This window comes from Xenopus laevis, chromosome 8L (genome assembly GCF_017654675.1).
Source record: "Xenopus laevis strain J_2021 chromosome 8L, Xenopus_laevis_v10.1, whole genome shotgun sequence".
Lineage (NCBI taxonomy): Eukaryota > Metazoa > Chordata > Amphibia > Anura > Pipidae > Xenopus > Xenopus laevis.
Window position 1 is genome coordinate 11980295 of NC_054385.1, and position 576716 is coordinate 12557010.

The 576716-nt window shown below is 43.0% G+C and overlaps 14 protein-coding genes, 3 long non-coding RNA genes and 1 other non-coding gene across 43 annotated transcripts in view; 8 read left to right on the forward strand and 10 right to left on the reverse strand.

The window, feature by feature from the left end:
• The window catches only part of phf8.L (PHD finger protein 8 L homeolog), a 33637-nt gene extending 94 nt beyond the window's left edge, over positions 1-33543 (reverse strand). Inside the window, exons 1-23 of one of the 4 annotated variants that reach the window (XM_018241071.2) lie at positions 33280-33543; positions 28614-28918; positions 26752-26837; positions 26174-26291; positions 24529-24689; positions 24208-24349; positions 22842-23028; positions 21985-22147; positions 21808-21895; positions 16563-16669; positions 16376-16467; positions 9834-9923; positions 9462-9707; positions 9159-9268; positions 8814-9004; positions 8578-8663; positions 8353-8480; positions 7233-7570; positions 6554-6601; positions 2746-2841; positions 2275-2384; positions 1616-1889; positions 1-623 (exon numbers count right to left, since the gene is read on the reverse strand). The exon at positions 1-623 is cut by the window's left edge and continues 94 nt beyond it. In XM_018241071.2, the coding sequence (XP_018096560.1) occupies positions 526-623; positions 1616-1889; positions 2275-2384; positions 2746-2841; positions 6554-6601; positions 7233-7570; positions 8353-8480; positions 8578-8663; positions 8814-9004; positions 9159-9268; positions 9462-9707; positions 9834-9923; positions 16376-16467; positions 16563-16669; positions 21808-21895; positions 21985-22147; positions 22842-23028; positions 24208-24349; positions 24529-24689; positions 26174-26291; positions 26752-26837; positions 28614-28711 (3057 nt within the window). In that variant the 5' untranslated portion in view covers positions 28712-28918; positions 33280-33543 and the 3' untranslated portion in view covers positions 1-525. Of the gene's footprint in view, positions 624-1615; positions 1890-2274; positions 2385-2745; positions 2842-6553; positions 6602-7218; positions 7571-8352; positions 8481-8577; positions 8664-8813; positions 9005-9158; positions 9269-9461; positions 9708-9833; positions 9924-16375; positions 16468-16562; positions 16670-21807; positions 21896-21984; positions 22148-22841; positions 23029-24207; positions 24350-24528; positions 24690-26173; positions 26292-26751; positions 26838-28613; positions 28919-33163 lie in introns of those variants that run through there. The other 3 variants (XM_018241072.2, XM_018241073.2, XR_005963443.1) reach the window with 3 other exon arrangements.
• A 5050-nt stretch (positions 33544-38593) lies between these two features.
• Positions 38594-105823, reverse strand: LOC108704467 (filamin-A). Of its 5 annotated transcripts, XM_041573138.1 has the most exons (48): positions 105676-105823; positions 83616-84028; positions 64286-64534; positions 64059-64156; positions 63794-63941; positions 63592-63710; positions 63380-63457; positions 62917-63079; positions 62262-62462; positions 61053-61190; positions 60707-60833; positions 60413-60549; positions 60056-60249; positions 59520-59633; positions 59290-59433; positions 59039-59162; positions 58764-58924; positions 58344-58434; positions 58057-58226; positions 57825-57942; positions 57414-57676; positions 56496-57093; positions 56223-56396; positions 55975-56137; positions 55546-55706; positions 55264-55434; positions 54978-55101; positions 54730-54886; positions 54463-54652; positions 53005-53028; positions 50778-51025; positions 49403-49492; positions 47822-47924; positions 46767-46907; positions 45815-45943; positions 45550-45723; positions 45301-45462; positions 44861-45064; positions 44425-44577; positions 44179-44301; positions 43625-43891; positions 43279-43416; positions 42877-42992; positions 41227-41359; positions 40847-41023; positions 40521-40739; positions 40219-40422; positions 38594-39717 (listed from the first exon to the last, which is right to left on the reverse strand). In XM_041573138.1, exons 2-48 carry the CDS (start codon positions 83980-83982, stop codon positions 39530-39532), a joined length of 7935 nt encoding a protein of 2644 aa, XP_041429072.1. In that variant the 5' UTR covers positions 83983-84028; positions 105676-105823; the 3' UTR covers positions 38594-39529. The 5 variants fall into 5 exon arrangements, with proteins under 5 accessions (XP_041429072.1, XP_041429073.1, XP_041429074.1 ...); XM_041573139.1 differs by lacking the exon at positions 53005-53028; XM_041573140.1 differs by lacking the exon at positions 49403-49492.
• Positions 80281-83609, reverse strand: LOC108705987. Its single transcript, XR_001933961.2, has 2 exons — positions 82901-83609; positions 80281-82689 (listed from the first exon to the last, which is right to left on the reverse strand). It is a non-coding gene; the product is annotated as an uncharacterized LOC108705987 (long non-coding RNA).
• A 21672-nt stretch (positions 105824-127495) lies between the features above and the next one.
• LOC108704499 lies at positions 127496-177723 on the reverse strand. Of its 5 annotated transcripts, none has more exons than XM_041573173.1 (8): positions 177569-177723; positions 175262-175313; positions 171098-173430; positions 167717-167873; positions 161969-162083; positions 160473-160614; positions 160036-160161; positions 127496-128792 (listed from the first exon to the last, which is right to left on the reverse strand). In XM_041573173.1, exons 2-8 carry the CDS (start codon positions 175296-175298, stop codon positions 128700-128702), a joined length of 3003 nt encoding a protein of 1000 aa, XP_041429107.1. In that variant the 5' UTR covers positions 175299-175313; positions 177569-177723; the 3' UTR covers positions 127496-128699. The 5 variants fall into 5 exon arrangements, with proteins under 5 accessions (XP_041429107.1, XP_041429104.1, XP_041429105.1 ...); XM_041573170.1 differs by having other exon boundaries at positions 167717-167870; positions 171059-173430; XM_041573171.1 differs by lacking the exon at positions 177569-177723 and adding an exon at positions 177272-177562 and having other exon boundaries at positions 167717-167870; positions 171059-173430.
• LOC121397109 lies at positions 157730-163374 on the forward strand. Of its 2 annotated transcripts, none has more exons than XR_005963457.1 (4): positions 157730-157817; positions 161708-161838; positions 162843-162994; positions 163283-163374. It is a non-coding gene; the product is annotated as an uncharacterized LOC121397109 (long non-coding RNA). The 2 variants fall into 2 exon arrangements; XR_005963456.1 differs by lacking the exon at positions 157730-157817 and adding an exon at positions 158141-158228.
• An 8932-nt stretch (positions 177724-186655) lies between the features above and the next one.
• atp6v1g1.L (ATPase, H+ transporting, lysosomal 13kDa, V1 subunit G1 L homeolog) lies at positions 186656-191021 on the reverse strand. The gene is made up of 3 exons (XM_041573245.1): positions 190847-191021; positions 189633-189733; positions 186656-186941 (listed from the first exon to the last, which is right to left on the reverse strand). The coding sequence occupies exons 1-3, from the start codon at positions 191004-191006 to the stop codon at positions 186768-186770; spliced, it is 435 nt and encodes a 144-aa protein (XP_041429179.1). The 5' UTR covers positions 191007-191021; the 3' UTR covers positions 186656-186767.
• Positions 191022-203544: 12523 nt separating this feature from the next.
• On the forward strand, positions 203545-242332 carry LOC108704469 (whirlin-like). 3 transcript variants are annotated; one of them, XM_041573175.1, is made up of 14 exons: positions 203545-203878; positions 204658-205706; positions 216733-216951; positions 217888-218013; positions 219076-219281; positions 220363-220399; positions 220591-220803; positions 221406-221603; positions 222342-222374; positions 236387-236458; positions 237623-238142; positions 238337-238500; positions 241159-241281; positions 241516-242332. In XM_041573175.1, exons 2-14 carry the CDS (start codon positions 204777-204779, stop codon positions 241696-241698), a joined length of 3024 nt encoding a protein of 1007 aa, XP_041429109.1. In that variant the 5' UTR covers positions 203545-203878; positions 204658-204776; the 3' UTR covers positions 241699-242332. The 3 variants fall into 3 exon arrangements, with proteins under 3 accessions (XP_041429109.1, XP_041429111.1, XP_041429110.1); XM_041573177.1 differs by having other exon boundaries at positions 203546-203878; positions 238340-238500; XM_041573176.1 differs by lacking the exon at positions 203545-203878 and adding an exon at positions 203896-203997.
• Positions 242333-249129: 6797 nt separating this feature from the next.
• On the forward strand, positions 249130-272152 carry LOC108704500 (microtubule organization protein AKNA). 5 transcript variants are annotated; one of them, XM_041573154.1, is made up of 22 exons: positions 249130-249266; positions 255458-255840; positions 256685-257574; positions 257769-257843; positions 258243-258399; positions 260306-260445; positions 260771-260830; positions 261281-261399; positions 262350-262524; positions 262737-262882; positions 263578-264129; positions 264211-264418; positions 265326-265426; positions 265612-265811; positions 266493-266628; positions 269037-269156; positions 269315-269388; positions 269481-269570; positions 269759-269860; positions 271032-271127; positions 271208-271343; positions 271556-272152. In XM_041573154.1, exons 2-22 carry the CDS (start codon positions 255501-255503, stop codon positions 271788-271790), a joined length of 4152 nt encoding a protein of 1383 aa, XP_041429088.1. In that variant the 5' UTR covers positions 249130-249266; positions 255458-255500; the 3' UTR covers positions 271791-272152. The 5 variants fall into 5 exon arrangements, with proteins under 5 accessions (XP_041429088.1, XP_041429092.1, XP_041429091.1 ...); XM_041573158.1 differs by having other exon boundaries at positions 265612-265727; XM_041573157.1 differs by having other exon boundaries at positions 262740-262882.
• Positions 272153-275849: 3697 nt separating this feature from the next.
• On the reverse strand, positions 275850-311144 carry stxbp1.L (syntaxin binding protein 1 L homeolog). 3 transcript variants are annotated; one of them, XM_041571852.1, is made up of 20 exons: positions 310987-311144; positions 301916-301965; positions 301329-301410; positions 300444-300520; positions 298842-298920; positions 298614-298717; positions 294187-294335; positions 292476-292560; positions 292093-292223; positions 290960-291067; positions 290769-290832; positions 290604-290669; positions 289407-289487; positions 288819-288957; positions 288159-288268; positions 287249-287350; positions 287052-287137; positions 286668-286822; positions 282820-282955; positions 275850-278983 (listed from the first exon to the last, which is right to left on the reverse strand). In XM_041571852.1, the coding sequence occupies exons 1-19, from the start codon at positions 311021-311023 to the stop codon at positions 282846-282848; spliced, it is 1815 nt and encodes a 604-aa protein (XP_041427786.1). In that variant the 5' UTR covers positions 311024-311144; the 3' UTR covers positions 275850-278983; positions 282820-282845.
• A 22935-nt stretch (positions 311145-334079) lies between these two features.
• LOC108704470 (protein Niban 2-like) lies at positions 334080-381507 on the forward strand. 2 transcript variants are annotated; one of them, XM_041573179.1, is made up of 15 exons: positions 334080-334179; positions 335168-335247; positions 367164-367294; positions 367736-367864; positions 368136-368241; positions 368346-368510; positions 371428-371543; positions 371646-371750; positions 374137-374299; positions 375654-375841; positions 375927-376082; positions 376917-377033; positions 378732-378839; positions 379652-379763; positions 379842-381507. In XM_041573179.1, exons 2-15 carry the CDS (start codon positions 335193-335195, stop codon positions 380873-380875), a joined length of 2685 nt encoding a protein of 894 aa, XP_041429113.1. In that variant the 5' UTR covers positions 334080-334179; positions 335168-335192; the 3' UTR covers positions 380876-381507. The 2 variants fall into 2 exon arrangements, with proteins under 2 accessions (XP_041429113.1, XP_041429112.1); XM_041573178.1 differs by lacking the exon at positions 334080-334179 and adding an exon at positions 334347-334678.
• A 1205-nt stretch (positions 381508-382712) lies between these two features.
• Positions 382713-390107, reverse strand: LOC121397100 (probable low affinity copper uptake protein 2). 2 transcript variants are annotated; one of them, XM_041573241.1, is made up of 4 exons: positions 389719-390107; positions 385949-386015; positions 385051-385312; positions 382713-384795 (listed from the first exon to the last, which is right to left on the reverse strand). In XM_041573241.1, the coding sequence occupies exons 1-4, from the start codon at positions 389722-389724 to the stop codon at positions 384609-384611; spliced, it is 522 nt and encodes a 173-aa protein (XP_041429175.1). In that variant the 5' UTR covers positions 389725-390107; the 3' UTR covers positions 382713-384608. The 2 variants fall into 2 exon arrangements, with proteins under 2 accessions (XP_041429175.1, XP_041429174.1); XM_041573240.1 differs by lacking the exon at positions 389719-390107 and adding an exon at positions 387030-387062.
• Positions 390108-394922: 4815 nt separating this feature from the next.
• emd.L (emerin L homeolog) lies at positions 394923-407005 on the forward strand. Of its 2 annotated transcripts, none has more exon segments than NM_001095612.3 (7): positions 394923-394963; positions 400028-400120; positions 400842-400916; positions 402395-402448; positions 403265-403332; positions 403972-403997; positions 405423-407005. In NM_001095612.3, coding segments are annotated over 6 exon segments (543 nt in total). In that variant the 5' UTR covers positions 394923-394963; positions 400028-400038; the 3' UTR covers positions 405661-407005.
• Positions 407006-416547: 9542 nt separating this feature from the next.
• LOC121397099 (ras-related protein Rab-7a-like) lies at positions 416548-427198 on the forward strand. The gene is made up of 6 exons (XM_041573238.1): positions 416548-416802; positions 419616-419712; positions 420999-421125; positions 422389-422607; positions 425442-425567; positions 425831-427198. Exons 2-6 carry the CDS (start codon positions 419666-419668, stop codon positions 425909-425911), a joined length of 600 nt encoding a protein of 199 aa, XP_041429172.1. The 5' UTR covers positions 416548-416802; positions 419616-419665; the 3' UTR covers positions 425912-427198.
• A 1099-nt stretch (positions 427199-428297) lies between these two features.
• LOC108704501 (host cell factor 1-like) lies at positions 428298-460306 on the reverse strand. 2 transcript variants are annotated; one of them, XM_018241076.2, is made up of 26 exons: positions 458789-460306; positions 452216-452364; positions 451007-451167; positions 450669-450877; positions 450443-450527; positions 449891-449997; positions 449605-449784; positions 449172-449516; positions 448931-449091; positions 447484-447681; positions 447144-447368; positions 446082-446186; positions 443278-443497; positions 442905-443047; positions 441616-441763; positions 441231-441448; positions 438568-440092; positions 435721-435944; positions 435113-435557; positions 434260-434658; positions 433688-433797; positions 433427-433561; positions 432146-432331; positions 431201-431498; positions 431047-431107; positions 428298-430834 (listed from the first exon to the last, which is right to left on the reverse strand). In XM_018241076.2, the coding sequence occupies exons 1-26, from the start codon at positions 458985-458987 to the stop codon at positions 430795-430797; spliced, it is 6276 nt and encodes a 2091-aa protein (XP_018096565.2). In that variant the 5' UTR covers positions 458988-460306; the 3' UTR covers positions 428298-430794. The 2 variants fall into 2 exon arrangements, with proteins under 2 accessions (XP_018096565.2, XP_041429083.1); XM_041573149.1 differs by having other exon boundaries at positions 434260-434667; positions 458789-460305.
• Positions 460307-466026: 5720 nt separating this feature from the next.
• tmem187.L (transmembrane protein 187 L homeolog) lies at positions 466027-467663 on the forward strand. Its single transcript, XM_018241078.2, has one exon. It carries the CDS (start codon positions 466511-466513, stop codon positions 467300-467302), a length of 792 nt encoding a protein of 263 aa, XP_018096567.1. The 5' UTR covers positions 466027-466510; the 3' UTR covers positions 467303-467663.
• A 7459-nt stretch (positions 467664-475122) lies between these two features.
• irak1.L (interleukin 1 receptor associated kinase 1 L homeolog) lies at positions 475123-517760 on the reverse strand. 2 transcript variants are annotated; one of them, XM_018241077.2, is made up of 13 exons: positions 517514-517760; positions 504989-505177; positions 503417-503581; positions 502860-502993; positions 501361-501540; positions 499496-499560; positions 492495-492609; positions 491500-491820; positions 488392-488460; positions 484084-484311; positions 481516-482077; positions 478804-478929; positions 475123-475932 (listed from the first exon to the last, which is right to left on the reverse strand). In XM_018241077.2, exons 1-13 carry the CDS (start codon positions 517614-517616, stop codon positions 475880-475882), a joined length of 2310 nt encoding a protein of 769 aa, XP_018096566.2. In that variant the 5' UTR covers positions 517617-517760; the 3' UTR covers positions 475123-475879. The 2 variants fall into 2 exon arrangements, with proteins under 2 accessions (XP_018096566.2, XP_041429140.1); XM_041573206.1 differs by having other exon boundaries at positions 505004-505177; positions 517514-517759.
• On the forward strand, positions 517743-524566 carry LOC121397117. Its single transcript, XR_005963468.1, has 2 exons — positions 517743-517834; positions 523650-524566. It is a non-coding gene; the product is annotated as an uncharacterized LOC121397117 (long non-coding RNA).
• Positions 524567-529817: 5251 nt separating this feature from the next.
• trnar-ucu lies at positions 529818-529907 on the reverse strand. The gene is given in 2 exon segments: positions 529818-529853; positions 529871-529907. It is a non-coding gene; the product is annotated as a tRNA-Arg (tRNA).
• Between the last annotated feature and the right edge of the window lie 46809 nt (positions 529908-576716).

Consider the following 576716-nt stretch of genomic DNA (forward strand, 5'->3'; position numbering starts at 1 on the left):
AATAAAGGCGGCATATCTGGTGCTAAATTCGGATTTTGCCAAACCTGAGCTATTAACATTAACCTTTTTCAAATTGAATATGTTGAAAAAGATTTTGAGCTTTGCATCTCAACTACCCTAGTAATGTCTTGCGATCAAAGCCCCTCTTAACTTTTTCTGCTATCCTTTTAAAAGATACCCTGCTTACATACATATATATTTAAAAAATGTGGTTTAAAGGGCGAGGAGGATGAGGCCAATGAAGGAACAGTGGCTGGAAGAGACTTGCATTTGTCAGTTACCATATTATGGCCATATATGTGCTGCTTTGCTTGCAGCACAGTCCAGTCTGTTTTTTTTCCTAGTCTTTTGTGTGTAAAAGATGATCTGTTTGCTGCTGATGGCAGATATATATTTATAAAAAAAATAAGTCCAAGCTCCAAGTCTGAACCCTTTTTTGGGCCCTCCTTTCTCCATCATCATTTCTTTTTGTCTGCTAGTGCCATGAGAATGGGCTACTAGACAAATGCCTGAGAGATTTGCAGGTCACAACAAAAGCAGCTTTCCATTCCGGTGAATCTTGAGGATCTTTCCCAGGCGTTGTTTAGCTGTGGCCAAGCCCTTCTTAGGCCGTTTTCCTGGAACTGGAAATAAATGGAAGATGAATAAAAACGCTACTTGATCCGATTTGTTACTGATATGACCCTAAAAGTCAAGAGAATTCTGGCTACATGTGATATTATGCGCAATGAATAAAGCATTTTTATCTTTTTAAAGGCTACCTTAAAGGGATCCTGTTGGTGTCATTTTTAATTTATAAATTACACTGTTTACACTGCAAATTATTCAATCTTCATTCCTGAACCAGCAAGTTTATTTTTTAGTTGTAATATTGGTGTGTACGTGCATCTCAGGTCATTTTGCCTGGTCATGTGCTTTCAGAAAAAAACAACACTACAGTATGGAACTGCTTTCTGGCAGGCTGTTGTTTCTCCTACTCAATGTAACGGAATGTGTCGCAGTGGGACCTGGATTTTCTCTAGGGCTGCACCGAATCCAGGATTTGGTTCGGGATTCGGCCTTTCCCAGCTGACTCCTGGTGCCATTGCCCAGCCGAACCGAATCCTAATTTGCATATGCAAATTAGGGGCAGGGAGGGTAATCGTGTGACTTTTTGTCACAAAACAAGAAAGTAAAAATGCATCCCCCTTCCCACCCCTAATTTGCATACGCAAATTAGGATTCGGTATTCGACCGAATCTTTCGAGAAGGATTTGGGGGTTCACCCGAATCCAAAATAGTGGATTTGGTGCATCCATAATTTTCACTATTGAGTGATGTTCCTAGATCTACCAGGGAGTTGTTCTCTGGTAACCTTCCCATTATTCTGTTAGGCCGCTGGCTGATATAACTCCAACTTGCAGTACAGCAGTAAAGAGTGGCGGAGGTTTATCAGAGCACAAGTCACATGACTGGGGGCAGCTGGGAAACTGTATATGTCTAGCCCCATGTCAGATTTCAAAATTAAATCTAAAAATCTGTTTGCTCTTTTGTGAAATGGATTTCAGTGCAGAATTCTGCTGGAGCAGCACTTTTAACAGATGTGTTTTGAAAAAAAGTTCCCTTTAATTACTACCCTGCATTGCTGGACTTCCTGGTGAAGATGCTGAAAGCCGCCGCTGCGTCAGAAAGACTCCTGGTGCCATTGGTGTAGTTCCACGGTTCACTTGAGCCATGCCAAATATATTTGGACCCGCAGTGTATTCATGATCAACAAGACTTCCAGAGAAGACCTCTGTTTGAGATTCCAGTGGGGGAGGCTCAGGTTCTGATGGTAAAAGCGGTGGCTCGGGTTCGCTGACCGGTTTCTTTTTGCTGGTTACCTTTTTCTTCTGAGATTTCTGCTGTTCCTAAACAGAGACAGAAAATGTAAATATTAACAGCTGGGTATCATTACAAGACATTAAAAGTAGGGATGCACCGAATCCAGGATTCAGGTTTTTTCAGCAGGATTCAGGCAAATCCTTCTGCATGGCCAAACTGAATACGAATGCTAATTTGCATAGGCAAATTAGGGGCGGGAGGGAAACCACGTGACTTTTTGTCACGAAACAAGGAAGTATAAAAATATTTTCCACTTCCCACCCCTAATTTGCATATGCAAATTAGGATTCTGATTCGGTTTGGTATTCGGCCGAATCTTTTGCGAAGGCTTCAGGAGTTCGGCTGAATCCAAAATAGTGGATTCGGTGCATCCCTAATTCAAAGATAATCCAAAAATGGAAGATTTCTTACTTGCTGGGAAAGTCTTGCAGCAGCCACAGCAAGTCCCGTCTCAACAGATGCTACACGTGTCCCCTCGCGCACCGGCCGAGCCTGTTTGGGGAGTGTCGGAGTGACACGGGCTGCAAAAAAGATAAAAATGTGAATGGAACATTACATTTGTCAACTAAATGCAAAGCTTCATGTATCCTGTAATGTATATATAAATACACAGTTAAAAGTAAGCGTTCTGCTTCTTTTAGTTTAGTAGTACAAGTATGGGATCTGTTATCCAGAATGCTCAGGGCCTGGGGTTTTCCGGATAATGGATCTTTACGTAATTTGGATCTCTATACCTTAAGTCTACAGGAAAATCATGTAAACATTAAATAAACCCAATAGGAAGGTTTTGCTTCCAATAAGGATTAATTATATCTTAATTTGGAATAAGTACAAGCTACTGTTTTATTATTAGTGATCCTGGGACTATTCAATCAGACATACCTTTAGGGTTCCACGGAGCATCATCTGTCTGCTTCTTTTTCTTAGCACGTGATTTCAATGCGGGATCATCATCGTCAGACTCCAGTGAAGGGTAAACTGCAGACAAAATATAGTTTGTGATCAATTTGTTTCCAATCTTAGCATAACATTAATAGGAGACAGAATGAAGTAAGGAATTGAGCTGTATATGGATAAAATGTGAAAAGCAAATATATTTAACTCAACAACTCCAAATATGAGGCCCATTATCCAGAATGCTCGGGAGCTGGGGGTTTCCGCATAATGGACCATTTCAGTAATTTGGATCTTCATACCTTAAGTCTGCTAGAAAATCATGTAAACATTAAATAAACCCAATAGGCTGGTTTTGCTTCCAATAAGGATTAATTATATCTTAGTTGGGATCAAGTACAAGCTATTGTTTTGTTATTACAGAGAAAATGTTGATTATTCGGATAAAATGGAGCCTACGGGAGAAGGGCATTCCGTAATTCAGAGCTTTCTAAATAATGGGTTTCCAGATAACGGATCCCATACCTGTACTATACTTGTAGTAAAAAGCAGATTTTGTGCACTAACTGTTAAATCTCTTACTCTTCAGTCGCGTGGGGGACACCGGGACGGTGGGGTATAGTTGGTACCAGCAGGAGGAGGACACAACAAAAGAAAACATAAAACTAGCTCCTTCTCTGCTGGTTATACCCCCTAGTAGGCAGAGCAGAGACCATTTTTTTTTTTTAACAAAGTACTCGTATAACTTGTACCGAACATAACTTCAGTAGAAATAGTTAACAGACCACATATGAATGGCAGAAAAGACCCCCTATCCAGTGAGGGAAGCCCTATGTCCCACAAGCGACTGAAGAAAAAGTGGGTACACATTTGCTTGGGGGACACAGGGGACTCCTCGCGGTGTATGCCCGTTGAATGGCTTGTTTGATCCAGAGTGAGATGGCTGACTTTGAAGCAGGTATTCCTTGTTCGGGTCCCAAGGGAAGGACAAACAGGGCATCTGACTTGCGTATATCCTGAACCCTGTGTAGGTGAAATTTGAGAGCTCAGAAGGGATCCAATGAGTGTAATGACGACTCCTTTGGATTGGAAGGTGCCATTCAAAAGGTTGGAATGGTATTCTCTTGATTCAAGTGAAAAGCCGAAACGACTTTGGGCAGGAAGGATGGCACTGTGTGGAGTCCCGCCCTGTCCTTGTGGAACACAAGGAATGGAGTCTTGCACGACAATGTGCTGAGCTCTGATACTCTCCTAGCTGAGGCAATCACCAATAGGAACACAGTCTTCCAAGTGAGCCACTGCAGAGTGATCAATGCTAATCATTCCAATGGTGGTTCCTGCAATGCCTGCAAGACCAGGGAGAGGTCCCATGTGGGCACTGATGCTCGTATTGGTAGTGCTAAGTGAGAAACCCCCTGCATGAAGGTTTTTACAGATAACAGAGCCAAACGTTTTTGGAACAGTACTGAGAGCTGAAATCTGTGACTTCAGGGATCCCACAGTGAGTCCCATGCATAATCCTTCCTGTAGGAAGTTGAGAATCTTGGGAATGGAAAAGGTCTCAAAGCCTCTGTTCTTCTTGGTGCACCATTGTTGATAAGTGTTCCACGCTCTGTGGTAAGCGTTTGCTGATACAGGTTTCTGTGCTGCCCGCATCACCCTCACAACTGCCTCCGAAAAGCCTTTCTGCCTGAAGATCTGGGTCTCAAGAGCCATGCCGTCAAGTTGAGAGTTTCCGACTTTGGATGTAGAATGGGACCCTGTGATAGGAAGTCTTGTAGTGGGGGTTGAAGGATCCATGGTTCCTCTTTCGAGAGGGTGATTAGGTCAGAGAACCATGTTCTCCGTGGCCATCTGGGAGCTATGAGAGTTGTCTGTTCTCCCTGCAACTTCCTCATCGTTCTTGGGATTAGCGGGAGTGGTGGAAAGGCGTAGGCGAGTCTGAAGTCCCAGACTGATGTTAGGGTGTCTGTGCCTAATGCTAGGGGGTCCCTGTAACTGGCGAAGAAGCGGGTTACTTTTTCAGGTGGCCATGTGCTGCTTTTCTCTCGAGTACCACTCCCCAGGTGGTACACCACCTTGGGTTGCCGAGCAGTCTGCCTGTGGTGAGGTTGTTGGAATTTAACCACAAGAGGAGGGATGCTCTAGTCTTTCTGGAGATGTGGATAACTTGGGAGAGCGACTTCCATTTCCAGGTTGATAAGATTGTTCTACTGTATTTCCCTGAGGTGAAACTGTGCAAGAGTTACTGCCTCTATTGTCGAGACCATGACCCTGAACACCTTCATGCAGAACCTGGCTGTATATGTGGGCTTTGCTAACAAGGTCTTGACCAAGGATTGTAGGTGCAGGATCTCCTCTGGGTCAGAATGTTGAATTGCATCCCCAGGAAAATTGTGGACTGACTGGGGGTCAATGAGGATTTGCCTAGGTTGAGGCCCCATCCCAATTCTTGAAGGGTTGTCATGGTGAAAAGAGCCTGATTCTGAGATCGATGGCGCCTTTATTAGCAGGTCGTCCAGGTATGGGGCAATTGATATGCCCCTGTTGTGTATCACCTATCTGGCTGCCACCATGATCTTTGTGAAGACCCGGGGGCTGCAGTCAGGGCGAACGAACCTCCTAGCTTTTTATCCATAGTGTCCTTAAAGGAGGCGGCATCTGGAACTGGTAAGGCCATATTCTTAGAAAGCTGGGATAGCAGCGCGTCTACTGATGGCGGAGAAGACATCTTTCAGAATCCTCTGTAGGAAAGGGATACATTTTTAGATATCTCCGGTTAGGTTGAAAGCGCCTTGCAGGCTTATCCCATTCTTGCTGAATTATCTGATCTAGCGGAGAGTGAGAAGGGAAATCAATGAGTCTACTGTTTCTGAGGAACGGTGGGTGGATTGCTCATCTTCTTTGTCGCTTTGGGATAGTTCACACTCTGAAAGGATGGTGTCTGGGTGTGGAGGTGAACTATTATGTCCGTCCTCGTCACTCTCCTCCTCTGAAAAGGAAGGAGGAGCCCTTCGCTTGTGTGCCTTGGGCTTTGGACTGTCAAGACAAGCTAACAGTTTATCAAGCGATTGTACCAACAAGGGAATTCCTGTTAACTGTGCTGCCCACTGGGGAATAGCCTGTGTGTCAGGTGGTGGAGCGTCTAAGGGATTTGACTGCTAAAGACCCTTGTTGGATAGCTTCATCTTGGTGGGGGGGGGAGCAGGTTGTGGAATTTCAGAGCCAACGCGAGTGGGCTTACAATTTATGCATATGGGGCAGGCATTTGCTGCATCTAGCACAAGCTAAATATTTTGTGGGAGCAGCTGGTGCTCTTCTGGAGAAAAGGCATTCACTAGCCCCTTCAGACATGGTGTAATTACCTTATAAATGGCCTAGGGATATCTACCCTAAGAGTATGGTACTGCACTGTATTCTGCCTGCAGCGGGAGGTAGAACTGGCAATAGAGGAGGAGATGCGTGGGAGCCTTAAGGAGTCAGCAGTACTCCCCTGTCTGTGCCTGGTTGCACAATGTGTCTTGGTTTGAATGCTTCACTCAGGATGGGTAGGAAGTGCACTGCGAGAGAAGTGTTGCGCTTTCGGTATGTGTGTGCAGGAACCCTGGAACGAAAAAACCTTGGCGCGCAAATCCCGTTCCTGGAGAGTACCCGCAGGCTCTCAGACTCCCCGGTCACTCTAGATTGTGCCCTCAGGGAAGAGCCACTCTTGTGGCAGACAGAGCCCCTCGGCTTAAATCCCTATGCAGTAATAGGGTGAAGTAGGCGGGTTTTGAAGCGAGATGATCCTACTTACGCGTGAATCTCTGCTTCCAGCTTGTCTTCTGGCCAGGCCACTCTCCCCCTGTAGAGGGAAGGAATGGTTAGGTGCTTGGATGGTTTTGTGTCAGCTGCACATTTGAAAACCCCGGAGACAGTCCCACGTTGCATAGTGCCAGGTAGAGACCACCTACTCAGTGTAGGGGTCCTTGGCATCTCCCATGTCATATGTAATAAAGTTTTCCTCAGATTGACTGAGAGTGATAGGTACGTCCTACCTCCTGAGAACACAATAAAAAACTCGTCTCCGTTCCACCTACTAGGGGTGGGTATAACCAACTTAAAAAGTTGCTACCAAAGAAGAGAATATCTTTTGAGAATACACAGATTATTTATGGTATCCTAATAGCAGACAAACGCTTAACTATCTAACCATTATTGATTAAAAATAAATTGATCTGAAAAGATTTTTCATGGATGAGTCATTTTAGGAGAAAATCAAACATTTTTACAATGGGCTTTTCCAAGACGACAACATATAATAATTACAGCCAAACAATCTGGAAATGCATAGCTATTGTAAGATTAGAATGTGTCCTATCTGATGTAATCCAGCATCTCTCTGCCCCAACAAATGATCATTTTATGTAAATATCATCTTATCTGCTCGCAGATTGCTAAATCAACAAAAAAATCTCCTACTTGTTTGCACTCACTGTATTCTGAATCCTTAAAGCAGGCCCCCAGAGTCTCCTGCTCATCACTGCTATCCTCATCATTACTGTCCATGCTGCGGTGTGCTGGTCTTTTCACAGGCCTCTTTCCAGGTCTCAAGAGGACTTTGCTGTTTCCGGTGCTGGTCCCATTGCCACTGCTCTTATTCCCAGCAGTCTTAGTGTTCCCCTGCAATGCTCCAGCTACCGTGCCACTCTCCTGCCCAGCTGCCCACCAAGCTTGAATGCTGGAAGGTGTGCAAGATGAGGAGGCCTGAAGATTGGCCATGCACAACATACCCTGGATTGCCTCCTGTGTGCTGGGAGAGGCAGGGGCTTCACTAAAAATAAAGAGAACAGTTTTAAAATAAAACAACTATATCCTATCCACAAAAATGGACTGGTTAAAATAGAAGTGCTTTTCTCACTGTTCACCTTCCAAACACTTTTTTCAGTTCAGTTGCTTCCATATTGCTCATCAAAAATAAAACCTTTTTTTGCATTGTTTTCTATGTTTTATTTTTTTTCTCTCCAAAATTCCTAACAGTAATCCAGGTGCAGATTCTGAACAGCTACAATTTGCTACAGATACATCTCAGCAGTATCTGTGGAACATTGGCAACTATTGTATCAATTCTAACAGCTACCGTAATGAAACTCTGATTATTATATGCAGGACCAAGGATAAGAAATGTATCAACTACAGTAGAACCCCCATTTTACATCCCTTGATTTTAAGTTTTCCCTCATTTTACATTGTTGTTTTGTAGTCCCACCTATATATTATGCCTAATAATTTTCCCTGATTTTACACCATTTTTTTCTGGTCCCCTGAAAAACTTAAAATGGGGGTTCTGCTGTAAATGTATCATTTAAGATAATGGCTCAACTAACAGATCATTTAAAACAATCAGTGACTCCTCTCTCCCAGAGCTGCTTTAGAAAGACATGATAAAGTGAAAAATTAAACTTCAATATTAAAATTAATTGGTTACAAAAAAAAAAAAAAAAAAAACTAATGTAAGGAATTTACAAAAAAAAATGACTATTTGACTTTGTTATTGTTTTGTGTTGTTAAAGGGCCAAGAGACAGATTGTTCCAAGGGTGTTAAATTTTCCTTACTCGATTTCAGAATATTCAGGACCTCCAACCTGCCGGCTAGCTTTCAATAAGTCTAATATTCCCCCACTGCTGGCTCCAAGTTGGTCACCATCACCTTCAGCCATTTCATCATCCGTGGTGTAGTCTTCCTAATAGAAGGTAAAAGGCATTCATAATATAGGCAGGATAACTTTGCATACTAGCTTTGGAAACAGACACTATTATTACTGCTGAAAACAAATTTACCTCTACATCAAATTCAAGCTCCCCAGGCTCACGCACTCTGTTGGGGTCTGAACATGGCTTTGCTCTTGGTAGTTTTCGTGGAAACTCTGCAGTGATTAAAGAAAAGAAAATTTGTGTATATACCTGAAAGTTGGCATTGAAAATAAGGCTATAACACCATATTTTTGGATGCTGGGGAGGCTTAGCAAATCACCAGGATGAAAGAAAAAAAATTGGGTTTTTTGGAGGTTACATACTGTGTAGCTTTTTCTTTGTCAGAGCTACTTTTTTCTCTTTGCGAGGAGTCTCATCAATTTGCAAGTCATCCTCAGAATCTAGAAGGAATGGATCCCCAGCGGACAGATCTCCCTGTAACTGTTCCTTTTTTATGTGTTTATTTGCAGCTGCTTGGCGTCTACTTCCAGCTCCTACACGCTCCTTCTTGCCACTATAAGAGATGTGCAGAATAGCAATTCATGTCAGACCTTTTTTGTACACATTCAAATATCTGTTTTGTGATAGTTATTTATTAAAGTTAAAAATTACCAAAAAGCAAAATAAAGAACGACTAATCAGGTGGAAGAGATAATGCACAAACTCACCTTACATTGGAACCGTTAGCCATCATCAGCCTCAGTTTACTGTCTGCTATCTCTCCATCCAGCAAGCCGATATCTGGCTTTTCTTCAAGATCTAGGGCTGTATCTTCAGTCTAGGAACATAAAGTAACATTAGAATGTGGAAGGCTAAAATGTGAAAAAAGGCAATGTAATGGGGAAATGAGTTTACAAACAGTTAAAATAATGTGACGGGGTTTGTACAAATATCAACATGAGATCAGGAAGAAGATGGCCAAGCACTCAGATTAGACAATCAGAGCTGCCAGAATACATATAGCTACAAACCTCCTTCACTGGAGTTCCAAATGTCTTGTGATGCTGGCCTGTAGGAGTGCCTGGTTGTTCTGGACTCATGTCAGCCTCTGTTTCTCTGCCTTTCCTTCCTCCTTTTTTAATCATTTGGTTTGCTCTACCACCCTTCTTATTACTGCCCTTGAATGGAACAGCTGCTTTCGATGTGGATGGAGCACCGGGGCTTCTAGTTAGACCCATGAGATTTCCAGTTTTCTCTATGTTTTGATGGAAGATATCCTGTAGGAGGGGAAAAAATTCAATATTTTGGGTATGTAGAGGCAGTTGCAAATATAGGAGACTATCATCCAACAATCCATTCAAGCACAGAGCAAAGAATATCACTCACGCACACCAAAACATCACCTCCATTAGTCGAATCTCCCGGTCTAGGTCTTTAATAAGCTGGGAAGTAATAATGGTCTCAGGAATTTCCTCTTCGTGATCCATCAATGCCTAAAATGAAGAAAATTAAGAGGTTCTGCTAAAACCATGAGATAAGAGATGAGTGCAGGTTTGATCAAACGGACTGCAACTACAGAGGTTCAAAGAATTTCCATTTTATTGAACGGAGGGGAGTAATAACTTACATGAAATGGTCCATCTAAACATAGATAAAATATGTCTTAAAGTGGACCTGTCACCCAGAAATAAAAAGCTGTATAATGAAAGTCTTTTTTCAAATTAAACATGAAAGGATGATTTTATACTTACTGTAAAATCCTTTTCTAGTAGGTCCGAACTGTCAGTGCAAACGTGTAGGTTATGTCCAGGTTCACCTCTGGAGGCAGGTCAAAAGGAATCGTCTCTTTGCCCCTCCCTCAGGATATATAGGCTGGCTCCACCTCTATTCTCCAGTTCTGTTATAATGCATTGTTGAGGTGATTAGGAGACAGCAAGTAGGAAGGAAGGTCAAGAGACAACAGTATAGGCAAGAAAGATAAGTCCTTTCACCCATATTAAATTCAGCCTGGGTGGGACTTATTGCACTGACAGTTCGAGCCTACTAGAAAAGGATTTTACGGTAAGTAAAATCCTCCTCTCTCTAGTCGGCCCTCCTGTCAGTGCAAACGTGTGGAGACGTCCAAAAGCTGTCCCGTAAAGAACAAATGAAACAGGGTAGGTATGCTGCTGATTATGTTATGTCCTGGCAAGTTATGCCACTGCAGTCTGTAGAACTTTGCGGCCGAACATGGCTGATGCTGAAGCAAAAACATGTAACTGATAAAACTTGAGGACCATGTGGCTGCCGCACAGATTTGATCTGGTGTAGCAAGATTCTGAAGGGCCCAAGACGCACTTTGTGCTCTTGTAGAATGAGCCGTGACTTGGAATGGTTGTTGTCGGTTGCTTAAGAGTGTAAGCTTGATTCGCAGTTTCTGCAAGCCATCTTGCGATAGTCCTTTTGGATACCGCTAATCCTTTGTGTACTCGAGCGTAGGAAACTAGTACTCCGTCTGCGTGCCTGAAGGCTGTTGTCCTCTTTTTGTAAATTCTGATTGCCCTAACCCCACATCATGTGTATGTAATTGTTTTTCTTTGTCATTAGCAGGGTTAGGACAAAAGGAAGGAAGAATGATCTCCCAATTGATATTAAATTTGGTTACAACTTTTGGTAGGAATCCTGGCACTGTGCGTAAAACTACTTTATCTTTGTGAAGGATAAGCCATGGTTCTTTATGCGACAGTGCTGCTATTTCCGATAATCTTTTTGCTGAAGTAATAGCAACAAGGAAGGTGACTTTTAGAGTTAGCCATTTTAGCTCACATGAATGGAGAGGTTCAAATGGTGCCTTTTGTATTACCGATAGCACTAGTGTTAGGTCCCAAGAGGGTGTTTGATTATGGAAGGGTGGCCTAATCCGTATAGCACCTTGTAGGAACTGCTGAATATGGGGATGTTCTGCCCACTTGCGATGGTATAACACTGATAAGGCAGAAATTTGAGATTTTAGAGTGCCGGGTGCTAGCCCTTTTTCGAACCCGGTGGAGAGGAATTCAGTCACCACTTGTGTAGTACTGTGCTCCCATATGAGCTGTCTGGTGGAGCACCATTGAAGAAATGTTCGCCACACTTTATGGTAGACCCTCGATGTGGAAGGTTTCCTAGCCTGTAGCAGTATGTCTATCGCTGGTGCTGAAAATCCTCTTTGGGTCCATAACTGGGTCTCAAGAGCCAGGCCATTAAACTGAGCATGGAGAAATTTGGATGTCGAGCTAGTCCCTGGAGTAGTAAATACGGTCGTAGTGGAAGTCTCCACGGTTTTGATATGGACATGCTCACAAGATCTGTGTACCAAAGTCTGTTGTGCCAATCCGGTGCAATGAGTATTGTTGTTACACCCTCCTGTTTGATTTTGGCAAGAATTCTGGGAAGTATTGGTAGTGGTGGGAACGCATAGACTCTCTTGAAGTTCCAGGAAATTACCAGAGCATCTACACATGCCGCTCTGTGGTCTCTGTTTTTGGAACAGTAGCGAGGAACTTTGAAGTTGTGTCTGGATGCCAACATGTCTATGTCTGGTGTTCCCCATTTGGCGGTGATTTTGGCAAAGATGTAGACTCCATTTGCCTTGGTCGATTGTCTGGCGACTGAGGAAGTCTGCCTCCCAATTCAGGACCCCTGGGATGTAAACTGCTGAAATTGATGGTACATGGTGTTCTGCCCACGTTAGGATCTTTGTTGCTTCCAGCATGGCCATCATTCTGCGGGTACCGCCTTGCTTGTTTACATAAGCCACCGATGTGGCATTGTCCGATTTAATTCTGACTGGCCTGGTTCGAAGTATGTTGGACTAACCTTGAAGCGCTAGCACTATAGCACGAAGTTCTACCACATTGATTGGTAGACGAGCTTCCTGAGGGGACCACTGTCCTTGTAAGGTGTGTGTGTGTGTGTTGTAAACTGCTCCCCACCCGAAAGTGCTTGTGTCTGTTCACAATCTCCCAATTCCTTGGTGCCCAGCTTCTGCCCGAGGTTAGGTGTGCTTGGACTGTCCACCATGAGAGACTGGTTCTGGTCTGTAGTGTTATTGGGATGTTCTGTTGAAGATCCTGGTGATCTTTGTTCCAAGTGTGTATGAAATTTTGTTGTAGTGGTCGTAGATGGAATCTGGCACAGGGAATTACCTCTATTGCCGCCACCATGAATCCCAGGAGTTGAAGACATTCTCCTGCTGTTACTGTGGACTTGCTCAAGAAGGGTTCTGTGTTGGCGATAATGCTTTTGACCTTGTCCCCTGTCAGTTGTACTACTTGTCGTCTGGAGTCGAATAGGAACCCCAGAAGTAGAGAGGTTTAGCGGTTGTTTATTAGCCACCCGTGCTGTATTAGTACCTGTAAGGTTATCGCTGTGTCCGCATTTGCTTGAACTTGTGACGTTGCCTTGAGAAGGAGGTCGTCGAGGTATGGTAGAACGTGAATTCCCATAGTTCTCAAAAGGGCAGCTATGGGTGCTAGGACTTTTGTAAACACTCTTGGTGCAGTCTGAATGGGAGAGCTACAAATTGAAAATGTTGGTCTCTTATTGCAAATCGGAGGAAAGCTTGTGAGCTTGAATGTACTGGTACATGAAGGTAAGCATCTTGTAAGTCGATTGATGTCATAAAACAATTTGGTTCCATAAAGGCTATTGCTGACATGATTGATTCCATTTTGAACTTTTGGTTGCGAATGAACAAATTTAGTTGTTGTAAGTTGAGTACGGGTCGGAATGTGCCCTCTTTTTTTGTCACTAGAAAAAGGTTTGAGTAAAAGCCTTTGAACTTGTGTTGTTCTGGCACTGGTATAATGACCCGTTTGCCACAGGGATGTTACTGCTTGCTGTAGAGCATGCTGTTTTTGTGGTGGGACGATTGATGGTACAAATCGTCTTGGTGGGAGTGTTGTTATCCTGTATCCTTGTTGAATGATTTGTAATAACCAATTGTCTGTGACAGTGGTTTCCCAATAGGGGAGGAATTGGGAGAGATGACCCCTACTTTGGGAATGGAATGGTGGTAGTCATGCTGAATTGGGTTTTCTGTTTTTATTTGACTGCTGCAATGGTTGTCTATTGCGTCTGGTACTCTGGTTGGTACCTGTACCTGAAAGTTGGGAGGAAGGTGCTTTTTCCACCTGTGACTTCTGTGATAATTTGCTTGAGGTCGGGCCCAAAGAGAGATTCTCCAGTATATCATAGTCCTAACAGTTTGTTTTTGGAAGCAGTATCCCCTGACCATTGGCGTAGCCAGAGTGCCCGCCTAGCCACCACTGAATTGGCCGTCAACTTAGATGTAAGGCAAACAATTTCCAAGGCAGAATCCACCACAAAGGAAAGAGTGGTATTTAATCTATTGATGTCTGCTGCTAGTTCTTGAGCTGACTTTGTTGAACAAAATCCTGTGCCCATTGTTTAGCAGTTCTGGCTAATCCTGCCATTGCTGCTGCTGGTCGCAAGATTGCGTTTGAATGATTGCAAGCTCCTTTAAGTGCAGATTCTAACTTTTTGTCCATAAGGTCTTTAAAAGACGACTCTTCGTTTGGTAATGTGGTATGTCTGGAAAGTCTAGCAATAGCATAGTGCACTTTAGGCGGTTTGTCCCTTAATTTACGCTGCTCTTCCGGGACTGGATACGTGTCATAGAAACGTTTTGATATGATGGACCTGCGGTCTGGTTGTTGGTACCACACGTGTGCGATTTTGTTGCGCACCTAGGACTTTGTCAGCTTTTGATATAGCGACAGTCTCGTCCTTGATGTCTTATGTTTCCATCATGTCTTTTAATAGCTTTTTAGAAATGTCAGGTTTTGCAAAAGTAGCTCTCTCTGTATCAGTGTCACTATGTTCATCAGATCATCAGTCTCCACCGGCCGACTCAGAGTCATGTAGTGAAAATAGATCCAGTCTTCCTCATTATCTGAGAGGTCTGGAGGAGACTGATGTGCTTTACGTTTGGTAGCCTGTGTCTGAATAGCTGGTTGAAAGGTAGTTTATAGCCAATCCAAAAAGTCCCCTAACTGGGGTGGCATTTGAGGTACTTGATCTGAAGTAGTTGCCCTAAGGGGAGTATGTGCCTGGGGTTGAGGCTCATCCACACTCCCTTGGACTAGTCTCAATGATAATCTGTGGGTTTAACAGTGGTTAAAAGTGGTGGTTCACTAAATTTGCAATCTGAGCAGTAAGAAGACTCCGACCTCCTTAATGTATGCTTGCATTTTTTGCACTTTTGAGTTTTATGGGTTTTTTTTTTTTGGTTTTTTTTTTTACAGTTTTTGTTTGTAGACTTGGCCATCCGAATTTCCTCTCTCAAGTCTTTTAGGGAGTTAGAACTTTCCATTGTGATTGAGACTAAGTGTGGTTTTCCAACACGTACAATCTCCCCCAGAGGTTGGAACAGTCTCTATAGGGTGGCAACTTAAACCAAAATATTGTATCAGTATGGCGATGTAATTTTGCCTATTTAGCAGTAAGGTTAGAAATTGCGATTCTATCTCCATATGTCACGCAGTCTGCCTGTTCCGTGATAAAACGGGCAAGATGGTGGCGCTAGATGCGTTGCTCTCTTGGATGCCTGCACGCTATGCATGATGACATCATATGCGGTACTATGTATCTCGCCACACGACTTACACCCAATCGGAATGGTGTCCGATACTTGCCTTTTGTTCCATCGGGCTGCCTAAGGCCTAGTATGCGCTCACCGTTCGTGTGTCCACACCTACTTGTAGGTATAACTCTATAGTACCAATATAATTGTCCAGCATATTGACAGTACCACATGTCAACCGGAACAATTTATGAGGGAATATTAGTAGTACGGCATACTTTATTCCCCCAGAGCTTAAATGTGCTTGCAGTATTTTGTGGGCATTCAGGTAGTACCGCATACCCCAGCCCTTTCAAACAGTACTCTACTGCTAGCACAAGCCATTCTGCCACTCACAGGGTAACACACAAAACGCCAAGCATTATTTGCAAGCCTTGATTCCCTCTGGTGTTCCGTCAAGTCACCACAAAAATACTTCAATCATGGGTATGGAAATCAGAGGCAAACAGCAGAATACCTGCTAATCAGTGCTTTATTGTGCGTCCACACAACGTTTCGGGCAGCAAAAGGCCCTTTTTCAAGCACAAGCCATTCTGCGCTGTTAATGCTAGAAGCCAGTAAGGAGGGGACATTGAAGAAATTGGGAGACAGGACAGCATGTCCCCATTTATCCTGTAAACAAAAATAATTAATGTCTAAAATCAATAGTGAGAGATAGAGAAAACAAAATAGTTAAAAACAAAGGAAAAGGTTTCCATCCTTCACCTCCAAGGCAGGACAAAAGAACTGGAGAATAGAGGTGGAGCAGCCTATATATCCTGAGGGAGGGGCCAAGAATTCTTCTGTCCTGCCTCCAGAGGTGAACCTGGACATAACCCACACGTTTGCACTGACAAGAGGGCAAACTAAAGAAATCCAATTTCTATTTTTTTATTAAAGCATTCATAGCTGTTTTAAGCTCATTTAAAAATCTCAGCTGTCAGTCAAATATTGCCTGGCCCTCCTCTATGCCTTAGGCATAGAGGCAGGGAAGACAATCACTTTCACTTTTCATTCAGCACTTCCCAGATGTCACTGCACTCCACACATTCCCCCCTTCTCTTCAACGTTTAATTGTGTAGCCAGTGCATGGGGATGGACATAGAGTCCCGCATTCTGGTGCACAAAACAAGATTCTGAGATGATACAAGGCTTGTCTTAATAACAATGTCCACAAAATGGCTCCTGCCTGCTTGCTATAATTAGGAGTTCCCAGACTGAAGGAAACAAGACTTAAATAATTTATATAGTGTTATTAAAGTTCATTGTGTTCGACTATTGTGATAAAATAGGATTTTATTGGGTGACGGGTATGCCGCTATAGTATGAAAACAGCCCCACCTCCTTCTTGGTCCAGGCTCGGAATGTTGTATTAAGTGCCTTGGCTCCATGCAACAAGTACGATGCTGGCTGTCTTCTGTTCTCTCGCAAACCTTTATACCAAGGAAAGGTGCAGTTGAGACAAAACAGCAGGTATTTATGATAAATTCATAATGACAAAGTAAAGCAGACTGAAGTTTAGACTCACCACGGAAGGTGTCTAGTAAATGCTTCCCCACGTACCAACAGATGGTTTCAAAGTTTGGGAATTTAAAGAGGTCAGCGGTGCTTAATCGCTTTTCAATCTCATAAGCTCTGCAGGGATGAGAAGAAACAACAATTAAATAAAATGTGGTCCACGTGCTTAAGAAACTGTGGCACAGAAAATGAGATTTTGTATACCTACCGTTAAATCTCTTTCTCTTCAGTCACTTGGGGGACACAACAGTAGGAAAAAACTAGCCCCTCCCCTACTGGCTATACCCCCCCAGTGGGCGGAGCCTAGACCTGTTTGTTCCAAAGTCAACAGGAAAAATTCTATTAATCGTAAACAACTTAGTACTAAAACATAACATGTCTGATGGAAAAATGTGTCCTCAGTCCAGGGAGGGAAGCCCCGTGTCCCCCAAGTGACTGAAGAGAAAGATTTAACGGTAGGTATACAAAATCTCATTTTCTGTATAGAAAGGTATACAAAATCTCCTTTTCTCCAAGTCATCTTGGGGGACACAGGGACAGTGGGGACGTACCAAAGCTGTCTCCTAATACCTCCGGGTGGGAGAGTGAGGCTTAAGTGGAAGTGACCACTGAAGCTTGAAGCACCTTTCTGCCAAAGCAAGTTTCAGAAGCCATAAAGGTATCGAAATGGTAGAATTTAGAGAAAGAGTGGACCGAGGTCCATGTAGCTGCCTTGCACAGCTGTTCTGCTGATGCTTGGTTCCTGAACGCCCAGGATCTACACATCCGCCTAGTAGAATGGGCTGTGAGTCTAGCTGGTGGTGTTTTGCCACGTGCCCTCGCTTAATCACTTGCTTGATCCAAATGGGCGATTTTGTGGCCACCTTTCCTTGGTGGGGGCCTGAAGGAATGACTAGTAAGGAGTCTACCTTGCGATTGTCCCAGAACTTTAGAGCTCTAACAGGATCCAGGGTGTGTAGAGCCTTCTCCTTTGAATTGGAAGGTGAAGGACAGAAAGTCAGTATCGTAATCTCCTGGTTCAGATGAAAGTCAGATACTACGATGGGCAGAAAAGATGGAATAGTGCGTATGACAGCCCTATCATGGTGAAAAAAACGAGGAAAGGAGGTTTGCATGACAGAGTTCTGTAACACGTCTCACAGAGGCAATTGCCAGAAGGCAAACCGTTTTCCAGGTTAGCCAGAGAAGTGAAATTGATCCTAGCGGTTCAAATGGAGGGTCTTGAAGGGCTCGTAGAACTAAGGTGAGGTCCCATAGAGGAGCTGGTGCTCGAACTGGAGGAGCCATATGTGCTACTCCTTGAATGAAAGTCTTGACATCAGGCAAAAGAGCAAGCTGTCATTGAAAAAGGACTGATAAAGCAGATACTTATGACTTAAGGGATCCTAGGGATAGACCCATGGATAGGCCCTCTTGCAGGAACTTTAGAGTTCCACTTGGCTGTTAGAGTATCGGCTGTTACAGCTAGTGGGTCCATGTATCGAGCTAGGAACGCTGAGATCTTGCGGTTGTGCAGTGTCGCCATGAGATCCACCTCTGGAGTGCCACACATCTGTGTTATTTAGTGGAAGATCTCGTCTTTCTATGACCACTCTACCGGGTCAAGGGATTGCCTGCTTAGATAGTCGCTTCCCAGGTGGGTTTGGTGAGCTTTGGCCCATTTGAAGATGAGGTTGACTTTGTCTAGTGCTCCTCTGCTTCTTGTGCCCGCCGTAGCGTTGTCGGACTGTATCTTTACAGCTTGACCGTGTAGAATCTGCTGCCAGTGGATTAGAGCCAGACGTATTGCTCGGATCTCGAGCAGGTTGATTTGTAGTTTCTTTTCCCCTTGGTTCCACGGACCTTGAGCGGAGCGACCCTCGAAAACTGCTCCCCAGCCGAGCAGACTTGCATCCGTCGTGTGAACACGCCATTGTGGATCTCCCATGGGTTTGCCCGAGGACAGGTGTGTGCTGTCCAACCACCAGAGGAGAGATGCTCTTGTCTTGCATGAGAGTTGGATCTCCTGAAGAAGGGATTTCCTCTTCCAAAACTTTTAAATGTTCCACTGGAGCTCTCGCAAATGGAATTGGGCAAATGGCACCGCTTCTATGGTGAACACCATGACCCCTAATACCCTCATGCAGAACTTGACTGAGTGTAGAGGTCTCTGAAGAAGCGACCTTACTAAGGCTTGGAGAGGATTGACCTCCTGTGGAAGGCAAATCCTCTGCGTTTGCGTATTGAACTCCATGCCGAGGAAGACCATGGATTAGCTGGGCGTTAGAGAAGACTTTTCCAGGTTTAAGACCCAGCCTAGTTCCTGGTGCGTATCCATGGATGTCTGGAGAGATCTCTGGGACTCTGAGAAGGAGGGTGCCTTGATTAGCAGATCGTCCAGGTAGGGGGTGAAACTCCGTATTGCGAATCACTGCGGTCGCTGCTGCCAAGATCTTGGTAAAGACCCTGGGCCAGACATTAGACCGAAGGGAAGGCTTGTGAACAGATAGTGGCGATTCTGGAAGGCAAATCACAAGTATCTCTTATGTGGATGGAAAATGGGGACGTGAAGGTATGCATCCTTTGTGTCAAGAGAGATCAGAAATTGTCCCAGGGACATGGCTGCAATGACTGATTTCAGAGACTCCATCTTGGATTTTCTTTACAAAGGAATTTGTTTAGTACCTTGAGATCCAAAATGTCTTACCGATCCGTCTTTCTTGGGTACTACAAAGAGGTTTGAATAGTAGCCCTTGAAAAGTTCTGCGGCTGGTACAGGAATGATCACCTGTGATAATAGGAGGTTGAAAATGGCGGCTAGGAAGGCTGTCCTTTTGTTTGAGTCCTGTGGCATTCTGGACATAAAGAACAGATGGGGGGTAGTTGAGGAAAATTCCAGGTGGTAGCCCCGCTTTACCACCTCGTGGATCCAGGAGTTTTGAATGAGTGTGGTCCACACTTCGGCAAAGGTGCCGAGCCTGTGACTGACAGCGCTTCAATAATGTCATGCTGAGGCAGTCTTGTCTCCGGACTTGGGAGTGTGCTTCTTGCTCTGCCAGGGAGGTCTCTGCTTACCAATAAAACGTCCTCGGTTTGCGAAAGACTGTTGTCCAGGCCGGGCCTGAAAAGAAGCATGCCCTTAAAGGGGATGGATGTTAGAGACTTCTTGGAGGAAACGTCTGCTGACCAAAGTTTCATCCAGAGTGATCCGCAGGCTGCCACTGAGAGTGCCGATAATCTAGTGATGACTTGAATGGCATTGAGTGAACCCTCAAACATGTAATCGTTTGCTTCCTTAATCTGGGTGCCCATTGAGAAAGCTCCTGGCGGTTTTCCCCCGGAGGTAATGGCAGTGAGTAAAGAGTCTGACCAGGACTGAACTGCCCTGCTAAACCATGCCATAGCTAGGACAGGCCGTAGAGAAGTGCCTGAAGCAGAGAATGCGGATCGTAGAAGGCTCTCTAACTTCTTGTCCATCGAGTCCCTGAAAGAAGAGGCATCTGGGACAGAAAGGGCTGTATTCTTGGAGAGCTGGGATACAGGCGGGTCAACTGAAGGTGGCATTGACCACTTTTCAGTAAGCTCCTTGGGAAATGGGTAAAGTCTCTGGAATTTTATATTTGTTTGAAAACGTCTCACTGGATTATCTCAGTCCGATCCAGTTGCGAGTGAAAGGGAAAAACTGGTGAAGTCTTACTGTGACATTTGAACAGGCTCTTAGCGGTGTCAGATGAGGCTCCTGGGTCTTGGAGATGAAGGGTCTCAAGTACCGAGGAAATTAATGCATCCACTGACTCTGAAGAATTCCTATGTGAATCCTCCCCCACCTTGTCTGAGTCTGATGAAAGCTCACCCTCTGAGCGATCAAAATCCTCTCCGGAATCTGGTAGAGATGGTGAAAAATATCTGGAAGGGGAATCACTCTCATCCTCGGATGGAGAAGGAACTCTGCGCTTAGAAGTTCTCACCTTGGGCTTGTCAAGGCGGGGAAGCAATTTATCCAGTGACTGGGCTAATTTTGGTATCCCAGAAGCCAGTTGTGATAACCACTCAGGAAAGGGAGGTTGTCTATGAGGTGGAGAATCTCTATGCAAAGCTGATGATTCTCCTTGAAAGACTTGGTCTTCCAGGGGAGGAGCAGGTTCAGGACCAATCTCAGGTGGTTTGCACTTACTACAGGTTCTTTGTGCACAGAGAGCAAACGTTTGCGGCAGGTGGCACAGGCAAAATATCTCACTTGGGCAGTAGGTGGTGTGGTGTGTGTGTTTGGTTGTTATGGCAACCTGAAAAATAACTCAGGATAGCTCTGAGGCAGCGGAGTTCGGGAGGGCCCAAAAGGACAGAGGGAATTGCGGTTGTGCCGGCTCATCCTCTTGACTCTAAGTACTGAATGCGGAGTCAAAATGGCGGTTGCGACTGAGGGCGCTTGCTGAGATTGCGTGAGAGCAGACCGAATGGCTTCATCCCTGGGCCCCAGTGTCCCCGTTCCGTGTCTCCTCCTAATAAACAGCCGTCAGAACTGAAAAGTCCATACAGTCCTCCCCCTTTACTCACAGTCTAATGCGTCCTCACCGCAGAACCGTGTCAGTAGGAGGCTGCGCTCACATAGCATGGAAGGGATAAGGGCAACCCGCTACGTATAGGCAAAGGCTGCACAATTCCATTAAGCTCTCCCCTCATGCAGGCAGTGCGTTAGGGCTTGCAAGGGGGCAAGAGAAAAGGGAGCCCATTAGGAGAAGGAAACCCGCTCCCTAAGGTAGGGAGAGGGATATGTGAGGAGAGAAGGCAGCACAGATAGTATACTCACTGTGTCCTGAATACTCTCCTCTGCCATCCGGCCAGTCAGTCTCCACCTATGGGAAAAAGGGGGGGACCTGAATAAGACTGGGTGGTCCTGCATATCAGGGACCCCGGAGACAGGTCCCACGTTGGGGAATGCCTATGGGGAACCTCTGCTCTGTGTAGAGGGCCTGGGCATTCCCTAGGTGTCAAACAAGGTGTCAAATAATGAAAAGTGAGTAGAATGTCCTAGGACACAAAAAAAATGGTCTAGGCTCTGCCTGCTGGGGGTATAGCCAGAAGGGGAGGGGCTAGTTTTTTCCTACTGTTGTGTCATGCCCTCCTGGATTTACCAGCTATACCCCACTGTCCCTGTGTCCCCCAAGATGACTTGGAGAAAAGCAATAGAGACAATCTGAAACACTGAAATGAATCATTAGTGACCTCATTATATGAGTTAAGAGGACTACACTTACACCATTAAGTCCCAAACTCACCTGAGCTGCATAGCAATGCTTAGGCTGTGCAGAAAGTTCCCTCCAAAGGCTAAGCAGTCAACTGGTGTCAGCACTGCATGTATCCATCCTAGCAGAAACCAACATTGTAATGAGAAGGCAATTTAGGAACCATTCACATAAAAGGAAAAAGGCTCAAAAGTATCAACCATAACTCACCTGTGGGGATGAAAAGGGTCTGTCCCTGTTTGACTGGGCATCTGTAGCATTTATCCACTTGATCTCCAAAGAACATTTCATTCTGATTGGAGGAACTGCTCCAGCACTCAAAAAGGGCCAGGTTGGTTTTGGTCGGTTGGATAAGGTAAAATATTTTTTCTCCCTGTAAAAATATAGGGCAATAAATTGTAAAATGAATGACGTGGGGGCCTATATATCTACAGTCTCATTTTCGTGGTTTTTGGAAGCACAACCAAACTCAGAAACTACGAATATCATGACATTTATTAAAAAATCTTTATATGAAAACCTCTAAAAGCCCGAATTTATTTACAGCAGTTCAAAAAAAATCAGCACAGTTCCCACTGACTTCTACAGGACTTTGACAATTTTTACCTGGCCAAGTTTTAGTATTAGTGGTTTTCACACTTAATAAATCTTGAATTTTTAGTGCTGTTTAAAATACAGTTTATATATGAGAGTTTAGAGATCTGTAGTATTAAAGTGAAAAATTCACACAATTTATATCAAGTATATACATTTTACATTCTGTATAGTTCCATTCTTTTCTGTCCCAGATTCTGGGGGATGTGTTACTTGTTACAGCTTACCATCCCTGCATGAATGCATAGAATATTATATGCAGAAATCATATCATTGCTGGGTTAAACCGAATTACTTGCCAGAGCTCTTATACTTTGTTATAATGATCTCTCAAGAAGCACTGAGGGGGTGTAATTTAGTAGCGGAGAGCGGAGACACAACCAATCACAATAGGGTTAGTACGCAACTCCCCAGGTTATTAGCATTATAAGGAACAACTCACTATGTTAAAGTGGCTTGACATATGAACTTACTTTAAGGACATGATACCAGACAGAGGTGCCCCCAAAATCAATATGGAAATCTGTGTAACTGTCCTTAACACCCATGAGACAGTATTTCTGGACATTAGGCCTCTCAAAAACACTCTGCTCTGGCCACAGGTTTTCTACCCAGGATAACTTTCGTACAATCTTTGGAGTCTCCACTAGATTAGAGAGTCTGCAAGAAAATAAAAAGACTATTATAAGATTAATGAATTTGTTGACCTTTAACTTAAACGTTAATTATGAAGTCTAGATGTGCAATTAGTTTTCATTTTCTATTATTTGTGGTTTCTGAGTTATTTAACTTTTGAGTCAGCGGCTCTCCAGTTTGCAATTTTAGCGAGCATGTTGCTATGGTCCAAATTACCCTAGCAACCATGCACTGATTTGAATTAGAGACTGGAATATGAATAGGAGAGGACCCGAAGAGTATGAGTAATCAAAAGTAGCAGCAATGATAAATTTGTAGCTTTACAGAGCATTTGTTTTTAAGATGGGGTCAGTGACCCCCATTTGAAAGCTGGAACGAGTCTGAAGAAGAAGAAAAATAATTAAAACAGTATAAAAAAGAAAAAAATGAAGGGCAATTGAAAATTTGGTTAGAATTGGCCATTCTATAACATACTAAAAGTTAACCACCCCTTTAAGCAAGTAAAACTAGTAAAACAAATGCACATCTTTCCAAGTTATAATTAAAGAACCAAGAAGAATATATGAAAGCAGCCATAAAACACTGCAGCAAAATCTCCTAAATTCAAATCAGTATCATAATGGCCAAATTTCCCACCAAACCACAAGACAAACACTCCATTTTTTGGGGAAGCTGTGCATTACTTTCCATTAGCAAGCCACAAAAAGGATTTGCAGTATGCATTTGATCATGTACATTTTATATTATAAAGTATTGGCCTTATTTTTTGCCAGATCTCACTAAAATGTAAAAAATAAACTTGTCCTATATAACACTTATTATGTACAGTGGTTTAAGATGTTGGTATAATGAGGGAGTAGTGCATGCGACATGCCATTTCAAATCTATAAAAATTTCCAAATGAGCAGAACTTTGCTTGGCCAGATGTGTTGGGCCAAAATGGTCTGACCTGTTTGCCCCCCCTAGGCCAATGACTGGATTATAGGAGTGTTGGAATTTATAAAAATACAGATAAATATATGGCTAATACTCGGATATCACTCATGCAGGCACCTAAAATCAGAGCTGTGATTGGTCAGCTTTAGTCAGACAAACTGAAGAATAGTTCTAACATGTAGCACAACATGACACTTTGGGGAAGAAGGGGAAAAAAATACAGAAATAAAAAAAAAGTTAAATGCAAATTTGTTTTCCTATACAAACCTTGTCTCTGAAAATTCAAGGCTTATCAGATTGAGAACCTTTTCCCTTTTGGGGCTGTTATAATATTTCACAAAATCTTTCAGTTTCATCTTCAGATCAGCTTGCCTCGTCACATCTATCACATCGATCTCTTTCTCAGGACCTGAATGGAACCAGACGACAAAGATGAGGAAAAAAAAATGTTGAGAGAGCATAAGAGAGATTTGCAAAAGATCATGGAAAACAGCAAGATGATGACATTAAAGATGAAAACTAGAGAAACACAGACATCAAGAAAAAGCATATTCAGTTAGAGGTTTAGAAATTCAGTTTGAAACATACCCACATAGTACTCCACATCACTGACTGTGAAGGTTGGAGCAGGAAGCGTCATGCCTAACCCATCTTTCTTCAGCACTAGAATTGGGACACTGAAACTGTTCTCCTCCAAGTATTCCACTGTCAACTGGGCACCCTGGGGCTTTAGGACGATTTCCTCTGCACTGTCCATTAAAGCACAACGGGATATATTGTAATAAGGTATATACACTATCTTTTGCCAACCAGCTACAGACCATGGTGCATTAACCAAATTCCTTAAAGCAGGAAGTAGTGTTCTGGCTATTATGTTAGGTTATTGTGTTAGATTTGCAGCCACTGTGGCAATGTTCTAAAGGGTCCGCATGTATATCACCCCCCGAAAGGCACACGCATCCCAATTAAAGGTTTTTACACATGTGAATCTTCGTATGTTGTTTATAGTATAAAGTGGACATGCGGGAAAACTCATATAGGCAAAACTATTCGTACCATTAGGAGCAGACTAACGGAACACAAGTCAGCAATCAGAAATAAATTAAACCAACCCGTTGCCAGGCATTTTAATGAAAGTGGCCATACCATTAGTCAACTATGATTTCAGGTCTTAGATTCTGTACCAAAAATGAGGCGTGGGGGGGACCGCAATAAGGAGTTACTGCGGAAAGAAGCCCAGTGGATACGTAAATTAGGGACTATGTCCCCTCAATCATGAATACGATCTGTATCCGTTCTTATTTAAGTCCCGCAGTGCCTGCACTTAATCCAAAGGATGAAGCCAGAGGTGCACGATCCAAATAGGGATAATATATGAACAGAAGATCAGCACTCTCTGTAGTTTAGATTGATTTGTTGATTTATTTATCAAATATCATATCTTATCCGACATTTCCATGTGGGACCGAAACGTCGGATAAGATGTGATATTTGATAAATAAATCAACACAGTTTCACTAAACTACAGAGAGTGCTGATCTTATATGTGTGTGTGTGTGTGTGTGTGTGTGTGTGTGTGTGTGTGTGTGTGTGTGTGTGTGTGTGTGTGTGTGTGTGTGTGTGTGTGTGTGTGTGTGTATATATAGATATATATATATATATATAGATATATATATCCACATATGTCAAAATATATATATATATATATATATATATATATATATATATATATATATATATTTTGACATATTTGAAAACACTAAAAATTGATTAATATATCTTGTGAAGACACCTAGGGGGCAGTATTCCCCAGAGTATATAAGATCATGTGCCTCAATAGTGTGTTTTATGCTTGATAAAAAGATGAGTGCCAATTGAAACGTTGCATGCTTATGCTGCCCCATGATGGAATAAATAAAGGTGAATTTTAATTGCAAAAAGAAGTTGGAGTGCTGTCTTTGGTGAGAAAGATATCCAGTCACTCCAGTCTTTGGCTAACCATACCAGAAACATATTGTATTTTGCACAGCCTATTTACCCAGTTTTTATTTTTACACTGAACTGTTCCTTTAAGCTCAATAATTACAGTATACAAAAAATGAATACACAAATTCAAAGATCCTATAATGAACATTTTCATAAATCCAAGAATTGCCATTTATTATGGGTTTTTTTTTTGTGTGTATGCAATGCCATGAAATGACCAAGGTTGCTAGTAAGCTCCAGCAGTTACCTTGGGAAATTTCTACTTTTCAGCTCCTTGATAAAGTTTGCACTTCCTGTCTGTACTGGCTTCCCAATGTCTTTGCTCAAGTGTAGATCCTGCTTTAAATTCCCACGTCGACGTTTCACTGTAGGAACACACAGTTAGACAATAAGAGGACACTCTCCTTGATTTACATAAATACAAACTATTATTTTGCATTCTGTATACAGTCAGTCCCCTGGGTTTTGTACGAGATAGGGTCTGCAGGTTTGGTTTTAAGTTGAATTTGTGTGCAGGTTGAAACATGTACATTTACTTATTAAATGCAACAAGACAGATGTTTGTCTTAACATAGTATTTATTTTTACCTTTCTGCGCATTTTATTTTACCTTTCTGTGCTCCGCAGTAGACAACACACACCGCAGGGGATTTGGGCAGGTGGTTAATTAAAGCTAAATGCTAACAAAGGCCAAGCAAACCATTGTATGTTACTGTAACAGACCCCTTCTGTAAGTGCAAGTTGTATGCAAGTAGGGTGTATGTAACTCGAGGACTCCTTGAAGTGTTTTGTAGTCATACAGATTAGAAAAAAAATGCTACTTACTAACAGATGGTCCATGAGTTATCTGGCAGTTCGGACAGTGATATAGGTCAATTTCAGATGCTTTTTCCTCCTCCACTCCAACACAGCTGTCCACAAATAAATAGAGCAGAGCAGATACACGTGAAAAACTGAGGAACGCTACTTCTCACACTATAATGAAACCAACGGTTAGGTGGGGCAGTGTACCCTGAAACTTTTCTCAGCTTCGAATGGCTTCCCCTCATGGCTACACATCAGCTTGTTTATATAAACTATAGTAGTACTTATCTGTTATATGTTAGCTTCTGAGTATCATGTGCTTGAATGGCTGGCCCCATGGCTACACAGCAGTTTGTTTATATAAACTATAGTAGTACTTATCTGTCATCTACTGTGTATCCTGTGCTTGAATATCTGCCCCCATGGCTACACAGCAGTTTGTTTATATAAACTATAGTAGTACTTATCTGTCATCTACTGTGTATTCTGTGCTTGAATGGCTGCCCCCATGGCTACACAGCAGCTTGTTTATATAAACTATAGTAGTACTTATCTGTTATCTACTGTGTATCCTGTGCTTGAATGACTGCCCCCATGGCTACACAGCAACTTGTTTATATAAACTATAGTAGTACTTATCTGTTATCTACTGTGTATCCTGTGCTTGAATGGCTGCCCCTCATGGCTACACATCAGCTTGTTTATATAAACTATAGTAGTACTTATCTGTTATCTACTGTGTATCCTGTGCTTGAATGGCTGCCCCTCATGGCTACACATCAGCTTGTTTATATAAACTATAGTAGTACTTATCTGTTATATGTTAGCTTCTGAGTATCATGTGCTTGAATGGCTGGCCCCATGGCTACACAGCAGTTTGTTTATATAAACTATAGTAGTACTTATCTGTCATCTACTGTGTATCCTGTGCTTGAATTGCTGCCCCCATGGCTACACAGCAGTTTGTTTATATAAACTATAGTAGTACTTATCTGATATCTACTGTGTATCCTGTGCTTGAATGGCTGCCCCCATGGCTACACAGCAGTTTGTTTATATAAACTATAGTAGTACTTATCTGTCATCTACTGTGTATTCTGTGCTTGAATGGCTATACACAGCAGCTTGTTTATATAAACTATAGTAGAGTTTCTGAAGCAAGCACCAGTTTTAACAGTTGAGGGCAACTCTACATTCTATGGTCATTACTTTAAAACATTTTGTAAACATGGACTTCTGTATCAGACTTCCTGTTTTCACCATAAACAACCAGGGGTAGGGCTTGAGCATGCTCAGTTTGCTCCTCTCTGCCTCTCCCCCTCCCTTTTCCCCCTGCCTGTTGTAATCTGAGCCCAGAGCTATGAGCGAGCAGGGAGAGACTAAGGCAGGAAGTGATGTCACACCAAGTTAATATGGCAGCTGCTGTCCTAAACAAACAGCTTCTAGAGCAGGTTACTCAAGTATGGTAAAGCATTCTGCAGAATATAGTGTTAAATATTGCACTATTGTGGCTAATCTATTGGCAATAAACTGCTTTGGTAGCTTTCCTTCTTAATGAAAGTATATTAGAGATATCTTTCTTTGCAACTAGGAAACAGTATAAAGAGGTTTTATTTTTTTTTGCCTTTACATCCCCATTTCATTGCAGAGACAATGCACAACATCGACACAACAGGACAAAGAAGGAAACGTCATATCCTATCCAGGTGCGAGTTTCCATTCACAGCAGTTAGCTTTGATTTTTGCTGCTTCGTTACCACAGAACTGCATATTACAGGCTGCTGATCTTGCAGGTGGTTATATTGTGCTTTACTGTGCTTTTACATTAATACTAACGACAGCAGTATTAATTCTGCAGTGGTAATGAAATACTGTAAAGGTACCTTCCATGAAACCAGTCTTGGCAGACATCGCATTCAATCATGAAACGTGTGACATCGTAGGGCAGGCAGCAAAGACAATAAACCGGCACAGATGCCATCCTGTGCCCCCTTTAGTGAGGTTGCTTCACACAACTAGGCTTGCACGCTAGAAGAAACCCCAGCTGATCACACACCAGTTGCAGGTATAAATGATACAAAAAAACATGGGTCTGATATTTAATTGGTTGCGGAGCTCTTTCCTCAATCTCCAGTTATCATGCAGAACACTGTAACCAGTCTGTCTTATTTCGGGTGACGTCGGCTCTCTGTAAACATGGAAAACAAAACAAAAAACATTGTTTTATTAAGGAGATTGTTCACCTTTGAGATTACTTTTAATATGATGTAGAGAGGGATATTCTGAGACAATTTGCAATTGCTTTTAATTTTTTATTATTTAGGGTAAGGGCACACGCGAAGATTCGGGGAGATTTAGTCGCCTGGTGAATAATCGTCACTTCTTCGGAAGACAATCGAACCAAATAGCCTTCCCGCCGGCTAGAATGTAAATCTTCGGCTGGATGGCAATCGGATCACTTAGTTTTCCAAAGTCGCCAGAAGTTGACTCACGAGGAAACTGCTGGCAACATCGTAAAACAAAGTGCTCCAAGTGCCATCCCGACGGCAATTTAGATTCTAGCCAGCGGGAAGGCTTTTCAGAGAGATTAGTCGCCCGAAGAAGAGGCGATTAGTCAACAGGCGACTAAATCTCCCAGAATCTATATGTCTGTCTCTGCCCTTAAGGTTTTTGACTTATTTAGCTTTTTATTCATTTTAATTAGCATTTTAAGCAATCTGGTAGCTAGGGTCCAAATTAGCCTAGCAACCATGCATTGATTTGAATAAGAATAGGAGATGGTCTGAATAGAAAGAGGAGTAATACAAATTAGCAACAACAATACATTTGTAGCCTTACAGAGCGTTTGCTTTTTTAGAAGGGGTCAGCGACGCCCATTAGAAATCTGCAGAGAGTCAGAAGAAAAAGGCAAATAACTGTAAAAACTAAATAATGAAAACCAATTGAAAAGTTGCTTAGAATTCTAGAACATACTAAAAGTTACCTTAAAGGTGAACAACCCCTTTAACGTGAACATTGGTTCCCTGCAAATCAGAATACATTTTGCAAAAAGAAATGAACACACATTAAATATTATTAAGAGACAACCGTCTCTCAAAACTCTTATTTTACGCTGGATAACACATTGAAATTGCCCACAATGCAGCATATTCTATATGTATGCAACTTGTGTCGCCATGTGTGAGAATTTCAGGTAAAATAATGACAGTTCTCTTATTTTTTTGGCTGCACAGAGAGGTGTGTGGGTGGGGGTTATTACAGAGATTACAGAGAGGGGGTGGGTTATGGATTAGTACATAGCTCAGCAGTGGTTTTCAGATTTATTTTGGTTTAAGCGCCTTCACTGAAGACCAGCAATTGGTCAAGACATTTTTAAAGGAACAGTAACCTCAAAAAATAAAAGTGCACGGTTGCCCTGCACTGGTAAAACTTCTGTGTTTGCTTCAGAAACACTACTATAGTTTATATAAATAAGCTGCTGTGTAGCAATGAGGGCAGCCATTCAAAGGAGAAAAGGCTCAGGTTACACAGCATAAGCTCTGTAGAACATAATGGTGTTATCTGTTATCCACTATTTAACCTGTGCCATATAGCCTTTTTTCAATTTCCGCCATTGCTACTCAGCAGCTTGTTTATATGACCTATAGTAGTGTTTCTGAAGCGAAAACATCAGTTTTACCAGTGCAGGGCAACAATACACGATATTTTCATAGCTTTAAACACTAATTTTTTGGTGTTACTGCTCCTTTAACTCCCACTGCAGCCCCTACCCAATTTACTAACAGACACAAATCTCCATGCACTTGCTAACTATATGAACTTTTGTATCCGATCGCAGTGGCCTCATAGATGATGACGGTCTGGTAAAGATGTATTGTGGGTAATCATAAACCCAATCACTCCCCATTTCTATTCAATCCATATTACAGATATTAACTTGACTGCTTTCCAAAGCAGCACTTAAAAATGAAACACAGAACTTGTAACAATAATGACATCAATTAGAGTCCTGCGCGGGTCCATTTTTTGGAACCCGGACCCGCATTCTTACCCGCTTGGACTCGCTACCCAACCTGACCCGCAAGTACCTTATCCACAACCCGGACTCACTGACCAACAAAAACAGGAAGTGCTGTCATTGTAAACCGGAAGTGACATCATCGGAAGTAGGCGTGATCAGGGGGGAAAGGGTAAAAATCGCTACCGAGAAGACCCGCGGCCCAACCGGCAAAACCACGTCTATACCCACACCTGGAACTTCTACCCACAACCCGCAAGGTACCTCAGGTTTTTGCGGGTAACCCGCGGGTACCAGACCCGCTGCAGGACTCAATGCACATGTAAATCTATGACGAGACTTCAATAAAAAACAAATTTCAAAAAAGAAAAAAATTAAACAGTAACCATAAACGATGAAAAAATACACACCCGTCGCCAAACAAGCAGATCTTTTCCCGATATGCCCACCAATGGCAGGTTGATATTGGGTTAATGCGATTGGATTACAATGAAGAGAACAGGCGCCAACGAGTCGTAGGAGCGCAACAACTAGCCAATGTAGTCATCAATCACAGGAAAAATAAAAGCTGCCGGATAGATAGGCCGATTTTTGGCCTGATATCGCTCAGGGAGACCAGTTGGAAGCCCCAACACACAGGCAGATAAGCTGCCACATTGGTATAAAGGACCCATTCTTTATTCTGCTCATGTATGGCCACCTTTAGACCTGGCAACCTTGGTCTCCAGCCTATCACTTTGTGGTACAACATTTGGTTAGACCCCATAAGGGGCATATTTTAAAGGGGTTGTTCACCTTCCAACACATTTTTTCAGTTGGTTTCAGATAGTTCACCGTAAATAAAGACTTTTTCCAATTACTTTCTATTTTCTATGTGTGACCGTTAATATTAAAGTGCAAAGTTTCATTTTTCACCTTCTAAAGCAGCTCTGGGAAGGGGGGGGGGTCGCCAACTGTTCTAAATTGATACATTTAGTTGATCCATTTCTTATCTTTGTCCCTGCTGAGCTGAATCCCTGAGTTTCATTAAAGGCAGCTGTTAGACTTGATACAATAGTTGCTGAGGAATGTATCAACTAATGGAACAAAGTGTAACAGTTTAGAATCTGCACCTCGATTACTGAGCTGCCAGACTCAAAACACCAAAGACAGGGACATTCAACTTTAAACTTAGATTTTGGGAAAACCATAAAAAATAAAAGATGAAAAGTAATTGAAAAAAAGTTTTTGTTTATGGTGAGCAATCTAAAAACAACTGAAATAAAAAAAAAAAAGTGTTTGGAAGGTGAACAACCCCTTTAACGTAACCTGTAACCTTTTTATAAGTGACAGTCACAGTGTTATAAGAGCAAATAAGCATTCACCCTGAATTTCAACCAAATGATTTCCAGCCTATACCCTCTTCCATGCATGGGAACCCCCCAGCCTATACCCTCTTCCATGCATGGGAACCCCCCAGCCTATACCCTCTTCCATGCATGGGAACCCCCCAGCCTATACCCTCTTCCATGCATGGGAACCCCCCAGCCTATACCCCCTTCCATGCATGGGAACCCCCAGCCTATACCCCCTTCCATGCATGGGAACCCCCCAGCCTATACCTCTTCCATGCATGGGAACCCCCAGCCTATACCCTCTTCCATGCATGGGAACCCCCAGCCAATAGCCTATTCCCTGCATGGGAACCCCCATCCTATACCTTCTTCCATGCATGGGAACTCCCAGCCTATACCCTCTTCCATGCATGGGAACCCCCAGCCTATACTCTCTTCCATGCATGGGAACCCCCAGCCTATACCATCTTCCCTGCATGGGAACCTCCATTCTATACCTTCTTCCATACATGGGAACCGCCAGCCAATTGCCTCTTCCCTGCATGGGAACTCCCACCCTATACCCTCTTCCATGCATGGGAACCCCCAGCCTATACCCTCTTCCATGCATGGGAACCCCCTCTTCCCTGCATGGGAACTCCCACCCTATACCCTCTTCCATGAATGGGAACCCGCAGCCTATACCCTCTTCCATGCATGGGACCCCCCAGCCTATATCCTATTCCATGCATGGGAACCCCCAGCCTATATCCTATTCCATGCATGGGAACCCCCAGCCTATAGTTTCTTCCCTGCATGGGAACCCCCATTCTATACCTTCTTCCATGCATGGGAACCCCTAGCCTCTTCCCTGCATGGGAACCCCGAGGCCTTCCCCAATTTGGTAACCCCTTGTGTATGTAGACAGGTTGAAGTTAGCCACAATGCCACAGCACTAGTATCAATTCTCTGTTTAGAGAGTGAGCTGCAGGACCAGCAGTCTCGTGTATTACATTATTATTATTATTCCCAGCTGTCACACATCGTGGCCTCATTTGTCCATATAGGTGATTTCCCTACAGCGAATACACGTACAACATACCCTGTTAATACTGAGGGGAAGGCCTGTGTAAGAGAAGACGACTCTGTATAGTTTAAACTGAAGTAGAGAAGCACCAGGGAACCATCTTGCAAAGCTTGTCGGGACGCGCCATTTACCTGAGGCCGAGGCCGCGAGGCCTTTATCGCAAGAATTCTGCCCGAAGTCACAAAGAAGCTGCACTCGAGCTGTCAGAGGCGCGAAATGACCAGAAGTGTCAGAATACAATCCTAATTGGGGCTGAAGCAGGCTGGGCCCGCGAACTCGGCGGTTTCGATAACTGAGAAGGAATAGGCCTTTGCGACGCCATTACTCTGTAAGCTCCGCCCATCCTCAGCGTCACTCTTGAGCGACACGTTCTGAACCAATAAAGTTTGTTCAAATGCACAAAGCCTTGGTCTCCATACTGGTTGTGGCAAGTGATATCAACAATAAATAGGAATTGTTCCGCGATATCAACCATAAATAGCAATTGTTCCGTGTAAAATTAAAAACTGGCTAAATAGGCTGTGCAAAATAAAACATATTTCTACTATAATTAGTCAAACATATCATCTATGAAGGCTGGAGTGACTGGATGTTTCACATTATAGCCAGAACACTACTTCCTGCTTTTCAGCTCTCTTGCTTTCCACTGATTGGTTACCAGGCAGTAACCAATCAGTGACTTGAGGGGGAGCCACATGGGTCATAACTATTGCTATTAAATCTAAGCTGAATGCTGGGGACAGGGTTGCCAGGTTGGCTGTTTTCCAGCCAAATTGGGCTACTAATTTAAAAGGATTTTGAAAGTACAACCCAGCCAAGGTACAGATTTGGCCTATTTTTTGGTTTGTACTTTGGAAACCAGCCAACGTTTTTTTTTTTGCCCTAATTTGTCAAGGCTGCATCTCCCAATGCATGTTGGGTAATGTAGTTTTTGTTTAACAATTTGCTGATGGCCAAGTTTAATGTAAGACTACAATACCCAGCATGCAATGGGACTGACTTGTGTAGAAGTCGGGAGTTACCAGATTTTGGGCTCTGTACCCCAGTCTCCCGTCTCTCTTAAGCATTCTCACATTTTCCAGTGACTTTCCTCAATTTCAGACAATTTTGGGGCAAAAATCAGCTGGCCACCAAAATGTCTAGAGGTTGAGCTGTTTTACCAATATTTATTGAAATTGTATATGTATTAGGGCCTTATGGGGCACCTATACCTCCTGGGCCCCTCTGTAGTTACACCCCAGGTGACGGGCAAATTGGCCCCATTTTACTTAACGGAATAATTAGCGAAATAGCGAAAATTTGAAAAAGGCGTATTTTCACGTATATTCATTTATTTATTAGACTTTTTTCACTGCACATATTGTGCTATTTTTGGAGTACCTCTTGGCTAGTTTTGGGCTGGTTTTGTAGCTGACTTTGGCTGGATTTGAAAATGTCCCATGCGGCCCACATATAGCCATTCACTAAGGGGCAGATTTATCAAGGGTCCAAGTGAATTCGAGGGAATTTTCGAAGTATAAAAATTCGAAATTCAAAGTAATTTCTTGGATACTCCAACTTCGAATTTGATTCAAAGTAAAATAGTTTGAATATTCGATAATCAAAGTACTGTCTCTTTAAAAAACTTCGACTTCAATACTTCACCAAATTAAACCTGCCGAAGTGCTATGTTAGCCTATGGAGACCTTCTAATGCATTTTTCTAAGTTTTTTGTAGTCAAAGTAAATTCGTTCGATCGTTCGATGAAATTGTTCGATCGAACGATTTTACTTAGACCGCAAATATTCAAAGTCGAAGTATAGCCATTCGATGGTCGTATTTCGAAGTATATTAATTTCGAAGTATATTTCACTTCGAAATTCGACCTTTGATAAATCTGCCCCTAAGAGTTAGAGAGCTGAAAAGCAGGAAGTAGTCTTCTGGCTATTATGTTACACCTCCAGTCACTCCAGCCTTTATACATTACATTTTTGGCTAACTAGCTGTATTAGAAACATTTTTTTATTTTGCACAGCCTATTTACCCAGTTTTTATTTTTACACGTTCCTTTAAAGGACACAATAACCAGCTTAGTGGTAGTAAATATGACTGCTTTAGTAGTTTGTCCAGTGCTTTCTGTCTCAATAAAGCTACCTGAAAGCACGAAAACAAGAGAGCTATCTTGTCCGTGGCTACAAATTGGACTACTCCACATGTTTAGCCCCAGGGGTAGGGTTACCAATAGGTATGTCACCTATCCATGTTGCCATGCACTGGCTAATAAGTTATAATATTCGACTGTTACTAATATTATTATGAATTGGGCTATGCAGGCTCAAAGCTTTAGGTTTTTTTGTCATTTGTCAATAGGGTTGCCAACTTATCATAAGGGGACGGGAACAAAAGGGGCAAGCCGTGATGTAAAAGGGGTGGGCTTTGCTATAAAAGGGGGTGGAGCCACAACACATGATGGCTAGAAGGTGGAGAAGAGAGGGGGAGAGAGAGAGAGAGAGAGAGAGAGAGAGAGAGAGAGAGAGAGAGAGAGAGAGAGAGAGAGAGAGACTTGAATGTCACAGGATCAAACCCATGCAAATCCTGACAAAAATGCCCTTACTAAATGGTTCATCCCAATTGTTTAATACTAATTCATCCGTTATCTTTAATAATGCAGCCATAGGACAAGTAGTCATGAAAAATCGAAAAATGGCAGCCCCTGCGACTCCAACTCTTGTAACCTTGCACCATAACAGATACACATGAACACAGATGTCATCCTGGCAGCGGCCAACGAGATCTTTCTGGAGCACAATGTCCTGCTGAGAATAAGAGACCACACTAATGTCACATTATCCCTTCTGTATCCTTTGCTGGAGGAGATGGGGAGTTGATCGATAATGTGAGTTCCTAGTTCTAATTGATGAAATCGGATTACATGTTCTTTACAGGTCACAGGCTAGTAGGGGTTTTGTGGTCATTGCCTTCACTTTCATCCTCAGCTGTTTTTTTATTTACTTCTATCCGAGTAGCTGTCAGCAATCTCCCAACACTTGGCAAGCATGAGCAAGGTAAGGTGAAAAGTATAAGGGTATCTGATACAGGGGAGACCAATGTATGTATACAATAGCAGAAATACATTTTATAGAGGAATGCAAGTTGCCGTGCTGCTTCACAGAACAGCATTTAGCATTTATATGCTTCTCTGTGGCTTCATATGGAGAATGAGGTAGATGATTGACAGCTCCAACGCATGAATGAACAGGAAGAAATGTCTGAGTGCATGGGTAATGTTAACTTTTAGTATGATGTAGAGCGCAATATTATGAGACAATTTGCAATTGGTTTTCATTTTTTTTTATTATTTGTGGTTTTTGAGTCATTTAGCTTTTTATTCAGCAGGTCTTCCGTTTGCATATTCAGTCTGGCTGCTAGGGTCCAAATGACTCTGGCAACCATGCATTGATTTGAATAATTGACTGGAACATGAATAGGAGAGGCCCGAGTAAAAAGAGGAGTAATAAAAAGCAATAACAATAATTGTGTAGCTTTACAGAGAATTCGTTTTTTCGATGGGGTTTGAAAGCTGGAAAGAGTCAGAAGAAGAAGGCAAATAATAAAAAAAAACTATAAGCAATAAATAACGAAGACCAATTGAAAAGTTCCTTAGAATGAACCATTGTATAACATACTAAAAGTTACTAAAAGTTATGAAGTGCCCTATATTTCCACACGTGATCAACTGTTGCTGAATTCCTGATCCCTCTTTTTTGGTCCATTCAGGAAGCTATCAGACAGTGTCTGGACCACCTTTTTATCATCGTAGAGACTCCGGTTGACCCGGGACTATCTCAGGGGGGACCTGAAGAACCCACATCTGAAGACACACCATTGTTGCCTGCCAGGGAAAAGCCCTTACTCTGCAGCAAAAAGGTTCCCCTTATCCATGTGAACCACAGATGAGAGAATTTAGTGTGCTGTACATTTTAATACTGTGTAGTAAGTTTTGAATACTCTGTTCTGCATATTTCTGGTGATGAGGACTTTGTGAGCAGCTCTTTCTAAGGCCAAGTTCTGTAAAAAAAAAAAAAAAAATCTGCTGCTATGTGCTTGGCAGATCTAACAAATTATTGCTGCTCTTTAGCGTCCTGCTTTATTCTGTTTGTCTGCTAGCAAAAAATGGCTCAGCAACTCCTGGTTGTATCGCGTGCGTGTTACGTGTGCCTCCTGATCACAGGGCTCCTGACATGGGGCCAGTGGCATAACTAGATTGGGCCTCTCAGCCAATTACTTTTCAGGCCCTGAAAAGGTCTAGAAATTGACTGATATTTATTGAAATTGTTTATGAATTACCTGGGCCCCCCTGCAGCCGCAGGGTCTGCTTCCTCTGTAGTTAATCCCCTGCATGGGGCAGTGAAACGGGACACACTGGGCTCATAAATGTTCCTTGCCCGTGCCAGTTCATAGAGCGCACTATACTACAGCCTGGACAGTGTTCTTTGTGGATGTGAAGAAAAAGCTGGAAAGAGACATCACTTGTTTGCAAGGCCTGACAAGGGCTCACAGGTTAGTTGAATTGGCTTAATAACAACAGTGGGGAACCTGTAAAACTGAAGCCCTGCACCCCAAATTTTTGATCCATCTCTGCTCGATATTACTGGAAATCAGTTCAAAATGCAAAGCTGCAAGTTGGACCTTTCCATTCTATGGTATGTACTCATTCCACAGAAATGTAATATCCATAAACTGTTCTTGTACAGCAGCTTATCAATAATACTCCATTGAATCAATCAATTTCACACCCCTGAGATATAGCTCTGCGCCGCAGACTGTGTTGGTGCCAGACCTATCCAATGAGCCCAGTGTTTGAGTAGGGGAATGAAGGTTTTACATAAAAGTCAAAAAACAAGGTGGAGAACCTTTCGTACTGTAACAAAAACATAAGTTATTTTTTGGTAGGCATTTGCTGCTCGAACAATTTTGACTCATATTAGCAATAGGTTTCACCGTAATTGCCAGTTCATGGTCCACAGTCCTTACAGGAGGGAAACAACCGATAGACACTCTTTTGTCTTGAGGAAACCTTGGACACGGATTGCCTACCAGCTGCAAATCCTGCGGAACTGGTCAGATTCTTTCTAGTGGCATCTATAGGATTTTAAATGGTTATTTGGTTGCAAGGCTATTTGAGTGGTGGCAGCAGAGAACTCAGCCTGAAGCCCATTGAGGATGAAAATGGTTTTCTAAGTACTGTGAAAGCACAGCTTGAAAGACCTTGGGGGGTTAGATTTGGGGATGAATATGCAATAGCTCTCCCTAGCTATGCTTGGAACTATGATAACCTAACTTCATGAACAGGAGGGTCCTGGCCAACGGTTGGACCAATGGAAGGAGCTTGAACGGACAGTTTGACACCTACTGCAGTGCACTGGGCCACGGCCAGTTACACAATGAAGAAAAATAAAAGCCACAGAAGATTAAAAGCAGAATTTTAATTTTGTTATCGTTTAGAGCAAGTACTGTAGTCGTGCACAACACAAAAAAAAATTAAACAAAAATAAATTTAGAAAAAAAAAAATAAAAAAAAGTCAAGATTTGGTTAACTGGAAGAAACCCCAGTTGGAATGGCCTTTGGCAAGTGCACCAGGAAAGCGTCCCAACAAAGTATTCCGAAGCAAACCCATCTTTGAGGACAGACATGAACCATATACAGACAGCTTTATACTTGGGGCAGGAATGGGGAGGAAGCAAGAATTTCATGCCCCATCACAAGTTTATTACAAATCTTATCGCCCTTTGCTGTTAGGAGCAGAGGGAATTTAGTGGATTTGTTGGCCCAGCACTAAAGCGAGGGTTTTTAAAACTTGGGCCGCACCAGGCAGTGGTTTATTTTAGTGGAGACATATTTGTAAACAGCTGCTACAATTTGGAGACCCCCCCAGTTAGGAATATTTGTTTACCCACCCCCCTTTGCTTAATGTATAGCCAATCTATAGAACCTTTATCCTCTGCAACAGTCTATGGTAGGGATCATGGACAAATGTAAACAAATACAAGTGGGTGTATAAAAAGGGGATTATCAAGAACCATCTGATTTTAGCAGCTGTCTCCAAAATCAACTGTTATGGGATAAAAAGTGCCTTGTTCATAGCGGTGTGTCTGACATCCATCTCCTCCCTCCAGATAAAACTATTGCACCCATTCACAATTAGCCTCTTCAGTGCCATAGGAGGTTTTTTTTTGAAGGCTATTGCATAGACCTGAAACCAACTAAGCAGAGCCTCTAACCCAAGCAGGCTTCTGGCCATTCCCAATAGGCAGGCTGGGTGTAGGGCAGCTGTACATAGGACACAGAGCACACATGGAAGGGAGAGGGTTTAGGATGAAGGAGACACTGTAGGTGGCAGTTTAAGGCATGGACACGTGGTAAGGACTTCCCGGAATGTGCTCGTCACCCCATTTTACGACGAGGATGTAATCCCCCTTATCCTTCAGGATGTATGTAACGTTGTACAGACGGTTCCCAAGGTGCTTCACCACTATCTCTTCACATGGGGTTTTGGGTCCATGAACTCCAACAAGCAGCATGTTGTTACCTGATTGGTGGGAGACAAAAAAAAGGTGAGTTCACAAGAGGACAATGTACAGTGTATTTTGCTCATAGACCAACCTGAATTAATATCAGGCAGACATATATGTGCTTAGGAACAGAACATGTTCATGCAACAGAAGAAAGGCAAGTGTCGAGTTTGCAGCATCCCAACAGTGGTCAACCCTGACCCGTTACCAAGAGTTAGAATGATGGGGACTTTCCAGTATAGGAGAGAGAAGATAGGACTACTCCTGTGTATACCGTTAATGATAGAAGCATGCCCACAGTTTTTGCCTGTACGTGGAAAGGTTTTAAAAAGCTAAAGCTGGAAATAATGTCTCCTATACACAAAGCTGCTTATCAGGGTGAAGAACAGGAGCCCTCTGAAAGCCCAAAAAATGAAGAAAAAAAAATATTTAAAGTCTGCACAAAGCCACCACTTGTGACTGCAACACAATAATCTCCGTGATTGGTGTCACACTGGATAAAACACTGCAATACTCACCAGCTTTACTGCAGTCCACTGTGAAGGAGTTCTTCTGGCCAACATAGGCTTTGTTGAGTCCTAGTCCTTTAGCCACTACCTTGCTGGCATCTGATGCTATCCTTGGAGCTGCTGCATGCTGAGTGAAGGCCTCAGATTTGGTGACAGAATCAACAAAGACTGAAGAGGATTCATGCAAGCTGTGGCTGGTCACCAGACGAGTACCTATGGGGGGGGGGGAAGAAATGTAAAACGTTATTTATAAGCTTATGCCCAGTGCTCAGGTACTATGGTCATGTATTGGCAGCTTTAAAATTGCTTACCTGTAACCTTTGCTTTGAATGGGCTTCCCACAATATGGTAGGGTCCCCCATACTTAATGGATATCAGGTAGCTTCCAGGGGCCATGGGAGTGTAGGTAACCTTGTAACCCTCTGCACATTCTTGGCAATCCATTTTGACTTTGGACGGGCCATCGATGGTGACAGTCAGTGCCCCAGCACCTGCTTTTGTGGTGTTAACGATGAACTCTGCAGCATTGCCTGGAAGAAGTACGTATGTATGATTGGGCTGTACCACAAAAGTACAAGGGGGGGAGAGGGACTGTATTTGGCTGTACTTCCGGGAAGATCATCAAAGATCATCCTACCTGTGGTGCCTCCTTCTAATCCAGCGCCATATGCAGATACCATCCCCGGATCTCCAGCTTGGCCCGGTTCCCCTACTCTTATTTTGAAGGGACTGCCTGGTATGTGGGAGCCATTAAACTTTACATCGACAATATATAGCCCATTTTCACGGGGAATAAAGCGTACAGCATATTTATCTGCAATTATGAAGGAAATGTTAGAAAGGGGGAGACAAAAAAAAAATACACAATAGGAATATTCTGTTTTCTGCTTGGCAGCATTCCTAATGATTTGGAGACCAAATCATCCACCCAATACTGGAACAGCACCCCTTGTGGTCAGAAAATGGAGATATTGCAGTCTCCAAAATCCAATGAATGATTAATGTCCGTTCACTCACCTTCATCAATTTCTGTCACGCAGCACTCCTCCAGGGCCCCTGAGGGGCTGTGGACCTTGGCATCCAGAACTCCTTTGGCACCATTAAGACTTACTGCAAAAGAGGCTGGCTGGTTGACCTTTAACCCTGACTCCTAAAAGCACATCACATGGTTCAGTAACAGGATACAACCGCGAGCATTTTAAGAACATTGAGAGCAAATGTTTTAAATAATGATTTGGAATATACCTACCTGCTTATAGCTTGGTTTAATGGGGGAGAGGAACATCTAAGTGGGGGAGATATGTGCCTGTGGAAGGCAGCTTGTGTAAAAGGAAGGATGGTCATTTGTAAGCAGCCTTTATATTGGAGATAACTCTGCACAGCAAGGAGACCTGGCTCCCTACACCTCATTGGGGTCTATACACAGCTATTCTACGTCTTCGTCTTGGTAGAACATTGGTGCAGTCCAACCAAATCTCTTCCACCAAATATCTTCCATATAATAAGAGCTGAACGGTTTATCCCAATGGAGAAGACTCGTGTGAAGCATTTTAACCACTGGCATAAGGAGGTGATCACGTGTTCGAGAGGATTATTAAAGTCAGATCCATCCGTATGTAAGCTAATAATCAACTCTTATAGGAGAAGGAAAGTCGTATCTCACTTGGGGGTGCCAAATGTTAGGCACCCCCAAGTGATTGTATTTACTTACTGCACCAGCCTGGGGTTGTTGCACCGAGCACCACAGAGCGATCCTCTTCCGGCTTCTTCTTTCTTCAAATTTCACAGGGCAGATGCATGTGCAGTTGAACAAAATAGCCGACTTAGTTAATTTTCGGCTTCTCGCTCTAATGAGCATAAGCAGCCGCAAGAAGAAGCCGGAAGAGGGTTGCTCCATGGTGCTCGCTTGAATAACCCCGGGCCACTGCAGTTTTTTGCCAATAGGAGCACCGGCCGGGGTTTCAGGTAAGTACATACATTCAGTTGGGTGCCTAACATTTGGCACCCCCAAGTGGGATATGATTTTCCTACTCCTTTATGGACTTTGAAGATGAAATTACTCCAACTATCATGTCCTGACAAGCTGCATATAAACCATTCCTTGTAATGTCACATGCTGCAGGCCAAAGCCACAAGTCTGGCCACCTACCATCTCCCTCTTTAAACTCAAGCCATATTTCAGATCCTTTTGAAGCTGCTTCCTGTTAGAAGCCTTTAAGAGAGACACGAGAAAAACACATTGAGAGCCTCCTGAGCACGCTGGGGAATGGGATCATCATACAGAGAACACATTGCCAATACTAAAGGTAGGGCATCCTTTGGTTGAGTAAAGAGGGACCAATTACATTGTAAATGGGTCATCAGATTCTATAAACGGCAAGGCGGAGAGGAAAGGGGGTCAAAATTACTTAAGACTATAGGCCTCTGAAGTTATTAAAAAAATCCTCCACCTATTTATGGATTTTAGAAATCCTACTATGATGATTTCTAACTAAGAGGGGTCACTATGGTTCATTAACAAAGGAAGGAAGACTTTAGGAACATAAACCCAGACACAACCAAGTAAAACTTCTCTTCAAAATAGAATGCGGGCGCTTAAGGAGGTGCTCAGGAGGTGAATTCTCTGCCCTTTCATGAAGCGGGCACAGGTTTCTCCCAGTGTCTCACCTGAAGACTAGAAACAGTGAGTCTCCGTGCGTCGTCTGATGTAGATCCCACAGGAACCACGAAGGGGCTGTCAGGTATGTGCTCATCATTAAACTTCACAGACACCTCATAATCACCTACAAAAGAAAATACTGGAAATCAGACAGTACAACGCTTCTTTATTCACACCTTACCAATCAAATTATATCATTCTGGAATACTGCCAGTTGCAGAATTTAGACCTAAGGCATTTGGTGCAGGGAAGTCACATAAAAAAAAAAACTAGGGTTCGTTTTGAGCTCCCCCATTAAATTTCAGTTTAATGAGGTCAGGTGAAGGATTGTCCTTAGATATAATGGTAAAGACTATAGGTAGGGCCACTGCATTGCCTGAGGCTTTAGAAAACAAGTGAAACCAACATACCAGGCTCCTGCACAATGTAGGACACTCCACAAGAACCATCCTTTCTGTCCTCAAAGGCGATCTCTGCTTTGCTGGGACCTTCCACTGCAATTGATAGACCACCAGCGCCGGCCTCTCTTGTCCAGATACTGAACTCCGCTATAAATAAAAAGGGGAATGCAGTTTTTTAACTGGAAGGTGGTGGCATCAATCTTATATTGTTGGAGCCATAAAAAGCATTTAAATACAAAACATTCAATGGGCCTTTGGAATCAAAAACAAGGGGTTAGGATCTTGTACTTGTAATCTGCCCTTCCTTAAAGACCCTCTATAAATGAATGCCAGCCATTTGACACAAGAGTCATACCTGGTGTTCCAACTTCTCCTTGTTCCAGGCCAGGACCCCCAGCTCGCACTTTATGGGCTCCGCCTTCACCCAAGGGGCCAACAGTGAACTGGAAGGGGCTTCCAGGCACATGCTGTCCCTTGTACTTAACACTGACTGTGTGGACGCCCATCTCAGTAGGAACAAACCGGATGCAGTAAGTATTATTTTCGCTTTCCATTATTTCTGCGTCATGAATCTTCCCTGATGGACTAGTGACCTGGGCAGTCATGTCGTGAATGCTGATCTCTGCAAGTGATAGGAAGCCAGTGAAGAAACAGCATGAGGATTATGTCTGACCAGAACGGACACATTTTAAATGCTCTTGGCCTACAGGCTCCTTAGCAACTTGTAGTCATTTATTCCTCTGCTTAAATAGACAGCAAATACCCCAAATCGACCCCTACACCACACTTTGTCCCGAGAAGAACACGAAACCCAACACCTATGATATTCTGAGCGTGCTAAACTCCTAATACATGTTAAAGGAAATGAATATGTTAATACTTTTAGATTTCAAAAATGACTTTAATTACCGGGTATTTTTAGGCTCAGGTCACACTGGCTACCGATGTTTGCCACAGATGGGGCAGTGCGTCTTCGAGTGATACTCTCTTTCATTCTTCCTTCCCCAGTCACCTTGACAGAGAATGGGCTCCCTATAAAAAAAAAAAATCATTACTGTATACATGTATAGGTGAAGGCGCTTTGGAAACATTATACATCGGGATAATTGTATGACCCAAGTTCACTTCCTCACCATCAGTGCTTATAATGCATACCTGGAACATGCTGATCAGCAAACTTAATGTTGATAATGTAATTTCCAGGTTCGGTTGGGCAGTAAGTAACTTTGCATGTCCCGTCTTCCAGATCCTCTGTGTTAATGTCCACTTTGCTGGGCCCCTCAATGGAAAGGCTAAGTCCTCCATAACCTTGATGAGAAAGGCAAGTGGTCACCAAATAGAAGAAAAGGGCTGGTCATACATAGACCAAACTGACAGCCTGCTGGCCCTGCAGCTGACATATTTACACTGCTCAATGTGATTCCTTGTTGGCCCAAAGGCCGTTGTCAATTAAACTCCCCCTCCACTTTGGAGGAAAAGTCAGACCATACTTTAAATGTGCTGGTACACCATGTTACCATGATGAAAATGTTGGTGTTGCATTAACAGGTTATTAAGTATATATTTAGCAGAGAAATTCTAAAGATGGTACCTGCTTCCCTGGTGTCAATGATGAATTCTGAGGGCTCAAATGTCCTCCCTTCAGTCAGACCTTGGCCAGACACGACCACTCGGCTGGCATCTCCTATCTCTGATTGGCTGATCATTACAGTGATTGGGCTGTTGGGGATGTGGATACCATTTTTCTTGATACTGACGATGTGTTCGCCAGTCTCCTTTGGCACAAACGAGATGCCTACAAAGAAACATGTAGGTACAAAATGGGATGGTCTGCCCTTCCATAATAAACTAAAAGTAGTATTGTATTAAGCCAAACACTGGTAGTCGAAAATTTAATATACTGTGAAATCCCAAATCCCATTAGGATTAGTTAGTGCAAAGCCCTTAAAAGGACTTTTATAGATGGTTAAAGATACAGACACATATCAATTAGACTGGATTTTTAGCATCTGCATAGATTAGTGTTCTTACCAACATGGCCATTTCTGAGCCTCTTGAGCAGACATGGCTCCTCTCTTCCAGCTGGAGAGGTCACTGTAGCAGTCAGTTGGCTCAGGTCTGTCTCTGTGATGTTCAGGGGGATGTCAGCTGCAGACCCTACCTTCAGCTGGGACATACGCATAGTATCATCTCCTGTTTTAAAAGAAAACCCTCCAATTAGGTTCCAGAACTTGTGTTCTAGTTCGAGGAAGCTTTGATAGGATGACCTATACAACTTGCCTGTTATTTTAGCAACAAATGGACTTCCCGGAATATGCTTGTTGTTATACTTGACCAGGATGTTGTAGTCTCCAGGGAGCACAGGGAGATAAGAGACGGTACAGGTCCCATCCTGGTTGTCTGTGCAGCTGATATCTGCTTTGGAAGGGCCCTCAATGGCCAGTGACAAGCCACCTGGAAACCAAAAATATAGTCATTCTAGGCATTCTGCCTACATTCAGAGCACAGTGTTCACGTTGGACCCATAAATTAATCAACTCATCACCTTCTCCAGCATCCTTGGTGTTCACAGTGAAGACAGCTGGTTTATTCACTGTTCCATGGATCAGTCCTGGGCCATAGGCAGTGACATGGCCACTGTTTACATAATCCACATAAAATTGAAGGGGGCTTCCTATAAAGCAAGAGTTCAGTTTTAACGGTAGAGAATACACATTTTTCATGTATAAGGTTCGAATCTATTAGATTGAGTAGACTTTCTCTGCTAGGTACAGCCGTAGATTTGTATTGATTCTTCTTATGCTGTACTTCAGAAAATGTACAATTTTAACAAAGAATACTTGATACAAAGCTCAATAGATCAAGCCCATTTAAACTATAGCTCTTATCTTTGTCAGCTTAAAGGAGAAATCAACCCTAAAGTTAAAAAAACCCTACCCTACATAGAGCCCCCCATTTCTCCTCCCCCCAGCCTAAGTGTTACCCCGGTCAAATGCTCCAAATGTTTTACTTCCTCGGTGCAAATTCAGGCATCAGAGTTCACGGGCGCCATCTTCTTCTCTTCAGAAATCTTCGGAATGTGGCTGGCGTGGCGGCGCATGTGCAGTTGGAGCAATTTTCTGTTTCACAACAACTGTGCATGCGGAAACTCACGAAAATGGTTTTTCCATGGTTTACCAAAGCGGTTGAAGATGGCGCCCGTGAACTCTGATGCCTGATTCTGCACGAGGGGTAAGTAAAACGTTAGGGGCATTTGCCCGGGGTTACACTTAGGCTGGGGAGGAGGGAGTCTATGTAGGGTAGGGGGGTAGGGATTTTAACTTTAGAGTTTAATTCTCCTTTAACATCCGTACAGACATTGCCAGTAATACCAAGGTGTAAACTTGTGCATCCATTTACTTATGAGAAAATGCAGTATCCTCCACCAGTCAGAGTTGGGATACAAGTATAGGTTTTCCTAACAGACTGGTGAAAAGGCAGAGCTGTTGGAATCTTACCCGGAATATGTATGCCGTCATACTTTATATCCATCTCGTGTAGTCCAGCTTCAGTGGGAGCATATCTCACCGTGACTGTCCCATCTTTGTTATCAGTTATGTCAGGCTTGGCAACCTTCCCTGATGGCATTCTTACTTCTCCTGGACAATCAAAATAAGGTCTTCATAAGTTGAAAATAAAGTGGTCAACCACCTAACACCCATAGACCTATTCATACATGCTAATTATAGCTTAAGGAAACCCAAGAGGACAAAAATGAACTTTATAGTGTGTTGTCTTACTCTGCATATTATATATTAATCACATGATTTCCTGCCCCACACCTATTACACACATATAAACTATGGTAATTTATCAATATCCAGAAAACATTTCTGGATTTAGGTTTTTGGAGGGTGGGAGGAAACCAGAAACCCTACAGAGAACACAGTAAAAAAAGAGAACCACTAAACCTTTGCAGGGCTTCCTATTGTCTACATTAAAGTTACTTTACATCTTTCTGTTCTACACCCAAAGCCCCGTCAACCCAAAAATACCCTAGCAGAGTTATTACCAGGTTCCAAACAAAATTCTTAGACATTCGAAGTCAAACTTACCAATGGCATAGTCAAGTTATGCCAGTTTGCCACCCAACCCTAGTACTAGAAGTAGCATCAATACTTAAGACAGACCAATACATTTGCAAAGCTAAACTGCTGAAACAGATAATAGCTTCATTGCTCTCTTCCTTTCCTCTATTCCAGTGATCCTAACAAGTGGCTTGTGAGCAAAATGTTGCTCACCGACCCCTTGGATGTTGCTCTCCGTGGCCTCAAAGTAGGTGCTTAATTTCTAATTCCTGGCTTGAAGGCAAGTTTTTGGTGCTTAACAACCAGGTCTATTGAGCCTCCTGTAGGCTGTCAATCCATATAGACCACTGAATAGACAATCCTATCCTTAATTTGGCACCCCAGGAACTTTTTTCATGCTTGTGTTGCTCCTCAAGACTTTTTACATTTGAATGTAGCTCATGGATAAGAAAAGGTTGGGGACCCTTGCTTTATTCCATTCTTACCTGTAATCTCTCCTTTCTTAATGGTGAAGGGAATAACCAGATCAAAAGGTCTAAGTCCTGCCACATCCAGTCCATTTACACCCATAACTGGGCGATCGGTAGCCTGAAATAAAATACAAGTGAGTAGAGTCCTTCCTGCCGAGCAAACACAAACACTTGCGTCAGAAGAAGACGAGAACAATCCCAACTCCAGTGCAAGTTCTCTTCTTGACTATGCACCGAAAATAGCAATAGCTATATTAAATGTAAAGCCATTAGCTTCCTACTGAAAGCTGTAAAAATTTATGGTATAAGGCCAGTGGTTGGAGCAGCAAAATCAGTAGACCTAATTCAAGGATTCATCCAATTACCACACCAAAAACCTCTAAATGGTTTGTGTTGAGTTTGTGTAATGTTGTAGAGCAACTCCTACAAATAAGCTCTGGCAATTCAATATAATGATAACCAATTATGTTTTTGGGACTTTATATAGGAACTATAGGTTGGTCATGCAAACAATGTACATGTGACTTTTCCACCCTACAGGTTCTTGGTAAGAAGATAATTTAATCTAGGCCATAGCAAGTTTTAATCAAAAGGGAACAGGAATACAATAGAGATATCTGCAAAATACAAAATTCCATGCAATAAATCTTTTGTGAATTTTTCTTGAGCAAACAACTCAAGATTTAAGAAATTTGAAGATTGAACTGGCAACAGAGTTGGTTTTCATACACACACAAAAAAGGAGAAAAAAACAAACAAATTTAGTCTTTGCAGGATGTTTATCCAAAAAAGCTGGCAAACCTGGAAAATGAATTCTGCAAGAGACCATTAGACAAAGTCAGACATGATGAAAACTGAACAGAGGTGGAAAAAGTCACCTCGGTTGTGCCACCCACACAAGGGCTGGTGACAATATGGAAATCTGACAAGAGATGGATTTTATGGGCAAGGAAACAGATGTTGGGTATGAGGGGAAAAAAGAATGGGAAGTTGTGGAATTTATGAAGAATGGACAAAGTCTGAGCCCAGCAACATCAACCCCCCTCCCCAAATTTAAAGGCCAATGGATAATTGAGGTGAAAGTCCATCTCCAGGGCATTGCATGCAGAATAGGAAAATAAAACTCATTGGAATCCATGGTGATGCTTTGTCACAGCAGAAAGCTACTGAAGTGAAGCATTCCCTACAGAATAGTCCAGGGTAGGTTAGGCTGGAAGACCAGAAATATAGGTAAAGGTCTGACCAATGAAAAGCTTTCTAAAAGCTGGCACAAGAGGGGTTTGTACTTGTGAAGGAACATGCACAAGGTCCACTGCCAACATTCAAAGCAACTCACTTCAAACAACCCAGCAGAGAAAGCCATATGTTTTTTACTCAGCCCCCTCCCTTAACACGGGCACCCAGAAAATACGCGCCAAGAGCTCAAACCAGATCCCTAGAGAGCAGTTGCAACCAACAAGCTGATATAGCAAAGCTTTGAGAAGAGGCAGTGGTTTTGGTGAGTACTGGATTCCAGAGTTCTTTTCCCCAAACCTTCAATGCCCTGGGAAGGTTATTCATCTCCAAATGACACATTTACTGTTAAAGGCAGGGTACCCAGGGTTGTTGCATGCCCGGGAAAGCGTAGGGTGGGGCTAACTGCTGTTGAACCATCTGCTGAGGCATCATTTGCTCGCCGTCCAGAGCCTGTGTTGGAGGTGTAAGCAAAAGTTATATTATTTTCCAGCTAGTCAAGTAACAAGACACAGGTCAACGGATTGCCTATATCGTTAAACCTTTCCCAGCTGTAGCAGAAATTCAACTTCCAAATGCTAGTAGCAGCTTTTAATTTGGTCATCCCAAAACCTAGATACAATTCTTAATGGATGATGAATGGTCCTCTTCTCCTGCCACGGCAAACAAGAGCTGTTCTATTGGTTCCCTTTACAGTTCCTTCCTCCCATATCCCATCTTGCATTTCTGTTGTGTGCTATGGAAAACCTAGTCTTACACAAGTACCTATTTGGGGTAAATATGGTAGGGCACCATATATCTAGATATAATACACAAAAGCCATGAATATCTTGTAAATTATATCCTTATAAACGGTGACTAGTGATGTAATCAGTTATAAACGGTGAGTAGTGATGTCATTTTTATCACATGACTCACTAAAACTTGTGTATTATAATAAATAAAGTGCCCCTTGTTGGAAAATATAAGGATATTAGAAGTAACCTCGGAGTTCCATGACCTGTATAAAAGCACTCGGCCTTCAGCTTTTATATGGTCATGGAACTTCTTGGTGACTATAATATCCTTATATTTTACAATAAAGGGTACTTTATTCACTATATAATCATCTTATACGTATAACTGCATATATTAACCTACACTATTGGTAGAATCTATTCCAATCTATACTCCCCCCCCCAATCAATGTGTGTGTAGACCATGCATAATTATACAGAACTGTAACGTGGATGTGACTTATGAGCCAACTATGGATGTGACCAAGAGCCACAAATGTAGTTGGCAGGATCTGTGGCAAACACGAAATAGAAGGTTTCTACACATCTATAGCCATACAACGATCTTTCCCTAAGCAAAATTACAGGAGGTTTGACCAAACAGTCTGAGCAGTTTCCCATATTTAGTATAACGCTGGTCGATTTCACAACCCAATATCTAGAAATGGACTATCGCCCTCCAAGAGGAAAGATGCCGAGTGGTTCTTGGATTTTCTAGCAGCAAGCCCAGTTTTTAAAGTTGAAGCAGCCTCAAATGCATGTAGGACTACAACATATTCGCAAAAAAAACCCCTATACCCATGTTAACAAAACTGGGAATTGGCACATTTTGGCATAGGAAATAAAGGCATGGGATCACTTATTGGAAAAACTCATTAGCCAGAAACTATGATCAAGATCTCAGAATCTGTCAATATTATTCCCACTCTTCACGACCCTCTCTTTGATATGCCCTTACTTACCGTGACCTGGAATGGACTGTTGGGAATGTGTTCCCCACCAAAGCGCACACAGATAACATATTTTCCAGGTTGCGGAGCAGTGTAGAATATATCAAAGGTTCCATCTTCATTCTCGACCACATCTACATCCACCTCTGTCCCGTCTGGAGTGCACACAGTACAGGTTACTTTACCCTTCCCGGCTGCTTTGGCATCAACTGTTATGACAGTTTCCTCGCCAATCTGTATAGTTGGACCAATGCCGGCACCTAGATAGTACCAAAAATGCAGAAAAGTAAGTTAGCAGGGGAAGTTAAAGTTCCCAAACAAGTTATAATTTTCATGCAACCCATCACCACAACATCCAAGAAAATCCCCATTATGTTCTTCAGAACACTCAGAACTCAGGAAATTTGATAGACAGCGTGCAGCCTTCTTCAGGACTATCCTTATTTCATGAGAGCAACCATTAAGAACCATTGGAAGAGATCAAAGCTAAAAACCTTGAATATAAGTATATTGGTTGTGGGCCATAAATAGGACAGCCCAAGTTTGATCTCACTTCTTAATGTATATATATTTACATTCGTTTTAGGGGCTCAGGAAGAGCACCAGACTTTTGAGATGCAAGTTTGGAAGTCTTGCCAATGCCCAGCTTTTTACACCGCATTAGTTTAGAAGCAGTGCCAACTATCAACCATTGCCGTGAACAGAGTTTTGTATTTTAGCAACAGAAGTTTCCCAGCATTCGGTGAAGCAACTTAAAAAAATTTCCTGAAAGACTGAGGTCCCTGGGAGAACATTTCAAGTTTTCCATTCCTTTTTTTTTTTATAGCAAGAAAGTAGCATAAGCATAGAAGAAAGAACGTGAGGAGGTGCAGAGCCAAGTGAAATTAGGGAGGTTTGGAGAAGCCATTCAAAAGCATAAAGCATGCATATATCACAAGAACAAAATAGTTGGTTATCTCTATAACCCCAGAAAATACTGGATTGCTCAGCAGGTTTTCAGCTTCTCTACATTAAAAAAAAAAACAACAAAAAATAAAAAAAAACTAAGTTTACACCTCCCATTCCTAAATGCAATATAGTGCCCAGAAAACAAAATGGGCCTATATATATACACACACAGGTATTTTTACCTATTTAGCATATATTTTGTTATATAGTAATTTTTTTAATTACAGCATTTGCCACTGCTTTTATTTTATAGGTTTTTAATATTCTATTACAGGTATGGGATTAGTTATCCGGAAACCTATTATCCATAAAGTTCCAATTATGGAAAGGCCGCCTCCCGTAGACTATTCTATCCAAATTTTTAAAAATGATTTCCTTTTTCTCTGTAATAATAAAACAGCAGCTTGTAATTGATCCCAACTAAGATAATTACTCCTTATTGGGAGCAAAACCAGCCTATTGGGTTTATTTCATGTTCACATGATTTTCTAGCAGACTAAAAGGCACGAAGATCCAAATTATGGAAAGATCAGGTCCCATACCTGTACTATTAAAATATTTTGCAGTCTTACAATTTTCAGGTGAAATTTTCCTTTAAGAAAATTAAAATCCTGATGAGGCCACTTCTATAATCTATTGCCAATGGATAAATATATGTTTAGGCTAGGTCTAAAGCATATTCCGGGTTAACCGGAAATCCATTATCCAGAAAACTCCGAATTCTGGAAAGGTTGTCTCCCACAGACTCCATTTTATCCAAATAATCCATATTTTTAAAATGATTTAAAAGGATTTATTTTATCTCTGTAATGATAAAACAGTATCTTGTACTTGATCCCAACTAAGTTATAATTAATCCTTATTGGAGGCAAAACTAGCCTATTGGGTTTATTTCTTGTTTACTAGATTTTGTAGCAGACTGAGGGCATGAAGATCCAAATTACAGCAAGATCCGTTATCCAGAAAGCCTCAGGTCCCGAGCATTCTGGATAACAGGTCCCATACCTGTACTCATTTCCTGGGTGATTCACAGCTGTTCTAGAAAACAGTTGTATGAATCAACCCAATGGACAAGACTTTAAAAAAAAAACAAATTAAAAAGGTAATGTCTGTTACAACTCCAGAATAAAATTAAAAAAATAAATAAAATAATCCCCAAGAGTAGTAAAGGACAGCCGTGAATTCCCAGATGAGCAGATTCCACTGTTAGCTACATAAGGCAGACAATCAGACAGCAAAAAGGCACCCGTTGATACAAAGAAGTGTATTGGACACTAGCAAGCAGGCTTACCTAGCCCGTGACCTCCGATTGACACTGAGGTGAAAGGGCAAAGAGCAAGGAAAAGGACAAGTGAGACAAGTGACAAGTGATAAAAGTGCATAACCAAAAAAAAGTTAAAAAAAATAAATAAAATTTAAAAGGAGAGTGATAATGTACATCATAACATGTTACGCCATTAACCGTGTGCAGCTTCGGAAGTGTGTACGTCAAAAAGCAAGTGTGAGGATAGCAACGGGGTAAGGGTGCTGGTGAGGGTCACAAAGTAGTCTGAAAAAGCATTCCACGCTCTGCCACTGCACTTGGCGTTTCATTAAGAAACTTTCAAAAAAAGCCAAGATGGGCCTCCATTAGACTGCGGGGTTTTTTTTTACCCCCTAAAACAATATATTTTTGGAAAGTATACATTCTGACGAATCTAAAATGGGTACCCATGCCTTTCTGCTCCAAACTACTGAGTCTCAAGGCTTTCCCAAAATTGGCAGTTTTGGCTAAATACCTGAAAATTGCCTCAAAGCTTCAACTTTCCAGCATCATATCGCCCATGTATCATTACGTACCAAGAATAGGATTGCCAGGGGTCCTCCAAACAGTTTGGTGCCCATTGTGCATAGGTTTACCAAAAAATCTGGTATTTAGAGGCCCCAAAATGGTTAGCGCATACAAATAGTCCTCTAGGTCACTTCAGCTAATGAGAAATCAACGCATTGACCATTTTTTTGTAGGGTAAGAACACAGAAATATACGAAATCATAAATTTTTGGAAAGTACACATACTGCCGAATCTAAAATAGTAAGTTAAGTTAAGCAAAATTAAATAAAAATGGCCAGGGTTTGGCTAAACACAACCAATACCAACAAAATTTAAAGAAACTTTTTCTACATTCTACATTTTTCTACAAGTAATTACCATATTTTAAATTAATTCTATAGTTTACTCATAGTTAAGAAAAAAAGGTGAACAACCTTGGTCTTTCAGTGCTCAAAACCCTATCTACCAAGCTGGGCAGACTAAGGCACCATGGCATATCAGCGTTCGCTCATATTGCTTATGGCTTCCCATTGGCTGGAGTCTCCGATAAGAGGGGGGGTTGGCTGGATGAAGTGCTCTTATTCACATTTTATTCAGCCCTCCCACACTTCTCCAGTTAAGAGAACTCGAAAATGGTGATGCATGGGTATTGGCTAAGGCAAGATTTGATGGTCATAAGAAAGCCAATTGACAAAATAAACATAAAAGTAATAGGGTTGAAAAAGAGGTTTGTAATTAAACATTTTATTTTTAACTGAAGGGCTTTCAGGGGATGCTATGAATAAAATCATCAACGAATCTCTCTTTTTTTTGTAACCTCTGATGGGATATTTGTCCACCAAATAACAGTGGCATCCCCCATTCCCCAACATCAGTGGGGTCTGTTTGACAATTCTACTCAAAAAGTAGAGTGTCCCAGTAACCTAAGGACTACATACCTGTCACTGTGCACTTGCTGGCGTCCCCAGTGGGAAGTGCACGGATGCGATAAGGAGAATAAGGGATTTCATCGCCTCCATACTTTATCAGGATAGTGTACCGCCCAGTCATGTCAGGCACATAGGATACCGTATAGGTGCCATCTTGGTTATCACGGATTGAAGCCTTCTTGGGTTTGCCCTCAGGATCCTGTAGAAGAGAAAGATTTAGTCTAAAGCAAGAACACAGAGGAAATGGTTACGTAGGCTTAAAATGAAGGTACTTACAGTTATCTGCACAGCAAGCAGGCCCTCACCAGCATCCTTGGCATCAATAGTGAACTCCACGGGCAAGCTAGCAGGAACTCCGGTGGTGTTTAATCCTGGTCCACTGGCCTTCACCTTGCTGGCATCATGAGTTGGCAGAACCCTTACCTTAAATGGACTGAGAGTAAAGAACTCAAGGTTAAAAGAAACCCAAAATTCCAGAACACTTTTTCTGAAGACCCAGTCGAAGAGCAGAGTTTGGCTCTTACCTGTGAGGTACCTCATCATCACCATAAAGTACAGATATGTTATAAGGGCCCTCTCTGGTTGGCACATAGTTGACAGTCTGGATGCCGTTTCCATTATCCACAACTTCCACGGGTTCAACAATACCTATCAATATCAAGCATTACAAAACTTCAAATGGCAAGTAGAGGAGAATAGACATTTTACCAAAAATGTCACCAAAAATAAATAAAAAAACACACCTTTCCCCAATCTGTCATAATCAAGGCATGACAGGCCCTCAATACAGAATATAATTCTCAATCTTACCCTTGGGACCTTGAACTTTAACTTGCAGAGGAGCAACTCCAGCTTTGCTTGTATCCACACTGAAGGATTGAGGGATGTTTGCTCGTACAAGGCCTGGGCTTAAACCAGGACCAGTACATTTGACTTTTGAACTATCAACCACATCACTTACTGGAACTTTAAAGGGGCTACCTGCATGACAATGAATTAATTAGCACACAGCAGGAATCCACAAATTCATGAATTAAATATAACCTGATGCACTAGCTGAACATTAACACGATTACATGCATTAGATCTTACCTGGAACTTGGTGTCCACCATATGTGACATTAAGGTTGTATGTGCCAGATTCATATGGTATGTACTCAACAGAACAGCTGCCATCCTTGTTATCAGTGCAGGACATCTTTGCTTCTGATGGACCTTCAACAGCTAAGCCAAGCCCTCCTGTACCTGCTCCTCTAAAGATGCAATGGAAGAGATTTAAGATATTGCTTCACATCAATGCAACTTTTTTGCTAATCTAAGTATATATAAATTCACATAGCGACATGCATCTTAAAGCAACCAAGCAAAATGTTGCTGTACACCAACTGGAGCTTAGGGCTGGGCGATTGCTATGGATTACTACTCTAGAGTGAAATACTGGTTTGTAAACTGCATTCTGTTTGGTAGGAGTAACCAAGAGGTGTAGTTCTTAGAAAGTAGGCCATTATACTATGAACTTACCTTGTCTCCACAGTGAATTTGTTTCGTTGGTTTGTGGTACCACTCACAATCCCAGGGCCATGGACTCGGACACGGCTTGGATCACATCCTTCTGTCACAGGGACCACAAAAGGACTTTTTGGTGCTGGGCTTCCGTCGTAGCTCACATCCACAGAGTGGATGCCTGATGGGAAAACACGTTTTAAAAGTTGTTTCAATCCACTACCAGCTCACTACTGACAAACTGGCCCAGTTACTGTGTGGCTTACCTTCTTCATAGGGAGTATATTCCACTTTGTATGTACCATCGCCATTGTCTTGCACATAGGCCTCAGTAAAGTTGCCAGAAGGATTCGAGACCACAGTCTTGAGATGAGGCCCTCCAGATTTAGTAAGAGCCCGAGCATCCACATTGAAATCTGTAGTAGCCTCTCTGAAAACCCCTGGAGAAGAAAAACCCAGAATATGCTTGGTAAAAATCCATAAAACTTAATTCCAAAGTTTTTTAAAAAATATTTACAGGGCTTGTGTGTTGCTCTCACCTTTTCCTTCAATGCCTGGTCCATACACTTTAACCCCAGAGGTGTCAACAGCAGGTTTAACTTGCAGCTTGCTTGGGAAGTTAGGCACCATCTGTCCTCCATACTTAATGGTTATCGTGTAGACCCCTGGGTACAGTGGGATGTATGTAATGGTGTAAGTTCCATCACCATTGTCCTGGATGTGTACTTCGGCTTGCATACCATTGTCAGAGATAATTTCAATGGTCAGCTCAGCGCTGCCAGCATTTGAACAGTCCACATTAAATTTACCAGCTTCTCCAACCTGAGCATGTTCCAGACCAGGACCAGAACAGGTCACTTTTGAAGGATCGAAACATGGCTCAATCTTGGCCTTGAAAGGTGATCCAGGGATGTGTGTATCAGCAAACAGGATATTGATGTTATAGTCACCAGGGTCTGTAGGCAAGTAAGAGACAGAACAGGTTCCATCTCCATTGTCCAGACATTCTATTTTGGCTTCACATGGACCTTCAACAGTGAGGCCAAGCCCACCCTGGCCAGCTCCTTTAGTATCAATGGTGAAAGGCGCAGAAGAACCAACACTGCCTCCCTTTAGACCAGGACCAAAAGCTTTGACCTGCAAAAAAAAAAAAAGGCTAAATAAATTTTGCCTTGTAGAACTACTCTCAAGAAAGACAACCATGTGAAACCCACTATATATTTTTTAAACAATATCACCTGAAGCCCCTTTGTACTACACCTTTATTCTTACCAAATTTAACAATTTTTAGGACCCCAGGAATAGCTTAATAGCCAGGAACCAGCCAACTGCTACCCTGCCCGCAACACCAAAACCCTGTTTTATCTATTGACCAACAACATAAAGCCAACACTGACCATAGTGTATTTACTTTTATAGGTTAAGTGATTTCATCTACAGGAGTAAACCCGTTTTACCTTTGAGGGATTTGTTGAAGGAACTGCCTCAACGGGAAATGGGCTACCAGGTATAGGCACTCCGTCATATGTCACTTCCACCTCATATGGGCCTTCCTCCCGAGGGATGAATTTGACAGAGCTGTTATCTGGGCTCAGACCAGGTTCCACCTTGCAAGGAACGGACTTGTTGGATGGTCCAGTGATCTTACAAGCCACTTTGCCTTGTCCTCCAGCACCTCTGGATTTCACCGTGAACTCCTGATCCTTTCCGACCTCCACCTCTGGATGGGAGAAAATAAGGGGTTGTAAGCAATGTTCCCACCAATTCCTTTTTGGCCATATGTGCAAAAACAATAGTAATTAATTCAAGTAGCAACAGATTGGCATAGGCCGGACATTTAAAGTTCACAAAAAGAGAAAAATACATACTGTCACCAAGTCCAGAAACTTTAATTTTAGTAAGGTCCAAAGTTTGGGCAATGCCAACGGCAAAGGGACTCTTCGGAATATGGTCCCCACCATAGGTTACATTTACACCCAAGTTACCCTAGAGTGAAAAAGAAGTAAACTAAGTACTGTTAAGCAGAATACAATCACTCAACCAGATCAGGCCCCTATCAAAACTTTTATGTAGCCAAGAAAAGAAAATCAGCGGATGTACCTGTTGCACTGGTGTGTATTTTACAGTGTAGGTATTATCGTGGTTATCAATGACATCAAAGTCCTTCACAGCCTCTCCCTTGGCTGGACCTGTAAACTGCACATCCAGATTGGCTTTACCAGCAGCCTTGGCATTGACTGTGAAATGAGTTGGCTTCCCAATTTCCACACCTTTAAAAACACAGGAAGGAACATAATGAAGGATTCATGAAGTTAAGCAATTATAGCATCCAACTTCAGTCAATGCCAACAGCTGGACAGCCCATTTACCAAAGAAACTATTCTTACCACTTCTGTTTAGCCCGGGGCCTTCTGCCTTAACTTTACTTGCATCATGTGATGGATCAACCTTAATACGGAATGGACTCATTGGCGTAGCCTAGAAGACAGAAGGGTTTTGGCATTCTTCAATAATTTGAGAGACTGACAACTGTATAGGTCAGTAGGAACAGCAGATCTAAAACGAATATGAGCAGCAATCTATTCCAGAGTTTGTGGTTGGAAAGTTAAATAATCACAAATCCTTACTTCCTTAAAATTTAGGCTTAAAATGGAAACAATTCGGAACATATTTCCAACTAATTTCCAAGCAGGGAGGAAGAATACATGCACAAGATTTTTTTTGGTGCCGTGCACTTTCTTGCGCAACAACAAATGTGGAGAGAACTCGGCACAATAATACCACAAGATAATGACACAGATAGTCACCTGGTCAGCAAACAGGACCATGATGGTGTAGCTCCCTGCTCCAGGAGGAGTGTACTTCACGGTAAATGTATCATTGTCGTTGCGGATAATGTCAAAGTCAATGTCAGCTTCAGCGGGGCTCACAACTCCTGGTGCACATTTTATTCCAATACTCACATCACCTAAATGGAAAGAAACATGCGTTGTTTCAGAGAGACAGTGGCATTTTCTTGAGGAAATAAAACTCAAAATCAAAATTTTGACAAAGGGAAGTAAACGCCCTGAATGCTTCTCACCTTGACCAGCTTCTGTGCAATCCACAGTAAAGTAGGTTGGTTCATGAGCTTTCAGGCCAGTCTTCGCAACACCAGGGCCGTAAACCTTCACCTTGTTAGGGTGGCTTCCAGCACCAATGGTCATCTAGAAGATAAGCAAGTACCTACAATTAACTTTGTAGATAGTATCCCCATATCGAATTAACCATTGATTACTAGGTCAGTAATACAACCCACACATTAACATCAGGCTGTTAATATGAAGACCTTACCCTGAAAGGACTGTTGGGGATGTTCACTCCGCCCCAGGACACCACAGCTGTGTGTTTCAGAGGTTTCTTTGGCAGATAGCTGCAGCTGTATGTGCCATTCCCATTATCCTTGGTAGTTACTTCAATTGGATTTCCTTCAGAATCCTGCAAGTTGACCAGTCAGAATGAGAATTCCAGGATGAAAAATATATTTTTTTTTTTAAAAAGGTGGGGGGGTGACAATAATTTACCTGCACAGACACTTTAAGAGGAGCCTTTCCTCCGAGTTTGGCATCAACAGTGAACTCTGCTGGCTTGTTTATTGCCAACCCAGTCTTCTCAAGCCCAGGACCATAGGCCTTGACCTTAAATGTTTGAGAGTAAAAAAAAGTTCACATACATACATTGAGAATAAAAAAACCATTTGAAAGGCCCACACAACCTCCTACAAAGCAATGTTTTCCATCTGAAAACAGGAGATTAAGACTAATGCCAACCATAGCCGATCTCTGCCTGCGGAGAAACGAAAGCAGAGAATCTGCTACTATGCTTCTTGATGTGCCTGCACCCGGATACATCAGGCCAAAATTTGGCATTTTGGTGGGGAAATCCTCAGTGTGTGCCTGCACCAATGTAACGTATCCGGGTGCAAGCACATGCAAGAAGCATAGGAGCGGATTCTTGGCCAGAGTTCTCCACAGGCAGAGATCAACTACGTCTGGCATTAGCCTAAAAGCTCTGCTAAACTAAGCGTGCAACAGGGCAGCTGCTTACAGAAGTTGTTTACCTTCTCTGGGTAGAATTCTTTGGGGGCTGGTTTGATATCAGCCATGAAAGGACTCAGTTTGATGTCCTCATTGTTGCACAAGACATGCACCGCATACTCTCCAGCTTCCAATGGCCAGTAGCGCACATCACAAGATCCATCTCCTTTATCATCACACTCAATCTTAGCTTGAGACGGACCTTCCACAGAAAACCCTACAAGAAAAGTCATTTTAAAATATAAAACGTGGTCACAATGGAGACCCTTGACCAATATAACCAGACTCAAGATTTCTATGCACTGCAGTTGGTACCTTAACAACCTCTTGCCATATCAAGCATTAATACACCAGGACATTACTTCTGTTGGTTAACTTACCTAGAGTCCCAACATCATCACCGATTGCTTCTACAACAAAGTCAGCTGATTTTCCAACCACGCCTCCTTCGAGACCAGGGCCCCATGCCCGAACTCTCTGGTGTCCACATTCTGTGCCAACCTTAACCTCAAATGGACTTAAGGGAGAAAAATAAAACTTTGCTAGTGACGATTTTATTACCAAAGTTACGGAGAAAGGGGGGGGGAAATATATATATATATATATATATATATATATATATATATAATATATATATATATATATATATATATATATATATATATATAGCTTACCTTCTGGGGATATTCTGTCCACCCCATGTGATGGTAACAATATAGTTACCAGGGGTAGATGGATAGTACTCAAATGCGTACACACCGTCTCCTAGATCCTTCTGCTTGACACGTTCCTCTGTACCCTCTGTAAGCACAACAGTAACAAATGTCACCCAAATAGAACATACGTCATGAGCAGTAAGGCTGGCTAACCAACTCAAAATACCCACCATGACCGTAATTGGCAAATAAACAGTGGAATCAAGTATATACATATAGCAGCAACATTTGAGCATAAAGTAAAATACCATGTTCCTTCATCTAGACGGAAACATAATGCAAAGATTTACAATATTTCACTCACTTGGTCCCTTGATCACAACTTTAAGTTCACCGCTTCCTGCGCCTTTGGTATAAACCTTAAAGTCTGCAGTCTCCTTCACACGTACACCCTTGGGCTGCAGGCCACGACCCACAGCACGGCAGGCGGCGGGATTGCAAGCTAGAAGAAACAAGACCATTAGCTGCTCTAGAAGAGCTCACATTAATGCTTGTTGACACTTCACTGTTCCAATTACTGCAGTACTGGGGGTGGTGGTAAAGATTCCAGTATTTATATAATGTTGGAATAATTTCCTTTCCATTTAAGTAGAAGCAGATTTTTTTCAAAATGGTTAAAATAAGGGGCAATTTACCCAAATTAACCATAGCTGGCTCTAAGCATGCATCCGGTTTAACAGATTTCAGATCAACAAAGAAAAACTAATAATATAATTATGAAATGCCAGTGTGAGACCATTCTTGTAACAAAATACTGGATATTGAAAGATCTGAGAAATTTTTCAAAAATATAAAACAAAATCCACCACATCACATGCAGATGTACCGTAAAGACCTCTGTCCATGCTCCCCACCAGAAGGCAGGGAATGACACTTCATGTAGAGACAGCAAAGTTCCAGTGAACTGACCACCTTCCAGAGATGGAGGCATGAAGAATAGAGGAAAAGACAGACTTAAAAGCAAGAACATTATAAAGCGAGAGTAATCTATTGAAAGAAAGAAAAAACAAGACAGATGAGGAGAAACAGTTGTAGAGATAAGGCCATCATAGAAACGTAGACTTGGGCTTTGTGAAGTAGCCGCCTAAGTGACAAAGTGAAGCTGACCTTATAAACTCCTAGAACCAGTCTCCCCAATATCTTGCAAAGGGACATGAACGCGGGGAGAACATTTTCCAAAGCACAAGGACATGTGCATATAAATATAATGGCCAGGTGCAGAACTTAAAATATTTAAAGCTAAATGAACACATGCATCCTTGACGGTCTGAAAACAAAAAGCTCTATTTTAGACCACAGCAGGACATGTTGGTTTAGAATCGTAGGCATGGTTCTGCTGGAAGGGTCACCCTGCAAAGGATATTTAGCTTTGAGGTCAGTGTCCTATCTTTACCCAAGGATGTGACATTTTTGAGTCAACCAAGTTAAGCCCTAGATCAACTAGTATCCATCTAAAAACCAAGAAACAGCGCCCAAGAAAAAGGTCCATTGCGTAAAACAGGCCAATGCACACCTTGTCCAATAGTAACAGTGTAGGGACTTTTTGGGATCTGAACACCAGCAAAGGTTATGTAGATAGTATATACTCCTTCCATGGTGGGTTTATAGGTGCAGCGGTATGTGCTGCTGCCTTTATCTTCCAACTGTACATCTGCTGTATCTTTCTTCCCGTTGGGGTCAACAATGGTCACTTCTATTTCTCCAACCCCAGCACCTGGAGGAAGAACAGAGTTAGGCGATAACGGCACGGAATTGGGAGAGTGTTTCGGGCATGCTAATTTGAAGAAAGTGTTCCAAAGAATTTTTAGTTCTCTACAGCAGGTTCGGTTAAAATGGGAAAGGAGTGGAACCTCTAGCTTTAAAATATAGCGAGCAAGTTACACTACCGTGCTTCTGTTTGCTTATCATAAAAGGCTGATTAGCGAGGCAATAGAAGACGAATGTCTAGTGTAGCTTCAGAAAAGGACAGCTGCTCTGAACAAGAGTGTTGACATATTGGCTGCCCTCAGACGTGGGATTAGCCGCAGCTTCCAGCATGACCATGAGTGATGATGGCATTGTGCAGCTGCCTTACCAAGGAACAAGCACTGCCCACACATCAGCACTTCTTAGACCAGATCAAAGTTTTGCCGCTTTTCTCAAGTTCCTAGCTGGAGTTCGCAACATACCTGCAGTAAAGATCTCAAAGTAAGTGGTCTTATTTGCAATATTTCCACTGGGTTCCAGACCAGGACCTTGAGCAGTAACCTTGCTGGCATCACCGTGGGATTTGTCCACATTGACCTCAAAGGGACTCTTGGCAATGTGCTGACCAGCAAACAGAACAGTAACCTACCAAAGAAAGGGCATATAAAGCTCAGGGTTCCTTCATTTTAAAAACAACAAGTAAAGCAAGAAGCAAGTGGTTCAGAAGAGGACTACCAATTATATCTTCCGCTCATACACCAGTATAGAGAGTGACTTTAAGGCCTATGGAACACCAAGCATTTTAAGCTACCACTATACACCCCATTGTCAAGACGCACCAAAGTAATTAACAGTCACTGCCCTGTCTGCTCAAAGCAGCATTTCCCCAAAATCTCTATAAAACCTTGATTGCAGTGTCCCATTAATGGTCTTGCCAAACCTCACCTTATGCAACCCAGTTACTTTGGGGATGTAGTAAACAGAGAAGGTTCGATTCTTATCATTGTTTGCAGTAACTTTGGCCTTAAAAAGAAAAAATAATAATAATTAGAAAAGCATATGTAAACAATTAATTTTCTAAGCTTCTAGCAATAGAATTCATGATTATGAGATCAAAGAAGCCTGGTAGTCTGCAAATAGAAATCCTCCACTCTTACCTCTTCTCTGTGACCTGCAGGATCTTCTACATAGACCAGGACCTCCCCTGTTCCAGCGCTGATGGTCTCAACTGTAAACTCTGCGCGCTTTTTCACCATGTTTCCAGTTGGTTCAATACCTAGCCAAACGCACATATCACAAAGGGTTTGAGCAGCCACACCACTGGTTTACCAGGCTGACATCGGCTAGAGCGCTACTCACCTGGCCCATATGCTCTTGCCTTTTTGGGATTCAGTTTTGGCCTTAGGGGAGCACCAGGTTTCAGCTTGGCCTTGGGGAACTGTGACAGGTAGGTCATGACGGAGTGTTCATCTACATTGGGATCTACTATTTCCTCAGGGGTGATCACCTTTAAGAGTAAAACAAAAAGATCAGGTTAAATCTATGAAGAAGTATGGCACATTCCAATCACCCCGTGCATCATGATCATTTATGGTTAACTACCATACTGTTCAGTAGCCCCTACCTGTGGTATTCCCAACCAGTCATCTGCCTGCTGCATGGCTTCACGTGCATTATCCACAGGCTTGGTGGCATCCCAGGAGTCCCAGTCTGGGCAAAGACCTGTGCCAAAATAAAAAATCAAATTTAGAAATGTACCATGACCATTGCAGCCAGCGTGGTACCAAGACAGCCATTTTTGTTCTACAGAGACCCACAATGTCCAAACTCAAAACAGGAGAGAGTGATTACCAGGAGCGCAGCTGTCCACAAGGGCACCCAGAGCTCGGCCGCTTTGCCAGTCCCGGCTGAAGTTGGTGACGGGAAGATGAGGCAGCTTGTTTTGAATCCATCCCAGCAGCCTTTGCTTCGGAGTCTGTTTCTTTGTTTCCTCATCCTCTTCTTCATCCCACATGGGCATGGAGATGGAATAGTGCAGAATCAGGGTCCATATAAGACCCAGGATGAGCTTGAGGTTCCCATCTACAATTGCTTTGCTGTCTGCAAGAGAAAAGCACATCGGGCTTTATTCATTAAACCATCCTGTATTGCACGGGTGCAGTTCTGCATCTATAATAAATGGGCACTTGGTCCAGGGATAGATCACTGCTCTGCTAAATATAAGTCTTAAAGGGATACCGTCATGGGAAAAATTTCTTTTTTTTTTTCAAAACACTCAGTTATTGGTGCTGCTCCAGCAGAATTCTGCACTGAAATCCATTTCTCAAAAGAGCAAACTTGTTTTTTATATTTAATTTTGAAATCTGACACATTATCCGTTTCCCAGCTGCCCCCAGTCATAAAACTTCAGTCACTCTTTACTGCAAGTTGGAGTGATATCACCCCTCCCTTTCCCTCCAGCAGCCTAACACAGAACAATGGGAAGGTAACCAGATAGCAGCTCCCTAACACAAGATAACAGCTGCCTGGTAGAACTAAGAACAGCACTCAATAGTAAAATCCAGGTCCCACTGCGACACATTCAGTTACATTGGGTAGGAGAAAAAACAGCCTGCCAGAAAGCAGTTCCATCCTAAAGTGCTGGCTCTTTCTGGAAGCACATGACCAGGCAAAATGACCCAAGATGCACCTAGACACCAATATTACAACTAAATAATACACTTGCTGGTTCAGGAATGAAATTTTATATTGTAGAGTGAATTATTTGCAGTGTAATTTAGAAATAAAAACTACACCATAAAAATCATGATAGAATCCCTTTAAAGAGGATAAACTTGTTCAGGAATAAATGTCATTGGAGAAGTTTTAATGCTTGGAAACAAGTTTAGGGAGCTGGGCCCACGAGTGCATCAGCGGGGCGACCAGCGATTACTATTCAGGTCAATGGAAGGGGCAATTCTAACTGCCAATTGTCCCATGTGTAGAAAAATGAGTCACTTCCGGACAGGGAGCAACAGCACAAGTATTTGTCCTTATTTGGCCGTGTTCACCCGTTATAATGCTTTGACAGGGAGGTTATTATACGATATTTCTTTAATACAGCATCGGCTGCGGTAGGATGGAACGCATTCCATTTGTATACGACTTACAGAAAGTATGCATACGCAGCGTAAAAAGCACAAGGGCTGAGCACACAGACCCGACAGTGTTTAGTCTGCCTGGACGGTTCCCAGAGCAATGAAAAAGATAAACGGTGATGTGGGACAAGGCCAGAAAACACCATGGCATGGCGCCGACCATGTTTTACAGGTTGGGGTCCACCATACAGATACATACTTTATTTAGATGGCAAATTTGCTGCCCTCTTTTTAGTTTCATTCAGCCCCACTCTGGAAAAGCCATGCAAACTGAATTATCCAGTTCTGGCCACATCCGGATAGGAAAGAAACAACGAAAGAAGGAGGGGTGGGGGGAGCACTTAAAGAACTGTGCAACACAAATGAACCGAGACAGGAGTGTTGCATTCATGTGTGACTGCTCTCCAAATAAACGAACGAAGAACACCATATCCTCGCTCACATGCCGAAAACAGCCCCTTGCTGAAGGACATGCCGTTCCTTTTATTTTTTTTTCTGCCTTTGCAGAACTTAGAAAAAAAATGTCTACTGAGAACATGTTTTGCATCTTCTGAATGATGTATTACAATAGGACATAAAAAGCAGTCCACAGCACTTCTTTAACGGGAGAAGGCTCAATCTGAGCAGTCTATAGTTCCGTCAGGAGACAGGGCTTCAACCCCTGCCCTGTCCAAAGAAAGAACCAGTCATCTGCATTTACAATGTTCTCACAGCTGGCACTCATGTGCCTTGCTCCATAGGAACAAATGTGTTACACTTCCACCTGCCTGGTGTGTTGGGAGTCTAGCAGCTCAGCAACCCATGTCCTCAATAGAGGAAACAAAACCATTGTCTCATGTCAGTTGTTCCAGCTCTGCTTTTAATCATGGGACCATATTTGCACCAGATGACAGAGACTTTGCCAGAAAATGCCACGCCAGAGACACGCATGCAAGGACGCTGTGTATAGGGGCCAGCTCTCCCTCTTGCAGAGATACATCCTACCACAAGATGGAAGGAAGCAGAGCAGGCGCTGACAACTTGGTATATTAGTAACATGGGAAACTACCCAAACTCCCTACAAATTAAAAAAAAAAAAAAACCTACAGAGAACAAACCTTTCAACTATAAACGCTGCCATGTTTGCTACAGGGCTAGTACCCCTAGTATAAGTGTTTGTGTAGGTCTTGTAACTCTTAGCCACCAGCTGTTTGCTTTCAAACATTACCCTTATTGCATTAAACCAGAGCTTTACTGGGAGCTTGTTTCCAACTCTCGTACTAAATTAAAATCCATAATATATATCAGAAACCTAGTAGGCAAGCCAGTAATATGTAGGCCAATGGCTAATCCCAAGGACAGAAGCTGGCTCTAAAACATTCCATTGTAGGAATAGACTAAACAAGTGCTGTGCTGCTCAGGGTCAGTTGCAACCTCCATTCTGAACATCAGTAGTATATGAAACTCCCATGGGACATGTCTGGATAGGGTTGAGCATTGCAGATAGTACAGATATTGGCTTCTGCAAGGCACACCCCCCCCCCATCCCAACTGGTGGACTACTAATTCTCTTAGGAATTCAGAGACTGTGCTCCCCAGAGCCCCAACAACATAAAGGAATGTAAAAGCACTGGCAATGTCCCAAGCACCAGGACTAAAGAGATGCTGGATGGAGCAGTGGGTATATCACTGTTCCTTAAAAATGTCAGATATTTCCTCTAGGATGCACAAAAGGAATCAGAGAGGACCCCCCCCCCAGTGCAGCTGAGCCCACAAAAGACAGTACAGAAGGTTTATGTGAGAGGTCACTGCAGGCAGAGGACAGAAGGAAGCATTTGGGATGTCTGACATGTGAGTCAATGTGCTTTGCACCAGGGATGCTATTGCCATATAAGGCCTGAGCTGCTGGGTTACTCCTTGTGCTCATTAGCCAAGGAAGATTTTGGTCCAAAAAAAATAAAATAAAAAAAACCTTGTCCCTAAAGGCAAAAAGGTCCTAATCTGCTGAAGTTTCCCAGGCTCTCAAGCCTTTTGCCCCATGGGGTAAGACAAAATAATAGTTACACGGAATGTTTTAAATTAAAGGGTGTGTGAACACTTCTGTATACCACTAGAGACAAAAAACAAAATCTATATAATGTTTGCTTAGACTGGTTTATCAGCGTATACATTCAAATAGCACTGTGCAGGTCATACTGTATAGGTTCCCAAAACATGGGGTGCCCCGCCCTAGAGAGGGAACTGAAGCAATAGAACTAATGTGTTGGGTATCCCTGAGTTAATGGCCATGATTAGTATTCACAGCAGCACAGCCACAAGCAGTTATGCATAATAAGGTCATGGAATGCTGCAAAGGGGGTAAACAAACATTCTATTAGAAAGTTTAGAGCAAAACTGCATCCCTCTGCCATGGACTCAAGTATTCAATGCCGATATCTCGGAGAATATTTGGAATACCCTCGGGGAAGGGAGTGTGTAGGGAAAGATGGTGCCTATAGTAACAGTGGGATAATAGTCTCTGGGAAGGGAGTGTGACTGTGGGATAGCAGGTATAGTAGGGAGAGATGGTGCCTATAGTAACAGTGGGATAATAGTCTCTGGGAAGGGAGTGTGACTGTGGGATAGCAGGTATAGTAGGGAGAGATGGTGCCTATAGTAACAGTGGGACAATAGTCTCTGGGAAGGGAGTGTGACTGTGGGATAGCAGGTATAGTAGGGAGAGATGGTGCCTATAGTAACAGTGGGATAATAGTCTCTGGGAAGAGAGTGTGACTGTGGGATAGCAGGTATAGTAGGGAGAGATGGTGTCTATAGTAACAGTGGGATAATAGTCTCTGGGAAGGGAGTGTGACTGTGGGATAGCAGGTATAGTAGGGAGAGATGGTGTCTATAGTAACAGTGGATAATAGTCTCTGGGATGGGAGTGTGATTGTGGGATAGCAGGTATAGTAGGGAGAGATGATGCCTATAGTAACAGTGGATAATAGTATCTAAGAAGAGATTGTAGGCAGGTATAATAGGTGGAGAAGTGATAGAACACCTTATGCATCTGCAATAGTGACCCTACAACTCCCAGCACTCTCAAAGTATAACAGCTGAAGGATTATAGTTGCTCCGTGGTGTCCCTACATTATGTACAGATGCTTTACACACCTTCCTGAGCAGAAATAGTTAAATTGGGATGCACATTTTTAGTATCACTTTCTTTGGAAGTGTTAAATATTTTGTCTATTATCCTGGCAGTTCCGTAGTTAAAAAATAAATAAATAAAAAACACACATTTACAAAAAGCATTAAGAAAAGTCAAAAGGATCTGATGCATCCCCCCCCCCCCCCCCCGAGTCCCCACCCCTTACCAAGGCACATCCATGGCTAGCAGGCTTCTCCACTAATCGCTGAAGTTTCCAACATTTTTTGGCCTTATATGGCAAACACAAGCAAGAGCGAGCCTGCCAGGAATCCTCCCCTCCCTTCTCCTGCAGAGTTTGGGGGATGGAGCGGGAAGGAGATGGGGGGCTGAGTAATTCTTGGTCCCAGCCCCATTTCTTACAGGAACAAGGGCCTCTGAACAAACCTACCAGATAGAGGATTAAGTCAGGCTCCCAGAGAAGAACCCCGAGAGCGAATTCTGCACGGTGCATTATTCTCTATATCAACAATATGACTCCCTCTTCTAAAATACAGATTTGGATCATTTAGGATCCCAAACTTAATTTAAAGTGTATGTAGTGGTTTATACAGCATGGCCTGGTACAGAATGTGCAGCAGTGCAATATATGCACAATAAGGGATACCCTTTAGGGTCCAAAAGAAACATGTTCCATAGCACGATAGAACGGATTCCTTTGGCTACAATTATTCATGTTAATGGTTTGCATGTGCCCAATACACAATGCACATTACTGGATAAGCTTCCAAGTTCATGGAGTCACCAAACAGCTTGCAATCTTGTGCCTGGTGCACATGGGAATAAGGAAACGGAGGGGTCACATACAAGGGGCACAGGAATCCAGCCCATACCTAGAGTGCTGTATCACATTCCCGGGTCATATACCCTTGCCCCACAGATACGCTCTCAGCAATCACTTTCCGATTACCTTAAGGCCCCCGCAGGCCAGGAAATTGCAGCCATTGAAATCTGCAGTTAGCAGGAAAGGGGGCTTCTAAGGAAAGGCTTCCCATTCCTCTTAAAAAGGTCAAAAGCTCAATAAAATAAGCTACAGTATTTGGATTATACGCACACATTGGTGATAGACAGCCAATTGGACTGGGGTCTAACTCTACAAGAAATTCCCAAGTTGCTAAGGATTGTGGGAATTGTAGTTCACTGCCACCTCAAACTATACTGTGCAGATTTCTATAATTAAGGTGGCCATACACAGGGAGATCCGCTTAGGCAATGTCGCCAAACAAGCTGATCTCTTCTGGATATGCCCACATTGAAGTGGGCGATATCGGCCTGATCCCCTACGGCCCAACGATCGGATTAGAATGGAGGCCAAATGGGCGGTCGGATTTCGGGACCGCATCAACGAAAAGATGCGACAAATCGTCTCTTCTTCGGGGCGACAATCTCCCCGAATTGCTTTCCCCTACCTTCCCGTCGGCTATAATGAAAAATCGCCAGCGGGATGGCACTCACGTCGCTTAATTTTCTGAAGCCGCCGAAGTTGCCTCGCGAGGTAGATTTATCAAGGGTCGAATTTCGAGTTCACGGGAGTTATTTAAAACTCCCATGAACTCGAAGATTCGACCAATCGAAATTAATTAATTAAAAAAAAAACAAAAAACCACACCACATTTTTCAAAGCCGGGTGAATAGGATCGACTCACAAACTCCAATTCGAATTGAATTAGATTCAAACTTTAAAACTCGATTCGAGTTTTTCCTCCGAAAAATATTCGAATGTCAGGAAGGCTGCAAACAACTCCAAATTGATCCCAGGACGTCTCCCATAGGCTAAAACAGCAAATCAGGCAGGTTTAAGGTGGCGAATAGTCGAATTTGAGTTCTTAAAGGGCCAGTGTATGATAAATCTCAAAAATCTATTTTTTTTTTTTTTAAAAAAACCTCTAAATCGGATTTTAATCATTCCCTTGTTGAATTTGTCATCTTTGGCCATATAAAAAAAAAACTCGAACATTTTAACTTTCACTTCGAACCTGGATAAATCTGCCCCAAGGTTTAAAGCTGTTTCAGGGTGGGAGAGATGTAATTGGTCCTGACTCACCACCCCTAAAGACTGCTGTGCCCATATAGGCACTAACCCGTACCCCCATATGGCATACCTCTCAACTGTCCCAATTTTAGAGAGTGACAGTCCCTCTTTTGACAGCTCATCCCACAGTCCCTTGTTTGTACTGGAAAGTCCCGTTTTTCTCTGCACTGAACAGCCAGAAAAAGAAACAAAGTTTCTAACTCAATTGGTTTTTGGCAAAGAGCCCAGAACATCCACAGCAGCAAATAAGATACTTTTGTAACAATTTCAAGATAAGCAAATAAGTAATTGTAACAATATCACAGGTCTCTTGGGAGAAGTTAGGCTGACAGCTTAAAGGGCAATTCACCTTCATTAGCCAAACTCTAATAACTGAAATAAAACACAGAAATATGTTCAAACTTTCATAACCTGCCAAATTTTGTAAAATGAACATGGTAATTAGGGGGTGTGGCCACACAATTGGGCGCAGTCAAAAAAAATTGCTGCGTGGCAAATTTTTTGTCCCTCTTTTTATTTCCAAAATGTTGGGAGATAAGATATGGGCACTAACACGTAGCCCCTTATGGGCACTAACCCGTACTCCCTTATGGGCACTAACCTGTACCCCCTTATGGGCACTAACCCTTACTCCCATATGGGCACAGGCAATGGGCAGACATATGGCTGGAACACACAGTGAGCTACAACTTGGCAGCTCTCATTGACTGATAAATACACATGAGAACAGGGCATGACAGCTCCAAGGAACAGCTGCGAGGAGGACACAGCTCAAGAAGCGGAAATGGGATCAGCATTCCTGGCCCAGACACAGGACACGCTGTATACATCCCTTTATAAAGAGCAACAAGTGTACAGCGAGCATGCTGGGATTTATGGGCTGGGAAGGTACAGATGTAGGATGGGGTAGGTTTATTAAGCCTGCAGGTATGCAGAGAATGCAGAATGGGTCAGGACAAGGACAAGATTGAGTACGAGTATAAAAGCAATGGTGGGGCCACACAGGTTGCACAAAAATTACAGTTAAATAGCCAATTTGTGCTTGGCTGGGAGGGGGTCAGAAAAATCCATTAAAAAATGCCAATACGTCTGTATTAATGTATTGTTCTATTCAGGCCTCAAATATTCATATTCCAGTCCCTTATTCAAATCGGTGTATGGTTACTAGATTAATTTGGCCCCTAGCAAACGCATTGCTGAAATTGCAAACTGCTTAATAAAAAGCTAAATAAGTCAAAAACCCCAAAGCAATGGGGGCAGCCATTCAAAGGAGAAAAGGCTCAGGTTACAGATAATCTCTGTAGAACATAATGGTGTTATCCGTTATCCACTATTTAACCTGTCTTTTTTTCAATTTCGCCATTGCTATTCAGCAGCTTGTTTATATGAACTATAGTAGTTTTCAGAAGCAAACTGATTCATTTTACCAGTACCAGGCAACACTATATGATATTTTCATTACTTTATAACACTTATTTTTTGGGGTTACCGTTCCTTTAAGCCAGTATGTATTATGAATTTCATCAAGCCCAAGGCCAGCAGGGGTTACTGGTTGATTAGAGTCAGATAATGAGGCCAGTGGCATAACTAGAAGTTACTGGGCCCCAAAGCCAGAGGTTGTCCTGTTTAACCAATACAATATATATTAAAATGACTCATTTATTAGGGCCTTGTGTGCCCCTCTACACCCTCCTGCTTCCTCTGTAGTTATGCCCATGGTTGAGGCCACCTCATCAGAGCAATGATGGCTGCTCCCACTGTATAACCTATACCTTTGTTCTAGTGATGTGTGGACCGGCCCGATACCCACAGGACCCATGAGTAAGTCGAGTTTGGGCCAACCCTGCACCCCCCATTTGCGGGTGGTGGTAGGGTCCAGGTTCAGCTCTTCTTCCTGCTCTCCCCATCCGCCACCTTACACTGCCGCCTTTCGGTTTTATAGCCGAGCGTCTGTGCGCCACGCCCCTTTTGTGACGTCATCAATGGGGAGGGTCTATAAAATGAACCCGGAAGTCATGTTCGGGTGGGCGCAGATGGTGGGAGGTTGGATAACAGGCGGGTGTGGGTCGGGAAAAACCCTTATCCCAGACCTACCACTATGGGGCTCAGTTTCACGCCACTTTGAGCTTGTAATTGTGGGTAAGCGATAATTAGGCAGGATCCCTGGATTACAAGAGATATATTCCATTTTGGCTAATGGAGCCCCCCCCCTTGCAATGCTATGCAGCCTGGGCCCTGGCCTATGGAGGATTCTGAGCGTTGTGCAAACACAGGCAGCAGATCCGTGGGATAATAAAAAGGTAATAAGATAGAATATTGCATTACCACCAATCTCTCCACCCCACAAAAGAAGCGAAGCCAGAATTTATCCGCTCACACAGAAAAAGAAAAAAAAATGAACACAAAGGTTTCCATTCAGGCAAGTGAAACACAGAGCAGCCCTCCAGGCTACAGAACAAGCTTGGCACTAGCACAGAATGAAGGCTGAATCTCCAGGCACAAGGGCTGTGCTGCAGGATAGGATCTTGGCACGCTGTTCCTTTAAGGGCAGCAGGAGGGGGAAAGGAGTAGGGAAGCAGCATGTCTGCAATTCTATACAATCCAGCCATGGCTTTTTCCACCCAAATGTTAGGCGAAGAGGCACATTTATCAAAGGTAGAATTTCGAATTTATGCAAGTTTTTTTTTTTTTTTTTTTTTTTTAAATACCCTTAAAGGAGACATAGGATAAATGAGCAAGAAGTGAAAGAGAAAGGAGAGATTATAAGGGTTTTTACAGAAATATTCAATAAATCAGCCTGAAAATTTTTAAGCACAATTCTTCTATATCCATGAGTATAATGCACATTATAAGGTACGTTCTTATTTTTTTTTTTTACACAAAATGTCTCCTTTAAATTCGAATATACTCCAAATACTATGGGAGCTGCCATACCGATTACTTACTTCTAAGGCATCCAGATTTTCACCAATGCAACTGCACCCCACAGGGCAGAGCTCTCCTGACCCCTTTTGCCTTTGTGCTCCCCTTTGTAGTGGGATATCTGAGCCAGTAGCCAGGGAACTGCAGCTCCTACTCAAGAGACTATGGCATTTCCACCTTGTAATAAAAGGCAGTAAGTTTGCCCAGGAGCAGTAACACATAGCAACCAATAAGCTGTTTGCTTTAAAGCAGGCGACTAGTAAATGCTACCTGCTGATTGGTTGCTATTGGTTACTGCTCCTGGGCAAACCTTTTTTTTATCTTTTTGTATTACTTTTAATACAAAAAGTAACAAAAAACAAGTAAACAAAATACATACAGAAAAAAAATCAGGAAACTTAGTGCCTTTTATTGCATGGTCATCTGTTACGGGCACTGAAATGTTTTTTTTTTTTTTAAGAGGTTGATTTCCCCTTTAAAGGCAGGAAACCATCTCTTCCTGCATGTTCTTTCAGTAAAGTCTCTCTGTGTTACTTGGGGGAAATTTTCAGCCTTATTGTGTCCCTGCATCCTAATTCTTCCCAATGGCCTGCACCCCTGGGACTAAGGGCAAGTGAGCAGGAAAGGCCCAGCTAAGGAAGACAAGTGTGCAAGGAGATAAGAGGCCACAGGAATAAACCATTAATAGAATGGGAGGTGGGGAGAAGTGAAACAGGGGCAAGATGTGGTGTCTTAACTCGCCCTCCGCTACAGGGAATGAATATGTCAAGAGGGGTGCACTATGCGTGCGGTCAATGGAAGGGTGGGGCCCCACAGAGAGAGAGAACAGTTTCTCGTTGTGGTAACATTCTGGTTACTGATGTTGCTGCTACAGAGACACACCCAGCTCAGCATATCGGCTGCCAACTGTCGCCTACAATGGGGGCACACCCCTCGCACAGGGTCCTGAGCTCCAAAATCAGCCTCAGCTCCAGGTCATCTATATTAGGATGGCAGGGCCCTCTACCCATAAGGCAAAGGCTACATATCACCTGCCAAGACACGGAATGCCTTCATTTATTTTATGTAAAAGAAGCTGCCATGCTGCATGTCCTATCTGGAGTAAGGTAAATGGAATTTGCCTTGCAGGAGGGGTAACCTGAGGTGCTCCTAGACTCAAGACTAATTCATGTGATTTCTTTGACTCGTTAGGCTTATCAACCCATTGTAGCTTATGGGTATAGCATAGAAACATCACCAGAGGCGCTGTGCCTAAAGCCATTCTGTGTGCTATTAGCCATAAGTCAGACCAGAAAGATAAACCAAACAACCCAACCGCAAACTCCACTCACAGTAAATATATACCGACAGTAACGACTACACTAACCTCCAGTTAGATTATGTTGAAAGGGGTATCAGAGTAGTGGCCTCACTAGACTATGCCAAAGCATTTGACTATAGAGTGCGGCAAGCCCTGCAACGCTTTGGACCGAATATAATAACTTGGATTAAGATGCTCTACCATAACCCCACAGCTCGTATAAGAACGAACGGGTTAACCTCTCTTCCATTCCCCCTAATGAGAGGAACAAGACAAGGGTGCCCCCTCTCCCCCTTCCTATTTGCTTTAGCCATCGAGCCACTTGCCATATGCATTAGACACTCCCCCCACATCAAAGGCCTTACATATAACCTTGTATAGTACAGTTTTCTTAATGTAAAAATTTACCTTCAATATATATGCAGTTAGCAAACTATGCTATACAAGGTTTATGTCACATTCAATATAGCCACCCCCATGCGTATCCATATGCACATTTGGCATGGACATTGTTGCCAGCATATGCTCCAGTAGTGGCAAGCCATATGGTAGCACCCACTGCATTTTGCCCTTACAACTAGACGTCTTGGTACAGCTGCAGCTTAACCAATAAACCCAGAAGCCTCAGCCAGCATGTGCAATTCAGCATCAGTGTGCCAGCCAGTGCCGTAGTACGGGCAGAGACTGATGGTTGAGTGTAGCAGAGGGTAGAACATGATGCCTAGTAAAACTGCCTGTGGGTCCACCCTGGCGGGCAAGGGGAAACCACAGGCTGCTGTTGCCATGACAATGGGATAAAAAGACCCACTCAGCAGATTAGTCGGCAGCTGCTGATGTTGAACTGCAGCCAATGGTCTCTGGTTTGTGCGAATGTGCTGTCTGAGAGGAGAGTCCTGCAGCCATGTAGGGTAGAAGCAGCAAGGGGCAAATATAAGAAAGAGACCATTGGCATAAGACAGATTTATGGAATCCTTTGCATAAAGGGAAAGTAATCCCAAACCCCTTACTCACTGTCCATAAAGCATTTTTAAAGGGGTAGTTCCCCTTCCAAAACTTTTTTCAGTTCAGTTGGTTTCATTTATTTTCTATGTGTGACCGTTTTTCTAATATTGAAGCAGAAAGTGTCATTTTTCACCTTCTAAAGCGGCTCGGGGGGGGGGGGTCGCCGACCCTGTAAACTGTTCTGAATTGCTGCTGCAATTACTGCTGAGCAGAATCCCTGAGTTTCATTAAAGGCAGCTGTTAGAATTGATACAACAGTTGCTGATACTACAGAGATGCTGCTGAGAAATGTATCAACTAAATGTTGTAAAATTGTAACGCCACAGAATCTGCACCTGAATTACTGAGCTGCCAGACTCAAACATTAAACTCTAAAACTTAGATTTTGGAAAAACAGTAACAAAATAAAAAATGGAAAGTAATTGCAAAAAGTCTTTATTTCTGGGGAACAATCTTAAAACTAAAAAAAAAGTGTTTGGAAGGTGAACAACCCTTTTAAAGGGGTGGTTCACCTTTAAGTTAACGTTTAGTATGTTATAGAATGGCCAATTCTAAGCAGTTTTTCAATTGTTCTTTTTTTTGATAGTTTTTACATTATTTGCCTTCTTTGGACTCTTTCAAGTTTTAAAATGGGGTCATTCTAAAAACAAATGCTCTGTAAGGCTACAAATGTATTGTTATCACTACTCTATTCAGGCCTCTCCTATTCATATTCAAATCAATGCATGGTTGCTAGGGTACTTTGGAGAGTTGCTGAATAAAAAGCTAAATAAATACCACAAACCAACAGCAAATTATTTTAGGATTTAACTCTCTACATCATATTAAACATTAACTCCATGTTGAACAGCCCCTTTAGGGCAGAGACACGCTCAGATTCGGGGAGATTTAGCTGCCCAGCAACAAATCTCCTCTTCTTCGGGCAACAAACCCCCCCCCCCCCGAACTGCCTCCTGCCGGCTAGAATCTACCAGACCACAACTTTAGTCTCAGATTCCAAAAAATAAATAAATAAAAACCCTTTAAAATTCTTCCCATTCTTTCATCTGCATCACACAGAGAAAGTAAACTTTGAGGTGAACTTGCCCTTTTACTTTCAGCTGCACATTCTCCGGTTTCCCTTTGTCTATTGTGCCGTCACCGTGAGAGAGAAGGGAAGTTCTGGGGCCGATGGCACTTGTGCGGTTCCGCAGTCGCTTCCCATCACTGTGCTACATACTAGTCAACACATTTTGCCCATATACCATCATTTTGTGGAAGGTTATCTTCTAGTGTTAGGTGGTCACAAAAGCCGCACCCTTTAAGGGCTCCAAATGGTTAACTTACCCTTTAACAGCTACAGGAGTGAAACAGGAGAAGGTTATTTCTGACTGCCTCTATGTTGCAAGCAATTGAGCAATAGTCTGTAGGCATATCTGCCTTCAGGGCCTTGTTCTGTTAACTCCTGTTCCAGATGGAATGTTCCACAAACACATATCTGGCAACACAGCCGCAGAGATGTGAAATCTGTGACTCTACAGCTGCTGCAGAACTATAACTACCCCATGTTCGGCAGAGGCTGGGCAGTCACAGGTTGAATATTCGACGTAATCATGTGATTTAGTTGGATAAAATTATTTACTTTACAGCACTGCACAATATGTTGGCGCTCTATACATTCATAAATGGTCCCGGCAATCCCTTTAGTAGTGGTACCTTGTTGCCAGGGGCGTAACTACAGAGGAAGCAGACCCTGCGGCTGCAGAGGGGCCCAGGAGATATAGGGGCCCCATGAGGCACTAAATAATAAGCAATTGTTAAAAAAAGGACAACCTCTGTTTATGTTGGGAACATGAATTTGCTGTGGGGCCCAGTAACATCTAGTTACTCCACTGCTTGTTGCCTTGCACCCCGACTTCATTGACGCCACAATGGGCAACAAAACCTGCCCATCTGAACAGGCGACGGAGAGCTGGAGATTGAGAGTAACAAAGGCAAGTGAAAGTGGAAATCAGGACACTACACTGCCCATTGGATTCTGTGCTTCCAGCTCTCTCTGGCAGAGATTAACAGCACAATGGGCTGCGGACCTGCTCTGGTTTCAGCCGACCACAAGCCACGTTGGAGTATGCAACTCAACACACATGAAAGGTGCATGGCGGGTGCTGGAAATCAGTGCCTGATCTCTGGGGCAGATGAGGACAAGCTAGAGCACTTTCAGTGCAGGTCTAGTAACCCAACAGCACATTAACATTTAATGGTCACGTGTCTGAAAGCACAAATCTGCAATGGATTTGTGCAAACATTGCTACTTACCCATAAAGAAAGGGCATACAGGACTACAAATCCCATCAACCCTTTAAAGGAGAACTAAACCTTAAAAACGAATATGGCTAAAAATGCCATGTTTTATATACTGAACTTATTGCAGCAGTCTAAAGTTTCAGCTTGTCAATAGCAGCAATGATCCAGGACTTCAAACTTGTCACAGGGGGTCACCATCTTGGAAAGTGTCTGTGACACTCACATGCTCAGTGGGCTCTGAGTAGCTGTTGAGAAGCTAAGCTTAGGGCTCGTCACTAATTATCCAGCAGAAAATGAGGTTGGTCTGTAATATAAGCTGATGCTACAGGGTTGATTATTAAATTCTGATGCTAATTGCACTTGTTTCAATGCTGCCATGTAGTAATTATCTGTATTAATTACTAATCAGCCTTATATTGTGACATTTCTATTCTATGTGTATTGTATTTTGTGAGTGGGTCCCTAAGCTCAGTAAGTGACAGCAGCACAGAGCATGTGCAGTGAATCAGCAGAAAAGAAGATGGAGAGCTACTGGGGCATCTTTGGAGACACAGATCTTTACTGCTAAAGGGCTGTGGTTTCCTTGGGCTGGTACAGAAGCCCAAAACATAATGTACAACATTTCTAGCTACTTCTTTAGTTAAGCTTTAGTTCTCCTTTAAAAGCTGGGGGGGTTAAGCTGCACAACTGGCAACCCGACAAAACCTCACGTCCCACCCCAGGCAAGTCATTCTGCAGCAATTACAGGCCGTTCCAGGGGCTCTAATGGCCCCCAGATGAGGTTCTACTTTAAAAGAAGGAAATGGCAGCACTTAGGAGAAGTGCAATTTATGGAGTCATTTCAAACACATGGATTAAAGGAACTATTAAAAACAAGCAAAACACTACGTTAAAGTGCCCTTGACTGATATTTTACTTTTTTTTTTTTTTTCTCACTCCATAATTAACAGAATGTTAACGGACTTTAGCGGTTCCTTAAATGGCAGCTGGGAAATCGGGATGCTCGCATCTGACTGCCAGAAAGCAATCCTTATTTGAAGTAAAATTTAACCAGGGATATTAAACGTGCTGCCCTCCAGCTCTCCTTTAAAGCATGATGCAGGCATGGAGATGAGCCAAACCCATTGGGGCCAGTGTCCCAACAGCACTATTTGGTAAGGATGCAGCTTGTATCCGCTCAAGTGGTGGTTTGGAAACATTCTGGGTGTGGCCCTGCCAACTACTTTCTTCTGTACAAGCCGAGTAATAACCATTGCTCAGTTTCAAGCACACAGTCTGCACCCTGGCCACCAACACAACCGCACTCCAAAATGAGGCGTGGGGAGGAGCCTGCAGCTGCAAAGAGAGGAACGAGACTTGGTTGGTGGGAGTAGAGGGGGCAGCAGGAGATTGCTCTAGCAGATGTGTAGCAGCAGCCATACACACAGGCTACCCAAAACCATCTTCGAGGAAGTTGCCGCTTCCGGGCTTCAGTTTGCCATGCACAATTTAGCATCAACGGCGAGTGCACGGTTCTAAACTCATGCCAACTTCATAGAGTCCCAAAACCTACTGCAACTGTCAGATCCACTTTAGAGTGCAAGCACTTGCACAAAGCCTCCTCGGTCACCCCGATTAATGAAATCTGTGTTGCTTGTACAGTTGGACTATGGAATTTCAAGCCCATAAACATATTACAAGGGCCCTCTGTGCAAGAGATGACAATCTAAAGCAGCCACCTACCTTGCTCTGTCGATATAGAGAATAAAGTACTCCCTATTGTAAAATATAAGGATATTATAAGTTACCTGAGGAGTTTCGGGACTATATAAAAAGCACGAGACCGAAGGTCATGGAATTCCGAGGTGACTTCTCATATCCTGATATTTTTCGACAAGAATAGCGAGTCATGTGACAGAAATGACATCACATAAGCTCCGATTATAACCAATGACATCACTAAGCACAGATATAATTTGCAGGATATTCATGTCTCCTGTGTATTATATCCTTTATATCGCATACATGGGAACAGGTTAGGAGCGTATACACCAAGGGGCAGATTTATTAAGGGTCGAATTGAAAATTTGGATTTTCGAGTTTTTTTTTTTTTTATGGCCAAAACAGTCAAATTTGACTAGGGAATCGTTCAAATTCGATACCAGTTTTTTTTTAAAAAAATTTCGAATTAGATTGATCATACACTGGCCGTTTATTCGCCAACTAACACCTGCCGAATTGCTGTTTTAGTCAATGGGAATTAGTCATTTGGAGTTGTTTGTAGCCTTCCTGACATTTTCTGAGTTTTTAAAACTCGAATCGAATTTGATTCAAGACACACAGTCAGGTACTGCAACTGCCAGTTATGTGACTCACTCACTCAGCTTTGTGGCTCATTAACTGCAGGGGGTGCAAAGCATGAGTTCATGAGTCACTGCAGACTGATACATTGATACACCCCCCCCCAACACTACAATTAGGAAACCTCTAACCATGAAAAAATAAATATATGTGTCGCCTCTAGTCTCTGGCTTTCTAATGCCAACACCAGGGAGGCGGGTTTACTTGTGTTGCAGGCTGGGAGTTAAGAAGGGTAAGTGCTCTATAACTAGCCAAGCAGGCAATCAAGGAACAAAATCATGAAGGTTTCTAGCCCAATCATGGTGCCGCCTATTCTGAACACTGCGGGTCCTGACTTCAAGCACATTATTAGGTGGGAATATTTGCCCAGTATGGTAAATACATTGCAATTGGGCTTCTGTGATGTTGTTATACAAAGTGCCAGAGACACACAAGGAATGTGGGGTGGGGCATTAATCCTGGGCATTTCCTTAGGGCAAATACTTGGCATGTTCCACACCACTCCCTGCTGCTCTGGAACATGGAATAACAGGGACTTGGAGGGAAATCTAAAGCACCCACTAAGGTTTCATTAGATATAAAAGTGCAGGAATAAAACGAGCATGAACACAAACTGTCATTTCTCTGATTGGATCAGAATGTTTCTGGCAGTGTCTGAGTTAATTAGATGGCAAAAGCAAGAGAACACCCCCCCCCCCAAAGAAAGGAGTAAAAAATGCAGTTTTGATGGTTTTTTTCCCTAAATAAAAGGGGGGACCCAGCCGAGCACCATGGTAACCGAGCACCATGGTAACCGCATTCCACAAGCCCCGCTGAGAGCCTATAGGGCAAGACCTCTGAGCCACAATGGCTAGGGCAATTTATGAGCAAAGAATTTCCACTATTCCAGGAATACAGGCCTGTCTGGGAAGCAGCAAGGAATTCAATGCCCTGGGTCATAAATATAGAAAAAGCTCCCATTGCAATCCAGCTGGGAAGTGCAGCATCTGGGTGCCTGTCGATGGCCCATATTATCCTATGGACCTCCAGATGGGAAACTACAATTCCCAGCATCCTTTGTGTGTGTGGAGGGGGTGGGGGGGCAGAGCCCCAAGAGTTCTTCATCATGCGATCAGAATTGAGCTGCGGTCAGAAACAGTAGGGGAACCATTTAGGATAGTACCAGTAACTTCCTGTTCAGAAGGAAGGGGGGATTCATTTTGATGGGGATTCATATTAATTCATGTTTGATGGGGGGATTCATATCAATTCATATTGATGGGGGATTCATATTGATTCATATTGATGGGGGATTCATATCTATGGGGGATTCATATCGATTCATATTGATGGGGTATTTATATAGATTCATATTGATGGGGGATTCATATCGATTTATAGTAATGGGGGATTCATAACGATTCATATTGATTGGGGATTCATATCGATGGGGGATTCATATCGATTCATATTGATGGGGGATTCCTATTGATGGGGGATTCATATCGATTCATATTGATGGGGGATTCATATCGATTCATATTGATGGGGGATTCATATTGATGGGGGGATACATATCGATTCATAGTAATGGGGGATTCATATTGATGGGGGATTCACATTGATGGGGGATTCAGATCTATTAATGTTGATGAGGGATTCATATTGATGGGAGGATTCATATCGATTCATATTGATGGGGGATTCATATTGATGGGGAATTTATATCGATGGGGGGATTCATATTGATTCATAGTAATAGGGGATTCATATTGATGGGGGATTCAGATCTATTCATATTGATTTATATTTATGGGGGATTCATAATGATGCAGGATTCAGATCTATTCATTTTGATGGAGGATTCATATTGATGGGGGACCTGTAGTACACCCTTGTCTAAAGCATAGTCTGCCTGAGCTGGGCAAAAGGTGAGGCAGCTGGTTAAGCAGATTGTGCAATGCTGGGATGGCTCTCTTGCATTCTAGAGATGAATGTGGCTGGGTAGAAGGATTGGCCCTCAGTTAAGCCTTTCTAGAGATTGGTCTAGATGGATGGGGGGTGGATAAACGTGTGCCCCCAGGTTATGCCTTTCTAGAGCCTGGTCATGCCACGCTAGACATAGGATTGACTGGGCAGGGAGAGAAGGAGTGATTATGCCATTCTAGAGTTTGTCTAGCCATGAGCAGTGGCCCCTGGCTATGCCAATATAACAGACACATAAGAGGATGGGTCATTCAGACACAGTAAGTAAGAGAGGAATGTCACATATAGATGGGGTGGCACTCCAGCAATTAGTCGGTACCTAGAGCAGGTAATGACACAGCAACAAACATGATGGGGGGGTCATTAATCTGCCATTGATTCACAGCATTTCTCAGGCATGCAGGGAGTTTTAGTTTAAGTAACAGCTGGAGAGATGCAGAGGTGATTTTACCCTGGCTCCCAGTAAGCAGAGCCATGTATCCACTACACTAGAATCCACAGAGCAGTGAGAGATACTAAGAGGTGAAGAATCTGAGAGAGAGATAAGCATCTGGGAATGCAGCGGCTGATACCTGTCTAACTTCACCTCCCATAGTTTCAGACACAAGGCAACTCCCTGCACATGTATCAAAGCAAAGCAGTCCCTCAGCAGCAGCTCCAAAAAAAACTCCCTGCATCAACTCCTAACAGTCCCTACAACTCCCAGGACCCCCCACAATGCAGAGGTTTGTAGTGCAATGGCTGAAATAGGCCGGACAGCTGTGATATAAAGTGTTGCCTCAATAAAGACACACAAATCCTAAGCGTCTCCCTCTGAATTCACCTTTCCTCAGGGTGCCATTACTTTTACTCTGCACATACATCTATACACTGGGGCTAAAGCCTGGGCCCTGGGGCCACTTGCTGGCGAGTAGACTTTGCCATGTCTGTGTCATGAGTGACTTTATGTCATGAGTGACTGTGTCATGAGCGAGTTTGTGCAGCCAGTGAGATGTGAGCAGCTCCCAGCATGCACAGCGGGCCCCCAGTCTCACCTATAGACACGAGCTTGATGTTCTCCCGGTCCAGGAACTCCAAGGCGACGGACACGTTCTCCAGCTGCATCTGGCGGAAGGTCGGCCTCTGGTTGTACTTGCGGTACATCTTCTTCTGGCTCAGAACCTCGAGCAGAGCGATGAGTCGCAGCCCGTCGCCCAGATCCACCTGCAGGTTTGCGATGCGCTTGTTGACGCATTTCAGGTGTTCGTTGCACCAGCGGGTGAAAGTGTTCTGCTGGATCTTCTTCCACGGAGCGTCCTCCGCCAGGTCCTTCTCTGTAGCCGGCATGTCTGCTCCCTCCCCGGGCACCGCTCCTCCTGCGCCTCCGCTCTGGGTACTGAGTCTGCTGTGTGCGCTGCTCATTATAAGGCTCGGCCGGGGGCGGGTCCGGGAGAAATAGGAGGCGGGGCTTAAAGAGACAAAACACAACGTTCAGTACAGAGAAGCCGCGAGCTACACTTTTACTACTCAAGTCATTCATCCTATTTTACTCCTATAATCTCACTCTCACTCACACTCACCCACTGGGACTCACTCATTCATGTTCATCTCATACTCTCACTCATACTCACCCACTGGGGCTCACTCATTCATGTTCATCTCATACTCTCACTCACACTCACCCACTGGGGCTCACTCATTCATGTTCATCTCATACTCTCACTCACACTCACCCACTGGGGCTCACTCATTCATGTTCATTTCATACTCTCACTCATACTCAGTCACTGGGACTCACTCATTCATGTTCATCTCATACTCTCACTCATACTCAGTCACTGGGACTCACTCATTCATGTTCATTTCATACTCTCACTCATACTCAGTCACTGGGGCTCACTCATTCATGTTCATTTCATACTCTCACTCATACTCAGTCACTGGGGCTCACTCATTCATGTTCATTTCATACTCTCACTCACACTCACCCACTGGGGCTCACTCATTCATGTTCATCTCATACTCTCACTCATACTCACCCACTGGGGCTCACTCATTCATGTTCATCTCATACTCTCACTCATACTCAGTCACTGGGGCTCACTCATTCATGTTCATTTCATACTCTCACTCATACTCAGTCACTGGGACTCACTCATTCACATTGCTTATACTGTCACTCATATTAAGTCTATGAGACTCACTCATATTACTCTTATAGTCTCAGGCTTACACAGGCCCCAGGGCTACTCATACACACCAGTTAAATCAAGATCAGGCACTGAGGCTATTTATGTCCCACTCACAAGCAGACACTGGGGATTATTGATGCATGATGCTCACACTCTATGTTTCTAACATGCATTTAGTCAGTACCAACATATTGCCTGGTGCTATATAATAGAAGGTTATATACATGCAGAATACATACAGAATACATGCAGAATAAACGCAGAATACATGCAGAATAGAATAAATGCAGAATACATGCAGAATACATGCAGAATAGAATAAATGCAGAATACATGCAGAATAAATGCAGAATACATGCAGAATAGAATAAATGCAGAATGCATGCAGAATGCATGCAGAATAGAATAAATGCAGAATGCATGCAGAATAAATGCAGAATACATACAGAATACATGCAGAATACATGCAGAATAAATGCAGAATACATACAGAATACATGCAGAATACATACAGAATACATGCAGAATACATACATAATACATGCAGAATACATGCAGAATACATGCCGAATACTTGCAGAATAAATGCAGAATACATACAGAATACATACAGAATACACACAGAATACATGCAGAATTCATACAGAATACATGCAGAATACCTGCAGAATACAATAGGTAAGAGTGCACTGCTCCTTGTCACTGGGAGTGTAGGGGATAGTGAACCTTATCACTTGTTCATACAGAGGCATGGGGACTATTCATACTGGTCACACTCACTCTCTCCCATACTCACACTGTGCACACACCTTCATGATCACTAGTAGCAATAAATACTGGTTTCACTCAACATCTTATTTAGTAAGGAACTAAGTGTAACATCCTTCCTTATAATCACACTCACTACATACACCACATTACACCTTGATATTCTCTGTCATACTCATACATGCTACATTCATCTCTATATGATTACATTTATTTCATCTATACAGCGAATCAGGCAGTGGCATTTGCTCCCTAATCATATAATATAATAACATTACTATCTAATTCTGTTTTTTTGCTGGCACAACTACATCTGAGTATTCTGGGTGTTATTCCATTACTTTTGCTTCACCTTTTCTCTCTTATTTATTCTTGAAATGTGTGTGGCAATTAGTTATTATCTAACCTCTCTGATGTCAGAGACAGAGACAAAGGCCGTCTCCCATAGACTCCATTATAATCAAATAATCCAAATTTCTAAAAATGATTTCCTTTTTCTTTGTAATAATAAAACAGTAGCTTGTACTTGATCCCAACTAAGATAATAATTAATCCTTATTGGAAGGAAAACCAGCCTATTGGGTTTATTTAACTTTTACATGATTTTCTAGTAGACTTAAGGTAAGGAGATCCAAATTACAGAAAGATCCATTATCCGTAAAACCCCAGGTCCCAAGCATTCTGGATAACAGGTTCCATACCTGTATATTATAAGTCACTAGGGAGTCCCATGACCATATAAAAGTATGAGGCCGAAGGCCATGGAACTCCGAGGTGACTTCTAACATCCTCATGTTTTACAACAGGGACACTTTGTATCCAATACTTTCTATCCAAAGTTGAACAACCCCTTTAAAAAATACTTGAGCATAGAGAAGTGGAAAGAAAGCAATCATTAACCTGCATGGATATCACCGGCTGTTACATTGCGTTCTCCTATGATATTATTGACTAAACATGCACAATAATAACATTTTTGGGATTCTAGGAAGGCCAGCAAGATGGGACAGCACAGGAAGTTGCATGATTAACTCCCAGCGTCACGCATGTATCAGAGCCTCGGAGGACTCTGTATGTACTGTAACATGATCAGAACAAGTGGGGAAGTGCATTCTCTACATACAGATCTTAAAGCAAAACTCCTCTCCTTCTGTCTGTATATTTCATTTTACATATGAGCTGGAGCTGTCATGTTGATTGCTTTGGTTGTTGTATTTTCCCTACCTATATTTAGACGTACAGGTATAGGATCTGTTATCCAGAAACCCATTATCCAGAAAACTCTGAAGTGCATCTCCCATAGACTCAATTTTAATAAAGTATTCAAATTTTTTTAAATGATTTCCTTATTCCCTGTAATCAGTGTCATAACTACAGGGGAAGCCGACCCTGTGGCTGCAGCGGGGGCCCACGAAGTGTAGGGGGCCCCACAATTAATGATCAATTTCAACATATATTGGTAAAAAAGGACAACCTCTGGGTATGTTGGGGGCCCTAAAATGAATTTGCTGTGGGGCCCAGTAACATCTAGGGGCAGATTTATCAAAGGTCGAGGTGAATTTTCGAATTAAAAAAAATTCGAATTGCAAGCAATTTTTTTTTACCTCGACTAGGGAATAGTACAAATTCGATTTGAATTGTGAAAAAAAAAATCGAAAATTCCAATATCGAAATTTATCATGTACTGGGGCTCATTTATCAACACTGGGCAAATTCATCAGATTGCTGCATTCATTGTTCTACTTGCAGCTGGTTTCAAAAAACTAATCACTGATTGGTTGCTATAGGTAGCTGCCCATGGGCAAATTTGCCCAGTATTGATAAATGAGCCCCACTGTCTCTTTAAAAATTTGACTTCGATCATTTGCCATCTAAAACCTGCCAAATTGCTGTTTTAGCCTATGGGAGAACCTCCTAGAACCCATTTGGACTTTGATTCAAATTCGATTGAATGCGCTATTACTTTAATTCATATGATTCGAATTCGGCCGAATACGGACCTATTCGATCGAAAACTGAACTATTTGGCCAAAAAAAAACCTTATACTTAATTTCGGTTGGTCTTTTTGAATTCGAATTTCGAAGCTTTTCGAATTTGATATTCGACCCTTGATAAATCTGCCCCCTAGTTACGCCACTGCCTGTAATAAGACGATAGTGCCATGTACTTTGATCCAGACAAAGGGTAAGACTACACGGACGATTTTGGAGCGATTCAAGGCAGGGGTCAAATCGGATGCGACGGAAATAAGGTAATTGAATGCATTGTAGGATGAAGTTGCAGCATTGATCCGACGCGGCACGACGCTGCACGCAGCGGATCAACGCTGTGACTTCATCCGACAATGCATCCACTTACCTTATTTCCGTCGCATCCGAATTGTGAAATGATTTTTTTAGTCTATATAATGTATGGAGATCCAAATTACAGAAAGACCCCTTATCTGAAAAACCCCAGTTCCCGAGCAATCTGAATAACAGGTCCCACACCTGTATAAACTTGCAGCACATTGCTTAGCGTGACTGCGGTAACTTTAGTTGTAAATGCTGTAACCAGTATTTGTTTATCCCTTTCTGCAGCTGCTTCTGCTACATTGTTTGGGGAATCGGGGCCAGCGGTGCGGAGAATATAAAGTTCCAGACGGAATTCTAACTGATGCTAGAATATCCTAGCAGGAATTATACGGTGTATCTCAGATAACCCTAGGGAAATACATGACAATTAGCCGGAGCAGCGTTATCTGTCCCAGACACACACACAGGATATGACTAAGGATATAGTTTAACTGTAAGAAATGGCAAAAAAAAAAAAAATCCTTTAAGCTGTCAGACAGGGTCATAAATCTCTGAGTCACTGGGCTACTGCAATGCCTTATGGGAATTATGACAAATGTATAGCTTTTTTTTAGAAGCAGTTTTCCGTTCTGTTTGTTTAACCATAGATAGTATTACATACCTCCCAACATTTTGGAAATAAAGAGGGACAACATAGTTGTTGCAAAATGAAGTTAAATTGCCCTTTAAGCAGTGAGTCTAATTTCTCCCAAGGGACCTGTTATCTTATATTGTTACAATTACTTATTTGCTTATCTCAAAATTGTCACAAAAGTATCTTATCTGCAGCTGTGGCTGTTCTGGGCTCTCTGCCAAAAACCAATTAAGTTGGAAACGTTATTTCTTTTTCTGGCTGTTCAGTGCAGAGAAAAACTGGACTTTCCAGTACAAATGAGGGACTGCGGGTTGAGCTGTCAAAAGAGGTGAAAACGGGACAGTTGGGAGGTATGTAGTAATATAAGAGAATGCATGCACAGCACATTCCTTGTTAACATATTTTTATACAAGTGCCCCTGCCTGAAGAACTACAATTCCCAGAGAGGCCCTGCTGGAGGCTAACTCAGCACAATGGGAGCCCACATTCATAACGCCTTAGGAATTTGCTTTTTGGATACCTCCTATTACATCCCCATATGTTCCAAGCACTCACAACAGCGGGGCTTCAATTTATGGCGTGTCCTTGGTTAGGGATTGTCATTTCCCTGCGTAATATTCTGCAGGAAGTAAAAAGAGCTATAAAAATGACTTCCCCAGCTGGCACAATAATACATATGATATCAGGTATCGTGTGGGAAAATTCCTAGGGATTTTGGCAGATAGAAACCCTCCTGCTGGGCTAAACCGGGCCATATTCTTAAATGAAATCACCATAACTATTAATATCGGAGACTTAGAGGCAAATCTATGCCAATAACCCTTTTAAAGGTATATAAAGTGGGGCAATTGCTCAGCATCCCCAAATTCTCCTTTATCATGGGCAACTGTCCTGAGGAAGCCCCTTTCCTCTGTGATGGGCGATGAGTCATGTGACTGGGAATGCAGCCCACAGCCGGCTGACCGCAGGGCTTACTAATGTCTTAACAGCAGCCTGGGATTGGTCTCGGTGCAAGGTTTCTTTATAATGGGAGGATTTGGTTACACAGGGGGTTTATTTCCCCTTTTGTTCCTTGGTTATGTGATTTCCATATGGCAGTGGGGTAGTGAAGTGATCCCCAATTTTACCTTCAATTGGTGTGGCTTTATAAAGAGGTTAGACCAAATTCTCGCAAAAGGAGTAGTAGATACAGGGATAGGCTTCCCAGATGGGATAGAGAAATATTATAGGCTCCCAGAATCCTCAGCCAGCCTTTGCTTGTTCTGTTGGCAGTGTTTGTCCAGCTTTAAGACATGCTTTAGGCATTAAGTATCATGTTTTAGGCATCAAGCTGTGATAGGCAGAGAGACAGCACCATAGATGCTCAGCTTGCCAAGCAGGGGCACTTAGAAAGAGATTTCATGATATCAGTAGGGGGAGCAAGACAGACACTGGATGTTTCTTCCAGATCCTGGGTATTTGAAAAGTAGGGATGCACCGAAATCCACTATTTTGGATTCGGCCGAACCCCCGAATTCTTCTTGAAAGATTTGGCCGAATACCGAACCGAATCCAAATCCTAATTTGCATATGCAAAAAAGTCATGCGATTTCCTTCCCGCCCCTAATTTGCATATGCAAATTAGGATTCGGATTCCGTTTGGCTGGGCGGAAGGATTCGGCCGAATCTGAATCCTGCTGAAAAAGGCTGACTCCTGAACCAAATCCTGGATTCGGTGTATCCCTATTGAAAAGAGCCAGTATTTTATTATAGTCATTATTAAAAGGCAGTTGATAGCTTAGGTGTGCAAGAGTATCTATCTGTGTAACTCCCTTCCTCCCACACGGCTATTGACGAAATGCAACTCCCAGTGGCCCTCAGTTGTTTCGAGGCTGATGGGAGTAGTAGTGGATATTGGTATTACTAAATCAACATTTATTATGCAGATTAACATTTGCACATGAGCTGCTCAGGGCTGCCAGTGGGGTCCCATTAGACATGCATTGGCCCCGGTGGCTATGAGAAACGTGCTGGGCTTTGCTCTGTGAGGAAGTCTTGTGGTTACTTGTTCATTCTCTATGGGCACACCCTTCTCATTTCACTCCTTCCGTTACACTCCACATTTCCTCATAGCCCCCACCTTAATTCAGTTTGCTTCTCCTTTGGTTCTCAGACCCTTAACCCATACCTTAACAACTAGAATAAAACTTAAGATAGCACCCTGATGGTGTGGTCCCTCCAGCTGTTGCTATACTACAACTCCCAGCAGCCTCCAGTAGCCAGATGCAGCCCAAGAACAGCAGGGCCATTTTTGTAAAAATGCAAACATATTAAAAATACATTCATAAATTTAAGGGGAAGTATCATTTGTTATAGAAGTAAATGCACTTTACATCTTGCCCAGCCAGGGGCCCTATCATGGGGGTGAGGAATTGGACAGGCATGAGTCCTTTCAGTGCCCAGGTGAAGCAGAAAATGGGTGGTACTTCCCTAAAAGGAAGTGGAGTTAGAAAAGAGGGCGAATCAGGGGCATGAGGAGACAGGTTTATGGGGCTCTGTGAATGCTGGTGGGAACCCTGTGCTCAGCTCCCTCTAATGATGAGTCTTCTATACATAGGAGTAAAGTACTAATACATACAAAGTTTCCTCCAGGTTCCCTCAGTCTCCTCCTGGGTGTTGCCTAAGTTCCTTCAGTCTCCTCCTGGGTGTTGCCTAAGTTCCTCCAGTCTCCTCCAGGGTGTTGCCTAAGTTCCTTCAGTCTCCTCTTGGGTGTTGCCTAAGTTCCTTCAGTCTCCTCCTGAGTTTTGCCTAAGTTCCTCCAGTCTCCTCCTGGGTGTTGCCTAAGTTCCTTCAGTCTCCTCCTGGGTGTTGCCTAAGTTCCTCCAGTCTCCTCCTGGGTGTTGCCTAGGTTCCTTCAGTCTCCTCCTGGGTGTGGCCTAAGTTCCTTCAGTCTCCTCCTGGGTGTTGCCTAAGTTCCTTCAGTCTCCTCCTGGGTATTGCCTAAGTTCCTTCAGTCTCCTCCTGGGTGTTGCCTAAGTTTCTCCAGTCTCCTCCTGGGTGTTGCCTAAGTTCCTTCAGTCTCCTTCTGGGTGTGGCCTAAGTTCCTTCAGTCTCCTCCTGGGTGTGGCCTAAATTCCTTCAGTCCTTTCCTTGGTGTTGCTTAAGTTCTGTCCTTGCCTCTCTTTATGACCATACACCTTCAGACCTTTATGGGGTTTACAGACCTCCAGTCTTTATCAAATAGTGGAGTTTATATAGTATGAAGCCTGGTACCCTGTGTACATAAATGTTGTAAGCAGTAACATAATTAATGAGGATGGGGCCTGAGTGCAGGCCGTGCAACCGGGGCCACCCACCCCCCTCCGGACACAGTTTTCTGTGCACCTTCGCAACGGCGCAAGCCTGAACTGATTTATGTGCAGCCATGCATCATGCATCTAAATGAATTTCTAATTAGCCATGAAGGCTGTGGATTTCATATGTGTTCGGTTTTAAAGGGGTGAGGTGGCAACCCTAGTCCGGAGGGCCCCATGGGGGTGCAGGCCCGGGTGCGATCACACCCCCTGCACCCTGATAGTAACACCTTGTAAGATAAAATCCAGAGAGGCCCATGAGCATGCTGGGTAGCTGAAGGGACATTAAAAACAAAAGGTGATAAGTCGGAAGGGAAACAGGCTGGAGGGGTGTATTGTGTCCCTCCCCGGGGTCTGTGTTGACTTCCAATACTCCAGACTCTAGAGTAATCCTGGTATAATTACAGCCCACGCTCTGTTCTGGGCATACAAAGAAGGGTTCATAGCGATAGAACAACAACAATAGAATCTTACAAGTAAAGGTTATCTTAAGTTGTGTCAGCAGAAGTGAATTATGCACAACTACAACTCCCAGCTGCTCTTGGCACTGAGGCATTCTGGGAGTCTGAGATCCACAGCATCGGAAAGGCCTGGTGGTCAGTCCACAAGGATTTCTGTGCATATATTAAGCACTTTCTCCTTATACTGTCTAATGAGGCAGTATGGCAGCACCAACCATGTGTAAAATCAGAGATATTCTGCATGTATTAGTAACACATTCGTTTAGTCCCAACAAGGGAAACATCTGCCCAAAACACACACCCACGTCTCTCCTCCTGCGGCTCCACTGAAATAAACCAGAGTCCTGCACTGCCATCTACTGAGAGCTTCCCTGTATTTTGTACCGTGTCCAGCAATATCTGCAAAGAAATGGAGACCCTGAGGCTACGCAAGTTCATATATTCATTACATTTACCAACTAGTCTAGCACCCATATTGCCTTCACTTTGGCCAGTCAATGTCAGAGCTGTGAATAAACCACAAAATATGCACAAATCACTGCTGCCATGTTAAGTCATTTTTTAAGGCCACATCCCCTAAATAACATCCATCTTACAAAATTTGGCAGGTTATGGAAGGGTTGAACACATTTCTGGGGGTTTCAGGGTCAGGTTTTATGTGTTATTACAGTTTTGCTAATGAAGGTGAATTGTCCTTTAAGCTGCAAGTCACAGTTAAATAGTTACAATTGTTTCTTTGCTTATCTTAAATTGCTACAAATGTATCTAAAGGCAGCTGCCACATATTCTGGGCTCTCTGCCAAAAGCCTATTTAATTTTGTATCTTTTTTTCTGACTGTTCAGTGCAGGAGATCAAAGAGAAAGTCGGGAAATTTCAGTTACAATCCCGGACTGCGGGTTGAGCTGTCAAAATCAGGACTGTATCATGTGACAGTTGGGAGGTATGCATGTATAGTAGGGCAAGCTAGGGGTCAATGCTTTAGGGAAAAGAGTCTTAATGAGTCTTAATGCAGGAAGTAAAGGACTGCATCACAAAAAGCTTTGGAAAGATAAAAGCTTTTTCTCTATAATAATAAAACAGTATCATGTAGTTGATCTAAACTAAGATATAATTAATCCTTATTGGAAGCAAAACCAGCCTATTGGATTTTTTTTCTGTTTACATGATTTTCTAGTAGACTAAAGTTCTGAAGATCCAAATTACGGAAAGATCCATTATATGGAAAACCCCAGGTCCCAAGCATTCTGGACAACAGGTCCCATACATACATTTATATATATGTAGTTTTTATTTATTAAGCTCTAATCTCACATTTTGATAAATCTGCCCCTTAGTGCTGCTACACCCCTGCTGTTTCACGTCCACTGAATGAATTCTGCATCCACTTTATAATGAAGCCACAGAGGGGCAGCAGCAGTACATACAGGGCCGCACTGTGGGATTCTGGGAAAAATTAACAGTACCAGCGCCAGGGAGCAAGCAGAGTTGGGCTGTACAATAACACTGTTGCCATAGAATAAAACTGTTGCACCTCTCCCTTCTAGGAACATAACACGCTGATCATGTTTGCACACAAATATTATTACACTTCTTCTCCTGGTAAACACTTGCAAATGTGAAAGGCTCTGGATGACAGCAAATATCAACACATTTCATTGAACAATGAACCCAGCCTGTAGCTAATATGAATAAACCACATAAATTAAAAAGTAATTTAATATAATGTTTTTGGTAATGAATGCTAAAATGTGAGGTTACGTTTCTCTTTCGCATCAGGCACACAGTCACATAACATCATGAATCTGCTTTCTATTTACACTGACCCCCTCTACACCATATTTAGCCCCTGATACACTGGGGTAGTTCTTGTTTAAAGAGACAGTACATTCCCTAGTCCAACAGGGGTGCAGTGAATAGGGCTTGTGCTGTAAATACTATTTCCTACTGTTTTAATCACAAAAAATATGTTTTGTATTGTCTTGAGCTAAACAGGGATATTCCATGTTCCTTGCAAGCTCTATGTTTTATTTTTTACCCATAATGCAGCCTTTCACCCCAGAATTAAAGTAACCTTGTGGGCCTGCTAAGGTAATTCACCAAGTTGATGTATTGCATCCATTGGATCTGGACTTTGCCTTTGGCCAGTACCTTTGTGAATAATGTTTAACCATGCACAATTACAATTTTAAATGCATTTTAACTTTTTGCATGTTTGTAAATGAGTCCTCACGAGTAAGTAGTACAGATATCCAAATTAGGCTTGGCTGATACATATGTGCAAAAGCCCAGTCGCTGCAAAAGAGTTACATTAGAGTTACAATTCTTGTTCACCTTTAAATTAACATGTAGGGGCACATTTACTTTGCTCGAGTGAAGGAATAGAATAAAAAAAAACTTCGAATTTCAAATGTTTTTTTAGCTACTTCGACCTTCGACTACGACTTTGACTTCGAATGAAACGATTCAAACTAAAAAGAATATTCAACCATTCGATAGCCGAAGTACTATCTCTTTAAAAAAAACTTCGACACCCTACTTCGCCACCTAAAACCTACCGTGGTGCAATGTTAGCCTATGGGGAAGGTCCCCATAGGCTTTCCTAGGTTTTTTTGGTCCATTGATGGATTAAAATCCTTCGAATCGTTCGATTCAAAGGATTTAATCGTTCGATCGGACGTTTTTCTTTCGATCATTCAATCGAACTAATTGCGGTAAATCCTTCGACTTCGATATTGAAGTCAAAGGATTTACATTCGGCAGTCGAATATCGAGGGTTAATTAACCCTCGATATTCGACCATATGTAAATCTGCCCCTTAGTATGAAGTACAGAGTGATATTCTGAGATTTTACAATTGGTTTTCCTTTTTTTATTACTTGTAGTTTTTGAGTTATTTAGAGAGACTGCTCTGCTTCCTTTAACGCCTCTTATTAATGTCAATGGAAATTTCTCAGCAGAAAGGAAATCACTGCAAATCTCTTTGCTAAATGTCAGACACCCACAATCTCTGCCTGCCAATGCACCAGGGACTTTTGCTTCCAAATATCAGAAACGACATTAAACCGATTGATCTGTTACTTCGGGAACACGTAAGGTCAATAAAACTAGTAAATAGGAGTATACATGGTTACATGGATTCATATAAAAAATCCAAAATTATTTGTGCTCAGGATTTAATCTCATAGCTTTGTCTTTTATTAACCTCATCTACTACTTCATCTACCCAGCGTTCTCCCAAGAATGAGGGGCTCTAGTAAACGACAGAAAGGCCCTTCTCTTTCTTCTGTTCCTCACCTTTACATTGCATTTCTATTTGATTTGTATTTGTGTCCAAAAATAATGTATAATGGTAAATAAGGTAACAAAAGTTTTCTTTGATTAAAGAAGGACCTCCCCATGCTTGCATGGTTTCCTTCAGATACTTTGGTTTTCACCCACACTCCAAAAACATGCAGTTAGGTTAATTGGCTCCTGATAATGGGGCCATTAGATTGTAAGCTGCACTGGGGCAGGGCTTGAAGTAAATGCTGTCTAATTTATGTTAAAGTACTAGTGGCACTATGTAAACCAAGGGTTATACTATAAAGCCTATTTACAAACATGATATAATCCCTTTCAGAGGTAGAGATAAGATAAAAGCAAGCAAGACTATAATACCATAATCATATAATCACTGGGCGCAGTTCCGTTCTGAAAAAGAAAACTACTCAGAACTGGTTACGTCCAGGATTATGAGCGATCCTGTCCCTTTAAGCGTCTGTTTAAATTTGGCTGTAGTACGTTTGTGAGTCATGGAATTATTTCATTTGTTTGTTCAAGTGTATGTAAGCAAGACACTGGGCACGCAGGGGTATAGTGACTCAGTAGTATTGTACAGAATACAATAGGATGCCTTCTCACTAGCAAACATGCTTCCTCCACTGGCAAACATCTAGAGTTGCACTGACTTCTTTCTCTCGTTTTATCCACTGGGAAAAATAGCTACGGTACCATGTTCCCATGTGTGTGTCAGCTTGGGTATTTTCTATTTTATAATATCAGGTGACAGACATACAGACAGGCAGAAGTATTTTAATCTCTGCTGATTTTCAGATAGCAGATCACCAGCTATTGCTTCATGCAATTTACTTGCAGATACATTTGTCATTATTTGTCCGTCCTTTTCCTATTGCTACATCTCCGAGACCCTCCCTTGATCGGACCATTCACTGATCCCGAATTGTCCATTCCCCACTACAGGACCTATCAGTCCCTCCCATGTAGGTCGTGAGGTACCACTGAATAGTTGTGACCCTAACCACAAGCCATAAAGGAGACCTAAACCCTAAAAATGAATATGGTTAAAATTGCCATATTTTATATAGTGGACTTATTGCACCAGCCTAAAGTTTCAGCTTGTCAGTAGCAGAAATGATCCAGGACTTCAGACTTGTCACAGGGGGTCGCCATCTTGGAAAGTGTCTGTGACACTCACATGCTCAGTGGGCTCTGAGCAGCTGTTGAGAAGCTAAGTTTAGGGGTCGTCACTAATTATCCAGCAGAAAATGAGCTTCCCCTGTAATATAAGCTGATGCTACAGGTTTGCTGATTATTAAATTCTGATGCTAATTGCACTGGTTTCTGTGCTGCCATGTAGTAATTATCTGTATTAATTACTAATCAGCCTTATATTGTGACATTTCTATTCTATGTGTACTGTATATTGTGGGTCCCTAAGGGTCAGGGAAAACTTCCCGCCGGCTAAAATGTAAATTGACTTGGGAAAAGGAATCGCTCCAAGTGCCATCCCGCCGGCGATTTTAATTTTAGCCAGCGGAAAGGCAGTGGAGGCAGTTTGGGGTAATTAGTCTCCCCGAAGAAGAGGAGATTTGTCGCAGGGCAATTAATCTCCCAGAATCTGCCTGTGTGCCCTGACCATAAGCCATACCTCTCAACTGTCCCATTTTCAGCAGGACAGTCCCGTTTTTGATAGCTCAACTGCGTTTGTACTGAAAAGTCCCGACTTTCTCTGCACTGAACAGCCAGAAAAAGAAACAAATTTTCTAGCTTAATTGCCTTTTGGCAAAGAGCCCAGAACAGCCACCATTGTTACTTTGTAACAATTTTGAAATAAGCAAACAAGTAATAGTAACAATTTAGATAAGAAGGTCCCTTGGGAAAAGTTAGACTCACAGTTTAAGGCCAGAGACACACATGGAGATTTGGGGAGATTAGTCGCCCGGTGACAAATCACCTCTTCTTCGGGCGACTAATCTCCCTGAACTGCCTTCCCGCCAGCTAGAATCTAAATTGCCGGCAGGATGGTACTCGGAGCAATTGGTTTTCCGAAGTTGCCCGAAGTTTCCTCTTGAGATGAGTTGCACAACAAAGAAGCAATTTGTTCCGGGCGACAAATCTTCCCGAATCTCCCCATGTGTCTCTGCCCTAAAGGGCAATTCACCTTTATTAGTAAAACTGTAATAACTGGAAAAAAAACACAGCAATATGTTCAAACTTTCATAACCTGCCAAATTTTGTAAAATGAACATGGTAATTAGGGGGTGTGGTCACAAAAATGGGAGACGTCAAAACATTTCTTGATTTTTTACCTTTAGTTCAGTTATAAAGAAAAGAAAGCTTAGCAAGGCATAGGAAACAACACAGGAGCTGGCATGTTGGTGGAAAGGCATAAGAACAACCCCCAATGAACCCCACTATTGAATATCCTCAGAAACAGGAAGTGCTTAGCAGAGCAGGAAGTATGATCAGGGGTGGGGAGACACACCCATAATATAAGACCTCTGGATTGGTGTGAAAAAAAATGTTCCCATACTCAGTGAACTTGGTTGATATTTCTGTCAGATACAGATGTAGGTTTAACATATGAAGGAGGACAAGAGCACAACAGGAAGTGGCCGGTGTGGGTGGCAGAGAAGCCATTTTGCCTCAGGTTACTGGGTGGGGTCACTTGTTAGGAAACAGCTGCGGCTACTAAAGAAACAGTCCAGAAGCAGAAGCTGTCATTTCTCACTGATTTTTATTTTTATCTTTAGTTCAGTACTGGACACCCTCCCAGTAACACTGATGAAAGAGAAATATAGAGGGGCCAACCAGTCACTTATGCTCCCCACCCTGTTTACAAGCTTCTGTGTGGACGTCCAGAAACATCTAATATGACCAAGGCCTCAGTGTTCCATGCCATGTTCCAGCAGCCTGTCTTACGCTAGGCTTGTTTATATCCAAATCCTTGGGGCAGTTAGTGTTCCCCTATCTGGGCCAATCTGTTCTTCTGTCACAATCAACTGCTTATTCTCCCAGTTCATGTAAACATAGATTATAAACAGGTTTACATAGTGGACGCCCCTAGGCACACTGCCGTTTGTTACCCCTCTCCCCTAGCCTTTATTTGTGCAAATTTTGATCACCTTGGAGCAATGGGGATTGGCGCACAGGAAATTAAAAAAATTATTGTATCTCCAGCGCATTCCCCAGTGTTTTCGAACCAATTTGGGTGTGGTTGGGCAGCCTGCCGCCTTTCCACAAAACCGGGCCTGATTATAAACATTGTCGGAAACATTGCAAATATCATGTGCCACGCCAGTGGGCTTCCTGATGCAGGAACATCTTGGAAAAAGTGACAGCAAGAACAAGCCAAGCGCTGCACCAAAACATCTCCCGGACTTCCTGCAGATAATTAATGATTGCAGATGATTGACATTATTTATGAAGTATTGAGCAAGGTACAAAGTGCAAAAAGAAAAAAACCTTTTTAAGCAGTGTAAAAATGCAGTGCCGGAGTCCCAAAAAGTCGATTATTAGCGACATTGGTGAGAAGCAGTGTTGCCCAAACTCCATATGGACTGGTAAGAACCTATACAAATGGTATATAAATATAGCTACAATATATGAGGCTGCATATCCTGTACATTTTTATAATTGGTGCTTAGTGATGTCATCCGTTATAATTGATGCTTAGTGATGTCACCTGAGTGATGCACAGAACCATGTGCATTATAAAAAAAAAATAACACCCCCTATTATAAAATATGAAGATTTTAGAAGTCACCTTGGAGTTCCATGACAATAGGGGTACATTATTCAACAAACAAGTGATTGTAATGCACTCCCAATATAAATATAGAGAGACAGAGAGAGAGAGAGACAGAGAGAGAGAGAGAGAGAGAGAGAGAGAGAGAGAGAGAGAGCAATGCCGGTATATATATAGAACAATGGATGCCGGCGCTAATCGTATAGTAGGTATATCATGCCTAGATGGTTGTGGATTTTGATTTTGATAAAGGCGAAGAGTGCTAGCCAAAACGTTAGCTTTTTGCTCCAATAAACACCAGAATTTTTGCATTAAGTCCTGTAAATGCTATCCTCTGTCTACATTATATATCTATATATATGTATATAGATATATAGACAGCGCCGTTTCTGTATGTATTGCCGCCTGAGGCGGCTCCAGTAATGCCGCCCCCCCAGCCCGATTCGATTTCCGGGGGGGAGGCAGCAACGCTAGTGCGGAGAGCGCAATTGCGCTCTCTCGCCCTAGTAAAGCCGAATTTCCGGTTCAAAAACCGGAAATTCGGCTCTTAAAGGCACCAGGAGCGGCTTTTTGCCGCCCCTGGAAACCTAGCTGGCGATGCCGCCTGAGGCGAGCGCCTCAGCTCGCCTCATTGGCAGATCGCCCCTGTATATAGATATACTGTATATAAAGTCTTGGATCACCTATCACATTCCTTACAATAGGAGAATAAAGAATTGTTGAAACATTCCAACCTCTATAAAAGCCACTGCCAAACAAGGACAAAACACATTTCAGACAGGACTTTTGCTCCCGTGTTTGAAATTCATTTTAACAACACCCACTAAAATCTGGAAGCCGTAATGAAATATTTCACGCTGTTGGCCTGACGCGCTGCCCACGAGTCAATGCGGGATATCATTAGAGCATCACAACATTTCTAGCAGGGAAAGCGCTGACCTCAGAAGGGGTCAGGTCTGGGTGCAACAGAACATGGAATTTAGGGGAGGCAGCTCTGGAGAGAACATGACTGCTGAAATGTTCTCGTGGCAGCCAGGGATGAATACTATTTAAAGTTTGGACTCACTAGTGCTTATTTTTTTTCTTTTCTTTGTGGAACAATTTCACAACATTGTTCTTGCTTGTAGAACATCGATGGGAAAGCCATATCCCACCCTATTTGTTCCACACCGAAGGGAAAGATCTCATTAGAATGATATTCCTATTCTTATATAGTGAATAAAGTACCCCCTCTTGTAAATTATATAGTGAATAAAGTACCCCCTCTTGTAAAATATAAGGATATTATAAGTTACAGAGGAGTTTCATGACTATGTTTTATACAGGTCATGGAACTCCGAGGTAACTTCTAATATCCTCATATTTTACAACTGGGGGTACTTTATTTATTATAATACACAAATTTCAGTGAGTCATGTGACAGAAATGACATCAGAACTCACCGTTTAGAACTGATGACATCAGAACTCACCATTTATAAGGATATCATTTTCAAGATATTCATAGCTTTTGTGTAATATAAGGATATTATAAGTTACCGAGGAGTCTCATGACCATATAAAAACACGAGACCGAAGGCCAAGAGCTTTTATACAGGTCATGGAAATCAGAACTCACCGTTTATAAGGATATCATTTACAAGATATTCATAACTTTTGTGTATTATAAACATATACAAGCCATGAAGCTGTGCCTAGCGATGTCCTAACTGGGGCGTTATGATTTCACTTGTGTTACATGACTCACTGGGCCTCATTTATCAACACTGGGCAAATTACCCATAGCAACCAATCACTGATTAGCTCTTTAAAGCCTGCTGCAAGTAGAACAATAAATGCAACAATTAGATTGGTTGCAATGGGTTGTTGCCCATGGGCAAATTTGCCCAGTGTTGATAAATGACCCCCACTGAAACTTGTGTATAATAAGAAATAATACCCCCCCCTACTAGAAGGTACTGGAACACAGGGCAAAATGATTTTACACCATGTCTGGACTGCGATTTAAAAGAAACCTTTGCATTTTAAGTACATAGGGGCCCAAACAGCTTCCCACAGGACCAATAAATAGTGACTCTCTATGGCCCCTCTGGCATTTGCCAAAATCTATTGATTGTCATTCCAGGCCTATTTTTACACTCCCTAAACTTTAGGAACCTGTCATTTTTCATAAACATGTACTGGAATCTTTCTCACTTGGGCCCCCTCTATCTCCTGGGGCCCTCCAGAAGTCACAAGGTCTATAACTTACAAATAAAATGACATTAGCATTTAACCTTGTGCCTTGCTATTGTCACATAACTCCAGTGTGACTTCAATGATTCCTATAATACACAGCACTAGCCTTAAAAAATGCTCAGTGATGTCATCAGTTAGAATGTGATGTCACTTGTGTTACACAATTGTACTTGTGAGTAAGAAAGAAAGCACCCAACATTCCTGAAGAAAAGCAGTTTCGCAACCAGTCTAAAAGCACTGCAACCTCATGCCTATATATGGTTATGGAATTCCTTGCTGACTATTGACGTCCTTTTATTTTACAACGGGGTAGGGATACAAGTATTACTCCCACATGAAGCAGTGGGCAAGAGAGGGTTAAGGCTGCACTTAAGATCGATTACTTGTAATAATGAGGTAGGTGGATGACAGCGATGACTCTCGTCTAATTACCACTAGATGGTGCTGTGCTACTGAAGTCTATACCAAGATACACATCAGCTGTGACATCTGGTCCTCCAGCTAAAAAGTTACAGGCCCTCCAGCAAAAAAAAAAAAGTTTCCAACAAACCTTGAGGAAGATAATAATCCTGCACATACAGGTATGGAACCTGTTATCCAGAATGGTCAAGACCTAAGGTTTTCCAGATAACGGATCTTTCCATAATTTGGATCTTCATACCTTAAGTCTACTAGAAAATCATGTAAACATTAAATAAACCCAATAGGCTGGTTTTGCTTCCAATAAGGAGTAATTAATTATGTCTTACTTGGAATCAAGTACAAGGGACTGTTTTATTATTACTAAGGAAATCATTTTTTAAAATGTGGATTATTTCGATAAAATGGAGTGTTTGGGTAATTCAGAGATTTCTGGATAATGAGTTTCTGGATAACGGATCCCATATCTGTATCCAGAAACTGGCCATCAGTTGGTGGCCACCATGGGGTCCTCTTTAGCCCTTTTATACATTAATATATGCACACAATGAACTCTACATAGACAATAAACACTTCATACAATCAATGCAAGGGCTATTTCTCCTTTCATACTTCCCTGGATTTACCCTGAACATGTTAGAGGTTTCTTATTTCCAATACAAAAGCCGCTATATCTATAAATGGGGTTTAAAGGGCAGGTGATGCAGTGATTATAAACACACACTCTACAGAAAATAAATATCATATGTAACATTTTACCCACATGAGATGAAAAGAGGTATTTTATATTGGGCTGTTTTTATGGTCCCAGGCTTGACTTAATATGGGAGTTGTGTGTGCCTCCGGTGCGGTTATATGACATTTCCTGCGCTCCACATCAGACAAGTTTATGGAGCATAAACACGGCCCTTTAAAAAATAATGTTTCCTGCAAGATAAGCTTATCTGCCCCATAAAGTCTCGCTCGCAACAATAGGATGCTACTGACACAGGCAATGCCACTAATTAATAAAAGGGCTAAAGGCTTTACCATCTTTTGGAACTGGGTAGTTCTGGGTGTGTGATAGCTATTATTAACCCTTTAAGTGCCCCCAGTTGAAGCCGTAAACCTTACTGATTGTCCCTGTGTTTATAACACACAGTTATGTAAGTGGGCAGAGCCTACTATACACACAGCACATTCTTTATCTGCATAAAGAGGGCAGCCATATTGCTTTGCTCTGATGAGCAATCCTCCATAGGCTCTCATAACCAGAACATGCCTATGGTCGTGTGTTTGCAGTTATCATCAATAGGGTGGGCTAAATAACCGATATATCCTAAATATGAAGGGGCAAAAGAGTGATTTATACATTTATAATACACAAAAGCCATGAATATCTTGTAAATTATATCCTTATAAACGATGAGTTCTGATGTCATCAGTTATAAACGGTGAATTCTGATGTCATTTCTGTCACATGACTCACTGAAATTTGTGTATTATAATAAATAAAGTACCCCCGGTTGTAAAATATGAGGATATTAGAAGTTACCTCGGAGTTCCATGACCTGTATAAAAACACTCGGCCTTCGGCCTCGTGTTTTTATATGGTCATGAAACTCCTCGGTAACTTATAATATCCTTATATTTTACAAGAGGGGGTACTTTACTCACTATATATTAATAACAGAGCAGGCTAAGAGTCATAAGTTGAACGGCAAAGGCAAACAATATGGCAAATCTCATTTACATGTACATATTAGCAGATATGTTCTGAGCATGCACTAATACATACCCTCATATTTTATTGGACAATAAAAGGTAGACTATATAGTAAACGCAGAGGAGTACCTAGTGGCATATCCCAGGGTACACTGCTAAGCTATAATGCTACAGCACCAGGGGTGTAACTACAGAAGAAGCAGACCCTGCGGCTGCAGGGGGACCCAGGAGGTATAAGGGGCCCCATAAGACCCTTATTAATGAGCAATTTCAACATATATTTATGAATAAAGGACAACCCCATGATATGTTGGGGGCCCTAAAATTAATTTAACATCTAGTTACACCACTGCTTAGCACTATCTAAGTAATCAGCTGATCTGATTAAATCAATGACCTGTCAATCTTATTTCCTCATAGGTAAGAGGCTATATTGAAGTCTTGAGCATCTTAATGTCCCTGGGAGCAGCAGAGGAATTTCAATGCGTAATACACAAGAGCCATGAATGATACCCTTATAAACAGTGCTCAGTGATGTCTTCAGGTATAATTAGTGTTATTAGTAGTCATTTGTGTTGCACGACTTTTGAAACGTTTTTAGTATACAAAACACCGTACCCCTGTTGTCAAATATAAGGATATGTTGCAGCAGGAGGCACGTCATTCTGTATGGGGTTCACTCACAATGGGAAAAGATTAGGCAGGTCTATAGGAATAGACCCAGGGAGATATGCATTTGCCATATAGAGAATAAAATAGGACATTATTTATATTATCAGATTATAGAGTTGTTTACTGAGATTAAGAAAAAAAAACTGTATTTGTTTATCCTTTTCTGTTATTTTGAAACGGTTCCATATAAACCAATTCCCATTTAGGTTCGCCAGCTGAGCTGTTTGTTTTGAAAAGTAACTGCAAATTGTAGGGATTTTTCCAAGTTTGTTTGTTGTGCCCTGCAGCTTTCGTTGCCAAGCAGTACATATAGATCATCAGTGCATGCAGGCACTAGGAACAATTCCACGGCTCAATGAAACTATCCTCTGAATGCTGTTGTATCCGGCAGCCTCCACACCCCTTGTTCTTACACAAACAGCTCAGTACTAAGCTTCAGAGACACTAAAACATACACAACTATTAGGTGCAGAAATACAATATGCAGGAACTGTCCAATACTGTCTGTCCCAGCTATGAGGGGTCGAGTGGATCCAGCAATATGTAGCCCCTGCAGCAGTCACAGAACTGTCACCCGTCAAGGGTGCAACTTTTTAGGTACCTAAAAGAATCCAGTGCGTCACTGTCACAGTAATGAGCTGCAGGAGGCTCTCATATCTATGGTATAGGACAGGGGTGCCCAAAAGATAGATCGGGATCTACCAATAGACCTTTAGCTGGTGATCATTAGATCTCAAGACACTGTCAACAAACAGCTTGTCTAAATCCCCCTCCTGTTTCATGCTTTTCATTCAGATATTTATTTTGTTCAGGTTACATAAGCAATAGTTGTTAAATAGAGCAATATAAATTCTTTCAAAATTAGTAATATTTTCCATGGAACAGTGATATTATGGATGTAGACCATAATGGGACAGCATCACTAAAAGTAGACCTTGCATTAGTTAAATATGGGCACTCCTGGGATAGGATATACACCAACCCAATGCAGCAGTGAGGTTTAGTCGGCATTTACACATACACACACTCACTTGTAAACGGAGTCTCAGCAATACAGTGAACATATCTATAAAAGGCACCACAATGTTCATGCACCCTTCTATATGGAAGACACGCAAGTAGCAAACAAAAGCACCACAATGTGCAGGCATCATCCTAAATGTCAGACACACAAGTAGACAACAATGTTTAGGCATTATCCTAAATGTCAGACACACAAGTAGCAAACAATGTGCAGGCAGCCCACTCAGTGTCAGACACACACGCAGCAGCAGCACTGAGAAGGGACTACAATGTTCAGCAAGCTACACTGCACAGGTAAGCCATAGACAGACACAGGAGAGCAGCGTAACTCCCTGGGGTCCCCCCTTACCTTGTGTTGAGTGAGTCCCAAGCTATAGAGGAGAGCAGCTGTGCCTGTGTCCTGCTCTGCACAGGGGGGATGCCTGCAAGTAGTGCTGTCAATAGAATGACACCCCTTGATCTGTTTCTCCTCTCTGCCTCTCAGATTGAGAAAGCCTTAATTGGTAAAATAGCAAAGGGAAAGGGGGGTGGAGGATGAGTTTTGTTGGGAACCCCGCCTCCCCCCCCCTATAAGCTTTGGGATGAGGTCAGCCTTCATTTATTCTCAGAAGCCTGAATTTCTGCACAGCCTCAAGGCAGAGAGGGGGGAAAATGGGATGCCTGCTCCTAAGGAATTTAACCCCTTCCGCCGTGCAGAGCATAAGGGGTTAACTACAGAGTTACTACAGAGGAAGGGGCGTAACTACAGAGAAAGCAGACACTGCAGCTGCAGGGGGGGGGCAGGAGATATAGGGGCCCCATATGACCCTTATTCAGATACAATTTCAATAAATACTGCAAAAACCTCTAGACATTTTGGGGGCCTGGAAAATAATTTTCTATGGGGACCAGTATTATCTAGTTACATCACTGACCCCCCAGGTAGAACCCTTCAGTATCAGGACAGTGACTGCAGCGTTATTAGCACTGATCTCAGTTTATTTCATTCATTTTCGAGATCTCTTCCCTTGCAGAATACAGGACAGCTGCTGCAGAACATCTCAGGGTGGCCACCTAACAATCACTGCTCTGATCCAAAAAAATAGCCCTTTACATGAACAACCTTTCATCCTGGCTCCTGTGTGAAACAGCAGCACTTCCCCTTGCTCTATCGGCGTATATTTATCTTTTTTCCCTATTAATAACATTAGAATCAACCGTCATTTTTACCGGTCAGGCTGGTAAAATACCGGCCAGGTGGCAACCCTACCCAGGAGGTTAATGGTATGCACAGTTATGTACAATGTTTCTATTCGCCCCCGACACTGCGCTACACGGTAAAGGCAACCAGAAAACTGAGATCACTATCCGCAGGGGCGGGACTGTAGAGAAAGCAGACCCTGCCGCTGTTGGGGAGGAGGACGCCAAGAGATAAAATATTTTTAGTTATGTTTATTTTAAAAGGTCTAAGGGCTTGGGATGAGGACCTAAAATTATTATGTTGGGATGCCCAGCAACCACTCACGCCACTGGCTATCCGCCATCTTTATTTCCTATTATTTCCTCCTAGAATCCCAGCATAATAGCAGCGATCATATGCAGCGCACAGTTTTCCTAACAATGGCATTAGTGCCTGATACAAACGGTGTGGGTGGGTGGCAACAATGGACACAACCATTGGTGTGAGCCAGGGCCACCATTAGTGATATGTGGGCTGGCCTGAAACCCAAGTGTTCAGGGCCTTCTGGCCAACTTCCACACAACCATCTCAGGCTGCAGGCAGGTTCTGGCTGGACTTCACAACCTTACAATGCCCTGCTTCTACCTCCAGTTGGTGCTTTTTATAGACTTTTGTGACATCATAGAGGGTTGGATGCAGGTCTATAAATATTGAGGAGCGCTGGGCTAGGATTAGGGTTGCCACTTCTGCCGGTATTTTACTGGCCTGGCCGGTAAAAATGATGGTTGGTCCCAATGTTATTAATAGGGAAAAAAGATAAATAGGAAGGCTGGTATTTTTTCCAGAAAGGGTGGTAACCCTAGTAAGGATTGGGTGTGGGAAGGGAACTGGCGATTTAGGAACGCTGACCCGCACATCCCTACCCACCATATAGAGAAGCAAGAGCATTTTGCACTCTCAGCTGTGCACCAATCTCCGTGCTCACTTGAGGTGGGTGGCAAGGGATGGACGTTATGGTGGAGCCATACAGAAGACTCTGCAACCATCCAAGCCCCTGTCTCACCTGAGTGAAATGCGTCAAGAGGGAGTGGCTAACATGAGGTATGCAGACAGGGGAAAGACACTGAATTTTAGTATGTTATTATTATTACTATTATTATTAACATGTATTTATAGAGCGCCAACATATTGCGCAGAGCTGTAAAGTAAATGTGTTTATACCACTAAATCACATGAATTACATACGCAGAACATATAGAGTTACATACATCACAACCAATACAGGTACAAAAGGTGAGGAAGGCCCTGTGCAAAATAGATTCCCATCTAAAGGGAAGGGAGTAAGACACAAGGTGTGGGAGTGAGCAAGATCAGAATTAAGTTATGTTATGACGTTATGCCTGTTTTGTCACCATTTTTGATATGTTTTGCCGTGGTGCTTTGTTGCACAAATAAATGTCAGAAGTGAGGCACTGTGTATGTTTTGTTGCAAGCTCTTTTACTTTAAACACAATGCACTCCTGTTTCTAAGTCATGAAACTATGTAGCAGAAACCAGCTGTATAAAAGAACCAACTTCAGCTACAAAATGACAACCAGAGAACAGTGGAATATATATATATATATATATATATATATATATATATATATATATATATATATATATATGTCATTCATGTACACTTATATCTTAAACTATGGGAAGGCCCTAGCTCTTTAAGTGCCGGAATATTTAGATCTCTGTTTATGGTGTGGTGCTTTAAGGGTTAAAGTAACACAAACTGTGCCAATGATTTGTTGGGAACTGGCATTGCAGTCAATGCCTTCCTTTATATGTAAAGGTGTGTTCTTTCAAGCCTGTATTTTAATTGCAGTGTCTTTGCTGTGTTCAGCCATATTGTTTCGTCATGTCAACAGCCACACCCAGTTTGTTGTATGCAACGGAGCCTTAGCTCTGCATTCCCGAGGTGGATTTTTCCTGCGTTCCTTGATGTGTTTGGGGCTTGGAAACGCCTGTGTCAATTTGGGCTGATGGAGAAATCCACCGCAGGTAACGTTGCTCCTACCATGAGGCAAGGTAAGAACCTTATGTCAGATGGCAGTGAGTGGCCAGTTGCCAGCTAGTGCAATAGTGATTTCTGGCCCTTTCCATATGCAGTTCATCACAGTACAAAATAATAGTCATGTGACTGCCGTTTGTAACAGGGTGACGACCTAATGCAGAGCGTATTGCCTGAATAGTAAGAGAGCAATCTGTCTCTCTACATGCAGCTTTGGGTCAGAGTTGGTTGGTTTGAAAGGCTCTAATACATTGTCTAAGCAAATGGACCTGTCAATCAAAAGCTGACTCTAACCCCTACATGCAGAGAAGCAGATTACTGCTTATTCCATGTGATAATGCTTTTATGTCCATTTTCATGCTCAGCCCTCTACTTCTCAACCTGCACCCAAACCAGCCAAACTCTTCTGCTTTATGAACCACAACTGGTCCTACCTCTTATGACACACATATGGTTGGGATCTATCTATCTATCCCTCTACCTGTCTGTCTGCTATCTCATATCTCTATCCATTAGTCATTTCCCTGTACTGAGGAGATAAATGGGCTGGTGCCTTTAAATGTTCCATCTGTATAAATGGTAAGAGCAGTTCTCTCTATATTTGGACATGCTGGAAGCAGTTACAGTACACAAACTTCCCAAAGATGAGCCTTTTTGCTGGTGAGGAGAGAGCGGCAGAAAGGGCAAAGGCATTTCAGAAATAAAGTATCATAGATTTGCCAAGGTTTAGGAAAGAATCAGCAATTTTGGAATGGGGACCAAATTACTAAAAAGTAGGGACCCCCATGGGGAGTGGGGTTAGGAGTAATAAACCAGGGATGTCCAAGGCATTCACCAAGTTTCCATCCAGAATTCCGTCGTTTTTTTTCTGCAGTGGGAACCCTGGAATTAACACCAGCTTGAAGGTGTAATAATCTCCAGGGTGTCAGTAGGTGCACTTGCATGCAACAGGAGCTAGAAAAGATGCACCTGAACTGATCACGTTTATAGGGTTTTGCAATGAACATCTTAGGGTGCAAGTAACTAATACCAGTGTGCTGAAAATGGTATTGGCTTTCAGCATTGTGGGTCAAATTCACTAAAAGGTGAATTTTCACCTGGAGATAGGGCGTGAAATTCGCCTGGCGATAGGGCGCGAAACTACTCTAGCAACGGTCTCTTTCACTAGCGAATTGTCCTCTACCCCTGTTAGTAAATTGGAGATGTCCCTATGGATGAGCTTTCTGGCTAATTTTCGCTAGCAACGGCCACTTTACCCTTTAGTAAATCTGCCTCCAAGTCTTGACGCAAGCAGTCTCTCTGTGGGTGCGTCATACGATTCACTATTACGGGGTCATTGTTGCTGAGCTCTGTTTTGTGCCCCCCGCAATGTGTCAAAATGAATACAATTGCGGATGTGCATCTTAACAAATTGAATGCAATTGCATCCTAAGTCTGTTGGAGTGGAGTTTGCGTCATTTACTGCCTCATTATGACCGATTTGTGCGATTCACTAGGCGCAAGTCTGCTTCACCCATTGAAGCACCCTGCAGTGAGGACCCTGCATTTATCATGTTTAAAGGGACCATATATTGGCAAGTTCTGCTTGCTAGGAGTATTTCCTCTCCGAGTGATCCTTCATTGAAGTGTTATTCCCAAGCAACCCTTGTACAATGAGTCACAAGGCAATATGGCAGTCCCACTTATTGTAAATAGGTCAGATTTTTCCTTCCCAAGTCTTTTCTTGTTGAACACACATGTTTGGGAGCAAACAATTTGCATGGTCTGATTCTTCAGCAAAACTGACAGCCGTATAAATATATTAATGTACTATGCATGTATTATTTATGTGCATAGAGGTCACTCTGACTTGTATTACATACATAACTAGATTATAACACAGGGAATTAATCTAATAGATCTAGCGTATAGAGCCAATTAGCCTATAGACATCTGACCTTAGTGTGATACATCGGTTTCATAGTTATATGGCAAGATAAAGACAGTGCTGGGATAATTGTTTCATGATGAGGGAAGGGAAATGCTGTGCCCTAAGTGATTTTCCATCTGCTTCTACATGCTTCTACATTCCATAATGTCTCACGGGGTCAGGCAAAATACACCTAGATCAGGTTATGTCCACCTACCCTCAATCTGTTTGCCGGCCACATAATGTCCCCTAATATCTGTACAAGCTAAAAAATCAACAATACATAAGAAACATTCAGCACATCACAACCTCTATCCAATTGCTTAACCTGCTCTTTCCCCATAAAAGGTATGAATATTTTGTTTAATTTAAACAGGTTTAATACATTTAATCAAACAATTGTTTTTTTTTCTGAAATTGTAAATTAATTTCCAACTGAACTTATTTGTTTCAAAAGTTGTCCTTAAGGGCCCAAGCAGGAAATATTTGTGGGATAACCTCACTGAAGCTCAAACTGATCAGTCAGCAGCACAGGTGGAAATGTTAGTGACTCAGGTGCTGATTCACTAAAAGTTTTATATTAGGGCAAGAATAGATATTGGACTGGAGTCTATGAACTTCATATTTAGCTGGACATATACCCATGTATACCAACTGGACCTGTCAGTGAATGGTACTTTTAGTAGTAGTGGGATAATAGCCTCTAAGAAGGGAGTGTGGCTGTGGGATAGCAGGTATAGTAGGGAGATATGGTGTCTATAGTAACAGTGGATAATAGTCTCTGGGAAGGGAGTGTGACTGTCGGATAGCAGGTATAGTAGGGAGAGATGGTGTCTATAGTAACAGTGGGATAATAGTCTCTGGGAAGGGAGTGTGACTGTGGGATAGCAGGTATAGTAGGGAGAGATGGTGCCTATAGTAACAGTGGGATAATAGTCGCTGGGAAGGGAGTGTGACTGTGGGATAGCAGGTATAGTAGGGAGAGATGGTGCCTATAGTAACAGTGGGATAATAGTCGCTGGGAAGGGAGTGTGACTGTGGGATAGCAGGTATAGTAGGGCGATATGGTGCCTATAGTAATAGTGGGATAATAGTCTCTGGGAAGGGAGTGTGACTGTGGGATAGCAGGTATAGTAGGGAGAGATGGTGCCTATAGTAACAGTGAATAATAGTCTCTGGGAAGGGAGTGTGACTGTGGGATAGCAGGTATAGTAGGGAGAGATGGCGCCTATAGTAACAGTGGATAATAGTCTCTGGGAAGGGAGTGTGACTGTGGGATAGCAGGTAATAGTAGGGAGAGATGGTGCCTATAGTAACAGTGGATAATAGTCTCTGGGAAGGGAGTGTGACTGTGGGATAGCAGGAATAGTAGGGAGAGATGGTGTCTATAGTAACAGTGGATAATAGTCTCTGGGAAGGGAGTGTGACTGTGGGATAGCAGGTATAGTAGGGAGAGATGGTGTCTATAGTAACAGTGGGATAATAGTCTCTGGGAAGGGAGTGTGACTGTGGGATAGCAGGTATAGTAGGGCGATATGGTGCCTATAGTAACAATGGGATAATAGTCTCTGGGAAGGGAGTGTGACTGTGGGATAGCAGGTATAGTAGGGAGAGATGGTGTCTATAGTAACAATGGATAATAGTCTCTGGGAAGGGAGTGTGACTGTGGGATAGCAGGTATAGTAGGGAGAGATGGTGCCTATAGTAACAGTGGATAATAGTCTCTGGGAAGGGAGTGTGACTGTGTGATAGCAGGTATAGTAGGGAGAGATGGTGTCTATAGTAACAGTGGATAATAGTCTCTGGGAAGGGAGTGTGACTGTGGGATAGCAGGTATAGTAGGGAGAGATGGTGCCTATAGTAACAGTGGGATAATAGTCTCTGGGAAGGGAGTGTGACTGTGGGATAGCAGGTATAGTAGGGAGAGATGGTGTCTATAGTAACAGTGGATAATAGTCTCTGGGAAGGGAGTGTGACTGTGGGATAGCAGGTATAGTAGGGAGAGATGGTGCCTATAGTAACAGTGGATAATAGTCTCTGGGAAGGGAGTGTGACTGTGGGATAGCAGGTATAGTAGGGAGAGATGGTGTCTATAGTAACAGTGGATAATAGGCTCTGGAAAGAGGGTGTGACTGTAGGATAGCAGGAATAGTAAGTATTGATGGTGCCTATAGTAAAGCTGGCCCTATACTATAAGATCCAAATGGTTGTAGAGGTCGCCAAATGAGCAGATCTTTCCCCTGATATGCCCACTCAGGTCACCCAGGGCCAAACGATCGGATTACAACAGCAGGAATAGAACCATCGCCAATGCAGTCCTTGATCTGACGGGAAAATCAAACCTTCCTGATTAACATCTGGTCGATTTTCAGCTAGAGATCGTCGGGTGAGCCCCACATATATACGGGCAGATAAGCTGCTGATTTGGTTTAAAGGACCTGAAAGGACAGCTCACATCTGCCCCAATAGGGCCACCTTTACAGACTTATAGTCATTAACATTTCAACAGAGTGATTTAAAAATAATTATTTATAGCCAGGCAAATGATTGCGCCAGTTGAAGTTACTAAGGCGTGAAACTACCCAGGAAGGGTTGTGCCCATTTCTCTTATTTCTGACCCCTAATAAACTCAGTGATGTCTGTACAGTTTGCTTTTTATGTGACATTACAGATTACGACAGATATGAGCACAAAAGATTCTAAAATTTCCTGTAGCTGAGCATTTTATTATAGCGTATGAGTTGTTTAGGTAGTAAAATCTTGTACTTCTCTATACCTCCCGTTTGTGCGGGACAGTTCCGATTTTGATAGCTCAACCACAGTCTCAGCTTGTTACTGAAATGCCTCGACTTTCTCTTTGATCTCCTGCACTGAACAGCCAGAAAAAGATACAAAGTTTCTAAAACTCAAGGCCCCCATAGACGCATAGATTTTTTTTTGATGAACGACCGATTTCAGTGCAATCCAACCAATTTGTCAAATTAACGTGAGGTTAGTGGGAATCAAACGATCTTGCATCTTAAACTGGCCATACACTATAAGATCCGCTTGTTTGGCGACATTTCCCCGATATGCCCACCAACGTCAGGGCTATATTGGGTTAATCCGAACTATTGGATTAAAACGAGGAGAAATGGGCTCCGACGGGTCGATCGCCGGAACAATTGAACCTTCCCAGGGTTGGACTGGGACAACGGCACACTGGGAAAAAACCCAGTGGGCACCGGCCCTCATGGGCCCCTGCCGGCCCAGACCCCCTCTCCCTATCTGCTGGTCCTACAAAAAAAATGCTGAGGTGCCACGCAGTGCCCTTCACGCATGAGCGCCACGCGGCTCCGCACGCGTGTGCACGCGGTTCCATTCGTCCAAATGCATTTGTAACCCAGTGGCTGGCGCGTTCACCGACGCAGGAGGGAGGTTCGGAAGGGGGCCCTGGACAGCAGTCCCAGTGGGCCCTGGGCCCCCCAGTCCGACCCTGAACCTTCCAGATCGATATTGTGGCCAGATATCGATCGGGAAGACCCGTCAGAAGCACCTATACACGGGCAGACAAGCTGCCGAATTGGTCTAAAGGACCGATATCGCCAGCTTTAATCTGCCTGTGTATGGCCACTTTCACGATTTTTCTTTCGACATTGGTCAGAAAATTGATCGGCCAGGTTAGAAAGTTTTTATCGGTTGCAGTGAAATCTATTGTCCAATAGTTTGCAGGGCCAAGCAGACAGCTACCCTCTGTTTTCCTGCCTTCAACTAGACAACATCGCTTGAAAAGGTCTTTTTAGTTGATGGACAAATCGTACATTTAAACGGTCATTTCAAGATAAGCTTGGTCTTACGATAACGAAAAGATCTTTTAAAAATCTATGGCCAGCTTAAATTGGCTTTTGGCAGAGAGCCTAGAATAGTGGCAGCTGCACTTAGATATATTTGTAACAATTTAAGATAAGGAAAGAAACAATGGTAACATTTTAAGATAAGCAGGTCTCTTGGGGAAACGGTGACTGGCAGCTTCACCTGCATTAGCCAAATTGTAATAACACATAAAAACCACAGAAATTTGTTCAAACTTTCATAACCTGCCAAACTTTGTAAAATGAACATGGTAATTAGGGGGTGTGGCCACAAAAATAGGCGGGTCAAACATTTTCTATTTTCATTTCCAAAACATTAGTAGTTTTGCTTCACTACCATGGGCAGGGTGTCCAAAGAGTCTTGCAATGTTTCCTAGAATAAGTGGGCCTGTTCCATTCAAATTCCTAATGGAAGCCAAGTGTCTGACAACTGCCCATTGGTATTGCCCTTGTGACTGACAGTTTTCCTTTTGTACAGAGAGACCTGCTGTATCAAGTGACAATAACATCCACTTTATAAGGCATTTAAATGAGTTAGGAATGCGGCTTTCCCAAAAAAAAAGATCACATTGAGGTTACAGTTTTGTAGGGAAGCCTTTGAGGTTTGATTCAGAGCCATCTGCTAGAACGCCGAGTGCAGGCAGCGAGCATTGCAGGGACTTGCAGTGGGTGTGGGAAAGGCATGAATCTTCTAGTTGGGTAAAAAGCCAAACATCCATGCACAATATACAGAAATCAGTTATTGTTATAGCTTTAACCCTGTACGTGCCAGCGAATGTAGATTTGAATGCACCGGGATCCAATGAAGGGCTGGTCTTTTATCAACCTCAGCTACTGTATAGGAGCTTTGTCTGCAATAAGTTCTACTTATTCCCCTGCATAATACAGTCAGGGTCGGACTGGGGGGCCCAGGGCCCATTGGGACTTGCTGTCCAGGGCCCCCCTCTGAACCCCCTGGCCCCCCTATGCCCACAAGAAGAGCATGGTGCGCATGCACACATGGAGCTGCACGGAATTTTGCGGCGCCCCAAATTGGTTTTTTAGGACCAGGAGATCAGGAGAGGGGGTCTGGCTCCACCGGGTTTTTTCCCGGAATCCCGCCAGGCCAGTCCGACCCTGAATACAGTACTGATCCACGTTGCATTCAGCAGGGCAGCCACAGATCTCTGAACTCCACAAAGGGGGTTTGCCCAGTGTTCATATGGGAATCTAGGGCCAATCATGGGAAATTGGCTTTGGTTGGTTCCAGGCCCAGACTAGGATTGTCACCTTTTCTGGTAAAAAAAATACCGGCCTTCCTATATATTTATCTTTATTCCCTATTAATAACATTGGGATCACTGACCTTCCTATATATTTATCTTTTTTCCCTATTAATAACATTGGGATTAGCCATCATTTTTACCTGCCAGGCCGGTAAAATACAGGCCAGGTGGCAACCCTAGCCCGGACTGACAATCTGTAGATTCTGGCAAATGCCAGAGGGGCTGCTATAATTTGCCATATACATTTCCTATTTATTGGGCTGGTGTGGGGGGTTGTTTGGACCTCTGTGTTTTTGGAATGGTAGGGCCTATTTTGACTCCCAGTCCAGTCCTGGTTGGTGCCCACCGGGGGATCCGCTGGTTCTCTGGTCAGCCAGTTCCACACTAAATCCACAATTCTTTCCAAAGCTCATTGATAGTTAAAGTAGTGACTCATTGGGGCACATCTATAAACACTGGGCACATTTGCACCTGAGCAATAACCCTTGGCAACCAATCAGGTTATTGATTTCACTGTACCTACAGCTGGCTGAAAAAAGCTAATAACTGATCTGTTGCTATTGGTTACTGCCCAGGTGCAAATTTGCCCAGTGTTTATAAATGAGCTCCATTGTCATTATGGAATTCCATAACTACAGACGTTATTGCTCTAGCATTGCTCATACTGGGTAAATATGAATGACTGGCGAAGGAATGTTCCCTCTCCATTCTTAAAGGGAAAGTGTTACCAGGAAACATTTTACAAATATTTTCATCAGTAGAGTAGCAGTCAGAGCTTGCAGGCACAAAGCCACAGCCTCGGGGCTGCAATTTATCAGTCCTCGGGAGTCACACTGGAAAGAGCCTGGAATACACAGCTATCCATTCCTAAGCATTTATATCCCAATCATTGATTCCTTAATCAATACAGATTTAAACATAGTCACCAGTGCGTTCAATCTGAGCGTGTGGCCTGACCCATAGTATGTTATAGAATGGCTAATTCTAAGCAAATTTTCATTTGGTCTTCGTTATTTATTTTCTTTAGTTTTTGAATTATTTTGCTTTCTTCTTCTGACTTTTTGCAGCATTCAATTGGGGATCACTGACCCCAACTAAAAAACAAATGTTCTGTAAGGCTACAAATGTATTGTTATTTATACTTTTTATTACTCATCTCTCTTTTCACTATTCCAATGAATGTTGCTAGGGTAATTTGGATCCTAGCAATCGGATTGCTGAAACTGCCAACTGGAGAGGCGCTGAATAAAAAACTAAATAACTCACTCACACAACTAATAAAAAATGAAAACCAATTGCAAATTATCTCAGAATATCACTCTCTACATCATAACTAAACGTTAATTCAAAGGTGAACAACCCCTTTAAAGCACCGGTTAAAATAAAGGAAGTATCCTGATGTCCCCTTCTGAATTTTTCCAATGTTGTTTTTTTTTACAGTCTTAGATGAATTCTAAGGGGCAGAAATCCACTCAATCAGTGAATTCCACCTTCCATCTCTTAGGTAGGGTTATCACCTTTTTTTGGAAAAAAATACCAGCCTTCCTATATATTTAATTTTTAATTCAATTTAATTAATAACATTGGGGGTCAAGCATAATTTTTACTGGCCAGGCTGGTAAATTACTGGGCAGGTGGCAACCCTACTCTTGGGGAACCCCCATCAGCCACGGGACCCCTGACTAGGGTACACCATGACGGTGGCCCGGATAAGGCAAGACAATACCATTTAAAAAATTGCTTTTTAAACCCAACCTGAACCCCCAAAGAGCAGTATGACTGTACCCAGGGCCGGATTTACCTAGCCCCTAGGCCCACTGCAGTTAGTCGCCCCTGCCCCCTCCCCTTTATTCGTGTAGATTAAGAGATTGGCCCTTGAGATTGGCTCAACTGACTTGTCTCTACTGTTTACCCCTAGCGTTGCCAAAGAACAATGACTGTTTTGGGCACATTAAGGGCTTTTTATAAATCAGAACAGAACAAAGACTTCTTATAAAACAATTATCTGATTAGTGGTGACTATGAGGCGTTGGGAAACTATTTTTCTGGGCTACTTCAAAATGCCGACCAGCACTTAAATGGCTCAGCACTGCCTCATGGAGCATTGCCCTAATGGCAGTTCTGGATTAACTTTTGAACCCCAATATGTCACTCCCAGAAACTGGAAGCACCACTGTCCACTGTTCGTTTGTCAGTTCTGATTAAAATGAAGCTCTATTCCCTCAATAGTCACTGCCATTGCACAGGGTTATCTTATTAGTGCATGTACGTACATTTCTCCAGTTCAGATGATCAAAGCTTGAAGCATCTGCTGTGCTTAATCCCTTCTGAGTGACACAAAGTTCCGATTGTATGAATCCTCGATTCGTACGATTTTCGGACCGTGTGTGGAGAGTCCAATCATTTTTCGTCTCACCAAGATCGGTCGTTTGGTTGATCGGCCAGGTTAAAAGATTTCTGTCTGCTGCCGATAATATCTCTGCATGTATTGCCGATCTGATGATTTTCAGTGGGAGACTGACGCCGATCGCTTCCTTTTCTGATGTCGCCTGAAGTTTCCTCGTTAGGCAGGAGGCAGTTCGGGGAGAGGCGAAGAAGAGGCGATTTATCACCGGGCGACTAAATCTCCCCAAATCTGAGCGTGTCTCTGCGCTAGGTTTTTTTTTTCCCCTCTAAAAATTAGTTTTCCCCTTTAAAACCCAACCAAAAAAAATTGAGATTTAATAAATAGGCCCCTTAATGTCAATGTTGCCCAACCTGTGGCCCTTTCTGCAGTACTTGGCTGAAGGACTATAGGCTGTACAAATGATGGGGGACCTTTGCAACAGAAAAGCAAGAACTTTATGCAGAATCTTTATTCTGGGGGTCAACTTCCCTTGGCATTAACCATAATATGGTCAAGACATTGTTCTTGAAAGCTGTACAAAGTGCAGACAAATGCAATAGACTGAGCTATTGTCCACTAACAGCTGATCTGGCCATTCGTGGTCCAGCTCATCTACACCTTCTTGGCTCAAGAGCTTGCCTTGTAACATGTAGGCATTTGTTATTATATTCCCAGTCCTAACATGCATTTAGTTCTTGCCTGGTCATTTTGACAAGCTCCATACTATCAAAACAGAGATACAAGTTGGTGCCCTAGTTGTTCCTCCCACCTTAGGATGAAGTTGGCACCATACAGGCTCTCTCAAACACTCTAGAGTCAAAAAGAAGCACCATTGTGATGCCTCCTCCTCATTCTTTCCATCTTGTACATTCTTTGGCATCACTTTGTTACAAACTAGACTAGAGATGTGACTATGTTTAGTCTCTTGCACAAGACATTTCAAACCCTGTGCCAGAATTTACTGAGAGAAAGAAGAAGACAAATGGGATATCTCCAGGTCATTGGTAAATCTAGATTTAGAATAGATCTAAGTGCTTTAGTACTGTTACATCATGAGGACATATTTGATAAGTAAACCAAGCCAAGCGCCCATTTTCCATGGTTGCTAATTTCAAAATTATGTTTAAGATGGAGATGCAACATTAAAAGAAGGAAGTACCTTCTTTTAATGCTTTCCAGGCTGAGTTGGCAGCTTATCTGTTTAATAAATTTCCGGATGGGTCTCAAAAGACAAAGATCTCATTGTTGTCCCGCATTGCAGTTATTGGATCAGCTTGATTTTATCCAGTGTGTGGGTGGCTAAAACAGGCTGAGATCTGTTTAGAAACATGTATGGTTAGATTCACAACATGCTTACATCCATGGACTGATCTGATTACTTTTCACATCACTACGTGATCATTTTGATTAACGATGCTCTATATACATTATAACTCTGATCACTGATGTCCTGTATATATTATAACTCTGATCACTGATGTCCTGTATATATTATAACTCTGATCACTGATGTCCTGTATATATTATAACTCTGATCGCTGATACTCTATATACATTATAACTCTGATCACTGATGTCCTGTATATATTATAACTCTGATCACTGATGTCCTGTATATATTATAACTCTGATCACTGATGTCCTGTATATATTATAATTCTGATCACTGATGGCCTGTATATAATAAAACGCTGATCACTGATGTCCTGTATATATTATAACTCTGATCACTGATGTCCTGTATATATTATAACTCTGATCACTGATGCTCTATAGACATTATAACTCTGATCACTGATGTCCTGTATATATTATAACTCTGATCAATAAGGCTTTGCACACACACACAGCACTTTGGAGCACTAACAAATCCCCGTTGTAGTGTAGAAATGAAGCAGCAAAGTATAAACACAGTAGATAAAAAAGGAATCGCATAGGCTACAGTGCAGTTACGGGAGTTTAGTAGGAGAGACTGATAAAGCTGCAGCGATGCCCAATGGGCGAGGCAGGAAATGAGAGTGCAGATAACATGATGACACACATTTTTCAGCTGGAAGACCTTTATATATATATATATATATATATATATATATATATATATATATATACGACAAAAAAGCTGAAGCACACCAGGATTTTCTTCAAGAAATGTAAAACTGTTTATTCCATCAACGTTTCGGCTCTCGAGTGGGATATTATAATATAATTATAATATGGGATATTAAAGAGAAAACTTTCATTTCTGCTTTATATAACTGTATAATGCCCAGAAACTTGTTTATCATGATATGAGTTTGCTGACTTTTGTCAGTTGGAATCATTTCCTGTCTCTTCCACACCCGAGCAGACGCTGCACAAATAAAGCAAAGTCAGGGGCATAAATAGAGGGGGGGTTGTGTCCACAGTAGGACGCTAGGACTTGAGGAGCTCCAAGGGTTCTACTCTGCCTATGTCTGCCATACTCCGCCTGCCCTATGCTCCCTGTGTGTGTCATACTCCGCCTGCCCTATGCTCCCTGTGTGTGTCATACTCCGCCTGCCCTATGCTCCCTGTTTATGCCATACTCTGCCTGCCCTATGTGTGCCATACTTTGTCTGCCTTATGCTCCCTGTGTGTGCCATACTCTGCCGTCCCTATACTCCCTGTGTGTGCCATACTCTGCCTTCCCTATGTCCCCTGTGCGCCATACTCTGCCTGCCCTGTGCTCCGTGTGTGCCATACTCTGCCTTCCCTTTGCTCACTGTGTGTGCCATACTCTGCATGCCCTATACTTTCTGTGTGTGCCATACTCTGCCTTCCCTTTGTCCCCTGTGTGCCATACTCTGCCTGCCCTATGCTCCCTGTGTGTGCCATACTCTGTCTGTCCTATGCTCCCTGTGTGTGCCATACTCTGCCTGCCCTATGCTCCCTGTGTGTGCCATACTCTGCCTGCCCTATGCGCCCCCTGTGTATGCCATACTCTGCCTGCCCTATGCTCCCTGTGTGTGCCATACTCTGCCTGCCCTATGCTCCTTGTGTGCCATACTCTGCCTGCCCTACTCTGCTTATATGTGCCATACTCTGTCTGCCTTGCTCTGCCTAAGTTTGCCCAAACCTAAAGTATTTATGTGCTGGGGGGTGCTGTGCTATCTACAGAGGAGGAAGCGGCGTATGGAATTAAGGGTATGTCTTAAGAAGATAAACTTTTTCACATGAGTGATATCCCTGCAGTGAGCACCAACCATTTGGTTTTTTGGTGTGTTATCACCATTGATGTGGACATGGTCTTGTGGTAACGAGTGTGGTTTAAAGTGGGTGTGGTTTATAAACAGGGAGTGGTCAACACTGGCTTTTACTATCGGCCCTCCACCACGTAGGCCAGAAAAATTCTGGCTCTCGATACCATAGAAGTTGGACAGCACTAATATAAGAGATCGTGCCCGTTGTTCACTGAACATAATGTGTTCTATACAGTAATTGGAAGGTGCCTGGTTTTAGGAGTTAAGTTGCAAGGCTGAAGCCAAAAGGCTGGTTGTGTTCAGTCAATCTAATTGCATCTTAAAGAGATACTGACATCAGAAGATAACCTTTTTTATTATCTATCATAATATTGTCTTTGAATGCTATTTATAAAAGTATTTGCCTGATGCTTTTACATTACCTTTCTTACAACCCTGTTGGTCTATGATGGGGCTGCCATATTTGTGCAGTAGTAGTCCATTGGCATTAGAAACTCTGACAGGTTGAGAAGGGACAGTCAGGTTGGCAAAACAGTCAGGTTTAGGAACTTCAAGTGACAATTACGATCAGCGAAAAACAACATGACCTGTAGGTAACTTTTGATGTAGATTAGTATTTTAAAAAGAACATTTTTAGTGTATCACTTTAAGGCAATATTAGACCTGAAGGCATTACCCTCCAGCACTTACGGCCAAGGGCTGCACTGGCGTGAACTTTTATTTTACAGTAGTAAAAGGGGATGACACATGGGAGTGTCCAATTTCCATCTCCCTTATAGGTAGAATGCCAAGGGACTTCTCCCTATTTGATTATCCTCTTTACAAGCCCGGACTGGCAATCTGTGAGTTCTGGCAAATGCCAGAGGGGGTGCTGTAGGATGACATAGACCAGGGGACCCAACCTTTTTTACCTGTGAGCCACATTCAAATGTAAAAAGAGTTGGGGAGCAACACAAGCATGAAAAAGTCCCTTGGGGTGCCAAATAAGGGCTGTGATTGGCTATTTGGTAGCCCCTATGTGGACTGACAGCCTACAATAGGCTCTACTTGGCACTATACTTAGTTTTTATTTAATTAAAACTTGTCTCCAAGCCTGGAATTAAAAAAAAAAGCATCTGCTTTGTGGACCCTGAGAGCAACATCCAAGGGGTTGGAGAGCAACATGTTGCTCACGAGCTACTGGTTGGGGATCACTGCCATAGACAATCACTGGTGGGCTGGAGGGGGACTGATTGAGCCTCTGTGTATGAAATGTCAGGGGCTATTTTGAATCCCAGTCCTGACTTGACCATGAATGGAAGACCTGAAAGATATCTGCGTGAAAATGCTTCCCAAAAGGATTACACATACAGAGATGGTTGGGCATTAAGTCCATACTGGACCAAACTGCTTGACCGCATTGCTGTGTGCATGACCACACTCCTTGCACCAGACACAAACACGAGACCTTTTACAATATTATAAGACAAATTTATTCTCATTAAGCACAAATACATTCTTCTCATACATTACAAAAAAAACACACACAATGGTTGTTACCGTAGAATTTGCGAGTTAGTTTTACAGGCGTGATATTTCAGACATAAATAATATGCATTGTATATTATATCAGTCACACCACTGTCAGAGCTGTCTTTAGAGGGTCCAGATAGGGGGCCACAGACAAGTAGGGGTTTAGACAGGCGGAGTGTGGGATAGTTTCCCCGGTGATCAGCCCCTACTAGAGACAGCAATGATCATAACGTGAATGTGGCAGTTTTCGACATCTCAGGCCTCATGGCTGTAAACTATTAAAGTAGGGATGCACCGAATCCACCGTTTTCACCGAATCCTTTGCGAAAGATTTAGCAGAATACCGAACTGAATCCTACTTAGGATGGGAAGGGGAAAACATTTTTTACTTCCTTGTTTTGTGACAAAAAGTCATGCAATTTCCCTCCCTGCACTTAATTTGCATATGCAAATTAGGATTTGCTTCGGCTGGGCAGACGGATTCTGAATCCTGCTGAAAAAGGCCAAATCCTGAATTTGGTGCATCCCTATGTAAAAGTCAGTGCAGGACTTACCCTTAAATATATCTCTATATTCCTGCAGCGACAGTGAATGAGGCACTTTGAGGGCTATAATCTGAATAGCTCATTAAAGGCACAACACCATACAATGATTATCATTTCCAGTGTCGGACTGGCCCACAGGGATACCAGGAAAACTCCTGGTGGGCCCAGGTGTCAGTGGTCCCTCATGCTGTTAAACATTTGGCCTATTTCATGGCCATTCCCTATTTCTATGAGAACAAAGAGACTAAATAGAAGGAATAATAGATTATAGTATGTAAAGAAAAGAGACGAGGAGAATAGAGGTTGAGTGAGGAGAGGAAGAATAATATTAGTGAGAGTGGGCCCCTTATCTAAGGTTTTTAAATGGGCCCCTGGTCTCAGGTTTTTGAGTGGGCCCTGGTCTAAGGTCTTTGGGTGGGCTCTGGTCTAAGGTTTTTGGGTGGGCCCTGGTCTCAGGTTTTTGGATGAGCCCCTGGTCTCAGGTTTTTGGGTGGGCCCCTGGTCTCAGGTTTTTGGATGGGCCCCTGGTATCCCAGTCCGACACTGATCATTTCCTCCATGCTCTGTGCCGGATGCAGCAGCGTTGGCAACTAAAGAGGAGTAGGCAGCGCAACAGATGCAGCATTGTGAAGCATTTCAAACACGGGCCTGTAGAGCAGCATGGCGCCGCTGCGAGGGCACAGCACATTCTCTATCAGAAACAAGCATTTCTACAGTTGTCAGTTCTCTATATAAAGTCAACAAGATTAATAATGACAGTGCTAAAGGTTTCTGCATTCCACAAACATCAGCATGAGCAGAATAAAGGGAGAATATACTTAACAAAATGGGTTTATATTTCGTTTATTTCCCTTTTATAGACAGTAATTAGCATGCTTGTTTATACACCTAAATAGAAACGGTCATATTGCTTGCCTTAGCAGAGGCATTCTTCATAGACAACAAAGCTATAAAGCCCCCCCCCCACCGTTGAGAGGGCCATGTACTAGGTACTACTATTAATAGGTACTTATTTTGCTCCAAAGTAGTTTTCGGCCTGGTGGAGATACCTTAGCACAGTGATCCCCAACCAGTAGCTCGCGAGCAACATGTTGCTCCCAGTAGCCTCAAAGCAGCTGTTTATTTTTGAATTCCAGGCTTGGAGGCAAGTTTTGGTTGGATAAAAACCGATGTACTGCCAAACCAAGCCTCAATGTAGATTGACAATCCACATAGGGGCTACCAAATGGCCAATCACAGCCCTTAGTTGGCACTCCAGGAACATTTTTCATGCTTGTGTTGCTCCCCAACTCCTTTTACTTCTGAATGTTGCTCACAGGTTGTAAAGGTTGGGGATCCCTGCCTTAGCAGAATACCTTCCAACATTTCCAGTGGGTTTTCAGCAATGCCCTGGCCACCCACAGTTATGAAGCCTTGATACACCTTACAGCCCCACTCACTTTGGGCAAGACCCAGGATCATACAGTCAATCTGTTGATTCTGATAAATGCCTGACGGGCTGCTGTAATAGAAAGTCACTATTTATTGGGCCGGTGGGGCTGTTTGGCTTGTTCCTCTGTGTCTATTTTGATTTCCAGTCTGGACCTGGTAAACCCTGACCATTTGCAGGTCCACAAACCCATAGTTACCCCCTCCCCTAAAACAGGAGCAATGCAGAAAACACAAGCAATATAGCAGCCTCCAACCATATACTCCATGCCTTACAAAAGAATTCTCTTATTATTTAATGGAATAATATAAAAACACCTACAAATGAATAAGAGTTTAGATGTCCAAGTGGGCACAGTTTTTAGAAAGTGGAAGCTACAGCAACAGGGATCACTTTGAGGGAGCTTTAGAGTTTAGTAGCCGAGACTGTATGCATGGAAGGGTTGGTGCTGTAGGGCTGCATTTTATTAGCAGGGACTGGGAAATAAAGCAAAAGTTTACTTTGCAATATATATATATTCCAAGGCTACTGCACACACTTGTAGTTCAGCCACATACCCCCGTGCTCCCAGAAGTTCCAAAATATAGATAAGTGAATGCTGGTGCACACAGGGATTTTTTTCGATTTAAACAGACTCTGATGAAAAATCCCTGTGTGCACCAGCATTCACTTATGTTATATATATATATATATATATATATAGTATATAATATATAATATATAGTATATATATAATATAGTACACATACTGGTATTTCCAGTCTGAAAATGCTCTTTGGATGTTTTTGCATTCAAATGGGAGCAGAATGTGGCATTATAAAGCTGCTGGAAACGTGTTAGGCTAAAAAGAACCACAGGTGCGGTCATGAAAAGCATGCTGATTCAGGAAATGAGTTTGCATTTCGAGATAACTGTCTTGTGGTGTACAATCTGGTAGGTGTATCACATTAATAAAAATAAAACATATTAAACCTGATCTTTAACTTACAAGCTTATACCACAATGACTTCAAAAAGTATAAAAAAAAAGCATTATTGTTAACTTGATTGGGAGTATTTAGTAGTGTACCATGAAAGGGTTGATGTATAATCTAACCCAGTCCAGGCCTGGGAGGGAGAGTTAGGGAGAAAAAATATGGGGCCAAGGCCCTAGATGTTAAATTGTTACCATTAAGCGCAGAAGCCCATAGGACAATGAATAATCCAAGTGCTCTTCTGAATACAAGCAAACTGTCTTTCTTGGATAGTCTCAATAAGCAAATGGATTGTCATTAAGGGGCCTGGAATTTAATATCAAACCACTTGGGGTGCTGGGAGGAGAAGCTGACAGAGGGCTGATGATAGTGACACCGTCCCTCGGACATGATTGCTGAAGAAGACCTTGCATTGTGAAACTCCATGATCATTTTGCACTGACCCCAACATGCTTGAGGAAAGCACAGAACTACTGGAGTTTGTCATGCGTTACATTACATCACAGATTTTCCCAATGCCCCGTGGCACGTTCCAGCATGATGCAGTTGAGCCCAACATTTTCCCCTTGCCAATGGGCTCCTTCTCACTGTCAGTGTTGGCTTTCACTCAACTCCTTTTGCACCTTCCGATAAGGTGAGCTTGGGGTTTAAATGGTTTGATATGGGTACTACCGAATCAATTCTGTAATTCTGTTCTGGTTTATTTCCCAGTTTAAACCCCTGGTTTATTTTAGCTTTGGAGTTGGAAATGAAACCCAAAAACCTAGAATCTAGGCTCAGTGGTACTTAGGTGACATTCTGGAGGAACATTTATCAAGGGTCAAATTTCAAATTTATAGGAGTTTTTTTTAAACTCATATAAATTTCAAATTCAACTAGTTGAAATTTATTATTATAATTGAAATTTTTCCAACTCGGTTGAATTGAAACGACCAGAAAACTCAAATCGGATTTGAATTGAAATCGATCAAACTTGATTCGAGTTTTTTCTATGAAAAAAAAGATGTCAGGAAGGCTGCAAACAACCATTAAATTAAACTGCAATTAGGTTTTAGTTGGCGAGTTTGGATAACTTCGTAGTCGAATTTGAAAGTTTTGACCAGGGCAGGGGGGAGTTGTAGGAGGCCCCGAGGGTAAAGGGGGCCGGCCACGCCACACTTACTTGATTAGCCGGGCCCCCCATCTTTCTGAGAGCTGCAGACTTCGGGAAGGATTTGACGTTTAAGGGGACCTGGCCACCAATTTTCTCATAATATGGGGGGGGGCCCTGGCCACCAATTTTTTTTTCTCACGTGGGGTCCTAGCCACCAATATTTTTTAATGGGGGCCCTGGACACAAATGTTTTTTTATGGGGGGCCCTGACCACCAATATCTTTTTATTTTCTATTAACATGTGGGAACCCTAGCCACCAATATTTTTTTTGTTTTTTCACTGTGTGGTGGGCGGACCTGTAGGTGGGGCTTGCGGTGGGTGCAGCCCAGGGGGCCCAGGAAATTTTGTCGTATGGGGCCCTGCGATTTCTGAAGGCGGTCCTGGTTTTGACAATAAAAAAATTTTAATTCAAATTTTCAATTCGACCCTTGATAAATCTGCCCCTAAGTATCAGTACAAGCCAGGCCTGAACCCACAATCTGTGGGTTCTGGCAAATGCCAAAGGGGCTGCTGGAAGATTCCACAGTCACTATCTAGTGGGCTGGTTAGAGGGCTGTTTGGCCTCTGTGTACCTGAAATGCCAGAGCCTATTTTGAATCCCAGTCCAGATGTGGTACAAGCTAACATATTCATTGATATCATCACACGTGGCTCAGCTTTATAGCTATATCACCACAATACTAGTTTAAGAAACATTTTAATCCCACTATAATCAGATTTCTGGTGTTCCAGAAATTCCCCCAGATTCTGCTTACTTTTGGGTATGCCGCTTCCTTGTACCTTGTTTGAGAGGCTGGGCTGTCCCATCAAAGCAGGAAATACTGGGTATAGTAAATGGCCCCTGGGTAAAAACACTAAAGCCTACCGAATAAGCTCCATATACAGTGCTGCTTATAGTTAGAAGCATTACTACAGTATATACTCACTATATTAAGGCATTTTGTGCTGCATACTATGACATACTTAAAAAACAGGGGCTAATGCATTAAAGGATAATGGCACACAAGACGGAACACAAAATGGCAATAAACGCTAAGAGTGGCTTCATGTCATAAGTAGGGTTGCCACCAGCCGGTAAAAATGATGGCGGAAAACAGATAAATATATAGGAAGGCTAGTAATTTTTTTCCAGAAAAGGTGGCAACCCTAGTTATAAGTGAAGGGTACCTATTCCTCCAGACTTTGTTGCAGAATAGTACAGGGAAATCCCTATAGTGGCACAGTTATACGGTGTATGAGCAGTAGTTATTTACAGTCCCACTTGGGCTCAACCATTCTTGCTCCGTGCAAAGGAATTAGAACACAATAGAAAGCCTATGGGAAGTTAGAAAGATGAGGCCAGCCTACACAGGCAGCTAAAATAAAGCTCAGCCACTAACGCCTTCCTTCATAGAGACTAGTTAAGAAAACTAAACACATTCACATCTTTACAGTTCCATTACTCAAGGCTTCAGGGAAAATAGATCATGAAGCTGTAGCACCCATTAATTTAGAGGTTTTATGGCCCAAGGGGGGGGGGTATCCTTTATCAAATTTTGGGGGCTTATCAGAACCACAATTGCCATACATAACCATAAAACAACGGGCGTGCCACGGCCCTTAATGATGTTATTTGTTACTATCCGATGCACTTAACCAAGTGAGAACAAGTCAGTATTTTGTTTATATGGGATAAGGCTACAATGACCTAATCCAGCTTTGTTCTTGGAATTCACAGGACTGCACGGGGGGGGGGGAATTGGGGATGGAAAATGGTTTCAATTATCTACAAGTCAAACCAGCGGAGACGGCTAACGAAGTGCTTCCATTTAACGCATCTCCATAATCGGTTTTACGGTCAGCAATCTTCTTGTCCAGAAAACGCAAATTCCAGCAGAATCTTCCCTGAGGGGATTCCGAAAAAGAAGGGGGTGTCAGCCAAGCTGCCTCGTGCTCCACCAAACCAGCCACATGGCGCCCCCGGTGATTAATCCGCCCCACAGTAGGTTGTGCAGGAAGCGCATTGGCTGAGGGGAAAAAAAAAAGAGCAAATTATATCATTTATTGATTGGCTATTAAAGTGTAGCTGAGTATTATATATGGTGTTCTTTATATCTAGGTTTGCCTTGCCTCTGCTGATGCTGTTATATCATGTGATAGAAGGTTTATATTTATTTAAGCTTCAAATGTTTAATAACTACTTCTGGAATATTCACAAAGGTCTCAGCCAAGGGGTGATTCTTCAAGCTTATAGGAAAAGATATAACTCTATTTGCCTTGAAAACAGAAGCATCTGATTGGTCTGAGACACCTTACCACTAAAGCCTGAGCCGTGCACGTTAAGGTCCCCATACATGAAAAAATATAAACTGCCGACAGATTAAGCGGCTTATTGGGCAGTGTATGGGGGGCCCTCCGACGGGCTTCCTTCCCTGATCGATATATCTGTCTGAAAGTCGATCCTGATGTTGATCGGTGGGTTTAAAAATCCCGGTGGATTGAGGACTGCATCAGTCCGTTGATGTGGTCCTCGATCTGACCACCCATATTCTTCTAATTGTTATCAGATCATTGGGCCCTAGAACTCACGATTGGATCAGCCTGATATCGCCCACCTCATATCGATCTCCCTATGTATGGCCAGCTTTAAGATCTGATCATTTGGCATTGTCGGATTTGGCCACCCACCGCCGGGCTGTTCTGGTTGTTCGGTTGCCAAGAATAGTCACCTATATTAGAGCTTTAGACAAATCAATACCCCAAACAATTGTAGGTTAATATATAAGACTTTACAGCAGGGAATCTTTTGTATTCGGCAGTGTGTTTTTAGTGATTGTTAATAAAAGTTAATTTTTATCACTGGTTAACTAGAAGTGCACAAAGGGGGTGCAAATGAAATATTTTATCCAACTTGGTAGTACTTCGGTTGTTCTTATTTTGTTCCCAAGAATAGATCACAATGTGACCTTTTGTAGACCCGTTAAAACAAGACCGTATCAACAGGCTGATGCAGTCCCTCCCCGATGGTATTTTCTAACATTTAACTTTAAGGATATACAGTATATATTGGTTGCACAGCTTCCATAGTCCAATACAATGTCGGATGTCAGGGGCCCACCAGAAAACCTTAGACCATGGGCCAACTTTTATTCCTCCTCATCCTCTTTATTCTCCTAGCCTTTTATAACTATTAACTATATTCTTCCATTATTATGGATCTTTTCCCCATAAAGAAATAGTGAATGACCATGAAATAGGCCAAATGTTTAGAAGCAAGAGGGCCCACTGACACCTGGGCCCACCGGGAGCTTTCCTGGTAGCCGCTGGGCCAGTCCGACACTGGTCCAATAAACTGTGTCTATGTATGTTCAGCTTAATATGGGGCAAGACTCAAGAGTATCTGGCTGCTGGCTGAGCTAAATGAAAGCTAAAGTGTAACATAACTGGGAAGTTGGACATCCCGTTCCTAGAGCTGAAGTCATATTGCAACACTTCCTTCCATAGGGCCATGAACCCAATTATTCCAAGTCTGACTCAGCGAATGGAACATGTCCTGCTTGTTCAATAAGGATAGCAGCGAGCCCTGATCCAGTTAAATGGCTCTCAGAAACATGATACAAGGGAAATGGAGTGTCGGTGTTTGTTTTTTCTACTCTATTGCATACCATGGAGATCATCTGACCAAGTGTCGAGAAGATTCAACATTTTTTGTGTTTCAAAGAGAGGAAATGTCGGCTCTCTAATAACTTGTGTAGTTACATATCATTCAAACCCATCTTGTTGTGTGCGTCGTAGCTGGCCACAGCTAAGACAAGGTCGATTTTGACCATATTGCACATCCCCAACAGTCTTGGCAACCTCAGGCTGAAAATTCCTACTGTCAATACAACTTTAGTATCTGCAAACAGAACAATGCTGTGGACGGCCAAAAGGCCACAGTATCTGTTCATGGGTCTGTGAGCCCAAAGTTCGGCCTAAAGTACCAAAAGGGATGCATTAAACCTGTTCAGCGTGCTCTGCTGGCCACTGCTGCAACTTCATTTTTATTTTAAAGATTATAGCAGTTTTATACTGACAACATCTGGTTGTCACATTCCTTACAGTGTCACCAGGGTTAACTGAACAGGGAAGCAGCTGCATCCCTCCGGCTGTCAGTACTCAGCACACTGCTATAGTAAGAGGGAACGATTAGGAATATGCATTGTGTGGGCGGAAGGGTTCACTTGTACAGAAGGACACTTTTTTTAAAAAAAATATGTAATTTGGCTCCTAAGAGTTGCTTGTCCAGGGACGGCTATTTCCCTCCCCTAGTAAAGAGTTGCATGAAACAATGTTCTTGCCAATAAGAGACAAGAGATATGGGATAAGAGACATAAGAAGATGAAGGGGACACAACAACCAATCAGCTCTTTGCTTTCATTCTGAATGATAATAATCCATAGTGACATATACTGCACATATCAGTCCCTGCCCGAACGGTTGTTAGTGTAATAGTGCCGGTGTTACGCTGCATTTTAATGTAAGTTTCGGATAGAGCTGCTTTATATTTAGATAATGAGTAAAAAGTAAAGAACAGCGGTGCAGAACCAGTTTCTAATGCTTAGCTGAAAAAGTCATCAATATCTGCCTGGGGACTCTCTGCGCTGTTTCCAATTATCTTTAAAAAAAAAAAAGAAAAGAAGCAGAACGAAGTGGAGCCAAGCAACTAGTCAGATCTTTATTTAAACAAGCTCCCAAAAACTAGCCCTTCCTGCAATGTTCAAAGCAAATGCTTCAAAAGGCTCATACCCACTGTAGGTTATACCACCCATCAGGCTTCCGTGCATTCTTTGTAACGTCCACATAGGGCTTAGTATTGGCTTTTAAACTACATCTGTCAATCAAACACCTCTTCCCGTGGAACCAATGAGACATTTGCTCTCATTATTTTAGCGTCACTGTAAGTATCAAAGCTTAATGTTGATTGGCTGATATGTGTTAGTAGATTGGTGTTAGCCTTATTACAGGGTTCATTTCTGAATAGGGGGCAAGGTTAAAAAAACCCAACACAATGTGCGCCCGACAGCAAATTGCTGAAAATAGCACTTGCCATGTAAGGGCAAAGACACACGTGGAGATTCGGGAAGATTATTCGCCCGGCGACAAGTTGCCTCTTCTTCTAATCGGGGAGACTAATCTTCCCGAACTGCATTCACGAGGAAACTTCAGGCGACTTTGGAAAAAAAAGTGCTCCGAGTACCATCCCACCAGTGATTAAGATTCTAGCCGGCGGGAAGGCAGTTCAGAGAGTAGGCGCCCAAAGAAGAGGCGATTTATTCGCCAGGAGACTAAATCTCCACTTATGTCTCTGCCCTAAGGAGCTGGACATGGGCCTCTCTCTGGATGCTCCTCACCTGTGTGTTATTCACAAGATGCTTATAATAAATCCCAAAGTTTATGTGAAGCAGGTCTGGACCGAAACTCAAAATGAAGCTGGCCATAGACGTTCAGATATACCTTAGATGTTGGGTGAACGATCGTGCAGTGCCATCTCCTGACCTGCCACTAACCAATCAGATCAAATAAAGTAGTAAAAGAACAGATCAGCCGATGTTCTGCCCCTACAGCAATCGTACGATAGTTATGCCCGACAAAAGCTGGTGACAGTCTCCCACTGATATCGTCAGATCGGCAATACATGCAGAGATATTATTGGTAGCCAACAGAAATTTTCTAACTAGTCCGATCGACATTGCACGAAAAATGTTGGTACACTCCACACGCGACCCTAAAATCGTACGAACACGAGGTTTGTACAATCAAATCTTTGCGTCTATGGCCAGATTAAGACCTGCCATGCAAGTATGCAGAGGCCCAACCAGTCCCCCAACAGCCCACTCCACAGTGACTGTCTATTGCATCTTACAGCAGCCCATCAGGCATTTGCCAGAACTTACAGATTGCCAGTCCGGGCCTGGCCCATACTGAGTGGAATGCCCTTCCAATTCCACCTAACAGGGGTGTATCAATAGAGGTAGCAGACCCTGGAACTGCTGGCTGGAACATGAGCAATGTTCACTATAGTTTTTGGGGGTTGTGTGCAAAAACCTTTTTTTTAAAATAGTGGACAAACTTAAAATTGGCACTGGTGTTACTGGCCCAAACAGGCCACAGATTCACTAAAGGGCGAAGTGGCCGACGCTAGCGTCAATTCGCCAGGAATCCCATCCGTAGGGATATCGCCAATTCACTAACAGGCATAGAGGACAATTCGCCATCGAACAAAACCGTCGCTAGTGTGGGTTCGCAGCCCATCGTCAGGGAATTTTGCTCTGGCGAGCCGTGATTACTGCTGCAAATTCCCTAAGGGTCCAAATTACCCTAGCAACCATGCATTGATTTGAATAAGAGACTGGAATATGAACAGGAGAGGGACTGAATAGAAAGGAGTAATAACAGGTAACAATAACAATACATTTGTAGCCTTACAGAGCATTTGTTTTTAGATGGGTCAGTGACCCCCTTTTGAAAACTGGAAAGAGTCAGAAGAAAAAGGCAAATAAAAGACAAATTGAAAAGTTGCTTAGAACTGGCCTCTCTATAACATATTAAAAGCTCATGTAAAGGTGAACCACCCCTTTAAAGATTTTTGTGTTAACGTTTTTTTTCCAGACATTTGAGGGGCATGGCACATATGTTTTAGGGTGGTCTCATGTGTAGGGCATTAGAGGATCTCTTCTGTCTTTATTATGGTTCCTTGGATATTTGTAATATGTTTAAGCATTTGCACAAACATCTCTAATAAAGACCAGGGCCGGATTTAACAAAGCGGCGCCCCAAGGCCACACGAGCCATACCCTTGCTGCTTCCGGTCGCGCCGCCCTGTGTCCGCAGGGTCCTAGCGCCGCGCTGTGGCGCTCGCTGAGGCAGAAGCGATGGGGAGCTTTAAGTCTCCAGTGCTTCAAAGACGCGGCTGGGCGGCGTGCCGCCCCAAAAATTTCGCCGCCCTAGGCCCGGGCCTATGTGGCCTCGCCACAAACTGGGCCTGATAAAGACGGCCCTTACGACTTTAATGTACCGTCCTATTCAAATTGACCTAAGCGTAAGAGTACTAAAGTTTTGCGAGGCGAAACATCACTATTAAATTCTCACACTGCCAAAGTAAAGGTAAGCGAAAATTCGGCTGCTGAGATGCAACTTTGCATTTTAGGGAATTAGCGTAGTGGTAACGAATTTGCGCCTGGCAAAGACGTGCAAAACGGTCGCTGGCGAGAATTCGCCCTTTAGTGCATATGTCCCTTCAAGTGCAGACTTTGGGTTAACCTATAATCCAACTTCAGATAACTGCCTTTTTTCCCTATATAATACTAGAAAGGGGACGACACCAGCCGAATACATGCTCCCCAGTGAAATAAAGTGCAACAAGGAGACGAGTACTTGGCTATTTCCAGCCTACTGAATAAACAGCCGAGTGCAAAGCTGATAAAGACAGTGGGAGCTGGAGAAAGATTATACAGATGTTGAATAAACCATAAACGGGCTTCATTCTTAACCTCTGAAATCATCTGTGATTCTTGCTGGATGCGCCGGGCTGGTTTCATCTCTGTTTTAAAATGTTTCCAGCTCCCTGTGCTGTGCTTACATTATGTCGGCTGCTTCCTGAGAGGCACCATACCTGCCCAAAAATCCCACTTGGAGGTTAATGGCGCTATAAAAACTACTGGCGACGACATAATCCTAAAACAAATATTTTTTTTTGTTGTAGAATGAATCATTTTCAATACTAAGAAGGAATGTGCCAAATGAATATTATCCCATTCGTTTGTCCATAAGAGAACTTGTAAGGGGTGAATAGCCAAAAAATTGCATCGTCATGTTTAATATCTTAAAACTACATGTATGGGACCGGTTATCCACAATGCTCGGGACCTCGGGTTCTCCAGATAATGGATCTTTCCGTAGTTTGGAACTTCATACCTAAAGTCTACTAGAAAATTATATAAACATTACATAAACCCAATAGGCTGGGTTTGCTTCCAATAAGGATTATTAGGGATGCACCGAATCCACTTTTTTGGATTCGGTCGAACCCCCCGAATCCTTTGTGAAAGATTCGGCCAAATACCGAACCCTAATTTGCATATGCAAATTAGGGGCGGGAAGGGGAAAGAAACCATTTTTAGTTCCTTGTTTTGTGACAAAAAGTCACATTATTTCTTTCCCTGCCCCTAATTTACATATGCAAATTAGGATTTGGCCGAATCCTGCTTAAAAAGGCCGAATCCTGGCCGAATCCCGAACCGAATCCTGGATTCGGTGCATCCATATTAATTATATCTTAGTTCAAGTACAAGCTACTGTTTTATTATTACAAATAGAAATAATTTTTTAAAAATTTCGATTATTTGAAAAAAAACCAGTCCATGGGAGACGGCTTTTCCCTTAATTTGGAGGTTTATGGAAAATGGGTTTCCGTATAACAGATCCCATATCTGTAGGTTAAAGAATGGCTAATTCTAAGCAATTTTCAATTGCTCTTCATTTTTTCTTTTTTTGAGGACAGAGACACACGGTCAGATTCAGGGAGATTAGTTGCCCGGCGACAAATCTCCCTGAACTGCCTCCCGCTAGCTAGAATGGAAATCGCAAGCGGGATGGCACTCTGAGCACTTCGTTTTCTGAAGTCGCCAGACGTTTCTTCACGAGGAAACTTCGGAAAACGAATCGCTCCCACCATCGATTTACAGTCTAGCCAGCGGGAAGTCAGTTCAGGGAGATTAGTCGCCCCGAAGAAGAGGAGATTTGTCGCCGGGCGACTAATCTCTTTGAATCGCAGCGTGTCTCTGCCCTTAGGGACCCCCGAAGGTCACAGGGAGTTGTATCAGGTCACGGAGCCGGCCTTTGATACATAACAGACTTATATGCCAAAGACAAAAGAAGTGATTACCCTCCAGGTAAACCATACAAAGGAGATTCCTGGCATTCTTGATAAAGGAATGTTGAGATTGGGAAGCGATAAAGCCAGTGGGATTCTTCTGGATATGGAATACGATTTACAAAGGTCAAATAAAGGGAACAAAGTATAAATGCTGCACATTCCCAGGAAGCAGAACAAATACACTAGTACAAGGACCTTACACAGATTTGGGAGTTATATGGGGGGAATACAGGGTTCAGAGGAAAAAATGTTTCTTCAATTTCATAAATACTAAGCTGTACAACTGGCCCGAGCTGGAACATGAATCCGGCCAAGCAATGGCTGAGAAGGAATCTGGAGTTTGTTTGCTTAGCTGTCTTTTTCCCCTGTACTTATATTCTCTTGAGATTGCACGGGCATAGAGGAGCAGGTATTGGAATGTACTGCCCTGGATGCTTGTAATACAAAACAATGCAATACTAGAATAAGCACTGCTTGGGATTTCAGTTGGTCATACCTATGCTGATAAAAGCTGCCAAATTGGCGTTTTCAGACCGAGCCAGCAGCTTATTGGCCATGTATGGGGCCCTCAGGGGGTTCTGACCAACTAATAATTGCCTAAAAATCATGTTGATCTTCATAGGACGCCAAACGTTTAACTCAACCTGATTTGGTCTAACTTGTTGGTGGCCAAACTGGGTAAAGATCCATTTATTTGATCACTTTGCAAAATGATCAGATCTTACCACGTATGGCCAGATTTACTCTGCATTTATTATAAAGTGCTAGGTGCCTATGCAACGTTTGTAGAAAAGCAGTGTCGAACTGGGCCGGCGGCACACCGGGAAAAAGCCCAGTGGCCCGGCCCTTTAAACTAAAAGTAGAATTCACACCATAAAATGAATGCTGGTGGGGCTACTGCTCAGCCCCCATAAATGTCATTGTAACTAATATAGTAACACACTGTGAGGTCTGTAGAGTAGTGATGTGCGGGTCAGTAAGTTTTGGGTTAACCCGAGCGTCACTACAATAGACGACTGTTTCTCAACTGTTCGTGTGATCGTGCAAATATCAATCCGAGTTCTTTTCTTCGTTGGTTTTGTTCCAGCATCCGCAGAGCTTTGTTGGAGAGACAATAGAAGGGAGTGGAAGAAAAAAGTATGAAAGTTCTGCTTCAGGGCATGTTTTATCCTGGCATTGCACTCCAGGGGCCATTTCTCTTCTGCAGCAAGCACGAGAGCGAAAGAAAGAACGGCATTAGCCATGCTGCTGCACAGGGTCGGACTGGGGGGCCCAGGGCTGCTGTCTCAGGAGCCCCCCTATGACCTTCCCGCCCATAATGCACACATTTGATCCAATCCAAGGACCAACAACTTGAAGTAAACAAAGTACAGCACTCAACACTGTCTACATAGCAGACCGTGAGAATAAGAGCTGGAAATCCTGATTTTCTGCTTTTATACACTGTCTACTGTACTTATTCTTTCTGGATGGCATGTGGTTATTGTTTATTAGGAAACAGAGATCACACTTATTTTATTCTATGAAATCACAGCGATGTGACTGCACAATATAGAGTATTTTTCATTTAGATGAAATGTTCGGGACCTGGGGTAACGGATCTTTCCATAATTTGGATCTCCATACTAGAAAATCATGTAAACGTTAAACAAACCCAATAGGCTGGTTTTGCTTCCAATAAGGATTAATTATATCTGAGTTGGGATCAAGTACAAGCTCCTGTTTTATTATTACAGAGAAAAGGGAAATCATTCTTAAAAAATTTGGATTATTTGGATAAAACGGAGTCTATGGGAGATGGCCTTTCCGTGATTCTGAGCTTTCTGGATAATGGGTTTCCGGATAACGGATCCCATACCTGGATAATACTTGATTGATTATATCTTAGTTGGGATCAAGTAGAAGCTACTGTTTTATTATTAAAGAGAAAAGGGAAATCGTTCTTAAAAAATTTGGATTATTTGGATAAAACGGAGTCTATGGCAGACGGCCTTTCCGTGATTCTGAGCTTTCTGGATAATGGGTTTCCGGATAACGGATCCCATACCTGGATAATACTTGAACTGGGAACTGGAACTTATATGGCAGTGTCACACTGTAACCTACAGCACTTAAAACCCCTCCGAATTGTGTCTGTAAGTTAAGCTGGCCATAGACGCAAAGATCCGATCGCACGAATCCTCGATTCGTACGCTTTTCGGAGCGTGTGGAGAGTCCTGACATTTTTCGTCCCACCGAGATCGGTCGTTTGGTCGATCGGACAGGTTAAAAAGATATCCGTCGGCTGTCGATAATATCTCTGCATGTATTTCTGATCGTATGATTTTCAGTGGGAGACTGTCACCAGCTTTTGTCGGACATAACTTTCGTACGATTGCTGTTAGGGCAGAACATCGGCGGATCTGTTCTTTTACTACTTTATTTGATCTGAATGGTTAGTGGCAGGTCGGGAGATGAGGATTTGAACGATCTGATCTTTGCATCTATGGCCAGCTTAACCCTCCCATTTAGACTGTAAGCCCTACGGGGCAGGGTCCTCCATTCTTTTGTCTCCTTGACACTGAGCACTTAATCATTATTGTGAATTGTATTTCTAATAATGCACTTGTTACTTATTATTGCAGTGACCCTTTGTTTGTTACTACAGGTATGGGACCTGTTATCAGGAATGCTCGGGACCTGAGGTTTTCCGGATAACGGATCTTTCCATTTTCTGCATCTTCATACTTTAAAGGCCCCCATACAGGGCAGCTAAAAGCTGCAGACAGACCGAGCCAGCAGCTTATTGGCCCGTGTGTGTGGCCATCCAATGGGCTTCCCTGATCGATATCTGTCCGAAAGTAGGCCAGATCTCTATCGGGCAGATTTAAAAATCCCGTTGCATCTGTTAGTTTATCTAGTCCCGCGATCCGACAGCCCGTATCAGCCCTAGGTCCCACGATCGGATCAGCCTGATTTCGCCCACTTCATGTGGGCATATCGGGGGGAGAGCTGCTCATTTGGCAACAACGCCAAACAAGCGGATCTTTACATCTATGGCCACCTTAAGTCTACTAGAAAATCATATAAACATTAAATAAACCCAATAGGCTGGTTTTGCCTCCAATAAGGATTAATTATATTTTAGTTGGGATCAAGTACAAGCTACTGTTTTATTATTACACAGAAAAAGGCAAACATCTTTTAAAAATAGGATTATTTGGATAAAACTGAGTCTTTGAGAGATGGACTTTCTGTAATTCTGAACTTTTTTCGTTTCTAGATAATGGATCCCATACCCGTACTAATTTATTGTTTTGCTGTACAGTGCTTTGCCCTCAAGGAGCGCTATACAAATAAAAATATACATACATATAAATAACCCTATCCCTCATACTCTCCAGTAAATGTAAGTGAAAATAATGAAACTCCCTATCTATAAATAGAGTAAATTTTGCATCAAATACACCTATTAAGAGAACCATCATTTCCGCCCCTTCATGCCCGACATATTCTCAGTACAGTGCTGTGGACACCGACAGTGCTATATAAGGATAAAGATATTAGAGAAGGCATTACGTCAGCTCCAAAGGAATTCCTCCTGCAAAGAGCTGAATGTGATGTGGTCACGGTTAAACTCACAATATGTCAGAAAGGAGAGGAGAAACCCAAAGTGCAGAGTAATTGATCAACAACATCTGGAGAGCAGCCAAGCAGCAGGCGAGATACAAGAGCAAACATTTTGCATTAAACTCATGAAAAGCCAAAAGGAGGAGCATGAGGAGAGGCCGCAGAAGTTGGCTCTTTCGGGGAGATATTGGAGGTGTCTCTGCTTGTTTCACCTTCCATGGACTTGTTTGCTTCTACTGGCAGAACAGGTCCTTTTTCTGTTTTAAATCAGAAGGGAATTTAGCTCATCAAAGCAGCCTTTTCTCTTGATCATTGTCTATCATTCTAGAAGTTACTTGTAACGTGAACTTTCCATTATAATACACAATGAAATATAAATTAGCAGGTATTTCTTGTAGCAGTTGGGACTTCCTCAACAAAAATGTATCATTGGTGTGTGCATCATACAGATGCAGATATCGGACTCTTCTGTCGTTGTGTTGCACAGCTGCTGACTACCCAACCCTAAGCAGCTAGTAGTTAAGAGTAAAGGAGGCCAAAGACGTTTCAATTCTGATCTTTCCTGAAAAAGATGGTTTCAATGAAAGACTGTTTGTGTCAATACACACGCGTAGAGCTGAATTGTCAGATATACAGGTAGAAACAATAGAATTCTACCTGTATCTGACGATAGAGTCCTGCAGCGGGTCAGGTACCCACAAAAAAGCGGGTACCCTGCGGAATGCGGGTAGGATTTTCAGGTCTGCGGGTCGGGTTGAGGGTCTCGTCTAAATTTCCTAGCTTATGTTATATTGTCTATATTTTAGTCCTTTTTAATATTACAAAATGTGTTCCGGTCCCTGCCCACTTTTGATGATGTCACTTCCGGTTTGTAGCAACACCACTTCCTGTTTGGTGGTGCTCAGAGGGTTGCGGGTCGGGTGGTGGATAAGGCAGTTGCGGGACTGGGTTGAGTAGCAGATCAAAGTGGGTTAATATGCGTGTTGCGGTTTCGGGTCGCAGGACTCTATCTGACGATTCAGCACTAACAATGGCCGATGTTTGGGTACTTTCAAAGGCGCCGGATCAAAATTTTCCGGCCTGCTCGATGGATGAGCCAACTGATATCCAAGTCTTCGCTGAAATAAGTCAGCTCGTCTCCCACCATAAACTCACCGAATATCTTACGAAAATTAGTTTTGTACGATATTATCGGTGCGTCTATGGCCACCTTTATTTGGGATGAAGCCATTACTGCATCCCATCTAGAAGTTACTGAACCCAAGATCAACATCTGAAATAGAAGTCAGGTAGGGTTTACTTGAGCAAAAGGCTGACATTGATGGATGAGCTGCCGTATTGCAGGTAAGAATATCTCAAATGATCCTGTTCCTTTATCATCAATAGGATTTACAGATGATCAGCATACTGAACTATATCATCAGGTTAAACATGATCTAAGATAGACAACCTAGAACATGATAATATTTGAAAATTGATTTGAAAAAATCTCCAGTACAGAGAAACAAATGCAGAAATTGAAGTTTGTTAGTAAGAATAAACATGCAATGTAATTTAGAAGAGAGGCCTCACTAGAAGTGAAATATTTGGATCTGACGAAAAAGTTTAGAAAGTTGGTAAAATAGAAGGGTGTTAGGCTGTAACCCAACAATTCCTTTATGCATATTTGCATTTATACATGTGAGTAAAGGCGTCCTTAGACATAACAATTACGATCTTTCCTAGAAAAGATATTTCCAAGAAAGATCGTTCGTTTCAAAACACACGTGTAGAGCTGAATTGTCGGATATACAGGTAGAAACAATAGAATTCTACCTATTTCTGATGATTCGGCACTAACAATGGCCGATGTTTGGGTGCCTTCAAAGGCATCCGATAAATTTTTTTCCGTCCAGTCGATCGAGGAGCCGACCGATATCAAAGTCTTCTGCTATCGGTCGGCTCTTTTCCCACCATACATGCACCCAATATCGTACCAAAAGAGAATTGTACGATATTATCTGTGCGTCTATGGCCACCTTAACGGTTGCTATTATAGCATGCATACAGATCACTGTGATCCTATCTGAAACCCATTGTTTATACCAAAGCAGGATTAAGGGTCAGGGCACACGCTCAGATTCGGGGAGATTAGTTGTTCCGGCAACAAATCTCCTCTTCTTCGGGGCGACTAATCTCCGGGAACTGCCTCCCACCGGCTAGAATGTAAATCGATTCAGGCGACTTCAGAAAACGAAGGGCTCCTAGTGCCTCCCACCGGCTAGAATGTAAATCCGCGGCGGAAGGCAGTTTGGGGAGATTAGTCGCCCCGAAGAAGAGGAGATGTCGCCGGGCAACTTATCTCCCCGAATCTGAGCGTGTGCCCTGACCCTTAGAGGACTAGTCTGTATTTGAGATATGAAAGCTTATATTATCTATACATGCACACAGGGCTGCCATAGGGAATCACAGGACCCCTATCCTCCAAGAGGCCCCAATTATTCATCCGTTGGACACCAAAGCAGAAGGCCCTGCCAATAAGTAGAATGGGGCCCTGATATTTATGTACTATGGATATCAATTGGGGCACCAGCTGGTTGTCGATTCAAATTGAATGAGGGGCAACATCCAAGAGTTTTAGGGCTTCAATATTCTCAAAATCATCATTACACTAAACACTGAGTTGACTTTTTTTCATAAGGGACACAAAATGATCACAAAATCTAGCAAAAACAATGTATATTCTCAAAATCTAGATCCGAAAGAAGTAGAATGCCTCTTCCATCTCCGCAGGAGAAGAAAATAAACACTGGGATTTAGAGCAACTTCACACAGAGACACAGGAATGTAGAGCTCTACATGGGGCCAGCTGCTAGATTAAACAGTGACGTAATGTCAAAGGGCAAGATCTTATCATTCTTGGAATGCAAAGGCTGGATCTGCAGGACACTGCCAAAGAACAGTCCACCGGAAGATCAAATGATAAGCAATGACCTATTCAAACATGCATGGCCTTGGGCCATAGTCTTTATCACTTGTTCACTAGCCACTAAATGATGCTTGTGTGAAGTCATCTCCTTAACGGCCCCAGGAGCACAGTACAATGATCTGTCCAGACAGGAAAAGTGTTTAGTGTCGTAAAAAGGCACATCCATTCCTCTGGCCATATGCAAGTGACCTCAGCCATTTTCATTTACATCATTTAGAATTAGTTGCCCTGAGGGCTTTCATTGTACAAGAATAAACAGTAGATTAAAGATCAGCACTCTGGTGTAAAGCTTGGCATAAACATCAAGATCTGCTTTTTAGCATATTTTAGGTTCATTTGACAATCTCTGGGTCAAGAATTTGAACGGCACGCTCATAGGGCAGAGACACAGTCTCAGATTCGGGGAGATTTAGTCCCCCGGCGATAAATCGCCTCTTCTTCAGGGCGACAAATCTTCCCGCCGGCTAGAATCGAAATCACTGGCAGGATGGCGCTCGGAACGATTCATTTTCAGAAGTCGCAGAACTTTCCTCATGAGGCAACTTTGGGTGACTTCAGAAAACGAATCGCACCGATTACCATCCAGCTGGCGTTTAGATTCTAGCCGGCGGGAGGCAGTTCGGGGAGATTAGTCGCCTGAAGAAGAGGAGATCAGTTGCTGGGCGACTAATCTCCCCGAATCTGAGCGTGTGTCTCTTGCCAATAAGGAAAGGACCATACCAATATGTTAATGTAGGCCCGTCTGCCTGATGGATACCTAGCTATTTTTTTTTTTAGCCAGATCACGAAGGCTGCATACATGGGCAGATAAGCGGCAAATTCAATCAGGTGTACTGACACCTTAAGGGCAGTGGCCAACAGGGAGATTTGTCACCCATGATTATTTATGAGCGACTACAAGTGACAAATCTCTGGAAAATGTGTCTCCATTGGAAATAACTGAAATCGCTGGTGATAAAACCACATATCGCTAAGTTGCAAGTACAAGTAATTCTAGTTTATTGTAGAATCCAGCCAACGACAGAGAATATACCGAAAGGACGTTGCTCCATCTCACCCTATTATAGGTGCACCCCATTAGGCTTCACATACAAAATCATACATATATTAACCGATAGCTATCTGTTCCTTTGTTTACTTTTGCATAGCCCAACCTTTCAAAAAAAAAAAAAAGTCATGTGACTGAACGTTTGTTGAACGATCTTATCGGATTGTCCCATCCACTGGCCGATTTCATTGTTTCTCTGCAAAATCTTTTAAACCTGTTTCATTGGATCATTCTAAGATTAGCTGTTCTGCGTGACAGATTCTGCCCGTGGATAAAATGTGGTAAATGCTGACTGGGTTTTGGCATCTTGTAGACTCATATGTGTATTAAGCCTTTGGCAATGCCACCAAAAATGCCCCTTGTTTCTGTAGCCACATGAGTAAGGGAGATAATCATTAAAAGCAGTGGCGTAACTAGATATTACTGGGCCCCACAGCAAATTTTCAGGCCATTTAAAACATTAAAAATGTTTAGTGGATGACACCCCTGATTAAAAGGCAAGCATGTACCCCATGATGTTTACTACTTACCTTGGAAATACCATGGGGAGACTAATGTTTTAAATGGCTTTAGTGCCATATAAGGGGAATAATGCTGCAGCTTTGAGCATTCATACAAATGAAATGGGCAAAGGTGGATCTGGGGGGATACCTAACCTTTAAAGTGGATCAGAGATGTGCCAATTGAGCGTCAAAATGTTTTTTTATGACATCAGTGGCCTCGGACATCAGGTCTCGATGGATTCTTGCAGTTGGAGTTCTCATTTCTTATTATGCTGTGTATGTTTTATAAATATATATAGTAACCATGTGCATTCGAACTTGTATACAGTATATAAAGCAGATTCCTATCCCCTCGGTTGGGTGGGGTGTTATTTCTTGTTTCTTTTTGAGTCTCTCTTTCTAGCTCTCTCACAGTATTTCTTTCCCACAAGGATTTATAAAAAGCAGGCTTTTTCAGTCTATGCACACACAAAATACTAGCAGACTTTATTTTGGTATAAATCTTTGAAGGGAGGCAGCTCTCACCATGCACCTCTGTTTTACAGAGACATTCCAAGGAGCGCTGTCTCCTTCCCTAGATAATGGGACCTCCCACTGCTCTGGCAGCCAGAACAATAGCCGATAACCTCAGGGGTTAATAAAGCCTTTTTGTAGAGAGGCAGGCAACAAATCAGTAGCATAGATAGATTAAATGGAGATAGTGATGTTCCACCACAAAGTCAACTAGTTTCAAGACCAGAGCTGTATTTAGGCTAGTGCAACCCAGGGGTAGGGTTGGCACCTTTTCTAGAAAAAAATACCGGCCTTCCTATATTCTTGTTTTTTCCCATTAAAGGAGAAATAAAGGCTTGCAGCACTTGGGGTACCAAATGTTAGGCACCCCCAAGTGATTGTATTATATTGACTTTCCTGGAACCCCGGGCCGGTGCTCCTATCAGCAGAAAACTGCCCTGGCCCGGGGTTATACCAGTGAGCACCACGGAGCGATCCACATCCATCTTCTTCTTTCTTCAAATTTCCAGGGGCAAACGCATGCACCGCTGAACGAAATAGCTGACTTTTTAGTTAAAGTTCGGCTTTTCGTTCCACTGCACAAGCACAGCCGTGCAAAGAAGGACTAAGAAGGAAGATCGCTCCGTGCTGCTCACTGGTATAACCCCGGGCCAGTGCAGTTTTCTGCTGATGGGAGCACCGGCCCAGGGTTCCAGGAAAGTCAATACGATCACTTGGGGGTGCCTAACATTTGGTACCCCCAAGTGCTGCAAGCCTTTCCTTCTCCTTTAATAACATTGGCATCAAGCATAATTGTTACCGGCCAGGTTGGTAAAATACCGGCCAGGTGGCAACCCTACCCAGGGACCACTTATGGTTGCCACCCGGGCAGTAATTTCCCGGCCTTGCCGGTAAACACCTGCCAAGGCCGGGGCCAGTATTCCAAATTTACCGGCAATTTAGCTGCCGGTGAATTTGTAATACCCTTAACAAGACCCCTTGGCCCGCCCCCAATACCCTGGAAACGTAGCTTTTGTCGTCCTTCTGGTGATCTCCGTGATGCGGCCAAGCCACTTTTACATCATGGACCTGCCCCCTTTTATGTCATGGGCCTGCCTCCTTTTATGTCATGGGCCTGCCCCCTTTTGTTCCCGCCCCACCACCAAAATTTTTAGGAAAAGGTGGCAACCCTAGGGCCAGTATCAGCCAGTGCCCCTACATGTGCCGAAGCCTACACTCCTTTTTGCATCCTGAACTGTTGTGTTGGCTCCGGTGCAAACACACTCAGCGGATCATGGTGAAGAAATGCAAGACTTCCAAGTGTATTTGTGCTGGAGCCCGTGTGGCACTAGCCTTAAAGGGAAGCCACCTTTATTCTCTTTAGTGCAGGGCCCTCTCTACCTCTTGTATAGGTTATTGGTTGTTTATAACCTGTATATTCAGTGTATACACCCAATTTTTGTACAGCTCTGTGAAATAAATTGTGCAATTGTAGGGAAATTCTCTATCCTGGAGATCTGTGCGTTGGATTAATAATCTAGTGATTTAACATCAATCGCCACCTGATAATGGATGGAGAGAAGCAGTAAATGCCCATGGGTTACAGTATCAATTTTCGATCCCGTGCAGGAAATACTAATGGTACAATACGCCTCCAGCCTGATCTCCCTCCACATGCACTGACAGTTCATTTAAACCAGCGACGGATTTCACTTTTGGGCGCCCCTAGGCCGCGCGGTCCGACCAGGCGGCCGCGCTGTCCTAGCGCCCGCCTTCCCAGCGCGCCGGCGAAAAAACGCTGGCGCAGCTGGTGCAGTTGAACGGGGCTGGGCGGCATGACGCCCCTATTTCTTTGCCGCCCTAGGCCCGGGCCTATGCGGCCTTGCCGCAAATCCGGGCCTGATTTAAACAGTTGCACAAATTTGACGGCGCTTGCCCCCATAGCAACATAACCGCAAACACACACAAATGCTTTTCCTAAAAATAGGCATTCATTCAAATTGGCCTGGCTTCAAGACATACAAATGTTGACTTTACACAGAAGTATACACACGAATCCCCCAACTCCATATACTGTATCTATAAATATATAATCTGTTATCCAGAAAGCTCCATTTTATCCAAATAATCCACATTTTTTAAAAATTATTTCCTTTTTCTCTGTAATAAAACAGTAGCTTGTACTTGATCCAAACTAAGATATAATTAATCCTTATTGGAAGGAAAACCAGCCTATTGGGTTTATCTAATGTTTACATGATATTCTAGTAGGTATGTAGATCCAAATTAAGAAAAGATCAGTTATCTGGAAAACTGCAGGTCCTGAGCATTCTGAATAACAGGTCCCATACCTGTTTATATATTTATTATATTTTTCTTCATATTTATAATATACACTGAGAAATTTCTAGTATGTCTCCAACCTGTGGGAAGTCGCCATAAGGGCAGAGACACGCAGTCAGATTCGGAGAGAATAGTGGCCCGGCAACCAATCTCCTCTTCTTCGGGGCAACTAATCTCCCCAAACTGCTTTGCGAAGTCGCTCGAAGTTTCCTTGTGAGGCAACTTCGGAAAACGGAGTGCTCCGAGCGCCATCCAGCTGTCGATTTAGATTCTAGACGAAGGGAAGGCTTTTCAGAGAGGTTAGTCATCCGAAATAAGAGGCAATTAGTCGCGGGGCGACTAAATCTCCCCGAATCTTCTCGTGTGTCTCTACCCTTAGCCTACCACTACATAAAAGACAGACAATACAGGTCTTGCTTCATGTGTCATAATATTTTGTGCAAAAGGAAGATCTTGAACCCTGCAGGCTTCCGAATCCTTATACATCAGCTGTCAGTACATAGCACGTCTGGCTGATAAGGAAGTCCCGACTCAGCTCTTACTGATGATAAATGGGCCGTTTCAGGTGAGAGCCAGAAAGTCAGGGCACTCCTTGCCCAGGAATTAGCACAGACATTTTTCACATTGACAAGTCCATAATTTTCCCCCTGATTTTAAAGTCAGGATATTGTGCCATTTTTTTTTTGTTTGGTTGAGCATTTGTACTGCTATGACAGGGCTGCTTTATACTGTAAGAGGTATGAACAAATGCTGTATACCATTAAATAAATTCTACCCCCACAGGCCCCATAGACTCTCGCTCACCTTCTTTCGGCCCATGCAGATTCATTCAAGTGGAACAGAGGAGAGTCTTATGACTGCTGTGCATTTGATACACCCCTACATGCTGAGCAACACCGTATTAAGCTGGGACATAATTAGTGGGGAGCCCAGTAAGGAGCCAAGCTATATCCACGAGGCAAGCAATGGCCATTCAAGACCACCCCTCATCCATTTCTTATTTGTTTTGGTGCTGGGAGGGAGGTGGCAAGCAGCTATGCCACTGAATCTGGGCATACACTGTATGAACTGCTCTACAAGATCACCATGCTGATTTGCCCACCAATATACTGGGCCAAATCATCATGATCATCTGGCCCCCAGGCCAACAATTAAATCATATTAGGGACCTATAGAGACCCCATTGGGAGAGCTTATCCTTGCCCGATGGGATTTTCTGACCTGGGCAATGGATATCTGGCAGTCAGTCAGTAGGACCCCCTACATAGGCCCAGTGTCAGGACACTGGAAAAAACAAACGACGGGCCCCAGCCGGTCCAAACCTGTGCCCCCGGCTGCCCCATAAAGAAATGAACCTGTGCATGGTGGGCCTGGGAATTGGAGGTCTGAGGGGGCCCCAGGGGACTGCCAGGAGGGCCGTTTGTTTGCAGCTCCAGTTGGCCCCCAAGGCTCCAGTCCGACCCTGCATAGACCAATAAGCTGCAAACTTGGTCTGGAGAGGTTGGACCACCTTGAGAGTCTGGCCACAAAGGAAGATTAGTCGCCAGGCGACATCTCCTCTTTTTCGTGGCAACTAATTTCCCCGATCTGCCTTCCGCGGCTAAAACGTAAATCGCATGGGGACAAGCACACGGGGCACTCCGTTTTCCGGAGTCGCCCGAAATTGCCTCATTAGGAAACTTCGGATGACTTTGGAAAACGAAGCGCTCCGTGTGCCTGCCCCCAGGCGATTTATATTTTACCCGGCAGAAGGCAGGGGAAAGCAGATTGGGGAGATTAGTCGCTGCAAAGAAGAGGAGATCTGTTGCCTGGCGACTTATCTACCCCAATCTGCCCGTGTGGCCAGACCCTTAGTCTAATACAGGCCCGGACTGGCAATCTGTGGGTTCTGGCAAATGCCAGAGGGGCTGCTATAAGGTCCCATAGAAAGTCAGTATTTAGTGGGCTGGTGGGGCTGTTTGGGCTTCTATATGGGCTGATTGGGCCTCTGTGTACCTGAAATGCCAGGGCCTATTTTAATTCTCAGTCCGGACCTGGTCTAATGGCTATTAATTCTGAAAAGTAGGCTCTCTCTACCTGTCCACATATGGAAAGGGGCCTTTGCAATCAGGTTATTTGGTTAGCCTGCTTCACTGTGGACTGTCCAATTGAATGTCACTTAAAATAAATGATTTTTGAACGTCATGGCATACCAGGGGTTAATTGGAAAGAAGAAGAAGAAGAGAGTTTGCAAGGTTGGAAAAAGAAATATGTACAGAAGGCTAAAATCTACACAGCTTCCAACAAATGCCCTAATATAGTAAAACAAAAAAAAAGGGAGTGGATTTGGTTTGATAACTAACAAAAATGTCAAACAATTGTTCACTGGCTCTTTGGCAAGATGGCCCTTAGTGTGTAAAAGATCTGTGTTTGAAAACAAAAACAGTGATTGCCGTCTCTGCTCACGCAAATGGAATTTTACTCAGAGACACTGGGCTGTGATCAGCGCTGCTTAGGGAACACGAGGGAACCGGAATTTAGGGGAGAAAAGTGGCTCCTGCACAACTGAACCTTTAGGGCAGTGGCAGACGGGGGGAGATTAGTCGCCCTGTGACAAATTCTCTCTACTTCGGGCAACTATGCCTTCCCACTGGCAAGAATACGAATTGCTGGCGGGATGGCATATAAATTGCTTCAGGTTTCTGAAGCCCCCTCAAGTTTCCTCGTGAGGCAACTTTGGGCAACTTCAGAAATCCGAAGCAATTCGTTTTCTTGCCGGCAGGAAGGCATTTGGGAAGATTAGTCATCCGAAGTAGTGAAGATTTGTCGATGGGCGACTTATCTCCCCGTCTGCCACCACCCTCAGCCTATGGTAACATAGAGAGTGTAACTGAAGTGTTTATTTAGACAGAAAGTGTATTTATATATACAGAAAGTAGCTAATGGGAAAAACGGAGAGCCAAATTAGCAAGTGTCCAGAGACGATCCCACGTGAACGCTGCAGGCAATGATTCTGCAGCAACTTTTCTCTGCTGTACTGTGCTGAATATATATATATATATTATATATATATATATATACACACACACTCAGGACCTGGGGTTTTCTGGGCAATGGATTGGATCTTTCATACCTTTAAGTCTACTAGGAAATGATGTAAACATTAAATAACCCAATAGGCTGGTTTTTGCTTCCAATAAGGATTAATTATATCTTAGTTGGGATCAAGTCCAAGCTAGTGTTTTATTATTACAGAGAAAAGGAAAATCATTTTTAAAAATTTAGATTATTTGGATAAAATGGGAGTCTATGGGAGATGGCCTTTCCATAATTCTGAGCTTTCTGGATAACGGATATCATACCTGTATATGTGTATTTACAACCCCCGCCCTAGGCCAGTAGTGGATTTCAGCTAGAATCCCCAAATAACCTAATATAAATTTACACTACACTTATGGCAATGTAGAGGCTTTGCGCCCAGAAAAAAAGGAGTAGGGAAATCGCTCACTGAAGTTTGCCCCCATACAATAAAAGCCTGCCTGCTGCCCCTTACCTCATTGCTTGAATCACTTCCACCCCTGGTTATATTCCCTTCTACAAAGATTTTCTATCACACGTCGCCTGTTTAAAGCATACCCTGTGATCTCGCCCGTAGGTGATTACGTATTGATCAGGGCTTACACCAGTCCATGTGCACTTTAGCAATTGTCTAGTTAAAATGCGCACAGTTCTGTGCAAGAAGCAATCAAGGCAGAAAGCTTGTAAGTCAGTCTTCCGATCCTGAGCAACTGGCATTATAAAAAGAGTGGAGTGGGGCTTTGGTTTGCTCTGCCTTAAATTTTTTATTATTTTTATCTTTACCACGCTTCTACTTGATAATAAGTAATGCCATATAAACGACAGAAAACCAGTCTTTCAGAATGACGGTCAGTGGTTCTTTGGTGATTTAATCCTGTTAAATCCCAGTTACATTTTAACCTACACTGCTCTACTTCTACTACTCAGGAAATGATTTTAATGAGATCATCTACTTTGCCTTATCAGTACATCCTCCCCCAGCAAGGGGCAAGATATATTCATGTGCCCTCCCCTGGGTCTAGTCTAGGCCTAAGTCAGCAGGAGGGGATCATAACAACACATTTGTATCCCTTGTCAGGAATTCACTCAACTGCCATCTTTCAGCATATTTAGACTTTTTCAAGAGGGGTTACCGTGTACCAGATGTGCGCTGACAGCACGTCTTTCTTCCTCTGCCGCCTTCCATCAGCAGGGAATATATTGCCCAGGTCATTTTCCTTTGGCAATTACATCAATTATATAAGGCATAAGAGGGGCCCTTTCACTTTTGATGATGACGTGCGTAGATTAGTCACATTGCCTGCTGTACAGAAGTTGCGGTTTTTATCCCCTTTATACATTTACGGGTCTATTATGCCGAGAACAAAGCTTTCCACGCAATTACTACTGGTCGGCCTCAAGATTTCCAATAAACTGAGGGGCCTAGGGCCAGTGTCCTCCAAAATGCTTCACCGGAGGTCATCCATTTTTTTTTCTAGCAAGCACCATGGAACGATCCTCTCCCTGCTTCTTCGGGACTTCACGCGGGTGCACATGCAAGTAGAGCGAAAAGCTAAACTTTAACGAAGAAGCAGGCTATTTCACTCTACTGAACATTCGTCTGCCCCAGGAAATTTGAAAACCGAAGAAGCAGATTGCTCCGTGGTGCTCGCTAGAAGAACCCCGGCCGGTGCACCGGCCCTGGGTGTCCGGTTAGAAAAAGGAATCACTTAGGGGTGCCTAACTTTTGGCACCCCAAGTGTAAAATGGTATACCTTCTCCTTTAACAGTTTGTGATGCAGTTAGGCAGCCATATTGCATTTGACCTAACCCATGAATGCAATATTATTGCTTATATAAATGAGCAGCAACTCAGACAGTGGTTATGTCTGTGGATCAATCGTGGAAACGTGATAAATTGGAGTGAAGTCGAATGGGAAGTACAGAACTCGAAACTTTCTGGAGAAGTCACGACATTGGACAGTAGGAGTAAAAATCCACCACATTTCCACTTCACAGTGGTCAACAAATCAGGAAATACAGAAATCCCCTGCAGCAAGTCTGCACCTCGTCAGGATTCATTTGACGGCAAACGCTACAAAATAGCAGATGTCGTCTAAGAATCTTACTTGGCTTTGTAAAGCAAAATACAGGGCAATGAAAGAAATGTAGTTATAGGTGGGTTTGCACGACTAGACTTCATCTTCTTGGCCTTCACAGCAGGGAGGGATGTCAAAATAGAGAAAGAACAAGAAGTTGCATAAGCCAGGTGCTATGTCTTTTACTTTGCTAAATCTTTGTCTTTTAGTGGCCCCTGTGATGGTGATACTCCTAGAGTAGATCCAGATCCTAAAACTGTTATGTTCTAGGTAGGGATGCACCAAATCCAGGATTTGGTTCAGCATTTTTCAGCAGGATTTCGCCAAATCGAAGTGCCTGCCCAAACCGAACCTGGATGCTTAAGATCATGTGACTTTGCATCACACACAAACAAGGGAGTGAAACATTTTCACTCTTTGGCCCTCATTTGCAAATGAAAATTAGGGTTCAGCTTCTGTTCAAGATTTGTCTGAATCTATCATATGGCTGGTGAGCTGCACAAAGTGTTTGGGTGTGAGTAAGTACAGTTATAAATCTCAGAATAAGAATGTTTTTTGACTATGTGGGAAAAGCTGAAGGTAAGTTGAGAAACAGAGCATGCTGGGATATAATAGTCATTCCGCACATTGTCTCTAAGCCATGCAACAACCCCATCCCTAATCGTATTACAACCACTAGCTGCCTATTCACAGACCAAACCACAGTGAAAAAAATAGACCAAGTTCAAGAGTTTATGCTGATCTTTTGTTTTCTTGAATCCCAGATGGCTGAAAGATGAGCTTAAATGTATTTATTTAGTAGGGACATGCCTAGAATCCTTAAAGGAGAACTACATCTTAACTAAAGAAGTAGGTGAGAAATGTTGTACATTATGTTTTGGGTTTCTGTATAAGCCCAAGGCAACCACAGCCCTTTAACAGTAAAGATCTGTGTCCCCAAAGATGCCCCAGTAGCTCCCCATCTTCTTTTCTGCTGATTCACTGCACATGCTCTGTGCTGCTGTCACTTACTGAGCTTAGGGACCCACTCACAATATACAGTACACATAGAATAGAAATGTCACAATATAAGGCTGATTAGTAATTAATACACATAATTACTACATGGCAGCACAGAAACCAGTGCAATTAACATCAGAATTTAATAATCAGCCCTGTAGCATCAGTTTATATTACAGGGGAAGCTAATTTTCTGCTGGATAATTAGTGACGAGCCCTAAGCTTAGCTTCTCAACAGCTGCTCAGAGCCCACTGAGCATGTGAGTGTCACAGACACTTTCCAAGATGGTGACCCCCTGTGACAAGTTTGAAGTCCTGGATCATTGCTGCTATTGACAAGCTGAAACTTTAGCCTTGTGCAATAAGTTCAGTATATAAAATATGTCATTTTTGCCCATAATAATTTTTAGGGTTTAGTTTTCCTTTAACCCATTCCTTGATAGCTGACTGGGTGAAATCAGCCCACAGCTTATGATCTACAGCGCTGGCGCCTCCATGTCAGCAACATAGATCCTATGATTCATGGCACAGAAAATGTTATTTAAGTATTTTTTAGCTTGATTTTCTAATAGTGGGCATAGTGCTAAAATCCAAACACTGTTTGCCATGTTTTTAACAAACAATGCTTAAATCTGGGTGTGTAATGGTCCCAAATGATGTAAAGTATGGTCCCAAATAATATTGGAATGCTTTATTCGACCAGAAGCAGCTTTTATTAGTGCGTATATTACCAGCTCACCGGACATATTCTCTAATGGCAGATTCCATTCACCAAATTCAGGTTCTTCTCCATTGGCTAAATAACACCAGAGAAGACTCTATCCCATGGGCCAATATAACGCAATAGGGGTTATAATTTCACATGGTTATTTCTAGAACAGAGGCACTTAAAGGATCTGTTTCAAGGCTGGGTTTCCCAGGCAATATCTTCATAGCCTGGAGCACAGACATTGGGCTCTGAATCTATTACTCCCCTGACATACTACATTCCACTAACCAAATATGGACACAAAGGACTGGGAGAAGGCAGGAAACGAGGGCTGGGCACTGAAGTCATGCCAGGCTTCCACCCCTGCTCTTTCTAAAGCCATAAGACAACATATACACACCATGAAAATGCTAGGAGATTTTTTCATAAGTAACGTGAATATTCAACCTTAGGTTTGTCTATATTCCAACAGTCCTCTATGTAGAGCAGTTCAACAACAGCTAAAGGAATGGCAGGCTGGGCATATGTAGGGCTCCCTAGTCGTCTCTACACGGAGCCAACATACACATTCAGCTTAAGAGTACACACAGGAATTATTAGGTCAAAACGGCTTCCATGCGATATGGGGTGGCTGCTAATTTGTGCCCTGGGTACCCCTGGAACTATAGCAGTGTGACTGTTACCCCAATATTAACATATACTTGTGTGTGTATAATCTTGTTATGAGCGAAGAGGGTCCAGCCTGAAGGCCAGTTAGGGTGAGATTTGGGGCGAGTGCTTATTTGTGCCCTGGGTACCCCTGGAACTATAGCAGGGGGACACCCCAATGTTTCTATATATCTGTAACCTTATTATGAGCTAAGGGGGCCCAGTCTGAAGGCCAGTTAGGGGGAGATTTGGGGTGAGTGCTTATTTGTGCCCTGGGTACCCCTGGAACTATAGCAGGGTGACTGTTACCCCAATGTTTCTATATATCTGTAACCTTGTTATGAGCTAAGGGGGCCCAGCCTGAAGGTCAGTTAGGGGGAGATTTGGGGTGAGTGCTTATTTGTGCCCTGGGTACCCCTGGAACTGTAGCAGGGTGACTGTTACCCCAATGTTTCTATATATCTGTAACCTTGTTATGAGCTAAGGGGGCCCAGCTTGAAGGTCAGTTAGGAGGAGATTTGGGGTGAGTGCTTATTTGTGCCCTGGGTACCCCATGAACTATAGCAGGGTGACTGTCACACAAATGCTTCTATATATCTATAACCTACAGGAGACTAGCATAAAGGGAAAGCCCTTAAATAAACCATCACCAAGTGAAATAAATAAAATACTCTTGCCATCATAATACAAAACTATCAAGCCTCACATATCTCAGGCCCTTCCTGACCAAGCCATGTTTATACAGTACGTCATACTGGAACACTCAGACTTCAAGAGAGACGTATACATATGCTGAAATAAACATCTGTAAAGTGCTGCAGGCAAATCCTACTTTTCTGACATTTTTACAAATACACACAAGTCACAGTTTACAGCATGGATTCTCAGCGTATTAACACGCCAAAAATATATGTATATTTATTGAGAAATACTAACATCTCTTATGTCAGTGTTTGGAGTGTACTCATAATTCAAAGCCACTCGAATACATTATTGTTTTAATGAAATGTTAAATGATACATGAACTAAAACATTTGCAACTGTATTATATACCAAGGATGTACAAGTTAGTATAGATATGGGTGTATATAATTTATGTGAGGGTATGGAGGGCTGTGTGTATGGATGCTGGGTTTTCAAATGGAGGAGTTGAACTTGATGGACTTTGTATTTTTTTCAACCTGATTTAACTATGTAAATAACTATGTAAGTGGATGCTAAATGGGCACATTCAGTGCTCAGAGGGATTTTATTGTCCCCAGTTAATTCAATCAACCCACCATATGTGCCTTTCCTATGGTGCTTCACACTTGTCCTCTGCTCCCTTCAAGTATTACACTGAGCATTCTCCAGGCTGGCAGTCAGACGAGGACATCAAGAGGTGTGAGATGGTGCCCACCAAACCCGCATGGCTACTCTGCTTTTTACAACCAGTTACAGCAAACAGGCAGTATTCCGGGTTGATACCAACAACACAGTGCTAAGGGTGGGGGGCAGATTGGCCATAGTTTTTGGCAGTCAGGCCAGTCAGTCTTCCGATGAGCCCACTGGTCCCGGGACAGCTTGAGCCCTGCAACTAGAACAACCCCATGAATTTAGCAATGTGTCAAAAGGAAGAGTGGACTCCTTATAGGATATATAGTGAATAAAGTACCCCCTCTTGTAAAATATAAGGATATTATAAGTTACTGAGGAGTTTCATGACCATATAAAAACACGAGGCCGAAGGCCGAGTGTTTTTATACAGGTCATGGAACTCCGAGGCAACTTCTAATATCCTCATATTTTACAACTGGGGTTACTTTATTAATTATAATACACAAGTTTCAATGAGTCATGTGACATCAGAACTCACCGTTTATAACTGATGACATCAGAACTCACCGTTTATAAGGATATAATTTCCAAGATATTCATGGCTTTTGTGTATTATATGTCCATATAAACCAAGGACCGGGATAAAGGGCCTCCGTCCCACTCCCCAAACATAGGGGTATATATATCAAAAGAGTGAAGTTAGAGATCACCACAGTCCACTAGAGTGAAATACCCCCTCTCTCCATTTATTTCTATAGGATTTTTAGAAGTATTTATCAATGGGTGAAAGTGAAAGTTCCCCCTTTGATAAATACGTCTTTAAAAATGCCATAAGAATGAATGGAGAGAGGCGGGATTTCACTGTAGCGGACTGCGGTGATCTTTAACTTCACTCTTGGATAAATATACCCCAGAGTCCTGCAGTGGGTCAGGCACCCATGGAATACATGCCAAAAACTATGGCAAATCCCTGATGCTCCGTGTGTACACAGCATAGTAAATTAAGTAGGCTGTGGCCAGCTATAAAGTTTGTTTCAGCGCATACGTGTAGCCATGGGGGCAGCCATTCACGCACAGGATACACAGTAGATTGCAGGTAAGCTCTATAGAACCCCATTGTATGCTACAGAGCTTATCTGTTATCTGCTGTGTGTCCTGTGCCTTTTCTCCTTCTTCAGCTTTAAATGGCTGCCCCCATCGCTACACAGCAGCTTGTTTATATAAACTATAGTAGTACTTATCTGTTATCTACTGTGTATCCAGTGCTTGAATGGCTGCCCCCATGGCTACATGGCAGCTTGTTTATATAAACTATAGTAGTACTTATCTGTTATCTACTGTGTATCCTGTGCTTGAATGGCTGCCCCCATGGCTACACGGCAGCTTGTTTATATAAACTATAGTAGTACTTATCTGTTATCTACTGTGTATCCTGTGCTTGAATGGCTGCCCCCATGGCTACACAGCAGCTTGTTTATATAAACTATAGTAGTACTTATCTGTAATCTGCTGTGTATCCTGTGCTTGAATGGCTGTCCCCATGGCTACACAGCAGCTTGTTTATATAAACTATAGTAGTACTTATCTGTAATCTACTGTGTATCCTGTGCTTGAATGGCTGCCCCCATGGCTACACAGCAGCTTGTTTATATAAACTATAGTAGTACTTATCTGTTATCTACTGTGTATCCTGTGCTTGAATGGCTGCCCCCATGGCTACACAGCAGCTTGTTTATATAAACTATAGTAGTACTTATTTGTTATCTACTGTGTATCCTGTGTTTGAATGGCTGCCCCCATGGCTACACGGCAGCTTGTTTATATAAACTATAGTAGTACTTATCTGTTATCTACTGTGTATCCTGTGCTTGAATGGCTGCCCCCATGGCTACACGGCAGCTTATTTATATAAACTATAGTAGTCTTTCTGAAGCAAATACACCGGTCATACAAGTGCAGGGCAACACTACATTATATTTTCATTCTTTTCAAACACTTTAATTTTTTGGTGTTACTGTTCCTTTAGCCGTGGTGGTAAAAGATCATAAGCACACTGTATATTGTATATGGACAATAAACAATTTTACAAGATTTGGAAAGATAGGGGACTTTCACATGGTATTGTCTAATCTTTGCAAGGGGAGCTCCACCCACTTTTATTTGCATAGTCAAAGAAATACAAACTGTTCCTTTAAGATGTACTATAAAAAAGAACCATAAAACTCTCCCCTTACATATCAAAGCTTCTTCCTGAATTACCCACCACTTTCCTACATTATATTTCTCCCGTTCTCTTTAGCTGCTGATACACCAGCGACATACATCCCCCAACTCCACAGAATGACGCTGCTCAGCTCCTGGCTGGTAAGTTGTAGTAGTGAGCAGTAAGGGAAGAGTTAAGGGGCACTGCCAAGATAAACATGATCTGCTGCTGGATGTGCCAGCTGCCCGAGGAGCAGAGATTTACTTTCTGGGACAGTTTTTGTCCTTTTATTGACTACGAGAGGAGAGGGCGCTCAATTTTTTTTCATCATTATGATGGAAGGATCTATATTAAAACATCTGGCTCGTCTCCAACAAGCGCAGCAGACTTGCTTGGTGATCTTACTTTGCAAAAATGCCAAAGACCTGTCTGCACAAGGAGAGGGGAAAAGAACATGGGTTGGAAATCGAGATCAATGGCAGAGACATTACGTTAAAAACCTACAGATCCCAGCAATCTCAGCAAGCCAAGTGCCAGATCCTACAGCAGGCAAAAGAGGCGTATTGCTGCTTGTAAGCTCTGCCTGGGTGTTTGTATTCTCTGCACTACTGGTTCTGACTCCAGAAAGAATGGTGCAAAAGCCAGCTGATCTTGTGGAAAACGGACTTCTGCCACATTGTTTCAAGAGGAAGAACCAGAGATTGTGTGTGTGTGTGTGTATGTGTGTGTGTTTATATATATATATAATATATATATATATATATATATATATATATATATATATATATATATATATATATATAGATAGATAGATAAAGATATATAGATATATATAGATAGATGTATCTCTATCTATATATAATGTGTATCCATTCTCAAATATGGTTACTACTCAATATGCCCAATACACACCAGACCAGACGTGACCTCTAAATTGGCACTGTACCTTCACAGAGAATGACTTTAAATTTATCATATATTAAGAACTCAGTAGGAGTCCTTTTAATACATTTCCTTTTTCTGCATTATGACAGACTGTACCACGTCTTCATTAAGGCCAAGAACATTGGTTTTAAAGCTAAACTAGTACAGGTATGGGATCCGTTATCCAGAAAGCTCTGAATTACAGAATGCTCATCTCCCATAGACTCCATTTGATCCAACTTCCCTTTTCATAATAATAATAATAATAATAATAATAATAATAATAATAAACAGTAGCTTGTACTTGATCCCACCTAAGATATAATTCATCCTTATTGGAAGCAAAACCAGCCTATTGGATGTATTTAATGTTTACATGATTTTCTAGTACACTTAATGTACGAAGATCAAAATTACAGAAATATCCCTTATCCAGAAACCCCCAGGTCCCGAGCATTCTGTACCAGGTCCCATACCTGTATATATTGTAACCAATTCTGTACCTACAGCTTGGTTTTAATTCATGGGCAGGCTTCTCTGTATGAAGTATACACAGTATGCTCTCTCTCTCTCTATATATATATATACTCCCTCCCCATTTCCTTCCTACCTATGCAATGTGTAAGCTCCAGAAGGTACCTTTTTCCATGTGCTACCTGCTCCAGAAAAACATCAATATGATAATTGAGGAGTATATAGCACATTTTTGGTTATTCTACATGTTGGGGTATTCTATGCATGTTGTTAAATATCCATTTACATTGCCTGTTGCAGACCTCCCATGTAACATGGTGACACAACTGGAAGAGCACCAAAGCAGGATAATGTATTCCACATGGTGTCTCTGCGTAAAGGGGAGGGTTGGCGGCCTTGAACAAAATGTCTTAAGTGAGCCTTAATCTTAAGCAAGAAAACCCCCAACAGTGAACCACCAGGACTCATAATCGAAGTATACACAAATAGATCTGCTGCTTGGGCAAGATTAGCAAATGAGCCCTGATTTCGCCATCCACATGGTGGGCCCAATAAAGGGGATTCCTCTCTTGGTTACGGTACTAGGCCAATGATTGGATCTCAACAGAAGCAGAACTAGTGGGAGAGGACCTTTTGAAGGCGTCCTTGCACAGCAGGATTTTCAAACCTGGCCATAAATCAGTTGGGCAGGTCAGGCTTTTGGTCTGAGTAAGCTGCTAACATCAGCCTTGGTATGGCCAGATTATATTGTCTTGCTACAAAATGCAGTTGAGCTTGGTTTCCTAAAGGAGATGAATATATTTTCCAGCTTCTATGAAGCCATTACTAACTGAGCTTGCAGTTTCCATCCTCCCTAAGACTAAGTCAGACCACAGCATTTATTATCTTCCACCGCCCTTCTGTAGTTGAATAATTCCCCTTTAAAATGCCTAGAGGCCAGAAGGATTTAGCATGTCCCAGTGTGACGAAACCATCACTTACCTTGCTCTTCACCTCTGGATGGCATTTTAATTGATGCTGGAGAGAATTGAGTTCCCTCATCACCTCAGGCGCTTCTTTCCTCAGAAACTCAAACTTTTTGCTTAAAACTCTCAGTTGATCATTTTCCTAAGTATGATAGGAAATAAAAAACCATCAGATAAAGTGTGGTTGGCAAGTCTCTTATAATGTAGGAATGCCTTTGTAATTAAAGTAAAGTAAAGACGACCCAGGTATCCTGGAGTTCAGCAACTGATAAGACTGGGCATTCCTACAAAGCAAGATGCTCTTACTTTTATAGTTAATTTATGTATTATGAGTATTTGCGTCTCCAATCGTCAGTTTTCATCATCAGTGTCTACATGGCTTTTTATTTAGCCATGATGATAAAACGGTATACGGAAAAGAAAAGCGGCGCACTGAATGATGTGTAACCATACCTTGGTAAGGAGCTTGGGCTGACTGTCCTGTTTATTGGCTTTGCTGGTTAGTGTTTTCTCTTTTCTCTGATGAATCTCACTTGCATTCAGAGATTCTCTGGAGCCTCTCGTAGTCCTGTATGAACCTTCTCCCATTGGCTGCCTGGGAATTTAAATAGTATTAGCCTCTTTATAAAGACACAGCTCAAAAAGATAAAATCATTCCCTTTCCAAGGTGTATACTATCTAATTTCCCAAATCGAATTCCTTCAGAAGCCCTGAAATCTAGCAGCAAAGGTGGTTATATGCTACCACGTTGGCCATGCTCATGGGTGACCTATTTGGCAACCTCACCAAACAAGCAGATCAGGCCATCCATGCGATTTGCAAAGTCATGCAGATCCAATCGTTGTCATATCATATACTAAAGTATACGGAGGCCATTGGAAAAGGGCCGCATCAATGAGCTGATGCACTCCTCATCCAACTGGATTTTTAAACCTGTCCAGTTGATATCAGCCTATTCTTTTAGTCATATAACAGTTGGGCACACTTGTTGGTGGCCTCATACACTGACCAATAAAGGTGGCCATAAACGTTAACAATTACGATCTTTCTTGGAAAAGATCTTTCCAAAAAAGATTGTTCATTTCAATACACACGTGTAGAGCTGAATCATCAGATATGCTGGTAGAAACAATAAGGGATGCACCTAATCCACTATTTTGGATTCGACCGAACTCCTGAATCCTTCGCGAAAGATTAGGTCGAACTGAATCCTAATTTGCAATTAGGGGTGGGAAGGGGAAAACATTTTTTACTTCTTTGTTTTGTGACAAAAAGTCATCTGCTTTCCCTCCCCACCCCTATTTTGCATATACAAATTAGGATTCAGCTCGGCAGAAGGATTCAGCCGAATCCGAATCCTACTGAAAAAGGCTGAATCTTGGAGGAATCCCGAAACAAATCCTGGATTCGGTGCATCCCTAGAAACAATAGAATTCTCCCTGTATCTGATGATTCACAGCACAACAATGGACGATGTTTAAGTGCCTTCAAAGGCACCCAATCAAAATTTTCCATCCAGCCCTTCTGCCGATACTGGTCGGCTCTTTTACCACCAAACACGCACAGAATATCGTATGAAAATTAGTTTTGTGCAATATTATCTGTGCGTCTATGGCCACCTTAAGCAGCCAAGTAGGTCTCAAGGGAACAAGTCAGCAGCTTTTATTAACTTGTGTTATCCACTGTAGGAGGAAACTGACATACCCAGAGGATTCCTATCTAAACACAGGGAGAACACATCAACTCCAAGCTGATCTTCATTTGATCGTAGAGATGTCGCACTTATATAACATGGGAATATCAGCAATAAATTTTCAAGGTAAACATTAGCCCTACTCTCAGGACAAAAAAAGCCATCCCAAAATGTCTTATTTACCAATCAAAACAGTGCAACTGCCTCAATATATATTGAGGGATTATAACCATAGTGTGTTTGTGGTACTTCCTACCTTTGCAATGCCCCCTGCTGGCTGATCATGGACAAGACTTCGGCTGCTTCTTTAGAGAGAGACTTGCACTCATTTCTTAACTCTTTGCTTTGCTTCCACAAGAGCTCAGCTTCAGCTGCATAGAGAAAATATATGTATATATTAAATTAATACAGGTCTAATTTTTATCAGCAAAATGAAAACAGCTTCTCCTGGAGCAGAGGTTCAAGTGCAACCATGACTACTTTTGCCTAGGAATGTACTGAATATACTGAATGCATGCATAGTAAGATTCACTTGTTTGGCAAGGTTGCTAAATGAGATTAAAGCTCATCTTCGCTTCCTGTTGTTTTGATCATTTGGGCTGGTTATATATGGACCCAGATACCCCAGTTCGTCATTGATCAGCTTGTGTATGGCTGCCTTAAAGGAGAACTAAACCCCCAAACTAATGAAAACCCCTACCCTCCATAGTCCCACCTCCCTGTTCCCCTCCGCAATGGTGTTAATAGCTACTGTATAAATGACCCTAAGTCTTAAATTAACCCTCGATGCAGAGTCTGGGGAGGTCAGGGGCGACCATCTTCAGATTTTCGGGAATATTTGGGTCCCTTCGCCAATTTCCGTGGCTGACGGTGCATGCGCAGTTGTTCGAGACTGAACAATTGCTAGAACTGTGCATGCGCCGATACGCTGCTTGCTTACTGAAGACTCCCGAAGCGGTGAAGATGGCGCCTGTGAGCTCCGCTGCTCTGACTCTGCATCAAGGGGTAATTAAATACTTAGGGGTATTTACAGGTCTTAAGACCTGTGCGGGGGGGGGGTAGGGGTTTTCATTAGTTTGGGGGTTTAGTTCTCCATTAAGGAGGCAATCTTGTTTGTTGTGATTGGCTAGGAAGAAAAACTGGCAGTATCTGAAGCTTGGAAGCTGTACAAAAAAAAGTGATCGGAGGTCCTCAAATTTCCCTTGGAGGGCCACTTCCAAACAATGGCCCTTGAGGTTGACAGCCTTAATCTAGAGCAATGCTACTCAACTGTTAAAATATGGTAGGTTGAATATTTACTATACTACACGTTCAGGGGGCCAGATTACAATGAAATAATGACGCCATTCAAAATCTCTTAGCGTTGAGCTTAACAGCCCTGACTATAGACAAGACTATATCCAGACTACACCCACTCAGGCACAGGTGCCAACATATACTTAGGCATGACATCGGGGCAACTGTGAAAAAAACTCACGTAGGTGGTTAATAATTATGACTCAAAGAAGCCATATGTAAGAACAAGCGGTTTTCGTAATTTGATGTTTGTTTGGTACTTTCCCCTATCTAGACCCAATCACTGGTGCTTCTACTGAAGGGTCCGGCCATCATCATGGAGAAAAATAGCAATCAGGCCCAATGTCTTGGATCAAACTAATACCATGACTTCTTCAGCCTTGTTAATTATACACCAGTTGCTCCCGAGAAAAAGTACCTTGCATTATTTCTTTGCAAATTTGGCAGTGAAATCGTTTATTAAATAAGAAAATCCTCAGTGATCCTTGGAACAAGTGGTTTATTTATGAAAGCAGAAATAGAAGTGTCAAGTACAATTCATTAGCCTTACATTATGCATGTGCAATATTAATAAGGTTATTCTTCCTACAGAACATCTGTATTAAATACAGACTTTGGGTCTAGAGACTGTCCCACAAATAGAGGGTAAGTGAATTCCTGAATCTCCGACATGTGATGACCATAATGACACAGTCACAGCCATTTACATTAAAGTATGTGGTTCATCATAGAAAAAAAAAAAACCAGGGGAGTAAGTTTTCAAGATTTTAACAGGTCCTGTGACCTGCACCACATTTTTACCAGCTTGGACCCGCTAAGATCCACAAACGCCATATCAACAAGACAACATTACCTGCAGGCCTTAATGATGTCACCACAAGCTATATGTGACATTAAAGGGCAACTCCACAAAAACATAACTTGAGCTTTTTGAAAAGTAAACATAATTTCAAGCAACTTTGCAATATATTATTATTTTCATGATTTTTAATGGTTTGGAACAGTTCCCTAAGTCTAGCCCCCTGCTCTTCTGCTGAGCTGGCTGACTACTTTGCTGAGCTGGCTGACTACTTTGCTGAGCTGGCTGGCTACTGTTACTTTGTATCAATAGCCAGCTGTACGGAATGCATTTTAGGACATCCTCCGGGGAAATCCCTGTCCTCCATGCGATCTCCTATGGCTTTGGATTGCTGCATCGGGTGTTTTTACTGTCAGTCATCCTGAAATGCTGCAGTCACACCTCCGTCCTCTACCCTCCCTTCTCAACCATCAGCCACACAAACTCCCTCCTCAGCCCTCCACCTTCCGCCCTCAGTCCTCCGCCTTCTGGCCTCCCTGCTCAGCCCTCCACCCTCTTTCCTCAGCACTCAGCCTTCCGCTTTCCCTTTTCAGCCGTCCGCACTTCGCCCTCCGCTAAATGACATCACATAAAGAAACGGAAGTTTAAAAAAAAAAAAACACTCAAAAAGACCACCCAGGACGGATGGCTGAGGAGGGAGGACCCAGGACCCATGTCAGATGGCTGAGGAGGGAGGAGTGAGGACCCAAGTTGGATGACTGAGGAGCAGGAGCTGACAGCCGAGGAGGGAGGAGCGAGGTGTGACTTCTGCTTTGAGGGAGGGGTGAGTTGAAAAGCAGGAGATGTTGCATTCCTCTAGCATAGGAGATTGCATACAGGACAGGAATTTCCTCGGAGTATGTCCTAAAATGCGTTCCGTACAGCTGTCCCCAGCCTGCATCCTCCAAACCCCACAATTCCCTGCACATGTGATTTCAATAAGGAAAGGAACATCACAGTGCAATGAATTGTGGGTGATGTAGTTCCTGCATGCTGTCTGTAAGCTGTAGAGAAGTTGTTATAACTTGTAACATCAGTGTTTAGTCCTTCCTTCCCTGCCAGGATTTCAAATGATGCAGAAAGAGAAGAACTGTTAAACTGTTGGATTTCAGCATAGAAAATGCTATTTATTGATACTTTTTGAAGAAACAGTTAACTGTTATGGGTATATTAGGGGTTTCTGTGTTATGTGGGCCTCTTTAATAGAGTTCCCCTAGAAGATAGAGAAGTATAAGTATAATTTGCTTATATTGAAAAAAAGAAGAAGTAGAATTTGGGTTAAGTCCTACCCACAAAATACTAGCTTTTTTTGCAGGAAACCCACAGGTACCTAACCTGACATAGGACTCTAGCCTTGGGGTAGGGTTCCTGAACTGTGGCCTCTTAGGTGGTGAAGTCGTTGATACGATGCCAAGCTGGCCAATTAAGCTGGGGTTCCTTTGAATACTTGGTATCCTAGATCTCTCTGGCCTAGAAGCTCAGCTCATACTGAAGGCCTTGGGTGAATGCTACATTACCGTCCAAGACATCCCTGGAATCCTAGCCTGAAGGCCAGTTAGGGTGGGATCAATATCCATTGATCTAAGAGAAATATGTTTTTGTGATTTGGCTGAATCCTGAATTTTTGACCAAATCCTTAACAGAATTAGAACTCTAATTTACATATTCATGTAAGCATTAGGATTGGGGGAAAAAAAGAAAGCGTGTGTATTCCATGTTCCAATAATTGTCAAATATGCAACAATTAGATTTGGGTTCGGTTTGGTTAGTACTTGCCTTCACCTTAATCGAATCCGGTTGAAAAAGTCTGAGATTCAGGTGAATCCTGGATCCCTAGCATTTATTATGTGAGCAATTAGAGCTATAGGCCCAGGCACTGGCAATACTGTTTTATTATGTATAAAGTAAAAGCTGTTGTTGCACAGGTCACCATAGGGATTCCAAATAATTACAGGACCCCAGTTATACTATGTTATTACATAAGGCGGAACATATGCAAAGTTATGCATATACAAAGCAAAGTTTATGTTACACTCTCACCATGGCGACTCCAAAACAACATTCAAACGGGAGGTGAAAACCAATGAAAACTCATTTTAAAAATCAAGGCGAACCTTTTCCCTAAATCCTTACTGGGTCATCCAGTCGAGGGATCACAGGCAGATTACTCTTTCGTACGGCTGTGTATTCTCTGAATTCTTCTCCTCATAAGGAAGCGTGTTCAAAGAGGAGATGTCAACCTCACACCGGGAGGAGAGACTACATTTCTGTGTTTATAGTACGAGGGTCTGACTAAGGACTTCAGCAGCCTTTATGGCATTCCGCATGCAAAGCCAAGAGCTGGAATTTAGCAGCGAAAAACCAGTTGCAAAAGACAAAAAAAAAACAAAACAACATTTGGCTTTTTAATGAGCTCCCTGAATATTAGAAGTGGAAAATGGGTTAATGCTAGGGATGTGGTTCGGGATTCTGCCTTTTTCAGCAAGATTCGGATTTGGCCGAAACCTTCCTCCCGGCTGAACCGAATCCTAATTTGCACATGCAGGGAGGGAAATTGCGTGACTTTTTGTCACAAAACAAGGAAGTAAAAAAATGTTTTCCCCTTCCCACCCCTAAATTCGGATTCGGTTCGGTATTTGGATGAATCTTTTGCAAAAGATTCGGGGGTTCAGCCAAATCCAAAATAGTGTATTCAGTGCATCCCTAGTTAATGCTGAACAATTTTGAGTCTTCAAAACATGTCCTGCTAACATTCATCTGCTGATTGCTAGGGATGCACCGAATCCAGGATTCAGTTCGGGATTCGGCCTTTTTCAGCAGGATTTGGCCGAATCCTTCTGCCCAGTCGAACCGAATCCTAATTTGCATATCCAAATTAGGGGCAGGGAGGGAAATAGAGAGACTTTTTGTCACAAAACAAGGAAGTAAAAAATGTTTTCCCATTCCCACCCCTAATTAGCATATGCAAATTAGGGTTCGGGTTCGGTATTCGGCCGAATCTTTCGCAAAGGATTCGGGGGTTTGGCCGAATCCAAAATAGTGGATTAGGTGCATCCCTACTGATTGCATGTTATCTATTTCCACTGCTTATGTCTTCTAGCAGAAATTTCCCAGGCCAAAGCGTCATATATCCCTTCTTTGAAGGGCCAATTTGCCTCAGGTTCTTCCCATACCGGTATGGGACCTGTTGTCCAGAATCCAGATATTTCTGTAATTTGGATCTTCATACCTTAAGTCTACTAGAGAACGATGTAAACATTACATAAACCCAATAGGCTGGGTTTGCTTCCAATAAGGATTAATTATATCTTAGTTGGGATCAAGTACAAGCTACTGTTTTATTATTATAGAAAAAAAGGAAATCAATTGTAAAAAAGTGGATTTCTTTATCATAATGGAGTCTGTGGGAGACGGCCTTTCCGTAATTCGGAGCTTTCTGGATAACGGGTTATCCTGCTCTACAGGAAAACAAACAAAGCTGCTTGAGTTCTGCATGGCTGGGAAGTAAGGCGGGGGCTCCCCCTGCTGTTCATAAGTATGATTGTTTCCCTGCCCAGCAGTTAGGGACCGTCTGACAATTCCTATCCACAGCACTAAATGAAGGGAGAATTTCACCGCAGACAGTCAGGTTTCTTATAAAAACGGTACACATTTTTAATTCAAGTGTATTGGAGATAGGTTTCTTTTTCATTAAAGAAAGTAAAAATTGGATTTTATTTTTTTTGCCTTTACATGCCCTTCAACCTCTCTAGTTTTGACAGGGCAAACAATGGTACAGTCGTTTTACTACATACACGAGCGAGTGTACTGCACGCTGATGAGAACATGTACTGTACCTCAACATAAAAGTTACCATACGAATGTATTTACCTTGCAGATGGGAGGATCTACAGTCCACGGCATGTGCCTTTTCTAATACGGCTAACATCTTCTCCTTCAGATCCATATTCAGTGTGCTCAATTCACTGGCCACGAGGAAGGGCTGGTCTGACAGATGGGTTTCTGGTGCAGCACTACAGTTTGCCTTTATAAAAGGAGAAAGCAAATAGCCATATAATAACCATCACAAGTAGCTTATATCAGTGGTCAACAAAAAGAGCCCCCCACTGGCCTATAAGAGACTGACTTGGTTACCCACTAAATGTCCTATAAGAGAAAGACAGGGTTATCTTTGCCTTGTGTCTTTATTTGGTCACGTAACTCCTCCGTGACTTATAATTAGGGATGCACTGACTCCACTATTTTGGATTCGGCCGAACCCCGGAATCCTTCGCGAAAGATACGGCCGAATACCGAACCGGATCTTAATTTGCATATGCCAATTAGGGGTGGAAAGGGGACAACATTTTTACTTACTTGTTTTGTGACAAAAAGTCATGTGTTTTCCCTCCCCGTCCTTAATTAATGCAAATTAGGATTTGGATTGGCCAGGCAAAAGGATTCGGCCGAGAGGAGTCACAGAGGAGTTCCATGACCATAGAAAAACACGAGGCCAAAGGAGCACAGGTTACTTCTAATATCCTCATATTTTCCAACAAGGGGGATTATATTTATTATAATACACAAGTTTTAGTGAGTCATGTGACAAAAATGATATCACTTGGCACCGTTTATAAGGATATCATTTACAAGATATTCATGGCTTTCGTGTATTATATATATATATATATATATATATATATATATATATATATATATTATGTGTGTGTGTGTGTGTGCTAGATGTAAATATGTTGATTACCAGTCCTTAAAGAATCTGCAAATACTGGCAGCAAATAGGAAGGGACTAAGTAAATCCCCGACCCACCTACCCAGTGAATAACACTTTATAAGCTCGATATAATGAGCCCCATCCTCTTTACCGCTGCCTGTAATTCAGGCTTACGGGTAAGGAGCTTGGAATAGCATGGGATCAAGTGTTAAAGGAACAGTAACATCAAGAAAAGAAAGTTTTAAAGTAATAATGCAGCTGTTGCCCTGCACTGGTAAAACGGGTGTGTTTGATTCAGAAACACTACTATAGTTCATATAAACTGCTGTGTAGCAATGGGGGCAGCCATTCAAAGGAGAAAAGGCTCAGGTTACACAGCAGATAAACTCTGTAGAACATAATTTTATCTGTTATCCACTATTTAACCTGTGCCATATAGTATTTTTTTCAATTTCCACCATTGCTACTCAGCAGCTTGTTTATATGAACTATAGTAGTGTTTCTGAAGCAAACACATCAGTTTTACCAGTACAGGGCAACACTACATAATATTTTCATTTACTTTTTTTGGTGTTACTGTTCCTTTATAATAAGTTCCCAATTTGCTCTTCATCTTCATGGATTGCTGCCTAGAACATTCTGACTTCACTTCTGCTCCAAGATTAGCAGCACAACTTTGATAGAAGAGAGGGCAAGCAAACCCATGATAGAAGTGGAAAGTGAGAGAAGTGTAAAAAATGTTACTCATTGTCTGCAACATATCGGAAGCCTGAAATTATATTAGCAGTCTAATCGTACACATCTTTTACAAAATGAATGTAAAAGTGCTCATAAAACCATCAGAGCAATTTTACATTAAGTTAGACGGTAGGGTATAGGTCACTCTTAATTCTTAAAACGTTCACATCTGGAACAGGATACGCACTTCATCTAGAAATATATCCACAAACAGGGTCGGACTGGGCTGGAGGGACATTGGGAAAAAACCCGGTGGGCCCCGGCTCTCGTGGGCCCCTCTCCCTACACCTTGGCTCTCCTTACCTCCCTCCCTGGCTCTGTCCCGACCTCCCTCCCTCCCTGGCCCAGGTCGCAGCTGCATGTGGAGGAATAGGTGAGCGCAGGGGGGCCACAGTGTGTTGTGGCTAGGATGGGGGACAGAGAGTGCTTGCAGCTGGGGGGCCCGGTGAGTCCTGGGAAACCGCAGTCCGACACGGTCTACAAAAGACCTCTCAGGCAAACTTGTCACCACAAATACAAAATGATCTTTCCGCCACCTTATAATGGTTTGAAGCTTGTTTTGAAATTGGCTCCTAATTTACATACCGTGCAACTGCCATGAATCTAACTACACCGCCTGATATTAGTTCCTGGCTTGCAACTAGGTGCAGTGTAATATAGTAACAGGCAATGGTTCTATTAGGGCATGGTTACATGGAATGTTGGTTTCACTGCTCTCTGCCTGCGGTTTTTAATCAGGCGGAGAGAAGCGGATACACGCACCTTTCTGTAGCTGCACTGACAATAAACAGCTCCCCCCTGCGTGGAGTGGAGATGGACCCAAAAATATCTGCTTTCGCATTTTTGGCCATTTTGGCTCCATGTAGCTATATGCAGAAGCTATGATTGCCAGGGAGAAGCCGATTAGAGTAGATCTACTTCTCTGCACCCAATTAGATATTGCAGACGAGCAATGGCCCTTCCCAGACATTCACCAGCAACATTTTGGTCAATGGAGGGGTAATGCTTAGTTTTTTGCCGCACACCTGCTGAGCAGCAATTCACAAGTCAATTGCTTTCCAGCAACAAATAACATAAAAATCAGCTCTAAAGAGAACAAAAAGGCGTGACCCAAACAAAAAGGAATCCATTTATATTGACTTTGTAGGACATTTAACCCATTTATTGGGAAGTGCAATGCAATGTTTGCTATGAATGGTGGCTGAAATGCATCTAGCAGCGGCCTTGCACACATCTACATTGCAATAAGCAGAGTAAATGATACATATAATTCAGCTGAGTTTAAAGGAGTTATTTATCTTACTCTATGAACTCCTGGCATGTTTTGGAAGCCTAAAAGGAGATACCAGATTGTGCTCATCTTAAATTGTGTTGGCCTAGTGCAGGGGTCCCCACCTTTTTCACCGGGGAGCAACATTCAGATGTAAAAAGAGCGTGGGAGCAACACAAGCATGAAACAAGTTCCTGAGGTACCAAATAAGGGCTGTGATTGGATATTTGGTAGCCCATATGTGGAATGGTAGCTTATGGGAGGCTCTGTTTGCCAGTATATCTGGTTTTTCTGCAACCAAAACTTGCCTCCAATCCTGGAATTCAAAAATAAGCCCCTGCTTTGAGGCCACTGGAAGCAACATCCAAGGGTGTGGGGATGTTGGGGTTTGCGCATGAGCTACTGGTTGGGGATCACTAGTCTAGAGTCTTGGTCAACACCAAGACCAGCTCATACATATTATAAAAGACACTCCAATAACATAAATTCTAACCTTAGTTATTGTAGAAGGGTCTGTCAACCTGCTCTCCTCAGAGACCAAAGTTTCTCCCACACCATCAAAACGGTCTACTGACTGACTTCCAGCAATGGAAGAACTATCATCCACCAGGAATGGTTTTTCACCCCTTTGTACCAAATCGGATTGTTCAGCCAGTGGCTCGAGAGACGAGTCCTCAGATGGCAATTTAGTGGCTTCATTAAATGGACACAACACACCCTTCTCATCTCGAGAGTCTTCTGGCTGTTCAGTCTTTATATAATCTGACCCATATTGAGCTGTATCCTCAGAGTCATTTTCACTATATTGCGCTGTTTTGGGAATCAACTCAATAGCCATAAAACTTGGGCCTTGCCATGGGTTACTGTCCGTTTGCTGTATATGTGTATCAGTATCTATTTTCTGGTTACTCAACTGAGGACAAGGCTGTAATGATCTCTCTAAAGTGACTGGTTCCAGTACAGTGAGCTGCCCTTCATCGGTCTGTTCTGATAGCTTTAAGCCGTCTGTATTGCTCTGCTGTGCACACTCATCAAGTTCACATTTGAAATCTGTGTCCAATACAACGGTGCCATCATCTGAGGTAGGAACATTGCTCACATTTGTCGTTTGATTATCACCGTGCTCAATATGAAGTTTTAGGTCACCTTTTACTTGTTCTTTTTCTTGTACAAAAGGGTCCATACTTGTTCTTTGAAAGATTGTGGCTATCTCCTGCTCGTCTATCTTGTCAGTTTTACTCATTAAATCATGCTGAAGAGACTCTATCAAACCTTTTTCCATGGTGTAGATATTACTGCTGTCGTCGGAGTCTATTTCCGATGGGGTTTTGCTGCCTTCTTCAAAACTATCGCCTGTGTTCTCCAACTCTGGTTCCTCTAAAACGATGTCTAAGACCTGTGGGATATTCCTTAAACCCTTGAAAGATTCTGTGCGTGGTCTTTCTATATTGATGTGCATATCTACCAGTTCCTCTTCTCCTTCTTCCTTGATATCTACTAGCTGTTGTTTCTGGAGGTGCTTTTCAAGGAGCTGCAAAACATCTGCGTCTAAACTATCCGAGACATAGCGATGTCTCTCTTGCCTTGGATCAAGTCTATCTTGCGAGCTGCTATAAGGAAGAAAGTCCTCGTGGTCTTCTCGGTCTATATTTTCTTCATCGTCGTAGTCATCATCATCGATTTCCTTATCAGAATTTGAGTTTGGCTCTTCTGGAATATCATCAATATTATCAACTGCTATTGATCTCCGTACTGACAGGTCATCAAACGGCCAGATTTCTGCTCTTGCCTTGTATTTTTCACCTCTAACCTCAGAATGTCTTTGCATATGCTTGGGTGATCTAGCTATGGAGGGACCTCTACTGGCATGTTTCACTTGATACGGTGACCTATTTATTAATATATCAAGATTGTCTGAAATACTCTTTTGACTGTGCTCTTCACCCTCATTTTCTGGTGAGGAGCATGTACCTGATTCGCAGTGCAATACTTTCTTTATCTCCTTGTCTGGCTCATGGCCAGTGGAATGAAAATTATTACATTGATTTTCCAGTTTTTCTTCTGCTCCCAATGACATTTGAAAACGGTTCCCTTGGGCATCACGAGGCAACATTATACCACTGTCCACACTGCCTTGTGAGGGCCTACTGTTTTTTAGAGCAGAGGTTGAGCCAAATGCTTCTGACCCCACTTCAGTTGATTTTTCTAAGACAGTCAAAATATTATTAAAAGGTCCATTATCTCCTTCCAGCAATGCATAATCTTCTTGCCTTTGCCCTGAATAAGCCTCCAGTCTGCTTGTCTCCTCCTGATCCCCAATAATTCCCTGTAGCCTTGACAAATAATTCCCACAAAGCACATTTAGCTCAGAGTCAAGAGCCTTTGATTTCTCAAACAACACGCCACAGCTTTGTTGATCCTCAGATCTCACTGTTTCATTACCGCTTAAAACATCAGCTTTGGTTTTATTATTGTATGTGGATACATCCTCTATTAATTCCACATTTTCCTGGTCTTGGTGTGAACATGTAACAATTGAATGATGTGCTCCATGGAATGCATCTTGGTCGTTCGCCTCTAATTTAGGATCATCTGCAAATGAATGCTGGATTTGGGTCACTGAGGAAACTCCAAAAACCGCCGTTGTAGATTTTTGGTTAGCAAACATTTCCAGCTCAAATACGTCTTTGTTGTTGTTTAATAGGTCCTCTGGTTCCAAGTTCTCCTCCATTTTTAAATGTTCACATGCCTTTGCCCCTTCCGTAACGTCAGCATCCAGGTCACACCCATTTAATATCCTCCCAGCAACGGTACAAAAGTCCTCTGAAGTACCTAATGCTTCTGCATGCAGATCCTGATGGATATCTGAAACACAACAAATGAGTAGCACTCATAATTACCGTCAAAGATTTGAAACAAAGAACTAGAAATTACAGACTGTGATGTGGCTTACCCAGGGCCAGTTGGATAGCCAGTAAGTGAAGTGAACATTTGGCTTTAGCAATGTATACAGCAGGTATTGCAAACGAAGCAAAGAAAAAAAAAATAGCTACACAACTGAACATATTTGTGTGAACACCAACAGCATTGGAGATTTTTTGAAGGACTTTTTGCATTTGCTCCTATCAAAATCACTCATCTTAAATCAGTTGGTCTGAATGCATAAAAGAACCGGTCAGCGGCAATAGGGGGTCTGATAATGTGATGTCTCAGACCAGACAGTGGCCAATAAAACGGCCAATCCCAGGCAACCCACTACGCACTGATTCAACCATATAATAAGGTCGATTGTGTGGGGAAAGTGGGTAAATATCCAGAATATAAAAGGATTTTCTGTCAACCGCTCAGCTATAAAGAATCCACTCAGCGTGGAGACTGGACATAGATGTCAATACTTGAGATCCTGTGTTCCGGACGATGACGCTTAATATAAACATTCGGCAGAGTTTAAGACCAAGGACAGGGCTTGCCACGGGTCGGACGAATGTCATATCAAGGAAATATTTAAAAAAAAACTGCATGGTGAAGAACACGGGTTCCATTCAAAGCATAGGAACAAACTTTAACATATATATATTTATTTTTGGGATGCATTGAATCCACTATTTACCATTTGCCTGTATCCCCGAATCCTTTGTGAAAGATTCAGTCGAATACTGAACCAAAACCTAACTGTCATATGTAAATTAGGTCTGGAAAAGGGAAAAAAATGTTTGTTTTGTGATGAAAAGTCTTGTGATTTCCCTTTCTGCCCCAAATTTACATATGCAAATTCTGATTCGGTTCGGCCAGGTACAAGGATTCGGCTGAATCTGAATCCTGCTGAAAAAGGCAGAATCCAGGCCCGAACTGAATCCTAGATTCGGTGCATCCCAATTATACTGTAAATATAGGCACATTTTGTGCTTCAGTTCTCATCAAAGTCATCTTCAAACATTGCCACTGGCCCAGTTTAGCAAAAGTTGCATAATGTATAACAGTGCCTGAATGAATAACCTCATACAACTTACTGATATGTAGTAGTACCTTGCAGAGAAATGGGCAAGCAGCTTCAACTTGCTTTTATAGAAGATACTGCCCATGCTGAGCAACAGGAAAGTAGATTTATTTATTTTATACCCAAATTAAATGCAGTCACAGACAAATGTGTGTACACACACAAATTCAAGTTGTTTGTGAACTTAAGGGCTGGGGGGCAGTACAGTGGCTTTTTGGGGGAGCAGCGTGAACGGAGAGATATGGGAATAATGCTCACTTGGTCTTAAGATACTCCCAGAACCCCAGCCTGAAGTTCAATTGAGATTTTATACCCTAAATATTCTTGCAACTACAGCTAAATAGCTAATAATTATGCATTTTTATATATCGTTAACCTTATTAAGCGATCAGGGAGTCCCTGGCCAAATACTAGATTTCAAATGGGGGGAAAAATTATGTGTGTGCATTATTATTATACTACCATCCAAGGAGGGTAGTATAGTTGGTTTGGATGGTGGGGCCTATGATGAGAGCTCATCACTTGCAGACGTCCCTGAATATTAAGGTGTACATCAAAAGTATTACATACAATGCAGCTAATAAAGGCTGTCTGAAATGATAACCTTCAGGATACATGTAAACTTGGATATTAGGCACAATAAATGCGAAATCTTTTTTTTGTAATACAGAAGCAAAAAGTCTGAAATGTGTCATTTACCTTCTAAAGCGGTTTCACTTGAGGGTGCAGAAGACATTTCTACATTAGTGCCCTACAGGGGAGAAAAAATATATTTTTAGCAGTAATAATGATATTTGCTGGGAATTGTTATTAATGTTTTGGTCATGTTGGGTAAAAGGAAGCAGTGACTCTCTACCAGGCTGGTGTTTGTGAAGGAATCTCTATGAATGCTCTGATCTGCCAGTTTTATTTCTCCATGGACACCCTGTTTTGCTATACAGTCCACAATGAAATTAGCGACTGGTTGTGGATATACCAACTACAAAGACATTGAACTATGGGAAATAGTAAATAGCAATTAGAAGCAAACACTGGTGCACCATCCATTCCTCATTTAATATATCCTACACTCACTGCATGCTCAAGGTGCACCAGCTTTCCAATAATAGCAATTAGAAGCAAACACTGGTGCACCATCCATTCCTCATTTAATATATCCTACACTCACTGCATGCTCAAGGTGCACCAGCTTTCCAATAATAGCAATTAGAAGCAAACACTGGTGCAACATACATTTCTCTTCTAATAGATCTTATAGTCACAACATGCTCATGTGCATCATCCATTCTCCAACCTAAAGATCCTACACTCACTGAATGGTCAAGGTGTGCCATTCCCTATCATAACTAATAGCTCCTACACTCACAGCATGCTTAATGTGCAGCATCCAGTGCCCATTCTAACTAATAGCTCCTACACTCACTGAATGCTCAAGGTGCACCATCCATTCCATATCATAACTAATAGATCCTACTCGCATGCGCATAGTGATTATGTGCCACAAATTGCTCATTATGCACATGCGAGTGACACAACATGGCTGCTCGCACCAGGAGCTCCCTCCCTCTACTGTTATCCACAACCGGAATGCGGGCTCTATTAGCCCACACCTTTGGTTGGGGATAACATCTTTACCCAACAGGTCCCCTTTAAAAATGTAAGCTCTAACATGGTACTTAATCTCTATGTATTTATACTTTTTGTATGTACAGTATTTTGTAAGATTGTACAGCAGTACTTTTCATTGTAAAGTTATATATGCATACAACAGCTCCTACTTATTGCAAGCTCCAGCCTAACTCATAGTTCCTACACTCACTGCACAATCTAAGTGCACCATCCATTCTCCATCCTAACTCATAGCTCCTGAACTCACTGCACGGACCAGTTGCACCATCCATTCTCCATCCTAACTCATAGCTCCTACACTCACTTCATGATCTAGGTGCACCATCCATTCCCCATCCTGACTCAGAGCTCCAACACTCACTGCACGGTCTAGGTGCATCATCCATTCTCCATCTTAAATCATAGCTCCTACACTCACTGCAAAATCTAGGTGCACCATCCATTCTCCATCCTAACTCATAGCTCCTACACTCACTGCATGATCTAGGTGCACCATCTATTCTCCATCCTAACTCATAGTTCCTACACTCACTACATGGTCTAGGTGCACCATCCATTCCCCATACTAATCATCAGAACTTACAATAGCTGCAGTGCATTGTACTGTGCATATACAACATTGACATGAAGTACATTATGGCTCAAGGAAGCAGAATGGAGATGCTAAAGGTACATAAATGTCCCATTTCCCCTGTTATCATTTTTGCAATTTAGGAAAATGATGTAGTAGATTTCCAACCTGTAGGACAAAAAAATGTGGTTCAAACATTTTTTTTCCAAGCATGAATCTAAAGTACAGAATGTCTCCCCAACAACCTCCTTTAATGTATTTTGTCAGCAATATGAATCCCAGGGAGCGGGAATGTGCAGGGAATCTCTGCTGCTTGTGTAATAGGTCATAGAAACTCTCTCAAGCCTTCTGTCTGCATGGAAGTGACCTCAGACTGTAATGAGCGAGGTACAATGGAGCCTGTTAGAGAGGTACAATGGAGCCTGTCTCTGTAGCTCTCTATACATCTTCCCTAGCTGTTCCTTTACGTTACTGTGTGTATCATGTGTGTAACGTGCCAGAGCCATTACCTGCAGAGCAAGCGGGAAGCTGGCCGGGAATGATGGACAGAAAAGTTTTATCAGCAGCCTGGAAGCAAGAAACCCGCCGCAGCATCATTTGGACGTGTACGGGTGGAAGAGCTCAATGCTGCCTGGGGATGGGGGTGATGATTAGGATGCGCACTAAAGCCTGGCCTTACTGAGGGTAATAATGACTCCCATACCTCCCAGATAAAGAGAAATGACCGTGTATGTGTCTAGGTGCGTGTTGGTGGCAATGACAGAATGACAAGCGTCAGGGCGTTTAGCGCCTTATTTCCTGCTCACCCTCTCGCAATGGCTTTTGTTTCGGCAGCGAACATTTCCTTCCTGGCCGAGCGGCACTCAGGCGGATCACGTGACGCGCACTGCCAGTGACCTCATCCGCTTCCCAAGGCTTTTATTGTTATGATCCCGCTCAGCCTGCGGCATTTACTTCCGGTCAGCTCTGTCATTCCAGTTATTACACTAAAACGCACATTAACGAGGGACTTTAGGCCACACTGATTGTACGAGTTCTTTAAAGAGGTTGTTCCCCTTCCAACACTTATATTCAGTTCAGGTTCACCAGAAATAAAGATTTTTTTTCCAATGACTTTATAAGTTCTATGTGTCATCATTTTTCTAATGTCGTGAAGTGTCTACTTCTAAAGCTGCTCTGGGAAAGGGGGTCGCCGACCCTGTAACTGTTCTAAATTGATACATTTAGTTGATACATTTCTTATCTCTGTCCCTGCTAAGCAGAATCCCTGAGTTTCATTACAGGCAGCTGTTAGAATTGATACAATAATTGCTGATACTCCAGAGATGATGCTGAGAAATGTATCAACTAAATGTTGCAAATCTGAAAATAGTGCAGAATCTGCACCTGAATTACTGAGCTGCGCCTGAATTACTGAGCTGCGCCTGAATTACTGAGCTGCCCCTGAATTTCTGAGCCGCCCCTGAATCACTGAGCCGCCCCTGAATCACTGAGCTGCCCCTGAATCACTGAGCTGCCCCTGAATTACTGAGCTGCTCCTGAATCACTGAGCTGCTCCTGAATCACTGAGCTGCCCCTGAATCACTGAGCTGCCCCTGAATCACTGAGCTGTGCCTGAATCACTGAGCTGCCCCTGAATCACTGAGCTGCCCCTGAATTACTGATCTGCCCCTGAATTACTGAGCTGCCCCTGAATCACTGAGCTGCCCCTGAATTACTGATCTGCCCCTGAATTACTGAGCTGCCCCTGAGTTACTGAGCTGCCCCCTGAATTACTGAGCTGCCCCCTGAATTACTGAGCTGCCCCTGAATTACTGATCTGCCCCTGAATTACTGAGCTGCCCCTGAATTACTGAGCTGCCCCTGAGTTACTGAGCTGCCCCCTGAATTACTGAGCTGCCCCTGAATAACTAAGCTGCCCCTGAATTACTGAGCTGCCCCTGAATAACTGAGCTGCCCCTGAATTACTGAGCTGCCTCTGAATTACTGAGCTGCACCTGAATTACTGAGCTGCCCCCGAATTACTGAGCCACCCCTGAATTACTGAGCTGCCCCTGAATTACTGAGCTGCCCCCTGAATTACTGAGCTGCCCCTGAGTTACTGAGCTGCCCCTGAATAACTGAGCTGCCCCTGAATTACTAAACTGCCCCTGAATCACTGAGCTGCCCCTGAATTACTGAGCCACCCCTGAATTACTGAGCTGCCCCTGAATTACTGAGCTGCCCTGAATTACTTAGCTGCCCCTGAATCACTGAGGTGCGCCTGAATTACTGAGCTGCCGCTGAATTACTGAGCTGCCCCTGAATTACTGAACTGCCCTGAATCACTGAGCTGCCCCTGAATTACTTAGCCGCCCCTGAATCACTGAGGTGCGCCTGAATTACTGAGCTGTCCCTGAATTACTGAGCTGCCCCTGAATTACTGAGCTGCCCCCGAATTACTGAGCTGCCCCTGAATTACTAAACTGCGCCTGTTGCCACCTTTTCTGGAAAAAAATACCGGCCTTTCTATATATTTATCTTTTTTCTGTATTAATAACATAGGGAAGGTTTAATTTTTCCCGCAACCGACCAGTCGGAGCCCATTGCTCCTCGTTGTAATCCGATCAGCTATATCGATTACTCCGATATAGCCCTGCCATTGGTTGGCATATCCCCGGAAAGATCCGCTCGTTTGGCGATGTCTCTAGAAGAGCGGATCTCTTCGTGTATGGCCAGCATAGTCCCAAAGTTAGGGGGACCCTAAAATGATTTTACTGTAGAGCCTAATCATTTTTTAAATAATGTCCATGATTGTGAGATATCATGTATAGTGATTTATGATGGTCATGGTTTGCTCCACCAGTGAGTGATTTACAGGATAGCCTCGATCTGGAATTGGGGATAAATTATTATTGTCCTTTAGGGCAGAGACACACGGTCAGATTTGGGGAGATTAGTTGCTTTGTTTTCCAAAGTCGCCCGAAGTTTCCTCGTGAGGCAACTTCGGAAAATTAAGCACTCTGAGTGCCATCCTGCCGGAGATTTTCATTCTAGACGGCGGGAAGGCAGTTTAGGGAGATTAGTTGCCCCGAAGAAGAGATTTGTCACCGGGCGACTAATCTCCCCGAATCTGATTGTGTGTGTCTGCCCTTACTTGTAAGAGCTATCACTCTTTAACTGCATGCTCTAATGTGACATGTATCCTGGCACATTTAAGGAACTTTGTTCCAAGTAAAGAAACACCCATCCCCTCTTAAATGGGGAACTCCACCCTGAAAACGAATTTCTAATGAAAGAAAACATCATACTATATATTATATGATAATATAATATAAATGTAATGGCTATTCTCTGCTCTACTGGTGTGGGTTCCTGAAAGAGAATAGCAGAAGGCGGCTAATTAACAGACCAAGAGGGGATCTGACTTCTGCTACATTGCTTCACAAGTCAGAACCAGGGGACACTGCTTTCAATTGCAATCGTAGTTACAAATAACTTTAAAACCAATGTTAATGTGTAATGAATGTATAAGGGAAAGCTGTTCAGATTGATATTTTTGTTCATTTTTTGGGTAAAGGATCAAACACCCCTGTACATCATATTTGTATCTGTTTGAATGGTTGCTATGCTGCTGCCTGAGAACCGAAACTCTTTAAAGAGTGCTCATTGTAACTGTGGTTTCCCCTACATATTAAAGTCTACCAGACTAGACTCTTGCTAAATTCCAGTGACTGCATAAGGGGCGAATCACACCCCTCAAGTCTGCCATTAGATGCAGCTGTTTTTTTTAATATAAAAAAGGGATTGTAAAAAAAAAAAAATGTAATGCTTTCAATTATTCTATTACAGCTTCAACAACTCATAAACTTCTTTTTCTGGTTTTTAATGCAGACGTTTGTTTTCCTATGTTCCCCATGGTTTGTTTTTGTATTCACGTTAAAGACGTAGGCATAACTTAGAGAGGAAACACACGCTGCAATTGCTTGGGGGGCCCAGGAAGTAAAGGGGAGATAAACAGTTTCAATATATTTGTATAAAGATTCTAAAACATGTAATGGCCCCTAAACTGATTTCATAGTAACGTCCAAGTAGCTTCTACTTCCACCACTGATGATAAGGGTCAAACATGAAAGTAAAGCAGTACAGGTATCCATTATCCGGAAACCCGTTATCCTAAAAGCTCCAAAAAACGGAAAGGCTGTCTCCCATTTTATCCAAATAATCCAAATTTTCAAACATGATTTCCCTTTTCTCTGTAATAATAAAACAGTAGCTTGTACTTGATCCCAACTAAGATTGAATTAATCCTTATTGGAGGCAAAACCAGCCTATTGGGTTTATTTCATGTTTACATGATTTTTTAGTAGATTTAAGGTGTGAAGATCCAAATTACGGAAAGATCCGTTATCCGGAAAACCACTGGTCCCGAACATTCTGGATAACAGGTTCCATACCTGTACCATGTTTTTTTGTTCTTCTTCCAAAAGTATGTGCCTGATGCAATTATTAGTGATGGGCGAATTTATTCACCAGGCGCGAATTTGCAGCGATTGTGCGCAATTCGTCGCCGGCGAATAAATTCGCGAAACGGGCGCAAAAATTTGCTGCCGAAAAATTCACCAGCGTCCAAAAAAACGCACGCCGGCGTCAAAACGAGATGCTGGCGCAAATTCGCCCATCACTAGCAATTATGCCAATAATTAAAACATGTGTTAAAGCGGTTGTTCACTAACTTTTAGTATGATGTAGAGAGTGATGATCTGAGACAATTTGCAGTTGGTTTTCATTTTTTATTTGTGGTTTTTGAGTTTTTTAGCTTTTTATTCAGCAGCTCTCCAGTTTGTAATTTCAGCAATTTGGTTGTTAGTGTCTAAATGACCCTTGCAAGGATTTGAGTAGCAATAACAATACATTTGTTGCCTTACAGAGCATTTGTTTTTTAAATGGGGTCAGTGACCATCATTTGAAAGCTCAAAAGAGTCACAAGAAAAAGGCAAATCAAAGTGAAGATGTGATAGCGTTCAATTCTGCCTAGCGCAACTTCGTTAGAGGTCTTCGCTCAGGCTAATTTACATACGGCAGGAAATTATAAAGTTGAATGGACGTATATGTTGCAGCAAATACATTACATTACACAAGTCCAGGGAACCTTAATAAAGAAAATAGAGTTGTTATATTGCCCTACACATGAGCCCAGTGTTTAGTTTATGTTCCATATGTTAGAAAATGTATGAGGGAACCTGTTTACCCAAAAAAACATTTTAAGGACTTTTGCAGGCTATCATTCTGAAAAAACGCCAGTGTTTTTTGGGACTTTTTCCACTAAAAATATGATGTAAGTAACAGAAGATTGAGTGCATAGATATGCACTCCAATGAACTTCGCTGGGGAAGGCAAGTCTGGCGAAAGAGGTAAAATCCGTATCTTAGTCCATTTGCCAGAGCGAAAATTCGCCTGGTGATAGAGTTCGAATGAGCGCTAGCGTCTGTCTCTTTCACTAGCGAAGTTACGCCTGTGCCCGTTAGTAAATAGGCAAAGTACCTGAAAGCGGTAACGTTGGCGAATCGTCACCAGCGTTAGTCACTTCGCCCTTTAGTAAAACTGCCCCATAGAATTACAGTATATACAACCTCTGCAGGTCTGAGATGGCGGATTTTCGGATTCAGACTTTTTGCAGCCTCGGGGTATTATAAATCTTGAAAATTAAGAGGTTTTTATCCACTAAAAATTTGGATTCTATAGCAAATATACTCGATTTGTTTAATGTTTTTAGCATTCAGACTTTAATAAATAACCCCCTTAATGTACATGTATTAGTATAAATACAGTATATACTGTATAATGGAGTATATTTCCCTAATAACTAACCCACCAGGTTTGAATGATGCTAACCCTGCATGTATTCTTTAGTGTACTTTGTATCTTTCAAGTGTATATTTCTTAGTTCGAATTCATTTAAAGGATAACTTCTTCTTTAAATTCAAATTCAGGAACAGTGTCCCAGTGTAAGAAAAACAATGCTCTGACAGCAGCTCATTACAAAACAACAACTCTGTTTATTTTACATAGACCTATAGTGTTTGCACAGAACGTTTTCCATGCCCCAACCAAATAAATACACATATGCGTAACTGTTGTGCAAACATGTGTTGTGTATTTTCATTGCTTGAGAAACTGACACATAGGAAGGAAATTAAAACGACTTTATCCTAAATATTCTCTATACTAGTCTACTGTATATTCTTCTATACTCCATGTAAAAACATTATACTGCTTGGGCAGAAACTGTTTCATAGTGTATATATGAAATATATACATACATACATATGTAGAAAATTATGGCACTCGTGGGATCTTTTTCAGTTGAAGCAAAAGCAATCTTTATTAGGCCTAACATTTCAAACCCTCACAGGGTTCTTCGTCTATAGTATACATATATATATATCTATACGGGTATGGGACCTGTTATCCAGAATGCTCGGGACCTGAGGTTTTTTTAAGACAATGGATCATTCTGTACTTTGGATCTTCACACCTTAAGTCTACTAGAAAATCATGTAAACTTTAAATAAACCCAATAGGCTGGTTTTTCTTCCAATAAGTATTAATTATATCTCAGTTGGGATCAAGTACAAGCTACTGTTTTATTATTAGTGAAAAAATAAATTATTTTTAAAAAATGTGGATTCTTTGGATAAAATGAAGTCTATGGGAGACGGCCTTTCCGTAATTTGGATCTTTCTGGATAACGGAGCCAAGACCTGTATGTGTGTGTATGTGTATATTTATCAGACCTGTTTTTTTAAATGCATTAAATAAAAATTGAACTTTTTTAACTATTTGAAAAACGTTCCTGGTGTGCACCTCATTCCTTTGTTTTTTTGCATAACGCTATTGAGAGTAGCACCTGGGTCATTCTCTACTTAATGGTGTGCTGAACGCTCATGGACTATGTGTATGTGTGTATATATATAAATATATATATATATATATATATATATATATATATACACACACACACACACAACAGTCCAGAAGGTCCCCGCACTCTATCCACGTCATCCACTTTGTGGGTGTTGGTCAAATAATCAGACGCGATCCAGGCTGTTTTGCCGTCTGAGGCAGCGCATCGCTAGAGCAGTGAGCGTAATTGCACTCTCCGCGCTAGAAAAGCCGAATTTCCGGTTTAAAAACCAGAAATTCGGCTCTTAAAGTTACAAGGAGCAGCTTTTTGCCCCCCCTTGTAACTTCTGGGGAGATGCCGCCTGAGGCATGGTACTCACCTTGCCTCATGGCAGAAACGCCCCTGCAAATATATAACAGTTCAATATGGACCAGCACACCGATTTCTTGAATCAATGTTTCGCCCACAAGGATAAAGGCCTCAATTTGCTGCTGAACGGTCTCCATACATCTCAGATCAGAGTACAGACAAGCACAGAGCTTTTAGTAGCACCAACCCAATTCTGTTATTACAGCACCACTTTCCATTCCTCTCTGCGATTTTATCTTCTGAAACCCAACCAGTGGCGTAACTAGATATTACTGGGCCCCACAGCAAGTTATTTTTCAGGCCCCCAAATTGTCTTGAGGTTGATCTGTTTTACCAATATGTATTAAAATTGTACATGAATTAGGGCCTCATATACCTGCTGGACCCCCCTGCAGTTGCAGAGTCTGCTTCCTCTGTAGTTACACCCCTAAACCCAACACTGAAAAGACTGAAAAAAATGACTGATTTCAAGGTTTCTTTGCACATGCCGTGTAAATGTTCTGATTTTGGGCATCCTGTGCAGATGTAAATGACAAGCTGGCACGGAATAAGGTTAACCACAGCATTTTATACTTAGTAATTCAGACCCTCTTTTATTATCGGTTGGTACTTGGAAATCACACATGAAACGTATCCAGGAACATCAGACGTCAACTTCTGTGAAATGAAACATGAATCATGATGCCAAAATGACTCCTGGTTATTGTTACAGTCTCCAATACACAGAGCCGGGCCACACCAGCCAGGCGCCCTAGGCAACCTGGCCGGGTGCGGTGATGCCGGCGCGCGGTGACGCCGGCGTGCATGTGCAGAAGCGCCAATAGGTGCACACATGTGTGCCGGCACAAGAAAAAGCCGGGGAGTAGGGGACTGGATGTGGGGTAGGCGATAGAGCAGGTACGTGCCTGGTGCCCACCAGCTTTGCACCCTAGGCACGTGCCTACTCTGCCTACCCCTTTGCCCGGCCCTGCCAATACATGTATTATACTGTAATGACATTTTAAAATACATTTCTCAGTTATCTCATTCCTGCTCATCCACTCCTCCCAGTAAAAATGATGACTGATCCCAATGTTATTAATAGGGAAAAAAGATAAATACATAGGAAGGCTGGTATTTTTTTTCCAGAAAAGGTGGCAAGCCTACTTGTGAGTTATGCAGGGTTTTGGGGAGGAAAAACTCATTAGTTGAGGTATTTTTCCAAAGTGGACTTTCTTAAATAAGAAAAAAAAACAGCACCTAAAACCTGTCAAACTTTATCTTATTTATGTAAAAATATCTTAAGTAATGAGTACTTTTTCCCCATGGGGTTTCCTTCATGATTGCTTGAGCTGATAGGCTCAGTGACATAACCATGGGCAGCTAAGATAAGTGCTCTTAGATGACCGTAGTGCGCATTCCCCTTTAAATAAAACCAATAGCACAGGCTTAAATGGTTGGTTTAAAACACAGCAGGGCTGGAACTAAGGGTAGGCAAAAGGGGGAGCAACCAAAAGGGGGGCATAATTGCACTGGTTTCTTTGCTGCCATGTAGTAACTATCTGTATGAATTTCTAATCAGCCTTATATTGTGACATTTCTATTCTGTGTGTACTGTATATTGTGAGTGGGTCCCTAAGCTCAGTAAGTGACAGCAGCACAGAGCATGTGCAGTGAATCAGTAGAAAAGAAGACGGGGTTGCTACTGGGGCATCTTTGGAGACACAGATCTTTACTGCTAAAGGGCTGTGGTTGCCTTGGGCTGGTACAGAAGCACAAAACATAATGTACAGCATTTCTAGCTACTTCTTTAGTTAAGCTTTAGTTCTTCTTTAAGGTATGGAGATCCAAATTAAGCAAATATCCCTTACCCAGAAAAAGTCCAGAGACTTCTTATTAAAAGGACATTACAACAATAACAGATCACAGTAAGACAAACAGCAACAGAGAGTGTAAAACACTTTAATTCAGCAGGTGAAAAAAAAAAAAATAAGATTAAGTACAAACGGGTTCTACTGTATAAATTAAAACACAGTCCAACCCCCCCGCCTCAAGTGAACAGGAAATCCAAGGACAACAAAACTCTCTTTTACGCCCCCTTTAAAGGAACAGTTCAGTGTAAAAATAAAAAACTGGGTAAATAGATAGGCTGTGCAAAATAAAAAATGTTTCTAATATAGATAGTTAGCCAGAAATGTAATGTATAAAGGCTGGAGTGACTGGATGTGTAACATAATAGCCAGAACACTACTTCCTGCTTTTCAGCTCTCTAACTCTGAGTTAGTCAATAACTTGACCCTCAGCATGCAGCTCAGACTCAAAAGCAACAGTTATGACCCCCCCTTAAGTCACTGATTGGTTACTGCCTGGTAACCAATCAGTGGAAACCAAGAGAGCTGAAAAGCAGGAAGTAGTGTTCTGGCTATTATGTTACACATTCAGTCACTCCAGCCTTTATACATTACATTTCTGGCTAACTAACTATATTAGAAAAGATTTTATTTTGCATATCCTATTTATTTACCTAGTTTTTATTTTTACACTAAACTGTTCCTTTAACATACTAAACTGTAAAGTCTCTCTTTTAGTTTTTGCAAAGATTAGCCCCACTTATATGGTTTAGTGTGTAACCAGCTTCCCACACAGAGAACTACAGTGGCCACTCCCCCCATTACAAGAATTTGCATATTAGGTAAATTAATCTCTGAGAAAATGACTGGTATCAGTGTCTAAGAGCACAATAAATAGCATGATGCAAAATTTTTTCGCTTTTAGCCATTCACACGGTAGTTCAAATGGATTTCAGGCTTGATATCACACACAAAGGAAAGCAGGTTCTCCAGAACTGTCTCCCTGTTCTTTGCATAGTTCTGCTGGATGATTGACATCTTGTCAGTGGTCTCTTTTTCCACCTCATCTAAGCAGCTGCCGTGCGAGCCGAGAGCCTGCAGGAAAATAGCAGCCACGTCAGAAATGCTGAGCACTAAAAGGTGATGCAAAATGTCTGCCCTATGCTCCCTGTGTGTGCCATACTCTGCCTGCCCTATGCTCCCTGTGTGTGCCATACTCTGCCTGTCCTATGCTCCCTGTGTGTGCCATACTCTGCCTGCCCTATGCTCCCTGTGTGTGCCATACTCTGCCTGCCCTATGCTCCTTGTGTGTCATACTCTGCCTGCCCTATGCTCCCTGTGTGTGCCATACTCTGCCTGCCCTATGCTCTCTGTGTGTACCATACTCTGCCTGCCCTATGCTCCCTGTGTGTGCCATACTCTGCCTGCCCTATGCTCCTTGTGTGTGCCATACTCTGCCTGCCCTATGCTCCCTGTGCGTCATACTCTGCCTGCCCTATGCTCCCTGTGTGCCATACTCTGCCTGTCCTATGCTCCCTGTGTGTGCCATACTCTGCCTGCCCTATGCTCCCTGTGTGTGTCATACTCTGCCTGCCCTATGCTCCCTGTGTGTTCCATACTCTGCCTGCCCTATGCTCCCTGTGTGTGCCATACTCTGCCTGCCCTATGCTCTCTGTGTGTGTCATACTCTGCCTGCCCTATGCTCCCTGTGTGTTCCATGCTCTGCCTGCCTATGCTCTCTGTGTGTGCCATACTCTGCCTGCCCTATGCTCCGTGTGACATGAGCCTGGTAGGGTTTGTTAATAGTTTTGTAAATAGTTGTTAGGGGCCCATAAGGTGTTAAATCATGTGCTGATGCAGGGGAGGGGGGGGGAGGACATATGGATTTAAGGGTATGTTTAAATATGACTTAAATTCTTCACATAGGAGATGGGTATCCCTGCAGTGAGCACCAACCATTGGTTTTCTGGTGTGCTACCACAATTGATGTGGACGTGGTCTTGTGATAACATGGGTGTGGTTTAAAGTGGGTGTGGTTTAAAAACAAGTAGTGCTCCGCCCCTCAGCGCCAAAGGAGTTTGACAGCACCGGTCTATAGGAACAGCTTGTTCTGCAGAGTTTGCAGCCTGCTTCTAGAATTAGAAACAGTAAAAATAACTTTTTTAACTTCAATTCTAGTGGGATATGAAGTATGAAACTGAACGATTGGCAATACAAGACAGTTATTCTCTGCCTGCTTATGAGACAGCATGCACCTTGCCGTTCTGATGATACCATCATACATCCCCTTTTTTTTTAGCTTGCCTAGGGACATTCCCTCCCCCCACCTGAAAGTCACAGGACAGATCTTACTTCCCCTTTGTAGTAAATGATAGCTCAGTTGTAATGGCTTGCATTTGCAGCAGTGCAGCGTGGAAAGGCTAGAACAGGATTAATTAGAAGTGACAAAGCAAAAAGAACAAGCCGTTCCTTTTGGCTAAAGGCACACATAGAAGGCTAAAATATTTCATCAATTATCCATGATTGTAATGGGAACTTCCTGATACTGAATAAGTGAATATTGGCCTAAAAACAACAGCAACTATATGGACAATCAATCACTGGATTGTATTGGTTCTGCCCTAATGGCCTTCAGCTTCTCTTTGTGGGCAAAGGTTTTGCCTGCAGCTCTGACTTCTCTCTGCCCTGCAGGGTACAGGGCAAGCAAAGGGACATTATCAGTGGCCCCATGTCTGTTTTAACAGCCAAAAAAGACTGCCAACGAATGCCCTCTAAATCAAGTACAGGTATGGGACCGGTTATCCAGAATGCTCAGAACCTGGGGTTTTCCAGAGAACGGATCTTTCCATAATTTGGATCTTCATACCTTAAAGGAATAGTTCAGTGTGAAAATAAAAACTGTGTAAATAGATAGGCTATGCAAAATAAAAAATGTTTCTAATATAGTTAGTTAGCCAAAAATGTAATATATAAAGGCTGGAGTGAACAGATGTCTAATAAAACAGCCAGAATCCAACTTCCTGCTTTTCAGCTCTATAACTCTGAGTTAGTCAGCGACTTGAAGGGGGGCCACATGGTACATTTCTGTTCAGTGAGTTTGTAATTGATCCTCAGCATTCAGCTCAGATTCAAGAGCAACAGAAATGACCCATGTGGCCCCCCCTCAAGTCTCTGATTGGTTACTGCCTGGTAACCAGGGCAACCAGTCAGTGTAAACCAAGAGAGCTGAAAAGTAGTGCTCTGACTGACTTGTTATACATCAAATCACTCCAGCCTTTATACATTACATTTTTGGCTAACTAACTATATTAGAAACATTTTTTATTTTGCACAGCCTATCTATTTACCCAGTTTTTATTTTTACACTGAACAATTCCTTTAAGTCTACTAGAAAATCATGTAAACATTAATTAAACCCAATAGGCTGGTTTTGCTTCCAAGGATTAATTAAGGATTAATTATTTCTTAGTTGGGATCAAGTACAAGAAACGGTTTTATTATTATATGGTAAAAAGGAAATCATTTTTAAAAAGTGGATTATTTGGATCAAATGGAGTCGATGGGAGACGGCCTCTGTAATTCAGAGCTTTCCGCATAACGGGTTTCTGAATAACAGATCTCAAACCTGTACTTCTAGAAATGAAGTTATCGTGTAAAATTGTCCATAATGCTTGTATAACGTAACTGGTGCAAGCTATATATATATATATATATATATATATATATATATATATATATATATATATATATATATATCAGGAGCATGATATATGATCTAATACATACAGCAGCCTCTTTGGCTTTGAATTCTTTCTCTCGCTGAAGACGGTACTGCTCGATTTCAGCTTGGGCCTCCTCTTTAGCCTGTTTCAGGCGTCTGTTCTTTCCTAGTAAAAAATAAAAGAGGGTTAGTACAGGTAGGGGACCAGTTATCCAGAATGCTCTGGACCTGGGGGGGTTTCTGGATAATGGATCTTTCTGTAATTTTGTTTCTTCATACCTTAAGTCTACTAGAAAATCAATTAAACATTAAATAAACCCAATAGGCTGGTTTTGTTTCCAGTAATCAAATATTGAATATGGGAGATAGCCTTTCTTTAATCCAGAGCTTTCTGGATACCAGATCTTTCTGTAATTTGGATCTTCATCCCTTAAATCTACTAGAAAATCATGTAAACATGAAATAAACCCAATAGGCTGGTTTTGTTTCCAGTAATCAAATATTGAATATGGGAGATAGCCTTTCTTTAATCCAGAGCTTTCTGGATACCAGATCTTTCTGTAATTTGGATCTTCATCCCTTAAATCTACTAGAAAATCATGTAAACATGAAATAAACCCAATAGGCTGGTTTTGCTTCCAATAAGGATTAATTATATCTTAGTTGGGATCAAGTACAAGCGACTGTTTTATTATTACAGAGAAAATTGAGTCAATGGGAGTCGGCCTTTCCGTAATTTGGATAATTGGTTTCCGGATAATGGATCCCATACCTGCAAAAGGGGCTTTTTCCCTCAGAGGGCCCCAATTATTAACCCCCTGGTTAAGGTCTCTGGAAGTAAGTAGAATGGGGCACCAAGAGGGGAAAAAAGTATTGTAAACACATGACCATGCCCCATGTCTCCCCCCAAATCAGTCACGCCTTATTATACTGAAATCCCACCCATGATTGGCCCACATCCTGTCCACTCACCTGTCAGCTCCACTTATCTATCTCTTAGAAGCCTCTCTGCCATGGCAAACCAGGTGCATTTTGGGGCAATTGTAAAGTAGCTGGAAGCCAGTCCTGAACTACAGAGATTGCAAAGGCGGATATGGGAGGATTTATTACATTTTGGGAAAGGGATGGATACAACAGACTGTACCAAAGTGAAACTCAGAGGGGGAGAAGTGTCAGCATCCTGGTCTGACAGGGGAAGGCACAGACCAGACAGGGGTGGGATCACCCCCTACCCTACAAGTGTATCAGTCCTAGCAGCCATTATTAATATCACACTTACTTTTCCGCGCTTCCGCCACTCGCTCGGCTGCTCTCTTTTCCGCCTGCAGCAGTTGCTGGATTCCGGCTGATTGACTCGCCATGACAGCCCAGCCGGCACTACGGAACCTTCTCCGAACTCGCAGAGTCAGCTGACGTGTACACGTCACAAAACCCCGCATCACGTGAACACTCACTTCTAGGAACGCCCAGCACACGTCACATGATCTCCGGCCATATTATAATCATACAGTATATTGCTTGTGTATAACCAGTTCAGTAGTTTTACTGTGGATGCTGGGCCCACACAATGCAGCTTTATGTACAGCCAGTGTCAGCAGTACAGTACATTACTCACACATAGGGGTTTTGTGTAATATCAGGAGCAAACTTTGCTTCAATTCTTATCACCATAGCAACCTGTCAGTTCATCACAAGTGTATAAATGTATATATACATATTTAGGATGAGCTGGAGGCCTGAACTGAGAGTCAAAATAGGCCCTGACTTTCCAACAGAGACTCCAACAGCCCCTCCAGCCCACTAAATAGTGACAGTCTATGGAATCTTACAAGAGACCCTCAGGCATTTGCCAGAATCCACAGCTTGCCAGCCCAGGCTTGATGACCGGCATTATTGCTGAGTGTATATATATAACACGCAGGAGCCATGTATATCCTGTAATAATATTCTTATAATACACAAAAGCCATGAATATCTTGTAAATTATATCCTTATAAACGGTGAGTAGTGATGTAATTTCTGTCACATGACTCACTAAAATTTGTGTATTATAATTAATAAAGTACCCCCAGTTGTAAAATATGAGGATATTATAAGTTACTTCGGAGTTCCATGACCTGTATAAAAACACTCGGCCTTCGGCCTCGTGTTTTTATATGGTCATGAAACTCCTCGGTAACTTATAATATCCTTATATTTTACAAGAGGGGGTACTTTATTCACTATATAAACGGTGAGTTCTGATGTCATCGTTTAGAATTGGAGCTTAGTGATGTCATTACTGTCACATGACTGAAACCTGTATATTGTAATAAATAAAATAGCTCCTGTTGCAAAATATGAGGATATTAGAAGAAGGGATGCAACAAATCCACTATTTTGGATCCCCGAATCCTTCGCGAAAGATTCAGCTGAATCCTAATTTTCATATGCAAATTAGTAGGGATGCACAGAATCCAGGATTCGGTTCGGGATTCGGCCTTTTTCAGCAGGATTCAGATTCGGCCGAATCCTTCTGTCCGGCCGAACCAAATCCGAATCCTGATTTGCATATGCAAATTTGGGGCGGGGAGGGAAATTGCGTGACTTTTTGTCAGAAAACAAGGAAGTAAAAAATGTTTTCCCCTTCCCACCCCTAATTTGTATATGCAAATTAGTATTTGGATTCGGTTCGGTATTCCGGCAAATCTTTCGTGAAGGATTCGGGGGTTCGGCCGAATCCAAAAAAGTGGATTCAGTGCATACCTACAAATTAGCGGTGGGATGGGGAAAACCTTTTTTACTTCCTTGTTTTGTGACAAAAAAATGTCACGCATTTCCAGCCCTGCCCCTGATTTGCATATGCAAATTCAGATTCAGTTTGGCAGGGCAGAAGGATTTGGCAGAATCTGAATCCTGCTGAAAAAGGCCGAATCCTCGCCGAATCCCGAGCCAAATTCTGGATTCACCCTTGTCTATCTATATGGTCATGAAACTCCTCGGTAATTTATAATCTCCATATTTATTCACTATATCATCCCTCCCAACTGTCCTGTTTTTCACAGGATAGTCCCGATTTTGATAGCTCAACCTGCAGATTGTTACTGAAATATCCCGCCTTTCTCTTTGATCTCTTGCTCTGACCAGCCAGAAAAAGATACAAAGTTTCTAAAACTTAATTAGCGGAACTACCGTGGGAGAAGGGGGTGCGATTTGGCCAGGGCCCGCACCTACTCGCAGCCCCCTGGCAGCTCGCGCACCGCTGATTCCGGGTGGAAAATTGTGTACAGAGGGGGATGGGGGGCCCGGCTGCAAGTCCTGCACCAGGGCCCGTCCTCCTCTAGTTAGGCTACTGCAGAGAGCCCAGCATACATGGCAGGTGCACTTAGATACTTTTGTAACAATCAAAGATAAGCAAAGAAACAATGGTAACAGTTTGAGATAAGCAAAGAAGTAATTATAACAATTTAAGATAAGCAAAAAAAACAATTGTTTAATATAAGCAAGTCTCTTAGGAAACTGTGACTTGCAGCTTAAAGGGCAATTCACCTTCATTAGCAAAATTGTAATAACACAAAAACCTCATAAATGTGTTCAAACTTTCATAACCTGCCAAATTTTGTAAAATTAACATGGAAATAATTTTTTTGGGGAGATTTCAGATTTTGGGCTCGGTCACCTGGTTTCCCGTCACTCTTAACCATTCCCCTGATTTCTGATGATTTTCCGGGATTTTGGACGATTTGCAGGCAAAAACGTAACGTTCGCATGCGCAGAACATTTCGGTGACGTCAGCGGAGCGATGTGCACATGTGCAGCGCACAGCACGAAATCCATGGCTTCAGGAGAGGTTGTGCACATACACGTGACATCAATTCCGTTGACGTTACTTCTGGCCCGGGAAAATTTTGGAAACATGCTCACACAGGTCTCCCGAAAACCAGGTTTTGAAAGTCGACAGCTATGCATTTCTGTGTGTGTGAAGTTGTTTGGGCCTCTGAGTACTCGAAATGCCAGGGCCTATTTTGGATCTCAGTCTGGACCTGCGGGGGCCCCATGGGGCACTGACTGATTAAATGTCTTATTTTACAAGTCAAGGGACTTTAAATCACTTTGCTGTGGGGCCCCCGAAACCAATAATTCTGATATAGCTATAATAACCTTGTGTGTAGCACGGAGTACCACGTAGAGTCAGGTATAAAAAATCCAATACTTTATTAATCCATTAAAATCAGTACAAAAATTTGCCTATAGTGCAAGGAACCATTACGCATGACGCATTTCGTAGCCCTTTCTCAAAAGCGTAATGGTTCCTACTCAATCAAGATTTTTAAATCCTAAAAGGTACCCTCTTATAAAATCATTAACCCTTGAACAACTACACTATACCATTAGGGCTCTTACACACGGGTGTTTTTTTTTTGCTGCGCTCCCCTGCGTTCTGCCTTTCATTCAGCCGCAGGGGAGCGTAGGAGTAAATGCACTCAATTATTGTCAAGGGGGCTTTTCTCAAACAGACGCATGTATGCACCGAATGCAGGTGAAATGCAACATGCTGCGTCCCACCTGCGTTTGGAGCTGACATGCATCTGTGTGAGTACAGCCCCCTTCACAATAATTAAGTGCATTTACTCCTGTGCTCCCCTGCGGCTGAACAGAAGAAGGAACGCAGGGGCACGCAGCAAAAAACGCCCGTGTGTAAGAGCCCTTAGGGTTAAAAGAAAAGCACGTAGGGTGCGTATCAAGAAATCATATACAATGTATCAATTAGTTAGACACCTCAAAAATACATTTAGTATCACAATGTTGCAATAGCTCAAATTCAGAATAATCAGCATTACAATGTTTCAATTTATTGGACATCTCAAAAAATACATTTAACGCCATAATGTTGCAGATAGTTCAAATCCAAAATTATAAGAAAGGATAAAGCAAAATATATACATAAAAAATATCAAAATTAATAGCTGTCACAACACAGCAAAAGGACACCAGTCTATCAATCTCAGGGACCCTATTCATATTTATTTTGATCCAGAGAAATGCTCTCATAGCTATCATCGGCTTTATTTGCTTTGAAACCATAATCGCAGGTTCACGAGGCGTTCTCAGGAAAAAAAATAGGAACTAATTTGTTCAATTGACTTGTGAGTGTAGCGCATTACATACAGTACATTTTCTGCTTTGGTGACTTATTCATCAAAATCTCCTGGAAACACATTCCCCTTTATCCTCTGACAATATACAGCAGTATTTATTGTGGTGAATGTATAAAAAAAAAAAAAAGGATAATTTTCTTCTCCGTATGATTAACATTTCTCCTGCGGGGAGGCAGAGCTCTTTAAAGTTGTCATTCAGCCGTTTTCCAAAGAGAACCGGAATTATAACAATAACCGCCTTTAGAGGTGTTCTAGTTCTAGAAGCATGGGCGCAACAGGGGGTAGGAGAGCGACAATAGCGAAGGCATTTGAGAGCCAAGGGATCTGCACAGAAACGAACTGGAGTGGTTTAACTATTAAACTATTTTTTTTTTATTCTGAAGAGTACAATCACTCAGTAATGGGAGTAAATAGCTTCCTTGTGATTGAATAAGGGTATGTTTTAAGAACTAGCATCAATCCAGATGAACAAAACAGGCATGTATGGTCATGTAGCTGAAGTGATGTAATGGACCCCACAGCAAAATCATTTGGATTTTGAGTTCTTGAGGATGATGACCTGTTTTTTTTTTTTTTAGATATGTGCTGCTATTAACCGCCTAGTGGGTTCTTGGGCATCATAGCAGTGATAATTGTCTGACTCTTGGGTGCTCTATCAGGGTGATTACTACAAATATGTACCATTATTGCATATTTTTCAGCAATTTCCCACTTTCCTGTGAGCTAGAAATCATATGGGAAGTAGAATGCTGTGTGTGCTCTTATCCTGAGACAGAGAAGGACTCTATAGAGCAGTGATCCCCAACCAGTAGCTTGGGAGCAACATGTTGCTCTTCGACCCCTTGGTTGTTGCTCGCAGTGGCCTCAAAGCAGCTGCTTCTTTTTGTATTTCTGGCTTAAAGACAAGCTTTAGTTGCATAAAAAACATGTATACTGTCAAACAGTGCCTTCTGTTGGCTGCAAGTACACATAGGAGCTACCAATACCCAATCACAGCCCTTATTTGGAAGCCCTGGGAACTTTTTGCATGTTTTTGTTGTTCTCCAAAATTATTTTATAATTCAGTGTGGCTCATAGGCTAAAAAAAGGTTGGGGGGCCCCTGCTATAGAGGCACATTCCTTTATGAAATTTCCTCTGGGACCAGCAATTGGTCATTGTCTGCTTTCTAATGAAATAAGTGAAAGTTGTCAGTTCTAAAATTGTGTCGTCTACACTAGAAAGCCCATGTGACACCTACCTGCACACTTGACAGTTTGCAATAGTCAGATGCATCTTGGTGGGCCTTTAGGAGAGAAACTTTAGGAGAGAAATGCTTTCTGGCAGGTTGCTGTTTTTCCTTCTCAATGTAACTGAATGTGTCTCAGTGGGACCTGGATTTTACTATTGAGTGTTGTTCTTAGATCTACCAGGCAGCTGTTATCTTGTGTTAGGGAGGTGCTATCTGGTTACCTTCCCATTGTTCTTTTGTTTGGCTGCTGGGGGGAAAAAGGGAGGGGGGTGATATCACTCCAACTTGCAGTACAGCAGTAAAGAGTGATTGAAGTTTATCAGAGCACAAGTCACATGACTTGGGGCAGCTGGGAAATTGACAATATGTCGAGCCCCATGTCAGTTTTCAAAATTGAATATAAAAAAATCTGTTTGCTCTTTTGAGAAACAGATTTCAGTGCAGAATTCTGCTGGAGCAGCACTATTAACTGATTTATTTTGAAATGGTTTTTTTTCCCATGACAGTATCCCTTTAAAGGAGACATTTTGAGTAAGAAATAAGAACGTACCAGTGCATTATTATTATTTGAATATAGAAGAATTGTGCTTAAAAAAGTAGTTTTTCAGGCTAATTTATTGAATATTTCTGCAAAAACCCTAATAATTCCTCATTTCTCCTGCTCCCTGAATTCCCAGGCTGTACAGGGGAGCCAGCAGGTATCAGCTCACTGTATTGTGGGGCAGGAACCAATCAGCAACTAGCAGGACCTGATAGGGAACTGAAGCCTGTGTGACTGCAGGGCTGTGATTGGCTGTCAACCTCCTACTGTGCTTCTAGCAGGGACCATAAAGACACGCCCAGGACATGGACCAGTAAACATCTATAGGGAGCTCTAATGAAGGGGCTATTTTTAAAGATAATCTTAATTTTAACACCATGTAAGAGCAACACCATATATTACTCATAATTGCCTACAAAGTTAGGGTTTTTTCATTTATCCTATATGTCTCCTTTAATGGTAAATATGCCGTACAGCAGAGATCTAGATAGACAGATAGACAGACAGACAGACAGACAGATAGATAGATAGATAGATGATGGATAGATGGATATAGATAGATAGATAGATAGATAGAAGGTCACTTTTTATTTATGTAGCAGTCGATTGAGAATGGCCAACATGTGTGCAACCACCTAGAACCCTACATACAGTAACTAGATGTTATTGGGCCCCACAGCAAAATTAATTTTAGGGCCCCTGCCATGTCCTGTTTTACCAGTAGATGTTGAAATTGAGCATTATTTGGGTCTCATGGGGCACTCTATATCTCATGGGCGCCTCTGCAGCCGCAGGGTCTGCCTCCTCTGTAGTTGTGCCCATGCCTACATATTAAGTACAACATTCCAGTTGGTTGCACACAAAGCCTAGAGATGTTAACTCGTTGCATGCTGGGCTAAGCAAGAAAAGCAGTTGGCAGATAGGATGGGTCTGGCTTGCTAAAGGTGGGCATAGACGTAAAGATCCGCTCATTTGACAACATCGCCAAACGAGCGGATCTTTCCCCGATATGCCATTAACGAGCATGGCTATATCGGGGGTAATCTGATCGTTCGGGCGTATGGCCGAACGATCCGATTACGATGTACCGTGGGCTCCGGCGGGAACGGTCGGGTCAAAATCAAACCTGACCGATCGATGAAACGGCTGATCTCCGCCGGACGAAAGATGTCGGCACACGCCACACACGATCCGAAAATCGTATGAATCCTCGATTCGTACGATAAGATCTGTGTGTCTATGGCCAGCTTAAGTCATGTATAAATGTATCTAGGTGTACCTTGCATTATTTTTGTGTAGCAGAGCCGGCAGAGTGTTTCCTAAAATAGCTGGACAGTCTTGTGACCTGTGGAAAATCTGCATATTGCAGTGCCATTTTTATGACCTCTCTGCTGCCTTCAAGGGCATACGAATCTCCCAACATCTTATATACAAAAATGACTCTCCTGTGGACGAAATGACACTGAGATCCGTTTTGCTAATAGCCCTGCTTAAGGTGGAGGGGGGGGGATGAATTTCTGGGGTATAATTAGCAATGTTCTGCAAAGCAATCTTTAATCTCGTCACTAAATGGTTTCCTGCAAAAGGCTACCATCGTCTTAATTGAATATAATCCCTGCTCTGTTGGTTTCTGCAGAGGAGCCTCAGAGAGTTGGGGAGACGAGACAAGATATTGCGACACACACAAGAGTGATGTGAAGATGCACTTAGGTAAGTCTCATATTAACACAGCATTAATTGGATTGCTGATAGGGGATCATGATTGGCAGGAAATACAGATGCCACTGGACACATAAATTACATTTGAAGATGGAAGCCGTCGATGTAAGATCTGTTAGTGAAAAAGAGTGTCCTGGAAGAACCAACCTTATCAGAAGTCACCTTTCTGCCTTTATTAACAAAGGAATTGTTCCTAAACTCTGTTATAGTGCATAGAATTTATAGACATTTAGTTGTTGGGAGTTGTATCACGGTGGCAACTGGAGGCCACAGGTTTGTCAGTTGTAGAAGAATGGTAGAAGAAAGTAGTACAATAATTTTTTAGGCGGGCCGAACCCAACCAACTGTTGGGTAAAGAAAACATTTATTTAGCAGATTGAGTGTGGGTGGTGAGCCTGACTCTGGACTGGAGCCATCAACCCGAACCCAGCTACCCCATCATTCCTCCTTCTGCCCCTCTGTTTACTTATACACTACTCCGGTGATAAGGGATAACGGCACAGTTTGGGAATTGTAGAATACTTGAATACTGAGAATACGCTTAAGTATTAGTCACCTGAAATGGCAGACCTAATGCCATCCTACTACACCCTCTATTTACCTCTCCTGCTCTCCTGGACAGGGGTGGGAAGATTTCTAAATATTCAGAAACCAATGCTTTTTAGTGCAAACAGTAATGAAGGTTGTTTGAGTTTTCTGAAGTTTCCCCCATCTGTTGATTATTTTATGTTCTGCATGGTCAGGCCTGTGCCTGAACTACAGATTTATTGGCAGCTGCCAACTCTTAAGGCGCCATTCACAGGCCGGTCCTCTTTGGTATCCAGCCAGCTGGCCCATGGGTTGAATGGACGGATACCATTAGAGGGACCATACAATTAGTTCTAATAGTTTAGGGAGAAAGCTACAATAATAGGAAGGCTGGAACTGAAGAGGAACTACATATCATCTACTGATACACAATACATTGGCAGATATAGTATACTGGAGGATACTATTCCCAGAATTGATCAGTATACATGGATATCAGTTAGGATTGGCACTCGTTATACGTGTAGTGAACCTCATACTTGTCAAGGGTGAGGTTAGGCGGTGGAAAGGTGAGTTCTTCAGGCAAGAACTGGCTGTGCCCATGGGACACAGAAAGGGAAAGGGCAGGAACAGGGTGATGAGGGTGTAGTCTCTCTCAGGGTGGAACGGGTGCAAAACGGAACAGGACAGAGTGGGTGTAGATCAGGACAGGATGGAGCGGGAGTAGTAGAGTCTTGAGCAGGAGGACTGGAGCAGGAACAGTAGGGCAAGGCAAAGCAAGATTCAGGAAAGTACCACAATAGTTGTTGATTATCAAAAGTACAAAAATATTTATTTGGACATAGTAAAAAAAACGGACTAACGCATTTAGGCTAATGGGCACACTCCGGTACAGCTCTTATATAGGGGTGTGACCAATCAGAACAACATACATCACAGCCAATCACCAAAGTGGGGAGCCAATTTACCAATTTGAATACCTATTTACAAACAGACAATGGGTTACAAAAAAACTTGCATCAAAAACAAAAGAAATTATTAACTATATAACTATATAACACAAGCAGACAAGATTCAGGAAAGGACAAGGAAAGATTTAAGGCAATGAGTGAAGTACAAGGTATAAGGCAAGGCAGGTTTAAGGCAGGAGCAGGAAAACGCGAGACATGGTCAAGCCACAGTGCTAGACCAATGCTCAGGCATCAAGGGTGAGGAGGGCTGGCCTTATATAGGGCAGGGTCAGCCCTGATTGGCTGATCCCATCCACCAATCAGGATGTTGGGGAAAGATAGGACCCAGCAGAAGTATAAATAGAAACTTGCTGGCTGCTCCCCTGGCCTGGTGCTTAGAGTGAGCAGTAAATAACCAGGAGGTCCTAGGAACAAACCCCAGCAGAGCCTGACAGTACTGTATGTTGACAAAGTTGAAACTGTGTAAAATCATGAAAAAAGTGCAAATTTTTTCTTGGTGTTTAGTGCTTTTAGTTTAAATTGTTTGGCCTCTTTTGTTGGTATGCACGGGATGGTCTCTTACGTCTTGCCTCTCCATATTTAACCCTTTACAGTCAGCCTTGCTACTGCTCAGGGATTCAGTTCAATGTCAGTAGGCTTCCCAAATTTGTAAAGCAATTGATAAGCTCAATTATGCTACCTTAAAGGAGAAGAAAAGCCTAACTAAAGAAGTAGGCTGGAAATGTTGTACATTATGTTTTGTGCTTCTGTACCAGCCCACAGCAGTAAAGTTCTGTGTCTCCAAAGATGCCCCAGTAGCTCCCCATCTTCTTTTCTTCTGATTCACTTCACATGCTCTGTGTTGCTGTCACTTACTGAGTTTAGGGAGCCACTCACAATATACAGTACACATAGAATAGAAATGTCACAAGGCTGATTATTAATTAATACAGATAATTACTTCATGGCAGCACAGAAACTAGTGCAATTAGCATCAGAATTTAATAATCAGCCCTGTAGCATCAGCTTATATTACAGGGGAAGCTAATTTTCTGCTGGATAATTAGTGACGAGCCCTAAGCTTAGCTTCTCAACAGCTGCTCAGAGCCCACTGAGCATGTGAGTGTCACAGACACTTTCCAAGATGGTGACCCCCTGTGACAAGTTTGAAGTCCTGGATCATTGCTGCTATTGACAAGCTGAAACTTTAGGTTGGTGCAATAAGCAGCATGTAAAATATGACATTTTTCAGCCATATTTATTTTTAGGGTTTTGTTCTCCTTTAAGCTGGCATGCATTCATTCTAATCAATAAACAGCCATGATATAGTAAAAGGAGGGGGTGGGGGCTTGTCCAACATATGGAAGGCACCTGCAATGTATAGAAAGACTATTCCAGAAACTGTCCAATCAACTTCCCTTATCAGCTTTGCATGGCGCTGTCCAATTAGATAGAACTGGAACCCAAAGCTATGCAGAAACCCTTTCCTTCCAGTGATGGTTTAAATATAGTTTTTCTAATTTTTTCTACCCCTGTAACCTGAACAAACCTCTGGGCAGGAAGAGAGAGTAAAGAGAGGAATAAAATGGGTATGTAATGGAAAACCGATGATAAGGATGAGAATGGCTATACTGTAATCAGTTAGTTACCAGCGGCTGAGCAAATGGTCAATGGATAACAGGCCACATTATCTACCCTCCAACCTGCACTCAGTTCAAGCAATCTGTCGCACCAGCCTTCCAAGGAGAAATAATTACCCCGTCAATCCTATCCCTTGCTGAGTGGTCTGTTCCATTCTTATGATTTAGAGCTGACCTTATCAAATGGGGCCAGCAATATATTTCTGCACCTTTCCTCGTAATCAATTCATGCCTGTCTTTATATGTAATATTCTTATAGGTAGCGCCGCATATTCCTGCTAGTGTATAATGTTAAAGAGAAAGTATACACACAGTGCTGATCTGCCATATTTGTTGTACTTTATGGTTTCCCATTAAAGAGGATGAATAGGTTGACGATTGCATATTTATATCTATTCAATGTATTTTAAGAAATAAAAAGATTCAGGTTAGCATATGTTAGTGTTTGTCTCATGTTTATTACATATAGGGTGGTTCTATAGCAGGTATTTTGAGTGCACAGGGATGCTGAAAACTACACAAGTGCCTTGAGGTTCCTACCCAGACAGGCTGTGTGAGTCAACTCAGAACATCTGACATAACCCCACAAGTGCATTAAAGCCTACAGGGAGATATAAATAAGGGGATTACTGCTGGGATTTAAGGTGGCCATAGATGTAACAATTACGATCTTTCTTGGAAAAGATCTTACCACGAAAGATCGTTCGTTTCAATGCACACGTGTAGAGCTGAATCGTCAGATATACAGATAGAAACTATAGAATTCTACCTGTATCTGACGATTCATTACTAACACTGGCTGATGTTTGGGTCCCTTCAAAGGCACCCAATCAAAATTATCCGTCCAGCCCGATCGACGAGCCGACCGATATCCAAGTCTTCTGCCGATATCGGTCGGCTCTTTTTCCACCATAGACGCAACGAATATCGGACGAAAATTAGTTTCGTACGATATTATCTGTGCGTCTATGGCCACTTTTACAGGTTGGAGCCTAACTGGCTATGGAACTGTTGCTCCCAGGTAAAAGGCCTGTTATGCATATAAACATTCAGTGCTATGCACCCAGAATAAAAGCAAGGGATCATCTTCACATTCAGGACAAGGTCAACGACTACTTTTTGTTTACAAGACTTTGGTTCCCCCTCCATAAATCCCCAGCATTCTCTCTGCCCAATCGGCATTTCATGGGGTACAACCAACTGTAACAAAAACCTGCACCTGGGCTTTTGCAAACGATGTGGAGCTTCAATGTACCAGAATTACACCTGGGCCAACCTATCCAATCCATTTTATTAATTAACTACTAAACAGACCATTAAGGGAAATGACAAACCATGCATCTAGGAGTGTTCAAGGGTGCAGAGCTTCAGTCCAAAATCCGACCAATGAAACTGTACCTTGCCATAGTATTGGAAAACTACTGAGCAGCTGCAAAGGAGAAACCAGAAACCCAGGGGGTTTCAAAGTTGCTGAGTTTGGTAATTTTCCTGAAACTGTGACTGGTTTACCAGTCAATACTGAATGCAGGTCTTCCTACCAATCCGACCAATAATTCCAAGATTTCTGGAGCCTTTGCAGCAATGGCATTTTCCAACAGTTTTAGCAGAGCTGTTCCCTTCTGGGTAGTTTTGTCCTCATGCTCCACCGAGTGGCAGAATGTAGAATCTATGGTGAAATCTGTCCATTTTGATTTGTCAAAAAATACACCCACTATTTTAGGACAGAAGTGTCCTCTGCCTCAGTGATGCTGGAATTGTGCAGAAAAAGCATTACAGGTAAAATACATGGTGATTGGTGCACAAAATTGTGCTTTGCACTCTTCACTTTGAGGGAACTTACTACTCCACAGATATAAATTATTGCCTGTTAGTGGCGGGTTACATTTACAACATGCTGCAGTTTCATTTACCACTTTCAGTTAAAATTGCTAGTCTGGACTGCATCAGATGCAGCAATCTGGTTGCTAGGGTCCACATTACCCTAGCAACCCTAACCAACCTCCCCTATTCATATTCCAGTCTATTATTCAAAATATGAATAGGAGAGGGCCTGAATAGAAAGATGAGCAATACAAAGTACATTTGTAGCTTTACAGAGCATTTGCTTTTTTAGAGGGGGTCTATGACGCCCATTTGAAAGCTGGAAAGAATCAGAAGAAAAATGCAGCAGCCTGTCAGTGCAGGGTTAATCACACTGTACCCTAGAGGGAGACCCATTCAGTGTAGCAGCCTGTCATTGCAGGGTTAAGCCCAGCGTACAGCAGGAGGTGATATCCTCAGCCTGTCAGAGCAGTGCAAATAGGAGCCGTGCATATGAGAGAGAGCGGTGCATATGAGAGAGAGCGGTGCATAGAAGAGAGAGCGGTGCAATGTATGCATCAGCCTTTTAGTTCAGGGCTAAGAACAGTGTAAAGCACTGGGCAGACTGTAATCTTAGGCTTAAGCACCGAGTACATTAGTGTTTTCTCCCTGGTCTCCAGGCAACGCTGACATTTCAGGGGAACGTCAGATCCGGGAGAGACTGAGATGCAGTAAGAGACACCTGTGACTGCTGACACCAGCCTAGGTAAGAGGAGCCGGGGGAACCTACATGAGGCCGGGGAAGAAATTGGAATCAGAGAACTTTCATCCTTAGGAGAGTGGGAGCTGAACTCAGGGGCATGAGTGTATGTTTAGTAGTGGGTGGTAAGTACAAAGGTATATATATGTGTGTGTTGGAAGTGTAAGGTGCCACTGACATCTGTGTTTAAATAAAAGAGACAGGCTAGGACATACAGAAGGCTAGGGGTATCTAGGAGACACAGAAAAAGAAAGGGTTTAAAGCTTCTGCAGATAAAGTGTCGGGCTGCATGCAAAGAGACAGTCTGAGGCTAAGGGGCACCTGTTAGACCACAGAGCGGCGAGACATACAGAGATAGTTCATTAGAGAAAGGCCAAAGTTAAAGGACTGGAGACATGCTAGAATTCAGAGAGACTTCTAGAAAACTTAAAGAAGCATAGTGGTAGAGGGACTCGCTAGAGACAGTAAGTCAATTCCCTGTTTGTGCAGGAGAGACTGCCGGGACCCTGAGACCAGATGAATCACCTTGACAAAGGAAGAAACCAGGTGATGGGGGAGGAAGTGCTCTGAAAAGAAGCAGAGAAATTTGTGATGATATCATAGATCAGGAACCAAGGACTTTCGAGCTGTACTAGAACATCAGGTGTAGTATAGCAATATACAAGGCATACATTCTCATGTTCATAAGGCCAGTTGCATTCAACAGGGGCGTTGGGAGATAAAATAAATGGTTGCTATGGGTTATTGCACCTTTTCACCTATAATATTTAACTCTTCCTTATCAGGGCAACTTGGGAAGAGCATTGGGTGAAGGCTTTTGTCATGTGCGGATCTCCCATGAGAAGACAACGCTCCCCAGAGGGTACTCCCAAGATACCCTAGCACCTCCTCCAGCCTTTGGGCAATGAATTCAGAGTCGGGACCTGTTCACCGCTCCCCAGGGGGCTCCATAAGCCAGTCTTTTAGGGGTTCCATTCATTCCTCATCTTCTGGCTCCATCAGCTCAGATGCCGGACGTGTTTTATCTATGAACGTCCGCAGGCTGCACGGAGCCCTAAATCGACTCTTAACTGACCCGGAAAGGGAGCAACTTTTGCACTGCTTACGCCTCTACCACTCCCGCAGGAACGTGTGCGACCTGGTAAGGACCTTGCGCCTTATACTGCGACCCCAAGACCAGAGGCAACTTTTTCCCATGCTGCGCCTGGTCATCCCACGTTCTGACCAGCTTTTATTTGACCAGTATACCTCTGAGGGGCTCTACCTAAAGGATATTCCTCTGGGGTCTTCTGGTTACAATAATGCGCTTTCTGACAAAGTGTTGGGATTCAGCACCCAACTCCAAGGCACAGCTCCTCTGTTCAGTACATCTGTACCAGGAACAGCTCCAGGATTCAGCAACTCAGTACCAGGGACAGCTCCAGCCTTCAGCAACTCAGTACCAGGGACAGCTCCAGCCTTCAGCACTCCTGTACCTGGAACTGCACCTGCCTTTAGCCCTTCTATAACTGGAATCCCATCTTCCTTTAGTTCCCCAGTACTTCGGACACCTTTAATGCCCAAAGCCCCTTATCCAGTGGCTCCTCCAGGATTTAGCAACTCACCACCCAAAGCAAACCCTACAGAGATCCGCCAGGTGACTCTAAAAAGGAACCGAAACCAGGAAGGTCTGGGTTTCAGTATCCGCGGGGGTGTGGAGCATGGGACTGGCATCTATGTGTCATTGGTAGAACCTGGTTCTCTGGCAGAACAAGAAGGACTGAAAGTTGGGGATCAGATCCTTAAAGCGAATGGCCGGCCGTTGGATAGAGTGACCCATGCAGAGGCAGTGAAGGTAAGTGCTTCTCTTGTTTGATTAAAAATCTGAAGTGGCCTCTAAACTTTTTGCCACCCATATTCTGAATGTGTGCTTCAGAAAAAGGCCTTCACCAATAGTAGGGAAATGTCACCCTGTGTAATCTTTACAAAGACAACCTTTGGTAATGAGAGAACCAACACTTGCTGTTAGTAAAGTGTAATGTTTGCTTACTCACAGGCTGGTATTTAACATTAGGGGTAATTTATATGACCACATGGTGCAGGTGCAAGAGGAGATAAACTGCACTCTGCTCTTTCAATCCGGCACGTGGGCAAGAGGAGGCAGAATCCCATTGCAGGATGTCTCCGATAAAGAGTCTGTCCCCTAATACTTCTACATTGTGCATGGTACACCTTCAATTGGGCACCTTGTGTGTCATTCACCTAAAATAGCAACTTTGCCATCATCAGCTCCAGTATACTGTATATCTACCACTAGCAACTACTGTGTGTGCTCTTATCAAGTTACATGTCAGTAGGTAGTGGAAATATCTCTGCTGCTTCTGTTTGTCCTATATAATATACATTCTGCTGGATCAATATTCATACCAGTGCAAAATCATTCAGCATACTCATTTGTTTCCATTTCTATACTGACAATGAGAAGCAAAGCACAAATAGACATTTGTTTTATTTATATTACAAGCTGTGTAGCACTTAACAGGGATTTTGTCTCATCCCCAGATCAGTCTCATTCCCAGTAAAGCCTCCAATATTAGGTCCCTATCATATATTTTTGTTGTGGGTTGACTTGCATGGCTCCCTTTCTTTTGTGGCTTTGTTTGGGCAGACAGTCCAAGTGATCGGATCTGCTGGTGCACCATACACTGATTAACCTGGTGCATCGGCAGCTGAAATCTCCAAACATGCCGGACCACAGAGACAGTATTTATCAATGGTACAAGCAATCATTTTAAAAAAAAATGTTATCTGTATTTGTATAGAACTGTTTCTTTGCTGTGACAGCTTGGTGCCACCAACCAGTGTGTCAATCAATAGGAGCTGCAGCCACAGAGCGCTGTCCATGGTACTGAATGGAAAAGGAAGTATAAGCTTCCCTCAATGGCTGCATTAGTGATTGCAGTATATGTACCATAAGTCACATGTTAGATATGTACTTATTATAGCAAATGTTGTCTATGTATTGGGCACACTTCCCATATTAGGTGCTCTCTTACCATAAAGGTGACCATAGATGCACCGATAATTTTCAAGTTTCATATGATATTCGGTGTGTGTTTGGTGGGAGACAAGATGACTGATGTCAGCAGAAGACTTGGATATTGGTTAACTTATTCAACCATCTGGAAAGTTTGAAGGTTGTTATATCTATGGCCACTGTGACTCCTGTATTAAGGCCCCTATACACGGCCGATAAAAGCTGCCGTCAGACCGAGTCGGCAGCTTATTGGTCCGTGTGTGCGGCCATCCAACCGTCTTTCCTGATCGATATCTGCCCGAAAGTTGGCCAGATCTCGATCGGGCAGGTTAAAAAATCCCATCAGATTGTGTGTGTATACGGTCCCGTGATCTGACCGCCCGTATCTGATGCATTATGATCCGATCCTTGGGCCCCAGGGCCCACGATCATATCAGCCCAATATCGCCCACTTCAATCCCGAGTCAGAAGCTTATTGGCCCATGTGGGGCCATCCAGTGGGATTTCCCTAACGATATCTGGCTGAAAGTCAGCCAGATCTCGATCGGGCAGGTTAAAAAATCCCATCGGATCGCGGCCGCATCTGTGCGTGTATGCGGTCCTGCGATCCGACCACCTGTATTGGACGCCTCATGATCCGATTGTTGGGCCCTAGGGCCCATGATTGAATCAGCCTGATATTGCCCATTTTAATGTGGACATATTGGGGAGAGATCTCTACGTCTATGGCCCCCTTTAGATGCATTCCCTTTCTGAAGTACTGAATATTTTTTGCTTTTTTTTGTACTTTACTTATTTTTGTACTTTTACCCTAAATCATGTGTTAGACACACTCTTACCATAGTTCCCATTTAGATGTTCTCTTACTATAACTCATGTATTAGATGTGTACTTACTACAACTCCTGTATTTAAGTTTATATGTTTCAGTTTATAGTTTGTTTATATGAGTTGAGGGTGGTTTTGCTTTGTTATTGTGGCGCTTGTGGTTGCAGGCCAGCGTTCTTACTGACCCTAGTAACATGTCGTGAGTCACTGTTTCTAACCCCACATGGCAACTATGTTATATCCATTACCCTCTGTGCCGTAATGTATGGCTGATATATACAGATAAATCACTTATTCAGGACAGTGCAGATCCGTTGATGGCTGGAGGGCTCCCTAGGCTTGCCAATAGTTTCTGCAGGAGGCAGAGGGCAGCCTTATGGCATAATGCAGTCCTTTGGCAGTGCAGTGGCTCTGCTATCATTGATTTCCCTCTAATGAACAGACTCAGTTTATCAGAAAACTAGATACAACTCTTGCATATTCTATTCACTTGGCACAGTTTGCCTGGGGCTTGTTCTATCCTACAGACTTTTAGCAATCATCTATGACAAAAGGAGTCTTTGGGTAAAAGATAAGGAGTTACCGGAGGAAGTGGGTCTTTTCCCAAAAAGCTTGTGTGTCCAGACTCTCCACAATAAATGTAGAAGGGCTGTGTACCCCTATGCCTGTGTGTATTGGTCTTTTTTTCTCATAGTCTATTTAACATCCATGCACAGTCAGCAGTAAGGAACGTCCTTGAGGGTCACAACACTTCAGAATGATATTGAGGCTGATGATGATGATGAAGAGCCACTCAGGGGATCAATGTAGTTATGGTGGAATGTTTTCCAATTGCATGCTGGGAACTCTTAGCACAATGATTATTTGGGTAGAGATTTCTATGATCATTGGTGTAACAATAAGTGGGAAAACCCTGAGACCTCAGAGTACAGACGTGGGCTTATTTTCTCCAACACATCCTAGCCAATACATTAACATTAGGGATGCACAAATCCACTGTTTTGTATTTGGCTGAACCCCCGAAACCTTCGTGAAAGATTTGGCTGGATACCGAACCGAATCCAAATACTAATTTGCATATGGGAAGGCAAAAACATTTTTTACTTCGTTGTTTTGTGACAAAAAGTCACGTGATTTCCCTCCCTGTCCCTAATTTGCATATGCAAATTAGGATTAGATTAGGCAGAATCCTGCTGAAAAAGGCCTAATCCCGAACCGAATCCTAACATTGGCACGCATGGGGACAAGGTTTGGAAGGGTCCATAAATCAATTTTTATCAGGGGGCAGAAGTTAAGACTTCTCCAATTGTGCTGTTTGGAAATTGTTATTAAGCAAAAAGCCGGGGCTCCAGGCTGGTTTGTTTTAAATCAAATTTCTATATTTCTACCTGTGGACCCTGCACACTGACTCGCCATCAAACAGTTAATTCCATTAAAAACCAACCATTAATTTTTTATGTGCCTGTTCTGCAGGCCAAACCCTGCCTATTTCTGATCTCTATAAATCATTTTTTTTCCCCAGCCAGTTTAACATAAGAAAATTGGTCTCTATTCTTACAAATGCTATTAATTATTGATTAACTCTGGATGTTGCCACCTTTAAATAGAAACCAGGCACACTTTATTACCATAAAGATTCGACAAGTGTCCAGTATATTCCATTTATTTGGCACTGGAGAGCCGGGAAACATTTTACTGATAAACCAGAATGCTTTAAAGGAGATATTCACCTTTGTACAGGTATGGGATCTGTTATCCGGAAACCCGTTATCCAGAAAGCTCTGAATTACGGAATGCACGTCTCCCATAGACTACATTTTTTATTTTATCCAAATAATTTCTAAAAATGATTTCCTTTTTCTCTGTAATAATAAAACAGTGCCTTGCACTTGATCCCAGCTAAAATATGATTAATCCTTATTGGAAGCAAAACCAGCCTATTTGGGTTTATTTAATGTTGACATGATTTTCTAGTAGACTTAAGGTATGAAGATCCAAGTTACAGAAAGATCCGTTATCCAGAAAACCCCAGTCCCGAGCATTTTGGATAACAGGTCCCATATCTGTATTAAATTTCATGATGTTATAGATGGATGTTCCTGTAATTAGATTCCCTTTCTACTAAAATTGTTGGGGGTCACTATCCCATTAACCCTGGATAGTTTATTATAGTATGAGTCCCACCATAATCTATACCTTAATATTTTGCTAAGACTAAGAATAAAGGGCAAGTAAAGGGAATACAAGGGGATGAGTTTATTATATACAATGCATACAGTATCTGTATCATAGCAAGTGAACACGTCTGGAATCTGGTGGGCTCAAATACTCATCAATCAGACGTCTCAACAGATAGACTCTTCCTTAGCCAGCTATAGTTACTTGTTTTATCTTGCAGCACAGCCATGTATATATTGTTCAGCATAGTTTCCAGTTCCGCTTACATGAAAATATACCTTTTATTTATTTTTTACCTATACGTGTGATTTTGCTTTGTTTTAAAGCATGTCCTGCTCCAGTCTATCCAGGCCACTATAGTTAGCATTGGAGAGGTACAGGACAGATTGCACCTCCCTCCAGATTGACCATTCTAGATATTTCCAGGCCTTGGGTTATTACACTAATTATAAACAGTCAATCCATCCACTTCCCTTTGGGCTCATTGACATGAGTGACCTTTTATAAATTACCATAACACAGCTGGAAATAACAACCACTCTTGCATATTTATTTTGAAAGGTACTTTCTTGTGAGAGAAACTGTTCACCCTCCCCTCAAATGTTCCTGGTTTTCTTTAAGATGTCCATGCCAATGCACTGCTATACAACCTGATTATGTACCTTCCTGATAAGCACCATCTCTCCCTACTATACCTGCTATCCCACAGTCACACTCCCTTCCCAGAGACTATTATCCACTGTTACTATAGACACCATCTCTCCCTACTATACCTGCTATCCCACAGTCACACTCCCTTCCCAGAGACTATTATCCACTGTTACTATAGACACCATCTCTCCCTACTATACCTGCTATCCCACAGTCACACTCCCTTCCCAGAGACTATTATCCCACTGTTACTATAGGCACCATCTCTCCCTACTATACCTGCTATCCCACAGTCACACTCCCTTCCCAGAGACTATTATCCACTGTTACTATAGGCACCATCTCTCCCTACTATACCTGCTATCCCACAGTCACACCCCTTCCCAGAGACTATTATCCACTGTTACTATAGACACCATCTCTCCCTACTATACCTGCTGTCACACTCCCTTCCCAGAGACTATTATCCCACTGTTACTATAGGCACCATCTCCCCCTACTATACCTGCTATCCCACAGTCACACTCCCTTCCCAGAGACTATTATCCCACTGTTACTATAGGCACCATCTCTCCCTACTATACCTGCTATCCCACAGTCACACTCCCTTCCCAGAGACTATTATCCACTGTTACTATAGGCACCATCTCTCCCTACTATACCTGCTATCCCACAGTCACACTCCCTTCCCAGAGACTATTATCCCACTGTTACTATAGACACCACCTCTCCCTACTATACCTGCTATCCCACAGTCACACTCCCTTCCCAGAGACTATTATCCACTGTTACTATAGGCACCATCTCTCCCTACTATACCTGCTATCCCACAGTCACACTCCCTTCCCAGAGACTATTATCCCACTGTTACTATAGGCACCATCTCTCCCTACTATACCTGCTATCCCACAGTCACACTCCCTTCCCAGAAACTGCTACTATATAAGAAGCCAGTTCTGAACACATAATATACAAATAAATAAGCCTCGCTGTGCAGAATTATTAAAAAAAGATGTATTGAACTTTTACTGAAAAATAAAGTGCCCATAGAGGCATATATTTTCCCATGAATGTGTCATTGATGCTGCTACATTTCTGCTTTCCGATTTATCAACAACCTAAAGAACACTAGAGAGATTAAAGCACATAACGAAGAATATTATTTCAGAGAAAGGAAGAGTTTATATGTTACTTATTGCTAAATTAGACCTGTAAGTTAAATGAGTCGCCCGCATCATTGTCCCATTAGCCATAAAGGTGGCCATACATGGATGTCGCCAAAAGAGCAGATCTCCCTCCGATATGCCCACCTTGAGTGGGGCAATATCGGGATGAGCCGATCGTGGGCCCTAGGGCCCAACGATCGGATCCTAACGATGCCTAACGGGCGGTCGGATCGCGGGACCGCATCAACGAATAGATGCGGCAACGATCCGATGGGATTTTTTGTCCCATCCGATCGAGATCTGGCCGACTTTCGGCCAGATCTCGATCGTTGAAGCCCGTCGGGGGGCCCCATACACCGGCCAATAAGCTTTTATCTGCCCGTGTATGGCCACCTTTAGACAGGTATATGGAGTTTACATTGCTAATAATCTCCCTGTTTGGGGAAATACGTTTGATCAGTTGTGAGTATGATCTGCATTGTGAGTGTAATAGGATCAGAGATGTGCAGGATGCACTGAAGACTTTCTCTTATATTAATTGGTCACAAATGCTTATTTGATTAATCCTGAGCAGGGAGCAGACTGAGCCTGGATGCTTGCGGGGGGAAGGCCATTAATCCCTTGTGAAACACAGCCAAGAAGGCACGCAGCATTTTAAGGAGTTTTAGCAATTAACAGAGAGAGAAAGATGGAGCGAGTGTTAGGGAAAAGGAAGGGTGTCTCTCAGAGGCACAGACAAGTTTGTGTATCTAGTGGAGCACAAGGGCAACGTTGGAAAGAGCTGTGTACATCTGGTGTACATCTAGTAGAGCACAAAACAAAGTACAAAATCATTTTGTATGTAATAAAGGGCAAAAGAAGAAGGAGTTTTGTATGTAGTGGAGCACAAGGGTAAAGTGAGAGAGAGTTTTGTATGTAGTGGAGTAGAATGGCACATCAGCAGCAAATATCAACCTAGTGGTGCAGAAGAGAAGAGTGACAGATGACTGCATATACAGTCATAAGGGAGAAGTAAGAGCTGAACATCTAGTAAAAGACAGTGATTCGTCCAATGGATGGAGCATATGGTCACAATAGGCAAAAGTCATGCTTACATCTAGAGCTGCTATCATTGGACCTCGTACTGCTCAGTTAGTAGGGTCCTTCCACCAGGGGGCTCCAATTTTTTTGCACACTGGTTATCTGGGCCCTCTGGATTTTACACAAAAGTGTAAAAATGGGTAGCTGTGTATCTAGTGGAGCAAAAGACAGTCTGACTGGATTTTCCTAAAGCCCACCAGAGAACCTGAATTCAGGTTAGACATAACCATACTAAATAGTGTCGGTTATTTTATTGCTCCCTGGTGGAAATAAGAATGATCTCATGGAGGCCAGTCTGATCCAGGTAATAGATAGATGTACACCTGTCCAGGAGTTGTGTGTCAAGTGAAGCATAAGGGCCCAGCGAGAGGCAACCCATAATCCAGCCAGGGCCGCCATCAAGGGGACAACCTTGAACTGCCAGAGTAGCAGCCAAGTTGCACCGAAGAAGGAGCCAAGCCTTCCCGAACACCATTTTTTTTTTAAACCTTTGGGCACTATTTTTTTTTTAACTTGGAGAAGGCTGGCCGCTGATGTTTCTTTTTAACTTTTGGGGCCCTGGCCACAAATGTTTTTTTTTAACTTTGGAAAGGCTGGCCACCAAGGTTTTTTTTTTTTTTTTACTTGTACCCATTCCTGGCCACCAATATTTTTTTTTAACTTGTAGAGGGTCCCAGAAAATGTTGTTGTATGGGGCCCCACAATTGTTAGTATAAATGTGTGTCCAAGCTTAATTATTGTTGGATAAGATTTAAATAATAAGACTAATCCTCTCTTTATCCTATGACAGGCTTTTTAATTGTTCAGCGTTAGTGAGCGCTTGGCCTGCATTTAATGTGTTTGCTATGAATATTTGAGCCGAGCAGGACGACTCAGGAGCTCTCAGTTCATTGGGGAAATAATGCTCTTATAATTAATGATAATTGCTTTAAGTTCCTTGTAGAATACCTAAATGCCAATGTTTTTTCAGTTCAATTCTTTGTTTGTGCGTTTTATTTTCTCATTTAAGTCACATACATGCAGGGGCTTCTGCTTCACTTGTTATTTCTTATTCTGTTGGATTTAAGTGGGAATTTCTGTTTTTTATGCATCTGCAGTCACTGAATCTTAGGGAGACATTGAATCTCAGTGCTTTGCTCTATGGGATAACGGAGGGGGACTATGTAGGGTATTGAGTAGGGGTTTTATTAGTGGGGGACTGATTTCTCCTTTAAATGTTGTAGTAGCACTAATGTTTGTATTCTGACAAAAGGAGGGTTGAACCCCCCCTCCCAAAATGTTGATGCATAGGTTGTTACAACAAAAGGGGTAAGCTCCCAACCTGCAGTGAATATGGTGTTTGTGCTAGTGATTCCCAACCAGTGGCTCCTGAGTAACATGTTGTTCTCCAACCCCTTGAATGTTGGTCCCAGTGGCCTCAAATCAGGAGATTATTTTTGGATTCCAGGCTTGGAGGCAAGTTTTGGTTGTATAAAAACCAGGTGTACTGCCAAACAGAACCTCCTGTAGGCTACCAGTCCACATAGGTGCTACCAAACAGCCAATCACAGCCCTTATTTAGCACCCCAGGAACCTTTTGCATGCCTGTGTTGCTCCCCAACTCTTTTTATTTTTGAAAGTGGTTCACGGTAAAAAAGGTTGAGGACCCCTGGTCTTGGGTTGCCACCTGACTGGCCTGGCCGGTAAAAATTAAGCCTGATCCCAATGTTATTAATAGGGGAAATGCATTAAAATATAGGAAGGTCGGTATTTTTTTCAAGAAAAGGTGGTAACCCTACCCTGGTCTAATCAGTGCAGGAAGGTCATAGGAAAGGTGAGAGGTGCAAAGTGCCTGTCCGGATTTCCAAATTAGGAACAGGACATTGAAGTGACTAACATGGCCATCAGCCAATCGCTGGTCGCCACGTCATCAGTCCCACCCTGAAATCATCTTGCCCGCAACCCACATCACCTGGTCCCGCCCCTGATGTCACTAAGCCTGCCCCTCACATCACCATCCAGCCCCTGCCCATTTTCAAAGAAAAAAAGGTGGCAACCCTAGTCAGCCATGATGTTGTAGGGGTAGGCTGGCAAGTATTTTACAGGCCTGGCCGGTGAAAATTATGGTTGATCCCAATGTTATTAATAGGGAAAAAAGATAAATATATAGGAAGGCCGGTATTTATTTCCAGAAAAGGTGGCAACCCTAGGTAGGCTTCATGAACACCTTAAGGTTCAAGGTTTACTTGCTATTAATTCCATGCTGGCCTAACTATGTCATTAAGGTCTCCCATGCATCTTGCAGTGCAATCACCTCTAAGTGGCGCAGCTTCCCTTTATTAACCATGATGCAACTCATTAAATGCCAAGTGAAATATATGACAGTCAGAGAACTAACAAGGTTCCACACTTGGACAATTCCTGGACAAATACCTCCATTTAAACTACTGTAGGAGCTGTCCATCATGGGTAAACTTGATATTGGGGAATGTGTGGCCCTGAGAACTCAATGGTCACAGCTCAGAGGCCCTGTGATTTCAACACTATATATACAGAATGTATCTTTCCTGGTTTGTATGTCAATATTTTCTCTCCCGCTCCCCTTCCCATTATTTGTAGCCTTCCTGTAGATGAGGATGAATGGGATGTGCATAAGGCTAAGTGACTCCAAGGCTGTAGGACTTATAGAGATACATGCTATTGCGTGCGCAGTGATAGAGAGGGCGCAGCTTTTACATCTCATTAAAAAGTAACATAAACTAACAGAAAGGAGTACCCACTGAAAAACACAAGGACAATGTCATTTATCCTGCAGATAGGCCTTGTTATTTACTTTCATTCCAATCAAATACACAGACTTGCCAATTATCAGCTGACCCAAAGCCACCCATGTTTAACTGGGGCACAAAATTCACTAGTGTAGACAGGGCAAATACACTCCCTAAACTAACCACAATTAGAGTTACAAAATTGTTTTTTGTTAAAAAAACAAAAAAGGTACCTGGGGCAGCTTTTTGCAACCCCTGGTTTTCACCTTGACTCATTGCTGAAAGCACCCATTTATTTGTACAGCACTATGGAATATGTTGGCACTTTATATAAACCACCTGGTTATAAACCAGAGAGATGGAAATTCCTGATGCACCCAAGTCCTGATGCTTCCACCTAGCCACTTCTCAGGAGGATTTGGCCGAGGGTATGGATGGCACAGACATGCTCATCTGATGACCTCTTGAAACAAACAGATCTCACAGCTTAAGGGCAGAGACACACATGGAGATTGTAGGAGATTTAGTCGCCCCGCGACAATCGCCTCTCCTTCGGGCGACTAATCTTCCCACAATGCCTTCCCACCGGTTAGAATGTAAGTCGCCGGCAGGATGGAACTCGGAGCGCTTCATTTTAAGAGGTCGCCCGAAGTTGCCTCACAAGGAAACTTCGGGCGACTTCGGAAAACTAATCGATCCAAGTGTCAGCATTGAGGGGAGATTAGTCGAAGAAGAGGCAATTTGTCGCTGGGTGACTAATCTCCCTGAATCTCTACGTGTGTCTGTGCCCTAAGAAACAGAATAAATTGGGATAATTGTTTGTTATCCTGGACTCTCCCTGAGTTGGCGGTATCTGCCTCACATTTCCAAGCAGCAATCGAGTGTTGTAAATATGGGGGGTTAGTAAGGACCTGTGAACCCTTCCTTCTTGTCTTCTGTGATCACCGTTGTCCTTCTCAACTTTTACATCCCCTGGGAAAAGGGGCCAATGTGTGTGGGTGCTGTAGTAGCCACAGGACCCACACACTTTTATGTAGGTGTTAAACTATGCCAGTATTGGTGCCCCACTATAATAAGCACACTGCTGCAGGAATAATTTACGGTATAGGGGTCCATTCAAACTGTATTAGATACTAGGGCTTATAGCTTCTGCATTTCCATCCATTATATGCCAATTGTGCTTCTGTTCTTTTAGGCTTTGAGGGGCTCACAGAAGCTGGTTATTTCTGTGCTATCATCAGGCCGGATCCCCGGGGGACACATATCCAGTCACATTTACACTTGGGTGGACCCACATGGCCGGAGTGTTTCCCCACCCAGGGGACCCCCACATCTCCAAAGCCCCTTACTGGGTGGTACGGAGCAGGAGAAAAGGAGTCACCTTCAGCTACTCCAGGAAGGTGATGAGAAGAAGGTAATGCAATGGAATTGCAGAGTTTGCACCATGTCTAGTAACCCACAGCAACTAATCAGGTGTTTGCTTTTAAAACGATGGTCAGCGAATTGCTGCTTGATAATTTTATATGATTTTATAAGTCTCTATACACTGGGACCATTAATGACCATTCGAATAATTGTCTGATTTTAGTCTCTGACCCTGGAATGAAACAATTTCTCTATTAAAAACAATAGAGATAAAATCATAGATACAGTAACATTATCATGGCACCGTATGATCGTATTAAATCTATCCTGTTTAAATGAAGAGTTGAAGCTCCATTTGTTTTCTCCTAGAAAGGAAGCTCAGAATGAGAGTAAAGGCCCCCCATACATGGGGCGATAAAAGTTGCCGACACACTGAGTCAGCAGCTTATTGGGCTGTGTGTGGGGCCATCCGGCGGGCGTCCCCGATCGATAGCTGGCCGAAAGTTCGTCAGATGCCGATCGGCAGGTTAAGGAATCCCATCGGACCATGGACGAATCTTTTCGTTGATGCAGTCCTGCGATCCGACCGCCCGTTTGGCCACCTTTCTGATCCGATCATTGGGCCCTAGGGCCCACGATCAGATCAGTCCAATATTGCCCACTTCAGTGTGGGCATATCGTGGAGCGATTGCCATACGGGAGGATCTCCCTGTGTATGGCCACCTTTAGAGAACATTTTTACAACCATGGCACACAAGCCATATTCCCCATAGTGCCCAAATGTGGCCATTCAACCTGTCATTTACATGGAATCTGTCAGCAATAGCAACCAACCAGCAGCTAGCTTTTACTGGTCTAGGGCAGTTATTTATTAATTGGTTGGTCTATGATCTATTGAACTGAGCAAGCTTTGCCCTTACAAAAAGACCAAGAGACGTAGTAATGCGATACGCAGACCTAATTCTTTTCCTCTTTTCTTTGCTAGGTGAATCTGGTGCTTGGAGAAGGGAGCTCCCTTGGGTTGTTAATCCGAGGTGGGTCCGAATATTCCCTGGGCATTTATATCACTGGGGTGGATAAAGGATCAGAGGCTGAGAGCGCTGGGCTAAAGGTAATACTTGTTATACTGACACCAGAATGTGTTTATATCAGAAGAAGATACGGAAAGCAGCCACTAATAACATTACCAACTTGTCTATAAATATTTTGAAACCATTATATTATGCATCTAACATGAACCATTAGTCTTCAAATACCCTGATGCCCTTTTATGATTCATCTCAAATGAACCAGTTGTCTCCAAATACAATGAGACCCTTCCACGATGCATCTCACTTGATAGAATTGCCTCCAAATATCCTGAGACCCTTCCATGATCGGTATCGGTTGTAGCCAAATACCTGATGCCCTTTTATGAAGCATCTCACATGAACTAGTTGTCTCGAAATTCCCTGAGGCCCTTCTGTGATGCACCTCACATGAAGATGTCTCCAAATACCTTAAGATCCTTCCATGATGCATCTCACATGATTAAAATGTCTCCAAATCTAACATGAACCAGTTGTCTCCATATACCCTGAGACCTTTCCATGAATCACCTTCCATTACCCAGTTGTCTCCAAATACCCTTCCATGATCGACCTCACTTTCTTTCATTCACTGTGCATATGTCTGTTTTTCCTCTCTGCGTTATTTTAACTATTTTGCTACAGTAGGGTTGGCCATCTTTTGGACATCCACATGTTGAGCAACCTTACATAAATCAATCTCAAGCATATTTCCATACCACTAAAAAGTGATATGTTAATCCTGGGCAATGTTCCCCCTCTTGCACATGCTTACAACCGAAGAAATTGTGGTGCAGGCAAAGAATTCTAAATAAAAAAAATTAGTATTTATTTGTACTTACCCACCTCTCTGCACATACAGGTTTTGAAAAGTTCACACCAAAGATAATTTTAAAGGGATCCTTGTTATATGGACCAGGACCAGGTTTAGCTAAAATAAAGGAAACGAAACCAAAACTAATCAAGTAGTGTAATATTGAAATATGGTCTGCTCCACAGTTTTCTCAATCTTTTGGGTATCACTCCCCATATTCAAATATTTAGCCAAGATTCCTCAAGTTGGTCCGTTGTAACTACATTTAAGTATGACATCCATTCACCTACAGGTAGGGGACCAGATCCTGGATATCAATGGCCGCAATTTCCTTTCTATCCCACACGATGAGGCTGTCCGAATTCTTCGCTCCTCGCACCACCTTATGATGACTGTTAGAGATGTGGGTCGTATCCCACACGCTCGTACTATTGTGGATGAAACACAGTGGCTCACCAGCTCTTACACAGGAAATGGAGATCCCCACCCGGCCCTGGGGTAAGTACCAGATAAATTCACTCTCTTCTGTTGCACTTAAGAATCAAGCACTATTATGTTCCATGATGTTAAATTTAGGTCACAAGTTGGGTATTATGGTGATCGACTCAACGCTACTCAATTCCATTCTGTCTATGGACCACCCATATTTACTGTTGACTTTACTCAATGCCATCCATCCTTCCCTCTGACGTTATGCAATAGCTGCCAAGGGTTTCTAGAGCATCATAGCTGTGGTATCAGCATTGCTTCATTGTAATGCCATGGTCTAGACCAGTGATCTCCAACCGGCAACATGTTGCTCTCCAACCCCTTGGATGTTGTTCCCAGTGGCCTGAAAGCAGGTGCTTATTTTTTTAAACAGTCTCCTGTAGGCTGCCAGCCCACATAGGGGCTACCAATAGCCAATCACAGCCCTTATTTGAACCACCAGAGAACCTTTTTAATGTTCATGTTGCTCCTTAACTCTTTCTACAATTGAAGGTGGCTCATGGGTAAAAAAAAGGTTGGGGACCCCTGGCCTAGACTCAGCAGTAGTAAGTAAGAGATGTGGTGGAGAACTATTTGATATGGGACCTCTTGAATGTAAAACTCTGCTACAGCTATTCCCTAACCATCAGGCCCAGATTTGTGGCAAGGCCTCAAATGCTCCCGGGCCTAGGGCGGCAAGTTGGTACGGGCGGCATGCCGCCCAGCCACTTGCTGGATGCGCAGCTCCCCAGTGCTCCGGTGTTCCTGCTCTCACTAGAGCGGTGTGAGCGGCGGGTTCTAGGACTGGTCGGCCTAGGGGCGCCCGCCTCAAACCTGACCCTGCTAACCATAAATGGTTAAATAGTGCTGGAGTTCAGTAACATCTGGAGAGCTGTAGGACACCCTGGAATTTGACTGATGGATGCAGAAATGAGTTTAGTAGCAGCAGGAGGATTTCAGGATATCCCTGCTTTAGGGTGATGGATGGAAGACTAATGGAGTGTAGTCATAACTGGATGACTATAGCTTGGTATGATAAATGGATGGATAAATGAAAAGAGGACAGACATTGTTTACCACAGTCTCATACTTATTCTGCCTTTCTCTACAGAACCCTTTCTGATACTTCATCCGACAGCCCGGCAAAGGTGAGGAACATTGTTTGAGTATTAGAACCTGAAGGAACACCTGGCTTAGATCGAAATCTGTGTCCTACAATGCCATAAATAGTTATCAGTACTGTTTTTAATCCATGTGATGTCAAAACAAAGTTTCCTCCATCTTTGTGTAATTCTGGATGACATCTCTGTACCTATATCTTTGATGGCATCTCTTGCAGCCTGTATTCTACCGTGGTCCAACAGGGTCACAGGTCACGCTAAGCAGCTTGGGAAACCAGACTCTTGTTCTCTTGGAGGAAAAAGCTCGACTCCTCTTGACGGAGCCTGAGAGAAGCACCATGTCCTACTACCTTCAGCAGTACAAGGATCATCACATCTCAGTCCAGGCCCTGATAATGGCCATGTTTGAACTGCTGAACACTCAGGCAAAGGTAACAGCAATGGTAAAGGTGAAGTTAAGGATTTAGGTCATTGAGGATGAGTTAGGAGTGGGGTAATATGGGATACTGACACTATTATTAATACTCTGGTTGCTATGATCCAATTTACCCTACCAACCAGGCGATGGTGGTTCAATAAAGAAATAAATGCAGAAAAGAAACAATAACAATATAACTGTAGCCTCTAAAGGCCCCCATACACGTGCCGATAAAAGCTGCAGACAGACCGATTCAGCAGCTTACTGACCCGTGTGTGTGGCCATCAGACGGGCTTCCCCGATCAATATTTGGCAGAAAGTCGGGCAGAACTTAATTGGGCAGGTTAAAAAATCCCGTTGGATCGCGCTGGCATCTGTTCGTCTATGTGGTCCCGCCGCCCTTATCAGATCCATTATGATTCGATTGTTGGGCCTTAGGGCCCACAATTGGATCATCCCGATATCGCCCACTTCAATGTGGGCATATCGAGAGATCCGTTTGTTTGGCGACATCGCCAGCCAGCTGAAAAGCAGTTAGAGTGGCAACTAGGACAAGTTAGGGGAGGAGTAATTTACTGTTTTTGTTGGTCATTGATTTGCATTATTTCCCCTCAGTTTTCACTCCTGTCTGAGCTGCGCTCCCAGATTTTGCCACAGGACCTGTTTGTATTTGATAATCTGGTGCTGAAAAGAGAGATTGAGTCAATGAAATCCCATCAGCGATCTGGAGATACACTTTCCGTCCTGTCCCAGACACTTAGCACCTCATCCTCAGAGAGTCGCCAAACTGTCAGTACGGCAAGCACCGCAAGGGTAAGGACTCTACCTATAAAAATACACCTGTGTACCTGAACCATATGTTATCTACATGTAGCGCTGGGAACTTATATTGTTTCACTGTCCCAACATTGATATAGAACCCACCCTATGAGTAACCCACACGCCTTCCAACTTCAAAAGGCAAATAGTCACAAGAACCTGTCCACAAGAGTCTTTGTATAGAGTCCACTCTGTCACAAGCCCCACCCATAAAGAACATTTATACAGCACCCACTACTATACCAATGTCTACTATTCTACTCTATCTCCTACTCTATCCCAATATCCATCCACACAGAGCATCCAAACAGTACCCACCAACACCTCCTCTGTTCCCTCCCCAGAGCCTCCATACAGATCCACTCTTCCACAAGTATAGACCAACACAGAGCAACAGTATGGCCTCCAGCCACAAAGAGCCTCTATAGCTTACACTCTTCCACAATCAACTTGCTTTGTGTGTAACACTGTATTGTTTGTGTGTATTATGTTGTGCGTCTCTTTGTAGCTGGACCACATAACTTCAGACATATCAGGTCACATTGTGTCACAGTTGTAAAGTGCTTTCTGTACATACATTAGGTATCCCCCAGTCTGAAGCCCTCCATCTGTAGGTCCTGCAACTCCCGACTTCCTACCATTCATGTGCCGCCTACTGATGGCTGATCTATTACTCTGTGGTACCATAATATAACACTATGTGACTGTTCATTTCCTTTCCTTTCCTTTCAGGAGCGTCTCCTCTGGCTGCTGGATGTCATGGAGGTCAGTTCTGTCTGTAGGTGGATCTGTCTTATTGCTCACCCTCTTTACCCCCCATATCTTTTTTCTCTTTGTGATACTTTTTTCATGGGGTATAAAACGGGGTTTGCTGTTTGTGGGGTGTCATAGAGCAATAATGTAGGCAGAGGTACTGTAGATGCTGCAAGTTTGGAATAGTGTGTGTATAGTAATCATGGGCTTAACTACAGAGGAAGCAGACCCTGTGGCTGCAGGGGGGCCCTGGAGGTATAGGGGGCCCCATGAGGCCTAAATAATGAGCGTTTTCAACATATATTGGTAAAACAGGACAATCTCTGGGTATGTTGGGGACCTTAAAATGAATTTGCAGTGAAGACCAGTAACATCTAGTTACTCCACTGATAGTAAGGCAATATGGTGTCATGGGTAAGAGCTTTAACTGTGGGTCTATATGTACAGTAAAGCCAGGAGATATAAAGGTTAATTATGAATGTAAGTGCAATTATGCCATGTTTCCCTGCATAATCGCTCCCAGTGCCTCAAAACAGATGCTATTGTGCTTCGCGTTTTCATAGTAGGGGTTGTGTAACTGCCAGAGTGCCATCCCCTATGGGAACCTTGTGCCAGCTCCAAGTTGGTTTCAGCTCCAGGGCCCCCAACATTTATAGGGGCAATTGCACACTATTCACTAAAGAGACACATTGAGTCCTGCAGCGGGTTGGGTACCCGCAAAAAAAGCGGGCACCCTACGGAATGAGGGGAGGATTTTCAGGTGTGGGTATAGATGCGGGTCTGCGGGTCTCATCTAAATTTCTTATCTTATGTAATATTGTCTATATTTTACAAAACTTGTTTCTGTCCCCACCCACTTTTGATGACATCACTTCCAGTTTGACGGCGGTCGGCGGGTTGCGGATAAGGCAGTTGCGGGTCCGGGTCGGGTAGCGGATCAAAGTGGATAAATATGTGGGTTGCGGGCTGCGGCTTCGGGTCTTAGAAATTGGTTCCGCGCAGGACTCTAACACTGACAACCATGCTGAAATACAGGGGCGGCTTTGGACTCAAGTACCTTAATGAATTGTATCAATCTGTTCTCTCCATTGTATCCTACGTTGGTAAATAACCCTCTCTGTATATACTTGTATATAGAATAGCAAGCTGGTACAGGTTGAGCAGACTGTAACTATAGTATATTGTATACACAAGATGGTGTCACAGGAAAGGCTTGTGACATTGTGTATATAGTCAGGCAAGGTGGTATCAATATATGTAAATGTATGAAAGTTTTCTGGGCTAATTATTTTCAGATTATTCTCCAGCCATTACATTGCTCATTTGCCGCTTCCTACCCAGACTGAATGAATATCCCCCGGGAGCACAGGGTTATCAGTAAGTGGGTCAGTGCGTCTGCAAAATGCACTTGTGTTACAGACTCACCTTTCCTTACCTGGGGGTATATACATTACATTCGTCCTTCTGAAGGAATCCGAGGACAATGGCACAGAAATGCCTTCTGTAGATCATTATTATTAAACTTTCCAACCAAAGGCGTTTCAATGTCACCCAATAGAACTGTATTCCTCAGCGTATACAGAAACCTGCCCAGTGACACTAGTTAATTGTCAGCCCGAAGAACCAACACAATCCTCAGCAGGGCCATAATTAGAATTACTGGGCCCCACAGCACAATTATTTTACAATACGCTATTTTTCATAAACATATACTAAGACTGTGTATCAGTGTGACGTGGCCCTGTATACTATAACTCCTGGATCCCCCAGCAGCTGCTTCCTATACAGTTATACTTTCTAAATTCATGCGAGCAGGGCCGCCATCAGGGGGCACAGGGGGGTACTCCTGTACGGGGCCCAGGCCTAAAAAGCGGAGCTGCACTTTTTTCAAAATAGCTGGGCCCCCCTCTTTCGATGTCCTGAACCGCTGAAGTCCCAAAGATCCAAAAAGCTGAATTCCCGAACAGGCAAAAGGTCCCGAAATGGAGAAACGAGCCGAAGTCCCGAAGCCAAAGAAAGACCCGAAGCAGCTAAAAGACCCAAAGCCACTAAAAGACCCGAAGTTGAAATCCTAAAGCCGCAAAAAGACCCGAAGTCACAAAGGAGCCGAAGTTAAAGTCCTGAAGCCAAGAGTTGAGTTCTACTGAACACCAATGTGTGTTTTTTTATTTTTTTTAAACCCCTAGCCACCAATGTATTATTTTAATACTCTATAGGCCCCTGCCACCAATGTTTTTTTAAGAAAATATTCTCAGGGGCCCCAATGTTTTTTTTTTAACTTATAAGGGGATCCCTGGCGCCAATGTTTTTTTTTAAAAAACTTTAATGGGGGCCCTGCGCTAACATTTTTTTAACTTATGGTGGGCTAATGTCGGTGTGGTCTTTTAACTGTGGGGTGGGCGGGATCTGGGGTGGGGCTTGGGGCGGGGCAGGGCCCATGGGGCCCCGAAAATTTTGTTGTATGGAGCCCCGTGATTTCTAATGGCGACCTTGCATGTGAGCCACTTAAGCAGCTTAGATAAATTGCTGTCTCTGCCTCTTCAGGCCAAGTCCGCAGCTTATAGCTCTATGTATAGGGCTATCCGGCAGACTTATATCTCGTCCAAAATAAGGCATGAATCTATCAGGCAGGTTAGGAAATCTTGCTGGGCAAGACTTGGTCCTCTCCTGATGGCTTCAGAGCAAAATTTGCACTAAGGCCCTACCTTTCCACCAGACTCCCCACCTTCCCTTTCAGCCGAGAACCCTTCAGTGTTACAGGGCTTACTGGGTTGCAGTGGATTCTGGCCATGGCAATGCAGGTCTCCCGTCATGGTTCCACTTTGCGAGTGGGCCATGGGGCAATCACACCCCTGCTGGCCAGCATTTTGAAGTTATAATAGCCCAACACACAGCAGATTTTCAAAGCAATGAATTTGGAATTTGGACTGAGGTATCCAGACCTGCTGCCTCAGTGGCCCCTGCCCCAGTTGGTCGTGAGCTGATGCCGCAAACTCCCTATTTGTACCTTATATTGCAGCTTCAATTGGGGAAAGGTCAAGGAGGAGTGCCAATATTTTCCAGCAGGGGTTGGGTCTGGGTCGGCATGGCCCATGAGAATTTGTTCCCAGTGACCTGCTAGCTGCTAACACTGCTGTCCACTCCACCTGGGAAGAGCTCGGGCCCCTTGTGCACTATTACCCTTAGAAAGAGATCTTTGGAAAAGTACTACAAATTGGAAAAAAAAAAGTTTCCGCTCAAGATGTTTCTTGCCCTTTAAATCGCTTTCATATCGATTGTATTCTTTACTTCTCTTCTCCTGTTCTCTAGTCATCATTCACTCCCACTCTCTCTCCCATCTGTCAGTATTGATTCTGCCACGGATCCCCCTTGTCTCACTTGTGATTGATTCACCTTGGCGGATACTTCTCCAGCTTTTATTGATTCCCACCTCCTCTCCTTTAAGCCTTCTTACTCACTTTATTCTTCTGATATTACCGTGACATTTCGGGAAAAGATAAACATCTGAACGTGTGCATTAACGTAATTAACAAGGTTCTGGCGCGGAGGCTTCTGGCTTAATTATGCCAGGCTTTGTGCTTATCTCCCTTGCCCTCTACTCTACCATACTGGATTTATGTTTAATTGAAGGGATGAGGAATTAAACATTTGCTCCTTTTTTAAAGGCTAAATGAGGAATGTGGAAAAAGAAGATGAAGTCAGGCCCGGATTTGTGGAAAGGCCACCTAGGCAGGATTTTAGGGGGGCGGCATGCTGCCCAACCACACCCACATTGGTTCAAAAACACTGAGGATGCGCTGGAGATACAATAGTTTTTTAAATTTCCCGTATGCCAATCCCCATTGCTCATGTCCCCCTGGAGGGGACAGGGGCGACGAACGGTAGTGGGCCCAGGGGCGTCCACTATGTAAATCCGGCCCTGGATGAAGTTCTACAACGTGTCCCAGATGCCCATGTTGTGGTCTCTTAGCTTGGGTTGCCAACACAAACCTTTTCAAATTTGGTCTCTATAAAGTTCGCATGATATTGTCTGTGGCCCTATTCCTTTTACACTCAAGCCTTTACTTACACACTCCCATGTGATGAACTGCCCTTTTCATGGCACGTTTATGGCAATCGCCAAAGCCCTAAGGATTTACTAACAAGGTATTTTGGTCATTGCTAATAAGAACAGAGATCCAGTATAGTATCATTATAAAGGCAACGCAAGAGGTCATATTGGGCTTGTGGAGTCTAGAGAGAAAAGCAAATGGTGACTTGTGCCAATATTGAGCAGCTTGAACAGTGTTGCGCTGGGGTAGCCAAGGCCAACCAGAAAACAGGATCCCAAGGACCTACCACCCTGGCTGCCACCAAATCTGCCCCTCATGGCTGGACTGGGATTGAAAATAGGCCCGGCCATTTTAAGTACACAGAAACCCAAACAGCTCTCCATCAGCCAAATAAATAGTGTCTATGGCATCTTACAGAATGCCAGTCTTGGCCTGCTGGCTCTACATCACCACCAGAAGGTGCTTGCAATCTTCTCCTCACCTTTGGCTGCTGCTGAAACCTGCCTTGCTCAACACCTAAACCTCTTGGGCCTTGGCAGGACTGCAGACTCCGATTAACCCAGGGTGGTATTGACCCCCAAGAGTTGACCCTGCTGACAATACTCCCAAGTATCCAAGACTGACCCTACATTTGTACATAGCAAATGAGCCCTGTTTTTCAATGCAAATCTCTGCCTCTAATTGACACTGAAATCAGCTTAGATAATTATTTGTGATCCTGTATGCAACATTAGGAAATACCGATCTGAAACAAACCATTGCTTTTACGCCTTATGCAAAACGATTTCGTAAAAAATCAATAATATCCTCATTAGGTAGATATTAGGGATAATGGGATACAAGCTAAGGAATGAGGAATGCTGGCGCTTGTTTAGCAATCAGCACGGATTTATGTTTTGCATTAATAGACATAAAGCAATGGCACGTTGATGCATGTTACAGGCATATGAAAACAGGATTCAAGAGTAACTCACTCAATCTATGGATTTATGAAGCCAATAACATTTCCCAGATCATTCTTGAGTTCCTCTCCATAAAAAGAATTTGCAGTTATTTAATATACTATATAGCACAGGAATGCTTTCATACAAAACTGTCCCAGTTCCTATATTTTATACACCCCGTTCTGTTGCTAAATATATCCAGCATTATCAAAAGTATAAAAGCAATGGCATGACGTGTCATTACAGTTTCTTGTCTCATGGGGCAATTAATGGCTCTGTGGGCAAGTGAGACTGGGGGTTCTAGTGAATGCTGCTTGGAAATGCCCTAAAACTTCTGTGGAGTTGTTTTCCTTTGAGACTGGCGCCCCTGAAGAGGGCCTGAACAAGGGGTAGGCAGGGGAGGAACATGCGTTGGGGGAGGGCACAATCGAAGGAGAAGTGTATAGAGACTGGAAACCAGCAGTGGGTTGGGGTCAGGTCAATCTAGTGTCCCAAAACATTGCTAAATTGACCTATTCTACAAAGATATATTGAAATTGCTCATTAATTACTTACTGGGCCCCTTACACTCATGGGCTACTTCTTGCCAAACTTTAAGAGCCACCAACTGTTGAAAGAGGAAATCAAGAGAAGCGGAAGCCTGATCACCAATACTGGTATATCAGTCATTCAGTAATAGTTCCAAGAATAGCTAGGAAAAATGTTGATTCTGCAAGAGAGTACAAAGTCAAAGACGTGGTAAATTGAACCAGTTTTTTGCACATTGCACCCCGCACGAGTTCCAAGAATGAATGAGAGCAAAAGCATATTCACCCCAAATCTCACAATAACCAACCTCAAAGCTGGGTGTTCCTATGCATCTAGGAGAATGAATGAATATTATCCCCAGTTTGCATCCTAAATGCCCCTTCTATCACTGCTTCAAGCCCCCTGCCCACAGGGGAACCAGTACCACAGTTTGGGGACCACGGCTTTAGTCTTTCATCTCCTCTTAAAGGCCCAAACAATGTAGGTCTCCTAAAAACAGCTCAACCCTGCTTCATGCAATGTGCCGGAAAATTGCCATTTTAAAAATAACTGAGATCGTATGATTCACTTGTGGTAAGGTCACATGAGCCAATTAACAGACGGCTTCCTCACCTGTTACAGTTAGTGTTGTAGTATTTTGGTCAGGTGATCTCTTTCACATGGTGGTTCGGTTTAGGGATTAAGATTGATATAAACTATCTGTTGCTTAGTATTCATTTTGGGGGTATAGTTTTCCTTTAATAGGAACCAATGGCTTTTCTTTCCCACCTCAGTGAGACCTGTAATTTTAAATGCATTGAGTTGTGCTACATTAAGAGCTTGCTAGCTTGGCCTTTTTTCAAAGTGACTCCTCTGGATTAAGCTTCTCAGTAAGGCACCAGCTCTGCCCTTTTCAGTGTCGTGCTCTGCATTACAATTCTTAGTTATCAAAAGCAAAGGGGCACCCAGGGCAGCAATAGAAGGATAAATTGCAAAGGGGCACCCAGGGCAGCACTCATGTAAAAATATCCATTTTATAAGGCTTTTTTAAATTGACTTTTCACTATAACTGCCTGAGATGAATGGAAACCTGGCGCTGTTATATTCCCATACTTGACACCAGGGGGTCAAACAATACTGTATTGTATGACCTTTTTCATATTATGGAATTTAACCTGAAATAAAATATCCATGGAGCAAGTAACTGTTTTACTAGCAGAGCTAAACTGGTGATCTGGACGATTTGAAACTAAAATCCACATCATGCATAGAATCAATGTTATTTGATCATTTACACTGTGTTCATAGCCAAATCAGATCCCATAACTCTAGAACCCTGCTGGCCTTACACTATAAGATCCGCTCGTTTCGCAAGGTCATTAAATGTGCAGATCTTCCCCCGATATGCCCACTAAAAGGTGGGCAACATTGGGCTAATACGATCATTCGATTGGATCACGACGGCAGTCAGCTGATGGGATGAGGAATGCATCAACCAGCCGATGTTTGTCGTCAATCGTCGTCAAAATAAAACCTGCCCGATCGAGATCTGCCCATAGACGATGTCGCCAAATGAGTGGATCTCTCCCCGATCGGTTCAGAGCGGAGGCCAAACGGGCGGTCGGATCGCGGGACTGCATCAACGAAAAGAAGCGGCCACGATCCAACAGGATTTTCAAACCTGCCTGATCGGCATCGGGAAAGCCCATGGGGGGCTCTACACACGGGCCGATAAGCTACCGACTGTTGGCAGCTTTTATCGGCCCGTGTATGGGGGCCTTTAGGCTACCAACATCGCTGGTAAAAATGAAACTTGATGCCATAGTATTAGTATTATTAGTAGTTATACTAATATAATATACCAGGGATAATAAGGGCAGCATTTTTTGCCAGAACATTTGTCAACACTGTTGGCGACAGTAGAAAAAGATGGTGAATAGGGTGGCCTAGCTGTTAAAATACCAGCCAAGGCACACCCCTGCTCTACCCAAGGCCCACCCCTGCTCTACACAAGGCCCACCCCTGCTCTACCCAAGGCCCACCCCTGCTCTACCCAAGGCCCACCCCTGCTCTACCCAAGGCCAAGCCCTTATCTACCCAATGCCCACTGCCTCTGTTCCAACCAGGGGCGATTCTGACCATTTTGCCGCCTGAGATGGCCTTCATTTTGCCGACCCCCACCTTTCATCGCCGGAGGGGATTGTGGGCGGTCCAGTTGCAATTGCGCTCTCTGCACTAGAAGAGCCAAATTTTTGGGTTGAAAAATGGAAATTCGGCTCTTGGGTACCATTTTTGCCGCCCCGGCAACTGGGGGGGCACTGCCACCTGAGGCGAGTGCCTCAACTCGCCTCATAGGTGGAGCTCCCCTGGTTCCCACCATCACCCCACCTTTAAATTCCCTCTTGATCCCTCACCTCCATATGGAACTCCTTTTTTTTTTAAAGTGGCACCCCTAATGTCAGTGGCTGTGCTGCTTTACTAAAATATATTGAAATTGCTCATTAATTAGGGCCTCATGGAGTCCCCTGTACTTTTTGCCCCCCCCTGCAGCCACAGGGTCTGCTTTCTCTGTAGTTACAACCCTAGTTCAGATAATGCATCGTTTTCTGTAAAAAATGGGTCCCCAAATAGCAGGAAAACTGTCAGTTACAAAGGGGATGGGGTTGTGTGAGTACAGCAACCGATAGGAATTAAAAAGTATTCCAAATGATTTCTTTTTTCAAGATACCTGATGATATCACTAGAGCTTGCTAGTTCTGCTCCGAAGCCCATGGCCTCGCACAGCAGTTCTCTTGTTCTTCACATGCTAATAAGGGCTGACCAATGAGCATTAAATTAGCCTAGAGAGTAGAAAAATAAGATCCGTGGATGCATACTTGGCAAGCAGAATGAAAACTTTTGATGATTCACCCCTATTTTTATCTACGTTATTATAAGAAGCAGATGGTCTGGGTTGTTCTGCTGGTCCTCACACAGGAGAAAATATTTTCGTAAGTCTACAGATTTGCTTGTGTTGGCTGAATTTCCCCCGACAACCAAATAAATTCGGAATGCAAAACTGTTCCACATCTAGAAAAGAGAATATCCTTAAATAGAAAGGGAGTTATTTATGGCTCTCCTGAATGCGTCATCTCACATTCATTGTGACATCCATTCTCAATTCTGAATGACATCACAGTAGAGCACCTGCTTACCTTATTTAATACACAAATCAGAGTTTGTATTACTGCACAGTATACAGAATTGTAGGAGGGGACTGATATTTAAAGAGAGCTGTTGGGCAGCACACCAGGGCCCAGGTTCACCCTCTAACCATCGCTTAAGTCATATTATTAGGATAAGTTGCAACCATTAAGTTACATTTTAGTATGTTATAAAATGGCCCATTCAAATCAACTTTTCAATTGGTCTTCATTATTTATTTATTTTTGTAGTTTTTTAAATAATTTGCCTTTTCCTTTTTTTTGACTAGCTTCTAGCTTTCAACCGACCCCGTGTAAAAAGAAAAACAAATGCTCTGTAAGGCTACTGGCCGATAATGGGATGTCATCTTAGTCCCATGCCCCAGGCAGGGCTCCTTTTTAAGTCTCTCCCACACATGCACATGGAAACATCGTAAAGATGGCAATTGAATGTTGCTTAGGTGTAGGAAAGTCCCATGTTGGATAACAGAGACCTCAAATCAAGTACAGGTATGGGATCAATTATCTGGAAACCCGTTATCCAGAATGCTCCGAATTTCGGCAAGGCTGTCGCCCATAGACTCCATTATAATAAAAGAATCCAAATGTTTAAAAATTTCATTTTTCTCTGTAATAATAAAACAGTCGTTTGTACTTGATCCCAACTAAGATATAATTAATCCTTATTGGAAGCAAAACCAGCCTATTGGGTTTATTTAATGTTTACATGATTTTCTGATAGACTAGGTATAAATATCCAAATTACGGAAAGATCCGTTATCCCAAAAGCCATTGGTCCTGAGCATTCTGGATAACAGGTCCCATACCTGTACATAGCCTTGTCTGCTTATAACATTGATCAGATGCATGCTGCAGATTCTTTAGAAAACCACAGCATAAAAATAACATTCTCTAAGAAAAATCCACTACACCGAAATACCTAAACTTTTACTGGTTTTTATAACCACGGATTTTATATTCCAGCTCCAACTTTGGTTTTCTATTCTTTCCATAACTACTAGCATTTTATTTTATTATTTTTTTCCTATTCTTTCCATAACTACTTGCATTTTATTTCATTGTTTTTAGCTGGGCCGCCTGCACCTGCCTGTTGTTTGTTTGTTGCCTTGCCAAGTAAAGTTAATGTATTGTAGGGCTGTGTATTAGGCCTCGGGGTTTAATTGGGTGATTTGAATTTAAAAGCCGTGCGGTCTGTAAGCACAAGTTTGCTTTGCATCGGGGCCTGTGTAGCATTGGAATTAGATTGCCGGAGGCTCAGCATGTCAAAGCTTAGGTTGGGCCCCGTTAGTAAGAAATTTTTAAGTGATATGATATAGTGATGGGTGAATACGCGACCGACTTCTGCGTTTCGCCGCCGGTGATTAAATTCGCGAAAATTCGCCAGCATTTTTGGACGCGTATCGGAAAAGTCGATTGCGCCAAAACCATCACAGGTCAACATTATTGGGACCCCCTTTGACTTTAATGCTTGCGGCAAAATTGACACGAGCGTCACAATTCACGGTTTGAGAATTTTTTGCTATTTTGCAAATTTCGTGGGAAATTCCTGAATTTTTAGGCTAATCAAAACGGGACAAATTCGCCCATCACTAGATATAAACATTACTATACCTAACTTAAGAGGAGCTATAACTATAGAGAATGAAGACTGCCAGGGGGTCTATCTGGTAAATGGAGCTAGACCAAGAATGGCAATCTGTGGGTTCTGTAAATTGCCATGCTGTGTACTCGAAATGCCAGGGCTTATTTTGACTCCCAGTCCAGAACTGAATAGGGCACTAGGTGATACCCAGTTTAAATATATTTCCATAAGTTTTATCCTTATGTCTCCATTAGCGACTATGCTAATAGAGAAAACAAAATGTCTGCGTCATGAGAAAAGGTTGGCCAAGTTGGGATTGTTTTCACTGGAGAAGAGGTCCTTGTAGGACCAGAAAGTGGCTGTACTTCCTTCCTGCTGGCCATAGGTGTAGAATTGGCATGTGCCTTAATAACCATAGTAATGACCTACCAACACATCAGAGATATGTACAAAACCATTGGCTCATGGAGATCCTTGGGTTCACTGGAGGTCCAACACATACCACCTGTAGCCCTCTCCACCATGCTGATGCCACCTGCCCTTCCATCCCAAAGCTCTACCTGCCGCTCACACACCTGCCACCCGATTGGACCCCATGAAGCAGGGCCCACTAGGATTTCTCTGGGTATTCCCAGCACGGGTCAAAACCTTATTTATAAATCCTTCAAGATAACATGTTTTGTTTTGTGTAATCTCAAATCACATAAAGCTTATTCTATGGGTTGCAGTAAACGAGAGTCTGAAGAACAGCGATAAAATCCAATGCAATTGAATCTATGTTGCAGAAAAAAAATTGTAAATGGTGACAGTGAAGAAGGTAGATTTTGCAGAGGCTAATATTTAGGGAGATAGTGCTGTAACCTACATTAAAATGGCATCACAATTCTTCACCAAAATGAAATATTCTTCATATAAAACTGAAGTTTGTCGTCCAATGGATAGATGTTTTGTCTGCATAGAAGTACTTGCCTACTTATGTATGCACGGCTTCCCACCAACAAGATATGCTTGGCTGACACAAGACATAGTCCCAAAGTGCTGAGAGAGAATGAAGATAAACAAAGAGCCTGGGCTAGATGGCATGTAGACAGGCATTTCAATTTCTCCATACTTGTTTCTTCAGCTTGTTTGAAAGGATAAATATACCTCATCTAAAAATGCACTTCATCTTCCTTTCTTCTTGCTTTTTGAAGGTTATACTTTACTGGTACACATTGAATTTTGCAAAGGATTGGTATGCAACGCAGCATAAAATATGATTGCATTGGTCTGTTGGGCTGCTGTGGTGGTGGGGGGTTCTAAATGGAGTGGGATATCGAGCTGGTTGCCGAATCATGTGCAGAGAGTAGTTATCATCCATTCATTTGCTAATTAGAATGAGGCTATAAGTGCTGCATGGCAGGATTCTGTCTTGAGGCCACTTATAATTATTAATGAAGCAGGCAATGAAAGCAGTGGCTCTGCTGGACAAAGAAATGTTGAACCAAAGAGGCTATATTATATCTGACATCTTTTACAAGGGGAAGCGGTGAATGAAAATTTACTGTTGATAAAAGTCGTTTGGGGATATATAACCTTGCACAAAACATATATCTTAAATATGAGTAAAGGTGGCCATATACGGAGAGATCCGCTCGTTTGGCGATGTCACCAAACGAACGGATCTCTCTCCGATATGCCCACCTTGAGGCCTTAGGGCCCAACGATCGGATCCTAACGAATGTGAGCGGGCGGTCGGATCACGGGACTGCATCAACAAACAGATGCGCCTGCGATCCGACGGGATTTTTTGTCCCAGATCCGACTTTCGCCCAGATCTCGATCGGGGAAGGCCATCGGGGGAACCCATACGCGGGCCAATAAGCTGCCGACTCGGTCTGTCAGCAGCTTTTATCGGCCCGTGTATGGCCACCTTAAGTGAAAGTGACATTGAAATCAACTCCAGTCCAGCAGGAAGGCTGTAGTCTCTGTGACTAAGTTGGCCAAAGACATGCAGATTTTTCTTCACATCGGACGAAAGATCGTTTGGTGAAATGTCCCGACCTGCCACTAACCATTCAGATCAAATAAAGTAGTAAAATAACAGATCAGTCATGTTCTGCCCCTACAACAATCGTATTAAAGTTACGTCCGACCAAAGTGTCTATGGCCAGCTTAAGACACTAAATTAGCAATAAGGCCACACTTATTGACCTACTTTTTGACCTATGGCAAGGCCATAGGTCATTGATACCCAATGATTGCTCACCATCCCCTTTGGTTTTGCTCCCAGTGACCTGGAAGCAGGTGACAAGATTTGGAGGCATGAAAACCAAGTGTAAGAGCCACCTGCAGTCCTGCCAAATAGCCAATCAAAGTCCTTATTTGGCAACACGTTTTTCATTTGAATGTGGCTCACAATAAAAAAAAGTGAGGGACCCCTAGCATAGGTATTAAAATGCAGGGGGTGGACAAGTATTTAAAAATCACAAGGAACAAGGATTTTGAATTGATGCTCAGAGGCAGGCCTAGCCGGCTGGGCACCCTGGGCTCCCCAGCCGTGCAGCTTGCCCCCATCTTTTGCGCATGTGCATTAGCAGCACTTGCGCGTGCTTTAGCGCCATTGCGTGCACATCAGCGTCATATGTTGGTATCCATGCCGTTCACAGGCATGCGCGCCAGAAGCATTTACAGGGCGAAAGTCTAGTGCCAGGTCCAGTCAAGGGCTAGGCAGAAGAGGTAGCTGCCCAGCACCCCCAATCTTTGCGCCCTAGGCAGCTGCCTCTTCTGCCTACCCCTAGTTCCGACCCTGGTGATGTTGTCCTTTTCATAGATAAATGGGGAAAGTGACAGGGTCAGGGCACACAGGCAGATTCGAGGAGATTAGTCGTCCGGCGACTAATCTCCCCGAATTTGCCTTTGTGCCCTGGCTCTTACTTGCTACCGACCCTGGCAATATTTTTATGCTTCTAGATTACTTTAGCCATATCTACTTAATTATCCATTGCGCCTTATCTTATTCTTTGTGACTACCTCCACCAAGGCCCCCCATCACCAATCTCCTAATCTCGCGGGGAGCCAAAAGACAAGCATGTCCCATTTCTTATCTCAGTTATAGAAGTTCTATTAGCATCAAACATTGCAACGAGATGTTAGAGGCGTCCGAAATTGCTAGTGCTGCTGTGGGTCCAAGGGTGTTCAGAGGCCCTGTGGTGTTCTGATGAATGAGTAATTTTAATATATATTTACATTGACCATAGAGGTAATCATTTTGGAGACCCTTAAACTGGCCATACATATGGAGATCCACTTGTTTGGAGAGTTTTCCAAAAGAGCAGATCTCATCCCGATATGTGCACCTTGAGGAGAATATGGACAGTCAGATCGAGGACCATATCCACTAACTAACCGATGAGGTCCTCGATCAGAGCCCGGCGAATTGACATCTGGATGACTTTTGGACAGATATCGATCAGGGAAGCCTATTGGAGGGCCTCATACACTGGGCAATAGCTACCGACTTAATCAGGGGCCAACTCATAGGAGCAGCTCGTAGTTACATTAGACATTACAGCCAGGAGAACATTACAGAGAAAGATAATCGTAACATTTTTGTGATGTCATGTGGGTTTTTGGTATGCTTATATCTTCCTACGTTATCACTATTTGAATCATACACGGGTGTATGGTTTGCATTTACTGGTTATTTATTTTTATGTGGGCGCATACATTTTACATTCTCTTTTTATTGCCTTAGAATGGAGCAGACCCTGAAGGGAGTTCCGACTCCAGGAGCCTCACTCAAAACACACTGCCTGATATCTCTCTGGTGAGTAGCTCCAGCATATTGAGGACAGGGACTAATCTTAGTGTCACACTCAGAAACGGCTGCCTACATTTGTCCATGTAACTTTCAAAAGGAGCTAATTATGGCATCTGCATCAGTGTAAATGTGTTGTTAACCATAGCAGCCAATCAATCTATTGCTTCCAGTAGGCTAAAGTTGGCATAGACGCAAAGATAAAGTCTTACAAATCTTTGTTCGGACTGTGTGTGGATCATCCCGACATTTTTCATGCCATGCTGATTGGTCGTTTAGTCATTATCAATGGGATATTGTCACTACTATTTGTCGGACATAACTTTCGTACTATTGTGGGCTTAGAATTAATGGCCAGAACATGGTCTGATTTGTTCTTTGCACTACTTTATTTAAACTGAATGGTTAGCGGTAGGTCAGGAGATTGCAAAGAACAATCGTGCGTCGGACATAAGGCTTAAAAAATCAGTAACATAAAAAAACGTTAAAGAAATCTGTTTCTGCGAAAAAAAAACCACCAAGACACTTTTAACTTTAAATTCGCAAAGTCTTTATGAAGAAATAACTTACCGACTCTCCGCTTGCGCTCCTCTTCAGAAACTGTCGCCGTTTTTGAAGAAAAGGAATCGGTAAGTTAATTCTTAATAAAGACTTTACGAATTTAAAGTTAAAAGTGTCTTGGAGGTTGTTTTTTTTGTTAAGTACAAACAAATTTTTTTATTTTACTGGTCCTTTAAAACTCTTGCTTGGGTTAAAATGTGGAATCATCCCAATTGGTCCCAGACCAAATCAGACATAGATGCAGTCATATGGAGAGCACACCAAAGGAGCAGATCCACCAGTGCATTACCAGGGAAACTACTTTAATTAAAGGTAATTACTGTTTGTTATGAGCGGTTTCTCCTATTTAAATTAATGAGCCAGAAGAAATGAACTTTCTTTTTGGCGTTATGCATACAGGTGGAGAGGTTGCTGCCAATCCATGACAAGCAGCTCAGGCTTGTGAGATCATCTGGCTCAGTACTATTTTGGGATTCTAATAAGATTACAAGTTTCCATCTGGGAACAATAGTAATGCCTTTGTGGTGGCCAAGACAGTTCACTTGATATTGTGGAATGTCGTTTTTTGGAGAGGGTATAGCTAGAACCTTATTTGTTTACTTATATTTGCAGGATGATGTCAACTCCATTCTTGAAGAACCCCCCAATTTTCAATCGGCTCCCCTGCAATCCACAGTAGAACATGCTCCGCAAATGAGGCGGCAGGGTAGGGAGCTTGCACAACGCCCCTCTTCAGGATCATCCCAATCTGGCCTTTTTTTTACAGTTCCCCCCACTAACCCGAGCCCTCCTCTTCCCCCTCTGACCAGTCCTCCTGCGTCGCCATCAAGAGAAAACTCAAACCAAGCCATCTACTCCAATCATTCCTCCTCCAATCATTCCTCCAAAATGACACCCGCCTCTCTCCCTCCTGCTCATCTGGCTCTAGTTACACAGCATCCACTAACCCCTTTCCCAAGAGTCCAGTCCCCAACAAAATTAAAGGTCATGGGGGATATCCCCAGTCATCCACCTTCACCTACAAATGGAGAAACTTCAGACAACAATAGTCAACATTTTGTGATGGTTGAAGTTCATCGCCCCAACAGTGAACCAGATGTGAATGAAATTCGGGCTGTTCCCCAGACAAGAGGTGAGAGGCCTTGACACACCTTAGAACCTTCTCTGGAACAGAGGGACCCAGAGATATTCTTGCTTAGGGCTTTGTTAGGGATGAAATCCAAGCTGATATGTGCATAAGTAGAAAATTGTATAACTAGCAGGTGTAGTATGTTAAGATATATGGGCTTCTATGACTTCTGTGACCTATATTAACTTTTTGTTCAGCAGTCCTGCCCCTCTCCCCTCCAGCCTCCCTCTCCCAACTTTCGGACAGCGGGCAGACCCTGAGTGAGGACAGTGGAGTTGATGCAGGTGATGTTGGCGCTGGAAGCAAAAACAGCAGTCCACAGCCTCAAAAAACAAAAGGCCTGGAGGGATTGCAAAAACCGGTAAGAGAACCTCTCTTAGCTAGAAATATTTTCTAAAGGTGGTAATTTGCCATCATTTCTAAAGGCTCAGTCTGTAGTATGAAGAGCAGGCTTCAGATCCCTAAAGTAGACCTATCCTGATGGTCTCAAAGGTTCAGAATCTTCTTGGCTCTGTCACAGCCTCCATGTATCATAATTCCTGTTATCTAACATGTGTCCCAGAGCCCACTTCTGACTCATGTTAGAACACTAGAAAATGACCATACCACATGTTCCTTAGAATCTTCTGCCGGAGTTCCTCTAAAGTAGTGATATCCAACCTGCAGCCTATTGTTGATGAACTTCAATTACTAGAATTCAGTGCAAGATAACAACTCTTAGAAGCTTTTAAGAATTGTAGTTGAATAGATGATGGGCACAGCTGGACATAACAAGCAAGAGGGTTGTTTTCCATATGACAATTTGTCTTGCTGTACTTTATTATGTAAACCTCATGATGTGGTCAAGATAAAGGTTTTTCAAGTCTTGTTTTCAAGTCCTTTTGATACCTTATGTCTAAGCCACTGTTGGTGGCTATCCCATCATGCCCATCCACTGCAAATACCATTGTCAACATCTGTCCTCCACATTCCATAGCTTTACTAACACCATTTTAAATACTGGAGCAAGAGGGACTATGACTGACTATCTCATAGTCATTCTATCCCTGATTCATGCCACACCCAGAGTCCTATCAACTGGCCATATGAGTGGGAAACAATTGCTCCTTTTGCCCCCCCCTCAGTTTCTCATTGTCTGTGTTCCACTGGACATTCATGGTTCACAGTCCATGAATCAGAATAGGTAGTGTTATATATCTATCTATATACAGATATAATGCTCCTCTTCCTCTCCCATACTAAAGCAAGATTAATAGCCACCATGCCCAAAGCTCTGATTTGCTTGATTTCTGCTGAAGTAAGATGAATTATGTGTCAAAAAGCTTTCAATGCAATATAAAGCCAAACAATCCATTTAAGATCTATCTTCATTTTCCCCTAACTAAATTATCCCCTTGAGTTAAAGAATTATGTGCTATTCCATCTCACACCTGTCATCTACTCATCCCTAGCAGTTCCTACCATCATCTAATGGCTCTAAATTCACAGCAGAACATGCGCCTTTAATCATTTTGATCTTCCTAAAGCTATTGTATAATGTTCCCTCTTAGGCCCAGTGCTCTACAGAATGGCCTACGCTCTATGCCAGTGATCCCCAACCAGTGGCTCGTGAGCAACATGTTGCTCACCAACCATTTGTATGTTGCTCCCAGTGGCCACAAAGCAGGTGTTTATTTTTGTATTCTTGGCTTGGAGGCAAGTTTTGGTTGAGTAAATACCAGGTGTACTGCCAAATAGAGCCTCCTGTAGGCTACCAGTCCACATAGGGGCTATCAAATGGCCAATCACAGCCCTTATTTTGCACCACTCAGCAGCAGGTTTCATGATGGTGTTGCTCCCCAACTCTTTTTACATGTGAACGTTGCTCACCGGTATAAAAGGTTGGGGACCCTCGCTCAATATTCACATTTGCCGCCCTGCCCTAGGATAATACTAGAGAATATTACTGAGAAGCCCTGTGTACCATTTTGGCCTTGTCCCTACCTTAAAGGAGAACTAAACTCCCCGCAATGTTAAGTCCCCACTGGCCCCCCTCAGTTGGCCCCCTCCCTGCCTCCCCCCTGCACAGACTTACCCCATAATTCTGTCCCCTCTTAAAATAGTGACCGCAAATGCAGAGGGAGCGCAGCAGAGCTCACGGGCGCCATCTTCTTCTCTTCGGTAATTTTCATGTCTTCTTCCTCAACTTTTCCAATTTCCGGCACACGCGCAGTTGTCGCAAACCGGAAGATTGTGCCAACTGCACATGTGCCATTATGCTGCTCACTTCACGAAAATTACCAAAGAGAAGAAGACGGCACCCATGAGCTCCGCTGCACTCACTATTTGCAGCCGCTATTTCAAGAGGGGACAGAATTCTGGGGTAAGACTGTGCAGGGGGGGAGGCAAACGGAGGGGGCCAGCAGGGACTTAACATTGCATTGGGTTTAGTTCTCCTTTAAGCAAAGAGTGTTTTTTGATGAAAAAGAGGGGGGCCATGTTTCTATAACCCAACAAAACTTAGGGCAGCGTTTCTTAGCTGTTTTCTCCCAAATTAATTTGGAGGATAGCTTTGTGGTACAAAATTGGTTAATAACCAGAGCTGCCCATTATTTTTATTTCTATTTGCTGCTGTAGGAGATAACGTCACAGTTTTCAATGGACCATAGTGATCCTAGATTCATTTTGGTTCCTGACCCCTAGATTAAAAAGGCCTGACCTAAAACAAGGACAGTTGCTGCAATCCTACTCTCCAAACAAATTGCAAAAACGTATTGGTTCCTTTTCAGCACAGCTCTTTGCTGGTTATTATGTCGGATTATAGTACTTCATGTTCCCGTGTCAGTGATGTGAAATACATTTCTGTATAGAACTGAAAATGGCTATTCATGGGGATATGGAGTATTTATTGTCAACATTCTGGGAATTGTGATATCATCAGTCTATCTATAGTCCACCACAGGAGCTAACAGCTGATTGGTTGCTATAGGCTAATGGACCAGAGCAGACATAAATAACAAAGATATTGTATTCTTTGTAGCCAGGTCTGCTGGAGTCTACAGCTACATTAGTGAGAGTGAAGAAAACGGCACCAAGTCTGGGAATAGCTATTGAAGGGGGAGCCAAAACACGTCAGCCACTTCCACGTATAGTAACTATTCAGGTAAAGCTTTTATTCTGTCTCTGATTGCCCTCTACATCTAGGGTTGCCACCTTTTTTTTAAAAAAAAAAAATCCAGGCCTTCCTGTATATTTGGTTTTTTTCCCAATTAATAACATTGAAGCAAAGCATCAGGCTGGTAAAATACTGGCCTGGTGGCAACCCTATCTACATCTGACCTTATATTACTCTTTACTATTTTGACATGATCTTTCTCTCCCTACGTGTTCCAAACAGCGAGGAGGTTCTGCGCACAACTGCAGCAAGCTGAAGGTAGGCCAGGTGATCCTAGAAGTAAATGGGATCTCTATGCAGGGTAAGGAGCATCGGGAAGCAGCCAGGATCATCGCAGAGGCCTTCAAGACCAAAGAAAAGGACTACATGGACTTCTTGGTCACAGAATTTAATGTCTCGCTATAGTATTTCATTGTGGCACCAAGACTGAATGTGACCTAGCAGAAGAGACCGGTGCCACGTGCTTCTGTGTATAACGTGTAGGTGCCATCTGTGTGCTTAAGCTACATACGTGGTCCCGTAGTCCAACATGTGGCTTTAGTAGAATCCCATCCACAGAAGCGGTGATACCAAGAGCAGGGGTTAAAGACAGACAGGCAATGGGGGGCAGATTAACAGAAAATATTATAAGCAGGTAGACAAAGCAAAGACTAGAAAGTCCTGTAGTAGAAGAAGTCATACTAGTTGGGCAAAGCAGGATAGAGAGAGAGGTTGCTGCCCAGAGATAGAGAAGCAGATTGCTCTTTAAAGGACATGACATTAATACAGCATTAGGTAGGTAGATAGCAACTGCCAGTTATTCTACGTGTGGATACTACACTGTATTAAAACCTCATTAACACCTTACTGTTCTGTGCCTGCTCTTCTCGGAACCGTATTTAGCCTCGCTGGGGAGAAAAGACCCCCTTCACCTCACCTCCTCCACATTCTGCTCGAGTGTGTGTGACTGATGTGCCGCCCACGCTGTGATCATCAGAATAAAAGCCGTGTAATTACAGAGACTGTCACTTTACTTTTTCAATAAACCTCACGTGAGAGATATTGTGCGTGAAAAGTGTATCATTTAAATATCCCGTTGGCTGAATATAATGGGAAATTAGGTAGGTCATTAAGAAGAAATAAGGATGCACCAAATGATTGGCAGGTGAACCTTTATGCCTGTTACAGAAGACGTGATTGCATTAGGTGGATTATGAATACCATGTGCCCTGGGCATTTTCGAAATGTGAGCACCCTGCTAATCCATTAGGCCTCGATTGCCCTGTTTATTCAGACTAATCAACTGCCATCATATAAACTGCACAGGAAAACTGGTAGAACTCATTCTGCAAAGAAAGTCAATTACAAGAGAGGAATTTTTATTATAACAAATACAAGATAGGGTTGGAATGCAAAAACTGATAATGAAGCTAGATCAGGTTTTGTTGGTGGGCACAATCCCAATAGGGCAGTTAGATCTGCAACATATATCTCTATATGGGGCCCCTGGAGCACCGGGAGCCTCCCTAAACCTCCTAATAGGATTCACCAGTGGTGCCTATGTTGTGTTTCATTCCTGGAAACAAAACTAACCATGGTTCGGTGGGAGCAACAAATATAGGCTACAGGGATCAAGATGGGTTTCTGCCATTGGCCCCTATGGAATGAAATAAATTCAGTCTTAAAGAAAAAGAGAGCTTTAGACAAGAAGGTCATTATTATAGTGGCTGTACTACTTTATAGATACAAGAGCCTTAACATTACTGTGACTGCCCTTCTGGCATATGTAACTAAGGATGCACCAAAACCACTATTTTGGATTCGGCCGAACCTCTGAATCCTTTTGCGAAAGATTCGACCGAATACTGAATGGAATTTGCATATGCAAATTAAAGGTAGGAAGGGAAAAACATTTTTCTGACAAAAAGTCACACTGTCTTCCTCCCTGCTCCTAATCTGCATATGCAAATTATTCGGATTCGGTTCAGACGGGCAAATACTTGTATTAATCCATTTAATTCACCCCAGAATATATATATATATATATATATATATATATATATATATATATACATATACATATACATATATATATATATATATATATATATATACATATACATATACATATACACACACATTTACTGCTGTGTGTTTGATAAACACCGCTGGGAAAATGCATTGAGTGACATCATGAAAGATAATTGCACCAAAGTAAGACCTGCATATAATTAGCTACCAATTAACTCTAAACAAATCCCCCAAGGATAAAAAAAAAAGATAGAAATAAACAGATAACATCATGTGGCAACGCTAAAATATCTTACAACAAAAATACATTTCTAAAACCATAGCATGTTCCAATCCAAAAAAAACATATTGTAACTCCATGTTATCTCACTACATGTGTTAAACGTGTTCATTCACAAAAGTTGTACAGGAGAATCGCTGACAAACACGTATTCTACATATTATGTCTCCATAATCATCATAAATTAAAAAAGAGAGTAACACTAAAAGATAGCTCACGTAAGATCAGAGAGTCAGTCCTAAGGAAGTACTGCAAGGAGTCTGTCCTGGGGGAAAATGACTGCTGTCTGTGTCAAGGCAAGGGGGCGTTCCCCTCATATATTATTAAAGGAGGGAGAGTCAGCTGCAGAAGTTGCTATGGACTACTATTGGTAGAAACTCATTACCTTGTTAAAATGCCAGGCCAGAAAAATACTGAATTCTAAAGTTAATTGTTAGTATAACACATCAATACTTAAAATAAACGCCAAATTAGTTACATAAGTAGTAAAAGAGTGTGAAAAAAATAAAATGTACCACTTGTGCAATGAAATATTCAAAGTTAAGGTGGCCATACATGGATAGATCCGCTCGTTTGGCGATGTTGCCAAACGAGCAGATCTCCCTCCGATATGCCCACCTTTGAGGTGGGCAATATCGGGCTGATCCGATCGTGGGCCCTAGGGCCCAACGATCGGATCCTAGCGTTCGCAAACGGGCGGTCAGATCGCGGGACCGCATCAACGAACAGATGCGGCCGCGATCCGACGGGATTTTTAGTCCCTTCCGATCGAGATCTGGCCGACTTTCGGCCAGATCTCGATCGGGGAAGCCCGTCGGGGGCCCCCACACACGGGCCAATAAGATGCCGACTCGGTCTGTCTGCAGCTTTTATCGGCCGTGTATGGCCACCTTAAATAAACTGACTTAACAATAAGAACTGCCACCATTTAAATAATCAAAAAGGAAATCATACAAAAGTGCAGCACAGACAAAAAGGATTTTACAACACCGAGCAAAATTAGAACTGTGCAAGAAAAGGAAAAAAAAAAATTTTTTTAGCAACAACTTCAAGAGATATAGAAATATAGTACTGATAAGGCGAAACACTGGAACTGGAAGGCTGGAACTACACAGTGCGCGTCCTTCTTATCCGACGCAATGAGAGGAAGCACAGGCGTCTCGTCGGATGCAATGGATTATTGTCAATGGGGCTGTACTCACACAGACGCAAGTAAGTGCCAAATGAAGATTGGGACGCACCATGTTGCATTTTACCTGTGTTTGGCTCATACATGCGTCTGTGTGAGTACAGCCCCATTGCGTCTACTCCTGCATTCCCCTGTGGCTGAACGCATGGGAGCACACAAACAAACGCCCATGTGTAATCCTAAAAAGAGGGCACACCATCTAACAAGAGAAAATGGCACAGGATTTTACATGGGGTCTGCCAGTCCACCTACTATATAAACAGGACCTATATAAGTAGTCTATTAACAAACTGGGGAATGTGATCACATAATACAAATAGACAGTGAGTACCAGTGTTGGACTGGCCCACAGGGATACCAGGAAAACTCCCGGTGGGCCCAGGTGTCAGTGGACCTCTTGCTTCTAACCTTTTGGCCTATTTCATGGTCATTCCCTATTTATTTATGGGAAAAAGAGGCTTAATAATGGAAGAATATAGTGTAGTAAGTAGATATAAAAGACTAGGAGCATAAAGAGGTTGATTGAGGAGATGAGGAATAATAGTTCAGAAAGTGGGTCCACTCATGCAGTTAATAGTGCACTAATTCCCCTGCTGATGCCACACTTTAAAAATTAAGCCATTTGTACACAAATTCAGTAAAAGAAAAAAGAGCCACTAATTTGCATTTATATACAGTGGGAATTTTCGGTGGTAATTATCCAGTTCCCATGCAGGCAGATAACCTTCCATGCATTCTGCTTTCTAACCAGAGATGTCTGGAACTGGAAACATTTAACCCTAAATTTGGGAAATATAGCAGGTATAGTAGGCAAAGTAGGAAGAGGTGCTGAAGGCTCAGATGACATGCTGTTAGCAGGTAATCCCTCCTGTGCCATTTCCAGGGCTCAAATTTTACTCTGCAAAAGTTCATGTGTTGGATAGCCCATTTGTTCAAATCATACAATCAGTTCATCAAGTTGTGACACCATTTGTACTTCAATCTGTATTATTACTGTCCTCTAGGTGGCTCCAGACCCCACTATTTCGAAAATCTTGGCAGTGGTAATTTTCCTTGGTAATTATCCAGTTCCCATGCAGGAAGATAACCTTCCATGCATTCTGCTTTCTAACCAGAGATGTCTGGAACTGGAAACATTTAACCCTAAGTTTGGGAAATATAGCAGGAATAGTAGGCAAAGTAGGACGAGGTGCTGTCTCTAGTATCAGTGGGGATAATAGCTTTTGGGAAGGGAGTGTGAATGTGGGATAGCAGGTATAGTAGGGAGAGATGGTGCCTATAGTAACAGTGGATAATAGTCTCTGGGAAGGGAGTGTGACTGTGGGATAGCAGGTATAGTAGGGAGAGATGGTGTCTATAGTAACAGTGGATAATAATCTCTGGGAAGGAGTGTGGCCTTGTGGGATAGCAGGTATAGTAGGGGAGAGATGGTGTCTATAGTAACAGTAGATAATAGTCTCTGGGAAGGGAGTGTGACTGTGGGATAGCAGGTATAGTAGGGCGAGATGGTGTCCTATAGTAACCAGTGGATAATAGTCTCTGGGAAGGGAGTGTGACTGTGGGATAGCAGGTATAGTAGGGAGAGATGGTGTCTATAGTAACAGTGGATAATAGTCTCTGGAAGGGAGTGTGACTGTGGATAGCAGGTATAGTAGGGAGAGAAGGTGCCTATAGTAACAGTGGGATAATAGTGTCTTGGGAAGGGAGTGTGACTGTGGGATAGCAGGTATAGTAGGGAGAGAAGGTGCCTATAGGTAACAGTGGGATAATAGTCTCTGGGAAGGGAGTGTGACTGTGGATACGCAGGTATAGTAGGGAGAGATGGTGTCTATAGTAACAGTGGATAATAGTCTCTGGGAAGGGAGTGTGACTGTGGGATAGCAGGTATAGTAGGGAGAGATGGTGCCTATAGTAACAGTGGATAATAGTCTCTGGGAAGCGGAGTGTGACTGTGGGATAGCCAGGTATAGTAGGGGAGAGAAGGTGCCTATAGTAACAGTGGGATAATAGTCTCTGGGAAGGGAGTGTGACTGTGGGATAGCAGGTATAGTAGGGAGAGAAGGTGCCTATAGTAACAGTGGGATAATAGTCTCTGGAAGGGAGTGTGACTGTGGGATAGCAGTATAGTAGGGATAGAATGTGTCTATAGTAACAGTGGATAATAGTCTCTGGAAGGGAGTGTGACTGTGGGATAGCAGGTATAGTAGGGAGAGATGGTGCCTATAGTAACAGTGGATAATAGTCTCTGGGAAGGGAGTGTGACTGTGGGATAGCAGGTATAGTAGGGAGAGAAGGTGCCTATAGTAACAGTGGGATAATAGTCTCTGGGAAGGGAGTGTGACTGTGGGATAGCAGGTATAGTAGGGAGAGATGGTGCCTATAGTAACAGTGGGATAATAGTCTCTGGGAAGGGAGTGTGACTGTGGGATAGCAGGTATAGTAGGGAGAGATGGTGTCCTATAGTAACAGTGGGATAATAGTCTCTGGGAAGGGAGTGTGACTGTGGATAGCAGGTATAGTAGGGAGAGATGGTGCCTATAGTAACAGTGGGATAATAGTCTCTGGGAAGGGAGTGTGACTGTGGGATAGCAGGTATAGTAGGAGAGATGGTGTATAGTAACAGGGAATGTCTGGGGGTGTGACTGTGGTAGGCAGGTAGGGGGGTTAACAGTGGATAATAGTCTCTGGGAAGGAGTGTGACTGTGAGATAGCAGGTATAGTAGGAGAGATGGTGCCTATAGTAACAGTGGGATATTAGTCTCTGGGAAGGGAGTGTGACTGTGGGATAGCAGGTATAGTAGGGAGAGATGGTGCCTATAGTAACAGTGGGTATAGTAGGGAGAGATGGTGACTCACATGCAGTTAATAGTGCACTAATTCCCCTGCTGAAGCCACACTTTAAAAATGAAGCCATTTGTACACAAATTCAGTAAAAAAAGGAGCCACTAATGTGCATTTATATCTTTACTGGTACCCACTCATGGTTCAAGGGATTTACAGGAACAAAACACTGAATTATGAGTAAAAATTATGGTGATTTGTGTCCAAAAATTGCACTTTGTTCATAAGTAAATGGCCCCTAGCATGATGTGTTTAGACATGATCAGAGTGTGCCATTTTGGTTGTGCATTCCACAGCATGTCTAAGCATGAGTTGTAGCACTACAATTGCCTGAGGGGCATAAATACACACATTCATTTCCATTCATTGATTGGTCCTATATAATGATGGTTGATCCCAATGTTATTAATAGGGAAAAAAGATAAATATATAGGAAGGCCGGTATTTTTTTCCAGAAAAGGTGGCAACCTTATTTATATCTGGTTGTAAATTCATTAAACTTTTATTTAGTGTGCAATCCTTTGTGTCTTTTTGCTTTTTTATGTGGTGGGTTTGTGCTATTGTTATTAGTTAGGCTGCCCTGTGTGTGTGAGTTTTGTGTCATTAGTAAAGCTGCCCTGTGTATGTGATGAGATGTGATTAGCTAGACTGCCCTGAGTGTGAATGTGTGTTTACCTCCCAACTGTCCCGTTTTTAGAGGGACAGTCCCTCTTTTGACAGCTCAACCTGCAGCCCCTCATTTGTACTGGAAAGTCCCATTTTTCTCTGCACTGAACAGCCAGAAAAAGAAACAATGTTTCTAACTTAATTGGCTTTTGGCAGAGAGCCCAGAACAGCCACAACAGAAGATTAGGTTCATTTGTAACAATTCAAATGTATCTAGATAAGCAAATAAGTAATTGTAACAATATAAGATAACAGGTCCCTTGGGAAAAGTTAGACTCACAGATTAAAGGGCAATTCACCTTCATTATCAAAACTGTAATAACTGAAAAAAACACAGAAATCTGTACAAACTTTTATAACTTGCAAAATTTTGTAAAATTAACATGGTAATTAGGGGGTGTGGTCACACAAATGGGTGTGGTAAAAATGTCGCCACACAACGCACGGCAGTTTTTTTGTTCCTCTTTTTATTTCCAAAATGTTGGGAGGTATGTTGCTGTGATAGGGAAAACTGCCCTGTGAGGGGCGTAACTACAGAGGCAGCAGACCCTGTGGCTGCAGGGGGACCCAGGAGGAATAGGAGCTCCATGGGGCCCCAATTAATGAGCAAATTCAATCTCTGGATATGCTGGGGGCCCCTAAAATTAATTTGCTGTGGGGCCCAGTTACATCTACTTACTCAACTGGCTGTGTGTGTGGTGCTGAGATTAGCAATGCTGCCCTGTGTGTGAGAGTGAGTGTGTGTTGCTGAGATTCAGTAGGCTGCTGAGAGTGTGTGTGAGAGTGAGTGTGTGTTGCTGAGATTCAATAGGCTGCTGAGAGTGTGTGTTGCTGAGATTCAGTAGGCTGCTGAGCGTGTGTGTACGCTCTGGGTTGCTGTGGTTACACACACACATTGTGTTCCTCTCAGGTCAGGTTTGTATAAAGCTTCTCTTGGCAACCGGGACTGAGCTGGGGCAGTGGAAGAGCCTGGACCATCACTGCAGGGTAATGGATTCCCCCTAAACTCTATTGAAACCATTCTCTAGCGCTCCCTAAATCCTGCCTGGCCCCTCACTCTCCCTGTGCCCCCCTTTACTCACCCCAACCTCCTGTTATCCCCCCTGTCTCCTGGGATAATCTCTTGTTGTGCCTCCTGCTAATCTCCACGGAGCTCTTTGTCTGTTCTTCTTCACCTAATTACTACTTGGAACCTCCTTCCCTGCTGCTCCCCTTATTCCTGCACCCCTTCATCCCACAACTCCCAACTAGTAGTGCCTCATTCACATGCACCTCCTAACTTGCTCACCCCCCACTACTTTATGCCCCCCTGCTCACAGATTTCCCAATGCCCAATTTCACAGATGGGCCAGCAGCCAGGCAAGGGTTAATCCTACTGTTTATAACTCACAGACTGTCACTGAATACAGGCACTTTTTTATTTCCAGTTTTCCTTTCATTCACTCGAGTCTGATACAAATTGTTCCTAAGGGAGTGGGTGTGTAGTAACATTGCTAGTCATTTATATAATAATGAGATAGAGAGATTCTTATATAACATATACAGTATATATATATATATATATATATATATATATACACACACACACACACACACACACACACACACACACACACAAACACAGGTATAGGATGCATTATCTAAAAACCCGATATCCAGAAAGCTCCGAATTACGGAATGGCCATCTCCCATAGACTCTATTTTATCCAAATAATCCAAATTTTTAAAAATGATTTCCTTTTTATCTGTAATAATAAAACAGTAGTTTGTACTTGATCCCAACTAAGATATAATTAATCCTTATTGGAAGCAAAACCAGCCTATTGGGTTTATTTAATGTTTAAATTAAATTTCTAGTAGACTTAAGGCATGAAGACCCAAATTACCGGTAAGATCCATTGTCCGGAAAACCCCAGGTCCCGAGCATTCTGGGATAACAGGTACCATGCCTGTATATATATATTTCTTTATTATTATTATTATTTATTTTTTAAAATTAAACTTTTGCATTCTGTATTATTTACATGTTCCTTAACATACAGGAATGATGCTGTACGTATAATATGATATTGCTATTGTTTTCCAGCTACAATATAATACTGTACATATATTAAAGGGGTGGTTCACCTTTTAGTATGTTATAGAACGGCTCATTCTAAGCAACTTTTGAATTGGTCATCATTATGGTTTTTGAATTATTTGCTTTCTTCTTCTGACAAGTTTCAAATTTCAAGTTAAAAACAAATGCTCTGCACTAGTGATGCGTGGGTCGGGTTTTTCCCGACACCCTCCACCTGCCCGAGCCCGGCTTCCTTTCATAGACCCGCGCCGACCCGCCGATGATGTCACAATATTGCCCTCCTATGCCAATTATGTCCCTGCATTGCCTCCTGTGATGATCTGAAGGCTGGCCTGCGGGGGGGGGAGACAACCAATTGGATTAGCCCAATTTAGTCAATCACATGGGTGGCCAAATCAGGCAAAAATCTACTCATTTTCAAACCTCACCAAATAAGTGTATAGTTTCATGTGTGCTCATGTACCCGTCACATTGTGTATTTATCTAAACAAGGGATATGCAGAGCCCTTTAATCAAATTCCAAAACTTCAGATCTCTATTCTGTAAGAATGACCCCCCCCCATCCTGTTTATTGACCAATTGTAAATTTCACTTGCAGTAATCAGAGTCTAATTTGGGACACAGCCCTTAGGGGCATCAAACTGCACAGATGTGATCTACAAGTGAGTTCAGCTGACCAGTGTGTAGCATGTAAGGGCAGAGACACATGCCGTGATTCGGGGAGATTAGTCGCCCGGTGACAAATCTCCTCTTCTTCGGGGCGACTAATCTCCCCAAACTGCCTCCCTGCCGGCTAGAATGTAAATCTCCGGCGGGATGGCACTAGAGACGTCGATTTTGTTAATGTCAATATGAACTGTTTTTACACTTTTGTTGTGTGAAAATGCATACAAGCACACTTGTTATAAATGGTCACAATATACTGAGGCTGTGGGATAGCAGGTATAGTAGGGAGAGATGGTGTCTATAGTAACAGTGGATAATAGTCTCTGGGAAGGGAGTGTGACTGTGGGATAGCAGGTATAGTAGGGAGAGATGGTGTCTATAGTAACAGTGGATAATAGTCTCTGGGAAGGGAGTGTGGACTGTGGGATAGCAGGTATAGTAGGGAGAGATGGTGCCTATAGTAACAGTGGATAATAGTCTCTGGGAAGGGAGTGTGACTGTGGGATAGCAGGTATAGTAGGGAGAGATGGTGCCTATAGTAACAGTGGATAATAGTCTCTGGGAAGGGAGTGTGACTGTGGGATAGCAGGTATAGTAGGGAGAGATGGTGTCTATAGTAACAGTGGGATAATAGTCTCTGGGAAGGGAGTGTGACTGTGGGATAGCAGGTATAGTAGGGAGAGATGGGTGTCTATAGTAACAGTGGATAATAGTCTCTGGGAAGGGAGTGTGACTGTGGGATAGCAGGGTATAGTAGGGAGAGATGGTGTCTATAGTAACAGTGGGATAATAGTCTCTGGGAAGGGAGTGTGACTGTGGGACAACAGGTATAGTAGGGAGAGATGGTGCCTATAGTAACAGTGGGATAATAGTCTCTGGGAAGGGAGTGTGACTGTGGGGATAGCAGGTATAGTAGGGAGAGATGGTGTCTATAGTAACAGTGGATAATAGTCTCTGGGAAGGGAGTGTGACTGTGGGATAGCAGGTATAGTAGGGAGAGATGGTGCCTATAGTAACAGTGGATAATAGTCTCTGGGAAGGGAGTGTGACTGTGGGATAGCAGGTATAGTAGGGAGAGATGGTGTCTATAGTAACAGTGGGATAATAGTCTCTGGGAAGGGAGTGTGACTGTGGGATAGCAGGTAATAGTAGGGAGAGATGGTGTCCTATAGTTAACAGTGGATAATAGTCTCTGGGAAGGGAGTGTGACTGTGGCGATAGCAGGTATAGTAGGGAGAGATGGTGTCTATAGTAACAGTGGGATAATAGTCTCTGGGAAGGGAGTGTGAACTGTGGGACAAACAGGTATAGTAGGGAGAGATGGTGTCTATAGTAACAGTGGGATAATAGTCTCTGGGAAGGGAGTGTGACTGTGGGGACAACAGGTATAGTAGGGAGAGATGGGTGTCTATAGTAACAGTGGGATAATAGTCTCTGGGAAGGAGTGTGACTGTGGATAGCAGGTATAGTAGGGAGAGAGATGGTTGCTATAGTAACAGTGGATAATAGTCTCTGGGAAGGGAGTGTGACTGTGAGATAGCAGGTATAGTAGGGAGAGATGGTGCCTATAGTAACAGTGGATAATAGTCTCTGGGAAGGAGTGTAACTGTGGGATAGCAGGTATAGTAGGAGAGATGGTGTCTATTAGTAACAGGATAATAGTCTCTGGGAAGGGAGTGTGACGTGGGATAGCAGGTATAGTAGGGAGAGATGGTGTGCCTATAGTAACAGTGGGATAATAGTCTCTGGGAAGGGAATGTGACTGTGGATAGCAGGTATAGTAGGGAGAGATGGTGCCTATAGTAACAGTGGATAATAGTCTCTGGGAAGGGAGTGTGACTGTGGGATAGCAGGTATAGTAGGGAGAGATGGTGCCTATAGTAACAGTGGGAGCGTGGGACTCTGGGATAGCAACTGGAAACATTACCACATTACCTCTGCTCAGGTGCAGGCAGATGCGGTGTATTTCGGCCTGAAATGCAAAATCGCATGTTTTGCCACCAAAATTTGCAGTGTCTGCCTGCGCCCGAACGTTGGTAATGTTTCCTGGTGCAGGCAGAGCAGCAGCAGAGGGGAAGTGGATTCATTTGTATAGTGTTGCCCAAACCCAATAACCTCTGGAAAAGGTTTGGATGTGATAGAAAAGAGATGGCTCTTTGTTGTTCAATTACAACAATTAAGGGGCCACAGGCTTGTCAATCTTATTTTACTTAAATAACACGACCAACAACACAATTTCTATACCCTAGCCATGGATGTCCACAGATAATTTCCCGGGGGGGGGCAAGTAAGCTAAAATCACATAGGGCACATCCCACTCAAGATGAACTTTATGATGAAAATGCAGAATATAACCTAATTAAGGCTTACCTTGTGGTAGTAAGTATAAAAAATGTCAGAAATAGGTAAGGGACACTGTGGATTCAGAGGTGGGAACGGTGAGTCCTTCAGGCAGGAGCTGTTAGTGCACATGGGACACGGAGAGCAAAAGAAAAGAATCAGGGAGATGAGGAGCAGGGCTAAAAAGCAGAGCAGAACTGGATCAAGGTTCAGACCAGAGCTAAGGGCAATGTCACAGTGCTCAGAAAGCCCAATACTCAGGCCCTGATGGTAAGGAGGGCTGGCCTTATATAGGGCAGGGTCAGCCCTGATTGGCTGACCCCAACCCACCAATTAGGTCGCTCCTGCTGGAAATACAGGTGATAGATAAGAAACATCCCTGCTATCTGGACTATCATCTGGACTAATGGATAAGGCATAGCCCCAGCAAACCCAAAGGTTCTGGCCCACAGAGCCTTATCAAAAAGTTGTATTGTTGGGATTTAAATGTACAAAAAAAATTTGAATCTCCCTGGAGAAGTCAGGGTGGGGCAACTGCCTCCTCTTGCCCCCTTGTGCAGACACCCATGACCCCAGCAGTTCCTAAACGACAGTTCTCGGCAGCCTTTGGTGTGATTTTCAAACCTGTTGCTAAATAAAGTTCTTAGGGATTCTGACTGATCTAACCAATGACTGAGAATCTGAAATGAACAGCTTGAAAAAACAACATCTTGGCTTGCAGTGGCCACGGCTCGATTCTTAATGAAATTCTATTGAGGCTGCAAGAGTTTGTGGTGAAAGATGTTGTTGTGGAGGGGAAGTGTGTGGGGGGTATTCTGAGCTGGGGAAGTGGCGTGGAGAGGGAGGAGGATGCTGAGGAGAAGCTTGTATTATGATCAGATGACTTGGCCCAGAGAATTAACAGGAATGGCTGTGACAGCATTACAAAAGTAAGAAAGAGAAAGTAAGAAAGAGGGGGAGAGAGAGAGAGAGAGAGAGAGAGAGAGAGAGAGAGAGAGAGAGAGAGAGAGAGAGAGAGAGATGCCACATGGGCAGCATGAAACGCAAGGTGAGGAAATGTTTAGAGAACCGAGGGTGAATGAATATTTGGAAGGACAGGAGCAACAGAAAGTGAGGTGTACGAGGATTTGAGCAGTAGGGAGTGGGACAGTTAGAGAGAGAGACAGGAGCAACATAAATTGAGGGGTATGAGAATTTGAGCTTTATAGAGTGAGACAGCTAGAAAGAGAGAGAGACAGGAGCAACATAAAGTGAGGGGTATGAGAATTTGAGCTTTAGAGAGTGAGACAGCTAGAAAGAGAGAGAGACAGGAGCAACAGAAAGTGAGGAGAAGGAGAGCTTGAGCTGTAGGGAGTGTGAGAGAGAGAGAGAGAGAGAGAGAGAGAGAGAGAGACAGGAGCAACATAAAGTGAAAGGTACGAGAATTTGAGCAGTAGGGAGTGAGACAGTTAGAGAGAGAGAGAGAGAGAGAGACAGGAGCAACAGAAAGTGAGGGGAAGGAGAGCTTGAGCTGTAGGGAGTGAGACAGTGAGAGAGAGATAGAGAGAGAGAGAGAGAGAGAGAGAGAGAGAGAGAGAGAGAGAGAGAGAGAGAGAGAGAGGAGCAACAGAAAGTGAGGGGAAGGAGAGCTTGAGGATAAGACATGAGAGGGATAGAGAGAGAGACAGGAAATGCAAACCGTTAGAGGAGAAAGAAAGCAGAAGAGAGCATGTTATATTCACAGACTGACAAGTCACGAGGAAGAGGAGGAAGAAGTAAGAAACAAGATGAGAGCTGACAGAGAGATACACTGTTATGGGTTTGACAGAGAGTGGCACTGGAGTTGTATTTACGAATGTAGAACAGGGGCTGGAAACAGGTGTATGTAGTTATAATGTAAAGACCACAGAAATATTCCACATTACACATTTTCATTCTGAGAAGGGGCTGCACTGAGGCAAAGTGTGTATAGTAACATAAAATGGGAGAAGAGAGTGCAGTTGTGAGAGATTGTTTAAATAACAAGGCAAAATAGGGGTCTTGGGAAGGGGCTGTAGCTTAGCGTGTAAAGAGTGTGATCATTCTGCTCACCATGTATAACTTGTACCTGTAGGTGACATGTCACTGGGAAAGAATTTGTGCCTCTTTCCCTGACTATGAACATCAACAGCAGCCATGAGGAGCATGAGATCAGTGGTGATGAAAAGGGCAACTTTGCAGAACACATGGATGAGAATGGGATCATCGGTTTGGATGATCAAGGCGACCTGGGACCGGAGGAAGAAAGGATTCTGGAATTTGACCAAGAGCTGATTTTAGGACTTGAGGAACATCTGGTCTCATACCCAGAAGCATCATCAGATGAGGAGCTCTCTGGAACACAAAGCTTGGGACAGTTTAGTTTCTCTCAAATTGCTGACGAGACCAGTGGCATTTTACAAGACAATAATGAAGCTTTGACCTCCAGCAACAGTATTACAGACATGCTGGACACAGGTGAGTTAACCTTGCCATACACCTGAAAGGCTGGCCCTTCATTTGGCCTCTGGCCTACGGGGGCGTGTGCAGACATGTAATGACGGGACTGCAGAACTACCATAACTAATGATGGTGTCCCATACTACTACAACTGGTCACCTGCATGTACAACCTGGTGTAGTCCCTAACAGGATTTTCTAGGCACCCTGATTATTGTTTGACGGAACACAACCAGATATGGATGAGGGTCGATGTTATTTTTGTCAAGTACATGGCTAATAACTGGCTGGAACATCAGGCAAATGTCAGCCCATGATATGGCCAGCTTTTTTCTTATTTCATGTACCGTAGGAAAACCCTAATTAATCGTGAAAGGTAATAAGCTGGGCCTTGTGACTTAAAAGGGACTGTCGATGCCCTAAACTTAAATCTTTCCAGTTGTTTCTGGACTGCAACACCCTTGATAAAGCGTTGGCGTAAGGACCAAATTGTTGCCTTTGGCACTTAAGTTAAGTCTTACAATTTCACAACCAGAGCACTGCTGTTTAATTGGTCTACAACACACAGCACACCTTTTGTTATTAGAATAGTGGAGGATGTTGGGAATAAATATGAACACTTTACTTTCATGTAAACAGGCTATTACCATTTATAATGATGTAGGTGATGGCCTTCAAAATAAGTACATGTATTAACAGACTATATTAAATATCTGTTATTATATTCACCAAATATTTTACCCCTCTTTTGTAAGGAATATTGCTAGGATGTGTGAAGGCAAAGCTCATCTAGATATTACTAACATCTAAAAACGCACCTAGGTAGAGAACACCTCACACAAACTTTCTGTTCTCTTTGGCAGACGGACATGACTTAGAAGATCACCCGGATGCTTCACTTTCCTTGCCTCCACCAACAAACTGGAGGCCCCCAAGCAGAGACCAACAACTTGATATGACAGAAGATGAACAGGATGGTGGGACCTCTTTAGGCAGATCTGATGAAGATGATGAAAGCTGGGGTCATGAACACTCGGACCTTCCATATAATAACAGCCCCAGCCCTGAGAGGTTTAAAGATTACAATCAAACATTAATGGAAGAAGAGCAATGGGACAACCCCTCTATATCTTCATGGAATCATGCTAACCCTAAAATATCAGCTCATGAGCGCATTGATATACCCAGCATATTGTCAGTTTCCCCATCTCCACACCCTATGTCCAATCACTGGGGAAATGAGATTCTTAGTGATCTTGGAGGACTGAATATTGCCTCACGTATAGAAGATGAGACCCTCCCAGAATCCTCCTGCACAGACAGTGGTGAGCCTTCAATTGCTGCTTCTTCTGGAAATCGCCAAAGAGCAGGCATCAACCATACAAAAGTCTTGTATCAGTCTAACCATTCACCTTCTTTGGGTGGGAAGCACCGCTCTAGCATTAAGCTTGCAAAATCCTCCGCTGTTCCCATTTATGGTCGAGGGCAACTAAATTACCCTCTTCCTGACTTCTCCAAAGTAGGACCACGTGTAAGATTTCCTAAGGATGAAAGTTATCGTCCTCCCCAGTCCAAGAGATTAGACTCAAAACCCCAAAAGTCCCCATCCATCTTCAAGTCACCAGCTGAAATTGTCCGTGAGGTCCTGATGAGCAGCTCGGAGAATCCTACACAGGAACATGCTACACAGCGCACTGTCCCTACAGAGTTTCAGAGCCCCCAGCAAGCCACTGAGCTAGTGCATCAACTACAGGTAAACCAAGGGTTGTAGTGGAGTTTTGGTCAAGGTTTATGAATAGTTCTATGGAGATAATTCAATAATAGGTGAATACTTTGTTCTAGTTCTATTACAACAATTGCATATCCCCCTCTCTTAAATGAACCGGAATCTTTGTGACTCAGCACCTTATGCTAATAACACTTATCCTTCTTGGTTCTTCATTACAGGAGGATTACCACAAGCTCCTCACTAAGTATGCAGAAGCTGAAAATACCATTGACCGCCTTCGACTAGGAGCCAAAGTAAGGACATTGTCCATTGTCCATGCTTGTTAGTATATGACCAGCCAACATGTCAGTGTTCCAGATCATGTAATCTAGAAACATGGTTAGCATTTATAAGGCTGTCCCAAAGGTAAGTGCTAACAATGCTAGGAGGACCATTCCCAAAAGTCTGGTTTAGTCGTACAGTCTTAAAACATACTTATGAATTCACTGGATTCTGATTGATTGATTGAAATGATCTTAGTGTTTATGTACCTAGATGAGAAACCTTTTGTGAAAGCTGAACTTCGACAAAGACCCATGTAAATGACTAGTTATAAATAGGGTATATTTGGCCTTTATCCTTACTTTTAATATTATGAGGTCTTCATTTTATCTGGTCCTCCATAGGCATCCTGACTATTTTTCCCCCCGCAGGTGAATCTGTACTCTGATCCCCCTAAACCAAGTCACAGTGTCCACATGGGAACAGTGTTGCAGGGTTCTAAGGTCATGGAATTCACCATTCCTCAAGCACAAAGGGGGACATTTAGTTCTACCAATGATGGCGACGGAGTAACAGAGTGGGGGACAGGTAAGACGCTTCCATTGGGGGAACGTGTTTTTCTTTATTCTAATCACTGAAGTACATACATTGTTGAATTAAAGCAATTTTCAGTTTGGAATTGTCATTGGTCAAACCTGGAGCCAATGAATGAAGGCCTCTGATGCAGATGTTAATTATTGAACAGCATTTTGCGAACCAATCAGATCCATCTGTTGTGCTGATTCATTAAGGCACCTGCACTTTTGAATAGTCTCTGTGCTGCAGAGTCAGTCACCCACCTGAACTACGAATTAGCTGAGCCATCTGATTTTCTATGTGCCCCCTGAGTTGGGCTGAACTACACTCTTGTTCCCCACTGCTTTGTGAGGGAGCCTTCTGAGGAGTTGAAGCACCTGAATCATGGTTTGGTTGGGCCAACTGAGCTGCACTGTGGTTTAGCCATCTATACTACTGAATGGTTGATAATGCTGTGTAGTTATGATTGGTAAGGCCCAATATAACTTTTGCCATTGGGTGAAAAGTGAGAATCAGTCTTATCCTGCCTAGGTTCAGATCTTTACTTGTCTCTGTTCATTCTTTCTCTATTTATGCACAACACCCCCTTCCGCTGCAAACTCTCTGATGGTATCACAGCTGTAAATTGCTTCATTTCCTCCCTGTAACCTCTTAGTTCTCTTTTTGACTCCAGCAATGCTGAGCCCAGTGACCCTTGTTGTTTCCTTTCTGACATCTTATTTTAGTCAGCTAATAACCCATACTAGTTATCACTTATTATTGACATGGCTAGTGGTACCTACAGGTGTTTGCTTGACCCCTATACAGGGCCGGCATGAGAATTAAAATAGGCCCTGACATTTCAGTTACACAGAGGCCCAATCAGCCCACTCAGAGGCCCAATCAGCCCCCACCAGCCCACTAAATACTGACTTTCTATGGGACCTTATAGCAGCCCCTCTGGCATTTGCCAGAACCCACAGATTGCCAGTTCGGACCTGCCCCTATATCTATAGGCAAATACAAGAGGTCCTCTGCACTCAATATATTTAAGACATTTTGTGCCTTAAGCTACTAAAAATGCCTTACCCTTTAAACATAACAGGGATTGTTTGTCCATATATTGCAATATATTTAAGCTGGCCAACTACATCAAAGTAAACCCTGGTCTGGCCAGTCCTATGCTCAATATTCAATATTCATTAAGAATTCTATTGCTTCATTATACATTTTACAAAGGGACCAAGTTTTACCTGCAACTTACTAGCTGCTTTCAAGGTTAAAACTTCCAAACATGGTTGCCTTTTTATTGGCCACACTGGGATCACCTGACTATAGCTGGGAAGGGTGGGGGCTACAACATAGAGCTGGTCAATGCTCCTGTATAAACTATAACAAACAAGGGAAAGTTGTGCTCACCACTAATTTTTAAATTGCATATATCTAAGGATATGTATGCAGTGATTTGACTTCAATGGTGGCTGGGAAGTCAGAATTTGTGCCTGTTGTACATAGAGAAAAGGGACGTGATTTCAGGGCACTAGTCAGACTTCTCTCGGGAAGCTCGGAATGCTTTACAGAACTACAGGCAGTGCACAAAGAGGCCACTGTGCTAATATATTGTCTGTACAAGTGTCAGTTCACGTGCTACTCTGCAGCTGCTCTTAAAGAGACATCGTCATCTAACTAAAAGGTTTTATGTATATAGTGTCTGTAATTTGTAACCTTTATACTGTATATGAAAGTGCTGCAGTCATAATGAAATGGAAAATAAACATGAATGTTAAGTATGATTTAGGCAATGATAGTATGAGACAATTAATTTTTTCCTTTCCATTCTGCCTTTCACTAATGAAATTTGCACTGCAGGGAGTGAAATGGAACTGCAGAATAAAGTATAATAATGACTAATATCCCACATTGTATTTTTTTTCTTTAGGGCCCCAAATTCCAGACCATCACACTGAGATCCCCACTGACATCCCACAAGCTGCCCCCTCCCCTTCTTCTTCACCGCTCCACCCATCAGAAGAAATGGCATCCACTCTATCTTCTCACATCTTTGAACTTAACCAGGAGGTGAGATCACTTATATACCAGTCTCCAATTACTAATATATGGCCAAAATGGCAATATAAAGCACCAAGCACTATACAATAGACCCCAAATTGTGGTGCTAGCCAACTTTAGGAGTCTGGGGCAGTGGCATGGGGTGCCCAGTCTGAAGACTAGTTCCCTTGAGATTAAAGGGTAATTTAGGGCAATATTAGAGGTTAATACATTTCACACGTATTCTTGGAACTATGGTAGAATGGCTGACACAGTGATGCTTTCAAACTTGTTACATACGTCACATTATATGCAGCAAATTGTGTATTTACACCTTCTGTTTGTCACAATGCAGGTTGGGCTTCTAGAGGAACTGAGAAGATCTGGAAAACTGAATCTAGAAGAGCAGCAACAGGTACTTGCTATATTCTGTGTTGTATCTTCTTCTTTTTACCTTCACGTGGACCTGTAATATTTATATTTATCTGATTTGCCTAGGGGTTTCATCTAACACCCAGAAGATAAACTTTGGACCCAATAATTGAGATAAGAGGGATTAATAAACAAGTCTGTAATGCAGTAGCGTAACTACATATTACTGGGCCCCACAGCCCCCCAAAATTTCTAAAGGTTGATCTGTTTTACCAATACGTATTGAAATTATACATGAATTAGGGCCCCGTAGGGCCCCTAAAACTCCTGGGCCCACCTGCAGCTGCAGGGTCTGCTTCCTCTATAGTTATGCCCCTGCTGTAATCCATTGCAGTCTATATGCAGTTAGCTTCAACTGCTGGAATGAAAGCAAATATCTACTGTATTTTGTCATGTATTTAGCGTTAAGCAGTCCTTCATTTCTTCCCTACAGGCTCTTTTGGAGCTGCAGGGGTCTCTGGATGTGTTACAACGCAGATATCTGAGAGCACGAGAGGAACACCGTTCTGGACAACCCCATGGGAGCACATTTCAGGAGCTTGACCCAGAGAGGTACAGAGTCTTTGGTGAAGGAGTAGAATAACAAAGAAGCTGTACCTATATATTGTGTGCTGTTGTAGTATGGATATTATAAATAGGTGCTGCTGATGGTGTAATGCAGTTATGACACAGTATAGAGCAATGAATATTATTGGTGGTATCCAGAGCCTCCTACATTTGCCAAGGATTAAGGGAGTAGAAATAGGAATCTTATATTTTAAATATTTGATTTAAAAGAAAAACAGATGAATCAATAACTTTAGTTGAGTTCAGGAAATACCTTAACTATGAAAAGGACCGCTAGGTTTATAAAGTAACATGACCACTCTCCATTAACATATAACAACAGAAGAAGCAGAGCCTGTGGCTGCTGGGGACAAAGCGTTGATGGCCCGTTGGGGCCATATTTATTACAAAAAATGATCTACCAAGAGTAGTGGGTAACCTAAAATCATTTTGCTGTTCGGCCAGCTATGTACTGGGCACAACCAGGCAAATATGTCAAAGCTTTTCATTCATTTGAATGACACTAGAGTAATACAAGCTATATACTAACTGGCCACTCTTAATTTATGGTAGGGTTGCACCGAATCCAGGATTAGGTTTGGGATTCGGCCAGAATTCAGCCTTTTTCAGCATGATTCTGCCAAATCCTTGTGCCTTGCCGAACCGAATCCTAATTTGCATGTGTAAATTAGGGGCAGGTAGGGAAATCACGTGACACTTTTTCCTTTCCTGCATATGCAAATTAGGATTCGGTTCAGGTTTTTGCCCGAATCTGTCACCAAGGATTCGGGGATTTAGCCGAATCCCAAATAGTGGATTCTGTGCATCCCTAATTTATGGACCATGAATTATATTTGAAGCAGATAAAAAAATAGCAACATCTGATCCATAGCCGTTACCAAGAATCAAAGTGCGTTTCTCTATATATTAATGATATGAATTTGTGCTCTGTCCAGGGTCCTGGAAGGTGCAATATTTCAGCTTGGTTTTCAACTAGATGAACTGCAGGAGAATGTGGGAGACCAAATAGCTGCCCAAGCAGAAGCAGAGCATAAAGCAGAGTCTCTTTCTCCTTTGCCAATGCCATCCTCTGTGGCACCCATTCCAGCTGTCATCACTCCATATCCAGAGGTGAGTGGTGTTCCTATATTGAGTTCCACAACTTGCCACAAGCACCCAGGGCTCATACACTTTATCTCTAGTCCCTCTCCTTCCCTTTGGTTATATCACACTTCCAGCATCAGACGTCTACCTAAATGCAATGTTTCCACCGCACCCATATCCCTTGTGTCACATCCTCCAGCTCCCCACGTCGCTCTCTAATGTGCAACACTCTCCCACAGCAGATCCCACAATCAGAAGATCCCGTAGGTCTGCTCAGCTCAGGTCTGGATGCAGTTAACAAAGTGGAGGCCGGCGAGGAGTTGCCCCAGCCTTTGCGCCACAAACAGATAGAGGTGGAGAAGGAGTATGACACCCTTATTTCCACGTGAGTTACTACACACCTGACCATGGATCTCATGTACTTATCCTTTGCACGAGCTTATGAATGTGACCTGACACTCTGCTCTTCTTTTTGTGTGTGTGTGTATATATATATTTTCATACCACAATAATTTGTTTATTTTTTCCCCTTGCTCCCAGGCATCTGTTTTTTTTTGGGGTGCACCTCTGTGTTTTGCATTATTGTCTCTTGCTTTTCCCACCTACAGCTACAGGGTATTGTTCCCCAGATCTGCTGTAGAAAGATGGGGCTTCAAGTTACTCTTCATTCTGTACAGATTTATCTCCACAACTATTACATATTATTGCTCTCAGTTTCTTGGATGTTAATATTGCATTGTTCCACTTACTAAACATTTACACACAATTATCTGTATAAATTCTGAATTCGTAGCACAAAACAGAAGTTTTAGCATTGCACATGTGATTGTTCATGGTGTCAAAGAAAGTTGTAGATGTAGGATGAATCCAGGCCGACGTTTATAACTGCAAAATTCCTTTACTGAGGCAGTGTATCCCTTCCTCACTAAAGGAATTTTGCAGCTTTAAACGTCTACATCTACAACTTTCTTGGATTATCCAGATTGGGATTTCGGCACAGGATACCCCGTGAGATGAATGATTTATAATACAATTGGTGAGCTACAGTGAAACTTATTGAATTGTTCATGGTGTCCCCAGGTACAACAGCTTTAAAACACTTCCTGATGCACTGGGATTAGACCAGGATGAGTGGCCTAAAACCCACCATGAGGATTTCTTAACACAGGACACTCCACTAGACACCCAATATCAGGACCAACCACATGAGGCCAGCTCACATATATTCTCATCGGATGCCCGGCCATCACATAAGTTGCAGGATATACAACTTCGAAAACTTTCGCTTGAAACCACAGGACAGGATCTTGAATATGAATCAGTACCTCATAACCAACGTCCACTTTCCAGACACAAAGACCATCAGTGGTTTACTGGCCCCCATGATTATCACACTGATAAAAGCTTAAAAAGCCAACGGCGACCTTCAAGTCATAAGATCCAACTACAACCTTCAGGACTGGAGAAGCACATGCACCCAACCAGGCCTCAGAGCAATGTGAACATTGAGAAAACATCCGACATTGGAACTCCGAGACAAAGCCAACCCCACATAGAGCCACGTAGACTGTCTCATGACCAAGTGAGTCAGAAGCCTTCTCCTGAAGGTGGAAGACAGTCATCAAGCAAGAGGTAGCAGTAGCTATAGTAGACAGATCTCTTCCTAATACAAAAATGTATTTACCTCAATATTTTTCATTTGTATTGTGGCAGGGTCCTGCAGAGCCCAAAGGTTGTCCCTCGGACTTCCCCTGCTTTGTCTCGGTTAAGCGAAGAATCTCCCAGAAGCTCAACCCATCAGCCATCCATAGATGGCGAGAATGCTCAGAGTGCCCGTTCCAATAGAAGCAGCATTAGCAGCAAAAGTGTAAGCTCTTCTATCAAAGGAGAGAAGACACAGCATAAAAATAACTCTGTGCAGGCAAGACACTACTCTTCTTTTTTCCTCCATGCAACTTCTGTTTCAAGTATGCATGTAAATGTTATTTCTGTTAATTACATTAAAGGGGTTGTTCATCTTTGAGTTAACTCATAGTATGATGTAGAGAGTGCTATTCTGAGATAATTTGCAATTGGTTTTCATTTTTTATTATTAGTGGTTTTTGAGTTAGTTAGCTTTTAATCCAGCAGCTCTACTGGTTGCAATTTTAGCAATCTGGCTGCCAGGGTCCAAATGACCCTAGCAACCATGCATTGATTTGAGTAAGAGACTGGTATATGGATAATAGATGACCTAAATATATAAATGAGTAATAAAAGTAGCAATAACAATAAATGTATAGCTTTACAGAGCATTTGTTTATTAGATGGGGTCAGTGACCCCCATTTAAGAGCTGGAAAGAGTCAGAAGAACAAGGCAAATAATGAAAAACCTATACAAAACTAATAATGAAGGCAAATTGAAAAGTTGCTTAGAATTGACCGTTCTATAACATACTAAAAGCTAACTTAACAGTGAACCAACCCTTTAAATCTTTGTCCCTTTGTTCAGTGCGGCCAGTCTATGTATCTGCTCATTTCATGTCTGTCTGTGCTTCTCTAGATCTCTGCTCTCTCCCTCTGTCTCTGCATATATCTCTGCTGCCTGCCAGTGTGTGTTTGCCTCTGTGTTACCTCTCTATATGGGCATGTATTGTGTATTTATGTCTAGGCTCTTAAGTGTGATGGCTTTTCTTTCTCAAAGTAGGTTACAGTTTTGGTTGTAGCAGTTTGGCATGTTCTATTTGTTGCATGTCTTGCTTGTTTTTATGTAGTAACCCACTGCATTCTGTTGTTTCTCTGCACCTTTCCCCATTACTCGAATAATTCCTGATTTCTAAATATAACAGGGCAGGATTATATCCCCAGAAACAGATAGCGGTTTCCTTGGATCAGAGAGTGCCAGCTCCCCCCTGCTACAGAGGAAGAGAAACGAGATGAACCACCAAGGGTAATATTCGGGGCTTAAAGGGCATGTAAAGGCAAAAAAGTAAAATCCCATTTTTACTTTCTTTAATGAAAAAGAAACCTATCTCCAATATATTTTAATTAAAAAATGTGTACCGTTTTTATAAGAAACCTGACTGTATCTCTTGTATTCATTCTGTCATTCGTTCCTACCTCTTTGTCCTTTAGTATGGTGGCAGCAGAATTGCCAACGTCTTCCAACAGTTCTCCTGGGAGGTCCAAAATGGGGGCGTTATCCAGGGCACGCAAAACATTTTTCGAAAAGAAGCAGCAGAATGGACACGGTACACGGCCTTCACAGCCCAGTTCCCCATCTCTGGGATCCAACAGCCTTACAGAAATTGAAAACCAAGAACAGAGCCCAATCAGTAAGTGTTTTATATCACTGATCTAGATATTTCTATGGAAGAAGAGGTGGGTTTGACTTTATATTAGTATATATATATATATATATATATATATATATATATATATATATATATATATATATATATATATATATATATATATATATATATATATATATATATAGTATATTAGTTTATATCAGTCTCATGTCTTCATTTGCATCTATTGTGTGAGTGTAAATATAGTTCCCACTCAGATAAAAGGCAATAACATTGCATTCTGGTAGTGACCTTATCTCCCATGCAGCCATTGCAGTTGTTTGCAGTCACTGAAATTCCCATTATTGAGACCATGCAGGATGAGATGTAGCAAGGGGTTATTTGGGAAGTTATGCAGTAGGGATCAGGCAGAAAGTGAAGTACAGGTATTATTTAGGAGGTTGTGTAGATAGTAATGAGGCAGGTGAACTATGGAACTAGCATTGGAAAGGGTTCCTATGATTGGCAGATTATAATCTTAAAATGAATTAAGGACATTCTACTTGTGGTCCTTCAACCACTAATGAATTACAACCCCTAGTACCACCCGATTTAAGAGAATACTAGAAGTTGTAGCCTAAGCATATGTTGCAGACCAGTGTTTAGTAATATGCCCTCAATATGCTTCAAGACTCATTGGTTTGCTTCTGTTTCCTGCAATAGGTGAATCTGACTCGGAAAAAGTTGGGAGTCATGCGATGATAAGTGATCCTTACTTTGGTGGCCCCTTCCTCCTCTCTCCTATTACTAAGCATTCCCAGCCCCATGGAAACTTCTTGGAGACTCGGACAGCCAGAGAGTGAGTTGGGGGAGAGATGACTTTATATTGTAAACACAAGGATCTGCTTATATTTTCTCTCTGGTATCAGGCTATTTCTTCTGCTACTTTATCAACTCTGTGCGCTTGTCTTCTTCTTCATATCCGAACATTCATTTTATCCTCTTTCCTTTAATCCTGTATATTAATCGGAGAAATTATCAGTCCTTATGTGTCGAAATACCAGGCCTGTGACGATAGGGCAGAGTAAATAATATGACCCCTTATGTTCCCTTTACAATAGGTTATAGACAGATTAAGCTCTGCACGGATAACTCTGGTCCATATAATGTTATGCTCATGAGTCAAATCAGGGCCACCATCAGAAATTATGGGACCTCACAAGTTAGCAGGGCCTGCACCCTCCAGGAGAGCTCTGGGGCAGGGCCCTCCAAACAACAAGAATGGGACCGCATTGAAAAAAAATGACCTGCATATACATGACCACTCTCCTGATCCTCCCGAGTCATGCCTCATTATACCAGCCCTCCATGACCCATCTAAACACTGTCCACTCTCCTGCAAGCCCCACCTTCTTCATGACCCACATGGCTCACTTTATACATCTTTTGGGGCCCTTTATTGCAGAACCCACTGAACCAACTGCTAAGACACCTTGCTTTGGAGCATCATTTCCCTTTAAGATAAATATGAATGTAAAATGTCAGCAGTCCGTTTATATGGGAAATCCACACATGAGGCATGATTGCGGGCCATTATAAGTCAATAGACTATAACTCAGGACCGCCATCAGAAATCGCAGGGCCCCATACGATAAAATTTCTGGGCCCCCTGGGCTGCACCCATCGCAAGCCCCACCTACAGGTCCACCCCCCACCACACAGTAAAAAAACAAAAAAAATATTGGTAGCTAGGGTTCCCACATGTTAATAAAAAATAGGAAGATATTGGTGGTCAGGGCCCCCCATAAAAAAAACATTTGTGGCCTGAGCCCCCCCATTAAAAAATATTGGTGGCTAGGACCCCACATGAGAAAAGAAAAATTGGTGGCCAGGCCCCCCCCCCACATTATGAGAAAATTGGTGGCCAGGGCCCCTTAAACGTCCATGCCTTCCCGAAGTCAGCAGCTCTCAAAAAGAGGGGGGCCCGGCTAATCAAGTAAGTGTGGCGTGGCAGGGCCCCCCTTACCCTCGGGCCCCCTACAACTCACCCCCCTGTCCCCCCCTGATGGCTGCCCTGCTATAACTTGGAGAGGCAGCCATAATGGTAAATTTGAAGACTGTTTTAAGATTCATTTTGTTGTATATGTAATACCAAAATAGACACTCACGATTAGTTTACTGGAACTCTACAGATAGAGCTGTAACCTTTACTGAGAGCAGAAGTGAGCTTGACCCACTGATGGAGGAATACATTGGCTTGCACTCAATAATTTGAATATCCTACTACCTTAGAGAACCTTGACAAATATTTACTTCTCTTTCCCTTTAAATTCTATCTCCTTTGTGTCTTCCATTCTCCCCAGTGTTGCCTCTCTACAGCCTGTCTCTCCAGGGGGATTTGTGTTTGGGTAACTAGGTGTTGCCATGCACCACAGACACAGAATTGTTGTATAGCTGCCTGCTGTGAGGCTCTGCTTTATTTCTTTGTTACACTGGATTATTAACACAGCGGTAAAATGGGGGATATGACTGATTGTGTTTCGTGAGTACATTGCAGTTAAGCCTCCCATGTAGCATGCCTTCCTTGAACTAGAGATGCCAATTAACTAAAGTCGCTGGAGTACTGGAGATAGTGTTTTACAGTTCCATGCAATTTAGCACATAATAGTGCAGCTTGGCTTGGGAAGAATGCCCATCTTTCTGGGCATAGATTCACCTGAAAACTAAGCCTGAATCTACTTTAGGGTGAAAGTTGGGGGTGAACAATTATTTGCTGTCCTATGTGTGTTATTGGAACTGTGGATGAAAAAGCATGGAATCCATCTTGTTGTAAAGGAAGGGGAAGGAATAGCCGTGGGAAGGCTATTGGTGTCCTTCAGAGATCTGATATAACCTATGATGACTTTTTAGGCTCTGACTGGCTACTGAGCTTGTTTTTTGTAACACTGGTCATGCAAGCATCTGTTGGTCTGCTAAGGTCTACGAAGTATACATAAACTAGTTTATCATCTATAATCATGCCATGAATGTTACTGGGCCGCACAGCAAAGTTATTGACTCCCATAACCCCCAACATCATGAATTTTAACCATCAGTCAGGGCCCCAACAAACCCTCTGATCTCATGGATGATCCACAGGGACCCACAGTGTTCCACTCCTGTTGATGTGTTTGTCTAATATCTTAATGCAGTTGTTGCAAATTCTTGCACCATAGGTATTTCTTATCGTCTAACGTTCTACTATTGTTCTGTAATGATGTTTTACAGTCAAGCCATCCAGGATTTGCAGAAGGAGGTGGTAGAACTTAGAAAGCACTTAGAAAACAGTCTGAACCGCACCCCAAGTCGAGGGAAAGCCAATGAAGCTCAGCGTCCCGTAACCTCAATGTAAGTATCTAGAAAAGGAGGATAATATTTTACATAATTGTGTTATATCCTCCTACACCTATTGTGTCCTTCACATTTTGTATCATTAGAATAATATGTTGGGAAAATCACACTATAATTACATATTAAAACAGGTTTCTTTTTTGTAATCTTTCCAGAAATCTGCAAGAAGATAGAGTTGACCATTTTGAGCCTGCACGGGTTGCGCCTAAATTTGAGCGATCAAAAGCCAGTATGTTGATGTTAAGGGCTTTGGTTTTCCTCACAAGTCTTCTCCTCAGACCTGACTGGTCCATTAATGAATCTATTTTCTGATTAATTCAGATTCTCCACAGAGGAGGCCAAATCCAGTCAAGAGTGAGACAACTCTCCGTCCAGCATTGACCGAAAAAGTAGCCCGTAGGGCCTATACAGGTGAGCATCAAGTGAAAGAATGATCACTTTCATCAGGATAAAGGATAGCGGAACCACATTGGGGAATATAATAGTCTTACAGGGAATGGCAGAAGGAAGCTATAAGAAGGAGAATAAAATAAGTGATGCACATATTTTACTCTTCTAACCGTAACCCAGACTTTAATTCCATTTATTAATGTTTGTAGGAACCTCATATAGTCGTTCAGAAGAAAGATGCATCCATTGCAGGGAACAGGTCCCCACCCAACCTCGTGAGCACATTCCAAATGTCAGGAGGAGCACCCCTGGTATGTCTGATCTATACTTGGCAGATCTTATTATACAGGGTCTGGGAGAAGGTTTGTTAGGTGTGTTTGATAAATGTACACTTGTACCACTCTATAACCTACCCCACCCCATTACAACTCTACCTACACCACAAATAAGTAAAAAAAATATGTTACAAGTTGCACCACTGTGGTCATTTGCAACGTGGAAGACAAGGTACCAATTGAAAAAACATAGGGGAGATCCATGGTTTTTGTGCTTGCCACCTAGACTTGTGTCCATCCTTATGAATACAGTGCTGCCTGTATTTGGCAGTATTTGGCAGCACTGTATTCATGAGGGGTTGGGGGGGATGTAGGTGTCCCCTCTCGCCATCTACCCACCAACTAACTTGCATGTATTTAGATGTGCAAGTTGGGGAGCAGTATCGATGCAGATGGTAAGGACAGGAGGGATAATTTACAAAGACCCTGGACAGAAGTTGGGGCTGGTGTAACGTATGGTATCCCAAAACCCAGAGCAAACGTTAAGGTCCCAGTCTCGGCTCACACTTCTGCCTATAGCAGCCTACTTTGGCTTTGGGAGGCTCTCCACTACTCAGATGCCACCAGGACTTAATGTGAGTGGAACATGGGGGAAGCTCAGGGCAGGAGAGGGAACCATAACTTATACAGAAAGGAAGGGGAACAAGGAGGAAGGGACAGGTCGGGTCAATACCAAACAGACAATACGGTACCAAATCAGGAAGCAGAAGTGTAGTAAAGGTCACCAACCTGGGTCAAACCAAACAGATTTGCGGTACAGTAACGAGATCCAATAGAATAGTCGTACTGGCAGCAGGGTCAAGGTCAGGCAGTGATCAAATAACAGGATCAGACAATATCACACACCCAGGAACTATAGAACATAGACCTATACTGGGCAATGAGTCAGAGCAGAGTAGGGGGTTTTATAGCCAGACTAGTGGCTTACACTGATCACCTGTGGCCAGATTGGCAACAGGTGAAACAAGTCATGTCTATTTGCAATTACAAGTATAGTCGTAGGAGTGCAAGGGTCTTCTCCATTTGCTCACATAGAGCAGCGGTAACACAGGCAGCACAGAAACACCAGGCCCTGGTTCAACTCCAAGCTGGGATAGGGTAATTCTCTGAGACCTGTTTTTCTTATACACTTTTCTATTCCCTTTAGTACCTTCAGTGCATTCCGATGAAGGGGACACAAGCTTTTCCGAGCACCTTTCTTGTCCTTTGTGCTGCAGAGACTCTCCTGCCACCCAGAGAAATGGTGAGTGTCCTTTAATTTGGACTCCTTTATATACTGAGGGGTAGGGCTTCTGTTTTACAATTCTATCCCCATTCTATTAGGAGTGATCAAAAATCCCACAACTAAACGTGGACGAAGATCTCAGATGGGTCCACATGGAGGACAGTGGGTCTTCAACGAGACGCCCCCGCTAAGCTATATGCAGACTCCATTCATCTCGTATAACCCCTCAGTCATGTAAGTACCCTTGATACTGTTATGTGTAATATCAATCCAGACAGAATTACAGAAAAGAGCTGTAGATGTGTGTAATGTATGGCTAGGACGTCAAGGGCTGTATCAAGTGGTATTTTTTAAAAAATATGGCTCTTTTACCGAGGGCTTCTTAACCTCAAAGAACCACCTTAGTTCATATTGGATGCTCATACCTTTCTCCCACTACCTTTCAGCCCTTCTCCCTACCTCATGATTCCTGCTGGATACAGTATGGCAGAACTCCATTCCCCATGTGCTGTGACGCCGCTCCCAGTGCCGGCCAGTTTGCAGTTGGAAGATCTCAGCTTGCCACTAAACCGGGCATTAGAAGCAGCCAAGGAACTGAAAATTACCAGCAAAAGAATGTGCCACTCCCTGACCACTGATCTGAGCCTCCAGCACACACTGCGTCGCTCCTGCCTTTTCTAGTTGGGATTGGGGGTGCAATGTCTCCTTAGGGTATGAGAGCACCCCAAAAAAGGATGGGTTGTCTCCCATTAAGTAAGGGGATCACAAGTGGCCAATACAGTTCACCTCTAGTACTTGAAGCGCTGGTAAGAACGATTTCAATTGGTGAATATTTTTTTTTCCATTTGGTCACTCACTTTAGGGTTATTAGGGGTGCAGTGAGCGTTTTACAGAGGTTTTAGATTTAACCCTAATGGTCATTTTCTAAAGTGCTACATGAGACATTTAGGGGCCAATTCATTAACTTCGAGTGAAGGAATAGAAGAAAAAAAAATTTCGAAGTGTTTTTTTGGCTACTTCGACCATCGAATGGGCTACTTCGACCTTTGACTACGACTTCGAATCGAAGGTTTCGAACTAAAAATCGTTTGACTATTCGACCGTTCGATAGTCGAAGTACTGTCTCTTTAAGAAAAAACTTCCACCCCCTAGTTCGCCACCTAAAAGCTACTGAACCCAATGTTAGCCTATGGGGAAGGTCCCCATAGGCTTGGCTAAATTTTTTTGGTCGAAGGATAATCCTTCGATCGTTAGATTAAAATCCTCGAATCGTTTGTTTCAAAGGATTTAATCGTTCGATCGAAGATCATTCCTTCGATCATTCGATCGCAGTATTTGCGCAAAATCCTGCGACTTCGATATTCGAAGTCGAAGGATTTTTATTCCCAGTCGAATATCGAGGGTTAATTAACCCTCGATATTTGTCCCATTTCGCTGAAAAATCCGCAAATTTCCCACGTCAATTGTTATACGAGCGCCTATTTTGGCCAAATGCATTAAAGTCAATTGGCATCCGAATAATTTTGACGCACGACAATGTTTCTGCGGGCGACTATTCTGATGCATGCCCAAATTTTTTAGACACAGCGGATTTTTCGTTGGCTAATTTTCACAAAAATTTATTCGCAGGCGGCAAAACGTGGAAATTCGCTGTGCAATTTTATTCGCCCCCATCACTAATCATGGTTGCTCCTTTTGATATGCATAAACCCGAATATGTCGATTTATAGATCCCCATGCCCTAGTGACTGGCTATGACCGGTGCCAGTTATTTACAAGCCTATAACTGTGCTCAGAGGGAGTGTAAGGTCCCCAGCATAAAAATTCAATCCTGCCCAGGCTCCCCTTAAATTCACAGGGCCCCCAACAATGGACCTCAGCCCTGTTGAAAATGTATAGAAGTGAATGTAAAACTTGTTGATCAATATCAAGCTATTTCTTTTCCTGTAAACTGATGCTGGCGTAAAGTACCTATTTATTTCTATCACTCCTGTTTGTTATTCAGGGGAAAAATCAAGCAGAAAAGGATTACATTTTGTACTGTAAATCTGCCGTTTTCTACCATAGATATTTTTGTATCCCATTTTGGTACAAATCGACTATTTCATGTTTTATTTATTAAAGCGTTTGCGTGATTGTGATGTGTTTAGCAGCGTGAGGCCTAAAGAACAATATCACTGACCAAAAAGTTGCGTTCCGTTTATTCTTCCTCCACATTGCACTTTGTTAAAGGGCAACTAAACCTTAATGCACTATTCACAATAAAATGTATAAACATAGGTTTTAGTTCAACCTTTAACTAAACCTTTAAATTTATTTTTAGACTTCAAATCTGTTTTAGTGCTGTGATTTACATTCTTTCTTTTGATAACTGTGTACATTTCCCCAAACCCGATAAATGATAAGCGTTTGGTTTTATACTGTTTAATGACACATACTCTGTATAATTTGTGTTATATATATATATATATATATATATATATATATATATATATATATTGATTAAAGTCCGAAGGCAGCTAAATACGAGCAGGCCCCAAGCCTGTAGATCTTTAATCTTAAACGTATTCATTATCCTAGAAATTCGAATTTTAAAAGTGTGAATCAATGGTGTAACTTCAGTTTCCCGGGCCCCTGCTGCAAATACATTTTTGGGGCCCCCCTATCTCCTGTGATCAGAAGGGAATGGACCTGAGCGCATGGAGGTCCTGCTGATAGCTAGTTATGCCACTGCTGTGAATGCTGTGCGCAAGCGTTGTGTCCTTGAAAACATTCCTTTGTGTTTTTCACGATTTCTAATTTTGTACAATCTTAAATATATTTTTTATTCAATAAAGCTATTTTATTAAACATTCACAAGTTGTCCTTTCTGTTATTTCTTACCTTTGTCCAGTGATGTAAGTGCTCAAAGCATTTGGCTACAAAGATTGTTACCATTAGGCCCACTCTCCAAACTACTTTTCCTACTCTCTTCACCCACTATTCTGTTTACATACACTCATCTATTCTTCGCTCCATATCCTCCCCCTTTTGCCCAACAGTAGCCACTGATAAAGCCACCAAGAGCATTCAGGGATTGAATTTGCAGAACAGATCTGCTTTAACACAGGCTAGGATAAAATCCTGAGTGACTCCTGTTGGGCAGGCCTGTGCTTAACCCAGACCTGCTGACCCTCAACCCAACCCAGACTCTCCTACTCACTTCCTTCCTTCCTAGACCTGCTTGACAACCCTACCTGCAGAGTGTTAAACTAATCCTGAACCATATTAAGCAAAAGTGATCCCACAATGGACTAGAAGTGACTTCACTCCATAAAGGGAATCATCAATAGGTAAGTCCCAGATTGGAGCATGCACTTTACCCAGGTACCCAGACAGGCTAACCACAGGCTGACCAAGGGTTCAGGGATTTCCACCTGAACTGATGCCTGATCTGATGCAGGACTGTAGGCCCGGGGCCCTTAAAGGAGAAGGAAAGTCATCTTGCACTTGGTGGTGCCAAATGTTAGGCACCCACAAGTGATTGTATTTAGTTACCTGAAACCCCGGGCCGGTGCTTCTATCAGCAGAAAACTGCACCGGCCCGGGGTTATACCAGTGAGCACCATGGAGTATTCCTCTTCCTTCACATGCGCAGTAGAGCGAAAAGCCGAACTTTGACTAAAATGTCGGCAATTTCTTTCTACTACACATGCATCTGCCCTGGGAAATTTGAAGAAAGAAGAAGCCAGAAGAGGATCACTCCGTGGTGCTCACTGGTATAACCCCGGGCCGGTGCCCGGGGTTTCAGGTAAGTAAAAACATTTACTTGGGGGTGCCTAACATTTTCACCCCCAAGTGCAAGATGACTTTCCTTCTCCTTTAAACAAGAGACAGATGAATAAACACCTAAGTTGAAAATCTAGAGCTAAATGCAATGTTAGTCCCCTTCAGGTAACTAAAACCAAGACAATGGCTCTAGGTGAAATGAAGCCTCAATCTTCAGTTGTCTGAAGGGGCAAAATAAACAAAATGATAAAGCCACTTGAACCGAATGCAGTGGCCATGGCTAGTCCCAATGTATACAGATCCCCAGTATTTCAAAATACTAGGTCAGAATCTAAATTAACCCTGAAAAAGCAGCATTGAAATATCAAATAATATTTACATAAATACTGATAGGAGACAAAAGTTCACCGAGGTCGGTGGGAGCCCCTGTTGCACTCTAGGTATATTCCTCATCTACCTATCCTTTTTCCTTTGCCGGGGTAATTTTATAAGCTCATATTTTTAAAAGGGTCAGTAAGATCACTTACTTCAGCTGTAGAGTAATACGATGTTGGTTTACTTTCCTTTTAAACTGTCGAGGTACAAATTCCAGGTTCAGGTGAACCAAACATTTGAAGAGCTGAACCAAGTTAACTGATGGCCAACAGTCTATATTTTTTTCCCTTGCTGCTTTAGGCAAGTATAGTTATGGGATCCGTTATCTGGAAACCCGTTATCCAGAAAGCTCCGAATTACAGAATACCCATTTTCCATAGACTCCATTATAATGAAATAATCCAAAGTTTCTTAAAACTCCCGAGCATTCTGGATAACAGGTCCCGTACCATGTAACATAGTAAATTAGGTTGAAAAAAGACACACGTCCATCAAGTTCAACCTTTTAACTTTTTTTTTGACCTGCCTAACTGCCAGTTGATCCAGAGGAAAGCAAAAAAAAAATGTCAAAAGAAATGGTCAGTTAACACCAAAACATTTTCCATCATTCTTTTTTCTGGTCTATTTATTTCTTTTTTGCAGGCAAATATGACAGACTATCACAGTACAAGTTTTACTGGGGGATGGAGGTGTGAGGCTTAGGGGGCTACTGGCCTGATGGCCATATATACGATCCAACTGTCATAAGAACTCTTTACCGCATATACATTCTGATTGCCATGGGTGACAAACGTACACATAGCAATGTGGTGCCACTTACTAAACATGGCTACTGATTTCATAGTCCTAAACATTTACTAAATTTGATTAAGATTGGTTAGTGGTGTAAGCAACATGTAAGAAGTAGTCCAATGTAAGTCCAGTGTATAATCTAGCTCCTCTTTCTATTACACAAAAATTATTTTTGGTTTTGATCTTGGACTGCAATATTCTAATCAAACCACATAAATATTTAAATTAAATAAAATTCCCTTGTCATTGAATGGGGACATTGAGGATGAACTGAAGCCTTAGCCTCACCCCTCCGACCTACAAACATAAATATCTCTGTATATATATTTATATATATATTTATCAGACAGGAGCCAAATTCGGACAACTAGGTTGCTACACACAACACAGATGCAAGCGTTCATTTCAATTGGACTCAGCGATGTGGTATTAAGGTAGGGAGGGGGCGTTGTGGGGATTATACGGGGGGGTCATTCAAACACAGAAACAAGCATTTCCAAAACACTTAACAAGATAAATTTCTTAGGTGTGTGTGGAATGTAGGAAATTAGGGGAGGACATTTGCATAAGGGAACAGATACCGGATGCAGCGCATCATTAAAGGCATATTCTGCTCCCGCCAAAAAACAAAAGGAGATAAGGTCAGGGGCCATCCTGGCCATTTTGCCGCCCGAGATGGCCTTCATTCTGACGCCCACCCTCCCCACGGCACTCACATTTTCAGTGTCGGGCGGGGTCGGGGGCGTCCACTAGTGATGTTCAGGACCTGCACCCGACCCTAAACCCGCCCGAGTTCCATTTTAAGGCCTGTGCAACCCTGCCCCACTGACAACGGCACAAAAGGGGCAGGAGGTGCGTCTCTAAAAAAAATTAAGCCGAAGAAGTCGGTAGTTCCGGGTGGTGGGCAGGAAGAAGTGCTCAACTCGGACCTGCTCGACACCCCCAAATGGAAGTGCGGGGTCAGCCGAACCCAACCTACCTGCACAGTGTCGGACTGGCCCACCGGGATACCAGGAAAAGTCCCGGTTGGCCCAGGTGTCAGTGGCCCCTCATGCTGCTAAACATTTGGCCTATTTCAGGTCATTCCCTATTTCTATGAGAACAGAGGCTAAATAGATGCAATCATGGATTATAGTATGTAAAGAAAAGAGACTGGGAGAATAAAGAGTTTGTGTGAGGAAAGGAAGAATAATAGTACTGAGATTGGGCCCTTGGTCTAAGGTTTTTGGTGGGCCCCATGTCTAAGGTTTTTGGGTGAGATTGGGCCCCTGGTGTTCCAGTCCGACACTGCACTCGCACATCACTAGCGTCCACGTTGCTAGTGCGGAGAGTGCAATTGCGCTAGAAGAGCAGAATTTCCGGGTTGAAAAAATGGAAATTCGGCTCTTAGTTACCAAGAGCGCCAGCAACCAGGGGGCGCTGCCGCCTGAGGCGAGTTTCTCAACACACCTCATTGGCGGAGCCCCCTGGGTAAGGTCTTTCCATAAAATTGGTCTCCAACCATCTTTATTTATTTTGTGCTCCACAATCGAAATCTTTCGTTTTACATCTTAAAAGGGGTACAGGGAACCTAATATTATTTTCTGGTAAAAACATTTAAACGCTATCTAAAGTAAGAGAGCGCGCACACAATGCCAGGTGCTGGAGGCTGCCCAAACGTCTCCAAAGTGTATATAAAAATATAAAGTCGGATCGCTCATTTGAAGAAAACAAAAAACGATTTATTTACAGAAAGGAAAAATATTACAAAAAAATAGGCGAATATTTTTTTGTAACAGTTTTTTCCTTTCTGTAAATAAATCGTGTGCGATCCATCTTTATTTTTTCCACATCATAAAACCAGGCAAGCAGCTTATATTTTTCCCTCCATGTGGCTGTGCCGACTAAATTCTGACTGAAAAATGGCTGCTGAACTGTCGATTTTGGCTTTTCAACCCTACCTGTCAACTGGTGAGACTGGGATTTAATAGACTTTGGCAGAGAGGCCCAAACAACCCCTCAAGCAGCCCACTAAATAGTGACTGTGTATGACATCTTTCAGCTGCTCCTCTGCCATTTGCCAGAATCCACAAACTGCCAGTCTGGGCCTTACAGGTGGATGAACAGTCTCCACATTTAATTTACCTCAGGTTCCTCTGGAGGCATAATATGCCTTTAAGGGTGGTGATTTCTGGTACAGTCACCATATTTTGTTTAGGTTGTGCTTAAAATAATTTAGATTTAATTGGAAACAATTATCTGACAGGAATTCACAGTGTGCGGATAACTAGCCCACGATACAACCCAGAATGCATTGCATGGAAAAAGATGGAAAGGGAAAACCCACCCATGCCAAAACCCAGAATGCATCACATAAAGGTTAAAGGAAAAAACAGGCCACACTACAATCCAGAATGCATTGCATAAAGGATAAAGGAAATAACAGGCCACACTACAACCCAGAATGCATTGCATGAAATGTTCAAATGTGAGGAGAGAAGGCGGCACCTGCTCCACACGGACACTTTAAAAATATAATACAAACGACAGAATAAGTTGCAAGCCACCGTGGCCCACACCAGCCAAATAAAAACCAAGGCTGAAAGACTTTCACCACAAACTCCAGGACAAATAGGGAACAGGGAAGAAGAGCGTACACAAAGCAACTTTTAAATAATTGCCGGGAATTACAAATTGGCCAAAACGACACCCATGCTATAACGTTAAAAGCCTCTGCCGAGTGCGCTGTCGTGTAGACGAGTGGAGGGGCTGAAGGAAGGGCCTTTTTACTTCCTGCTGGAGGGAGATGGAGACCGTTTGGTCGTCACGGGGAGCTGTGGGGGCAGGGTGGGTTACCACAGGGGCAGACAGAGGAATCTAACTGCTGCTCTCATCATCTGTTTTATTCAATCTCTTCAGAGAATCCAGGAGTTTCTGAGGGGTGAGAATGTGGGTGGAGCCTAAAACAGGACAAAGGAAGATGAAAGAGACACGTGTTAAGTACAAAATGGCTGCCTCGTGCCACTTACAAACTGTATATCGCCCTGCATTATGCATCCCTGCAAAATATATATACAGGTATGTTGTCCGTTATCCAGAAAGCTCGGAATTAAGGAAAGTCTCCTATAGACTCCATTTTATCCAAATAATCCATTTTTTTTTCTTGTAATAATAAAACAGTAGCTTGTACTTGAGCCCAACTAAGATATAATTAATCCTTATTGGAAACAAAACCAGCCTATTGGGTTTATTTAATGTTTATATGATTTTCTAGTAGACTTAAAGGAGAACTAAACCCCCCTCGATGTTAAGTCCCTACTGCCCCCCCTGCCTCCCCTTTGCACAGTTTCACCCCAAAATTCTGTCCCCTCTTGAAATAGTGACCACACAAGCAGAGTGAGAGCAGTGGATGGCTCACGAGCGCCATCTTGTTCTCTACGGTAATTTTCGTGAAGCGAGCGGCATATGGCGCATGCGCATTTGGAGCAATCTTCACGTTCGTGACTGCCGAAAGAGACAGAAATTGCCAAAGGGGAGGAAGAAGACACGAAGAGAAGAAGATGGTGCCCGAGAGCCTCTGCATGTGCGGTCACTATTTCAAGAGGGGACAGAATTTTGGGGTAAGACTGTGCAGGGGGGAGGCAGGGAGGGGGGCCAACGGAGGGGGGCCAGCGGGGCGGGTTTAGTTCACCTTTAAGGTATGAAGATCCAAATTATGGAAAGATCCATTATCCAGAATTCCCAAGCATTCTGGATAATAGGTCTGATACCTGTATATATAAATAAATAAATAAATAAACATAAAGCCGAGGTAGAAAATGTAAAAAATAAAAAATAAAAAAAATAATATATATATATATATATATATATATATATAATATATTCAGTTATTAAATGCAATTGCAATTAAAAGCACTTCTCATCCAGCCCGGATTCCATTTCCCACAATGCCTTGCATGCTGCTACAGAGATCTGTTAACCAGTCAGCTTCTACTGCACTGTTGCAATAGTGCCAGGGTCATATTTACTGTACAGGCACCAGTTTTAGGTGGTTGGGGCTTGGGTGCATATATAGCAGAAAAAGCATGCTCCAAAAATAAAGAAATCATTTCCCACGACCCACCACTGGACGCTTTTGGTGGGTGAAATCCTTTCTTCGTCATTGGCACATGCACTGATCACCAATGGGAAGTGGTAGGGCTGAGAACAGCAGAGAAGTTACTGCTTTCAATAGCAATTACATGTACAAATAACTTTAAAAGCATTAAAAAACTGTTCATTTTCTTTCATTATGCAAAAAACAAACAAAAAAACCCAGTATTTCTGGGTTTAAATCATTTTTAAAATAGTGCAGTGTCATTTTCTGTTTCTAAGATTTGCCTGATGCGAAGCTTTGCTTTATCAATCTTACATTGGCTTTAATTGCGGCTATTTTTATGCAAAAACCAAGACAATGCTGTCCCGTGCTTGTTGTTTTCTTCTACACATTATGGTTTGTCAAACTTTCCGAAAGCGGACAAAGCAAGATCATTTCACAAGTAGAAAACAGAGAATTACACTACATTATTTGACATTACTGCTGTCAAGCCGCAGGCATGAATTCACTTATTCATTATGTGAGCAGAACCTTTATTACATTTAGATGAACGCATTAAATTATCCCCACACATAATGTTTTTGAATTACTGTCCCACCCTCAACCACCCATTATAGCACCACCACCCCTCCAAAAGCCACCCTCTCCCTCGGTTCAATGCTTGCTGAAGAGGAATCCATAACGTGCACGGATCCCGTGAGCGAGAGAGAAATTAAAAAAGTGAGGTGCACATGGGTATGAGTTAACCCCTTCCTTGTTGATTCGGTGGAAACAGGAGGGGTTAACCCACAGTCCACTCCTTCGGAGGACCGGACAAAATGAGTGATTTCCCAGACATGCTGTTAAAACAAGATGATTGACGCCTTTTTAAAAGAATGAAATAGTACTTGATTAGTATAGTTGAAGATGCCCTAGGGCTAGGGAATCAGTATACAAAGTATGTTTTAACTGAGAGACCATGTACTAAATGGACCTAATAGAAAAGAGAGCAGCAATAATTAATTTTTGCCTGATAAAAAGGTGTCACTCAGCTGTTTTAAATCCATGGTTTGGTCCCAGGCATAATCATATACTTATCCAATTTGGTTACTGTAGTGTAACCCATTCACCAAGACCGTGTGGTCAGAGCGAGCAATATTGGTGGATTCATGACTTCATGCAACCAGTGGCAATGGTGAGGGAGGTGGGCCAACCTCCCTTCAGAAATTGTCCTACCAAGTTTGTTGTGTGTCTGGTAGGTGAACCACTTGCAGAGCAAAATGTTTGAAAATGTTGGTCCCAAGGGGGAAGAGGACATGAGTATATGAAACAAAGGTTGGAGGTGAAAACCGAGAAAGAAACATACATGGTAAAAAGAGCAATTTGGGTTCCAGAGTTAACAACATTTCAAAAAAGTATAGTATTTTGCTACAAGTTAAATAAGTTAAATAATAAACTGCTTTCAAGTTCTAGATTTTAGAGGAAAGCATTAGGCACCAGCTTTGTAGATCAATATTTCATGCAGACATTAAAAATACCTGCATATCGTAAACTAAAATTAACCTTCCGGGCAATATTTCATCCATGTTCTTGCTTTACCTTGTAAAGCTTTGGTCGTAGAACTGAAGTTCTAGAATACTAGATGACTGGGGGCAACTGGGAAATTGACAAAATGTCTAGCCCCATGTCAGATTTCAAAATTGAATATAAAAAAATCTGTTTGCTCTTTTGAGAAATGGATTTCAGTGCAGAATTCTACTGGAGCAGCACTTTTAACTGATGTGTGTTTTGGAAAAAAACATGTTTTCCCATGACAGTATCCCTTTAGCAGAACCTTCTTGTGGTCACCCTAAACCTTGCTTGGTTCAATTAAAAAGAAATCAGTTGCTTAAAGCATCCAAAGTCAAGATCTTTTATATTGAACATATTAGTTTTCAATCAATGTTTGAAAAAGAAATCATCTGCCAACTCCATCCTACATCTGGACTACCTACACTATGCACAGGATCCTGGGTAAACATCTTATCTGGACGCCCTAAAGACAGTTTTGTAGGTGTCTGTAGGAAAGACACTACAGTAGCACTTGAACAATGGTGGCCCAAATTACTACCATGCCTGAGGGCCCAGTTATTGAAGAGAATAAGACAGATGGACATGTAGAAAGAAGAAATGGATGATAAATAAGGAATGAACTGAGTAGTTGGTTAAGAGAAGTTATAGAGTTGTCAAATAAAAGTAAGGTGAAAAATGGCAAGTAATGTCAATGAGATTTGGAAGAGTCTGTATGAGAAGAATATAAAGGGGATAGGACACATTTTCAGATATTTATCAAATGATTGTTCAAACACGAAAAACCCAGCAAGCATTTTCTAATCAAAACAATAGGGATGCACCGAATCCACTTTTTTGGAATACGTCCGAATCTCGTACCGAATCTGAACCCTCATTTGCATATGTAAATTAGGTGCTGGAAGCAGGATTTTTTCACATCCTTGTTTGTGTGACAAAAAGTCAGGCGATTTTAAGGATTCGGATTCGGCCAGGAAATTGGATTAAGCTGAATCCTTCTGAAAAAGGCCAATTCCCAAGACGCATCCTGGATTCTGTGCATCCATGCAAAACAACAAGAGAAATAAACTGGTGATGTCCGAGCTGAGTGTGAGTGGGGCAGATACATCCATGGGGAGTGTGTTGGGGGAATTTGTTAAAGTCTCTCTTTACTTTTGTTTGTCCCAGCTCTTTAGACCTCACTCCATGATGGGAGCCGGGTCTTCGAAGGACACCCGACTGCTGTCTCTGAAGTCTGGGTGTCTGAGGTCTTCAAGAAATTTGGTGGGTGTTAAAATGTGAGTGGAACCTGTGAGAGAAGAGAGCGGGGCTGACAAAGGCCTAACACAGACAGAAGGGCAGAGGGAATGAGGAGAGGCGGCAGGACAAACACAGGACCAGGACAAAAACCACACACAACAAGGCTTACAGAGGAGGACTAGATTAGAGATAGTCTTAACAGAACATAAAACACACAGAGAAAGCAAAAGGTGACCAGCTTGCTGAAAAATGGTTTTGAGATAGAAGGTAAAGAAGGCTATCTTTGAAAATTCTATTTGATGCTGTACTGCCCCCCCTGTCCTGTGGATGGAACCGATGTTTACTGGAATCACTGTGTTCTCAGAGATAGAGCAGCATGAAAAACATACAGCCTTGTTGCATAATAAGCACCAGAGGAGAATATCCAATGCTCAATGAGGTATTTGTGCTGTATTTTCTGCTGCTCTGGAAAATCAGTGGTTCCAGCAAAACAAATGCCATCCCTAGGACATCAGGCGGCCAGTATTGCTTTAGGAAACAAGAGAAGATTAATATAATGGTTAAGGCAGAAAACTGAAACAGAGGTGGAGATCAGTATAGATAGGAGGTATAAGAATTGTGCTAAAGCAAGTATGAGATAAGTTGGGGTCTCAGACCCATCCTCAGGAACCATCAACACTGCACTAGACACCTATTAGCATTATTACGCAGTAGTGTAATAAGATTGGGGGGGAAAAACACGGTCCCTTCAATATTCACTTTCTCTTAAAAACCAAATCCCGCTTAAGTTCTAGTTGATCATCTAAAATATATCTAAAGGACATGAAAACAATCCTTTGTGCTCTGAAATGGCAAATGGTCCAGTCCTCAGATCAATACCCAACCCCTTCATGAAACAACTGAATGTATCTGGCACTGGCAGTCCACCCACTTCAGCTGGGCCAATGGACCACACAGATGGTCCAATCAGCACCACAAGTAAGCCAAGTAATCAGTAGCTCAAATGAATCAAAGACAAAAAGTGACTCAATCGGTAGACAATGATCGGCCGGTAAGTTTATGATGGTGATTGATCCATGTGACAGCCCAGAAACAATGCAACTGTTGGTAGGTCCTGAGGTTGGGTTTGAGAACAAGTCTAACAGAGAATCAGAATCACTAAGTAGATGGAGATAAAAATTAGGGCACACAATAAGAAACAACAGTCAGTTTTAAAGGACTGATGCAGCCAAGTTAGGAGGCAAGATAGGTCTGTGAGAGACAGGCAGACAGTTTAGACCAGATGGCCAGCAAAGAGGCAGACTGGATCTAAAAAGACAGGGCAGAGACATAACAAAGAGACAGGCACAGTCTGTTATCACACAAGCAGACACGCACATAATGTTACTGACAGCCATAAGCACACATGTACATAAAGATGTGTTTCTTCTTGTTCAACCTCCTGACACCTTCTTGTACTTGAACTTTAGGCCATTTGCTCTTTAACATTTATTATTCTTCTCTTGAAAAAGAAGGGAATTCCATTCTTCTTGTCAGTCTTCCTTTTAAGATGTTCTCACATGCCCCACTAAGCTGGTTTTTAACATTCTTTTTCCTTGAGGTTCTTAACAGAACTCATCCTCGTACAGAAGTCTTCATCGCACGGGTCAATTCCTTAATCTGTTTTTTACCAGGTCATTGCCCATTGTTCTTCACCAGTGCCACCAAATAACTGTACCCTCACACATATAACACATTTCCACAGCTCTTGCTCAAGTTTTATACCACTCAATACCTCCGCCTTTAATACTACTCCATTCATGCTTTGTTCAGTGACTGACGCTTGTGTTGGCAATGTTTTTCCTACTGAATCAGGCTGTGCCTAAACATGGGCAAAGGTTTTCCTTACACGGTAACTCATCATAACGAATAAGTTGCTTTGTTTTAATTATTCATAATTAATGTTATTACACTAAATGATGATAAATAAGGAATGAAAAACAGAAATGATTTTAACCCACTGCACCTCTAGTGCATAAAGAGTTAAAGGGGACCTGTCACCCTAAAAAATAATTCCAAATCCTATTTTATGATGTTAGTCAGGCAAAATAAACTTCATTTACACTATATAAATCATTTCAATGTTGTCTCTGTAAGCATTGGAATTCACAATCACATCAAGCATGCAGGCGCCATTTTGTGGACACTGTTATAAAGGGAGGTTTTGCAGTGTCAAAATCTTGTTTATGCATCAGAATAGGGAACCTGAAGCCCATCCCCACCATCTAAGGGCCGGGCCAAGCCAACCAGGCGCCTTGCTACTCCTTGTGCATGCGCGCCCCAACGTGACTGCACGCATGTGCTGTGCAGTAGCAAAGGGGACAGAGGTTAACGGAGAGGGAGTGGGAGTGATAGAATAGAGGAGGGGAAAACTACAAAGGTGTAGCGAACAAGGAATAGGGGTAGGCAGAAGACATTTAATAGGTACCTGCCAGGCGCCCCCTTATCATTGCGCCCTAGGCAGGTGCCTCTTCTGCCTACCCCTAGTTCCAGCCCTGGTGGGGAGGGAGGGAGGGGGAATGTGAGGAGGGCAGTGACATATATGGAAGTGCAGAATCGAAAGTGAAAGTGACGGGCCCACCTGTATGGGGCAAGCAACATGTGACAGCTGAGATTTTTAAGTAAGTTTATAACAGGTATGGATGTTTCAATCGAAAAAAGGATTTGGGTTTCATGTTTAATTTGAAAAGGGCTTTTTTATACAGCTTTTTATGTCTGGGTAACAGGTCCCCTTTAAGGAGCTCTGGATAAAGAACTATATAATAACCACTGTACCAAGACTACCACCCAGTGAATTTAATCACTACATTTTTTCCCCAGCTTTGGATCTTTTTAAGGGAAGTGCCCTGCCAGCTTATTTCTAATTCCCAGGGGTCCCACCGTCCCTTGCATAGGCTGGGTTTGTGCATGCACTATATATATAAAAATCAGAAAACAGCCCATGTCTAAAGGATCACTGGAATTAGAAGTATGATGGTGATGTTCCCTTTGAAAAATCCCAGGGCCAGAGTTTCTTTTTCACATGGGGGCAACCCCCAATGAATCCAACTTTGCAATCCTGGCCAAAAAGAAAATATAGGGAATGCTGTTTGGCATAAGTTACTCCATTTCTCCACTAGCTGTTGGCTAGTGTTCAGCAATAATGACAGTCAGGGTATTATCCAGTTTTACTGAATTTGATGAGGAGTCTCACTGTGATCATTGTGCCAGAATTTGGTGATGGTTTATATAATGTGTCAGTGTGCTTGTAAGGTAATAATTGGGTTGGTGGGCTTTTGATCCTGTTGCATGGAATTAGGTGATATTTCTGCAAATGTGCATGTGATCCTGCTGCAAAATCCATCCTAATTGTGCTGGTGTACTCGTGAGGCTATTGCACAGACTTAGCACCTAATTGGGCTTGTGATCCTGTTTCACGGAATTAGATTATAATGTGTCGGTATGCTTGAGACCCTGCTGTACAGCCCTAAATTATAACTGTGAGTCAAGAAAGGAAAAGTTGTATTACACAAAACACGCACACGCAGACTTCCACCAGTGCAAGCAAAGATAATTGCACACGTTACAGAAATATTTTGCAGAAAGATGAATATAAGAAGCACAGTGACCCCTGCAGACACACATACGTAGCGAATCACACGCAGTTTACGGGCTCGCCATTAACTTAGAACATTTGGCTTTGCATCATCATGGGGTGAGGGTGGTGGATCACTGGCACTTACCTATCAGGACCTCCCACTTGCCGTTAGCCTGGGACACCTCATAGGCACAGCGCATCTCGCTGAGAGACACTCCTCCCAAAATAAAGATGATCAGGCGCGGGCCTGCTCGGTACTCTCCTGGAGCCTTGTTCTTGTGCCAGTGTCCGTAACGAGCGCTAAGGATACAATGAGACATAGTCAGTGCTAGATCCAAGGGCCATGCTGCAGGTCTCTGTACTCCCAAACACAGCACAAAGGCCTGTGGCTTTTTGCACACAACTGAACAATGCAGGCAAAAAAGAGTCTAGTTTGGCTTTGTTTTGCACTTTGCACACTGCCGTTGGCTTTGCAAACGAGGCCTAGTGAGTGTACACTTGTAGGTTTCCAGTGCTATACAGAACTAACCTCACTGCTGTGGTACTGAACGAAGCGGAGGAGCGCGTAGAGATGTACGGATAGTGTTTTGTATCCAGCTTGTCATCAATGGTGTCCTAAAAAGGGTGCAGAAGATCAGGGATGAGTTACAGGGGCAAGGGGTGCAAAGGAATAAAGAAGTTGAGCCTGTGCTACTGGGTATTATTCAAGCAGTTGTGCCGTCTTACTTCCATGATGTCTTTGACAACGGGGGTCCATCTAGACAACTGATAGGTCTGCTCGCTGATTCTCTCCTTGCGATCTGGTTTGCTTCTGCGGCGCAGTGAGGACTAAACAGAAAAGAAGATGGATAGTTATGACAGTTGAACAAAGGCAATCCAGAAAAGTTCACGGAATCCATTAGAATCTATTTAAAGAAAAGACTCTCTCTCAATTATTAGATGATATAGCTTTCAGTACCCCTAAATCAGTGATCCCCAACCAATAACTCCTGAGCAACATGTTGCTCTCCAACCCCTTGGATGTTGCTCCCAGTAGCCTCAAAGCATGAGCTTATTTTTTAATTCTAGGCTTGGAGGCAAGTTTTGGTTGTATAAAAACCAGGTGTACTGCCAAACAGAGTCTCATTGTAGGTTGACAATCCACATGGGGCTACCAAATAGCCAATCACAGCCCAAGAACATTTTTCATGCTAGTGCTGCTCCAGAATGCTTTCTGAATGTTGCTCACGGGTTCAAAAGGTTCACAAACAAGAAGGCACAAACAATAAAGCCTTCTTTAACTCAATATGAGTTATGGGGGGCTACCTTCTTGATTCGGTAATCCAACGACCCCTGACTCAATATTCTACTAAAAGTATTAATATACGTAACCTTTTATGTCCCTAGGCCTAGAATCTTAGGAACTACAGATGTGGTTATACACACAAAGCTCTCTCGGTTTGACCAAGTGGGCAGATGTGTGCCTAGTTTGGGTTTCTTTTCTTGCCAAATCATATCAACTCAAGATGTTGATATAACAGGTATTGAAACGCGAATGACTAGCAGCCAATCATATTCCCCAAGATGAACATACGCCTATTGAGATTAGTTGGCCACTTCCGACTTCATGTCATGACAACCAACAAGAGATGCTTACATCAGTTATGATCGGGACACCTAAATGGGCCATGTTGGTGATAATCTCGCTGTCCTCAGGAGGAATCTGAGCATGTTGGATCAGTTTATTGAGATTCTCATCAGTGATTCCTGAAATAGAAACCTGTTCAGTCTCTGTCATTCATATACATTCATTAGCTTTTTGGATGTAAAGAGCAAAGTAACATCTCTTGATCCTATCACTTCATATATGTTTGATAGATTCCATTCACACAACAATGATAATCTCCCTTTTCTTTCACTCCTTTTTACTACATGTATGGAACCCATTATCCAGAATGCCCGGGACCTGGGGTGTTCCAGATAATGGATCTTTCTGTAATTTGGATCTTCATACCTTAAGTCTACTAGAAAATCATGTCAACATTAAATAATCCCAATAGCGGGTTTTGCTTCCAATAAGGATTAATTACATTTTTAGTTTGGTTCAAGTACATGATACTGTTTTATTATTACAGAGAAAAAGGAAATCATTTTTTAAAAAATTGGATTATTTGGATAAAGTGGAGTCTATGGGAGACGGCCTTTCCATAATTCAGAGCTTTCTGGATAACTGGTTTCCGCCATACGGATCCCATACCTGTATTATCATACGGCTTTTCCTGTTGTCAGTCCCACGTTCCCCATCTCTACTCCTTACCATTCTTGAGAAATATATACAGGAGAATGATGCGGATCTTATCGTAGGTGCTGACGTTCCCATCAAGTAGGATCGGTACAATGGCCCTCATGGGATCCTTAATCTTTTCTCCCTCTGCGTCTGTGCCCATAGCCAGATCCTGAAAAGAAATAACAGGAAATATTTGGGTTTACTGTTCCCTGAACAACAGAGTAGCGATTTTATTTTTACTGACCAGAATAGAGAAGTAAATACTCAAGATATAAGGGAGAACAGGCCACTAGCTGTCCCATTGTTATGCAGAAGGGTTAGGGGCAGGGTTGTATTTAGGCTTGGTGTATCCTAGGCATCATCTTCAGCCTGTCCCTTCCCTTAGTGTTCTGCACATGCACTGATCTTGGAAGACCCGGGTACCAACCCCTGTATTTGGTGGAGAGCTGGGAATATATATATTTTGCACATTTCTTTTAGTTACCATATAGGCACCTGAGGGCTGCCCCCACTAAAGCTTCCACCTTAGGCTCCGGCCTTTGGGTTCCTATATGTTCAATGCGGCCTAGGGGGGGCCCAATTCCATCGTTTGGGAAGCACTGGCCTTGAGAATCTCACCTGTTCTACACGACACAGTTTATCCACGGTCCCCTGATAATGCTTCATGCAGTCCTCAGCCAGATGCAGATGTGTAGAGTACTGAAAATAGATTTGAGATAAATAAATAAATGACTCATTTATCTGAAAAAGCTTTGGCCACTATTCGCACCCCTTTCTGCTTTATTTTCTAGGATTCTAGCACAGCCGCCCCTGAAAATTATCCAATGGCCTGAAATCAGTTTGTTTTATCCCAGAGCCATTTTTAATCTACATAAAGTCCCACAAGGTCTATTTTCTTATGGTAATGGCACATGTGGCTGTTTTTTGAGGCTTTAACCTACAGTATGCATTTTTAACCCAAAAATTCAGCATTACTGTGGCCAAAGCAACCACTACACACAATTACATTGCAATCACCTGGCAGACGTTTGTACTAGGCATTGAATATTGCATGCGAAAGCTGCATTAATCATTTAATAAATACTTGGGATGCACCAAATCCAACAATTTGGTTCAGGAGTTGGCTAAATTCCATCCATTTGTGCAGGATTTGGATTCAAGCAATTCTTAGCGTTCAGCCAAAGTGAACCAGAACCCTTAAAGTCATGTGATGATAGAATTCTGGACGTATGAAAATTACTCAGCTGTAATACAGAGTTTTGTACAGTGGTGGTAGGGGCTCAAGTCAAGTCAAGTCGTTATTTATTGTCATTTGTACTAGACGTACATAGGAATTTCTTGTGCAGCATAGTGCAGTAAGACACGCCTTGATTTTTACAAAACAGGTATGGAACCCGTTGTCCGGAAACCCGTTATCCAGAAAGCTCAGAATTACGGAAAGGCCGTCTGCTATAGACTCCATTATATTTATCCAAATAATACAGATTTTTTAAAAATTATTTCTCTGTAATAATAAAACAGTAGCTTGTACTTGATCCCAACTAAGATATAACTAATCCTGCCTATTGGGTTTATTTAATGTTTACATGATTTTCTAGTAGATTTAAGGAATAAAGATCGAAATTACAGAAAGATCCGTTATCTGGAAATCCCCAGGTCAAGAGCATTCTGGATAACATGTCACATACCTGTTCTGTATATACAATATATATAGGAGTTCAGAATTCAAAAATAGTAAATAGTAAAGTGCAGCGAGTGCAGTGTAATACTGAATTGCGACGTATAACAGTAGGCGATCTCCCCTATTCCTCTTACCTTGCTCAGCTCCTTCTGATACTGAGGCATTTTCTTTAGCATCTGGGAAAGATCTCTCATGGTAGTCTAAGAAATGAGAAGAATGATTGTGGTTTCAGGTTTGTGATTGTAACGACACCTTGTAGCCTGCGAAGCACCAGAATACTTCTACTGAATGAGACTTACCACCTTGTCTCCCGTATTCATTCTTTTGCTAGCTGAGAAATCCTTCAGGGAGCGGGTCACTTCCCTAATAAGGAGTGCAGAACGAGTTAATCACAGAGTATATGAACTTTCCTTTTCTCTCCTTTGTGACACAAGGACAACGCAACAGAGGGAAACCCTCACACCAAGGTTATTACTGGTATTGTACGTACTGTGAAACTTCAGCAATGTGCTTGTGACGCAAGGTGACCCATAGATCGTCATCTTCATCCAGCAGGACTTCCTTCATTCGCTGATCCCCGATACCGCTGGTCTCATATCTAAGACAAGAGAGCTATTTCAGGGTCTGAACGTGGACAACATTAAAGGGGAACTATCCCGAGAATGAAACATTTAATATATAGTCCCGAGAAACTTTGTAAATACAATCAATGAAATATTCTGCATCGTTTCTGAAATAATCAAGTTTATATTCACTCTCCCTTTCTCAGCATCTGTTTCTCCTCATTCTGTCTTCATGCGGCAGTTGGGTGTCAGATATTCATTGACAGTTACATCCAATATATCTTATAGGGGTGTCAGGGGGCCTATCGACTCCCAGCGGGAGAAGTCCGGACCAAGAAGGAAGCTTAGGGATTAAAGTCCAAGTTCATGGAATCTAAAAGGGGTTAGGCGTAAGCGTAGTCAAGTTCAGGCAAGAGTTCAGTAAGGCAGGCAGCACGAATCAGGGTCAAGCAGAGGGTCAGGAAGCCAGCAAACACCAATTCAGGAATTTAGGAACCTCAGGAACACGATTCAGAGATTCCTATAATCGGGCATCGAACCCGTGACCTGGAAGTCCTTTTATTTTCTACATTTGTGCCAGGCGAGTGACGTCAGGGCGCCGGCATCAGGGCGCTGGCCCATGTGGGTGCCACCATTTTGAAGATGATGCCGCCGGAGACGGGAGTGCCATTGGGCGCTCCTGACAAGGGTAAGTTCTAATACATCTTCTAGCCAAAAGAAGCCACCCTCAAAGATATATTGGATCTAACCGTCAATGGATATCTGACAGCCAACTGCTGCATGAAGACAGAATGAAGAGAAACAGATGCTGAGAGAGGGATAGTGAATATAAATTTGATTATTTCAGAAACAATGCAGAATATTTAAATGATTGTGTTTAGAAAGTTTCTTATTTCAGTATGCCAAGGCTTATATAAATTGTTCCCCTTTAACACAAAGGATTTAAAATTCCCACGCAAACATTTCTTTGGGAACAGTTAGAAGACCATTCGTAGGTTTCACGGATGATCCAAACAGCAGACGGGATAACATTGTTTCAGCATATTAAGGCCTCAATTACTTGTATACGTCATTTTCCACAGGGAGCAGGTCGAGGCTCATGGCCTGGAAGGTGAGTTCATGCAGAATGGGCGATGCTGGATCAAAACCCCGATCCAAGATGATGAGCTGGGAACGAGCCTTGTCTGGACCCTGCGTGAAGAAACAAGGGTAAGTACAAATAACTGTCTGTATTCTGCACCAAAATGCCTGTTTATTTCCAAGTGTTTTAGGGTGCAGTGCAATTGGTCAGATAACACTGCTCTACCCCAGCAGGCATGGAATTGGTAATCATCAGTCCTATCCATAAAAAAGGAGCAAACACAGAGACACCTATCAAAAAAACCACAATCAGACACACAGGATAGGACCAATAATGTATTTTGCAGCATGTTGTTCCCTCACCTCCCCCATTGTTGGATCATCCGCTTTATAAGCATCCAGTTTATCTTGAATCAACTGTGACAGCATCGCGTCGTCCTTGTAATCCCTGTGGAGATACACATTGGGTCATTATTACTCCTCTCAGGGTAGAGACACACAGGGATATTTGTGGCCCGCAATTTTTAAAAAGCGACAAGGAGATCGTCTTTTGGCAAGCAAAGATTTCAGGCAACTTCGGCTTCTGATCAATTTGCATCCAATAGTGCACTTTCTCTGCTAGACGTTCTTCAACAAGATCAATGAGTCTATCTGGGTCAAAGAAATGCTTTAAAAAAGGCATTTTCTGCGGCGTAATGTCGCACGAGTATCTTCGTATGCGAATGGTGAGTGAGCGTGTGGTCGTTGGAACAAAGAATATGAAATTGCTGCCCTAGAAATTACGTTTTTAGGTACTTACGACATGCCGCTAACACAAGAACTTGCATTCTATCGCTGATACTAATCTCCTTGTGTGTTTTTCTAGCGCAGATTTTTCACTACTTCTGTGCGTTTTGGGACTACAGGCGATTTCAAAAAGCATTTTGTGTGTAGTAGCTGGCAATTTACAATTTTCTCTATGGCAAGACCAAACGAGCGACTTGACGCCAAAACTCGCTTTTTAAACATCGCAGACAACAAATCTTCGCATTGCACTTCCATTGTACTCATTTATCACATTTTTTGCATCACTCTGTCTTACCTAGGACGTGTTATAATAAAGAGGGAAGAAGTGGATATCCAGTAATAATTTTCATAGATATTAGGGATGCACTGAATCTAGGATTCGGGCATTTTCAGCAAGATATGGATTCGGCCGAATCTTTCTGCCAGGCCGAACTGAATTTGCATATGCAAATTAGGGGCGGGGAGGGAAATTGCGTGACTTTTTGTCACAAAACAAGGAAGTAAAAAATGTTTTCCCCTTTCCATAGCTAAACTGCATATGCAAATTAGTATTCGGGATTCGGTTTGGTATTCGGCCGAATCTTTCGCAAAGGATTTGGGGGTTTGTCAGAATAAAAATAGTGGATTTGGTGCATCCCTGATAGAAAGGTTCACTTACCAATACTAACAGGGGTACACCTTCAGCTTGAGGCGGCAGTTATTTATGTTCAGTTGTAGGCTTGCACAAACCAAACTTCACTCCAATATTTGATGCAGACATAGGGGCTTATTTACTATACTCCGAATGCAAAAATCACAAAAAAAATTTATATAAAATCAGACTTTTAAAAAATCGCGAATTTTTTCGGAATTTATTAAACCCTGAGGATGGAAAGGTCCGAATTTGAAAATCCGGCATCTCAGACCTGTCGAGGTTGCATATAAGTCAATGGGAGAAGTCCCAATACCCTGAAGTTTTCAGCTGAAAATTCTGAAAAAATCTTGAAATTCCTAAAAATCCAATGAAATAATCGTGAAAATCGGATTTTTTACCGCAAAGCAAATTTTCGGGAAAATGTAATAATAAACAAAGCGGGGTTTGATAGGAGTTTGTAGCAGAAAATAACGGACTCGGAGATTCGGACTTTGATAAATAACCCCAATAAAGTAGTTTTATTTAACGATAAGAACCATCTCAAAGGATAGCCTTACACGTTTTGTGCCTTGTGGGCACGTAGTCATAAAGACATGAAACGCATAAGGCTACCCTTCCTTATATTCTAGCACCCGCCCCAAACAGCTTTCTTACCCACGGTAGCGCACTGCTGGGTACTCCTTCAAGGTGGCGCACAAAGTGGCAATCTGCTCTGCAAGGCGTTCTAAAATTGGATTCTTCATCTGAGCCTTATGAGGGCTGTAAAAACTGTGAAAGGAGTCTGGGTAATCCAGGGAGAAGACCTGGAGAATAAATATACAATAGTTGTTAGTACAAAAAAAAATCCAGACTATCCTGTATAAATATAGCCCCATATGGAGGGTTATTTATAAGACACAGTGGAGCTCATTTATAAACATTGGGCAAATTTGCACCTGGGCAGTAACCCATAGCAACTAATCAGTGATTTTTTTACTCTCTGTCCTGCATTTTGTAAGCTCCGTTTCAGAGTGTAGATACCTGTGACTATAGGAAAGAGCGTTGCTTGTGTTAGGCAGCACAGTATCCAAGAGAGGTGGGTAGAGAGAAGCATGTATTCCCTCTGAGTTCCACTATAACTCTTATTATAACAATAATAATACTCTTATAATAAGAACCAGAATATATTCTTAAAATATACAAAAGCCATTAATATCTTCTAAATGATATCCTTATAAACGGTGAGTTCTGATGTCATCAGTTAGAAACGGTGAGTTCTGATGTCATTTCTGTCACATGACTCACTGAAATTTGTGTATTATAATAAATAAAGTACCCCCTGTTACAAAATATGAGGATATTAGAAGTTACCTCGGAGTTCCATCACCTTGTATATTTATATTGTCATGAAACTCCTCTGTAACTTATAATATCCTTATAATTTACAAGAGGGGGTACTTTATTCACTATATAAACTTTGCTTTATGGTATCATCAGTTATAATCAGTACCTAGTGATGTACTTGTGTCCCGTGACTTACTGAAACTTAAATATATTTACAGGTGTGGGACCTGTTATCCAGAATGCTGGGGTTTTCCGGATAACGGATCATTCCGTAATTTGGATCTTTATCCCTTAAGTCTACTAGAAAATCATGTAAACATTAATTAAACCCAATAGGCTGGTTTTGCTTCCAATAAATATTAATTATATCTTAGTTGGGATCAAGTACAAGCAACTGTTTTATTATTACAGAGAAAAAGAAAATCATTTTTAAAAATATGGATTATTTGGATAAAATAGAGTCTATGGGAGACAGCCTTTCCATAATTCAGAGCTTTCTGGATAACAGGTTTCCGGATAAGAGATCCCATATCTGTACAAATATTATGATATTAGTGCCACAGCCTGACTGTATACGGTCGTGGAACTGTTTAGTGACTTCTAATATCCTTATATATAACCATATGGGGCACATGTGCATAGTTTCCAAAGGGAGAACATTATTTCCTATAAGTGTATACGGAATTAAAATCCAGAGAGTGGAGCCCCTGATTCATCCGTATATAACACAAATCTTACAGTGAACACATAGTATGGATGGAATTCTTAGACTGGGCAGAATACCAGTGGTTCTGCTTCATGTCCCATCAGCAAAATACTTTTTACATAAAGTGCTGCTCGTTCTGTGGCGTAACTACAGAGGCAGCAGACCCTGCGGCCAGGAGGTAAAGGAAGCCCATGAGGCTCTAATTAATGAGCAATTTCAATATTTATTGGTAAAACAGGACAAACTCTGGATGTGTTGGGGCCCTAAAATTAATTTGCTGTGGGGCCCAGTTTCATCTAGTTATGTTAGAGTCCTGCAGCAGGTCGGGTACCTGCGGGTTACCAGCAACAACATGAGGGTTGAAGATCTGGGTGCGGGTATAGACGGGGGTCGGCCGTTCTGCGGGTGGTGGATCGGGTCACAGGTCTTCTCAATATCGATTTTTACTCCTTTTTTCTGATCACGCCTACTTCTGGTTTACAATGACAGTACTTTGTGATTCTTGATGGTCAGCGGGTTGCGGGTCCGGGTTGTGGATAAGGTACTTGCGGGTTGGGTAGCGGGTCCAAGCAGGTAAAAATGTGGGTTGAAGGTCCGGATTGCAGGTTACAGGTATGGGTTCCAAAAAATAGACCCGCGGAGGACTCTAAGTTATGTCACTGTGCTCGTTTCTGGCAATTTAGGGGTGAGGCTTAGTGATGAGTGAATGAATTGTCCAGGCGCAAATTCCCTGCGAACTTCCGCGTTTTGCCGCCGGCGAATAAATTTGTGAAGCTGCGTCAAAAATTTGCCAGCATCAAAAAATTTGGACGCACGACTGAATAGTCACTTGCGTCAAAATTGTCATGCGTCAACATTATTCGGGCGTCAAAATTGACACGAATTGACGTGGGCGACAAAATTTGCATTTCGAACATTTTACGCTGTTTACAGGAAATTCGTGAATTTTTCGTGAAGCAAAACGGGACAAAGTCGCCCATCACTGAGCAAAATACATAGAACTTGTACTGACAATGTATTCTTTTTTTTTATTAAAAAAAGACTAATGGGAAGTCGTTTTTCCCTAAACAGGGTAATATGATTTGACAGATAATAATACAGATATTATCAGTTTATAAATTCTGCTTCTGGGTATCTCAGTTGGCTTCCAGCGTGGTCATCCTGTAATCAGGCCATTTGTGTGCTGTGTATGGAAGCTTTATTTTAGGAAACAGCGCTTCTTGTTTCCAGTCTTAACTCAGTAAGATTCCATGAAACATTAGAGATGCCAGATGGCTTGGGCCGGCAATCTCTGGGATTTAACTGGCAATCCTCATCTGGCTCAAAAAAGGAAATGACTGGAGAGAAAATTACAGATCTCTCTGCTCCTGCTGGATAAATATTAAATACAGTAACTGCCAGCATAGTGTTATCTGTCTTTTTTAAGATATATTTTCATTCACTTCTTGGTTTTGTGGATTAAGGAGTACAGACTTACTATTAACCATATAAAACCCAGATTAAGTAATGTTATGGGGCCCCACCAATAAAAAAGACTGGGATGCAAATAATGAATTACGATAAAGCATTCTAAAATTTGGGTTAGTTCCCCCCTGTCATGTGACCCTGCCAAGGATCTTAGTTCTAGTGCAGTGGTTTTCTAACTGTAGTGTCTCTAGAGGGGCCCAATACTGCTAATGATGGTGAGATTTAAGGATTTACTGTCTTGGGTGTCCCTGAAACTCAAACTAGTTATTAATGAGAACTAAAGCCTAACTAAAGAAGTAGCTAGAAATGTTGTACATTATGTTTTGTGCTTCTGTACCAGCCCAAGGCAACCACAGCCCTTTTGCAGTAAAGATCTGTGTCTCTAAAGATGCCCCAGTAGCTCCTCATCTTCTTTTCTGCTGATTCACTGCACATGTTCTGTGCTGCTGTCACTTACTGACCTTAGGGACCCACTCACAATATACAGTACACATAGAATAGAAATGTCACAATATAAGGCTGATTAGTAATTAATACAGATAATTACTACATGGCAGCACAGAAACCAGTGCAATTAGCATCAGAATTTAATAACCAGCCCTGTAGCCTCAGCTTATATTACAGGGGAAGCTCATTTTCTGCTGGATAATTAGTGACGAGCCCTAAGCTTAGCTTCTCAACAGCCGCTCAGAGCCCACTGAGCATGTGAGTGTCACAGACACTTTCCAAGATGGTGACCCTCTGTAACAAGTTTGAAGTCCTGGATCATTGCTGCTATTGACAAGCTAAAACTTTAGCCTCGTGCAATAAGTTCACTATATAAAATATGGCATTTTTAGCCACATTCATTTGTAAGGTTTAGTTCTCCTTTAAAATCATGTAATCAATGTAACACATATCCCCTTTAAGACATTTTATTTTATAACGATGACACTACAGTTTTTTTTTTTAACTATACAAGTAAAGGATCCGTTATTTGGAAACCCAAAAGCTCTGAATTACGGAAAAGCCATCTCCCATAGACTCGATTTTATCTAAATATTCAAAATTTTTAAAAATTCCTTTTTCTTCAGTAGCTTGTACTTGATCCAAACTTAAGATATAATGAATCCTTATTGGAAGCAAAATCAGCCTATTGGGTTTATTTAATGTTTACATGATTTTCTAGTAGACTTAAGGTGGCCATAGACGTAGAGATCCGCTCGTTTGGCGCCAAATAAGCAGATCTCTCCCCGATATGCCCACATTGAAGTGGGTGATATCGGGCTCATCCTATACGATCGGATCAGAATGGAGGCCAAACGGGCAGTCAGATCGCAGGACCACATCAACGAAAAGATATGGCCGCGATCTAACGGGATTTTCTAACCTGCCCGATTGGCATCTGGCCGACTATTCGGGAAAGCCCATCGAGGGGCTCTACACACGGGCCAAGTCAGCAGCTTTTATCGGCCCGTGTATGGGGGCCTTTAAGGTATGAAGACCCAAATTACAGAAAGATCCCTTATCCGGAAAATCCTAGGTCCCAAGCATTCTGGATAACAGGTCCTATACCTGTATAATGCCCAGTAATGGAATATCTCACCTGTGACTCGTATGGGAGGAACGCAATGTTTATCTCCGTCAGGGTCTTGACCATTTTGGATGTTCGAGATTTGACCAACTCATTAAAAAGAGTATCTGGGCAAGCTGCAAGAAAAGTTTACAGTTATAGTGGTGCAAAGGCACCAGGGAAGGAGAAGAAACACGGCATGGAGGAAAACACTGAGGGATACAGGGGTGAAGGGCACAGAAGAAGCAGCGGTGCACTTACAGTCAGTAAAGAAGACGTGTGCTGCTCTGTATTTAGATGAAGGAGGATCTTTGAAGTCACTGATGAGAGAGTGAACAGACTGCAAGAGAGAGAATGTGTGTGAGAGACAGAAGAGGGCAGAGGGGTGTTGGATGTTAGACAGCAGAATCAGAGAGAAGTGAGCAGAGATATTATATTAGAAATAGAAAGCCCGGCCATAATAAAAGGCAGCCTAATATGATGCTGAGACCATAATCCTTCGCAGTCAGGGTATCTGAGCCTGAATTGCAAAACAGCAACAATTGCTCTTATTCAGCATGATGAAGCATATGAAAGACATTCTGAATGTCAGCCTAAAAATAAAATAATAGTAGTAATAATGTAGCTCTCAGCAACTTTCCAATAGACATAATTTGGGAAAAGTCACAGCCAGCAGTGCAGAAAAGAACAACGAAATAGCAGTTTCAATTGCACATGTAGGGGGTTATTTATTAAAAGTCGAGTTGAGTTTTCTTGAAAAATTCACGTTTTTTTGCAGATAGTTTCACTAAAAAAAAAAAAAAAAACTAGAATTTTTCTCGTTTTATAATGCCCAAAGCTGCTAAAAATCCGAATCTGAAAATACTCCAACTAAAACCGGTCGAGGTCATGTAGAAGTCAATGGCAGAGGTCCCGTAGTCTTCATGATTTTTAGGGTTTTTTAAAGCTGTTTTGTGTTAGAAAACTCAATAAATTTGAGCAGTGACGTAACTATAGAGGAAGCAGACACCGCAGTCACAGGGGGGCCCGGACTATGGGGTCTGCTTCCTCTATAGCTAATAAAAAACCCTCTTCACCAGCCACTCACTTACCCGGGATGCAAGTCAGGTGGGAGTGGGTGGAGTCGGGCTGGGAAATGGGTGTGGCAGGGTAGGACATGGACAGGGGAGGTGGGACATGGGCAGGAAGTGGGCGGGAGGATGGGGATCGGGGTGTGTCTAAAGATTTTTTTGGAGAGGGGCCCTGTGCACTTTTTTTAGCCTATAAACTCGATAAATCAGTGCTATTCAAGTTTTTTCCCTGATTGCATTCAGTCAAGTTTTTTTTCATAAAAGATCAAACATTTTATTAAATAACCCCCTTATAGTCATTACAACTTATTGCTTTATTTGCCTTTTATTTAAGAGCAATGTATCGTTAATTCCATCTTGCTTTTATTGCCCCAGCTTCTGTGAAGGAGCCACTGATTTAGCCTGATTGGCTGTCAGTCTGTCAGCCTCTGCTTCCTTCCATAGCTCTAATATAGAGTGTGAGCTTCTTGTGACAAATAAATAGGGCAGGAGCGTAACTGTAGAAAATGATGACTCTGCAACTCCTGGGGGCTCAGGATCTGTAGGCAGCAGACTAATAAACAGTATCAAAATAGGTACGAAAAATGGTCTTATTTCCTCAGTTTCAGGGAGGCGTTACAATTATTTTCCTCTGCTGCCCTAGTTATGCCTCTACAACAGAGAGTAGGTCTAGCGCCTCAGGACTTTGGTCTGCCATGATAGCAGCATGGGCAGATAAAGGTAGCTAGCAAGGTGCCATTTGGGCTTTACGTTATACATACGTTTCAGATATTCTGCTGTCAAACTGCATTACCTTTTCCGAGGGTGTGATCAGATACACCGCCTCCAGACTGGGAAGGGGCTCCCTCCGTTTATTAATGTCTTCAACAACTACAAAGAGACAAGACACAGTATCAGTACGCATGCTATGGAGCACAAGGACTAAAAGGATATCCCATAATCAGGGTTGCCGGGTTTAATTTTCAAAACCAGCCAAGTCAGCTGCAAAACTAGCCAAGAGGCACTTCAAAAGTATGGAAAAAGTAAAAAAAAAGAATAATATATGTGAAAATATTCCTTTTTTATATTTTCCATGAAGCCAAATGGGACAGATTCACCCTTCAGCAGGGGGGTAACTACAGAGGGGGCCCAGGAGGCCCTAATACATTTATAATTTCAATAAATATTTGTAAAACAGCTCAACATCTAGACATTTTGGTGGCCAGCTGATTTTTGCCCCAAAATTGTCTGAAATTGAGGAAAGTCAATGGAAAATGCGTGAATGCTTAAGAGTAACGGGAGAGTGGGGTACTGAGCCCAAAATCTGGAAACCCACGACTTCTACACACGTCAGTCCCATTGCATGCTGGGTATTATAGTCTTACATTAAACTTGACAGTTGGCAAATTGTTAAAAAAAAAACTACATTACCCAGCATGCAACGGGAGACGCAGGCTTGGCACATTAGGGCAAGAAAATCTTTGGCTGGTTTCCAAAGTACAAACCAGCCAAAGGCCCAAAAAGTAGCCCAAATCCGTACCTTGGCTAGTTTCTACTTTCAAAAGCCGCCTGGGCTTTCAATTAGTAGCCCTGCCCATAATGAAAGGAATCGCTCGCTACCCTTTGCCACGCCCATTACAGTGAAGCCCCTCCCTATTTAAGTGGGTCTGTATGTCCCGCCCTTGCTGTTGTCACTTACTAGTAATCCCTTCAGTCATGATATCGGTCATCTTGCAGCAGGACGACAGCATGCGCATACTAAGCTGATCCACAACAAGCACCTATGGGAAGAGAATGACATTCAGAAATACTGCTCCAGCTCATCAACCAATCAGCAGCCATTATTTACTACTCTGTATCAGGTTGACCAATTAAAGCGAACGTCTTATTGTTTAATGTCATGATAATGAATGGCATAGGTAGGAATACAGGGATTCTTAACCTATGGGTCAGGATCCAATGACGGCAGATTTATCAAGTGTCGAATAGTAAATTCCAATTTTCGAGTTTCAAAATTCACGCATTCAAATTTTAATCCCCCTATTTGAATGTAATTGCGAATGTGAGATTTATCACATCTCGACCATGGAAACAGTCCTAATTTGAATATTCGCCACCTAAAACCTGCCGAGTTCATGTACAAGTCATTGGCAAAACATTAGCACTTAATTATGTTCTGCTCTGAATTATGTTGAGCCCAACTCAGCATCCGGGGTCTCCTCTTAGCATTGCACCCAGTTACAACCTGAATCTCAGCACAAGGACACACACAGGACTGTAACACACCTTCCACTCTCCTTTCTTCTTCACCTTCCGGATGACATCGTGCATAATCTCTGCAATAAGAAACAATGAGCACAGTTAATTCTCTTTAGGGTCAGGACAGCCGCTCAGATTCACCCCCGTCGTCAAATCTCCTCTTCTTCGGGGCGACTAATCTCCCCGAACTGCCTCCCGCCGGCTAGAATCTAAACTGCCAGCGGGGTGGCACTCGCAGTGCTTCATTTTCCGAAGTCGCCAGAAGTTTCCTAGTTAAGGCAACTTCGGAAACAGAGTTATTGCAGGGTTGCTTAGGGTAGGTCGCTGTGATCCCCCTGAAAAATGAGCAATTAAAAACAAAGGTATATAAAACAATATCGGGGTCACAAACCTAGTTTGCCATCTGAATTTAAATCCCCTGTAACACTGCAATATTGTCTGTAATATGGTTAATATTTTGACGCATGGTAAGTTATAATTGTCTGAAAATTACCATTTTATCCTTTCTTCTGAGCAATAACCCTTAGCAACGGCTGCATCTAATAGCAGGCAATCTCCCCCGCAACAATCAGATCAGAGTTACAAGAGTACACATATTAATTATATTATATTATTATAAGGAGACAACATTTGTTGCAGTAACCCATCTGACCGAGCCAGCAAAACAATTGCCAAGGCCGGGCCAGTATTACAAATTTACCAGCAATGTACGTTCCGACCCTTGTCTGCCCACTTGAACCCCATTCTGCCCATTTCTAGGTCTATACTACTGATCCCATACTCTGCCTGGAGTTAAAAGCAATAAATGTCATAGTCATTATACAACCAAAATGTCTAGGCCTCATACCGTAATTTGATACAATTAATGTAAATTATCAAAATATTTGCCATAGATGACCCTCCAGGGGATTTTGCAAGGTCTCCAGTTTGCCCAAAGGCTCCCCAGTCAGCTGTGTAGGCTAATATCATTGTACAGGTATGGGACCCGTTATCCAGAAACCCGTTATCCAGAATGCTCCGAATTACAGAAAGGACATCTCCAATAGACTCCATTTTATCCAAATAATCCAGATTTTTAAAAATGATTTCCTTTTTCTCTGTAATAATAAAACAATACCATGTACTAATTGTAGGCGTCTTCTAATAAGTTTTCCTTTTAATAATCCATTGGGATCAGTATGGGATCCCTTATCCGGAAAAAGCATCTGATCTGGCCACCCAAGCGGTAGGGCAAAGAGGCTGTTCTGATTGAGCACCGAGCCAACAAAAAGGAGGAGCATATGCAAATCCAGTGGACTTCATGCACAGTCTGCAGTGGTCCTGGGCCAATGATTTCGACTAAATTAATTTCTGTACAAGCCTATATCAGATATCATTCACAAAGATGATTGCGTTGGTCCCATCCATAGGATTAATGGCTGCTGGTTTGGTACGGAGAGACCAAAACTGTAACTACTCCTGAGCTGTTTTTGGGGCAAGGTTACGTATTTTGCAAAAGAAAACAAGAGAGGTTTCCATTTTTACTGCAGCTAAAACCTCCAAAGCCACAGCGTGGACTAGCAGCTATATACAAAATAAGGAAAATGAAGCGTTACAGACACCACCATGGAAAATATATGAAAAGACCGGGGTAATGCTTTTCAACTGAACCGAAGAACTGGAAATCAAGTGCTGATTGGTTGCTATAGGTAACTGCCCATGGGCAAATTTGCCCAGTGTTGATAAATGAGCCTCGAGTGCAATTGCCCTAAAACACCAAGGTTTCCCATATCTGATACAAATCCATACAATATAATTCTTTTTTTCCTCCACCCACTCCCAATTCCCATTGCTTGCAATCATTTCATTACTCTTATGTAATAAGAGATGGACCAGACTTATCTCTTGGGTCTGACGTTCAAGGGGGGTACAAAAAAAATCTTCCTGCTAGACAGTGTTGCCACCGCATTGGTCATTTTGGCGCTAGAACATGACTTTCATGTCTTTCAATCTGGGAAAATAATATTTAGGGATGCACTGAATCCACTATTTTGGATTCGGCTGAACCAACGAATCCTTCGCGAAAGATTCGGCCGAATACTGAACCGAATCCTAATTTGCATATGCAAGTTAGGGTGGGAAGGGGAAAACATTTTTTAATTCCTTGTTTTGTGACAAAAATTCACACAATTCCCCCATCCCTAATTTGCATATGCAAATTAGGATTCAGATTTGGTTCAGCTGGGCAGAAGGATTCAGCCGAATCCGAATCCTGCTGAAAAATGCAGAATCCTGGCCGAATCCTGAACCAGATCCTGGATTCCTGCGAGTTACTGTACGTGGGTCAGACCACTCGCCAGGTCAAGGACAGAATTAGGGAACCTAAGTCAGCGATAAAAACTAAAAAGACTGGTCTGGCAGTAGCAGGCCATTTTGTACAAATGGGGCACAGAACAGCTGGTGGACCATGTTCCTCTCTTATAACAGGGAGGGGACAGAGCAATGAGGCTCCTAAAAAAGGAAGCCTTACGGATCCACCGCCTGGAAACCCTAATGGCCTGAATAGAGAGTATGATTTGCATTCTATTTTTTTAAATTGTTCTGCATTTTTATTCTAATTTTAATCATTGTGTTTTTTACAGATAAAATGTGACAAGTGCACAATAGCGAAGAAAAGTTTATGTTTCCTTCCAAGTGGCTCCATTCACTTCCTAAAATGGATACAAGTTTGTTGTATTTATTAATGATTTTTGCCACTTTGAGACTTTGTTTCTACATGTTCAACAGATGGCGCTGTTTTAATGTGTTTAAAGGGAAGTCCAAGTGACCATACATTTTAGCTTGAAAAAAAAAGCCGGGGGAACTTTTCTATATCTGGTCTGAGCCATATTTAAATAAAGGCTTTTTAATTCCAACTTAAGGTGCTGTTCATTATAATATTGAACTATCCACATGTCATGGATCCTGGAAATTATGCAACACAAATGTAGACAAAAGCTGGTCATACAAGCCAAGATTTGGTTGGGCAATTTCAACTATAGCCATCAGGGCATGTATGGCCAGTTGAGGGCCATCAGATCAATAATCTATGGCGTAATTCACTGGCAGCATTTGGTATCTGCAGAAAAATGCCCCTTTTGTCAGTAGCCTAAAGGGTTCATTTACTAATGCAAAATGCAGTGGAACCCCCAACATTGAGCCCACAAAAACACTATTCACAAAGGCACCCGCTACAATAAATGCTTCTCTATACAGGGCTTGCGCCATTACTAAATCATGGGCAATCTGAGCCAAGTCACATGACTGTAGGCAGCTGGGAAACGGACAATATGTCTAACGCCATAGTCTTTAAAGGTGCTCAGAACTGAGCTAGAATTCTGGGAAATCATATTGCATTATGGGTAAAAACTATATATGTCTCACTGTGTTGCTTACTGTTCCTTTAATAAAAGGTAAACAGCAGAAACAAGCTAATAAAGAGCACAGCACTACATTATTTAAGGCTGAACCGGCAGTAATTAAGATTCTAACAAAATAAAAGAGAGTAACAGCATCTCGCGCTTATTCTCTAATTTATACCATTGTGCTAATTATGTTTAAAGTCGCAACTCACACAGTCTTTGGCTGCCCCGACTGTTGTCAGAAGGAGCACTTGTAGTACAACTCTCATTAGTACTTGCACCATTAGCTGCTACTGTATTCCAATTCAAGGATGGAGAAACAGACTCTGAACCAAAGTCGCACTTCCCAGCATTCTCAGTAAAAAAAAAAAATACAAAAATAATAATGCGTTTCAAAGCCTCATGGGCCAGATTCAAAAATAATCATACAAAGAGGACTATGGAGATCTGCAATCTCTTGGAGACCCTCCATCTGGACAGTTCTGCTTTACAATAAAGAATGTCTATTTTGATCCCAATTACGCACAGGAATACTGTGTCTGCACCTAGAACCTGTAAGCTAAGTCTGCTCATAAGCCTTACAACACTGTAGTGTTGCTTTACTGCTTACTAGCATCACATACTTTCTTTATGAATGAATGTAGCTGCCCTTTAATATAGGTGGTATTGTTTACGCTACGGCCTGGGGGGAACATTTTACCATCACTTCTGTCTTTCTGCTTCACCAGTTTATTGACTCCCCATCTGTCACATTCCAACAACAGACACATCTTCACGTCTCCACTGGGAATTAAATGCATCCTCTATCATTTCCTTCCCCTTTATTACCAATATGGTAGCACGTGATTGGATTTCTCCTGGAACTGGTTGCTAAGTAGGCTTAGCAACATCCAGCTCCACAATGAAACACCTCTATGAGGCTAAAAGGTTACACCTCTACTGGTGGTAGACCCTTTAGATGGTACAGTATAATAGACAATGTGAAGAGAGGCTTTAATTACTGTATACCTGTATATGTGGGTGTAAGCTGCCATACTGTTTCACTATAAAAAGTAGGGAGCACACTACACTGCACTCTGCATTATATGAAAAATCTGGTGCTCTCATGTCTTGTTCCTGAGCTGACTGTTTTGAATATTGTTATGCTGTTTATTTTGATTTCGTAATCACTATATTGTCTGCTTAACGAATCCTTTCTTATTATTTCCTGTGATTTTACTATGTCATTGCAATAAAAACAAGTTATTAAAAAAAAATCTGGTGCTCAGTGTAAAGTACAACATCAGGGTCCCCAGAGCAGCCCTGTCCTTATCTCTTGCCCTAAGGCCCCATTGCATGTTATGCTCCTACTGCTCCTACCTTGTGCTTCAGAATGACATGTGAGGTATGGACAGGTGGGAAGGCTCCTAAATGCATTGCCAATTGTATATACCGGTATGGGAGCCATTATCCAGAATCCCGTTATCCAGAAAGCTCTGAATTACAGAAAGGCCGTCTCCCAAAGATTCCATTCTAATCAAATAATCCAATTCATAATTTCTCTGTAATAATTTATTAAAAATGAAATAATTTTTAAAAAAAATTATTTTTTCTCTGTAATAAACCAGCAACTTGTACTTGATCCCAACTAAGATATAATTAATCCTTATTGGAAGCAAAACCAGCCTATTGAGTTTATTTAATGTTTTTATGATTTTATGATAGACTTAAGGTATGAAGATCCAAATTACAGTAAGATCCATTTTCTGGAACACCCCAGGTCCCGAGCATTCTGGATAACAGGTCCCCTACCTGTATAATACCTCCAAGAATATAAGAGATGAGGAAGCTAGCATGGGACCAAAATCAGCCTCCTGAAATCCACAGGACAATCTCAGTCCCTACTGTAAGTAGTATCCATCCTCCTCTTTCTTTCGCATCCGGAAACATTGTGTTGGCTCAGGAGCTAACGCACCGATTTCAGATTTCAGTGTAGAAAAGCCAGACAATGCATGTTCCAAATGCGAATGAAGAAGGAGGATACTGCTCATGGTAGGGGTTGATTTCGGCACCATGTGGCTCTAGCCTGGACCTTCCCAAGACTTGATCACAACAGCTTACAACCTAATCACACAGACATCCACACTGGTACACAGACAGAGCACTCATTTGCTCAGTGTCATAAATACTGCCTGTGCCCTAAGCATATTTAAGCAACTCCCCCTTCTGTTAACTAAAACATCATCTGTGACCCTAAATAATCATCATGTGACCCTAAATAAAAACCCTCCAACACCCTTGTCCTCTTTTTCTCCTTCTCTCTCACTCCTTTCAGAGCAATTTCCTGTCTTTTAATGAAATCTTTCAATCAATAAACCTCCCACTAAGGAAATACAATCAAGCAGGAGAGGTGACGTGCATGGTTGTACAGGGAAGATAAACGCCCGCTCTGAGTAGGTGTAAATGGCGCCAACATACTCCTTGGCGCAGACAGTTTTCTACAAGGGATAAAAGAAGAAATAAGGGAGTGAGGGGAGGCAAGGGATTGGTTACCAGGTTATCCTTTGGACTCAAGCTGATTAACAGACGGCAATCTGTCACTAAGTGGGTGGGGGAGGGATAAATGAGAGTTTGATTTAGGGCAGGCCATATGGGCCACAGAGAAAGATATATTGGCTCTGGCTAGTGTGACCAGCCCTGACATTTATTCAGTATTTATAAGGCACCAACATATTCCACAGCGATATTTAATGCTCCTGGGCAGTACAAGCATAAGGCCTTTTACATTTTATACAAATTTCTCACTGTATCATGCTCACATGTTTGTATTATTTTACCACAAACACACTTAAAGATCACATATTAAATATTTTGGGGCAATTTAGACCACGACGCCTACCAACCCTGGTCATGCTCAGTTACAACCAGATCCAAGTCCCACCCACTCTCAGATAAGCCCTTCCCTTTGTCGTCTGCTAATGAGGACTGTCCGGCCCTTAGGGCATAGACACACTCTCAGATTTGGGGAGATTAGTCACCCAGGGAAAAATCTCCTCTTTTTGGGGGGCGACTAATCTCCCCTCCCGCCAGCTAGAATATAAATAGCCGGTGGGATGGCAATTGGTGCGGTTAGTTTTCCGAAGTTGCCAACTTCGTGGCGACTTCGGAAAACAAAGCGATCCGAGTGCCATCCCACCGGTGATTTACATTCTAGCTGGCGGGATGCAGTTCGGGGAGATTAGTCGCCCGACGAAGAGGTGATTTAGCACCGGGCAACAATCTGCCCCAGTAGCTTTGTGTGCCCTTGCCCTTATACTACCTGAGTAATGAATAAGGCTCCTCCTACTACTTTCATGTTTGCTCCCTAATCCCTCTCATTAATGCTCCATTAAAGAGGCAGTGTAGCCCGTTGTTTAACATGAGAGCAATGAATACGGCTTGTGTTTCTTCCTATTGTTTTCATAACAAAAAAATCTATGGTGATTCTTATTTCTTGAGATAAACAGGGTGAACAGGGAGCCCAAAGCTACTCCATGTTTGGGCCTTGTGGAGTAGATAAGTAGATACCAGTATACAACCCCTCCCTTCATTCTTTGTTGTGACTGTTTTGTCACTGTTTGTTGTGCTTCCGTCTCCCTGTGTCACGTATGGTGAACCCAAACCCCAGGGGAGTGACTGGATTCCTGTCTAGGCGTGATCTTATGCCTATAACAATCATCTTGGGCTTTGGGCCTGGCACTCTGCTACTTGGGTACTGCCAGGACTTACTGGATGAGAATCTAGAAACTCCCACAGGGACAGGCAAGGGCGCCGAATGTATAGGGAAGGTATCAGGGAAGGAGCCGGTAAGGAAGGAGCAGGATGTAGTCAGACAGGCCGGGTCAGAACCACATAACAGGAGCAGAATCGTGAGGCAAACTCAAGGTCAGGAACAACCAGGGTCAGAACCAGGAAGTCACACAGGGGACAGGAGTCACAGGGCCGCCAGTTGCAGGGAAAAGAGGACCAATCACGCTTCACCTATAACTGGCAGTGAGTCAGTGCAGAGCAGGGGGTTATATAGGCAGACTAATGGTTAATACTGAGCACCTGTGGCCAGATTAGAAACAGAAGAGCTCACCATACCAATACAGGACACATAAACAGTGAAAACATCAGGTCACTGGTTCAATTCCTGGCAGGTTGTTACAGCCTGTTTAACTCAGAAAGAACAAAGACATTTTCTGTGCCTCACTACAGCTCCACTTACTCCTCCTATGCCCACTCTCATTATAGCCCCACTTACTCCTCCTATATCCAGCCTCATTATAGCCCCACTTACTCCTCCTATATCCAGCCTCACTACAGCTCCACTTACTCCTCCTATGCCCACTCTCTTTATAGCCCCACTTACTCCTCCTACATCCAGCCTCACTACAGCTCCACTTACTCCTCCTATATCCAGCCTCACTACAGCTCCACTTACTCCTCCTATATCCAGCCTCACTACAGCTCCACTTACTCCTCCTATATCCAGCCTCACTACAGCTCCACTTACTCCTCCTATATCCAGCCTCACTACAGCTCCACTTACTCCTCCTATATCCAGCCTCACTACAGCTCCACTTACTCCTCCTATATCCAGCCTCACTACAGCTCCACTTACTCCTCCTATATCCAGCCTCACTACAGCTCCACTTACTCCTCCTATATCCAGCCTCACTACAGCTCCACTTACTTCTCCTATATCCAGCCTCATTACAGCTCCACTTACTCCTCCTCTGGTGACTATCATTGCTGCTCTGCTATCTGCTCCAATATTCCAGTCTGATAACCATTTTCATAGCTCCTCTCACAATACATGTCATTCGTACTTAAAGAAACACCAAAAATAATCAAGGAATCTAACCCTAAATCTAAACTAATACATGTCACATGGACTGTCTGCGCTTTCTTCATATGGCGACTCTTATCCCTGCTGCACAATAATCTCTGTGCGTTGTCTCTATTGACTGCGCAGTATGGAGATTAGTGGCAAATACACCAATAGATCATTTTGTATATGTCTGAACACATGGGTTACACTGCAGCTGCTGCCTCGTCCATCACATGCCCAGAAGCCATAATAACTGTCACAGTAGCCTTTATCTATATAGAATTGTATTCCCAAAATCCATATACCCCTCCCCTTCCAAAAACCAAGGCTTGGATATAAAAGTAAAAGGGGCGGATAGAGGAGCTGTCGGGCAGTGAGTGACGTGTGACACAGGGAGGGAACGGATATTATTATAGGGATGATAAATCTCCCAGCATCCCCAGCCAGTCAGGATTCTGTAGTTCCCCAGCAGCTGGGGGGAGGGGAGGATATAGAATGTAAGCAGATAATAGAGGCAGTAGATTTTGGGGAGATGACATGGAGGTTGCAGGGAGGAAGGTAAAGATGGAGGGAGGGATGGGGGGTGAATGGGGAGAGGAGGAGTCAGGAGAAATGGATGGATGTTGCAGTATAAAGTGTTGGGCAGATGTGGCCCCTGTTACTGAGATTAAATCTAGGCCTGGGGTATTGGGGTGATCAGGGGGTACCGGGGGGAGGTAGGGAATGAGGATGGGGACATTTAGGAGGGATAAACAGAATGGTGCAGGATACATACAGGGAGGGGTCTGGGGTGACACAGGCAATAAAGTACCAACCTCCCCCCACAGTCACCCACTTACTCTCTCCCACCACAAACACGCACCCCCCCATAGTCACCCACTTACTCTCTCCCACCACAGCCTTCAGTCCGCTCGGTGCCATCCTGATCCGCTAGTGGTGCAGCCCAATGTGCTCCTTGTCAGGGAACTGGGGAGATGCTGTGAGCTGAGCTGAGAGACTGAGAGGGAGGAGGAGGGGAGAGGACACTTCCAATCAGCTGAGCGCAGGGGGGGAGGAGGAGGCAGAAGGGGAGACTGCTGGATAATGGAAAGGGCCAGCAGGAATATTGCACTGAGGTGTTATACTGGGGACACTCCCCTTCATTCCTGCAGCTTGTCTCTATGCTCAGCTCTATGGGCTCAGTCACACTGTTTATTCTACATCTGCCTTTACTCTCCATGTCCCTCTCACTCTGACACATCATTTATATAACAATTAGCAGCTGCCCAGAAACATGAAGCTGCTCTTCTGATTAGAAGAAATATCACTGATCAGCTCTTCACATTATGGAGTTCATGTGGCCAGTCACTTGCTAATACCAAGGTCACAATGAGTGGAGTATTGGCCATACACGAGCAGATAAAATCTGCCGACAGGGCTTCCCCGATCGATATCTGCCCGAAAGTCGGCCAGATGTCAATCAGACGGGACTATAAATCCCGTCGGATCGTCTGCATCTGTTCGTTGATGTGGTCTTGCGATCCGACTGCCCGTTTACCCATCGTTAGGATCCGATCGTTGGGCCCACAATTGGATCAGCCCAATATTGCCTCAAGGTGGACATATCGGGGAGAGATCTGCTCGTTTGGCGACATCGCCAAATCAGCGGATCTCTCCGTGTATGGCCACCGGGATCGATTTCCGCGCACTTCTGTGGGATCAGCCGGGAAACAAGGTAAGTAATACAAAAGTCGGATGGTGTTGCAGCGTTCATCCAACGCGACTGTCAGATGCAGACGCAGCGTGCATCATTTGCATCCGACAGTCGTGTCGCGTCGGACGAACGCTGCAACACCATCCGACTTTTGTATTACTTACCTTGTTTCCCGTCTCATCCGACTTGACGCGGGCGTTTTGTCGCCCAACGTCGGATTCGACAGTAGCGAACGGAAATCGTCCGTGTAGTTCTACCCTAATACAACAGTAGATTTGTAGCTCTATCTCTTTATTTGAGCAAGAGATATGGGTAATGCAGAGAGAGGTGTGTTAGCAACATGGGGTCAGATTTGTAAGATCTAGGATGCCAAAATTTTAGGGTCTGTCAGAATCTCCAGTGGAGTGTCACGTGTATATTGCTCAGAAACCAGGGGTGCTGCCTAATGGCATAACTAGACGTTACTGGGCCCCACGGCAAATCCAAATTGGGCCCCAAAGTCACCCTTCCAAGAGGAATTACATAGTGGGTGCCCCTAGGCCCGCTGCTGTTCGTCGCCCCCCATCCCCTCCCCCTTATTTCACACAAATTTTCATCATCAGTACCGCAGCAATGACGATTGGTGAATGGGGATTTTTAAAAACGATTGTATCTCCTGCGCATTCCCAGTGTTTCTGAACCAATGTGGGTGTGGTTGGGCAGCATGCTGCCCCCAAAAAAATCTGCTGCCCTAGGCCCAGGCCTTGGTGGCCTTTCTACAATTATATGATATAGTGTATTCCCCCAAATCTCATCCTAAGTGGCCAAGTTTCCAAAAAAATGCCTTTTTAACACACATGAAGTTATTTGAGAAAAATAATTACATTTAAATGCAGCATTTGTTTTCTGCAACACACGGGTTAGGGATTGAAATTTGGGCAACCGATGCAGGTTAAGGTTGGACTACATGGACGTTTTCGTTGTGATCCGACGCGCTGCGACGGAAATAAGGTAGATAGAAATGTCGGATGAAGTCGCAGCGTTGATCCGACGCATCACAACTGTCGGATGCAGACGCAGCATGCAGCGGCAGTCGTGTTGCGTCAGATCAACGCTGCGACTTCATCCGACATTTCTATCTCTTACATTATTTCCGTTTCATGCGATTTGATGGAGCGTGTCGGATCGTGCTGAAAACGTCCGTGTAGTCCTACCCATTGGGTTGAGGGAGGGTCAGACTGGGGAATTAAAACATTCATACTTAACTACTCTTCAGTTCAGATAACCCCTTCCACTTCTACAAGCCATATCCCTAAGAGGTTGTGGATCCATAGGGACTGTATTATATAGAAGCACAACACCTGGATATATTGCATAGATATTGTTACAAACTTACGTGTGATGAACACGACACAAAGTAACGATCGGGTAACTATTGATGGATTGAGTTTTTGCTTGCATTCATGCCTTTACCATTGGGGTTGCTTTTTTTTTCCACTTATGATGTTTTAGGATATATTTGTTTTCTTTTCCTTTTTTATTGGGTGTCTGAGTTCTGCAAGAAAGTGATAGCTCCATCTTTTTCTGTTTTCCCAGTAGTCTCCTTCCTTGTTATCGCTGATTGCTTACACATACTGGCCTGCGTGGAGTTTTATGTCTGTTGTATGGTGCAGCATGCAGAAGTAACACTATAAATACGTACAGGACTTCCCGTCTGCCCTATCAGTTAGTAGGACTTTAGAGGGCACTTTCACCCAGGCTGAGTTAAGGTGGCCATACACGTAGAGATCCACTCATTGATCGTGGGCCCTAGGGCCCGACTTCTGGCCCACTTTCTGCCAGATATCAATTGAGGAAACCCGTCGGAGGGCCTCACATACGAGCCAATAAGCTGCCTGTCTGTCGGCAACTTTTATTGGCCCGTGTATGGCCACCTGTACTGTTAGCTATGGTTTCAGTATTCTTGCCTCTTTGAGGTTCAACAACTTTCAAAGCTCCCCCATAGCTGATTAGACAGTCACCCTGCTATGGTTCTCATATTAGGCAGGCAACACAATGGGACTCTATCTATTGCTATGAGTATGCTCAGCCTATCAGTCAGGGTCAGACTGGGCTGGTGGGGCTCCGGGAAAAAACCCGGAAAGGCCCTGGCTCTCGTGGCCCAGACCCGCTCCCTACACCACAGCTCTCCTTACCTCCCTCCCTGGCCCCGGTCATAGCCGCGTGCGAAAGAATAGATAAGAGCGGGGGATAGGATTGCCACCTTTTCTGGAGAAAAAATACTAGCCTTCCTATATATTTATCTTTTTTCCCTATTAATAACATTGGGATCAACCATCATTTTTACCGACCAGGTGGCAACCCTAGGGGGGAGCCAGAGGAGGGCTGTGGCTTGGGGGGGGCATAAAGTACTTGCCGCTGGTCCGCTGCTATCAGTTTAGGAATATATGACTTATATTTGTCTGTTCTAATTTTGGCAATCAGATCGATACAGGTATTAAGTGGGCCATATTGTGAGCTGACTGGTGTGTTATCCACTATGTATTATCAACGATTGGCCTGTAGGTTAGTTCAAATATATATTGTCTAGTAGAGATCCATGAGGTATGGATCCAAATTAATCCTCTTCTTCTTCTGCCAGTGCTCCATCTACCTGTGGGAAAGGACAATGGCAGCTGAGCTCCAAAGATACCTTGCAGTTAGTCATGTGCGGGCTGGGCCGATACCCACAAGACTCGCGGGTTTGAGCCGACCTCACTCCCTCATTGGCGGGTCGTGGACGGGTCCAGGTTGAGCACTTCTGCCTGCTCTCTCTGTCCGCGACCTTACATTGCCGGCTTTCGGTTTTATAGACACGCGCCTGCCCGCCCCTTCTGTGACGTCATCGGTGGGTCGGGTCAACACGGGTCAATAAAAGAAAGGGGGAAGTCGGTCCCAGGCAGCAGCGGATTGAGGGAGGTCAGGTCTGGGTTGGGTGGGCGTGGAAAGCTCGACCCGCACATCGCTACTTCAGTACATTCCCAGACAGTAAGGGGGTTATTAACTAAAATCCCAATTTATCAAATTTTTTTATTAAACAAAGCTTACCTTATTTATCGGTAAAATCAAATTTGTAGAAAGACTCGATACAATTGAGCAAGAACCCATATTGTACACATTTTTCAGGTTGTTGCCCGAAAAGCCCAAATTTTTCCGATTATCGGACTAAACCCAGCGCAGACCATGATGTCTTCTGCCATTGACTTATACATGACCTCGACGGGTTTGAGATGCTGGATTTTGGATTCAGCCTTTTTGCAGCATCAAGGTACTGGTATGGAACCTCTTATCCAGAATGCTCAGGACCTGGGGTTTTCCGGAAAATGGATCTTTCCGCAATTTGGATCTTCATACCTTAAGTCTACTAGAAAATCATTTGAACATTAAATAAACCCAATAGGCTGGTTTTGCTTCCAATAAGGATTAATTATATCTTAGTTGGGATCAAGTACAAGTGACTGTTTTTTATTACAGAGAAAAAGGAAATCATTTATAAAAAATCTGGATTATTTGGATAAAATTGAGTTTATGTGAGACAGCCTTTCCATAATTTGTAGCTTTCTGGATAACGGATCCCATACCTGTATAATATATATATATATAATATATAATAAATCTTGAAAATTCAACTTTTTTTCCACGAAATTTTCAAAGTTTTTGCCCCAAAAACCCCTACCATAAAAAAAAACAGGTTTAGTAAATAACCCCCTAAGAGTGTATCGGCAAAATCAGTCTTAGCAAATCTGACCTCAAGTTTCCTTCCATGAGTTTTTTCAATAAAGCCTGCACTGGAATTCGCTAGGCGGTTTTTTTTTTGTTTTTTTATAACGTTCATCCAATTCTAAAATATAGTTGGCCTCTAAATGGGAAAAACTTGGACAGCACCGCACTGGCGTTCATACACCAACATGCGTCACTACTGCTTAAAGATAAGACGTGTAGCAGAGAAATTGACCAAAAATGGAAATTATTAGCAAAGGATAAAATAGACAGACGATATACGAAAAAACAACTTAAAGGAGCAGTATACCCCTTTCTCAACATGAGAGCAATAAAAAAGGGCTTGTTAAGCCGGTTATTGTTCTTTCTTGGGTCAAAGTGAATCCTCAATGGAGGAGCAACCCTAAGTACTTTATTTTAGGGATTCACCAAATCCACTGTTTGGCATTCATACCTGAATCCTTTGTGAAAGAGTTGGCCGAATACTGAACGAAATCAGAATGATAATTTGCATATGAAAATTAGGGGCGGGAAAAGAAAACATGGATAACATTTTTCTTATTTCCTTTTGTGACAAAAAGTCACGTGTTTCCCCTTCCCGACCCATAATTTACATAAGCAAATTCAGGTTCGGTTCAGCCAGGCACAAGGATCCTGCTGAAAAAGGCTGAATCCTGGCCGAATCCTGGATTCAGTGCATCCCTAGTTTATTTCCCCTTTACCAAATCATCACACTGACTGTAGTTCTTCCCTGCAACACAAGAGGACAGCAGTGCTCATCCTTCTTTAGATATGCAAGTTACACAAAGCGACCCACACCCAGATACCTGGCGGAACGCCACGGTTGCCTAGCTGCCCTATATTTAGCTTTTTAAGCAGCTTTGTAAGAAAATGTCACAATAAGCCACTGGTGAAGACTTCTTGTGTTGAGGCCACGTGCTCTGCTGGAATGCAAGACATGGCACAGACCTGAAGTCATTGCAGGTGGGGATTTATATAGGACAAGCCATCATAGCATAGTTATATCTACCTACACCACACATGTGAGGGCCCCATATCAGATATACGGATACCACAGATTTTGCTTTACACTGCTATTTTGTCACTGTAGGTCACTATGTAAGAACTGAAATAAGAAATACTGATTTATTTACTCATTTCCTCACTGGCCATATGGCTAATGACATTTGCACTGATGTTGCCTTCTAACCACTGCCTCGAGGGCGCACGCAGTATTTACGTAGAAGGTGCAAAAAGTGAAATCCACCTGTCACTGTGCCCACTGGGCAGTTTTTGCCCCAAAAACACTTCAGCAGATTTTTAGTCTAAAATAAGTGTTTTATCCAGCAGTATTTTTGTAGAGAGAACACCAGGTGTAACATTAGCCTTACATAGTTGGGTTGGTGCACACTTCCATAGAGATGACTAGAGATGCAAAGTAGTGATGTGTGGGTTGACCCTATGTGATGGGCTCAGGTTGACCACTGAGGGTAAGGGTTGGGTTCAGGACAGACTGCTTCCATTAAATGTATTTAAAACAGAGGTGCCCACAGAAGTAGCATACAGAGCAGGAAGACATGGGTATGGGTTGGGTACGGGTCCAACCATGGTAACATTTTGTGGGTCAGGGTTGGTGGGTTTTGTGGGATAGGGTTGAGTGCGATTTAAGTGTTTCTAGGACATTGTATACATTATCTTGTCTTTATTAAGGTTCCCTGGACATGTGTAATGAAAAACGGTAACAAACCATTTGCACCAACATTCATAATAAAGACGTCCATACAACTTTAAATTACCAGCCGTATGCAAATTGACCTAAGCTCAAGATCACTAGCGAATTTTCTCTAGGCACAACGAACGCTAGCGCATCTTCTCTATGAAATGCTCGCACTGCCGAAGGAACGCTAGCGGAAAGTCGCCATTTTTCGGCGCCTTCGCATATTAGTTAATTAACGTAATGGCGAAGTGGTGCGATGTGTGGAAACAGTAACTGGCGACAAATCACCCTTTAGTGAATCTACCCCTATGCATTTCAATGGATCGGTAAGTAGTCGTTTTTTAGGGTTACCACCAACGAACTCCGGGGGGAGGCAGGACCGTGATGTAGCGGGGGGCAGGGCCATGGCATGATGGGGAAGGACTGTGACGTGTGAGGGGACAGGGCTATGATGTGGCGATCAGCTATTGACCAATCGTCGCGTTAATCTCAAGAAATTCTGCCTGATTTTTCTAATTTGGAAAGCTGTCTGGCAACATTAACTAGGGGAGTGGGGCTCAAATCAGGGAGAATCCCAACAAATAAAGGAGTTGGCATGTTTGGACAAACAGGGGCAAATTTACTTACGGTCAAATATCGAGGGTTAATTCCCTCGATATTCGACTGCCGAATTGAAATCCTTCGACTTCGAATATCGAAGTCGAAGGATTTACCGAAATTCGCTCGATCGTTCGATTCAAAGGATTTTAATCCATTGATCGAATGATTTTTCTTCGACCTAAAAAAGCTAGCAAAGCCTACAGTATGAGGACCTTCCCCATAGGCGAACATTGACTTCGGTGGGTTTTAGGTGGCGAACTAGGGGGTCGAAGTTTTTTTTTTAAAGAGATAGTACTTAGACTTTCGAATGGTCGAATTGTCGAACAATTTTTAGTTCGAATAGACTCGATTCGAAGTCGTAGGCGAAGTAGCCCATTTGATGGTTGAAGTAGCCAAAAAAAACATTCGAAATTCAACGTTTTTTTTATTCTATTCCTTCAGTCGAGCTAAGTAAATGGGCTCCACATTCTTCAACCTGAATTCCAGGTATCCCTAATCACTACAGAGCCACTGCACCCCTGAAGTTGGGAGAGGGTGCTATAACAGCATAAATTAGAAATGATAAATTTCAAGTGTCAGAGTTTATGCTGTGATGTTATTTTGGGTCTGGCCAAGGGCACATAAATGGCACATCCCATAGAAGGGATAACTCTGAAGTCCAGAAGGGTACAAGATAATTATTGCCTTCTTTCCCCTAAATGGTGAAATGGTGAAAGCTGCTTTTTTTTATCAGCTGGATTGAATAGAAAGGTAAATATGATAATGAAGGTCATGGACAATATGTTGCTTTTTAGGGTGCTGCTGTGCATATGACACTGAGGATCCTGTAAGAACAAGCTACAGCCAGCTGTGTGATCAAGGAGATTAGCTTTGTTGAACCATGATACAGCACGCATGCAAACAACACTGAGATATTATAATAAAGGGCAGTAATTGCTGTATTTCTATTAAATATCCTCTACGGTTCACATTGAGGAAGAATTCAGGTAAAAGGCAAAGAAAGGGAACTCACGCAGTATAATGGCGTCATGGATCAATGCTCATAGCACTGCTTTCAATACGTTCCTGGAATATCTGTGGTTTGTGAATGGTGGGGCTGCCCCCAGTGAAGGCCTCATTGCTGTGAAAAGGCTGGAGGTCAGTCAGAGGGAGACTTGGGGTGAATGGTTATTTACAGCAGGATAACTGTAACAGCCATGTTTCCATATCATTTATTTTTCTGAGCTAAAAGGCAAGTCTGCCCATATTTTGCTAGAACGGGAATCCTGGACATAAAAACTGCATGCATACGAATCGACTGTCGGATGCGAACGCCGCATGTTGCGTCTTCATCCGACAGTCGCGTCGTGTTGGATGAATGCAATTTGTAGGTGCAACATTTCTATTACTTACATTATATTAGGCGCATCCATCTCATAGAATGCGCTTCCTCTCAGTGCGTTGAATCTGAAAAAGGCACACCGTGTAGTCCCTCTGTAGTGCCTCGGGAATGGCTAATTCTAAGCAACTTTTCAATTGAGCTTCATTTTTTTTTTTGTCGTTTTTGAATTATTTGCCTTTTTCTTCTGACTCTTTCCATCTTACCAATGGGGGTCACTGACCCCATCTAAAAAAAACAAATGCTCTGTAAGGCTACAAGTGTATTGTTATTGTTACTTTTTATTACTGATATTTCTATTTAGACCCTCTCCTATTCATATCAATGCATGGTTGCTAGGGTCATTTGGACCATAGCAACCAGATTGCTGACTTGTAATTGCATTGTAAACTTGAGAGCTGCTGAATAAAAAGCTAAATAACTAAAAAACCACAAATAATAAGAAATGAAAACCAATTGCAAATTCTAAAAGTTAATTTAAAGGTGAACAGCCTATTTAATCGCTTATACAGAAAATATGGCCCTGACTGCCTTAGCTTTTACTTTAAATGAGTGGTTCACTTTTTAGTTGACTTTTAGTATGTTATAGAACAGGGATCCCCAACCTTTTGAACCCGTGAGCAACATTCAGAAGTAAAAGTAGTTGGGGAGCAACGCTAGCATGAAAAATGTTCTTGGGTGCCAAATAAGGGCTGTGATTGGCCATTTGGTAGCCCCTATTTGGATTGTCAACCTAAATTGAGGCTCTGTTTGGCAGTGCACCTGGTTTTTATAAAACCAAAACTTGCCTCCAAGCCTGGAATTCAAAATTAAGCATCTGCTTTGAGGCCACTAGGAGCAACATCCAAGGGGTTGGTGAGCAACATGTTGCTCACGAGCTACTGGTTGGGGATCACTGTTATAGAATATCTAGGGAAGCAAATAAGTGTTCACTCCAACTGGCCTTTCAGCTGAGCTTTATGAATACAGGTGTGGGACCTGTTATCCAGAATGCTCATGACCTGGGGTTTTCGGGATAACAGATCTTTCCATAATTTGGATCTTCATACCTGAAGTCTACCAGAAAATCATGGAATCGTTAAATAAACCCAATAGGCTGGTTTTGCCTCCAATAAGGATTAATTATATCTTAGTTGGGATCAAGTACAAGCTACTGTTTTATTATTACAGAGAAAAACAGGATACAGGATAAAATCGAGTCTATGGGAGATGGCCTTGTGTAATTTGGAACTTTCTGGATAACGGGTTTCCAGATAAAGGATAATATAAGACGACAACTCTCACCTTAGCTGGCCATCAGGTTGAGTTCCCCGTCACTTTTCCACGCCCTCCGAGCTCGGAATTGCTGTACGGCAACACATTCTAGAGGCATGGAGGAAGACTACATTTAAAGATAATCGTTTCATATGTCCCATAATAACAATAATTCTCGTAATTGCAAAAGGAAGTAATCCACCTGAATTTGCATTTCCCTGCTTAGGAATTCATCCCTCGATTACAAGATGGAGAGACATAACAAGGGTTAGAATGGTGCATTTGTTGTATTACAAAAACATTATAATGGCTTATAATAAAAACCTACAAATTAGATGATGACAAAATCCCTTAAATACAGAAAAATAATAGCACAATGTGATACAATAAAGGGCAGGGTGATTTTAATGCATATCTATACAGAGGACAGAAAATATTTGAAACATTTGCCAAACCAAAGGATAGTTAATATATAGATATATGCATTCCTTAGCTATGCTGAAAATGAAAAAAAAATGATCATTCAATTTTAACTACGTCATGAATCACCTCTGGGTCCAAGCAAGGAATGTGAAGCACCAGGGACTGGTTATATGTACGGAATGACAGATATTCTTGGGCGAGCAGCAGTCAATCTTCATTCGGTCATATCATTCATTTTCACTGACTCATCTGTTTTTCCAGCATGTTGTGCTTACGGATAAGGGAGATGTCAACGAGAAGGGGCCAGAGGCAGCCAATCGGTATATGAACTTGACTGACACACTTCTGCTTTTGATTCCACAGTTTCAATAAGAAACAGAGTTTATTAGTTATTGGATACGTCAGAATCTCTAGACATATTATAGTTCCTTTGAAGCACAAGCCAAACATAGAGGAGACGAGGGACACACCCAGAATGCTTTAGGTTAGAACAAACAGAATGCATTTTGTAATATGCATGGTATCTAAAGGGGAAGTAAACATTTTAATTGCACATTCCACACCGGAACATCCTACCTAGTAAACAGGGCACCTTTCCTTTTCTCTCTACCCAATAACAATTTTTTTTTATTTGTCAGGAGTTTTTCCGGATTTCCTTGGATCCTCTCCAGGGTTACTTCTGCCATGAGGATATGTGACTTGAAAGACTTGATAAAGGTCCCGGAGGGGTCCGAAACGTTGCCTTGTTTGTGAAATGCTTATGGGCAAAAAAACCCACCTTTTTTGACAGAGCAATTATTTTTTGGTGTGCTTCTGGATTTTGACTTCTGCCCCGCGTGCAAGGAAGGAGATTTCTGGTTGAGCAACCACCACTTTGAACAAGTGGAAACCTCACAGGTTGAGCACTCCATTAGTGTGCATGAGGACAGGGTCGGACTGGGGGGCCCGGGGCCCCCCGGGACTGCTGTCTATGGCCCCCTCCGGCCCCCCCGCCAACCTGCTGTGACACAAAGGCGCCACTCGGAATGCTTGCCCAGGCGGCGTATCGCGCATGTGCAAACATCGCTCGGCGCGCATGCGCAAACTGCTATGCGCCGAAAAGAAAATTTTTTTTTTGGTTACACATCCAGTCACTCCAGCCTTTATAGATTACATTTTTGGCTAACTAACTATATTAGAAACATTTTTTATTTTGCACAGTCTATCTATTTACACAGTTTTTATTTTCACGCTGAACTATTCCTTTAAAGAGGTACCATCATGGGAAAACATTTTTTTTTTCAACACGCATCAGTTAATAGTGCTGCTCCAGCAGAATTCTTCACTGAAATCTGTTCATCAAAAGAGCAAGCAGATTTGTTATATTTAAATTTGAAATCTGACATGGGGCTAGACATATTGTCAGTTTCCCAGCTGCCCCCAGTCATGTGACTTGTGCTCTGATAAACATCAGTCACTCTTTACTGCTGTACTGCAAGTTGGAGTGATATCACCCTCTCCCTTTCCCCCCCCCAGCAGCCTAACAACAGAACAATGGGAAGGTAACCAGATAACAGCTCCCTAACACAAGATAACAGCTGCCTGGTAGATCTAAGAACCGCACTCAATAGTAAAATCCAGGTCCCACTGCGACACATTCTGTTACATTGAGTAGGAGAAACAACAGCCTGCCAGAAAGCAGTTCCATCCTAAAGTGCTGGCTCTTTCTGAAAGCACATGACCAGGCAAAATGACCTGAGATGCACCTACACACCAATATTACAACTAATAATATTGGCCTTTCCATAATTCTGAACTTTCTCGATAACAGATCCCATAATTTTGATCATTTGGATCAAATGGAGTCATTCCGTAATTCAGAGCTTTCTGGATAACGGATTTCCGGATAATGGATTCCATACCTGTATAATAATATAAATGTTTCCCTTAACAGTTCCGCATCTACGTCGGAACAGACACGTGGTAGCTAATTTATGAAAGCTTTAGTGAGGTGAAGCTTATGAAATGTTAGGAGGTGCCACGTAGCTTGCACTGCCCAGATGATTCACTTCCAAATATGCATTAAACAAAACTATTCGTTCCATCATTGCTGCAAGGCTGGGGATGCCTTTTCCTTGCTGTGTGCTCACAGGATCATGGGGGGAAACAATGATGGAGGTTTGCTACTGAACAAAGGCATTCTATTATACCAGCATTTTATTGAGATTCCATGAGCAGGCCAGGTTAAGTGCAGTTAAACCAATGGCATTTATGGGTTTACTCCTGCCCAGATTCCATCAGGTGCATATAGAAATAAATAACAAATAATGTCAAATGAGTTGAGAAGCCAAAGAGATATATATTACAGCACGTGCAGCAAATTCAGTAAGTGTAAGATAATACCACAGCTATTTACATCCTATTTGGAACCAGATTCCAACCATCATGTCTTCAAAGTCTCTTCCTGCCCCACCCCTACTTTTTCATTATGCCTTCTTTCATCTGTTAATGATTCCAATCTGCCTACCACTGAAATAAGATGGGGGAGTAGCCTGTGGGATCTATCAAGAACCTAAGAAGCTATGAAGAAGGGTTTGGGTGTCTATTTTACTAAGCGATTGTACCCCATAGCTCTTCCTGTTTTTAGCTGGACATTTACAATTCAAGGATATGAAAATAAGGTTGGGCTTAATAATGGGTGTAGTCGGCTCTTCCTCTGCCAGAAGAGAACCTCCTACAAATTTTTGTGGCCCCCCAGACTGCTCAAAAACTCCAATGATCTCTTTGGACATCATCATTTTATTATTATCTGGTCAGCTTACCTCCCTCCCTACTATGCTTTCAATCTTCAGTAATCTTATGAGCATATCTGGGGTTAATGTGTTTATTGTCTATGTTCTGCAGTGACCTTACTGGCATGTCTAGGGTTCATATGTTAATTATTCATTTTCTGCAATGATCGTAATGGTATATATATGGGGTTAATGTGCTGATTATCCGTTTCTACAGTGATCTTACTTGCAAGTCTAAAGTTAATGTGCTCATAAACCCTTTGCAGTGTCTGGATAATTATGGCTTAAAGGAGTGGCAAAGGGCAAGCACCACACTAAGTTCTGTTTGTATATTTAAAAATTGGGGTGAAAGGGTGACAGTGACCACTGGCGTGGCTGTTGCGACTGGAATGAGGTTCTCTGGTGCGCTCCAGTACTCCAGTACAATGAGGAGAGAACAGTAATTAAATATACACCTACTCTGCATGCAAGACAGTAGGAATTCTAGGGAAAAAATGATCTTGTTAAGTGAAGTTCTGATTAGACACACAGCTACATATATTATTTATATATATATATATATATATATATATATATATATATATATATATATATATATAAAATACACAAAAGCCATGATTGTCTTGTAAATGATATCCTTATAAACAGTGACTAGTGATGTCATCAGTTATAAACGATGAGTAGTGATGTCATTTTTGTCACATGACTCTCTAAAACGTGTGTATTATAATAAATAAAGTACCCCTTGTTGGAAAATATGAGGATATTAGAAGTCACCTCTGAATTCCATGATCATGAAACTCCTCGGTAACTTATAATATCCTTATAATCAACAAGAGGGGGTACTTTATTCACTATATATTCCAACTAAAGTCAGGTGACCAATAAAAGGGTAACCAAGTACGGAAAGTTGCGGTTAAAACTTAGTCCCTTTAAAACATGTATAATGAAGCAATCGAATTCTTAATGAATCAGATGCAAGTTGAGTGTAGGACTGGCCAGATATGGGATGACTTTGACGTAGTTGGCCATCTTAAATATATTGTAATATATGGACAAACAATCCCTGTTTTGTTTAAAGGGTAAGGCATTTTTTAGTAGCTTAAGGCACAAAATGTTTCAATGTCCTTAATATATTGATAATGGGTTGAGTGCAGAGAAGCTCTTGTGCAGAGGATCTCTTGTATTTGTCTAACTATATATATATATATATATATATATATATATATATATATATATATATATATATATATATAGGAATCATGTGGCCCCATATGATACAGGTACACCTAAATCTTGCTGTATCACTAGAATACTCACTACTCCTTTCACAGCAGTTTGGACCCCCACCATATGACCAGAGTCCTAATTGTGCTCATCTGAGGATGATACTGATTCTAGTTAATAGGCCCATCTTAGCTTCATTTATACCAGTCATTAATTGGACAGTGTCTGCACTGCAAGCCCCTCTAACCATATATTTTACCATAAGAATATCTGCTTTGCATTTGTCCTTTCTTCTCTTTCTCTGCTGTGATCATTTTCCCTTAAGCTCTTTCCAAAACCGCTTTCCTGCTGAAGTAATCTTAAATGAAAATAGCTTTTATGGCCATTATTCACACATTTTTGGCTAAGAATCTCATAACTGATACAACTCAAGGTTTTTTCAGTTGGGTATTTTTTCCTAGCTGAATTTTATTTTGTACACCAATTTCCAAGGTTTATATTTAGTATCATGGTAAGTTAGGTTGAAAAAAGACATAAGTCCATCAAGTTCAACCTTTTAAGTCTATTTTAATCTGCCTAACTGCTAGTTGATCCAGAGGAAGGGAAAAAACTCAATTTGAAGCCTCTCCAATTTGCCTCAGAGGGGGAGAAAATTCATTCCCGACTCCAAGATGGCTATGGGACCAGTCCCTGGATCAACTTGTACTATGAGCTATCTCCCATAACCCTGTATTCCCTCACTTGCTAAACACCATCCAACCCCTTCTTAGGGCAGAGACACACTCTCAGGTTCGAGGAGATTTAGTCTTCTTCGGAGCGACTAATCTCCCCGAACTTCCTCCTGCCGGCTACAATCTATATCACCGGTGGGATGGCACTCAGCTTCATTTTCCGAAGTCGCCCGAAATTTCCTCATGAGGCAACTTTGGGAGACTTCAGAAAATGAAGCGCACCAATTGCCATCCCGCAGGCGATTTACATTCTGGCCGGTGGGAGGCAGTTCGAGGAGATTTGTCGCTGGCCGACTAATCTCCTCGAATCTGAGAGTGTCTCTGCCCTTATAGCTATCTAATGTATCAGCCTGTACGACTGATTCAGGGAGAAAATTCCACATCTTCACAGCTCTCACTGTAAAAAAAAACCCTTCCGAATATTTAGCTCTTTTTACCTCTTTTCTTCTAATCAGAATGGGGGACCTTGTGCCAGCTGGAAAGACCTACTGCTAAATAAAGCATTAGAGAGATTATTAAATGATCCGCTTACATGATGATCCATACATATGATCCATACAACCAAGAAAAATCTTACAGAATATTGGCTTACTAGTAGAAGCTACTGGGCCCCACATTAAATTAATTTTAGGACCTCCTAAACTTTGTTAATGACATTTTTCATAAAATTATACTGAAAGTATTTTAATCCCTGGGGTTTATAGGAGGCACACAATTTTTTAATTAGTTTATTTAACTGCGCAGTGTTCCATTGTCTTTACAGAGCCAAGATATCCCCAGGGCCTGCAGCTATTTCATTGTTGGTAATTGAAATGGTATTAAAACATCCATTTTTTTTAATCATACAGCCTAAATAAAGTCTGGCAGTCAACACAGCGATTCTAGTATTGGTTTAAGAATCACCTTTTAATTGCCTAGGTTGCCCCAAATTTCATGCGGAGCAACCTGCAGCACTTCCAGTATATATCAGTGAGAAGTGATCCCCTCTGTACAAGAAATGGCAACAGCAAAGCCAGTTAAGTGTGATGGGCACACAGATCAAAGGGCAACTAACAAATGTGCAGTTATTTGATCACATGATTTTGGAAGGTGCATTATTCTAATTGCGACTAGTAAGAGCAAACTGAGAACTAGGGGTTGCCAATTTGTTAGCGCCTCCAATAATTAGAATCTCTTACCCGTCCTTATTCCTCCAGGACATTGTGGTCGCTTCTCCTTAATAACTAGGTCTCATGTCAATGTTAGTTGTAACATTGGGAAGCTCTGTATAATTGGTTGGACAAAGAGTGTGCAATCGCTGGGTCTAAATCTAATCTAACTTGGAGATGTGAAATCAGCCAAGTGTTAGAAAAAACCTTGGTTGCTGTGGTAATTATGCATATTTGGGAGGAAAGATAAGTGTACATGCACTCTTTTCACATGACCAAGTAGTATTGCGGGTTTCCTTAACCTTTTAATTTTCTTTTGGTAGATAGACATATTAGCAGATTTAGACTGTTAATTTCCAGTTTTATGTTCAGCAGCTCTCTATGAAGGTCAGAGTGTTGGCAAATGTATGTACTTCCTGTATAGTCAGTTAACCCTAAGGTTGCTGATTCTCATATGAGCCAAAAACCTGTTATTAGAAGTGTAAAACTGCAAATATCTCATAAACTGATAAAAAAACAGATAATGAATTGAAATTTCAAAAGTCTGAAATAACTATAAAACATTAATTTTGGGGGTCAGAAAAAGAAGAGGCTGTGTTTTAAAACTGGTGGTAACCTATAAAAATGGGATTTTGTCTCTGTGTGTCACTATCGTTGTGGTTGGTATTAAATCAAGTTTCTAGGCAGAGGATTAGGATGCTTAAAATATTGCAAAGATGTGGTTTTGTGGACAATGGGGTATTATGAGTCAAAAATGGGTAGTAATGGTTCTCCATCAACATAGTTACAACAGGATCAACTTCCTCTAAGTTAGTTTATGTCCTGTACAGGGGGAACAAAATCAGAGAATAAGTGTAATGTAAAACTACAGCAGCATGAACATCCCCTTGTAATGCACAAATAAGCAGGAAATATGGGGTAGAATTTGCTTTATACTCCCCACAAAATTGTTAAGACGGAGGAAATGAGTGATAAAATGAACACAATGCAAGTTGCAATAAGTGGAAAAGATGTTTCTTGTGTTTTTTCATGATTTTTGCTTATACTTTGGGGACAGACCATGGCTGTATTATGCAACACTCAGCTGGAAGCAACGGCTTTGAATCTGAATTGGAGAAATTTGTGTTCACAACAAATCCAAACCAACACAGAAGTGAAACATTAACATGGGGCTTAATGACTTACTGACATCTGTAAATAGTCCTGCCATCCACAGAACTTATATTTTGCACGGTACTTGTTTTTATTCAAGCTGTATTTTTGGGGCAACGGCACCCTTTAGGTTATTTAGAGATGTCGACATGACCTCAGGGCCGGATTTACATATCGGGTATCCCAAGTCTCGCTTCTGTTTGTCACCTCTGTCCCCTCCTCTTCATTCACGCACATGCACAAATTTTCATCAGGTTGGGAGCACTGGGGATTGGCACAGGGGAAATGTAAAAAACGATCGTATAACCTGAGCAGCCCCAGAGATTCCGAACTGATGTGGTTGGGCAACATGTCGCCCCTAAAATCCTGCCACCCTAGGCCCTGGCCTTTCCACAAATCCTGGCCTGCCTGGCCTTTTTTATTAATTTAAAATGAATCTTTGCTTTGCAGATTTCTGTTTTGTGCTGCACCTCTAGGGACAAGAGGTGTGAGGGGTGCACCAAATCCCCAGCTGATTCCATGCTTGACAATATGACCTTACCCCCTTAAAGGAGAAGTAAACCCCTTATTTAAAAAAACCCTACCCTACACAGACCCCCTCCCTCCTCCCCTCCATCCTAGCTGCTACCCTGGGCAAATGCCCCTAACTTTTCACTTACCCCCCAGTGCAGATTCACGGCATTGGAGTTCACGAGTGCCATCTTCTTCTTCTTCGGTCTTCATTGGGTCTTCTTCTGGCACTTTGGCAATTTTCGTGACTTTCAGCTAGGGATGCACCAAATCCAGGATTCAGTTTGGGATTCAGCCAGGATTTTGCCTTTTTCAGCAGGATTCGGATTCGCCCGCCGAACAGAATCCTAATTTGCATATGCAAATTAGAGGTGGGGAGGGAAATCGCATGACATCCTTGTTTCACAAAACAAGGAAGTAAAAAATGTTTTCCCCTTCCCACCCCTTATTTGCATATGCAAATTAGGATTCGGAATCGGTTCAGTATTCAGGCAAATCTTGTGCAAAGGATTCGAGGGTTCGAATAGTGGATTCGGTTCATCCCAACTTTCGGCGGATGCGCAGTTGACAAAAACCAGAAGACTGCTCCAATTGCAGATGCGCCAATACGGAATTTATTTCCCGATGAAAACCGAAGAGAAGACGATGGCTGCCGTGAACTACGATGCTGCACCTAGGGGTAAGTAAAAAGTTAGGGGCATTTGCCCAGGGTAGCAGCTAGGCTGGTGGGGAGAAGGGAGGGGGGTCTATGTAGGGCAGGGGTAGGGTTTTATTAATAAGGAGTTTACTTCTCATTTAACATCATGATCCCAGACCCTCAACGTCACATGTATAGCTGGCCATAGATCAGATCGTACGAATCGAGGATTTGTATGATTTTCGGACCGTGTGTGGAGAGTCCCGACATTTCGTCCGGGGGAAATAAGTCGTTTGGTCGATCTGACAGGTTAAAAGATTTCTGTCGGCTGCGGGTAATATCTCTGCGGGTATTGTGGAGCGTACGATTTTCAGAGGGAGACTGTCAGTAGCTTTGGTCGGACATAACTTTCGTACGATTGCTGTCAGGGGCAAAACATCGGCTGATCTGTTATTTTTGTACTTTATTTGATCGGAATGGTTAGTGGCAGGTCGGGAGATGGGAAAATCAGATTGTACGATGATTCATACGATCAGTTCTTTGCGTCTATGGCCAGCTTAAATCTAATTTTTAAAAATATGGCAACCCTAGGCTAACAGGAGATTCATAAATTGGTTCAAATCTCCCAACTACCAAGCTGGTAGTATGCCACCTCTAAGATTTTGCAACCCTAGGACTGCACCTTTATGGCCTTGCCCCAAATCTGGGCCTGACCATTCCTAATCACACCCAAGGTCAAGCACCCAAACTTTTAAGTATTTTCAATGGGGGGGATAGGATGCATTCTATGAGTTCCATATCCATTGATGCTCTCCTATATGGAGCAACCCAACTTTCAATGCTCCCTAGGTATGGATGGCTGACCGTGGCCTATATTTCTGGGATGCTATAATGCAAAAAATGTTGTCTTCATTGTTTTAAAAATGTCAAAAATTGCTGTCAGTATCTTTTTAATCTCCGAAATATTTTTTTTAATAATTGCAGGTAGGAGTGGCTGGTATGTCAACAGCAAATAAGGCAAATGGATTAGTTAGAGAGGGTGATTGAATTATTATAGAAATGCAATAATGTTGGTGTGATGTCAGTGTTTAAATACAATTCAATAACCTGAATGGTGTCATCATAATTAGTGCTGTGATTCTCATACAAGACATTGTTTGTGTATGAAAATAATACTGTAACAGCTGCTAAAAAGGCACTCATATGTATACATACATTATCTGCATACTTGCTGAACCACCTTGCTGCATCCCCTTACTTATGATATGTGTCCTCGGTTTTCAGCCTAAAGGTAACCATACACTATAAGATACGCTCGTTAGATGAGGTTGCCAAATGAGATGGGTGATACCAGGTTTTAATCTGATAATTGGCCCTAGGCATTACAATGGCAGGAATACGAGCCATCGGATCAAGAACTAGCTAATGTGGTTCACGATGTGACCAGAAAAACAATCCTGCTCAATCAAAATCTGGCCGATTTTCACCCAGATATCGGTTGGGTGGGACGCTTAGAAGACCCCATGCATTGTCTGATAAAATGCCAAATTGTTTTAAAAGGTCCAAATTGACAGATTAAATCTGTCTGTGTATGGAAACCTTTATTTCCGAAACAGTAACATACTGATCTGAACTACTGTAAATCTGTAGCTGGCCATACACAGGCCGATAAAAGCTGCTGCCAGACCGAGCCAGCAGCTTATTGGCCCGTGTGTGGGGCCTTCCGACAGATCATGGCTGCATCTATTTGATGATGCAGTCCCGTGATCTGACCGCCCATAATGTCGGTATTATGATCCGATTGTTGGGCCCTAGGGCCCACGATCGCATCGGCCCGATATCGCCCACCTCAATATGGGCATACCGGGGAGCGATCCGCTCGTTTGGCAAACCAGCGGATCTCTACGTGTATGGCCACCTTAACCCAGTAGATCAGCAATTATTTTCATGACAATTTGGCCACAAGAGGACAATATTTCATGAAGCCCATGGATGCATGCAAATACATTTATCTAGGGCTACTTTTATGCAATAATAGTACAATAATATTACAGACATGGGAAGCAGACAAATATTTGCAATAACAAAAAAGTGCCACAGGAGGAAGGAGACCCCTACCGTGTAGCCAATAAATAAACATTAAAATACTAGCCCTTTGATCAGTTCTTCTATTAATACCTTACCCACTGTTGCTAGTTCAGCTCCCACACAGTATGAAGACCAGGCCTTAAGTTGGCCATAGACGCAAAGATCCGATTGTACAAATCCTCTATTCGTACGATTTTCGGATTGTGTGTGGAGTGTCCCGTCATTCCATGCCGAATTGCCAATCTGTCGTTCAGTCGATCGGACAGGTTAGAAAATTTCTGTCGGCTGCCAATAATATCTCTGCATGTATTGCAGATCTGTCGTACATAACTTTCGGAAGATTGCTGTAGGGGCAGAACATCGGCTGATCTGTTCTTTTTCTACTGAAAGTTTAGTGGCAGGTCGGGAGATGGGGAAGTCCGATCGTTCGAGGATTCGAATGATCGGATCTTTGCATCTATGGCCAGCTTTACCCACAACCCACAGGAATGGTATGCCTGTAGATAGTGTGATAAAGTGAGCATGGAACTCCCAGACGGGTTAGGCCAATAGCTTGAGTCATGTATATCTCTAATCAGTATGTGTGTATTGAGTTTTTCTGTTCTCTCAGATGTCTTCCATATTGTCTCCTTCTTCTGCTTATCTCATCTTATTGTGTCTTATCTATGCAAGACAACAGGCACACAATGCTGTTCCCTGACCTCTTGCCTCCCTGACATCAAGGTGGTCCTGACATCACAAATTTAATTGGCACAGTCACCTGTTTCATATGCCCATTCTAAAGCCAATCAGAACATCCTGCAACACATATAAATAGCCTTGGCAATCCAAAATAAGTCTATAAATGAGTACAGATGCTGAAGGAGTGGTTCCTCAGGGATCTTGAGTACGAGTTTGTTCCCCTCTGGTCGTGGTCAATTCATACTCTCCAACCATGTTGCTCGGACAGTAGCCTAAGTTTGCCAGGCCTCAACATGCCTGAGTAAATGACATACTGTTTGTTGTGCGCATTGATCAACATTGCAAAAAACAAGAAGCATTAAAGGGGATTTTTGGGCTCAGATCAAGGAAAACCTGTTTTAGATGAGTCTATGTTCCTACTTGAGACAATTTCATAACAACCTGTTTTGCATCAGCATTGAAATAATTTGTTTATAGCTGCTGAGGCAGGACGGGCATGGCTGTATAATAGATTGTGGCTACCAGGTTGAGTCGGTGAGTTTGGGCAGAGAATCCCATAAGGACCAGTGCCCACCGTGCTTTTTCCCAGTATACCAGAGTGCCTGTCCGACACAGCATTCTAATCTATTCTATATACACTTGAAAGCCCTGGTTGCCCTGAGCAGGTTGGTGGCCAGTTGAATTGCAATAAACAGAATTTCGGCTCTAAAAGTTACCAGGAGGAACATCACTATGATGTGATCGAAACGTTGGAATTTCTTTTGTTTATCTATTAAAATCAGTTACACTAACAGCCTGTTGAGTGTGGTATTTTTTTGTGATTTATATATATATATATATATATATATATATATATATATATATATATATATATAGTTCATTACGCTAGCATATGGTGCCACTGCCGAAGGTTGGAACCGCTACATCGCGAGTATTTACACAGCGGTTGTCTTTTTTAAAAAAAAACACGTCACGGACCGCACCAATAAAGCATGTGCATGTGTGTCCCGGGCCTAAAGTGTTTCTTAGCAGCTTGTCTGGACTATTAGCAACTTTTGTATCAATTCTCAGCAGGGACAAAGATAAGAAATGTAACAACTAAATGTATCAATTTAGAACAGTTTACAAGGTTGGCAACTTCAATATTAGAAAAACATCTATATATATATATGGAAAGTATAGTTCCTCATATCTGTAACATTGTTATAAAATGAATGGTGACCTAACAAAAAGGCGGACGCTCAAAGCAGGCTCCAACTAGTCCAACCAGTGCTTCCTATTACATGACCAGGGCCGCTCCTGCCATGAGGCAAGGTGAGAGCCTTGCCTCAGGCGGCAGCGAGCGGCCGGTTACAAGGGGCGGCAAAAAGCCGCCTTTTGTAACTTTAAAGGGGAAGGAAACCTAGTTGGCGCAAACCCCCCAACCCCCTCCTGTTTGTTGCCCACCCTCCCTCCTCCCCCCTGGCCTACCCGTCCCGCTGGGAAAATGCCCCTAACTTGTTACTTACCCTTCTGCGCAGGTCCAGTCCAGGGAGTTCACAGACGACATCTTCTTCCACGCGATCTTCTTCCTGCTTTGAACGGCGCATGCGCAGTAGGATCATTTCGCCGGTACGATCTACTGCGCATGCGCGTGACTTTTGGCGCATGCACAGTGTATGAAGAGATTCAGCACATCACTCTCTTCATGGAGTTGTCTTGAGAAAAGTGCTATTAATTGGATTAAAAGATAGGTTTCACTAAGGGTAGAGACACACATGGAGATTTAGGGGAGCTTAGTTGCCCAGCGACAAATCATCTCACGAGGAAACTTCGGAAAATGAAGATTTAGATTCTAGCTGGCGGGGAAGCAGTTCGGGGATATAAATCGCCCGAAGAAGAGGCGATTTGTTGCCGGGCGACTTAATCTCACAAATCTCCACGTGTGTCTCTGCCCTAAAGACCCCCCAGTGACCTAAAGTCTCTGAAATGAGTTCTTATAACTCATAGGAATCCACAGAAGAAACTGTGACAATTTGTTGCACCCACTTCAGCTTATGGGATGGGAAGTAAAAAAGCAGTTCCAAGTAGGTCTGTGACATATTTTGGGGTGGGTTAAGCGGCCTGGTGTTGGGCCACCGAAGTAACTGGGTGACCTTCCAGCTTGTGTCTCCAAGGTGGAGATTTGAGAGATAAAAGAGATAGAAATGTCTGAGGAGAGCAACAGGGGCAGGCAGGGGTGTCGTTTTGAGGAGGGAGGAGGCAAAGCGAAGGGACAGTGAGAGAGACTGCTGGGTGTGTCATACTGAGGGAGAGAGAGGAACAGACGGGTTCCCAGCAGCAACAAGAGGTAAAACACTGTGTGGGGGAATAAGCGATGACAAGATAGCTAAAGAGATGTGACTACAGGACGACACGGGCGGGAAAGAGTGTTGGATTGTACGGATATGCGTTTATATAGTGTGCAGGAGAGACCACTGCGCATAAAATGGGGGGGGGGGGGTGTATGGGAATGTGCGCTGCAGGGACACGCTGCCAAGCAATACTTTCATGTGGATCTATTGAGAAACTTTTCGGCTGCGTCTAGAGAAGGAATTCCTGTTACATGCCAGCAGATATTTAACTAAAGGGGCCAGACAATGAATGAGACGAACTGGAGGTCAGACACATACTGGCCTCTCTGGGAAGCAGCCAACCCCACTGACACCCCTTCCCAGTCTGTCTGATAACTTTACCATTACTGCTGCTTTCCCATGTGACACCACAGATCCTTTGCCCTCCACGTCAAGTTCTGCTGCATTTGTTGCCAAAACTAATAAAGCTGCTGGGAGATGTAGTTCCTGTCAGCTGTGAGTGGCACTGAGGAAAGTGCTGGTCTCTCCTGTATTGTTTCAGCTTAGTAATACTGGAACCTGCGGCCCTCCTGCTGCCTGAGAACTCCAACAACCCCAGTTCCCTCCAATATACCAGACTTGTATCCTCCTGACAGGAGCCCTGTCATTTCTGGCCTTTACTTCAGCCTCAAATACTATGTAACTCTTTGCCCCCATCATAGTATCAAGCAATGGCGCTAAAAATATTGGCACCATGTAGATAAAGTCCCATTGCTCTTCTTCTCCCATGCCCCTCCATGCTGTTCTATACTGAGTCTTCCTTCCTTGACAGCTCACGCTCTCTCCTCCTATACCCAGTATACCCCCTTGTTTCACACCCTCCTTTCTCTTGGCAGTGATCACCAACCCCTCCTCCTCCTCCTCCTCCTCGTCTTCCTCCCTCACACCCTCTGATTTCAGCAGCCTGTGCCTCTAATCTCAGCTGTGTCTCTTTCTCTCTGGTAGGACCTGCCACTCTCTCGGCTGGGCCATGGGGGATGTAATATCAAGTCACCTGGATGAGAACCGGCGCAACTACATAACAGGTAAGACCAGCTCCTTGTAAAGCTTTTCCCTGGCGTCTGGACTCCTGGGAACCCTCCACCGCAACATGTTGCATGTTCCTTCTATTGCGGACTGGAATTCCCTGCATTCTAGCAGGGTCGTTGCGTAGGGTGCTCTGTAAAGGAGCTAGCAATCTCTTTATGAACATGTAAATGTATTCAAATGAAGTGCGATGGCAGAAAAGTTGAACTCGTTTTTGTGGTAAGATGTTCTGTGGGAAAGATCTACAATTTATTGAAAGGCTTAAGGTGGCCATAGATGTTAGGGCTGGACTCCACGATCGACGCTCGCCCACAAAATGCACGCGGCAAGTTGGGTGGAGTCACACTCGTGAAGATACTGTATAATTGGGCTGAACGAAAAGTCACAACTATACAGTCCGACTGTCAGATGAAAAATGCTGCATCCGACAGTCGTGACGCTTTGGATGTAATGTAGTTGTTACCTCCGGGTTTTCGTTCAGACCAATTATATCTTCACGCGTGCGACTCCATCCGACTTGTCGCTTGCGTTTTGTCGGCGGGCGTCGATCGGACAAAAAATGATTGTGGAGCTCTACCCTTACAGTTACAATCTTTCCTGATGTTTCCAAGAAAGATCGTTTGTTTCAATACACACGTGTAGAGCTGAATTGTCGGATATACAGATAGAAACAATAAAATTCTACCTGTATCTGACGATAACAATGGCTGATGTTCGTGTGCCTTCAAAGGCACACGATCAAAATTTTCCGGCCAGCCCAATCGACAAGCCGGCCGATATCCAAGTCTTCTGCCAATAACAGTCGGCTTGTCTCCCACCATACACGCACAGAATATCGTCCGAAAATTAGTTTTATGATATATTATCGGTGGGTCTGTGGCCACCTTTACGCCACTGACATATGGGGCAACGGTTTCTTACATGAGATTGCCCCTTCATGGTACTTGTCTGGACCATGGCCATGCAATTGTGGCAATGGTGTTTTTTTTGCCAATATTTGCCAATATAGCTCAATATCTGTCTTAGCTCAGACTGTCTCTGACTTTGAATAGCAGGGCAACTATTTTGTTGTTTGAGCATATAGTAGCTCTGCTGGCAAGTGAAATAATACCCTCCTGGACCCATGCGGGGCACTCGAAGGTTGGTCGATTGTTGCTCCAAAAGAGCACAGCATAGGGCCAGGAGTTTGAGTTAGGATGAATGGTAAGCCATTTCTGCCGTTTTGTTGCTCACGAGCGGAGCCAGGCCTGGATTTGTGGAAAGGCCACCTAGGCCCGGGCCTAGGGCGGCAGGATTTTAGGGGGGCGGTAGGATTTTAGGGGGGCGGTTTGCTGCCTAACCACACCCACATTGGTTCAAAGACACTGGGAATGTGCTGGAGATATGATAATTTTTTAAAATTTACTATGCGCCAATCCCCATTAATGATGAAAATTTGCACGAATAAAGGAGAGGGGACAGGGGCGACGAACTGCAGTGGGCCTAGAGGCACTCACTATGTAAATCCGGCCCTGAGCGGAGCTACTAAACGCCTGGAATCACTGTGTGTGTCACTGTGCCTGTAAGTTAGCCACCCAATTAGACTGTAAGCTCTGTGAGGCAGAAACTCCCTTAGCACATGGGACTTCTTTTTACATATTTATATTTATTCATTGCACTGTTTGTCCTCCTGTGGGACAACTGTATTGTAAAGCTGTATAGAACGTTGTATACAATATAAATAAATATTTACACAGATACATACAAATACCTTAGTGGTAATATTTACTTTGTGCTATTCAAATACAGTTGGCTACAGTTCCATGCAATTGCCACCCATAATTAGCCTTATGTGGGCATAAACCCTTTGTGGCTGCTCTTTACTTCTTAATATGCCAATGCTCTTTCACATTGTACATTTGGAATCCATAGTACAGCGAATATCAGTTGGGATTGTCCGCCCAACATACCTGTACTGTACGTGTGTGGCCAGCTTGATCTACAGAATCTCTTTATGTGCAACAGCTCAAGAAGAAGGGGAGAGTGTCAATCGGAACAGCTGGAGGAGCAGATTTTGAGACCCTATGTAAACGTATATAATTGAAAGTTTAATGAGCTAATACCCCCCACTCTACGAAATATGGTGCCGCCCAAGCTAATCTATCAGCAGGATAGATGGATGGGATTGTTGATCGGGTGGCCAAGGATGTTAATAAGCATTATAAAGTAGTGAGAATAATTTCATAGTTAAAGTGAAAACCAGAGTGAAAATAAACTGTGTTTGCTTGTGACTGAAGACAATGAGTATCTTTGTGTGGAGTAGTTTTGGAGAAATCATTTTCTTTTACTCACTTTTGTGTATTTACTGGTACATCCTCCTTGGATTTCAAATTTGCTTCCCCCCCCCCTACAGAGGGTCTAGCTGCTCCTCTCATTGCAGCCCTAGGGATTTTAGTTCCCAGCTACAGACCTCCAGATGATAAATTATTGTTTGTATGGGTTCTTGGCCAATCTAGAATCGCACAGGGACACAATTCTATGTGGGGATCTGATTGGTTGTCCTGAAAGTCAGAGTTTTTATAGGGTCCCTTTAGAAACCCCTCTTGAAGCACATGATAAAGGGTAACGAGGAACTGTGAAGCTGGTGGCCACCATATCTGGGCATTTGACTTTTTATACCCATAGTCAGAGTTTTTATAGGGTCCCTTTAGAAACCCCTCCTGAAGCACACAATGAAGGGCAATGAGGAACTGTGAAGCTGGTGGCCACCATATCTGGCCACTTGACTTCTTATACCCCAGCTCTTTAACGGCGACAGCTGATCTGGCCCTAATTTCATCTGTGTATGTTGCTAGTCAATCACTGCCAGAGAGCTAGGGATAGTATATTAAGTGGCCGTACATGGCAGCCCCCCAACCCTACTGCCTTCAGGGGAGCAGAGCCGTATTAGGGAGTGTAGATGGTGCGGTTTGGTAGGGGGACCTCTGCAGGAGCCCTATGATCTATAAATATCTATCACTTTCCTTGTCCTTTAAATATAGAAAATCCAAACTTCTTATGTGACGCAAAATAACACATGGAATAGGATCGTACGAGTTAATTACGAGTCGAAAGATCCCTTTCAAGTTCTGATTATTATCCAAGTGGGAAAACGCAAGGGCGTGCCAGGGAGTTCTCCTCAGAGTCAGCACTTTATTATACCAAGGAAGCTGATAAAAAGATATGGCAGTTATCACAGTGATTGATATCTCAGTGAGTGGGAGTACTGATAGGTGACAGCAACTGTAGGTAGTCAGTCACATTATTCACAAGGCACTCGAGGCCAAAACACAAGCAGAATAGCTCAAAGTGAATGCACGGTGACAGCAGGAAGGAAGTCAGAATAAAAACCCAGGGAATTAAATCAGCATGAGTTTATGTCCCAAGAATGGGGGAGTGGTGAACAGTCTACACATTTTCTGCAGGCATTAATGCTAGGATTGTGGGTTGGCTCGGAAAAAAAAAAAATCCCTGTCTGTACTCTTTAGGGTGGGTCTCCATCTCAATGATACACTGTACCTTTAATTATATATATTTTTTTAGTAACAAGGTGCGTTACTGGTTCTAAACTAAATTTTAACCAATTTTTACCATACTTTTAACCACATGGTAAATTGGATTTCATTTTAAAACAAAGTCTAAGATGGGTTCTTCGGTGTAACGTTATAACCTCTAGAACTCCGTGTTCAGTCCTACAGTTGGGATGGGCAAGTCCTTAATGGGGTTTTAATGTATCTAAACCTATATGGCATATGCTCAGAATTAGAGGTCTGGAATGAAACCACAGGATCTGGTACATTTAAATGCTGTTTGACCAGTCCCTGGCTGTGAATGTTCTTTAAAAGTCAAGGTGTGGGGAGGAAGACTTTTTCTCATACCTTAAGAGGAATAGTACATTCTTTTTCAAATAGCCTACATTCTTCTGCGCTCACCCTACCTTTACACACTGGATTTTTTTTTTCAGGAGGTTATAAACTGGTTATAGTGTTGACTTTTTAAAATAAAGGAGCATTATAGTTCCAGACCATCATCAATTAGGACATATGGGACCTTCTTGTTATGGAACTGGATGACAAGGTCCAGTGCAGTTGAAGGCTACCTCTCTGGTGGCTGCTGTGCTTCAAAGAAAATCTATTGATTGGACTTGAACACCTTCCTGCCAGTCTGATGCCAGCTGAATTGTGCAGCAGATGGGTCCTACCAGAAGACGAGAGTATTCTATGAAGGCTTTCAAGCTTGGACATACATATGTAGATGGTCCTCTTCAGACAGGCCTATGTGATCAGACCAACCTACTTGGGTGGCCATGTAAAGATCACCAAATCAGCAGACCTTCCAGTGTATGAGGAACATCATTGTGAGGAGAGAACACCAAGTCCTGGGTGTAACACACATCCAGTAGATTTTGTAGTAAATACGGGATTTTATAGGGTTTTATGGACTCTGTACCACCAGGAGCCACACGTGTGGATCCCAGCGTTTTTCTTACAGCATGTCTAATCCATTCATTACTAGAGATGTTTGGGAAAGGCCAAGCTGAGGTAATACTTTCCAATTAAATGTATGACGTTCCAAGTATGAGATAATGAAGGGTATTCACTGGAAGGAAAAACAGTAAACAGAGAAATCTGCTGGGCGTTCACAAGGAGGCTAATTATGTTTGCTGGGAGGAGGGACAGTGACATGGATTTTAAAGGGACCCTGTTAAAGAGGTCATAATGTGGAGGTCAGGCTTATCAGGACCTTGCAGGACAGTGTCACTTTTTAAAGTTGTAAATACTTTCAGTGTTTTTCCTTGAGTAACGAGGGGGTTAGGCAAAAAAGAAGTGTACCACGTATTCACTGTGAGATTTTGGAGGGAGGAGGAAGAGGGGGAGGAGGAGGGAGCCGAATGTTTCCAAGGGTTAAGGCAGGATGCAGAGTACGGAAATGCAGAGGGTATGGGCTGGGGAAGAAATTGAATGTGTTGAGGCAGAGAAATAAATCTTTAGGGTCCAGGGACCCATGCCAGTGGTGCATAGTTCTGCGGAGACCACTAAGGAAAATGTGAAGGAAGTATGTGAATGTGAGAAAAAGAAGGAAAAGGAATTCTTAGTCGTTTTGCTGAGCAGTGTTGAATAAACCTTTAGGGAAATACGCAAAGGAATGTGTAAGTCTTGTAAGATGGTGTATAGACCTTTCAGCAATAAACGTGAAGGAATTTGGTGTTGCATGAAGCACAGGCAATCTTTCAAACAGAAGGAAAGCACCAAATCAGAAAGTTGGGGATGTGACTGCAGTAGGGCCACTCCTCCCACCATGGGCCTAGCAGCTGGGGTTGCCACCTGGCCAGTAAAAATGATGCTTCATTAACAGTGATGTTAATAGGGAATAGAGATAGAAATATAGGAAGGCAGGTATTTTTTTGCAGAAAAGGTGGAAACACTACCAGAGGGAGAGGTGTTAGTATTAGATTTCAATAAAGGAATGGTAAATGGAATGCATTTGACTGGTGGTGCGTTGCAGATGGGGGTCCAGTTGAAGATTTTTCACCCAGTTACATGGGTACTTAGTGCCGCCTCTACAACGTGTTAAGGTTCTGCTGAATACTGAATCCACCACTAGTTTGAATCCCAAATTAATATCAGAACACTTGTATACGCAAATGAGCGAAATCCAAAAGAATTGTCACCTTCATATGCTATTAAAGGTTTGACATACGCTAGAGATCTGGGTGCATCCGGCATCATTATTACATATTTGCCTTGGTAGTGCTTTTCTAAAGGTGCCCATACACAGGAATATTAAAGCTGCCGATATCGGTCCAAAAATCAGCCTGATATCGATCGGGCAGGTTTTATTTTTTGGAGATCAAGGGCCGCATCGGCTAGTTGATGTGGTCCTACGATCCGTGGGCGCCCGTTCTCTTCATTGTAATCTGATTGTTCAGCCCTAGGTCCGAACATCTGATTAACCCAATATTGCCCTGCCGTGGGTGGGCATATTGGGGAAAGATTCGCTCATTTGGGGAGGGTTGACAACCATAACGGCTGTGATTACGGCAATGAGGCTGTGACCACAAAATACATATAGACAAATATATATATATATATATATATATATATCCAACCAACCTGGTGCACTCTCAACCCTCACATTTCAAATGCCCGGGCAGGGCTGGATTTACATAGTGGGCACCCCTAGGCCCACTGCCATTCGTCACCCATGTTCCCCCCCTTTATTTGTGCAGATTTTCATCATCAATGGGGATTGGCGCATAGGAAATTTAAAAAATGATTGTATCTCCAGCACATCCCCAGTGTTTTTGAACCAATGTGGGTGCAGTTGGGCAACATGCCGCCCCCCTAAAATCCTTCCCCCCCTAGGCCCGGTCAATGGTATACATACAATAAAGTCAAAAAAGACTGCACTCCAAGGACTTTCTTGACTTTTTTGACTTTATTGTATATATATATATATATATATATATATATATATATATATATATATAAATTAAAAATTTATGGCTTTACAGGATGCTGGGAAGTCACAAAATGAACGATGAGTGAGGGTGTGAGGATACCTTTACAAGTACTGTGTGCAGCAGAGGCCCAAATTAAATCAGTAAATACGTTTTGTGACCTACAAAAGAAATCATGGAGACCTACCCTTAAAAGCACAGGGACCCATAGGTTAAGCATCCCTGATATTAGGGATTTATGAACTATTGTACGCATCATTTATCTTTCAGAGGACATTTATTTGTCTTATGTATTATATATATATATTTATTACAGGGTGTGAAACCAAAGCTTGATATAATAATATTAACAAGTTTGAGTAACAATCCTCACTTCCTGGACGCAGCAGGATGCTGAGAATTTTAGCAGAACCACATGCTATAAATTTGTGGCGTAGGGTGTGATCAAGGAGTTAATCCAGGGAAGCTTGTATTTATGGACTGAATATGGTTATAAAAATTCACGTAGAGTAAGGGTGGATACAATGAATAGAATTACATTATTCTACATTCCAGGACCCCCCCCCCCACTCATGTGAATGTTGCTAATAACTCATGCTTCTTGCTTATTTAGGAATTATGTCTGAATTAAGTCACATCTTTGGAAAGCCCTACCTGATAATTAAAGGACAGAGCTTCTTCTAAAAAGGGGACATCTGCTTTCTAGGAAAAGTAGCGAAATCCAAAAAACATGTGTAGTTTGAAGTCCCCTGCATTCCTCTGGCCTCTGCCCCCCCCATGTGCTTGTAGTGACAGCTTGTGCAGTGGTCAATCCTCCCAAACTCCCAACTTGTGATTAACCCCAAAAGCAGATGATTTTGTTGTTCACCCTCTGGTATATTCACCACATTGCTTGAGTCTTATTAAACTGAAATTCCATTGAGTAATGTGTCCATTGAGTAATCTGGCCTATTCATTTGTTGGATCAATGCCAGTTGTTTATTTATTTGCTAGCCAATGTAAACTGGTTATTTACACCCAGCAGTTTATTGGGCCATGTATGGTGCCCTTCCAATGGCCTGCCAATATCTGCCTAATCATCAAGATATCTATTTGATAAAGCAGTTGGAGGAGGACCACATTGCTGTATTGATGTTGACCTGTGAGGTCCTCGGAAGCAGTAAAAAGTGATTGAAGTTTATCAGAGCACAAGTCACATGACTGGAGGCAGCTGGGAAATTGACAATATGTCTAGCCCCATGTCAGATTTCAAAATTGAATATAACAAAATCTGTTTGCTCTTTTGAAAAATGGATTAAATGCAAAAGTCTGCTGGAGCAGCACTATTAACTGATGCATTTTGAAAAAAAACACGTTTTCCCATGACAATATCCCTTTAAGAGTGGGCGATGTTCGGTGCCCATCAAAATTTTACAACCAGCACAATCGATGAGCCAATTTATAGCCAAGCCCTCTGCGATGGCGATGGCGCTTGGAGATGTCGCCAAACGAGTGGATCTCTCCCCACTATGCCCACATTGAAGTGGGTGATATCGGGCTGATCCGATTGTGGGCCCTAGGGCCGAATTGGATTATAATGGAACTGATGCGGGCGGTCGGATCACGGGACCGAATACATGCATAGATACGGCCGCGATCTGAAGGGGTTTTTTAATCTGCACGAACGATCGGGGAAGCCCGTGGGATGGCCCAGATGGGCAAATAAGCCGCCGACTCTGTCTGTTGGCAGCTTTTATCGGCCCGTGTATGGGGGCCTTAAGCCACATGCCATTCTGGGCTCTCTGCCAAAAGCCAATTAAGTTTTAGAAACTTTGTATCTTTTTCTGGCTGTTCAGTGCAGGAGATCAAAGAGAAAGTCGGGACATTTCAGTAACAAACCCTGGACTGCGGGCTGAGCTGTCAAAATCATGACTGTCCCACGAAAAACGGGATAGTTGGGAGGTATGAATTATAGGTACCAGTGTATAGATTATCTGCATAATGGACACTTGCTAACAAAACAGTCACAACAAAAGGGTCCTATGTCAAAAGGTATATTGCCCGGGGTGGAAGCTGCTGTGTATGGACACTGGTCTGCTCAAAGGTTAATGAACTCACTGTGTTTTAGTGTAAACTGCCCGTATTTGCTTTGCAAGTCCTTCAGATATTTGGAGGAGGTGAAATACTGAGTCAGGTCACAAGTCTATTGCATAGGTTGGCACAATGGTGCCTGTGTTACAGTCAAGATCTGTAGGTATGCAGTGTCACAAGGACACATTTAATGGAGTGTGGATAGTAGTATTCGGAGTTTACAATTAGCCTCCCTTTTTGTGGTTTTTAAATCATTCCTGCTTTCTGTCAGAGGCTTGGCATTTAAACTGCTGCGTGGTTGTTGAGCTTAATTTTCATAGCAACCAGGCAGTTGTAGGGAACTTAGAATAGAAGATCAGTAGGCCTGACTAGAAGCTTGTAAAATTGTGGGGGGCACTGCTGTGTCAGGCACATTTACATAATGAGCGAGACTCCCAGCTTGTTTATTTTGCACATGCGTGAGACATAATATTGGGGGAATCCCTTGATGATCCTACATCACAGGAGTTAGCTGGAAAACTCCTCATTATTTGCTTAGAGTCCCAACATGGCAGAACTGGGAGCTACTGCATAGATCTCACTAGGAGGGTTTTATGGCCTAAACAGTATTATTACCTCAACTGGAATGCGGGCTTTAGTAGCTCATATCTCCAGTGGAGGAAATTATGATTGGTGCCCATTCAAATGGGTTGTTCACCTTTAAATTAACTGTTAGTATGTGTAGAGAGTGATATTCTGAGACAATGTGCAATTGGTTTTAATTTTTTATCATTTGTGGTTCTTGAGTTATTTAGCTTTTTATTCAGCAGCTCTCCAGTTTGCAGTTTTAGCAGTCTGGTCGCTAGGGTCCAAATGGCCCTAGCAACCATGCATTGATTTGAATAAGAGACTGGAATATGAATAGGAGAGGCCTGAAAATAAAGATGAGCAATAAAAAGTAACAATAACAATACATTTGTAGCCTTACAGAGCATTTGTTTTTTTAGATGGGGTCAGTGACCCCCATTTGAAAGCTGTAAAGAATCAGAAGAAGAAGGCAAATAATTCAAAAACTCAAAAATAAATAATGAAGACCAATTGAAAAGTTGCCTATTGGCCGTATTGGCCATTCTATAACATACTAAAAGTTAACTTGAAGGTGAACCACCCCTTTAAGCAGCCAGTGGAGGCATTATAGGGGTGGTGAGTAGCAGGAGAAGATATATTGCGCAACAGGGGAGTTAAAATGAGCAGTAGGAGGAGTTAGAGGGAGGAATTGCATGGAACAATAGGAGGAATAACTTTTAAGGTGATTTTGTGTTTTTAGGCGATTTTCTTAAAGGGATACAAATTGTTGCCATACCATCTCCAGGGCCTGATTTCCTGGTTATACATGACTCGTGGTGCAACATCCACCTTTAATTTCCTGGCCTGACTCATTAAGGATGTTTAAGGGAATCAGGTTGCTGAATGCCTCCATAAGGGAAGGTGGGTCACATCCCAACTTCCTGTGTTTTTCTAGTATAAAAGGTTGGTCCACCAAATATTGGGTGTTTTTTAAAGGGAAAAAAAGCATAGTTTCCAAGAAATGTAGTCCTAGGGACACCATAACATTGATTTTTTTATGAAATGTTAGTGTCCCTTTAACTATTGCATTGAAGAAAAGACGTATGATGCAGAGGAGGATATAATCACCCCGCCGGGCTGGGCGTGTGTTCATTTTAATGAGCGGGCGTGTGGTTTGATATTGGCACATTGTGTACTTTTCATCACTCCCTGACAGGCTTCAGGGTGGAGAACTGATCTTGGCTCTTCTTCTATTTATTTTCTTCTTTGTCATGTTGGGTAAGATTCCAGCTCTGTCGGTTGCACCGTTTCCCAGGGGCATTGCAGATGCCGACCCAGTCTTTTGGTGGGTGCCATCCTCAGCTTTTGTTAGGGAGTAGCTAATGGGCAGAGCCAGAATGGGTCATGGGTCTCTGTTGCACTGTATAAATGACAGTTGTGCCCTCATCTGAATCTTGTCTGGCAGCTTGTTTCCTATTCAAACATTCCTTGTGAGGGCACAGTTAGGGCAAGATTGGCACCACCTATGTTTTTCATGTTGCCAATGCAGAATTCATATTCATGTTGGCCTCAATACTTCTACCAAGCGAGGAGGTTCCCTCTGATTCAGCTGTACAGAGGTCGTGCAACGTTTCTGCCCGTAAATCGGGATTAATACTTGCCCCTTCACTAAGGGCTGTTCTCAGGCTTCCATGCATTCTTTCAGTTGACTGAGCAGAACTTGTGCTCTGTGGTTAATAAGGAGTTAAGAAGCCCCATTTAGACAACACAGGCAGGTCTGGGCCTGCAAAAAAAGCCTAGGGCAATAGCTGTTGCCAGTGTGTTTGTGCGACAGAAACATGAGCAGCACAATGGGATGATTTTAGCATGAAATGAACTTTCCCTTTCATCTTATAGAGCTGGTGTTAAAGCACTCGGCTACACAAACCTGCTGATATCAGCCTATTCCATTTATTATACTGGTGGGGGTGTGCAACTGTCACCTTGTGGGCACTGTACTGTCCAAAAGTGATTAAAGGACCGGTAACATCAATTTTTTTTCAAAAATACTATGGGAAAAAAAAGAACACATATTAAACTTTAAAATCGCAAAGTCTTTATTTAGAAATAACTTACCGAAAGTCCGCTTGCGCTCCTCTTCAGAAAAGGCAACAGGGCGGCACTCGATTTCTCCTGCCTGGCTATCTCCTAAGGGGGATATTATTATCATTAGAAGTTTTGATTTTATGTATTTTTTTGGAAATTTCCAAATTAGGAAATTCGGACAGGACATTGAAGTGAATGACATGGCGACCAGCCAATCGATGATTGCCAAGTCATTAGTCCCACCCCTGTCACCCACCCCACCCCCTGATGTCACCAGCCCACCCCCCTATGTCACCGGCCCGCTCCCCTATGTCATCGGCCCACCCCTTGCCCATTTTCACCACAAAAAAAAAAGGTGCTTTGGTCGGCTCATTTGTTTTCTTGGCTAAATCAGAGACACAGACATGTCCGCTTTAATGTATTATTGGGAGTCACCCTAAAAAGAATATATATATATATATATATATATATATATATATATATATATATATATATATATATATATATATACACACACACACACAGTATTTTGTATACTGAGCTTAATGCACCAGCCTAAAGGCTTGACATCTCACTACAAGTCACAGAAGCTCTCCCTCATGGATTTTCTTCGGAGTGTCAGTGGCACTGCGCATGCTCAGTGTGTTCTGGGCAGCTGCTAAGTTAAGTTAAGCTTAGAGACTGTGGCAAATGATCAAACAGAAAATCGCTTCTCATAGAACTTGATACTTGGTAAAGTATCATCTGCCTACCCCTAGCCCATTTTCACTGCCTCTGTCGATCTCCCCAACCCCTCTTTCAGTCTCCCCTCTGCTAAAGGGGGGCGGGGTGCCCAGCTGGGTTGCCTAGGGTTTGATGCTACTAAAGCTGGTGTCTGAGCTGCCATCAGAATTACTTATCAGCCTTGTATAGTGACATTTATATTCTCATAAATACAGTATATATTGAGTCAGTCCCTAAGCTCAGGTAAGTGACAGCAGCTTGAAGCATGTGCTGTGAATCAACAGAAAAGAGAATTTCTCAACCCGCACATCACTAATATAGTGATATCAGGGGCGTAATTATAGAGGAAGCAGACCCTGCGGCTGCAGGGGGGCCCAGGAGGTATAGGGGCCCCATGATGCCCTAATTCATATACAATTTCAATAAATATTGGTAAAACAGATCAACCTCTAGACATTTTAGGGGTCTGAAAATGAATTTGCTGTGGGGCCCTGTTATATCTAGTTACCAGTGGTATAGTAATGCATACCTTCCAACTGTCCTGTTTTTCACCGGGACAGTCCCTCTTTTGACAGCTCAACCCGCAGTCCTGACTTTCTCTGCACTGAACAGCCAGAAAAAGGTACAAAGTTTCTAACTTAATTGGCAGAGAGCCTAGGGCCTAACTATTGGATCATAATGGAACCGATACGGGCGGTCGGATCACAGGCATACACGCAGCCGCTCGATATCTGGCCAACTTTCGGGCAGATATCGATCAGGGGAAGCCCGTCGGATGGCCCCATACATGGGCCAATAAGCTGCCAACTCGATCAGCTTTTATCAGCCTGTGTAGGGGGGGCTTTTAGCCTCTCCTGCTGCACCAGCAGCTTTCATTCCGATGACAATATTCCTTTAAAGAAAAAAGAAAAAACCCTGCACATTCAGAAACTTGCATCAGTATGTATTTTAAGTGCATAATGTATGTTTTTTCAGCTCCACCTGTGTGTAATGTTATGTGGCCATCTGTGCGCTATTGTATTGTGTGTTTATGTGTATACAAGTCACTGCTGCCAGTTAGGCTGGCCGACTCTGTGGTTAAAGAATAGCAGGATTTAGTAGTCTGCGTGGTTTAGTAGTCTGCGTTGCCTTATTACCAGGTGGATATTAACCCTTTCAAAGCAGCCACAGGCAACTAAGGCTAGCAACTCAAGGAGGAAAAAAACAATGAAGATAAGGGTGTATTTGGGTCCAATGTTGACCTAGGTACTGGCAGTAACATAACTAGTTATAAGGGGGTCCCATAGCAAATTGTTTTTCAGGCCCCCTAAATGTCTAGAGCAGTGATCCCCAACCAGTAGCTCGTGAGCAACATGTTGCTCTCCAACCCCTTGGATGTTGCTCTCAGGGTCCTTAAAGCAGGTGCTTATTTTTGAATTCCAAGCATGAAAGCAAATTTTAATTGCATAGAAACTAAGGAAAGTGTCAAATAGAGCCTCCTGTAGGCTGCCAGTCCATATAGGAGCTACCAAATAGCCAATCACAGCCCTTATTTGGCATCCCAAGGGAAATTTTCAATGTTTGTGTTGCTCTCCAATTCTTTTTACATTTGGATGTGGCTCACAGGTAAAAAAAGGTTGGGGACCCCTGGTCTAGAGGTTTAGACCTGTTTTACCAGTATTTATTGAATTTGTGTATGATTTAGGGCAGGGATCCCCAACCTTTTGAACCCGTGAACAACATTCAGAAGTAAAAGGAGTTGGGGAGCAACACAAGCATGAAAAATGTTCTTGGGGTGCCAAATAAGGGCTGTGATTGGCCATTTGGAAGCCCCTATGTGGATTGTCAACCTACATTGGCGGTGCACCTGGTTTTATACAACCAAAACTTGGAATTCATAAATAAGTCCCTGCTTTGAGGCTACTGGGAGCAACATTCAAGGGGTTGGAGAGCAACATGTTGCTCATGAGCTACTGGTTGGGGATCACCGATTTAGGGCCTATACTTCCTGGGCCCCACTGCAGCCGCAGGGTCTGCTTCCTCTATAGTCACGCCCCTGAGTACTGGTCCACTGACTACCCACATTTTTTACCAGTCACAGCATGCACGCTACAGTACAGGAGGGTTTGTTTTTTTTAAAGTGTTTAGGGATGCACCGAATCCACTATTTTGGATTCGGCCAAACCCCCCAAATCCTTCGTGAAAGATTCGGCCGAATACGGAATCTGAACCCTAATTTGCATATGCTTATTAGGGGTGGGAATGGGAAAACATTTTTTACTTCCTTGTTTTGTGACAAAAAGTGACTCGATTTCCCTCCCTGCCCCTAATTTGTATATGCAAATAAGAATTCTGATTCAGTTCGGCTGGGCAGAAGGATTCGGCCGAATCTGAATCCTGCTGAAAAAGGCCGAATCCCGAACCGAATCCTGGATTCTGTGCATCCCTAGTTTTTGAATTGTGCACAGCTACCACCGTAGGCATGGACATAAATAAATAAGCCATGTATAAGTTCCCCACTTCTTCTTATTGGTTCAGTCCAAGATTTTCATGTCTACTCAAAATAAAGCCCCAAAAATAACATTAAAAATAATAATATACATGTATGAAAATATGCCTGCTCCTAGCCCTCTTAAACCTGAAAGTGCCAGCTCCCACACCGTCGCCTTGCCTACTGGGATGGCCCATGTTTCATGCTTACATGCACACCTGGCCCCAGATTAAAATAAAACTACATTGCCCAGCTTGCAATGGCAACTTGGCTGGCACCATACACTGGCCAATAAGTATCGGAGCAGCTGAGCAAACACAGTCGTGTGGAGGAAAGTGAGGGAGTAGAGTGGCTTGGGTGCAAGCAGGCCATGTATATTGGCAAGAGGGTATATAGCCTGTATATAGTGGCCCGGCTCTGGGACAGATGCAGTGGCACCTAAGTGTTTAGACAAAGTACTTTTAATGAATGGCATCAATATGCGCAACATTTGTGTCCATTTTAGCCTGACTTTAGCATGCACCTGTGGTGGGAAGTTACCCTTGCTTTAAATAGCCATAGGCCTCAAAGTCCAATCAAACATCCTATTTTTTTTCCAGCTGCTTGGACAGTGCTGCTGCATGGCTAGGAAACGTTGTGCCCAAGGCTGTGGCCACATGGGCTTTTTTGATCAGATGACCATGACTTATGAGCACTTATTTTCAGTGATGACACCAGGGGGCACATTCACTAAAGGGCGAAGTGGCTAACATTAGCGACTTTTCGCCAGAAATCCAATGCGCAGGTACATCGCCAATACATTAACAGGCGCAGACAACAATTCGTTAGTAAACGGGACCATCGCTAGCCGTCATTCGCACTCGACGGACAGGCGACTTTTCGCTTGTTGATCCTCAAATTCACTTAAGTACGGATTTTACTGAACGTTACCCTATTCAAATTGACCTAAGCATAAGATCACTAGCGAATCTTTGCTAGGCACAAACCAACGTTAGCACATCTTCACTATGAAATGCTCGCACTGCGAAAAGTCGCCAGCGTCCGGTGCCCAGGACGCAACTTCACATATTAGTGAATAAGCATAGTGGTAGTGAATTTGCACCTGGCGAAGTGGTGCAAGGTGTGGTCGTGGGCAACAATTCACCCTTTAGTGAATCTGCCCCCATCATGGGAAATTTGATTGCCCAAATGATGAATCTGTTTGTCCAGTGACCCTGGCTCTTTCGTGCATCAGATCTTTAGCCAATCCATAGGATGGAGCTTCATTTTGATCTTGTCATGGATTCGAGTGATCAGGCAGGTGCACAGGGCAAGGTGCTTTGATATTCATGACATTTGTGACCCAAAAACTCATGGAGAGGAGAGAGCAGGACCCGTTGCTGATACTGATGTGACTGATATTGACTGGGGATGTTTCTAGCAACAGGGGGAGATGCTTCTTACTCAGATATTAATTATGCGTTGGCTCTTCTGTTCCTGCCACCGACCTTCTGCTGTTCCTTCATCTCCTCCTCCTCCGATCTTTTCTTTTTTATTTTCTTGCCGTATCTCATTTACATCACCTGCTATTCCTGAACAAGTGTTGTTTTCCTTTGCAAGCCCATTCTTCTGTTTTTTCATCTTCCCCCCCCCCTAGTATTCCTGCCATGACTTTCTTTGGGATTGGAAAGACTTCAGTTGTCCTTGTGTTCAAGCTGTGGGCCACCCGTGGGGCTTATTTATCAACACTGGGCAAATTTGCACTTGGGCAGTAACCCATGCCAACCAGTTCCATTTTTACATTGTTCTGTCTTCATGTGTTCGTGGAATTCTTATCATTAATTGCTTAGGTGCAGTTTCCAGTACTAATAAAAAATAAGCCCCCATAAAGCCATTGTATAAGTGGGTATGCTGGGTGGCCACAGCATGAATGGAGGATACCTGATGATGATAAATGCATCTCGATGTAGTCTATTTTATGCTGTAACAACCTATTATACACTATTCAGTACCTGTGGTCTAACCATGAATAAGCTAATATTTTGGGGGTTATGGGTGTAGCTTTCTCTTCACCTGCTGTGCCTTCTGATGATGTCACATCGGTTTGCGATGACATCACTTTCACCAGTTTCATCGTGTAAGCAGATCTGACTGCATGCAAAGCTGGCCATAGACGTGCAGATTTACCTTCTTATCGGATGAACGATCGTTCTGTGCCATCTCCAGACCTGTCACTATCCGATCCAGATCAAATAAAGTAGTAAAAGAACAGACCAGATTATGTTCTGCCCCTGACAGCAATCGTACGAAAGTTATGTCTGACAAAAGCTGGTGAGTCTCCCACTGTTATCGTCACATATATCGGCAGCCGACAGAAATTTCGCAAAGGATTCGGGGGTTCGGGCAAATCCAAAAATAGTGGATTCGGTGCATTCCTAGTCACCACACTTGTCTCCCCCTCAATTGATGTGCCCACAAATACCCCACCTACCTCTGATGTCCCCAGAGGGGGGTAGGCTCAGGTATATTTAGTGCTGCCAAATGTCAGGTGTTGGTTGAGTAATAATGGGTTAGGGTTAGAGACTTTCCAAGCCACACATACAGGCAGTTGCTGTATGTCACTAGGCTCTAACACCCTTAAAGCTGCAGTGCTCTAGGCAGCAGGTTACACAGAGCCGCTCAGCCATGAGGTATGACAGGAATGCTATAGAGATACTCCTATAGTTACGCACATAGGGGCCTATATCAGTCACCTGAGCTCCAGCCCTGCCCCAGCATTTCTCTATGAATACAATGATTCCAATGATGGTGCGGCATGGACTGGCCCCCTGAATTTCTCAGTATGGGCTCCTGATCATTTCCTTCTGGTTATGGGGCTGGATATTCCACCCACATACAATTATTGTCCCTGTCCTGTTTATTGCCTGCCTCAAGGTTTAGTTGTAAACTTGACTGGACAGCATTTTTATAACACACAAGGAACAAACTTCTATAAGTTAAAGAACTACATTAATGGGGTTGTTCCCCTTTAATAAATTTTCAGTGTGTTATAGAATGGCCTAAAGAATTATAGCTAACTAACTTTTCAGTTGGTTTTCATGTTTTAGATTTTTATATAGTTTAATATTATTCTCCTCCCAACTTTCAAATAGGGGTCACTGACCCCGGCAGCCAAAAAAACTATTGATCTGTGAGTCTTTTATTGTTGCTTCTTAGTATTTATCTTTCTATTCAGCCCTTCCCCTATTCAACTGCCAGTCTGTCATTCACAAATTGCCTGGTTACTAGGGTACATTGGATCCTAGCGATTAGATTAGCTGCTGAACAAGAACCGTAATTAAAAACCATGCTGCCTCCTCGGCTGTAACAGAGTCTAGTGGTAGTGTGTCCCAGACAGGTGTGACTGTGTAACTGGCAGAACAGGTTTTGCTTTTAATGCTGCTTTTATAAGGGTCGGCATTCTGGGGCATTAAACGTGGTTTATTCTGCATTTGTGTGTCATAAGCATGGCTGTAACTTCAGACTGGGCTTCCTTAGCTCATAACAGTATTAAAGATACATGGACACTCTGGGGTAACCCTGCTGTAGCTCCACTGGGCACAAATAAACACTAACTGGCATTCAGGCAGGACCCCCTATTATCATAACAAGGTTACAGATATAGAGAAACATTGGGGTAACAGTCGCCCTGCTATAGTTCCAGGGGTACCCAGGGCACAAATAAGCACTCACCCCAAATCTCCCCCTAACTGACCTTCAGACTGGGCCCCCTTAGCTCATAACAAGGTTACAGATATATAGAAACATTGGGGTAACAGTCACCCTGCTATAGTTCCAGGGGTACCCAGGGCACAAATAAACACCCCAAATCTCCCTCTAATTTGCCTTCAGACTGGGCCCCCTTAGCTCATAACAAGGTTACAGATATATAGAAACATTGGGGTGTCACCCTGCTATAGTTCCAGGGGTACCCAGGGCACAAATAAACATTCACCCCAAATCTCCCCCTAACTGACCTTCAGACTGGGCCCCCTTAGCTCATAACAAGGTTACAGATATACAGAAACATTGGGGTGACAGAAACTCTACAACAGTTCCAGTGATATCTACTACTGTAAATTCAGCACAAAAGCATTGGCCCCAAAATCTTGCCCCATTTGGCTTTAAGCTACTTTGACCTGCAGTTTGGGAACCCCTTAATCTAATGACTAGAACGATGAAATGCCTTGTTCCAGTGACTATCCCTGTGGTGCTGTTGTTTCACTGCTCACTGTCCCTTATTCAGCCAGAGGAGAGGGAACATTCTTTTAGGTGAGGGCTTTGGAATGAAGGAATGTTTACACTGTGATAACAGCCTCTGCCCAAACTCTGCTGAAACACACTGCTTAAAAATGGCAACCCAGGGACAATTATTAATTTTGATGTTATTTCTGGAAATTTCTACTGCCTGGGAAACTAAGTGCATTACAAACATGCCATAATGCTTTGGATTGCCACTTAAAGGGGCACTTCACCTTGACATAATGTATCATGTCCAGATAATAGAACAGCTTTAAAGTGGACCTGTCACCTACACATAAAAAGCTGCACAATGAAAGTCCTTTGCAAATTAAATATGGAACACCAAATTTTTTTTTCATTAAAACATCCATACCTGTTATAAAGTTGTTTAAATATCTAAACTGTCAATCAAATATTACCTGCCCCACCTCTATGCCCGTGGCATAGAGGAGGGGCAGTCAATTACTTTCACTTTCCATTCAGCACTTCCTACATGTCACTGCTCTCCTCACATTCCCCCTTCCCTCCTCAGGCTCTATAATTGTGTAGGGCACTGCACATGGACATTAGGTCCCCCATTCTGGTTCATACACAAGATTTTGGGGTGATACACAATTTCCCTTAATAACCGTGTCCACAAAATGGCAGCTGCCTGCTTGCTGTGATTGTATAATTCCAAGACAGAAGGAAACAAAATTTAAATAATAAATACAGTGTAAATAAAGTTTATTTTGCTCAACTAACATGATAGAAAAGAATTTGAAATTATTTCTTAGGGTGACAGGTCCCCTTTAACTTTTTTGTTAAAGTTTAGGTTTTAAAAAAATAATTCGCTTTTGTTCCCCCCAGTTATATGAAGCCTGCAAGCAGCAATTGACCTTCACTGCATCCCTGCATGCTCCGTAGCACCTAAACTCCAACCCCCTTACTGAGCATGCTTTGGTGCTATGAATGGCCTTTGACCCCTCCTAATCTTCCTGAGCAAGAATTAAACCCATTGTATTCTACAGAGCTTATATGTTACCATACTACCCAACTGTCCCATTTTTTGCAGTCCAGATATTGACAGCTCAGCCTGCAGTCCTACTTACTTACTGAAATGTCCCATTACTCTTTAATCTCCTGCACTGACCCCTGAACAAGATACAATGTTTCTGAAATGTAATAAAAAAAAAAAAAAGAGGCCTTGGGCAGAGAGCCCAGAATACTCAGGACCTGCACATAATTTAAGATAAGAAAAGTTACAATTGTAACTATTTAAGATAAACAAGTCTCTTGGGAGAATTTACAGCTTAAAGGGCAATTCACCTTCATTAGCAAAAATGTAATAAAACATAAAACCCACAGAAATGTGTTCAGACTCTCCATAGCCTGACAAATTTTGTAAAATGGACATGGTACAGTAACCATGGTGAGTAACCTGTGCCCTATAGCCCAATTTCAGTGGTAATGGCTGCCCCTGTGGCTACAGCAGCTTATTTCTGAAGCACACGCATGATTTTTACATGAGCAGGTAACAGTACGGTAGAGTCCTGCGTGGGTCCATTTTTTTGGAACCTGTACCCGACCCAGACCCTCAACCCACATTCTTACCCGCTTGGACCCGCTACCCGACCCACGAGTACCTTATCCGCAACATGTACCCGCAACCCGGTGACCATCAAGAATCAGGAAGTGCTGTCATTGTAAACTGGAAGTGACATCATCGGAAGTAAACGTAATCAGAAAAAAGGAGTAAAAATCGTTATTGAGAAGACCCGCGGGCCGACGTGCAAATCCGCAGAACTGCCGACCCCCGTCTTTGCCCGCACCGGGAACCTCTACCCGCAACCCGCAGGGTACCGCAGGTTATTGCGTGTAACCCACGGGTACCCAACCCGCTGCAGGACTCTACAATACGGTATATTTAAATGCATAAAAAGCATTTATTTTTGGGGGGGGTTACTAGTCTAATTTATTAAACGGGAAGAATGTAAAAGTCTGCAAATACAGTATAAATGTGTCCTTATTTGTGATACAATGTAATTTATGTGAAGGTAAAGTGCCTTTTTAAAGTGGCGATTTCCTCTCAAGGGCTGGAGATGCTGTGGCTCAGTTCTTCCCTTGACTTCTTGCTGCTGACTTGCATTCTTGGCATTTTTTGCATTTACTCCTCTCTCTTTGCCTCCCTTTGTCCTAAAAACAGTGCCACCTATCTATCTACACCTGCTTGTCTCCTTGCTCTTAAGGTGGCGACCGTTATCGGCAAAAGACTCGGGTATTGCTCTTCTCGTCGAGACGGAATATTTTGATTGGGCACCATTGAAGGCCAGGGTTTCCATCAGCCAGGGCATACTGCTGAATCATCATAGAGGGAGAATTCTATGGTTTGTACCTGCATATGTGATGATTCAGCTCGTAATATTTGTAATGAAAATGAACAATGGATCGCAGGAAAGATCGCAATTGTTACATGTGCCTGGCTGCTGTGTATACATTAGCACTTAATTTAGGAGCAGGCAGTGATATTGTGGCACTGAGAGGAAGTCACCAGAAGCCCAGCGGCACACCTAGTTACAGAAACAACACAGACGATTGGTATTGGCGTGATGACTTATGAAATCTTGTGTGGTTTGAACAGTCAGACAATGTGGTCATATTGGCATCACATGAATGGGGGAATCTGTTGCACAAAATGCTGCCCGTCTCTGCCACACAGCAGTGTTATACACAATGGCCAGGGGCTCTATTGTATTTTGAGAAAGGTGTCGTCATATTTAATTCCAAGCACAATCTGTATCTGTAGTTGGTCCACGTGTGTGTGTGTGTGTGTGTGTATATATATATATATATACACACATATATATATATATTCCACTAGTCATATGTTTATTGCTTGCATGTAACAGTTGCTAAGCAACACACAGACATGCTAATTGCATGCATATCTTCCACATATGTACAAACTATAAGAATGGATAGCATGAAGGTATAGCTTTGACAGGTGAAATCCATTGAAATAATTATATATTAGGTATATAAAGGGAAGAGATGCAGAGGATGATGTATATGAAGGGAAGAGAAGCAGGGGATTATGTAAATCATGAGTAGAAAAGCAGACAATGTATATCAAGGGTAGAGAAGCAGAGAATGATGTATATGGAGGGTAGAGAAGCAGAGGATGAGGTATACGAAGGGAAGAGAAACATAGGATGATGTATATGAAGGGAAAATAAACAGAGGATGATGTATATCATGGGAAGAGACACAGAAGATGATGTATATCATGGGAAGAGACACAGAGGATGATGTATATCATGGGAAGAGAAGCGGAGGATGATGTATATGAAGAGAAGAGATGCAGAGTATGATGTATATGAAGGGTAGAAAAGCAGAGGATGATGTATATGAAGGGAAGAGAAGCAGAGGATGATGTATATGAAGGGTAGAAAAGCAGAGGATGATGTATATGAAGGGAAGAGAAGCAGAGGATGATGTATATGAAGGGAAGAGAAGCAGAGGATGATGTATATGAAGGGAAGAGAAGCAGAGGATGATGTATATGGAGGGTAGAGAAGCAGTGGATGGTGTATATGAAGGGAAGAGAAGCAGAGGATGATGTACATGAAGGGAAGAGAAGCAGAGGATGATGTATATGGAGGGTAGAGAAGCAGTGGATGGTGTATATGAAGGGAAGAGACACAGAGGATGATGTATATCATGGGAAGAGAAGCGGAGGATGATGTATATGAAGAGAAGAGATGCAGAGTATGATGTATATGAAGGGTAGAAAAGCAGAGGATGATTTATATGAAGGGAAGAGAAGCAGAGAATGATGTATATGAAGGGTAGAAAAGCAGAGGATGATGTATATGAAGGGAAGAGAAGCAGAGGATGATGTATATGAAGGGAAGAGAAGCAGAGGATGATGTATATGAAGGGAAGAGAAGCAGAGGATGATGTATATGGAGGGTAGAGAAGCAGTGGATGGTGTATATGAAGGGAAGAGAAGCAGAGGATGATGTACATGAAGGGAAGAGAAGCAGAGGATGATGTATATGGAGGGTAGAGAAGCAGTGGATGGTGTATATGAAGGGAAGAGAAGCAGAGGATGATGTATATGGAGGGTAGAGAAGCAGTGGATGGTGTATATGAAGGGAAGAGAAGCAGAGGATGATGTACATGAAGGGAAGAGAAGCAGAGGATGATGTACATGAAGGGAAGAGAAGCAGAGGATGATGTATATGAAGGGTAGGGAAGCAGAGGATGATGTATATGAAGGGAAGAGAAGCAGAGGATGATGTATATGGAGGGTAGAGAAGCAGTGGATGGTGTATATGAAGGGAAGCAGATGATGATGTATATGAAGGGTAGAGAAGCAGTGGATGATGTATATGAAGGGAAGAGACACAGAGGGTTATGTATATGAAGGGACAAGACACAGAGGATGATATATATGAAGTTAAGAGACACAGAGGATGATATACTTGGTCGGGAGAGATGCAGGGGCTGATATAGTTGATTGAGAGTGATTCAAAGACTTTATATATATATATATATATATATATATATATATATATATATATATATATATATATATATATATATTTATATATTTATATTGGAACTACTGGCCTGGCCTGGTGCAAGAGTTCCTACAATTCCTTTTGCTTGAAGCTAGTGACGTATGTTAACCATTAATAACGCACACAGAGGGGGGAAGTGTACTGCTGCGGGGGTGTTGTGTATCCATAGCATTCTCACATTAGCATCATTAACAGCTTATACGTATCAGTAATGCCCACTCACAGCTGCCCCATGCTCATCATATCATAGCCACCCTCCTAGTGTTCTGGCCAGTCACGGGATTTGGAGAAGATGCGGCAGTGAGTCAGACAAGGGTGTCAGTGAATCACTTCTGGCTGCCGCCCTTTTCCTGCCTTGCTCATTCCTCTCACACCATAGAGCCCTTATACAGCAAATAAACACTCGCCCCTCTGAGAAGGTTTTTTCTAGGGAAGTCGTTTGCTGGAGAAGTTCATGAAAAAAGGCTGGTTGTCTATAAAGCACAAGCAAATGATATAGGTATAATGGACCCCCTGATGTTTAATCTAAGAATATGAAAAGTCACATAAAGACAGAGGGGCAGATTTACTAAAGGGCGAAGTGACTAACGCTAGCGAAAATTCGACAACGTGACGTCATTTCGGTACTTCGCTGATTTACTAACGGTCGCTGGTGTAACTTCGCTAGCAAAGGAGATAGACTCTAGCGGTACTTCGCTCCCTAACCCCATGGTGAATTTGTGCTCTGGCGAAGGGACGTAACTACGTAAATTCACTAAGATGCGGATTTTAATGAACGTTACCTCTTGCGCCAGACTTGCCTTCGCCTCCTCAGACCAGGTGCATTAGAGTAGATAGCACTTCTTGAAAACCTTGAAAAATACTTTTCATAGTCCCGAAAAAAAACGCTGGTCGACTTTTCATTTTTCAGGGTGATAGGCTGCAAAAGACGTAAATTTTTTCTGGGGTAACTGCCTTCCCCACTACATTTCCTAACATATAAACTATACAGTGGGCTCCTGTGTAGGGCAATATAATAACTCTATTTTATTGCATTAAGGTTCCCTGGGGTTGTGTAGTGTAATGTATTTGCTGCAACATATACGTCCATTCAACTTAAACTTCCCACCGTATGCAAATGAGGCAACGCTAGCACAACTTCGCTTTGCTTGCCGCAGTAATGCTAGCGCAACTTCGCCAGCGTTCATCGCCCTGCGTGCAACTTTGGATTTTTGTGAATTAGCGTTGTCCTGGCGGAGTGTGAGAGAAGCCATCGCTGGCGAATTTTCGGAGGTGACTACTGGAGAATGTTCTGGAGAATAGTCTCAGCCATGATTACACCAATTTTTCTTTTTCATCAGTTAATAGTGCTGCTCCAGCAGAATTCTGCAGTGAAAGCCATTTCTCAAAAGAGCAAACTGATTTTTTTTATATTTAATTTTGAAATCTGACATGGGGCTAGACATATTGTCAGTTTCCCAGCTGCCCCCAGTCATGTGACTTGTGCTATGATAAACTTCAGTCACTCTTTACTGCTGTACTGCAAGTTGGAGTGATATCACCCCCCCCCCCTCCCTTTCCCATCCAGCAGCCTAACAACAGAACAATGGGAAGGTAACCAGATAACAGCTCCCTAACACAAGATAACAGCTGCCTGGTAGATCTAAGAACAGCACTCAATAGTAAAATCCAGGTCCCACTGCGACACATTCAGTTACATTGAGTAGGAGAAACAACATCCTGCCAGAAAGCAGTTCCATCCTAAAGTGCTGGCTCTTTCTGAAAGCACATGACCAGGCAAAATGACCTGAGATGCAACTACACACCAATATTGCAACTACAAAAAAATACACTTGCTGGTTCAGAAATTACATTTTATATGGTAGAGTGAATTATTTCCTGTAAACAGTGTAATTTAGAACTAAAAACGACATCATAAAAATCATGACAGAATCCTTTTAAACTTTCACATCAGTCACTCTGCCAATAAAGCTTACATTCTAATTTCCCTAGGACGGGTAGTGAAGGCATGTTTTGGCTCCAGTCTGGCTCCATAATCCTAGCATTGTTCTAACACAATAAGATCAAAAAGCTTGCTTACCATGCTCAGGGCAGTGTGCAAAAAAACAGGTACAAGCTGTTTTTTTGCACTTTGCTCCGTAGCAGAGCATCTAAAGCTGTGGGTCTTTGCATTCCTCAATGTGTTTGGCAGTGAGGGGTGAACTGGGGTCCCATAACTTATGCTGTTTACCATTTTATTCCAAGGTGCAGAGTGCAGACACAAGTGCTTCCTAAATGCACAATGAAGGACATGATTTTGCAGGCCCTAGGCTTTTGTTGGCCACACATCAGTGTGTGTGGCCCCATTAACCAATACTCGGACATTATGATCTTCCCATGTGTAATCAGCCTTAGGCCCCATAACATAACGGACAGCAAGCCTTTGGCTGAATTGGAGAGAACTGGATGACTATTTGGCAGAAGATGAATACTGAAGCCTCACTTGGTATAATAAGGAACACTGGCAGTGGATGATCGGTGGTGGCCAAATAATAACACCCCAGAATGTCCAGTACATTGGATTTGCAACACGCCTATTGTGTTCGTTCATGCGTAAACATTAACCGGGCAAGAAGTGGCTTCTGAGCTAGCCTGCATTAAATTGACTTAGATACTGGCATCTGAATGTTGGGTTGTGGCCAAGTCACATATATACATTTTAATGGCACCTTGATTTATTACGATTCAGATCCTCCTGTGACATTGTACTTACAGAAAGGGAGGCCTTAGATTTATAGTATTTCTCTGAGAAAACCTAGGGAGTTGTCTCTGATATGGAGAGTGACATTTATGGAAGTGTTTGGCTGGCCGTGCCCCCAAGTGATTCAATGCTGTAGTTTAGGATGCCGTGTCACACCCTTGCAACTGGATTAGAACACAATAGGGAGGTGATAAGGATGTGGCAAGCCCGGAGAGAGACAGACAGAAGACAAGGCGATTAGTTGCCAGGCGACTTAATCTCCCCGAAACGCAATGCGTGCCACTTTGCCAGGCGCAAATTCGTTACAACTATGCTAATTCACTAAAATGCAAAGTTTCCTCTCAGCTGCCGAACGCTGGCGAAATTTCACTAGCATTACTTTGGCTGGGCGAGCATTTCACAATGAATTTTGCGTTCATTTCTGCCTATCTACCTTCTTTATACCTCTGACTACGTATCTAATGATACAAAACGCGTCAGTGAATGGATGTTTTTAATATGTTGAAATAAACATTTACTTCTTTTAATTGAACGGATTAATAGAGTGCTCGTCAAATCTTTTCTACGGACTGTGACTCACCTAAAGCTACGGGCTTGGGGCGATGCACCCGGGCCACCCGACTGATCTGGTGAGTCCCTTCTCGTTTGTTACCCTTCACACTGTGTAAGGCACAAGTGAACCCAGGAGCGGGACCCAGGGTTTATACACCTGGGTCACCATCCATTTTGGGTGAGCGGTTTAAAAGTGCATATTTTGAAAGAGCCCGCTAAATATATCTGCATCATTCAGAATAGGCTTAAATATAAAGGTGGTTTGGTGCATAATACTAGCGGTGTTTATTTCCGTTTAATATATGTAAACAGGCCCAAATTTAGCACACATAATTTTGTATATCGCGTTCATTTCTGCCTAGCAAAACTTCGCTAGCACTCTTACACTGAGGTCAATCTGAATAGGGCAGGTACATGCAGGTCTTTATTAGAGATGTTGGTGCAAATATTTGAAGTGGCCACTTATTATTACACATGTTCAAGGAAGCAAAATAAAAACAAAAGAGATCCTCTAATGCCCTAGAGCCCACCCTAAAACAAATGTGGCATGCCCCTCAAATTAGTTTAATAAAATCGTTCACGCATAAATCTTTAATAGATCGGACTTATGAATGCAATCCTACTTTAAAAAAAGAAGCGTTTTTTTACAACTTTAACGAATTTCCGGCATACAGGATATGATGTCACTGACATAAGATTGAGGAAGATCTAGCTTCGTTTTATCAGTTCGCCATTTTTAAGGTGGCGGAGTAAACTTTGGCGAAATAGGTTGTGTTCAGTAAAATTCACATCTTAGTGAGTTTGTGGAATAACGACCGTTCGCCTGGCGATAGGATGCGAACGAACACTTGCGACAGTCTCGTTCGCTAGCGAATTGTACTCTACGCCTGTTAGTGAATTGGCGATGAGATTTCTGGCGAATTGACGCTAACGACGGCCACGTCGCACTTTAGTGAATCTGCCCCAAGGGCAGGAGCACAAGTGCTGTACATACGAGCTCTAACATGTGGATTCAAAACTGCCAAAATGGCACCTGCAAGATTTGCCTAAAGGTGCAACCAAAGCACCCTGCTTTTTGCTTTACGTGTGGCCCCTTTCATGCCCCGTATTCTGCGCCACTGAGAGGTGGTGGGCAGCATGTGGGCACCCCCTAACTTGTATCTCATTCAGATATGCAGGTAGGGAGCAGCATGGGCCAGAAGGTGCATGAGAACCCAATACTGAATGACAAGACTGATTACTCAAGGTACGGCACAAGGTGGGTGCCCTAGTGCAATAGTAAATGAGCCCTGCAAAATCAAAACCAGGATCTGTCCGCAGAAGTTGGCAACTATGGTATTGGCAAGATCAATAAAAACAGAGGAATGAGTCATATTCTGCACAACTAGGAGTGGCTTGTAATCGCGCCCAGGCTGAATGTAACCCTTATGTGCCAGGATTGGAGTTATTTATTTATATATGGGCCGGGTTACAGCAGCTTGAAGGTGTAGCATCAATAGATTAGTGTTCCTCCTGTACAAGTTGGCTGTGTGAGGAAGGCAATAAAACACAATTCATTTGAAGCACATTCCTATAAAATTAGGTGGGTCAGGCAGCCCAAATTCTGCACGGGGGGGGGGGGGAAGGGTGAAGTCATTTGGAAGTGAGATATAATGTAGTATCACATGTAACTCAAGCAGCCCATGCAGTGCCACCATTAGGATCTTGGGAGCTTTGGCAGCATTGGGCCATGTAGTTATAAACCACCACTGGGTTGTTGGCAACCACTTGCTAATGGTAAATACCCTGTTTTTGCTGCCAATGCCATAATGGTGGTAAAGGTAGTGAGTGCAGTCAGGGTTAAACTGACCAGCCAGGGTACCAGAGCATCACCCAGTGGGCACCAGTATAGTAAAAATCCCCATTAGCCCTTTCTGATTTCCACCATAAGTCTGTATATCATCTAGTCTACACCATGTCTCCATCTAGATGTTGTGAGACCTGGTCAAGGATGTCAGGTTCTTTGGTGTAGTGATGTGCGGGCTGAGCCGATACCTGAGGGCCGGGCAGGTCAGGCTGAATTTTGGGAGTCCATGGCACATACTGTACCTCTCAACAGTTGCATTTGTCACGGGACAGTCCTGATTTTGACAGCACAACCCGCAGTCCCAGATTGCTACTGAAATGTCCAGAGTTTCTCTTTGATCTCCTGCACTGAACAGCCAGAAAAAGATACAATGTTTTTAACTTAATTGGCTTTTGGCAGAAAGCCCAGAATTACATAGCAGCTGCACTTAGATACAATGGTAACTATTTAAGATAAGCAAAGATACAATTGTAACTATTTGATCTCCTACACTGAACAGCCAGAAAAAGATACAAAGTTTCTGAAATGTGATTAAATAAGAGGCTTTTTGGAGAGAGCCCAGAATGCTCGGCAGCTTCACTTAGATACATTTGTAACTGTTTTAAGATAAACAAAGATACAATTGTAACTATTTGGCCCCCTGCATTGAACAGCCAGAAAAATAAACCCAAATACCAGTCTACAGAGTTACTACCTGCTTAAGATAAGCAAAGATACAATTGTAACTATTTCATCTCCTGCACTGAACAACCAGAAAAAGATACAAAGTTTCGGAATTGTGATTAAATAAGAGGCTTTTGGCACAGAGCCCAGAATTCTTGGCAGCCGCACTTATACATTTATAACTATTTAAGATAAGCAAAGGTACAATTGTAACTATTTGATCTGCACTGAAAAGCCAGAGAAAAATACAATATTTCTGAAATGTGATAAAATAAGAGGCTTTTGGCAGAGCCCAGAATACTCCGCAGCTGCACTTAGATACATTTCTAACTATTTAAGATAAGCAAAGGTACAATTGTAACTATTTGGCCCCCTGCATTGAACAGCCAGAAAAATAAACCCAAATACCAGTCTACAGAGTTTCTAACTGCCAGTTAGGAATAACTAGCTGAGAATTCCTCATTCAGCCGTCACCTTGGAATTGTGGGTACTAGTATGCCAATAGTAACTTAATGCTCTTAGTTATCATGGAGTAAGACAGTAGTATTAGCAGGTGAGTAGTAAGAAAACAAGTCCCTTGAATAATAAAACCATGAACTATATGATAGGGACACAGGTCTCTACTTCTATCATCTCCCACACGCAGTAATTTTCACTCAGCGCTTTTGCGTTCAACGCTATGGTTGAATATGGCTGGCGAGTTGGTCTTTCTTTGATACGACGACAGCTCCACGGATTTTAGGAAAGAGAATTTAAGGTGAAGAAGACCCTCACCCTTTCTGGATCCCAGTTCAGCCCTAAATAAAGCTGCAAACTGCCGCCTCAAGCCAATTTCTACTTTTACTGCTGTGATACAATCAAGTGGTTTCTCTTTCAAGACTGACGCCTCATTTTCTTCACCACATTGTGAGTTATTTCAGAAAAAATGTACATTTTCGGAGCTACTTGGCAGGCCCACATACGGATCAGCAGGCGCGTATCAGTCTCAACGTTACAGGAGTCACATGGGCCCCGTGAGTCTGATTGATTTGGGTGGGGGCTACCTGGATAATGGCCATGAAACAGAAATCACTCAAATGTAACCTTTTTCCAATCACCCGGCTGACTCACAATGGTGACGCCCCAGGGCAAATGTTGCCTATAGTTAATGCACTTTTGTATGAGAGAAATGTTTCAAAACTGCTCGACTCCTATCATTTCCACATCCAGAAAGGGTTAAGAGAAAATGCACTGCGTTGTTACATATCTTTTAATGAACATTATTAAACACCAGCTCATGTAAGAACAAAGTGTCTTCCTGAAAAACCTGCACTGCTGAACATGCCTGGGGATTAAAGCTAAATAGAGAAAAGGTTGTTCTGAATAAGAAAAGGCATGTGAAGGGTATTTATTAATTCAGGATGGGGCTGGGCTTTGCCAATGAGATTTATTTAAACCAAGGATGGGACTGGGCTTTGCCAATGAGGTTTATTTAAACATTATGATGGGACTGGGCTTTGCCAATTTTATGTATTTAAACTAAGGATGGGACTCGGCTTTGCCAATTTTGATTTATTTAAACCAAGGATGGGACTGGGCTTTGCCAATTTTATGTATTTAAACTAAGGATGGGACTGGGCTTTGCCAATTTTATGTATTTAAACTAAGGGTGGGACTGGACTTTGCCAATTTTATGTATTTAAACTAAGCGTGGGACTGGGCTTTGCCAATTTTATGTATTTAAACTAAGCGTGGGACTGGGCTTTGCCAATGGGATGTGTATAAACTAAGGATGGGACTTGGCTTTGCCAATGGGATTTATTTAAATTAAGGATGGGACTGGGATTTGCCAATTGGAATTATATAAACAAAGGATAGGACTGGGTTTTTCCAATGTTATGTATATAAGATAAGGATAAGACTGGGCTTTGCCAATGTTATGTGTATAAACTAAGGATAAGACTGGGCTTTGCCAATGGGATGTGTATAAACTAAGGATGGAACTGGACTTTGCCAATGTTATCTATATAAGCTAAGGATGGGACTGGGCTTTGCCAATGGGATGTGTAACTGGGTTTCCTTCTTAATAGTCCCAACTCTAGTAATACATGATAATGATGTATGGTTCACACAAGAGGAAATTCAAAAGAGACTAGAACATATAAACATAAACAAAGGTCCTGGACCGGAAGGTCCCATGGTACTAAACGAGGTTAGCTCTGTCATTGCCAAACCTCTTTATTTAATTTTTCAGGATTCACTGACGTCTGGCATGGTGCAGAGAGACTAGCAAATTGCTAATGTGGTGCCGCTATTCAAAAAGGGATTCTGTTCTCAGCCTCAGAATTATAGGCCAGTTAGTCTGACGTCAGTGGTAGGAAAGTTTGTCGAAGGGGTATTAAGGGATAAGATACTCGACTTCATCGCAAATAATAATACTGAGTTTGTGCCAGCATGGTCTTATGTGTAATAGATCTTGCCAGACTCATTTAATTTTTTTATGAGAAGGTGAGCAGGGACCTTGACTCTGGGATGGCAGTGGATGTAATCTACTTAAATTCTGCTAAAGCATTTGATACAGTGCCACACAGAAGGTTACTGGTTTAATTAAGGAATGTTGGCCTGGAACAGAGTATTTGTAATTGGATAGAGAACTGGCTAAAATATAGATTACAGCGTGGTGGTAAATTAAAGTTTTCTAATTGGACAGGTCAGTTGAATGGCTGATATTCTGTAGAAGTGTTTACATATATTTTGTTATGAGCTTAGGGACACCTTGTACAAATACTGATACCGCAAGGGGGTGCCTGAATCCAATGGGTTTGAACCCCACTACAATAGACGGTTCACGATTTCTCATAAAACAATGGCCAGTGGGAAATTTCGGGAACGATGCTTGAGATCCCATCAGTAATCACCATGCCTCCCTGTTTTTCAGAGCGTACGGGAAAACTTCTCACGGAGTTTGGGAAGCTGTATGAAAAGCAGTATGGGGTTGCACTCTTCAATAGTGTCCGCTATGAAATTGAAGGCAACGGTGGACCTCAGACACAGCTACTACATCGAAAAGTAAGTAGGGGCCCCTCACAACAGGGACTGTATTTATTAGTGAGTGCAAGTGGGAGGACATAAATGAAAAGTGAGTGGAGACGGATACATTTATGAAGGAGGGTGTTCCTGGTGTGATTGTAGCCCCACATTTCTAGATTTACTGCAGCATTAGATTATTGTTTTCACTTTGACTTTGCCTGAGTACATCAATTGCTCTTGCATGTCACTGCTGAGTAGAATCAGTACACATGAATAAGCCTCACTGTTAACTCAATCTGACACCCTGGATAAGAGAACGGAAGGCAGAGATAAATATTTAAAAACCCACAGTGGAGAAATCCAATATAACCTTGTTGCCCCTTAAATGTGCCACCTTGCCCCATGTAAATCCAGAACTGCTTCTCTATGTGTATGGCTTATCTCTTTAGTCCCAGCCTTATTTCTGTCCTTCTCTCCCAGGCTCCTCTTAATGACCGGGTGATATTTTCAGGAAACATTTACCAGTATTTGGAAGACACCAAGAAATGGAGGAGCCGATACTGTCTGGTACCTCACCACTATGGACCAGTCCTTTATGAGAACAAGACCGTGAGTATTCGGTGGACTCAGGCAGTCTTCAGTTCTATAATATATTTGATTTTAATACCAGCAGACCTAATGGGTAGGGCTGCCTTGCACATCTCCCCATTGGGAGTATCAGAGGGGCAAGTGATGCTGAGGTTCTGTGTCTTGTCCCCTGGAGAGCAGCTCCCATTGAACGTCAAGGCTCGGAGTCCCAGCATTTCATCTTGACACCCTCATCACGAGTTTGGACTCTCCATTTTAGTTCTGTCCCTAAAGTTTCTTTCTTTCCCACTAGTCACATGAGCGTGGCCTTCAGCCCAGGGCTGGACTCAACTGTGCAGGCTTTAAAGTTCTCACCTCCTTGGAACAATATGGAGACTTGATGAATGCCAGTGTACCAGGTGAGGCTTTTTTTTTAGGCTTGCCTTATATTTGCATAAATATTCAGTTCATTAATTGTGTTCCTGACACTTATGTGTTTATCATTTCTTTCTTTGGTGCCCAGGTGGAAAGGTGAAGGCAGGAGGTGCACAGATTAAATGTGCCACACCGTTCCCAGTCATCTTGTGGCACCCATATAGCCGACACCATTTCTTCTGTGTAACGAACGAGAAGGAGCAGGAGAGGTGGAGCGCTGTCTTCCAGGACTGTGTGCGGCACTCCAACGATGGTGAGTTCAGGGACCCACATGGATTTGGCAATATTGTAATGTAGCCCACGTCTAGTAATTGGAAGGGCAGTGCTGATGAAGGAGATGGCATCCAGGAAAGCTGGGGGACACCAGGTGCAGAGGGAATCCTGTCAGGGTTCCTTTGCAAAATGCAGATTCAATAATCAAAGGGCAAGAGATCATAAGAATGGCACGGTTTTTGTGGGTACTAAGAATATCACAAATCTGATGGTGCGTAAAGCAGTAATGATGACTGCCAAGGTAGGAGTGGGCAGCAAATCACTTGTGCATAGCGTTCCAAGGATAGAATCACAGTATGGGGGAGGAATAGCTGCTGGAATTAGCCCTCTTTCCTTTAGTAATGTCTCCTCTGTTTCCTCCTGCTTTATCCTCTTCCCTCTTCTCTGTAAAAACTGTAGAGGCTCTATAGAAATTCCGCAGCAGCTTCAATTCTCTATATATTTTCTTTCTCCGCTCAATCCTCCAGCTGTTGTTTGATCGTCTCTTTGTGTTTATAGTCTCTGCCATGTCTTCCTGAAATATATTTGCTTGCCGTCGCACTTAATTACCCCTCAATAGAAGTGAGTGTGAGTTTGTTATCATACAACAGATTGGCTAAAAGAATAGGTGCATGGGCCTGGGAGTAATATCGGACTGATCCGACTGTGAGCCCTAGAGCCCAGTGATCGGATCATAATGCAAGGAGTACGGGCGGTCAGATTGCAGGGGCGAATCAACGAACAGATGCGCCCGAGATCTGATGGGATTTTTAGCCCTGCCCGATCAACATCTGGCCAACTTTCAGAAAGATATGGATCGGGGGGCCCCATACACGGGCCCAGGGTCAGATTTAGTGCGTGTGCATGCGCACAACCATGGCGCTGCGTGCATGCACACAAACGCGCCACTGCAGGGGGGTCCGGAGGGGGGCCCTGAGGCAGCACCCCCCAGTCCGACCATGCATGGGCCAATCAACTGCCGACTCGTGGGGAAGTGTGCCTAAAAAATTGGACACCTAGTATATGGAACCCCAAGTGATTGTATTGACTTACTCAACACCCGGGCCGGTGCTCCTATCAGCAGAAAACTGCACCGGCCCGGGGTTATACCAGTGAGCACCATGGAGGGATCGGCTTTCTGCAAAGAAGTGAAGAAACCTGCAGGATCCCAGAGCCCACTATGTTTGCCAGTCCAGATGTGCACCCAGACATATTAATGCCATTTCTAATCCTGCTCTCAGACAGTGTTTGTCTCAGTCTTCTCACCTTTACATATCAGTGAGCGGATGAAGGGAATTCTTCCCAGCACCGCCGAGGATTAATGAATCCTACTATCATCCTGTGTTTGTTAAGCAGGTGGATCTGTCTTGCTAAATTATACTGGGATCTGAATGCGGTTTGGATGGTGCCACGCCTTATAACCAGAGCTTTTCAAAACAAACCCCCCACCCTTCAATTGAAAAACACAAAGGCAGGGGGAAGTATTAAAAACACAGCAAGACAGCACTTTTTGTATTGACAGGGGGAATGAGAGTTCTGTTGGTTTAGAGGAAGCGGAGTATTAGTAACAGTGTAGAAACAATACAATATGTCTTCATGCTTCCTCTGAATGTAAGAGAAAACAGACCTACAACATATACATGGAAGGACCATACTGAACTGATATAAACCTAAACAGATCGCTCTTCTGACCACTTTTTTTAGAGAGTATCTGAGATTTCAGTTTTAGGCTGCTCATACCAGGCGTTTAGCTTAGTAGACAGCAGGTCAGCGACTCTAGGGTTAACTGGCCGTGCAAGTAACGCAGCATTGCCAGTAAAGGGTTAGGGTTGCGCTAAAAGCAGTCTAAAACTGCAAATGTCACATCCACCAACAATAGAAACATTTATATTCATTACATTTTGAAATAACTTTTAGTATGATGTAGAGAGTTATATTCTGACATTCTTCATTTTTTATTATTTGCGGCTTTTGACTTATTTAGCTTTTTATTCAGCAGCTCTCCAGTTTGCAATTTTGGCCATCTGTTGGTAGGGTCCAAATTCCCCTAGCAACCATGCATTCATTTGATTAAGATACTGGAATATGAATAGGAGAGGAGTGAGTAGAAAGACGAGTAATAAAAAGTAGCAATAACAATACATTGGTAGCCTTAGGGTCTGGGCACACAAGCAGATTTGGGGAGATTAGTCACCTGGCTCTTCTTCGGGGCTACTAATCTCCCCGATCTGCCTTCCCCCGGCTGAAATGAAAAATCGCCTGGGGGCAGGCACTCTGAGCACTTCGTTTTCGGAAGTCGCTCGTAATTGCCTCACGAGGAAACTCGGGGCGACTTCGGAAAACGAATCGCTCCAAGTGCCATTCCGCCATCGACTCTCATTCTAGCCGTTGGGAAGGCAGATCGGAGAGATTAGTCACCCCGAAGTTGCTGAGCAACTAATCTCCCCGAATCTGCCCGTGTTCCCTGACCCTTACAGAGCTTTTGCTTTTTAGAAGGGGTCAGCGAGGCAGATGTGAAAGCTGCTAAGAGTGCGAAGAAAAAAGGCAAATAATTCTAAAACTATAAAAAAAAAAATGAAGACCAATTAAAAAGTTGCTTAGAATTAGCCTTTCTATAACATACTAAAAGTGAACTTAAAGGTGAACCACCCCTTAAAGATGGCCATACAGGGGTCAATAAAAGCCGATGACCCTACAGGTTATTGGCCCCGGTTTTCAAGCCTATATCTGACCGGCTTGAAAAACCCATCGGACATGGAATTCATCAGAGTCTTGAGGTATGGAGGTGCTCCGTAGGCCTCTCTGTATGATTGGTCAGCAATTTGGCTTAGCACGTGGCTGCCTAATGAACCGAAATTTCAATAAATATGTCATGGTTTAGACATATTATATATTCTTTATGTTATGTTCGCTACCAGGCATTCCTGAAGAACCACGTTTGGAATCGGCTGCCTTCACCGATTCAGTGCGGCTCTATAGACAAGCTCGGGAGCAGTATGGGACGTGGGATATGATGTGTGGGAATCAGGTGCAGGTAGGTGCAGAGTGGAGTACACCACTTGTTTATAATAGTACTGCTGCTCTGCCCAATGCCATCTTACACCATATTGTTACCACTTTCTGTCGTATTGTCTAGGTGCTGAGTAACTTGGTGATGGAGGATCTGATCCCTGATTTGAAAAACATCATCTGCCCCAAACTGAGGGGGAAACCCCAGGAGAGGCAGAAGCTGTGGATGCTGGTAAGTCCTATCTGTGTATAGTATGTATAACATGTAGGGGCAGATTTATCAATGGTCGAAGTGAAAATTTGAATTTCGAGCTAATTTTTGTGTATTTCGACTAGGAAATAGTCCAAATTTGATTCTAAAATTCGAATTTCTAAATGTATCATGTACTGTCTCTTTAAAAAATTGACGTCGGCCATTCGCCATCTAAAACCTGCTGAATTGCTGTTTTAGCCTAGGGGGGGACCTCCTAGGACCTATTTGAGGTCAATTGGTGGACTTTGAAAAATCAGAGGTTTTTTGTGGGGAAAAAACTTTGAATTGTACGATTATAATGCGCTATTACTTCCATTCGTTTGATTCGATGGAAAACAGACCTATTAGATCTAAAACTGACCTATACGCCCAAAAAAAAACCCTTTGATTTAATTTCGGTTGGTCTTTTTGAATTGGAATTTAGAAGTTTTTCAAATTCGAAATTCGACAAATCTGCCCCGTAATGTTACTATCTTACTATCCTCCCCACCCTTTAAAGCCCACAAACATAAAAGCCCCAAACATTTGTCCAAACTCCACATCACCACCATACAGGGGAGGCTAAAGCAAGCGGGGCACCCTAGGGAGTCACCTCACTCCCCCCCCTTCCATATGCTAAAAACTGGAAAAAATTTAGGGTTTTTTTTTTTACTATAAAATCTGAATTTTTAGAGGAAACAAACTATTTTTCAAGATTTATTATACCCTGAGGATGCAAAAAAAATCAGAATCTGAAAATACTCCATCTTCAATCTGTCCAGGTCCTGTAGAAGTCAATGGCATAGGCCCTATTTGCAATTCGAAGATATGATGATCTGCGCTGGGTTTCCTACAATAATCCGATCATTCAGGCTTTTCCGCCGATTTCACGAAAAAATTCGGACTTTTCGGGCGTCAGAACCATAACTGTCTAATGGCAGTGATGCAGTTGATCTGACTTGTCTAACTCCAGCGCAAGAATGCACCTAAACACTTGGTAAAGCTGGGGGCTTTAGTCATCTTTTAAAAGGGCTCAACAACAACAGGAGGAGCTGTTATGTGACATTTAGGACTGGAGGGAAGGAAAAGTTCTCTTGGTTTAACTTGCCTACGGCTCAATTTAAAAGCAGCCATGTCCTACTTGCGCAGAGGATTCCATTCCTTGTCAGTCTGCAAGATAGGCGGTCGCAGAGAACTTCCAAGACATTTCAAGAATGCAACGAGTTCACCCCACAGTAAAAAGTCCATACAGACATCAGCAGTGGTCAGGGCCCCCCTATAAGTTAAACAAATAATAATTGGTGGCTAGGGCCTCCCAATAAATTGAAAAAAATATATTGGCAGTCAGAGTCCCCCGTAAAAGTTTTTAAAAAAACATTGGTGGTCAGGGCCTCCTTAAAAGAAATATTGGTGCCCCATAGAATATTTTAAAAACAACATTGGTGGCCAGAGGTTTAATAGAATTAAAAAAAAAAAAAGAACTTTGGTGTTCAGTGGAACTTACCTTAGGTTATTATTCGGCTTCTTAGTCTCCTTTCATGGCTTCGGGTCTTCAGCTTCGGCTCCTTTCGTGGCATTGGGTCTTTTTACGGCTTCAGGAGTTCAAATTCAGGTCTTTTCGCAGCTTCAGTCTTCGGCAGTTCCGTGACGCATCACGTAAGGGGGGGCTTGGCTAATTCAAAAACTGCAGCACAACCGGGCCCCCCTTAAGGCCCAGCACAGTTGTACCCCCAGGCCCGGATTTGTGGAAAGGCCACCAAGGCCCAGGCCTAGGGCGGCAGGATTTTAGAGGGGTGGCATGCAGGCCAACCACACCCATATTGGTTCAAAAACACTGGGGATGCGCTGGAGATACAATCATTTTTTTAAAAACCCGTGTGCCAATCCCCATTGCTCCAGTCCAGATGATGAAAGGGGAGGGGCGATGAATGGCTGTGGGCCTAGGGGCGCCCACTTTATAAATCCAGCCCTGTGTACCCCTGTGCCCCCCTGATGGTGGCCATGTGTGTGGGTTATGTATGGGGCCCACTAATAGGCCTGCTTGACTCATATCTGGTCAAAAAGCTAATTTCCCATCCTATAAGGACAGCATTGGTGTGTTGATGCAATCTTGATTCATTGGGCCTCTAGGCCCCTCTGTATGACCCAGTAATGCGACGAGCAGTTCAGCTTTATGGCCCAGCAGGTGGGTAGCCAAATCAGGCCCAGATCTTGTTTGGCGACCTCTCAGTGTATGCCCAGCTTTATACAGTAGGTGGCCGCACAAGGAATGAGCCGCAGCTATAATCTGCAGGTTTACCCAACCCAATTAGTTGTTTTTGAGGATCAATATCCAAGATGTAAACTGGTGGTACAGGTCGATTATTCTTTTTCTTCTTCCACTCAGATTTCAGACACGGTTTACCGCATGGTGTATGAACAGACAAGCCACTTCTACGAAGGTTTGGAGAAAGGGTGCTCAGAGAAAAGAGCCGGGATGGAGAGTCAGATTCGGACCGACATGGACCAGATCATCTCCTGCAAGGAACACGTGTCCAACAAGATTCGAGGTGAAAAGTGAAATCAGAGTATCTTGTATTGTTTGCGGTTCCTGCTTCAGCACTACTACATATACACAAAACTATACACCTGCATCGCCTAACTATGCTCCTAGACATGCAATTAAGAGACTAGCCCAGGGCACCAAGGAGCTAACACCATAATAACATGGGTTTAGGTTTAAGTTAGAGGTGATTTACCCTTTGATTTAGGATTTACCTTAACGGTAAGGCCACACTGGGCGTTTTGGTGACATATGGTGCCTGGTGACTAATCGCCTCATCTTTGCGGCGACCAATCTCCCCAAACGCCTTCCCTGACTCTGCGCCGGCTAAAATGAAAAAAAAAAAAAACGGCGGCGCTAATCACATGCGGCGATTCGTTTTCCGAAGTTGCCTCACGAGGGTGACTTCGGAAAACGAATCACCGCATGTGATTAGCACCGGCGTTTTTTAATTTTAGCTGGCACAGAGTTAGGGAAGGCGTTTGGGGAGATTGGTCGCCGCAAAGATGAGGCAATTAGTCGCCAGGCAACCAAATCTCCCCAAAACGCCCAGTGTGGCCTTACCCTAATTCCTGCTCCACATGAAACCTTATTTGCTCCCCTTTAAGCTAGAAGATAAATCTCCTACATTTTTGAAGTGGCGGAGATAGCACATCTCACCATTTCGGACAAATGCAGGGCTCTAATAGCACCTATGAGTGGATGACAGTGATCCTTTATGTGGTTCTTCAAGTCAGAAAAGGAAATCTTAATTCATGATTTTTATGATGTAGTTTTTATTTCTAAATTACACTGTTTACACTGCAAATCATTCACTCTACAATATAAAATTTCATTACTAAACCAAGCATTTGTTTTTAGTTGTAATATTGGTGTGTAGGTGCATCTCAGGTCATTTTGCCTGGTCATGTGCTTTCAGAAAGAGCCAGCACTTTAGGATGGAACTGCTAAACTAACTGAATGTGTTGCAGTCTGACCTATCAAGTGCTGTTCTTAGATCTACCAGGGAGCTGTTATCTTGTGTTAGGGAGCTGCTATCTGATTACTTTTTTCTGTTGTTAGGCTCTGGCGGGGAAAGGGAGGGGGTGATATCAAATCACATGACTGGGGGCAGCTGGGAAACTGACAATATGTCTAGCCCCATGTCCGATTTAAAAATAAATATAAAAAAAATCTGTTTGCTCGGATTTCAGTGCAGAGTTCTGCTGGAGCAGCACTATTAACCGATGCATTTTGAAAAAATAAACATTTTTCCCATGACAGCATCCCTTTAATAATGGAATGGAAGGCAACACAGTCAGCGAGAAGTAGTGTAGCTTCCAATATGAATACTCATGCTTTGTTCTCCCTTTGGCCTACAGCGGTGGTGCTGCCCAAGGCTGAGCTGTGTGTGAGGAATCATGTTCAGTCTCACATCCCGTCCATTCTGGATGCCCTGATGGTTCCAACAAGTCAGGGCTTTGCCGAGGTGCGCGACCTGCTCTTCAAAGAGACCACGGAGATGAACCTGAATCTAGTGAACGAGGGAGGGCGAGAAAAACTGGGAGAGGTACTACAAGAGGGGGTAAAAGTGGGAAATAGTCAAGTGCAGCAAGAATTGTACTAATATAAATATTGACTCTCTCTCCCTCCAGCAAATGGAGAAGCTGTCGCAGCTGGCCTACCATCCGGTGAAGATGCAGCAGTGCTACGAAAAAATGGATCAGCTGAATCTAGAAGGCCTGCAGCAGAGGTTTGATGTGGGAAGCCCATCCGTGTTCAAGCAGAGAGCACAGATACTCATGAGGGAGGTGCGTTCATAACTCCATGGGGCAACCCTCAATAATGAGTTTTACTCCTTTCATGTGAATGATATATAAAACTCTACTGCCCCCTTGTGGTTGTAATGGAGAACTTTTACAGCAAGACCCAGGAGTTTGGAGACTCATTCACTAAGACCAGGGGCAAATTTACTAAAGGGTGAAGTGACTAACGCTTGCAAAAATTCACCAGCATGACGTCATTTCGGAACTTCGCCGATTTACTAACGGTCGACGGCGTAAGTACTCTAGCAAAGGAGATAGACTCTAGCGGTACTTCGCTCCCTAACGCCTGGCGAATTTGCGCTCATTTTTTTGGAGGTAACCAGCTTACCCCCTACATTTCCTAACATATGGCACAAACTATACACTGGGCTCATGTATAGGGCATTATAACAACTTTAATTTATTAAGGTTTCCCTGGGGTCATGTAGTGTAATGTATTTGCTACAACATATACGTCCATTCAAATTTAACTTCCCGCTGTATGCAAATTAGACAACGCTAGCGCAACTTCGCGTGCCGCAGTAACGCTAGCGCAACTTCCACAGCATTTGGCACCCTGGACGCAAATTAGAATTTTAGTGAATTAGCCTAGTCCTGGCGAATCTACGACTGGCGAAGTGTTGCGCTGTGAGCGAAGCCGTCGCTGGCTAATTTTTGTAGGTTAGTAAATTTGCCCCCAGGGGCGTAACTATTGAGGAAGCAGACCCACGGGCCCAGGTGATATAGGAGGCCCTGATTCATATACAAATCCAATAATAACCTCGAGACATTTTGGGGGCCTTAAAACATAAAACGAGGAGATACTTTTTATCTTTCCAGCAAACGGACAATGCTGTGTACACATTTGAGCAGCTGGTACACCAAGAGATGAGCAAATCGGAAAGTGGAGCAAACCTGTGCAGAGACATCCAGCGAATACTGGAGCGCGTTCTCAAGGTGAGTCTTAAATAGAGATGCAACAAATCCACTATTTTGGGAAAGATTCGGCCTGAATACCGAACCAAAACCTAATTTGAATACGCAAATTAGGGGTGGGAAGGGGAAAACATTTTTTACTTTTTGTTTACTTTTTAAAAAGTCAAGTGATTTCCCACCCCTAATTTGCATTTGCAAATTAGGATTTGGATTCGGTTGGCCGGGCAGAAGGATTCAGCCGAATACAAATCCTGCCGAAAAAGGCCGAATCCTGAATTTGGTGCATCCCTAGTCTTAAATACTACACAATAGCCCTGAATAATCAATAATGGAAGGTTATCGAATGATTAAAAAAAAAAAACAGGGATATGTAATAAATGCAAGTTGCTCGGCTTCTGGCTTCACCAGTGGGTGTGACCTGTATCACATTTTACGTGTTGTGGTTGATTGGCCCAGTCATCACACACAATTTGTTTGGAAATTACCGTGACAACTGTAACTGCTGGCTTAGAGCTTGTGTTTGCAGAATGAATCATGAGATGCCAATTGCTCACATGATAAGCTGCAGAGGTGGCTACAACTTCCTAGTGAAAGGCAAATGCTTCTGGGAAGTCACTGCACAACAGGGTGGGATAATTTACTCTACCATGTAAAATTTTTATTCCTGAACCAGCAAGTGTATTTTTTTTAGTTATAATATTGGTGTGTAGGTGCATCTCAGGTCATTTTGCCTGGTCATGTGCTTTCAGAAAGAGCCAGCACTTTAGGATGCAACTGCTTTCTGGCAGGCTGTTGTTTCTCCTACTCAATGTAACCGAATGTGTCTCAGTGGGACCTGGATTTTACTATTGAGTGCTGGTCTTAGATCTACCAGGCAGCTGTTATCTTGTGTTAGGGTATCTGGTTACCTTCCTAGTGTTCTGTTGTTAGGCTGCTGGGGGGGAGGGAGGGGTGATATCACTTCAACTTGCAGTACAGCAGTAAAGAGTGACTTAATTTATCAGAGCACATGACTGGGGGCAGCTGGGAAACTGACAGTATGTCTAGCCCCATGTCAGATTTCAAATTGAAATTAAAAAAAAATATATTGTTCCTCTTTTGAAAAACAATTTCAGTGCAGAATTCTGCTGGAGCAGCACCATTTACTATTTACTTATATTCAGCAGAGCTGTGCAAGATTAAAACACAAGGTACCAGTATGTGATCCGGAAACCTGTTATCCAGAAAGCTCTGAATTACGGAAATTCCATCTCCCAGACTACGTTTTATTCAAAAAATTTTAAAAAAATTATTTCCTTTTTCTCTTTAATAATAAAACAGGAGCTTGTACTTGATCCCAACTAAGATATAATTAATCTTTATTTGAAGCAAAACCAGCCTATTGGGTTTATTTAATGTTTATATGATTTTCTGATAGCCTTAAGGTATGAAGATCCAAATTACATTAAGGTCCATTTTCTGGAACACCCCAGGTCCCGAGCATTCTGGATAACAGGTCCTCTACCTGTACAACATTCCTAGAATAATTCTTTGTTGGACCTTTGTTGCTCCCCTTAAAGGCATAAGAAATTATCTGCCCCTTAGATAACAAGGAAACAACTACTAATCTCTCAATATATTTCACAAACCTATAGCCTTGTGTTATTTTGTCTGGCCTGGACTCTGGCATCTTGTACACAAGCTATTCATACGATAATGTTCTCTGTGTTTGCGTTACAGAAATATGACTATGACAGTAGCAGTGTGAGGAAGAAGTTCTTCCAAGAGGCTTTGCTACAGATAATCATCCCCTTCCTTCTGAAGAAGCTGGCACCCACCTGTAAGGCGGTAAGTGGCAGTAATGTAAGTAGGTTAGTTGCTACTAGGGATGAGCCCTGAAAATGACGCCCATAGACTCTACTTGAGGGGTCCCAAACTTTTTTTTTACCTGTGAGCCACATTTAAATGTAAAAAGAGTTGAGGAGCAACACAAGCATGACAAGGTCTATGGGGATGTCAAATAAGGGCTGTGATTGGCTGTTTGGTAGCTCCTATATAGACTGCAAACCCATATGCTCTGTTTGGCAGTACACCTGGTTTTATGCCTCCAAGCCAGGAATTTTAAAATAAACACCTTCTTTGAGGCCACTGGGAGCAACATCTAAGGCAGGGATCCCCAAACTTTTTTTTACCCGTGAGCCACATTCAATTGTAAAAAAAAAACCTGGAAAGCAACATAACCATGCAAAAGTTCTTGGGGGTGCCAAATATGAACCGTGACTGGTAGCCCCTATGTAGACTGGTAGCCTTCAGGAGGTTCTGTTTGGCAGTACACTTGGTTTTTATGCAACCAAAACTTGCCTCCATGCCAGGAATTCAAAAATAAGCAGCTGCTTTGAGGCCACTGGAAGCAACATCCAAGGGGTTGGAGAGCAACATGTTGCTCACGAGCCACTGGTTGGGGATCACTGATCTAAGAGGTTGGTGAGCAACATGTTGCTTGTAAGCTAATGGTTGGAGACCATTCTGGGTCAAAAATGTGTTGCGCGTCATAAAAAATATCATCGCCCATAGACTTTAATGCACTTCGACATGTAACGAGAAGGTTGTCGAAGAATAATAAGCAGTTAACCCTAGCGACTTCTCTGAATTGTCTCCAGGAGTTCCCGCGTTTTCAGGAACTTATATTTGAGGACCTTTCACGCTATGTGCTGGTGGAGAACACTTACGAAGAGGTTGTGCTACAGAGCATAATGAGAGACATCGTGCAAGGTATCCTACTTGGTACAGATGGGAAGGAGCTGCTTCTATTGTTCTGTGTATTAACCTTCATTCTCTTCATCTTTTCAGCTGTTAAAGATGCGGCCACTCAACGCAAACACAACTTGTACAGGGACAGCATAGTGATGCACAACAGTGACCCCAACCTACACCTGCTGGAAGAAGGACCACCCATTGATTGGAGTCAAGAGTATGCCGACCACAGTGAACCCTCTAATGCCAATCGACATGGTAGACTGCGCCAGGTGGTGTCTATGCTCCATGAAGATGAAGGACCTGACATACCAGGTTCTTGCCAGGAAGTTCCAGCTCAAGAATGTATTGCAGAAGTTCCAGAGGACAGTGATGTTGCAGTTACTTGCCATGAAATTCCAGAGGATGGCAGTGATGTGGCTCAGATTCGGGGCATGCTAGTTAAGGAGTTTGATGTAGAGGTTCCAGTTGCTGCTGTATCTACAGTACCGGTATCAGAGGTCCCCATGAGTACTGCCGCAGAGGAAAAGGAGACAACCAGCGACAAAGCCCAACCACCAAATGCAAGCGAGAGGAGTAATGCAGAGGACGAGGAGGTGGAAGAGGCAAGGTTATTACTTGCTTCTGAGCTAGCCAGACAGTTGGCTGAAGAAGAGGAACAGTATCATGCCGATGCACACATGACTAAAGATGACGGGACTCATGCGGAAGTACAAATGCTTCTTAGTGAAAGGTATGAGCTCCATAGTTCTGACCAAAAGGATGCACCGGAACCAGTAAAATTGAGAAATGGGGAAATTGCACATAGCGAGAGCGAGATGGACCCAGAATGCGATCAAGGAGAGGCACTGGAATATTCAACACACAGAGTGGATGAGCACATGTCCCTGGAAATACCCAGGGTATCAGAGATCCTGTCCTACCAGACACCAAGCGATAGAACACCTGCCTGTGAAGAGGAGAGTCAGTCTGGACCAATACAGCACACCCCTCCCCATGTGATACATTCCACACCCGATGATAGCGGCTTTCAGTCTCCAATAAGCGGGGGAGAAGAGGAGGGTGAAGGCTACAGGGAAATCCCAGTTCCTGCTCCACGAAAAAGGGATGAAATTATCACCCAATTCTGAGCAACTTGCATGCTGGACTGGAACAGGGGTGTTAAAACGAACTCTTATGGAGGGTCAAAGGCCGGCTCTCCCATAGAGATACAAAACTGCTTATTTAAATGCTTTGTGGCTCTGTTACACGCTTCTCGCTGGTATAAAGTCTCCATTTATTGCATCATGATAGACCCTTGCCACACACACACACGTGCTGCTTTTCTACATAGTCCTGTCCACTGAGGCGCCGTGCAGTTGCACAATCCCAGGAGTTCTGTCTCTGCAATGCTAGCCCTTTTTTTGCCATTTTATTTCCTATTCCATTTCAGCAGCTGCATTAGCACGCATTCATTAACACTAGCGCTGTATATACACCCCCACGCTTTCTTAACACACTGCCACTCTACCTACCACCCTCACTGCAATGCCATTACTGCTAACCACTACCACATTCTACAAGAGTACCCACTGTACAGCACATCTCATTGAACACTAATACTAAGGTGCACCAGAACATTCCTTCCTTGCATGTCACACAATTGTCTTAAATATTGTGAGTGGTGGTGCAGGTGTTGTTTGTGGTACAGGCTGTGTGTTTGTGCATGACACAGACTGGTCGATTCTCCTTTGTGTTTGTTTACAAAGGCCTGGGCCTGTGTTTGTGTGTATATCTGGTAGGGATGCACCAAATCCAGGATTCGGCCTTTTTCAGCAGGATTCGGCCAAATCCTTCTACCCAGCCGAACCGAATCCAAATCTTAATCTGCATATGCAAATTAGGGATGGGAGGGAAATCGTGTGGCTTTTTGTCGCAAAACAAGGAAGCAAAAATAGTTTTCCCCCTTCCCACCCCTAATTTGCATATTAGGATTCAGTTCGGTATTCGGCCGAATCTTTCGCAAAGGAATCCGGGGTGCGGCTGACTCCAAAATAGTGGATTCGGTGCATCCCATTATCTGGCAGATTGAATGAGGATGTTTGTGTGACTTAAAGGAGAATTCAACCAGTAGTTTAAACCCCCCCCCTACCCTGGGTAGATCCCCCTCCCTCCTCCCCCAGCCTACCCCCCCCCTAATTTTTTACTTACCCCTCCGTGCAGATTCTGGCCATGGGAGTTCACGGGCGCCATCTTCTTTCTTTGGAAGTTTCGGTGTATGCGCAGTTGGAGTAAATTTCCGGTCCGGAACCACTGCACATGCGCCGAAAGTCACAAAAAATTTTCTGAAATTTGCGTGACTTTCGGTTCGGGAACGGAAATTTACTCTAACTGCGCATGCTCCGAAAATTCCGTCAAGACACGAAGATTACCGGAGAAGAAGATGGCTGGAATCTGCACGGAGGGGTGTGTAAAAAATTAGGGGCATTTGTTTTTAAACTACAGGTTGAATTCTCCTTTAACCAAACACCAGTTCTGTGGGTGTGTTTGTATTTGAGTACTGACACAGCTGACACGGGGCATGTTTGCGAACATTGGAGATCAATATCTGGAGGGATTTCTGGAGCTGTTGCCCATGGCAACCGATCTATAAGTTAAAACAAAAACAAAGATCTGATGTCCAGAAATGTATCTCCAATGTTAGTAAACATGCCCCACAATCTTCTTCAAAGTTACTAATGGGATAACTTGCTCCCCTGTTCACCCTGACCAACTAGTGCAGTGCAAGTGGAGGCCCTCCAGATGTTTTTAAACGAAACTTTCCAGCATCCTTTAGCTGGCAGTGGGGGTTCAACATCACCTAGTGGGCCTCCCACTTGCCTCTGCATGAAACAGTGCCTTTTAATATCCCATACCTGCTTCCCCCCTTTCAAAATATATTTTATTAAAACAAATGTTTAAAAATAAAAAAAATGCTTCTAATAATAATAATAGTAAATAAAAAAAACATTTATTATAAGAAACATGGAGAAGTGTGGCACATTTATGCGGGTAGTTAGGGGATGAAAGGGGCGAACAATACAAAAATCTTGTTTGATTGAAGGAGTTGCTCACCTTTAAATTGACTTTTAGTATGATGTAGAGAGTGATATTCTGAGACAATTTGCAATTGGTTTTAATTTTCTATTACTTGTGGTTTTTGAGTTATTTAGCAGCTCTCCAGTTTGCAATTTCAGCAATCTGGTTGCTAGGGTAGAAACCATGAACTGATTTTAATAAGAGACGGGAATATGAATAGAAGAGGGCCTGAATAGAATAGAAAAGTAAGAAATAACAATAAATGTGTATGAAGCCTTACAGAGCATCTGATTTTAGATGGGATCAGTGACCCCCATTTGGAAGTTGAAAAGAAAGCAAACAATTTAAAAACTATAAAAAAAATAAAGACCAGTTGAAAAGTTGCTTAGAATTAGCTATTCTAACATACTAAAAGTTAAGGTAAAGGTGAACCACGGCCTTTAAGATCATAATATATGGTGGTTGTGTCACATGACAAAGCAGCCTGATCTCTGTCTAGTTACAGTTATAAGCATCGTCATATGTTCTTGGGTCCTAGTGTTTTAAAATTAATAGGGATGCACCGAATCCACTATTTTGAATTCGGCTCAATCCATTGCAAAAGATTCAGCCGATTAACGAACCCTAATGTGCAAATGCCAATTAGGGTTGGGAAGGCGAAAACATGTTTTACTTCCTTGTTTTGTGACAAAAAGTCACGTGATTTCCCTTCCCGCCCCTAATTTGCATATGCAAATTTGGTTCGGCTGGGCAGAAGGATTCAGCCGAATCCGAATCTTGCTGAAAAGGGCCGAATCCAGAACCGAATCCTGGATTCGGTGCATCCCTATAAAATGATATCATAATGAAAAGGCTTTTGCTATAGCTGATTTTTTACTGTAGGCAGCAACAGCAGAGCATCATCAGATACGGACACGTGTATTTTATAGTATTCTATTCATTTTACTCGCTTTTAAAACCTTTGTTGCTGCCCCCCAGTTAATTATAGTCTCTGGTCGCTCAATGTCTTCACCCCATGGTTGCAGGATGGTGCAAAGCTCTGATGGATTAAGGGTAAGACTACACAGACGTATTCGGAGCGATACAAAAACACATGCGACAGAAATAAGGTACGAGACAGAAATGTCGGATGAAGTTGCTGCGTCTGCATCGGACAGTCGTGTCGCATCGGATCAGCGCTGCAACTTCATCTGACATTTCTCTCTTACATTATTTCCGTTGCATGCCATTTGTTGCAGCGAGTCGAATTGCGCCGAAAATGTCTGTGTAGTCCTACCCTAAGGCTTCACACAGTTACCAGAGTTAGTTATCAGCTGATTTAAACACAAAAAATATAATATAGAACTTGAACTTAAATTCTTGCCTGCAATTTAATGGCACGTGGGCAAAAGTAGCAGCAATGAAATGCCCACGACCCTGTTGCATTTCTTGTCAAACCCCAGTTAAAGCTAGATACGTTTGATGATACCCTCCAAGTGGTACAAGTGGATGAGAGGATACCATTACACCCCACTGAGAAATCCCTAAACCCTGTGAGCTTTCTTGTAACTGCAGAGATGCTCCTAAATACACGTTTGTGCTTTAAATTGGTTACTGAGTGGGAATAAGTAAATAAGGCACCAGTGCATTAATAGGCCTGTAACATGGCTTTGTGCAAATCAAGCATTAGGAAGACAAACATCAACCTTTCCCATTGGGTAGGCGTGACAACACTTCTGATCCACGTCACGCGTTCGATCCTTAGCCAGCCAATGGCTGAAGACCAGAGGTAATGGAAATTTGCGTCTTAAACACCACTTCTCTCCCTTACATAACGTGGGGTTTGGGGTATTTTGAAAGTAGTGGAAAAGCAAGAAAATACCCAAGACCAGATCCAAGGAGCACTGCAATGAAGATGGCGGCATTGTAGGACATGACACAGAGCATGAGCATGTATCCCAGTACAACCTGGGCCATGTGCAGCAGGGCGACAAAAGAATGCAGGAACCACCATCTGTGAAGGGACAAAAATCAACTTTTTAGGGAGTCTGAGGGTCTCAACTTATGAGAAACCATCACAGCTTATAACCAAAATACAAGAACACTTAGCCCATGTCCTTTCTAGCTATGTTAGAGTACATATAGCCAGGATCTTGCATTGAGCCGTTCAGTTATAACAAACTGTGATTTTAAACTAAACACACAAACCTTTCACCCGGATTCAACACGGGTCAATGGCCCCTTCCCTGTACATATAGTGATCCTGTACCTGGAACTAGGCTGGATGCGCTCCACAGTCACAGACGTCGGTCTCACTGCATGTTGGTGGGGTAGGGAGGCTGGAGGCAACAAGGGATCAGAGACTATGTTTGAGCTGGACTCAGGGTCAGGGGTTGAGGATGGAGTAGGTTCATGGGCAGATCTTATAGGAAAGGTGTGCAGTGCCCGGCTGAGAAGATTGGACTTCCAGACCTTGGAGAATTCATATACGACGGTGAGGACCAGGGCAACCAGGCAGGATAGTATCAGACCTGGAAAGAGAGAGAACTTACTTACACTGTAACTGGATAGATAGATAGAGAGATAGAGAGATAGAGAGATAGAGAGATAGAGAGATAGAGAGATAGAGAGATAGAGAGATAGAGAGAGAGAGAGAGAGATAGAGAGATAGAGAGATAGAGAGATACATTTTTTTGCCAGAATTAATGGTTTGAGAGCAAGTGTCGGACTGGCCCACAGGGATACCAGGAAAACTCCCGGTGGGCCCAGGTGTCAGTGGGCCTCTTGCTTCTAATCATTTAGCCTATTTCATGGTCATTCCCTATTTATTTATGGGAAAAAGTGTGTAATGATGGAAGAATAGAGTATAGTAAGTAGATAAAAGACTAGGCAAATAAAGAGGTTGAGCGAGGGGAGGAGGAATAATAGTTTGGAAAGTGGGCCCATGGTCTAAGTTTTTCTGTTGGGCCCAGAGTCTAAGGTTTTCTGGTGGGCCCCTGGCATCCCAGTCCAACACTGTTTGATAGGGACAATAAGATGACGGATAGAGAGAGTGAGGGGCAGATAGACAGAGAGAGACAGAGAGTAAAGGATGTACAAAACCAACGTGAGTTAGAGGTGTAAAGGTGCTAAGAAAACTTATTATGTTTGGCGATATGATCACTTACCTGCCAGTGTCTGAACAGTCCAAAATTCAAAGAGCAGAGTCACATTCTCGGAAAAGACAAAGTGCATCTGTAGGAGACAAAAAAGCGATTTCAAGTTATATTGGGATGAATCCCTTTATATGGGAAGCAGACATTAAAGGGGTTGTTCCCCTTTAAATTAACTTTTAATATTATATAGGGAGTGATATTCTGAGACAACTTGCAATTGGTTTTCATTTTTTATTATTTGTGGTTTTTGAGTTATTTAGCTTTTTATTCGGCAGTTCTCCAGTTTGCAATGTGTGGTTGTTAGGGTCCAAATGACCCTAGCAACCATGCATTGATTTGAATAAGAGACTGGAATATGAATAGGAGAGGTCTGAGAAGAAGGAGGAGTAATAAAAAGTAACAATAACAATACAGTGGTAGCCTTACAGAGCATTCGTTTTTAGATGGCGTCAGTGACAATTGAAAAAAATAAACAGAATTTAAAAAAAACAAGGCCAATTGAAAAGTTGCTTAGAATTAGCCATTCTATAACATACTAAAAGTTAACTTAAAGGTGCACCACCCCTTTAAACAAGTTGTAAGTCGAGAAGGGATGGGCTGAACCAGCATTGTGACTAGTTATTGATTGCCAATAACACAAAGGCATTGTTAGGCCCAGGTAAATCAGTAGCCAATATAGATAAATAAGGCCCATATACAGTTGTCCATACACTGTCCTGTGACTAAGCCGTGCCACCCCAAATACAACTGAAAGACTAATCTGGGGAGTATCTACGTGTAGCAATGCTCAGTAGGAAAAAAAAAAGTCTTCAGCAATTGTTGCAATTAATGGGAAAGCAGAAGAAGCCAATCATAGGCAACTTACTGACAGATTAGGAGCAGCGCCTCAATAATAGCTGGAAGGCAACAGAATGGATGACGGTATTTGTGCCCTGCACCAACATGTTTTCAGGCACAGCACCCCTCCTATATCAACGGTCACCCCTCCTATATCCACAGGTCACCCCTCCTATATCAACATGTCAGTGCAACGATTTCTAACATCTCAGAGTTTCTGGGAAATTCCAATAAATCTAACAGCAATTACACTCACCGACAGCACAATCTCCATAATGGATATGGCAAATAATGCAAAGATTGCTTAGAGATATCTGTCATAGGGAGGGAATGTCATGTGGGACCTGACTGGGGAAGGGGTTAAACACTGCTCTGAGGGACCTGACTGGGGAAGGGGTTAATTATTGCTCTGAGGGACCTGACTGGGGAAGGGGTTAATTATTGCTCTGTGGGACCTGACTGGGGAAGGGTTAAACACTGCTCTGAGGGACCTGACTGGGGAAGGGGTTAATTATTGCTCTGAGGGACCTGACTGGGGAAGGGGTTTATTATTGCTCTGTGGGACCTGACTGGGGAAGGGGTTAAACACTGCTCTGAGGGACCTGACTGGGGAAGGGGTTAATTATTGCTCTGTGGGACCTGACTGGGGAAGGGGTTAATTATTGCTCTGTGGGACCTGACTGGGGAAGGGGTTAAACACTGCTCTGAGGGACCTGACTGGGGAAGGGGTTAATTATTGCTCTGAGGGACCTGACTGGGGAAGGGGTTTATTATTGCTCTGTGGGACCTGACTGGGGAAGGGGTTAATTATTGCTCTGAGGGACCTGACTGGGGAAGGGGTTTATTATTGCTCTGTGGGACCTGACTGGGGAAGGGGTTAAACACTGCTCTGAGGGACCTGACTGGGGAAGGGGTTAATTATTGCTCTGAGGGACCTGACTGGGGAAGGGGTTTATTATTGCTCTGTGGGACCTGACTGGGGAAGGGGTTAAACCCTGTTCTGTGGGACCTGACTGGGGAAGGGGTTAAACAATGCTCTGTGGGACCAGACTGGGGAAGGGGTTAATTATTGCTCTGTGGGACCTGACTGGGGAAGGGGTTAAACACTGCTCTGAGGGACCTGACTGGGGAAGGGGTTAATTATTGCTCTGAGGGACCTGACTGGGGAAGGGGTTAATTATTGCTCTGTGGGACCTGACTGGGGAAGGGGTTAATTATTGCTCTGTGGGACCTGACTGGGGAAGGGGTTAATAATTGCTCTATGGGACCAACTGGGGAAGGGGGTTAAACACTGCTCTGTGGGACCTGACTGGGGAAGGGGTTAAACACTGCTCTGTGGGACCTGACTGAGGAAGGGGTTAAACACTGCTCTGTGGGACCTGACTGGGGAAGGGGTTAAACACTGCTCTGTGGGACCTGACTGGGGAAGGGGTTAAACACTGCTCTGTGGGACCTGACTGAGGAAGGGGTTAAACACTGCTCTGTGGGACCTGACTGGGGAAGGGGTTAATTAGTGCTGTGAGGGACCTGACTGGGGAAGGGGTTAATTATTGCTCTGTGGGACCTGACTGGGGAAGGGGTTAATAATTGCTCTATGGGACCAACTGGGGAAGGGGGTTAAACACTGCTCTGAGGGACCTGACTGGGGAAGGGGTTAATTATTGCTCTGAGGGACCTGACTGGGGAAGGGGTTAATTATTGCTCTGTGGGACCTGACTGGGGAAGGGGTTAATAATTGCTCTATGGGACCAACTGGGGAAGGGGGTTAAACACTGCTCTGAGGGACCTGACTGGGGAAGGGGTTAATTATTGCTCTGAGGGACCTGACTGGGGAAGGGGTTAATTATTGCTCTGTGGGACCTGACTGGGGAAGGGGTTAATTATTGCTCTGTGGGACCTGACTGGGGAAGGGGTTAATAATTGCTCTATGGGACCAACTGGGGAAGGGGGTTAAACACTGCTCTGTGGGACCTGACTGGGGAAGGGGTTAAACACTGCTCTGTGGGACCTGACTGAGGAAGGGGTTAAACACTGCTCTGTGGGACCTGACTGGGGAAGGGGTTAAACACTGCTCTGTGGGACCTGACTGGGGAAGGGGTTAAACACTGCTCTGTGGGACCTGACTGAGGAAGGGGTTAAACACTGCTCTGTGGGACCTGACTGGGGAAGGGGTTAATTAGTGCTGTGAGGGACCTGACTGGGGAAGGGGTTAATTATTGCTCTGTGGGACCTGACTGGGGAAGGGGTTAATAATTGCTCTATGGGACCAACTGGGGAAGGGGGTTAAACACTGCTCTGAGGGACCTGACTGGGGAAGGGGTTAATTATTGCTCTGAGGGACCTGACTGGGGAAGGGGTTAATTATTGCTCTGTGGGACCTGACTGGGGAAGGGGTTAATAATTGCTCTATGGGGACCAACTGGGGAAGGGGGTTAAACACTGCTCTGAGGGACCTGACTGGGGAAGGGGTTAATTATTGCTCTGAGGGACCTGACTGGGGAAGGGGTTAATTATTGCTCTGTGGGACCTGACTGGGGAAGGGGTTAATAATTGCTCTATGGGACCAACTGGGGAAGGGGGTTAAACACTGCTCTGTGGGACCTGACTGGGGAAGGGGTTAAACACTGCTCTGTGGGACCTGACTGAGGAAGGGGTTAAACACTGCTCTGTGGGACCTGACTGGGGAAGGGGTTAAACACTGCTCTGTGGGACCTGACTGGGGAAGGGGTTAAACACTGCTCTGTGGGACCTGACTGAGGAAGGGGTTAAACACTGCTCTGTGGGACCTGACTGAGGAAGGGGTTAAACACTGCTCTGTGGGACCTGACTGGGGAAGGGGTTAATTAGTGCTGTGAGGGACCTAATTGGAAAAGAGATGAAATGCTGAAGACCAGTCACACAACGGGCAATTGTGCAGCTAATAAGTCAGTACGGGAGACACTTACCTGCATGGCACCAGCCTGGTATTCCAAGTAAATCACTGAACTCACTTCCTCAATTACCAGCTGACTGGAGGCTCCCGCTGCATGCTGGGAAGGGGGCGTGTCTGACTTCTGTTCTACTCTGGAGAAGGGGCGGGGTGAAACAGAAAGCTCTAATTGCGCTAACACTGTGTCCCATAGACTGGCGGATGCTTCACAGAAAGTCAGCTGCTAATACTGTGTGTTACCCGGTGCCCTGGCACGAAATGCCAGGAATAAAGGAGTTTGAAAAGGGGGTTAAATATCACTCAGTGGCACCTGACGGGGAAGGGGTTAACTCTGCTCAGTGATTTGCCAGCAGGTCCGGACTGAGAATTAAAATAGGCCCTGGCATTTCAGGTACACAGAGGCCCAAACAGCCCCCCACCTGCCCACTAAATACTGACTTTCTATGTGACTTCATAGCAGCCCCTCTGGCATTTGCCAGTCTGTGCCTGTTTGCCAGGAGGCGCTGCTGTAACAAAACTGTCATTTCTATTAACTATACATTTTATATTCACTCAAATCAAAGGTTTATTAAGGAAACATTTCTGTCCAAATGAAGCTGTGAGTGAATATCATGTGACCAATAAACAACATACGACTGGATCATCCCAGCACTACAATAATTGTGTTGGAAATAAATAATAGACCTCCTTTTAACGTTAGCTTTCCCTTTACTTTCACTCCGTTAAGGGCAGCTCAGCATGTGAAAGGGTTAAATGTGGATCCATTAAACGAGTTTAGGACTGACACAAAGGCCACTGCCTGACACCCCGCTGACATTGTATAACCAGACATAACCGTGTCTTGTGCACCCAAAGTTTGCTCTTATACTATAGGATGAGCTTGGTTATTTCTGAGTATTGAGTGTGCATCCCACATAACAATTAGTGGAGGGGGAGAGAGCAAGCGCAGAGGGGTGCTGGAGACGACATTCTTCTACTGTACTCATCAGGGTCGGACTGGGCCGATGGGTATCGGGAAAAAACCTGGTGGACCGGGCCCCCCGTTGCTGGCCTACTTGTGCGCTTTTGATATTTTATGCACTATTGGCATTTTATGTGGTTTTTCGCAAAATGCAGGTCTGCTCGTTTTTTTGGCATGCCGGTAATTTAGCGGTCGGAGGGGCCCCCGAGGAGGGCTCGTCGTTGTGCAGCTCGTCGTTGTGAGCGCTGAAAGCTCCAGTCCAACCCTGGAAGTCATGGCAGAGGGAAGCCCCAAGATGTTTTTTTATTTAGCTAGCTGTGAGGGTGTGGAGCTAGGGAAGGTGTAGATTGGCATAACGGGTGTAGTCACTAGGCATGCACCGAATCCCCTATTTTGTATTCGCCCGAACCCCCGAATCCTTTGAAAAAGATTTGGCCAAATACCCAACCGTCACATGGTTTCCCTCCCCACCCCTAATTTGCATATGGGATTCAGTTAGCCCCGGCAGAAGGATTCGCCTGAATCTGAATCCTGCTGAAAAAGGCCGAATCCTGGATTCGGTGCATCTCTTGTGGTCACACATGTATAGGAAATTTTATTTTTCATTGGGGCCCCATTTTACTTTCTGGCAGGGCCAACCACCCAAGGGAGCACAGGAAACAAGTATTCTAATTATTGGGGCCCCCTGGGGGAGGGCCCTACTGACAGTTGTATGGGGGGCCCATGATTACTGATGGCAGCCCTGATTCTATTGCACATGGTGGTTGATCCTTGGGTGCTGCTAGAGCAGAGCCAGGCCAGACCTACCAAAGTGTCCTAGGCAACCTGGTCGGTCACTGCGCCAACTGGTATCGTGCATATGTGAATTGCCACTAGAAGGGACGCACGATTAACGCTGACGTGCATGCGTGAATTGATGCCTGAGTCACACGGAAGCACAAATCTAGGAGAGAGGCAACCAAACTAGGGGTAGAAGGCAGGTAAGGTACATGCCTGGCGCCCCCCAGCTTTTCACACTAGGCACGTGCCTACTTCTAGTTCCGGCCCTGTGCTATAGCCCACAGGTTTGAATACATAATGAAGGGCCCAAAAGCAGGAGTCTCAGGTAATCCTGGAAAGTAATCTCACAATAAGTGGAAAGGGCTCCAATAAAATATATTTACTGTGGCAACACCTAGGGGGTTATTTATCAAAGGTCGAATTTTAGAGGTTTTTTTTTTTTTACCTCGAATGAACTCACAACTCAAATGGTTTCTAATTTCAAAATTAGGGACCTCTGCCATTGACAGGTTTTGGATGGTGGATTCGTGCTCTTTCCAGGCTCGTGGTATAATAAATCTCAAAAAACTTTTTTTTTTTTTTTAAATCAAAATTTGAATTGTGACCAAAAGAAATAAACTTGAAAACTCGAATTTTCATAGTAAACACAACTCTATCCTTAATCATTACTCCCCCCAAGTAACGATAAAAGGCAAGTACGGCGCAACTGAAGTTAGACTGCAACGGAGGGGCATTTAATCCAGAAAGTTGGATTTTTCTACAGGGCCCAATTTTACTTTTTGATTTATGTAAATCCCCTAATGTTACTTATGTCAGGGCTATGCAATACTCAGTCATAACCATTAAAGGACACATATAGCATCATTTAATAAACACTCCAATTTTGAAGAAAATAATGATAATATAAGGCGCTGGTTTTGCTTTGGGTTAAAAACGTAATTTTAACTCAAATAAAAAAAGGGTCCCTTTCTCGGCGCTCCTTATAAATCTGCCCATGTTATAAATGAGGGGTGGGTGTGTTCTTATGGTCCCTGCCAGAAGCAGGTAGGAGGGGGGACAGCCAATCAAAAAGACAGGCTTCAGTTCCCTATCAGGTCTTCAGGCTTCTTGTGGTACCCATGTCTGATGTCAACAGGAAGCAGCTGTGATTAAAGCACCTTGTGTCCTGTGTAGTCAAATAATTGAGTCACGCTTTTAGTGATATGAAACAGAGGGAACAGCTCTGTGGGTATATAATGTACTCCATGGTGTGAGCTTTTGCAAGGGCTACATAATCAGGGTCGGACTGGGGGTCCCAGGCAGTGCTGGATTTCACGGCTGGGCACCCAGAGGATCTGGCTCCCAGCCGCGTGGTCCTAGTGCCCACTGGCATACCTCCCTCCCCGTGAGCACGCATGTGCGCCAGGACCAGAGAGCTGTGCTCCCCAGTGCCCCTAATATTTTGCCGCCCTAGACCCAGGCCTTTGTGGCCTCACAACAAATCTGGCCCTGGTCCCTACTTTTGGGCCCTGACACAGTGACAAAGACAGATACCTCAGGCCCGCCCCAGCCACAAACCCCCAATCCTACCTTTTTTCTGGCCACGACCGGGGGCTGGGAGGTGGCACTAACAGCGGGTCTGGGCCAGCGGATCCCACTGGGGTTTTCACCCGGTGTCCTGCCAGCACAGTACGACCATATCTCTCCAACATTTGAATATTAAAAAAAACAGGGCAATCTATTCCACCCCAAATCCTGTCTACTTTGTGCTTATCCCTCAGTGTCGACAGGGCCGGATTTGTCTTTCCATCGCCCCTAGGCCGCGGTGTTTCTGCTCTGCACCCCCCCACGTCCTTGTGCAGAAGCGCACACACGCCTCCACAATCATGCGCACAATCTTCCCCTTGTCCCTATTTGCACCGAGGACTTGTGTGCACCAGGTAAGAGACTAGGAAATTTGGCATGCACGCAGTCCTTGGTGCTGCGGCAGGTGGTGCGGCTGGTACATTGAAATCTTGCCGTCCTAGGCCCGGGCCTGAGTGTCAGAAAACTCCCGATGGGCCCTCATGCTGCTAAACATTTGGCCAATTTCATGGCCATTGCTTATTTCTATGAGAACAAAGAGGCTAAATAGATGGCAAATGTAAGTGGTCAGCTTTTAGCTTGACTCCATTTCCCTATGCTGAAAAACAAGAGCCCTCCAGCCATATGCACTTGTAGGGAACAGATTGTAAGCTCTTCTTGGGTAGGACTTTGCACTGGCCCATGTATCTAATGTAGATAGTTCTGGTCTCATGCTGAGCAGGGGTGCGGTGTCCATAGTGATAGACTGCTCCAATAAGCAGTATCATATCATAGACCCAAACGCATTCAGGGTACTGAAGATGAAATAAGCCGGCACTTTCAAATGGATTTACATTATAGCATAGACAAAGACACAGCCTGGTTCATACCTCCCAACAATTGAAAAACAAAAAGAGGGACAAAAACGGAAAGAAAAAAAAAAGGCTGGCCACGCCCATTTATGACCACACCGCCCTAATTACTATGTCCATTTTACAAAATTATCTTAAATTGTTACAAAAGTATCCAAGTGCAGCTGCTGAGTGTTCTGAGCTCTCTGCCAAAAAGCCTCTTATTTTAATGTTCAGAAACTTTGTATTTTTTTCTGGCATCAGGAGATCAAAGAGAAAGTCAGGACATTTCAGTAAGAAACCTGGGACTGCGGGCTGAGATGTCAAAATCGGGATTGTCCCGCAGAATACTGGACAGTTGGGAGGTATGATCTGGTTTAGGCTTTGTTACACCAGCTAACAAAACTGCCACCTGCATCACATAGAGGCCCACGTCCAAAGCTTGCTCCAGGGCCAATTGAACTCAAATTAGGTCCACCTAGCTGCTGATTGGTTCCCATCCTACAGGGCAGTGTGCTAAAGACCGCAGGGCCTGGGAAAGATGGCAGCAGAAAGTGGACCAGATGGAAGGGAATATACGGGTTTTTTTAATGCCTTTTGTCAATAAATACGAGGCTTTTAAAAGCCTTTTATTTTTAGAGGCACACAAATAAATGAGCCCCACACAGTTGGGATAGATAAGACTATGACATGGGTGTAAGGGTAGGACTACATGGACATTTTCGGCGCGATCCGACGCACTGCGACAAAACACAGAAATAAGGTAAGAGATAAAAATGTCGAATGAAGTCGGATCATGGCTGCGACTTCATCAGACATTTCTCTCTTACCTTATTTCTGTCGCATGCGTTTTGTTGCAGCACGTGGGATCGCGCCAAAAACATCCATGAAGTCCTACCCTTAAACACAGCAACAATTCTTTATAGCAGCTGGCACACACCCTTTCCCTGTGTGTAGGGAGGGAAGGTAGATCTGCGTCCCAGCCCACACCATATCCCCTCCCTGTTTATTCTACTCTCCAGCCCTCACTCAGTTCCGGCTCTGCCCCTTCCAGCATTTGAGAATCAACAACCGGTCTGTCGTGCAGGAGCTTCCCCTGTCAGAACTGCCAGACACCATACTTTAAGGTAGGAGATTGGGCTTATGGATACAGAAACCATTTTAGGACATTCTCAGACAAAGTCTGTCTGTGCTGTGCAATCTCCTAAACACATAGAATGCGGCTTCTCTGGATATGTTCCTCAATCTTCCAAAAAGGCTCACTCCTCTGTCCTGGCAGCATAACTCTCTCAGATCTCCCCCTCCTGTCATGTTACAGGGGGGCCCAGGAAGTATAGGGAGCCTCATGAGGCCCTAATTTATTTACAATTTCAATGAATATTGGTAAAACAGGTCAATCTCTAGACATTTTGGGGGCCTGAAAAGTAATTTTGCTGTGGGGCCAGTAATATCTAGTTACACCACTGCGTCTCAGTTTTCCTACTTTAACCATTTCAACCCTTCCTCCCTCAGCCTTGACCCCTCATTCATCAGTAGGGTTGCCACCCTACCGGCCTTTCTATATATTTAACTTTTTTCCCTATTAATAACATTGAGATCAGTCATCATTCTTACCGACCAGACCTGTAAAATACCAGCCCTATTCATCAGCCTTATGGTCAGCCAGGCTCCTAGGGAAGATGAACTCTGAAGAACAAGGAGGCAAGGCTGACAAATGAGGATGCAGAGCTGAGGGAGGAGATAGTTCTTGTACGAGAGGCGAGGGGTTAAAGATGAGGGCTGAGAGAGGAAATAGTTATTGTACGAGAGGCGAGGGGTTAAACATGAGGGAGGAGGGCTGAGAGAGGAGATAGTTATTGTACGAGAGATGAGGGGTTTAAAGATGAGGGATGAGGGCGGAGAGCAGGAGATAGTTATTGTACGAGAGGCGAGGGGTTAAACATGAGGGACGAGGGCTGAGAGAGGAGATAGTTATTGTACGAGAGGCGAGGGGTTAAACATGAGGGACAAGGGCTGAGAGAGGAGATAATTATTGTACGAGAGGCGAGGGGTTAAACACGAGGGACGAGGGCTAAAAGAGGAGATAGTTATTGTACGAGAGGCGAGGGGTTAAACATGAGGGACGAGGGCTGAGTGAGGAGATAGTTATTGTACGAGAGGCGAGGGGTTAAACATGAGGGACAAGGGCTGAGAGAGGAGATAATTATTGTACGAGAGGCGAGGGGTTAAACACGAGGGACGAGGGCTAAAAGAGGAGATAGTTATTGTACGAGAGGCGAGGGGTTAAACATGAGGGACAAGGGCTGAGAGAGGAGATAGTTATTGTATGAGAGGCGAGGGGTTAAACATGAGGGAGGAGGGCTGAGAGAGGAGATAGTTATTGTACGAGATGCGAGGGGTTAAACAAGAGGGAGGAGGGCTGAGAGAGGAGATTGTTATTGTACGAGAGGTGAGGGGTTAAACATGAGGGACGAGGATGGAGGAAACCATGAAAGCAGGAAAGCTGAGATGTGAAGGAGGAGTAATGTGTCAGGACAGGGAAGATGTGAGAGATATGTCGCCAGGACGAGGAGTGAATAAAGACTTATTTGTAGGGTGAGAAATATACCAAGTGAAGCTGCATTATGTGTGCTTAGGAGACGGCATCGCTGACTGACTTTGGCGGAGGATGTCCTAAAATGGTTTCCGTAACATGGAAACCATTTTGGGACATCCTCTCCAGAAATGTGAGTATGGCATGGGGTGTGGATTGTACCTCCCCTCAGTCTTACTTTTATAGTCTGGTGTCACATGCTCCCCCTCCCTCCCTCATGCTCCCCCCTCTCTCCACTTTACTCCCTCAGTATAAGCTGTCTGTCTTTCATTCCCTTTCCTGACAAGATTTAAATGATGAAAATGTAATGAAACCTTTAATTAAACACAACCCCAATGCTAAATGCAACGCGTCCCATGTCCTTGTCTGTAAACAGCTGTCCCATATCACCACTTTATGTCAAGCCTGTACATAGAGTTTTCCATAAGCCTCGCTACATTTTTTTGCGGTTGTGTAAACTCCTTTCAGCAAATGATAATAATAGTATTGGTTGTGTGCACTTGCATTGCGCTCCCTACCATCAGCATTAAGCACAAAACAAAAACTTTGGTACCATGTTAGCTAATAGCAAAAAGAACAACAGATAATAACAAAAAGTATTGTAGAAGTGATACCTACATTGGCTAACAATAAAAATCCAGTGCAAGCTTTTGGAGCACCAAGGCCCCTTTGTCAGGCAAAATACAAAGGAAAGCTGGAAAGGCACAGCATATTAAGGACCCCATAAACGGGCCGATAAAAGCTGTCGACAGGCCAAGTCAGCAGCTTATTGTCTCGTGTGTGGGGCCATCCGACGGGTGTCCCCGATCGATATCTGTCCGAAAGTCGGGCAGATGCCGATCGGGCAGGGTAAAAAATCCTGTTGGATCGCGGCCGCATCTTTTAGCTGATGCAGTCCCACGATCCAACTAACTGTTTGGCCTCCATTCTGATCCACGATCAGATCAGCCCGATATCGGCCACTTCAATGTGGGCATATCGGGGAGAGATCCGCCTTTAGATCAGTGAAAGTTATTCACGGGCAATAAGTCACAGACAGACAGATATAAATTGTACATATAATAAAATGAATTAGGGTGGGTGGTAAATATACAAGGACCAATGTTCCCTCTAAATCCTTCTTGCCTATGTGCGCAAAAATATTTCGTGTGCACTTTTTAAACTTGTGTGAGCATTTTTAAAAATTGCTCAGAATAAATGCAAAATGTTGTGCATTCACACAAATGTCTTTGTGCGCTTTAAAATTTGTGTGTGCGTGCCCAATCCTACACCTTAAGGTGGCCATAGACACACAGATAATATCGTACCAAAAAATTTTCGTACAATATTCGGTGCGTGTGGATGGTGGGAGATGAGCTGACTGATATCAGCAGAAGATTTGGATATCAGTCGGCTCATCGATCACGCTCCTTTGAAGGCACCCAAACATCAGCCATTGTGAATTCTGAATTGTCAGATACAGGTAGAATTCTATTGATTCAGCTCTACGCGTGTATATTGAAACTTATGATCTTTCCTGGAAACATCTTAGCCAAGAAAGATCGTAGTTGTTACGTCTATGGCCACCTTTAGAGGGAACATTGTGCAGGAGTCTGGATTCAGTCAGTTCCCATAGTGTGGATACAACCAGAAAAAAACATGGAATAAACGTTGTTTTTACTTCAACGGCTGGCCCAGGGAGTGCGTGCATGTTTTTTCTGGTTGTATCCTCACCTCAAGCTACGGGTTTGGGGCACGGCACCCGAGCCAACTGCCGTCCTTGGTGAGTGCGATAGAAGCCGATATTATTTTCATCTTACACAGTGCATAAATTGAATCCGGACCTGGGGTTTTACACCCAGGTCATTTTCTCCATCGGGTGAGCTACAGTTTAACTTAAGATTGCAGTCAATTTTATTATTGGAAGATTTATGGTTCCGTGCTACTCATTACTTGATCAGTCTTGGATAGTTTAAGGATTAGAGCCGGCTGTATACATTTATCAGTTCAGTGTGCCATGAGACCTGACCCTAAATTAAGACCCGTCTTAATGTGTTGAATAACTCCATACATCTGAATTCATAGATTCCTTTCCTGTTCACTTTTAAAGTTCCCTTTTAAAACGAAGACCTTCGTGTTCTGTCGACTGTGATTTTGTTTGCAGAAGTGTTGCGCCACTGGTGTATCACATGATTTGGTCTTGATCTATATACTGTAAATAGGTTAAGGGCCTGGTGTTGCGGGAAGCCAGGGAATTTTCCTCTGACTGGGCCATAAACAGATTGGCACAGTGAGGTGTCATTAGCACATCCCATCTGTTGGAGGTTTCTTAAAGGGGCTGTTCACCTTCCAAACACTTTTTCAGTTCGATTGTTTTCAAATTGTTCACCAGAAATAAAGACTTTCTCCAATTAACTTTCCCTTTTTTAACCATTTTTCCGAAATCTAAGTTTAAAGTTGAATGTCTCTGGTGTTTGAGTCTGGCAGCTCAGTAATTCAGGTGCAGATTCTGCGCTGTTACAATTGTGTAACATTTAGTTGATACATTTCTCAGCAGCATCTCTGGTATTAGTAACTATTGTATCAATTCTAACAGCTGCCTGTAATGAAACTCAGGGATTCAGCTCAGCAGGGACAAAGATAAGGAATGTATCAACTAAATGTATCCATTTAGAACAGTTCACAGGGTCGGTGACCTCCCTACCAGAGCTGCTTTAAAAGGTGAAAAATGACACTTTACACTTGAATATTAGAAAATAAAAATTAATTAGAAAAAGTCTTTATTTCTGATGAACTATCTGAAACCAACTGAACTGAAAAAGCTGACCACTGGCTGTTCACCTTTAGGGTCTGGCCACACGGGCAGATTCGGGGAGATTAGTCGCCAGGCTAAAATGAAAAATCACCTGGGGGCAGGCACACGGAACGCTTCATTTTCCGAAGTCCCGAAGTTTCCTTGTGAGGCAATTACGGGCGACTTCGGAAAACGAAGCACTCAGTGTGCCTGCCCTCACATTTTAGTCGTCGGAAGGCAGATCGGGGGGAAATTAGTCGCCGTGAATAAGAGGAGATTTGTCACCTGACGACTAATCTCCCCGAATCTGCCCATGTGGCCAGACCCTTAAATTAACTTTTAGTATGATGTAAAGATGGATATTATGGGATAATTTGCAGTTGATTTTCATTTTTTATTATTTGTGGTTTTTGAGTTACTTTTTATTCAGCAGCTCTCCAGTTTGCAAATTCAGCAATATGGTTGCTAGGGTCCAAATTCCCCTAGCAACCATGCAGTGATATCAATACAAGACTGGAATATGAATAGGAGAGGCCAGAATAGAAAGATGAGTAATAAAAAGTATAGAAAACAAATAATGAAGACCAACTGCAAAGTTGCTTACAATTGGCCATTCTGTAACATACTAAAAAGTTAACTTAAAGGTGAACCACCCCTTTAAGGTTATGCAGTTGGCATTTCTGACATCTTTTCACCACCCACTGGTAGAGATCAACAAAATGTACAGTGCATTTCCCTAAATATACAAGAGGCCCCGAAAATAAACTCTCTCTCATGCTTTAAAGGACAAGGAATGAGCATTTGTGTTTTTTCCTTTCATTGCAGGACTGCCCAAAATGGAAAATTATAAACGCATGAGCGACGATGAGCTTATTGAAACGCTGCAGAAATGCAACATTACACACGGGCCTATTGTCGGTACGTCATAAATTAGGGATGCACTCAATCTACTTTTTGGTATTCGGCCGCATCCCCCCTTCTCCGTGAAAGATTTGGCCGAGTACCGAACCAAATCCTAATTTGTAAATTAAGGGCAGGAAAGGAAGACGTGGAAAAACATTTATTTTTACTGTATTGTGACAGAAAGTCATGTGATTTCCCTTTCCTCCCCTAATTTACGTCTGCAAATTAGGATTCGGATCGGCCAAATCCGAATCCTGCTGAAAAAGGCTGAATACCCAACCAAATCCTGGATTGGGTCCATCCCTACATGAAATATAATATTACATTGAGGCTACCTACATATATGTAATAGACGTGACATAAAGTTATTCCATAGCGCATATATATATATATATCCATTGCTGGTTATATATATATATATATATATATATATATATATATATATATATATATATATATATATATATATATATATATATAGGTATATATTATATATATTTCCATATGTTAAATTATAGTTTCTTTTTCCTGGGAGGGTTCAGAGGAAATGAAGATAGACGTTTACAAACCACAAGAAGTGACTTTGCTACAACGTATCCTAAAAACTGCCGCGCGGGTTGGTTAATGTCATGTATCCAGTGCAGTGGGGTTTTTTGTTTTTTTTTGGGAAAAACACTTGTTTGTTTCACTTACTGAACGGCTCTCATTGTAACATTTTGTATGCAACGCCTTCTAGGTACGACTCGGACTTTATATGAAAAGAAACTTTATGAGTATGAACGCAGCAAAACTAGGAATCAGTATCCTCTAGGTAAGCTGGATGCAAGTTCAGTAATATGTTTGCCATATGCAGGTCTGGACTGGGAATCAAATTAGGTCCTGGCATTTTAGGTATGCAGAGGCCCAAACAGTCCAATAAATAGTGTCTGTCTATGGCATCTTACAGCAGCCCCTCTGGCATTTGCCAGAACCCACAGTTTGCCAGTCCGGGCCTGGCCATGTGTGATATTGTATATAATATGGACATAAAGTCAATACAAATGCCAATGTGTTATACTTACCTTAGGGCCAGTGATTCTGTTCCCTGAAGAGTCCACTAGCCCAGGGTACAATGCCATTTGAGCAGTGCGCTACCATCATCACAGATATTCCAAGGATGCTTTGTGCTGCCTTGAATAGCATGCATGCTCAGTAAAGTACAAATCGGATTATTCAGGGTTGTTTTGCCTTCTTCTTCTGACACTTTGCAGCTTTCAAATGGGGGTCACTGACCCTATCTAAAAAAACAAATGCTCTGTAAGGCTACGAGTGTATTGTTATTGCTATTCATCTTTCTACTCAGGCCTCTTCTATTCACATTCCAGTCTCTTAGTCAAACCAATGCATGGTTGCTAGGATAATTTGGACACTAGCAACCGGATTGCTGAAATTGCAAACCGGAGAGCTGCTGAATAAAAAGCAAAATAACTAAAAAACCACAAATAAAAAATGAAAACCAATATATCACTCTCTACATCATACTAAAAGTTAATTTAAAGGCAAATATTTGACTAATCTTACAAATATGGACAATGGGGCAGGGAGGCTAGAGCCTAACGAATTTCGTGGCAATAAATAAATACTTTCTTAGAGGCCTAATGCTTTTGGCACCCTTCCAGTGAGTTTGCATTAACTTGTCCTCTAAATGGAAAACAAAAATACTTTTAAGATATTTAAAGGGGGATATTATTATTTATTTTTAACATGTATGTTGAGAGTGCCTACATACTGCTCAGCGCTGATGTTGCCCTATACTAGAGATACTAGTACTGTCAGGTCATTCACTACTGCACTTTCCTTTTTATGGTCGTTTGCATGTCAATCATTTGATTGGCCAAATCACGTCTATTGTTAACAGTCAGTCGCATCAAGGACAAGTATATGATGCCTTAGGAAAGTGAACACACAGCAATGCAAGATGGGTTAATAGTCCTTTACAGCATCTGACATAATCCAGCATCTCTGACCAGGCCAGGGGGTCAGGGACCCCATCCAGTAGGGAGATCTATTGATCTTCAATAATACTGCAGAACAGGGTATATACTTTACAAACAGTGCATTTTTTTAAACGGCAATCCAATTAAAATATTTAAACTTAATTCAGTATAGGTGATAGGTATAGTTTTGCTTTGATTTCTGGTGTAAAACTAACATTGATTGCACTTAATCACAGTCAAATGTACAAGGCTTAGCCATGCTTGTGGCATCTGATCATGATCTGTTCTTAAGCTTCAGATTTTCTGTTCTCAGGTTCCTACGAGAGCAAAACACACTACAGAAACAGAGCGAACGAAGAGGACTTGGGTAGGAAAATCACTTATACATTTATATTTCTAATGAACAAACTGACTCTTATTGACTGTATTCTTCACAGTAGATGTTTGCAGCTATATATTATAGTCTAATTTCTAAAAGGCCCCATTCTTTGAGGGTGTCAGTAAACATTAAAGGCTTCACAATCAAAAGTATCCATGCACCGTGATCGAATATCACATCCCCAGACCAAAGGTATCTATGTGAAGTTACCCCTCTCTTTGCTGTCAGAGTCCAACTGGGCCGGTGAGACACAGGGAAAGCCAGAGGGGGGTTGCAGCTGAAGAGTGGGGGAGGGCCTGGCCAACGAGTCTTTGCCGCAGGATTCCCCAATCTGACCCTGTTTGCTGCTATAACAGCCCCTACGGTTCTGGGAAGGTTCCCACTAAGAGTCAGGCCACACTGGGCGTTTTTGGGAGATTTGGTAGCTTGGCGACTAATTGCCTCACTCTGCGCCGGCTAAAATGAAAAAACCCCGGCGCTAATCACACGCGGTGATTCGTTTTCTGAAGTCGTCTGAAATTTCCTCGTGAGGCAACTTCTGGTGACTTCAGAAAACGAATCGCCGCATGTGATTAGAGCCAGCGTTTAAAAACGAGGCGATTAGTCACCAGGCGACCAAACCTCCCTAAAACGCCCACTGTGGCCTGAACCTAAATGTTGGAACACTATCAGTGGGATTTGCTTCCATTCACTGCAAGAGCATTAGTGAAGTTGGGCGCTGATGTTGGGGGATGAGGCCAGGTTCATTATTTCATTATAAATCAATCAATCAAATTTAAATAGCACATATTTTTCTTTTAACAGAGGATGAGGATTTTTACGTAGAGAAAACCGTTACCAGAACCTACCAATATCCCCAAGCACGATCACGAGTAAGCAATGTATTAGCAGCATTTTATATGATAGGTGTTCTTTCACTTGCAAAGTGTCAAAATGTGTGAAAATGTACAAATGTTCTGTAAAGGCCATGCGCAGGGTCGGACTGGCCCATCGGGACACCGGGAAAAAACCTGATGGGCCCGACCCTCATGGGCCAGACCCCCTCTCCCGATGTTCGGCTTTTCCAAACAAATATATTTTCAGAGCAGCGCTATCTGCGCATGCGCGCCGAGGGGGCACCGTTTGCGCAGAGCGGCACCTTCGGCGCATCACAGTAGGGGGGCCTGAGGGGGCACTGGACAGCAGTCCCAATGGGCCCCGGGCCCCCCAGTCTGACCCTGGCCATGCAGACGGCCCACCACTCTCCTCACAGCTTGCTCTGGAGCCTTAGAGGGAGGAGGTTCAGTTTGGACAGTCATAGCACTGAACATAAACTTATTTCAGCTTTGCTTTGTATAATGCCAATAAATACTTATTGTCCAATTATGCGTGAGGAGGGGAGAACCACATGCATAATTGGCCAATACTTATATGTATATATACATACCATTAACATTGTACTGCACAGTATCTCATTCATTTTCTTTGCCAATTAAATGATCTCCGTACTCTTTTCTTTTTTCCTCACACAGGTCACCTTTGATCAGCTTGAGCGAGAGTGAGTATTGCCAAATGCCTGCTTTGAGAAATGTTGTATTATGTTACTTTCATGGTATTAGAATAATATGAACACTAGGGATCACGTTTTAACCATTTAAAGTTGGTTTTGAAGTTATTAGACTATGTAGATAAACCCATGTTCGCTGTTAATGTGCACATCTCAGATTTATTTGCCCACTAACAATTATCATCCCAGCGTTCCTCTTCTTTAAAAAAGCATGCCAGCCTGGAGTAGCTTTCTGCAGGGAGAGCTGCTGCCATATTTCCCCCCCACACACACACACACACATACTTCCAAGACATCCCCTCTTGAGACTAGCTGCATGTATAGTACAGAATGAGTAATAAAAGTCGATTACTGCTCATGAACTAAGTCTGACTACGGTGAAGAGAATGCCTGGGAAGCTGGGGAAATATGGCAGATGCTTGCACTTTAGCTTCACTAGGGGGTTGCCAATCAGATTGCATATCTGTGTTCTGCACCTCTTGCCAGCTTAAAAGGCAGCCCCGTCTTTATCTACATCACTCCCTAATACTCTGCTGATTCTGGCAAGTGCCAGAGGGGCTGCTGTAAAATGCCATAGACAGTTACTGTTTATTATTGTGCCTGTGGGGGGGAGGGATTGTTTGGGCCAATGTGTACCTGAAATGCCAGGGCCGATTTTGAATCCCAGGCCAAATCTGCCTGTGCTCCCTAAGTCATGAGTCTAAATGATGCACAATTTATGGGATGGGTTGGGGTCATAATTGCCTACACACTACCTCCAGCCCACATCTCATGAATACAGCTCTGCCAAACACTGCTAGCACTGTATTCATAGGAAAAGCACAAGGTCCTGGAGTGATCTGTGCTCAATGGGAATTGACGGTGGTACGAAGTGCCTTAACAAGGTCAGCTTCCCACCTGTAAATGATGCCTAGTATCTCTGCAGGGCCAAGCCAGACCGGCTGGGCACCCTAGGCAACCCAACCGGTAAGACGGAGAGAGAGACAGAGGGGAGGGAGGGGTGATCGATGGAGAGGAAGGAGGGAGGGGACAGAGATGGAGGGGAGAGGAGGGAGAGGACAGCGACGGAGTGGAGAGGAGGGAGGGGACAGTGATGGAGGAGAGGGAGGGGACAGCGATGGATAGGAGAGGAGGGTGGGGACAGCGACGGAGGGGAGGTTGACAGGAGGGAGGGGAGAGCGACAGAGGGGTAGGCAGCAGAGGGAAGGAAGGGGAGTAAGACTTGAGGGGTGTGGACTAGGGGTAGGTAGAAGACAATTTTATAGGTAGCTGTCCAGCACCCCCCCCTATCATTGCGTCCTAAGCAACTGCCTCTTCTGCCTACCCCTAGTTCTGGCCCTGGTGCAAATAGTATTTCATACTTAGTCTTGGATATTCTGCCTAGCCTTGACATGTACTGACTATTTTCAATTGCAGACCACTCTATAAAGAAAACACGTACCAGCCCATATCCCAGATGCGCCAAATGGGGACAACACAGAGGGTGGAGCCTCGCAGGCCGATCCATGTGAAGCAGAACGAAGAGAACCCCAGCAAGAGATACTTCCCAGTGTGGCTGCAGATTCTCTTCCTGTTCCTGTTCGTTGGTTTCCTGGCCGCTCTTTACTTCCTGCAGGAACCCGACGACAATCCATTCATGCTGGAGAGTAACTGATCAAATCTGCGTTAGTGGTGTACGATCTACCAGCAATACAGTATGCTTCAAGGCAGGGCTGTCCATCTTCAGCCTCAAAGGCTTTAATGGGGCAGTATCCACCTGTGTTCTACATGAGCTGAAAATGTAGTCTGCCTATTGGGTTTCACTAAAAAAAAAAAAAAATTATATATATATATATATATCACATTCTAATCTATACTATATAAAAGTACTTTCAATTCTGCACTGACCTGCTTAAGAAAGACGTTTCTTACTCAAATCAATTGGCAAAACATATGTAAAGCTCTATTGATTGGCCTCATGTGGAACAATGGTGTGTTATTGCGTATTAAATAAAATGTATTGGGTTTGCCCTCTACTATGGACAAGTCAGTGAATGGTTTAAAATAGCAGAGGAGAGATTTATTTAAATATTGGCTTTTTTTTCGGAGTTGGACAGCCCAGGGTAGATCCCTGTGTGAGTGTTGTAGTGCTCAGTTGTGCAGATATGGAATATGAATGGGATAAGATCCCATTTTTAATTTAGTTTAATGGAAATACCCCCCAGTGACTTCAAGTTAACTTCTCCTTTAAACAGTGCAGAGATCCTAATGGTCTTTCACTGCCTCTTATTACTAGTGATGGGTGAATCTGTCAATTTTGACGCGGGTGACAATTTTTATACGTGCGACTATTTTGTCCAAATGCATTAAAGTCAATGGGCGTCCGAATAATTTTGACGCGTGACAATTTTTTTATTGTGAATTTTTGCCGCAGTTTCACAAAAACATTAGTGGCCGGCGAAAAGTGGAAATTCGCAGCAAATCCATGGCTGCTTAATAAATTTGCCTCATCACAAAAAATTGGTTTTTTTAATGGAAACACGGTCAGATTAGTCTCCCGGCAACAAATCTTCTTCGGGGTGACTAATCTCCCCGAACTGCCTTCCCGCCGGCTTGAATGAAAATCGCATTATTTATATGTGCTCCGGCCTTTCTGGGGCAAAATGTTACTTTTAAATAAGACTACCACAGGAATGCGCTTTACAGTGAATGATATAAGTTTTTATACTGTGTTTTAGTGATCCCGCTGGGCTTCCGTCCTTTCTGAATTACAGCTAAATGACAAACACACAAATAAAAATACACTTTCACTGTACCTCACTGACATTTTAACAGGCCTATTGTGTAACGAAGTTTAGTGGCATCTTAGAACATAATCACATTTTAATTTAAATAGGGCACTCGTTGTTGTCAGTGCCCAAGTATAGTTATATCTATTCTTTACATAGACTATAAAGTGCAGGGGCTGAGTGTATTGTGTGTCTATGACTGCACATTGACATTTTCACATGTTGGGGGGGGAATAGGCTGTCTTTTGTACTAGCAGGGCTGGGGCAAAATATAACATGCTTAGGTAGTTGGATGTATTGCAGGGCCATCTTGAATTGCAATTGTCAGGGCCTGGTCACTCTTCGGAAACCAAAAAATAAAAAAGTAGTTTTGGTGGGAGCTACCATATTAGCTAAAGCCATTTCCTAAGACAGCACCATGTATTAATGCCACTAGATGGCGATGTTTCATCTTCTAAGTGTTATTCAGTTATTGAACTACAACCTTCCACACCTACTATAACTGACATAGTCAAAAGACTACAGGAGATGATTAACCTGCGCAGGCTGGAAATATTGAAACTCCTACTTTATATCGTGAATAAAGTACCCCCCTTGTATAATAAGGATATTATAAGTTACTGAGGAGTGACATGACCGTATAAAAGCTTTTTATACAGGTCATAGGGGACTTCTAATATCCTCATATTTTGCAACTGGGGGTACTTTATTTATCATAATACACAAGTTTCAGAGAGTCTTGTGACCGAAATGACATCACTAAGCTCCGATTATAACCGATGACATCACAGAGCACCGTTTATAAGGATATCGTTTAGAGAATATTCATGGTTCTTGTGTATTATATATTTATAAGTAAAGAAGGAAGCCTTTGCACAAATAAACATAAATACCAGTGATACAGAGTTCATCTTATATACAATATTATATATATATATATATATATATATATATATATATATATATATATATATATATATATATATATATATATATATATATATATATATATATATATATATAGGTATTATGCATTACCAGTAATTATTGGCATTTCCCAGGGGAGCACTGTAGCTCTCAATATAGATACAGAGGAGCGGCTCATTCCCAGCTGGACAATAATAATAATAATAAGCTTTTGTTAAAGAACCACTTGTTACCAGCACTTATAGTGTGAGATATTGTTTATATGTTTGCAGTGAAATGTATGCCTGTGAGCAGGGAGCTCTTCCATGTTTTAGACTATTTTTTAATCAATTAAATGGGTTTTTTTGTGGTTTCCATCTTTTGTGTTTTCTTACCTGGCACATGTGGCAGAAAAGGAAGAAAAAAATCACGGGAGGGGGCGCTACATTTGCATTTAAATAGGGGTGGCTGGCTCACCTTTAAGTGTGTTATAGAATAGACATATCCTAGCAACTTTTCAATTGGTGCTTTTATTTTTTATAGTTTTTGAAAAATTCGCTTTCCACTTCCGACTCCGGCAGCCGAAAAACTGTCGCTCTGTGATGCTACAGTTTTATTGTTCATGTTACTTATCTTTCTATTCAGGTCCTCTCCTATACATATTCCATTTGCTCATTCCAACTACTGCCCGGTTGCTAGGGTTATTTGGACTCTAGCAACCGTATAGTTGCTAAAATTCCAAAGTGGAGAGCTGCTAAACAAAAAGGTAAATAATTGAAAAACAATAAATACTGAAAAAATGAAGACCAATTGCACATTGTCTCAGAATACTAGTTTCTACAGCATAGTAAAGGTTAATTTAAAGGAGAAGGAAAGTCGTTTAGCACTTAGGGTGCCAAATGTTAGGCATTTGTACACAAGTGAATGTATTTACTTAACTGAAACCCCAGGCCGGTGCTCCTATCAGCAGAAAACGGCACTGGCCCGGGGTTATTCCAGTGAGCACCATGGAGCGATTCTCTTCCTTCTTCCTCCTTCTTTGTGCGGCTGCACATGTGCATTAGAGTGAAAAGCTGAACTTTGACTAAAAAAGTCACTATTTTGTTCTACTGCGCATGCGTCTGCCCTGGGAAATGTGAAGAAAGAAGAAGCCGGAAGAGAAGCGCTCCGTGGTGTTCACTCTTTTCTGCTGATAGGAGCACCGGCCCGGGGTTTCAGGTACATTCACTTGGGGATGCCTAACATTTGGAACCCCCAAGTGCTAAACGACTTTCCTTCTCCTTTAAATGGTAAACAACCCCTTAAAAAGGAGAACTAAACTCTCAAAATGTATATGGTTAAAAATGTTATGTTTTATATACTGAACTTATTGCACGAGGCTAAAGTTTCAGCTTGTCAATAGCAGCAATTATCCAGGACTTCAAACTTGTCACAGGGGGTCACCATTTAGGAAAGTGTCTGTGACACTCACATGCTCAGTGGGCTCTGAGCAGCTGTTGAGAAGCTAAGCTTAGGGGTCGTCACTAATTATCCAGCAGAAAATGAGCTTCCCCTGTAATATAAGCTGATGCTACAGGTTTGCTGATTATTAAATTCTGATGCTAATTGCACTGGTTTCTGTGCTGCCATGTAGTAATTATCTGTATTAATTACTAATCAGCCTTATAGTGTGACATTTCTATTCTATGTGTACTGTATATTGTGAGTGGGTCCCTAAGCTCAGTAAGTGACAGCAGCACAGAGCATGTGCAGTGAATCAGCAGAAAAGAAGATGGGGAGCTACTGGGGCATCTTTGGAGACACAGATCTGTACTGCTAAAGGGCTGTGGTTGCCTTGGGCTGGTACAGAAGCACAAAACATAATGTACAGCACGTCTAGCCTACTTCTTTATAAGGCTTTAGTTCTCCTTTTATAGAATATGCCCCTGCCTGTTGAACTGGCATATTGGATATGGTGTGAACTATTCATGTTACACCATCCTCTTATCTGTAGGGTGTTTCCCAGCTAATGAAAACTTTACGGCTACACTCACACCTACCCTCATCGTTACACTCACCACTACACTCACAGCTAGTATAAACTGGTCTAATTAGTACTATTAATGACAAGTGGGTGCAGTTTGCATGCAAATTGTGATTGTCTATCAGGGGTCTAAATACGTGAGTGACAGGAGTCAGCTGGGCCTCAATGTCACAAACACATGAATTTTTTACCCAAGTGGATACAAATCTGCGTTAGAAAGTTACTGCACAATGGCCCATACAGGATATAATGGATAAAGGGCAGATAGAGAAAAGAAACTGGAAGCATGGGACAGTTCAGTGTAAAAATAAAAACTGGGTAAATAAATAGGCTGTGCAAAATAAAAAATGTTTCTAATATAGTTCGTTAGCCAAAAATGTAATGTATAAAGGCTGGAGTGATTGGATGTGTAACAAAATAGCCAGAACACTACTTCCTGCTTTTCAGCTCTCTAACTCTGAGTTAGTCAGTGACTTGAAGGGGGAACACATGGGACATAACTGTTCAGTGAGTTTGCAATTGATCCTCAGCATTCGGCTCAGATTCAAAAGCAACAGTTATGACCCATGTGGCCCCCCATCAAATTACTCATTGGTTATTGCCTGGTAACCAATCAGTGTAAACCAAAAGAGCTGAAAAGCAGAACATAGTGTTCTGGCTATTATGTTACACATCCAGTCACTCCAGTCTTTATACATTACATTTCTGGCTAACTAACTATATTAGAAACATTTTTTTATTCTATATCTATTTACCTAGTTTTTTTTTTATACTGAACAATTCCTTTAACCTCATACCCTGAGCCGGCACATAGACAGCCACTTAACCACTGAATCAACAGAAATCTATCTGGAATGCACCAGCAGAAAATAGTTGAAAGGGGAAGTTTCTATGTGTAATGCTCACAAGGTCACTACTGATGTCAGCACCAATCATGATAAAAATCTATAAAAGTCTAACCAGTCTATAAAAGTCTAACCAACAATGTTTGCGTATAAGAATGATGCAGGCAATTTCCTTTGCAGGAAGCCTTACTAGCGCACCAAGCTCATAGTCATTGTTTCATCCTTGCTTGTACATTGTGCTTCTGTTACCAACGCTCCCTTTAGATAGTAAGCCTTTGTGGGTAGGAAACTGAAGTTCAATGTTGATAAATGCAGGTTATGCACTTTGGCAAAAATAATATAAATGCAAGTTATACACTAAATGGCAGTGTGTTTGGAGTTTCCTTAAATGAGAAGGATCTTGGGGGTTTTTGTAGATAACAAGGTGTCTAATTCTGGGCAGTGTCATTCTGTGGCCACTAAAGCAAATAAAGGTCTGTCTTGCATAAAAAAGGGATGAAAACATAATTATGCCTCTTTATAGGTCCCTGGTGAGGCCTCATCTGGAGTATGGGGCAGTTTTGGACTCCAGTCCTTAAGAGGGATATAAATGAGCTGGAGAGAGTGCAGAGACTAAGTGCAACTAAACTGGTTAGAGGGAGGGAAGACTTAAATTAGGGGGGACTGTCAAGGTTGGGGTTGTTTTCTCTGGATACTTGCAAGGGGACATGATTACAAGTACATTAAGGGCATTATAGGAAGATAGTGGGGGATCTTTTTTTTCCAGTGAAGACAGTGAGGTTGGGGAATGCCCAGGGTCAGACTGGGCCAGCGGGACAATGGGAAAAAACCCGATGGGCCCCAGCTCTTTTGGGCCTCACCGGCCCAGACCCGCTCCCCACACTTCCCCCTTACCTCTTGGGCCCCGGTCGCGCGTTTCAAAAATAAATAAATTATATACATGTGTGGTGCGGGTTCACCGGCCCAGACCAGCTCCCTGCTCTTCCTCCTTACCTTCCGCAGGCAAAAGGTATGCATGCACACATGCGCGGGTGGGGGGGGAAGGTGGTTTCCCAGCAGATTAGACTTTGTGGCGGATGGCCCGGGGGTCGTTGTGGGGGGCCCCTGAAACTGCTGCCTGGTGGGCCCTGGCCCCCCAGTCTGCCGCTGGGAATGTCCTGCCATATGATATGATGGCTGATTCTGTCTCTAAGAGCAGGGGTCCCCAACCGCCAGGCCGGGACAGTCCTGAACCGGGCCACCGAACAATTAACACAGCGCACACGAATTGGACGCCGAACCCCTCACCGACCCCCCCCCCCTTGCAAAAAAAATTTGGCTCTTCTTTGGTTCCCGGGCCATAAAAGGTTGGGGACCCCTGTCTAAGAAGGGTTAAGGTGATTTCTTAGACAGACATAATATCAGGCTACTGTGATATTACAATGTATTCTAACTAGTGTAGATAATGGTGTATATAGTTTATGTGAGTCAGTGTCGGACTGGCCCATTGGGATACCAGGAAAACTCCCGGTGGGCCCAGGTGTCAGTGGGCCCTCATGCTGCTAAAAATTTGGCCTATTTCATGGCCATTCCTTATTTCCTTAACAAAGAATAGATGGAATAATAGTTTATAGTATGTAAAGAATAGAGATTAGAAGAATAGAGGTTGAGTGAGGAAAGGAAGACTGAGACTGGGCCCCTGGTCTAAGGTTCTTAGTGTCACACCAGTCCGACACTGATGTGAGTGTATGGAGGGGTCGTGTGAGTGTGTGGATGTATGTGAGCTGGGTTTTTATTTGGAGGGATTGAACTTGGTTGTGTTTAAACTCAACTTAAAGAGACACTGACACCAGAAAATAACCTTTTATATTATCTAGCATAACATGGTCTTTGAATGCTATTTATAATTTTGCCATAAAATCATTTGCCTGATGCTTTTACATTACCTTTCTTACTACCCTGTTCTTCTTTGAGGGGCCTGACATATTTGTGCAGTAGTAATCCATTAGCATTAGAAACTCTGACACGTTGAGAAGGGACAGTCAGGCAAAACTTACAAAAGTAGAACTATCAGTGAAAAACGATCAACGTGACCTATAGGTAACTTTTACTGTAGTTTAATATTTTGAAAAGACAATTTTTAATGTCAATATCACTTTATCTATGTAACCTCACCTTCCAGATATGTTGGCACTTCTTTATAAACGAATGTCATATCAACCAAGATGGAAAGTTAGAGAGAGTGTCGATGTAGACTTAATCGGAGATGCCTCCCAGAATAAGATCAGCTTTGCTACTGGCATCTTTACTGTGGTGTGTTACCTGATGAAATACAGAGTCATTAGTTCCAGCAAATGATTAGCACTCAGTGACCTCACACAAACCCCCCATTGTTTTAAATCAGATCTGTAACAGTAATGATTAAGGCCTTTTTCACAAAATGTATCCCTTCTTGGATCTTGCTAGGCCATCTTCTAACTGTCAGTTGCACTGCACATATTCTCAGTGTGCTCTAGGCCAGTGATCCCCAACCAGTAGCTTGTGAGTAACATGTTGCTCTGCAACCCATTGGATGTTGTCCCAGTGGCCTCATGCAGGAGCTTATTTTTGAATTCCAGGCTTGGAGGCAAGTTTTGGTTGTATAAAAACCAGGTGCACTGCCCAACAGAGCCTCAATGTAGGTTGACAATCCACATAGGGGCTACTAAATGGCCAATCATAGCACTTATTTCGCACCCCAAGAACATTTTTCATGCTTGTGTTGCTCCCCAGCTCCTTTTACTTCTTAAAGGAATACTATATCCCCAAAATGAACACTGAAGCAACAGATAGTTCATATCATATTAAGTGGCATATTAAAGAATCTTACCAAACTGGAATATATATTTAAGTAAATATTGCCCTTTTACATCTCTTGCCTTGAGCCACCATTTCGTGATGGTCTCTGTGCTGCCTCAGAGATCACCTGACCAGAAATACTACAACACTAACTGTAACAGGAAGAAGTGAGGAAGCAAAAGGCAGAACTCTGTCTGTTAATTGGCTCATGTGACCTAACAAGTATGGTTTGTTGGTATGTTTGTGAGTACAGTGAATCCTACGATGCCAGGGGGCGGCCCTTATTTTTTAAAATGGCAATTTTCTATTTATGATTACCCAATGGCACATACTAGTAGAAAAGTATATTATTATGAAAATGGTTTATTTACATGAAGCAGGATTTTACATATGAGCTGTTTTATGCAATATCTTTTTATAGAGACCTACATTGTTTGGGGGGTATAGTTTTCCTTTAATGTTGCTCACGGATTCAAAAGGTTGGGGATCCCTGCTCTAGGCAGTTGTTGAGAAGCTAAGCTTAGGGAGTGGCAGGCCATCAGGAAAAAAAAAAAAAGCAGTGGACCCAGGCCCACTCCCTGCTCTGGACTTTGGGTGCTCTACTCCACCTTCATATTGTGGCTGTGGTAGGAAGTAAAAGGCAAGGGACTGGTGCACATGTGTAGAGAGGGAGGCTGGGAACGGATTGATAAATGTAAGAGTTAGTGACTGGAGGGCCACTGAGATGGGTCCTGGACACCCCAGTCCGAGCATGTGCTGTGAATCAGCAGGAAAGAAGATGGAGAGCAACTGGTGACACCTGCAGGGGCTCCGATGGCTTTGGGTTGGTTAGAAGCTCAAAACATAAGGTTTTTTTTTTAGCCTGGTTGCTTGCCGAGCTTTAGTTTACCTTTAACTCTATCATTCATAACTTAAAGTGATATCCATTGTTTGTTAATGGAGTTGCTGCAGAGCCCAGGGAGGGAAGAAATAAGAAAGTGTTGTACACACGTTGGCAGTCATCCTAGAATATTATGTGTGGCAGCTGCTGGGAAAGGCCCGGCTGGCAACAAGTATGGGGGAAAAAAAAGTGAGTATGTAGGAAAGACTTGTGTAAATCACAGATATAAAGAATAACAAGTGCAGGTGAAAGGGGAAGTATGCACCGATATGCTCCATTGTACAACATGAACATGCATTCAGCCTTGATAAACAAAGATAATATGTTGGTCATTTTTGTTTTCATTATAGAAATGATAGCCCATGGCTTTGCTTACCTTTACTGCCTCCCATCTCTCCCGCCATAATCAGGATAGTTTGTTTAAATAGGGACAATGAGCTCTGTATAAACTCCTAAAAAATGCTACTGTGTGCTTTTAGGCAGGGCTGAATTTTCTATATACCTATGGACCCTTGCCAAAGGCAGTAGCCCATTGCAAGACACTTGCAGCTAAATCAGCAGGGCTAAGTGGGCTACCCGTCTCTTACCAGATGCACAAACTATACTGAGCTTGCTTTGACTGGCAAGAGGAGGATGTGTTTGAAGGTCCCGTGCCCAGGCAGAGCTTGACCCAAACACAGTGCTGCTTTTAGGGTTTGATAAAGGGTGGGGTCATAAGGAGACCAGGCTGGTGGTGTAAAGTGGTAGATCAGTTAGGGATTTTGGGGCATGGCCCATTTCTACTGGCTGTAGGGTAAACTGGAAGTGGAGTTTGGGGTGGAACAAACATTTATAACAAATCAGACCAGCTCCAGCTGGTTGGTAAATACCTTGTTTGGTATTTTACTGGCTAGGCTGGTAAAGTACTGGCGAAAAAAATACTTCTCAATGGGATATGGCAGGAGGCAATTTCAGGCCCTGGTTGGAAAACCTCTGGCTGAACTCCCAAGCCCTGTGGATATAAGAGGGTGACTGATAAGTGGGTGCTTATTTGATCTCTATAGCAGGGAGACCGTTATGGCTCATATATTCACATATCAGGCAGGGGGAACACAAAGGAGAACTCTCTCCTGTGATTATTTGCAGCAGAACTATTAAAGGCAAAACTTCCCTGGTGCATAGATTCTGATGAAATATTACACACAGTCCCGAATGGATAATATGGCCCCTGCTCAGCAGCTTGCACCTGGAAGAGTCCTGCCATAAGGAAAAGGGCGTTCCAGTTCCTCAGGCAGCACATTCCAGGGGATCAGTAACACTGGCACACATTCTAGGGAAGGCGAAAGCCGAACTTCCAGTTTTTAAACCAACATTTCAGGAAAGGTCTACAAACAGGTTTAATATTTGCTTGAGGGGGGTTAACCTGTACCATCCAATAAGATTACTTGGCATCATTTACGTCATGTTTTAGTATTAAACATATATACCTGCAACCTTAAAGGAGAACTAAACCCTAAAAATGGATGTGGCTAAAAAAGCCATATTTTATATACTGAATTTGCCAGCCTAAAAGTTTGAGCTTGTCAATAGCAGCAATGATCCGGGACTTCACACTTGTCACAGGGGGTCACCATCTTGGAAAGTGTCTGTGACACTCACATGCTCAGTGGGCTCTGAGCAGCTGTTGAGAAGCTAAGCTTAGGGCTCGTCACTAATTATCCAGCAGAAAATGAGCTTCCCCTGTAATATAAGTTGATGCTACAGGTTTGCTGATTATTAAATTCCGATGCTAATTTCACTGGTTTCTGTGCTGCCATGTAGTAATTATCTGTATTAATTACTAATCAGCCTTATATTGTGACATTTCTATTCTATGTGTATTGTGTATTGTATATTGTGAGTGGGTCCCTAAGCTCAGTAAGTGACAGCAGCACAGAGCATGTGCAGTGAATCAGCAGAAAAGAAGATGGGGAGCTACTGGGGCATCTTTGGAGACACAGATCTTTACTACTAAAGGGCTGTGGTTGCCTTGGGCTCATACTGGAACCAAAAATATACAATGTACAACATTTCTAGCTACTTCTTTAGTTAAGCTTTAGTTCTGCTTTAAATATAACATTTATCAGATCCTTGTGAAAGCAAATTTGGCTTTTCTAGTGCGAGAATGAGCAATTGCACTCTCCGCGACCCCGGAACCCTCAAGCAGGAAAGGTAAGTGGGTGAGGGGGGGCAGCATTGCAGGCACCACCGCAAGCAGGTCCTGCCCAGAGTCCCGACCCTCTAGCTGCGACAAGCTGCAAAATAAGTGCTGTAAGAATAAATAGCGGTAAAGACTGTTTGCCAATAGAGCCCTGTAGCAGTGCCAGCTGAACAGCAGAGAAGGCGTGTGAGGATCTTCAGGTTCCACTGCACCTTAGGGTGAGCGACACCTCCCTTAATTTAGCCTCTCACTCCTCCTCTCCACTCTCACATGCTCGACAAGCAGGAACTCACTCAGCCCCAACATGATTTCCTAATCCTTCTCATGACTCGCTGAGCAAACCTGCAGCCCTTCCAGCTGGAGAAGCAAATCATTAAGGTACGTGGGAATGTACATATGCCAAGCACAGAAACAATGCCCCCAATCCCTTTCCTAACCTTTCCTGGGGTTGACTGGCATTACTTGGGTTTGGACTTGTGGCAAAGTAATAATATACATGTATAATATAGAATTTATAACTCTGTACTGCCCAGCCTCTAGTGCTCATGACGACCGCTTTGTATTGTGACTAAGTCATTGAATAGATGATCTAAGGGAGAAAGTTTGCTCTGTAATTGGAATAAAGGAAACATTTTACCTTTGTGTTCCGAAATTCCTGATAGTATAATTAGGGGAGACTTTCCCCAATCTCCCTAAAGTCTCAATTTTATCAAGTGACCGGTTTGGAGATCAGGTTGTGGTGTGCTCCGGCACAGAGATCCGAAGGTGCTGTTCCAATTTCATTTGTGTTTCCCAAATCTTCCAGCTGCTGTATAAAACTGCTGCACAGCAGTCACATGACTGTTAGAAGCAATTCATTTGCTTAAAGGGGATTGTTCACCTTTGAGTTAACTTGTAGCATGATGTAGAGCAGTGATCCCCAACCAGTAGCTCGTGAGTAACATGTTGCTTTCCAACCCCTTGGATGTTGCTCTCAGTGTGCTCAAAGCAGGTGCTTATTTTTAAATTCCAAGCTTGGAAGCAAGTTTTAATTGCATAAAAATGAAGTATAGTGCCAAGCAGAGCCTCCTGTAGGCTGCAAGATCACATAGGGGCTACCCAACAGCCAATCAGGGTGCTTATTTGGCATTCCAAGGGAATTTTTCAAGCTTGTGTTGCTTCCCAACTCTTTTTACATTTAAATTTGGCTCACGGGTAAAAAAGGTTGGGGACCCCTGATGTAGAGAGTGATATTCTGAGACAATTTGCAATTAGTTTTAATCTTTTATTATTTGTGGTTTTTGACTTTTTTAGATTTTTTATTTAGAAGCTCATCAGTGCAGTTTCAGCCATCTGGTTGCTACTGTCCAAATCACCCTAGCAACCATGCATTAATTGAATAAGAGACTGGAATATGAATAGGAGAGGCCTGAATAGAAAGATGAGTAATAACAGGTAGCAATAACAATACATTTGTAGCCTTACAGGGCGTTTGGTTTTAGATGGGGTCGTTGACCCTTACTTGAAAGCTGGAGAGCTCAGAAGACAAAAAAAACCTGAAAAACCGATTTAAAATAAAATTGCCATTCTGTAACATTTTAAAAATGAACTTAAAGGTTAATGGAGTTTTGTTTTTTTGACATGTGATATATCACACGGCCATGTGAAACTTGTGTAATACATAAAAAGGCTATGACCCCATTACAGACATACAAGCATCACTGTCATAAACAGATTGTTGCCTTTGTAAGAGATCCAGAGGCGTAACTACAGAGGAAGCAGACCCCACAAAACGGGAGATACAAAACGCGTAAGGCTGTGCCTTTGTTTCTAAATAAACTACTTTCCTTTTACACGTCTGTTTGGAACTACGAGTTCTACGAGTGCCTGCTCCACTACAATACGGTTCTGATCATACCAGGGCCCGCAGGTGTGCACGAATCGTGTCAGTCATAGTTACGTTCACTGGAGATCGGCATTGTAGTTCGGAAGCACCTGATACGTGAAGCCTTTTCAGTGCAGCACATGATACCGGCAGGGACATTTAAGGAATGCGGTTAGTCCTGTAGGGGGAATGAAATGACAACTCTGCTTTAATAAAAGCAGCTGCAGAGCTCAGAGAGTGGAGAAATAATGCACAGCTCCTGAAATAGTTTCACCAGGGATTTCAAACTAACCCCTGCAGCTGTTCTGACTCACTGCTACTGTCTCTAGACATATATATAAGCCTGAGGCTTGGAGCCGAGGCCTGCACTGTGGACTAGTGCCAAGTTCCAGCAGGAAACGACTTTTGTTTATTATCTTGGATCACCTGCTTTCTCTCGGTTGAGCAGTAGCAACATTCTCATTTTAAGCACAGACCAACGTTATGGCTGTCTAACTGATTGGCCAGTTTGATTCACATTAAGGGGAGATTTCCACGCGTTTTCAGCGGATCCGTCGCGCTGCGCCAAACGCAGGCATCAAGTCAGATGTGATGGAAAATAAGGTAAGAAATACAAATGTTGGATGGTGTTGCAGCATTCATCCGTCATGACTGTCGGATGCAGACGCTGCGTTTGCATCCGACAGTCGTGTCAGATGAACGATGTGTCACCATCCGACATTGCTTTTGCTTACTCCATTGCATCTGACTTGACACCTGCATTTTGGCGCAGTGCGTCGTATCTGCAGTAGCAGTGATATGTGGGAGCACCCTCTCACTTACCCTTCTTCATTTGGCCTCATACACTCGTACATATCCTTTTGGAGATGGCATTTTCAGCCTGAACAGATTGTAAGCTCTGTGCTGTAGCCAGTGTCAGACTAGGATGCTAGGGGCCCACCCGAAAACCTTAGACTGAGGGCCCACTTTCCAAACTCTTATACCTCCTCTCCTCACTCAACCTCTTTATTCTCCTAGTCTCTTTTCTCTATGTACTATACTCTATTCTTCCATTATTAAGCCTTTGTTACCATAAAGAAATAGGGAATGACCATGAATTAGGCCAAATGGTTAGAAGCACGAGGCACATTGGCAGCTAGGCCCACCAGGAGTTTTCCTGGTATATATTTACACAAACACCCTTTTCAATGCATTACCTTGAAATATTGCAACGTTCCATTCCCCAGACAACACTAGGCTCCCTAAACATGTCCCCCCCCCAATTCATTCTCCTTATGTAGAGTCTAACAGATCCGGCGGCTAATTATTCTCCCTTTGTTTCGGACAGAGTTCTTCCCGCCTATCATCCTGCTCTCGCTTCTCTGAAGGGCTTCAGCCATGTTCCACAGGAAGCACATCAAGCTTCTTCTCATTGGGAATGCAGGGTAAGTGCGCAAACCGATTGTGCTTCTGGGAACGACAAGGTCCCAGAATCCTCAGTCAGCAAAATGTGGTCCCACTGAATTCCTAAAGCAGAATTGTTGAGACCAAACCACTTAAAGGGCCACTGTGCCTCAAAATCTTTCTTTAGAATTGTGTTTAGTACAGAGCAATACCTATGATAGCTTAGATTTATAGTGTCTTGGTGCACAGGCTATTTGTAAACCTACAGAGACGTGTGCCACTTGGCTGGACTCCATGATGTTTGACGGATAGGCCATTCCCCTCCTGGATGCTTGTGATTGTAACAGAAGATGCAACCTATAGAATACAGTCAGCTAGCCAATAAACAGGGTCAGACTGGGCCCGTGGCACACTGGAAAAAAAAGCCAGTGGGCCCCAGACCCGTTTCCCATGGGCACCTGAGATTGTGCACCACCATAAGAAGGTACTTGCTGGCAGAGGGAGGGTGGGGGTTGTGGATATGGAGAGAGGAGTGCAAGGGGACCGGGGGGGGTGTGGACCCCTGATGCAGCATCCAAGGTGGGGACGCTGGCTATAAAGTGCAAGTTGAGCCATTGATAACCTCAAAGAAGTTCAAGCAAACAAAGCAAAAGAAAGGAAAATAAATACACATTTATCTGGTCATGTTTCCATTAGGCACATTGTGGGGAAAAATAAACAGTATAGGTGCACTCACCCTTTAACTACAAGTCACTTCTCATATTAATACTTGGATTGAAAGCTCTATGGGGCAGGGGCATTCTCTTTCGCTTAAAACTCCCATTGTGATTTATTATCTGCTGAATAAAGCTGTCTGCATTCACAATACAGGAATCACAGAAGAAATTGTATACTGCTCATGCACCTTTGGGTGCCCAGATGTTGGGGCCCAGCTGGTGGCTTTCTTTAAAATGCCTTGACTCATTCTTAGGACCGTAGTCCAGAAATTAACACCTTCACTACTGAAAACAAGAGGCTTCAGACAAATATGAGACCACTTTGTTAGAATGCCCAGTTATAGCGAGAGAGAGAATCTCTGCCATAAAGCAAGGCAGCACTGCTGTTTTTCAGAGGAAGGAAGTAGACACACTCAGCCCATGATTAAGTACCATGCAGGTACAAAATGCGTAGGGCCTATGGAGATGCATTTATACTTTAAATTATGGTTAATAAAGACTTATTTAACTTATACTTTAGGTCCTGAGTGCTGAGTAGCCCTGTCTTTTTGCATATAGGAAGTAGACAGAGCCATAAAAGTAACTGCCTTTTTTTTTTTTTTACCTTCCAGATCAGGAAAGTCAGCATTGATGAACCAATACGTCAACTGTCGGTTTACCAACTACTACAGAGCAACTATTGGAGCAGATTTCTTCACTAAGGAGCTACGGGTTAATGAGAAGATAGTGACAGTGCAGGTCAGTATGTGGGGTCAAGAGTGAGGGACAATGCTGAGTTTGTGCGTGTGTGTGTGCGTGTGTGTGTGTGCGTGTATTTATATATTTCTATAGTATCTGGCCTATCAGCATGCAGACTGAACAAACAGACACCATGAGGCAGATTTTTTAAAGGTCGCATTGAAAATTCAAATTTTCCAGTTTTTTTTTTTTTTTATGATCAAAACTGTCAAAGTCTACTAGGGAGTTATTCAAATTTGATTCAAGTTTTTCAAAAAATTCTAAATTGATTTTCGAGATTTTTCATACTCTGGCCTTTTAAATGGGTTGTTCACCTTCCAAACACTTTTTTCAGTTCAGTTATTTTCAGATTGTTCCCCAGAAATAAAGACTTTTTTTCAATTACTTTCCATTATTTATTTTTTTAACTGTATTTCCAAAATCTAAGTTTAAAATTTAATGTTGCGTCTCTGGTGTTTGAATCTCGCAGCTCAGTAATTCAGGTGCAGACTCTAAACTGTCACAATTTTGCCACATTTAGTTGATACATTTCTCAGCAGCATCTCTTGAGTATTCGCACTTATTGTATCAATTCTAACAACTGCTTTTAATGAAACTCAGGGATTCTGCTCAGCAGGGACAAAGATAAGAAATGTATCAACTAAATGCATTAGTTTAGAACAGTTCACAGGGTCGGCGACCCCCCCATTCCAAGAGCTGCTTTAGAAGGTAAAAAATGACACTTTACACTTAAATATTAGAAAAACAGTGACACAGAAAATAGAAAGTAATTGGAAAAAGTCGTTATTTCTGGTGAGCTATCTGAACACAACTAGTTGTTTGAAGGTGAACAATCCCTTTAAGCACTAAGACTATTCACCACCTAAAACCTGCTGAATTGCTGTTTAAGTCAATGGGAGAGGTCCAGGGATCAACTTTGAGTCATTTGCAGCCTTCCTGAGAAAAAAAAACTAAAATCGGATTCGAATTTGATTCGAGTTTTCAGGTCGATTCTATTCATCTTAGCTTTAAAAATTTTATTAATAAATTTCGATTGGTTGAATTTCGAGTTCACCTGAGTTTATGGGAGTTTTAAAAAAAACTCGCATGAATTCGAAATTCGACCCTTGATAAATGTGCCTCCCAGTGTATGGCCACTTTCCTTAATGTTCCGTTCGTTCAGCCCAACATCCTAAACAATCGGAACTGCGGGAAGTAAAGAGGAAGAAAAGTTTTATAGAAGACAAGTGCCTATACTTACAAGGCTTGGTTTTTTGGTGGCAGATATGGGACACAGCGGGAACAGAGCGATTCCAGTCATTGGGTGCTGCTCTCTATAGAGGCACAGACTGTTGCCTGTTGGTGTTTGATGTGAGCTCCCCTAACTCCTTCCATGCTCTGGACAACTGGCACAGAGAGTTCCTGGTACAAGCCGATCCCGTTTCTCCTGGAAGCTTCCCGTTCGTGGTGATCGGTAATAAGACAGACCTAGAGGAGCGGCAGGTAAATCTAAATGAATCAATCATGTTAAAGGGGAACTAAAGCTAAAAAATAATGTAGGGTAGAAATGCAGCACGTTATGTTTTGGGGTGCAGCAACATTCCTTTAACAGCGAAGGTCTGTGCCTCTAAAGATACCTTGTTTTCTACTGATTTACGGCATATCCTCTGGGCTAATGTCACTTACATGAGCTTAGGGTGCAACTTACAATATATAATATATATATATATATATATATATATATATATATATAATATATATATATATATATATATTATATATGTGCGTATGTGAATAAAGTACCCCCTCTAGTAAAATATAAGGATATTATAAGTTACAGAGGAGTTCCATGGCCACACAAGGCCAAATTTTTCTTATACAGGTCATGGAACTCCGAGGTGACTTCTAATATTTTGCAACAGGGGGTATTTTATGTATTATAATATACAGGTTTCAGTGAGTCATGTGACAGAAATGACATCACTAAAACTCTGATTATAACCGATGACATTATATATATATATATATATATATATATATATATATATATATATATATATATATATATATATATATATATATATATATATATATATATATATATATATATTGGGCTGCTGAATCCCTCTGTTGGTACAGTAAGTTCAGTATATTAAATACAGGTATGGGACCGGTTATCCAGAATGCTCAGGACCTGGGGTTTTTTGGATAATGGTTTTTTCCGTAATTTGGATCTTTATACATTAGGTCTGCTAGAAAATAATTTCAACATTAAATAACCCCAACAGGCTGGCTTTGCTTCCAATAAGGATTAATAATATGTTAGTTTGGATCCATTACAAGCTATGGTTTTATTATTACAGAGAAAAAGGAAATCATTTTAAAATTTTTTGGATTAATGGGGTTTCCGGATAACGGATCCCATACCTGTACAAACATTGCTAGCCATATTCTTTTTTTAGGCTTTAGTTCTACTTTAACCAGCCCCTCTGTTACAAATGTTCAATCTTGCACAGTAAGTGTGAATTGGTAACTCAACCAGACCTTTTTTGTTTTGTTGCCATAATCCTCCTTATTTTCTCCCAAAGGCTTAAGGTGGCCATACACGGGCAGATAAAGCTGCCAATATCGGTGGTTTACACTAATTTGACAGCTTATATGCCCGTGTATGGTGGCTTCCGACAGGTCTTCCCAATCGATATCGTGGCCAGGTTTGATTTCAACCCGACCGACCCATCAGAGCCCCTTGGCGTATAGTAATCCGATCGTTCGACCATATGGATTACCCCCAATATAGCCATGCCGTTAGTGGGGAAAGATCCGCTCGTTTGGCGACATCCGCCAAACGAGAGGATCTTTGAGTCTATGGCCAGCTCAAATCTAATGCAAGCCGAATGTCAACCAATCTTACTGATTTGATAGTGACAGCAGGGGGGCAGGTATAGAAATACTAGAGTGTATGAAATTGAAACAGAGAAACATGGATATCATGCAACTGCATTGCCCTCACTGAGAACAAGGAATTATGGGACGTTTTACACGTCACGCTACCTTTAGGGTCAGGGCACACGCTCAGATCCGGGGAGATTAGTCGCCCCGAATCGGAGCGTGTGCCCTGATCCTTAACCTGTGAGCCAACCCCATCCCTATTTAGCACTTAGCAGTTGCCATTCAGGAGGAGCAAATATTGGAACGTCAGGTGTGGAGTTAACCATATGAGCTCACACTCGTGCATAATTCTTTCACTGATAACAATGCAGAAACGATTTGTGGCTTGTCCCATGGACAGAATATTGTGACTACACTTACCTAAAGCTCTTCATTCATTGGCTATCCTTTACAATTTGAAAGTAAAATGTGTATAAGGGACGGTATAGCCCCTACCCCTTGTTCAACATGAATGCAACAAATAGGGCTTGTGCTGAATGAACATACTTTGTGCCTATTGTTTTTATTCTAAGATATACAGGTATGGGATCCGTTATCTGGAAACCAGTTATCCAGAAAGCTCCAAATTACAGTAAGGCCGTCTCTATTAGACTCAATTTTATCCAATTTTTTTTTTTAATTTTTTTTTTCTGTCTAATAAAACAGTAGCTTGTACTTGACCCAACTAAAATAGAATTAATCCTTATTGGAGGCAAAACCAGCCTATTGGGATTATTTAATGCTTACATGATATTCTAGTAGAGGTATGAAGATCCATAGTACAAAAAGATCCATTATCCGGAAAACCCCAGGTCCCGAGCATTCTGGCTAACAGGTCCCATACCTGTACTTTGTACTAGATTCCAACTAAGATATAATTAATCCTTATTGGAGGCAAAACCAGCCTATTGGGTTTATTTACTGTTTACATGCTTTTCTAGTAGACTTAAGGTATGAAGATCCAAATTACAGAAAGAGCCATTATCCGGAAAACCCCAGGTCCCGAGCATACTGGATAGCAGGTCCCATATATGTACCTTGTACTTGATTCCAAATAAAATATAATTAATCCTTATTGGAGGCAAAACCAGCCTTTTGGGTTTATTTAATGTTTACATGCTTTTCTAGTAGACTTATGGTATGAAGATCCAGATTACAGAAAGATCCCTTATCCAGAAAACCCCAGACCATGCACATTCTGGATAACCTGTGCCATACCTGTATATGTTTTTCTTGCATGAAACTAGTTGTACCAAATCACTGTTTGCAGAGGAGCAGGTAGTAAAACAAATTATCAGTCAACAGATATTCCTTCTGTATAATGAGTTCTGTTTAGGGAAGGCAGGGGTTTATTTATACAGAGCTCATTGTTCTTATGGATGTATATTTATTTCACATATTGTGCACAGGTTTCACCGCGGGAGGTAGAGGAATGGTGTAAAAGGTTCAACGCAAAGTACTTTGAAACCAGCGCTAAGGAAGCAAGGAACGTAGAGGAGGCATTCCTGGAGGCCATCAAATTGGGCTTAAACTATGTATGTAAATATATGAATGAGAAGGGAGCGTAACTACAGAGGGAGCAGACCCTGCTGCTTCAGGGGGGCCCTAATTCATATACAATTTCAAGAACTATTGGTAAAACAGCCTCTAGATATTTTGGGGGCCTAAAAAATGATTTGCTGTGGGGCCCAGTAATATCTAGTTACATCACTGGGTGAGGGGGGCAGAGGTTTATGTAGCTTTGGAGTATTAACCATATTCTCATTGATTCATTCCTCTTTCTTTTCAATTCACACAGCACCAGGAGCCTGACCAGACCTGGGATACCAAGGTAGTGAACTTGTCTCCTCCGAGCAATAGCAAGAAATGTGACTGTTAGAGAGAGCAGGAGAACCGTATCCATTGTGCCTTAGGAGACCTCAGACAGTTAAAAGGATGGTCCGACCCACCCCACCATCACTCTCAAGATCACAACGTGTGACTGGAAGGATGGAGAACTGCGGGCAGATCCTGTTTACTCATCAGCCTGTACAGAACTTGTCAAACTGGTCAAGGCTACGTGAAGTCTATACCTGCCCACTGAGCTGCTGCACAGGAACTGCCTTGGGTAACGTTCTCTGCTGGAACAAAATAGAAGGAAGGACGATATTCTCCACAAAGCCATTACCCCACCAACTTCCCAGTAAGGGCTGCCTGTTATACATGGACAAATGATTGAACTTTGCTGGCAGAAAGGCAGTCATGGGAGGGGGGGGGCAGGACTGGACCAGCTATCTAATAACAGATGAGTGGCTTATACTGGGTCTGTGTGGGGCCCTGAACAGTTTTGGAGGTTCAGTATCAGCTCAAGGTACTAGCTGGTAGCAAGGGGTATTTTGAAAAATAAGAGTTTACATATATGTTTTAAAAATTGTGTTAAATAAACTGTCCATAGAATATTACTGGAAAACTATAAACACCAATGAGTATCCTGCTAGTGTATTAATACCTTGTTTTATTTAAACTGATTTCTAGTTCTATAACATATTAAAAGGAAAGTTTACCTTTTTTTTTTAATATCTTTTTCTATTCTGAACTGAATATACAAGCTATGTTATTCTAAAAGGGGGTTTTCACCTTTAAATGAACGTGTAGAGTGATATTCTGTGACAATTTGCAATTGGTTTAATTTTTTTTAATGATTTGTGGTTTTTGAGTTATTCAGCAGCTCTCCAGGTTTGAAATTCCAGCAGTCTGGTGGTTAAGGTCCAAATGACCCTAGCAACCATGCATTGATTTGAATAAGAGACTGGAATATGAATAGGAGAGGGCCTGAATAGAAAGACAAGCAATACAATTATATTTTAACCTTAGAGAGCATTTCTTTTTAAATGGGGTCAGTGACCACCATTTGAAAGCTGGAATGAGTCAGAAGGTGGCAAATAATTCAAAAGCTATAAGAAATAATGAAGACCAAATGAAAAGTTGCTAGGAATTGGCCTTTCTGTAAGTTACCAAAAGGTAAACCAACCCTGTGACTTTAATAGGCCAGACTGGTTGCTCCTGAAAACTGCATCATGGAGCAATGTTCTTTATTTAATGGCCATGGGCAGACAGTATGTTATCTGGAATTTTTTTTCAAATGATCCTTTTTCTCTGTAATAATAAAACAGTAGCTTGTACTTGATCCCAACTAAGATTGAATTAATCCTTATTGGAAGCCTATTGTGTTTATTTAATGTTTGCATGATTTTCTTAAGGTATGAAGATCAAATTATGGAAAAGATTCATTACCTGGAAACCCCCATGTCCCAAGCATTCTGCATAACACGTCCCATACCTGTAGAGAGAAAAGTTTGGTTTCCGTTTAAAGTTCGGCTTTTCAAATCGACTATGCACGTGGCAGTCTGAATAAAAGGAAAAAGAGCAAGAAGATCAAGGCTGGTGTTTTTAGCAAAACAGGAGCTGGGCCACATCAGGTTGGTGTCAGGAATGGACCACACTGGTGCTTTGTTGAGGTCCTATCCTAATGGGTTTTTCGAACCTGCCTGATAGATATCTGCCAATCCGATTGGTCGAGCAGGCTCCCATACACGTGCACCAAGCAGTGGCGTAACTAGACATTACTGTGCCCCACAGCAAATTAATTTTAGGGAGCACAAAATATCCAGAGGTTGTCCTTTTTTTACCAATAAGTTGATCATTAATTAGGGCCTCATGGACCCCCTGTACCTCCTGCAAGTGCAAAGGCTACAGTTACAGCTTGTATTTCTTTGCCTGTGCATAAAACTCCCCTTCCAACAAATTCAAAGCAGAATAAAGTCCTGTTGAAGAAAACACAATGTTACAGCAGCCTCAGAAATAACATGCACTTGTACACACACAAGCAACAGTACACTTATACACAATATTGCCACTAAAAACCCGCCACATTCCCAACGACGACGCAAGAAACGGCACACGACACTTCAAAAAATGTCTTTTAATTGTTCAAAATAGCACAAAAACGACAGATAGCACTATAGTAATATTGATTCACTTGGAGAACTCCTCTACAATGGAAGTAATAGCTTTTCTTCTCAAAGAATAAAGCAAGGTGAGGTTTTTAGCAGGAGGTTCTAGGCCATAACACACAGTAACACTATAATACAAAAACAAGGACTGGCAGCGGGAATTGGATGCAAAGATTTCCTCTGTAGTTTTTTTTTTCCTCACTGCCTCTTCCAATCAGCTGCCAGAGCAGAGATTTCAGGCAAAGCTGTAACTGCTTTTTTTTGGGGGGGGGGGGGGTGGGGGCGACAGGCACACTACTTAAGGGCAAACTCTCTTGGACGCTGTTAATAAGTAAAGCCTGATTCTTCCTTTCCCGAACTCCGAAAGTATTTGCGTCTGACTTCAAGGTCGCCTCCCTATCAATATTAGAGCGAGAACTCCCAATACGACTCAAGACACACTCTAGGAGCAGTTACTTAAAAATTGACAATTCATAGAATTATCAGATACCTTCTTAGAACATTGCTGCCACCCCTATCCCTTTAAATCAAGCCAATGTTCAAATGAACAGGTTTAAACCCTTGACAGTCCTATATCAGGCATAAAATAAATGAAAACACACAAGTACTAGGGAAAAATACTCGGTCAGGACTTCATTCCTTGCACGCACCTTTGTAGAAAAAAAAAAAAAGCCAAAATACTACAGAGGCAAAATGTTATGCCATGAGCACAGACATTAAATGTTTTGGAACCTGCTAGAGATTAAAAGCAAAGGAGGAAAAATTATATATATATATGTACATACATTGAATCAGCTAGACGAGAGGAAGAGTCAGATAAAAGTTACTGAAATACGGTAAATCCTAAATGATTTCAATTTTTTTTGTGGTTTCCTACTTTGTCTTTTGTAGAAAAAAACCCTAAATCATGCTTTAAGCTATGGCATTTTTTTCTGTTTTTTTTTTATTTTTCTATTTTCTTATAAAACATGTTTTTTACTTTGTTACAAAAAAAATGAAAAAAAAATCCCACGCCCATTGAAAGAAGCCTGTTTAATAACGGCTCCAACGGGGCGTTTATATATATTTATATATGTATATTTATATATACTTTACTTATGTATATGAATTTGCCAATGCGGACTGCCTTCCCTCCGAGAACTGGGGGAGGTCACTGACTTTCTGGCTAAGAGGGGAGAAACAATTGGCAAGTCATGGGGGGTTGGGATTTGAAATTTATAAATTTCTTGACCCAAGTCTCCAGGATTTGATGGTTTGATCAGCAAAAAGGCAGGGGGGGGGGGGAAACCAAAAAAAACTACTAAACACTGCAAGGGGGTGGGAATTGTATCTCGCCTTGTTGTATTGCTTTAGACACAGGACTGTGCCCCTGACAAACCATGCCTTAATGACTTTTAGCCCCTACACAAAACACAATAAAGGAAAAGGCTGATGGAGGTCTGAGCCACATAAGCTTATATAAAGTGTAAGAGAGAGAGCGAGAGAAAGAGAGAGAGTGTGTGTGTGTGTGTGTGAACTATAATTAAAAAGAGTGCAATGCAAAACTTTGTACAAGATTTGTCACCCTTAATTGCCAGATAAGACATCCTTGGCTATGCTGGCAAAAAAAAGGGCTTAAGCCAATAAAGGTGATGCCATCAATAAGAGAAGGAAAACGCTCAGCCTGCTATACTGGTTTCAGCAACTAATGTGATCGATAAGCTTTGAATGGGTGGCGATCAGAGAGGAATTACCAGTGGCCATCCCACGAAAAAGAAAGTTATATAGACTCCACACGTTGGAAAATGGTTATACAAATTGAAAACTTCATTCAAACAAACGTTCTTTCAATATATATAGATATTAAAAAAAAAAAAGTGAAATATTGTTGGTGGTGGAGTTTCCTAGTAACTTCTGCCGTGAACAGGATTCCAGAGCAGCCTGCACACCAAGGGCAAAGACTTGTGCACGGATATCTCACTCCTCCTTTGTCTTGAGTACGTCAAGTCAATCAATGTTTGTTGCTGATGTGTTTGTACAAGTGCAGCACCCATAGCAGAAACAGAAGAGAAGAGCAGGGATCACAACCAGATGTGTTGCATTAGCTAATTGTGCAGCATGGCTCTGTCCATTTAAAAAGTAGCACAGGTAGAAAGATCCTTCCAGGACTACAGTTCAAATTCCAGCACCCCTACTCTTAAAGTCCACTCATGTCCTTAAAAACCTCTAAACACCAGGATGGCTGCGATGTAAGTCCAAGTGCTTCTGTTGCGGATAAATTGAGCAAGTTCCCCAAACTGATGCCCCCATTTACTTGTACAAAGAAAACAGGACCAATTTGAAAGGCGTGTGGAAAATTCCACATGTATGAATATTAGGAAGGAGGGGGAATGTGGGGTTTTGTCCACAGTTTTGTCCTGTTCATTTACATTACAAGTGTCCTCTCTACCTTTACTTCCACGGAAGGACAAGGTGGTGGGTGAGAAAACAAAACAAAAAAAAAAAAAAAAAAAAAACTGAAACGGAGAATTGGATATATTGAAGTTCATCTCAACCTTTCAAAAAAAGGGGAGAAAAGTAAAAATGTGCTTTTGCTGCTATTCCCACAATCTAATAAACAATAAAAAATAAAGAGAGAAGAGAAAAGGGGAGGCAGAGCAATAAAACCAGCCCTTCCTACCAACCCGAAGAGCCAGAGTAGAACAAGCAACATTTAAAAAATGATGGGATTTAGCAATTGAGGAACAGCAAGGAGGGTCTTTAACAGGCTGGACAGGGGTTATGATTTTCATCAGGCGTGATCAGACTTTGCTTTCTTTGGAGCGGATTTCCTGAGAAACCAAAAACAACAAAAGGTTACAAATCTGGATATTTCCATAACCTCTCAACAGAACTCCGGCCATGGCAAATATTCTCTAATCATTGCCCAGCTAAACATCATGGTAGATCAGCAATTTAAAAAAAAAAAACAAACAATCAAAGAAAATTAAGAAAAGCTCTAAGGCCATGTTTTATAACTGAATGCTGGCAGTGAAGCACTTACATATCAGGGGAGGACACGGGCCGCTTATTGGCAGGCTTCCCAGCTGATCCATCCTTAGATTCTGCAAACAGAATTAAAAACAAATATGAAAAACAGATTTGGGGAAGAATTCGACAGGAAAAAAAAAAAAACATTTATTGAATGGATCACTCACCCTGCAGCCACCTGACTTGGGTTGCAGGTCCATAGCCCTTTTCGTTTCGGGCCGCAATGCGAAAGATGATGGCAGGTTTTGTGGTGTAATCTATATGAGCATTGGAAAGACTGGAGGACTGCACCAGACAAGAAGGATTAGGGCCACAGTACACCCTCATGAAAGCCAGCTGAGCTGGTGTAGACTTCTGTTCTCCACTGGTTTGGCTGCTCTGGATGGCCAGATAAACAGAGTACTCAATGATTTTGCCTGAGGTCACAGAGGGAGGCTCCCAGGTAAGGTGAGCTCCATCAGGGCTCTAGGAAGAAAAGAAGAAAGAATAAGGATCATGCATAGGACAATTGCACACAGACATGTTTTAAAGGTTGATAGGATAGGTTGAAGGCACTGATGTGCTGCTAAAAAGTACATGATTTAAATATTGATGAATACAGAGAAGGCGTGATACCAGTTAAAACTTTTTGCTTCAGCCATTCTTTATTCAAGGACTATTCTGGACAATTTCATCAGTAGCCTGCTTTAATTTGGGATGCAACAGAAAACCCATACAAGCATAATGAGTACATACATTTTCCTTGCAGACCATTGTGCGGCCTATTTAATCTATATTATGTACACAGCACAATAACCTGGTTTCATATGCTGTGTGTTCACAAGTGGCCATTTGGATCTGTGTTTGTCCAAGCCCTAGATTTCTTTTGCTATGCATTTTGGGAGTATCAGTTTAATTTCTCAGGGGCCCTAAGGAAGAGTTAAAGCTGGCAAAATTCATTGTCAAGAGCTATTTTTTTTTTTAATCCAGGTCCTACAGTACCCAGGTGAAGCCAAGTGAAACATAATGGACTAGATTCTAACTTATAAGCAGGACAAATGTGTTGTGTTGTGTTCAGTAGAAAAAGCAGCCGAGAAGTCCATTCAGACTTCGCAGGTAACATTTTTTCTTACCTTGCTAATCTTTATGGCACATGGTGCTCCAGGGAAACCAGGCAAACAAGTTTTAAAGGCCGATATCTCACTGAAGGCTCCGCGACCACAACCATTTACACCAGCAACCCGGAATTTGTAAGCCGTGCCAGGCTGCAGCTCTTGCTTCTTCAACTGGCTGTAATCCGGCAGGACAGCAGAGTCATCCTGTAGAACCAAACACACAAAAATATTTATACGCTGTAAAGAAAGTCGGAAGTCTGGATTAAAAATAAAATAAACACGTAGAAACAGGAAAAAGTCACAAGAAAGTTTCATTTGGGGCAGATGTGACTTGAATCCCTTCCTCAAGTCTCAGAAACGTTTCCCGTCATCACAAATGCCCCTAACATGATCTTTGCACCTCTCTTTACCTCTGCTTTGTCAGCAGTGTTTTTTCTTTCCAACTGCCCTCTAAATACTATTCATTGCTGTCAGCAAAGTTCTCAGGTACCCTACAGATTCTCAGTTTCTCCTTCCACAGTTGGAACAAACAACTGATGTGCTCTATGACAGCACTGTCCAGCAGAAGAAATGCAGGCTGGCTGTGCCTTATTTTTATAGCACCCAGACCCAAAAGCCACACATCTCTGCGTAGGAGATGACTTCTTATATAATCAGTAGATAAAGGTTACCAGTCCAGTACAGAATGAATAATCCAAACAAATGAGTCTAATGAATGGCTAGGGTCAGCTGGGATTATGATCTACAAAAGGGGGATTTGTAAATTTAAAGGAGAAAGAAAGGCTAAAATTAAGTAAGCTTTATCAGAATGGTCTATATAAATACACCAGTAAACCTTCAAAGTAATGCTGCTCTAAGTGCTCTGTCAAAAGAAACACCACATTTCTTTCTTTCTATTGTGTACTCATGGGCTTCTGTATCAGACTTCCTGTGTTACATCTTAAACCTCCAGGGCTGGGGAATGAGCGTCCTCAGTTTGCTCCTCTCTCTCCCATCCCCGGTGTAATATAAGCCCAGAGCTATGAGTGAGCAGGGAGAGACTCAGGCAGGAATTGATGTCACACCAAGCTAATATGGCAACTGCTATCCTAAACAAAGAAGAGCTTCTAGAGCGGTTTACTCAAGTATGGTAAAGCATTCTGCAGCATAAATATAGTGTTATATATTGCACTATTATGGCTAATCTATTAGCAATAAACTGCTTTATTAGCTTTCCTTCTCCTGTAAGTAACAAAGAAAGATAAACTAAGACCAGAGTTCAGTATTTAAAGACCAAGATTCTTCATTCACTGTACTCACATCATTAAGAGCGTCAACTGCAGGCCAGTAATAATGCGTCACCATCATATTAGTGGCCTTTATTACTCCCACATCAAACCACTGATTCTCCTTCTTAACTGGAACCTTAGGCTGTTGTGGCGGGGAATTCTGTTTCTGTAAAAATAGACATAACATCAGGACAGGACTTTACAAGTACCTTTGGGCTGCACATTATTCTCGCCTTGCACAGGGGGGGAAAAAAAAAAAAAAGAAATCCTCTATGGAAAAGGAAACACCTACCGATTCAATGCCGTTTGCAACCTCTGTTAGAGCAGCTGCAGCCTGCAGTTTGGCAGGACTGGCAATCACAACAGGCTGAGGTGCTGTGAAGGTATTGGATACAGTCAAATCTACAATACAAAACAAAAAACACATGGGGAACTCCACACAAACATAACTTAAGCTTTTTGAAAAGTAAACAATTTCAAGCAACTTTGCAATATACATCAATTAAAAAATATGCAGACTTGATTTTATTATTGACTTATGATTTTTAATGGTTTGCAACAGTTCCCTAAGCCTAGCCCCCTGCTCTCCGGCTGATCTGTCTGACTATTTTGCTGAGCTGGCTGACTACTGTTACTTTGTATCAGCAGCCATCTGTCCTTAGCCTGCATCCTCCAAACCCCACAATTCCCTGGCCATATGATTTCTAGAAATTTTGAAGAAACCGTTAACTGTGATGGGTATAGTAGGGGTTTCTTTGTTATGTGGGCCTCTTTATCAAATTTTGGTTTGGAAGCCGGAGTTCCCCTTTTATGTTTTAAAAAGGTTTTAGATTATTGGTCGGTGATAATTGCAGTATCACTTACTGTCATTGGCTGTAGCTGGCAAGAGAGCAACTGCACTGGTCACAGCACTAGTGAGCTCACTGAGCCCATTGCTTTCACTGGCAGGATCATTAAGACTATCAGCTGGTGCGAGGGCCTCTGTAGGCACATGGTGCAATTGCTGCAAATTTTGCAGCTGCTGCTGGTGAAGCTGTTGCTGTTGTTGCAACTGCTGCTGTTGCAATTGTTGTAGCTGCTGCTGTTGGAGCTGATGTTGCTGAATCTGCTGTTGCTCCTGGAGTTGTTGTTGCTGCAACACCAATGCTGCGAGCTCCTGCTGCGTAAGGACGATGGGAATGGTGGTTGTAGGTCCTTCCGTCGTCAGGTGACGCAGCTCAGCATGAGCCACGTCAGAGGTATCCATAGATTCTCCAGATGCGGCTTGGAACCCCATAGAAAGAAGAACAAAATCAAGTTGCAGGTCGCAGAGATGGGTAGGGCTATTGTAAAAACAGTGACTAGCCTTAATGGGCAAAAAAAAAGCTTAAATATTCTGTGACCACACAAAATAACTAGAAATATAGTTTGTATTCACCTCATGCAAGCATTTATGCATCAATGAAGGATTTTTAAGGGATGATTGGCAAAAAATTAGTTTCTACAGACAAAAGTAGCAGCACTCTACAAGCATCTCCATTAAATGGGTATGCACGTTTTCTTGGGTGGGCTGGTTATCTTTGTTACTTAACAAATGAAGGTGACATTTGGATGTTATCAGGACAAGTATAAATTACAGATAAGCTCACTGCGCATATACACACACATTCATACCCACAGTATATAGACAAAGTGCTATGCATTTTGCAGTTATTGCCTGTTCCCCATTAAAACTCACCCATCACTGCCTGCTGAGCTGCCTGTAGTACAGCTTGGATAGCCAATGCTTGGGCCTCCTCTGTTGCTGCTGCCTGAGCTGCTGCTTCTGCTGCTGCAGTTACAGCAAGCTCCTCGGGTGTTAATCCTGTCACCATCAGTGTTGCAGTCTGTCCTTCTGCCATAAGCTCTTGAGGAAGAGATAACTGGTCTACTGCATGTTGTTCAGCAGCTGCTGAGGCATCCTGAGTGGACTCTGCTTCCATAGCTGCATGCAGCTCTGATTCATTGTGTTCTGGCACTGCACTATCCATCGGCTGCTGAAGTGCTTCTGCCTCTGTCTGCATGTCCTCCGGGGGTTGAAGAATATCTGAGGAAAGCGGAGCATCTGACTGCTCTGGGCAAGAAACAGCCTCAGATCCCTGTGCAGCAACTTCAGAGGATGGTTCGGTCATAGAAGAAATGTTCTGTAAAAGTAATAAGTATATATTATATACAGGAGAAACCCACACTCACAGGACTTATGAATCGAACAGGTTAGATATAGACTTTTTTTGCGGTTACCATTTGGAGAACCCCTTTCAGAAGTGGAAAACTTTGCAGCCTAAAATTAATCAATGCATTTCTTACCGGCACAGACGGTCCGGGAACTGGTGTGGACTGTGTTACAGTTGTAACTGCTCTGCAGGCAGCAGGTGGCACCGCAGAGTGTTCTGGAGAGGTGGATGCGGCAGCAGCTACAGACACTATCGTAACAGGGGAGGACGAGGAGCCGGTACTGATGCTGCTGCTTTGGATAGATCCATCAGCCTGCTCCGACTCTTGTTCTCCTTCCTCACTGGCAGGTGGCTGATCTACAGTAAGGAAACAAGAGCGAATGACTGAAGGAACAAACATATATTACTCTTTCATTTTAGCATTACACGAGCAGTGGTCAAAGCACCTTGAAGGAGAAGGAGGTTTACAGTATCAGCTCTCTAAGTGTTAAATACATGGATACAACCAGAATCTATAGGGAAATGGTGGGCTTTTGCAGTGAAAAAAAACCCTCAGATCTCAAATTATTACACTGCACCAAGAATAAATAATTCAAGGCCGGCCCTTCTAACCTCCTGCATTTCTGTCCCATACTCTTTGCCAAAATAAACTGTGTGAAGGAGAAACAAAGCAGACATCTAGAAGCCTAATGTCTGTGAGGGTTCTCATTCGTCCAGGTCATGGTATATTTACAGTAAAATCAAGTCAAATCAACTGGAACTTACTGTATTTTTTCTCTCGAAGACGTTTTATAGACAATTGACTGGCTTCCTGAATTGAAAAAGCCAATCGGATGACTAGTGAAAAAATACAGCAAGTTCTAGAGGATTTGTCTAAGCATAACCAATTCTCATGTGACGCTGTAATATGATCTCTACAAATGAAGAAAAAAAGCCTCCATGTGCTCTGTAATGCTACACATGTATTGTTACTTTTTATAACCCATCTTTCTATTTAGGCCTTTTCCTATCCATATTCCAGTCTCTTCTTCAAATCAGTGCATGATTACTAAGGTAATTTGTCTATAGCAACCATATTGCTGAAACTGCACACTGGATAAAAAGCTACATCACCTCAAAAACCCCAAATAAAACATGAAAATCAATTGTTTCAAAATATCACTCTGTACATCACACAAAGTTACATAAACAAAACATTAGCTCAATGTGTAGCGCTACTATAGAATGTATAGTTTACTCCCTGAAATATACATACACACAGTTATTTCTTGCACTAAATAAAGAACACCAATTGCACTTTCATCCCCCCTTCTGTTTTTTTCCACAGCAACTGTTGCAGGAGGAGATGGTAGTTGAGCCCTATTGTTAAGGATAACACTGAAGGGAAAAGCTTGTTTATACACAGCTCATTTTTCTGATTATGGGTAGAATGGAGTAACATTTCTTTAAAAATATATATATTACAAGAACAGCCGCACGCTGAACACAGGAATACATCAACCCACTAAATTAAAATTATAATGTGTGATTCTATCCTATAATCTAGATTTTAGTTGCCATTTTTTTTTATATTGGAGCCTTTAAAAACTGCTCCAATGAAAAACAGTACCTGCCTTTATGACGGAAGGGGACATTATCTGGTTTACAACCAGGTTAATAGAAGACAAAACCAGGATAAAGTGCAGGTTCTGTAGTAGAAGCTTACAAAGTCTGACGTACGATTTAGGTATCCATGCCCCAAGTTCTCCAGCAAGAGGTGCTACATTAGCAGTAAAGAGACTAAGCAGACACTCCCCATGAAGTAAGGCATTGAAAAAGAAATTTAAGTTTTGTTACAAATAAGGTACACGTAGTATTATTGCTTCAGTAAAACTTTTTGGTTTTACCAGCACCTGATTATGTGGGGTTACATGCTCAATTTATTTAAAGGGGAAAATGAAATTTTTTTTATAAAGCTTCATCATACTGAAGTAAGAAACTTTCTAAATACAATCAAATAAAAATTCTTCATTGTTTCTGACATAATCAAGTTTATCTTCACTATTCCTTGGTTTCTTCTCATTGTCTTCATGCAGCAGTTGGGTGTCAGATGAATGATCAAATCTATCTTATAGGGAGGGCGCTCCCTTTCCTAGTATATGTATTAGAGCTCACTCAAATAACGGATTCCAGTACAAACAAAATAACTGCATTTGCATAAATTCTGCATGTAGAGAGACATGATGTCTGGTGATTTTAATAGATTGAGCTCCAGGTTCGGACTGGGACGGCAGGGCACCAGGAAAAAACCAGGTGGGCCCTGGCTCTTTCAGCCCAGACCCACTCCTGCACTCCCTGCCCGGTCGTGCTGCCGTGTCAGTAAAACTTGTGTATGTGCACACGCATGCATGCGTGCGGGGAGGGGGCAGTGTTGACAGTGGCAGCATGGAGTGGCTTGTGGCTGGGGGGCCTGGGGATGGTGTGAGGGGCCCCTGAGGCTGAAGGTCCGGTGGGTGTCTGAGGCTGAAGGCCTGGTGGGCTCTGGGCCCCCCAGGCTGACACTGTTGAGTTCTAGGCAAAATAAGGCCTCCCCTATAAGATATATTGGATCATTCATCTGACACCCAACTCCAGAACGAAAACAGAATGAGAAGAAACAGATGCTGAGAATAGTGAATACAAACTTGATTGTTTCAGAAATAATGCAGAATTTTTAATTGATTGTATTTAGAAAGTTTCCTATTTCAGTATGCTTATAGTACATTTTCATTTTCGCGATAGTTCCCCTTTAAAAGAAGATCCGCCAACTGTATAGTATAATCACAACTGCTATCCCAGATAGACCCATAGTCAGCAGCAGTGGCATAATTAACCAAATGCCACTTATGAACAATACCTGTACAGCCCACAATGTAACTCAAACAGCTTCCACTTTTTACATGACACAAGTAAAGCTCACTAGCATACATTAACTTTCAGAGCTCCATTTCACAGATCTCACCTTGGTTGGTTGCCATGGTGGCTGTAACTGTGGTGGGCGTATGGGTTGTGCCAGTCTCGTGAGTTTCACAAGGAGGGTTGGAGCAGACTTGCTGAGTTGGAGTAGCAGTAGGCTGGTTGCCTATGCCAGATGTTGATGTTGTTGCAGTGTTGGTAGTATTGGTTTCATGGGTTTCACAAGGAGGGTTGGAGCACACCCGCTGCTCTAGGGTGTTTGATTGAGTATTCGTACTTCCTGTGGCGATTGCCTGGCCTGTATTACTGGAAAGCTGCTGAACATTTGCAGCCTGCTCTGCCCCAAAGTTGGACCTAGAAGTAGTTGGGGTATTGGTGGTGTTAGTTTCATGAGTCTCACAGGGCGGATTGGAACACACAAAGCTCTTCATTTGGTTGTCTCCAAGTATATCGCTGGCCTCACTACTCGGAGACGGTACTTTACTGACTGACTCGGACACGCTCATTGTGGTTCGCGTGGAAGTCACCTGATGTGTTTTGCAGGGAGTTTCAATGGCAGTTTCTGTGGTGCCAGGATCATGGGTCTCTGAGGGTGGGTTAGAGCACACAGGAACAACATTTTGTGAGTGGTCTGTTCCAACGTTAGCGATTACATTTGTGGTTGTGCTGGTAGTATTAGTCTCATGGATTTCACATGGAGGGTTGGAACAGGTTTGTCCACTGGTAATGCTCAAAGGCACAGTCATGGTTGTATGGGTCGATACAGTTTGATGCGTCTCACATGGGGGTCTAGGCAGCCTTTGTGGGTTCTCGGTTTGTTCTTTGCCAATGTTTGAGCTAGCTGTTGTAGCTGTTTGAGTTGTTCCAGTTTCATGAGTCTCACATGGTGGATTAGAACAAACTCTCATGCCACTTGCAGGTTGCCCACTGCCCATATTTGCCGTTGCTGTGGTAGAAGTTTGAGTAGTTCCCGTTTCATGGGTTTCGCACGGAGGATTTGAACAAATCCTGGTCACAGTTCCCATCTCCCCACTGTTGATATTTGACATAGCTGTTGTTGCAGTTTGAGTGGTTCCAGTTTCATGGGTTTCACAAGGTGGGTTGGAGCAAACCCTTGTGGCTATTCCTGTTTGGCCAATACTGGCCATGGCTGTAGTTGCTGTCTGGGTAGTTCCGGTTTCATGGGTCTCGCATGGAGGATTTGAGCAAAACCTCACCACGTTGCCATTTGCTTGTGCCAATGAAGTTGCTACATATGTTCCAGGCTCTTGACCTTCACAAACAAATTGCAAAGTGCCACCAGGCTGTTGAACAATGCTGCTGAGATTTACAAGAGTGGAGGTGGCAGTATTGGTGGTTCCAGTCTCGTGAGTTTCACAAGGAGGGTTGGAGCAAACCAATGTGACAGTGCCAGGTTGATCTCCTTGGCCAGAATCTGCAATAGTTACAGTAGCCGTGGGCTGGTCAGAGGTTGGTGAAGCCAGTATGGACACTGGAAGATCATGAACAGGCTGGGCCTCGACCCCACTAGGAGTTGTAATTAATGTCACTTGTGTAGGCTGAGAAAGTTGCTGTAAAATAAAATTTAGAAACATTGTTTCATATGCAAGCAACACAGTATGTTGGAATGGTTATTGCAAAGGGCACAACCTGCTAAATTTGGTCACTAATAGAATACTCCAGACATAGCGCAACAAGGAACCCCTCAAGGTATCATACTCATCTACATAGTGTGATATCAAGTGGCCACTTAAATAAAGCACAACTTAGCAGGAACATTTTAGGTTATATACAGCATTAGTTTCAAGTGCTAAATGATCATCTAAAAGTTTTTTTTTTTTTTTTTATAACTACAGCATGTAAAGGGGGTATAGCATTTCTTTGTGGGGCTCATTCGTAAAGAAAATTCAATAAACAATATAGTGACATGGGTTTAAGTTAACAACGAGCCTTTGTATTTGTTCATTTCTATTAACAATAACGGCAGTATTGCTTACTGCTATGGTACAAATAAGGGCCCAAGTAGCCATTGAAAATGTACAAAATTATTGTATTACACAGAAAATTTTGGGATGTGACAACCTTCAGGAAATAAGTACTTCCTTGTGTTTAAAGTGCAAAACCATGAAAATGAAAAAGGAGATTTACCGCACTTTTAAATATAAATTTCTGTGAAAAGGGCTTGTGCAGAATTTACATTGTGCCTATTTTATGACTTTCACTTACTGGTAGAAAGTTAATTTTAAAGTAAACTACAGGTATGGGATCAGTTATCCAGAAGGCTTTGAATTACGGAATGCCGGTCTCCCGTAGACTCCATGTTATCCAAATTTTTTAAAATAGTTTTCTTTTTATCAGTAATAATAAAACAGTACCTTGTACTTGATCCCAACTAAAATTTTGTTGGGTGCAAAACCAGCCTATTGGGTTTATTTACGGTTTACATGATGATTTTCTAGTAGACTTAAGATATAAAGATCCAAATTACAGAAAGGTCCTGAGCATTCTGGATAACAAGTCCAATACCTGTAGTCCTTTTAACTGGTTTATTAGAATGCACAGCACACACACAATAGGAGTCAAGTAAAAATGTCCCTGCAATGCCCTCAAACTGATTTAGAGAGGGGGATATAACCCTAACATGAATTTGACTTGCAACAGCACCATTAGCAAAAATATTCTACGGGAAATGGAAATGTAAGGCTTTACCTGCATGGTGATGGTGGGAGTGGACAGTCCGGATGCTGCAGTGAGGGAAGTCGGAGCGGCAGACATGGTAATGGCTCCGGGGTTGATCACCTGACTGGAGAGTGTAGCAATTGTTCCCAGAGTGTTAATTGGTGTGGCGAGAGAAGCAGTGTTATGCACCCCACCTCCGGCTAAACTTTTTGAAACAGTCCCCGAAACAGTGCCAAGTGTGGTGACTCCTAGGAAACATTAAAAGTAAGAGGGGTATTTTCATAAGTTGAACAATACACAAAACAGAAGACAAAAAAAATCAATAACGCTGCTTGTCCCGTTAATGATGTGTTTGGTTCTAGTTTTTGGACTGGATTGTTCCACCCAGAGTTGTATTTAGATAGAGACAAAGTACCTGTGGTGCCTTTCACAACAAGGGTGGTGACAGTAGGTTTCACTGCAGAAACAGTTACAGGAGTGACAAGTCTCATGCCACTCATGCCACTCATGGGGACAGTTCGAAGAAATGTGCCAGGCTGCCCTGGAGCTCCTTTTAGCACCACCTGAACAAAAACAAAATGAAGTGTAAAACATTAAAAATCGTCCACCATCTCTGAGTATTTGAAATCAGAGTTTTATTACAATCTAAAGCGGATGAAAACAAGGTAATCTACTTGCAGGACATGCTAAAATACAGCTAGGCTATGAGCAAACATGATCTGCACCCAACCGATATTTCTACTTAACAACAAATTACATAAGTCCCAATAGACTCTTGCTTTATATGAGTAATTTAAATAGAGGGGGTTAACTACCCTAGGAGAACTAAATCTGAACTAAAGTAGCTAGAAATGTTGTACATTATGTTTGGGGCTTCTGTACCAGCCCAAGGCAACAGCAGCCCTTTAGCAGTAAAGATCTGTGTCTGCAAAGATGCCCCAGTAGCTCCCCTCCTTCTTTTCTGCTGATCCACTGCACATGCTCTGTGCTGCTGTCAATTACTGAGCTTAGGGACCCACTCACAATATACGGTATACAAAGAATAGAAATGTCATAATATAAGGCTGATTAGTAATTAATACACATAATTACTACATGGCAGCACAGAAACCAGGGCAATTAGCATCAGAGTTTAATAATCAGCCCTGAAGCAACAGCTTATATTACAGAGAAACCTCATTTTCTGCTTGATAATTAGTGACGACCCCTAAGCTTAGATTCTCAACAGCTGCTCAGAGCCCACTGAGCATGTGAGTGTCAGACACTTTCCAAGATGGTGACCCCCTGTGACAAGTGTGAAGTCCTGGATCATTGCTGCTTTTGAAAAGCTGGAACTTTATGCTGGTGCCACAAGTTCAGTATATAAAATATGGCATTTTAGGCACTCATTGTTAGGTTTTAGTTCTCCTTTAAAGCCATGCATATAAAGTTTGCCAAACAAGCCAATTTTTGACCCGTTAAGCTACCAAGGGCCCAGAATCTATGGTAGCAGATAAGAATAAGGCTGGCTTGTGCCCCAGGACACTGCTCTCTCCACTGAATGCTCTTAATGCAGAGTGCATGAATCACTGGGGTGCAGGTGCTTATTAAGTAACCGCTAATGGTCACACCCCCTCAGTGCTTTATAACTTAATTGGTAGGTTATTTTACACTTCTCCACAATGTATTAAAATTAATAAATACATCATTAAAAGTCAAACAGACCTGTGTTAGCCCCTGTTGACCGTGGGTAGCTGTGAGTTTCGGAACAGCTGTAATTATTTTTGCTGGGGATCCAGTGCCAGATGTCACCATTTTGGTTGTAAAAATGGTAATTGGTGACTTAATACCAGCCGAGTTTGTTACACCTGTTAAATACATTTTGAAATACAAATAAAAAACATGTTAAATGATTCAAGTGAGATTGGCCAAATTTAACAGACATTTCTTCATTGTTCTGGCTATACTGAAAAAAGCTATTGGCATCTGCTTGCCTTATATAAAAATAATAAAGAAACATTGCTGTTGCAAGTTATTAGTCAAGAAGAGAAAGTCTGACTAATCAATGCATTTAAGATAACAGCAAAAGATCACACACCTGTGGCACCTGCTTGGGTCATAATAGCAGACATAGGAATTGTTTTAATAAATGTGGTAGTCCCGGGCTTAGTGGTATTTGGAGAAACACTGCTAATACCCAGGATGGTAGGCTTGGTGCCTGTGCCTCCAGCTTGTGTGGTGGTAATTATAGTTGTGGGTTTCCCATCAGCAGAGGTTACAAGCTTCAGTATTGTACCTGCAGGCAGCGGTCCTTTGGTCTGGGTAGAAAGAAAAAAAACAAACAAAAAAAAACACCCAAATCAGTGATTAATGCATTTACATCTTGGATGGTCAACTGTTAGAAAGACATCTGTTAAAGGGGTTATTCACCTTCCAACATTTTTTTCAGTTCAGATAGTTCACCAGAAATAATAGTATTTATAGGGAATTGCTACTACAGACCTTCCCTCCATCTCGGGAAACAAAATCCTCCCTACAGTGGTGGCTCGCTCCGCAGACACTATCCAAGGGGCAGTCTTGGGCCACCCCAGACTGGACAGTGATGGCGATGGAGGCCAGTCTCTCTGGCTGGGTTGCAACCTGGCAGGGAAGAGCAGTTCAGGGCACCTGGTCTCAGGAGGAAGCGTAGTTACCTATCAATGTGTTGGCACTACAGGCGATTCTGCTGTCCCTACACCAATGGTCAGAAACGTTATGACACCAAGCGGTGCGAGTGCAGTGCGACAACCCACGGCCCTGGCATACGTCAACTGCCAGGGAGGAACAAGAAGCAGGGGGCACTCTCAGGAAGGCCCAAGGGATCATCGAGTGGGCGGAGCTGAACGCGGTAATCCTGTCGGCCATCCACATCCCGGGAGTGACCAACATTCAAGCAGACTTTCTCAGCCGCCATCGGATAGATCCAGGGGAATGGAAACTCCACCACGAGGTCTACCAAATGCTGGTTCCTCACTGGGGTTAACCACAGATCGATCTCATGGCATCCAGACACAACTGCAAGGTTCCCAGATTCCTCTCCGGCAAATCCCATTCGTCCTGGAGCAGAGAGAGTAATTGTTCATGCGACGGGAAGCAGGATGTAGACTTCCGCTGCCTTGTAGAAAGATTGTGAGGGTTGCTCTGGTGGTGTATCAAGCTTTAAGATCTCCGTTACTGCCCTGATGATGCCCTCCACTTCGTGATGAGGGTCCTGGTCCCTCATGTTATCTTCATCTCCTGATGGAGGAGATAACCTTCCCCTCTGACTCCGACCCTGTGGATACGCAGAGGTGACCGTGGGAGGAGAGGCGTGTGAATGTTTTGGAGCTGAATGCTTGCAATTATCACTCGTGGGTTGGATCAGGGATACTCACTTTTTCATTTGGGTTCTGTCCCATCCCGGCCAGCTCCTTGAAGAGACAGGTTTGGAGCTGGGCAACTTGCTTCAAAGAGGTTATTTTCTGCCCCGGGCATTAGTATTCACGCGACAGGGGTTAACCCAATTGGGGACAGTAATCCTGCCCCTGGTATCGCCCCACTAATTGCTGAACGAAGGCTCCTTGTGGTGGGTCTCTCTAGAGACCTATGTTGGTCCAACCTCCTGTGAACAGGACACTTGAAGAACTGAATGAGAACAGGAAGTGCTAGGGGTAAAGTTTAGGTAGTCCTGCCTCCTGGAGGATGGAGCTTTACCCCCATTGGTTTCATGTGTCCCCCGGAGACGCAAGAGAAAAATACTTTTTCCTAATTACTTTTGAGAAATGTATCAACTAAATGTTGCAAAATTGTGACCGCGCAGAATCTGCACCTGAATTACTGAACAGCCAGACTGAAACACCAGAGACAGGGACATTAACCTTTAAACTTAGATTCTGTAAAATGGTAAAAATAAAAAAAAATGTATGTCCCTGTCTCTGGTGTTTCAGTCTGGCAGCTCAGTAATTCAGGTGCAGATTCTGCGTGGTTACAATTGTGCAATATTTAGTTGATACATTTCTCAAAAGCATCTCTGGAGTTTTAGCAACTATTGTATCAATTCTAACAGCTGCCTGGGATTCTGCGCAGTAGGGAGAAAGATAAGAAATGTATCCACTAAATGTATAATTTTAGAACAGTTTAGAGCAGGGGTCCCCAACCACCAGGCCGCGGACAGTCCTGAACTGGGCCACCAAGCAGGTGCACCGAATTGGAAGCCGCTGCCCCACTCCCCCGACCCACTTTAGAACAGCAGTTCCCAACATTTTTTGCACCACTGACCAGTTTCAAGCAAGACAATTTTTACAAGGACCGGTGGGGGTGTAGATGCGTGGGTGCATTCCAGCATTGCTAAAAATAACTGCCCAAACAGTATTTTGGTCCTTATCGCGGTCAGTAGAAAGCTTCCCGGGCTTTGCACAGCTGTTGTCATGGCAATGGCATGTCAGGGAGTTGGGATTGCAGGTAATTATGGCCTCTCTCATTGTTTTTGCAACTATTATAGATTGCAGCTGGGACCAGAGGCGGCCCAGTTCAGCGCAATCAATGGTCCAGTGGTTGGGGACCCCTGCTTTAGAAGGTGAACATTATACTTCAATAATAGAAAAACAGAAGATAATTGGAAAAAGTTTTTATTTCTGGTGAACTATCTGAAACCAACTTTTTAAAGTGTTTTCGTTGGGTTTACATTTGCTTAATATTTCTATACAACTTTTAGTATTGAACAGCCTATAGCTTCCATGTTGTTTTCAATGCTTTTAAACAGCCTATAGTTGAAAAAAATAAAATCCAAGTTCAATGGCTCCAAAAGACAGAATTTTAACACCGTCTCCTGGACTGGACTTTTAGATTAAAATGCAGCCCTCTTCATAAATGGAATGCTCTTACCTGTATGATCTGTGTCAATGGTCCAGTGGATGCCTGCCCTGTAATTGCAGAGGTCTGCACGGGTTTAGTCTGGACAACAGACATAACTTTCCCAAGATTGGATATCTGCAAGATGTATGTTTTTACAGCATGTTTACAAATAACAGAACTGGCCAAACTTTCTTTTTGAACTAAAAAAAGCTATTTTGTCCATTCATGCATGCATAGTAAAATGGATACTATCATGGGAAAAAATGTTTTTTCTTTTTTTTTTTCAAAATACATTAGTTAATAGTGCTGCCCCAGCAGAATTCTGCACTGAAATCCAAGAGCAATTCCACACAGAATTAGAGTGCTCACCTGAACGTAATTACCCTCTCGGGTGCCGGGTGCTAAACAGTCCACAGGACCTCCTGCTCAAGGTCCAAATAACTCGAACATCCAAAGAAAACTGTAGCACACCGATCAAACTTGTCTTGTGAAGAAAAGTGTTTTTATTGGCTCACGGCAGACATAAAGTTTTTATGTCTGCCGTGAGCCAATAAAAACACTTTTCTTCACAAGACAAGTTTGATCGGTGTGCTACAGTTTTCTTTGGATGAAATCCAAGAGCAAACAGATTTTTTTATATTAAATTTTGAAATCCAACATGGGATTAGACATATTGTCAGTTTCCCAGCTACCCCCAGTCATGTGACTTGTGCTCTGATAAACTTAGATTATGCTTTACTGTAAGTTGGAGTGAGATCACCCCCCCCCCAAGCAGCCTAACAACAGAACAATTGGACGGTAACTATATAGCAGCTCCAAGATAACAGCTGTCTGGTAGATATAAGAACAGCACTCAATAGTAAAATCCAGGTCCCACTGCAACACACTGTTACATTGAGTGGGAGAAACAGCCTGCTAGAAAGCAGTTCCACTTGCTTGTTCAGGAATGACATTTTATTTGGTCGAGTGAATTATTTGCAGTGTAAACCGTGTAATTTAGAAATAAAAACTACATCATAAAAATAATGACAGATTCCCTTTAACTTTATAAAGGCATCTACCATTAAAAGTCCTCGCTTACTGGCAACTTACCAAAGCACTGCCACCAGGAACAGAGATAGGGCTCTTAACTAGGGTGATGGTTTTGGTAACACCGCCCACCATCGTGGTTACAACTTGGGCTTGTTGGGCGACAGTCACTGTTCCTGACTTATGCACGGTGATTATGGGACGAGTCTGTGTATTGCCAGTACCGGGAACGGATGTTCCAACTTGTGCTGCGGCGGTTTTCAACATACGGGTTGCTGGGTTGCTCATCTATGAAACATTACATAAACATTGAAAATTACTGGATGCAACAGAGGCTACGGACGATTTCTTCATGGAAAGGCATTGCTTTGGATGCTCAATGTTTCACTTTATTATTGCTCACCATTACTGGTGAGGATGCCACTTTGACAGTAGTCGGAAGGGAGGTGGCTCCAGAGGGCATAGCCAGAGATTTCACCATAGTAGCTCCAGCAGGGACACTAAGCATGGTGGGTGCAGAGGAAGGGGGTATCTTCTGTGTTGCAGCAGCAGCTGCAGCAAGAGCAGCCATTCCACTCATTGGCTGACTGCTGCCAATAGTCTGAAAAGTTGGGGAAAAAAACTTTTAGACACATTTAAAAGGAAAATTGGAAGGTAACATCATCCCCCTAACTGTCCTTCTGAAGGAAGTTGGTTGACAATTCGTTAACTAAGCAAAAACTGGTATAACCAGCCCGTGGCTATCCAGACAAGTTTGATTGTCTTATCCCTGCAATACCTAAATTAAAAGTTATCTACTTCACTACTACCTGATAGAGCAGTTAACCCTTAGGCTATCCCCTCACCTCTTACTTGCTTTACTAGCTTTATTAATGTATGTTTTAAAAAGGATACATAAAATTTTAAAAAAAAAATAAAATTGTACATACTTAAACCTTAAAATTAACTTTCAGTATCTTTCAGTATGATGTAGAAAGTGATATTCTGAGACAATTTGCAACAGGTTTTCATTTTTTATTATTTATCGTTTTTGAGTTATTTCGCAGCTCTGCAGTTTCAGTAGTTTGTTTACTAGGGTTCAAGTTACCCTAGCAACCATGCATTGATTTGAATAAGACTGGAATATGAATAGGAGAGGGCCTGAATAGATAGAGGAGAAATAAAAAAAGTACCAACAAAACACTTGTAGCCTTGCAGAGTATTTGTTTTTTAGAAGAAGGCAAATAATTTAAAGGATAAATAATGTAGACCAAATGAAAAGTTGCTTAGAATTGTCCATTCTACAGCATACTAAGAGTTATCTTAAAGGTGAATCACCCCTTTAAAGGCGTTAAGTCATTCTTAGATAATGTCAAAAGACAACGCACTGCACAAAAGAAAAAATCTTGAACAGTCCTGCCAACATTTTACATGTATTTTCCCTACTGCATTTTAGAGGGCAACATCTACATTTAAAATGAAGATATCACAGAGTCATCCATGCAACACTTGAGCAGACTGAGTGCCTTAAAGGGGGGTTTTCACCTTTTAATTAACTTTCAGTATGCTGTAGAGAGTGATGTTCTGAGACAATTTGCAATTGGGTTTAATTGTTTTTTTATTAACGGTTTTTGAGTTATTTATCTTTTATTAAGCAGCTCTGCAGTTTTCATTTTCCCAAAATGGCTGCTAGGGTGCAAATTACCCTAGCAACCATGAACTGATTTGAATAAGAGACTGGAATATGAATAGGAAAAGGACTGAATAGAAAGATGGGTAATAAAAAGTAGCAATAATAAATGTGTAGTTTGACAGGACTGAAAAGACCTGATCTAGAATATACCCTTGAGAAATGAAGGTAATATACTCACGGCTCCGTGGGTGCTCTGTGCAGGAACAACCATACGCACACCAGGTGGGAGAGAAGTCACAGTGAGAGGAGTTTTACTAATCTGATTAGCTGGCCTTACAGTAACTAGCGGCGTGCTCACAGTGGACTGCTGGCCTCCAACTTTAAGGAGAGCTGGGACAGCTACAGAAAAATATAGGAGGGAAAGTTAATTAACTGGCAAACGCCAAGATAAAGCAAAGAAAGGAATTCAAATTACTTACCTTGTGTGCGAGGAGCAGCAGATACTGCAATAGGACTCCCAGGCAAGACCTGGATTGTGGCTGTTGTGGGTGGTACAGAGGCTGCTTGAGGTAAAAGGGTGATACCAGTGTGAGTAACTTGCTGTATTGTTGGAGCTGCAGATGCAGGTGCAGGGCTCTTGGGTGGATTCACTGGCACAGAAGGGACTGGATTGGCTGGAGACATTGCTGCAGCAGCAGCTGGTATGTCATACTTTTGTAGCTGTAATAAGTAACTGTCTGCAGTAGCCACAGCACCCCAGCTAACCTCCAAGGAGTTGGTGTTTGCTCTTACAAGTTGTACACGGGCAGGTGCAGGAGGTTTCTCTACAAAACATATTGAAATATTATGTTGCTTTCATTTTTCACCATCATTAGTCTCACAAGCGCTTCTAGAAACCTCTAGAAAACTCACCTGTTTCAAGGTACCACAGGTCCTTGCAACAAACCTGGTTGTTCCAGGCTTTGCGGTAGCCGTCCCGACCGCTCCATATATAGAGGCGTGTATTGATGGCCACTGCGCAATGGCCTGCACGAGCACGTGGAATGTTATCCTCCGAGGTTTCCATTACAATATGTTCCCAGGACATACTCTCTGCAATTAAGAAGAAAAAAAAATTACTCCTACAGAATAGACTATGATTGGACAGTCACATAAAGTTATAATATGAAAGTTGTACATTATTAAAGAATGCACTTACCAAGGTTGAGACATGCAAGTGTATTAGTGCATTTCCATTCTTTCTCATGGGTAGCTACCTTAACGTCATCCATTACAAGAGGCACCCATCCTCCAAAGACATACATTCTGAAAAATTAAAAAATTAGGAGTCCTGATTACACCTTTTAGATAAACACAAATCTCTAGCTGCTTTGGCACAATAAAGCTTTTAGCTTTTAAAGCGTTCAACAGATCTCTTGAATATGCAAGTTGTATTCTGGAGTGCCAGTACTGGTGGCAACAGGCCTTTCAATTGGAAGCTCAGGGCCTAACTTCAGTTGCTCTTCAAATGGCCTACTGTATGTTTTATGGAAAGATTAAAATAAGAGGTATGAATAAAATGTATGGCACTGAAGTTATGATGAGGGAGGAAAAGATTATACACTAAAGAACTGTTATCATTTGTCTCTATCCCCAAGAGTACTTGCTTTGCATCTGAACAGAACCAGATATACCAACTACACAGCTGTCTGTGGGTACCTTCCCATTATATGAAGCTATACAATCATGAACATGGCAGTTCCAAACTTACTTATTCAGTATAGTTGTGGCAGAATGAAGACTTCTTGGGAGAGGTGCAACACCATTCAGACTGGGTTTGCTCCAGGTCAGTGTATCTAAAGAGTGTTAAAAGGATTTTAGAGATTTGCATAAGAAGTCAGAATGCAAGACCTATATATACATATACACAATTTAAATATATCATGTTATACCAGTTTTTGAACCATCAATATCACAAAAGCAAATTTTAACCATACCTATATCCAAAATCCAAAGATCACCAAGTCTGCATCCACTCATACCCCCATATATGACCAGACGGGACTTTTTGTTATCTTTATCCGTGTAAATCACTGCAGTGTGGGACTCACGCGGGGGCGGCAGAACACCATAGGTTATGGGAACATCCCAAGTGGCAACCCCAGAGCCAGGGCGCAACTCCAAGATGTAAAGATCATTTAGGTACCTGATAAGATAAAACGTGAAAGGGTAATTCGTTTAAATGATCATTTAAACAGCAGCGTCTGAGCTAGGGGGAAAAAAAAAAAAAAGGGGAGAGGAGCAAGGCTCATCAAAATGAAGTAATAGGAGATACCTAGGAATGTTGTTCTTGGGGTCTTCACTATCATTAGCCAGCCCACCAAAAAGATAGCATTTGCTTCCAACCAATGAGAAACTATGTCCAAGACGAGGGCATGGTGGAGGACCATTTTTGGGTGCTTTGGCTTTTAGTCTTTTCCATTCCCATCTGCTTGCCTGGAAAATATAAAAAGTTGATTTTTGAAATGATATCCAAGGAAATTTCCGTAATCTACGTAAAATACAGTTAAAACTCTGTAATCAGTAGTTGCATGGTGTAGTTGCATGGTCCTTGCTCCCCAGCATGGCCTCCACAATCTAATCACTTCATGGTAACAAAAGAATCTGTGAAATACCACGAGTCATTGCTTTTAAAGGACTTAACTTGAAGGGCAGTGCAACATGTAGTGAATCTGGAGATGATTTGTCACTAGCGTGATTCATCACTGAGGCCATCCTTAAGGACCCGAAACAACAGTCACTTGGATAAAATGCCTGCGGCTCTATCATTAGGGTTAAAAAACTCCACACGTAATGATTCCGGAGGTTTAATAACGATCAGCTAAAAATAAGGGCTTCACATTACATTTGTTCTGCCTTTTTTTCTTTTGATTTTTCATTTGCCCCTGAGGAAAATCATTTTGGTCGAAACAAAGTGGGCTATTGATATTCGTTTTGTGATAATTTTTGTAAACTTTTGATGCAATAAAGTTCTAATTTTGAGATAGAGTGTGCAACCCCTTGAACATTATAACCTTGGAGACTTGTTTGGGGAGCCTCCTCTGGATTAGCACCTCACATTATCCACTCTAGTGTGCTCCTTCTAACCTTATATTTCTTTAAAAAAAAAAAAAAAAAAGGGCTTGGCTGAATCTAAATTTTACATAAAGTGACAAGTTCCTTCCAAATCTTAAAACCAAGAGGACTTTATTTTCCAGATCTGCACTAACCATCTACATAAGTAAAGGTGGCCATACACAGGCAGATTTAATCTGCCGATATTGGTCCTTTAGACTTTTGGATTAACTTGATATCTCCCTGGCGTTAGTGGGCATATTGGGTTAAGATACACTAGTTTGGCGACCTTGCAGGAAACTGAGGGGCCGTTGCATTACTGGAAAGAAGAATTGAGTAATCCTCCCAGGGTCACAACACTGGCCACCTTAAGTGAGAGGGGTAAAAATATAAGGTAAAAAAAAAAATAAAAAAAAAAAAAAAAAAATACCTGCAACTCATAAAGGTCATTGCTGTACTTCCCATACTCCACCATTCCTCCAAACACGAGTAAACGTGTCCCATCACAGACAAATCCATAGGCAGCACATCCAGGCGGTATGTCACCTCTCACAGCTGGAATAAACCACTGGTTGGTGGCTGTTAGAGAATAAACAAAAGCATTAGTCATTTATCAGGCATCAACAAAAAAGGTTTCATTATAATCAGTAAATAAAGATAATTAATACAACAATGTCCGGGGATATTCTAGAAACTGGGGAAGTAATGCAGCGGCTAGGCATACAGGAGGGGGCGTTGCATTTCTTGAAAGAAGTGGTGAGTGATCCAGGGTTTAAGAGGTAAGAAATGAGAAAGTCACCGCACTGGCCGCCCTGGTTCCTTGTCCTTTAACTTCTGGCATAAATATATTAAAGTTATCAAAAAACTTTTATATTTAATTTTTAAACCTGACATGGGGCTAGACATATTGTCAGTTTCCCAGCTGCCCCCAGTCAAGTGACTTGTGCTCTGATAAACTTCAGTCACTCTTTACTGCTGCACTGCAAGTTGGAGTGATATCACCCCTCTTTAGTGATATGCGGGCCAACCCGATACCCGCGGGTTAGACAGGTTCGGGTCGACCTCGCACTGCTCCTCACGCCACCTTCAAATGCCGGCATCCGACTTCCAGGTTCCTGTTTTATAGTCTCGCGTCTGCTCGCCCCGCCCCATTGGTGACGTCATCGGGGGGGTGTCTATAAAAGGACCCCGGAAGCACAGGTGGGCGCGGGCTGCAGCAGGCCAGGGGCGGGTCAAACCCTGACCCGCACATCAATACACCCCTCCCTTTCCCCCAGGAGCTTAACAACAGAACAATGGGAAGGTAACCAGATAGCAGCTCCCTAACACAAGATAACAGCTGCCTGGTAGATCTAAGAACAGCACTCAATAATAAAATTTAGGTCCCACTGAGACACATTCAGTTACATTGAGTAGGAGAAAGAACAGCCTGCCAGAAAGCAGTTCCATCCTAAAGTGCTGGCTCTTTCTGAAAGCACATGACCAGGCAAAATGACCTGAAATGCACTTACACACCAATATTACAACTAAAATAAATACACTTGCTGGTTCAAGAATGACATTTTATATTGCAGAGTGATATGCAGTGTAAATTCAGAAATAAAAACTACATCATAGAAATCATGACAGAATCCCTACCGATAGCTAGAAACACAAAGCAAGGAGGAAACAGGATTTGTGTTTTTGAAGTGTCAGGGCTTTCAATCACGTCAATATTCATACGGTGTGTGCTGGAGAGAACACATTTGGGATAACACTCACATTGCTTGCACAAGGCCACTAGGTGACACTGTACACTAAAATTAAATATTTAAATTCATGGCAATTCTAAACAGATACCCGGCTGTATTAGTGTGGCATTCCCTTCAATTCAATAAATTAGGGTGCACATTGTACGCAATGAATACATTTTGTTTGCGTTTTACCTCATTAAACAATGGTCAGGTTTATTGCAGCAGATTTTTTCATAATTGAGGAGAGCATCTTATGGAACTCCCATTCAAAAGTATTAATGCAAAGTTGCAGAGAAGGGAGGTCAAAGTGAACTATCGTATTTGGGGTTGGAAAAAAAAAAAACCCACTCAACCTTTTACAACATATGTGTACCTTATAAGACAAGCCCTCACACTTCACTGTCCATTGCAAAGGCAATAAATACAATAAGACTATTCATCAAAATCTTTCTATTCAAAAAAGAAATTGCATACAATATACCATATAGCTGTGTAGGATTAGCTTTCCGTGTGCCAATAAAAGACAATAGCTCATTTTTACATAGAAGTTCAATCATCCAATAATAGGATATTTATTACAAAATCAATGACATCCAACTGGACAGATATTCTGCAATTTTGTTCTTTTTTTAACGATTTAGCTTTTGGATCAGAAGCTCTCCCGTTTAGAGCAGTTATCGGGTTGCTAGGGTCCAAATTACTCTAGCAACCAGCCAGTGGTTTGAATAGAGGCTGCAATATGTATAGGCAGCTGTTGCTGCTGCCTGGGCCACTGATCCCCATTTAGAAGCTTATTAAAAAAAAAAAAGTTGCTAAGTATAGACCATTCTATATCAAATAGAGATGAATGAAAAAAAAAAATCAAATAGAGATGAATGGAGAAAGTCGGAATTTCAAGGGGACTGTGGTGATCTCTAACTTCACTTTTTGATAAACATAAAGTGATAAAGTGCTAGGCTGTGCGTGTTTAAAGGGGTAGTTCACCTTCCAACACTTTTTTCAGTTCAGTTGGTTTCATCTTTTTAGAGTTCCTTTCTATTTTCTATGTGTGACCGTTTTTCTAATATTGAAATGTAAAAAATGTCATTTATTACTTTCTATGGGTCTGGCCACATGGGCAGATTTGGGGAGATTAGTCGCCAGGCGACAAATCTCTTTTTCGCGGCAACTGATCTACTCGATCTGCCTTCCGCCGGCTAAAAAGTAAATCGCCACGGGGCAGGCACACTGAACGCTTCGTTTTCCGAAGTCGCACGGAATTGCCTCACGAGGAAACTTTGGGCGACTTCAGAAAACGAAGTGTTCCGTGTGCCTGCCCCCAGGTGATTTACATTTTAGCCGGCGGAAGGCAGATTGGGGAGATTAGTCGCCGCGAAGACAAGGAGATGTGTCGCATGGTGACTAATCTCCCCAAATCTGCCTGTGTGCAAGACTCTAAGGGATCACACGAGGAGATTCGGTGAGGTTTAGTTGCCTGGCGACTAATCACCTCTTCTTCTGTGCGACAATCTGCCCGAACTGCCTTTGCGTGTCTTCCCATCCGCTATAATGAAAAGTCGCCTGCGCTAAAGAACACGTGGCACTTTGTTGTCTGAAGTTTCCTCATGAGGCAGTTCAGGGAGATTGTCGCCCAGAAAAAGAGGCGACTACATCTCCCCGAATCTCCTTGTGTAGCTGCTCTGGGAGAGGGCAGCGACCTTGTAAACTGTTCTAAATGGATACATTTAGTTGATACATTTCTTATTTTTGTCGCTGCTGAGCAGAATCCCTGGGTTTCATTAAAAGCAGCTATTAGAATTGATACAATAGTTGCTGATATTCAAGATATAGTGCTGAGAAATGTATCAACTAAATGTTGCAAAATTGTAACTGCGCAGAATCTGCACCTGAATTAATGAGCTGCCAGACTGAAACACCAGAGACAGGGGACATTCCACTTTAAACTTAGATTTTGGAAAAACGGTAAGTAGTTGAAAAAAATCTTTATTTCTGGGGAACAATCTGAAAGCAACTGAACTGAAAAAAAGTGTTGGGACGGTGAACAACCCCTGGAATATTAAAGGTTTAATAACATATTACTGCAGAAATAATCGGTCCAGTCTACAAACACGTTCCATACCCAACTAGGAAAAATAAAATGACATGAGAGTAACAATAGGAGGGTAATTCTATGAAGGCTGTGTAAGAGCACTAGCATCGCTTCTCCTGGAGCAGACGGGCGGAGGGTAGAGGAGCAGCATTTGAAACTCGAATTTGGCGGCAGCAGCTGCAAGCAGCTATATGGAAAGCAGCCGGCAAGGGATTGGTCAAATCCTACTGAAGAGTCATCCCCTGAAAGTATAAGCTATGCTAAGGGGTGGGGTTACCATACAGATTGCAGCTCCTTAACTGATAGATCACATAAGAGGAACAAAATCTAAACCAGGCTCCTGACTAAGGCCCCAGTCCTATTATTCATAGCAACATCAGAAAACTAACATAAACACTGTACAGTAGGGCTGCTGCTTTCAAGCATAAGCAACGGAAGGGAGTCAGATATAGGAAGCGTTTCATGAATACAAATCTTTCCATCGCCGAGTGTTCTGGTCTCAATCAAAAAAGCCTCAGCAGGGCTGTAACTAGCACCCAAGCCGACAGCAGTGATATATACATAAAATAGTACAGCACTCACTGGGACTTGATACAAAGAAGAAGTTTTACAGGTATAAGATCTGTTATCTGGAAACCCATTATCCAGAAAGCTCTGAATTACAGGAAGGCCATCCTCCACAGACTCTAGTTTATCCAAATAATCCACATTTTAAAAGCGATTTCCTTTTTCCTTGTAATAATAAAACAGTAGCTTGTACTTGATCACAACTAAGATATACACTGTTTTCTAAATCAGTAGACTAAATTACAGAAAGATCCATTATCCGGGAAAACCTTAGCTCCTGAGCATTCTGGATAATGGGTCCCATACCTGTATTACAAAAAATCCAACGCTTCAAGGAGGAAGAGCGCTGTTTGTGCTCGAAACATTGGCATTTTTTTTTGTAATAAAACGTTTCTTTTTATTAAGTCCCATGACATGTTTCGCACCACATGGGTCCTTCCTCGGGTGCATTCAACAAAAAGTGAACTTTTAGTTGAATGCACCCGCGGAAGGACCCGTGTGGTCCGAAACATGTAGTGCTCTGATAAACTACACCAAGACTTGAAAAGCCTCTCCAGTCGTTTGTTTATTATATGTTACTGATTTGGAGATGGCTACTCTATCAACTGTTGCAGAGCCTAATGAAACAATTGTAACAAACTGTGGATCAAGCTGGAAAATGTGTATGTACATTATACCAATGAGTGCTATACTCCATCTCTTTATTTATTTTATTCGACCAGCACCCAGGCAGTTAACTACATTATTGCAGGGTTGTGCTAAAACCCGCAGGAAACTCTAGCAAATACCAGCTGGGCATATAGGAAGTGCCACTGAAATCGTTTTACTGCTCCAGACCATCCCTAGTGGTTGAAGGTAGGCTGGGAGCTGTAGTTCTGTAAAAGGTAGCAGTGCCTAAACAAGAATACTCGCCTTATCTCAACAAGCTTTTCTTTCCATGGGCTGCTGGTTTGTGTATATGTATATGTATATGTATATGTATATGTATATGTATATATATATATATATATATATATATATATATATATATATATATATATATATATATATATATATTAGCCAAGCAGATCCGCAGTCTCCTAGTTAACCCTTATGAGGTTCGCCCGGGTGCTGCTCCTGGGATTTGGATATGCATAGAAAAGAATGGTAGCAGACTCCTGGGACTTGAATAATACTGTATATATTATTATTACACACACATTCATACAGGGGCGTAACTACAGCGGCTGCAGGAGGACTCAGGGGGTATAGGGGCCCCATGAGGGTCCCTACAATGAGCAATTTAAACATTTATTCGTAAAAAATGGACAACCTCTGGTTATGTTGGGGGTATGAAGATTAATTTGCTGCGGGGCCCAGTAAAATGTACAGTTACTCCACTGCATGCATAGTTATATTTGCACCCTGAATGTGGTTTTGTCTGTGCAGTCACAGGGACAGAAAGGGAAGGTGGTGGCGTATAAGGGGCAGTGCTTACTCGGGGGGCTTCAGTATGAGTACTAACACATACTGCTTTAATCGCTATATCCCCCCTCCCATGCTCAACTCACTGATGCGCTTAGTCTCTGCAACAAAAGCTTCAGCCCACAAATATCTTAAGGTGGCCATAGACGCACAGATATCGTACAAAACTAATTTTCGTACAATATTCGGTTGAGTGTATGGTGGGAAAAGAGCCAACCGATATCGGCAGAAGACTTGGATATCGGTCGGGCTGGATGGAAAATTTTGATTGGTGCCTTTAAAAGGGACCCAAACATCGCCATAGAATTCTATTGTTTCTACCTGTATATCGGACCATTCAGCTCTACACGTGTGTATTGAAACAAACAATCTTTCTTGGAAACATTGTTTCCAAGAAAGATTGTAGTTGTTATGTCTATGGCCGTCATTAGGAGTGAAAGGTTGACCGTGATCTGAAGGATATTGCTATTATTAAACGATTATTTTTCTCTCTCTATTAGACACATACAGGTCCGGACTGGCAATCTGCGGGTTCTGGCAAATGCCAGAGGGGCTGCTGTAAGTTACCACAGACAATGACTATTTATTGGGCTGGTGTGGGCTGTTTGGGCCCCTGTGTGGGCTGTTTGGGCCCCTGTCTACCCAAGATGCCAGGGCCTATTTTGAATCTCAGTCCAGACCTGGACACATCTGTGTGAGGAAAACTTAACAACATGGACACTTAAAATGTAAAGGCACTGGAGTAAAGGCCTCTCGTTATCGTACTTTTCCTCCGTTTAATAATCTACTCTTTCCACAAAGCCACGATGAGACTAACATTTCCCTACATGCCGAACGAATGCAATGTGACATTGGCCGCCCATGATTGGCTGGACGGCCAAGCCCCGCCCACTCTCGCTCCTGTCTACCCGATCCTCCCGCTGGAAGAGAACCCGCCATTTTTCTTTGTGGATTGAAAACACAAGAGAGAGAAGTGACGGGGATGTCAGCGGTGCCAAGCTCTACACTAACAGTAAAAGAAAGCCTCAGATAAATGGTTCTTGAGCAGGAATAACCTGCCCGCGCGCCTTACGTCTTTTCGGGCGTAACAGCGGCACATTGTGACTTTACATAAAAACCTGTGATTGGTTCATGTCAGGGGTTTACTCACACGTATTATAAACATGCAGCTCATCCACGATGCCCTCGTTCCCTCCTCCAAAAACCACGATAAGTTCCTTAATCGCCACAGCTCTGTGTCCATGCCTGGGCCTAGGCACGGGGCCCGACCATCCTACTACTCGTTTCCAGCGGGGCTGCAAGGCTCCAGCTGTCGATAAGGCCGGGGTCGCCGCCATTGTAGATCTCATCCGTTATAATTCAAGGGGCCGACTGTATTTTGCTTCTTCTTAGTGATAAATAAAATCCCCAGCGCGGTGGTTCCGTGACAGGTAATATAAAAGCGATAGGAATAAAACGAGAGGAAAAAATCCCCGCTAAGGCCTTGTCTGTTGCCGGGTGTCACTGAGGCGCTATGGGAGCCGCCATTTTATGACGGCGTCCAGCGAGAGAAAAAAGCAGCAAGTCTTCTTCTGCTCGCGGAGTTCGCCCCTTCTGTGGCCACGCGGGGACGTTCTAGCGTTCTCTCCCCCGACAGCTTCTTTGTTGACTCGTTGGTGAAGGGTTTGTTCCCTTAAAACCGCCCGGGAGTTGCAGAGCTGAGGGAGTCCATGGGAGCCGCCATCTTGTGCCGTCCAAACAAACCAATAAAGAGTTGGTAGGAAGAGCAAAGATGGCGGCGAGCGGGGCGACAACACACCGAAATATCCAAACTCCTCCCTTTTTGTGGTTTTTCCGATATTCGTATGGGTCCTAGTCAGGGGGAATTGGTAGAAATCATCACTGATCAAACGGGCAGAGTAAAAAGAAAAAAGCCGGGGTAGCCACCAACTCCCAGCTGCCACTTCTTCCCACCTGTCAACGAGACTTCCGTGAGAAACAAAGGAAGGAAACAAAAATGGAACACGGAATGCCAAGCTGCAGTTTATGCCCGCCTAGAAAATCCGTCTGAGACCGGTAATCTCGTCGTGCACACGGTGGATAAGGTACCGGAGACTGGTTTCACGCCTCCCTGGGAGCCGCCATCTTGTGAGCGCCCGCCTCCAACTCTTCCTCCTCCTCCGGAGACAATAAGATGGAGGCGGAGACTGCCCTGAGCTGGGGTAGAGAAAGCGGCGTTTACTGCGGCCTGGCGAGCATGAATAGACTAGGAAACTGCAAGTGGATTGTCACTGAGTGCCTCATCCAATATGGCCTCCGTGAAAAGACACAAGGAACGTACGACATTACTTACAGTTCCTCATTGTACTGTACTTAGTGTGCGTTCCATTGCTGTACAGCTGTAAGGCAGGGATATTCCACCTAATCACCTAGCACCCTGCACAATTGCAAATTAAATACATTTCTATAGACTCTTCAATATAAGGACAAATATTAAAGTATGTAAAATGCATTTGTGTAATTGCTCAAGTTTTATTATGATCCCATGTTTATTAGGCAACAAAAAAACCCTAGGTCACAGTAAAGCTTGAATGAATCTTTGCTTGAAATTGACCCTAGGGCTGACCACAAAATACATATTTTGTTTAAAGGGTAAGACACTTTTCAGTATATATTGATAATGGGTTGAGTGCAGAGGACTCTTGTATTCAGCTTAAAGGAGAAACAAACCCCTTATTAAAAAAACCCTACCCCCACGTAGACCCCCCTCCTGCCCTCCAGCCTAGCTGCTACCCCGGGCAAATGCCCCTTTTTACTTATTCGACAATCAGGAACTGACATTAAGCGGTGTTTAAGGGCAGAGACACACGCGAATATTCGGGGAGATTTCGTCCGCAGGGACAAATCGCCTCTTCTTCGGGTGACTAATCTCCCTGACCTGCCTTCCCGCCAGCTAGAATCTTAATTGCCAGCCTCACAAGGAAACTTCGGGCGACCTAGGAAAATGAAGCGCTCCGAGTGCCATCCTGCCTGCGATTTAGATTCTTGCCGCCTGATATGAGATGTGTTTGAAACATCAATTGTATCTGCCGAATTGATTGGACTTTTACATTCAATCAGAACTATTTTTATGGAATGATATGAATTTTAACAGAATTATGGTCAGAATTATTTGAATTTGTTTATTGATTATATAAGTAATTGTTTTAAACTGGTAGACAGGCCAGTCACTGATTAAAATATTATTTATTTGTGTGCATTCATATTTTAGAATTTAATTCCACTTCTTTAATTGATTGTGAGTTATCTATTCCTGGAGCAGAATATTTTTGTTGGTTTGGAGCCACCAACACGTGGAATTAAAATATCAAATATTTGATATAATACTGAGGGGTGGTATCTTTTTCCCAGAAAAGGTGGCAACCCTACATGGGGCACCCCTAAGTGTACGAAGCCTTTCCTTCTCCTTTAATAGGAAAAAACTGCAAGAATATAGGAAGGCAGGTAATTTTTTCCAGAAAAGGTAACAACCCTAGCCCTGCATTTATTCACAGTTCTAATTCCCCTCACCAGTAGGGTTGTCACCTTTTCTGGAAAAAAAACACTGGCCTTCCCTTATATTTATTTTTTCCCCCTATTAATAGCAATGGGATCAACCATCATTTTAACCGGCCAGGTGGCAACCCTGGTGAGCCCTTCAATGCACTGAAAATTATAAACAGTCCATGGGCAATGCCCCCTGTTCATAATATTTTGCCCTTTTCGTAATATTACCATCTGTATGTTGAGTGGGAGCTGCCATTAGGGTTGCCACCTGGCTGGTATTTTACTGGCCTGGCGGGTAAAAATCATGGTTGATCCCAATTTAATTAATAGGGGGGAAAAAATATATATAGGAAGGCCGGTATTTTTTTCCAGAAAAGGCGGCAACATCTAGATGCCATAAAAACACCATTGTCGAAACAGACCCGAAAAGAAAAGCACCTATTGGTTACATATGTATGACACTCGCCACACTTGATTTAATTATAATAAATCAGCTTATTATCCCTATCACTTGATTTTATTAGCTGCCTCTTTAAGAAAACTTTCCCATAATTCCTAGGACGCGTCCATATTTAGGCACAGCCGCACCCTCAGTGCAATATAGTTAATGAAGACTCAACTAAGCAACTGTGGCTTGTGTTGTCTGCCTCATAGCTTTAATGGCGCATTACTTTATTGTGAGATCCAGCGTTATAGCTTATATCTGGGGCGTTTTTTGTTTTTTTACTGAGAAATGACAGGCGCCATCTTGTTAGCCTCTCCCCCTCTCGTAGTCAAGAAGCAGACGCAGTAATGGCGACGGCTTCTTCCTGTCTTCCCCGGATGTTGATATGAATACAAAAGGACGGGACACAAATGTGCTACAAAGTCGGGCACTGGCTCGAAAAATTCAGTATTCTCGCAGTTAATGCTGTTATACAGTCACATAAAGGCATAACCCAGTAACTATCTGTTGTTTTAAGTGGTGCAGCTGCAGTTCTACTGCTGGGTGTCATGGCGCCGAATGTGGAACACGGCGGACATCTTATTGTCGGCTCTTAGCAACGGTTGTCATGGCTGCTTCCATTTTCGCTTGGGAGCTTCGTCTTCTGTCCTGCTGGGAGGCGGGAAAATATGGCGGCTCATTAGCATAGTTTGAAGAAAAAAGAATCCCTACATACGCACTCTTTATTTAAAACTAGGGATGCACCGAATCCACTATTTTAGATTCGACCGAATCCTGGCGAAAGATTCAGCCACTGTACCGAATCTGAATTTGCATATGCAAATTAGGGGTGGGAAGGGGAAAACATTTTTTACTTCCTTGTTTTGTGACAAAAAGTCACGCGATTTCCCTCCCCGTCCCTAATTTGCATATGCAAATTAGGATTCGGTTCGGCCAGGCAGAAGGATTCGGCCGAATCCGAATCCTGCTGAAAAAGGCGAATCCCGAACCGAATCCTGGATTCGGTGCATCCATATTTAAAACTGTTTTAATGCTTGTGAAAAATTACACACGCAATTAATGAGTTACTTTGAAATTGTTAGTAGCACTGTGGTGTTTTCTGCTGAAATGGGACAATAAACGTATAGAAAATTACCTCATTGTTCCTGTTTTTTTCTCATTTTCTAGAAAAAAAAAGTGGCTGGTGTTGTCTGAGTCCCTGACCTGCTGTATAAAACCGGCCCAACTGCAACAATTTTAATAAACAAATCAGATGCATATGGCTTATGGCCACACTGGTCCTTTAGTGGGGTTGCCAACTTTTCTGGGAAACAATACCGGCCTTCCTATATATTTATCCCTTCTCCCTATTGATAACATTGGGATCAGTCATCATTTTTACCGGCCAGACCAGTAAAACACCGGCCAGGTGGCAACCCTATCCTTTCGTGAAATGGAATCTGCCACAAGTTGCATCGGGTGCTTCTGCCGGCTGAATATGCCAGTGTGCCATAGGTAGGGTTGACACCTTTTTTGGAAAAAATACTAGCCTATATCCTTGTGTTTTTTTTCCTATTTATAACATTTGGCACCCCCAAGTGCACAAGGACTTTCCTTCTCCTTTAATCATAAAATGCATTCATGTTATTGTAATCATGACCTTGAACCTATTCCATTGTTGGCTTGGATTTACGAAACTCATCAGACATAAAAAACAGGAACCCAGAATTAGAAAAAACAACGTAGTGTTAGTAAAGCCTGGTTGTTTGCCTCCGGTCTGCCTCTGAACTACCCCAATCCCCTCTCTCCCTTCTAGGGTTGCCATCTTTTCTGGAAAAAAAATACCAGTAGATGTAGAGTTGATCTGTGTTGTTACCAGGAGCGTTGATGTAGCCGTCCCCCACATGCTCATAGTAACATACTGTAGTAGTTAGGGTGAAAAAAGACACATCCATCAAGTTCAACCTTTAAGTCTATATATAACCTGCCTAACTAACTGATCCAGAGGAAGACAAAAAAACCAATTTAAAGCCTCTCCAATTTGCCTCAGAGGGGGACAAAAATCTAATTTATCAGCCAGCATTTAAGATTTGGCAGAAGTTAAAGTAACCAGAGACAGCTTTTTTCCACCCTTTGCCACCTGATGCCTCACTGCCACCTCATCAGGAGCGGCCCTGGTGGTTGCTATGGGTAAATGCAAGGGAGTAATTCAGCACCTATGTTCATAAATCAGCCCTACATAAACTTTTACCCTAGAACCTACATCAGTTCCTCGTAAATCTTATTATGGTACCATCAAAAGGCCCAAACATGAGATGGGACACCACATCTGGACTGGCATTAAAACTAGGCCCTGGCATTTCATGTACGCAGAGGCCCAAACAGCCCTCCCACCAGCCCACTAGTCTATTGCATCTTAGAGCAGCCCTTCTGGCACTTGCCAGAACCCATAGATTGCCAGTCTGGGTTTGCTGGGCACCCAACTTAAAAGCTAATTAGAGTGAGTGAGATTTGTGGTTGAATCTTCTTCTGTCTAGTATTTTCAAGGAATTATTTCAAGGTGGGTGTAACAGCACCATAACTTTATTCTACAGATATCTAGTCTGGGGATTCCACTACTGGGCCTCCCAACACTCCCATCATTCCAGAGACTGCCCCTTGCTTTCATAATATCTTTATGATAATGTACTTTGCTAATGTTAAGTAACATCCACTCCCACTCTTCAGCTACAGTCAACCCCGACTCCCACCATTGATCCTCCCAATGGAGCTCCATCTCCCCTCTAGAACAAAGACAATACACTATGGACTAGTATGGATATGTGCCTCGTTCTGTAAATTTACATTTAGTGATGAGATTAGGGTAGGCCTATAAATTTAAGATGTATACATACTGACATATAACTATAGCAACATAACACAGAGCCAGCATGGCTACGTTTGTGCCCGCATATGACTTTGTAAGGATTTGGTCTTTGACTAAATAATATTTTGATTATGTAATTATGCATTGTGTTTGGTAGACCTAATTTATTACTGGCGCAGCTCCTTTTCCCTGTATTTATTAGCATATTTGTGTTTATGCCCGTGGGTATCAGTTAAAGCAGCCATGTTCAGAGCTGTCATGGTAGTTGCCTCACCCCCCTTCCAAATTGTACATGAAACACAAGAAACTCGAGTGGGCAGTCAGAGTACAGCTGTCTGGCTGGTCTGGGGATACATTAAATAGTGCCCACTATCTTAACATGGCTTCTGTTTTTGAATCTCTAATAGCATCGGTGAATGGTGGGTGGGAGGGCATGCAATTAAAATTTGTTATTGTACACTCATTCTTGACCTGAAACCCACCTGCTTTCAACAGTTTCTACTTCTCTCTATGAAACCCAGAAAAGACAGAAATGTGCAAGATGCCCAATATAGGCATTCGCTGCCACAGACTGTCAACACCAACACCACCCCATCCATCCATCCACCTGTTGACTTAAAGCAAATAGTGAGGGAGTTAGCAAGACAAATTAGGTGGTCCAGGCCCCACTTGGATTTTACCTGGTATCCCGATGGGCCAGTCAAACTCTGACCACTTGTAATAGATAATACTATTCCTCCAAAATCACTTGGGAGGACCATATTTGGCCCAAGGGATTCTTGTTTGCAATGGTTAGGAAACATAAACTGACTGTACCTTTCCTTAAAGGAGAACAAAACCCTAAAAATGAATATGGCTAAAAATCATGTGTTTTATATTTCGAACTTATTGCACCGGCCTAAAGTATCAGCTTCTCAATAGCAGCAATGATCCATGATCCAGGACTTCAGACTTGTCACAGGGGGTCACCATCTTGGAAAGTGTCTGTGACACTCACATGCTCAGTGGGCTTCTGAGCAGCTGTTGAGAAGCTAAGCTTAGGGGTCGTCACTAATTATGCAGCAGAAAATGTGGTTGGTCTGTAATATAAGCTGATGCTACAGGGCTGATTATTAAATTCTGATGCTAATTGCACTGGTTTCTGTGCTGCCATGTAGTAATTATGTGTATTAATTACTAATCAGCCTTATATTGTGACATTTCTATTCTTTGTGTACTGTATATTGTGAGTGGGTCCCTAAGCTCAGTAAGTGACAGCAGCACAGAGCATGTGCAGTGAATCAGCAGAAAAGAAGATGGGGAGCTACTGGGGCATCTTTGGAGACACAGATCTTTACTGCTAAAGGGCTGTGTTTGCCCCGGGCTGGTACAGAAGCACAAAACATGTACAATATTTCTATCCTACTTCTTAGTTCTCCTTTAACAAACGTGCACCATAGACAATTCTGTTTGGATACTGTGTTATCATAGAGCTGCTGTAGCCTATTCTATTGATATTAGCCCCATGAGTCCGCCTTCACCTCTTATTTTCCTGTTTCTGGCTTCCCTCTCCCTCACCAGTGGCTTTGTCCATATGTCTGGCTTGCTGAGCTCCAGGACAATCTGCACCTCCTGTACAGGTGCTCTTCATGCAGTTGTGGCTGAAGCAACTGAAAATGTATTTATTTTATTTTTTTAAATGATATTCAACAGATTTCAACTAGAAAAATCCCTTATTGTAAACCCCCTGCAGTTATTTGAAGCTGAGTGTATCAGAAGAGAAGAGGAATCCTTTCCAGCATGAAAACAAATACAGAGTGCTTGACTTTTGCTCCCACGGGCCGTGCAGACTGGGAATGTGATAGGCCGTCCAATCCTCGCAGTCCAATCCTCGCTGCCCTTTCATTGCTGCATTCAGGAAGTGCTGCTACAGCTGTCGAGCATTATATGCAGTGGAGAATGTGAGTACAGCCCCCTAACATGCTCATTGTGCAAGAATAAATCTGCAAAATACAGGCTAATTCCAATCCACAGGGTAAATCCATCTGAAAGGAGCCCATTTCAAAAAGGCCTTCATCATGGCATCCACCTTATACAAGGACAAAGCCTTTTGGCATGTTGCTGCTGCCTGCACTGTGTGCTTGCTAATAGTAAATACAGGTATGCTGGACAATGTCTCCACAGAGTTGGGCTACAGTCACTACGCAGAAAAACCTGTCTCTTGGGTTCCGTCTTTTCTTGCCATGCCTTGTAACTCACTTGTTAATCTGGGATATATACTGGTGGGTGGATACTGGCGCTGCCAAGACAACAAAGCATTGGGAAAAGAGGAGCAGACTAGGCAATACATGAAAATGATCTTTTCTTGGATGGCATCGATATATGGCCCTGTCCAGTGGGCCAGGATCTGGACTCAGTCCCACTACTTTGCTGTGCTGGATCAGTGGTTTACGTTGCCTATATTCTCCTGGGCCTGCATCTGGTGCAACGCCATACTGGAAAACTGGAGCACGTGGCATTTCCTCGCTATAGAACTCCTCTCTTGCGCCAGTTATTTCCTGAGCCTTCTGCATCCCCTAGGCTTTGAAGTCGCTCTCGCTGTACATATCATATGGGCCTTTGTGTCCGGGCTGAGAGCCCAAAGCAAATATGGAGATGCCTCATCTATAAAGTATTTAACCCTTACTTTCACTTCCTGCCTTGGCTTTGTGGGCCTGAAACTACTCGATCACTGGCTGGCACAATATTTTATATTTCAGAGGTTTACAGGTCACTTCTGGTCCAAAGTATGTGATATTTTACAGTTCCATTACGGATTCTGCTTCCTGAATCACTTAAGCCAGAAACAACATTTCAGGAGAAAGAAATGAGGACATGACAGGCTGCCAGTTCCTCTCTTTTTTAGGTTTTGATTTTAGGAAGTCTTCAGGACTTTGAGGCAGCAGACAAGGTGCCACTATCCCTCATCTCCCATGCTTACCTCTGTTGCACTGCCGGGCTTTTGGCATTGCCCATAGGATGCTGTGGCATTGGTAGAGTATGGCGGCATGGTGAAGAACCTCAGGCTGGTGCATTTTTGAAAAGAAGATGCTTACTTCAGACCCCAGACTGACATACATCTTACTAACAACTTTGCACCCACAAGTGACAGTGTCCTTAAAAGGAGAACTAAAGCCTAACTAAAGAAGTAGCTAGAAATGTTGTACATTATGTTTTGTGCTTCTGTACCAGCCCAAGGCAACCACAGCCCTTTAGCAGTAAAGATCTGTGTCTCCAAAGATGCCCCAGTAGCTTTTCTGCTGATTCAATGCATATGCTCTGTGCTGCTGTCACTTACTGAGCTTAGGGACCCGCTTACAATATACAGTAAACGTAGACTATAAATGTCACAATATAAGGCTGATTAGTAATTAATACAGATAATTATTACATGGCAGCACAGAAACCAGTGCAATTAGCATCAGAATTTAATAATCAGCCCTGTGGCATCATCTTATATTACAGGGGAACCTCATTTTCTGCTGGATAATTAGTGACGATGCCTAAGCTTAGCTTCTCAACAGCTGCTCAGAGCCCACTGAGCATGTGAGTGTCACAGACACTTTCCAAGATGGTGACCCCCTGTGACAAGTTTGAAGTCCTGGATCATTGCTGCTATTGACAAGCTGAAACTTTAGGCTGGTGCAATAAGTTCAGTATATAAAATATGTCATTTTTAGCAACATTAATTTTTTGGGTTTAGTTCTCCTTTAAGCCGAGCCTAAAGAAGAATGAAGAGTCATGGTAGATATTACAGGAGAATACCTTGTTGGCCTTTACTGCTGCTGTCTGGCATTGCTACTTATTTGTATTTACTATTGCAATGACCCCCTGTTTGTTCTACTAATTTATTGTTTTGCTGTACAGTGCTTTGCCCTCAAGGAGCGCTATACAAATAAAATATACATACATACAAATGTCGGTGCTTTCCATTGTGCAGTTTGACGGTTCCTGAAAGAAATTAGAGAGAGACGCAAAAATATTTTGATCCAGATGATATACTGTAAGTCTTTAAACTGATTTGGGGTCTAGTAGCATAGTTCAGTTACACATGATCATCCTGGTAGTCTTCAGCAAACCTACGGCCTTAGCACTGGAAACTGGGACGTAGGTGGTGCAAGGAAAGGGGCGTTATTATGTCTACACTTGCCCTACACCATACCTCCCAACATTTTAAAGTCAGAAAGGGGGAGAAAAAACTCTGCCGCACACCCTAAACACCATGTTACAATTATACCTTTGCTTATCTTAAATAGTGCAGGTGCTGAGTATTCTGAGCTCTCTGCCAAAAGCCTCTTATATAATTACATTTAAAAAACGTATCTATTTCTGGCTTGAGTGCAGGAGCTCAAAGAGAAACTCTGGACATTTCACTTCCTATGAAAATAAAAAATAGCATCTGATGAATATACAATATGCAGACATTAGCAGACAATAATGAAACGCCATTATTTAAATCAGGGAATTTCAGAAAGAAGGCCAGATTTCTCAAATTGAGAGAGATAGAGAACAATTTAGCCTATTAGTTTCTCTTTGGGATATACACATTTAACCATTATAAATACAATTTTTTTTAAGTGCCATGTATTCAGGTTTGTAGCGCAATTTTTTTTTCAGTACATCTACTGTATAATGTTCATGAATGTGTTTTCTGCTCTCTATAAACATTTCCAGTATTCCCACTATCCCTCAGAAGGAATTTCCGATGGCTTACCCCAAGTCACAAGTTCCACATCTATAGGTGACCAGACAGACCTTTGATGAACAGTTCCTCTTGGCCTGGAGACTCTAGTCCAACTAGAGTCTTATTCCCAAATATTGTGTGTTCCCCTTCCCTAAGGATGGAAAATGGCAGTGCAATAAAACAGTACATTTTCTCCAGTGCCATAAAAACCTAAAGACCTTAAGTTAATGGTGCCAACGCAACCCCAGTATCTCTGGATATGTCCACAGAAATTACATGCCAGGGAAAATTGCCAATTAACAAAAGTTATAAGTGGCATGAATAGAAGATTTTGAATTCTACAGAGAAGTATTTTATAGAGCCCTTAAACCCACCGTACCTCACTTAGGACTCCACTAGGTCCCCTCTATCTCCTGAGCATCTTCGACCTTGGCAAAGGATCAGACTACAACTGATGTACCTTATATATGCTCCAGTACTAACTTACAGCCCCACACAGTTTATACTGAACATACTTTCTAATTTCTGCCTGAAGGAGGAGAAAGGAATCCCTAAACCATTCTCCAAAGCCTTGTCCACCACGATCACCTAGCCTGCTGAAGTGCCAGAGGTTCTGCAGGTGGGTCTGAGCCTTCGGTAATTCTCATCAGTCCTTCCTTATTTCTACCATAGGCCTAAATAAATAACGCTTTGCACAATCTAGTTATTAGCTGTGAAAGTGTTCTTAGACCTCGTTGTGCCAGTAGCTACCCTGTACCTGCTCATTGGGCTGATCAGAACCCAGGGAGACTTGAATCTTTCTGTACTTTTATAGATGAGTCTCTCCTGTTTGCCTTCTGTCCTTCTGTTGCCTAGTTTTACTATTACAGCCCACGTGATTTATGCAGATACAGTTTTGTTTGCTCATGTTACCCTTTCACTCTACATCCTATTTTAGACATGTGAAAGGACATGGTCAATGTGGTTACAGGAAGATTATGGTAGAGCTCTGATAGCGCCGTAATAGAAACGGCCTATATTCCCCTTCTTGTTCTCAGAATGTCCTTTCAGTAGACAAGAACAATAAAGAGCTCCTCTGTTGAAAATATACTTGGTCTATTATTTAATAATATAATCGGTATGGGACCAGTTATCCAGAATGCTCTGGACCTGGGGTTTTCTGGATAATGTATTTTTCATAATTTGGATCCTCATACCTTATGGGACTTGATTTACATATGGTCGAATATTGAGGGTTAATTAACCCTCGATATTCGACTGCCGAATGTAAATCCTTCGACTTCGAATATCGAAGTCGAAGGATTAGTTCGATCGAACGATTCGAAGGATTTTAATCCATCGATCGAACAATTTTTCTTCGACCAAAAAAACATAGGAAAGCCAATGGGGACCTTCCCCATAGACTACTATTGCACCTCGGTAGGTTTTAGGTGGCGAAGTAGGGGGTCGAAGTTTTTTTTTAAAGAGACAGTACTTTGACTATCGAATGGTCGAATATTCAAACGATTTTTAGTTCAAATCGTTCGATTCGAAGTCATAGTCGAAGGTCGAATTAGCCAATTCGATGGTCAAAGTAGCCAAAAAAACATTCAAAATTCGAAGTTTTTTTTATTCTATTCCTTCACTCGAGCAAAGTAAATGTGCCCCTGTGTCTGCTAGAAAGTCATGTAAACATTAAATAAACCAAATAGGCTGGTTTTGCTTTCAATTAGTCTGGATCAAGTAAGAGCTACTGTTTTATTATTATAGAGAAAAAAATGTGGATTATTTAGATAAAATGCAGTCTATGGGAGGCACACTTTCTGTAATTCTGAGCTTTCTGGATAAAGGGTTTCCTGATAATGGATCCCTTACCTGTACTGTATATGAGTGAATATGACACACTTGTTTTACATGATCTCCTTAAACTCCGCAGACCCACTACAGTAGGATTTGAAGATGCTTTAGTTGCACTCTCTAATGTGCTCCTATCCTTTTTCTGGAACGATTCACTGGCACACGTCATCCAAGAGAAGCTTTATCCAAAAACCAAGTGTTTATCTCTTTAGTAGTTCACATGACTGCAGGAAATAAATGACACCCCTGCAAGCTGAAATAAAAAAAATTGTATAATCTCACACAAACATTTTCCGTATAAAAATAAGAAAAAATAAGTATGTTTAATAATGTTAAACTACACTGTTCCAAAAAAAAAAAAAAAAAATGTAAGAGAAAGTTAACCTTTAAGTTAACCTTTGGTCTTCCTTTTTTTTCATAGTTTCTGTATTAGTTGCCTTGTTCTTCTAACTCTTTCCTGCTTCCAAACAGGGGTCAATGACCCCGGCAGCCAAAAACACTACTGTTATTGGGTGAGGATCCAATAATGTTGTTAATGTTACCCTTTATTTAGAATCCTGGGCTGACTAAGTACAACGGGCTTTTTCCCAGTGTCCCGTCAGTCCAGTCCACCCCTGTTTATGTTACCGTATTTTACAATAACTACAATTTAAAAATAAGGATCAGCCACATTTCTTTTAAAAGAAGTGGTGCAGAAATGTTACCTTTTATTTAGGATCCTAGCTAAATAATTAAAAGAGTATGCAAACAGTCTCAGTGGATCACTGTCTACTCCATTATAAAAATTAGTTTAAAGGTCAATTACCCCTGTAATTGGATATTTACATGTATAATTTATACCAGGGCTGCTGCTTCAGGGGGCCTCCATCCCAAGCGCAAACCCCCTCTGGCTGATTGGGCCCACCTGACTTTTTCCCGGTCCCCCACCAGTCTAGTCGCCCCTGTATATATTTATTTTGCCGTATTTTACAATAACTATAATCTACTAATAAGCACCAGCCACATTTAAAAAAAAAAAAAAAGTGGTGCGGAGGCTGTGGATACATTTTATTCTTGTGCCAAAATGATGTTTACACAAGTGCTTACACTCAACCGCCCAGATACAGATATACCTGTATAACACTGCAAGACAATTGCCCCTTTTTTGCAGCCAACGTGCAACCTATAGAATTAATTAGATTTACAGATAACAAACAAGTGTTGTATAAACTGAAACAGATCTGCAATTGTTGGCTTGATGACCGTCTCCCATTGCCAATTTGTCTCCTCCCTTGCGCAACTACAGGAAACGCCGCACATTTGGTGGAAACTGTAACCTTGGGTGTAACCTTTGCATCTATGCTAGTGAGCAGGGGTAGGAGAAGACTTAGTAAAGGGCAAATTAAAATGTTTCATGGACCAAAACCTTTCAAATAATACCAGGTGTGGGATCCATTATTCAGGAAACCCTTTATACAGAATGTTGTAAAATATGGGGATTCCATTTTCACCCTACATGATGTCCTTAGATAAAGGTAACCCAGAATTGGAAGAACTGCCCTCTATATAACAAGCTGCAACTCAGTTTGTATCTGGTTAGCACAAAATATTAGCATATTAGGAAAGGGTTAAGCATTCTGGGGTGCCAATTTGTTAGGCACCCCCCCCCCCAGTGATTACAATTACTAAACTCCCATCCCTATTCACTGAAATACATAGCTCATGGTCCTGAGTGGGTCCTGTTTTTGAAACACAACCCAGACCTGTGACCCACATTTTTACATACTTGCACCCGCTACCCAGGGCCAGAACAAGGGGAAGGTAGAAGAGGCGCATGCTTAGGGTACAAAGGTGAGGGGGTGCCAAGCATGTACCTCTTTTACCGCCTTCTCCTAGTACGGGCCCTTCTATCCCCCACCGGGAGACACTTAAATCTAGGGATGCATCGAATCCACTATTTTGGTTTCGGCTGAACCCCTGAATTCCTTGTGAGAGATTCGGCTGAATACCAAACCAAATCCTAATTTGCATATGAGTGGGAAGGGGAAACAATTTTTACTTCTTGTTTTGTGACAAAAAGTTGCGCGATTGCCGTCTCCACCCCTACTTTGCATATGCAAATTAGGATTCTGTTCGGCTAGGCAGAAGGATTCGGCCCAACCCTGGATCCGGTGGAACCCCTCTTTAAAGAAGAATGAAAGGTATAAACTAAGTAAACCTTATCCGAAAGGTCTATATAAATACACCAGTAAATCCTCAAAGTAATGCTGCTCTGAGTCCTCTGTCAAAAGTAACACTGCATTTCTTTCCCTCTATTGAGTACACATGGGCTTCTGTATCAGACTTCCTGTTTTCAGCTCATGCCCTCGGCGTGAGCATGCTCAGTTTGCTCCTCTTCTCTGCTGTAATCTGAGCCCAGAGCTATGAGTGAGCAGGGAGACACTCAGGCAGGAAGTGATGTCACACCAAGCTAGTACTGCAGCTGCTATCCTAAACAAACAGAGAGAGCTTCTAGCTTTTACTCAGGTATGGTAAAACATTCTACAGAATAAATATAGCATTCTAGCTTGCACTATTGCAGCTAATCTATTGGCAATAAAATGCCTCTGTAGCTTTCCTTCTCCTTTAAATCTCCATTAAAAATCTTGTGAATGTATATATCATTGACGTTAGAAAAGGGGCGTGGCAGTGTTTGCCAGATGCTGAAATAAATAATAGTCTACAGAAAATATTCCATTAACTTCAGTTACAATAAAAATGCATCTAGAGACATTATTCTTCAATCAGAGGCCCAGATTTGTGCAAAGACCACACAAGCCCAGTCCTGGGACAGGCAGCAGCAGACATTATTTAAAAAAATTAAAAGAAAACGTTTCATATCTCACAATGATCCGAATTTCCACTGAACACAAAAAACAAAAGAAACCGGGCTCCGTGGAAAGTGGGTGGGGTTTCTGATGAACCTGGAGTGTGTCTGGGCATTAGTGGGAGTAGCCAGTAAGTTGTACTGGGATTCAAATTACGTCATGGCTTTTCAAATACACATTAGTCCAATAAATAGTGGCTTGTCTATGGCATCTTACAGCAGCCCCTCTGAATCTACAAATTGCCAGTCTAGCCCTATTGGTCAGTAAGGATCGATGATAAGGCCTAAACTGCCTGTTTTAAAACATACAAATGTATGAACAATCCGCTCATGTCTATAAACTAAAGGGGTGATTAAGATTTGAGTTGTGTTTTCCACGATTTGAGTTGTGTTTTCCTCGAAAATTCAAGTTTTTGAGGTTATTTTTTTGGTTAAAACTCAAGATTTTCAAGTTTTTCTTTCGAGATTCATTATACCACGACCCTGAAAATAGGTTGAATCTGAAAATTCACCACCTAAAACCGGTCGAGGTCACATAGACGTCAATGGCAGAGGTCCCTTGAACCATTTAAATAAATGTTAGCCTTCCATGATGCTTGAGTTCTTTTCAGAAGGTCTTGCCCAAAAAACTCGATCAATTCAAGCGATTTAAGTGGGGTTTTTTCGGCCTAAAACTCTGTGGGAGTAGCCAGAAAGTTGTACTTGGATTCAAATTACGCCATGGCCTTTCAAATAAACATTAGTCCAATAAATAGTGACTGTCTTACAGCAGCCCCTCTGGCATTTACCAGAATCTACAAATTGCTAGTTCTAAACTGCCTGTTTTAAAACATACATATGTATGAAACATCCACTTGTGTCTATACACTAAGGGGGGTTATTTATTAATGTTATTTATTAATGTCGAGTTGTGTTTTCCACAAAAACTCAAGTTTTCCCATGTTTCCCAACTCACTGAGTTGAGTTTTTTCTTAAATAAGAAACCAATCGAGTTGTGAGTTCATTGGAGGTATAAAAAATGCTAACATTCGACCTTTGATAAATAACCCCCTTAATACCGATGGTTGACACATGATTTGACCCCATACGTCACAAGTTGGGTATGGGCGGAGGAAATATCACAAGCGTGGCCTAGGGCTGCAATTAAAGGTAAACCCACTCCCCAGTGGTGCAGTGAAATATTTAACCAAGCAAATTATTTATCTCAAAGCAAAGGCAAAATATTCCTTTCGGAACTTCATACACCTCAATCAAGTGACCCTACAGTGAATTTCTCAAGCCCCCTCTATTTTGGTTATTATTTAATGCAAAAATAGTGACAACATATGAAAGGGATGTGTAAGTGTATCAGAAAAGCGTTAAATGAATTGGCACATCTACGGATTTCAAGGTTGCACCACATCGGAACCTTCACTAATTATGTTGTTCAGGATTCTTGTAGACAGAAATGTGCAGATGAAAGGGGACGCTTAGGCGGCTGTAAAGCTTCACATTAGCATAAAGTGTCCTTTTCATTTAGAAAGATGACAATGAAGACCTGCTTTCTCGTGCACTTGGAAGGTTACAGAGCTTGACCTTTAAAGCTGGCTGAGAGCGTCGACATTGTGTTTGCCGTCTCTGCGACAGGGATTGGTCATATGGGGTAACAGGCAAGTAACAGTGATTCTAAGTACCAAATAACGTTTACTAAGTAAACAAAAATGTCAATAAATACAAAAGAGACAAAAATAAAAAGGTTTCCACTGTTCTGTGTGCGGAGCTCCAAATCCATGGTTCAAGGTCATTAGGAAAACGGGTTCTTCACACATTACAGGAGGCTTTTGTGGTTGGTGACAACCTGTAACACCATTCCTCCGACATGGATACAATCATTCGCTGTCTCCCGTAAGCACTTACAGAGAACATCTCCAAGTCCCCCCCCCCTTTTTTTTCCCTTTATTGGTGTCCAGGCAGAAGCAGGAGGGAAGCAATAATGAGCTCTCCTGTCCCGGCTTCTTACTGAGAACTTCACAAAAAAACGAATTACTGTTTTTCACCATTTAATTAACTGGTAAAGTCATCGCTCTCTTCAGGGCCACGGATTTCCGAGTGCTGTCCTAAGGAGAGAAAATATACAGTGTAAATATATACTTGTGCAAAAGTTTAGGAAGCTCATATTCCATACGTCTCGTTTATACATTTCGAGGGGGAACTACTATGGATATGAAACACCCGGTACCTTCAGGGTCAGACTGGGCCAGCAGGACACCAGGGGGCAAATTCACATCACTTCGCTCACATCGCCACACTTCACCAGGCGAAAATTCGCCAGGACAACGCTAATTCACTAAAATGCGAAGTTGGCGAACTATGGTGAAGTTTCGCTAGTGTTAATTTGGCAAGCAAAGCGAAGTCGCCAGCATTTTTTTGGAACTTAGAAAAATGTTCACACATTGCCCTCTATTGCACTTCACCTGGTCTAAGGTGGAGGTAACGTTCAGTAAAATGCGCATCTTAGTGAATTTGTGTAGTTATGTCCAAAATTTGCCAGGCGTTAAGAGTGCAAAATAGCGCTACAGTCTAACTCCTTCACTAGTGAATTTACGCCATCGCCAGTTAGTAAATCGGCAAAGTCACGAAATGACGTCACAATGGCGAATTTTCACCAGCGTTAGTCACTTCGCCCTTTAGTAAATTACCCCCAGGAGTAAATCCGTAGGCCCCGCCGGCCCAGAACCACTCCCCATGCCCTCTCCCCGGCCCACCGCCCCAGGGGCAACCCCATCCAATGCCCCCCGCCGTTGCAAATCCACATGGGGGGAATGGCTAGGTGAGCATAGTTGTATCTTTTCCAGCTACACCTCTATGGTTTCATTACAGGCTTCAATCACATGATAGCACACACCTTCATGGTGACCATGCTGACTTCATGTATGTTCTCAATCTGTAGGACAAGCCGCCCAATTCCAATCTAAGGCAAGAATATGAGCACCAGCTAGGGTAGAATCTTAGGCAAACACTTCTTTTTTGCCCCAAGTATTTCTGGATGGGCACCCATAAGGCCCATTAGGGTAATAATCTCTTATTTGCAGTGTTACGTATGCTGGGAACTACAAACAGATGACATATAGGACACTGCTCTGGGAATAATTGGGTGTGATACAAATGTGACATGGCAGGCCATGTATGAATGTGATCAAGTGTATCCAATGTAGCTCCTTAGTTACAAAATGGATGTACTGACATTAGCTGGAGCTAAGGGTATTAAAGGATAAACTTGTTTTTCATTTAGAACTTTATAAATATTGTTTGGGAAATGAGGGAGAAGGGAAGGGAGATCAGAGACAATACAAACATGTTTGTCATGAAGAAGAAAGCTCATGGTCAAATCTCCGGGTGTATGGCCATTGTTTTTTTAATATTTCCACACTTAGGATTAAGGCCAAATTTTGCTCTCATTGATTATTTTATTATTATACTGATATAAAAAGAGAACTCAATTAAGTGGGGCTTCGGAACTTTATCTACAAGCAGACATGTTGTGTAGAACCTTTCCTGATTGATCTGTTAGTTGTTCCGGGGGTTCCCCAGCTGATGTTCCTCTCAAATGATGTTGCATAATCAATCGGTCGATATCAGTCAGCTCAGAAAATTTTGAAGGCATCTGAACATCGGCCATTGTTAGTGCTGAATGGTCAGATACAGGTAGAATTCTATTGTTTCTATATGTATATCTGACAATTCAGCTCTACACGTGTGAATTGAAACGAACAGTCTTTCCTGGAAAGATCGTAATTGTTAAGTCTATGGCCACCTTAAGAACAATGGCTTCCTGAATCTGCAAGCTTTAAAGGGCAAGTAAAGTCTAAAATAGAATAAGGTTAGAAATGCTGTATTTTGTATACTAAACATAAACAAAAACTTAGTGCACCACAAGCCTAATCAAACAAATGATTTATGCTTTCAAAGTTGGCCACAGGGGGTCATCATCTTGTAACTTTGTTATACATCTTTGCAAGACCAAGACTGTGCACATGCTCATGTGGTATGGGCTGCTTAGATCAAAACAGCACAAGTCAGCACAAATAATATCTGCCAGAAGCCGATACAGCAAGACCGATTAATAATCAAAATATGCAGACTGCACTGGGTACTTTGTTGTCATATAATCTAGTGTGGATTTGATAGTTTTGTATTGTTCAATACAAACTTCCCCCAACTCTGCAGAACCAGTGGCTGCAGCAAAATAATCCTCCAAATAGAATCCCAGTTTATCTGTTTAAATTTGGCTCCATGATCTTTGTCCCTGCAGCTGGAGTTGGAAACAGTAAAGGGAATGTAAAGGCAGAAATAAAATCCAATACAAATCTCTCCACAGTCGCCGACTGCTCTACAGGGAAACAAACAAAGCTGCTTGAGTTCTGCATGGCTGGGAAGTAAGCCGGGGGGCTCCCCCTGCTGTTCATAAGTATGATTTTTTTCCTGCAGAGCAGTTAGGGACCGTCTGACAGTTCCTATCCACAGCACTAAATGAAGGGAGAATTTCACTGCATACAGTCAGGTTTCTTATAAAAACGGTACACATTTTTAAATTAAAGTATATTGGAGGTTTCTTTTTCATTAAAAAAAGTAAAAATGGGATTTAATCTTTTTGACTTTACATGCCCTTTAAAGTAGCTAAGGAAATAAAGCAAGTTCCCACAAAAATGACACAAGCACCTTCTGATATTCCTAAATACAAAATGTAAGTGGTCCTTTTAGTTAGAATTGTGTGTGCTTTTAAATAGAGTGCAAAGTACACGGTCTTAGCCATTATCTCCCAACAAATGAAGGCTGGGAGTTGTAGTTCCTCAATATGACCCTGACCGGGTGCTTCTTTCCAAGGGCTGAAATAAATGTGGCTTCAGATGTATCTTGTGCGTATTTGTTGGCAGGCTGCAGTGACAGGGAGGGGCTGGAGGTCAGGAGGCTGCTCTTTAGCTGGTTACCTGGACTGATTCCAGATGAGAGAAGCTCTAGGCTGTTAATTTTCCCCTGATCGTACAGTGCCAGCTGCTCCACAAATCTCTGCTTGGCCGGATTCATGACGATCTGGTGATGTGGCACAATGATAGCTGGGGGAGAAACAAGAGAGAGAAGGGAAACAGTGTTCATATGAGTAAAGTGATGTCAGCCAGCAGCACTGAGTGTGTATCAGGAGAAGCACAATCGCACTCAATATACAGTAAGCCCTGGGGAACGGGAAATGACAAACAAATGAAGGGATGTAGTTTTCAAAATGACACACTTTTTTAAATTAAAGGGGCAACTTTAACTTTGATTAACGTTCAGAAGGTTATTTATCAAACTTCGAGCAACTCCAAATTCCCGAATGGACCTTATTTATGAAGAAAAAAGCCAGAAAAAATAGGGTCGGGCAAACTTCTGAGATTTCCCCGAAAACTCAGAATTGTTTGAGGTTTTCCGCAAAAACTACGATTCTTTCTGAGTTTTCAGAGTTTTATGCGCGAAACCCCAAAATCATCAGATATCGGTACGGACATCAGCGCAGACACTGGGATCTTCCCCATTGACTTATACAGGACCTCGAGAGCTTTTAGACGCCAAGGTTTCGGATTCTGAGTTTTTAGACCATCAATCTCGAAAAATTCTTGGCTTTTTTTTTGCTAAGAAAACTACGAATTATTCGAGGTTCGGATATTTAGACCTTGATAAATAACCCCCTTTGTATGTTGGCAGTAATATTCTAAGCCCTGGGGTCGAACAATTGGATTACAAAGCTACGAAACGAATGGGTGCCGACGGGTTGCAGGACCGCATCAACTAGCCGATGCAGTCCTGGATCGTAGAAAAAAAATCTAACTTAACATATTGATATCTGCCCAATTTTTGGCCCGATATCGATCGGGAGCACCCGTCGGGATCCTCACACATGGGCAGATAAGCTGCGGAATCGGTCTAAAGGACCCATATCGGCAGCTTTAATCTGTCTGTGTATGGCCACCTTTACACATGCCCGTTTTTTGCCTGAACTCCCTTGCATTGCACTGCACTTTCTTCAGTTCAGCCACAGGGGAGCGACAGAAGTAGAGTAGACGCAGTCAATTATTTTGAAGGGGGCTGTACTCTCACAGACGCATGTAAGCACCAAATGGTTGGCACACAGCATGTTGCATTTCACCTGTGCTCATGGGCATACATGCGTCTGTGTGAGTACAGCCCCCTTCAAAATAATTAACTGCGTCTATTCCTGCGCTCCCCTGCGGATGAATGGAAGAAAGCACAACGCAGGGGATCGCAGGCAAAAATGCTGTGTGTAAGAGCCCTTAAGGTGGCCATAGATGTAGAGATCCACGTTTGGTGATATTGCCAAACGAATGGATCTCTCCCCGATATGCCCACATTGAAATGGGCGATATTGGGCTGATCTGATCGCGGGCCCTAGGGCCCAACAATTGGATCATAATGGATCTGAATTTTTATGGTGACTCCTTGTAGAAGGTATGAGAGTGTATCAGGAGAATTTAATTACCACCCACTTTCAACTTTCCACACCCCAAACCAAGCCCTAATGGTCACTAGGCTATATCCCCTTGATATCTTTTAAAAAGGACAATATAGCAGTACAGGTATGGGATCCATTATGCAGAAACCCATTATCCAGAAATCTCCCATAGACTCCATTTAAATCAAATAAATCCAATTTAAAAAAAATCCCTTTTCTCTGTGATAAAGGAACAGTACCTTGTATTTGATCCAAACAAAGATATAATTAATCCTTATTGGAGGCAAAGCAATCCTATTGGGTTTTATTTAAGACGTTGTTCACCTTTAAATGAACTTTTAGTATGATGTAGAGGGTTATATTCTGAGACAATTTGCAATTGGTTTTCATTTTTTATTATTTGTGAGTTAGTTAGCTTTTTATTCAGCAGCTCTCTGGTTTGCAATTTCAGCAATCTGGTTGCTAGGGTCCAAACTACCCTAGCAAACATGCACTAATTTGAATAAGAGACTGGAATATGAATAGGAGAGGCCTAAATAAAAAAAATGAGTAATAAAAAGTAGAAATAGCAATACATTTGTAGCCTTACAGAGCATTTGTTTTTAGATGGGGTCAGTGACCCCATTTAAAAGCTGGAAAGAGTCAGATGAAGAAGAAGAAGGCAAATAATTAAAAACTATAAAAAAGAAATAATGAAAACCAATTGAAAAACTGCTTAGAATTAGCCAGTCAATAACATTCTAAAAGTTAACCTAAAGGGGTGAACCACCCCTTTAATGTTTAAATGATTTTTAGTAGGTATGGAGATCCAAATTGCAAAAGGATCCCTTATCCACAAACCATCAGGTCCCAAGCATTCTGGATAACAGGTCCCATACCTGCAGGGTCGACACCGGGAAAACCCCTGGTGGGCCCCTAGCACTTGCATACCTGTACAAGAGAGGGCTATTGGCATTGATGAGGAAGGTTGAGATCCGCCTGCAGCGAACAATGGAATCTTAAGCAAGACTGAAACTGCAAGCTTAATTAATTCCCTTATAGACGCTAGTTGAAAACAAAGCAAGTGGGAACTAATTAACCTGGATATTTTAAAAAAAATAACAAAGGGACAGTTCTTTTTAGACACAATCCCTAAAAGGACCAGAAATGCTGCCAAGTGTTCCTTCAAAATGTCTTGCTCTCCTAATCAGCCTACCTTGGGACGTCCCTGAGGTTGAGCTGCTATTTCTCGACAGTTCATTGCAGTAATGTCTCTGATTGGGCTGTAACAGTTGGTTCTGGTACTGCACAGGTGGATTTGGACCCTGGACAGATACCCTTGGTAATAAAGGTGATATGCTCCCTTGCAGTCTGCTGGGATAGAGAACTTGTTGATCCCTTGGTTCCCCTGAATTATCAGAGCCACTGTAATCCGGGAAGCTTTCATCGCTCTCTACTGGTGTGTTCTGACCTCCCCGAAATGTTTTGAGGCTTTGGCAAGAAAACGAGCTGCATAAACTGTCCACTTTGTCCTGGTACTGGGGGTGGGCATGTGTATAGGGTTTAACACTGCCTTTAACTGAAAGCCCACCGGGAGTATATTTGTCAGTGTTCTCCTCAGGGGTGAGAGGTGAATCGTAGGCGCTAGATGACAGCTCACGAATGGGTGGAAATCCGTGCTTGGTGGATACACAAGGTGGCGCCAAAGAAATTCCATGACCCCTTCCCAACTGTGGACGGTGGAGTTGCTCTTGTAACCGCTTTAGGGTAAAAAAAACCTGGTAAAGCAAAGAAAATCAAACAGTGAAATGACTAGACTACAAGGGATAAAGTTATTGTTGAGGACATTTATTACTTTAAAAGGCAACTAAAGCCTTAGCAAAACATGGCTTGACACAGTCAGCAATAAAAAAAAAAAATATGGATTCCCAGGTACAGCAGGGGTATATCATAGAACCTATTCAGGGAAACTGATGCTGGGTATAAAATAGGTAACATGACTGCTTTACAGAGAATTTTTGTGTCGCACAATCCAAATAATTGTAAGTATAAATTCAGTAGTGTGGAAAACAAAAAAAAAGTGGGGATAATCTCTTCAATACATATATGAAGCCCAATGGGAGTCAATTAAATTTCATGTGGCTTGATAAATAATCACTTCTTAATAATTAATGTGTTGATCAGTGCAATTCGGCCTCGTGGTTTTATATGGTCATGGAACTCCTCGGTGACTTATAATATCCTTATATTTTACCATAGGACTTTATTCACTATATAATTATACAATCCAATATGTGTGTATGGTAAGAGTTGATCTCAAAGTAGAGGGATAGAATAGGTAAGGGCAATAACATAGGAGGAAGGGGGGATTGAGTCGAATACTTAACCCTTGTTTGGAGAGCATTTGACATGTTGATTAAAGTGTTAACCAGAAAAGGGAAGAAAGGGGGGGCAAGAAAGAGTTAAGTGCCTGGAAGTTATGACTCTGCATCCGCTATCTATCTTGGTGTCCTAAGAGATCTTTAATTTTAAGTTATGCTTTCATTCTATCTTATTCCATATTGTTTGCTGTAAACATTCCATTTTCCCCACACCTTCCTGTATGTTTTTATTATTTATTTATTAAAAGTGCCTTGTCTCATTACTCTAATTTATTCGTATTTCTTGATCTCCACCATAGAGGACTGCCATTCAGCCAGGGGTTGGAGGTGAGATGTTCTTTGATGCTTTAGGAATTGATGGTTCTGAAAATGTCACTCCAAAAATGTTTTAATTTGACAGAATTCAAACCAGATATGCATTGTTGAACCTATCTGTTTATTACAACTCCAACTTCTGTCCGAGACACCTGCAAACATTTTGCTTAATTTCTGTGGTATGTAATAACATTGTGTTATTAGTTTATAGTTTGCTTCTTGTGTTCTTGACAATCTTTCCCTTTCTCTTCTCTGTGCAGAATCTGCCCATTATGTCATTACCCTACCCCATCTAATATCACCCGTCCCTCACATCACCACCTGCCCACCACAGCCCAGCGAGTAAGAACATTTACAAAAAGGTGGCAATGCTAGTTACACACTCATCATTATATACACACACACTTATCATAGTGATATAATACAAGAACATTCTCAGCCACTCAACATGGCCAACTCGGCCAATTTAATCCTTTGTGAGAAATTGTTCCAGATTATAATATCTACCCACCCAAAGGTGCCCATGTAAGGGATGCAGTTTGTCAGTATTTCTTATAGGGCACTTTCCCAGGCTATAGATGCAATTTAGTGCAAGAAATCAGGGCAAGGCAGGAAGGAGCACATAGTAAGTCTGTGGGTGTAATAGAACCAATATAGATTATATATCAAATTTAGTAATGGGTGGAGGGCACACCAATTCAGCAAATGCTGTAGGTAAACAGTGCAAGAGGTGCAAACATCAAAAGGGAATCCCCTTGACAAAGGCTTACGCCGAAACGTTGGGGCCATTCTCATACTGGTGGTAGGTGTATCTGCTCCTTGCTGTATAATTGTAATACTTACTGTTTACTGTTATGTAATTGTGGCTATGTTTAAACGTTAGGTATATACCATGTAAGCTTATGTATTGTATTATACAGGCCTACTATTGTGGCTTTGTGTGTATTATTTGCATAAACAAGTAAAACTTTATTTTAAATATACCATACTTGCCTTCTTTTGAGTGTGCATACCTATCTATATATAGATTATATATCAGCCAGGGGCACATGTAAATGAAATCATTTTTAAGGTGCAAAATACAGTACCTCCTGCATATTTGGTCTCTTCTTTTGACGTCCCAGGCACCGACATGCCAGTAGTGAGAGTTCCTGGGCTACTTCTCTAGCATGCTGCCATACCCGAAAATCCAAATGATACTGGCATATGCGAGCCGCCACCCTGATTTGCTTGGCTTCTGCTCTACTTGCAATCATGGCTCCTTTTTTTTCCTCCTCCTCCTCCTCCTTATATTCCTCTTCCTTAACCAGATCCTTCTGCAAGAGAAGGGAGCTGGATGAAAAGCATTTCAGTGTTATTAACCTTATAATGACTAGAGAATGCTAAAGGGGTTGTGACTCCCTACTCACGCTACTAACCCCCCTATGGTTAATGCCACACGTGGTGGATTCTCCTACGCTCCTATCAGGTTTCTGATGTGCCTGTATCCAGAGCCCCCAAGCTGGCACAGGTGCAGACACACTGAGCGGATTTCAGCACCTAAATACATGAGTATGCATTTTGGTGTGGAAATTCGCTCCGTGTGCCGGCACCTGGACTGATGCAGTGCCTCCTGGTGCAGTCACAGGTTAGGCTAATTCAATGCTAGTGGCTGATAATCGACATATTAGTGATGTGCGGTTTGAGAATTTCTCAACCCACACCCAACCATAACCCACCCCCTCCCATACCACACAGGACCCGCTGCTGCCCTCTATTTATAGACCCGCGCCCAGAAGTCTATAAATTCCGGCACCGGAAGCCGGAACTGCTAGGTCGCGGAAGGGGAGAGCAGGAGAAGAGCCGGATCCCACCTGCGACCAGAACATTTTGTGCAGGAGTCGGCCCGAACCCATCCGACCCGCGGCATATATTTATCCACAGAGTGAAAATTAGTCTGGTGTGCCACTAGCCTTACAGTATGGGCCAGCTCCTGTCTAAGCAATTCCTACCTGTGGTGCAATTCCTACCTTGCCTGACAACACAGGCAGGGACTACATATGACATAACTGGACTGGATTAGGGCTCAATCTGCTGAAGGCAAACACAGTCTGAGTGGTTACAGTGCCCAACCGAGACCCTGGGTTGTACAGCAGTTGAATAGTCTGATTCCTCTATAGTATAATCCCTGATGATGGGGGGGGGGGGGGTCATCCCCACCCATATCCCCACCCTCAACAACCAAAGTAGCTTGATCCCACCAGTCTGGTAACCCCCAACTCAAAGGCCCAATTTGTGGCAAGGCCTGGGTCTAGGATGGCAAAATTTTAGGGGTGGCATGCCGCCCAGCCGCATTCTAGGACCACTGGGGATGCAAAACTCCCCATCGCTCTGGCACGTGCATGCTGGGGGGGCTGCTTGCATGAAGGTCAGATGCTAGGACCACGCAGCCTAGGGATGCTGGTGTAGGAAACCCGGGCCTGCACACACATACGCAGCTTGTGGATGGATCAGAGCTGTATTGTAAGACTACTGCAAAAGAACAAAATTCTAGATATCAACTATACTTTATTTTCTCTTTTGTGTTCTTCATGGCTAGGAGCTAGCTACGTTTGCTCCAGTTTAGCTGCTAGGGGTGGGCTAGAGAGGTGTGCCTTCATAACAACATTGATTCCATTGCCGGAATATTAGTCATTGGCTGCACAACCAAAACAACCTGGCTGTCCACAAAGGCAAGTAATTTACCACTACTACTCACATTGTGGAGAATATTTACATCCAAAGTAGCACATCATTAGCATTAGGGGATAGTCAAAAGAGTTCCCTTGTACAGCAGTACTGCTCCCAGCCTTTTGTGTTGTGAAGAGTTACACCTGTACATCTGCTGCAAAGCTATACTTTTAACATATGGCTTAGGTGTAGTTTTCCCTTTATAGGGGTTGTTCACCTTTAAATTAACTTTTAATATGATGAAGAGAGCGATATTCTGAGACGATTTGCCATTGATTTTCATATTTTACTATTTGTGTTTTTTTTTTAGTTATTTAGCTTTTTATTCGGCAGCTCTCCGGTTTGTAATTTCAGCCATCTGGTTGCTAGGGCCCAAATGACCCTAGCAACCATGCACTGATTTGAAGAAGAGACTGGAATATGAATAGGAGAGGCCCTGAATAAAAGGACGAGTAATAATAAGTAGCACTAACAATACATTTGTAGCTTTACGGAGCATTTGCTTTTTAGATGCGGTCAGTGGCAAATAATTGAAAAACTATAAAAAAATAAATAATGAAGGCCAATTGAAAAGTCGTTTAGCACTGGCAATTCTAGAACATGCTAAAAGTTAACGTAAAGGGGAACCACCCTGTTAAATTCCTCCTGCTGTTAAACCGACAGCATCAACATAAGAGATTTTCTCATCCCTTCCTCTGACAGAAGTATCATAGTCCCCCAGGGAAAAGAGAACCAAAACAGGAGTATTTCTAACCCCCACCACAGCTTAAACCTTAAACACTGCCCAGGAAATGTCATATGAGCATTATCTTAACTGATTGCTTGTTTGAATACACTCCCACTTCCTTTCTGTACTTGCTGTAGAACTCTCGGCTGATGATAGCTGCAGTGTGAGTAGGGGTGATGCACCCCCTACCGTTATATGTAAGGATATTAGAAGTGAGCAAAAGTTCCAATACCTTATAAATGCATGAGGCAATGTCGGACTAGCCCACAGGGATACCAGGAAAACTCCCGGTGGGCCCAGGTGTCAGTGGACCTCATGCTTCTAACCATTTGGCCTATTTCATGGCCATTCCCTATTTCTATGAGAACAAAGAGGCTAAATAGATGGAATAATATATTATAGTATGTAAAGAAAAGAGACTAGGAGAATAGAGGTTGAGTGAGGAGATGAATCTTAATAGTACCGAGAGTGGGCCCCTGGTCTAAGGTTTTTTGATAGGCCCCTAATCTAAGGCTTTTGGATGGGCCCCTGGCAGGTCTGGACTGAGAATTAAAATAGGCCCTGGCATTTCAGGTACACAGAGGCCCAATCAGCCCACACCGAGGCCCAAACAGCCTCCACCAGCCCACTTAATACTAACTTTCTATGGCACCTTATAGCAGCCTCTCTGGCATTTGCCAGAACCCACAGATTGCCAGTCCGGGCCTGGCCCCTGGTGTGCCAGTCTGACACTGGCATGAGGCCACAAACCAGGTCACACAACTCAAATGTAACTTCTTAAGATCCTGATATTTCGCAACATGAACTAAAATGATTTATGTCCAGGAGGCGTCTGGATATAAATCATAAATCAACTACAGATATGGGACCTATTATCCAGACCTGGGGTTTTCTGGATAATGGATCTCTCCATAATTTGGATCTTCATACCTTAAGTCTACTAGAAAATCATGTAAACATGAAATAAACCCAAATAGGCTGGTTTTGCTTCCAATAAGGATTTGTTATATCTTAGTTTGGATCAAGTACAAGCTACTGCTTGGCTTGCGTAGTGTAATGTATTTGCTGCAGCATATACGGCCATTGTATTTTAACTGCATGCCGTATGCGAATTAGCGAACGTTAGCGTAACTTCGAACTGCTGAGTGTATTTTCGATATCGCAACTTCCCAATTGTTCGGTATCCTGTGCGCAACTTCGGATCTTCGTGAATTAGCGTTGTCCAGGTGAATTTAGTGTTGCGATGTGAGCAAAGCCACCGCTAGCGGATTTACGGAGGTAAGTAAATTTGCCCCCAAAACTTATTGTTCACTTTCTCTTGTAAAATAAAGCCAATAGGCTGGTTTTGCTTCAATAAGGATTAATGATATTTTAGTTTGGATCAAGTACAAGCTACTGTTTTATTATTACAGAGAAAAAGGAAATCGTTTTTAAAAGTTTGTATTATTTGGATAAAAGGGAGTCTATGGGAGACAGCCTTTCATTAATTCCAAGCTTTCTGGATAATGGGTTTCAGGATAACAGATCCCATTCATGTATTATTTTTTTACCCTGTCCCGGTTGCATTTACCTCTAAAGGTGGCCATAGACGTAACGATAACAATCTTTCTTGGAAAAGATCTTTCCAAGAAGGATCGTTCGTTTCAGTAAAGACGTGTACCGCTGAATCGTCAGATATACAGATAGAAACAACAGAATTATACCTGTATCTGACGATTCAGCACTAACAATGGCTGATGTTTGGGTCCCTTCAAAGGCACCCGACCAAAATTTTCCATCCAGCCAGTCCTCTGCCGATATCTGTCGGCTCTTTTTCCACCATACACGCACCGAATATCGTAAGAAAATTTGATTCATACAATATTATCTGTGCGTCTATAGCCACCTTAAAGGACTTATCTTCCTACACTGCTGTAAGTGTCCCCTTAAGTAGTCTTTAAAACATTAGTAGGACTCTTACCAGATACTTGGTTTGAGACTTGCTGTCGCTCTCTATAGCTTTTCTCCCCGTCAGATTCTCCAGAAGAACCTATGACAAATAAAAGGGTGCAGAGAGAATTACGGCAATGAAACATGGTCATATATCTTTGCTATTTGATTGGACAGGGGACAAGCCTCTATCTATAGAGAAAGCAATCCTTGTTACTGCTAGGGACTCAAGGAGGTCCACTGGGGCATGGACATTTTATTCTTAATGTTTGTGTTCCTAAATGCTTTTGCTTGGGGCCTTATAACATCCAATAAGCCACTGGAGAAGCCTACAAGTCTCTGGTTTTGCAAGTACTTTTAGCACCAGCCTCGGAACAGGACATTTAAGGCTATGGGTACAAGAAGCTGTAGGCTCCATTGGCACTAAGCCTGCATATTTCTGCAGGTTTAGAGAAGTGGATCCGCTCCGTTTTCCAGCTCAATTTATCTGAGCCCACACACAGCGAAGGTCAACCCGAAGATGCCTCCTTTCACGCAGGTGAATACATTAAAATCAATTGAGACGGAGCATGGAATGGAACCACTTCTCTCAGCTTGTAAGAATATAAAGAATGAGAGCAGTGGAGCCTACAGCTCTGTGAGCCCATAAGCCTTGCGAGCAAAACTTGGCTACCTTTCTAGAACTGTTGTGCCTCCTAAAAGGGATACTGTCATTTTTTTTGTCACTGAAATCTGTTTGTTAAAAGAGCAAACAGATTTTTTTATATTTCATTTTGAAATCTGACATGGGGCTAGACATATTATCAGTTTCCCAGCTGCCCCCATTCATGTAACTTGTGCTCTGATTAACTTCATTCACTCTTTACTGCAAGTTGGAGTGATATCCCCCCCCCCTTTCCTCCCCAGCAGCCTAACAACAGAACAATGGGAAGGTAACCAGATAGCAGCTCCCTAACACAAGATAACAGCTGCTTGGTAGATCTAAAAACAAAACTCAATAGTAAAATCCAGGTCCCACTGCAACACATTCAGTTACATTGAGTAGGAGAAACAACAGCCTGCCAGAAAGCAGTTCCATCCTAAAGTGCTGGATCTTTCTGAAAGAACATAACCAGGCAAAATTACCTGCACCTACACACCAATATTACAACGAAAACATTTTTTATATGGTAGAGTGAATTATTTTCACTGTAAACAGTGTTATTTAGAAATAAAAACGACATCATAAAAATCATGACAGAATCCCTTTAAGGAAATAGCTTTGCCCATGGTACTTTGTCCCCAAAGACTGATATGTGATACATTTAGTCTGCCATAGAGCACCATGTGTCTGTTGTAAACTCACCAGGGACCATTTCCAAGGCAGCAGCAACTGCAGGGCCAATTATAATTATTATATAATATATAATTTATATAATTACAATACAGCAATACACATTGTCTGGAGGTTTCCTTGCAGTGGGGGAACACAAGTCTTTCTATATCTGTCACACTAATCATTTGGTGAATCCAAACAAAGATTTTACTATTTTTCATAACGGTCACCACCAGAGGGTACTGTTCCTTGAAAGAAATTGTCTGATATAGAACTGGTTGTATGGGCAAAAAATAGCAGGGCAGCGACCACTCATATGAATGCACAGAATCATGCTGACAAATAAGGCTGCTTGAGGAGAATAACTTATGCTCAATGTGTTATAGAAAATTTCCAGATGATTCAAGTAAAATGCAAGGGTATGTTTACCCTTTAAAAACGAGAGGGAAGGTGATCATTCTGCCCTTTGCGGAGTTCTGACTCCCAATCCTGACTGTGAATAATGTTAACCTACAATAAAAGCACTTTGCTAAGTACTTATGCAAGGTTTCCAGGTTTCAAGATATTATCTGGTTTTACATTGCTAATATAATGAATTTAAAATAACAGTGCTGCCTGCTGGCTACAACCAACTGAAAATGAATTTAGAGAGAAAAGGAAAGTCTTATGATGTTGCTCTCTTTAGGAAATTGAATTAGTGAGGACTGAAGAGTCAACTGACAATTTTCTGGTCAATTCTAAGCAAAGACATACTGAATTAATTTTTAGCCATCTATAGTAGGTGGCACTGAGTTTTTGCAAGGTTTCTATCTGCCAGAAAAGGTCATAAATGGCTGGATGTGCTGATTTGGGGAATATGGGCCTGATTTGGCCACCCACATTCAGGCCCAGAAAATAAAAAAGGACTAAAATAAATAACATTGTATACTTGCAGTTCTTACAAGTGATACATTTCCCTTTACATGTTTTTTGGTTTGAATTAACCCGACACTTATGGCAACATTTCAGTAAAATCTGAGCTGAATTAAAGATCTGACCGGTTGGTAGATGAGGGTTTAAAACCCCACCACACCCCTGTTACAACAATGAAATTTTGCCAGTTTCCCTGCAGATTATCTGTGCTGCGTGTGCCATCTAGTGGCATATGTAGAATCTAATATAGTTATATATTAACTTTAGATAACATAGGTTTTTGTTAAAATCTAAAACAATGGCTACATAGTATAATGATAAATAGTCAGTGCAAGGAAAAATAGCAGTATCCTTTATGTCTCTGCATCTGAGATTTCGGTTTGGCTGTCAAATGAACCAGAGATTTGGGTTTGGCTGTCAAACGAACCCGAGATTTGGGTTTGGCTGTCAAACTAACCCGAGATTTTGGTTTGGCTGTCAAACTAACCCGAGATTTGGGTTTGGCTGTCAAACTAACCCGAGATTTGGGTTTGGCTGTCAAACAACCCGAGATTTGGGTTTGGCTGTCACACTAACCCGAGATTTGGGTTTGGCTGTCAAATTAACCCGAGATTTGGGTTTGGCTGTCAAACTAAACCGAGATTTGGGTTTGGCTGTCAAACTTACCCGAGTTTTGGGTTTGGCTGTCAAACACACCCGAGATTTGGGTTTGGCTATCAAACTAACCCGAGATTTGGGTTTGGCTGTCAAATTAACCCAAGATATGGGTGTGGCTGTCAAACTAACCCGAGATTTGAGTTTGGCTGTCAAACTAACCAGAGATTTGGGGTTGGCTGCCAAACTAACCTAAGATGCTAAAGCAAGACAGACAAAATATAACTTTAGGTGTAAATGGACAGGAAGGAAACTCACAACTCCAAAGCTGTAGGTGTCCAGTTCAAACGTGAGTTTCCCCATTTTTACATACTCTTCGGGCAGATATGCCAGGGTACCCTTCACCGTGCTGGTCCGTGCCAATGTGCGACTTCTGCCTGCATTGCTTGCGTACCGACTGAATCGAGCAAGCCCAAAGTCACCCAGTTTAGGCTTGTAGGCCTGGTCCAGCAGAATATTGGAGCTCTTTACATCCCCGTGGATGATGCTGGGCTGATAGTTGTGCAAGAACTGAAGGCCGCAAGCTGCTCCTTGCAGGATGCTGATCCGTTGTTCCATGGTGAGTTTGGGAAATCTGCCCTGCGGAAGGGGTACGTTATTATACACAGCACTCATCACAACAACTGGCATCTTGGTATTCTATGCAAAAATTTTAATGCATTTCCAAGAACAGCTACGCTCATTCATTTGACTTTCTAGCCTGGTTCCAACTGCCAGGCAGAAGTGTCTGTGCAGAGACACACGGGCAGATTCGGGGAGATTAGTCACCTGGTGACAAATCTCCTTTTCTTCGGGGGCGACTAATCTCCACCAACTGCCTTCCCACCAGCTAGAACGAGGCAACTTTAGATGACTTCGGAAAACGAACCGATCCGAGTGCCATCCCGCCTGCGATTTTCATTCTAGCCGGCAGGAAGGCAGGTGAGGCAGTTCGGTGAGATTAATCACCCTGAAGAAGAGCAGATTTGTCGCTGGTCGACTAATCTCCCTGAATCTGCCCGTATGTCTCTGCCCTTACTATGGGGTCCCTGTCACACTTTCTACTTCTCAGGATAATATCCATTTTTACACTGCTCATATAACAAATTTGGAACAAAAGCACCATCTTCTTTTCAGTTTGTAGACCTGCATAAAATCAGAGCCACACCACAAGACTTTCTTCACATAAACATGACTAGCTTGTGTCATTTCACACTCTATTAAATGTTACCAGTATTCATTGCCGTATGCCTTTCCTATTCCCTTGTCAGTACCTGAGGGTGCAGTTGGTCTTCCAAGGAGCCACTAGGTAGATAAAGATAAATAAGGCAATATTCTTCCCCCTGGATGCAGTACCCCGCCAGGTCGATTATGTTTGGGTGCCGTAAGCTAGAAAAAAATGGAGAATGAAAATAGTGAATGAAATGCAATGCTATGGGTATGCACACGCCTATATCAGATCCATGTCAGCTCCAAACTGTTCTTCCAGTGCCATAGCACCACTGCATGGAGAGCTCTATATAAGCCAGACCCCTGCACCTCACTAACTGCTAAAATGCTCTCTGGTTCAGGATAAACAAATCACACACATATACTCAAAACAAACGGCAGAATGTTTGATAACTATTGCTGCAGTGCCCAAGCGTTGGCTAGTATTTGACATTAGTGTTCTACTAGAATGTTACAACAAGAAACCCTACCATGAGTATAAATGCTATGATCCCTTTGCCCAATATGGCCACCATGCATTAGGCCAAATCAGGTTGATCGGTTTGTTCCCCTTGGCCAACAACTGGATACTGTAGGCCTATGGAGGCGAGTCCATTGAGGATTGCATCAGCTCCATCATCAATCCTAGTGGGATTGCTTAAAAAGGTATCTGAGCCAGCTGACACTTCTCTGCTCATTAACATAATTTTCTAATGAGAGCAAAATTGCTTTTTTGACTAAATTCACCAAAATCCTGACAAAAAAATGTGAAGAATCACAACATGCAGGGAAGAGCGGAGAAGAGCGGACTACTACTCTAGTGTATCATTGGTAAATGTAGTCAGATCAATCAAGAGAGAGATAATACATTTAGATATATGAATTGAGAAAACAGGATTTTTGTACTCACCGTTAAATCTGTTTCTCTGTAGTCGAAAGGGGGACACAGGGACCGATGGGGTTAAGCTCCATCCTCCAGGAGGCAGGACACTTGAAGTAATTAAAGTGGGCGTGCCAGGTTAGGCTTAACCCCACACACTGTACTCAGACTTCAGTTTGTTCCAAAGCTGCTACTAGAATTACTAAACTTATAACAGGCAGAACTAGTAAACCAAGGAACCTATTCAGAAAACCAAATATGGTCTGTAGCTCGTTACTGGGCGGGAAGCCCTGTGTCCCCCTTTCGACTACAGAGAAACAGATTTAACGGTGAGTACAAAAATCCTGTTTTCTCTGTCGTCTTTAGGGGGACACAGGGACCGATGGGGACTTATCAAAGCAGTCCCAAACAGCAGGGTGGGTGCGAGCATAGACCGAAACTGCAGAATTACTTAATAACTGCTTGCAACACCTTACGCCCGAGAGAAGCCTCGGCCGAGGAAAAGGTGTCAACTTTGTAAAACTTGGTAAATGTGTTAACGGATGACCAGGTAGCCGCCTTGCAGATCTGCTCCAAGGAAGCAGAGTTACGCCAAGCCCAAGAGGCACCTACCGATCTAGTGGAATGAGCCCGGATACCTTCAGGCGGTGCTCTTCCCTTTGTAGTATATGCTTGCTTGATAGTTTCTCTAATCCAACGAGCAAGAGAAGTCTTAGAAGCCGCCTGTCCTCTTCGAGGTCCAGAGGGAATCACAAACAATGACCTTGAAGTTCTGAAGGCTTTTGACCGTTCAATGTACCAGCGAAGAGCTCTGACTACGTCAAGGCTGTGGATCCTGCGTTCCTTATCGTTCTTAGGTTTCGGACAGAGGGAAGGAACGATAATCTCCTGATTCAGATGGAACTCCGAAACAACCTTCGGCAGGAAATGTGGAAGTGTGCGTAGAACAGCCTTGTCTTTGTGAAAGATGAGATATGGAGAGTCGCAAGACAGAGCGCTAAGTTCAGATACTCGTCTAGTAGAGGATATTGCCATCAGAAAGACCACTTTCCACGTCATCCATGCATCGGAAATTGAACCCAGGGGTTCAAAGGGAGGATCAAGTAAGGCTTCCAGCACCAGATTGAGATCCCATCCAGCTGTAGGCGGTCGGAATGGGGGTGCCACGTGAGCGACTCCCTGTAGAAAGGTGCGAATCGTCTCCTCAGTAGCTAGGCGCTTTTGAAATAGGATAGAAAGGGCAGAAACTTGCACCTTGAGGGAGCTGAGTTTAAGCCCTAATTGGAGGCCCCGCTGAAGAAAGGACAAGATTCGAGGGATACAGGGCTCCATGAACGAAAATTCTGACTCATTGCACCACTCGAGGTAGGAGTGCCAAACTCTATGGTACGACTTGGAAGACGATGGTTTTCGAGCTTTGAGCATAGTAGCAATAACCTCTTCCGTCAATCCCTGATTTCGCCAGATGGATGCTTCAACAGCCAGCCCGTCAAAGCAAACAGACCGGGATTGTGATGAGCTATGGGCCCTTGCTGCAGAAGGTCTGGCCTGCCGTCCAGCCGGACCGGTGGAGCCACGGACAGTTCTTGAAGATCGGAGAACCAGGTTCTTCGCGGCCAGAAGGGAGCTACTACGATTACTGTGGCTCTGGACTGCTTGAGCTTCTTGAGCACCCGAGGGAGCATTGGAAGTGGAGGGAAGACATAAGCCAGCTTGAACTGCCAGTGTTGTGTCATGGCATCTACCCCTGCCGCTAGAGGGTCTCGGTATCGTGCAAAGAAGGTTGAGACTTTTCGATTTCGCCTCGACGCCATGAGATCTATGCTTGGTCTTCCCCAGATTGACACTAGTTGATCGAAAGCCTCCGGGTGAAGCTCCCACTCCCCGGGATCGAGTTGATTTCGACTGAGGAAGTCCGCCTTTGTATTGGCCACGCCTGGTATGTGAATGGCTGATAGTCTGACAGAGTTCTGCTCTGCCCACTGCAGAATCTCTCTGGCTTCTGCCAGAGCTTTTTGGCTCCGAGTCCCTCCCTGTCTGTTGATGTAGGCCACCGTGGTGACGTTGTCGCTTTGGATGCGGACTGACTGTAGCCGTAGGAGGTGGCTCCACTGACTGAGTGCCAACTTCACTGCCCTGAGTTCCAGAATGTTGATAGGAAGTCTGGACTCCGCGGGAGACCAGCGGCCCTGCGCAGAGTGGTTCTCCCAAGTTGCTCCCCAGCCCTGAAGGCTGGCATCCGTGGCCATCACCCTCCAATCTGGCGTCGCCCAAGATTGTCCTACTGCTAGGTTCTCGGGGGACAGCCACCACCGTAGAGCTTCTTTCGTCGCCGGAGATAACCGGACAGGTTGGTTCAACGATCCCCCCTTCCAGGTGGCAAGAATGCTGGACTGAAGAGGACGAAGATGTATCTGTGCGAAGGGGACAGCCTCGATGGCTGATACCATCGATCCGAGGACTTGCATTGCTCTGTGTACTGTGGATACCGGGCTGTCTATCAGAGACTGTACCTGACCCCTGATTCTGTTCTGTTTGACCAGAGGTAGACTCACGGTCTGCGTGAGGGTGTTGAATTCCAGCCCGAGAAAGGTCATGTGATGGCTCGGAGTCATATTGGATTTGGACCAATTGATGGTCCAGCCGAAGCTCTGGAGAAGTGAAATCGCCCTTTGGAGATCCACCCTGGCCTTCTCTACTGACCGGGCTTTGATAAGTAGGTCGTCGAGATAAGGTGTCACCGAAATCCCTTGCAGTCTCAGGGTGGCTGCCGACACTGCCATTAGTTTGGTGAAGACCCGCGGGGCCGAGGACAGGCCAAACGGTAGTGCCACAAATTGGTAATGTCTGTTTTGAAATGCAAAGCGGAGGTAGCGATGATGAGGAGGCCAAATGGGAACATGGAGGTAAGCATCCCTTATGTCCAGGGACATCATTAGTTGACCCTGTTCCATGCCCCGAATTACTGATCTCAAAGTCTCCATTTTGAAGCGCACAGAACGGATGTACTTGTTCAGTCGCTTGAGGTCGAGAACAGGTCTGACCGTGCCGTCCTTCTTTGGGACTGTAAAAAGGTTGGAGTAGAACCCAGAGAATCTCTCCGGCTGAGGTACTGGTGTGATAACCCCCGATCTCTCCATCTTGTCTATGCACTCCAGAAAAGGTCTTTGTTTTAAGGGATTGGAGGGTACCCTGGACATAATGAATCTCCTGGGAGGCTGTGCCGCCAGGTCGAGATGGTAGCCCCCAGAGACGATCTCCTTGACCCAGGCATCTGAAGAGTGACGGATCCATTCCTCCCGGAATCGTAGTAATTTTCCGCCGATCTGTTCCAACGATTCCGGAGGGATTGCCCCGTCATGCCGACGTGGGCTTATCAGCTGATGGTTTGTTGTGAGGTCGATTACTCTTCCACGGGGGGCGGTTCTTGTCGTTGGTTTTGGAGCGAAAGTGGGATCTTTGTGGCGGACTACCCCGCCGCGCGAACCGGCCACTCTGGCCACGAAAAAATTTTCCCCGTCTGTTGGCTGATGATGCTCTACTTCTGGCTTGTGGAAGGAAGGTGCTCTTACCACCTGTCGCTTGTGAGATAATCTTCTCGAGTTCCTCGCCAAATAATCGTTGGCCCTTGTACGGAAGAGAAGTTAAGGACTTCTTGGAACTAATGTCCGCTGACCAATTCTTCAGCCAAAGCGTTCTGCGTGCTGCTATTGACAGAGCCGAAGTACGTGAAGTAAGCTGTGAGGCATCCAAGGAAGTATCACAAAGATAGCTTGATGCTTCCGCAATTGCTTGTGCAGAGGACAGAAGATCAGTTCGGGGAACACCACCCTGAATGTCCTTGACGAGTGACTCGGACCAAGCCTGAATGGCTCTTGAGACCCATGCTAAAGCCAAACAGGGCCGCAGTGTAGATCCTGCTGAGGAATATATTGCCCTTAAAAAACCTTCTAGTCTTTTGTCAGATGGATCCTTGAATGCCGCTGCGTCAGTGACTGGCAGCGTGGTAGATTTAGAAAGTCTTGACACTGGTGCGTCGACCACCGGGGGGTTAGACCACTTATCAATAAGCTCTTTAGAGAAGGGATAGGACTTTGTGAATTTCTTAGTAGCTTGAAACTTCCTTTCAGGAGCGTCCCACTCCTCTTGAATGATGCCTAGTAACTGATCATGTTCAGGAAAACAGACTGTAGATTTATGCTGTCTTTTGAAAAGAGATTTTGTCTCCCCTGTTTTAGACTTCGGTGAAATGTTAAGTACATCGAGTACCCCTTTAATAATGCCCTCAACATCATGAAGGCTATCCTTTTCCCTTGCCTCATCTTGTTCTTCTTGCTCATCATCAGAAGAAGCAATAGATGCCGGTATTTCTCCCTCTTGACTGGGAAGAACCCTGTTCAATAGAGGAATCCTCAGAAAAATTGTGAGTAACAGAATCCGCTTTTTCGTCATCAGGACGTTTGCGTTTACCACCGGATTTGTGGTGAAATTTAGCCAGCGCCTTTCCTAGATTATCAGCAATGGCTGGCAATCCCTGAAGAGAAGCCAGTGACTGTGACAACTGTACTGCCCATAATGGAGGGAGTGGGTCTGTTGCTGGCCCATGAGATAATTCCTGAGAAGTGCCTTGCACTGTATCTTCAGCTTGTGTTTCTGGTAGAGCCCCAGAGACCATAGCTGCCCCCTGCCCCATGGTGCAAGTTCTGCAAAGCGACTCACCCTGTGCCCCCTGAAATTTTTGTTGACACTTAGCACACACAAAAAAATTCACCTGTGCTGTGGGGACTCGTCCCCCCGCCCTGCTGAATAGCCCCCCTGGCCTACCTTCTGCCATCCTATGTAGAGGGTGTGGGGTAGCCAACCTGTGCCGTCGCCAGACAAGAGCTGTGCTGTGTAGCGCTGCTGAGCCGCGGGAAAAGACCCAAAATGGCCGCTGGAACGCACATGCGTTCCACTCGGCGCGCGCGTGTAACAGCCCGCCGAGGAAAACCCAAAATGGCCGCTGGAACGCATCATGCGTTCCACTCGGCGCGTGCTGTAATACAGCCCGCCGAAGAAGCAGACAGCCGCCATTTGAGCAGCGCTGGAACGCTAGACGTTCCCTCGCTGGGTTCCTCCTATCTTCCTCCACCCACACTACTAAGGGAGAGTAAGGTATGGCTAGTCAGTGAGGCGACGGACGGGCGGGCGGGTGAGCGGGGGGGGGGGTGTTGGGGGTGAAGGGGGTCACCGGAGACAAAGTCATGCAGAATCAGCAGACATAGTGAACATACATTATATAACATATATGTAGTCACTTACCCCCCCCTCACACCGGCCAGACCCTCTGCGCTAGAATTAGAACAGGCATACGTCTGGGTGGTCTGTATAGCCCACAGGCTAGAGTTATGACCCCGGTGGATGTCCTCGCGTAGGGGGCTAACCATATAAGTACAGGTAATCCTGCCTTAGGTGTCACCCCTGGTGTCAGTCACAGACTGACCGTAGATTTCTCTCAGAGATAGAGATGTCCATCCTCCAGGTAGCAGGACACTTAAAAAACTGAAGTCTGAGTACAGTGTGTGGGGTTAAGCCTAACCTGGCACGCCCACTTTAATTACTTCAAGTGTCCTGCCTCCTGGAGGATGGAGCTTAACCCCATCGGTCCCTGTGTCCCCCTAAAGACGACAGAGAAAATTATTTATAAATGCAATTGCTACTGGAAACAGATCCAGCTGTCCCTTTCTATTCTCTGCACTGCCTGTCCTGACTACAGACAGACAACGGTAAGCTCTTCTTCAGCCAGGACTCCAGTTCCTTCTATTGCTTGTTATCTGGGAATGGAAGGAAAATCACAGAACCTACAGGAACTAATATTTTAGTTGGAGCAGAATTGTCAATTTTAACATTGATTCAATGGTATGTGTAGTCAGAACAAGCAGAGAGGGAACAGCACTGGACAAATACTGCTTTCATTGCAGCACACAGAAGGCAACATTCACGTAGTCCTGAATTTACCATCCCTATCTGCCATATGGGTCAGTTAACATCTCTATAAAGATCAGGTACAAGTCTGCTTCATTTAAAGGCTCATCGTGATTGGTGCAAATTATTTCCAGAACACAGAATGCATTCTGATGTGAGTGATAGTGTCTGCTGCTTCCCCTCTGAACAGTTAATTCATCTGGTTACGTCTGGTGCTCTTACCAAGTCAGTTTCTCTATCTCCGTAAGGAAGCTCTTCTTCATCGTACTCCACTCCAGCTCCGAGTCCTGCAAACATAAGTAACAGCAAGACATTTAATACCAATTACAGTGCTTTAAATGGTAGTTTCCATTTAAGATAAAGTTAAGTGTGTTTTACAATGCTCTATTCTTATCAACTTTTCAATTGGTCTTCATTTTTTGTTTTTAATAGTTAGTGTCATCTTCTCAAGCCTCTTTTTAGCTTTTAATAGGGGATCATTGCCCCTGGCAGAAAAACAAAACAATTGCTCCGTGAGGCTTAGATTACATTTTTACTACTTTTACTATTTTAACTTTATCTTCACCGTTTATCTTCCACTCAATCAATCACTTGTCAATCAATTAATCAACCATTGCCTGGTTGCTAGGGTAAAATGGATATCAGAAACCAGAAATCTACAGTTTTGCTGAACAAAAAGCTTTCAACCCATTAAAAAATGAAGACCAAATGCAAATTGTCTCAGCTAGTTGCAGTCTTTTTCATACTAAAAGTTAATTTAAAGGAGAAGCAAACCCAAAAGTTAAAAAAAAACCCTACCCCCCTTCCCTACATAGACCCCCTCCCTCCTCCCCCCAGCCTAAGTGTTACCCCGGGCAAATGCCCCTAACTCTTTATTTACCCCTCAGTGCATATTCTGTCCACAGTTCACGGGTGCCATCTTCAGCCGTTTCTGAAGAGAAGAAGATGGCACCCTTGAACTCTGCTGGACAGAATCTGCACGGAGGGGGGTAAGTAAAAACTTAGGGCATTTGCCCGGGGTAACACTTAAGCTGGGGGGAGAAGGGAGGGGGCAGGCCCAGACTGGCAATCTGTGGGTTCTGTAAAATACCAGAGGGGCTGCAGTACGATGTCATAAAAAGTCACTATTTAGTGGGCTGGTTGAGGACTGTTTGGGCCTCTGGGCAGGGCCTATTTTGACTCCCAGTCCAGACCTGGGAGGGAGGTCTATGTAGGGAAGGGTTTTTTTAACTTTTGGGTTTGCTTCTCCTTTAAAGGTGAACCACCCTTTAATGCTAGTAAGCCCTCCCAAGGCTGGAGCGGTGTCAACATACCTTTGTATGCACAACCACTACACAGTGGCCAGGAACGTAACTACAGAAGAAACAGACCCAGTAGTTGCAGGGGGGGGGGGCAAGAGTGTAAAAGCAATATATCTTGGTAGAATTGGTCAACCTAGCAATGGTTTGGGGCTCTAAATTGAATTTGCTGTGGGACCAAGTACATCTAGTTATTCCACAGACAGTGTCATCCCTTATGAAATAAGAGTAATACAAGTAGTGTGTGCTTCAACCACCTTTCAAAAACCCTTTGCGGGCAGGGTGCAACGCAGTCTGAAAGCCCTTGCCAGGGGTAAAACATACACTAGAAAGAATATCGCTGTAGCACCTCTTTGTTGCAAAAGTGGAAAGTTGTGTTTATTTGGTCAAAAAAAACAGGCAAAGTTTCGGGCTAAATCTTGCCCTTTCTCAAGCTTGAGAAAGTGTGAGATTTAGCCCGAAACGTTGCCTGTTTTTTCTGACCAAATAAACACAACTTTTTGCAACAAAGGGATGCTGCAGCGATATTCTTTCTACCCCTTATGAAATAAGGGCAGCATTGCCAAAACAATACTAATGTGGACCATGTATCTCTGGCCAAAACCCCAGGTCATGTTGAGACCCTCTCACTGTTGTGTGGGTACATAGAATCCTGTTAAAATAGTTTTATACAGAAGAAAAAGTTTATTTTAACTGTAAATTCTTCATTTCTACGAGCTAATATTAAACCTGTAGGTTATATGATAGAAACGAGAGAGACCCAGTAGCCAAAGCACAGAGGAACCACACCTGCTTCAGCCGCTTGACTGCGTACTCAGTGTTCCGCATGGTTGCTTTATACACACAGCCGAATCCACCCTCCCCGATCAGAAGAGACTGGGAGAAATTTTTGGTTCCCTCGACTAGCTCTTGGAAATTCCATTCGAAATGCCTGGGCAGCTCAGTTACACTGCTGGGAAGAAAGGATTCCTGAATAAAGGATAAAAGAAGAAGAAAAAAAAAGGTATTAAGTCTGAGGAATTTCACTGGGATAGGGGGGGTTTCACAAAGGAGAATTATACATAGAGCTGGTACAATGATTTATTGTTCACCTTTCAAACACTCAGAAATAAAAATGTATTACTCTTACGGGCTTGGGGGACACAGGAACCACGAGGGTTAAGCTCCTCTCTCCAGGAGGCAGGCCACCGATACCTTAAAAAGCATGACTCCTCCTTCTCCCTTTATATCCCTCCTGCTTAACTCCCCCAATTCAGTTTTTATAGTGTCCTGCATCCAAGGAGGTAGGATGACCTCTAGGAGGCCCCACGAATAGGAATCTTCAGTCAGCGACTAGCGTTAACACCGGGGGGTGAGACGAGCCTCAGGGCTACTCTTGTGCTCCATAGTTAACCCCCGCTGCTGGATACCCCTGCTGAGGTCTGTACGACTTAATTAAAGCTGACCACCCAACATGTCCTGTCCCACAAACACTGTGGGGACTGATGATTGGCCATGCAGAGAGGGGGAGCTGTACAGAACGCATTTTAGGACATCATCAGGAGAACACACTTGCTCCTGCATGCGCTCATATAAAGAAGAAGTATTAAGACTGGTCTCTGATTCTACTCTCTTATCCAAAGAAACTGCAGTCATACCTCCGTGCTGCCCACATTTGCTGTTGCAATCTCCCCCCTCATGGCTCATTCCTCAGCCCTTCCTCCTCGGTCCTCAGACCTCCCTCCTCAGCCCTCATTACAAAAGCCCTCCGACCTCAGTCCTCCCTCCTCAGCTCTCAGCGCTTCCTCCTCAGCTCTCAGCCTGGCTTACAAGCTGAGGTCTGAGCATGGAGGGCTGAGTCGGAGGGCTTTTGTAATGAGGGCTGAGGAGGGAGTGCTGAGGACCGAGGAGGGAGGGCTGAGGATTGAGCCACGATGGAGGAGATTGCAACAGCAAATGTGGGCAGCACGAAGGCGTGCCTGCAGTTTCTTCGGATAAGTGAGTAGAATAAGAGACAAGTCTGCATACTTCTTCTTTACGAGAGCACATGCAGGAGCGTGTGTTCTCCTGATTATGTCCTAAAATGCATTCCGTAGATCTGTACACAACACTGTGACCCCTTCGGGACAAGTAGGCTGCGGTACGGCTGTTGTGCCGCATGCAACCCCCCCCCAGATGGCCCCTTCCATGCAGCCCAACAGCAGGAAACCCCATGTGCCTCAATAATTGCTTACAGCCTATGTGCTTTAATGCTGGGGAATTTGCTAAGAATCACACACTGTTCCACATACAATGTGGACACATTGTACCTCCACTGAAGAATGGGTTAGGCTGTCAGGATAATCACTGCTGCCCCCTGTGCTGGAGGTGTGAGATGAGCAGATGCTGCTGTAAATGAGTTTGTTTGGAGGGGGTCCAGGAAGAGGCAATTGGTGAGGTAGATCTAGGGCAGCAAAAGAAAGACAAGTTCTTACATACTGTAAGGAAAAGACTTTGTATTCAAAAGAAAAGCTACAAAATAGGAATGCAACAAATCCAGGATTCCATCCAGGATTCGGACATGATTAGGCCTTTTTCAGCAAGATTCAGCCAAATCCAAGTGCCTGGCCAAACCAAATCCAAAAAATCATGTGACTTTTCATCAAACAAACAAAGAAGCCAAAAAATTTTTTGCCGCTTGCAATTCTCTTTCTCCCTCATTTCTTTAATTTACATACGCAAATTAGGTTTTGGATTCGGTTCGGTATTTGGCCGAATCCTAAAATAGTGAATTCGGTGCATCCCTACTACAAAAAGAGAGACACAGGACACAAACAAGAGCACACAGCTCAATTACAACTCCATAAAATCAACACTGTTCATTAACCTGAGGGCTTAGTAGCCTCTGTCTGCGCAAGGCTCTCAGTTATCGGCTGGGGCTTCTGGAAATGGGGTGCGCTTTCAGGGCCTGGATATGTATATGGAGGAGGAAGAGGTAAAGGTTTTGCCAGAGAGAAGCTCTGTGTGCTCTTTGACATGTAGCTGGATCTCCCTGTAAAAAAGACAAGAAAATAAAAAAAGTTTATTAGATGACATAGTTGGGGTAACAAGCAGTACTCCCACAGTCCTCTACTCAGCCCAAATTGTTACTCTGAGTGGCTAGGGACATTAATAAACATTATACCAGGTTGGTGGTAAAGAGACATGCAAATGAATCCTTTTCTGTCTCTTAAGTCAACTTTGCAACTTTATAGCATTGTCATTCTGTAGTGTCTGTTTAAGGGAATAATAAAGGGAAAACATACTGCATCATACAAGTATGCACAGGTGAGACCATAAAGATTTGATGGCTTATGCAGATATAGGTGTAATGTCCTGTAACCCATAGTAACCAGACAGCAGTTATCATTTTTGTCTATGGTTTTGGCTGCAGGTCTGTTTCCATTTGATTCTCTATTCCCAATGGACCGGCTAAAGAGGTCAAATTTTATATAGTGAATATTGTACCTTCTAAAATATATAGTAAATAAAGTATCCCCTTTTGTTAAATATTATATGGATAAGGATATAATATTATAAGGATATAATTTACAGAGGAGTTCAATGACCATTTAAAAACAGGAGACCAAAGGCCGATCTCCGAGGTGACTTCTAATATCCTCATATTAGGAGCTACTTATTTATTATAATACACACGTTTCAGTGAGTCACGTGACAGAAATGACATCACCAAATCCGATTATAACCGATGACATCACTAAGCACTGCTTATAAGGATATAATATACAGGATATTCACGGCTCTTGTGTATTAGATAGTGAAAAAAATACCCACTCAAGTAAAGTAGTTTTAAACAGCTCGTGGAACTAGAGGTGATTTCTAATATCCTCATATTGGGGGTACTTTATTTATTATAATACATAAGTTTCAGGGAGTCATGTGACAAAGATGACATCGCTAAGCTCTGATTATAACCAATGACATCACTAAGCACTGTTAAAGTACCCCTCTTGTAAATTATAAGGATATTAGAAGTTACCGAGGAGTTTCATGACCATAAAAAAACACGAGGCCGGAGGCCGAAGGCCGAATGGAACTCCGAGGTAACTACTAATATCCTCATATTTTGCACAGGAAGTACATTATTTATTATTATACACACGATTCAGTGATGGCATCAGTACTCACATTTTACAGGAGTTAACAAGTTATTTTATACAGGTCAAAGTGACTTCCATTTTACAACAGAGGGTGCCAGTTAGTTCCAGTCATGTGACTCACATTACATCACTAAGCAAAGGTTATAACTGATGACATCACTAAGCACTGGTTATAACTGATGACATCACTCAGCACCATTTATAACGATATAATTTACAGGATATTCTTGGCTCTTGTATGTTATATAATGATCACAGTGCTGTGTATATAAGTATGTAAAATACACATATATACATACTGAATGAGGACTCACAGGATTCGATGACATCAAGGGCCCGTAATAAGTTTAACGATCTCAGGATAGATAGTAGTTCCCCGACCACTGCATTCCTATTACTCCATGTCCACATGACTGCCTCGGTGCGAGTGTGTGATACCTGCTGCTCCAGGAGCCGGAGTTCAGTCGTGTCTTCAATTATCATAGAAGCTGCAGTGGAGTGAAGAAAGGTAAATAAAATAATGGAGGGAGACAAAAGTCTAATATTTACACAGTCTATAACGTAAAGGCAAACTTGAGCTTCCCCTCTGTCATGGTGCTTTTGTCTGTTCAAAGTTGTAGTTCTAAAATATGTATTCTAATGCTTCCTATTAGTGATGTGCGGGCCAGCGGGTTCGGGCCGACCTCACGGGTGGCGGGCACGGGTTGAGCTCTTCTCCTGCTCTCCCCACCCGCCACCATCAAATGCCGGCTTCTGATTTCCGGGTTTGTCTTTTATAGATGCTGCGCCTGCTCACCCTGCCCCTTTTATGATGTCATCGGCAGGGCGGGTTGGCATGGGTCTATAAAAAAGCAACCTGGAAGCACGGATGCGGGCTAAGGGAGAGCAGGTAAGGGTCGGGGAAATCCCGACCCACACATCACTACTTCCTATCCCTGCCAATGCTTGCCCAGCCCTACTGCCCAAAGATTGGGGGATCTACCAGTAGACCTTTAGCTGGTGATCAGTAGATTTCTACACACTGTCAACAAACAGATTGTCTAAATCACCCTCCTGTTTCATGATTTTCTTTCAGATATTTATTATGTTACGGTTACATAAGAAATAGTTGTTTATTAAATATAGCAATATACATTGTCTCACATATCAATATTTAAGTAGTAATATCGATGGAACAGAATGCTTTTATGGATGTAGACCATAATAGGACAACGTCACTAAAAGTAGACCTCGCAGTAGTAAAGCATGGGCACTCCTGTTCAGGCCTGGACTGGCAATCTGTGGGTTCTGGCAAATGCCAGAGGGGCTGCTATCAGGTGCCATAGAAAGTCAGTATTTAGTGGGCTGGTGGGGGCTGTTTGGGCCATTGTGTGGGATGATTGGGCCTCTGTATACCTGAAATGCCAGGGCCTATTTTACTTCTCAGTCTGGACCTGCTCCTGTTCTATGGCATCTTACAGCAGCCCCTCGGACATTTGCCAGAATCCACCAGCCCAGTTCAGCCCTGAACCTTACCAACCCCTGCTTCCCCCCCCCCCAACCCCAGGAGCTACAATTATTAGTCCATTGGTCCCCTGGGCCCCTTAGCAGAGGGCCCTGCCAAAACGCCACAAGCCATTATCCACCTAAAAAATAAATGTCTGACAGTTCCACATGGACCTTCACTATTGTGCATATTTTCCTGCATATTTGGATTTCTTTATAATAATCTACCAGGATAATACAAAACAACATCATGGGACTGCACAGCCAGGCCATGGGACTTTAGCAACCAAAGCAAGTGTGACAATGAATGCCCACCCACTACCCCAGGGCACAGGGGTTGAGACAAGAGGTAAGATGGCAGCACTTACTAGAATTGAACACAAGGTTAATATGTTTTTCAGCAAAGAAGAGGCTTGAGATCAGAGGTGATAACAAATTGCCCCACTTCCCCAAGGATTTACCCCTTTCCTTGTCCTTTACCCCCCCCATCTCCAAAATAGCAACATTTCTGCATCCTAAAACTTTCTCAGAAGTTTCAATTCTTTTACGAAACAATTACATAAACACCCTGTTTTAATGTGAAACTGTAATTACACAATCGCCGTTGGCAGCGTCCAAAAAATGAGTCACAGGTACAAATGACAACATGGGACCATCACCATTAGTAATGTGGAACTTGTGAGAATATTGAAAGTAAAACAGTCAAAGATAAGGATTCTGCAGTCTAGCTGTGCCTGTCTAGTTCCACTCTGGAGAAACCTGTAATTTCCCTTTCCCAAATGATATCCAAGGAATTCCGATGAACGCTTGAACCCCCTTTGATGATCACATGTCCTTAAACATAGACACCCCTCACGTTAACACTTTATAATACTGGCATGTAAACCATATCTCTTGAAACCAGTTATCCAGAAAGTTCCTTAATATGAAAGTCCAATTTAAAAGGATTATTTGCCTTTAACTTCATTTTTAGTATTTAAAAGAAATGGAAGATTTTTATCATTTTTAAAAATAATAATCTCCCTTTAAATTATGTCTCTTTTTTTCAGCTTACAGTTTAAAATGCTGGCTGGCAGGAGTCATTGACCCTGGCAACTAAGAACTGGTTTCCCTGTGAGGCTTCGTTTTTTATTGTTACATTATGGTTACATTCTGTTATTTATCCTTGATTCTACATTTTTTGGGTGCCAGTTTATTCAATGTGGATGCAAATTTCCCATCACATTCTTGGAAAATAAGACTAGAAGTGAAATAAGTTATTGGGCAGCTTGTTCAAAATAACACAGTGTCATCACTGGAATGCAGAATATGGACATGTATCCAAGGTTTTGGATTCAATTTATCTCTATTTTTGCTTCATAAGAGGAACTCCTCAGTGACATCTAATATCCTTATCGTTTACAGTGGGGGTACATTATCCCTTTCCCTTATAATATAATATATGAGTGATACTCAGAATTCCCTGTATAACTCAGCCTGCAGCCTTGAGCCTTTATATGGTCACAGAACCCCTCAGTGACTTCTAATATCCTTATCATTTACAGTAGGGGTACATTATCCCTTATAATACATGAGTGATACTCAGAGTTCCATGTATAACTCAGCCTGCAGCCTTGTGCCTTTATATGGTCACAGAACCCCTCAGTGACTTCTAATATCCTTATCATTTACAGTAGGGTGTACATTATCCCATACAGTGTCGGGCTGGCCCACCAGGATACCAGGAAAACTCCCGGTGGGCCAAGGTGTCAGTGGGCCCTACTGCTTCTAAACATTTGGCATATTTCATGGTCATTACCAATTTCTATGACAACAAAGAGGATAATTAGATGGATTAATGATTATAATATGAGGAAGAACAATAGTACTGAGAGTGGGCCCCTGGTCTAAGGTCTTTGGGTGGGCCCCTGGTGTCCCAGTCCGACATACTGATCCCTTATAATACATGAGTGATACTCAGAGTTCCATGTATAACTCAGCCTGCAGCCTTGTGCCTTTATATGGTCACAGAACCCCTCAGTGACTTCTAATATAATTACAATTTACAGTAGGGGGTAGGTTATCCCTTTTAATACATGAGTGATACTCATAGTTCCCTGTATAACACAGCCTTTGCCTTTATATGGTCACCTAGCCCCCTCTGTGACTTCTAATATCCATATAATTTAGGGCAGAGACACACGCTCAGATTCAGGGAGATAAGTTGCCCAGTGACGAATCTCCTCTTCTTCGGGGCGACTAATCTCCTGAAATGCCTCCTGCCGGTTCGAATGTAAATTGCCGGCAGGATGGCAATCGGAGCAATTTGTTTTCCGAAGTCGCCTCACAAAGAAACTTCAGTCAGCTTCGGAAAATGAAGCGCTCCGAGTGCCATCCCACCGGTGATTTAGATTATAGCCGGCGGGAGGCAATTTATCACCAGCCGACTAAATCTCCCCGAATCTGAGAGTGTGTCTCTTCCCTTACAGTAGGGGGACATTATCCTTTATAATATATGATTCTTACCTCTATAAATCTGCTTATGAGAACTTTGAACTCCTCAGTGACTAGGAATAGCTTTATATTTCACAGCAGGGGGGTGACTATTACTCATCTAACATTCCATTTCAGAAGGAATTCCTAGAAGTTCTGACACAAATAATGTCCTTGTATATACAGTATAGCCAAGCTGCACATGTAATAAAGCTGCCATACAGAAACTCCAAAATGATTAAAAAACAAACAAAAAAGCTTTCTGGTTCTGTTGAGCCTGCATCCATGAAAATTGTGGAATATTTCCCACTCACCCATTGCCTCAATTCACAAGGAAAGGAGTTACCTGAAGTGAGGTTTAGCCTGTAAAACCCACAGTTAAAGAGAATACACACCTTGTCCCTCTTTCTGTCTGTGTATTTAGATAAAAAGGGACTATCCCATTTAATAGCAGTGGGCGGAGGAGAGATAAACATCTACATAATGGAGACATGTGCTGGGATTCCCCGACTGGCAGTTGCACAGGTACTCTCTATGCAGATGAACCAGGAAATTCCTCATTTAGAATTATTCTCACAGTTTTGTCTTTATTCACAGGGCAGTTGTAGGGGTGGAAGCAGGGGGAGGCTCTCCTGGGCTCTGCATGTAGCTGAGCAGCTTATGTTTGTAGGAAAAATGTGGGAAATTCCGATAAGTCTTTACGTTGGGGAAAAAGCATAGCTGCGTCTGTACAATGGTCATTTGAGTGAAGAAGAACCAAAAACAACAGCCTCTGAGAAGTGACCTTGTGTCTGTTGCCACTTTAATTTTCTCTAGTTTTTGAACTACAATTCTCGGCATCCATTAACAGCCATGGAATCGCAACATGCCATGTGCCAAACTGTATGGCTCCTGTGTACCCTTAAAATGTCCCAATTGCTCTTTGCCCCCTGTTTCTAAAGTATACATTTCCATATACCTGCTTTTGTAGGGCTACAAGTCAAAGTGACGTATGTTGAGTGCCGTGTACCATAAGCATAGACAGGTAGCACCAGGCACGCTACAGGAATGCTGAATCACATACACAAACTTTTTCAGGTGCTTTCCTTTCAAAAATTTCTAATAAATCAGCTGATCTCTTCTGAAAGAAAGAAAAAATTCTCCAGGGTGCAAAGAAAAATTAGCCCGGGGAATTAGCGTAGGGGGTTTTACATTTATCCCCAAACAGCTTACAGGGTCTGTGCGTTTCCGTTAGAGAGGGATGGGATAAGAACAAGTGCCCTGGTTCAACACAATCATTTGACATACCTCCTTACATATGGAAATACAATTTTTTTAAAACTTTTAGGCCACACCGACAACTTAGTGACGAAGTCCAGTTATGCACATGATCAAACAGAAAGGTTAGAGGCCTATTTGGCAAGTGGGAAAACTGTAAATACATGGAGGCTGGTAAGAAACCTTAGAACAAAGTTGATCAGATGAGTCAATTGCCCTTTTAGAGTCAGGAAATCATCTTTTCCCACATTGGAAAAAAAATCATATTGCTAGAGCCATTAACAGATAAAGAAAATATGTAATACCTTCCACCCAAAAGTATGAGTAGCACTTGTTCACGATCCAGTGGTAAAGACGTGGGTGGGTGGGGGATTTTTTTCCCGTCAGATGTTACGTGTACAAACTCCAGTCATTCACGATTGAAGAAGAACTTAATTATTATGTTGGGGGTTTTCAAGTAACAGCTGTAAGGATTTGCCTCTTGCAAGTGAAAGGAAAGAATCACTGGGCCTCAAACACACACACAGAGTCTCAGAGAAGCAAATGTATCCCATCCAATAAATATATATTTATAATGTTGCCTCTGGATAAACAATTATGGCGTCCACAGAGATAATGTCTGTCAGTATGGCTGATCATGGCTGAACCCCCAATCATCACTGGATTACTGTCTGTCTGGACCAGCCCTCTCTATTAAATGTGGGAAGTCATCAATCAACTTTGAGTTGCCACTGGCCATTAGCACCTCTCTCAATCCTTGATGGGCGCTCAATGAGTGGATAGGTTCAGTTAGGCAATATAATATCCAACTGCTCATTCCCAGGACTGTTTGGCTATAAAACATGATCATGTAGATCAAACATAACACTTCTTGTGCCAACTTCCTCCTGTAGAAGCCGCTTCCTCAATCCTACCAGTCCATGTGGGCAATTCAAGGAACAATGCCAACTAGAATATCATTCAGTGAAAGTTCTAAATAAAGAGACAGCAGACATGGCCAAACAAAGTGATAATTACCCATTTCAGAGACAAAGTGGGCAAAAGTGCAGGATATGATCGGTTGCCCAATAAATGGATCATAATTGGGGCCTAACAAGAGTGGTTGGGCAAGGACTTCATCAGCGAATTGATGCAGTCTCCAATTGGATTTTGAAACCTGCCCAATAGATATGCAGACCATTTGAAGCCCCATATTGATCAACTCAGCTGTCAGGAGGCCCTCATGTAATGGCCAATAAGCTGCGGATTGGCCGAGTTGGCAGTTTATACCAGCCTCTACATGCCCACCTTGACTGAATTCAAAACAGATATCTAACCGGCAGCTAGCACCATAGTTTAGTAATAGCAAACAGGCTGCGGTTAGAACACTCCCACCTGGTGAAGGAACTTATAATAGATAAGAGATGTCACAACTGTGAAGTAAGTTATCAGATGATATTGGCAGTTGCAGATCATCACATATAGTACTGCAGCCAGAACAACAAGGTAGGCAGTGTTCTCGGGATGCACTACATCTAGGAATCGGTTCGGGGATCTGCCTTTTTCAGCAGGATTCAGAAGAATCCAAGTGCCTGGTCGAAACGAATCTGAAAAATCACGTTACTTTTCGTCACACAAACAAGGAAGTCAAAAATTTTCTCTTCCCCCCAACCCCTAATTTACATATGCAAATTAGGGTTTAACTACAGACGAATCCTAAAACAGTGGATTCGGCACACCCCTAGTTCTGCCCAGGAGGTTTTAGCTGGGCACATCACTGGAGCATGTGTATATTTGTGTGTGGGTGGGCGGTTTGGGCAGGGGCACAACTGGGTAAGGGTGGATGTCCTTGCCTTGGGTTCCAGTAGCTCTTGGTCTGGTGATATCACAACTGTCACCCACTATAATAATTGTATATCTCCAACACCAGGCATAATGCACAGAAGTGTAATACACAGAATTGTAATAACAGGATATTAAATTCTACAGCGGTAGAACCAAAGTTATGCAAAGAAATATATATATATATATGTATATGTATATGTATATGTATGTATATATATGTATGTATGTATGTATGTGTATATATATATATATATATATATATATATATATATATATACACATACACACACATACAGACATGTGGTGTGGCAAAGAAAGCAGAATGTGTTCATTTTTATATTTCATGCCACAATAGTCATGATATTAAAACTGTGGTGGGTGCAGAGCTCTCATAGACACTAAAAACAGAACCTCAGTTATAATAACCCAAATACAGCATTTTAAAGTGGTTCTTTACCTTCCAACACTTTTTTTTTAGTTCAGTTGGTTTCAGACTTTTTCCAATCACTTTCTATTTTTTATGTTCGACTGTTTTTCTAATGTAAAGTAAAGTATAATATAATATAAAATAATGTACAGTAAAGTGTCATTTTTCACCGTCTAAGGGCAGAGACACACGCTCAGATTAGGGGAGATTAGTCGCCCGGCGACAAATCTCCTCTTCTTTGGGCCACTAATATCCCCAAACTGCCTTTCCGTCGGCTAGAATGTAAATCGCCGGTGTGATTGCACTTGGAGCGCTTCGTTTTCCGACGTCGTCCGAAGTTTCCTTGTGAGGCAACTTCGGTCGACTTCAGAAAACAAAGTTCTCAGAGTGCCATCCCCCTTCTAAGGTCACAGACATACGCTCAGATTCAAGGTGATAAATCGACCCGGCAACAAATCTCCTCTTGGGGACGACTAATCTCCCCGAACTGCCTTCCTGTCGGCTAGAATGTAAATTGCCGGCGGAATGGCACTTTTCCAAAGTCGCCTGAAGTTTACTCGTGAGGCAACTTTGGGAGACTTCGGAAAACGAAGTGCTCGGAGTGCCACCTTGCCGGCGATTTACATTCTAGCAGACAGGAAGGCAGTTCGGGAAGATTAGTTGCCCCAAAGAAGAGGAGATTTGTCACCAGGCGAATCTGACTGTGTGTCTCTAGCCTAAAGCTGCTCTGGAAGGGGGGTCCCCGATCCTGTAAACTGTTCTAAATTTAGTTGATACATTTCTTATCTTTGTCACTGCTGAGCAGACTCCGAGTTTCATTACAGGCAGCTGTTAGAATTGATACAACAGTTGCTAATACTGCAGAGAAATGTATCAACTAAATGTTGTAAAATTGTAACAGCGCAGAATCTGCACCTGAATTACTGAGCTGCCAGACTCAAACATTAAACTTTAAACGTAGTTTTTGGAAAAACTGTAAAAAATGGAAAGTTATTTAAAAAAAATCTTTATTGTTGGGGAACAATCTGAAAACAACTGAACTGAAAAAAAGTGTTTGCAAGGTGAACAACCCTTTTGGAAAGAAAGGTTGGGCCTGTACGTATCATTATGCTATGCACATGGTCAGACGTAGCCTGGAGACCAGAATTCTTGGCTATTCAGCACAAAGTATAATAGAGAAGTGAGAAGGCATGAATGTTCCACTTGAAATCACAACAAATCCATTCTGCTCGCTGCACAGTTAGTGTACAAACACCACATAGATCCATGTTTGTTTAAGGTTTCACAGGTCAGCAATTGTTTCTTAAAGAGATAATAACGTCAGTGCGGGAGAAGACGTTGTGCCATGTAAGTGACGCTTGCCTTGCATAATATGCGCATGAAGAATGGAATTTGCCATTCGGAAAGATCAATAGGAAAGTATTTGATTTTTTTCAGATTTTTCGGTCAAAACGGGATGAGTGGGTAGGCAAGATTGAGCTTTGAAGGGGTAGCTCACCTTATGGGGTTATGTAACATAAAGTGCAATGTTTGCTACACTTCTAATCACCTATAGTAACCAATCAGAATGTGGCATTTACTGGTCACGCGTTTAGAAGCAAAACTTCTTACTCGTTGCTATGGGTTACTGCGCCTAGGCAAACTCAGTGACTTTTATTACACATGGGGATTAGAATGGTACAGAATGGCCTATTCTTGGCAACTTTTCGAGTGTTTTCTGGTGTCTAAATATTTCGGAAGGGTTTTTTTTTTACAGTGAGAGCTGTGAAGGTGTGGAATTCTCTGGCTGATACATTAGATTTAAGTAGGGGTTGGATGGTGTTTAGCAAGTGAAGGAATACAGGGATATGGGAAATAGCTCATAGTACAAGTTGATCCAGGGACTGGTCCCATTTTGGAGTCAGGAAGGAATTTTTTCCCCCTCTGAGGCAAACCGGAGAGGCGTAAAATTGGGTTTTCATTACCTTCTTCTGGATCAATAGCAGGTTTTTATATATTTATATATAGAGAGACTTAAAAGGTTAAAGGGATACTGTCATGGATACTGTCATCAGTTAATAGTGCTGCTCCAGCAGACTTCTGCACTGAATCCATTTCTCAAAAGAGCAAAAAGATTTTTTTTTTTATATTCGATTTTGAAATCTGATATGTTTTCCTATGACAGTATTCCTTTAAACTTGATGGATGTGTGTAATTTTTCAACTTAATTAACTAACTAATGATTAGCCTTTTTCTTCTGCCTCTTCCAGCTTTCAAATGGGGTTTACTGAACCCAGCAATCCCAAAAAAAAAAGCTATTGCTTTTTATTCCAAACTATTCAGGCCCTCTCCTTTTCATCTTCCAGTCTCTCATTCAAACCAAATGGGGGATTTTTTACTAAATGATGAGTGAAATATGAACACATCATTCAGCGCTACTCTAGTGCTACAAAATGAGGCCCCTGCTACAATAACAACATTGAAACTTCTTTTAAAATCATTTTCTTAAACAGAGACAGTCAATACAACAGCCTCCTTTTTTCTGAGTAGACGGTCCTTTACAGCAAGTATCTCTGGTGGATTCCAGATTCTAGGGAGAACTGGATCCTAGCAACCAGATAGCTGTTGCAATTTCAATTGTAAATTGTCTCAATCAAACTATAAGTTAAGGTGAACTATCCTGCTATGTTCAGCCAATTCTCAGTTAACCCTTGAGCTGTCGGGAGGACTGTGTGTATGAACAGTATAGAAAACAATAAAGCTGTTTTGTGGACACTGGCACCAACAACCACTAATGCCACATAACAACAAACATCGCTATGAAATTGCCATTAATGTGACTGAGTTCTGCCAGGTCTGTGGAGGTGTAAAATAATGGTATAAACGTCAGCATTTAAACAACATAAAAATGACATTCTTGCCATAGGCCAGAGCACAGCCGTGTGTATGTACATGTGCATAAACCATCAAGGCCAACATATAAACCAACTTGTCCCACCAAATCCTGCTTCTTCCCACAGGCCTCTGTTCCACAAAAGCCACAGACAGCCCAGAGCAAAAGTTTCATTCTGTTCATTCTCCAGGATGGACAAGTGACAATCATCAAACTTGAGCTTCTTTCTGCAGCCTGGGAAAGAGATGTCCCCAAAATCCCACAGTTGGGCGTCATTCATCAGCATGGACCAGTGACAGTCCCAAACCTCCACTTGGATCTCAACCCCCCCCCCCCCACACACACACACCACTCTCTGACATGGACAAGTGAAATCCCCACCCACACCTCTAGTATAGACCAGTAACTCCAGTACCACATGTGTATGACTAACTGGCAGGGATCAGTGACTGTCACCCATACAACCTTATGCCTTCTACACCCTATGATCTCCCCTGGCACCCACACCCAACACACTCACTGTCCCACACACTCACTGTCCCACACACTCACTGTCCAACACACCCCACACTCTCACTGTCCCACACACCCCACACACTCACTGTCCCACACACTCACTGTCCCACATACTCTCACACACACCCACACTCTCACTGTCCCACACACTCTCACTGTCCCACACACACTCACTGTCCCACACACACTCACTGTCCCACACACTCACTGTCCCACACACACTCACTGTCCCACACACACTGTCCCACACACTCTCACTGTCCCACACACTCTCACTGTCCCACACACTCTCACTGTCCCACACACTCTCACTGTCCCACACACTCTCACTGTCCCACACACTCTCACTGTCCATCACACACACTGCCCCACACACACTCACTGACACACACACTCACTGACACACACACACTCACTGCCCCACACACTCACTGACACACACACACTCACTGTCCCACACACACTCACTGTCCCACACACACTCACTGTCCCACACACACTCACTGTCCCACACACACTCACTGTCCCACACACTCACTGTCCCACACACTCACTGTCCCACGCACACTCACTGTCCCACACACTCACTGTCCCACACACTCACTGTCCCACACACTCACTGTCCCACACACACTCACTGTCCCACACACACTCACTGTCCCACACACACACTCACTGACACACACACACTCACTGTCCCACACACACTCACTGTCCCACACACACTCACTGTCCCACACACTCACTGACACACACACTCACTGTCCCACACACACTCACTGTCCCACACACTCACTGTCCCACACACACTCACTGTCCCACACACACTCACTGTCCCACACACTCACTGTCCCACACACTCTCACACACACCCACACTCTCACTGACACACACACACTCACTGTCCCACACACTCACTGACACACACACTCACTGTCCCACACACTCACTGTCCCACACACACTCACTGTCCCACACACTCACTGACACACACACTCACTGTCCCACACACTCACTGTCCCACACACTCACTGTCCCACACACTCACTGTCCCACACACTCACTGTCCCACACACTCACTGTCCCACACACTCACTGTCCCACACACACTCACTGTCCCACACACACTCACTGTCACACACACTCACTGTCCCACACACACTCACTGTCCCACACACACTCACTGACACACACACACTCACTGTCCCACACACTCACTGACACACACACTCACTGACACACACACTCACTGACACACACACTCACTGTCCCACACACACTCACTGTCCCACACACTCACTGACACACACACTCACTGTCCCACACACACTCACTGTCCCACACACTCACTGACACACACACTCACTGTCCCACACACACTCACTGTCCCACACACTCACTGACACACACACTCACTGTCCCACACACTCTCACACACACCCACACTCTCACTGACACACACACACTCACTGTCCCACACACTCACTGTCCCACACACTCACTGACACACACACTCACTGTCCCACACACTCACTGTCCCACACACACTCACTGTCCCACACACACTCACTGTCCCACACACACTCACTGTCCCACACACTCACTGACACACACACTCACTGTCCCACACACTCACTGTCCCACACACTCACTGTCCCACACACTCACTGTCCCACACACTCTCACACACACCCACACACTCACTGACACACACACTCACTGTCCCACACTCTCACTGTCCCACACTCTCACTGTCCCACACTCTCACTGTCCCACACACACACTCTCACTGTCCCACACACACACACACACACACACACACACACACACACTCTCACTGTCCCACACACTCACTGACACACACACACACACACACTCACACAGAGAGCTGGGAGCCTAATACTCTACACAAACAACAGGAGCCAGTGATTCACTACATGAGCTTTTCGCCTTGTCATTTGCGGAACTCACCAAACTTCTTCCAGTCCGTCTCCTCCAGGGAGTCCATGATGTGGTAGAATCTGTACATAACCCGAGAGGGGACTCGGTACAGAAATTCCTCCTCGAAGGACATGGTGAGTGTCTGTCCTGTGACACCATTGAGTGAGCTCGGCTCCTCCGCTCACACACGAGGGGCTGCCCTGCTGGAACTGGACAAGTTACTTCCCCTGTATGTCACTGTGAGCAGGTCAGAGTCATGTGACCGAGTGGTGGGCGGGGTTTAGTGATCTCATTTTGGGCAGGGGCTTATGACTTCACAGGCTGTTTATGAGGGTGACAGTTGTGATGGAGGTGAGTAAATGGTAGAGACGAGGTGTGGGGTGAGATGAGGGTCACTGTGAGGGCTACAGGGGTCGCACATGGGGAATAGTACTTGTGTGCTGAGCTGACTGTGCAGAGGTGCTGGGAGCAGGTACAGGGCTGCTGGGGCAGGAGGGCTGAGGGATAGGTACAGAGTTGTTGGGACAGGAGGGCTGAGGGATAGGTACAGAGTTGTTGGGGCAGGAGGGCTGAGGGATAGGTACAGAGTTGTTGGGGCAGGAGGGCTGAGGGATAGGTACAGGGTTGTTGGGGCAGGAGGGCTGAGGGATAGGTACAGAGTTGTTGGGGCAGGAGGGCTGAGGGATAGGTACAGGGTTGTTGGGGCAGGAGGGCTGAGGGATAGGTACAGAGTTGTTGGGACAGGAGGGCTGAGGGATAGGTACAGGGTTGTTGGGGACAGGAGGGCTGAGGGATAGGTACAGGGTTGTTGGGGGCAGGAGGGCTGAGGGATAGGTACAGGGTTGTTGGGGACAGGAGGATTGAGGGATAGGTACAGAGTTGTTGGGGCAGGAGGATTGAGGGATAGGTACAGAGTTGTTGGGGCAGGAGGGCTGAGGGATAGGTACAGAGTTGTTGGGGGCAGGAGGGCTGAGGGATAGGTACAGGGTTGTTGGGGGCAGGAGGATTGAGGGATAGGTACAGAGTTGTTGGGGCAGGAGGGCTGAGGGATAGGTACAGAGTTGTTGGGGCAGGAGGGCTGAGGGATAGGTACAGAGTTGTTGGGGCAGGAGGGCTGAGGGATAGGTACAGGGTTGTTGGGGCAGGAGGGCTGAGGGATAGGTACAGAGTTGTTGGGGCAGGAGGGCTGAGGGATAGGTACAGAGTTGTTGGGGCAGGAGGGCTGAGGGATAGGTACAGGGTTGTTGGGGGCAGGAGGGCTGAGGGATAGGTACAGAGTTGTTGGGGCAGGAGGGCTGAGGGATAGGTACAGAGTTGTTGGGGCAGGAGGGCTGAGGGATAGGTACAGGGCTGCTGGGGCAGGAGGGCTGAGGGATAGGTACAGAGTTGTTGGGACAGGAGGGCTGAGGGATAGGTACAGAGTTGTTGGGGCAGGAGGGCTGAGGGATAGGTACAGAGTTGTTGGGGCAGGAGGGCTGAGGGATAGGTACAGGGTTGTTGGGGCAGGAGGGCTGAGGGATAGGTACAGAGTTGTTGGGGCAGGAGGGCTGAGGGATAGGTACAGGGTTGTTGGGGCAGGAGGGCTGAGGGATAGGTACAGAGTTGTTGGGGACAGGAGGGCTGAGGGATAGGTACAGGGTTGTTGGGGACAGGAGGGCTGAGGGATAGGTACAGGGTTGTTGGGGGCAGGAGGGCTGAGGGATAGGTACAGGGTTGTTGGGGACAGGAGGATTGAGGGATAGGTACAGAGTTGTTGGGGCAGGAGGATTGAGGGATAGGTACAGAGTTGTTGGGGCAGGAGGGCTGAGGGATAGGTACAGAGTTGTTGGGGGCAGGAGGGCTGAGGGATAGGTACAGGGTTGTTGGGGGCAGGAGGATTGAGGGATAGGTACAGAGTTGTTGGGGCAGGAGGGCTGAGGGATAGGTACAGAGTTGTTGGGGCAGGAGGGCTGAGGGATAGGTACAGAGTTGTTGGGGCAGGAGGGCTGAGGGATAGGTACAGGGTTGTTGGGGGCAGGAGGATTGAGGGATAGGTACAGAGTTGTTGGGGCAGGAGGGCTGAGGGATAGGTACAGAGTTGTTGGGGCAGGAGGGCTGAGGGATAGGTACAGAGTTGTTGGGGCAGGAGGGCTGAGGGATAGGTACAGGGTTGTTGGGGGCAGGAGGGCTGAGGGATAGGTACAGAGTTGTTGGGGCAGGAGGGCTGAGGGATAGGTACAGAGTTGTTGGGCAGGAGGGCTGAGGGATAGGTACAGAGTTGTTGGGGCAGGAGGGCTGAGGGATAGGTACAGAGTTGTTGGGGACAGGAGGGCTGAGGGATAGGTACAGGGTTGTTGGGGACAGGAGGGCTGAGGGATAGGTACAGGGTTGTTGGGGGCAGGAGGGCTGAGGGATAGGTACAGGGTTGTTGGGGGCAGGAGGATTGAGGGATAGGTACAGAGTTGTTGGGGCAGGAGGGCTGAGGGATAGGTACAGAGTTGTTGGGGCAGGAGGGCTGAGGGATAGGTACAGAGTTGTTGGGGCAGGAGGGCTGAGGGATAGGTACAGGGTTGTTGGGGGCAGGAGGGCTGAGGGATAGGTACAGGGTTGTTGGGGCAGGAGGATTGAGGGATAGGTACAGAGTTGTTGGGGCAGGAGGTTGAGGGATAGGTACAGAGTTGTTGGGGCAGGAGGCTGAGGGATAGGTACAGAGTTGTTGGGGCAGGAGGGCTGAGGGATAGGTACAGGGTTGTTGGGGGCAGGAGGGCTTGAGGGATAGGTACAGAGTTGTTGGGGCAGGAGGGCTGAGGGATAGGTACAGAGTTGTTGGGGCAGGAGGGCTGCAGGGATAGGTACAGGGTTGTTGGGGCAGAGGCGATAGGTACAGAGTTGGGGCAGGAGGCTGAGGATAGGTACAGAGTTGTTGGGGCAGGAGGCTGAGGGATAGGTACAGGCTGCTGGGGCAGGAGGGCTGAGGGATAGGTACAGAGTTGTTGGGACAGGAGGGCTGAGGGATAGGTACAGAGTTGTTGGGGCAGGAGGGCTGAGGGATAGGTACAGAGTTGTTGGGGCAGGAGGGCTGAGGGATAGGTACAGGGTTGTTGGGCAGGAGGGCTGAGGGATAGGTACAGAGTTGTTGGGGCAGGAGGGCTGAGGGATAGGTACAGGTTGTTGGGGCAGGAGGGCTGAGGGATAGGTACAGAGTTGTTGGGGACAGGAGGGCTGAGGGATAGGTACAGGGTTGTTGGGGACAGGAGGGCTGAGGGATAGGTACAGGTTGTTGGGGGCAGGAGGGCTGAGGGATAGGTACAGGGTTGTTGGGGACAGGAGGATTGAGGGATAGGTACAGAGTTGTTGGGGCAGGAGGATTGAGGGATAGGTACAGAGTTGTTGGGGCAGGAGGCTGAGGGATAGGTACAGAGTTGTTGGGGCAGGAGGGCTGAGGGATAGGTACAGGGTTGTTGGGGCAGGAGGATGAGGGATAGGTACAGAGTTGTTGGGGCAGGAGGGCTGAGGGATAGGTACAGAGTTGTTGGGGCAGGAGGCTGAGGATAGGTACAGAGTTGTTGGGGCAGGAGGGCTGAGGGATAGGTACAGGGTTGTTGGGGGCAGGAGGATTGAGGATAGGTACAGAGTTGTTGGGCAGGAGGGCTGAGGGATAGGTACAGAGTTGTTGGGGCAGGAGGGCTGAGGATAGGTACAGAGTTGTTGGGGCAGGAGGGCTGAGGGATAGGTACAGGGTTGTTGGGGGCAGGAGGGCTGAGGGATAGGTACAGAGTTGTTGGGGCAGGAGGGCTGAGGGATAGGTACAGAGTGTTGGCAGGAGGCTGAGGTAGACAGAGTTGTGGGCAGGAGGGCTGAGGGATAGGTACAGAGTTGTTGGGACAGGAGGCTGAGGGATAGGTACAGGGTTGTTGGGGACAGGAGGGCTGAGGGATAGGTACAGGGTTGTTGGGGCAGGAGGGCTGAGGGATAGGTACAGGGTTGTTGGGGGCAGGAGGATTGAGGGATAGGTACAGAGTTGTTGGGGCAGGAGGATTGAGGGATAGGTACAGAGTTGTTGGGGCAGGAGGATGAGGGATAGGTACAGAGTTGTTGGGGCAGGAGGGCTGAGGGATAGGTACAGAGTTGTTGGGGCAGGAGGCTGAGGGATAGGTACAGAGTTGTTGGGGCAGGAGGGCTGAGGGATAGGTACAGAGTTGTTGGGGCAGGAGGGCTGAGGGATAGGTACAGAGTTGTTGGGGCAGGAGGGCTGAGGGATAGGACAGGGTTGTTGGGGCAGGAGGATTGAGGGATAGGTACAGAGTTGTTGGGGCAGGAGGGCTGAGGGATAGGTACAGAGTTGTTGGGGCAGGAGGGCTGAGGGATAGGTACAGAGTTGTTGGGCAGGAGGGCTGAGGGATAGGTACAGGGTTGTTGGGGGCAGGAGGGCTGAGGATAGGTACAGAGTTGTTGGGGCAGGAGGCTGAGGGATAGGTACAGAGTTGTTGGGGACAGGAGGGCTGAGGGATAGGTACAGGGTTGTTGGGGACAGGAGGGCTGAGGATAGGTACAGGGTTGTTGGGGGCAGGAGGGCTGAGGGATAGGTACAGAGTTGTTGGGGGCAGGAGGGCTGAGGGATAGGTACAGGGTTGTTGGGGCAGGAGGATTGAGGGATAGGTACAGAGTTGTTGGGGCAGGAGGATTGAGGGATAGGTACAGAGTTGTTGGGCAGGAGGGCTGAGGGATAGGTACAGAGTTGTTGGGGGCAGGAGGGCTGAGGATAGGTACAGGGTTGTTGGGGGCAGGAGGATTGAGGGATAGGTACAGAGTTGTTGGGGCAGGAGGGCTGAGGGATAGGTACAGAGTTGTTGGGGCAGGAGGGCTGAGGGATAGGTACAGAGTTGTTGGGGCAGGAGGGCTGAGGGATAGGTACAGGGTTGTTGGGGCAGGAGGGCTGAGGGATAGGTACAGAGTTGTTGGGGCAGGAGGGCTGAGGGATAGGTACAGAGTTGTTGGGCAGGAGGGCTGAGGGATAGGTACAGAGTTGTTGGGGCAGGAGGGCTGAGGGATAGGTACAGGGTTGTTGGGGGCAGGAGGGCTGAGGGATAGGTACAGAGTTGTTGGGGCAGGAGGACTGAGGGATAGGTACAGAGTTGTTGGGGACAGGAGGGCTGAGGGATAGGTACAGGGTTGTTGGGGACAGGAGGCTGAGGATAGGTACAGGGTTGTTGGGGCAGGAGGGCTGAGGGATAGGTACAGAGTTGTTGGGGGCAGGAGGGCTGAGGATAGGTACAGGGTTGTTGGGGCAGGAGGATTGAGGGATAGGTACAGAGTTGTTGGGGCAGGAGGATTGAGGGATAGGTACAGAGTTGTTGGGGCAGGAGGGCTGAGGGATAGGTACAGAGTTGTTGGGGGCAGGAGGGCTGAGGGATAGGTACAGGGTTGTTGGGGCAGGAGGATTGAGGATAGGTACAGAGTTGTTGGGGCAGGAGGGCTGAGGGATAGGTACAGAGTTGTTGGGGCAGGAGGGCTGAGGATAGGTACAGAGTTGTTGGGGCAGGAGGGCTGAGGATAGGTACAGGGTTGTTGGGGGCAGGAGGGCTGAGGGATAGGTACAGAGTTGTTGGGGCAGGAGGGCTGAGGGATAGGTACAGAGTTGTTGGGGCAGGAGGGCTGAGGGATAGTGTACAGAGTTGTTGGGGCAGGAGGGCTGAGGGATAGGTACAGGGTTGTTGGGGGCAGGAGGGCTGAGGGATAGGTACAGGGTTGTTGGGGCAGGAGGATTGAGGGATAGGTACAGGGTTGTTGGGGGCAGGAGGGCTGAGGGATAGGTACAGGGTTGTTGGGGCAGGAGGATTGAGGGATAGGTACAGAGTTGTTGGGGCAGGAGGGCTGAGGGATAGGTACAGAGTTGTTGGGGGCAGGAGGATTGAGGGATAGGTACAGGGTTGTTGGGGGCAGGAGGGCTGAGGGATAGGTACAGGGTTGTTGGGGGCAGGAGGATTGAGGGATAGGTACAGAGTTTTTGGGGCAGGAGGGCTGAGGGATAGGTACAGAGTTGTTGGGGGCAGGAGGGCTGAGGGATAGTTACAGGGTTGTTTGGGGAGAGCAGAGGCATATTTTTCCTCATAATGTTGAATTTTTGAATTAGAATATTAGAATCTTTTCAGACTCTAATGTAAAACACTTGTTTGTATCTTACTAGTTGCAATAAACTTGCCCATACACGTGCCAATAAAATAGCTTGCCGGCCTACCATAACCACCACACGGACGCACCATGTACCCGGGATATCGGCAGCTGCATCAATTGTGTCGATGAGGGAATGAAAAGATCCTCAGCTCCAATTCACTTGCTGCTGTTCTGATGATTAGGTGCTGTCGGCCCAAATGAACTGCACAGTAGAGAGATGGTCAAACACCTGTTCGGCCACTTCAGATACCAAACATCAGACTGTGTGAGACCTCAATTGTAAAAAACAAAACAAAATCACCCCATTGTGCCAGACACATGGTGGGCAAAACTCAAAAATCAGAAACAATACAACAGAAAATGAGCACGACGTATGAACACTGTTCATTTGAAAGCAGCTGTACAACACCAGAAAAAAACAGGCAAAGTATCCAAAGTTTAGGCTCCCCCACATTTCTTCGTAGCCCACAAGTTGGGCGTTAGCAGGGGCGTAACTACAGAGGAAGCAGAAGCGGGGCCCTGGCGGTATAGTGGCCCTAGGAGGCCCTAATTTATATACAATTTCAATAAATTCTGGCAAAATAAGTCAACCTCTAGGGGCCTGAAAAATAATTTGCTCTGGGACCCAGTAATATCTAGTTACGCCACTGGGAGTTAGTGCAAACAAAAAAAAAAAATCTCCTCTAATGAGTGCAAGAATAAAGCCCAAGACTAAACTGAAATCTGAGTCTTCTTTATAAAGTATTTCCCAGTAAGAAAGCATTTAGGTGTAGACGAATTGGGCCTAATGGAATAAATGTTGCACTGGTCTAGTAGCAACCAATCAGCATGTAGCATTTGCTGGTCAGCTGACTGTAAAGACACATGTTATTAGTTGCTATGGGTTACTAGACCCATATAGTTCTGTATTAAAAATTTTTTTTTAAATCCCCTCACCTGTCTGTTCATAAATACATAGATAAATGGATTGTACACAGTCGAGGCCTTGGAAAATACAGAAGGGATAGAGGCCATTCGTACGTCAAACAACTTCCCCCGATGCGTCACTGCCCATAGACCAAAAAAGGCGTATGGAAGCCAGCAAACCATAACAATCACCATCTTGGTCACCTCACGCTCGGCCGACTGCTCCTACTGCTTAGCAACCTATACAGAGAAAAGCAAGAAAAATGCCTATGGGGCACTCAAAAGTCAACTCTGGTGGGACTCGAGCCAACAACCTTTGAATGCCTTAGCTTAATTATCTAGAAGTCCAATGTACTATCCATTGCGCCACAGAGCTTCTTCTTTCTTCACACCGTGGGCATGCATGTAGTAAAGTGAAAAGCCAAAATTAAAGCAAAAACCCAGCCTTTTCATTCCACTGCACAAGTGCTGGCCAAGGCTGTCGAAAAATGAAGAATTTGGACCCTTTTTGGTGCATACACAAGTCTAATCAGGACATAAACTGCAGTGGTTTTTAGTTTTGACAATCTGCCTATGGGGCACTCAAAAGTCAACTCTGGTGGGTCACGAACCCACAACCTTTAAATGCCCGAGCTTAATCAACTAGAAATCCAATGCACTATCCATTGCACCACAGAGCCTGTGAGGAATTTGGCCACAGAGCTCCAAAATGTTATCATGCTCAGTGGCCCCCAGTTTGGCCATGCAATTCCCAAATTGGTTCATCTGTAGGAGCACCACAGAGTGAGCTTCTTCTGTTTCTTCATTCTTCACACCGTGGGCATGCATGTAGCAAAGTGAAAAGCCAAACTTAAAGCAAAAACCCAGCCTTTTCACTCTACTGCACATGTGTTGGCCAAGGCTGTCGAAAAATGATGAAGTGGAAGAAGATGGTCCCTTTGTGGTGCTCCTAGAGAAGAACCCTGGGGTGGTGCAGTTTTAGAAAACAGGAGCACCTACCCAGGGTATAAGGTAAGTAATTACAACCAGAACACATGCACGTCTAGTTATCTTAACAACATGACCAGTGTCTAAAGGTGGCCATACATGGGTCAATATAAAATGGTGACAGACCAAGTCTGCAGCATATTGGGCAGTGTATGGGGCCCTCTGACTGGTCTTCTAGACTCTAATTTAAGGTGCCCTCCTGTCAACAAGCTCAGGAAGAGACACATATGGACCAGTGATTAACAAGTTGGAATTTTATCTCCACCCCAGTCTCAAAATTCAACTCTGGTGGGACTCAAACCCAAAAACTTTGAATACCATAGAAGTCCAATGCACTATCCATTGTACCACAGAGCCAGTAGCCAACCACTCTCCTTGAGCCACACACACTGTGAGACCATACAGTACATTTGGTACAGTAGTCACCACTACAACTGCTTCTCTTTTCTTGGCAGCGCACGTTCCCCAATGGCAACTTACCATCGGCACACAAATGCAGGAGCAACTGTAACAGCACCACATATTCATTAAATGCCTTTACAGGTATGGGACCTGTTATCCAGAATGCTAACGACCAGGGGAGTTCTGGACAACAGCTCTTTCTGTAATTTGGATCTTCATACCTTAAGTCTATTATAAAATCATGTAAACCAGGAGTGCCCATACTTTACTACTTTTAGTGATTTATGGGTAAAGTTATATTGCTAAATTTGAGAAATGTATTATTTATTATGTATCATTATTATTATGTTTGTATTTTATTATTATTTATTATTATCATTAACTATTTTTTATGTAACCTTAACAGAATAAATATCTGAATCAAACAGAAGGGTGATGCAGACAAGCTGTAGCTGTAGACAGTGTCTTGAGATCTTCTGATCACCAGCTAAATCTACCGTTTGGGCACCCCTGATGTAAACATTAAATATACCCAAAAGGCTGGTTTTGCTACCAATAAGGATTCATTATATCTTAGTCGGATCTGGTAAAAGGTACTTTTAATTATTACAGAGAAAAAGGATAATCATTTTTAACAATTTAGATAAAATGGAGTCTATGGGAGATGACCTTTCTGGATAATGGGTTTCCAGATAACAGATGCCATACCTATATTGCACAGTTAGGGCAACATTTCAGGCTATCCAAACCTATCAAGCTGACTGAACCACCTTGAAAAGCCATTTGTTATCCTGTTCCGCCATCTAGTGGTTATTAGTGTACAAAACAGTATACAAAGTCATTACAATTTAGAAAGTGCAAAAATGTCCACAAAGGTCTCAAACATACGTGCTCCATATTAGAAAAGTGTGAGTGCTTGATTAGATATACATATTAAACACATCTGAAAGTACCCTGGTCCAGGGGAAAACGTTTAAGGAAAACGGCTGCCATGAGGGGGGACGGGGGAAGCAAATATACAAATCTAATCAGCACCAATACACACACTGTATACCTCCCAACATTTTGGAAACAAAAAGAGGGCCAAAAATAATTGCTGAGCGTATCGGGGCAAAAATTTGTCGACCACGCCAATTTTTGTGGCCACACCCCTAATAACCATGCTCATTTCACAAAATTTGGCAGGTTTTGACATTTTGAACGTATTTTTGTGTTTTTTTTTCAGTTATTACGGTTTTGCTAATGAAGGTAAATCGCCCTTTAAGCTGTGAGTCTAACTTATCCACCTCCTTATCTAAATGATGACAATTACTTATTTGCTTATCTCAAAATTGTTATAAAGTATCTTAGTTGCACCTGGTGGCTGTTCTGGGCTCTCTGCCAAAAGCCAATTATGTTAGAACTTTTTTTCTTTTTCTGTCTGTTCAGTGTAGAAAAAGTCGGGATTTTTCAGTAAAAATGCAGGATTGTGGGTTGAACTGTCAACTTTCACACCCTGATCTTGTGTTTTCCAGGGGACTGGGGGGCCATTTGACAAGAGTACCCCATAGGCAGATTATCAAAACTAAAAAGCATTACAATATATGTCCTGATTAGACTTGTGTATGACGTTCCTACCAGGGGTCCCACCTGTCTCCCTGATGGGGCTCAATGTTCCTCTATGTATGGGACCTCTTTTTACTAGTGTTCAGCTTAGACTCCTGATGTAACGTTTCCTAAGGTTGTGAGTGGGACTCCTGCTCAAGACTGACTTTGTATCTCACCCTAATGGTACAGATTGCTATGAGACTAAATTAAAGGAGAATAAAAATGTTATGAAATAATTCAAGATATGTAATGTACTGTATGGTCTCACAGTGTAATTTCTAAATGACACTGTTTACAATGAAAACAATTCACTACAATATAGGTGGCCATAGATTTTACAGTTACGATATTTTCAGGAAAGCTCGTTAGTTTCAATACACACTTGTAGACCTGTATCTGACCATTCAGCACTAACAATGGCCGATGTTTGGGTGCCTTCAAAGGCACCCCATCAAAATTTTCCATCCAGCCCGATCAATGAGCCGACCATTAACCAGGTCTTCTGCCATATCGGTTGGCTTTTTTTCCACCTTCTTCGCATGTGTAGCATGCGCAGGGAGCTGTTATCTTGTGTTAGGTAACTGCTATCTGGTTACCTTAACATTGTTCTGTTGTTAGGCTGCTGGGGGGGAATGGGAGGGGGTGATATCACTCCAACTTGCAGTAAAGAGTGACTGAAGTTAATCAGAGCACAAGTCACATGTCTGGGGGCAGCTGGGACACTGCTAATATGTTTAGCCCCATGCCAGATTTCAAAATTAAATATAAGAAATCAGTTTGCTCTTCTGAGAAACGGATTTCAGTGCAGAGATGTGTTTTGAATTTTTTTTTTCCCATGACAGTATCCCTTTAAGCTATTTTAACTGTTTACTCAGAAAGAAAGCATCTAAACAGCGCCAGGGTAGCTTGTTTAAAGGTGCATCTAGATTAATATAGCCACATTTCTGATTACTTTGGAAGAGAATTACACAACTTCGAGATTTTGAATATAAAAACCCTTTAGTACCTTACGATGGAAAGGCTCATTTACCCTGTATGGTTGTGCTTATAGGCACGTCATTTTTTGCTCTTAGATTGGAATATATAAGGCTGCACCCTGCTCTTAATTTGATGCCACCTGCATAAGTGTACTTTGAAATGTCTCCTAGCCTGCACTTCACTCACACACGTGGGACCAGGTAAATGAACTCTAAATCATCCTTTCACTAAATCTCAAGGGTGATCTTGTATCCTTAGAACAGGGGTCCCCAACCTTTTTTACCCGAGAGCCATATTCAAATGTATAAAGTGTTGGGCAGCAACACAAGCATGAAAAAGTCCCTTGAAGTGCTAAATAAGGGCTGTGATTGGCTATTTGGTAGCCCCTATGTGGACTGACAGCCTACAATAGGCTCTACTTGGCACTATACTTAGTTTTTATGCAATTAAAACTTGCTTCCAAGCCTGGAATTCAAAAATAAGCTCCTGCTTTGAGGACACTGAGCACAGCATACAAGGGGTTGAAGAGAAACATGTTGCTCACAAGCTTAGTTAGGCACCTCCAAGTGATCGCATTTACTTACCTGACACCCCAGCCCATTGACCCCCATTTGAAAGCTAGCTAGAATTAGAAGAAGGCAAATAATAAATGATAAATGCTGTAGACCAATCTCCAGTTTGCAATTTCAGCACTGGTTGCTAGGGTCCAAATGTTTAAGGAAAACAGCTGCTATGAGGGGGGACGGGGGGAGCACATATACAAGTCTAATCAGTACCAATACACTCACTGTGAGACATTACATTACACTTCCATCACTCACACCCTGATCTTGTGTTTTCCAGGGGACTGGGGGGAATGTAAAATCTGGGAATCTGTAAAATGGGGGTACTTCAAATAAGGTTTTCCTGGTATAAACTGCAAAAGAGGGACTTAAAATGAGGGAAAAGTAACATTGGCAGGGGATAAACAAGGGTTTTTATGAAAATGTTATAGCAACACTTCAGTTACAATTATTGTTGCACAAAATACATACGGAGAATAAATAGACAACATATAAAGCTACAGACACATAATTCTGCCAGTTTGGGCAATGTATAATGATATATTAATATTCATACAATCCCTGACTGAGACCAGACAACTAAGAAGACAAAATACAAGCTGAACACTAGTAAAAAGAGGTCCATACATAGAGGAAAATTGAGCCCCATCAGGGAGACAGGTGGGACCCCTGGTAGGGACGTCATACACAAGTCTATTCAGGACATATATTGTAATGCTTTTTAGTTTTGACAATTTGCCTATGGGGCACTCAAAAGGTGACTCTGGTGGGACTCGAACCCACAACCTTTGAATGCCTTAGCTTAACTTACTAGAAGTCCAATGCGCTATCCATTGCGCCACAGAGCCAATTGAGAAGTTGCCACCAGCCCTCCATTATGACCCCCGGACCCCCCCACACACACACAGTAAGACTGTACAGTACATCACACTTCTACTTATAAAACAGAGGTCCAAAATGTTAAGCTCAGTGGCACCTAGTTTGGCCATGCAATTCCCAATTTGGTTCATCTGTAGGAGCACCACAGAGTGAGCTTCTTCTGCTTCTTCATTCTTCACACCGTGGGGATGCATGTAGTAAAGTGAAAAGCCAAACTTAAAGCAAAAACCCAGCCTTTTCACTCTACTGCACATGTGCTGGCCAAGGCTGTCGATAAATGAAGAATTTGGTCCCTTTGTGGTGCATACACAAGTCTAATCAGGACATATATTGCAGTGGTTTTTAGTTTTGACAATCTGCCTATGGGGCACTCAAAAGTCAACTCTGGTGGGACTCAAATCTACAACCTTCGAATGCCTTAACATAATCAACTAGAAGTCCAATGCACTATACATTGCGCCACAGAGCCAGTGGAAAATCTGCCACCAGCCCCAGGACCCACACACACAGTAAGACTGTACAGTACATCACATTTCTACTTACAAGTAATGTCTCATAAAACAGAGCTCCAAAATATTATCATGCTCAGTGGCCCCCAGTTTGGCCATGCAATTCCCAATTTGGTTCATCTGTAGGAGCATCACAGAGTGAGCTTCATCTGTTTCTTCATTCTTCACACCGTGGGCATGCATGTAGTAAAGTGAAAAGCCAAACTTAAAGCAAAAACCCAGCCTTTTCACTCTACTGCACATGTGTTGGCCAAGGCTGTGGATAAATGAAGAAGTGGAAGAAGATGGTCCCTTTGTGGTGCTCCTAGAGAAGAACCCTGGGGTGGTGCAGTTTTAGCAAACAGGAGCACCTACCCAGGGTATAAGGTAAGTGATTACAACCAGAACACATGCACATCTAGTTATCTTAACAACATGACCAGTGTCTAAAGGTGGCCATACATGGGTTAATATAAAATGGCGACAGTTGGGCAGTGTATGGTCTTCTAGACTCTATTTTAAGGTGCCCTCCTGTCAACTAGCTCAGGAAGAGACTCGCATGTGGACCAGTGATTAACAAGTTGGAATTTTATCTCCACCCCAGCCTCAAAATCCAACTCTGGTGAGACTCAAACCCAAATACTTGGAATACCTTAACTTGATCAACTAGAAGTCCATTGCACTATCCATTGTGCCACAGAGCCAGTAGGCAATCACACACCATGAGCCACACACACTGTGAGACCATACAGTACATTTGGTACAGTAGTCACCACTACAACTGCTTCTCTTTTCTTGGCAGCGCACGTTCCCCAATGGCAACTTACCATCGGCACACAAATGCAGGAGCAACTGTAACAGCACCACATATTCATTAAATGCCTGTACAGGAATGGGACCTGTTATCCAGAATGCTAACGACCAGGGGAGTTTTGGACAACAGATCTTTCTGTAATTTGGATCTTCATACCTTAAGTCTATTATAAAATCATGTAAACATTAAATATACCCAAAAGGCTGGTTTTGCTTCCAGTATGGATTAATTATGTCTTAGTCTGATCAGGGACAAGGTACTGTTTAATTATTAGAGAGAAAAAGGAATAAATTTTTTAAAATGTGGATCATCTGGAGTCTATGGGAGATGACCTTTCTGCATAACTGGTTTCCAGATAACAGATCCTATACCTGTATTGCACACTGAGGGCAACATTTCAGGCTATCCAAACCTATCAAGCAGAATGAACAACATTGAAAGCTATTTGTTATCCTGTTGCGCCATCTAGTGGTTATTAGTGTACAAAACAGTATACAAAGTCATTACAATTTAGAAAGTGCAAAAATGTCCACAAAGGTCTCAATCATACGTGCTCCATATTAGAAAAGTGTGAGTGTTTGATTAGATATACATATTAAACACATCTGAAAGTACCCTGGTCTGGTGGAAAACGTTTAAGGAAAACAACTGCCATGAGGGGGGATGGGGGGAGCACATATACAAGTCTAATCAGTACCAATACACACACTGTGAGACAGTACATCATATTTCCATCACTCACAGCCTGATTGGGACTGGTAAAATGTGTGAATCTGTAAAAGTTATACTCCAAGAATGGAAAACAGTCAGAATCAGGAAATCCGATATCTCAGACCTGCTGAGGTTGCTTATAAGTCAATGGGAGAAGTCCCAAAGATACCCTGATCTGTGACTAAGTGCATTTTTTTAAATTTACAGGGGATTTGGCATGTGCTGAGTGCCTGTATTATTTATGCATGTATTACATATAGGTAGGCCTGTATTTTGATCTGGTGCTGTTCTAGTCACTGGAACTCAGTGTCCCTATTATAAGTGACATAATGTGCATGCGCTGAACTAATGTAATGAGGTTAATGTGCAAAAAAATTGTATTTATCATATAAGCATTCGAGGTTCACCACTCTAAAGCTGCCACCCTAGGCACAGGCCCTTGAGTATCAATATGTAAACATGCCCCTGCATATGGGTAACCTGGTGGGCAGACTAAATTAAAGGAAGTCAAAATTTTATGAAAAAATTCCAGAAATGTAATGTACTGTATGATCTCACAGTGTGTGTGGGTCCTGAACCTGTCTTTGTGTTTCCCTCTGTGGCACAATGGATAGTGCGTTGGAGTTCTATTTAGACAAACTAAGGCATACAAAGGTTGTGGGTTTGAGTCCTGCGCTATTGAGACTGTAATTTCTAAATGACACTGTTTATACTGCAAATAATTCACTACAATATAAAATTTAATTCGTGAACCAGCAAGTGTATTTTTTTAGTTGTAATATAGGTGTGTAGGTGCATCTCAGGTCATTTTGCCTGGTCATGTACTTTCAGAAAGAGCCAGCACTTTAGGATGGAACTGCTTTCTGGCAGGCTGTTGTTTCTCCTTCTCAATGTAACTGAATGTGTCTCAGTGGGACCTGGATTTTACTATTGAGTGCTGTTCTTAGATCTACCAGGCAGCTGTTATCTTGTGTTAGGGAGCTGCTATCTGGTTACCTTCCCATTGTTCTGTTGTTAGGCTGCTGGGGGGGAAAGGGAGGGGTCAATATCACTCCAACTTGCAGTACAGCAGTAAAGAGTAACTGAAGTTTATCAGAGCAAGTCACATGACTGGGTGCTCCTTGGAAACTGCCCCATGTCAGATTTCAAAATTAAATATAATTTGCTCTTTTGAAAAATGAATTTCAACACAGAAGTCTGTTGGAGCAGTACTACAGGTATTAACTGATGTGTTTTGAAAAAGAAAACGTGTTTCTCATGACACTATCCCTTTAATCACTGGTCCATATGTGAGTCCCTTTCTCAGCCATTTGACAAGAGTGCACCATAGAGAGATTGTCAACACTGAAAAGCTTTCCAACTGATGTCCTGATTAGACTTGTGTATGATGTCCTTCCGATGGCCCTGCTTTCTAGTGATGTGCAAGTCGGGTATAACCCGACTTAGACCCAACCTGAACCTGGTTGAGTCTATTTTGTGCTGTGGGAGACCTAGGAAAGGTAAGAATGATGGTGGTACACAGCTGTTGTAGAAACTTTGCTGAAAACCTCACCGACCTTGGGAAGAAAACTTAGAGATTCAGTTCATTGGGGCTGCTTAATATTTTTCCAAACCCTTATAAATAAGAAATGTTAGAAGTTTATGCAAGATCTGTTGGTGGGGAGGCTGTTGAAATTGGGGGGTTGTGTGTCCAAACTGGGTGCCACTTAGCATACTAGCAGTTTTGGAGCTTGAATTCTTTATGTTATGAAAAAACATTTGTAGGTGTAAGTGTGATATACTGTACTGTCTCTCAGCATGTGTGAGTGCTAGAACTCTTAGGTCCCTGGTTCTGTGGCACAATGTATAGCGTGTTGGACTTCTAGTCGATTGATATATTCAAAGGATGAGGGTTTGAGTCCTACCAGAGTCTACTATTGACTGTTTTACAGAGGTAATACCCAGCTTGTTAATCATAGGAGGTCAATATGTGAGGCCCCTTCCTGAGTGCACCAAAGACAGATGGACAAAACTAAAAAGAGTTGTAAATAATGTCTTGATTAGACTTGTGTATGTTGTCCCTGACTGGACTCCCACGTTCACCCTGATGGAGCCTCTGGTTACCTTCATGTGTGGTCCTTCTGTGTTCTTAGTTAACTGGTTTCAATCATGGATTGTGTGAACTTTGATAACTCACTATACATTGACCGAGCTGAGAATTGCCAGCCTGCACCCAGCTTATGTGCTTTATATATATACTGTAGCTCATAGTTTCTACTGCTCTCAAATGTGTATTTTTGTCAGGCTGAGAGAAACGGATCTGCTTTGTGCCCCATCTCTACTAATTTTAATAAAATCTGTTTTCAGTCAGTTACACGCAGAGGAGCGGTGCAGAGGTCAGTGCTTTTGTGTAATGTATTGTCTGACAGTGTGTGTGGGTTGTGACTATGCGGGTGCCTTTGTGGTACAGTGTCTGTTTTATTGGACTTCTAGTTGATCAAACTAAGGTTTTTAATGGCTGTGGGTTTGAGTCCCTTACATTATGAATATCGGGAGAGGGGGTCTGGCCGGCAGGGGCCCATGAGGGTTGGGGCCCACCAGCTTTTTCCCAGTGTCCCACCGGGCCAGTCCAACCCTGTGGCTCTCCTTTCCTCGAGCCCTCTGGTATAATAAACAGCCTCTAAAGCCTTCTGAAGGGTTCAGTTCTCTGAATGTACTCCCTGAGACATCTCTTGACATCTAAAGGGCTTTCCGCACTCCCTGATGATAATATAGGTGAAGCAATAGGCTCATTCATGATGGGACTGATCTTAGAACTACTTTCTCCTCATGGAACATGGTGTAGGGATGTTCTGAGGATAGGGCTTGAAGTTCCCCTACTCATCTGTCAGATGCTAGCGCAATCAGGATGGAGGATGTATTGCTTTAAAGAATTAATCTATCAAGGTTCCTCCTTGTTTCCTTATATAAGCTACTGCCGAAGCATTGTCAGATCTGATCTTCACTGAAGTGCCTTAGAGAACTGACCTGAAGGAGGTTAGAGCTTCTCGAACTGCTCTTAGCTCTAGAACAAGGGAGATGTGATAGATTCCTTCTCCATACTCCCTTAGCTTGTGCCCCATATGTATGGGCTCCCCAGCCGATGCATCTGTATAGACCTCTATCCAGTCTGGTTCTTCCAGAAAACCCCCTGCGGAGGTTCACTGGGCTCTGCCACCAGAACAGGTGGATTTTGAAATACAGAGGTAAACAAATTTCTGGTTCCAATCCCTGCCCAAATTGTGAGACCATACAGTACATTTGGTACAGTAGTCACCACTACAACTGCTTCTCTTTTCTTGGCAGCGCACGTTCCGCAATGGCAACTTACCATCGGCACACAAATGCAGGAGCAACTGTAACAGCACCACATATTCATTAAATGCCTGTACAGGTATGGGATCTGTTATCCAGAATGCTCAAGACATGGGGTGTTCCGGATAATGGATCTTTCTGTAAATTTGGATTTTCATACCTCAAGTCTACTAAAAAATTATGTAAACATTAAATAAACCCAATAGGCTGGTTTTGCTTCCAATAAGGATTAATTATATCTTAGTCGGGATTAGGTACAAGGTACTGTTTTATTATTACAGAGAAAAGGGAAATCAGCTTTAAAAATTTTGGATGATTTGGATGAAATTCAGTCTATGGGTGATGACCTAACTGAATAATGGGTTTCCAGATAACGGATCCCATACCTGAATTGCACACTTATGACATTACAGCAACGTTTCAGGCCATAAGACTCTATCAAGCTGACTGAACCAAATTAAAAGCCATTTGTTATCCTGTTGCGCCATCTAGTGGTTATTAGTGTACAAAACAGTATACAAAGTCATTACAATTTAGAAAGTGCAAAAATGTCCACAAAGGTCTCAAACATACGTGCTCCATATTAGAAAAGTGTGAGTGCTTGATTAGATATACATATTAAACACATGTGAAAGTACCCTGGTCTGGTGGAAAACGTTTAAGGAAAATGGCTGCCATGAGGGGGGATGGGGGGAGCACATATACAAGTCTAATCAGCACCAATACACTCACTGTGAGACATTACATTACACTTCCATCACTCACACCCTGATCTTGTGTTTTCCAGGGGACTGGGCGAAAGTAAAATCTGGGAGTCTGTATAATGGGGAACATAAAATCAGTAAAAAGAGTTTTCCTGTGAAACCGGTATGAACTGCAAAAAAGGGACTTAAAATGAGGGAAAAGTTACCTACCCAGGGTATTCCTTATACCCTGGGTAGGTGCTCCTGTTTGCTAAAACTGCACCACCCCAGGGTTCTTCTCTAGGAGCACCACAAAGGGACCATCTTCTTCCACTTCTTCATTTTCCGACAGCCTTGGCCAACACATGTGCAGTAGAGTGAAAAGTCTGGGTTTTTGCTTTAAGTTTGGCTTTTCACTTTACTACATGCATGCCCACGGTGTGAAGAATGAAGAAGCAGAAGAAGCTCACTCTGTGGTGCTCCTACAGATGAACCAAATTGGGAATTGCATGGCCAAACTGGGGGCCACTGAGCATGATAACATTTTGGAGCTCTGTTTTATGAGACATTACTTGTAAGTAGAAGTGTGATGTACTGTACAGTCTTACTGTGTGTGTGTTTGGGTAATGGGGTCACAATGGGGGGCTGGTAAATGTTTCCGCACTGGCTCTTTGGCACAATGAATAGCGCATTGGACATCTAGTTTCTAAAGATAAGGCATTCAAAAGTTGTGGGTTTGAGTTGTAAAGGCGATTACAACCAGAACACATGCACATCTAGTTATTTTAACAACATGACCAGTGTCTAAAGGTGGCCATACATGGGTCAATATAAAATGGTGACAGACCAAGTTGGCAGCATATTGGGCGGTGTATGGGGTCCTCCCACCGTTCTTCCCTGATAGATGTCTGGGAAAAAATAGGCCAAATGTCAATCAGCTAGGTTTAAAAATCCCATTGGATGGAGGACCGCATTGGTTCTCGATCTAACCACCTGTTTTTCCAGTGTTGGGATCCCTAGGGCCCACGATCAGATAAGCCCGCAGAGATATCTGCTCATTTGGTGACCTTAATTCTGGGGGGGGGATTCAAGGAATAAAAGCAGAACACTATAGGAAAGGGGGTCATATATTAAGAAAAATTGATGCCAAGGGGTGGGGGGGGGTTGTTTGGGAGCACTGTCACAAGACCTCAAGTCCAATCAGTAGCCACACACACACTGTGAGACATTATGGCACATCACACTTCTATCTACAGTCACACCCTGATATTGCTTTTTCCATTGGATGGGGTGCAGTTAAATACGGAAGACTTTAAAATGGGGATACGTAAAATCAGTCTTTTCCCGTATAAATTGCAAGAAAGCGTCTTAAAATGAGACATTTACAGAGGATTAAAAAATTTTTTTTAGTTTTGATAATCTGCCTATGGGGCACTCAAAAAGCTAAGTCTGGAAGAATTTGAAGCCACGACCTTTGAAGGCCTTTGCATAATCAACCAGAAGTCCAATGCACTATCCATTGTGCCACAGAGCCAGTAGGCAACCACACACCATGAGCCACACACACTGTGAGACCATACAGTACATTTGGTACAGTAGTCACCACTACAACTGCTTCTCTTTTCTTGGCAGCGCACGTTCCCCAATGGCAACTTACCATCGGCACACAAATGCAGGAGCAACTGTAACAGCACCACATATTCATTAAATCCCTTTACAGGTATGGGACCTGTTATCCAGAATGCTCAGGACCTGAGGTGTTCCAGATAATGGATCTTCATACCTTAAGTCTACTAGAAAATCACGTAAACATTAAATCAACCCAATAGGCTGGTTTTGCTTCCAATAAGGATTAATTAGTTGGGATCAAGTACAAGCTACTGTTTTATTATTACAGAGAAAAAAGGAAATCATTTATACAACTTTGTATTATTTGGATAAATTGGTGTCTATGGGAGATGACCATTCTGGATAAAGGGTTTCCAAATAACAGATCCCATACCAGTATTGCACACTTTGGGCATTACAACAACATTTCAGGCCATACAGCCCTATGAAGCTGATAGAACCACTTTAACCACCCATTTGTTATCCTGTTGCGCCATCTAGTGGTTATTAGTGTTAATAACAGTATACAAAGTCATTACAATTTAGAAAATGCAAAAATGTCCACAAAGGTCTCAAACATACGTGCTCCATATTAGAAAAGTGTGAGTGATTGATTAGATATACATATTAAACACATGTGAAAGTTCCCTGGTCTGGTGGAAAACATTTAAGGAAAACGACTGCCACGAGGGGGGACGGGGGGAGCACATATACAAGTCTAATCAGCACCAATACACACACTGTGAGACATTACATTACACTTCCATCACTTCCATCACTCACACCCTGATGTTGTGTTTTCCAGGGGACTGGGTGGAAAAGTAAAATCTGGGAAATTGTAAAATGGGGAATACATAAAAATCAGGGTTTTCCAGTAAAACTGGTACAAACTGCAAGAAAGAGACTTATAATGAGGGGAAATATTTGCAGGGGATAAAAAAGGTTTATATGAAAATGTTATATCAACACTTCAGCTACAATTATTGTTGAACCAAATACATACGGAGAATAAATTGGGCAACATATAAAGCTACAGACACACAATTCTGCCAGTTTGCACCCAGTTTGGGCAATGTATAGTGAGAAATTAATATTTACACAATCCCTGACTGAGACCAGACAACTAAGAAGACAAAATACAAGCTGAACACTAGTAAAAAGAGGTTCATACATAGAGGAAAGCAGAGCCACCATGAGAGAGACAGGTGGGAGCTCTGAGCTTGATCAACAAGAAGTCCAATGTGCAATCCCTTGTGCCACAGAGCCAGTAGCCAAGAGCATACACTTAGCCACACACACCTGCGATATGGGTCCCAATGGACAAGGAACCACTTCTGAATAGGTCTCATCCTCCATCTCACCCACTTCACCAGACCTATGGTGGATGTCAGTAATCATAGAAAACTCATGAGCTCTCTTGCCTGGATAAAGGTGAAAGTCCTCAACGTTTCATCTCTGAAACAATATGAGATATCCTCTGAGGTGGAAGAGTAACCAGACCTAGCCTAGTATTGAAGAGAGCCCCAGATACACCATCTGAGTGTGGGTCAAATGACTCTTTTCTTCGTTGAGGATCCATCCAAAATGATATAGAATTGCTTTCATCTGAGCAACATACTCCCTTAAAACCTTCGGATTTCTTGCAACAATCAAGAGGTCGTCCAGGTAATGGTACACTTCTATCCCCTGCAACCTCAGCAGAGTGATGAGTACTACTAGGAACTTGGAGAATCTTGGAGAGATGTAGAGGCTCTAGGCTCCTTAGAAGTTGTTGACTGTCTGAATGTGTCAGACACTGTCTCCTTAATCCATAACATAATAGTCTCTTGATTAAAGGGAACTGAAGGAGCAGACACATCCTGCTGAGTAACAGAAGACTGACTGTCCTTATCATACGAGGCATAATCTTGAAAACATGGCTGACATAGTTTTCTGTTTTTCATCGCTGGGTTGTCACATGCTCTGCAGAGTCTGACTTCTGTACTCTCCTCCCTTCTATGGCGCTTCCTACTCCAAGATTGGAGGAGGGGACCTTTATGTGTGTTGGGGGCCTGTGTTTCTTCTGTATTACTGATGGGGAGAACTAACCCAAAGGTAATTGATTATGCTGCCAGGGATGACCAGGAAAGACAGATTGCCAAAACTAAAAAGTGTTGCAACTGATATATTGGTACTGATTAGACTTGTATATGTGCTCCCCCCATCCCCCCTCATGGCAGCCGTTTTCCTTAAAGGTTTTCCACCAGACCAGGGTACTTTCAGATGTGTTTAATATGTATATCTAATCAAACACTCACACTTTTCTAATATGGAGCACGTATGTTTGAGACCTTTGTGGACATTTTTGCACTTTCTAAATTGTAATGACTTTGTATACTGTTTTGTACACTAATAACCACTAGATGGCGCAACAGGATAACAAATGGCTTGTTAATGTGCTTCCATCAGCTTGGGGTCTGTATGGTCTGAAATGTCACTGTAATGGAGGGATCCCCAACCTTTTGAACCTGTGAACAACATTGAGATGTAAAAGGAGATGGGGAGCAACAAAAGCATGATAACAGTTCCTGGGAAGTGCCAAATAAGTGCTGTGATTGCCCATTTGGTAGCCCATATGTGGATTGTCAACCTACATCAAGGTTCTGTTTGGCAGTACACTTGGTTTTTATGCAATGAAAACTTGTCTCCAAGCCTAGAATTCAAAAATAAGCACCTACTTTGAGGCCTCTGGGAGCAACATCCAAGGGGTTGGTGAGCAACATGTTGCTCACAAGCTACTAGTTGGGGATCACTGCTTTAATGCTTCAAGTGTGCAATACAGGTATGGGATCCGTTATCTGGAAAACCATTATCCAGAAATGTCATCTCCCATAGACTCCATTTTATTCAAATAATCCAAATGATTTCCTTTTCCTCTGTAATAACAAACAGTACCTTGTACCTGATCCCAACTAAGATATAATTAATCCTTATTAGAAGCAAAACCAGCCTATTGGGTATATTTAATGTTTACATGATTTTCTAGTAGACTTAAGGTATGAAGATCCAAATTACAGAAAGATCCATTATCTGGAATACCCCAGGTCCTGAGCATTCTGGATAACAGGTCCCATACCTGTAAAGGCATTTAATGAATATGTGGTGCTGTTACAGTTGCTCCTGCATTTGTGTGCCGATGGTAAGTTGCCATTGGGGAACGTGCACAGCCAAGAAAAGAGAAGCAGTTGTAGTGGTGACTACTGTACCAAATGTACTGTATGGTCTCACAGTGTGTGTGGCTCATGGTGTGTGGTTGCCTACTGGCTCTGTGGCACAATGGATAGTGCAATGGACTTCTAGTTGATCAAGCTAAGGCATTCAACGTTTGAGTCCCACCAGAGTCAGCTTTTGAGACTGGGTTGGAGATAAAATTCCAAGTTGTTAATCACTGGTCCATATGTGAGTCCCTTTCTCAACCATTTGACAAGAGTGCACCATAGACAGTTTGCCAGAACTAAAAAGCTTTCCAACTGATGTCCTGATTAGACTTGTGTATGATTTCAAACTGGAGGAATTATCTGTAGATTTATAGTTTGCCCAATTTATTTTCAGTATGTCCTTAGTGTAACAATCATTGTAGCTGAAATGTCAGTTATGTTATACTCAATTGGTTGGCAGGTCTTTCTGTGGCACAGTGGTTAGTGCATCGGTCTTCAAGGTACAAGGTTTCTTTAGGTTGTGAGTTTGATTCTTGCTTATGCTAGTCTTTGTATCCAGACATAGAAGTATTGCCTGATGTTACACTCAATGAACAGTATGTTAGCCTTTAATATATTTAGTACATTAATATTTAGTGCAACAGCACTGTGTCACTGTATGTAGTAGATCTTAGAGTGTTCCTGATTGGTTTCCTTGTCTCCTGCTCTGTTCTGCCTTCCATATGCTCCCTGTGTGTGCCATACTTTGCCTGCCCTATTCTCCTTGGGTGTGTCATACTCTGCCTTCCTTGTGCTCACTGTGTGCTCTGCTCTGCCTGTTCTGGGGGTTTGTTAGTATTTGAAAATTATTATTAGGGCCCCTCAGGTGTTTAATCATGTGCTGGGGAGGGGGGTGCTGTGTTATCCACAGGGGAGGAGGAGGTACTGTGTATATATTTAAGCTTATGTCTTAATATGACAAAAAAAATTCACATATGAGTGATATCTCTGCAGTGAGCATGAACCATTTGTTTTTTTGGTGTGCTATTAATATGGACATGGTGTAACATGGATGTGGTTTAAAGTGGGTGTGGTCTAAAAACAGAGAGTGGAAAACACTGGCTTCCATTATCAGCCCTCCACTATGTAGTCCAGAAAAAAATCCCGCCCTCAGTACCACAGCACTGACTTACCTTATACCCTGGGTAGGTGCTCCTGTTTGCTAAAACTGCACCACCCCAGGGTTCTTCTCTAGGAGCACCACAAAGGGACCATCTTCTTCCACTTCTTCATTTATCGACAGCCTTGGCCAGCACATGTGCAGTAGAGTGAAAAGGCTGGGTTTTTGCTTTAAGTTTGGCTTTTCACTTTACTACATGCATGCCCACGGTGTGAAGAATGAAGAAGCAGAAGAAGCTCACTCTGTGGTGCTCCTACAGATGAACCAATTTGGGAATTGCATGGCCAAACTGGGTGCCACTGAGCATGATAACATTTTGGAGCTCTGTTTTATGAGACATTACTTGTAAGTAGAATTATGATACAGTCTTACTGTGTGTGTGGGTTCTGGGGCCACAATGGGTAGCTGGGTCCTTACCGGCTCTGTGGCCCAATATATAGAGCATTGGACTTCTAATTAATTAAACTAAGACATTCAAAGGTTGTAGGTTTGAGTCCCACCAGAGTCAGATTGTCAAAACTAAAAAGCATTACAATATATGTCCTGATTAGACTTGTGTATGACGTCTCTACCAGGGGTCCCACCTATCTCCCTGATGGGGCTCAATGTTCCTCTATGTATGGACCTCTTTTTACTAGTGTTCAGCTTGTATTTTGTCTTCTTAGTTGTCTGGGATTGTGTAAATATTAATATCTCACTATACATTGCCCAAGCTGGGTACAGACTGGAAGAATTATGTGTCTGTAGCTTTATATCTTGCCCAATTTATTCTCAGTATTTATTTGGTTCATCAGTAATTGTAGCTGAAATGTTGATATAACAGTTAGTTATGTTATACTCACTTGCTCTGCTGTTGTTTCTGTGGCACATTGGCTAGTGTGTCAGTCTTCAAAATGTAAGGTTTCCTTAGGTTGTGAGTTTGATTGCTGCTGGAGGCAGTCTTTGTATCTAGCTATATACTGTATAACCTGCTGTTACACTCAACAAACAGTATGTTAGCTTTCAATGTTGTTAGAGCAAGTTATGCAAAGGTGTGTGTTCTCCATATATGAGCCCCTTCCTAAGCCAGGACTGCAGTGCACCATAGACAGTTTGCCAGAACTAAAAAGCTTTCCAACTGATGTCCTGATTAGACTTGTGTATGATGTCCCCCCGATGGCCCTGCTTTCCTCTATGTATGGGACCCTTTTCCTTAGTCATCAACTTGTATTCTGTGTCCTTAGTTGTCTGGTCTCAGTGGGACTGTGTGAATCTTGATAACTCACTATACCATTGGGTACCATTGGGCAGAGTAACTTTTTGCTCCTTTAGATTTTGCCTGACTTTAGTATTCTATTTATCTTGCAGCAAGCAGCTCTGTGCTACAATGGAACGTGCCTCAGTCTTCTAGAAAACAAGGTAAGATATCCCATTCTTTGAGTCACTGTAGAAATTGTCACTCTATGGTCGAGTCTATTTGTGCCGTGGGAGGCCTAGGAAAGGTCACAATGATGGTGTTGCAAAATGTCCCTTAAAACCATCACTGACCTGGGGAAGAAAACTTAGAGATTCAATTCACTAGGGGTGCCTAATATTTTTCCACACCCCTATGAATAAGAGATTTTAGAAGTTTAGGTAAGCTCTGTTGGTGGGGAGGCTGTTAAAATTGGGGGGTTGTATGTCCAAACTGGGTGCCACTCTCAGTTTGGAGCTTGAATTCTGACAAAACATTTGTAGGTGGAAGTGTGATGTACTGTACTGTCTCTCAGCATGTGTGAGTGTAAAGCTTTTAGGTTCTCTGGCTCTGTGGTACAATGGGTTGAGCATTGGACATATAGTCAATCAAGTTTTTCAAAGGTTGAGCATTCAAGTCCCACCAGTCAACTAATAGAGGTAATACCCAGATTGTTAATTATAGGAGATCAATATGTGAGGTCCCTTCCTGAGTGCAACATGGACAAAACTAAAAAGTAGTTCAACTGATGTCCTGATTACACTTGTGTATGACGGCTTAAAGAAATGGGTCTGCTTTGTGCCCCATCTCTATTGATGCGGAGGTCCAAAAATGTCTGCTTTGATGTTTTTGCTGAAAGTGTGATGTAATGTACTGTCTGACAGTGTGTGTGGGTTGTGACTATGCTGGTGCCTTTGTGGTACAGTGACTGTTTTATTGGACTTCTAGTTGATCAAACTAAGGTTTTTAATGGCTCCACTGCTCTCAACATGTGTATTTTTTGCAGGCTGTGAGAAGTGGATCTGCTCCATCCCCCATTTCAGTTGATTCGAATTTAGGGTTGCCATCTGGCCGGTATTTTACTGGCCTTGCCGATAAAAATGGTGGTTGATCTTAGGGAAAAAAGATAAATATATAGGAAGGCTGGTATTTTTTTCAACCCCTATTTGAATTAGATTCAAGCAGACTGAGATTAGTGGAGCCTACAGCTCCGTGTGCCCATAGCCGTACACTCACACCTGTCTGTGAGTTAAAGTAAAATTGGACATTTTTACTCTATTGTGCATTCTGGTGACAAAACAAGTATTTGTTGGTGGAAGACTGATGTACTATAGGATCTCACAGTGGGTGTGTGTAAAGGGTAATTGGCTGGCTCTGTGGCGCAATGGCTAGCACATTGGACTTCTAGGTGATCATGCTAAAATATTCAAAGGTAGTGGGTTCGCGTCTGACCATAGTCAAGTTTTGAATGCCCAATCCAGATAAAATCTAACTTGTTAGTCATTGATCCATATGTGAGCCCCTTCTTGAGCCATTTGACAGGAGTGCACTATCGATAGATTGGTCTGGTATTGTGTAACAAAGCTGGGTTTTTGGAGCACCACAAAGCGATCATCTTCTTCCACTTCTTCATTCTTTGATGGCCCGGGCCAGCACATGCACAGTAGAGTGAAAAAAATGGATATTTCCTTTTATTTTCAACTTCTTACTTTACTGAGCATGCAAACCTGGTGTGAAGAACGAAGAGGCAGCAGAAATTCACACTGTGGCGCTCCTATAGATTTACCAATTTGGGGACTACATGCCCGAACTGGATGCCAATGATCACATTTTTCACTCAAGTTCACTATATACCTGTAAATGGTAGTTTAATTTAATGAACTTGTAGGTAAAGATAAACATCATATGTCGGGCTCTGTGGTGCAAGAGATAGCGCATTGGACTTCTAGTTGCATGTGACAAGGTGTTGTGGGTTTGAATCTCACCTGAACCTGACCAGGTGAACTAGGCAACTTGGCCTGCTGCAGCGCTGGCTAATATTGAGTTCGATTACACATGCGCAAGGCTGTGCTCGTACAGAAATGCATTTACGCACAATGATTCAAGCGGCTGCTGGGGAGGGATGGGACCAGAAATAGGGTAGGTGACAGAGCCGGTATGTGCCTGGCGCTTTGCTCCCTATGCACATACCCGCAACACCCTTCGGCTGGTTGAGTTTGGGCTGACCTCGCACCCCCATTTGCGGGCAGGTTCGCATCAAGCTCTTCATCGACAGTGTGGGTCTATAAAAGGAATGTGAAAGTCGAGTGTGGATGGGGTTTTATCTGACCCGCACATCACTCATGTGAGGCCCATTCCAGAGCCATTTGACAGTGCACCATGGATAGTTTAATGGGGGGCTGCCAAAATATTAGACAACCTCAGTGGATTGGTAAGTTTCTCTTTGGGCTTGTCTTCCTATGTGGAAAATAATATACTAGTTCGATATACTAGTAATATACTAGATGTGGTGGAAGATCACACTGTGGTGCTCCTATAGATGTACCAATTTGGGGACTACATGCCTGAACTGGGTGCGGCTGAGCACACTCTCATCTTTCACTCAAGTTCACTATTTTATGAAATAATACATGTAAATGGTAGTATAATTTAATGAACTGTATGTATGTAAGTGATGATGCACATTATGTGCCAGGCTCTGTGGCGCAATGGATAGCGCATTGGGCTTCTAGTTGCTTGTGACAAGTTTTTCAAAGGTTGTGGGTTCGAGTCCCATCAGAGTGAGATTTTGAATGCCCAATCCAGATAAAACCTGACATGTTAGTCAATGGTCTATATGTGAGCCCCTTCCAGAGCAATTGACAGGAGTGCGCTATTGATATTTTTGTATATCTAATCAAGCACTCACGCTTATATCTAATATAGAGCACGTATGTTTGAGACCTTTGTTAAAATTTTTGCACTTTCTAAATTGTAATGACTTTGTATACTGTTTTGTACACTAATAACCACTAGATGGCGCAACAGGATAACAAATGGATTGTTAATGTGCGTCCATGAGCTTGATAGGTCTGTATAGCCTGAAATGTTGCTGTAATGCTTTCATTGTGCAATACAGGTATGGAATCAGTTATCTGGAAACCCATTATCCAGAAAGGTAATCTCCCATAGACATATAATCTGAATTTTTAAAAATGCTTTGCTTTTTCTGTAATAATAAAACAGTAGTTTGTACTTGTTCCCAACTAAGATATAATTAATCCTTATTGGAAGCAAAATCAGCCTATTGGGTTTATTTAATGTTTACATGATTTTCTAGTAGTTTTAAGGTATGAAGATCCAAATTATAGAAATATTCATTATCCGGAAAACCCCAGGTCCTGAGCTTTCTGGATATCAGGTCCCATATCTGTAAAGGCAGTTAGAGAGAATGTCAACACTGAAAAGCTTTCCAACTGATGTCCTGATTAGACTTGTTTATGATTTCTCTCATAGGCCTTTCACTTGTCTTCCTATACATTGCTCAAACTGGCGGAATTATTTATCTGTAGATTTATAGTTTGCCCAATCTATTCTCAGTTTGTATTTGGTGCAACAATGATTGTAGCTGAAATGTTAGTTATGTTATACTCACTCTGCACTATTGCTCTTTCTGTGGCACAATGGAAAGTGTGGTAGCTTATAAGGTAAAAGTTTATTTTATAAGAGTAGTGGAGCCTATAGCTCCGTGTGCCCATAGCTGTACAGTCACATCTGTCAGTGAGTTAAAGTAAAACTGGAAATTTTTACTCTATTGTGTATGCTGGTGACAAAACAAGTATTTGTTGGTGGAAGACTGATGTACTATATGGTCTCACAGTGGGTGTGTGTAAAGGGTAGTTGGCTGGCTCTGTGGCGCAATGGATAGGACATTGGACTTCTAGGTGGTCATGCTAAAATATTCAAAGGTAGTGGGTTTGAGTCTCACCATAGTCAAGTTTTGAATGCCCAATCCAGATAAAATCTAACTTGTTAGTCATTGATCCATATGTGAGCCCCTTCTTGAGCCATTTGACAGGAGTGCACTATCGATAGATTGGTCTGGTATTGTGTGACAAAGCTGGGTTTTTGGAGCACCACAAAGCGATCATCTTCTTCCACTTCTTCATTCTTTGATGGCCCGGGCCAGCACATGCACAGTAGAGTGAAAAAAATGGTTATTTCCTTTTATTTTCGACTTTTTACTTTACTGAGCCTGCAAACCTGGTGTGAAGAACGAAGAGGCGGCAGAAAATTACACTGTGGCGCTCCTATAGATTTACCAATTTGGAGACTACATGCCCGAACTGGATGCCAATGAGCATGCTCACATTTTTCACTCAAGTTCACTATATACCTGTAAATGGTAGTATAATTTAATGAACTTGTAGGTAATGATCGACATCATATGCCGGGCTCTGTGGCGCAAGAGATAGCGCATTGGACTTCTAGTTGCATGTGACAAGGTGTTGTGGCTTCGAGTCTCACCTGAGCCTGGCCAGGTGCCCTAGGCAACTTAGCTTGCTGCAAGACTGACAATTTATATACAAAGATTCAAGCGGCTGCTGGGGAGGGACGGGACCAGAAATGGAGTAGGTGACAGAGCAGGTACGTGCCTGGCGCCGACCCCGCTTTGTGCCCTAGGCACATACCCGCAAAACCCTTCGGCTGGTTGAGTTTGGGCTGACCTCGAACCCCCATTTGCGGGCGAGTTTGCATCAAGCTCTTCATCGGCAGGGTGGGTCTATAAAAGGAATGTGAAAGTCTAGTGTGGATGGGGTTTTATCTGACCCGCACATCACTCATGTGAGGCCCCTTCCAGAGCCATTTGACAGTGTACCAAGAATAAGAGATTTTAGATGTTTAGGTAAGCTCTGTCTATCATTACCTACAAGTTCATTAAATTAAACTACCATTTACAGGTATATAGTGAACTTGACTGAAAAATGTGAGTATGCTCATTGGCATCCAGTAAATCTATAGGAGCGCCACAGTGTGATTTTCTGACGCCTCTTCATTCTTCACACCAGGTTTCCATGCTCAGTAAAGTAAAAAGTCGAAAATAAAAGGAAATATCCATTTTTTTCACTCTATATATAGTGCCACAGAACCAGTAACCAAACACGCACCATTAGCCACACACTTGCGATATCGGTCCCAATGGACAAGGAACCACTTCTGAATAGGTCTCATCCTCCATCTCGCCCACTTCACCAGACCTATGGTGGATGTCAGTAATCATAGAAAACTCATGAGCTCTCTTGCCTGGATAAAGGGAAATTCCTCACATGTTTTGTCTATGACAGGGCCGGAACTAGGGGTAGGCAGAGTAGGCACGTGCCTAGGGCGCCAGGCACGCACCTCCTCTGTCGCCTACCCCCAGTCCGGTGCCCGACTCTATGAACTTTTTGCGGCTTCTTGCGCTCCTGCGCATGCGCGCGAATGTACAGTATATCTCGGCAAAGCACATTCGCGCCAGTTCGCGATTAGACTTGTATATGTGCAAACCCGCCCCCTCGTGGCAGCCGTTTTCCTTAAACATTTTCCACCAGACCAGGGAACTTTCACATGTGTTTAATATGTATATCTAATCAAGCACTCACACTTTTCTAATATGGAGCACGTATGTTTGAGACCTTTGTGGACATTTTTGCACTTTCTAAATTGTAATGAGTTTGTATACTGTTTTGTACACTAATAACCACTAGATGGCGCAACAGGATAACAAATGGATTGTTAATGTGGTTTGTCAGATTGAAAAAGCCCTATGGCCTGACATGTTGCTGTAAGTGTTCAATACAGGTATGGGATCTGGAAAACCATTGTCCTCACAGATTATCTCCCATGGACTCTATTTTATCCTAATAATCCAATTTTTTTCTAATGATTTGCCTTTTCTCTGTAATAATAAAACACTAAGATATAATTAATCCTTATTGGAAGCAAAACCAGACTATTGGGTTTATTTAATGTTTACATGATTTTCTAGTAGACTTTACAGTATGAAGATCCAAATTATGGAAAGATCCATTATCTGGAACACCCCAGGTCCTGAGCATTCTGGATAACAGATCCCATACCTGTAAAGGCATTTAATGAATATGTGGTGCTGTTACAGTTGCTCCTGCATTTGTGTGCCGATGGTAAGTTGCCATTGGGGAACGTGCGCTGCCAAGAAAAGAGAAGCAGTTGTAGTGGTGACTACTGTACCAAATGTACTGTATGGTCTCACAGTGTGTGTGGCTCATGGTGTGTGGTTGGCTACTAGCTCTGTGCCACAGTGGGTAGTGTATTGAACTTCTAAATTAAACAAGCTAAGGTATTCAACGGTTGTGGGTTCAAGACCCACCACACTCAGCTTTTGAGACTGGGGTGGAGATAAAATTCCAACTTGTTAATCACTGGTCCAAATGTGAGTCCCTTTCTCAGGCATTTGACAAGAGTGCACCATAGAGAGAGATATACAGTATACAGTAATATTTTCTGCTGTTACACTCAATGAGCAGTATGTTAGTCTTTAATATATTTAGTGCAATTTATATATCCAAGGGCAAGAATCTGGTTGTAATCACTTACCTTATACCCAGGGTAGGTGCTCCTGTTTGCTAAAACTGCACCACCCCAGAGTTCTTCTCTAGGAGAACCACAAATGGACCATCTTCTTCCAATTAAAAGGCTGGGTTTTTGCTTTAAGTTTGGCTTTTCATTTTACTACATGCATGCCCACGGTGTGAAGAATGAAGAAGCAGATGAAGATCACTCTCCTACAGATGAACCAATTTGTGAATTGCATGGCCAAACTGGAGGCCACTGAGCATGATAATATTTTGGAGCTGTTTTTTTATGAGACATTACTTGTAAGTAGAAGTGTTATGTACTGTACCCGCTTTTTGTGTTTGGATCCTGGGGCCATAATAAAGGGCTGGAAGCAGATACCATACTGTGACTTACAGACTCTGTGGCACAATGGATAGTACATTGATCTTCTAGTTAATTAAGCTAAGGCTTCAAAGGTTGTGGGCTTGAGTCCCACCAAAGCCAGCTTTTGAGTGGTCCATAAGCAGATTGTCAAAACTAAAAAGCATTGCAAAATAACTTGATTGCTCTTTGGTGCAATGGATAGCGCATTGGACTTCTAGTTAATTAAGCTTAAGGGATTCAAAGCTTGTGTGTTTAAGTCCCACCAGAGTCAGTTTTTGAGTGGCCAGAACTAAAAAGCTTTCCAACTGATGTCCTGATTAGACTTGTGTATGATGTCCCCCCGATGGCCCTGCTTTCCTCTATGTATGGGACCCTTTTCCTTAGTCATCAACTTGTATTCTGTGTCCTTAGTTGTCTGGTCTCAGTGGGACTGTGTGAATCTTGATAACTCACTATACCATTGGGTACCATTGGGCAGAGTAACTTTTTGGTCCTTTAGATTTTGCCTGACTTTAGTATTTTATTTATCTTGCAGCAAGCAGCTCTGTGCTACAATGGAACGTGCCTCAGTCTTCTAGAAAACAAGGTAAGATATCCCATTCTTTGAGTCACTGAGGAAATTGTCACTCTATGGTCGAGTCTATTTGTGCCGTGGGAGGACTAGGAAAGGCAAGAATGATGGTGGTGCAAAACTTCCCTGATACCCATCAGTGACCTGGGGAAGAAAATGTAGAGATTCAGTTCACTGGGGGTGCCTAATGTTTTTTCCACATATATATGAATAAGAGATTTTAAAAGTTTGGGTAAGCTCTGTAAGCTCTGTTGGCTGGAGGCTGTTGAAATTGGTGTCCAAACTGGGTGTCACTTAGCATACCAGCAGTTTCGAGCTCAAATTCACTCTGTTATGACAAAACATTTGTAGGTGGAAATGTGATATACTGTACTGTCTCTCGGCATATGTGGGTGCTAAAAAACTGCACCAGTGTGGGGGTTTATATAGCAACACCTTGCTGCCATCTTTCTTAGGTTTTGCAGTCATCCTTGGCTAAAACGTAGGCTATGGGCACACAGAACTGTAGGCTCCACTGCTGTCAACATGCACATTTTTGCAGACTGAGAGAAGTGGATCTGTCCCATCTCAGTTGATCTGAATTAGATTCAAGCCGACTGAGAGTAGTGGAGCCTACAGCTCCGTGTGCCCATAGCTGTACAGTCACACCTGTCTGTGAGTTAAAGTAAAACTGGAAATTTTTTCTCTATTGTGTATGCTGGTGACAAAACAAGTATTTGTTGGTGGAAGACTGATGTACTATATGGTCTCACAGTGGGTGTGTGTAAAGGGTAATTGGCTGGCTCTGTGGCGCAATGGCTAGCACATTGGATTTCTCGGTGGTCATGCTAAGATATTCAAAGGTCGTGGGTTTGAGTCTCACCATAGTCAAGTTTTGAATGCCGAATCCAGATAAAATCTAACTTGTTAGTCATTGATCCATATGTGAGCCCCTTCTTGAGCCATTTGACAGGAGTGCACTATCGATAGATTGGTCTGGTATTGTGTGACAAAGCTGGGTTTTTGGAGCACCACAAAGCGATCATCTTCTTCCACTTCTTCATTCTTTGATGGCCCGGGCCAGCACATGCACAGTAGATGAAAAAAATGGATATTTCCTTTTATTTTCGACTTTTTACTTTACTGAGCATGCAAACCTGGTGTGAAGAACGAAGAGGCGGCAGAAAATCACACTGTGGTGCTCCTATAGATTTACCAATTTGGAGACTACATGCCCAAACTGGATGCCAATGAACATGCTCACATTTTTCACTCAAGTTCACTATATACCTGTAAATGGTAGTTTAATTTAATGAACTTGTAGGTAATGATCGACATCATATGCCTGGGCTCTGTGGCGCAAGAGATAGCGCATTGGACTTCTAGTTGCATTTGACAAGGTTTTGTGGGTTTTAGTCTCACCAGAGCCTGGCCAGGTGCCCTAGGCAACTTAACTTGCTGCAGCGCTGGCTAATATTGAGTTCTTGAATTGTCAAGACTGACAATTTACACACAAAGATTCAAGCGGCTGCTGGGGAGGGATGGCACCATAAATGGAGTAGGTGACAGGCTTTGTGCCCTAGGCACATACCCGCATGACACTTTGGCTGGTTGAGTTTGGGCTGACCTCGCACCCCCATTTGCGGGCGAGTTCGCATCAAGCTCTTCATCTGCAGGGTGGGCCTATAAAAGTAATCTGAAAGTCTAGTGTGGGCGTGTGTGGATGGGGTTTTATCTGACCCGCACATCACTCATGTGAGGCCCCTTCCAGAGCCATTTGACAGTGCACCATGGATAGTTTAATTATAGTTAATCAAGCTAAAGCATTCAAATGTTGGTTTGAGTCCCACAAGGGTTTGATTTTGAGACTGGGGTGGAGATAAAATTCCAACTTCTTAATTGCTGGTCCATATGTGAGTCCCTTTCTGAGCTAGTTGATAGGAGGGCACCTTAGACTAGAGTCCTGCACAGGTCCAGTAGCACAGATCAGTGCCAAAACACCTACAAATGTTTTAGCATAGTGAATTTGAGCTTGAAACTGCTGGTATGCTAAGTGGCACCCAGTTTGGACACCAATTTCAACAGCCTCCCCACCAACAGAGCTTACAGAGCTTACCTAAACTTCTAAAATCTCGTATTCACTGTCAAATGGCTCTGGAAGGGGCCTCACATGAGTGATGTGCATGTTAGATAGAACCCCATCTACACCCACCCTCCTTTTATAGACCCATCCTGCCGATGAAGAGCTTGATGCGAACTCACCCACAAATGAGGGTGCGAGGTCAGCCCAAACTCAACCAGACCAAGGGTCTTGCACATATGTGCCTAGGGCACAAAGCTGAGGAGGCACCAGGCACGAACCTGCTCTGTCACCTTCCCCATTTCTGGTCCCATCTCTCCCCAGCAGCCGCTTGAATCTTTGTGCATAAATGCGCTTCTGCACGAGCACAGTCTTGCGCATGTGTAATCGAACTCAATATTAGCCAGGGATGCAGCAGGCCAAGTTGCCTAGGGAGCCTGGCCAGGCTCAGGTGAGACTCGAACCCACAACACCTTGTAACATACAACTAGTAGTCCAATGCGCTATCTCTTGCGCCACAGAGCCCAGAGTATGATATCTATCATTACCTACAAGTTCATTAAATTAAACTACCATTTACAGGTATATAGTGAACTTGAGTGAAAAATGTGAGTGTGCTCATTGGCATCCAGTAAATCTATAGGAGCGCCACAGTGTGATTTTCTGCCGCCTCTTCATTCTTCACACCAGGTTTGCATGCTCAGTAAAGTAAAAAGTCGAAAATAAAAGGAAATATCCATTTTTTTCACTCTATATATAGTGCCACAGAGCCAGTAACCAAACACGCACCATAAGACAGACACTTGCGATATGGGTCCCAATGGACAAGGAACCACTTCTGAATAAGTCTCATCCTCCATCTCGCCCACCTCACCAGACCTATGGTGGATGTCAGTAATCCTAGAAAACTCATGAGCTCTCTTGCCTGGATAAAGGGAAATTCCTCAAATGTTTTGTCTATGAAACAATATGAGATATCCTCTGAGGTGGAAGAGTAATAAGACCTAGGAGAAGAGAGCCTCCAGATACACTATCTCTGAATGGGGGTCGAATGACTCTTTTTCTCATTGAGGATCCATCTGAAACAATGTCGAGTTGCTTTCACCTGAGCAACATGCTCCCTGAAAACTTTCTGATTTCTTGCAACAATCAAGAGGCTGTCCAGGTAATGGTACACTTCTATCTCCTGTAACCTCAGCTGAGTGATGAGTACTACTAGGAACTTGGAGAATCTTGGAGAGATCTTTCCTCTGAGGAAAGATTCTGATAAGCAGATGTAGAGGCTCTAGGCTCCATAGAAGGTGTTGGCTGTCTCAAGGTGTCAGACACTGTCTCCTTAATCCATAAACCTGCCGCATGGGATCTCTGCACAACTTTGCTATTGGCGGAGCTTCGGGTGGAGAGAGTCAGCAAGAACTGCACCTAGTAATTGGATGCTTTCAGATTGGTGAGTTCTCAACCTGAAAACTTACTGACAGAAGAAACAAAAGACGGGGAGGATTGGAGGAGGGGACCAGGGCCGGGCGACGCCGCACAGGCGCCCAAGGCAAGCCGGTGGACGCGGCGCCGGTTTAGCACAAGTGCGCATACGCAAGGTGGCGCTCGTGTGCGCATGCGCAAGAAGCGGTGGTTTTTCTTCTTTTGCTCTTCTGCGCAAATTAGTACGAATGTGCGCATTCGGAGAGAAAAGGAAATTGCGCGCATGCGCAGGAGCGCAAGTAACCGTAAAAACCGCAAAGAGTCGGGCACTGGACTGGGGGTAGGCGACAGAGGAGGCGCGTGCCTGGCCCCCCCCCCAGCTTTGCGCCCTAGGGACGTGCCTACTCTGCCTACCCCTAGTTCCGGCCCTGGAGGGGACATTTATGTGTGTTGGGGCGAGTGTTTCTTCTGTATTACTGACGGGGAGAGCTAACCCAAAGGTAATTGATTATGCTGCCGGGGATGACCAGGAAAGACAGATTGCCAAAACTAAAAAGTGTTGCAACTGATGTATTGGTACTAATTAGACTTGTATATGTGCTCCCCCCATCCCCCCTCATGGCAGTTGTTTTCCTTAAATGTTTTCCACCAGACTAGTGTCTGATATGGATATCTAATCAAGCACTCACACTTTTCTAATATGGAGCACATATGTTTGATTCCTTTGTGGTCATTTTTGCACTTTCTAAATTGTAATTACTTTGTATACTGTTTTGTACACTAATAACCACTAGATGGCGCAACAGGATAACAAATGGGTTGTTAATGTGGTTTGTCAGCTTGAAAAAGCCCTATGGTCTGACATGTTGCTGTAAGTGTTCAATACAGGTACGGGATCTGGAAACCCATTGTCCTCATAAATTATCTCCCATGGACTCCTAATCCTAATAATCCAATTTTTTTTAATGATTTGCCTTTTCTCTGTAATAATAAAACACTAAGACATAATTAATCCTTATTGGAAGCAAAACCAGCCTATTGGATTTATTTAATGTTTACATGATTTTCTAGTAGACTTTACAGTATGAAGATCCGAATTATGGAAAGATCCATTATCTGGAACATTCATGGGCCTGAGCATTCTGGATAACAGGTCCCATACCTGTAAAGGCATTTAATGAATATGTGGTGCTGTTACAGTTGCTCCTGCATTTGTGTGCCGATGGTAAGTTGCCATTGGGGAACGTGCGCTGCCAAGAAAAGAGAAGCAGTTGTAGTGGTGACTACTGTACCAAATGTACTGTATGGTCTCACAGTGTGTGTGGCTCATGGTGTGGTTGGCTACTGGCTCTGTGGCACAATGGATAGTGCAATAGCCTTAAGGCATTCACAAGTGTTTGGTTCGATTCCCACCAGAGAGAGTTTTTGAGACTGGGGTGGAGATAAAATTCCAACTTATTAATCACTGGTCCATATGTGAGTCCCTTTCTCAGCCATTTGACAAGAGTGCACCATTGAGAGATTGTCAACACTGAAAAGCTTTCCAACTGATGTCCTGATTAGACTTGTTTATGATTGTACATTTTATTTTGAGTATGTATTTGATGAAACAATATAGCAGAGTAACTTTTTGGTCCTTAGATTTTGCCTGATTTGAGTTGTCTATTTATCTTGCAGCAAGCTGACTCTGTGCTATGATGGAATGTAACTTGATCTTCTACAAAACAAGGTAAGATGTTCCATGGTTTCAATCTCACTGAATTGGTCTTTATGTTCATTCTTTCTCTTTACCTATAAGACTCTAACCTACAGGACCTCCAGAAGTTAAAGTAAGGTTGTCAAAAGTTGTGGGTGTGAAATACAAGCTGAACACTCGTAAAAAGAGTTTCATACATAGAGGAAAGCAGAGCCACCAGGAGAGACAGGAGGGAGACCTGTCAGGGATGTCATGCACAAGTCTAATCAGGAAATCAGTTGGAAAGCTTTTTAGTTTTCGTACATCTAAGGTAGAGTGCTGCATTAGGTTTGGAATGAGTTTTGAGCAGAAATTTCCGATTGCCTGATTGTGTGGGTAGTTTGTGGGTAACCCATCTGGGTACCAGGCTAAGTTTCAGGATCGGTCACTCTGGCCCTCCCCTGAGTTAAAATTGGAATAGGACACTACTATAGAAACTCCATGGGCTAGTGCATTGCAGTGTGATGCCATACTGGACCTGTGCAGGACTCTAATCTAAGTCACACTCCTGTCAACTGTCTCAGGTAGGGACTCAAATATGGACCATTGATTTAGAAGTTGGAATTTTATCTCCTCCCCAGTCTCAAAATCAAAATCTTATGGGACTCAAACCAGCAACATTTGAATGACTTAGCTAAATCAACTTGTAGTCCAATGCGTTATCCATTGTGCCACAGTGCCAGTAGCCAAACACACCTGTGATATCGGTCCCAATGGGCAAGGAACCACATTTAAATAGGCCTCATCCTCAATCACGCCCACTTCACCAGACCTATGGTGGATGTCAGTAACCCTAGAAAACTCATGAGCTCTCTTGCCTGGATAAAGGTGAAAGTCTTCAAACGTTTTGTCTCTGAGACAATATGAGATATCCTCTTAGGTGGAAGAGTAACCAGACCTAGCCTAGTATTGAAGAGAGCCCCAGATACACCATCTTCTCAATGGGGGTCAAATGACTCTTATCCTCATTGAGGATCCATCCAAAACAATACAGAGTTGCTTTCACCTTAGCTACATGCTCCCTTAAAACCTTCGGATTTCTTGCAACAATCAAGAGGTCGTCCAGGTAATGGTACACTTCTATCCCCTGCAACCTCAGCTGAGTGATGAGTACTACTAGGAACTTGGAGAATCTTGGGGAGATCTTTCCCCCGAGTAAAGATCCTGATGTGCAGATATAGAGGTTCTAGGCTCCATAGAAGTTGTTGGCTGTTTCAAGTTGTCAGTCACTGTCTCCTTAATCATGTTGAATTGAGTGCGCTCTAGGGCAAGGACACCAAGGCAAATGGCTGCTTTAACTTCAAAAAGCGTGCCAATGACATCACTGCAGAAGCTAATATGCGCACCAACAATAAAAGACCCTGCCGCATGGGGTCTCCTCACAACTAAGCTATCAGCGGAGCTTCGGGTGGAGAGAGTCATCAAGAACTGCACTGCACCAATCAAGAATTGGATCCTTTCAGATCAGTGAGTTCCCAACCTGATAACTTACTGACAGAAGAAACAAAAGACGGGAAGGATTGGGGGAGGGGACCTTTATGTGTGTTGGGGGCCTGTGTTTCTTCTGTATTACTGATGGGGAGAGCTAACCCAAAGGTAATTGATTATGCTGCCGGGGATGACCAGGAAAGACAGATTGCCAAAACTAAAAAGTGTTGCAACTGATGTATTGGTACTGATTAGACTTGTATATGTGCTCCCCCCGCCCCCCCTAATGGCAGCTGTTTTCCTTAAATGTTTTCCACCAGACCAGGAAACTTTCACATGTATTTAATATGGATATCTAATCAAACACTCACACTTTTCTAATATGGAGCACGTATGTTTGAGACCTTTGTGGACATTTTTGCACTTTCTAAATTGTAATGACTTTGTATACTGTTTTGTACACTAATAACCACTAGATGGCGCAACAGGATAACAAATGGTTTATTAAAGTGGTTCTGTCAGCTTGATAGACCTGTATAGCCTGAAATGTTCCTGTAATGCCCTAAGTGTGCAATACTGTTATGGGATCCATTATATTTTAAAAATGATTTCCTTTTTCTCTATAATAATAAACCAGTCGCTTGTACTTGATTCCAACTAAGGTTAGGGTTTATTTAATGTTTACAAGATTTTCTAGTAGACTTAAGGTATGAAGATCCAAATTACAGAAAGATCCATTATCCGGAATACCCCAGGTCCTGAGCATTCTGGATAACAGGTCCCATACCCGTACAGTAGTGGTGACTACTGTACCAAATGTACTGTATGGTCTCACAGTGTGTGTGGCTCATGGTGTGTGGTTGCCTACTGGCTCTGTGGCACAATGGGTAGTGCAATGGCCTTAAGGTATTCAAAAGTGTTGGGTTGGATTCCCACCAGAGAGAGTTTTTGAGACTGGGGTCAGGGCCGCTTCTGCCATGAGGCAAGGTGAAACCCTTGCCTCTGGCGGCAGCGAGCGGCCAGTTACAAGGGGCGGCAAAAAACCGCCTCTTGTAACTTTAAGAGCTGAACTTCCAGGTTTTAACCCGGAAATTCGGTTCCGCTAGTGCAAAGAGCGCTATTGCGCTCAATGCACTAGCGATACTGCCCCCTGAAACCCACTCCGACGCTAATTTTTAAGCACGGAGCGGGAGAGGAGGGGGGCGGCATCTGGGCTGCTGCCTCAGGAGGCAGCAGCCCCAGAATCGGCGCTGACTGGGGTGGAGATACAATTCCAACTTATTAATCACTGGTCCATTTGTTAGTCCCTTTCTCAGCCATTTGACAAGAGTGCACCATAGAGAGATTGTCAACACTGAAAAGCTTTCCAACTGTTGTCCTGATTAGACTTGTTTATGATTGTAGCTGAAATGTGTAATTGTAGTTGAAATGCTAGCTATACTATAGTTATTCATTCTGCTGTGTTCTCTGTGGTACAATGGGAAGTGTGTTATCCTTCAAAGTGGAATGTTTCCTTAGGGTGTGAGTTTGATTCTTGCCACACCATTAATTATTTTACTGGCAGTGAATGTTTTTCTGTGGGCTGGTGCTCCTTTTCGGGGGAAAGAACGGCCCCAGTTTGGGTGTTTCTATATCATCACCTTGCTACCATCTCAGCACATTTTTGAAGGCTGCAAGAAGCGGATCTGCTCCATGCCCAATCTCTCATGATCTGAATTAGATTCAAGCAGGCTGAGAGTAGCGGAGCCTACAGCCCGTGTGCCCATGACCATACAATTGAACCTGGAAAATAAATATTTGTTGGTGAAAGAGTGATGTACTATATGATCTCACATTGGGTGTGTGTGATTGGCAAATGGCTGGCTCTGTGGCATAATGGATAATGTCTTGGACTTTTACATGGTCATGCTAAGGCTTTCAAAGGATGTTGGTTCTAGTCCCAGGCACGTTTCAGGGACTGCTGCCGCCTGAGGCAGCAGCCCCAATGCCGCCCCTCCTCTTGCTCCGCTCTTCTAACTACCAGCGTCGGAGCGGGTGGAGGAGGGGCCGCATCGCTAGTGCAGTGAGCGCTATTGCGCTCGCTGCGCTAGAAGAGCCGAATTTCCGTTTTAAAAAACGGAAATTCGGCTCTTAAAGTTACCAGAGGCGGCTTTTTGCCGCCCCTGGTAACTGGCCGCTCCGTGCCGCCTGAGGCAAGATTCTCACCTTGCCTCATGGCCGGAGCGGCCCTGTCTAGTCCCACCAGATTTGGCTTCTCCTTATAGCGGCACTGCCTTCCCATATGTCTGGCCCTGTTTAGTGATCAGCTTCAATTCTGTTTTCTTAGTTGGGCTATTTCAGTCATCTTCTTCCACTTCTTTATTCTTTGATGGCTCTGGCCAGCACATGCACAATAGAGTGAAAGACTGGATATTTTGTTTAATTTCAGCATTTTACTGAAGAACAAAGAAGCAGAAGAAGATCACACTGTGGTGCTCCTATAGATTTACCAATTTGGGGACTACATGCCCGAACTGGATGCCAATGAGCATGCTCACATTTTTCACTCAAGTTCACTATATACCTGTAAATGGTAGTATAATTTAATGAACTTGTAGGTAATGATTGACATCATATGCCGGGCTCTGTGGCGCAAGAGATAGCGCATTGGACTTCTAGTTGCATGTGACAAGGTGTTGTGGGTTCGAGTCGCCTCTGAGCCTGGCCAGGTGCACTAAGCATGATGGTCTGCCGCGGCGCTGGCTAATATTGAGTTCGATTACACATGTGCAAGACTGTGCTTGTGCAGAAGTGAATTTACGCACAAAGATGCAAGCGGCTGCTGGGAAGGGATGGGACCAGAAATGGGGTATGTGCCTGGTGCCTCCCCAGCTTTGCGCCCTAGGCACATACCCGCAAGACCCTTCGGCTGGTTGAGTTTCGGCTGACATCGCACACCCATTTGTGAGCGAGTTTGCATCAAGCTCTTCATCGGCAGGGTGGGTCTATAAAAGGAATGTGGAGGGTGAGTGTGGCTGGGGTTTTATCTGACCCGCACATCACTAATGTGAGGCCCCTTCCAGAGCCATTTGACAGTGCACCATGGATAGTTTAATGGGGGGCTGCCAAAATATTAGACAACCTCAGTGGATTGGTAAGTTTCTCTTTGGGCTTGTCTTCCTATGTGGAAAATAATGTACTAGTTCGGGGAGTTTCTATAGAACAAAGAGGCAGTGGAAGATCACACTGTGGTGCTCCTATAGATGTACCAATTTGGGGACTGCATGCCTGAACTGGGTGCGGCTGAGCACACTCTCATCTTTCAGTCAAGTTCACTATTTTATGAAATAATACCTGTAAATGGTAGTATAATTTAATGAACTGTATGTAACTGATGGCACGCGTTACGCGTCAAGCTCTGTGGCGCAATGGATAGCGCATTGGACTTCTAGTTGCTTGTGACAAGTTATTCGAAGGTTGTTTGTTCGAGTCCCACCAGAGACAGATTTTGAATGCCCAATCCAGATAAAACCTGACATGTTAGTCAATGGTCTATATGTGAGCCCCTTCCAGAGCCATTGACAGGAGTGCACCATTGATATTTTTTGTATATCTAATCAAGCACTGACGCTTATATCTAATATGGAGCACGTATGTTTGAGACCTTTGTTAAAATTTTTGCACTTTCTAAATTGTAATGACTTTGTATACTGTTTTGTACACTAATAACCACTAGATGGCGCAACAGGATAACAAATGGCTTGTTAATGTGGTTTGTCAGCTTGATAGGTCTGTATAGCCTGAAATGTTGCTTTAATGCTTTCAGTGTGCAATATAGGTATGGAATCAGTTATCTGTTATCTCCCATAGACATATAATCTGAATTTTTAAAAATGCTTTGCTTTTTCTGTAATAATAAAACAGTAGCTTGTACTTGATCCCAACTAAGATATAATTAATCCTTATTGGAAGCAAAATCAGCCTATTGGGTTTATTTAATGGTTACATGATTTTCTAGTAGTTTTAAGGTATGAAGATCCAAATTATAGAAATATTCATTATCCGGAAAACCCCAGGTCCTGAGCTTTCTGGATATCAGGTCCCATATCTGTAAATGCAGTTAGAGAGATTGTCAAAACTGAAAAGCTTTCCAACTGATGTCCTGATTAGACTTGTGTATGATTTCTCTCATAGGCCTTTCACCTGTCTTCCTATACATTGCTCAAACTGGCGGAATTATTTACATGTAGATTTATAGTTTTCCCAATTTATTCTCAGTATGTATGTGGTGCAATAATAATTGTAGCTGAAATGTTAGTTATGTTATACTCACTCTGCCCTATTGCTCTATCTGTGGCACAATGGAAAGTGTGGTAACTTATAAAGTAAAAGTTTTTATTAGGTTGTGAGTTTGATTCTTGTTTAAGTCAGTCTTTGTATCCAGACATAGTAGTATATTCTGCTGTTACAGTATGTTAGTCTTTAATATATTTAATACAAGTTATACAAAGGTGTGTGTTCTAATTCCCTCCTAGTGATAATCTAACCATGAAGTTTGGTTAATCATTGGTCCCTATATGAGCCCCTTCCTAAGCCAGGACTGCAGTGCACCATAGACAGTTTGCCAGAACTAAAAAGCTTTCCAACTGATGTCCTGATTAGACTTGTGTATGATGTCCCCCCGATGGCCCTGCTTTCCTCTATGTATGGGACCCTTTTCCTTAGTCATCAACTTGTATTCTGTGTCCTTAGTTGTCTGGTCTCAGTGGGACTGTGTGAATCTTGATAACTCACTATACCATTGGGTACCATTGGGCAGAGTAACTTTTTGGTCCTTTAGATTTTGCCTGACTTTAGTATTCTATTTATCTTGCAGCAAGCAGCTCTGTGCTACAATGGAATGTGCCTCAGTCTTCTAGAAAACAAGGTAAGATATCCCATTCTTTGAGTCACTGAGGAAATTGTCACTCTATGGTCGAGTCTATTTGTGCCGTGGGAGGCCTAGGAAAGGTAAGAATGATGGTGGTGCAAAACTTCCCTGATAACCATCACTGACCTGGGGAACAAAATGTAGAGATTCAGTTCACTGGGGGTGCCTAATGTTTTTTCCACATATATATGAATAAGAGATTTTAGAAGTTTAAGTAAGCTCTGTAAGACAGGGCTGGGCCAAGCTATTTTGGCACCCTAGGCAAGTGCTTCATTTGGCGCCCCCCCCACTCCAGTCACACTGTCACAGCACACCTAACCCCAAAAAACATTGCTCAGGCACTCTCATCACTCTTACCCAACTTCAAGATAGTTACTGTATGTCTGGCCATGATAAAACCAAATAGTCAAGCATACACACTGCAGCTCTTGGTTCTCATGCATCAAAGTAGAATTGGCAAACAATTCTAGCTGCAATTGAATACAAGAGCACTTTTGTAATGGGTTCTATTCTTCACAGATAGTTGCAACAATTTAATTATGATGTAATCAGCATTTTGCCCATGTCCATGTGTTATTATGCATCAATGTGGAAAAATGTTAAAGCAAGAGACAACTAAATAAAAATAATGCTTGCATGAAGAAAAATGTCACCCTTTTGCACATACTGTAGAATAGCTTTAAAGTCAGATGCACAACCTTGATTTTTTTAAAAATTCCACTCGTCCCAACCCCCCTCTGAATTTTCCCTTTGAACCGCAATACCTTTTTTCCCCCTGTGTGAGCAGCCAGCCACTCCATAAATCACCTAGAAAATCTATTCGGTGCAAGCTATACCAGAGCACCAAGTCCTGCTGCTTATCCCGCTGCCAGTGTCTTGTTGAACGATGTAAGCAGACGCTCATTAACAGAGCATGCGCCAACTAGGGTCAGAGAGCATCGGATAAGGTACAGGCCAGAATGGAGGGGGGAACAGAACTCAAAAGTGCAAAAGAGTAACAAATTAAATTGTCACTTCACACACCAGACAGGGTTGGGGAGGTGGGAGGCTGCCCCTTCAAAATAAAATACAGTTTATTATTTAAAGCCAAATAAAAACACTGTTAAAAATGAAAAAATAAAATAAAATTCCCCCAGAAAAGTGAGCCCCTCCATTATTGCGCCCTAGGCAGGTGCCTACTCTGCCTACCCCTAGTTCCGGCCCTGCTGTAAGCTCTGTCGGCGGGGAGGCTGTTGAAATTGGTGTCCAAACTGGGTGCCACTTAGCATACCAGCAGTTTCAAATTCACTATGTTATGACAAAACATTTGTAGGTGGAAATGTGATATACTGTACTGTCTCTCGGCATACTGTATGTGGGTGCTAAAAAACTGCACCAGTGTGGGTGTTTCTATAGCAATACCTTGCTGCCATCTTTCTTAGGTTTTGCAGTCATCCTTGGCTAAAACGTAGGCTATGGGCACACAGAACTGTAGGCTCCACTACTCTCAACATGGGCATCTTTGCAGACTGAGAGAAGTGGATCTGCTCCATGTCCCATCTCAGTTGATCTAAATTAGATTCAAGCAGACTGAGAGTAGTGGAGCCTACAGCTCCGTGTGCCCATAGCTGTACAGTCACACCTGTCTGTGAGTTAAAGTAAAACTGGAAATTTTTACTCTATTGTGTATGCTGGTGACAAAACAAGTATTTGTTGGTGGAAGACTGATGTACTATAGGATCTCACAGTGGGCATGTGTAAAGGGTAATTGGCTTGCTCTGTGGCGCAATGGCTAGCACATTGGACTTCTAGGTGGTCATGCTAAGATATTCAAAGGTAGTGGATTCGAGTCTCACCATAGTCAAGTTTTGAATGCCCAATCCAGATAAAATCTAACTTGTTAGTCATTGATCCATATGTGAGCCCCTTCTTGAGCCATTTGACAGGAGTGCACTATCGATAGATTGGTCTGGTATTGTGTAACAAAGCTGGGTTTTTGGAGCACCAAAAAGCGATCAACTTCTTCCACTTCTTCATTCTTTGATGGCCCGGGCCAGCACATGCACAGTAGAGTGAAAAAAACTGGATATTTCCTTTTATTTTTGACTTTTTACTTTACTGAGCATGCAAACCTGGTGTGAAGAACGAAGAGGCGGCAGAAAATCACACTGTGGCGCTCCTATAGATTTACCAATTTGGGGACTACATGCCCGAACTGGATGCCAATGAGCATGCTCACATTTTTCACTCAAGTTCACTATTTACCTGTAAATGGTAGTTTAATTTAATGAACTTGTAGGCAATGATCAACATCATATGTCGGGCTCTGTGGCGCAAGAGATGCATTGGACTTCTAGTTGCATGTGACAAGGTGTTGTGTGTTCGAGCCTGGCCAGGTGCCCTAGGCAACTTAGCTTGCTGCAGCGCTGGCTAATATTGAGTTCTTGAATTGTCAAGACTGACAATTTACACACAAAGATTCAAGCGGCTGCTGGGGTTGGATGGGACCAGAAATGGGCAAGGTGACAGAGAAGGTACGTGCCTGGCGCCGACCATTTCCAGAGCCATTTGACAGTGCACCATGGATAGTTTAATTATAGTTAATAAAGCTAAAGCATTCAAATGTTGGTTTGAGTCCCACAAGGGTTTGATTTTGAGACTGGGGAGGAGATAAAATTCCAACTTCTTAATTTCTGGTCCATATGTGAGTCCCTTTCTGAGCTAGTTGACAGGAGGGCACCTGAGACTAGAGTCCTGCACAGGTCCAGTAGCAGAGACCAGTGCTAAAACACCTACAAATGTTTTGTCATAACATAGTGAATTTGAGCTCGAAACTGCTGGTATGCTAAGTGACACCCAGTTTGGACACCAATTTCAACAGCCTCCCCGCCAACAGAGCTTACAGAGCTTACCTAAACTTCTAAAATCTCTTATTCATGGTACACTGTCAAATGGCTCATGAGTGATGTGCGGGTCAGATAAAACCCCATCCACAACCCGCCCTCCACATTTCTTTTATAGACCCACCCTGCCGATGAAGAGCTTGATTCAAACTCACCCGCAAATGGGAGTGCGAGGTCAGCCCAAGGGTCTTGCAGGTATGTGCCTAGGGCGCAAAGCGGGGTTGGCACCAGGCACATACCTGCTCTTTCACCTACCACATTTCTGGTCCATCTTTGTGTGTAAATGCGCTTCTGTAATCGAACTCAATATTAGCCAGCTGTTGCAGGCTGAGTTGCTTAGGGCACCTGGCCAAGCTCAGGTGAGACTCGAACCCACAACACCTTGTCACATACAACTAGAAGTCCAATGCGCTATCTCTTGCGCCACAGAGCCAGGCATATGATGTTGATCATTACCTACAAGTTCATTAAATTAAACTACCATTTACAGGTATATAGTGAACTTAAATGAAAAAAGTGAGTATGCTCATTGGCATCCAGTAAATCTATAGGAGCGCCACAGTGTGATTTTCTGCCGCCTCTTCATTCTTCACACCAGGTTTGCATGCTCAGTAAAGTAAAAAGTTGAAAATAAAAGGAAATATCCATTTTTTTCACTCTATATATAGTGCCACAGAGCCAGTAACCAAACACGCACCATAAGCCACACACACTTGCGATATCGCTCCCAATGGACAAGGAACCACTTCTGAATAGGTCTCAACCTCCATCTCGCCCACCTCACCAGACCTATGGTGGATGTCAGTAATCCTAGAAAACTCCTGAGCTCTCTTGCCTGGATAAAGTGAAATTCCTCAAACGTTTTGTCTGTGAAACAATATGAGATATCCTCTGAGGTGGAAGAGTAATAAGACCTAGGAGAAGGGAGCCTCCAGATACACTATCTCTGAATGGGGGTTTGAATGACTCTTTTCCTTATTGATGATCCATCTGAAACAATGTCGAGTTGCTTTCACCTGAGCAACATGCTCCCTGAAAACTTTCTGATTTCTTGCAACAATCAAGAGGCTGTCCAGGTAATGGTACACTTCTATCCCCTGCAACCTCAGCTGAGTGATGAGTACTACTAGGAACTTGGAGAATCTTGGAGAGATCTTTCCTCTGAGGAAAGATCCTGATATGCAGATGTAGAAGCTCTAGGCTCCATAGTAGGTGTTGGCTGTCTCAAGGTGTCAGACACTGTCTCCTTAATCCATAAACCTGCCGCATGGGGTCTCTGCACAACTTGCCTATCGGCGGAGCTTCGGGTGGAGAGAGTCAGCAAGAACTGCACCCGGTAATTGGATGTTTTCAGATTGGTGAGTTCTCAGCCTGAAAACTTACTGACAGAAGAAACAAAAGATGGGGAGAATTGGAGGAGGGGACCAGGGCTGGGCCAAGCCGCACAGGCGCCCAAGGCAAGCCGGTGGACGCGGCGCCGGTTTAGCACAAGTACGCATGCACAAAGTGGCGCTCGCGTGCGCATGCGCAAGAAGCGGTGGTTTTTCTTCTTTTGCTCTTCTGCGCATGCGCGAATTAGTACGAATGTGCGCATGCGGAGAGAAATGTAATCGCGCGCATGCGCAGGAGCGCAAGTAACTGTAAAAACCGCACTGGACTGGGGATAGGCGACAGAGGAGGCGCGTGCCTGGTGCCCCCCCCGGCTTTGTGCCCTAGGCACGTGCCTACTCTGCCTACCCCTAGTTCCGGCCCTGGAGGGGACATTTATGTGTGTTGGGGCGAGTGTTTCTTCTGTATTACTGACGGGGAGAGCTAACCCAAAGGTAATTGATTATGCTGCCGGGGATGACCAGGGAAGAAAGACTTCCAAAACTAAAAAGTGTTGCTACTGATGTATTGGTACTGATTAGACTTGTATATGTGCTCCCCCCATCCCTCCTCATGGCAGTTGTTTTCCTTAAACATTTTCCACCAGACCAGGGTACTTTCAGATGTGTTTAATATGGATATCTAATCAACCACTCACACTTTTCTAATATGGAGCACGTATGTTTGATTCCTTTGTGGACATTTTTGCACTTTCTAAATTGTAATGACTTTGTATACTGTTTTGTACACTAATAACCACTAGATGGCGCAACAGGATAACAAATGGGTTGTTAATGTGGTTTGTCAGCTTGATAAAGCCCTATGGCCTGACATGTTGCTGTAAGTGTTCAATACAGGTATGGGATCTGGAAACCCATTGTCCTCATAGATTATCTCCCATGGACTCTATTTTATCCTAATAATCCAATTTTTTTTAATGATTTGCCTTTTCTCTGTAATAATAAAACACTAAGATATAATTAATCCTTATTGGAAGCAAAACCAGACTATTGGGTTTATTTAATGTTTACATGATTTTCTAGTAGACTTTACAGTATGAAGATCCAAATTATGGAAAGATCCATTATCTGGAACATTCATGGGCCTGAGCATTCTGGATAACAGATCCCATACCTGTAAAGGCATTTAATGAATATGTGGTGCTGTTACAGTTGCTCCTGCATTTGTGTGCCGATGGTAAGTTGCCATTGGGGAACGTGCGCTGCCAAGAAAAGAGAAGCAGTTGTAGTGGTGACTACTGTACCAAATGTACTGTATGGTCTCACAGTGTGTGTGGCTCATGGTGAGTGTTTGGCTACTGGCTCTGTGGCACAATGGATAGTGCATTGGACTTCTGAATTGATCAAGCAAAGGTATTCATAGGTTGTGGGTTCAGCTTTTGAGACTGGGGTGGAGATAAAATTCAAATTTGTTAATCACTGGTCCAAATGTGAGTCCCTTTGACAAGAGTGCACCATAGAGAGAGATATACAGTATACAGTAATATTTTCTGCTGTTACACTCAATGAGCAGTATGTTAGTCTTTAATATATTTAGTGCAATTTATATATCCAAGGGCAAGAATCTGGTTGTAATAACTTACCTTATACCCTGGGTAGGTGCTCCTGTTTGCTAAAACTGCACCACCCCAGAGTTCTTCTCTAGCAGAACCACAAAGGGACCATCTTCTTCTAATTAAAAGGCTGGGTTTTTGCTTTAAGTTTGGCTTTTCACTTTACTACATGCATGCCCACGGTGTGAAGAATGAAGAAGCAGAAGAAGCTCACTCTGTGGTGCTCCTACAGATGAACCAATTTGTGAATTGCATGGCCAAACTGGGGGCCACTGAGCATGATAACATTTTGGAGCTCTTTTTTTATGAGACATTACTTGTAAGTAGAAGTGTTATGTATTGTACCCACTTTTTGTGTTTGGGTCCTGGGGCCATAATAGAGGGCTGGAAGCAGATACCACCCTATTACTTACAAACTCTGTGGCACAATGGATAGTGCATTGACCTTCTAGTTAATTAAGCTAAGGCATTCAAAGGTTGTGGGCTTGAGTCCCACCAAAGTCAGCTTTTGAGTGGTCCATAGGCAGATTCTCAAAACTAAAAAGCATTGCAAAATATCATGATTGCTCTGTGGTGCAATGGATAGCGCATTGGACTTCTAGTTAATTAAGCTTAAGCAATTCAAAGCTTGTGTGTTTAAGTCCCACCAGAGTCAGTTTTTGAGTGGCCAGAACTAAAAAGCTTTCCAACTGATGTCCTGATTAGACTTGTGTATGATGTCCCCCCGATGGCCCTGCTTTCCTCTATGTATGGGACCCTTTTCCTTAGTCATCAACTTGTATTCTGTGTCCTTAGTTGTCTGGTCTCAGTGGGACTGTGTGAATCTTGATAACTCACTATACCATTGGGTACCATTGGGCAGAGTAACTTTTTGGTCCTTTAGATTTTGTCTGACTTTAGTATTCTATTTATCTTGCAGCAAGCAGCTCTGTGCTACAATGGAATGTGCCTCAATCTTCTAGAAAACAAGGTAAGATATCCCATTCTTTGAGTCACTGAGGAAATTGTCACTCTATGGTCGAGTCTATTTGTGCTGTGGGAGGCCTAGGAAAGGCAAGAATGATGGTGGTGCAAAACTTCCCTGATAACCATCACTGACCTGGGGAACAAAATGTAGAGATTCATTTCACTGGGTGTGCCTAATGTTTTTCCACACATTTATGAATAAGAGATTTTAGAAGTTTAGGTAAGCTCTGTAAGCTCTGTTGGCTGGGAGGCTGTTGAAATTGGTGCCCAAACTGGGTGTCCAAACTGGGTGCCACATTTGTTGGTGGTAATGTGATGTACTGTACTGTCTCTCGGCATATGTGGGTGCTAGATGTCTTACGGGCCGTGGTGCAGTGGATAGCGCATTGAGTACGATATTCAAAGGATGTGGGTTTGAGTCCCACCAGAGTCTGCTTTTGACTGTCTGTTAATCATAGGGGGGTCAATATGTGAGGCTATTCAGTCAGTTACATGTAGAGGAGCGGTGCGGAGGTCAGCCAAGAAATTTCTGCTTTTGTGTTTTTACTGAAAGACTGACGTAATGTATTGTCTCACAGTGTGTGTGGGTTGTGGCTATGCTGGTGCCTTTGTGGTACAGTGACTGTTTCATTGGACTTCTAGTTGAACAAGCTAAGGTTTTCAATGGTTATGGGGTTTAGTCCCTTACATTATGAATGCCAGGTACAGATAAAGCCCAACTTGGTGTCTTTGGTCTATATGTGAGCCTTCCCTTCCTGAGCCATTTCACAGGAGCACACCATTAATAATTTCACTGGCAGTGACAAGTGAAAGTTTTTCTGTGGGCTCGTGCTTTTTGGGAAAAAAACTGCACCAGTGTGGGTGTTTCTATAGCAATATCTTGCTGCCATTTTTCTTAGGTTTTGCAGTCATCCTTGGCTAAAACATAGGCTATGGGCACACAGAACTGTAGGCTCCACTGCTCTCAACATGGGCATTTTTGCAGACTGAGAGAAGCGGATCTGCTCCATGTCCCATCTCAGTTGATCTGCATTAGATTCAAGCAGGCTGAGAGTAGTGGAGCCTATAGCTCCGTGTGCTCATAGCTGTACAGTCGAACCTGTCTGTGTGTTAAAGTAAAATTGGAAATTTTTACTCTATTGTGAATGCTGGTGACAAAACAAGTATTTGTTGGTGGAAGACTGATGTACTATATGATCTCACAGTGGGTGTGTGTGAGGGGTAATTGTCTGGCTCTGTGGCGCAATGGATAGGACATTGGACTTCTAGTTGGTTATGTTTATGTATTCAAAGGTTGTGGGTTCCAGTCCCACCAGAGTCAGATTTTGAATGCCTAATCCAGATAAAACCTAACTTGTTAGTCAATATGTGAGCCCCTTCTTGAGCCACTTGACAGGAGTGCACCATTGATAGATTGCCAAAATGAAAAAGCCAATGTTCTGATTATATTTGTGTATGAGTTCAATGACAGGATTCCCTTCTGTCTCTCCTCCTTATAGTGGCACTGCCTTCCCCTATGTCTGGTCTTTCCTCAAAAAAAAGGAAGATCACACTGTGGTGCTCCTATAGATTTACCGATTTGGGGACTACATGCCGAACTGGGTGCCACTGAGCATACTCACATTTTTTGAGTCATGTTCACTATTTAATTAAATAAAACTTGTAAATGGTAGTATAACTTAATGAGCTGTATGTAGGTAGGTAATGACAGATGTTATGTTCCTGGCTCTGTGGCACAATGTGGCTCATGGTGTGGGGTTGGCTACTGGCTCTGTGGCACAATGAATAGTGCAATGGTCTTAAGGCGTTCAAAAGTGTTGGGTTGGATTCTCACCAGAGAGAGTTTTTGAGACTGGGGTGGAGATAAAATTCCAACTGATTAATCACTGGTCCATATGTGAGTCCCTTTCTCAGCCATTTGACAAGAGTGCACCATAGAGAGATTGTCAACACTGAAAAGCTTTCCAACTGATGTCCTGATTAGACTTGTGTATGATTGTAGCTGAAATGTGTAATTGTAGTTGAAATGCTAGCTGTGCTATAGTTATTCATTATGCCAATTTTTCTGTGGCACAATGGGAAGTATGTTAGCCTTCAAAGTGGATGATTTGCTTAGGTTGTGAGTTTGATTCTTTCTTAAGTCAGTCTTTGTATCTAGACATAGTAGTATATTCTGCTGTTACACTCAATGGACAGTATGTTAGCCTTTAATATATTTAATACAAATTATACAAAGGTGTGTTTTAATTCCCTCATAGTGATAATCTAATCATGACATTTGGTTTATCATTGGTTCATAGATGAGTGCAAATGTGTAATTGTAGCTGAAATGTTAGTTATGCTATACTTAGTTATTCTGCTGGTTTCTCTGTGGTACAATGGGAAGTGTGTTATCCTTCAAAATGGAATGTTTTCTTGGGGTGTGAGTTTGATTCTTGCCCCTTCCTGAGCCATTGCACGGGAGCACACCATTAATCATTTTACTGGCAGTGAAAGTTTTTCTGTGGGCTGGTGCTCCTTTTCGGGGGGAAAGAACGGCCCCAGTTTGGGTGTTTCTATATCATCACCTTGCTACCATCTCAGCACATTTTTGAAGGCTGCGAGAAGCGGATCTGCTCCATGCCCAATCTCTCATGATCTGAATTAGATTCAAGCAGGCTGAGAGTAGCGGAGTCTACAGCTCGTGTGCCCATGACCATACAATTGAACTTGGAAAATAAATATTTGTTGGTGAAAGAGTGATGTACTATATGATCTCACATTGGGTGTGTGTGATTGGCAAATGGCTGGCTCTGTGGCATAATGGATAATGTCTTGGACTTTTAGATGGTCATGCTAAGGTTTTCAAAGGATGTTGGTTCTAGTCCCACCAGATTTGGCTTCTCCTTATAGCAGCACTGCCTTCCCATATGTCTGGCCCTGTTTAGTGATCAGCTTCAATTCTGTTTTCTTAGTTGGGCTATTTCAGTCATCTTCTTCCACTTCTTTATTCTTTGATGGCTCTGGCACAATAGAGTGAAAGACTGGATATTTTGGTTAATTTCAGCATTTCACGGAAGAACAAAGAAGCAGAAGAAGATCACACTGTGGCGCTCCTATAGATTTACCAATTTGGAGACTACATGCCCGAACTGGATGCCAATGAGCATGTTCACATTTTTTACTCAAGTTCACTATTTACCTGTAAATGGTAGTATAATTTAATGAACTTGTAGGTAATGATCGACATCATATGCCGGGCTCTGTGGCGCAAGAGATAGCGCATTGGACTTCTAGTTGCATGTGACAAGGTGTTGTGGGTTCGAGCCTGGCCAGGTGCCGTAGGCAACTTAACTTGCTGCAGCGCTGTATTGAGTTCTTGAATTGTCAAGACTAACAATTTACACACAAAGATTCAAGCGGCTGCTGGGGAAGGATGGGACCAGAAATGGAGTAGGTGACAGAGCAGGTATGTGCCTGGCGCCGACCCCGCTTTGTGCCCTATGCACATACCCGCAAGACCCTTGGGCTGGTTGAGTTTGGGCTGACCTCGCACCCCCATTTGCAGGCGAGTTTGCATCAAGCTCTTCATCGGCAGGGTGGGCCTATAAAAGGAATGTGAAAGTCTAGTGTGGATGGGGTTTTATCTGACCCGCACATCACTCATGTGAGGCCCCTTCCAGAGCCATTTGACAGTGCACCATGGATAGTTAAATTATAGTTAATCAAGCTAAAGCATTCAAATGTTGGTTTGAGTCCCACAAGGGTTTGATTTTGAGACTGGGGTGGAGATAAAATTCCAACTTCTTAATTTCTGGTCCATATGTGAGTCCCTTTCTGAGCTAGTTAACAGGAGGGCACCTGAGACTAGAGTCCTGCACAGGTCCAGTAGCAGAGACCAGTGCTAAAACACCTACAAATGTTTTGTCATAACATAGTGAATTTGAGCTCGAAACTGCTGGTATGCTAATTGACACCCAGTTTGGACACCAATTTCAACAGCCTCCCCGCCAACAGAGCTTACCTAAACTTCTAAAATCTCTTATTCATGGTACACTGTCAAATGGCTCATGAGTGATGTGCGGGTCAGATAAAACCCCATCCACAACCCGCCCTCCACACTAGACTTTCACATTCCTTTTATAGACCCACCCTGCCAATGAAGAGCTTGATGCAAACTCACCCGCAAATGGGGGTGCGAGGTCAGCCCAAGGGTCTTGCAGGTATGTGCCTAGGGCGCAAAGCGGGGTGGGTACCAGGCACATACCTGCTCTGTCACCTACCACATTTCTGGTCCCATCCCATGAATCTTTGAGCGTAAATGCGCATCTGTATGAGCACAGTCTTGCACATCTGTAATCGAACTCAATATTAGCCAGCGCTGTTGCAGGCTAAGTTGCTTAGGGCACCTGGCCAAGCTCAGGTGAGACTCGAACCCACAACACCTGGTCACATGCAACTAGAAGTCCAATGCGTTATCTCATGTGCCACAGAGCCCGGCATATGATGTAGATCATTACCTACAAGTTCATTAAAATAAACTACCATTTACAGGTATATAGTGAACTTGAGTGAAAAATGTGAGTATGCTCATTGGCATCCAGTAAATCTATAGGAGCGCCACAGTGTGATTTTCTGCCGCCTCTTCATTCTTCACACCAGGTTTGCATGCTCAGTAAAGTAAAAAGTCGAAAATAAAAGGAAATATCCATTTTTTTCACTCTATATATAGTGCCACAGAGCCAGTAACCAAACACGCACCATAAGCCAGACACTTGCGATATCGGTCCCAATGGACAAGGAACCACTTCTGAATAAGTCTGCATCCTCCATCTCGCCCACCTCACCAGACCTTGGTGGATGTCAGTAATCATAGAAACTCATGAGCTCTCTTGCCTGGATAAAGTGAAATTCCTCAAACGTTTTGTCTATGAAAACAATATGATATATCCTCTGAGGGTGGAAGAGTAATCAGACCTAGGAGAAGGGAGCCTCCAGATACACTATCTCTGAATGGGGGTTGATGACCTTTTTCTCATTGAGGATCCATCTGAAACAATGTAGAGTTGCTTTCACTGAGCAACATGCTCCCTGGAAAACTTTCTGATTTCTTGCAAACAATCAAGAGGCTGTCCAGGTAATGGTACACTTCTATCCCCTGCAACCTCAGCTGAGTGATGAGTACTACTAGGAACTTGGAGAATCTTGGAGAGATCTTTCCTCTGAGGAAAGATCCTGATGTGCAGATGTAGAAGCTCTAGGCTCCATAGAAGGTGTTGGCTGTCTCAAGGTGTCAGTCACTGTCTCCTTAATCCATAAACCTGCCGCATGGGATCAGTGTCGGACTGGCCCGGCGGGACACCGGGAAAAAACCCGGTGGCCCCGACCCTCGTGGGCCCCCGCCGGGCCAGGCCCCTCCAGACCCGATGCTTGTTTTTTTGAAAAAAAAAAGGATCTTCGTGGATGCGCAGTGTGCGCATGCGTGCAGACGCAGCGCCGTACACGCATGCGTGCAGACGCAGCGCCGTGCGCGCATGTGTGCAGACGGAGCGCCGTGCGCACACAGAGGGGGCCATCGTGTGCGCATGCACACTGAAGGACGACGCGTTGCAGCAGGGGGACGGTGGTCTGTAGCGGGGCCCTGGACTGGAGTCCCGGTGGGCCCGGGCCCCCCAGTCCGACCCTGCATGGGATCTCTGCACAACTTGCCTATCGGCGGAGCTTCGGGTGGAGAGAGTCAGCAAGAACTGCACCCGGTAATTGGATGCTTTCAGATTGGTGAGTTCCCAGCCTGAAAACTTACTGACAGAAGAAACAAAAGATGGGGAGGATTGGAGGAGGGGACCAGGGCCGGGCCAAGCCGCACAGGCGCCCAAGGCAAGCCGGTGGACGCGGCGCCGGTTTAGCACAAGTGTGCATGCGCAAAGTGGCGCTCGCGCTCGCATGCGCATGCGCAAGAAGCGGTGGTTTTTCTTCTTTTGCTCTTCTGCGCATGCGCGAATTAGTACGAATGTGCGCATGCGGAGAGAAATGTAATCGCGCGCATGCGCAGGAGCGCAAGTAACTGTAAAAAATGCATTGGACTGGGGATAGACGACAGAGGAGCCCCCCCAGCTTTGCGACCTAGGCACGTGCCTACTCTGCCTACCCCTAGTTCCGGCCCTGGAGGGGACATTTATGTGTGTTGGGGCGAGTGTTTCTTCTGTATTACTGATGGGGAGAGCTAACCCAAAGGTAATTGATTATGCTGCCGGGGATGACCAGGAAAGAAAGACTTCCAAAACTAAAAAGTGTTGCAACTGATGTATTGGTACTGATTAGACTTGTATATGTGCTCCCCCCATCCCTCCTCATGGCAGTTGTTTTCCTTAAACATTTTCCACCAGACCAGTGAACTTTCAGATGTATTTAATATGGATATCTAATCAAGCACTCACACTTTTCTAATATGGAGCACGTATGTTTGATTCCTTTGTGGACATTTTTGCACTTTCTAAATTGTAATGAGTTTGTATACTGTTTTGTACACTAATAACCACTAGATGGCGAAAAAGGATAACAAATGGGTTGTTAATTTGTGTCCATCAGCTCGATAGGGCCGTATGGTCAGAAATGTTGCTGAAATACCCTAAGTGTGCAATACAGGTATGGGATCCGTTATCTGGAAATCTCTTATCCCGAAAGATCTCCCATATTCCATTTTATCCAAAAAAAAAATTCTCATTAATAATAAAACCGTAGCTCGTACTTGATCTTAACTAAGATATAATTAATCCTTATTGGAAGCAAAACCAGCCTATTTGGGTTTATTTAATATTTACATGATTTTCTAGTAGCTTTAAGGTATGAAGATCCAAATTACAGAAAGATTTGTTATCTGATAACACCCCAGGTCCTGAGCATTCTGGATAACAGGTCCATACCTGTACAGGCATTTAATGATATGTGGTGCTGTTACAGTTGCTCCTTGCATTTGTGTGCCGATGGTAAGTTGCCATTGGGGAACGTGCGCGTGCCAAGAAAAGAGAAGCAGTTGTAGTGGTGACTAACTGTACCAAATGTACTGTATGGTCTCACAGTGTGTGTGGCTCATGGTGTGCGGTTGGCTACTGGCTCTGTGGCACAATGGATAGTGCATTGGCCTTAAGGCATTCAAAAGTGTTGGGTTGGATTCCCACCAGAGAGAGTTGGGGTGGAGATACAATTCCAATTTATTAATCACTGGTCCATATGTGAGTCCCTTTCTCAGCCATTTGACAAGAGTGCACCATAGAGAGATTGTCAACACTGAAAAGCTTTCCAACTGATGTCCGATTAGACTTGTTTATGATTGTAGCTGAAATGTGTTATTTGTCTTTGAAATGCTAGCTGTGCTATAGTTATTCATTCCGCCAATTTTTCTGTGGCACAATGGGAAGTATGTTAACCTTCAAAGTGGAATATTTCATTAGGGTGTGAGTTTGATTCTTGCCCCTTCCTGAGCCACTGCACGGGAGCACACCATTAATCATTTTACCTGGCAGTGAAAGTTTTTCTGTGGGCTGGAGCTCCCTTTGTTGGGGGAAAGAACGGCCCCAGTTTGGGTGTTTCTATATCATGCACCTTGCACCCATCTCAGCACATTTTTGAAGGCTGCGAGAAGCGGATCTGCTCCATGCCCAATCTCTCATGATCTGAATTAGATTCAAGCAGGCTGAGAGTACGGAGCCTACAGCCCGTGTGCCCCATGACCATACAAATTGAA

What these genes read in the sequence shown, in the direction of transcription:
- LOC108704467 (XM_041573138.1), bottom strand. Translation starts at nt 83,982, where the DNA reads ATGAGCAGCGCACACAGCAGACTCAGTACCCAGAGCGGAGGCGCAGGA. An exon ending in ATATACTCCCTATGAAGAAG is followed by an intron (nt 56,138 to 56,222) that starts GTAAGCCACACA and finishes TTTTCCCATCAG; the next exon opens with GCATCCACTCTGTGGATGTG. An exon ending in GATGATGAGGTACCTCACAG is followed by an intron (nt 54,887 to 54,977) that starts GTAAGAGCCAAA and finishes CTTTACTCTCAG; the next exon opens with TCCATTTAAGGTAAGGGTTC.
- LOC108704499 (XM_041573170.1), bottom strand. Translation starts at nt 175,298, where the DNA reads ATGTCTTCTGCACCCTCAAGTGAAACCGCTTTAGAAG. An exon ending in AGCCCAAGCTCCTTACCAAG is followed by an intron (nt 160,162 to 160,472) that starts GTATGGTTACAC and finishes TATCATACTTAG; the next exon opens with GAAAATGATCAACTGAGAGT. An exon ending in ATCCAGAGGTGAAGAGCAAG is followed by an intron (nt 128,793 to 160,035) that starts GTAAGTGATGGT and finishes TTTTCCCCTCAG; the next exon opens with CCAATGCGCTTCCTGCACAA.
- atp6v1g1.L (XM_041573245.1), bottom strand. Translation starts at nt 191,006, where the DNA reads ATGCGGGGTTTTGTGACGTGTACACGTCAGCTGACTCTGCGAGTTCGG. An exon ending in AGTGGCGGAAGCGCGGAAAA is followed by an intron (nt 189,734 to 190,846) that starts GTAAGTGTGATA and finishes ATTTTTTACTAG; the next exon opens with GAAAGAACAGACGCCTGAAA. An exon ending in TCAAAGCCAAAGAGGCTGCT is followed by an intron (nt 186,942 to 189,632) that starts GTATGTATTAGA and finishes ATTTTCCTGCAG; the next exon opens with GCTCTCGGCTCGCACGGCAG.
- LOC108704469 (XM_041573175.1), top strand. Translation starts at nt 204,777, where the DNA reads ATGAATTCAGAGTCGGGACCTGTTCACCGCTCCCCAGGGGGCTCCATA. An exon ending in CCCATGCAGAGGCAGTGAAG is followed by an intron (nt 205,707 to 216,732) that starts GTAAGTGCTTCT and finishes CTGTTCTTTTAG; the next exon opens with GCTTTGAGGGGCTCACAGAA. An exon ending in CACGTATAGTAACTATTCAG is followed by an intron (nt 241,282 to 241,515) that starts GTAAAGCTTTTA and finishes TGTTCCAAACAG; the next exon opens with CGAGGAGGTTCTGCGCACAA.
- LOC108704500 (XM_041573154.1), top strand. Translation starts at nt 255,501, where the DNA reads ATGAACATCAACAGCAGCCATGAGGAGCATGAGATCAGTGGTGATGAA. An exon ending in AGTAACAGAGTGGGGGACAG is followed by an intron (nt 258,400 to 260,305) that starts GTAAGACGCTTC and finishes TTTTTTCTTTAG; the next exon opens with GGCCCCAAATTCCAGACCAT. An exon ending in AGCCCGTAGGGCCTATACAG is followed by an intron (nt 269,571 to 269,758) that starts GTGAGCATCAAG and finishes TAATGTTTGTAG; the next exon opens with GAACCTCATATAGTCGTTCA.
- stxbp1.L (XM_041571852.1), bottom strand. Translation starts at nt 311,023, where the DNA reads ATGGCACCGAGCGGACTGAAGGCTGTGGTGGGAGAGA. An exon ending in AGAAGAAAGGAGAGTGGAAG is followed by an intron (nt 301,411 to 301,915) that starts GTGTGTTACAGT and finishes CTCTTCCCATAG; the next exon opens with GTGCTTGTTGTGGATCAGCT. An exon ending in CACATTGCTGAAGTTTCACA is followed by an intron (nt 290,833 to 290,959) that starts GTACGTACAATA and finishes ACTCCTTATTAG; the next exon opens with GGAAGTGACCCGCTCCCTGA.
- LOC108704470 (XM_041573178.1), top strand. Translation starts at nt 334,473, where the DNA reads ATGAGACGAACTGGAGGTCAGACACATACTGGCCTCTCTGGGAAGCAG. An exon ending in GATGAATGCCAGTGTACCAG is followed by an intron (nt 368,242 to 368,345) that starts GTGAGGCTTTTT and finishes TTTGGTGCCCAG; the next exon opens with GTGGAAAGGTGAAGGCAGGA. An exon ending in TACTGGAGCGCGTTCTCAAG is followed by an intron (nt 377,034 to 378,731) that starts GTGAGTCTTAAA and finishes TTTGCGTTACAG; the next exon opens with AAATATGACTATGACAGTAG.
- LOC121397100 (XM_041573240.1), bottom strand. An exon ending in GACTGTTCAGACACTGGCAG is followed by an intron (nt 385,313 to 385,948) that starts GTAAGTGATCAT and finishes CTCTCTTTCCAG; the next exon opens with GTCTGATACTATCCTGCCTG. An exon ending in CGCATCCAGCCTAGTTCCAG is followed by an intron (nt 384,796 to 385,050) that starts GTACAGGATCAC and finishes GTCCCTTCACAG; the next exon opens with ATGGTGGTTCCTGCATTCTT.
- emd.L (XM_041572141.1), top strand. Translation starts at nt 400,039, where the DNA reads ATGGAAAATTATAAACGCATGAGCGACGATGAGCTTATTGAAACGCTG. An exon ending in TACACACGGGCCTATTGTCG is followed by an intron (nt 400,121 to 400,841) that starts GTACGTCATAAA and finishes AACGCCTTCTAG; the next exon opens with GTACGACTCGGACTTTATAT. An exon ending in TAGGAATCAGTATCCTCTAG is followed by an intron (nt 400,917 to 402,394) that starts GTAAGCTGGATG and finishes TTCTGTTCTCAG; the next exon opens with GTTCCTACGAGAGCAAAACA.
- LOC121397099 (XM_041573238.1), top strand. Translation starts at nt 419,666, where the DNA reads ATGTTCCACAGGAAGCACATCAAGCTTCTTCTCATTGGGAATGCAGG. An exon ending in CTTCTCATTGGGAATGCAGG is followed by an intron (nt 419,713 to 420,998) that starts GTAAGTGCGCAA and finishes TTTACCTTCCAG; the next exon opens with ATCAGGAAAGTCAGCATTGA. An exon ending in TCAAATTGGGCTTAAACTAT is followed by an intron (nt 425,568 to 425,830) that starts GTATGTAAATAT and finishes CAATTCACACAG; the next exon opens with CACCAGGAGCCTGACCAGAC.
- LOC108704501 (XM_041573149.1), bottom strand. Translation starts at nt 458,987, where the DNA reads ATGAGATCTACAATGGCGGCGACCCCGGCCTTATCGACAGCTGGAGCC. An exon ending in GTCAACAGGGGCTAACACAG is followed by an intron (nt 441,764 to 442,904) that starts GTCTGTTTGACT and finishes GTTTTTGTTCAG; the next exon opens with GTGGTGCTAAAAGGAGCTCC. An exon ending in GCCAGCTACAGCCAATGACA is followed by an intron (nt 433,798 to 434,259) that starts GTAAGTGATACT and finishes TTTGTATTGTAG; the next exon opens with ATTTGACTGTATCCAATACC.
- tmem187.L (XM_018241078.2), top strand. Translation starts at nt 466,511, where the DNA reads ATGGCATCCACCTTATACAAGGACAAAGCCTTTTGGCATGTTGCTGCT.
- irak1.L (XM_018241077.2), bottom strand. Translation starts at nt 517,616, where the DNA reads ATGTCCTTCGAGGAGGAATTTCTGTACCGAGTCCCCTCTCGGGTTATG. An exon ending in CAGTCAAGCGGCTGAAGCAG is followed by an intron (nt 499,561 to 501,360) that starts GTGTGGTTCCTC and finishes TTATGTTTGCAG; the next exon opens with GACTCGGAGCTGGAGTGGAG. An exon ending in AGAGACCAAATATGCAGGAG is followed by an intron (nt 482,078 to 484,083) that starts GTACTGTATTTT and finishes TTGCTTTACCAG; the next exon opens with GTTTTTTTTACCCTAAAGCG.